At 48.1% G+C, this 511,353-nt stretch overlaps 131 protein-coding genes across 131 annotated transcripts; 61 read left to right on the plus strand and 70 right to left on the minus strand.

The window, feature by feature from the left end:
* Positions 1 to 9,269: 9,269 nt before the first annotated feature.
* Positions 9,270 to 11,020, plus strand: FUS6-4 (Efflux pump FUS6; the record flags this gene model as incomplete). The annotated part of the gene is made up of 2 exons (XM_036635317.1): positions 9,270 to 9,823; positions 9,880 to 11,020. The coding sequence occupies 2 exons, from the start codon at positions 9,270 to 9,272 to the stop codon at positions 11,018 to 11,020; spliced, it is 1,695 nt and encodes a 564-aa protein (XP_036500865.1).
* Positions 11,021 to 13,930: 2,910 nt separating this feature from the next.
* CGCS363_v003469 (Non-reducing end alpha-L-arabinofuranosidase BoGH43A) lies at positions 13,931 to 15,764 on the plus strand (the record flags this gene model as incomplete). Its single annotated transcript, XM_036635318.1, has 4 exons — positions 13,931 to 14,227; positions 14,309 to 14,413; positions 14,484 to 15,416; positions 15,477 to 15,764. 4 exons carry the CDS (start codon positions 13,931 to 13,933, stop codon positions 15,762 to 15,764), a joined length of 1,623 nt encoding a protein of 540 aa, XP_036500864.1.
* Positions 15,765 to 16,518: 754 nt separating this feature from the next.
* On the minus strand, positions 16,519 to 18,162 carry UGA3-1 (Transcriptional activator protein UGA3; the record flags this gene model as incomplete). Its single annotated transcript, XM_036635319.1, has 3 exons — positions 16,519 to 17,621; positions 17,683 to 18,002; positions 18,080 to 18,162. 3 exons carry the CDS (start codon positions 18,160 to 18,162, stop codon positions 16,519 to 16,521), a joined length of 1,506 nt encoding a protein of 501 aa, XP_036499903.1.
* Positions 18,163 to 19,884: 1,722 nt separating this feature from the next.
* Positions 19,885 to 21,920, minus strand: qutD-10 (putative quinate permease; the record flags this gene model as incomplete). Its single annotated transcript, XM_036635320.1, has 8 exons — positions 19,885 to 20,269; positions 20,328 to 20,387; positions 20,445 to 20,829; positions 20,885 to 21,046; positions 21,105 to 21,324; positions 21,382 to 21,569; positions 21,628 to 21,648; positions 21,704 to 21,920. 8 exons carry the CDS (start codon positions 21,918 to 21,920, stop codon positions 19,885 to 19,887), a joined length of 1,638 nt encoding a protein of 545 aa, XP_036499904.1.
* An 831-nt stretch (positions 21,921 to 22,751) lies between these two features.
* Positions 22,752 to 23,891, plus strand: CGCS363_v003472 (uncharacterized protein; the record flags this gene model as incomplete). Its single annotated transcript, XM_036635321.1, has 1 exon — positions 22,752 to 23,891. The coding sequence occupies one exon, from the start codon at positions 22,752 to 22,754 to the stop codon at positions 23,889 to 23,891; it is 1,140 nt and encodes a 379-aa protein (XP_036499901.1).
* Positions 23,892 to 24,269: 378 nt separating this feature from the next.
* Positions 24,270 to 25,256, minus strand: CGCS363_v003473 (putative 4-hydroxy-2-oxoglutarate aldolase; the record flags this gene model as incomplete). The annotated part of the gene is made up of 1 exon (XM_036635322.1): positions 24,270 to 25,256. The coding sequence occupies one exon, from the start codon at positions 25,254 to 25,256 to the stop codon at positions 24,270 to 24,272; it is 987 nt and encodes a 328-aa protein (XP_036499902.1).
* Positions 25,257 to 25,992: 736 nt separating this feature from the next.
* On the plus strand, positions 25,993 to 27,765 carry CGCS363_v003474 (Cytochrome b2; the record flags this gene model as incomplete). Its single annotated transcript, XM_036635323.1, has 5 exons — positions 25,993 to 26,137; positions 26,197 to 26,741; positions 26,795 to 27,255; positions 27,329 to 27,537; positions 27,602 to 27,765. 5 exons carry the CDS (start codon positions 25,993 to 25,995, stop codon positions 27,763 to 27,765), a joined length of 1,524 nt encoding a protein of 507 aa, XP_036499899.1.
* A 321-nt stretch (positions 27,766 to 28,086) lies between these two features.
* Positions 28,087 to 29,046, minus strand: denD-1 (D-erythronate dehydrogenase; the record flags this gene model as incomplete). The annotated part of the gene is made up of 1 exon (XM_036635324.1): positions 28,087 to 29,046. One exon carries the CDS (start codon positions 29,044 to 29,046, stop codon positions 28,087 to 28,089), a length of 960 nt encoding a protein of 319 aa, XP_036499900.1.
* A 608-nt stretch (positions 29,047 to 29,654) lies between these two features.
* vrdA-0 (Versiconal hemiacetal acetate reductase) lies at positions 29,655 to 30,875 on the plus strand (the record flags this gene model as incomplete). Its single annotated transcript, XM_036635325.1, has 3 exons — positions 29,655 to 29,668; positions 29,825 to 30,219; positions 30,268 to 30,875. 3 exons carry the CDS (start codon positions 29,655 to 29,657, stop codon positions 30,873 to 30,875), a joined length of 1,017 nt encoding a protein of 338 aa, XP_036499897.1.
* Positions 30,876 to 30,972: 97 nt separating this feature from the next.
* Positions 30,973 to 33,205, minus strand: prtT-0 (Transcriptional activator of proteases prtT; the record flags this gene model as incomplete). The annotated part of the gene is made up of 5 exons (XM_036635326.1): positions 30,973 to 31,670; positions 31,722 to 32,797; positions 32,856 to 32,965; positions 33,017 to 33,100; positions 33,155 to 33,205. 5 exons carry the CDS (start codon positions 33,203 to 33,205, stop codon positions 30,973 to 30,975), a joined length of 2,019 nt encoding a protein of 672 aa, XP_036499898.1.
* Positions 33,206 to 33,907: 702 nt separating this feature from the next.
* Positions 33,908 to 34,627, plus strand: CGCS363_v003478 (uncharacterized protein; the record flags this gene model as incomplete). Its single annotated transcript, XM_036635327.1, has 1 exon — positions 33,908 to 34,627. The coding sequence occupies one exon, from the start codon at positions 33,908 to 33,910 to the stop codon at positions 34,625 to 34,627; it is 720 nt and encodes a 239-aa protein (XP_036499905.1).
* Positions 34,628 to 38,922: 4,295 nt separating this feature from the next.
* CGCS363_v003479 (uncharacterized protein) lies at positions 38,923 to 39,753 on the minus strand (the record flags this gene model as incomplete). The annotated part of the gene is made up of 1 exon (XM_036635328.1): positions 38,923 to 39,753. One exon carries the CDS (start codon positions 39,751 to 39,753, stop codon positions 38,923 to 38,925), a length of 831 nt encoding a protein of 276 aa, XP_036499906.1.
* A 1,896-nt stretch (positions 39,754 to 41,649) lies between these two features.
* Positions 41,650 to 42,175, plus strand: CGCS363_v003480 (uncharacterized protein; the record flags this gene model as incomplete). The annotated part of the gene is made up of 2 exons (XM_036635329.1): positions 41,650 to 41,714; positions 41,779 to 42,175. The coding sequence occupies 2 exons, from the start codon at positions 41,650 to 41,652 to the stop codon at positions 42,173 to 42,175; spliced, it is 462 nt and encodes a 153-aa protein (XP_036499262.1).
* A 9,404-nt stretch (positions 42,176 to 51,579) lies between these two features.
* CGCS363_v003481 (uncharacterized protein) lies at positions 51,580 to 54,341 on the plus strand (the record flags this gene model as incomplete). The annotated part of the gene is made up of 3 exons (XM_036635330.1): positions 51,580 to 51,661; positions 51,755 to 51,839; positions 51,896 to 54,341. 3 exons carry the CDS (start codon positions 51,580 to 51,582, stop codon positions 54,339 to 54,341), a joined length of 2,613 nt encoding a protein of 870 aa, XP_036499261.1.
* A 7,735-nt stretch (positions 54,342 to 62,076) lies between these two features.
* On the minus strand, positions 62,077 to 63,606 carry CGCS363_v003482 (UPF0187 protein; the record flags this gene model as incomplete). The annotated part of the gene is made up of 1 exon (XM_036635331.1): positions 62,077 to 63,606. The coding sequence occupies one exon, from the start codon at positions 63,604 to 63,606 to the stop codon at positions 62,077 to 62,079; it is 1,530 nt and encodes a 509-aa protein (XP_036499260.1).
* Positions 63,607 to 71,581: 7,975 nt separating this feature from the next.
* On the minus strand, positions 71,582 to 73,361 carry CGCS363_v003483 (uncharacterized protein; the record flags this gene model as incomplete). The annotated part of the gene is made up of 5 exons (XM_036635332.1): positions 71,582 to 72,386; positions 72,453 to 72,817; positions 72,880 to 72,947; positions 73,010 to 73,046; positions 73,113 to 73,361. 5 exons carry the CDS (start codon positions 73,359 to 73,361, stop codon positions 71,582 to 71,584), a joined length of 1,524 nt encoding a protein of 507 aa, XP_036499259.1.
* Positions 73,362 to 74,771: 1,410 nt separating this feature from the next.
* sfnG-0 (FMNH(2)-dependent dimethylsulfone monooxygenase) lies at positions 74,772 to 75,821 on the minus strand (the record flags this gene model as incomplete). Its single annotated transcript, XM_036635333.1, has 1 exon — positions 74,772 to 75,821. The coding sequence occupies one exon, from the start codon at positions 75,819 to 75,821 to the stop codon at positions 74,772 to 74,774; it is 1,050 nt and encodes a 349-aa protein (XP_036499266.1).
* Positions 75,822 to 85,811: 9,990 nt separating this feature from the next.
* Positions 85,812 to 93,438, minus strand: bglI-1 (putative beta-glucosidase I; the record flags this gene model as incomplete). The annotated part of the gene is made up of 7 exons (XM_036635334.1): positions 85,812 to 85,815; positions 88,115 to 88,132; positions 90,768 to 91,372; positions 91,424 to 92,094; positions 92,148 to 93,114; positions 93,200 to 93,247; positions 93,301 to 93,438. The coding sequence occupies 7 exons, from the start codon at positions 93,436 to 93,438 to the stop codon at positions 85,812 to 85,814; spliced, it is 2,451 nt and encodes an 816-aa protein (XP_036499265.1).
* Positions 93,439 to 94,822: 1,384 nt separating this feature from the next.
* gfo (Glucose--fructose oxidoreductase) lies at positions 94,823 to 95,899 on the plus strand (the record flags this gene model as incomplete). Its single annotated transcript, XM_036635335.1, has 1 exon — positions 94,823 to 95,899. The coding sequence occupies one exon, from the start codon at positions 94,823 to 94,825 to the stop codon at positions 95,897 to 95,899; it is 1,077 nt and encodes a 358-aa protein (XP_036499264.1).
* A 1,129-nt stretch (positions 95,900 to 97,028) lies between these two features.
* Positions 97,029 to 98,768, plus strand: SEO1-2 (putative transporter SEO1; the record flags this gene model as incomplete). The annotated part of the gene is made up of 5 exons (XM_036635336.1): positions 97,029 to 97,294; positions 97,351 to 97,761; positions 97,820 to 97,867; positions 97,920 to 98,398; positions 98,452 to 98,768. The coding sequence occupies 5 exons, from the start codon at positions 97,029 to 97,031 to the stop codon at positions 98,766 to 98,768; spliced, it is 1,521 nt and encodes a 506-aa protein (XP_036499263.1).
* Positions 98,769 to 98,927: 159 nt separating this feature from the next.
* atnG-5 (ABC transporter atnG) lies at positions 98,928 to 103,142 on the minus strand (the record flags this gene model as incomplete). The annotated part of the gene is made up of 11 exons (XM_036635337.1): positions 98,928 to 99,144; positions 99,199 to 99,660; positions 99,724 to 100,339; positions 100,396 to 100,460; positions 100,513 to 100,563; positions 100,626 to 100,821; positions 100,885 to 101,244; positions 101,293 to 101,455; positions 101,529 to 102,289; positions 102,341 to 102,574; positions 102,632 to 103,142. 11 exons carry the CDS (start codon positions 103,140 to 103,142, stop codon positions 98,928 to 98,930), a joined length of 3,636 nt encoding a protein of 1,211 aa, XP_036499258.1.
* Positions 103,143 to 111,042: 7,900 nt separating this feature from the next.
* asqI-1 (Tyrosinase family protein asqI) lies at positions 111,043 to 112,168 on the plus strand (the record flags this gene model as incomplete). Its single annotated transcript, XM_036635338.1, has 2 exons — positions 111,043 to 111,687; positions 111,743 to 112,168. 2 exons carry the CDS (start codon positions 111,043 to 111,045, stop codon positions 112,166 to 112,168), a joined length of 1,071 nt encoding a protein of 356 aa, XP_036499257.1.
* Positions 112,169 to 112,945: 777 nt separating this feature from the next.
* Positions 112,946 to 114,707, minus strand: CGCS363_v003490 (Trichothecene C-15 hydroxylase; the record flags this gene model as incomplete). The annotated part of the gene is made up of 6 exons (XM_036635339.1): positions 112,946 to 113,105; positions 113,190 to 113,356; positions 113,415 to 113,729; positions 113,787 to 114,076; positions 114,109 to 114,586; positions 114,642 to 114,707. The coding sequence occupies 6 exons, from the start codon at positions 114,705 to 114,707 to the stop codon at positions 112,946 to 112,948; spliced, it is 1,476 nt and encodes a 491-aa protein (XP_036500242.1).
* A 2,213-nt stretch (positions 114,708 to 116,920) lies between these two features.
* Positions 116,921 to 117,844, plus strand: azaJ-3 (Dehydrogenase azaJ; the record flags this gene model as incomplete). The annotated part of the gene is made up of 1 exon (XM_036635340.1): positions 116,921 to 117,844. The coding sequence occupies one exon, from the start codon at positions 116,921 to 116,923 to the stop codon at positions 117,842 to 117,844; it is 924 nt and encodes a 307-aa protein (XP_036500243.1).
* A 2,106-nt stretch (positions 117,845 to 119,950) lies between these two features.
* On the minus strand, positions 119,951 to 120,315 carry CGCS363_v003492 (uncharacterized protein; the record flags this gene model as incomplete). The annotated part of the gene is made up of 3 exons (XM_036635341.1): positions 119,951 to 119,959; positions 120,022 to 120,087; positions 120,145 to 120,315. The coding sequence occupies 3 exons, from the start codon at positions 120,313 to 120,315 to the stop codon at positions 119,951 to 119,953; spliced, it is 246 nt and encodes an 81-aa protein (XP_036500244.1).
* Positions 120,316 to 121,950: 1,635 nt separating this feature from the next.
* Positions 121,951 to 123,519, minus strand: FLOT1 (Flotillin-like protein 1; the record flags this gene model as incomplete). Its single annotated transcript, XM_036635342.1, has 1 exon — positions 121,951 to 123,519. One exon carries the CDS (start codon positions 123,517 to 123,519, stop codon positions 121,951 to 121,953), a length of 1,569 nt encoding a protein of 522 aa, XP_036500245.1.
* A 2,293-nt stretch (positions 123,520 to 125,812) lies between these two features.
* On the plus strand, positions 125,813 to 126,712 carry CGCS363_v003494 (uncharacterized protein; the record flags this gene model as incomplete). The annotated part of the gene is made up of 1 exon (XM_036635343.1): positions 125,813 to 126,712. One exon carries the CDS (start codon positions 125,813 to 125,815, stop codon positions 126,710 to 126,712), a length of 900 nt encoding a protein of 299 aa, XP_036500246.1.
* Positions 126,713 to 126,929: 217 nt separating this feature from the next.
* On the minus strand, positions 126,930 to 129,746 carry prr-1 (pH-response regulator protein palA/prr-1; the record flags this gene model as incomplete). Its single annotated transcript, XM_036635344.1, has 5 exons — positions 126,930 to 127,314; positions 127,365 to 128,607; positions 128,657 to 129,365; positions 129,426 to 129,669; positions 129,739 to 129,746. 5 exons carry the CDS (start codon positions 129,744 to 129,746, stop codon positions 126,930 to 126,932), a joined length of 2,589 nt encoding a protein of 862 aa, XP_036500247.1.
* A 1,072-nt stretch (positions 129,747 to 130,818) lies between these two features.
* Positions 130,819 to 132,387, minus strand: CGCS363_v003496 (uncharacterized protein; the record flags this gene model as incomplete). Its single annotated transcript, XM_036635345.1, has 1 exon — positions 130,819 to 132,387. One exon carries the CDS (start codon positions 132,385 to 132,387, stop codon positions 130,819 to 130,821), a length of 1,569 nt encoding a protein of 522 aa, XP_036500248.1.
* Positions 132,388 to 140,609: 8,222 nt separating this feature from the next.
* CGCS363_v003497 (SH3 domain-containing protein) lies at positions 140,610 to 142,387 on the minus strand (the record flags this gene model as incomplete). Its single annotated transcript, XM_036635346.1, has 2 exons — positions 140,610 to 141,748; positions 141,814 to 142,387. 2 exons carry the CDS (start codon positions 142,385 to 142,387, stop codon positions 140,610 to 140,612), a joined length of 1,713 nt encoding a protein of 570 aa, XP_036500249.1.
* Positions 142,388 to 145,404: 3,017 nt separating this feature from the next.
* On the plus strand, positions 145,405 to 146,241 carry citA-1 (Esterase citA; the record flags this gene model as incomplete). The annotated part of the gene is made up of 1 exon (XM_036635347.1): positions 145,405 to 146,241. The coding sequence occupies one exon, from the start codon at positions 145,405 to 145,407 to the stop codon at positions 146,239 to 146,241; it is 837 nt and encodes a 278-aa protein (XP_036500240.1).
* Positions 146,242 to 146,362: 121 nt separating this feature from the next.
* Gale (UDP-glucose 4-epimerase) lies at positions 146,363 to 149,033 on the minus strand (the record flags this gene model as incomplete). The annotated part of the gene is made up of 4 exons (XM_036635348.1): positions 146,363 to 147,580; positions 147,710 to 148,149; positions 148,260 to 148,919; positions 148,976 to 149,033. 4 exons carry the CDS (start codon positions 149,031 to 149,033, stop codon positions 146,363 to 146,365), a joined length of 2,376 nt encoding a protein of 791 aa, XP_036500241.1.
* Positions 149,034 to 153,970: 4,937 nt separating this feature from the next.
* Positions 153,971 to 156,025, plus strand: FIGNL1 (Fidgetin-like protein 1; the record flags this gene model as incomplete). The annotated part of the gene is made up of 2 exons (XM_036635349.1): positions 153,971 to 154,223; positions 154,287 to 156,025. 2 exons carry the CDS (start codon positions 153,971 to 153,973, stop codon positions 156,023 to 156,025), a joined length of 1,992 nt encoding a protein of 663 aa, XP_036499404.1.
* Positions 156,026 to 156,166: 141 nt separating this feature from the next.
* Positions 156,167 to 157,666, minus strand: CGCS363_v003501 (uncharacterized protein; the record flags this gene model as incomplete). Its single annotated transcript, XM_036635350.1, has 1 exon — positions 156,167 to 157,666. The coding sequence occupies one exon, from the start codon at positions 157,664 to 157,666 to the stop codon at positions 156,167 to 156,169; it is 1,500 nt and encodes a 499-aa protein (XP_036499405.1).
* A 661-nt stretch (positions 157,667 to 158,327) lies between these two features.
* Positions 158,328 to 159,380, minus strand: RED2-2 (Dehydrogenase RED2; the record flags this gene model as incomplete). The annotated part of the gene is made up of 1 exon (XM_036635351.1): positions 158,328 to 159,380. One exon carries the CDS (start codon positions 159,378 to 159,380, stop codon positions 158,328 to 158,330), a length of 1,053 nt encoding a protein of 350 aa, XP_036499402.1.
* Positions 159,381 to 160,322: 942 nt separating this feature from the next.
* On the minus strand, positions 160,323 to 161,633 carry CGCS363_v003503 (uncharacterized protein; the record flags this gene model as incomplete). Its single annotated transcript, XM_036635352.1, has 2 exons — positions 160,323 to 160,640; positions 160,698 to 161,633. The coding sequence occupies 2 exons, from the start codon at positions 161,631 to 161,633 to the stop codon at positions 160,323 to 160,325; spliced, it is 1,254 nt and encodes a 417-aa protein (XP_036499403.1).
* A 1,840-nt stretch (positions 161,634 to 163,473) lies between these two features.
* Positions 163,474 to 167,412, minus strand: Mutanase-4 (Mutanase; the record flags this gene model as incomplete). Its single annotated transcript, XM_036635353.1, has 6 exons — positions 163,474 to 164,378; positions 164,595 to 164,702; positions 164,791 to 166,405; positions 166,478 to 166,562; positions 166,614 to 167,263; positions 167,332 to 167,412. 6 exons carry the CDS (start codon positions 167,410 to 167,412, stop codon positions 163,474 to 163,476), a joined length of 3,444 nt encoding a protein of 1,147 aa, XP_036499408.1.
* A 10,620-nt stretch (positions 167,413 to 178,032) lies between these two features.
* Positions 178,033 to 179,052, plus strand: CGCS363_v003505 (uncharacterized protein; the record flags this gene model as incomplete). The annotated part of the gene is made up of 1 exon (XM_036635354.1): positions 178,033 to 179,052. One exon carries the CDS (start codon positions 178,033 to 178,035, stop codon positions 179,050 to 179,052), a length of 1,020 nt encoding a protein of 339 aa, XP_036499409.1.
* A 213-nt stretch (positions 179,053 to 179,265) lies between these two features.
* mch1 (putative transporter mch1) lies at positions 179,266 to 181,041 on the minus strand (the record flags this gene model as incomplete). The annotated part of the gene is made up of 1 exon (XM_036635355.1): positions 179,266 to 181,041. One exon carries the CDS (start codon positions 181,039 to 181,041, stop codon positions 179,266 to 179,268), a length of 1,776 nt encoding a protein of 591 aa, XP_036499406.1.
* A 1,094-nt stretch (positions 181,042 to 182,135) lies between these two features.
* On the plus strand, positions 182,136 to 184,237 carry CGCS363_v003507 (uncharacterized protein; the record flags this gene model as incomplete). Its single annotated transcript, XM_036635356.1, has 2 exons — positions 182,136 to 182,352; positions 182,568 to 184,237. The coding sequence occupies 2 exons, from the start codon at positions 182,136 to 182,138 to the stop codon at positions 184,235 to 184,237; spliced, it is 1,887 nt and encodes a 628-aa protein (XP_036499407.1).
* Positions 184,238 to 184,624: 387 nt separating this feature from the next.
* On the plus strand, positions 184,625 to 186,760 carry CGCS363_v003508 (uncharacterized protein; the record flags this gene model as incomplete). Its single annotated transcript, XM_036635357.1, has 3 exons — positions 184,625 to 185,400; positions 185,454 to 185,746; positions 185,835 to 186,760. 3 exons carry the CDS (start codon positions 184,625 to 184,627, stop codon positions 186,758 to 186,760), a joined length of 1,995 nt encoding a protein of 664 aa, XP_036499400.1.
* Positions 186,761 to 189,507: 2,747 nt separating this feature from the next.
* Positions 189,508 to 190,959, minus strand: CGCS363_v003509 (uncharacterized protein; the record flags this gene model as incomplete). Its single annotated transcript, XM_036635358.1, has 5 exons — positions 189,508 to 189,792; positions 189,852 to 190,180; positions 190,230 to 190,325; positions 190,437 to 190,525; positions 190,883 to 190,959. 5 exons carry the CDS (start codon positions 190,957 to 190,959, stop codon positions 189,508 to 189,510), a joined length of 876 nt encoding a protein of 291 aa, XP_036499401.1.
* A 654-nt stretch (positions 190,960 to 191,613) lies between these two features.
* Positions 191,614 to 192,970, plus strand: CGCS363_v003510 (Vegetative incompatibility protein HET-E-1; the record flags this gene model as incomplete). The annotated part of the gene is made up of 2 exons (XM_036635359.1): positions 191,614 to 192,793; positions 192,837 to 192,970. 2 exons carry the CDS (start codon positions 191,614 to 191,616, stop codon positions 192,968 to 192,970), a joined length of 1,314 nt encoding a protein of 437 aa, XP_036500358.1.
* Positions 192,971 to 194,070: 1,100 nt separating this feature from the next.
* CGCS363_v003511 (uncharacterized protein) lies at positions 194,071 to 195,614 on the minus strand (the record flags this gene model as incomplete). The annotated part of the gene is made up of 3 exons (XM_036635360.1): positions 194,071 to 194,863; positions 194,941 to 195,245; positions 195,300 to 195,614. 3 exons carry the CDS (start codon positions 195,612 to 195,614, stop codon positions 194,071 to 194,073), a joined length of 1,413 nt encoding a protein of 470 aa, XP_036500357.1.
* A 1,590-nt stretch (positions 195,615 to 197,204) lies between these two features.
* Positions 197,205 to 198,766, minus strand: CGCS363_v003512 (Secondary metabolism regulator LAE1; the record flags this gene model as incomplete). The annotated part of the gene is made up of 10 exons (XM_036635361.1): positions 197,205 to 197,238; positions 197,296 to 197,715; positions 197,777 to 197,914; positions 197,980 to 198,017; positions 198,080 to 198,234; positions 198,297 to 198,338; positions 198,386 to 198,479; positions 198,539 to 198,571; positions 198,631 to 198,662; positions 198,718 to 198,766. The coding sequence occupies 10 exons, from the start codon at positions 198,764 to 198,766 to the stop codon at positions 197,205 to 197,207; spliced, it is 1,035 nt and encodes a 344-aa protein (XP_036500360.1).
* A 1,378-nt stretch (positions 198,767 to 200,144) lies between these two features.
* CGCS363_v003513 (uncharacterized protein) lies at positions 200,145 to 200,888 on the minus strand (the record flags this gene model as incomplete). Its single annotated transcript, XM_036635362.1, has 1 exon — positions 200,145 to 200,888. The coding sequence occupies one exon, from the start codon at positions 200,886 to 200,888 to the stop codon at positions 200,145 to 200,147; it is 744 nt and encodes a 247-aa protein (XP_036500359.1).
* Positions 200,889 to 205,961: 5,073 nt separating this feature from the next.
* On the plus strand, positions 205,962 to 206,965 carry CGCS363_v003514 (uncharacterized protein; the record flags this gene model as incomplete). The annotated part of the gene is made up of 2 exons (XM_036635363.1): positions 205,962 to 206,060; positions 206,111 to 206,965. 2 exons carry the CDS (start codon positions 205,962 to 205,964, stop codon positions 206,963 to 206,965), a joined length of 954 nt encoding a protein of 317 aa, XP_036500354.1.
* A 93-nt stretch (positions 206,966 to 207,058) lies between these two features.
* fsdC-2 (Trans-enoyl reductase fsdC) lies at positions 207,059 to 208,126 on the minus strand (the record flags this gene model as incomplete). The annotated part of the gene is made up of 1 exon (XM_036635364.1): positions 207,059 to 208,126. The coding sequence occupies one exon, from the start codon at positions 208,124 to 208,126 to the stop codon at positions 207,059 to 207,061; it is 1,068 nt and encodes a 355-aa protein (XP_036500353.1).
* Positions 208,127 to 223,074: 14,948 nt separating this feature from the next.
* Positions 223,075 to 223,746, minus strand: CGCS363_v003516 (uncharacterized protein; the record flags this gene model as incomplete). The annotated part of the gene is made up of 1 exon (XM_036635365.1): positions 223,075 to 223,746. The coding sequence occupies one exon, from the start codon at positions 223,744 to 223,746 to the stop codon at positions 223,075 to 223,077; it is 672 nt and encodes a 223-aa protein (XP_036500356.1).
* A 2,405-nt stretch (positions 223,747 to 226,151) lies between these two features.
* CGCS363_v003517 (uncharacterized protein) lies at positions 226,152 to 227,300 on the plus strand (the record flags this gene model as incomplete). The annotated part of the gene is made up of 1 exon (XM_036635366.1): positions 226,152 to 227,300. The coding sequence occupies one exon, from the start codon at positions 226,152 to 226,154 to the stop codon at positions 227,298 to 227,300; it is 1,149 nt and encodes a 382-aa protein (XP_036500355.1).
* Positions 227,301 to 227,671: 371 nt separating this feature from the next.
* Positions 227,672 to 229,281, minus strand: KCC1 (Calcium/calmodulin-dependent protein kinase; the record flags this gene model as incomplete). Its single annotated transcript, XM_036635367.1, has 3 exons — positions 227,672 to 227,676; positions 227,877 to 228,810; positions 228,871 to 229,281. 3 exons carry the CDS (start codon positions 229,279 to 229,281, stop codon positions 227,672 to 227,674), a joined length of 1,350 nt encoding a protein of 449 aa, XP_036500352.1.
* Positions 229,282 to 231,398: 2,117 nt separating this feature from the next.
* On the plus strand, positions 231,399 to 233,491 carry CGCS363_v003519 (Serine/threonine-protein kinase; the record flags this gene model as incomplete). Its single annotated transcript, XM_036635368.1, has 3 exons — positions 231,399 to 231,983; positions 232,072 to 232,700; positions 233,428 to 233,491. 3 exons carry the CDS (start codon positions 231,399 to 231,401, stop codon positions 233,489 to 233,491), a joined length of 1,278 nt encoding a protein of 425 aa, XP_036500351.1.
* Positions 233,492 to 236,673: 3,182 nt separating this feature from the next.
* On the plus strand, positions 236,674 to 239,363 carry isp4-5 (Sexual differentiation process protein isp4; the record flags this gene model as incomplete). The annotated part of the gene is made up of 5 exons (XM_036635369.1): positions 236,674 to 237,020; positions 237,084 to 238,568; positions 238,623 to 239,077; positions 239,172 to 239,185; positions 239,295 to 239,363. 5 exons carry the CDS (start codon positions 236,674 to 236,676, stop codon positions 239,361 to 239,363), a joined length of 2,370 nt encoding a protein of 789 aa, XP_036499334.1.
* A 603-nt stretch (positions 239,364 to 239,966) lies between these two features.
* CGCS363_v003521 (uncharacterized protein) lies at positions 239,967 to 241,657 on the minus strand (the record flags this gene model as incomplete). Its single annotated transcript, XM_036635370.1, has 3 exons — positions 239,967 to 241,068; positions 241,193 to 241,361; positions 241,519 to 241,657. The coding sequence occupies 3 exons, from the start codon at positions 241,655 to 241,657 to the stop codon at positions 239,967 to 239,969; spliced, it is 1,410 nt and encodes a 469-aa protein (XP_036499335.1).
* A 1,631-nt stretch (positions 241,658 to 243,288) lies between these two features.
* Positions 243,289 to 244,593, minus strand: CGCS363_v003522 (putative FAD-dependent monooxygenase; the record flags this gene model as incomplete). The annotated part of the gene is made up of 1 exon (XM_036635371.1): positions 243,289 to 244,593. One exon carries the CDS (start codon positions 244,591 to 244,593, stop codon positions 243,289 to 243,291), a length of 1,305 nt encoding a protein of 434 aa, XP_036499336.1.
* Positions 244,594 to 245,452: 859 nt separating this feature from the next.
* Positions 245,453 to 246,754, minus strand: CGCS363_v003523 (uncharacterized protein; the record flags this gene model as incomplete). The annotated part of the gene is made up of 1 exon (XM_036635372.1): positions 245,453 to 246,754. The coding sequence occupies one exon, from the start codon at positions 246,752 to 246,754 to the stop codon at positions 245,453 to 245,455; it is 1,302 nt and encodes a 433-aa protein (XP_036499337.1).
* Positions 246,755 to 250,551: 3,797 nt separating this feature from the next.
* On the plus strand, positions 250,552 to 251,717 carry CGCS363_v003524 (SH3 domain-containing protein; the record flags this gene model as incomplete). Its single annotated transcript, XM_036635373.1, has 3 exons — positions 250,552 to 250,588; positions 250,637 to 250,737; positions 250,797 to 251,717. The coding sequence occupies 3 exons, from the start codon at positions 250,552 to 250,554 to the stop codon at positions 251,715 to 251,717; spliced, it is 1,059 nt and encodes a 352-aa protein (XP_036499321.1).
* Positions 251,718 to 252,959: 1,242 nt separating this feature from the next.
* Positions 252,960 to 256,851, plus strand: dokA (Hybrid signal transduction protein dokA; the record flags this gene model as incomplete). Its single annotated transcript, XM_036635374.1, has 3 exons — positions 252,960 to 253,305; positions 253,445 to 256,061; positions 256,119 to 256,851. 3 exons carry the CDS (start codon positions 252,960 to 252,962, stop codon positions 256,849 to 256,851), a joined length of 3,696 nt encoding a protein of 1,231 aa, XP_036499322.1.
* Positions 256,852 to 257,260: 409 nt separating this feature from the next.
* CGCS363_v003526 (AB hydrolase superfamily protein) lies at positions 257,261 to 258,204 on the minus strand (the record flags this gene model as incomplete). The annotated part of the gene is made up of 4 exons (XM_036635375.1): positions 257,261 to 257,267; positions 257,345 to 257,749; positions 257,802 to 257,967; positions 258,015 to 258,204. 4 exons carry the CDS (start codon positions 258,202 to 258,204, stop codon positions 257,261 to 257,263), a joined length of 768 nt encoding a protein of 255 aa, XP_036499338.1.
* A 2,312-nt stretch (positions 258,205 to 260,516) lies between these two features.
* On the plus strand, positions 260,517 to 261,814 carry yteR-3 (Unsaturated rhamnogalacturonyl hydrolase YteR; the record flags this gene model as incomplete). Its single annotated transcript, XM_036635376.1, has 2 exons — positions 260,517 to 261,659; positions 261,713 to 261,814. The coding sequence occupies 2 exons, from the start codon at positions 260,517 to 260,519 to the stop codon at positions 261,812 to 261,814; spliced, it is 1,245 nt and encodes a 414-aa protein (XP_036499339.1).
* Positions 261,815 to 262,093: 279 nt separating this feature from the next.
* On the minus strand, positions 262,094 to 262,515 carry CGCS363_v003528 (uncharacterized protein; the record flags this gene model as incomplete). Its single annotated transcript, XM_036635377.1, has 2 exons — positions 262,094 to 262,319; positions 262,457 to 262,515. The coding sequence occupies 2 exons, from the start codon at positions 262,513 to 262,515 to the stop codon at positions 262,094 to 262,096; spliced, it is 285 nt and encodes a 94-aa protein (XP_036499323.1).
* Positions 262,516 to 264,077: 1,562 nt separating this feature from the next.
* On the minus strand, positions 264,078 to 266,646 carry CGCS363_v003529 (putative transporter; the record flags this gene model as incomplete). Its single annotated transcript, XM_036635378.1, has 15 exons — positions 264,078 to 264,102; positions 264,166 to 264,296; positions 264,352 to 264,425; positions 264,480 to 264,526; positions 264,579 to 264,650; positions 264,700 to 265,105; positions 265,166 to 265,296; positions 265,349 to 265,439; positions 265,494 to 265,536; positions 265,593 to 265,662; positions 265,719 to 265,829; positions 265,883 to 265,953; positions 266,011 to 266,118; positions 266,183 to 266,344; positions 266,404 to 266,646. 15 exons carry the CDS (start codon positions 266,644 to 266,646, stop codon positions 264,078 to 264,080), a joined length of 1,785 nt encoding a protein of 594 aa, XP_036499324.1.
* A 4,061-nt stretch (positions 266,647 to 270,707) lies between these two features.
* Positions 270,708 to 271,898, plus strand: SUVH5 (Histone-lysine N-methyltransferase, H3 lysine-9 specific SUVH5; the record flags this gene model as incomplete). Its single annotated transcript, XM_036635379.1, has 1 exon — positions 270,708 to 271,898. One exon carries the CDS (start codon positions 270,708 to 270,710, stop codon positions 271,896 to 271,898), a length of 1,191 nt encoding a protein of 396 aa, XP_036500274.1.
* A 585-nt stretch (positions 271,899 to 272,483) lies between these two features.
* Positions 272,484 to 272,831, minus strand: CGCS363_v003531 (uncharacterized protein; the record flags this gene model as incomplete). Its single annotated transcript, XM_036635380.1, has 2 exons — positions 272,484 to 272,570; positions 272,670 to 272,831. The coding sequence occupies 2 exons, from the start codon at positions 272,829 to 272,831 to the stop codon at positions 272,484 to 272,486; spliced, it is 249 nt and encodes an 82-aa protein (XP_036500273.1).
* Positions 272,832 to 273,377: 546 nt separating this feature from the next.
* CGCS363_v003532 (uncharacterized protein) lies at positions 273,378 to 273,674 on the minus strand (the record flags this gene model as incomplete). Its single annotated transcript, XM_036635381.1, has 2 exons — positions 273,378 to 273,506; positions 273,573 to 273,674. The coding sequence occupies 2 exons, from the start codon at positions 273,672 to 273,674 to the stop codon at positions 273,378 to 273,380; spliced, it is 231 nt and encodes a 76-aa protein (XP_036500272.1).
* Positions 273,675 to 275,168: 1,494 nt separating this feature from the next.
* On the minus strand, positions 275,169 to 276,248 carry CGCS363_v003533 (3'(2'),5'-bisphosphate nucleotidase; the record flags this gene model as incomplete). The annotated part of the gene is made up of 1 exon (XM_036635382.1): positions 275,169 to 276,248. One exon carries the CDS (start codon positions 276,246 to 276,248, stop codon positions 275,169 to 275,171), a length of 1,080 nt encoding a protein of 359 aa, XP_036500271.1.
* Positions 276,249 to 276,735: 487 nt separating this feature from the next.
* Positions 276,736 to 277,564, minus strand: CGCS363_v003534 (uncharacterized protein; the record flags this gene model as incomplete). The annotated part of the gene is made up of 2 exons (XM_036635383.1): positions 276,736 to 276,791; positions 276,868 to 277,564. The coding sequence occupies 2 exons, from the start codon at positions 277,562 to 277,564 to the stop codon at positions 276,736 to 276,738; spliced, it is 753 nt and encodes a 250-aa protein (XP_036500278.1).
* Positions 277,565 to 282,061: 4,497 nt separating this feature from the next.
* On the plus strand, positions 282,062 to 283,962 carry AGP2-3 (General amino acid permease AGP2; the record flags this gene model as incomplete). The annotated part of the gene is made up of 2 exons (XM_036635384.1): positions 282,062 to 282,561; positions 282,768 to 283,962. The coding sequence occupies 2 exons, from the start codon at positions 282,062 to 282,064 to the stop codon at positions 283,960 to 283,962; spliced, it is 1,695 nt and encodes a 564-aa protein (XP_036500277.1).
* A 2,355-nt stretch (positions 283,963 to 286,317) lies between these two features.
* CGCS363_v003536 (uncharacterized protein) lies at positions 286,318 to 286,747 on the plus strand (the record flags this gene model as incomplete). Its single annotated transcript, XM_036635385.1, has 2 exons — positions 286,318 to 286,457; positions 286,513 to 286,747. 2 exons carry the CDS (start codon positions 286,318 to 286,320, stop codon positions 286,745 to 286,747), a joined length of 375 nt encoding a protein of 124 aa, XP_036500276.1.
* A 2,226-nt stretch (positions 286,748 to 288,973) lies between these two features.
* Positions 288,974 to 290,069, plus strand: CGCS363_v003537 (uncharacterized protein; the record flags this gene model as incomplete). Its single annotated transcript, XM_036635386.1, has 3 exons — positions 288,974 to 289,442; positions 289,547 to 289,767; positions 289,833 to 290,069. The coding sequence occupies 3 exons, from the start codon at positions 288,974 to 288,976 to the stop codon at positions 290,067 to 290,069; spliced, it is 927 nt and encodes a 308-aa protein (XP_036500275.1).
* An 8,006-nt stretch (positions 290,070 to 298,075) lies between these two features.
* CGCS363_v003538 (LysM domain-containing protein) lies at positions 298,076 to 300,984 on the plus strand (the record flags this gene model as incomplete). Its single annotated transcript, XM_036635387.1, has 3 exons — positions 298,076 to 298,270; positions 298,346 to 299,185; positions 300,073 to 300,984. 3 exons carry the CDS (start codon positions 298,076 to 298,078, stop codon positions 300,982 to 300,984), a joined length of 1,947 nt encoding a protein of 648 aa, XP_036500280.1.
* Positions 300,985 to 302,187: 1,203 nt separating this feature from the next.
* Positions 302,188 to 303,287, minus strand: HQD2-2 (Catechol 1,2-dioxygenase; the record flags this gene model as incomplete). The annotated part of the gene is made up of 5 exons (XM_036635388.1): positions 302,188 to 302,367; positions 302,425 to 302,505; positions 302,561 to 302,673; positions 302,730 to 302,968; positions 303,025 to 303,287. The coding sequence occupies 5 exons, from the start codon at positions 303,285 to 303,287 to the stop codon at positions 302,188 to 302,190; spliced, it is 876 nt and encodes a 291-aa protein (XP_036500279.1).
* An 806-nt stretch (positions 303,288 to 304,093) lies between these two features.
* smtB-1 (Succinyl-CoA--L-malate CoA-transferase beta subunit) lies at positions 304,094 to 305,976 on the minus strand (the record flags this gene model as incomplete). The annotated part of the gene is made up of 4 exons (XM_036635389.1): positions 304,094 to 304,660; positions 304,710 to 305,204; positions 305,261 to 305,562; positions 305,622 to 305,976. The coding sequence occupies 4 exons, from the start codon at positions 305,974 to 305,976 to the stop codon at positions 304,094 to 304,096; spliced, it is 1,719 nt and encodes a 572-aa protein (XP_036499287.1).
* A 1,484-nt stretch (positions 305,977 to 307,460) lies between these two features.
* On the plus strand, positions 307,461 to 309,713 carry CGCS363_v003541 (Filamentous growth regulator 27; the record flags this gene model as incomplete). Its single annotated transcript, XM_036635390.1, has 1 exon — positions 307,461 to 309,713. One exon carries the CDS (start codon positions 307,461 to 307,463, stop codon positions 309,711 to 309,713), a length of 2,253 nt encoding a protein of 750 aa, XP_036499288.1.
* A 303-nt stretch (positions 309,714 to 310,016) lies between these two features.
* Positions 310,017 to 310,823, minus strand: CGCS363_v003542 (putative methylesterase 11; the record flags this gene model as incomplete). The annotated part of the gene is made up of 2 exons (XM_036635391.1): positions 310,017 to 310,408; positions 310,469 to 310,823. 2 exons carry the CDS (start codon positions 310,821 to 310,823, stop codon positions 310,017 to 310,019), a joined length of 747 nt encoding a protein of 248 aa, XP_036499285.1.
* Positions 310,824 to 311,872: 1,049 nt separating this feature from the next.
* Positions 311,873 to 313,208, plus strand: atA-1 (6-methylsalicylic acid decarboxylase atA; the record flags this gene model as incomplete). Its single annotated transcript, XM_036635392.1, has 2 exons — positions 311,873 to 312,617; positions 312,673 to 313,208. The coding sequence occupies 2 exons, from the start codon at positions 311,873 to 311,875 to the stop codon at positions 313,206 to 313,208; spliced, it is 1,281 nt and encodes a 426-aa protein (XP_036499286.1).
* Positions 313,209 to 314,007: 799 nt separating this feature from the next.
* Positions 314,008 to 316,051, minus strand: DIT1-1 (Spore wall maturation protein DIT1; the record flags this gene model as incomplete). Its single annotated transcript, XM_036635393.1, has 3 exons — positions 314,008 to 314,479; positions 314,545 to 315,580; positions 315,643 to 316,051. 3 exons carry the CDS (start codon positions 316,049 to 316,051, stop codon positions 314,008 to 314,010), a joined length of 1,917 nt encoding a protein of 638 aa, XP_036499283.1.
* Positions 316,052 to 317,920: 1,869 nt separating this feature from the next.
* mobA (3-hydroxybenzoate 4-monooxygenase) lies at positions 317,921 to 319,995 on the plus strand (the record flags this gene model as incomplete). Its single annotated transcript, XM_036635394.1, has 6 exons — positions 317,921 to 317,975; positions 318,035 to 318,100; positions 318,151 to 318,270; positions 318,326 to 318,880; positions 318,956 to 319,291; positions 319,565 to 319,995. The coding sequence occupies 6 exons, from the start codon at positions 317,921 to 317,923 to the stop codon at positions 319,993 to 319,995; spliced, it is 1,563 nt and encodes a 520-aa protein (XP_036499284.1).
* Positions 319,996 to 324,151: 4,156 nt separating this feature from the next.
* Positions 324,152 to 324,982, minus strand: CGCS363_v003546 (uncharacterized protein; the record flags this gene model as incomplete). Its single annotated transcript, XM_036635395.1, has 1 exon — positions 324,152 to 324,982. The coding sequence occupies one exon, from the start codon at positions 324,980 to 324,982 to the stop codon at positions 324,152 to 324,154; it is 831 nt and encodes a 276-aa protein (XP_036499281.1).
* Positions 324,983 to 326,384: 1,402 nt separating this feature from the next.
* apdF-7 (Aspyridones efflux protein apdF) lies at positions 326,385 to 327,986 on the plus strand (the record flags this gene model as incomplete). Its single annotated transcript, XM_036635396.1, has 3 exons — positions 326,385 to 326,604; positions 326,780 to 327,155; positions 327,239 to 327,986. The coding sequence occupies 3 exons, from the start codon at positions 326,385 to 326,387 to the stop codon at positions 327,984 to 327,986; spliced, it is 1,344 nt and encodes a 447-aa protein (XP_036499282.1).
* Positions 327,987 to 328,897: 911 nt separating this feature from the next.
* On the minus strand, positions 328,898 to 330,391 carry CGCS363_v003548 (uncharacterized protein; the record flags this gene model as incomplete). The annotated part of the gene is made up of 8 exons (XM_036635397.1): positions 328,898 to 329,063; positions 329,139 to 329,416; positions 329,482 to 329,585; positions 329,638 to 329,710; positions 329,769 to 329,885; positions 329,938 to 330,050; positions 330,102 to 330,289; positions 330,351 to 330,391. The coding sequence occupies 8 exons, from the start codon at positions 330,389 to 330,391 to the stop codon at positions 328,898 to 328,900; spliced, it is 1,080 nt and encodes a 359-aa protein (XP_036499289.1).
* Positions 330,392 to 330,849: 458 nt separating this feature from the next.
* CGCS363_v003549 (uncharacterized protein) lies at positions 330,850 to 333,389 on the plus strand (the record flags this gene model as incomplete). The annotated part of the gene is made up of 8 exons (XM_036635398.1): positions 330,850 to 330,915; positions 330,966 to 330,989; positions 331,053 to 331,068; positions 331,306 to 331,749; positions 331,800 to 332,089; positions 332,137 to 332,556; positions 332,613 to 332,866; positions 332,993 to 333,389. 8 exons carry the CDS (start codon positions 330,850 to 330,852, stop codon positions 333,387 to 333,389), a joined length of 1,911 nt encoding a protein of 636 aa, XP_036499290.1.
* A 349-nt stretch (positions 333,390 to 333,738) lies between these two features.
* CGCS363_v003550 (Efflux pump rdc3) lies at positions 333,739 to 335,503 on the minus strand (the record flags this gene model as incomplete). Its single annotated transcript, XM_036635399.1, has 5 exons — positions 333,739 to 333,987; positions 334,043 to 334,621; positions 334,677 to 335,126; positions 335,179 to 335,185; positions 335,238 to 335,503. 5 exons carry the CDS (start codon positions 335,501 to 335,503, stop codon positions 333,739 to 333,741), a joined length of 1,551 nt encoding a protein of 516 aa, XP_036500192.1.
* A 3,140-nt stretch (positions 335,504 to 338,643) lies between these two features.
* On the minus strand, positions 338,644 to 339,490 carry eglD-7 (putative endo-beta-1,4-glucanase D; the record flags this gene model as incomplete). Its single annotated transcript, XM_036635400.1, has 3 exons — positions 338,644 to 338,815; positions 338,873 to 339,134; positions 339,187 to 339,490. The coding sequence occupies 3 exons, from the start codon at positions 339,488 to 339,490 to the stop codon at positions 338,644 to 338,646; spliced, it is 738 nt and encodes a 245-aa protein (XP_036500191.1).
* Positions 339,491 to 341,743: 2,253 nt separating this feature from the next.
* CGCS363_v003552 (uncharacterized protein) lies at positions 341,744 to 341,983 on the plus strand (the record flags this gene model as incomplete). Its single annotated transcript, XM_036635401.1, has 1 exon — positions 341,744 to 341,983. One exon carries the CDS (start codon positions 341,744 to 341,746, stop codon positions 341,981 to 341,983), a length of 240 nt encoding a protein of 79 aa, XP_036500194.1.
* Positions 341,984 to 343,482: 1,499 nt separating this feature from the next.
* On the minus strand, positions 343,483 to 344,812 carry CGCS363_v003553 (uncharacterized protein; the record flags this gene model as incomplete). The annotated part of the gene is made up of 5 exons (XM_036635402.1): positions 343,483 to 343,909; positions 343,971 to 344,341; positions 344,387 to 344,457; positions 344,521 to 344,557; positions 344,672 to 344,812. 5 exons carry the CDS (start codon positions 344,810 to 344,812, stop codon positions 343,483 to 343,485), a joined length of 1,047 nt encoding a protein of 348 aa, XP_036500193.1.
* A 1,141-nt stretch (positions 344,813 to 345,953) lies between these two features.
* Positions 345,954 to 347,126, plus strand: CGCS363_v003554 (uncharacterized protein; the record flags this gene model as incomplete). The annotated part of the gene is made up of 1 exon (XM_036635403.1): positions 345,954 to 347,126. One exon carries the CDS (start codon positions 345,954 to 345,956, stop codon positions 347,124 to 347,126), a length of 1,173 nt encoding a protein of 390 aa, XP_036500196.1.
* A 203-nt stretch (positions 347,127 to 347,329) lies between these two features.
* CHX17 (Cation/H(+) antiporter 17) lies at positions 347,330 to 349,184 on the minus strand (the record flags this gene model as incomplete). Its single annotated transcript, XM_036635404.1, has 3 exons — positions 347,330 to 348,001; positions 348,048 to 348,874; positions 348,935 to 349,184. 3 exons carry the CDS (start codon positions 349,182 to 349,184, stop codon positions 347,330 to 347,332), a joined length of 1,749 nt encoding a protein of 582 aa, XP_036500195.1.
* Positions 349,185 to 349,952: 768 nt separating this feature from the next.
* CIH1-2 (Intracellular hyphae protein 1) lies at positions 349,953 to 350,537 on the minus strand (the record flags this gene model as incomplete). The annotated part of the gene is made up of 1 exon (XM_036635405.1): positions 349,953 to 350,537. The coding sequence occupies one exon, from the start codon at positions 350,535 to 350,537 to the stop codon at positions 349,953 to 349,955; it is 585 nt and encodes a 194-aa protein (XP_036500198.1).
* Positions 350,538 to 352,101: 1,564 nt separating this feature from the next.
* PRO1 (Delta(6)-protoilludene synthase) lies at positions 352,102 to 353,124 on the minus strand (the record flags this gene model as incomplete). Its single annotated transcript, XM_036635406.1, has 1 exon — positions 352,102 to 353,124. The coding sequence occupies one exon, from the start codon at positions 353,122 to 353,124 to the stop codon at positions 352,102 to 352,104; it is 1,023 nt and encodes a 340-aa protein (XP_036500197.1).
* Positions 353,125 to 356,117: 2,993 nt separating this feature from the next.
* CGCS363_v003558 (uncharacterized protein) lies at positions 356,118 to 356,679 on the minus strand (the record flags this gene model as incomplete). The annotated part of the gene is made up of 2 exons (XM_036635407.1): positions 356,118 to 356,450; positions 356,509 to 356,679. The coding sequence occupies 2 exons, from the start codon at positions 356,677 to 356,679 to the stop codon at positions 356,118 to 356,120; spliced, it is 504 nt and encodes a 167-aa protein (XP_036500190.1).
* Positions 356,680 to 363,445: 6,766 nt separating this feature from the next.
* Positions 363,446 to 365,938, plus strand: isp4-6 (Sexual differentiation process protein isp4; the record flags this gene model as incomplete). Its single annotated transcript, XM_036635408.1, has 3 exons — positions 363,446 to 363,703; positions 363,760 to 365,677; positions 365,730 to 365,938. The coding sequence occupies 3 exons, from the start codon at positions 363,446 to 363,448 to the stop codon at positions 365,936 to 365,938; spliced, it is 2,385 nt and encodes a 794-aa protein (XP_036500189.1).
* Positions 365,939 to 366,435: 497 nt separating this feature from the next.
* On the minus strand, positions 366,436 to 367,418 carry CGCS363_v003560 (uncharacterized protein; the record flags this gene model as incomplete). Its single annotated transcript, XM_036635409.1, has 2 exons — positions 366,436 to 367,093; positions 367,165 to 367,418. 2 exons carry the CDS (start codon positions 367,416 to 367,418, stop codon positions 366,436 to 366,438), a joined length of 912 nt encoding a protein of 303 aa, XP_036499223.1.
* A 1,202-nt stretch (positions 367,419 to 368,620) lies between these two features.
* Positions 368,621 to 369,190, plus strand: CGCS363_v003561 (uncharacterized protein; the record flags this gene model as incomplete). Its single annotated transcript, XM_036635410.1, has 1 exon — positions 368,621 to 369,190. One exon carries the CDS (start codon positions 368,621 to 368,623, stop codon positions 369,188 to 369,190), a length of 570 nt encoding a protein of 189 aa, XP_036499224.1.
* A 1,632-nt stretch (positions 369,191 to 370,822) lies between these two features.
* CGCS363_v003562 (uncharacterized protein) lies at positions 370,823 to 372,523 on the plus strand (the record flags this gene model as incomplete). The annotated part of the gene is made up of 1 exon (XM_036635411.1): positions 370,823 to 372,523. The coding sequence occupies one exon, from the start codon at positions 370,823 to 370,825 to the stop codon at positions 372,521 to 372,523; it is 1,701 nt and encodes a 566-aa protein (XP_036499225.1).
* Positions 372,524 to 372,780: 257 nt separating this feature from the next.
* On the minus strand, positions 372,781 to 375,208 carry pgt1-0 (Glutathione transporter 1; the record flags this gene model as incomplete). The annotated part of the gene is made up of 3 exons (XM_036635412.1): positions 372,781 to 372,978; positions 373,040 to 374,301; positions 374,350 to 375,208. The coding sequence occupies 3 exons, from the start codon at positions 375,206 to 375,208 to the stop codon at positions 372,781 to 372,783; spliced, it is 2,319 nt and encodes a 772-aa protein (XP_036499226.1).
* Positions 375,209 to 376,047: 839 nt separating this feature from the next.
* Positions 376,048 to 377,511, plus strand: fap2-2 (L-saccharopine oxidase; the record flags this gene model as incomplete). The annotated part of the gene is made up of 4 exons (XM_036635413.1): positions 376,048 to 376,097; positions 376,153 to 376,372; positions 376,430 to 376,979; positions 377,030 to 377,511. 4 exons carry the CDS (start codon positions 376,048 to 376,050, stop codon positions 377,509 to 377,511), a joined length of 1,302 nt encoding a protein of 433 aa, XP_036499219.1.
* A 165-nt stretch (positions 377,512 to 377,676) lies between these two features.
* On the minus strand, positions 377,677 to 379,328 carry CGCS363_v003565 (Satratoxin biosynthesis SC1 cluster protein 4; the record flags this gene model as incomplete). The annotated part of the gene is made up of 5 exons (XM_036635414.1): positions 377,677 to 378,292; positions 378,340 to 378,719; positions 378,784 to 378,854; positions 378,905 to 378,961; positions 379,022 to 379,328. 5 exons carry the CDS (start codon positions 379,326 to 379,328, stop codon positions 377,677 to 377,679), a joined length of 1,431 nt encoding a protein of 476 aa, XP_036499220.1.
* A 2,137-nt stretch (positions 379,329 to 381,465) lies between these two features.
* Positions 381,466 to 383,158, plus strand: laeA-3 (Secondary metabolism regulator laeA; the record flags this gene model as incomplete). The annotated part of the gene is made up of 11 exons (XM_036635415.1): positions 381,466 to 381,501; positions 381,566 to 381,610; positions 381,673 to 381,760; positions 381,846 to 381,868; positions 381,928 to 381,946; positions 382,007 to 382,129; positions 382,185 to 382,207; positions 382,269 to 382,306; positions 382,373 to 382,510; positions 382,577 to 382,996; positions 383,089 to 383,158. 11 exons carry the CDS (start codon positions 381,466 to 381,468, stop codon positions 383,156 to 383,158), a joined length of 1,023 nt encoding a protein of 340 aa, XP_036499221.1.
* Positions 383,159 to 383,332: 174 nt separating this feature from the next.
* CGCS363_v003567 (Uncharacterized protein) lies at positions 383,333 to 384,396 on the minus strand (the record flags this gene model as incomplete). Its single annotated transcript, XM_036635416.1, has 3 exons — positions 383,333 to 383,932; positions 383,999 to 384,202; positions 384,313 to 384,396. The coding sequence occupies 3 exons, from the start codon at positions 384,394 to 384,396 to the stop codon at positions 383,333 to 383,335; spliced, it is 888 nt and encodes a 295-aa protein (XP_036499222.1).
* Positions 384,397 to 384,974: 578 nt separating this feature from the next.
* Positions 384,975 to 387,755, minus strand: CGCS363_v003568 (Uncharacterized protein; the record flags this gene model as incomplete). The annotated part of the gene is made up of 1 exon (XM_036635417.1): positions 384,975 to 387,755. The coding sequence occupies one exon, from the start codon at positions 387,753 to 387,755 to the stop codon at positions 384,975 to 384,977; it is 2,781 nt and encodes a 926-aa protein (XP_036499217.1).
* A 3,157-nt stretch (positions 387,756 to 390,912) lies between these two features.
* Positions 390,913 to 391,404, minus strand: CGCS363_v003569 (uncharacterized protein; the record flags this gene model as incomplete). The annotated part of the gene is made up of 1 exon (XM_036635418.1): positions 390,913 to 391,404. One exon carries the CDS (start codon positions 391,402 to 391,404, stop codon positions 390,913 to 390,915), a length of 492 nt encoding a protein of 163 aa, XP_036499218.1.
* A 2,700-nt stretch (positions 391,405 to 394,104) lies between these two features.
* Positions 394,105 to 395,067, plus strand: dsc3 (DSC E3 ubiquitin ligase complex subunit 3; the record flags this gene model as incomplete). Its single annotated transcript, XM_036635419.1, has 1 exon — positions 394,105 to 395,067. One exon carries the CDS (start codon positions 394,105 to 394,107, stop codon positions 395,065 to 395,067), a length of 963 nt encoding a protein of 320 aa, XP_036500110.1.
* A 666-nt stretch (positions 395,068 to 395,733) lies between these two features.
* mtr4 (ATP-dependent RNA helicase mtr4) lies at positions 395,734 to 399,123 on the minus strand (the record flags this gene model as incomplete). The annotated part of the gene is made up of 2 exons (XM_036635420.1): positions 395,734 to 395,914; positions 395,969 to 399,123. The coding sequence occupies 2 exons, from the start codon at positions 399,121 to 399,123 to the stop codon at positions 395,734 to 395,736; spliced, it is 3,336 nt and encodes a 1,111-aa protein (XP_036500109.1).
* Positions 399,124 to 399,414: 291 nt separating this feature from the next.
* Positions 399,415 to 400,023, plus strand: CGCS363_v003572 (uncharacterized protein; the record flags this gene model as incomplete). The annotated part of the gene is made up of 3 exons (XM_036635421.1): positions 399,415 to 399,498; positions 399,710 to 399,923; positions 399,995 to 400,023. The coding sequence occupies 3 exons, from the start codon at positions 399,415 to 399,417 to the stop codon at positions 400,021 to 400,023; spliced, it is 327 nt and encodes a 108-aa protein (XP_036500108.1).
* Positions 400,024 to 400,336: 313 nt separating this feature from the next.
* CGCS363_v003573 (Pentatricopeptide repeat-containing protein) lies at positions 400,337 to 402,226 on the minus strand (the record flags this gene model as incomplete). The annotated part of the gene is made up of 1 exon (XM_036635422.1): positions 400,337 to 402,226. The coding sequence occupies one exon, from the start codon at positions 402,224 to 402,226 to the stop codon at positions 400,337 to 400,339; it is 1,890 nt and encodes a 629-aa protein (XP_036500107.1).
* A 388-nt stretch (positions 402,227 to 402,614) lies between these two features.
* On the plus strand, positions 402,615 to 403,387 carry CGCS363_v003574 (37S ribosomal protein S25; the record flags this gene model as incomplete). The annotated part of the gene is made up of 2 exons (XM_036635423.1): positions 402,615 to 402,991; positions 403,042 to 403,387. 2 exons carry the CDS (start codon positions 402,615 to 402,617, stop codon positions 403,385 to 403,387), a joined length of 723 nt encoding a protein of 240 aa, XP_036500106.1.
* Positions 403,388 to 403,655: 268 nt separating this feature from the next.
* ALG14 (UDP-N-acetylglucosamine transferase subunit ALG14) lies at positions 403,656 to 404,564 on the minus strand (the record flags this gene model as incomplete). The annotated part of the gene is made up of 2 exons (XM_036635424.1): positions 403,656 to 404,357; positions 404,412 to 404,564. The coding sequence occupies 2 exons, from the start codon at positions 404,562 to 404,564 to the stop codon at positions 403,656 to 403,658; spliced, it is 855 nt and encodes a 284-aa protein (XP_036500105.1).
* Positions 404,565 to 405,264: 700 nt separating this feature from the next.
* Positions 405,265 to 407,502, plus strand: IMA1 (Integral inner nuclear membrane protein ima1; the record flags this gene model as incomplete). Its single annotated transcript, XM_036635425.1, has 3 exons — positions 405,265 to 405,393; positions 405,450 to 406,274; positions 406,327 to 407,502. 3 exons carry the CDS (start codon positions 405,265 to 405,267, stop codon positions 407,500 to 407,502), a joined length of 2,130 nt encoding a protein of 709 aa, XP_036500104.1.
* Positions 407,503 to 412,109: 4,607 nt separating this feature from the next.
* DSP1 (Tyrosine-protein phosphatase DSP1) lies at positions 412,110 to 413,168 on the plus strand (the record flags this gene model as incomplete). The annotated part of the gene is made up of 3 exons (XM_036635426.1): positions 412,110 to 412,570; positions 412,627 to 412,819; positions 412,872 to 413,168. 3 exons carry the CDS (start codon positions 412,110 to 412,112, stop codon positions 413,166 to 413,168), a joined length of 951 nt encoding a protein of 316 aa, XP_036500103.1.
* A 1,036-nt stretch (positions 413,169 to 414,204) lies between these two features.
* CGCS363_v003578 (uncharacterized protein) lies at positions 414,205 to 414,704 on the minus strand (the record flags this gene model as incomplete). Its single annotated transcript, XM_036635427.1, has 2 exons — positions 414,205 to 414,566; positions 414,629 to 414,704. The coding sequence occupies 2 exons, from the start codon at positions 414,702 to 414,704 to the stop codon at positions 414,205 to 414,207; spliced, it is 438 nt and encodes a 145-aa protein (XP_036500102.1).
* Positions 414,705 to 415,494: 790 nt separating this feature from the next.
* CGCS363_v003579 (putative J domain-containing protein) lies at positions 415,495 to 416,626 on the plus strand (the record flags this gene model as incomplete). Its single annotated transcript, XM_036635428.1, has 2 exons — positions 415,495 to 416,032; positions 416,088 to 416,626. 2 exons carry the CDS (start codon positions 415,495 to 415,497, stop codon positions 416,624 to 416,626), a joined length of 1,077 nt encoding a protein of 358 aa, XP_036500101.1.
* A 1,607-nt stretch (positions 416,627 to 418,233) lies between these two features.
* On the plus strand, positions 418,234 to 419,916 carry CGCS363_v003580 (uncharacterized protein; the record flags this gene model as incomplete). The annotated part of the gene is made up of 1 exon (XM_036635429.1): positions 418,234 to 419,916. The coding sequence occupies one exon, from the start codon at positions 418,234 to 418,236 to the stop codon at positions 419,914 to 419,916; it is 1,683 nt and encodes a 560-aa protein (XP_036499682.1).
* A 30,649-nt stretch (positions 419,917 to 450,565) lies between these two features.
* CGCS363_v003581 (uncharacterized protein) lies at positions 450,566 to 452,230 on the plus strand (the record flags this gene model as incomplete). The annotated part of the gene is made up of 1 exon (XM_036635430.1): positions 450,566 to 452,230. One exon carries the CDS (start codon positions 450,566 to 450,568, stop codon positions 452,228 to 452,230), a length of 1,665 nt encoding a protein of 554 aa, XP_036499683.1.
* Positions 452,231 to 457,379: 5,149 nt separating this feature from the next.
* On the plus strand, positions 457,380 to 458,720 carry CGCS363_v003582 (uncharacterized protein; the record flags this gene model as incomplete). The annotated part of the gene is made up of 4 exons (XM_036635431.1): positions 457,380 to 457,909; positions 457,971 to 458,194; positions 458,271 to 458,434; positions 458,673 to 458,720. 4 exons carry the CDS (start codon positions 457,380 to 457,382, stop codon positions 458,718 to 458,720), a joined length of 966 nt encoding a protein of 321 aa, XP_036499680.1.
* An 88-nt stretch (positions 458,721 to 458,808) lies between these two features.
* On the minus strand, positions 458,809 to 459,816 carry CGCS363_v003583 (uncharacterized protein; the record flags this gene model as incomplete). Its single annotated transcript, XM_036635432.1, has 1 exon — positions 458,809 to 459,816. One exon carries the CDS (start codon positions 459,814 to 459,816, stop codon positions 458,809 to 458,811), a length of 1,008 nt encoding a protein of 335 aa, XP_036499681.1.
* Positions 459,817 to 461,366: 1,550 nt separating this feature from the next.
* CGCS363_v003584 (Aldo-keto reductase yakc) lies at positions 461,367 to 462,624 on the plus strand (the record flags this gene model as incomplete). The annotated part of the gene is made up of 6 exons (XM_036635433.1): positions 461,367 to 461,525; positions 461,584 to 461,662; positions 461,711 to 461,851; positions 461,904 to 462,017; positions 462,073 to 462,267; positions 462,329 to 462,624. 6 exons carry the CDS (start codon positions 461,367 to 461,369, stop codon positions 462,622 to 462,624), a joined length of 984 nt encoding a protein of 327 aa, XP_036499686.1.
* A 3,269-nt stretch (positions 462,625 to 465,893) lies between these two features.
* CGCS363_v003585 (uncharacterized protein) lies at positions 465,894 to 467,063 on the plus strand (the record flags this gene model as incomplete). Its single annotated transcript, XM_036635434.1, has 2 exons — positions 465,894 to 466,408; positions 466,499 to 467,063. The coding sequence occupies 2 exons, from the start codon at positions 465,894 to 465,896 to the stop codon at positions 467,061 to 467,063; spliced, it is 1,080 nt and encodes a 359-aa protein (XP_036499687.1).
* A 129-nt stretch (positions 467,064 to 467,192) lies between these two features.
* Positions 467,193 to 468,538, minus strand: CGCS363_v003586 (Satratoxin biosynthesis SC1 cluster protein 4; the record flags this gene model as incomplete). Its single annotated transcript, XM_036635435.1, has 5 exons — positions 467,193 to 467,284; positions 467,351 to 467,769; positions 467,907 to 468,286; positions 468,373 to 468,443; positions 468,505 to 468,538. 5 exons carry the CDS (start codon positions 468,536 to 468,538, stop codon positions 467,193 to 467,195), a joined length of 996 nt encoding a protein of 331 aa, XP_036499684.1.
* Positions 468,539 to 470,462: 1,924 nt separating this feature from the next.
* On the plus strand, positions 470,463 to 471,425 carry CGCS363_v003587 (uncharacterized protein; the record flags this gene model as incomplete). The annotated part of the gene is made up of 2 exons (XM_036635436.1): positions 470,463 to 470,598; positions 470,668 to 471,425. 2 exons carry the CDS (start codon positions 470,463 to 470,465, stop codon positions 471,423 to 471,425), a joined length of 894 nt encoding a protein of 297 aa, XP_036499685.1.
* A 1,441-nt stretch (positions 471,426 to 472,866) lies between these two features.
* CGCS363_v003588 (uncharacterized protein) lies at positions 472,867 to 473,741 on the plus strand (the record flags this gene model as incomplete). The annotated part of the gene is made up of 2 exons (XM_036635437.1): positions 472,867 to 472,962; positions 473,175 to 473,741. The coding sequence occupies 2 exons, from the start codon at positions 472,867 to 472,869 to the stop codon at positions 473,739 to 473,741; spliced, it is 663 nt and encodes a 220-aa protein (XP_036499688.1).
* A 702-nt stretch (positions 473,742 to 474,443) lies between these two features.
* CGCS363_v003589 (uncharacterized protein) lies at positions 474,444 to 474,857 on the plus strand (the record flags this gene model as incomplete). The annotated part of the gene is made up of 2 exons (XM_036635438.1): positions 474,444 to 474,555; positions 474,613 to 474,857. 2 exons carry the CDS (start codon positions 474,444 to 474,446, stop codon positions 474,855 to 474,857), a joined length of 357 nt encoding a protein of 118 aa, XP_036499689.1.
* A 167-nt stretch (positions 474,858 to 475,024) lies between these two features.
* On the minus strand, positions 475,025 to 476,629 carry CGCS363_v003590 (putative aminotransferase; the record flags this gene model as incomplete). Its single annotated transcript, XM_036635439.1, has 6 exons — positions 475,025 to 475,419; positions 475,490 to 475,807; positions 475,867 to 476,036; positions 476,092 to 476,164; positions 476,229 to 476,488; positions 476,568 to 476,629. The coding sequence occupies 6 exons, from the start codon at positions 476,627 to 476,629 to the stop codon at positions 475,025 to 475,027; spliced, it is 1,278 nt and encodes a 425-aa protein (XP_036500649.1).
* A 1,593-nt stretch (positions 476,630 to 478,222) lies between these two features.
* Positions 478,223 to 478,616, plus strand: CGCS363_v003591 (uncharacterized protein; the record flags this gene model as incomplete). The annotated part of the gene is made up of 2 exons (XM_036635440.1): positions 478,223 to 478,440; positions 478,499 to 478,616. The coding sequence occupies 2 exons, from the start codon at positions 478,223 to 478,225 to the stop codon at positions 478,614 to 478,616; spliced, it is 336 nt and encodes a 111-aa protein (XP_036500648.1).
* Positions 478,617 to 480,178: 1,562 nt separating this feature from the next.
* Positions 480,179 to 486,709, minus strand: CGCS363_v003592 (uncharacterized protein; the record flags this gene model as incomplete). Its single annotated transcript, XM_036635441.1, has 3 exons — positions 480,179 to 483,997; positions 484,077 to 484,174; positions 484,234 to 486,709. The coding sequence occupies 3 exons, from the start codon at positions 486,707 to 486,709 to the stop codon at positions 480,179 to 480,181; spliced, it is 6,393 nt and encodes a 2,130-aa protein (XP_036500651.1).
* A 2,571-nt stretch (positions 486,710 to 489,280) lies between these two features.
* On the minus strand, positions 489,281 to 490,653 carry YAT7 (ATP synthase subunits region ORF 7; the record flags this gene model as incomplete). Its single annotated transcript, XM_036635442.1, has 3 exons — positions 489,281 to 489,609; positions 489,722 to 490,473; positions 490,553 to 490,653. 3 exons carry the CDS (start codon positions 490,651 to 490,653, stop codon positions 489,281 to 489,283), a joined length of 1,182 nt encoding a protein of 393 aa, XP_036500650.1.
* Positions 490,654 to 493,573: 2,920 nt separating this feature from the next.
* Positions 493,574 to 495,787, plus strand: CGCS363_v003594 (uncharacterized protein; the record flags this gene model as incomplete). The annotated part of the gene is made up of 4 exons (XM_036635443.1): positions 493,574 to 494,079; positions 494,133 to 494,386; positions 494,437 to 494,672; positions 494,753 to 495,787. 4 exons carry the CDS (start codon positions 493,574 to 493,576, stop codon positions 495,785 to 495,787), a joined length of 2,031 nt encoding a protein of 676 aa, XP_036500645.1.
* Positions 495,788 to 498,428: 2,641 nt separating this feature from the next.
* On the plus strand, positions 498,429 to 499,979 carry CGCS363_v003595 (uncharacterized protein; the record flags this gene model as incomplete). Its single annotated transcript, XM_036635444.1, has 1 exon — positions 498,429 to 499,979. One exon carries the CDS (start codon positions 498,429 to 498,431, stop codon positions 499,977 to 499,979), a length of 1,551 nt encoding a protein of 516 aa, XP_036500644.1.
* Positions 499,980 to 500,509: 530 nt separating this feature from the next.
* CGCS363_v003596 (Glycerol-3-phosphate dehydrogenase) lies at positions 500,510 to 502,610 on the minus strand (the record flags this gene model as incomplete). Its single annotated transcript, XM_036635445.1, has 2 exons — positions 500,510 to 501,342; positions 501,395 to 502,610. 2 exons carry the CDS (start codon positions 502,608 to 502,610, stop codon positions 500,510 to 500,512), a joined length of 2,049 nt encoding a protein of 682 aa, XP_036500647.1.
* A 4,856-nt stretch (positions 502,611 to 507,466) lies between these two features.
* AQP7 (Aquaporin-7) lies at positions 507,467 to 508,822 on the minus strand (the record flags this gene model as incomplete). The annotated part of the gene is made up of 3 exons (XM_036635446.1): positions 507,467 to 507,631; positions 507,858 to 508,395; positions 508,515 to 508,822. 3 exons carry the CDS (start codon positions 508,820 to 508,822, stop codon positions 507,467 to 507,469), a joined length of 1,011 nt encoding a protein of 336 aa, XP_036500646.1.
* A 1,377-nt stretch (positions 508,823 to 510,199) lies between these two features.
* On the plus strand, positions 510,200 to 510,862 carry CGCS363_v003598 (uncharacterized protein; the record flags this gene model as incomplete). The annotated part of the gene is made up of 4 exons (XM_036635447.1): positions 510,200 to 510,253; positions 510,485 to 510,516; positions 510,599 to 510,660; positions 510,714 to 510,862. 4 exons carry the CDS (start codon positions 510,200 to 510,202, stop codon positions 510,860 to 510,862), a joined length of 297 nt encoding a protein of 98 aa, XP_036500653.1.
* Positions 510,863 to 511,353: the final 491 nt, after the last annotated feature.

A 511,353-nucleotide genomic window follows, 5' to 3' on the forward strand; every position in this document is an offset into this window, starting at 1 on the left:
GCGGGAGACGTAGACTTTGCCGCCGCGTAGAGCGTATTCCCAGTCTGGACGCTCGATCTTGCTTGCGTTGGTGCTAGATCTCAGGATGCGAAGAACCGAGTCCTCGGCGCCCTTGGGATTGGTTGCATCACTCGGATCGAGGTCCAAAAGTGTCAGCTGAATACTAGGAACTTCTCCTCGGAATGTGCGGCTCAGTCCTGGAAGCAGGTTGGATTCGGGCACTTCACTATCCATAGCAGCACCTTTAGTAAGCCACAAAGTGCTCTTCGCTGTGAGGATGAGATGTTTGAGCGCTTCAAAATCAGCCTGGCTGATGGTGTCCATGAAAGGCTCCGAAACCTCGATGAAAGAGAGGCAAGCCTTCGATGAGAGATCTTGGTTCTCGGTCTCCTGAAGTGAAGTGATATCCACTTGGCAGCCCTGCGACCTCAAGGTGTGGATGATGTTAGTGAAGAGCAACTCGTCGGAATCGTCCATCTTCACGGGTCTGATTGCCACAATGTCTTGAGGCAACTCCTCAACGGGGAGAGGAAGTGCTCTCGATATCATTAGGGAGACGGAGTAGTCCACGGTCGCGTGGTCACGGAAAACCATGTCCAGGCCTGTGAATCCCTGCTGCTGAAGACGGGTCTGCCAACCTTGCTCCGTGAGCATGGGGCCCCAGTTACGATTGTCATTGACACCTGGCTCTCAGTCAGTCCCATCCGGCAATTGAAAGGAAAGGACTCAAGTCCATCTGGTTAGTGTCTCACCGTTCCATAATCCTGACAAGGTACCAAAAATCAACGGCACGCGAGCCATCGTGCCGGTAAGCTCGACCAGCAGGAGTGTGCCGCCACTGCAGGTAAGAATGTCAGTAGGTTGGGACAGAATCAAGAGCAACGAGCATCTGATAATTAGGCAGGAAGACGACTTACGGCTTCAGCATGGTCCTGCAGTTTGCAAGACACGCATCAATGGAAGTGGTGGCGTGCAATACGTTGTTCGCGATGACGAGGTCGTAAATCCCCGGAGTAATGCCTTGCTTGACGGGATCCTTCTCGATGTTCAGGACCTTGAAGTCGAGGAAAGCAGCCCACTCTTTGAAGTCCTCCTCAGCAGGTTCGAAAAAGCCACTGCTGATGTCGGTGTATGTGTATTGTGAGAGACAAGCAGATACTTCTGACCGATCACCAAGAGCGTTTAGCACCACTGTTGTGGTGCCTCCAGTCCCGGCCCCGACCTCAAGAATCTTCATGGACTTCTTGTGCTTGAATGACTCGATGAAGTCCTCAATAATGGGGTTCCACTTCTCCGTGCCGATGCCGTTGCGGTAGTAGTCCGTGAGAAGATCATCCTCCCTCAGGACCTGGAGCGGCTCAAGCTCGCCAGAGAATATCTTGTCAAGCACCGCTCCCTGTTTGCACATCAGCTTCCCGTCAATGGTGGCATCGGAAACCTTGGCCAAGTGCGCATCGTCAAATTCCTGCGTAGTCTTAAGCCAGTCGAGATCAGGAGTCTGGCAATTGAGCTTTCCCTCGGTCGCCAGGCTGTATTGCAGCTGCATGAACTTGTAGAACTGTTGGAGATGTGGAGCGAAACCTTCGGCGTCCTTAGGAGTGTACATCTTCAGCATGCGCTTGCAGATAATGAAGGAGGCCAATTCGAGATCACGGATCGTCTCCCAATTGGTGTCTGGTATCTTGTCCGTGGTGCGTCCAAACCACTCGCGACCGGCCGTTGGGTTAAGGTGTTCCATGTCGACGGCCCATTCGGGGCGGGCACCTAGCTTTCGGAGAGACTTAGCTGTTGATTGACTGGAATCGTTAGAAACACTTTCAAGTGCAATATTGCGACAGCCCTTCATGATGACAAGTGGCTCAGCCCAGGTCTCATCAGACACGGCCACCATTGATTGCGACTCGTTGAATCCATACGGAACAGAGCTTGAATATCCGTAGAGCTTTGTACCGGGGGCCGTGTTCAGTTTTGAAGAGACGTAAACACTCTCGACAAAGCGGGGAATCTTGGCCTTGTCCAAAGGCACGTTCGCTGGAGTCAAGGCTGGAATCATCATCTGAATAAGGCCGTCCAGCGTCGCCGGGTGAATTACATGGGGGAATTCGAAGTTCTCGGGCATGTATCTCTTGGTATCGGGAATCTCGAGGGCGCAGTGGGCCTCGTAGTCACCAGACCCGATGTAAGTCAGATTGGTGAAGGAAGGACCCCATTGCAAACCCAGCTCTGCCATCTGTTTCGTGAGATTTGTAAGTTGGAGACCTTTTTACTATTTATCAACCTCGAAAATGTGAACTCACAGCAGCATAAACCTGACGAGGATCTTCAGCACGCAGGCCTGCGTTCGCCATCATTTCATACTCCTTGCGATACTTATCAGCCTCAGCCGTACGCTCGTTCCTAAAAGTGTCGTTGACAGTGTCTCTGTAGCTCACTGAAACGAGACCGGAGCAGTGCTGCTGCCAATCACCCTGACGATTGCGGCAAGAAATGGTGAATTCGTTCCAGAACGAATCGGGCAGTCTGGACCCTGATCTCCAACGCCTGAACTGCAACTTGGTCTCGACTGGCTCCTCGACCGGGACAACGATGGCAGCGCCGGCGGTGATATCACGAAGATGATAGCCTTCGATCTCTTTCGTGTGGTCGGCGATCTGCTTGGCAGCCTCGATGGCCATGACGAGCATTCCGGCGAAGGGGTAAAGGATCGACGACTGGACCTTGTGGTGTTCCATCCATGGCATCTCGGATACTCGAAGGTAATTCGTCCAGCTTGGCTCAAGCTTGCTCGAATGCGGACTCAGGGAACCGAACAGGTCATGTCGCGGGTGTTCACGCTTCCTGAAGGCAGCGGAGACGGGCGACTCGTACCAATAACGGTAAGTCCGGTTCCAAGCAAATGGGGGCATGTCTGTCAGGGGAACTGTGGCACCAGTCACCCGATTGGTGTTTGTAAGCCTCGCAGGGTATCCGTGTTGGGCGAGTTTGCCGGCGGCCTCGAGGGCTGTGACCGCCGCATTTTTTCCTCTAACCAAAACTGACACATAAGGGAGCTCGAGCTTCCCTTTCTCCTGAGCGCTCAAGATCTGGTTCAGTGGCCCCTTCAGCGCAGAGTGGGGGCCAACTTCCACAAAGAGATTGATGAATGTGGCATTCTGGGTCGTTCGCCTCTTGTTAGGCCGATAGGTAAGAGCGGCGTCCACGGCTTGTGAAAACTTCACTGGCTTGACCATGTTGAAGACCCAGTAGGCGGGACCAAGATCATTGTCCTCGACGACTTTGCCGGTGACAGACGAGAACATGGCCACACCCGAACCCTGCTGTGGCGTAACTCCCTGGAGGGACTCCAGATAGTCATAGACGAGGGCCTTCATATGCGGCGAATGGTAGGCCGTCTTCACCGCGAGTCTCCGAGCGAAGACTCTGTCTTCGGTCAGGAATGTCTGGATCTGATCAATGGCGCCGATGTCCCCGGAAAGTGTGACGCTGGCAGGACTGTTGATACAAGCAATGACCAATTGGCCGTCAGTTACTCTGTCGAGGTAGGGTTGTACGTCAGTTTCGCCTAAGCCCACGGCAAGCATGGCACCGCGCTTCTGAAGCCCGCTGCTCAGCCGACCACGGTGGTAGGCAATCTTCCATGCCGCTTCTCTGGTGATGGACCCCTTTGTATACGCAGCCTGAACATGGTTAGCACCAACGATGTATGTGTGGAAGCTCGTCGATGGTGGCCTAGGAGGTCTGACTCACGGATATTTCACCGCTGGAATGGCCAACAACCACAGATGGCTTGATGTCCCACTCAGCCAAGAGGTCGACAAGCGCAACTTGTAGTGCAATGCAAATAGGCTGGCTGAAGCTAGGTTCGTTGATGTGTGTCGCCTTCTCCGTGCGCAAGAGCTCGTCTAAGGAGGAAAAGCCATGTTAGTCGGGTGAAAGTGTCCGAAACATGAAGAAGTGCTTATTGTACTGACCGTGGAGGTTCCATGGGCAGCCAATTATCGAAAGATAGTCGCCAGCCTCAAGAATGCTCTTGCGGAACGCAGGATAGACCAGGAGCTCACGGCCCATAGCAAACCACTGCGCACCCTGACCCGTAAATATGAAACCGAGTTTTGGAACCTGCGAGGATCTGACAGGCTTGGGATAATTCTTCTCGAGGCTCATCGTTAGCTCCTCCACAGACGAAGCGACAACGTATGACTTCCACGGAAGTCTGCTTCGCTTCTCAGACAGAGTGAAAGCGAGTCTTTCCAGTTGTGACTCTGCCTCGTCAGAGGTCTCTCCGACTTGCTTCTGTTGAAGATACTCCAGCAAAGAAGCCGCCACTCGATCGCAACCAATTTGTTCGTGCGCAGACCACACAAACACCTTAGGCGAAGACTGGTGTTCAACGCCGCCCTCACTGTCGGTCTCACTAGGTGTGGCGACACCTACTGCGGGTATGTGGAATCCGTTGACAGAGCCGTTGACCTTGGTGCCATTGCTGTTATGGTGCCCATTCGTAAGCTTGTGCTGGTAGCCAACATTGCCGTCGGTTTTACCACCACGGACAGTGACGTGGAGGCCTCTGAGACCCCGAGAGGCGAGGTAGTGGTAGGCGTCATCGACGATACAATGAGCATTTGTTCCGCCGTAACCAAAGGAGTTGATGCTCGCTCGTCGGAGGCCATCAGTGGGCCACGCAAGAAGCTCTGTTGGAACCTGAACCACCCATAAAGTCAGCGCAAGGAAGTTTATGTGGTAGCTCAATGTGGCTACACGTACCTGAATGCCCCATCTCTCCATAGGTATCTTAGGGTTTGCCTTCTCGAACCACAGGTTGGGTGGTATCTGGCCCTTCTCCAATGCATAAATGGCTTTGATAAGGCCGCCGAGGCCACTCACGCCTTCCATGTGTCCGACGTTCGTCTTGATGGATCCAACAATGAGCGGCTTACCAGGCGGCCTCGCGGCACCCAGTGTTGCCCCAATGGCGGAAGCTTCTAGAGGGTCACCAGCTGCAGTTCCCGTTCCATGAGCCTCGAAATAGGTGGTGTCTTGAAAGCTTAAGCCTGCGCTCTTATACACGGACCTTATCAGATCTTCCTGGGCCTTGGCGGAAGGAAGAGTGATGCCTAATAAGGTCAGAGGTTTTCAATTTCGATAAGGGACGAACTCAAGTGCCTCCTACTTACCTGGCGTGTGGCCATCTTGATTAACACCAGTTCCACGGATCACACCGCGAATGACGTTGTTGTCCCGCAGGGCGAGATGCAGAGGTTTGAGAACCACGACAGCCGCCCCTTCACCTCTGGCATAGCCGTTAGCCTTGTGATCAAAAGTCTGAGATTTGTTATCAGGGCTCAGAAAGTGCAGAGCAGTCATGCTGAGCTGCATTTCGGGCATAAGGATGAGATTGGTGCCACCGACGAGAGCCTGAATGAAAGATGAGTTAACCAAGAGACCATCGATGAGTGAGGACTGGTGTTTCCGAACCGTTTCTGTTTCGCCTGTCCGAAGACTCTGGCAGGCCAGATGAAGTGCAACAAGCGATGAAGAGCAGGCGGTATCCAGACTGAGACTGGGTCCTCTCAGGTCGAAATACCACGAGACGCGGTTGGAAATGAGCGTAGAACCGTTTCCCGTAGCCTCGTACAAGCTATAGACGTGAATAACTAATCATCATGTGTGCATAGCGTAGTGAGGGCAGTCTTACGGTAAGTCTTCAGGATCGTGAGCTCGCAGACTCGAATAGTCTCGCGTGAACGATGCCATGTAGCATCCCATTGACGTTCCCGCAATATCCTCAATTCGGATTCCAGCTTCTCATGATTAGATGTTGGGACGCTTTTGAAAAGACTGGAAAAATGACAAACCATTCTCCAAGCTCTCATATGAGACCTCGAGTGCCATCCGCTGCTGAGGGTCCATGGCATGTGCCTCCTTGGGGGTAATAGCGAAGAACGGAGCATCGAAAGCGGACACGTCATCTTTCAGAAAGTGGCCTCCTCTGACGTTCATCGAACCCTGCCGCTCAGCATAAGGGTGGTAGAAAGCGTCGATGTTGAATCGACTCTTTGGTATCTCAGTCATGGCATGGCGGCCTTTGGAAACCATGTCCCACAGATTCTCTGGGTTTGTGGCATCGCCAGGGAAACGGCCGCCAATACCAATTATGGCAATTGGCATGGAGGCATCCTCCTCAGGAGGGGGAGTTGCAGTTGCAGTTGACATGATTGCAGTTGAAGCGTTTATGACTGAAAAGATAGTGTTGAAGATGCCTGGTGGCTGGCGAAAACGAGATCGAGTCTTTGGGGGATTCGACTTCCTTTAATCACTTGTCATCGACACACGATTCAAACACAAAGCTTCAAAGAAAATTTCTTTTATTCGGACGCTTATTGGCGCTCATGATGTCTTCTCCTCAGAATGCTGTTGGTTGTTCAACTCTCAGAGGCACAGTTGCTGCCTGCAGGCACAGCCATGTAAGTCCAGGCCTGGACTCGTATCATTGAGGTTCCTGTCACAGGCTGACCAAAGACACAGCGTCGTCACGGAGAGATAGTCGTTCTCACGAAAGTCATTCCTCGATTCAGTTGAGGCGTACTCATCATCCTGCATCTGCATTGATGGTCCGATGGTCATTCGAACCGAAGATGGTAGACATGATGACGATGGCTTAGGTTAATCGGTCCGTGTGCCAGCCGCTGACGCTTTCCCCAGCTCTTCCTCAGCCTGATATCCCCCCACGGTCTAGTTTAGGTCATATCCGATGTATCCGCAGGATCCAAGATGTGTCAAAGCTGACGAACTCTCATCCATTGGCCGGTTGGTTGCAAATCATCGACTGACAGCGGGCCATAGATGCCTGAAATGGAAGCAGCTTCATGCGCTGATGGCACACATTCATCCGTTGTTTCTGCGAGTTTGGGGGCTAAAGGAAGTAGTCCCAATGGTGGATCATAGATAAGGGATGTAATATGGTTTGGGAATGACCACTTTCGGTTGTGTCTACGATACGCATGCTGCAGATCACCAGTTCATGCAAACTTCGGCGGAACTTGAGAGCGGCACGAAGTCTATGGCCCCCAAATGTGCCGTCGGGTTCCGCAGCAGCATAACGTAATATTCAGGTGACAATGAATGAAACAACACGCAGTCAATCAGGGGTAGTACGCACCCGGGCAACTCTTGTGGGATAGCGTTCCTCTAAGCCACCCGTGATAGGAATGCCGTCTCGACATTAGCGTGGCGCATGTTGGTTTTCAAGGAGGCACGGATGGAGTCAGAGTACTTAGGACTGCAAAGTATTTATTTTGCCGTCTTGGTCTCGGTCAAGTCTTTCAATCAGTTCCGGCTTGACAGTTCCTACATTAATCGCCCCCAAAACAGTTACCTTAGTTCTGTTAGGACTCCCCAACCATGCGTATTCTTTGCCTTCACGGCCACGGTACTAACGCCCGCATTCTGGAAAGCCAGTTGGAGAGGCTGCGTGCTAAACTCCCTCATGATTGGATCTTTGACTTCCTTGACGGCGAGCACGTTGCTCCACCAGCTCCAGGTAAGTAATGTACCTTTCACTCTGGACTCTGGCAGTACTGAAAATTGCAAAGCCGTAGAAGCTATATTTCCCGGCCCTTATCTGTGCTATCATGGCGAGCCTGTTGAAAAGGACGTCAAGGCCGCCCACGAGTTCCTCTTGGAGGTGGTACGGGAAGAAGGACCCTTTGACATGGTGGTGGGGTTCTCCCAAGGTGCTGCCTTGGCAGCTGCGGTCATTGCTCGCCACGAGCAGCAATATCTCACCGAAGATCTTTTCAAGGCGGCAGTATTTGTTGGCGCGTCGATGCCATTCGACCTTGATACGGGAAAGGTTCGTCTGACGTACGACGGGACGGGACGTCTGCGGGCGGAACGCCTGGATGCGGCCGGAAACGCCATCCCTGAAGAAGATGGGTCACATTGGGTGAACGACTGCAGGACAGCCACTGTTATCGACGAGTTCGAGAGCAGGCACCCGGACGTTCGGCAGACTGCACCCCAGAGTATCGAGGTCCTTCTAAGGTACCATCCCCGGACCCACCCGCAAAGGATTCAGATCCCAACGGTGCATGTAGTTGGCGCTAAGGACGGATACGCCCAACAGGGGTTAGATCTGGCATCTCTTTGCGACTTGCGTGTTGGTCAGACCATTGTGCACGAGGGTGGTCATGAATTTCCTAGAGAGGATGAGGCGCTTCAACGGGTCGCTGATTGCATGCAAACGGCGGCCGCCCAGACTAGGTACCTTCAGTGACTTGGATCGCTTGGGAGTTGGTCGAGACAGAAATGTGCAATGTCTTACGCGTTTATTTTGTTTCTTCTGAGAGTTGAAACAAATTTCCTTTGTCGCTATCAATCTTTCTTCCTTACTATGAATGTCTGCGTATCTGTATTGAGTTGCGTAAAACCTAGATTCTACTGATTCATTCAGGCACTCGGGTTAGTCCTGAACATATAGCTGCGGTAAAAATGGAAAGCAGCTGTGGTCATCGTCACTAGGCTCGATTAATTCTTCTTGGACAGCAAGAAATTACGTATACTATACTCTTCTCATTGACATGGAAGTCAGGGCTGTTTCTTGTCGCCTCAGTGATGCTGCTGCGCCCTTCAATAGCAGGGTGCTGTGCCTTTGAGGATCAGGCTGATATACCATTCAATAGCAGGCTGCTGTGCCCTTCAATAGACTTGAAAATGCTATCACTTGCATGGCGGCAAAAAGGATCAATGGGAAGTGGGGGACTTATTTCCGTGATTGGTGAAGAACGGGGTGTACGTACCCAAAATGGGCTCATGCTGAATCACTTTTGATTGTTTTCTTACGGCACAGTCAAAGGTCCTTGCAGTCGGTCAGGAGTTCTTGCAGTCGGTTTCCTTACGAAAACGCGTCGAAGCAAAGCTAGGGCTGCAATCCTACCCGCCTAAGGGTGGTGGAGGCACGTCGATCCTTTTCAACACAGCCGCCTGTCATTGATGGAGTGTCGGTGCGGGATTTCCGCTCGCAAACCCATTAGGAGGTACGAAAGGTCTCGTCGAAAAGGTTCAGCCAGCAGCCGTATCACATAATTTGACTCACGTCTCTCATCAACGAGTACGGGGGCACAGAGCCCTTCCCCCCCTTGCACACGATTATCATTACTCTGGTATTCTCTGAATGAACTAAGTCGGGCTCCTGGGAGTCCTGTTCATACCTTAATCACTTAGTACTCTGAATTTACAACCAAAAGCAAGAAGCACACCCGAACCTCAGAATGGCACGATCTCCAGACCCGGGAACTTCACCTATGGCGTCGCATGAACCTCTACAAAACCCTCCCACTCCCCAAGCCTCAAACAATCAGCAACTCACCGAGGACGATCATGTCGAACCTGCAACACCATGGAAGACTCAAGGCTGGCGCTTTTGGGCCGTCTTTCCCGGGCTCTGTCTCGCTATGCTGCTGACAGGCTTGGATGCGTCTATCCTCGCCACATCTTTGCCAACCATTGTCTCTGACCTCCACGGCGGCGCACTCTACATCTGGACCATGAACGGATACTTCCTCACTACTGCGGTTGTCCAACCATTGATGGGACAAGCTGCCGACATCTTTGGCAGGAGAATGCCTATGCTCGTGGCTCTATCATTGTTCACACTCGGGAGTGGACTTTGCGGCGGATCGACTTCTTTACCTATGCTTATTGCCGCGCGCCTCATTCAGGGCTTTGGGGGAGGAGGCCTATTTGTCATGACGGACACTATCATCGCCGACCTTACCCCTTTGCGCGATCGCATGAAATATGTGTCCATGGTCATGATATTCTTGTATTCATGTTCCTCTCTTCTGGTCTATGTTAGGACTATTACTGATTTGTTCATAGCACCCTAGGCTCCTTTCTGGGTCCCATCATCGGCGGTGCCATCGTCGACAACACGACTTGGCGTTGGGTCTTCTACATAAACTTGCCCATTTGCGCGGCCGCCCTCCCCCTTGTCTTCCTCTTCTTACGCGTCAATCACAAACGGGAGGGCACGGTTGCCCAACGACTTGGACGGGTAGACTACTCCGGCAACTTCATTCTCGTATGCGCTGTCGTCTCTATTCTCATCCCATTGACATGGGGAGGCACTACCTACAGCTGGAAATCATGGCACATCTTGTTGCCCCTTCTGGTTGGGTTTGCTGGGCTTGTACTATTTGGTGTACACCAGGGAAAGTTCGCCCGTGAGCCTACCATGCCTCTTCGGGTCTACAGCAACATGTCTTGTGCTTTGGGCTACAGCATTACCTTCTTGCACGGCATCGTCCTCAGCTGGCTCAGCTTCTTCCTTCCAGTATACTTTCAAATTCTCCTCGAGTCCACCCCTCTGCAGTCTGGGGTCAAACTCCTCGCCGTTGTCATCCCTCTTGCCCCGGCTGGAATGGCCGGCGGCATCGCTATAGCCGTAACCGGTCACTACAAGATGGTTATAGTTGCCGGCTTTGTCCTCCTGTCAATAGCGGTCGGCTGCATGACCACGCTGGATGCCAACTCCTCCACCGCCGTTTGGATCGTATTCCAAGTTCTCGCCGGATTGGGCGGTGGCCTCTCCCTGACTGCTACCCTGCCCGCTGTCCAGGCGCCGGTGCCCGAATCAGATGTGGCGATCGCCACTGCGGCATGGGCTTTCGCGCGGTCATTTGGAGCTATTTGGGGTGCCGCCATCCCTTCCGCCGTCTTCAATTCTCGTTTCGACGAGCTTCTCCATCTCATCCCTGAGCCGTCTGTACGTGACCTACTCGCCCACGGCGGCGCATATGAGCATGCCATCCGTGTGTTCATCAAGCAGTTTGACGCTCAGCCAGTGCTCAAGGAAGAGATCATTCATGTGTATACTGAGGCAATTAAGAGAGTTTGGACTGTGTTGATTCCGTTTGCTGTTGTTCCCATTGGTCTGGCTCTCTGCATGGGGGAGGTTGAGTTGAGACAGGAGCTCAAAACCGACTTCGGACTAAAAGAAACACCGGAAGCTAGAAGATAAATACATAATGGAAGTGTCACAGTTAGCTACCTAACAGTAAGGTCCACTGATAGCATCTGATGATTGATGCTATGGGTCAGATTATATATATTTTCAAGCGATACATGCGGCGAACCCGCCCCACGAAGAAGCATATGGTTGTACGGCACGACTTTGCTCTGTGTATCTCAACAACGACGCATCGTCCAGCCGATGACTATCTAAACTTCCTGGTGGGTGTCTTCTGGCGAAAAAGCTCATCTAGCTCAGAGGTGGTCTTCTTACCCAATTCGGGGACCTCAAACCATACCCACGCAAAACTCACGATGCAAAGTGCCGCCCACACAAAAGCTGCCTTGGCTCCTAGATTCGCTATCGCCAAGATCGTCAGGACATATTTCAATCACCTTTTCAAAATGAGTCTAGCAAGTACGCACCACTGTCAGTGTTGATGAGATAGGGCGTGACAAAACCCATGGCCCAGCTGATGATGGCGTTGCTGAACATGGCTACACCCTGCGTACGCGCTCGAAGCATTTGCGAGCTGGCCTCAGCACTAACCGCCCAGGTCGTCGCACCAATGGTCGGCGCGTATACAATTTGCGCAAAGCTCATGAGATATCCTATGATGTACAGAGAGGCGGAGGAGGTGAAACATCCCGCAATGCCCACCGTCATGAGGAGCATAAAGTTGAGGATGGTGCCAACCAGCAGAAGGGTTCGTCGGCCTGTTGTTGTTGGGTATCAGCTAAAGTCAGTGTGCCAGTATTCTTGAGTTGGGTTTGCCCTACCGATGTAGTTCAGGATGAACCAAGACACGATGTTCCCAAACATGGCTAGGCCGAATCCTCCAAGCGCAAGCTTGAATGTTAGGCTCACCGGCAATCCCGTGATGCCCAAGAAGTACAACGCCTGCGCATAGAATGCAATGCCTGTAAACTGCTGGACGAAGAACATGCCGCATGCAATTCTGGTCCGCCGGAAGTTGGTTTCCTTGAAGCAGTCTGCATACTTCGCCCCCTCTTGTAGACGGACCATCTCATTTTCCTCCATAATGGAACTCCGAATCAATTCCAGTGCAGCCTCTGCACTCTTTTCATTGCGAGGATAGAGCTTATGAAAAGAATTCTTCGCGGCTTCCTCACGCTGGCTGCGGAGGAGAAACCACGGACTCTCGGGCATGACAGCGGTGTAGAGAACCAAGAAGCAGGGGAACGCCCATTGCGCGGCGAAAAGAACTTTGTAAGAGGCAGGCGAGAGGATGGAGAAGCGTGTGTTGCTGATGTCGATGGCCGTCATCTGACCCGCGTTGATGAAGAGGTTGACGGCGGCTGTCAGCGCCGGTCGGAGAGGCTGCGGTGCGATTTCGGAGATGTAGATTGGGGTGAGGGTTAGAAAGAAGCCCAACGCCAGGCCATTTATCTGACATCAATTAGCCATTAGTACAGGGGAGGGAGGTGTGTCCGATTTGAGCAACTGAAGCTTACCATCTTTCCAGCCAGCAGTTGACCAGGCTCGGAAGCGGCATACTGAAGTCCAATGCCGAGTACGGATATGCCCGAGGCGATCTGGAAACCTAGGCGACGGCCAAATCGATCTGACACCCAGCCACACATAAGACTTCCTAGTCAATGGTTATAATACATTCATACCAGACTGTTGGATCGAGCGGATACCTAGCAGCATGCCCAAGAATGTCATTGCCCCCCATAACGCGTTCCAAGTTGCAGATACGAGCAACTGGCCCTCGTATTCATAGCCAAAGACCATCTTGAAACCGGGTAGCGCGATAGTGATTGTACTGATGCCTGAGAAGAGGGAATTTTCAGCGTCAGCTCATCATCTGGTTGCCAAGGGGTGCCGTCTTCGGATCGGAGTTACCAATATCGAACCCCCAGAGGATGGAAGCAACACCAGCACAAAAGCAGTGCGCAATAATGGTGGGATTCGCTTTCGCAGATTCCCAAGGCGCAATCGGGGCTTCTGTCCGCCGCTCCACCATTTTCAGTGAAACATCGTCAGGCTTTGTTGTAACGTCCATTTTGTATGGCGTAGTGGTGGCTTTGTCCGTGTAAGTAGGACTTCACTTTGCTGGACGAGACCAAAGTAAACTTAACAATAAGAGGGGAATAGGAAACCTTTATGGATCAGGCATCTTGCGAGCTACTTCGTCTGAAAAATTACGTACAGCAGCTTGTTCTCTGGACAAACATCAGTTACTAGCGGAAGACGAGTCTGGGGTAATGGGGTAATGATCCACCAGTCTGGGGAACGTTCCGGAGTTTCGTCCACTTTTCCCGGATGAATCTGAATCTGCGGAAAAGCCGGTTCTGCAACGCCAACAACCCACCAGAGAGCCGGGTCGTCAAAATAACCCAGCATTAGGCCAATTTTGTAGTGAATACAGTCCCTTGGCCAAAAGCTCACTTAAGTTATTCGCGTCCCTCTGTGTGTAGTCAGTGGCTTTACTCCGCACTGGGGGTCTCGGGCGTCTTGTGGCATTCGACGGGACGTTGGCTGTCCTTGACTGGGGGCGCAGGCCGGGATTTCCTTGCGAGCAAATCGATGATTTCGCCTGCCGACAATTTACCTGCTCATTTGAGCCTGATTCTCAACCTTCCCCCTCCTTGATAATTCGCCGCGGAGGATTGATCAACTGTGCTTCTGTCCGAAAAGGGTAGTCATCTCAACTGCAGTTTGGAATATCCGAGCCTGTGCTTTTGTCCAAGACCGGGATCCATCTCAACACTGTATTTCGGGATATCCGAGCCTGTCAGCGGGTCTTCTTACATGAACAACACGTCCCGGTCTGACGATGAATATTACGCAAGAGCTGTCTTAATGAGGACGTTACCCCTTCAAGGAGGACTGGGGGATTCTGTACACAAGCAGTCAGCATCACCATTTCATTTTACGAAACAGACCGTTACGATGTCATACTCGAATCCAATCATACCAGGTTTCAACCCAGACCCATCAATATGCCGCGTTGGCGAGGACTTCTTCCTTGTCACCTCGACTTTTGAATACTTCCCCGGAATTCCCATCTATCACAGCAGAGACTTGGTGAACTGGCAGCTCATCGGTCATGTCCTCATACGGAGGTCTCAGCTGGACATGAGGACAACGGAGCCGTCTGGAGGAATCTGGGCGCCGACATTAAGACACTGGCAAGGCCGGTTCTACGTGTCTGTCGGCTGCACCCAGCGTTTCCGTCCTAAGGAATGGGTAAGTGAGTTCAATTGAGGCTCTCGCATGAACTGACCCTCGCCTGGACTTGTAACACTTTTGACTGACGTGACTGATTAGGACATAACCATACCCCGCGGGTTCTATGTGACTACGGACAACATCTGGGAGCGTGGCTCTTGGTCCGAGGCCGTTTACTTTGACGTGCCGGGAATCGATCAAGACGTACGTTGTGTGGAATCTGCGCAACTTCATTTATACAAAACAAAACACATACTGACATCAGAACTGACAGCTCTTCGTTGATGAAGATGGACAAGTTTACTTCTCCGCGGTCAACCAGATCAAAGACGCCAGCATAAAGCGGCATGGTCTGGGACTAGCGTCGTTCACGACCGCTATCGAATTGTCCACCGGAGACTGCATCGGACCGATCCGCTGGAACCGGCTCTCTGACTTTGGTCTGGGCATCGCCGAGGGACCGCATATCTTCAAGAAGGATGGGTTCTACTACCTCAGCACGGCGGAGGGTGGTACGGATGAGGGCCATCAACAGTGGATCTTCCGTTCAAAGGAAGGCCCTTTTGGTCCGTGGGAGGCGGGCCCCGAAGGAACGGTTAATCCCATGGTTTTCAACAACACCCATCCTGAGATCCGCAATACAGGACACTTGGACCTTGTTGACGACGCAAGGGGCAAGTGGTGGGCAGTGTTTCTCGGCGTGCGCCCTCAAAACGGTGGTTCTGAAAGCTCGCAACTAGGACGTGAAACGTTTCTCGCCCCGGTGAAATGGGAAGACGGGTGGCCCATAGTCAACAACAGGGAGAAAATCACTCTTGAGATGAAGGCTGATGGCATTGGGGCCCAACAGAAGAAAGAGACTCACTGGCGCGACGATTTTCGAGGTCCCGAGCTCGATCTCGGATGGTATCATCTGAGGACACCCCTCAAAAACGCGTTTAAGTTCGGCTCTACAGGATTGCAGCTTTACGGAGGCGCTTATCAGATCACGGAATTTGAGTGTCCTAGCATGCTCCTTCGCAAGCAAACACAGTTCTCGATGGATTGGATGGTGGAGCTGGAATTCCATCCAGGTGCCGTCGGCCAAGAGGCAGGCACGGCCATCTGGTGGTCCCAATTTGCCCATGCTTCAATCGGTCTGTGCAAGACTTCCGAAAGCCATAATGAGATCATTTGCAGGGTGATTGATGAGAAGGGAGAGTTTACGGTAATTATACAAGTCGCAGTCTTAGTTGCACGAGCTATGAAGCAGCTAACAGTTTCTTAGGAGAAAGTTGCGAGCATCGGCCACGAGACTGCGGTCAAATTCACCATTCAAGCGCGATCACTGGGCTACGAGCTTTTTTACGCAACGAGTAGCTCTAAGACAAAAGAGGGAATGCTACTTGGCGAATGTCTTGGCTCAGTTTCCAGCAGGGCATTGACGCATCGGATTTCGGGACGTGAATCTCCCAATACCGGGTCTCACTTTGCCATTTACGCACAAGGGGCCTCGGCAAAGCCTTGCCTGGTGCCTGCTGAGTTCAAGTATGTCGAGTGGAAATTGGTGGAATGAGTGCTTTCGTATTAAAGCTAGGTTTAGTTGCAAGACCAGATTAAGGAATATTAGAGAAGACTGATAGAAATCAAACTGTTCAACCATTCGGAACATCATGTTCCCCGCCGAAACACTCTGGACTGCCCCTCTGCACTCAGGGTGCCGACGTGTCGCATCATCACGCAGGTCGACCTGGCAGCTGCCGATGCCGCCTGCGCCAGTACCGGGTCTACAGTCTAGCATCATGCCCCAGGCTTGCCTAATCTGAGGTCCGGCGGATGCGACTTCGTCGAGTACCAGGGCCTGCTTGCCTGCCTACATAAGAGTCTTTTTTGATTCTGGAGTGATACGAGAGGCGAACAATTTGTTTCGAGGTCGAGCGGGACCGAAGGCTGGCGCTTTGTTGTCGGCGCAGTCGTTTGTTGGCGCTGGTAGAATGTGTTCCTTATAAATGCCGCGACGCCCGACAGTGTTTGCTGGTCTCGGTTGGTGTCAGGCAAACTCGCGGCGAAGCTATGTACCTCCAGGTTTACTCACCGAATACCGCAAGTCTGGGCTCCTGAAGGCCGGGTCACTCATTGTATCCTGGCGTGCTGGACCACTGCTATCCGACGCAAAGCGTAGCGAACTCAACCCCAATATTCCTGAGTCTGGGGGAGGACATCAAACATCTAGGGTTCAACATCATTGCCCCGGCGCAACTTGCCAGCCATAACACGGTGCAGTGTAACGATTGACTGCTGTGGCTACTCAGCTGCGACATGAGAATAGTCTATGTCAAAAGCAGAGGCTCTTCAGATGCGTCCAATATCTGCGTCCAGTCGACTCGAGTTCCGTCTTCCGACTTTCGTTTCTGCCAGAGGTCTTCGAGCATATCCAGAGATAACGCAATATTCTGAAATCGTCGCTTCTTCAAAGTCATCTGCAATCGGCTGCGGACTGCTTCCATGTGCTCTTCCTCAGTTGCCTCACCGCCCGCAAGGAACAGCGGAAAGAGAATGGCCGATTCGGCATGGCTGCCGACCGGGATGTCGGATACATGCCGTAGAATATTTGAGATCTGTGTGCGAAGTTTTGTCGGCAGAATATCCCAGCCACTGACCGCCTTCAGCCAATCGTCTTCTGCAGATGAGGCTTCGTCTTCCATCCGAGTGCGCACGAGGCGGTAAAGGAAGATCAACACCGCGCTCCGAAAGGCGTTGGCCAACGCTACTAGCTCTGGCGCAGCGTCGGGGCGGCAGCGCCAGTCTTGCAACTCTTGTTCAACCTCAGCGCATTTGCTGTGGAACTGGATCATCCTTCTTGCCGTCTCGTCGGCAGGTAAGGCCAGGTCCAGTTTGGTTTCTTCATCGAGAAAACAGAGAGTTGAGACGTAGCGCAAGAGCTCGGTTGCGACACCCAGGTAGGTATCAACGACGTCGGTGATGCCATCCAGGTAGCTACAGTCCAGAAGAGGACGCCTCCTGAGTGTGACGCTGCCAACAATATCGTGATACGCGAAGTTGCGAAGGATCCACTGGCCCTCTGAACTCTTTTTGAAAACATCTGGTCCATGCAGTGTAACTCCTGAGCTGGTGTTCACACTAGCAGACTCGATGATGTGCTTTGCTCCATTGAGATGGGTGTACCATCCGCGGTTGCTCCCCGCGCAAACCTCGCCAATCACGAAGGCTAGACACGTTGCTGCTTTGGTCTCATACCAAGTAATGTCATTCTGTGGTGTGCTCAGAGCCGTGGCGAGATTGGTCATTGCCGTTGAGTGAGCCTCAATTGCCGAAAGCTTGTACGATTGATCACTCAATGCTAGGTGACCTGAGGCGAATGAGACGAGTGCGTCGTACAGGACAGACGACTCCATAGCCATGGGCAAGAACGCTGTACCAGTCATGATCGTCAGGCCCTGTGTGCTGCGATGTATCATTAACTTGTGACTCACCTGATAGAAATGAGTTGAACTGCTCATTGACGGTCAGGTAATGACTGAGAATTTCGATGTAATATCGCATGACCTGCCTCTTCTGTGGTGGCTCGCATGGCTCGATAATTGATACTGGCGGACAGAGTGGGAAACATCGCGAGCGCTGTGGTGAGTCGTCATCGGCGTCCGGAACCCCACGCGACGGTTTGGTTGATTGCTGTTTGCGATCAACCCAGCTGGTAGGCACAACATCGCGAGTCGTGCTTCGAACACACTTCAAATTCAAACGCGCACATGCGCCACAGACTGGAAATGTGTTTTCGGTACACTTTTTGCGCCTACGTCCCCCGAGATTGTGAGAAATACGAACTGATGAAGGGGATGCCGAAAAGATAAGGGTGCTCGGTGTACTCACCGATATCGGCAGGTCAAACAACCAGTCTTGTCGTGCTTAGACCCTTTCCTCCGGCGCGGATCAGTTTGAGAAACAGAGGCCATATTCGTCTTCGCTTAATTGAGCAAAAGGAAGGTCACGGCGAGTGGTGAAAGAAGATATGCGGCGGCGTGTTGGGCGTAACAGGCGTGACGTAGGGATCTTTGGTGTTGAGAGGGAAAAAGAGGACCCCGATGGAAACCCAAGCACAGCGAGTGGACTGCAGGCAGGAATAAGCGGAACTTTTCAGTCAGAATTTACTGGGACACTTTCCTGTTTAAGTTTAGTGTTCTGTTATCGGTCAATGTGTTCTTCCCCGCGTTGGCGTTGACAAGGACCGTCATCGGCACTGACTCCGCACGCCTTTCTTGTCATTTCAACTGCTCTTATCTAATTCGCTCGTTGAATTGACGCGATCTAGTGGGGATGGCGTATCTTATCTCGCAGTATCTTGCATCTCCGGCCAGATTGCGCGTCCAAAGTGGGCTCGCATGCATTGAAGAAGACAATGACTCGCTCGATGTTCGAACCGACTCAATTTAATTAGAAATACACTCCGTTGCGTTGACGGCGTCCGCCCCTAACTTTGACCCGGAAGGAAAATTTTCCGCTAGCCTAAAAACCCCTTAAACTTCACCCCTTAATAGCTCTATACGTACATAATACGTACGAATAAAAAAGATATCTTTATAATTACCTAATTAAGAGCTATTAATTAATATATTTCTTATTTTTACGTATTACGTACGTATAGAGTTATTAAGGTGTGAAGTTTAGGGGGTTTTTAGGCTAGTGGATACTAAACGTAACGCTAAAAAGAAAAAATAAAACCCCTAATGTATTACGTTAAACTATATACTTAAAAAACCCCTTAAAATTAGCCTTAACTTTATATACTAATAACTCTATACGTATATAATACATAAGAATAAAAAATATATTAATTAATAGCTTTTAATTAGGCGATTATAATAATATCTTTTTTATTTATACGTATTACGTACGTATAGAGCTATTAGTATGCAGAGGTTAGGGCGATTTAGTGGTTTTTTAGCAAAATACCCCTTTTTTTGCCTTTTTTGGGCCATAAAGTCGGGTGTTACGGTCAGCTATCCGACAGTAGGGTCTGCTAACAGAAGTTAGGGATTGACACATTATAACAGTACACTAGGTCGTGGTCTAAGTTATAGGTCGTAGGCTGTAGTAGATCAGGTCTTCAGAGGCTAAGGTGATCAGTCTTAAGCTCAACAAGTAATTCGCAGTAAAAGTAAGCTAAGAGTATCCGTGAGGATAAATACTAAGTTAATTGCTGAAGAGCTATAGAAGTTTGACTATGAGCCAGGCTCAGGGTCATACTATATATAAGTCTAGTTCTGAACATGTTCCTTTATACCCTAGGTCGATCTGGATCATTCTGATCCAATATGAACGTTATCTTATCGTCACGTGACTTGGACCATAGTTTTTCCGTTTCCGAGTGAGTCCCTGTTGTTCCCGTGATCCTGCAGTACAAATGTCCTGTCCTAGCCGCCCGATGCCTAAGTGGGTCGGTTATCTGTTATTCCTGCATAACGGGTCGTAACATCGGGGGCGGACGCTGTCAACGCAACGGAGTGTACGGAGACACGCAAAGTCAATTCAAGACGCCAATTGAACTCAAGACATTGGGTATTTTGTAACTCAAAAGACATCGACAACCGCTGATGCTAAGGTATCTTCATCTTTGACAAACTTGGACTCTTCCAACCCTCAGCACCCCCACCAATCAGGCAATCGCGACAACCAGCTCACACGCGTCTGCTGTTGTCTTCGACCATGGCAACATGCGAAACATCCTTCTCCTCCTCTTGCATTTTCTCATGGAGCCTCTCTTGCACGTCGTGGCGAACCTTCTCCTCTTCAGTGGGATAGGCGCGCTTGAACATGCTCCAGAGAGAATGCTGGAACAAATCATCCATGGACTCGATACTGCGGCCCTTCATCTCCGGCAAGCAGAAGAAGACGAATATCGCACCGATGTAGGTCATAACAGCGAAGAACAGAAAGGTGCCGTAGCCCATCGTTCGCAGCATGTGGGGCGTGGCAGAGGTGATGCCGTAGTTTACGATCCAGTTCGTGAAGAGACAGCAAGACATGCAAAACGATCGGATACGAGCGGGAAAGATTTCAGCACTAAAGATAGTGTTAATAAGAGTGTCGTGGCTTGTACGCCCTGTGCAGGGACACTTACGCAGTCAAGTACGGCGCGACGGAGTGTCCAAATGACCAGCCGAAAGCGTAGAGGTAGATCCTTTGATGTTCGTTAGCCCAAACTCGGGAATCATTGAGAGGGACGAGGCATGCTTACATGATAATACCGACAATTCCACCAGGGGTTGTACCGCTTCCTGCCTTCACATCAGAGAAGCGGATGAAAAGCCCAATGTAGAGCATAGCTGTAGCCTGGATGGTGGCACCGATGATGAGGGGGAGACGACGGCCGACGCGATCAACAATGACGGTGACGTAGACGATAGTAGTAGCCAGCTTGACGACTCCGTATACGCCGGTCGTAAGAAGAGAACTGGAACCCTTGGGGACGCCAATCATGGCGAAGATCTGGGGAGCGAAATAGTTGAGCGAGTCGGTACCGGTAAGCTTGTGGAAGAGGAACAACATAATGGCGAGGAAGAGACGGCGGCGGTTGCTAGCGTTCGTTCCGATATCCTTCATGACAACAAGGTAGTTCGTTCCTAGACGAGTTAGCAAATCGAAGGCCTTAACTCCTCGTGGCACCTTGGCAATTACCCTTGGCAGTTACTTGCTCTGCTTCGACCTGAGCAGTGATCTCCATGTACTCTTGTCTAACATACGGGTGCTCTGCAGGCAAGCCTCGAAGCTTACAGAGATTCTTCAGACCCCTCTCATCTTTGCCTTTTGCGATAAGTGCTCGGGGTGTTTCGACGACGACTGCGTGTTGAGAGGTTAGCTAATGCGTACTCAAGTCGTCGGTTGGATTGATACTTACACCAGATCAAGACGAAGAGGAAGAATCCGGGAATGAGCTGAATACCAAGGGCCAACTGCCAAGCCTTGTTGTTATTGGGGTCTTGGTTGGGCCAAAGGCTAACGGCATAGTTGACCCAGAAGGCAATAGCAAGAGCCAGGATAATCATCAAGTTGTAGGAAGTGGTAAGAGAGCCTCGAATCGACTTGGGAGAGTTTTCTGCCAGGTATTGAGGGGCCAACTGGACAAAGAGTCAGCACACCATCAAGAGTCAATCTCAATCTCCAGTGTTTCTCACCATCGAAGTTGCACCGATGGCTACACCGGCCAACAATCGGCCAGCATAGAGGACGTCTAGGTTGGGCACCTCTTGCATCGAGCAACCAATCAAGAAAAGGCCAGCCATCGAAGTCACAGCCTTCTTACGGCCGAGGTAGTCGGAGAGAGGAGCTGCCAGCAGGGCTCCTGCAGTACCTCCAGCAGCAACTGTCTGATGTTAGACTTGCATTATCACAAGTCGTACTTGAAGATCCTGTATACTCACGCATCGCTGCGATGTTGCCCTCTATTCTCAGTGTTAGATATTTGAAGCCATCTCCGAGTTCACATCTGCAGCTTACCTCGCTTGTCGGCTTCCTCTGTACTGATGGTATCAAAACCGAACGCCTTCCGGAAGGAAGGAAACGTCATGATGCCTCCGATGTTACCCTGGTCGAAGCCATAGGAGCAACCTGCAAAGGCAATCGTGATGCCCAAAAGGAGTAGTTTCGAGTTGAAAATCTCCCGAGGATCTTTCTTCCACTCGGGAGAGGCGAAAAGTGAGCCTCCGCCGCCCATGTTTGCGATCGATTCTATCAAATCTTTGGGGGGTTGTTGTCGGAGAGGTTAGACGTTGCTTGCGACGGAAAGTCTAACGAACGGTTTCCGGTGTCGTAGAATGAGTTAAAGACAGACTTCGACTGTATCATATATCCGTACTGCCTGAGTCAATAGTTTGCAACGCAACTACCACCCCACGGGGAGAGGGGGCCCCCAGGAGACCAAGAGCCGAACTACCCCGCGTAATCCACAGCGTTTCCTCGAGCCACAACTGCATGGGGAACCATGGGGATCAGCCAATGCAACAGAGTCGGCGAGAAGACCGGTGTCACCAGAACGATCGTCCAGTTGAAAGGCCGCGAATTGCAATGGTTTGATGATCTGGCCAAGTGACCTGCCAACAGTCCCACCATCCCCAGATTCAATATCAGGGGGTTTCCGCAACCCCAGGTTTCGTTGGGGCTAAGCAGAATTAGGAAACTCGGCGACTTGTCCTAGACTTCAACCTTCGCCCGTGTGCACACGGCAGCTAAAAGTCGTGGCGCTCCCGGGACATGAAATAGCGGGGCCGGAGTTTCGGTCGGTGGGATCCTGAGTCGCGAGGATTGATGGAAGCGGGGAATGCCTGACGCGGGGCAGGATAATCACATCAACTTGGCGAACAGCAGCTTGGGGAAATACATAGAAGCGACCGCGTTCAGCCAGGGTGCATTGTTGTAGCCGCTGATACAGCAAAGAGACTAACAGCAAACGACATCTATCCCAACCTGTCAACATTGAAGCTGTATCAACCAAATATTGGCCCACGTTCCTCAAGACTGGTTTCTGTCTGGCGCTCCGTTTTCAAACATGTCGTCTTCAACCTTGCATACGGCCGCTATCCCTGCGGCAACGGTCCAGGTGCACGCCTCCAACCTTCTCCAACTACCCGACAAGACTTTGCTGTGCACCTGGTTCGGCGGCTCGCAGGAGGGTCTGCCGGACATTAGCATCTGGCTGTCTCGGCAGGAGCCCGGCTCCGACACCTGGTCAAGCCCACAGAAGATCTCCTCAGACACCAATCGCAGCTGCCAGAACCCCGTTCTCTTCAGAGCACCAAAGACAGGCGCCATCTGGTTGTTCCACACCTCGCAGGATGCAGGTAACCAAGATGGCTGCTACATCATGTCTCGTACGTCGAGCGATAATGGCGTTACATGGTCAGAGGCACGGAAACCCCTGAAGGCTGTCACTGGTGCATTCGTTCGCCAACCACTAGTAGTCCTGGCCGATGGGACTTGGATTCTGCCTGTGTTCCATTGTCGGTCAACGCCGGGACAAAGGTGGATCGGCAACAACGACATTTCAGCCGTCTTCTACTCTCGAGATGACGGTGAGACATGGACTGAAAGTGTTGTTCCTGACAGCGTTGGCGCGGTGCACATGAACCCAGTTATCCCGAGCAAGGAGGGCTCAGACTACGTCGCCTTCTACCGCAGCCGTTGGGCAGACAACGTCTATCGATCCACCTCGTCCGACGGTCTCAACTGGACGGCTCCAAAGCCAACGTCCCTGCCAAACCCCAACAGCGGAATCTGCGCCGCTCGTCTGCCATCAGGAAACCTGACTATTGTGTTCAACCGTTCTGCTGCGGAAGTGGGGATGGCCAAGAGGGAAGGCTTGTACGACGACATCACCCCTGAAGACGACAAGCGCCCCAATCAAGCGGCGGTCAACGGGAAGACGGCTATCTGGGGAACTCCTCGCAAGACCTTGACTGTTGGAATTTCAAGTGATGAGGGTCTGACGTGGAGGGAGAGAGTTCTTGAGGAAGGTGACGGCTTTTGCATGACTAATAACTCGATAGAGAAGACTAACCGGGAGCTAAGCTACCCGAGCATCTTTGTGGATGCAGAAGAGTCTGTGGTGCATGTGGCCTTCACGTTCCATCGCCAACATATCAAGTATGTTAGGATCAAGGACATCGAGAAATGGGTTGAGCAAGCATAGATCGACGCCAACCAACAGTGAATACCCCTAAAATATCATTTCTTTCAAAACCTGCGCCTTGGACAAAGCATCAGAAATACATCGATTGATAATTCTCTTAAACAGGCCTGTGAAACATTTTCAAATCATGACGTTCCTCAGCTCACACGGAAAAGGGTGTTGGCGACTCGAAGGGAGCTTGCACCTGCCTGTGACGTCTCTTCCTGTGGGCTTGTTGTTGTTCTACTTATTGGCAAACATCGTCCCTGCCGCTTTCATCGTTGCTCCTATTGTCGTCTTCTGTCTCAGTATAGCATGAGGTCTATTCCAGTGCACAGGAAATACGGAAGAATAACAAGCCATGTCGACTAATTAGTAGTTCATGTATCTTTATGGCAGTTATTTACTCCATGACCTTTGCTTCTCCGTCGTTTCCAGAACACCCAATGTCTCCAAAGCCCACTTCTTTGTAGCATCGCCAAGAGGCAGATACGGCCTCCTCATCTCCCACGAAGACTCGTCATCAATACCAATATCACGTCCAAGGAAGTGCCAAGCACCACATTTGGTCAAGGCAATGCCCTTCTTGCAAGCCCATTCTGCGTTTGCAACATCAAACTGTAGCTTCTGGGCCTCCTCAAGCTTTCCGGTCGCCCACAGATCATACACAGCAGACGTCGAGCCTGGGAAGATGTTACCCATGCCAGTAACACAACCACTGCCCCCAGACTGCAGAGTTGGAAGAAGGTAATCACTGCTACCACCAAAGACGCCGAATTGCTCATGGGCAAACTTGCTCGTCAACCTCACGACCTTGCCAACATTTCCGCATGTCAGCTTGACTGCTACAATATTTGGGTGCGACGCGAGAGCGGTCAGTTGATCGGAGTCGAGATCCACACCCGACGTCACACCAGGGAAGTTGTAGATGACGATCGGAATGGGAGAGTTGTCAGCGACGTCGCGGTAGTATCCGATAATCGCGTCGCTGGAGAGTGCCTTTGCCCAGTAACTCGGCGGCAGCAGCAGACCGAAGTTAGCGCCGGCGCTCGCGGCATCTCTGGCGTTCAAGATGGACTCGCGTGTTGACTGCGCTGAAATGCCGGCAACGATGGGGTAGTCGGGCTTTCCAAGGTCTTTCACTGCACGAGCGGCGGTCTCGACAATGGCTTTGCGCTCGTCGGCTGTGAGAAGAACGAGTTCGCCGTTGGTGCCAAGGTAGACGAGACCATGCATGCCTGCGCGCACCAGAGCCTGGCACTGCTTGTACATGGCATCATGGTCGACAGGCTGCAGAGGGTCGCCGGCTTTGTAGATCGTGACGACAGGGGTATAAACCCCCCGGGGAAGGGGCTTTGATTTGGAGGCGATGTTACTTGAAGGCATGATGGAAGTGTGGAATGACTAAGATAATACAGGTAGAGGTTTGTGATCTTGGCTGAGAACGACACTCAGCGTTGTCAAAGTTCGTCTCGTTTAAAGGTGAATTTGGGAATTGGTTTGCAGGTTGAGCCTGGAAAACGACCCCTCATAATGGTGAGACTCCAACTCCGATGCTGCGGAGACAGATGCGGAGAAGCACTCGGCCAAGCAAAACGACGGACTGTTGCCGGATTGTCGACCGATTTCGCAATCAGGTTGGCAGCCAAACCACGAGCTTAGGACGTCTTTCGTCCAGTGAGATCTTGCCTAATTGCTGGTACGTAAGAAACAGAACAATTCGTTACGTGGGATGAAGGAATCACGCACATCCGGGGCTGGTCCGGGACACTTGTGTAACGGCCCACATCGGCGAGAAAGCCGAACAATGGGGAATGGGTGGTGCGGAGTCGACAGGGATACACCGCGGCGCTCGGCCATGACGGGGATGTCGCGATTTGTGAGGCAATCCGAACTGGCGGTTTTGCGAAAGCGCGGTCTGGAGTTGATGGGGCTTGGTAGGCGGTGGCGACTTGTCAAAATTGCTTTTCCATCATTCCGACAAGCAATATGTTTGCTCTGTCTCGACTTCGAGTGAAGTAGACGTGAGAACTGAGGGGACTGGAGAAACATCATTTGGCCACTGTTTTGTGATATCCGACCACCACCTTGAGACACCCGGTCCCCCGAAACACGAAACACGATGGCGACGAAGGCACAGGAAAGCAACGTGATCAGCCTCACTGATCTCAGCAAACACAACTCCAAGACGGACTGTTGGATAGCTGTTCATTCCAAGGTTTGGGACATCACTGATTTCATCAGCGAGCATCCTGGAGGTCCTTCAGGTAAGCTTTCTGCCTTTTCAGTTCCGAGTCATTCGTCTCACCGCTATGATGCTTTCCAGTCCTTCTCAAATGCGCTGGCTCGAATGCCACAAAGATCTTCGACAGTGTTCACGCACCTGATATTCTCGAAGAGCTTCCAGAAGAGAAGTTCATTGGCGTTTTGAAGGATGCCACTCCAGACGTTCCGGCTGCAGCATCACAGCCAGAAGGCCAGAATGGAGTAGCTACAGCTCCGGCGGAGGTTGCGCAGACGCCTGGTTCGGCGCAAGAAGAGGACGTTGTCCCACCTCTGGAGACGATCCTCAGCGCCCCGGACCTCACAGCTGTTGCGTCTAAGGCTCTGACGCCCAAGACATGGGCTTTCTACTCTTCTGCCGCAACGGACCTGATAACACATACAAAGAACAAGGAGCTCACGAGGAGAATCATGATCAGGCCGAGGATTCTGAGAAATGTTTCCCATGTCGACTTCAAAACCAACATTCTGGGCTTCGAAAGCTCGGCTCCATTCTTTATCTCGCCAGCAGCCATGGCCAAACTAGTGCACCCAGATGGCGAGCTCGCTCTCAGTCGAGGTGCCGCAAACGAGGGAATCGTCCAAATTGTAAGCAGCCATGGTCTTCGCACATAATGAGTTGTGACTGATACAGGTTCTAGATCTCAAGTAACGCCTCATACACCCTGAAGTCGATCGTTAATGCTGCTCCCCCGAACCAACCATTCTTCTTCCAGCTCTACATCAATGCAGAACGCCACAAAACGATCGAGATCTTAAGGTCTGCTAAGGCACTCGGGATCAAGGCTATTTTCGTAACAGTCGACGCACCTGTACCTGGAAAGAGAGAGGCCGACGAGCGAGCTGCTCAGGCAGGAACAATCCGGTCAGCAATCAGCAATGCTGAAAGCAGCAAGGATAAGAAGGGCAGTGGGCTGGGACGTCTCATGGCTCAATATATCGACAAGTCAATCACATGGGAGGACCTGACCTGGATCCGGGAGGCAAGTGGAGTCCCAATCGTGCTCAAGGGTGTGCAAACTGCGGATGATGTCCGTCTGGCCGTCGAGTATGGGGTCGATGGTGTTCTTCTGAGCAATCATGGAGGTCGTTCACTCGATGGGTAAGTTTCAGTCGCTCCTTGCTTGTTGCGAGTGATGTGGGAGGCAGCTTGCGCTAATTGACGTCATACACAGCGCGCAAGCATCGATCCTCGTCCTTCTCGAGCTTAGAGAGCAGTGCCCTGAGGTCTTCGATAAACTCGAAGTATATATCGACGGAGGATTCGAGCGTGGCTCGGACATCCTGAAAGCAATTGCATTGGGAGCAACTGCTGTTGGCGTTGGCCGGCCGTTCCTGTACTCCCTGGTTTATGGCCAAGAAGGAGTCGAACACCTGGCGCAGAGTAAGTTGGATGTTGTCCATACAAGCCAGGGTTATTTCCAAGCTGATTCAAATGTTACATCCAGTCCTGAAAGACGAGATCGAGACGTCAATGCGACTCTGTGGTATCACGAGCTTGAGCCAGGCATCGCCAGCAATGGTGAACACTCTGGATGTGGATTACATGGTCATGTCAGAGGCGCAATCGCGACAGAAGAGACCTCTCAGGAAGCCGCGATCGAAGCTGTAAACACAGAAGACACAGAAGATTCTGTAAATAATATCTCTTATCATACCCATTCAATTGAGAATTCATATCATAAACAAATTTTCCACTGATGATCCTCGACTGTGGTAGTTTAATTTAAATAAACTCATGCGTAGAATACGTCATAGGTACCATTCAATTTATGGCTATGACTGAGACTTCCCTGACAAAACATATTCACACCTATTGACTCCTGATACGTAGCAGCACATGCAATTCGCCTTTGTCATCTCACATCCATTAAACATGTATCTGCTAAGATACCTAGGTACCTGAGTATAAACAGCTGGGTAATACCCCAGTTTACTTCTTCAACGTCTTCGCAAAAGCTTCCACAGCTTGCAAGATGGGTCCATCCGGCTCCAGACCCAGACTGTAAGCCCTGGTAACATCATAGCGGGCCGGCCACGTGTCTACGATCGCAAGAATAGCAGGATCTTTCTTCTCCTCAATCAAAGTCAAAGCATCCTTTCCACCAACCTTCTCCACAGCATCCAAAATTTTCTGCACAGTGACAGTGATGCCGGGGAGGTTCACAACCCTGGAATCGCCAAACTTCTCCGCTGGAACATCCTTGACCTTGATAAGGTTCTTGACCACAGTAGCGGGACTGCAGACCCAAACCTCGAGGTCGCGGCTGACAGGTAGGACGTTTTTGATGCCCTTCAACGTCTCGCGGACGATGCCGGAGGCGAAACTCGAGGCGGCTGCCGAAGGAGCGCCGGGTCTGACTGTAACGGTTGGAAGTCGAACAATGCGACCATCGATCAGACCGCGGCGAGAGAAGTCCTCTACGAGCAGCTCAATCATGAGCTTTTGGGTGCCGTACGAGGTCTTGGGCTTGGGAACGATCTCGCTTTCGCTGACGGGCTGGCGGGGGCCGTAGACGGCGCAGGAGCTGGTGAAGACCACCGTGGTGCCGGGGTAGTTTTTGCGGAGGTGGTCGAGGACGGCCCGGACCGAGTCAAAGTTAACGGTGTATCCAAGCTCGAGATTGGCTTCGGCGCCCCCTGACATCAGCCCGTGCAGGAGGTAGACGGCAGCAAACTTCTTGGAGAAGAGGGAGGCCACCGCCGCGGGGTCGGTGAGGTCGGCCTTGAGCGAGTTGATTCTCCCCCTCTCCCCTGCTACATCGGCTGGTACTGGGGGCTGAATCACATCGGTGATTGTGAGCTGGTGGGAGGGATTGGCCTTGACGAGAGCGGAGACGAGCTCCTGGCCAACGAAGCCAGCAGCGCCAGTAATGAGAATCTCAGTTGACATCTTAAACTGGTTTCTGAAGATTTTGATGATGCAAACAGGAACTTGGTCTCGATTAACTGTGAGGCTTCTGTGACGGAGAGCCACGATCTTCACCCCTCATTGCCCCTCCCCCTCATCAATCACTTTCAATCGTCCGATTTCGCTATGGTCCCACGGGGAACACTTGATTACGTTTTCGGGGTATCTCCTCATTCCCGCTCCAACTCGCTACGAAGTAGCCGAGCGTATCCGACGACATGCGGCAACGGAAATGCGCACCAACAAGCTGCCGTGTCGTCGTTCGGACAGGTTTCCGGCGCAGGATGCCCAATTTGGACATCGGCGAGAATGCCGACACGACTGGAGACTCGCGGCAATCCTCCGGATGGGTACTTCCCCGCACTGCGTGGGGCTTTAGTAAAGCAGGGGTTCGGAAGATTTTGGGCGGAGGAGTTGAGGCCGAGAATAGCGAGCGCGTGAGGGATGACGTGATGGGCGATAAAACAAAACCTCTCGACTGCTCGTCTGTAATCAGACTGGAGTGGTACTTTGAGCTGGGCAAGCTTGAATGATCTAAGCATATTCTTGATACCCGACAAAGTTTAGGTCAAAGCAAACAGATAAGCAACATGGAATACGTGAGGTGAGCTCCCAAACTCTGGAACCACGAACTTGACCCCTCACTTGTTTTCCCCTGGATTTTCACCTGCAGTTGTTGAATGAAATATTGAATCGTTATGTGGTCGGGGCTGGGCATGGAGAACCCGTTGCATTGGTGCTAACAGTCACCTGTGGACAGGCTTGGGAACAGTGGCCTGAAGGTCTCCAAGATCATCCTCGGATGTATGGCCTTCGGCACCTCTCAATGGGAAGGCTCACCATGGGTCCTCGATGAGGCAGAAGGTCTGGAGTTGCTCAAGGCAGCTTACGATAACGGCATCAACACTTGGGACACTGCCGACACCTACTCAAACGGTCATTCTGAGCTTGTAATCGGAAAGGCTCTCAAGAAGTTCAACATCCCTCGACAAAAGGTGGTGATCTTGTCCAAGATCTTCAATCCAGTAATGGACGACAACTCGAGGCCCGCGAGCGTCAACGATGGTCCTCTAGTCAATCAAATGGGACTCAGCAGGAAACACGTGTTCCACGCGGTTGATAAGTGCCTGGAGCGCCTCGGCACCGACTACATTGGTACGTCATCCTGCCATTCCAGGACGAAACCGAGGCTAACTGTTGCAGATGTTCTTCAGATTCACCGTCTTGACCGCGAAACCCCGCCCGAAGAGATCATGCGAGCCCTCCACGAAGTCGTTCAGTCCGGTAAAGTCCGTTACATCGGAGCGTCCTCCATGTACACATGGGAGTTCGCCCGTCTGCAATACATCGCGAAGTCCAACGGCTGGACCGAGTTTATTTCAATGCAGCCGTTTTACAACCTGCTCTATCGCGAGGAGGAGCGCGAGATGTTGCCGTTCTGCCAAGCAACTGGCGTGGGTGTCATTCCTTGGTCTCCGATCGCGCGCGGTATGCTCGCGAAGCCACTGGCAAAGGACAATGCGGACAGCACTTCACTGCGTGCGCAGACGGACAAGAAGACACAGGCATGGTTTGCTGATGCAAACTTGGATATTGTAAGCCGCGTGGAGGAGGTTGCGAAGAAGAGAGGCGTCAGTATGGCGCTCGTGTCTACCGCGTGGGTGCTCCAGCAGGGTTGCTACCCAATCGTCGGGTTGAATTCCGAGAAGCGCATTAAGGAGACGGTAGAAGCGCTGAAGTTCAAGTTGACGGAGGAGGAGTGTAAATACCTGGAGTCTGAGTACAAGGCCAGGGCCATTCAAGGCATGTAATTATAATTCAGTTGGCTGTTCTCCAAATATGCAATCTATGATACAAACATACGCTCTCCTGGGTATCAATTTACCAAACCCCCTCAACCCCAGGTCTTCATGTGTTGGGTCTTGACATCTGATACTCGACATTGGTGAAGTCTTGAGCCTGCAAGGTGGAACTTTCGGGGTTCAACGATGACAAGTCGAAGTTGAACACTGGCGATAAGCCAAAACTCATGTCATAGTCAAAGAAGAATTCCCCCTCAGAGCCGATGAATGTCCCATCAGTGCTCGGTGGCATCAGCTGTGGATCGATTGTCCCATTGACGCCGTTGGATGCAGTCAGTGCGTCGTGTAAGTGAGCCAAGGAACCATTCTGGCTACGCTTCAACGTTGCCGCCATCCGCTCGAGACCTGGCGCCATGAGATTTGCAAGGTGCCACTTACCAGCTGGCAAAGACCGGAAATGTCTCACGAGACTTGTGGTCAAGTCCCAGACGCGGTCAGGCTCTATCAGATCCCCACCATACTTGACGGCCACCTTGATGAGAAACATGCATGCGAAGGCAGTCATGCAGTGAAGATACGAAGGCATGCCTATCACGCCAGCAGCAACATCCGGGTCAGTCAAGATGAAGTTGATGGTTGAGGTCGCGACGGAGATGGCTGTTGCTGCGCAGTCGAGGAAGTGGTAGGGAATTGGGTTATCTCCGGACAGCCCACGAAAGATGTGCGAGTAGAGATGAAGTTTTGCAAAGTGGAAATGCAACTTGGCACCTTTTCGTGGAAAGCGGCCAATGTTTTCTGACTCTTCTACAAGAACGATTAGCCCGTGCGATATGTCTTTCGACAATAGTTTCTTACCTGGCAACGTCTCAGACCAATGCTTCAACCAATGGTCAAGTTCCTTATTGAACTGCGTGATCTGATGGACATATGATCTCGGTGTCGGTTGCCCCTTGTCCGGACCGAACAACTCTCGGATGCTGCCTATGATGCCTAAGAGTGCCACTTGACTTGCAAGACGTTTGTCCTGTTCGTTCGATACTGGGGACGCTAAGAAGCTCTCCCACTGTTGCATCGATGAGTCTTCTTGGACAATTGCTGGCCTCCCGTACAGCGTGGCCAGGTGCTGGTCGCAAACATTGAGGATATACCACAATCTTGCTCCATCAGCAGCTTCCTCACTCTTCTCCTCGATAGCGCGGGTATAGCTGTTGTGCAGGTTGCATTCGGCTGCTCGCCGGATGGCGTAGCCTGACAACATCCATGACACATCGCTTAGCCAGTACGACGCAACACACATGGCTCGAAGATAGTCTCGGTCTACACGACGGTCAAACATTGACCTTTCCGTCAGGCGACGGAACTCTGAGCTGCATACACCATATATCCCGTTTGCTTGTGGGTCATGGAGAGCGGCAACTGTGAGAGTTGCGGCGGTGAGAATCGAGCTCCTTCGTCGCAGTTCGTCAAGCTGCTGATACTTGCAACCAACCCCGTACATGAAAGGGTCGAGCCGATCGCGGTAGAGACGGAAAAGCCGTTCGGCATCGTCGAGCCGAATAGCACCTCGGGCGATGAAGTCATCAAGAGCAGGACTTGAGTGTCCCTCAGGAGCATCCGGAGATCTTAGGGCTCGTAGTTTGGTGAGGGCGTAGAGTGAGTGGATCGGTACGTGAGGGAGATTCTCGTCTTCGGGAGAGATCTTGGGGGAATTGTCGCAAGAGGGACCATGGTTGTCCTGCCCTGATACACCAAGACGGTAGCCATTGCCATTTGTGGTTGATGCTGGCCGCCCATTTTGTGAAGGAGAGTCTGTTGAGTTTCGTAATGTTGTGCTCTGAAGCGCAGCAGGTTCTGATGCGCCAACCTTCTTCGCGATCTCCTTAAGTGTGGCGTGGAGACTTTCGATATCTTGCAGGACAGCCTCGTTGTATCTATGTTGGATGTCAGTGAGAGGATCTCTTCGACGCTGTAGATCAGATTAGTCGTTACTGTGTCTTCTCATCAATGATGCTCTGTAAGTTTTTGCCAAGAACACAACCCAGATTGCGTTCGGAGCACCGACGACAGGGTGGACCGCTATCATCCATCAAGCATTTGATCTGCGTGTGCACAGTCAGCAGGGGGTCTTTGGAGGTTGGAGCACAACAAACCTTGTGTTTGCGGCATGCTGCACAAGCCTTTATTTTCCGGGATATTTGCGGAAAAGATCCTTCCCCATTACCAGCAGTCAATAACTAAAACCCAGAGTCAGTCTCTCACTCTCAGGACACGTCAAGGGCGGAAAGTACCGTCATGAACTCCATGCCTTCATTGGCATCAGACCAGCTGCGTTTCGACATGGCCTGTGATGGGCACTCCTCACGCAAGAAGGCGGCGAGTTTCTCGATTCAAGGGTTCCAGAGTGTAGTTGGAGTCGGTCGTGAGGAGTGGAAGAGGAGAAGTTCGGCTGCAAAACACACGCGTTGAGCGGCGCCGGGCGACTGGGTGGTCGGCACTTGTGTGGAGAAAGACACAGGGATGAGGGCCTCTCAACGTCAGGTGTTTCCCCGCGGCGGATTTGAAAGCAGTTGGAGATGATTGAAGGTGACGGAACGAACCCCGCTTCCCCGCATAACCCCCGCAAGTGGACAACATCGTGAAGCGTCTTCATTCTTTCCGGCTTATTGCCAGATCCCTTTCAGGCATGAATAAGCGCCTGGGATATCAAAGGTTTGGTAACCTTACGTCTTGAGGCAAACACTATTGTATGGCAAGGAATCCCATACTGCGCGTGAAGACATGTTAATGAATATTGATGGATTAGAACTAGTGTGTCTACACTCTTGTGGTGAGTTGCCAATCTTTGCTACTCTGGTGGCAGTCATATGCAAGACGAAGGAGGGTAAGCTCCTGTAGAATTGTACTGACATCGATCGATGTGTTGATAAGTCTCATGATTCTAGAACACTATCGGCCAAGCCTTGTCTGACTTACAATCCCATCTAACACCCCATACAAACATCAGTCACAGTCACAGTCAAAGTCAAAGTCACGCACACACCATGGCCATCTCCATCCTGCTCGCAATCCTCAAAAGCTCTTTTCGGCCCCCGGCCGGAACTTCGTGGACCGCCGGAGATGACGTGGGTGGATACTACCGCAGCTGGGGCTTCACCATCTACCGCACCGCTTACGGCCCGGCTACCGACGAGCAGTGGCGCACCCTTCAGGACAAGATCCGGGCCCAGGCCGTTTCCGAGATAGACGGTTACGTTGAGGCCGGCGAGGAGGACGTCGCCGCCCAGCTCAAGACCCTCTTCGTCCTCGACGCCCGCTCCGACGCCGCCCTGCTCGCGGACAAGACCATGGACGAGGTGCGCGAGATTTACAAGCAGGCAGCGGTGGCCAGTCGCAGCTCCGGCAACGACTATGACAATGACAACAGCCAGTCGCTGCCCCTCATGCACGACGGCCCCAACCAGCGCGTGTTCCTCCTTGCTGACGCCGAGGTGCTGGAGGCCGTCGACGCTGATTTCACTGAGAGAGATTTGGCCAAGACGAACGGCGCCCCAGGGGCTCAGGGGACGGGTAGGGCAACAGCCGGGGTGTGGTCTGGTTGGATGAAGATGACGACCCGCAGCATGGTCGATTTGTCTGCAGAAATGCTGGTGCGCGATCTGGCTAGCATCGCGCCTGGTGCGAGGGCCGCGGACGAGAGGCCTGTGTACAACGGCGAGCTGACCGGGTCGTCGCTGACGAGCAAGAAGTCGAGCGGCAAATGAGGCGATGGAAGGGAGGGCCGCGAGGACCCTGAACATTGAGAGGCTTGGGGAAGATAAGTATGAATCACGGGATGGACTTAGATGGCTTTTCAGCATCGTCAACATTTTCCTATAGCCAACGAAGTCAAATTCAGAGGTGGTTAATAAATTACACAAAAGTTGAAGAAGGTCATGCTCATGGTGCCCGACCGAGCTATTGCGCCGCTTCGAAGCCTGGTCAACAGCCAGTATCGGTATGCAGTCTGTATGTGAACGACATCCCCTGACAACTTCAGTGAGGGCGGAGTAAGAGGCTTGCCTTCCAGCCGCAGCATCGGTCATGGAATTGCAAATGAGGTTACCGTCAAAGGTGTGTTCCACTGCAAACCTCTGTCAAAATTCATTCAGACACAGGAGAAGCCTCGGTGGTCGCTGATTAGAATTCGTGGAATTGTCCATTATTGCCGCCAATCAGGGTCGCTACCGGGTTTGCTACGTGTGTAAGTCGGAGGATATGGTCTTATGTCCGCTTCCTCAACCAGTCGTGCGGTCTTCACGCATTTAGCGACAGCCGTGGCCTGGCCCAGCCTGGGTACTCGTTCGTGCCAAGTCTGGCCGCAGGCGGAGTAGAAGGATTGCGATGCCATCATTTCAGCGCGACCCAGAGCTTTCCGTTTAGTCCTTTAGACAAGCAACTGATGCAGCTGATCCGAATAGTGAGGTTTCATACTGTGACAGATTCCACATGGAACGCGGTCAAGTCGTCGTGTTGGAATATTAAAGGGACGACACCGACGCCGGCAGCGGATACACGGCTAAGTCTTGCGGTAGTCGTTCCAACTACCGGACGGCAGAATTGTAACGGTCAAGGCGAGCATCAGTGGGGTAAGTTAGTAGATCTCCTGCTAAAGATTCAACATTGCTAATCGGGGTACTGACAAATACGCCACATACTGGACCATCTCTGAATTCGGTGACATTTAAGCATGTATGGCCATGCTGCAGAAATCGGACGACGGCACATACCGAAGATCCAGCGTCGGTCGAACTCCCCGGCGTGATCTGCCGGACTTACCGCTCAGTGGCAGTTCTTGATACCGCCACTGACGATCGGCTGAACTTTTCGTTGGCCGAGCACACTTACACTCCGTTGCGTTGACAGCGTCCGCCCCCCCTTTTTGCCGAAATTACGCACGCATAATCCCTGTATATACATGAAAATTTGCCCAACGCCACGTAGATATTCGTAGTACGGCAATTGACCTATTCTGATGGCTTCAATTGATCTATTTCTATTGAATCTCATTATCTGAGGGCATCGTGATGCCTCCTAAACGCCGCCGCGCGGCTCGGCAGGCGGATGATGACCCTTCTGGGCATCGTCCGTCACCCATCGCCAACGGTACGCGGAAACAACGACGTATACAACAACTGGCACAGGACGCCGCCAGAGATCCTCCTCAACGCTCTGCCTCGCCGTCGATCAGGATCGTTACGCCCGCCGAGAGGGCTCGCCGGGCTGCCGCCGCCGAAGAGGCCGCCGAGGAGGCCGCCGAGGAGGTTATCGTCGCCGAGGCTGGACCCGAGACTAATGATTTGGTGGCGGCTGAGTCTACATCGCGAAGAAAGCGTGTACTTATAGCCCCTCCGTCATCACGAAGAGCTCCAAAAGCGTCCTCTCGCCAAAAAGCAACGACAACGCAGAGGAAGCGAAAGAAGGATCCGCCGCATACGATCCGGCTCCGAAGTACTCTGCCTTCGTCGATGCCACCGTTTCGACCAGACTCGACCCCAGTTAACCCAACCCCTCGTCAAACCACTCGATTTGCGGACGATACGCCTACGGCCCCTCGCCATAGCGCTGATGATACGTTTATGTCGTTCCACGATGTATTTGAAGAGGAGGACGATATGGGTAACGAGGAACCAACTCTGCTACAAATCCAGGTTACCCGTGGCCCAGCGCTCAAGGGTAACGGTTTACCTGTTCTCGATCTAACCATCGAGAGCATCGCGTATAACAGATTCAGTATTGCTCCTGTATTAGATGCGAATAGTAGAGACTGGGAGGCAGACAGCGGCGCCCAACTTGAGGCAGAAGTGGCTCACTCGTATATTGTGAAGAAGGCCAATATCGCTGTTGTCGTTGCTTGGAGGAAGCCCACCAACGCATCTAAACCAACACCAATCTTCACTCGGGTCTATCCGTCTACTGGAGGGGTCACTTGGCCAAGTATTCCATGGGTTGATATTGTCCCCTCTCTTGAACAAGCTGAAGAGAGGGGTGAAGTCCACCTCACCGTCAAGTGGCAATACAGCGCCGTACCAATCTCTGGTGGTATAGTGACTGGCGTACGAACGCCTCGAAAAGGTGGCCGAGCAGGCGTTTCAGCCGGCATGCAAGAGGCGATCGATCGTGAGGCTAACGATCCTGCAAACGTCGAGCGTCGGAAGGAGGGTATGCACAGACAACTTCTCCGTACGCACATCTGCCCAGAGTACCAGAGATGTAAGAATAGTTCGGGCGACGAGAAGTTCAACTGGTGCTATATACTAGGCCAGAAGCACTACAAGATCAAATCTCACCATATAGAGAAGTGGGCGAAGGCTATTATGACTGGACAGGCTGGCGTTGACAATATGGAACCACCTAAAGAACTGCTTGGTGAGATTCTTCACGACCAGTTTATAGAGGATCAGAAACGCCAGGGCAAGAGAAGTAAGAATATCGTGGAGGTTGATGATAACCAGGAGACGACAGTGATGACGGAAGAGAAGGCTGAAAATGCCGCACTTCCATCATCAGGGTCAAGATCTGGCCTAACCAACGCCAACAGCAACGCCATCGTCAATATATACGGCAACGCGGGGGCGCCAGATCGTCATCTTCAATATCCTAACCCATACGTACAGCTGCCGCCGCCGGCGCCGCCGCCGCCGGCATATTGGCCATATGCGAACATCTCACAGTATTCGTTGCCAACTCTTCCGCCATTGAACCTTCCAAGCACTCGTCAACCAAGTATCGCACTCCCGATTCGTTCGTCCTCGCCAGTGGTACCGGATTCGCCTCGAAAAGCTCTAGATCAAGTGGCCAGCTTCATCAAGTGGTTTATATCCGTCCGCGGCAAGCGATATAACGTCGACGAAGGGTTCAGAAAGAAGCTACAGAAACTGCGATCAGTAGACAGTAGCTTGCGGGCAATTCGCAAGTTACCAGATATTTGGTTTACTGAACAGGGTTTTACTCAAGATCTTACCGAAGATGTCAGGAACTCGATCAAATCCTTCATAGACAACAGCGCCTACTACGGAGGGCAGTCTGACGCCCTCTCCGACGTGGTATCTCACTCTGAACTTCATTCAAACCATCGAGAGTCAGAAGGAGATGTTTATACAAGAATATACGCTGGATTGCCAGGAGGGACGGCGGCGGCGCCAGTTGAAAACTCTGCGGCGCTAGTTTCAGGCGAGTTGGGGTCATCCCGACATATCGACGCCCTAGTGCCACGTCAATCCATCGAGCAAGAGATCCGTGGTACGCCAGTTGAAGTTGGTCGACGTGGTGAGTGTATATAGAGCTGTTTACTGTCGAATATGGCTAACTTTGTAGGCGTTTCGGAACTCTTTGGTTTCGTTTCGTCACCACTGCTGTCAGCGTCGCAGATGCTGCCCACGCAGTTACAGATCGAACAAGACGAAATCGAGCAAGGCGATGAGGACAATCAGATTGAAATCTCGAGTGATACGTCGTCAACAGAGACGTATTACTCGGAGGAGGATAACGAAGAAGAGTGATACAGCAAGAGTGGTGTGAAGTTTGACTGTATGCGCGATTTTTTTGCATGACGTGTTCAACCACGGAAAAGTCTACCCATAGCCGTAGATTCAACACTGCCGCTCTATACGTATAAAAGCAATAGAATTACTGTTATTTTGGATCTGCAAACAATACACTTCGGTCCATCCCGATACTGGTTAGGGGCAGTTGAAGTCTCTGACTATGGTTGAAGTCTCTGATCGTGATGACGTGTCATCATCACAAATCATCGTCACAAGCATCAACAACGCGTTTCAGCCGTTATACAGGCAAAATTGATATGTATACGTAGCTACCGACGAAAACAATGGACGACGGTATATTTTTTGTGTTCTGGTGCGCTTGTGGCTAACCTTTTGGCAATCTTGTTGGCTACAATCATGGATTTGATGATTGACCATCATATGACGACACGATTAAGATCTATTGCGCGCGAACGCACGATGAAAATTTGGATTGCTTGCTGATGTTCAATATTGGCAGCAAATCCTCCCTTTTATAGTTCGATATCGTCAAATATATGCTCTGTCCCATCAAAGTTGACGAACGAATGGCGGAAATGGCCCTCGATCTGGGGTAGACGATACCCAATCTCCATAGCGCAGTCACGTAGATATTCCATGAAATCCCGAGTGTCATTCTCATCGTTGTTCCACTTCGAATACGTCTTCCTGATGTATCGCTTTAGATCGCCGAAGTACTCTTCGATGGGGTTGAAGTCTGGTGAATACGGAGGCAGAAACTCGAGATGGACACCTGATACCCGGCATAAACCCTCGATTTCAGGTATACGATGGCAGGAGAGGTTATCCATAACGATGACAGAGTTTGGCTCTGGAAAACGCCCACATTTCGGGATAAGGCACTCCTGTAGCCAACGAAAGAACCCATCGCCGTCAGTCGTACCATAATACGTAGTCAAGTGTAGGATACCGCTCAACGTGAGGGCTGGCAGGATCTGTACGCGAGAGTTCTGAAACCGATCAATCTCTGCAGTTCGAAACGCAGCAAGCCCTTTCGGCGCCCATCCAGTCCTCCGTATCCCAGTATCCTTATTGACGCCGGATTCGTCGACGAATACCAGCTGGTCGGGGCGATATCGTCGTATACGGTACAAGTACTCGTATCGTAGTTCGTCACTTCGCTGAGCAGCAATAATCTTGGACTTCTTGTTCGTCCAGCCAGCTGAGTTTAACTGTCGACTGATTGCAGAACGACTGATCTGGATCTCGAAGGCTTCAAATAGGAAATCTTGCATCTCTTCAAGAGATAGATCGCTGCGGTACTGCAGTAGTTCAAGAAGCTCTGTACGATGCCATATTTCCATCTTTTGTCGACTCTGGCGGCACCTCTTATATCTCTGCACTTCGCCAGTGATATTACGTCGTGATCTATGTCGTCGAATCGTTCGTTCGGTACAGCCAACGATACTTGCCAGCTCGTGGGTCTTTTGGTCTTCGAATGGCAGTATCATCGCGATCGTCGATAGCTGTAGATTCGATATTCTGGGCGCCATTGTATCGTCGTCGTCGCCCGGCGTCTTTCTCGATGTATCTGATATAATAAACCACGGACATGTACTGACCAGCGGCAAACTGTAAGTAACAGGGCACAATCTATACAGCAGTAGACTCTTGCTCAATATCGTGAACAAGCTGAGCTATCAGGAGAGTCATTAATCCTGTTGACTGCCAAAGCATTTGCTCTGAAGAACCGTATCAAGCCCCTTGGTATGCTTATATATTACTCAGAGCCATACAAACCGTATGCTGAGTAGATATATAAAGTCATACAGCAGGTCTCTTCTTCTGTTCCTCAGCAAATGTCATCTTGATCTCTCATGACGAAAATAGACCTTTTGTTGGTCGAATGGTATGGGGATGAGGTGACTAGCTGGGTTGGCAATGCCTCGATGGGTAGATTGACTGCTACGGAAGCATGAAATACACACCTTATGTCTCTATCGTGTAGTTATACGTTTGAATACTACTGGGACTATAGTGATTGACGGCAATTGAGGTGTTGGTGATGACTTTGACGCGTTTTGCGTGCGATGCAGAGAAATGCGCGTCACAGCGTAAAATTGGCTTTTTTTCATGTTTTTGCATAAGCGGGGAAAAAAAAGGGGGGCGGACGCTGTCAACGCAACGGAGTGTAGACGTCTGACACCTGCCCCAATCGGGAATGAAGCGTTCGAGCTACCCCTTTCGAACCGCCGTCCTTCGTATATCGCATTCGATACGAGCTCGCATAAAGAGCCCCAGATTCACCCAATCTTGTTTGACTGTCTTGCGTGATCCATTCCGACAGCGCCCTTCGCAATATTGTTTCTATGAGTACTTATCCTAGGATGGAAACGCCTAGCGCTGCTATTTGCAAGAAAACCTCCCGTCGGAACCACACAAAATCACGCAGTGGCTGTTCGGATTGCAAACGTCGCAGGGTAAAGGTATGCGTTGTCGAGTGGACGTTGCGCGATCATAGCATGGCTTAACTGAAAACCCCATAGTGCGATGAAGCATGGCCTGCGTGTTCCCATTGCGCTCGACGCAAAGTCTCATGCAGTTTAACATATGCGAAACCCCTCTCCCCAGGAGGCTCTCTGTCGTCAGAGCTCAGGCACAGTCCCAATCGTCGACATGTCCGATCAGTTTTTGAGGCTATTTTGATGGTCAACCGTTCACCAAATTCAGAATACGGCGATGCCGTGATGTCCTACGACACACCCAAGTTCGACTTTTCACGTCTTTCTGATCCCACTTTCTCGTCACTTTCAAATAGTCGAGACCAGGAGTTGATGCATCATTTTTGCACCCTCACTGTACACTCAATGGCCACGCGGCCGGACGTTCTCCATATTTGGAGGACTGTAATTCCCCAGTCATGCTATGAAAATGACTTTGTTCTTCACGGCATCTTAGCCCTGTCTGCAGCGCACAAAGCGTATCTCCTTTCAGGCAATCGACAACTCTATCTCAACCTATCCGATCATCATTTCAATATTGGGTCAGAAACCTTCCGTTCTCAGCTTTCAGACGAGGATGAGCGCAAAAAGAATCAGAAACCTCTGTTTCTGTTCGGTGGTGTTGTCATCATTCACATCCTGACATCGACTTTGCGTACGCACAATTCAGAAACGGACGCCATCGAAAACCTAGTCAGGTTGACAAGAGCTATTAAGGGGTTTCGTGTCATTATATTCTCATGCCTCTCATGGAGTGCCATGACCGACCTTGCCGCATTGGACTCTGGATCTCGGCCCTTCACGTCAAAGGAACTCGGTGAGATGTACGAGATGAACCCTCTCTTCAGCGATACATGCGCAATCGTTCACTGACCGTGAAATATATAGGGATCTCTCAATACGGAACACGAACCTACCTTGTGATATCTTAGAGGCTCTTGAGGATCTCCAAGCATTTCAAACAAAAGATGCTCCTCCTGGGCCAGAAAGTCCCTATGAGAAGGCTACATTGGGCCTGAGAGACATCGTCAAGACCCTAGCAGCTTGCGGCGTATTCTCAGAGGCAGGCATCGTCCTACGCTGGCTGTATTTCCTTGATGCAGAAATTCTGGCAGACATCGAGACGCTCCAGCCGACAGCCTTATTGCTTGTAGCTCATTTCGCGGTGATTGTGGCATCCATGGAGAAGACGGTATGGTATCTCAACGGCTGGGGCGAGGCAATTATCAGACAGGTGGATCAGCTGTTGGAAGAGGACTCGAAGGAAAGAAGCATGTTCGCATAGGCAAAACAGCAAATACCACACATAATACATTAGTTGACTCATTCAAGTGAGCCTCGGCGTACTAACATTGAATGTTTCTATCCTGCTTCAGAAATCAATTCTGCTCCATGAAGCAAAACTCGTGTTGCCAACAAGCATTTGCCCTAATTTAGCGCCAAGCCAACAATTTCAATCTCCTTGAGGCCTGAGACATAGACCTTTTAGTGCCCCCCACAGCTACATACCCAGAAAAGGATTAACATGCCAGCCAAGCTACACTACTAGTCAATATACTTAAGTTTTACAGTAAAATCAATACTTTTTAAGTACCTATACTTCTACTAAAACTAGCTAATATTTATCTACTTTTTTTAATAGCTATAAGTTAACCTCATTCCTTAACCTAAATCCCCTACCTACTTACTCATAATACTACCACAATACCCCTACTTACTCTATATTAAATTAACCCTAAAAAATCCCTAAAAAATAAACAATATTCATAATAATAATATTATTAAGTTATTTAATAATTATAATAATAACTTTAATATTACTAATAACTTTAAAAACCTTAATACCTCTATATAGCACTATATACTAATTAGCTTTAGTATTATTAATAACCCTTACTAGCTACTTACTATAAGAGATCTTAATAAGATTAAAATAAGTATATTAATACTACTATAAGTATACTAGCTACTACCTCTACCTCTAAGTAAGTAAAATCCACTACTAAACCCCTAGCTAGCTATTCTATATAATAATAACATAATATAATATAACCCTTATAAGCCCTACCCTCTACTAAATATCTAATATAATAAAAAGCTTCTAAACTATACTAATAGCACGCTATATTATAAACTTCTTATAAAATACTTTAAATATAAAATATATCTACTTCTAAACCTCTTACTACTATAGATATAATATAAGTTTATCCCTAAGTAAATAGCTAAGTAGTAAGTATATTAGATTAATAAGAAGTTAGAGATATATTAATATACTTATAATCCTACTAAAGTAATAAAAAACTTTACTTAAGTACTTTACTAACCCTAATATATAACTATAGTAAAGATATATATCTTTTTAAGTATACTTATCTATATAACTATCTATTAAAAAAGTACCCTCTATAACTACTAAATTAAGTATAATTACTACCCTCTCTACCTTATTAATTATTAGCTCTTTTATAACTACTTTAAGTAACTATATTATAACTTTTCTACTTATAACCTTATTACTAAACCTCTCTATAATATATACCTAATAATATATAAAAAGGTTACCTACTAAAGCAATTAGCTACAGTTAATATTAACATAGCTATAATCACTTAGTACTTATATCGCTATTAATAAAAATATAATCTACTACTAAGGCTACTACTTTAATATCTAGCATATATAAAATAAGCCTATACCTATCAGCTTTAAAATATAAGTTATAAAGGAGGCTAAATACTTTTTTTAGTAAGCTTAGTATATAAATAAAAGTCTAATAATCCCTCTACTTATATATTTATTAGCAGAGACTAAAAAGCTTACCCCTATAAAAGCAGTTATTACTTATCTTATCCTATTACTACTAATACCCCTAAACTAACGCTAATAATACTACCTTTTTATTAATAACTTATTTACTTTAATTAACCTACTTTAATACCTCTAGCACTATAATATTATTACTATAAGTACTATATATAACACCTAATATAATAAGGTTAGTTTAACTCTTAGTAAGCTTAAAAGCTATAATAATAAAGCTAAAAAGATACCCTAAAACACTATTTACTATAAAATAACTAAGAATAGTATAATTTACTAGCTTCTATTTAAGAATAGCTCCCCTATTTTAATAGTAACTATAAGCTTTTATAGCTTTAAGTATACCTTCCCTAAGCTCTAAAAGAAGTTTTATAATAGTATAACCTATACTAATATATTATAAGCTCCCTTTAAAACTCATAATACTATTATAAGTAAGTTATTAATTATATATATAAAAATACTACCCTTCCCTCAGTTTTACTATATATATAACTAATATATAAATACTATTAATATTAGTAATTAGTATAAAGCTAATAGCTACTATAGGTATTATATACACTATAATAACTACTAAGTACTAAATTTTAACTTTAACCTACCTATTAATATTACTAATACTTACTTAGCCTTCTATAAGACTTAGTATAATACTTATATATATTATAGTAGTAGTAAATAATACACTTAGATATAAAAGCGTTTTTAATAATACCTCTATAAAGAGATTATAACTATATATAGAGAAGCAGTAATCCTAAGCTATAAATCTACTACTATAAAAAAAAAGCCTTCTACCTAGCTAAATCACAGCCTATTAATATTACTAAGGAGGAAGCAGTATATATAATATTCTTTAGTATATAGGCGTAAAATACTTAATAAGAAGGATATTAATACCTTATTTAGTAACTATAAAACAACCTCTAGGTATAAGTAGTATAGTATAATACTTTATAAACAAAAGTATTAAGATACTTAGTATACTAAAGAGAGGACTAAGCATAAATAGCCTAAGTTAAGAAGGATCTATAGCTAAATACAACACTTTAATTAGACACCTCTATAGCTATTACCTACGCTATAAATATCTTTTACTAATATACTATAGAGTCTAACAGCCTCTAAAGGCCTCTACTAACTAGCTATACCTAACAAGATCTAAAAGGTCCATATCTCAGGCCTCAAGGAGATTAATTTAGCACCAGCTAGGTAAGTCTAAGACTATTATAAGCTTAGTTAAGGCTAGCTTTAGGGCGAAGGGAAGTAAAAGACCCTAAAGCCTAAACAAAACTTCTGCTCTTTAGGCAGATCACATTAGCTATCCAGCCAGTCATAATAAAGACAGCAAAAACAATAATAAAAGCGACGATAATAATAACGACAACAATAATAAAAGGCTTCTTCTTCTAGTATAGCTTAAAGCCAGTATTCCACCCAGTTAGCTAGGAGTATCCGCCCAGATAAAAAGACTCCAAAACAAAAGCAGACCAAATTACAGGGATTTAAGTAGAGATTAATTACAAATTAAGGACAGAAGTAGATAAAGCACAAAGAAAGGTAGCCTTACACTGCTTCTAATACTAGAGGCAATCATCCAAGGTTATATAGAAATAATCTCCAAGCAAGCTTCAGCTTTCTTATATAAACACTTTAGACTAATACTCTCAAGAGTACTTTCACATAATGTAGCATCTCAATAGAAGAGCCAATTTATTGCCCAAAATCCACAGGAGGCGTCATCACATGTGTGGAAGTGATAGATTAAGTGATGAGAACTAGCAATCGCCGCAGGAAAAAGTGCAAGGTCTATCCTATTTGCTGGAATTACATATTCTGAGGCGAATCAATAGCCTTGTCCGTTAGCAATGGGAAGCTATGCCAAGCTCTTCCAACAAGGTCTGTAGTAGGCGCCGCCCGCGGCCAGAGCATCTCCACAAGGTACAGGAATATACCTCCTGCTTCTTCTATAGGAGCCTTATCACGTCTGAATATGTCCTTCTTATCCCGTCCAGGAAGGACAGAGTAATCTGCCCGATTTTCCGAGTTGACATTGCGCTTGGCAACCCATGGTAGACCGATGAGAGCGCAATACTCTCCAAATGGATACTCAGCGTCGTCTTGATTGTCCATCTTGAATTGGTCGTACCCCGTGACGTCAACCCGTAGGCATTCGAGTGAAACCGCTGCACTCCTCTGCTTGGAGGCTGAGATCACATCCACGATCGAACGCACCAACTGCGCATCCACTGCCGAGTTGATGACAGCTGTTTTCAGGTCGCGCATCGTGAAACCCGGAGGGTGTTGGTGCCTTTTCGGGACCTTGTTTTCCGTCACTCGCCATATCTCCCTCTCGAACCCGCTCATATCCTGTACATCCATTTCTTCCAGGGTCGCGCGAGTAATCGGAGGTGGCCGGACGACAAGTGTGATTGTCAGGTCTCGGAGCCGCTTGAACCTGCCCAGAGCTCGATACGCTGCCACTTCGAATCCATCTCCCTTACGCCTGAGGATGCGCAGGGTCAGGCACTCTAGCAGTGGGCTTCGTTTGGCAACTTCTAGAATATCCTTCTCTTTAAAGACTCGTGAATTGTGCGTTGCCACATCCAATGTCCGTAGACAAGGGCCCAAAAAAGATTCCAAGGGGATTTGAGAACTAAGACCGCCCAATTTGAGTGCCAGAAGATTTGGGGAAATTCCACGGAGGGCTTCCGCGACGACTTCCCAATAAGAGCGGCTGTCGACATATGGCAATGCAATGTTCAAGTGCACCAGGGACGGGAGAATGCACTTGGCAAGCTCTCGAAGCGCTGGAACCTCCAGTTTCGTCAACTTGAGGACTCGCAAAAGGGACATGTCGGTGGATTCCCTCCATAATTTGATCACTTCCTCGGACACACCCAAGTCTTGTTCCATCTCCATGGATATCAACGACGCCGGCGATTAAGTGAGACTGAGGTCCTTGGCAGCCTTCCAGGGCTCCAGAGGGAAAGGCTGGCTGCTTGGGTCGGACGCGGGACGCAGGTGCACCTTTTTCAGATTTGGGGCCATTTTAGTCACAACCCGCATTACAGCAGCATTGTGTATACTGTTCGGGTTTGGCTCTAAAACGCCGTTGTTCCACTCCTCGTAGGTCCCGTAGTTGAATGCGTACGAGTATCTGACGCTGTACAGGCACGGTGAGCTTGCCAGCCTTAGCTCGTGGGCTGTCTCTTCATCGTCCGGTACTGGCACATTTATGGGTTTGTCAACGATGCTATGCAGATGAAATTGCGCAAGTGAAGCCTGCACCTGGGATGATACTCGTGCAAAGCGTCGAGCATGCATGGCGGGAACTGATTAGGGCATGCGTAAAGAAGATCCGTAAGTCTCGGAAGCTTCTTGATGAGTTTCGCGAGGGGTTTCCAGAACCCGTTTGGGACTTTCGCGATCGTGAACTCGTCCCAACCGAAATGTCTTCCATTGTGGCCGACTTGGGTTTCTTGAAACCAGCCATCGATCCTTGTTTCATCGTCGACCATTTCCGCGGCTGTGATGCGAGGCTTCCAACCGTCTCCCTTCGAGCGAGTGGAGCTGGCTGCTTCCGGGTGGACGAAATCGGGAGGCGTAACCAGGCCCGCCACCACGAGGCGACGAACGTGCGGGAAATTTTGGTCCCGATCAAGGGATCTGTAACATTGCGTGACATCTTGTTCCAAGTACCCAGGGTACTTGTCGAGGCCGGAAACCACGAACTTGACGGTTCTCGCCAAGACGGCACTGGCCGCGGAGCGGTATTTTTTGCTCGTCAATGAGAACGCGACAAGACTGGCAGTGAACCCATCATCGTAAAGAAACTCGCATATTGCAAGGAGCTCTTCTGTGGCGAGCGAATCGAGTGAGGCTTTTGGCGGTGGCATCTTGTCACCTTCAATGAGAGTTTGCTGTTTTGTCGATGTGTTACGTGGAGGTTCAGCTGGATATTACTGAATGGGTCAAGCGTCGCGTCATGTTACATTCACGCGTCAAAGTGATATATCTTGAAGTGTTCACTTTTAGCCGATAGCTTTCTAGGTTATACATGCAATTAGTGTCATTCTTTGTTGCATAAAAACACTTTGAAGAATAAAATATCATCGACAGAGCCACTTTATCTAGTCTGCGATCTTATCAAGAGATGATGACGCAAGTGCCCACTATTTTCAGGCCTAGATGCTGATTGAATATGCCACAGGGGATCAACAATCAACTTCTGGTTTCCTCAGAATCTGCTTGGCAAGGGATTTTCGTTGAACATTTCTTTGAAAACAAGTGTCAATGCTTCCAAGTACCCGAACTGCTGAATGAAAGGGAGGAAAGAAGGGTCTATGCATCACCACAATTTCTCCAAATGCCGTCTTTACGAATTGTTCAACTTGCCTAAACCATCGATCAGTCACAGCAACTATCGCTCACTGACATACCTTAATAAACCATACGTCTACATACTGGTGCCATTCATTAGTTGATAGGATAATTCAGACGTTACCCTACGCATATGCATGCCCTGCAGCAATTAACAAGATGTCATGGCCAAGTCACTGAAAATTGCTGTTGGGGTTCTCCATTCGCGAACTCGCCTCGCAAGGACTTGATTTCCTTGAAGTGCTTGAGGCCCAAGAAGATGCTGTTCGTCGATTTTAGTAGTTGGAAGTGTAATTGATCAGCATGTCTACACTCAGCAGCGGTGTGCGAGGAAAACGGATAACGAGCCTAACTCCTCTCTCGGTTGGAAATTCTTTCTCGAAATGCAGTGCATGGTTTCGCCAGCCACAAAAGATCCAGGAAGAGTTATATTCCTCGAGAGCCGAGCGAAGGAATGCAGTCCATGTTGTATCGCGTGGGAATCCCGATTCTATGGTCAAGAACGCCATTTGGTTGTTTTATCGCCGTCGATGGAAGACGGCTGGAAATTCAAATTCAACGCCTTTCCATGCCTTTCATGAATCACGGTAGTAGTAGGACCAGCCTGAATCAATGATGCCATTGAGAAACTTAGCCAAGCCGGCGATCGACTTCCCGAAGAGCTCAGCAATGTGATTATGGAACAAGAGTTCGGCAAGGAGCTCAACACCGAGTGTAGTCGTGATTGAGCTGAGCGCCACTGTGCTCGCGATTAGAACGACCGAGCAGTCTGTCTCGGTGTCGCGGGCCACGGGGGCTTGCTGTGCGATGACGGTGACAGCCGATCACGTAGGCGAAGGAGCCAGCCCAATTCACCCCTTCGGTGAGCCGTTGGGCAGAGATTCTGCTGCGATTGTGGCCAGAGGCTGCTGTGGAAGTCGCGCAATTCTTAGAGACAGAGCCTCCCTTCCAAACACGGAATCGAACATACCTAGTAGGGTGAATGACTCTGGCCTGGCCCACGACCAACCAGAGCACGCCGTTGAAAGATCTAAGACTGGGTTCAGGTGAGAGGGCACGCGAAATCTGAGTTAGTGGAGAGCTGATTCGAAGACATATTTGTAGCAGGCGAATTCCTAGGAGAATTATTAGAGACGGGTCTAGACACAGAGATTAGACGGGGCAACAGATGTTCCGTGGGATTATTGTTTCGAGAGGTGTTCATAGTGATGCATAACCAGAGAGGGTTATGTTGTTTTCCCGCAGCAGTAATCCCACCGGCGTTGACGAGCTATTTGGATCTTCTTCAGCCAGCCATCAGATGACGGGATGCTACCCAAAAGGGAGGGAGGAAATGGTTCACCATACCCGCTTAACAACCTCAGTCTGGCCCTTTAGGCTGCGGCCGTGAGTTGTGATCTTGGGATTGCCCTACTGCAGGCCGTGCAGCCACGCTCGTGTCGATATGCGTGGCGATCGTGTGGGCTATGCACGTAAGCCGGCGGCCTGTCACTATTGTCACCATCGTGTTTTTGCGATCTGACACAGACCAGAGCTTTTTTGGCGATGATATACGGGGCAGAGGGAGAAGCGAAGGCTCAGCGCGACCCTCGCAACCTCGCTCCCGGGATGCCGTGCAGACCGCCCCGGATGAGACCCCCGAAGCCGTTCAGAGCTTAGCTCGAACCCAGGGACCCATACCATGTCTTGCGCGGAGAGACGGAGATGACGGCGTCAACCCATCCCTCTTGTTAATCGAAATCAGATCAAGACAGTGCCCTCTATGAGCTGAGTGAAATTGCTTGTGATGGACCCAGCGAGAGGGGCGGTCTGGAATTCAGCCGCCGTTTTCGTTGTGGAGGACCATGCTTCAACCCACAGACTTGGCTCACGCTCTGGAGTTGCCGAACACTCAGCTCTCGGCACGAGGATTTCGGAGCGTCTTCCATACTGAGTGCGAGATTTGAGGCTTAGATCAGGCGTTTCTGGAATGCACGCTGGAGAGAAAACGGAAGTTCAGCTCTCCCAAAGATTTAAGCATGAAGATGCATGGAATCTGCCAAGTCGACTACGAGCACGAATTGGCGATTGGGGGGTCGCATCTGCCGCAAACACATAAGGCTTAGTAAAATCGACTGGCACGTCATTTACCACCCGACCGGTTCTACGATTTGACATTACAACCCGTCTGTTGATTGTCTGCCGTCAACATATCCCACAGGGAGGAGGCTCAAGCCACTGTTCCTCTCACCATTCTCTCGATATCTCAGCTATTTCGAGACGAGACTCACATAACGCCATCGAAAAGCCTGTGGCGCCCGTCTCCTCCGAAGACACACACAATGCAGGGCTTCTGAAGACTTCACACACGTTCATCAAATGTGACTCGCACGTGCAGGGCGGGACTCTTCCTCCCGGATCGACATGGCGACCCACGGGCGACATGCTTTCTTTTTGGTGATTTCCCATATGCAACCTGCGTGCTTCCAGACCAGGTTTTCCTTTTTCGGCCAATAAGCTGCATGGGATACGGCCACAATCCCGAGTCTCCACGGCTGAGAAGCTTCTCCCTTTCCCACACACACCTGTTTTCTTTCTCTCTCACTAATTCCTTCCAACGCATTGTCCCTGCCAAGATGGCTCCGCGGTGCTATGAGCCGATGACTGCATCTCAGACAACACCGTCAACGAGAACCCTTGCAGGCTGCAGCCAGAGAGACGGGATCCTTGCAGTACTTTCAACCTGAAGCAGCGCCTAGCATACTAGTTGGCGTGGTTTAGGCGAGTGCCTTGGCTACCTCGCAGGTTCCCGCATGTTCTAAGGGCAACATTCCCCCCCACTCTCGCAAGAGTATGCTTATCTGACTATGGGCCGCCTCCACTTCTCCCCTCCGATGCTCCGATGAGCCAGCCAGAGGCTGAACGAACGGGTTTCTGCGTAGCGGCGATGCCCATCCGCACGCAAGGTAAAGGCAGCACGCTGGAGCTAGTCAAGCCATATTCGCTAGCGTCCGCAAGCCTGGTCTCGTAAGGCCTGGAGAGCCGGCTCGGGGACACAGGGATGCGATTTCTTATGTCTTGATGGGTCATAGAGAAAAGCAACTGTTCATGGTGTTGAGTTCTTACCACTGCACTACCTCATGGCAATATGGGTGAAGCAATCGCGAGATGAATCCAAGGGAACAAGGAGTCTGAGACCCGGAAAGACGCCATATTGTTGGCGGACGTGGTGGCCGATGTTCGCCCCCATCCCTTGGGAATGGAAGACGCCTTCCGCTCCTTGATTTGGGCGTTGCTTCTCGTGATGTCTACTGTATTTCGGCTGGTATATATCCTAGGGTTTTCTCGCGGTCTTTCCTCGATTGTTTTCCTCTCCATCCTCATCAGCGCAGTCATCTCCTGCATCTCCTTCTTTCGACAAGCTCCAGTCAACCCATTCCTTCGTTTCAACCCGAAGCTTCAAGGGCTCCAGTCTTTAGAGGACCTCCAGTTGCAGCAGCCATGAAGACAACTACCGCCGCCGTGTTGGCCTCCCTTTTCGGGATGGGCGCTGCCCAGTGTGCCAGGGACAACTGTCTGCGAGGTATGTGTTCATCCCATCTCACCCATGCTTCCCACGCGTCCCATCCCGGGAGATCTCGTCTATAGGATCGCCAGCTAACACTCCACTCTCCAGCCATCGCGGCCAGTGCTTTCCCGACCCGAAGCGGTACTGCGGACTGCTCTCGCTTCCTGCAGGTCACCGCCACTGCCAGTGCCGTGTAAGCTTTCATACCCCTGAGCCACATCACTCTTTCTCTGACACGATCCTCTCCAGGACCGCGACCGTGACCGTGACCGCCCCCACCTCCGGTGTCTTCACTTCAACCTTGACCGTGAGCGAGTCCGGTGCCGCCGGCTCCGTGGGCACCAGCACCGTCCTCGAGACCACGACCTCCACCGCCACCATCACCGATGTCATCGGAACCACCGAGGTCGTCACTGCTTCCACCGAGACCGTCATTGTCCCCACCACCGTCGTCGTTTCTTCCACCAGGACTCTCTTCTTCGGCACCACTGAGATCGTCACCGTTGCTACCGAGACGCAGACCGTCGATGCCACCATTGCCGTCATCAAGAAGCGCCAGGTCGCCACCAACATCCCGACCTATGCCTCCGCCTGCAGTGGCTTCGCCCGCTACTCTTCGGCCTGCTCTTGCCTCGGTGTCACGGCGCCCACGAACACCGTGGCCCCGGCTACCGTGACCACGACCACGACCGTTCCGGCCACCGTCATCTCCACCGCTGTTGTCACCGTCACCGTCACCGGCGACGCTGCTCCCGGCTCCACCGTCCTGACCACCAGCACCGTCACCGAGACCGAGCTCGCGGCCACCACGGTTACCTCCGCCGAGACCACCTCCGTGACCGCTACGACTGAGATTGGCAGCACTTCCACGGACTTGATCGAGGAGACCACTTCGCTGACCAGCACCTTCATTTTCAACGCTACCTTCACCACCTTCATTACCCGCACCACTTCTCTGCCGCCTGTCGTGAACAGCACCACGACCACCGGCATCAGCTCTACTGCGGACATTAGCTCTTCCATTTTCTCCAACGTCTCTACTTCTTCCACTGAGATTAGCACGTCTACAGACATCATCTCCACTACCTCTACCGTCTTCCCTAATACCACTACTACTGAGTTCACTTCGATCTCGTCCACTCTCTTCCCTAACAGCACTACCGTCGAGTCTACCACCTCTACTGTTTTCCCCAACAGCACCGTCACGACCGACATCATCTCCTCTACGGATGTTAGCTCTTCCACCTTCTTCCCTAACAGCACTACCATTACCACCGAGGGCCCCTCGTCCACTCTTTTCCCCAACGTCACTTCTACCACTGGCGTTTCTTCCTCTACTTTCTTCCCTAACGAGACCTCCACCGAGGTTTCCACTTCCACTATCTTCCCTAATGAGACTTCCACTGGAGTCCCTTCATCGACTCTCTTCCCCAACGTCACTTCCACTTCCACTGAGGTCTCTATCTCCTCTACCTTCTTCCCCAACGTCACCTCCACCACCGGCGTTCCCTCTTCCACCCTCTTCCCTAACGTGACCTCCACCGAAGTCTCCTCCTCTACTCTGTTCCCCAACAGCACTGCCATCGAGACTTCCACCGAGGTTCCCTCATCCACCTTCTTCCCCAACAGCACCATCACCTCCGCCACGGAGACGGCGACTTCCTTCCCCAACTCGACCGCCACGGACATCACCGCCTCCACCCTGTTCCCCAACAGCACCGTCGTCGAGTCCAGCACCGAGTTCCCCTCGTCCACTCTCTTCCCCAACAGCACTGCGACTGCTACGGAGACTCCCACCAGCTTCCCCAACAGCACCATTGCCAGCACCATCTTCGACTCCTCCACCTCTGACCTCAGCTCGACCAGCACCGGAGCTCCCAACGCTACCGTGACCGAGATCTCCACCACCACTGAGGCTTCTTCCACTGAGGTCGTGACCTCCACCGACATCGCGACTACCACCGACGAGTCCAGTACTGAGACCGTGACCTCCACTGAGATCGCGACTACCACCGACGAGTCCAGCACTGATGTTGTCACCTCCACGGACGTCAGCACCACGACAGAGGCCACTTCCACTGAAGTCAGCACCACTTCCTCCGCTTCTGGAACCTCGGCCCAGGACTCCACCCCTTCGACCACTGCCTCCACCACCACCACCGTCGTCTCCACGACTTCAAGCACCTCCTCCACGGCCTCCCCGACCGCCAGCGCCGTCTTCGCCCGCAACATCTGCCTGAAGGTCACTTCCCCCGGCCTCCTCCTCGGCGCCAAGCTCATCCTCGGCCCCAACCGCTTCAACCTGAGGAACGCCGCCGACCCCACCCCCGCTGCTCTGTTCGACATCAACCTCACCACCGGCCAGGTCTTCCAGAACAACGGCGAGACCGTCGCCCTCTCCGCCCCCTTCGAGGCCGACACCCGCCCGCTCAACGGCTTCACCCCCTCCCAGGTCCTGCGCATCAAGCTCGCGCCCCTCGTCTGCGAGACCTCCGGCTCCAGCCTGCCCGTCGGCGTGGCCCTCAACTGCACCGCCTCCGGCAACGACGGCCAGAACACCAACTCCTACACCCGCTTCTTCTACAACAGCAACGACTCCGAGGGCATCATCCGCCTGGCCACCGCCAGCCGCGTCTTCAACCGCGTCAACACCGAGCTCAAGCTCGCCCCTTACTCTGGAGCCGACTGCAACTAGAGAAGAAGCATTTCAAGAGCGGAGTCGGTCTGACGCTGGCAACATGGACCCGACACCAAGCCGTCAAAGACAAAACATAAGCCGTTCGATTTTGCGAACATGTAACTTTACGCGCCAACTTGCTTTGGGCAATATCTTTGGGAGCCCTCTAATCTTGATACATACATCTGGGATCCCCTTTTTGCTTAACGGATAGCTTCTTTGTCTTTTTGTCTTAATCTTAGGTCACTCGTTTGCCAAATTCAAGTCACTCCTTCTTCTTCTTATAAGCTTCTTTCCATGTCGCCTGTGTGAGCTTCTTGCTTGAACCAACCCACCTGGTAAGCGAGTCAACCTGTGAATAATCTGGAAGCGTAGTTGATGAACACACCATGCAGCAGATAATTAAGCAAGCTCATTGGTGTGGGAATAAATAGAAGCGCGACGCCCAGGGCACCCAAACGATAAAGTTGCAAAATGCAGTATACTGTGAGTGTGTAACAAGCCGGCCCTGTTGGCGGATTGGGATTGGTTCACTGTGCAGGACAGGCTGCCGGTTAACAGGCCGGGTTAAATATAACGACGGGCGGAGCTGGGTGTGGCGGATTGCCAAGACGATAATTCAACCGAAATAAGCTGTGGAAACACAGTATTGCAAGTAGCTGCTTGCAGATTATTGGCCGCATGTTGAGATGCAATCTTTCTCACCACCCCTCCTTGCATGTACGTCGATGCATTTGGTCGAATCCCCTCTCTTTTATTTTCATGTCTACCCGAAATTTCTCTTTCCTCCTTCTTTCCCCCTTTCACAGATCTCTCTGGTCGTCAACACACTTCAAAGCGCAGATCGCAACCTGACTGTGACAGCCACCATAGCACCTCTTCTCCCACTTCAACCATGTTCCATACGATGGAAAGAAGTATCCTATTTTCCCTTCATCTTTATCTTATTTTCCTCTCCCTAGTAGTTCCAGGCTGTGCTATGGCAAATTTGATTGACGATGGGGAGGACTTTTCTAACAACCTTGCCTCCGATCTTGCACCGTAAGTCCACCATAGGCCGTCCAGGCGATTGGCAAGTCGCATCCTTGTACATCTAACGCACAAACAGGCTCCTTGCCCTCTTCGGTGAGCGCGTCACGATGCAATTCATGAGCGAATCTATGGGATGGGCCGACTCCATCATGCTTGCCATGGCCCCGCTCGGTGTGATCACGATTATTGTCAGCGCGATACGGGTAGGCGGATATCGGTGGCTTCGAGCACTTATCGGTCGGTCGACTGAAAATACCGTCGCTGCAGAACTTGAAGTTCTTTCGTGCACGTCAAATGAGTCATGTGAGCTTCACAACGGACAGACGGTCGTCAGATGCCTCGGAAAAGCAGACATATGCGAGTTTATCTGCATCTACCCACCCAAGCCTGCACGTGAGATTACGGCCGCTAGCGTCATGGATATAAAAGAAGCTCTTTCGTACTCAAATCTTCTCGAAATGCGACCTCAAGAATCATGTAGGACATCCATTGCAGCACTCTCCTTCATCTCCGATTCACATTTATTATAAGACCCGGTTTCATAACCCCGGTCCTTCTGTTTGAGTTCAAGCGCTCGCGCTGACCATGGATAACTTTTAGCTCAGGAAATAAGGCCCATAGACTCCCATAACACCTCGCCACAGACCTCACCTACGCTTACCAAGACCAACATTCCTAGGAAGACATCTTGTCATGACGTCGAGGCGGGGCAACCTCCTTTTTCGGAATATTCGCAAGATCTCATAATCAACACTCAGAACACCGGTCAAAACAACCAATCAGCATCCCAGGTTGCCAACAAGACGAAGTTAACAAGACCACTCAAAGATAATGAGATCATCATCATACGCAACCGTGAACATCAATCTCCGAACATTACGCTGAACTGTCAAGTTGACAGCAATAGATGGTCTCTTTGGGTCTGCGCAGCCTTTGGCATTCTGTTACAAGGAGGTGTTCTGTTCTTCTTCGTGCTAATGACTCAAAGTCCTACACTGAAGTTCGACAAGGATGGCCTGCCTGTCGACAACTATGCTATGCCTCTTTCAATCGCCGGGACTTTACTTCTCGTACTCGGGATGCTGATCTGTGGCCGTGTGGTGGATCGAGGAAGCAATGAGACAGTCTACACTTTGCCTCCTGGACAGGGCAAAGAAGCTCGTGGAATGGCCATGATTTGGCTCCAAAAGCAGAAAACAGTCAGCGATCAGCAATTCGAGTCTGCCGCCGTATATACTGGTGTGCAACGCTTTCGAGCCATTACTTCCTCAAGAGCTCTTGAAGGTGGCGATCACGCAGGCACACAGGATATATCGGCTGAGCCAGCCAAACCAGAGGAAGGGCAGACTTCAGAGCGAATTTTGTCGAACAACGACCCAAAACAACATCAACCTCACCCTTCTATGAAGAGAAAAGACCCAAGCCGTGGAATTAAGCTTTTGACAGTGTTTGGGGCAATCATCAGCATTCTTGGCATTGTGTGTCAATTTACAGGTCTTAGGGGCATGCATTGGCTAGCTTCGGTAACGCAACTGGCCGCCACCTCCATCATGACGCTTTTAAGGGCGGTAGTTAGACGATAATCCACAAAGATTGAGTGGATAGATTGTGGATTCGAGATGGAATGGTTCGTAATGTCTCTTGGGAACCTCGATACAGCTTCGTGGCTTCCAAACCGGCCTGATCAGAGGTCTGTACCCGAACAAAGCAAGTCTCTCGCATGGGTTATACTTTCAGAAACGACAAGTACAGTGCAGTGGACCCAGGGCTCCAAGGAATCAACAGCGTGGAGAGTGGAGGACCTCGGAAATTTGAGCGGCATGTTTCGAATGAGACGATATCTTGGGGAGCTTGGTAACTGGAAGGGGCCGGCACACGAACAAGCCCTCACTCTATCTCGAGCTATTGAGGCCATTCTGGACAGCTTTGCTCCGTATCTTACGGGTATGGGCGACAAAAAGGACTGCATTTGGGAACTACATGTTGCAGGCGCTGGCAAGAAATTAGAGATTGTCCAAATCCACGTCGACTGGACCACAGAAGGGTGGCAAGTACGCACGGACGAACTTGATTCCGCACTTTCACTGTGGCTATACTCAGTAGATGACGTTAGAAAAGAGGCGGAAAATGCTGGTTTCCCCTCCGAGCACGGTAGCTGGATACGAGACAAAAAGGCTTCACATCGATGTGTGCAAATTCTCGGCTTATCCACGGGCAATCTTATTCGAGACTTGAACTGGTGGATGCCGAATCGCCTGGTGGGAATCTTGGAGGCGGGCACCGTCACCGATGAAATGACACTCCAAACTAAACAACCTCACCATCGACCCGAGTCGTCGGATAATGTCAAGTCGCAACATCAGGTTCAGGCAAGACGAATTGGCCGTAGTGGTCTCAGACACTTTCTCGTGGACGACGCAAGCAACGTCTGCGATTCATCGCAAATTGATGACCTGGCTGTCAAGTTCACATCGCAGCCAGAATACACCCATTGGCAGTGGCATGATGCCCTCCCGCACAGCTCTGTATCGAAAGAGAAAATCTCAGGATCGATCAAAAGCGCCACTGCGTCGAAAAACCTCTACCCGTTCTTAATCGTCGAGTCACAGGACTCACTTGAAAATCTTTATGCCAAGGATTTACTTTCGTGTTTCATGTGGGCATTTGCGAGTCATCTGAAACCGTTTGCCATTGGACGATATTTCAAGGCAACAATAGAGGCTTCGATTGCACAGGAGCTGCCAGAAACACTTGCATTTCGAAGCTCTGAACTCTCTCACCTTGTCCAGCGTATTGCCAGTTTTGGCTCTTGGACTGAGCAAGATGTTTATCTTTGTCTGCTGCCTGCCTTGAGCTCTTCAAACAACCTACCCGGCGTCAGTGCTGTTGTTGATATAGCTCTAGAGTCTGCTGCTGCACAAGAACGAGAGAGAAATTGGGCAAAAGCGTGTGCAGCCTATGAATGGCTGCACGACAACTGCGCCAGGTTCTTCGAACCGTCAAGTCCAATTCTTTGGGAGTCTCTGGCAGCAATATTGCTGTTTGAATTCAGGATAAGTAACGCCAAGGTGAATGATCTCTGCTCAATACACGATGACGCCTATCATTCCGGCAGCATGACCAGAGTTGAGAAACAGTTGTCTGCACTACTCCTTAGAGAGAGCGCCGGGATTCGTCGGATGAGAAATGTGATAATGAATCTTGCCGAAGTCTACGGCCGCGTAACCCCGTTTGTTTTGTTTCCTGGTCCAGAAAAGGATCTAGACTCCGATTGGGACCAGCTTGAAGACTTGAGGTTTCAGCCGTTGTGTCCATCCGTGGCGAACGAAAGCCAGGGCTACTTCATCAGGTCAGTGGACAGACGCGATATATTTGGAAGAGGTCTGCTTCATTGGATGATGTCGAGCGATCTGGGATCAGTCACAATTACCTCTCCGAATTGGCTACGGGACCCAAGGATCTTTCAGCAGGCCTACAAGTCTTTTGCAACATATCTAGGCCATGAACATGGAGATCAGACGCTGCACTTGATCCGAATACTTGACAGCGCTTTCAGCGACGAAAACGAGTCAATCACTCAGTCGGGCCTCCAGGACGTATTGGTCTTTCAATTTAGCCAGCCCCAAACGCTTCTGGACACCGGGGTGGATCCGAATGCTCGCGATAGAATACATTGGACACCGCTTCATCATGCTTGTGAGATTTTATTACCAAGACGGTCGAAGCGGTGGTTGCGAAGGCGACCGATCAGAGTTGAGTCGGATGGCATCTCAACATGTTCGAATACTAAGGCCCCTTCTTGCATGGAAGATACGCAGGACCCGGAAATTGTCCTGTCCTCCGACCATTCGTCATTCCTCAATGACGAAGATGACGATTGTGCCGAGTATTTAGATCATACAGAAACCTCCGATACTGAGAACTCCGATGAATTGGAGACAGTCATCTGGGGCGAAACACGCCAGCAAGACAAAATATCGGAAGAGTTCTACGTTGAAATGGCAATGGAGAGAGTGAATTGCCTCCTTCATAGAAACGCCGACGTCAACGCCCAAAGCCTTGATGGCAGTACTCCTCTACATTGTGCCGTACGTAGTGGCTATGGCAGGCTAGTTGATCATCTGATCAAAAATGGCGCCGACGAGGCCATTGCCGATTTTAATGGACACACACCGTTTCATCTGGCAGCTATGGCAAATGAAACCATGTTGCTGTTCTGTCTTCTTCCACGCAGTATTCTTGGCGCCGGAACCAAGGACACGGCTGGTCGAACGGCACTCCATCTTGCTGCTATGACGGGGAGTACAGACTCAATGACTACACTGTTTCAACTGCCTCGGATCAGAGAGAACACTCTGGACAACGATGACCGAAACCCGCTTCATCTTGCCAGTCTGTTTGGGAAAGCTGGTGCTGCTAAACTCTTGCTCACAAGGGGAGTGGTTTCATGGAATAGCCCAGATTCATACGGCTCCACTCCGCTTCACTTAGCGGCAATGTCAGATTCAAACGATGTGGTAACGCTTCTGGTTGGACAACAGAAAGTCGTTTTCGATGTGTGGGGGCAACACGGACAAGTCAACGCCATCTGGAACTCGCTGGATAACCTACGTCGAACGCCATTTCACCTGGCAGCGGAACATAGAAGCGATGAAGCAATCCGTCGCATCATAGACGGTATGAACAAAACTCGTTTCTGGGGCTCTGCTATTGCGAATGTTCTTGCACAACAGGACAATTTCGGCGATACAGCTTTGATGAAAGCCATGAATAGCAGAAGCCTTGTGTCAGCGCAAGTGTTGTGTGAGTACCAGGAAGATGAAAGCGCCACAGATAAATGGGATAAGCAGTTCCTGGAACTGAAAAACCAGGACGGCTATACCGCACTAGCAATCGCAGTTTCTACGTTGTTCAAGGAAGGCGTCGAGTATCTCATTGAAAGAGGTGCTAACATGAACACTGAATGCTTTGAAAGGAAAGGCCTGCTTCATTACGCTGTCTCAGCAGGGAGCTGGACCATTGCGGACATCATCACCAGAAAGGTTGATATAAGATTACTGCGTGGGTTGATTGATAAGACAGATATTAACAATCAGACGCCTTTGGATCTTGCAACAGACCAAGGCCCTGAATGGCAGAAGTGGGCGGAGCGATGCCCATTGCCGGTCGAGAGGCAATGGCGACTCCAACTAGCCAAGACTGCGTCAAGAGTTAATAGAGCTATGGGGACGAGCATGTTGCCGACAATCCCTGAGGATGACGCACTGAACTAGCACAGTATACAGGCAGTACAAGAGACGTTGATAATAATGATGATAACTGCAATAACATAAGATAACAATGGCAGAAGTGATATTAGGCATCTCACTAGGTGCGAGTGGAGAAACATACTTATGATCTAGCTTTCTCTAAATCCTATTAAGTATGAAATCCGCTGTTAGTAAGAGAAAAGTGTTAATCCTATGTAAATGGCCACAACCCCGCATGCTATGTAATGCAGGTGACTCACACCTGATGTAGTAGAAATAATCGTGATGACGACGATAATAATAACGACGATGTTAAATAACATTGACGGCGGCAAGGTAGATCATAATATGAATACAGCGTCCCTCATTTGCAAACAACTCTCATTCTTCTCCGGGGTCCCGGGGCTGCTGCTGCCTTCCCCCATAGATGCTTCATCACCAGGTCCACCCTTCGGCGAGTCTTTTGTCTCGCGGTTTTCACATACAGAGCTTGGAGAGAAATAACCACTAAGTACGTCCCAGCTATCATATGGCATACACCCAAACTACTCACCACCTCTCACCAAAACCCCATCACCAGACGTCCGCGCTTACGTCATCCACCCAAAACAGCCCCCAATCCCCAAACAACCCATCGCCCACCCCATCCGACGTGGCATCTTATCCATCTCCCATAAGTTTTACAATATGCCTCGTCCGCAAAACTCTCACTGCAACTTCCCCTCCCCTCCCCTCAAAATTCATGCACATTGCGCGGTTGCGCGAAGCGTGTCTGATGTCCCCTTCAGACCCCTGTCGTTGCAACTCCGAACCCAACCCACACACTCACTACCCTACCCAAGGGGACCCGCCTCCACAGCACGAACCAAACACAGACGCGGGCCGCCCCGACGGTTCGACGTCTTGGTCTAGAACGCCCGACATCCGTTGGACTCTTGCCCAGACGGATGTTCGGCAGGAGCCAAGTTTTTGTGTCAGATGGCCGGTGCCTGGAGATCGCTTCGTTCCGAGAATTAGGGTCCTCGTTATCGAGGATCGGCGTTGCTAAAATTCACGTTCCATGCGCATCTGATGGCTTAACTTGAGGAGGATCGGTCACGATCCGTTGAAATTCGTCGGATTATAGCTGGAAAGCACGTGTTTGGGGCAAGTGTTATTGGTTTTAAATTTTTTCTCATCAATTTGGATATCTAGCAATTGCAACGATGCAAGAGAAGAGAGAATATGACGCGCTCAAAACAAAACCTGTTCCTTTTGTTTCCAGGTTGAATTACAATGAAAAAGAAAATCCGAACCCGTTCCTGTGCCAAATGCCCTGCTCCTGTCGGAGGAGGGCGCTGTATGATGTTCTTTTTTTGATCCCGTGCCGAAAATGCTCGCTAAACCCGATTCCCATCCAGCCTTTATATGCAACAGTGGGAGAAATGAAGAAGAAAACCGCAACAGACAACGCGTAAGATAGGTGGCCCTATCTATACGATGTGATCTCCGTTGGAGGTGACGGTAGCTTCGCTACTTGTCTTCTTTTCCGACTTGCCACCGGCGGCGTTGCTCGCGACCTTTTCGAGGACAACCCTCTTACGGAACTCAAATACGGTGTCGTGCTTGTTGACGATGGCGTTGTGGACGCGGTTCTCGGAGCGCGTCATCCAGATGGGGTAGGGAGCCATGGAGGCCGGGAAGAGGGGCAAGTTGAGGCCGGACTCCATGAAAGCGTACGGGTCGCTCTTCTCGAACGAAGAGATGATGTCCAGCTCAGAGGCAACCTGCTCGCAGTACAGCTCGAGGGGCAAGTCGTTGACGTCCTCGCCGAAGGGGTTCTCAATCTCACGGCCGATGAAGAGGATACCGAGGATAATATACGCGGCGGCGACAGTAGCAGGGATCGTGATCCACTCGAGCTTGCCGACGAGCTGGAAGGGCAAAAGCATGACGTAAACCCAGGTAATCTGGCTGATGGCGATGGTGTAGGCGATGGGCAGAGGGGTGGTGAGAACACGCTCGGTACCGGTCATGATGTCGTTGAGGAGGGAGATGTTGTTGTAGGCAATGGTCTGCTGCATCGGCACCTTAAGCTGACCGTCTTCGACCATCTTGTCCACAAGGCAAGAGATGTAGCTGAGAATCTCGAGAGGAAGGTTACCGAGGGGGCGGGAGGCCTTCTTGATCGTCTTGCGGGGGTTGCTTGCGGCGAAAGAAACGCCGAGGTACTCGCCCGTCTCCTTGAAGAAGTTCTTCTTTCTCTCCTGGACCTTTTCGGGCTCAGCGGCGGTGGCCTCCTGGGCGAAGGTCGACAGGTGCGCAACGAGGTGCTCAAGATCCTCGTAGCCGGTGTAAGGCTCGAAGCGCAGCTTGTGCTTGAGAGCGACGGAGAAGGCGAGGAGCAGGTTCATGCAGCCAATCTTGCGGAGCAGGGACTGTCTGCGGTCAATGTTCTCAGGATCGCCACCGTGGATCCAGAAAACGCGACCAAGGTTCTGGCAGGCGAGGATGAGTTGCGCCCAGTAGCGGCGACCCTCGGCGTAACGTTCGTAGGCGGTAGAACTGCGGAAAGAAAGACCCATACCGACGACGAAACCCAGAACGGTCAGCAGGACGGAGTCGACAGCCATCGTGGTCTTGAGCATGTGAATGCAGGTAATGCAGGCGGACCACAGACACATCCAGAGTAGGGGGACGATCATCTTGGGCAGAATGCTGCCGTGCATCTGCATGAACAGGGGCCATTTTGAGTGCTTGAGGATGTCGCGAGGACCGGTGAAGTAGTCGTCGAGGTCGATGCTGGTGTTCTTGCGACTGAAAGGGTTCGGGGTCATGGGACCGGTAGGCGACATGGCTTCGCGCATCTCGGCGGCGTCGAAGGTGGGGATGTGCTTGATCTTCATCGACTCGGAGTTTTGTCGCTGGTGGTTGGTGTCGGAAGCGGCATTGTGACCACCACCACCGCCGCCACCGCCGCCCGCAGCAGGAGCGCCCATACCGCCGCCGTCTTCGCCGCCCATTATGTATGGAGTATTTCCTGTGTCGGTGAAAGATGTGTTGATTACTGGTACGTCGGTGGGCGAAGTTGGAAACTGGGACATGTCCGTTGGTGTAAGACACAAACGGGGAAAGCGGGATTAATAAGGGGAGGACCTCGATAACGGTGGTCCAGCCTGATCGACTACGGGAGGTCGATAACGAGGAAGGGATTGGCGGTCGAAAATGAGCGCGGGAGCCCTGGGCGGGAGTCGAGGGTATATGAAGCGCGTAGCCTGAAGGGGCTAAGGAAATTGAACGGGAGACGTTGAAGGCTGAGGCAAGGAGGGGTGTTCCTGGCCCGGAAGGATGGGATGGGATGGTGGGATTACGGGATTGAGGATGGTGTGTGGGAGGACAGGCAGGGTCTCGACGATAAAGATGGTGTGGTGGTGTGGTGGAGGTTTGAGGCGTGCAGCAGTGAGTGAGCGGACGGCCGAGCTGAGACTGATGAGACGACGACGACGACGACTGAATTGAGTTTGAGCAGCGATAGTGATGTGATAGTAAGGAAACCTGACGGTGAGAGAAAGAGACCAGAAAATGGAAATAAGAAAACGGGAGAGGACGAGCTGGACTTGAAGAGGATGCGAAGAAGAAAAAAGGCAAAGGATCACGGTTTTGGACGGGGACTGGGACTGAGACGGGGACAGAAAAAAAGATACAAAATACATCACCGTCGCGTCCCGTCTTGCTGCTCGTTCCTTCCTTCCTCCCTCCAACTTCCGTCAAAGCAGGACCCAAGAGCAGGCACGTTGGACATTGGACAGCCGGAAGGTGCTTCTTGCCCGGTTCTTGCCCAGTTCTTGGCTCCTGCCTGCCCAGTGACTGCCCGTACCGCACCGCTCCCGACTCTTCTCCTGCAGGCCACAGCATGTACCCCTTGCCGCCTTTCCCCTTTGGGCCACACCTTCCCGCTGCTGGGTCGTCAAACGGCGTGTGCTCACCTCGTCCGTCTCCAAAAAATGTCAGTTCTAGGGGGGGTAAGAGCGGCCAGCCCCGGGGAAGGAGCCATGCACCGCGACTGCCAGCCCAGGGCCCCAGGCACCGTGGAAAGACCAGTGAGAGCCGCTAGAAAGGGCAAGGGGGCGGAGCTGAAACAGGGGCCATGCGACCCCACCTCAATTAGGCCCCTGCTCTTTCTCTCTGTGTTTTTTTTTTCCCTGAGCATTTTTTTTGGGCCCTATTCGGCGGCGCACCCCTCTAGTTAGCCAGCGCACCCCCTCTGTAGCTGATTTTACCTAGACTCTAATACTAGCCCTCTACCCTACTTACTACTAAATTTTTAGTATTTTTATCTATACCTTATTAGTACTACTACTACTAACTATTTTTTAAAGCTATTATAATATTATTATAAGAAGAGATTAAATTTAAAAAAGAGGAAGCTATTATTATACTTAGCACTATATTAGTAGCTTCTACTAACTCTACTACTATTAACTTTATTTTTCTTAATAACTCTTCTATTATTAATAAGAGTAATAATATTACTACTATTAACTTTAGCTTTACTTATATTTATACTATTAAGTATAATAATTATAGCTTTATTAAGTATACTTATCTTATTTTAAATAAGAGATTTCTTTCTAAAAAAGCTACTTATAAAGCTTTACTTATTACTTATTTTACTAATAGTTTCTAAGTATATATTATATAAGTTATATATAGCTTTTAAGAGAAAACTTTTTATTAATATACTTACTTATTATACTATAATAGTACTTAAATAAAGTAGTATAAAGTTTAAGTTTATACTTTAAAGTGTTATAAAAGCTCCTTTTATATAACTTTTTATTTATAATAAATTATTATTTAACTTAACTTTACTTATAGTAATTACTTTATTTATAATATACTTAATATATTAAGGTAGCTTAAGTATTATAACTATTATAACTATAAATTTTTTAGTATTAACTCTTACTATAAAATATATTAACTCCTCTTTATTAAAGTAGTACTAAAAATTATATACCTCTAAAACTATAATATTTAACCTATCTACCTCCTTATAGCTTTATATATAAAAAGTACTTAATATAATATTATTAGTTACTATAATATTATTAATATCCTTATCTATTATTACTATAAAAAGCTTACTAACTACATACTAATTAAGTAACTATTTAACTAATTAAATAACTTAGAGAAATACTAATACTACTTTAAATAGGATTCTAAAAGCTATATTATAGCTCTTTTTATAGCGCTATAAATAGTAATTACTTACTTTAAAAGCTACTTTAATATCCTACTAATAGATTTAATATATAAGACTAATTACTTTAATATACTACTTTTTAATATATATAATACTACTAATAATAAGTAAGCTTTCTAAGTTACCTCTTACTTCCTATCTAATAAAAAGGAATATAATTATAAGTAAGTAGTTAATACTCTTACTAAACTACTTAAAAACTATAATATTAATTACTTATAGGTTACTTATACTAATTAAGAACTTACTCTTATTAAAGCTCTTAATATTAGCCCTACTTTCTATAATATACTTTACTTTCTCTACTATTAATATATTAATATAAATATTCTCACTAAAACTAAGTACTACTTCCTCTATATTATAAAAAACGCTAATAGTAATATTACTTACTACTTATAGTTTATTTAGTTTTTTAAAGATTAAAATAATCTCCTCTATATTAATATATAAGATATATATAACTAATAAAAAGCTACTTTTAAGAGTACTAACTACTTTAACTTTATAGTTAACTATACTCTCTCTATATAGATTATACCTTAGTATAAAAAGCTAATAGCTTTTTAAACTAATTAGATTACTTATTTTAGCTATACTATAATATTAATTATTAAGTCTTCTTATACCTCTATTAAGTATTAAGTTTACTACTATATTAGTAATCTTAAGAGTATCTTCTAGAAATTAGTAGTTTTTTAGGATTAATAGAATAATAACCTAATATAATATATTAAAATATATAAAAGTAAAGCACTAAGTTAGCTTAATAAAGTTTTTAGTAAAATTAAATATTATATCTATAATAAAGCACTTAATAACCTTACTAATAAGCTAGCTAGGCTAGTAAAACTAAGTAAAAGTAGCTTAATATAAACGCTAAAATATATTTATAAACCTTACTTAGTTAATAAAATATATAACTTACTTTACTACTATATTCTCTAGCTTTATAAGTAGTAAAATTAGCTACTACTACTTAAAAAAATTCACTCTTACTAGTTTTAAATTTAAAAGCTATTTTAACCTATAATTAGTACTACTAGCTTACTTCTCTTTAATCCTCTATAAGTTAAAGCTAAAAGCTACCCTTATATTATTAAGAAGGCTAGTAATATAACTTCTAAGTATAATACCTCTTACTTTAAGTTTAAGATTACTAATAAAGCTATTAAAATATTACTAATACTACTATTAACTATACTACTTACTTTTAGTAAAGCTATAACTACTTAAGAAAGCTTTAAAGTTATTAAATATAATAATATATATAAAGCTAATATTAAATATTATTACTAATTTTATAAAACTACTACTACCCTTAAGTATATTAATAATATTAAAGTAATTAATCTAATTACTAATATACTATTAAGCTCACTTTAATACTTATTTATACTAACTAAGCTTATTTTATAAGTTAAAAGTAAATCTATATAATTAGATATTATATAAGATATATATAATTTACTACTATTTAAGTATAATATTAATATTAACTTTAAATTTAAAAGTATACTAAATTATCTTATTAATAAAATAGAAGCTAGTTAAGTATAAGAAGTAGAAGAGATAGCTAAACTATAAGAAATTAAGTATTAAAACTAATTAAGCTATTAATTTAAATATTATACTTATTTATAGCTACTAAAGATTATATAATATAATAGCTTTTTAATTAAAATTTAAAAAACTAGCTACTAAGCTTTAAATCGTTTAAATCTAAGGAGTTTTTAAACTATTTAATAACTTAGTAAAACCCTAGCTAATCCTCTAGCTAATCTAAGCTAATTAGAAGCCTCTATTTTAACCGCTTAAGTCAGCGTTTCGCTAGTTTTACTAGTTATTAGAGGTATGCGCCTCATACGCCACAGAGGGGGTGCGCTAGCTAACCAGAGGGGTGCGCCGCCGAACGGGGCCCTTTTTTTTGCTCTTACTAGCAACTGCAGCTGGCTGCCTGCTGCCTTCTCACAGCTTCACAGTGCTTGAAGGCAGGTGCTTCCCAAACAGGCCCTTCGTAGCAGCAGCAAAATGCAAGCCAAGGGGTCGTTTCTGTCTGACCTCGCAGACTTGGGCTCATCACCTCACACAACTGGCGTACACATCACACGTCCATTCACACATCGCGCGTCGTTGCATTGCCCAAAGTCCCAACATTCGCCGCTGCCTTGAGCTGTCCCGGGATACTCTCCAGTGGGAAGGATGCACATCAGAAAATTGAGCGCTGACTTGCAGCTCTTCCTCCACTCGCCAGACTGCTCACACGAGCCAGAAACAGGGCCACAGAACCACCATCGACACGTGGAGGCGCCCAAGTTGATCGCTTGATGCTTGGGTTTCTTTCTTGATTTCGACACCCTTGCCGGCCCTTCCAGACGCAAGCACACGGGGTCCAGCGATGAATGTGCCTGAGCAATGCCTCGCACAAAATAGCACCTCGCCCGATGATTGGAGCCTGCCTGCCAGCATTAATTGGGACTCCGATTTTCCATTCTGGCCCTGATCGAGATTGATTCGTCCGTCGACTCATGTCTTGGCATCCATCGTTGCAACTGTCGGCTCTCCCTCAGTCACCGTCACACTGTACGAACATGGACACTAATACCGGTTACAACACGCCACAACTTCAAGGAAAACGGCTCTCTTTCAGCGACACCGCAGCCCGTGTGTCCCCTGAATGCTCGACAATACGGTACGGTTCAGGTCCAGGTCCAAGTCTAGGTCCAGCACCCGGACACTGTGATCCCTGAAGACTGAGAGGACCCCGACCCCGACGACGCCGCCGCCGTCTCTTCTCCCCGTCTGTGAGTCTTCACGTCGCCTTCTCCCCGATGGCCAGCCCGTTCCACGGACAGGGCCCCCGATCGTATTCCACAGCGAACCAGACTGACTGAAGATCTTGCTTCTTCCAGGGCTTCACACCCGCAAAAAAATGCTACAATGTCCGCAGAAAGGGGCCGCAGTTGAGCGAGGCGACATTGCACTCATTTCGCCCAGACTTGCATAGTCATCACCGGCCGGGTCTTGGCATCGTCCCTTTAATAATCTGATCTTTGCAGCTGGCATCCAATGTCTGACGCTGACGCGCGGGAAGACGACAGCCACCAACAGCAACACTTTGAGACGGAAGACGCAGGTGGCAGCCAGCAATGCGCCTCTTAGGGGTTAGCTTTGTGCGGCTGCTAGCCGCGGCGCACCACAGCGGCCGGCAATTCTTAAATCTGGAGAGACTGCAAAACTGCAAAAACAAACTTGCTAGTTGATGCCGACGGAACTGCATCGCCTCGTGGAGTCGATACGCGGCATTGGGACCGCGGTTTGCCTGGGGACGGTTTCATTCGGACAGTCCAGAGTGGCAGAAAGCAATGGCATGGATCGGCCTGTTCGTCTGTACGTTTTGCTTTCCCACATACCGCCCGCGTGCGTTCTTGTTGACGTCTTCCTCCGGCTTGGGTCTCATGATCCCAATGACGCGCCCTCGCTGATGTTTCTCCTTGATTCATGGTGGTGCCAAGAATCCACTTCCCCTGCATTTCAGCACCAATTTCGTCCGTCTGAACTCTCGTCGCCTCACGGCGTGACAGCACCCAAGACACAGCCATATTACAAGTACACCGACGATATAGTGTACATTTCACAAAACGCGGTGAAGGACATACCTCGCATGTCAGTCTCTGCGAGAAGTAAAAAACTCATCGCTACTCTCCAGCGAAATATCCCCCAGCCTGACTCGCGACTCGATCTCATTCAATAACCAAGAAAACGATAAATTGATCTTCCCCGAAATCGACATTCATTCCCGCGTCTTTTCACCGGCCGGATCCCCTGGTGGTGGCGAAGCTTCTCAAGTTCCTCTTGGCGAAATGGAATCGGCTCCGCTTGGTGGTGGAGACGTCTTGATGGAAGGCGTCGAAATGTTCCAAATTGGGTCATGGCAGTTCCGTCAAGTGGACCCTTCCCCGGCCATTGGCTCACCACTTTTTGCCCACAGTTGGAGACTGGAGCTCCCTCTTTTTTTTTTTTTTTTTTTTTTTTTTTTTTTCTTTTTTTTTCCACTGCCAGCCAGCCAGGAAGACTCGGTGCCTCAGCCCCAAAGTCCGAAAAAGCTTGAACGATTTCAATGGGGCCACCGTTCGCTCAGACGCGATCGAAAGAGCACTGGCTTTACTGGGAGCTTCCCAGACCGCCCCAGATGTTGCGTGAGAGGCTTCCACCGTCGCTTCCGTTCTCCTGGGTTCCAGGACTCCCCCGTCGTTCTGGCCTGCTGGACGTTGTCCAACCACCATGCTTGCTCTTCAATGCTGTGCTGCGACTTGAGCACCGCACTCGACAGCGAACAACAGTCGCCAGAAGCAGTTTGTCGTATACGCACGCGAGAAATCCAACTTGCGTTTACAACACACATATGCCGTCGGCGGCGAGCTACCCCTTCCACACTAGCGCTGACGTCCAATAGGCGTCTGCCTACAGCCTGCAGCACAGCAGGCCATTAGGCGCTCATCCGTGCATTCGCCGCCCAAGCTCCCTACGCCGTCGTCCACTAAAGGATCAGCCCAGCCGGCAACTTCAAGCCGTCTGATGGTGCTGCTTTGTTCCAAAAAAGACGGACGGTTGGTTCTAGGCTCTCTACCTCCGCTGCTGGGCTCATCAGCCTCAATTGTGGCCAGTGGTCGGTTACTCGTCGTTTATTTTTCGACGCCGACGCTACGCCATACGAACGGTGAAAGAGCTCTCGGTATGTGGGAAGGTGCCGCAGCACACGATGAAAGGCTGTTGAGTTTGCTCACTAAAGAGCTCAGCCTCTTTTTCCCGTTGGGTGCCGTGAAAGGAACACAACCCGGCGACGTCATGCTGATAGGCTATGAGCCACCCGGCAAGATTGCCAATTTCGAGGGTCAACGTCCGCGGGTTCCCTCCGGCAGTGGGAAGTTTTTCCCCGGTCGGCGACGGGAGGCCGTCTGCTGGACCCACCTGTCGGAGCGCGCGCCGTCCGGTTGACTGTGGCGAGGTCTGCTCGTGGTTGACTGTCTGTTTGTCGTCTACGGCGGGTGGCCTCCATGAAGCCGCCGAATCTTCCAGCTTCGATGCGGGTCATATTCTCGAGGATGAGTTTGGGCTGGAGGCTCACTCTTGGACCACGAGAAAGGCCGATGTTCTCACTGGGCCCATCAGAAATCTCGAAACGGCTCAGAGAGTCCTGCCGGCATGATCTTCGGAACCAGCCATCATTAGGAATGGGAAGGCGCTCGACCACCGTGTTGCGACTTATCCAGATGGCCGATTCCGTCGTGTTAACATCCATCTCCCCCCAAGTAAGACCTGAAGCATCTGCTTAGAGGGCTTGGTCAACGACGGGTGGTCTCAGCGAAGCCGGGTTAGAGGTCGCCCAATCATTGATGATGACAGGAGCTCTGTAGGCTATGAAATACTCACTGAACAGTCATCGTACGCGTGAGAGGCTCGAGTGCGCCTCTTTCTGTCAATGCGAGAACGACCAAAGACTGGAGGTGAGCTGAGGTCATCAATTTAACGTGTGAATCGTACTCATCATCATGTCTGACCAAATCGGCTGCTGTCAAGATGATGGCAACGACATCTACGCCTGACGGTGAAAGCCTGCTATATCAAAACTGACAGCACTCATAACTTCGACTCAAGACGAAGCATTCATTTCGCTCTATTCCCCGCTCGTGAAATGTTTGGTAGTAATACAAGATATAAGAATAACATCATCGACTCTCCGACATAGACTGCCTACTCTTCGGTGGCGGACTAAGCGGCGTCGGGCACTCCAGATCAACCTCCTCCTCACTAACCCCAAAATAATACACATCGTCATCCGAATCTCTTTCCGTCAGCGCGACACTCATATGCCTCCTCAGACTCAGATTCCTCCCTAGTCCCCTGCCGAAACCGCCTAGGCTTCCGTCGCTGACGATACTGCTCCGCATACTCCTCGTTCGCCGCGATACGGCCGCGCCGCCACCGCTGCTGACCGTCGCCTCGCTCGGCCGCCGCAGCCCATTGATCTCCAGCACTGGCATCTCCACCCTTGCCGGCGACGATGGGTCCGTCGTGACGAGCGTCACCGGTATCGTCGGCGTGCGCATCACTGTCGCGAGCACGGGCACCGGTTCGATCTCGTCCACGTCGCCATTAAGGGTCGAGTTGTCGCTTTGTTTGCGGCTGCGGTGCCAAAAGCTAGAACGCGGTTTGCGGATGACGACGACGTCGGATTCGCCGCTGATGGAGGAGGAGCCGCGGTCGGCGGTGTTGGCGGTGCTGATGCGCGGGGCGCCGGCGCCGGAAGGGGCCGGGAAGGGGTTCATGAAGGACTCGCGGGGGCCGGTGGTGTTGGCGGAGTAGTGGGACGGGTGGGAGAGGGGCCGCAGGGTGGGGATGCAGCAGCAGATTATCGCGACGGAAAGCTCGGTGATGGACCAGATTATTGTAGGGGTTTGGTTGTAGGTCTGGTCCATGGAGAGGTAGGATTTGGGGATGGTCGCGATTCGGATGATGGAGATGGCGCAGGTGCTTTTGGGGTTGATGCGTTAGTCCTTCCTCCTTTCATATATATAGCAGAATAAGGGGGGATCTCACAGGAGGCCGAGCGCGAAGCTGGCGATAAGGGCGAGCTTCTGGGTCCTCGTCATTTGCAGACGGCCCAGAAAGGGGATCGGGATGATGAAGATGAGGACGTTGGTGATGAGGTGTATCGAGGCGTTGGCCATCCACCAGCTCATGACGTTGATCGGCGTGTCGAAGAAGGTGTATTTGTAGATGAGGTCGAAGCTGACGCCGGCGCAGACCAGGAGCTGGATCCCGAAGAGGGCGAGGAAGCAGATGCCGATGTTGCACAGGAGCTCGACTTTTGAGTACGGGAAGACGCGGCGGTATTGGAAGAGGAAGGCGATTTTGATGGTGACGAAGGCGACCTGGTACACGATGATGACGAAGAGGGATATCTGACGAGGGTCAGATGCTTTCTTGGAGATGTTGCTGGATGAGTATTGTTTGAGGTAAGTACCTTTTGGCCTTTGATCAGGTTCTTGATGGAGTTCATCCATATGTGTTTCCCGAGTCCGAATCTTGTAGCTGATGTTGCGGTGTTAGTTGAGATGCCCACAGCGAACAGGGGATTGGTGATAGTCTCTTACCTACGCACAACATGGAGTTGTGTAAAACCACAGCAATCTACCCATTCCACTCAGACGTTAAAAGACCTTCTTCTCCCCACCCTCCCAATCTCATCTCACTTACAAAAGCAGACGCGAGCAGGGTATCGTCCGCCCCCCATTTCCTAATCATGAACGCACGCACATACACCCGCAGCGCGACGAACACGGCCGCGACGACGGTCATGACGATCCCGATCGCGAGGATCATGTCGGAGCGGCTGTCGAGCGAGCCGGGCGGCAGCGTGCCCTCCCACGGTGCCGCTGACGAGGCGTCGTCGGTGCTGTTCGCCTCCATGTCCTTCACCGGCCCCGTGCCGTTCCAGATCAACATTGGCGTGGGCGGCGGCGGCGGCGGCGTGTGAAGTGTCTACCTCCGACGTGCGCAAGGCATTGGGGAGTGGTGGTTCCCGTCGTTCGGGTGACGGGACTCTCCAAGTCGGTTCGCTTTTCCTGCCTTCGTTTTCCTGCGTGGTTTTGTGTTGGCGAGGTTGTGGCCTCGTAGCCGTCGAAGAAAACAATATCAACACACCCGGGAATGAAGATCAGATTGAAAGGGGAAGAAGGAGGAAGAGAAGGGAAAAGGACCCCTTGGCAAGCAGCAAGGAAGGGGGCACGCTCAAAGGGTAATATCAGACCGCAAAGGCAAGGGCAAGGCGTTGGATAGAGTTGGCGCTACAAAGGGCTTTCTGGGTCGCACCGCACGCGTTCGGTAGATGTCTCGCCCGGAGTTGTGCGTCGTGTCTTCCGGATCCGGCGATTTGGTTCAGGACCACCCACCCGCAAATGGGCCGCCGATTCGCACCCACCCAATAACACAAGAAGCGAGGGAAGCAAAGCAATCGCCGGTGTTCCGTTTTGTAGAAGCAAACGCCGAAACAAGGCCCTTGGAGGGCTTTCCGCTTCCAACCTAGAGCATGTCGTCAAATTCGGTCTTGGCATTTTGTCTACGCTTTCGCGAGGGACGGAAGACCGGCTCTCCCCTCCCCTTCCCCACTGCTATCGCCGTATCACAGCGTGTTGTCTCACTTCATTCCCGCAGGCGTTTGGTTTCGACAGAGACAGTTTCTCGAAAAAGCTTATCATCAGGACATCAACTGTTCTAGACTTGGCAGAGAAGCACTTTTCTGGAATTCTGGCCTGAAGATACTGCGTCTGTCTCTCGCGCTGCGGTGCAGACGAAAAGGTTCTTAATACCTGACTCGACCGAGAGAGAGGAGCCTAAGGGCGGGATCTACTCTGAACATGTCAAGATCCAAGTGTGATCGATCTGTCAAACAAGCCACATGACGCAGATGGGGCCGGGGGATCGCCCGCGCTATTGGGACGATGCTTCTGCGTGTGGCGGCGTGGCGCTTTGCGAGGGATTCGGACTGGACTTTGTTCTGCCAGCTGCTTGGGTCGCGAGAGGTTCACAGGGTGGTTTGCATCACAATGAAACGCAGCGATTGCTCGATTTGGAGGTTCCCGACGGGTGGCTGCGGATCTTGATATCTCGGGCCGGGAAGGCCAGTATGGACTATATATACCGATGTTCAAGATCGTCACTTTCCTTTCTTCTGTACGCTGAGGTTATAACTGCTCTCGGAAGCAGATTGGAACTCGGGCCGGGGTTTCTACGATTACTGAAGATAGTCCTGGTCCATGGGCTAGAGATCTGGTCGAAGACACTATATTTAGTGATCCGCGTTTCTGAGAGCGGGTGAAATAGCAAGAGATTTGATGTTGGACTGGCTTGATTTATTCAGTCGACCCGCAATCCTGCCTTCTTCACCAGGGGCAATATCTTCTGCCCAAAGTATCCTAAATCTGGTGCAAAGTCGTAGAAATTCGCGACAACACCGTCAATCCCAATCTTGTGCAATGCCTCGAGCTGTTCTACAACCTGCTCCGGGGATCCGATAATCTCAATGTTTCCTCCAATGTTTAGACCCTGCTTCTCCTGCTCACCTTTGCGTCCCCGCCAGGCGTGAGCATCACTGTCGTAGTTGCCGTTCGCGGTGCCGAACTTCTTCGTGCCAGTCTGCACCTTCGTGCCCTCGGCAATGCTCCGCGCGTACGCCCATGACTCTTCAGGTGTATCTCGAGATACAATGATGGGGTTGATGAGGATCTTAACCTCGCGCCCTTTGGACTTGACAGCCTCTCTGATCGTCGCGATATGAGCCGGCAGCGTCTCCAATGCGCTCTCGATATTCGCTGTCCCAGGCGACGTGATGAAGATCAGATCAGAATACTGCGCCGCAAACTCAATCCCGGCAGGAGACCCCGTGGCGTTGATCAAAATCGGCCTGCCAAACTCCGGCTTGGGCGTGATCCACGCATTTTCCAGCTGCCACGGCGACACCCTGCCCTTGTACGACAGATTCTCCGTCTCGCCCCACAGACTGTTCACAACGTCAAACAGCTCCCCGGCCATCTCGTACCGCGTGTCGTGCTCGATGCGCTGGCGCCCAAACATCTCGTGCTCGACCGCGCGGTGGCCCGTCACGACGTTGATGCCCCAGCGGCCCTTGGCGACGTGGTCGAGCGTGGCGCCGTACTTTGCGATGTGCAGCGGGTGCAGCGGGCCGTAGAGCACGTGCATCGTGGAGATGAGCAGGATGGAGCGCGTGACGGCGGCCATGGCGCCGAGGGCGACGAAGGCGTCGAGCGAGGCCTCGCCGTCGTAGCCGCCCTTAGGCAGCCACTGCGTGCGGCTGAAGGCGAGCTCGAAGCCGAGGGCTTCGGCCCTGCGGACGAGGTCGAGGTTATAGTCGAAGGTCCAGGTGTTACTAGGCTTCAAATTACCCATGCCATAGATACCTATAGGTACTTATCTAAATAGGTTAGGTTATAGGTATACTTAGAATATAAGTAGATAGGTTTATTAGGTATATAAGTAGATATTAATATAGGTATAAGTAGAGATTCTATTTATACCTATAAGTTAAAGGTATATACTTTTTAATAAATATAGTAAAGTATTATACTAACTATTTTATTAATTATATAAAATTTATTTTGCTAGTAATATAGGTTATTTATCTTAAAATAAGTAAATTTATATTATAATAATTATTATAATAATCTTATAAAAATTATTTCTATATTTAAATACTTTTTATATAATATAGTTATATTTTTATTACTAAATTCTTAAGATAATTTATCTAAACTAAGCTATTCTTTACTATATAGTCTTATAATTATCTTATCCTATTATTATTAATTAAGTCTTAGTTTTAGTTTTATTTTTATTAATTTAAGAATAGTTATCTATTTACTCTTAAAGAGTATTATAAAATACTAAATTATTAATATTAAGCTAATATATAGTATCCTCTACTACTTTTTTAAGAGTATTTATTAATTTAATATTAAAACTTTCTTTATTAAAGATTTTAAGATACTTAAAATCCTTAAAATTATAGTTATATTTAGTAACCTCTTTTCTGCTATTATTACTTATTATATTACTACTAAAAAGATTTTCTTTATAGTTAGTAGAAGCTTTAAGGTTTCTATTATAATTATTAATAGCTATAATATTTTGCTTTAGATTATTAATAGCCTTAATATTTCCTATAAAAATATTACTATATTAAGCGTTTTTTTTAGTAGTATTAGAAATATAAGGATTTCTAATAGAGATATTACTAAACTTAATATCTTTAAGCTAATTATTAGTATAAAGTAACTATATAGGAGTATTATTTAAAATTATATTACTTTTATAATTAAAGCTAATAGTAGAAATTAAGTTTTTATAATTAGTTCTTCTCTTCTTCTTTAGCTTTATTATAGCCTCTCTTATTATAGCTCTCTTTCTCTTTTTTATAATATTTTACTCCTTTTTATTACCTTTCTTAGAAAGTATTATTTTATTTACTTATTTAAATAGGATAATAAGATTTAGCTTTAAAGTATTATAAATTATAAAGTAGAATTAAGTATATATAATATCTTTTTACTTCTATTTAATTTTATTATAATAAACTAAATAAATATAAATAAAATAAAATAATAGAATAAGAATAGAATTTAATACTTTTTTAGATATTATTAAGCTATAAATATCTTATACCTTAGGATATTATATAAATCTTCTTAATAAAGTTAATATCTATAGGTTTAATAGTAACTCTTTTAATATAAATTACTATATATAGAGATATTAGAAATAAGTTAGTAAAAAAATAAAAAGTAAATAGATAAATATACTTTTAAATATAGTTATTAAGGTTACCTTAGTAGCTTCTTAAAGAGCTATTATAGCTATAGCTTATTAATAAGATAGACTAAATATACTAACTTTATTATATATAATTTCTTTAATAAAGTATTAGAAAAATGCTTTAAGGATAAAGATATTATAAAAAGCTTAGTATTAATAAATTTCTTATAAAGTATAAACTAAAGGATATTAGTATTATAATAACTAAAATGAATTATAATAATCTAACTTATATCTAAGCTTATAGTAGTAAGTAAGTATATGCTTTCTTATAATATAAATAGGGATTTTATAAGTAAGCTTCTTATTAGTTTTTTTAGTAGCTATAATAGTAGTCTTATAGCTATACTTATAAGTAGTCTACTTAAGTGTATTTTTAGTAGTATTTATACTAAATAATATAGTAAGTAAAGATATTATAGATTTAAAATATCTAGAAGAAATTAGATTCTAAATAAGTAAAAATAAAGGAAATAATAAAACTTATATAGCTATTTATAAAATAAATTAAATAAGATTATAGTTATAATATATTATAGAGGAAAAAGAAAGAGGAATATATAAAATAGTAGATATTAAAAAGAGAGGTTATATATATATATCTAATAAGTAGTAAGAGTAACTAACCTACTTTTATTACTATAGTAATAGCTACCTATTTTATAAAAATTATATAATATACTAATATAATCTATATATCTATATTATATAAAATTAATTTTATATTTATAATTAATCTTTCTTTTTATTATAATTAAAATAAAATATATCTAAAATAAGGATAAATATCTCTCTAAATACTTATTATAAAATATTTTTAATTTATATTATATAGTATACCTTAGGAAATATTATTACTACTATATATTTATAGTTTATACTTATAATATTATTATAATAATCTATAAGGTTATTATAATAATCTTTCTTATAAGTTACTTAATTAGATCTAAAGCTAATAAGAAAAGAAAAGCTACTAAAGATTATTCTATTAATCTTTATATAATAAAAGCATAAAAGTAAATTTATAATATAACTAATATAGAAGCTAAGTTTTACTAATTAAAGTAGTATCTAAATACTAAGATAATATATATAAAGAAAATAATAATATAAAAACACTAAAATTAGGATTCCCTAAGTGAAATAAAATAAGAAGCTATAATTTAATAAATAAAAGTCTAAGTTTATTAAGATATATAAGTTCTCTTAAAAGAAAATACTTTAAAAATACTTATAGGAATATAGAATAGAAAATAGCTATTACTTAGCTTAATTTAACCTTCACTTTATATTACTTATTCTAATTATACTACTATAGTTAATATCTTTACTTAATACTAAAGTTTAAGCTAACTTTAAGATACTAAGAGGATTTACTTTAAAACTAAAGTATAAAATATAAGTATCTTTTAATAACTTATATAAAGTATTAACTTAGCTTAAAATAAACCCTTATTAATCTTCTTTTACTTTATACTATATAAATATCTAAGGTCTAAAAACTAACTCCTATAATAATTAATTTAAATATATTATTAAGGATAATTATAAGCTAAGCTAAGAGGATATACCTCTATATAAACTAATAAAGTCTAAATAAGACCTCTTAATATAGTTTATAAATAATCTTAACTTTAAGATTAATAAATAAAATAAAAGGGATATATTAAATAAGTATTTTTAGAATAAGATAAAAATTATCCTTAAAGTTATTTAATATATAAGTATTTTATAATTCTTTTTTTTAAGTATTCTTATTAAGGTCTTATAGTAAACTTTAGTTATTAGTTACTAATAATTCTAAGTAATATAGCTTATAACACTTAACTTACTTTAGCTAAAGCTATTATATTTCTACTAATTCTTAGAGAAAATATAGGAGATTTTTAAAGAAGCTAATATTATAAAGCTAAATAGGATTTTTCTATAAATATAGGATTTCTTTATACTTAAAGAAATATTCCTTCTCTTAGTCCTTTAGAAGTTTAGTATTATAATAATTAGTAAAAAGAAAAAAAAGGTTTTATAGAAAGTATACTAAATATAGAAATAGAAATAATAAGATACTTAAGAGAAGATATATAAGAATATAAAACCTAATAAGAGATTTTTAAGTTAATAAAATCTTAGGACTAAGTATATATAAGTTTTAAAAAGTTATCTTATTATAAACTATACCTATAGCTAGTAATTCCTATTTTATATATTAATATAGAAATAGATCTAAGATATTCTTAGTGAGGTTAGAAATAATATAAAAAAGAATTAAGTTAAACTTCTTAGTTTTACTAAAATTTAGTATAATATTAATTAGATTTATACTACTAATATAGAAGTTCTAAATATAGTTTAGTACTTCTATAAGTATAAGCTAGCTTTAATACTTCTTTAGCTCTAAATATTAGTATTTATAAATTAGTACTCTAAAGTATAAAATTAATTTAATAATAAGGTAATATTTTAAGTATTTAGTTTCTCTTTTCTCTTAGATAGATAGAGTAGATAAATAAAACTTAATAGTAATAAAAGGAATATTTATAGAAAAGTATAAAGTAGAATTTTTAATATATTATAGAAAGAAAGATATAATAATTAATATATTTTTAATACTAAGTAGTTTTAAGATTATAAGAGATTATTATAATATAATTATTATAATATAACTATTATAAAAAGCTTACCTCTTTTTATATCTATATATCTATTATAGTTCCCTTATACTTAGTAATTATACTTAAATTACCCTCCTCTTTTTAATATTAAAATAACCTTAACTTAAGCTTTCTAAAGGTATCTATATCTTCTTATAAAATATAGTCCTTCTCCTCTATAAAGTTTAAAAAGTTAATAATATTATAAACTACCTCCTTAAGATATATAATAGCTAAAGTAACCTATTTACTATCTATATATATACTTAACTCCTTAAAGTATTTATTAAGTATATTAGGCGTAATAAATTTATAATATTTAATCCTTATAACTTTAAGTTCTTCCTTTATAGCCTTAAGCTCTTTAAGTAGGAAGTTTTTACTTTTTAGATATAGAAACTTACTTAATATCTTATTAGATCCTATTAGTAATACTATATAAGTAAATAGCTATATTAAATTACTAAGATTATTTAATTAAGCGCTCTAAAGTAATAGTTTTCTACCTATAAATATTAATTTTACTTAGGATATTCTAATTATCTCTAGTTTAAAAAGGTGAAAGAAATAGTTTATTACTTAATAAAGAGTAATTTAGAGATCTATCTCTTTAATAGGATTAGTATAAATATTCCTCTTAAGGATAGTAGTAATTTAAGCTAAGTAATTATATTTATAGTAACTCTTAAAACTATTAATAATACTTTAATCTATAGGTTAGAAGATTAATATTATATTAAGCGAAAGAAACTTAATCTAGAGAGTAGGTAGTAGTAATATAAGTTTAACTATAATAATATATATAGAGAAGTTATTTATAAGGAGAAAGACTAGCTTATTAAGTTTTATAACCTAAATATAGGTATAAAAAGCTTTAAGTTAGTTTACTATAATTATAATTATAAACTAAGCTTCTTTATTATTCCTCTATATTAAGTTAAATATAAAGAAATTAAAGCTATATAAAGTGTAAAGCATTATGCTTTTACTAATAACTTAGACTTAAAAGGAGTTATTACTTATAATATTAGTAGTAAGCTTTAATAAGATTTAAGCGTTATCCTTCTAATCCTTAAATATAATAAAAGAAGTAAGAAGAGAAAATAAGATCTTCTTCTAGAAAAAACTAATCTTATCTATATTATATATAATAGCTAGAGAGTAGTTTTAAATTACTTAGTAAAAATTATAGATATATATATTAATCTCTACTACTTTAATAATAAAAGCTACTTTAATAATATACTACTATATAAAATTATTAATCTAATAAGACTTTATTAATAAAGTGCCTAAATATTAAGAGATATTAAACTAACTAAGTGTTATATTATATATTTCCTAAGTATAAGTAATAATATCTTTATAAGATAGTTAAATAGACTATTAACTTACTTAGTAGTAGAGAGTAAAATAGTCCTTTATATTTAATCTTATTATTTAGAAGATTAGTAATAAGTAGTAAGAGAGGTAAAATAGCTTAAAAGTCTTAAAAGAGAGGCTTAAATAAATAAGAGTTTAACTACTTATTATAATCCTTACTAAAACCTATTTTATAGCTAAGAATAGATTACTAGCCTTAATAAGAAAGCCTATATATAATAAAAATAAATATATATTAAACTTAATATATATATTAATTAGATTATTATAATCTAATTATTATAATCTAATTATTATAATCTAATTATTATAATCTAATTATTATAGTATAACTATTATAATCTAGTTATTATATCCTAATTACTATAAAATATAATAGCTAGATTATAACTTATCTCTACTTAAATAGATATATTTTTAATAAAGGTTATTTCTCTATTATTAAAATTCTTATAATATAAGTTTAAATAAGAGTTCTATTAAGAATAAATATTTATATACTTAATATTCTTTAGATTATCTTATCTATCTTATATTTCCTTCTAAGAGTTCTTATATTAATATTCTTATTTTTTTATAACTTAAGATATTAAAATTATAAAATCTCCTTATTATATAACTTCTTATACTATAGTTATCTTTTATATAAAATCTATTATAACTAATATTTTAATCTTTTATATTTTATTATTAAATATTTCTATTATTAATATAATATAAACCTATATCTTTTATAAATATTTCTCTATTTTAAATTTATATCTTAGATATTTTCCTTATATATATTTCCCTCTTTAATATTTCTTTTCTTAATATTTCTCTCTCTAATATTTCCCTCTTTAGTATTTCTTTTTTTAATATTTCCTTTTTTAATATTTCCCTCTTTAATATTTCCCTCTTTAATATTTCCCTCTTTAGTATTTCCCTCCTTAATATTTCTTTACTTAATATTTCTCTCTTTAATATTTCCCTCTATAATATTTCCCTCCTTAATATTTCCCTCCCTAAGATTATCCTCTTTAATATTTATCTCCCTAATAGTTTATATCTTAATATTTTCCTCTTTAATATTTCCCCCCCCCTTTAATATTTAGATAAAAGATTTTCTATTTAAAACTATTCTCTTTAATAATATAAATTAAATATATTTTTTATCTTTATTTAGTTTTTTCTTTTTTATTCTTTACTTTTTATTTATTTTCTATTTCTTCTACTTAATTTCCTATATCTTTTTATATTTATTATTTTTATTTTTAATATAGTTAATATCTTTTATTTTTACTTAATACTTAAGGAACTAAATATATTCTAATATTTATTCTATTAAAGAAAATTTTAAAGGTTAATATATATTATTTTAAATAAGAAAGTAAAATAATAGAATCTAAATAAAATTTAAGTCTATTAAAATCCTAGCTAAGCTATAATATTCTTATAAGTAGAGATATCTTTATAATCTCTTTTAAGAACTAAATATTAATATCTTTAATTATAATTTATCCTATATAAATAGCTATAAGTTATATTACTAGAAAGAAATTAGAAATAAATCTTTAAATAAGAAGAAAATATATTATAAAATAATATTATTAAAAGATCTTTAGTAGATTCTTAGAGAACTTTAATTATATTTAATTAGAAATAAATAAGTTTAATACTAAATTAATATTTTATATCTTATATAATCTTATAGATAAATCTCTAAAATAAAGCCTTTAAGATTAATAATTTATAAGATTTCTAATAAGTTCTAATTTCTTTTAAAGCTTAAGCTAAAAGATATTAATATTATAATAGCTAAAATAAATTATAATTATCTTACTTACTACTTAATTTATATTATTAAGCTTACTTTTAATTTTTAGTTCTATAAATTAATCTCTTCTTAGTAGTTTTATAAATAGTTTTATAAGTAGTCTTATAAGTAGTTTTATTACTATTATTTTAAGAGCTTAATAGTATAATAATTTTAGTTTAAATAATTAGATAATACTATAAAATATTTATTTATATTTATATACTTTATAAAAATATAAAATATTAGATATCTAAAATTAAAAATAGTAAATAAAAGTTATATATTAAAAATATTTTAAATTAGAGATTAGAGTAAAATATATTTAGTGTTTATTATTTAGGTTTATTCTCTTTTTATAATAACTTCTTTATTCTTTAAGTTATACTTACTCTATATTTATTTTTGCTCTTTTTTTTTATTTAGTATTCTTACCTCTTTATATTATACTTTCTTAGTTAGTAAACCTCTTTATATTATTTAAATATAATCTTTCCTCTATATTTAATTTAAACTTCCTACTAATAATAATATTATTAATATTAGTATAACCTATTTATATATAACTAAATATTAATAATAAATTTTTTCCTTTTAAAAACCTAATTAAAGATATCTTTTAGTAAGTAAATACTAAGTTAGTATTTATAATATTATTATAATAATCTATAAAGTTATTATAATAATCTTTTTTATAGGTTACCTAGTTAGGTTTAAAGCTAATAAAAAAAGAAAAATAACTATAAATTATTCTACTAATCTTTATACTATTAAGGTATAAAAATATCTTATTAATATATTAAATACTTAAAAGGAGCTTATTTACTAGAATAAAACGCTATAGATTATATTAACTTAAGAGTATATAAAAATACTAAAGAAGATTAATAAATAGAAGTTTATAACTAAAGAATAGTAGAAAGCTACTTTTAAACTATTTAAAGCTATAGTTTATAAGAAATAGTAAGTTATTTTCTTTATATTATTTTAATTTATTTTAATTTAAAATTAGAATAAATAAAGAAAGATATCTATTTTAGTTTAATATAGAGATATATAAATTATACTTATTAGCTTTATTATTTCCCTCTCTTAAACTTATAAGTTAGTCCTAAGGAACCTCTAGCTTAGTTACTATACTAAGTATATCTATAATATAATTAGCTTTTAGTAGCCTTAGTTTAGTATTATTTTCTCTTTTATTTAGACTCTTTTTATCTTCTATAACGCTTATTAATATAAACTTATTAGCTTTAAGTTCTACTTTTTAATATTTTTAATTTTAAACCTTAACTCTTTTAAATACTTAATATTACTAATTAGATATCTATATATATAATATTAATATAAATCTAAATAGTTACTCTATAGAAGATATAATAGTAGATATAATATTATTTAATAAGTATACTATAAAGATAATAGCTAAATTAATAGAGATATTAAACTTTAATATATAGATACTTTATATATATTTCTTTATTTTTTTATCTAAAATATATATACTTATTATTTATAAAGTGTTATAGTTAGAAGTTTTTTAGTTTTCTATTTAAATTAGATTAATATTTTTAAAGTATTATACTAAAAGCTATTAGTATTTTATAAGTTCTTAAAAAGTATTTTTAAAGTTTTTACTAAAATAAGTATTATAAAGCTTAAAATAAAGTTTCTATAAACCTAAGATTTCTTTACTATTAAGGAAATCTTCTTTATTTATATCTTTTAGGAGTTCTAGAATAAAGATATTAGAAGAGCTAAGTTTTAAAACCTTAAGAGTTTATCTTTAGTTTATTATACTATCTAATAAAACACTCTTTACTCTATATTAATTTCTAGCTAATATATAAAAATATTTATAATACTATCTATAATATTACTAAGTTACTTTTAGGAATTATTATAACTAATAATACTTATACTTATTAATACCTATATAGTATCTTAGTATAGAAGTAGATTTAAAATATTATTAGTATAACTTAATATAATAGAAAAACAAACTAAATAGACCTCTTTAATCCTATTAGAATTTAGTTTAGTATTAGTTAGATCTTAGCTAAAAATATAGAGATATTTAATATAATTTAGTAATATTATAAAAAGAAACTAGCTTTAATCTTAATCTAAATAGAGATATTAGCTATTTAAGATATATACCTAAATATATAAATAAAGTTTAATATTAGTATACTTAATAAGTTTATAACTTTTAATTTCCTCTCTCTAAATAGAAAGGATATTAAGTTTATAAATAAAGTTAATAATAGAGATAAAGAGGAGAGAGATCTATAATAAGAAGATATAGAGATATCTAAGTAAACTTTATTATATAATAAAATAGATTTAGCTTATAATATTAAGGAATTAAGCTTTTTAGAATTAAATAATAGAGTTTAAATATACTTAAGATTCTTTTATTTATAATAATATATTATTAGAGTCTATTATAAATAGCTAGTATAATAATTTATTATAATAATCTATTATAATAATCTATTATAATAATCTATTATAATAATCTATTATAATCCTTAATATAGAAATCTATAAAAATTATCTGCTATAATTATATACTATAATTATATATATTAAGATAATAAGTATAAACTTTTAACTCTTAAGTTTATATCTAAGTCTCCTAGGAACCTATATATCTAATAAGCTACTTAACTAAATCTATATCTTTCTTTTAAAGTATAATACGTTTTATATAAATAATATAAAGATTTATACCTATCTATATTAATAGAAACTTTTATATCTAAAAACTAATATATACTTTTAAATATAATAATAAGATATAATTTAGTAACTATTTATAACACTTTTATTACTTCTAACTAGAATTATAGATCTAAATATATAGACTATAATATCTCTCTTATAAGCTTTATAAATAGTTACTTCTATATAGTATTATTTATTATTTTCTACTACTTTTTAATTTCCTAAAATACTTATACTACTCTTATTAATATACTCTCTCTTTATAAGTTTCTTAAAACTTACTATTTAGATAATATTAGTATAACTACTTTTTATTAATAATAATATCTTTTTATAATACTTTTTATACTTTCTGTTTTCTTAGTAGAACTAAAGTATTACTTATAAACTTCTTCTTTATATCCCTCTTTATTAGCTATAGTAGTATATTATTCTTACTTTTTATAGTAGTCTTTATTACTAAGAGGGGTAGTAATTTAGGTTTATTAATAACTTCTTCTACTATATTTAGGCTAGAGGATTACTATTATAACTCTATTTATAGATATATAGAGGTTTTAGAAATCTTACTATCTCTTAAATACTAACTTAATAGAGCTAATATTAATAGGATATTTTCTAATAGTTAAAGTAGTATTATTATTTTTAAGACTTATTAGAGAATTAAGAAAATATATATTCTATTATTACTATAATAAATACCTATAGCTTAGTTATATATATAAGTAAACTAATAATTACTTAGACTTATTACTAAATATTATAATACTTTATACTTATAATAATCTATTATAATAATTCCTTATAATTTAGCTTCTCCTTTTTTTTATTACTTTATCTATATAAGTAAAATATATTATAAATTTATATACTATAGATAACCTTTTTAAGGATATATCCTCTCTTTTCTCTATAGACCTCCCCCCTAAATATAAGCTTATTTATAGTAGCTTAGTTATTCTATTTACTATAAATATTATTTTTATTAAATAGTAGCACTAAACTTAATATTATAAGTAGAAGGTAGAAGATAGTATTAAGAGCTTTTAGTCTTTATTTAGCCTTAATATATACTTAAAAAAAACAGATAAGATCTTTAGTAAAGGTTATAAATAAGTAAATACTTAAGCTAACTTTTATAAAGGGGTAAAAGTTTAATATAGTATTCTCTATCTTATCTATAATATATATAATACTCTCCTTATTTATCTTAATATAACTAGCTCTAAAACTAACTTAATAAATAACTATTATAGTAAGCTAATATATATTAAAGCATAGTATAATACTCTAGTATCTTCTAGATTATAATATAATAGAGAGATAATTTATCTATAAACTATAAGAACTATCTAAGTTATTTATATTAACTATTAAAATAATTATTATAATAATTATTATAATAATTATTATAATAATTATACCTTACTATCTAGCTTATTAGAAAAAGAGATAAATCTACCTAATTAAATAAAGTACTTCTCTATTATCTTATTAATAGTAATATATCTTTTAACTCTATTTTAAAGTTAACCTTTAAGTTTTTTATTAGCTTTATAAATTAAAAATAGATACTACTATCCTCTATAATAATAGCTAAGAATCTTAAAACTAAGGCTTTAGCTATCTAAATAAAGGTTCTTAATAAGATTATTCCTAGTTTAAAAGTATTTCTAATAATTAATATATAGATAATATTAAGTTAAAAGTATATATTACTTAGTATTATAGCTTACTTTATAAATAAGAACTAGAAATACTATTATATTCTTTTTAATATACTTAGTATTATAAAAAACTACACTATAGAGAATATAGCTAGTATAATTATTAATACTCTCTAGAAGCTTTTAATAAAGAATATACTTAAATTTAACTATATTTCTATAGATAACACTTCTAATTTTAAACCTAAGATCCTATCTAAGTTCTATAAGTCTATATTTAATAAAGTATTACTAATAGTTATTTATATTTAATACCTTACTTATATTATTAACTTTATAGTTTAAGAACTATATAACTACTTTAAAGTTACTTATATGTTTATAATAAGTAATCTTATATAATATATATTATATATTAATAATAAATAAGTTATTAAGGATATTATATTACTATAATAAACCTTAATAAAATAATAAGCTGCTTCTATTTTATAGAATAATAATCTTAAAGATTAGTTAAATAATAAAACTCCTATTAATTAATATCTAGATAAAATATTAGACTTAAAAAGCTAAATTAGAGTAAGAGGTACTTTAACACTTATAGTAGTAATTATTAAAATAAGCTATTTTATTTCTTACTTTCTACCCTTATTATTACTTATCCTCTTTTAGATTTACTACCTTATGCTTAAAATTAAAGCTAATCTAATATAATCTATATAGTTCCTAAACTTTTAGAAGAATAATAAAAATAAGGACTTTAAAAAGCGCCCTAAATATCTAATTATTAATATAAAAACACACTAGAACTTAATTATATTAATATTAGTCTATACCTTTAAACTTTAAGCTTTAATCTAAGCTTAATTTATAAATTATATTAATAATTACCTATTTAAACTAAATAATCCTAAATAATACTAAATTTAGGTTATTCTTAATATCTCTATATATTTCCTTACTATTATATATATTTTAAGTTAAGACTAATCTATTAATATTACTTATATAATTACTCTTATAAAGATTTATAATAATTATTTAATAAAGTACTTAAAAGCTATTAAGAAGCTTAATAATAATAAGAATTCACTTTAAGCGTTAGCTCTTTTAGAAGTAGTATAAGTAGTAATAATAAAACTAAAGAAGTATTAGTTATTATAAAAGTAGTAGTAGTTTCTTTATATATCTTCCTTATTCCTCTCTCTTATATTAGTATTAGATTTAGTAAATAATAATTTAAGATTTTATAATATTTATAAAGCTTATTTTAGCTTATTAAAAAATATAGCTAAAGTAGAGTTTACTTAAATCTACACTAAGAAATACTATAAAGAGGTTCTATAGAATTCTAAGACTAATTTAAATAAAGTTTATAGATCTATCTATAATCTAATAGCTTTAATACTTTAAAGCCCTAAGAAATAGATATATTATTATACTTCTAATATTATTATAATAATTATATTTATAATAATCTATTATAATAATTAATATAATAATCCCTTTATAATTATTATACTAATATAGTTCTTTAGAAGTAAATAGATATTTTATCTTAAAAAGTAAATAATATTATTTATAATTTCTTAAAGAAGTATAAGTATTATACTACTTTTCTTTTTAGAAGTATAACTAAATCTATATAAAACTATTCTATTAGGTAATTAATTTAGGACTTTTAGAAAATATTAGAATAAGAGATAAAATACTATAGTTTTTATAATATAGCTTATAATTATCTTTATATTATCTTAAGTTTTATCCTCCTTAAATAAGCATTTAGTTTTAGCTAATATATTTATTACTATATATATTTTAATATAAAACTTAAGATAATTTTCTATTAACTCTTTCTTATAATTTATAATAAGTATTAAGACTAGCTCTTATTCTCTTATTTAGAGCTTTTTATTTTAGAGGACCTTATACTTTATAAATTAAATAAAGATTAAAATATATTAATTTATTAAATATTCTAATATAAAGTTCTTAATATTAAGGATTCCTATTCTATTATTTATAAACTTATTATTAAGTATACTTAAAATATTATTAATATTTTAAGTAATAATAATAATACTTAAGATTTAGTAGAATTAAAATCTTTAGATATAGAACTTACTAAACTATCTAGCTAAGTTTTAAACTTTATAAATAAACTAAACTAAGCTTTTTAGATATTATTATTTAGTTTATAAGTATTATAATAAAGTTTATAAGTTTTTAGAAGCTCCCTATTATTATTAAGTTAGAGAAATAGTTAGAGAATAAGAGAGTAATTAAGTAACTAAAAAACTATAGAGGAAATAAATTATAGTAATTTCTTATTATTAGAAATTAGTAATATACTATAATAATATAATTTATTTCCTATATAGTTTTAATATTTTAATTTAGATTTTAACTCCTCTCTAAACCTCTCTTAGTATATTATATTTATAAAATAAACTATTACTTAGAACTTAAATTATAGTCTCTACTTTATTTATATACTTAATACCTAAATAAAAAAGCTTTACTTATTATTTATACTTACTTAGTACCTACTTAGGTACCCCTCTATACCTATAGACTATATAGGTATATACCTATATAGATATCTATAGATAGCTTGAAGCCTAGGTGTTGCTAGTTAGGTGGGTTAAGATCTTGATGTCTTGGAGGTTGAGGAAGAGGCTGAGGAGGAGGGGCTGGTGGGATGCTTTGGAGAGGGGGGAGGAGGGGAAGTCGAAGGGGCCTTTGAGGGTTGGGCCGTCCTCGCGGACTGATGTTGCGGACATTTTCAGGAGTGAATTGATGTGATGCTTTTGAAAAGGGAGTGCTTCTCATATATTTTGATATCTAGCATAATCCTACATCGTAAGTTGGGATGTGAGCGATGGTATGTTCAGGAAGTCGTGCTGGTTATGTAAGTTGGTGATCACGCATGAGTGAGGAGAGATGTCGAAATCGCATCCTGCATGTAATCGTCCGATCAGCACAGGTTATCGCCGCCGTCGGCTAACTTCGAGCACGCCATCGGTATTTGGACCCGGAGATTTTGGGTGCCATCTGCTTGATTCTCCCGGAGTCGGCACATGTAGGAGGTCATCATGAGCTGGGGAAAAGAATCTAATTGTATTGTGAAGTGACGTTTGTCTAGACGTTCAAATCAGGGAAGCCGGTGGGTTCATAAATACGTGAAGAGCTACCCTAAACACCCTCCCAGAAAAAGGTCTCGGGCAGATGGAAACTGGCTCGTTGAATCTCGTCCTTCGGGTTTGAGCTGGACGCAACAATTACCACATACTCTCCAGCCTCTGCCAGCCACTTCGACCGCTCTTGAGACCAGTACGAAAGCGAATACTTATCAAGCACAAGTTCGACGGTCTTTGTCTCGTTCGCGGCTAGATGCACTTTCGTGAAAGCCTTCAGTTCCCGGACGGGACGCTGAAGGGTGCTTTCGGGATCATGAATGTAGACCTGGACCACCTCATCACCATCGTAAGGACCCTTGTTTGTGACATCCACAGAGATCTTCATCTTGTGTCCGGCAGACGCCTCAAACGTGCTAGGGACCTGAAGCTTAGAGTACTCAAACGTCGAGTACGAGAGGCCGTGTCCGAAGTAAAAGAGGGGATCGCGGTCGACGACTTCGTAGTATCGGTGGCCGATGAAGACGCCCTCGCCGTAAACGATGTCGTAGTCCGTCTTTGAGAAGTTAAGGTAGGCGGGCGTGTGTTTGACGGACTTCGGGAACGTTTGCGAGAGTCTACCGGACGGGTTCGCCTTGCCGAACAGGACGTCTGCGAGCCCGTGGCCGGTTTCCTGTCCACCGAACCACGCATGGACCAGTGTGGCAGCTTGTGACTCCCACGGCATCTCGATAGGGCAGCCAGATTGCGTGACGATGATCTGAGGTTTGGTTACTTATTTGGTCTCGATGGGGTGAGGAGATGTACTCACTGCATTAGGGTTTGCTGCAAGAACTGCCTGGATCAAGTCGTCTACACGGCCAGGCAACCTCAGGTGCTTACGATCAGCTCCCTCATATTCAAAGTCGGACGAGAGACCCGTGACGACGATCGGAACATCAACTCTCTTCGCCAGGTCGGCTGCCTCTTTAATAGCAAGATCCTCGTCGATGATTTCGAAGCCACCCACGCGGCCGGCGAGGGTGAGAGCTGTGCCGACGCCGCCCGCCAAGTCCTCGTTCACCTGTACGACCTCGATGTTGATGGCTTTACCCTCAGTAAGCGTTGTGTCGCAGAACTTCTCCATCGAAAGCCTGTTGAAGCATGGCGTGGGACCAGTTTTGGGTGGCTGTTCCGTCCACAGATCAATGACTTCCTTACCGTCGAGCCTCACCTTGCCCTTTCCTGATGTGCTGAAGCCAAAGCGGAAGGGGCCGGTGATTTCTGGCGTGTACACGGCGCGGGCCCTGGCGTAGAACTTCTTTGGCAAAGTTTCATAAAAGCTCTCGGGGACGTCGATTAGTTCTTTCTCTGCTGTTGCAGAAAGCAGTACCTCGGCGTTGGGGTTCTCATCTGGGTTCTCTCCGAAGACCTCGACTGACCACCCGAAGCCCTCGGCATTCAGAGGTTTCAGGTTTTTCAGAAGGGGGCTGAATCTGAAGGCTAAACACGGTCAGTATTGACTCGATATGTGACATAGTCAAGTCATGACTTACAATGACATCCAAGAGCGTATGCAACATTCTCTTTGCCTGCCTCCTCTATGATGGCGTTGTAAGGCGTGACGGAATAATAAGGCTCGACCTCCGCACTTCCGCCTCCACTCAATGCGGGGTTCTTGGCGTGATCTCCGATGAGTGCAATCTTTTTCTTCTCTGAAGCCTTGATAGGCAGCACCCCTCGATCGTTCTTGAGAAGCACAATACTCTCGGAAACCAACTTCCGAATCAAGGCCTGTTGCTCCGGCGTATTTGAAGCAGAGAAATAGCCTTCAGGTTTCGTATCCATGACCTTGTTGGTGAGATTCAGTACGTTTCTAACGCACTCGTCGACCGTCGTACGCATGACCTTGCGGCTGTTGACAGCCAGACTGAGGCACTTCCCTCTCCACTGCGTGGGCCCAGGCATCTCAAGATCAAGGCCCGCGTTGATAGCTTCCGAGGTGCTGTAAGTTCCGAACCAGTCACTCATCACCAACCCCTTGAAGCCCCATTCATCCCTCAAAATCTGCTTCATGAGCAAGGGGTCTTCGCTGACATGGATCCCGTTGATTTTGTTGTAGGATGTCATAAATGTCCAAGGGTCTGAGTCTCGCATGACTAGCTGGAAAGGCATCATGTGAACCTCTCGTAGAGTACGCTGCGTCATGCAGACGTTATCCTCAATGGAGTTGTCGGATTGATCGTGGGCAGCGTAGTGCTTCACGCTAGTCGCGACTCCGCGTTCCTGGACGCCGTTGATATACGCTGCCCCGAGAATGCCGCTCAGATAAGGGTCTTCCGCGAAGGCTTCGAAGCCACGGCCAAACAGTGGAGATCTTTGCAGACAGATTGTGGGTGCCAAAAGAACGTGGACACCTCGAGCCCTTGCTTCTTCACCCAAGAGGTTTCCGACTTTGTGAAGCAAATCTTTGTTGAAGGTCGCTCCCATGCCAGTTGCGGAAGGCAACATGGGACTCGGGTTCTGGAGTCACTTAGCCCAGATCGAGTATTGTGAGGACCACGATTTGCACGCTTCACTTGCAGTCACTTTGCTTCGGAGTACTCACTCGATGGAAAGCTCGGCGACCTCTAATTCCATGAGGACCGTCCGATGTCTGGATTATGGTAAGACAGTCAATTCCCCGCTCCAGAGGGCGCCGCAACTCACTATCAAGGCCGGAATTCCACGATGAGGGAGACCCGTTGTCCTGAATGACCCTTGGCCGGCAAGTAAGTCAATCTTTTCCTCCAGTGTGAGTTGGCTTATCAAGCCTTCCACATCAAGTGGAACGTTGTCGGTGGCCATGGCGAATTCGGGGGGCACAGGTACCGGGCAACGCGGGGTTGAATTTGGACTGGTGATAAGAGGTACTCTGATGACTTCAACCGGATCCAAAGAAACTGAAGTAAAAGTCCAGCGTCCTAACCGACTTCTTGAACCAGAGAGTTCCTTTCAATTGATGACAGGATCCAAATATCTGAGTCTCATCTGACGGCTCCGGTACCGTGGCACGCTCCTGATTTGGAGTAGCGTCGGAAAATGAGACGGAATTGCGGGAGTCGGGGGTCATGCGTCAGCAAAAAGGCGCCGCAGTTTGCTCCAAGAGAGTGCCTTTCGGGTATTTAGGCTAAACTCGCAACCTCCGGAACCCTGTCGGAGCACTGCCGGAGCCCACGGGGCTCCACAAATACGCCGGCCGAAGTGTACCCGGGCGCCGTGACTGGCTCAACACGGCGAATGCCAATGCCGCTGACTCCATTCGGGCAAACCCCTCGCCAGCGGACTCTCCGCCAACATTGGGGTTTGCACGGGAATATGAAGTCCCGTCTGGATGTATGCCAAGAAAGCTTTGAGATGGGGTAAACTTCGGCGATAGACTAAAAGCTTGTAAACACTGAGACTCTAATACGTCGCTGAAGCCACACAACGATCTCACACCGTCACATATGGTGCCATCAAGTTTTGCCATAGACGTTGCTCGGACTAAATCGAGCTCTATCTGCTATTGAGATAGGTCTGCGCCATCGCTATGGGCCATACCAAATTAATGTCGATGTCAATCTCGGTTGGCTTCTATCGACCTGATGGCTGGCCGAAAGAGCCACATTCCGTCAGAGCCAGGCTTAATTTTAATCATTTTGTATCAGGTACCATCGGCAAGGTGAAAACTGAAGTCGAGCCGGTAGAAGTTCACTCGTAGGGTTGATAGCGTTTTCCGCTCTTGGCCAGGATGCCGGATTTTGGCTATCAAATGCCAGGCCAAACAGCTGGCTCAACTTATCCTCCCGAGACCCCCCAAAATAAGATGTCAGGAGCATTTGTATACGTTTTGGTAACCACATAATTCTCACATTTAGATCACTTATTGCGTCTTTATTTGGCGTGACAGCTATCGTATGCTGTAAATATTCTACTAACGAAAGGTTCCCGGGAGTCATCCTTTTCATCAAAGCTGACAAGATCACCAGGAGATTTGCTAGATGCAGCGTCGTCATCTTTGTGCTTATGCTTGCCATTACTTCTGAGCTATCGAGGTATAAATCATTTCACTGTGCTAATTCCAAGAGGCTGATTTACGCACTGTACACGTCAGCTGAGACACATCCTGTTCAGCAGCTCTGTCTTATTTGCTCTAGTTTCTGCTTACCGCATAGAATGCCTCAGAAAAGCTAGATTCAAAGCTTTCACGATGGCGCGCTGGAGAGTAGTTGGCATTAACTTCGACCACATGCACATGGGCGATCTTTTGCGCAACGCATTTGACCATCCCGATGTCGACATCGTAGGCGTTTGCGACCGCCAGGTAGATCGGACGAAGGATGCGGTCGCGGCTTTTACTATCGCGCCGGAGCTAGTCTTCACTGACGCGGGGGAGTGTATTCGCCAGACCGAGCCCGACCTCGTCATCCTCTGCCCGGCGACCGCGGATCACGCCATTGCCTACGAGGAGTGCTGCAGCTTTGGAGTGGATGTCTTAATGGAGAAACCATTCGCAGCTAACATTCGAGACGCGAGGCGGATGCTGAATGCCAGAGACGCTGCCGGAACGCGACTTGCGATCAACTGGCCTTCAAGATGGTTCCCGGCCCACGTCACGACGAAACGGCTGATTGACGAGGGGACGATTGGACAGGTCACCCAAGTACACTACTACGGCGGGAACCGCGGTCCACTCTACCACCTCGCCGACAAGGTTGAGGTCTCTGATGATGAGGTGCAGCGGAAGAAGTCGGACTCCTGGTGGTACAAGAAGGAGTCCGGAGGCGGATCGCTACTGGACTATATCGGGTACGGGGCGACCCTGGGGACGTGGTTCATGGACGGACGCGCGCCCCTGAAGGTGACCACCGTGACGTCCGCTGGCGAGGGTATCGAGGTAGACGAGCACTCTATCACCATCTGCCAGTACACCACAGGGCTGTCGAAGTTTGAGACCCGCTGGGGCACCTTCACAGACCCTTGGACCATCCAGCCACAGCCCAGGTGCGGGTTCGTGGTGGTCGGTACCGAGGGCACGATTTCGAGCTATGACTATGATTCGCACGTGGGCGTCCAGACCAAGGACCGGCGCGAGGTCACCAACATCCCTGCTGAAGTCTTGCAAAGTCCATACCGCAATCCGATTGAGTATGTTCTCCACTGCAAGAAGAACGGCATGCCGGTCACCGGGCCGCTAGATCCCGTGCTCTGTTTCACCGCCCAGCGCATCATCGACACGGCTGTGGAGTCTGCGAAGCAAGGCAAAACCTTGGACCTTCTCGAATAGTCTCGAACTAAGATTCGTGGGATCCCACAAAAGATCAAGCATCGTCTTTGTGGCCAACGGCGTTGCAGCAGGCTCAGGCTTCAAGCTTTGCTATCTGGGTCTTATTTTCTAGCCATATGGAGTATGTTAATCTTTACAAAAGATTGAAACGTGTAGCATATAAAGATGATGACGCCTATTTTCCTTATAATATAGCAACTACTTTACCATTATCGCTTTGATCGTCGTCGTCGTCATCGTCGTCGTAGTAGTAGTAGAAGTATTAGTAGTTATCACTGTCGTTGTCATAGCTACCATTGAGATTTCCCCTACATCACCGTGTTGACGCAGATGGCTTTCTAAGAACGGGCTGATGTCCTGAGATAAGTTAACTATTGCCTTGGGGCAAGACAGCTAACTTCTACTACCTAAGGTAGATTGTCATCTGACAGCAAGGAGACCGATGGCTGACTGAGGCATTCCTTCTTAAATGACGTGATTACATATCGTCATTGCGAAATGGCACCAAATCTGATGGGCGACATCATTTTCTGAGAGCTTCGGCACCGGGTCAAAATTGTGAACAAATTCAACACAGTTATTCTGAATGTTTCCACACGCAAACATTTGCATGGAAAATATATTTCCCATCTTTCACTCAAACATTCCAGTTCTGTTATCCTGCTCTCAATCGGTGGGATTTTGCAAGCTGGATATGCCTAGCCTAACGTCATGATGGGAAATCTCGCATCATAGCCCTAGTCGCGTCCAATCCCTGTTGCCACGCGACTTCTGAGGTCTTGCTTGTATGCCGGGGTCATGTTTGGTTGCAAGTGACAGCGAAGTGGATGGATGAATTCGATCTTTCAGTGAGAGTCGTCGGAACGTGCCCGACATCGATCGTTGTCGGGCCATGGTATTGGTTGACTTGAAAGCTCGCTGCACACCATTGGAATACCTGTGGAGTAGCATAGTCCGTATGCCGGTGCGGTTCCGGCTACTGTCATACTGCGACGTGTTTGCGTGATCACAGGGCCTTGCAACATGGGCATATACAGCGATACATAAGAAATTCCCGAAATCTTGTACTTAGTCGAGTAGGACTTATCCTGCCGTCTTTCGATCCTCACAAAGAAGCTGCAAAGTGACCATGGCGGTTTACGATGAACAGCGTGCGGCAAATGGCTCAGAGTCTATCGCCGAACGCTCTGCAGGCAGTGACTCTGACATATCCAGACCATTGAAGGAAAATCTATGGATTCGCTTTATGAGTCTGATCGGATGGTACCCGTCCGACATGCCAAGCGAGGAAAAGCTAGTGGTATTGAAGTTGGACCTATCGATCCTCATATTTGGCTGTCTATCGTTCTTCACCAAGTATCTGGATCAGCAATCTATAACTAATGCCTACGTGAGGTAAGCTCATACCCATGCTTCATCGGTATGAAAACTCTCTGACTTTTGATCATCAGTGGGATGAGGGAAGAAATTGGGATGTGGGGCAATGAGCTGAACTACATCACCGCGACCTTCTGGGCATCTTATTGTGGCGCTATGATTCCGGCTTGTTATTTCCTCACAAAATATCCCGCAAATCTCGTACTGCCTTCGCTTGAGCTTGGTTGGGGACTCGCGACGCTGGGTTTAGCGTTTGTCAAGAACGTCGAGGCCATATATGCTCTACGCTTTTTCGTTGGACTCTTCGAATGCTGCTCCTTCACTGGGACAATCTACGTGATTGGTTCGTGGTACAAGAAAACTGAAGTGGCACGAAGAATCGCCCTATTCTTCATTTCGTCGCCATTGGGAACGATGTTTGCCGGCTATCTGCAGGCAGCTGCGTATACAAACCTCAGCGGAGTGCATGGGATGTCAGGGTGGAGGTATGCAACCAGAGTGTTTCTTCTGCAGATGACATACTCATGCTAACGACCAACATAGGTGGCTTTTTATTATCGACGGCATTATTACCCTCGGAATCGCATTCTTGTAAGAGCAGCATCTGACTTTGGCTGCTATCTCATGTACTGATCTCTCACAGTGGTTTCGTCATCTTCCCCGATGTTCCATCTCGCAAGAAGCCCTTCACTCTTACGGACGCCGACTTCAAGATTGCACAGAAGCGAGTAGAAGGCTCAAGTACCCCACCTCAGCTCCAGCTATCAGCAAGCATTTTCAAGAGGGTGCTTGGCCGGTGGCATTTCTATGCGTTCGTCACCTTGTGGACCCTGTTTGACATGAACTTCGTTCCTGGAGGGCAGCCGTTTTCCCTCTACCTCCGTGCGAACAGTCCAGAGCTCTACTCCATTGTTCAGGTCAATACCCTGCCGACGATCACGTCTGCAATTATGATAGTTGCTGCCCTCATTGCTGGAGTAGCGGCAGACCGACTCGGCGAGTTTTGGATTCCCGCCTTTGTAACAACAATCCCCGTGTTCGTTGGAATGATCCTACTTAACGTTTGGGACGTGGGCGAGAGCGGTAGGCTAGCCGCCTTCATGCTGCAAGGGTTTATTGCTCGTAGGTTCTTCCTCAACATCGTTCCGCCGCGAGACTCTAACGTTTGTACACAGCATTGTCTCCCATGGGGATGGGCTGGGCCACCACTATCATGTCAAACGATGCAGAGGAGCGCGCAGTAGTAACGGCAAGCATGAACGCAATAGGGCAGGGTATCATGGCTGGAGCACAAGTCGCGCTTTTCCCAGCGACAGGTGCCCCGCGATGGATACTTGGGTTCCGCAGTAGTCTAGGCACGACCGTTGCGCAACTATTCATGATTCTCCTCATACTTTATCTAAGCAGGAGGGAGACAAAAACACGCCGCCTCACAGAAGACGTACCAGTAGTTGAGCAGGAGCACTACGAACCACGGGAGGCCAAGGTTTGATCCGGATCACTGGCCGACGTAGGAATAATTCAGTCCTTTACCTCATTCTGGGAAGGGTTTGTTCACAACAGGCTGAGACTCCGCGAAGTATATGGTTCAATTCAGTGCAACAAACGAGAGTCCTGCCATAAAGACACAGCTAAGTTTACCGAGACTTTGTTAGTTTGCTTTCATCTTGAACATCTCAGCAAACTGAGTCTCTCCGGAGATAAGAGATTCCGGGGTATCAAACTCGAGAAGTTTTCCATCTCCCAACAGGGCAACCTTGTCGTAGTGGGTGACATGCTTGAGCCTGTGCATTACGGCAAGAACTGTGCAGTCCCTGAAGTCAGAATCAACGATATTCTGCATGATTGCCTCTGTCTCGCTGTCCACACTTGAGGAAATGTCAGTAACTGTATGATAACATTTTTATCGTCAGAGCACTTACCTGCTCATTGCCTCATCCAATATCAAAACTTTTGATTGTCGTAGCATGGCTCTGGCCAAGCAGAGAAGTTGCTTCTGGCCAGCTGACCACGCGTTGACGTTCATTTCTGTATCCAAACCACCCTGATCTTGCACGAGTGACCAAACGCCAACTCTTTTAAGTGCTTCAACGAATCTGTCGTCATCTAGACTATTTCCGTAAGGGTTGAGGTTGAAGCGAATAGTCCCAGGCATCAAGAATGGATCCTGGGGAATGACGTTGAGGGATGCGCGAAGCTCGGATTGCAGCAGGTTCGAGACATTAACCCCGTCAATGTCAATCCTGCCTTCTTTCATGTCTGTCATTTGCAGCAGAGTCATGATCAAGGAGGTTTTGCCACTTCCAGACCGGCCGCAAATCGCTACATGCTGGCCGCCTCCGATAGCTAGCGATAGTTTCTTGAGAACAGGTGAAGCGTCAGACCTACTAAGGGGTTAGTTGTACCATTCCATCAAATCGAGTCAAGAGGTTACAAGTAGTCCTTACCCATAAGACGCCACAACGTCCGAAAACGTCACAGCTCCGGTTTGCGGCCAGTTCACTGGCGGTGTCCATCTTCCAGCCGCCGACTCGGTTTCAGTGTCCGAGACGAATCGTCTCACTCTAGCAACTGCACCGATGCTGGACTCCAGCTTTGTCCAGCTTTGAATGAGACGAGCCAACACCTCGCTGAAGCCAATGATCATAACGAGGCTGACACCGACGCTTCCAGCGCTAAACTTGTGGTGCCACGTTACGACAATAACCACCAGTATCACTGCTAATACGGCTACGATTAGGTTGAGGACGAAAGTGAGCCATGCCTGGATGCAGCCCTGGGTGTAGCTGGGTCTCTGCGATTCGTCAACATGCTCGTAATTGCGTGCTTGGTATTGTTCTTGCCACCCAAAGGCCCGAATTGTGGCAACTCCGGCTACCGACTCGGAAAAGTGGGTGTAAAGAGGTGCTTTTGCCTCAATACCGAGGAGACGGACTTGTCGCGATGTCTGAAGATAGAAGCGTTGCAGCAAGTAGAGTATGGCGCAGAGGAATGGTAGGGTACCTCCGAGATACTGAGAGAATACGACCAGGATGATGACTTTAGCAAGTATCGTGACGCCGGCTACGAGACACTATTCTTAGTTGACAGCTTCTGTGGAAGACGTCTCTGATACTCACTTGATGTATAGTTCAACAAGTTTGATGGCAAGTCCATATCCAGCAGCTGCATATCCTCACTAAATCTGCGAATACGTCAGGTACTGCCAAAGACCGATCTAGCCAGTGAACCCTTACCTGTTCAATATTTCTCCATTGTCTGTCTTGGAGAAGAAAGCAAATGTTGCGCTGTAGCCGCGAAATTAGTTGCTGCATACATAGTCATGGGGATCGCGAAAAGGCTGACTTACGAAACAGTAGTCTGAAGAAGGTCTGAATGCAATTTCAATGCTGTATTAGATATGATGTCGATGAATGCGAACCAGGCGGCGATTGAGGAACTAAGTGTTCCCAAAACCCCGAACAAGGCATAGATACCCATGAAATATCCGACGTCCTGGTTTGCATTAGAAGAATTTGACTCGGACCACCATTTGACCCAGACGGCTAAGTGCAATGAGTCAGCTATGTGTGCCTCGTGTCTAGCTGTGTTGCTTCAAAGAGACTTACTGGAGAATTCCGAAAAGAAAGACCATGATGTGACAGCTGCCGTGTACATGACAATAGCTTTCCAGCCTGCACTTTTCAAGTAGTAAAGGTAAACTGCCTTCTCGCCGTTCTTCCGTCTGACATCCGTGTGTATCTGTTCTCTATGATTCCCCATTTCAGATTTTTCTCCCTGGTTCTTCTCAGAAGCCTCAGGCTCAACAGAGGATGCGGAATCATTGGCAACATCTTCGTCAGGGGATAACATGAGCCCGAGCTTGCTGACGTAGCCTTGACCTTGCACCAGGTCCATGGGCCTGCCTATTTCTTGCACTCTGCCACCGTCCAGCGAGATTATGCTATCGGCTAGGCCCATGATCCTGTCTAGATGCCTGTTAGAGTATGCTGCACTCCATGGACAAAGCGACCTACGGCTGTGAGTTGCAATAATAACGGACGCGCGCTGTCTCCGTAGAAGTCCGTCACGTCCGATCAAACAGGTTGAGACATGATGCGCAGTGCGGGCATCCATCCCACTGAAGATGTCGTCCAGAATAACGATGCGCTTTCGTGCATAGATTCCCCTTGCCAAAGCCTAGTTGCCAGATGTTAGCGCATGGTCAGTGGCAGACCAGAAGATGAGGTCCTTGTCTGTCAGTAACACTCACAATTCGCTGCTTCTGACCGCCGCTGAGGTTGCCGCCTTGACTACCAACAATAGTGAAGTCACCCATGCGCAAGGCTTGAAAGTCTGGTTCAAGCCCACATGCGAGCGCAACTGTGTCATACCATTTCTCTTCGTAGGCCGAGACACCGAGAATGTTCTGTCGAATTGTTCCGTTCTCTAGCCATGGAGTTTGCGAGCAATATGCGATCTCTTCATTGCAGCCTCTTTCATCTCCACATCTGTTCGTCATCGGTGATGTTCTGATCATGTTCCCCAGCATGGCGCTGAGGAGGTTTGACTTGCCGCTTCCAACAGGCCCCACAATGGTCGTGACAGTATTGGGCTGGATTTGAACGTTGATTTCATGAAGTAAACTCTGCTCTTCCTTCCAACCAAAGCTTTCGCCGCTGAAAGACAAAATAGGTTCTTGAGAGGGACGGCTGGACTGTGGTAGCTCTGTAGGCCCTTTCCTCGCTGGCAAAGCTGTCTGGGAGTTTGAGGAAGATGGGTTGACACGCTGATCTTTAGTCTTTCTTGGAGAGCTGTAATTACAGAAATCTTGGATGCGATCGAAGCAGGATAACGATTGAACGACCATGGGCAAGATCTGAATGAAGGCGACGACCGGTGTAGTTAGCAAAGATATTAAAGCAATTGACGTGAATGCCTGCGCCGGCAACAGGGTATCGTTTTTCCAGTAGACGGAGATGATGACGTAGATACCGAAGGTCACGATAGGGGCGAGATTGATCGGGCTGAGGGCTAAGCTTTCGGGTTAGCGACAACTACTGAAAAAGGGTGTTTGTATCTTACAAAGCAATAACGTCGCTACCAACAGCTTCCTGAAAGACTTCGAGGTCTCGATCTCGTCGGTGCGGTGATTCTGGACCGTGTTCGACATGACTTGAGTGAGTCCTAGCATCTTCACAGCTTTCATCTCACTGAGCATTGTCGTGGTCACTCGAAGGCGCTCTTGTATCTTTTCAATCCAGTGCTTTTGAGCTGTGTTCGTGGCCACCGATACCTTGGACATCGCGGCAATGAAGACTGAGCCCTAATGGTCAGCATGGCTGGGCTGAAAACCGAAAGTTTCTGTTCACTCACCAAGAACCAGTATGATTGGAGCAAGGCACGCAAGTGAGAGCTGGAGCCCCAGAAGCCAGCTTGCGATAATGATATCAAGCAATGAGCTCCAGAGCAAGTGAAATACAGACATTGACATGTGAATGCGCTCTACGTCAGTGCCCATGAGGGCAACCGCAGTTATGTCGCCCGTGTCCGCCTCTCGAGTGTTGATTGCCTGCTGATAAATGAGTGCAACCAGTCCTCCGCGCAATCTCGTTGTGAAGCGCAGATTGTGATACTGGAATATCGAGTTGCTGACAGCAATGCCAAGGTAAACCAGAGCCCATGCGCCGATGAGCCCTTTACCGAAGTTGGCATCAGGCTTCTCTTGGCCGACGAAGCTCACAGTGGTGTTGATGAGAAATGGCTGGGCGAACGTGAACACTGAGAGACATAGTCGCGGTATGACTGGAGAAAGAAAGGACAAGAAATAACTCTTGATGCACGCTCGCAGTAGACTGTTCTTTCTTTGCTGGTCATCTGGGTTCATGGCTTAGCAAGTTTCTAGAAGCTTTCGGTTCAGATGACAGCTAAATTTTAATAGCACCTACTGTTGTTCCAAGCTATAGACAGATCGCGGTGCAGATGGCGGCTTTCCAAAACGATATCAAGGCTGGGCAAATCTACGAGAGAAAGCACTCTGGAGTATCCAAGTGAGAAGGTATGCGCCAGCCACCAAAAGCAAGTCCGCGCCCAGAAGCCGCTGGTCTGTTCAGGAGTTGGGAGTTTGCTGTACGATATCTCGGGCTCTGACTGTCTTTTCTTCGATTCGATCGACTCCAGAATGAGGAACGCGATCGTCAACACCAGAACAGCAGTTGAGAGGGCCGGAATAGGGCTTCGTTGATCTAGTAGCCATGTTGTTCGAACACGCGCAATACCAAGTATGGTTGAGGCGGAAAGATATATGCTGAGTAAAGTTGATGGTCGAGGCGAGCGTTGATGAGTAAGGAGAGAAATTGGAACGATGGTGAGGATGGCGATGAGAATCAAAACATCGGCGGAAACCGATGCAGACGTCTGGAAATTGGGGGTTTGCGATCGCAGGGCTAGAAAGGCGAGATGCGAAGCCAGAAGTGCGGCTAGGACCAACTTTGAAAACAATAAGCAAGTGACGGTGGTGATGGAATGGCGCTCAAGCGCGAGACGTGGAAGACACATACTAGTTTGGCAAGCAGAAGCCAAGAACGGACTGCGAAGGCGGTCGGTTGGCGAAGCAAATGGACGACTCGCGTTGGTGCGAGGAGGATAAACACAGCGGACGGAATGCAGGCAAAAAGGATATCCTCAAACTGAAGTGTGAAGTCGAAGGAACGACATTCTGGATGAACGCGGGGTCCGAAAGACTGGTCGCTCAGCGACGGACAGGACATCTCTACTAGGTTCAAGTCTGTGTTGGTGCAGAACAGTTGCCAAATCAAAAAAGACCAGTGCAGGTCACGCAGTTCTTATTAAGAACTTCTGAGACCTTGCTCCCGAACTTCGTGTTCCGTGACGCGTGCCATGTTGCCTTACGGCACAGCAGTGTGCTGACAGAGGTCTACAGATAAGGGTCGAGACCGCCTAATTTTCCTTTGTACTTAATTACTCTTATCGAAGATAACGACGATGGTAGCGAAGACGACGCCGACGATAGCAGCAACGACGATAACTACGACAGTAAGATAGAGTACACAACCGCAGGAAAAGTAGTCACTCTAGCACAGGAAACATAGGCAATCTCTGAGAGGCAATGGTTAGCCGTGAATGCGGGCGTTCTCCTGACGAAATAGAAATTATTCGCGGTCGCAGTAACAAATTTGCTGGAATCGTTATATCAGCATGCAAACGTCCCGACCTTCTCGAAAAGGAAATCTGGTTTAGGTCAGTCATTGTTGTTTACTTGAGTATCCTTGTACAGAGGCTGCGTTGCGGCGAAGCAAGCTATCTTCGGGAAGGCCAATCCGAATCGTCATGCGTCTAGAATATTACCCGAGCTTCGGACGAAATTTACTGCTTTCTGGCTAGCCGAATAATCAACCAACTAGTTTTTTAAGAAGCCGCACTCTTATTATGACAAGATTTCATCATCATCGGACTCCGGTTGTTGGCAATGGAATTGCGCACAGCTAGGTGACAGTGAACATGAAGTGAAGCAGTCTGTGGTTTAGACTTGGTGGAGGTAGCATTTCGCAAAGCACCAGCGCGAAGCCGCCTTGTAATACGGGAAACAAAAAGCTGCATAATGTTAAGGCATAGCATGCCTGAACGCCAGAAAAAGGAGTTGGAAAAGAAGCGTGATTTCGTGCCATCTTTGTTGGTTGACAGTGAAGTTCAATGGCCTTGAGTATCAAGAAACACATTGCGCTCTCCGGAAACATCGGGTTAGGTTTCCATCGGCAGTGAGCGTGTGGATTTATGGATTATAGCCAGTTGCCGCACGTGTTGGACACTTCTCCTCTCTCCCGAGTAGTCAGTTCGTACATCACATGAATTGCATATAGCAGATGATCTTCAAAACGAAGTTCGGCCGATTCATGCATCAACTGGGGAAAGAGAGGTATTGGTGTACGAAGCAATCTAACCCACCCTGGTCACGTCGAATAAGAACAAATCTGGTATTCCGATTTATCCTATGGAGGCACAGGCGCAAACAAGTAGTAATAATATGATGTGTGTGAATCTAGCTAAGTAGGCCGTCTGCTAGGCTAGAGGCTAGAAGAAGGGCCTAGAGGGCCCCTAGGCTACATAAGCTACCTATAGCACCTATAGGTAAATACTACTACACTACCCCTTAAGCTCTAAAGCTTAGTAGTAACTATTAATATATATAAAGTAAGTAAAAGCTAGAAATCTTATTAAAAGCTAAAAAGCTTAAAACTAAGAAGTTTTTAAGTTTATATTAACTTAGTTAATCTCTAGTTAAACTACTAAGTAATCCCTATTTTCTAATTAGCTTAAAGCTTTAGATTAAACTAATCCTAAAACTAGCTAATATTAATCTATATTATCCTCTAATCTATCTACTAATTTAAGTATTCTAATAAAGTTATAATACTTCTATACCTTAAGAGACTTTATAAAGCTATTAGTAACTATCTTAGAGCTATTAATAAAGTAAAGTATAAAGGTCCTATTTATAAGTACTTCCTTAATAATCTATTTATATTAAACGTTAATATAATAAGTATAAGCTTAGTTTAGTAGATTTATAATATAAAAGTATATATTAGCACTATCTATAAAGAGAAGAATAAGAGCATTTATTTTAGTATTAAATATCTACTTAATAGATCTCTTAATCTATTTAAAAATAAAGCTAATAAGTATTAAGTTTATAAACTCTACCTTAATTATACTAAGAGTAATAAATATCTATTTCTTAGTCTTCTAAGTAATAAAGGTACTACTAAAGAAGATAATATATCCTCTAGTTAAAATATAAGATAGCTAGTTATTAGTAAAAAAAGTATCTATTATATTATAAAGAGCTAAAGTTTAATTTAGATTAATTTTATTAATAATAATACTATAATAAATAGTTCTTTAGAAGTAATAGAAGAGGTGCTTAGTAAAGTATAAATATATCTAAGATAAGCCTCTATTAGCTTAATAGAGCTTACTAATATAGTAAGTAATATTAATATAAATACCTTAAATAAGCTAGTTAATATAGCTAGTTTTCTTAATATACTCTTCAGCCTCTTTAATAATATACTTATTTTTATCCTATTAAATAGGAAGCTCTTTATAAGAGGGGAAGGGAGTCTTTATAAGCTATAGATCCTAATAGCTAAATTAATAGAGGATAGCTTTAGTATATTTATATTAAGAGAGAAAGATCTTCTTAATTAAAATACTATATTTAATCTAAAAGCTAAGGAACTATATAGCTTCACTAAGCTCTTTAAAAGTATACACCTTCTTAAGATTATTATAGATACTCTTAATATACTACTTATTAGGCGTAATAATAGCGTTATTATTAATATATATTAAAGTATAAGCATATTAATCCTTATTTATAAATAAATAGAGCTTATTATTAATAAGAATAAAGCTAATTTTATTTATCTTAATGTAGATAAGATTAAACTACTAAAGAGAAGCTTTATATAAACTATAAAGTGCCTTCTTAAGAAGCTAAACCTTATTATTATTAATACTAAAGCTAGTAGGTTAATAAATATAGATCTTAATATTATTAAGAACTAATACTATAAAAAAGGCAGAGTTAAAGTTATATATCTAATATTTAAGTCCTTAAAGAGCAGTAATAGTGAGGAATAATTAAAGAGCTATAGCTATAGTAACTACTATATAAACTTCTTAAGAAGCTTAATCTTTATACTTAAAGTTACTATATATAACCTAGTAAGCCTTAAACTAAGTAATAATATTATTAATAGTAGTCTTAATATTAAAGACCTATTAGCTAAGAAGGACCTTAGCGTTATAAAGAGGGTAGATAAGTTTATAGACCTCTTTTATAATAAACTACTAGATTTCTTATTTATAAGCTTCTTTCTACTATAGCTAGTAAAGGTTATCCTTAGCTTAATTATAAGTTTTTAGAATACTATAGCTCTATAGAAGCGCTCTAGAGATAGCAGTAGCTATAAGGGTATTAAGAGAGTACTTAGGTATATTATTATATACCTAAATATTAGTAGTAATATACGCCTTTTTATTATAGCTATAGATATTAGAGAGCTACTTATAGTAACTAAGAAGTTTAAGGTTACTTTAATAAGGTTTAAAAGAGGTAGTCTTATTATCTTAAGAAGTCTTAATACCTTTTTCTCTATAAATTCACTATCTATAAGTAAGGTTAATATTATCTAGTTCTTAATTAATAATACTACAAAAAGACTTATTAGAGTTACTATTACTATTATAATACTTATTAGCCTTCTCATTATAGTTTATAGTAATTATATTATCCTCTAAAAAGGATTATAGGGTTAAGTAAAGCATAATTTCATCTAGAGGTAGTATTATTAGGTCTAATCCTTCTATAGCTATATTAAGGGCGTTATTACTAGCGCTTAAAAATATTAGTATTATAGTAGAGATCTCTAGAGATTTCTTAAGAGGGTTAGAAGTACTTATAGTTATACTACGCTAGATCTAGAGATCTAGCTTATTAAACAGCATATTATACTCTATATTATTAGTAATTAGCATATTATATATAGGTTAAAAAACTATATTTATTAGACTTTTATAAAAGTAAATATTATAGTAATAAATAACCTTCTTTTTCTCTAAGATATAGATATAGTAGATATAGCTATAGAGAGATATATATTTAATAAGATATCTCTTTATAGCATAAGCCTCTATCTTTTTAGAATAAGGAGAGTAGTTAACACCTTTCTTATAGATATAAGTAGTATAGCTAAAGGTATAAAGATACTTAATATAAGGTAGTTTATAATTAGCAGTAAGGTTAAGTTCTTATACTATAATCTTATAAAGGCTTATCTTACCCTTAGTATCTTAAGGAAGAAAGTTAAGTATTTAAATAGTTAAATTAAGTAAGTAATCCTAAAGCTCTTTAAGTAAGTTAGTATTAATTAACTATATATAAGCTGCTTTAATAATAGTTCTTCTAGTATACTTAATAGAGCTATTTATAAAAAGTATATTAGTAATAATATATTTAATATAAGTATTAGTAAAGTATAGATTATAAAAAACCTTCTTAAACTCTAGAGTATTATTATAAACCTAGGTCTTAACGTTAAAGCTAGTTATATTATTAAATATATTATAGAAATTCTTAATAGTATTATATATAACTTTATAGTAATAGTTAAGCATAAGAATAAGCTAGTAATATCTACTATACTTATTAAGAAAATATAGGGTATAACGCTTATTAGTTATTAATAGAGGCTTAACTTTAATAAGATTAAGATATATCTCTTCTCTAATCTAAGTAAGAGGTAAGGGAGAATTATAGCTAATAATTTCTATTAACTTAGCTAGATAGTATACCTTATAGTGAAAGTTCTCTATCTCTTCCTTAGTAAATATAATACCTATATAATAGTAAGCTTTAATAACTCTAGATAGATAGGTATAAATTAAGTAATAGTATATTATCTTAAGAGTTAGCTTAAGGTTATAATAAATACTAATAAGAGTAATAATAGTATTAATAAGTATATTAGCAGTTATATAGGTCTAGAGAACTATAATATCTATAATCTATTTAACCTTACTAATAAGGTGAGCATTATTTATATATATAAAGCTATTAAACTTATAGTTATAGTTAATACTAGCTTTATGAAGTTTACTAAAGCTAAGTAAGTTAGTAAGACTTAATAAGCTATACTTAATATTATTAATAGTTTAGTTAATTATCTTAGATAGGTTAAGAGGATTATAAGTCTAAAAGAATATAATATTAATATTAAGGAGATAGATATTATCTCTATTAGTAGCTATAAAGAGAAGTAGGTTATTATAAGGAGTATACTTTATAAAGTGCTCTATATTATAGAAGAGATAACTAGAGTATTTAGAGTTAATAATAATATTATTATAATAGATTATATAGCTATTAATAATAATATAAATTAGAGGGCTAGTAATATAGTAATCTTATATAGTAATACTAATAAGGGCTAAGCTACTAAGAATACTAAATAAGCTCTTTATAAAGATAAAAGTAGTTAATATAATATTAATACTATCTCCTTAATAGTCCTTATTATACTTATACTTATTAGCCTTCTTAAGAAAGCTTACTTAGTTCTTATAGGTTAATAGGATTAGCTCTAGATAAGCTATCTAATACTTCTTAAATAAGTAGTTTATATTATAGTAAATATAGGAAGCCTTATTTTTATTGTTTAATATATTATTACTATTATTATTAATATAAGAGGTATATAAGTTTAATAACTAGGGCTAGGATCTATCCTTATAGAGTAATAGACCTATCTTCTATTCTTTATCTTAAGTAAGAGTATAAATAGTCTTAATAATATTAGTCTATATAGGTTTCTTATTATTATTAGTATAATACTTATAGGTGTTTAGTAGGTAGGTCTTAAAGTAGTTTAAGAGTAATATAGCCTATAGATAGTTAGATAAGTTACCTATAAGGTTAGTAATATAAGTCTAAAAGTACTAAATATACTTAAGGGTATTATAAAAAGTTTTATAGTTCTAAGTAAAGCTTTTAGTAAACTTATTAATAAGAGCGCTAATAGTATCCTTAGAAACCTTAGGAATATACTTCTTAAGCGCTTATATAAGCATAAAAGGATTATTATTATCCTTCTATTTTATATTAAGTAATTTATTAATAAGAGTATTATATAAGCTAATAAGTAGTATAAAGGTAGTATCTCACTCTTTAGTTTATTTCTCCTTAATAGTAGTATTACTATTAAGCTTAAGGATATCTTTATTAATATACTTCTTAATATAGTTTAATTATAAAGTAGCGTTAATAAAAACTAGCTAGGATTATTAGTTAGATTCACTTTTTAGCTAAGGAATACTAGATAAGAAGGTCTTAATATTTTTATTTATATTACTAGTTATTTAGAGGGATATAAGTAGAGTAATAAGATAGCTTAAGAGGGAAAATATTATTAATTAATATATTAAAGAGAGTTATAGAGAATAAAGTAGTATTACTATCTAATATATTACTTAGTGAGGTGAATTTTTATATAAGTAGTAGTAGTTTAATACGTTAAGAGTAATTAGAGGCTATATTACTATTTACTAGCTAAATTAGATTATATAAATATATAGATAACTATAAAAACGAAAAGAATATTATAAGGGTAGAAAAACACTTAATTTGAGGCTATAGATACTAGCGATCTAAGTACTAAGCTTATAACTTATAGAGGCATAGGCGTAAATAAGTGGTAATAATATAATATATATGAATCTAGCTAAGTAGGCTGTCTACTAGGCTAGAGGCTAGAAGAAGGGCCTAGAGGGCCCCTAGGCCGCACAGGCCACCTGTGGCACCTGTGGGCAGGTGCCGCCACATATCCATACTATAAGCTAGCATGATTTAGACTCAGCCACATCGATTTCCCAAGCTCCATAATACAACCATGGGTGTCTCCAATGAGCTGAGAGGTCGCAGACGACGTCGTTCGTAATATCATGTCAACGAGCGGCTTTGCGGATGTTCGTGCTCGTCCGCATGTGGGCTTTGCCCGATTTGAGAACCCGAACTTCAGCTATATCGAGCATATAAAAGCCCATAGACATTCCAATACTTGCTTGCAATCGGTGAAATCTCCATCAGCTGAGTCTGTTCCATCCAAGGCTAAACACATTCGACAAAAGCACGATCAACGTCTTTCGCCAACGTCTTTCAGTTTCAACTTGAATCTTTTCTACCCGGATTTCAGATTTCTACCAATATGAAAACCAGTGCACTGTGTCTTTCGATGCTGAGCGGACTGGCCCTTGCCTCCATACAGCCTCAAACATATGTAATACCTACGGGGCAGTTCAATGGTACTACAGCAGCAGACAGCATTATTGGCCTTTCAGCATTTGATGGACCTCACATCGCGGTCAACAATGGGTCGGCTTACCAGTGGTGGTATTTTGACGCCGTGTCTCATAACGCAGATGCCCTCCTCGTCGCGCAGTTCTATCCGGGGTGGTTTCCCGAGTCGAGCGCAGTCCTACTCCAGATTCTTTGGCCTAACGGAACTTTATTTCCTTTCACCCCCATTCCTGTTGGAGACCTTCAGCTGAGCACTGTCGGTGATGGGTCGCAAGGCGTTGTGGATGATGGAGCGATGACTTGGTTTGGATCTTCTGACCTGGGAGTCTATCATCTCACGCTAGACCTGCCACAACTTGGTATATCGGGAAAGATCACCATGCGCTCCCGTGCTCCCGCTCACGTCGCATGTGGGCTCAACACTCCTGGAGGTTCCTTCAACTTCGCCCCATATCTCTCCTGGGCCAACACCATCCCAGATTCAGACGCCACCGTCAACTTAACCATCAACGGAACTGATCTCTCTTTCTCTGGCTCTGGATATCATTATCAGGTAATTTTCCAAGTCCCCTTGTTGAGAGGATTGCTCTGACAACATGACTATACAGAACTGGGGCACAGCAGGTTTCCAGAATAACCTGCACCAATGGTACTGGGGCCATTCGAACGTCGGCAGATACTCATTGGTATTCTTCTATCATCTTGATGAGTCGTTGAATGTGACATCCAGCGTTTATCTCGCTGAAGATGGAAAGCCAGTCATTTCTGCCTGTTCGGCTGTCAAAGTTAGTCCCCAGGGACCTGGGACTGCAGTCCCACTGGAACCCGGATCAGCCGTGGAAAGCTGGGAGATTGAAATCGACAGTCAGCTTGATGGTAAATACGAATTTTCTATGGAGAAACTCACTTCGACAACTCCTGGTGAGAGAGTGTACTCACGATGGATCGGGCTCACCACTGGAGGACGGGTTGGAGACGCCAATTCGACGGGTGCTGGAGTTATTGAAATGATGAACAACCCAGCCATACTGTGAAGGAATTCCCGAGAGACATCTTGACAGAACTGTCGGCAGTAATAGAATAGGAACCCACCTGCACTCGTGCATACAGGTACGCGCTTACCTGTCCGGCAACTAGATTAATACATACCATCATAATCCGATTTTGCAGGACTATCAGAAAGCAATTTTTTAGGGATTATATGAAAGACCACCTATCATTCCTTCGTATGCGCGATTTGATATCCTGTGTACTGAAACAAGTTTCAGCGTATCCTCGAAACTATCCATTGGTTGTGCTGATGAGGACACCCTCGGTGACAGAGGCAGCAATGAGACAAAAACAAAAACATATCCCTCAGTGAGCGACGTCGTGTTGCGGCGGCAACATTCAGGAAGTTTACGGTGTTTAATTCATTGCAACACCTGATGATCTTCTGGCCTTCGAAAACCATAGGACTTCGAAGAGTGGGCTTGGACCACAAGTGCTGGGAATTGTCGATTTCATTTAACCTAAGACATGTATGTGCTCTCGAGTAAACATTGCGCCGACTCTCGACTACCACCACTGACGTGAGCTGTAATCGGACAGTATGACATGTTCCCGAAGACAGCCGACGATCGTAAAATGACTTTGCGTCTTCTATCAGATTTCCCAGGCTTCATTTCAGGAAGCATCTATTCACGTGTGCTTCTATGTCAGTCCGAACCCAGCCGACTACGTAGCTAGCGATACAGGTCAAACATTCTATGTTAGATAAGGTACTATACAACATCCTTCTAACGTTCGACAACCTGGGCATTAGTTGCATTCTAAGACCGTCTGGGCTTGAAGTATGTCCACAAAGGTGGCTTGTCCCAAAAGAAGAACACCTTCTGATTCGCCGCCCATTCCCGGCTTTGAGTCTCGAGCTCCAGGTCAAAATTCCAAATAATGCGAGCAAGAATCAACCGCATCTCAGCGTAAGCAAGACTAAAGAAAGAAGAAGAGAGTCAGCAAACCGAAGCATGGATCAAGGTAGCCAGCAGGCTAACTGGCTGTTTTAGCAACACTTACTTCATGCCCAGACAAATTCGAGGACCGTATGAAAAAGGTTGGTGCATGTGTTTAGCGTCATTTTCAAAGCGTTTGTCGTCCAACCATCGCTCAGGAATGAAGGAGTCGGGGTAAAGAAACTTGGTCGGGTCGTGATAGAGGGCGTATTGCCAGATACCCAAAGTCGTCTACGACTTGTTAGTAAATGACCCGCATCAGATTGCAAATCAGCTGCACAAAACTCACGCCTCCGGGGATATGTTCTCCTGCGACCTGCGCTCCACTGCGAGGAGTCGATCGTGGCAGGGAAATGGCTACAGCTGGATGGACGCGCATAGCTTCCTTCAGAACAGCGAGCATGTAGGGCAGGTTCTGGACACTATTCACGTCGATCTCATCTTCGCTCTTGAAAGCCGACCGGACCTCATCATTCAACTTTTGAAGTGCTTCAGGATGAGTGGCAAGGAAGTAGGTCGTTGCAGCGAGTGTTGTGGCTGTGGTTTCAGAACCGGCCGTAGTGAGAAGAACGCTGTTGTCTCGCAATTCAATCGGCGTCAAGGTCTGCGTTGATGGGGTCAGTGGGAGAGAATTACGTTCCAGTCCATGGTAATTACTGACATGCTCTTTGCCGCCTTTAAGCATCGCTTGTACGAAGTCGGGCCGGTCAGTACCCAGACTAAGCCTCTTTTTCAAGCTTTCCTCGGCAAATTGCTGACTCGTTCGGCGTTGGGTAGCGACGTTCTTCGGGATAAAAAGCATGAAGTACAGAGGTGCCAGGATCGAAAAGAAGGGCAAGTCGCTGATTGCCTGGATAGCGGGGATGATTTTCATCGAGTCGAAGAAGCTTTCAACCCATGGATGAGACGCAGAAGTGCGCAGACAGCCGAAAGATTCGCCAAACGCCAAGTCTCCAATGATATCAAATGTTGTCCATTCGAACCATTTCGATGCATCGATAGGCCGCGACCCATTCTCTCCGTGCTCACGGAGGCGTTCCATGAAAGATCGATATAGGTGTTGATGAGTGGTTGCTGCTCGGCCATGGCACGAGCCGAGAATCCGTGGGATAGCAAACGTCGCAACGGCCCGTGTCGTTCGCGTGAAGCTGAGATCAGACTTTTGTCCAGGTCTTCATTGCCGTACTTGGGATCCTTGCCATTTTCCTCCTGATCGCGCTTCAAATGTCCACAGACATCCTTCCACACATCTGAGTGTGCAAATGCTAGTTCGTTGGGCCCTACTCGGACAATATCGCCATAGCGCTTATGGAGTTCAAGAATCTTAACGTGAGAGAGCCCGCGGAGAACACTGAGCGCCGCAGGGAGGGGCGTGGCAGCCCACAACTTTGGGCCAGGGAACCGACGCAATGGGTGGAAGAAGAGGTTGTATACGACTACCGACGCGCCATACACCAGAAGCTTGGGTGCCAGATTGTGAGTGCAAGGTCTGTGAAGTTGGGGCAAATGAACTTACGAGGATGGCTGCAAGGGAACCAAACCCCAGCGAAGACGGAATGACACCGCCTACAATGAACTTCATCGTGATTTACTTTGATCTTGCCGCTGACACTGAGAAGTCCTCTGAGCAAGACACACAGCTTAGCACAGCGGATTGGGACGAAATATTTAAACGGTGATGGCTGCTCTATGTACTCATTGTCAACGACCACAAAATAAAGTTGTATCAGCCGCATTTACTCCAAGACCATCTATCAGGGGTCGATTGCCGTTGAGAAATCGTGAGTAATCGGTGGGGAACCAATCCGACGCCCGATTCTATCGGGGCTCGGGCCGGACGAAAGCCCCGGCCCTCGGGATGCTCACTTCCTAATTCATTTTCATCCCGAGTCCTGCAACACAAGATGGCAGCAGCCATCCCATGTTGACATGTTCACCCAATCAGATGGTCGCTATTACTCCGCTCGAAGATCAAAACATATGCAATGCAACTAGCTCCCGCACCCGTCTCACTGCTGTCGTCGTGTGGCCCCGTACAGATAGCAAGGCCCCTCACCGCTTGATTGGCATGCACAGGTCGTAATTCGTCTCAGGGATCGTCGCCTATGGTTTGGAAAGGTTAATGCAATGTAGCGGCACGGGTAGATCATTGAAGTCCGCTGGGAACCTCTCTTGTACACGGGGAAACGGGAAGTGCATTACTGCCGGCAGCTAATGCGCCGCGTACTACGATGAGCTGTCGCAAAAACCCGATATACGGCTGCCCCCCCGGCATCATTGAACCGTCTCTGACGAGAATTCTTTCTCTTGTCTGTTGCTTTTTAGCGTTATGTCTCTGGTCTTCGATCGCCCTGAAGCGATACCCGTGACCATGGAACTTTCAGAGGTCCTCAGTCTCTACACTTCTTTTAAAGCAGGAGAAACATCGCCTGTGATCAGCTAGTCTGTTCTTGCAACTCAATCCGTCTCTTGATGCGCCTCGCCTCAGCTGCAACACTTTGGACGTCTCTAATATTTCTCTCTTTCTCATCTTCTTAGCCTTCACGCGAGCTCGCAATCTACAACCTGATCAAACAGACTTGAAGGTTCGCATAGCAATGCTGAACTTGCAAGCCCGATGCCGAAGAAAGGAGACTACCTGTAGCTCTTGGTGGGTACCAATGCCTCCTTCCGACTGACGAATTGCGGAGAGTCCGTCATGTACGGTATTATTGGTCCCGCGCACTTGACGTCCTGGGCTGCTCAGGTGACCGCGTTGCCGTCGAAGCTGAGCTGTCCATAGCCAACGCCGAACACCGAGCGAGGAGCCTGCCAGAACAGCAGCGATTCCAACTCCCAGAGTTACCAAAATACAATTTGGCAGACTGATTATCTGCTGAAGGGGCGACTGTATCGGAGACTCAAACGGGCCGCACCTTGCGAACACACATTCATATCCTCGCGTTGGCGACTAGCCTTCAATCTAGTGGACAGCGATAGCACAGGAGCCGGGGGTCAACGCAGAAGAATAGAAAGGGACGATCACAATACCTGAGTCGGGGTTGTTCGGGTGACTCGAGAATAGCTGTTCGTGTCGGGCAGCACGCCTTCCTTTGGGCGCAACGGCGCATCACCTTCACGGACGACGCGACAGCGGGCCCGAGCCTGGAGCAGCTTGACAGCTCGGACTTTGTAGATGTTGCGGGCAGTATCAAGGCGCTCTTGCGAGAGACGGCACCCGGACTTGACGAGGTTTTGGTCGACGAGCGAGTCGAAACCGCGTGAATCCTGCACACCCAAGGCCGGAGTAGTGGGCAAGCGAGGACCTGCTGGCTCACATGTGTTTCATCAGCTATTGATAAAAATCTACATGCACCAAACAGGGCTCTGGTATGTTGATTGAATGGCTAATGCGTTTCCTCTGCTTTCTTATTTGGACAGGGCGCTTGACATCATGATCGGCGTTGGTTCCATGTTTCACTACCCACACCGACCGTCTCCATCCCAGCTTTTGGAGATGTGTCCTTGGCAGCAAATTGGGAGTTTGAACAAGAGGGCAGTGTGTATTTATGACGTCGGCGCAAATCATGATTGGGACCTTGTTGGCCAAGGTTTTGATCGCCTCGCCTTTTTAACATGATATGTAGCTATATCTCTGCACATGTTTCCACCATTTCACGGGTTCGGATCACAACAAATTGAACCACAATGCCTTCAAATATTGCAGCCTGGGCAATAGAAGAACGTAGCAGCTACCTTCGTACAGGGGAGGCTGCGCTGCGTCATCCAACAGCTGACGATGTCCTGATCAGAACCATGGCTGTCGCGATCAACCCCGTTGACGGCGCCATCCAGAAGAACGCTTTATTCCCCAGGACGTACCCGGCCATACTCGGAATGGATCTGGCCGGAGTGGTTGAGGAGGTGGGCTCAAATATTACCCACGTCAAACCTGGAGATCGGGTACTGGGACTTGCAACCTCCCTCCGCACAGATGATAATGCGAACAGCGCCTTTCAAGCTTATGCTTTGATCCCTTCGGATTGCGTATCTTCGATTCCAGAAGAGTTATCTTTTGAACAGGCAGCTGTGCTCCCCCTGGCCATCGCAACGGCAGCCCTTGGGCTTTTCGGAAAGGCGGAGCTCGGCCTACAGCTGCCCTCTGTCGAACCCCATCACATGGGGCAAGTGGTTCTTGTATGGGGAGGGGCGACGAGTGTTGGGGGCGTTGCGATCCAACTTGCAAAGATGGCAGGCTATGAAGTCTTTTCAACAGCTTCTCCAAAGAATCACGAGAATATCAAGAATCTCGGAGCAACAAAGGTGTTTGACTACAAATCGTCCTCAACCGAAGAAGACATTGTCGTCTCTCTCAAGGGAAAGACACTTGCTGGGGTTTACGAGGCTAGTGGGACGGAAGCTGCCATGTGCAGCTGCGCACGCATTGTATTGGGCGCGTCTGAACTTGTGTCCATCTGCGTGGCTTGCGTCAGAGCGCCGCCTTCAACGGCGCCGCATGGCGTGGATATGAAGCCCTTCTTGGCAACAGACATTGTCGACTCTGACTTGTGCAAGACAATATTTGTCGACTTCGTGCCGAAGGCTCTGAAGGGCGGAAGATTCAAAGCTGTGCCGCAAGCGAACGTGGTTGATTCAGGATTAGAGGCGATCCAGAGTGGAATTGATCTTTTAGAACAGGGCGTGTCTTCTCAGAAGATCGTTGTCGCTCTTGGTTCGTAGAGTGAATAACATGATGACCCTTTAAGTGCAATATTTCGCTCTCGCGTCGGTCCGTGGTGGAACAGAAATACCTAGCACGAAGATCGCTGGATTTGCTCTCGTGTGGCGTTCTCAAATATTGAACACTCGCAGGAAGATCATGAACCATCCGGGAACAAGCATTCAAAGTTTGTCGCCTACAGGCGTCTGACACGCCATCAAGGTCTCAACGAGGACAAGATATAATTGTAAAGGAATGTGTGCGCTACTGCATAGATTCCAATCCTCCTAGGTCAATCTCCTCATCGTTGTGTCCGACGGCCGCTCCTGATGATGGCTGAGCATTCTCAACGGTGGATGCAACTCCACAGCGCCACAATTGGAAACCTCCCTCTCAAGCATATCACTCTTCCTTCTTCCCACGACGCCGGCACGAGCTATGTTCACAACAACTTGCGTACGGAGCTAGGACTGGACGACATGGTGTTGACCCAGACGCGATCAATCCTTGACCAACTCAATCTCGGCGTACGTTATCTCGACATTCGTCCGGTCCTTACCTCCAAGAGCGGCACCCAAGATGCTCCTTCCTGGCACTGCGGGCACTACACCAACGTCGGCGACGCTGTTGGGGTCCAGGGTGCAAGTTGCGTTCCCATCCAGAAAGTGGTTGATGACATCAACACGTTCACCAGAAAGAATCCGGAACTAGTCGTCATCCATATTAAGCGGACTCAGAGAATCCACATATCCCCAGCAACGCCCAGCGACCCGTTGGGAGGCAAGTCTACCGAGAGAGAGCCCACGCAACGCGAGTGGGAGGATTTCTTTGGGCTTCTAAACCGGCTGGAAAATCTGTACACCGTTGAAAGTCCTGGGGCCTCGAAGCATAAATACCTCCACGATCTCCCTCTGAAGTACTTCATTGGAAATGGCAAACCCGCTGTAATTGGACTCATCGAGGGATACAGGAACTCTCCTCACATTTACAAGAGGGGTTTCTGGCCTCATGAGCGCCTCGTTACTAAGGACCCGGATCAATTTACTCGGCTAACCAGAGGCCCGGATGAGGATGACCTAGCTTCCTCTCTATCATTGAACTCAATGAGCAGCTCCTATCTCTCGGGATCCAGCGAACTTGAAAAAGCCGAACAGACGCAAAAGAAACGTTTCCCATGGGTCTTGCAGCGCCTTGAACGCAGTGTCAACCGAATCGATATGGACAAGATCGAGACAACAGACCTTCTCACTGTCTCCCTCGCCAACGGCCTTCAAAGGTACAATGATGTCAAGGGGATCAACAACACAGTCGTCGTTTACGGTGGCAAAAGGATTACAAACCACACGGTGCTAGATACTGTCCAAAAGGCAATTGAACATGGTAAACCTTTCCATGTTTCTGACGAGAGCTTGGGGAGTGTCATGGACAACCGAAAAGGCAAATCTGCGGCCGTTCTCTATCGCCACCGAGGTCTTTTGAAAGCGAGATGGTCACCGGAGTCTCAGGCCCTTCGATTTGATACGGACATCACGGGAGCATACTGCGAGAATCACGACGTCATGTCCCAGTCGTTATATAATGCTTTACTGCCCAAGATTTTCAGTGGCCGCAAATGGAAGTTCTCAAAAGACTTTCTCGGCCCCAATGAAAAAGCCTTTGGACTTTGTAAGAGTATTCACATTCGGTTGAGGGTGGCTGATGGTAGATTGGAAGGAGTGAAAGCCAAGAAGGGTGAGATTGTGGATTTTGCGAAGTTTGGCCCCGTAAAATCTGAAGACTTTTGACTGTTTTCTTCGGTTTAAAGCTTCAATACAACTACGACAGATGTGATACAGAATCATTCGCTACTAGAAGAAGGTTGTTTGTACAATAAACTGGCTGCTAGTGGATCTGTGCCAAATCAAATGTGTTTGAATATCGTGGCCGCATGAGAAAGGTGCACCTCTATAATAATAGTGAAGCCCCATCCACGCTAAGTAAGAAACTTGAATCAACACGAATGCAATCCCCCGCAGCTAGTATTCTATCGCCAAAGGTCTGTGAGGGAAGGCGAATATGTGCGAAGAAAGGCTAGATAAGAGAAAGGTTGCGATCCGAACACGCTGCTAATTTACAGAGCAGACAGTTTAAGTGCACTAAAAATCAACACCAAGTCAGCAAGTATTAAACCCCAAGATCAGACAACTATCGTGCTTACGCTGTAGTAAGGAAGCTCTGTCTTCCAGTAGTAGGACTTGCAGCCGCCATTGGTGTTGGTGACGCACTGAATTCACATCGAAGTCAGTATCATCACTGTAGGAATTTACGAGGGCTAACTTACACCCCATCCCCCACTGCTGCCATACTGGCCCGTGTTCCAAGTCAATTTCTGGTTAGAATAGCAGGGGCTTGCAGCCTGTCTCGCCTCGATAGGGGCAGCTGCATCGGCAGAGGCAACAGTCGCGGAAGCTGCGAGTGAAGCCAAAACGAGGATTGCGTTGAGGAATTGCATGGTTATGAAGTGAATGTTGTGTCGTGTGAATGTGTTTTGGTCGGGCAAGATATTCAGCTAAGTGTGTTAACCAACTGGGAATGAACGTCAGTTAAAATACAGTTGAGTTCAGTTGGTTAGACAGCGCCGAACTCGGGAGGTGAATAGAAGTCCGAATCTCGTCAAGAATACGAAGAAAGTCTAAATAATGAGCCTCATCTCCCAGTTTCACATAGGGGGGCGAGATCCATTCTCTTCACGGGAGGCTCGGGTTACCAAAGCACCAAAAGATTCTCTTCCGTGGCTGGGTCGATTGTGAACAATAGCCAACGCTTGGACTACCCTTCGGCGATTGTATGAGATAACGCAGAGAGGAAAGAGTATGGCAAGCGCGGGAAGTGAAGGCACTATTGATGATGTGGGCGGTATGGGGATGGCGGCGTTGGCAGGCGTGGAAGGTCCTCGGTCCAGTACATGTAGTTTTGCCAGAGACGATGGCCTTGGCATCCACAGCGGCTTGTATTGTTTTGCAGGTCTTTCACTGCTACATGCATTGACTCTGGTCAAAGGGGGACAAATCGCCTGCTTCAATGGGTCTAAATCCATCCCACCGGGAATTGGCGTCCCATGGATATATAGATCTTGTCATGTCAATGGAAGGAACGAGTCAGTACTGCCTGCCATCTTACCCCCCTCAACCTCTATCAAAGAGTTACCGAAGTGGATAAAGGCAGACGACTTGAAGGTTGTTTTTCTGGTATCGATTATGAATGGCGGTCATAAGGAGATGAAACAGGGGAAAGGATTGTTACACTACGCACGTGTTGACAGACTCGCGTCGACATTTAATATATGCTACTGCACAAACAGTTGCCAGTACCAGCGTTCTGTGTAGTACCCCCATGTGGCGTCGGCTTTGGCAATAGTTGACAGTGAGGAGCCGGGGGGCAACTTTCTCCCGATGCACCCAAATCGGGGACAACGGAGAAGAGGAATGGCCGTGGGCCGATGGTCGCGATGGGGCATTATATTTCCATGCCAACCTTGGGTTATTGGGCTGACTTTGCGTTTCCGGTGACAAGACTGAAGTGGCGAATGGAGAATTTGATCAGAGGGGAAGAGCGGTAAGTCTTTAACAGAGGAATTTCAGATTGAAGTCTCACCTCGAAATGTATATGACTTCACGTTTTTGAGGTCAGTAAAGATTGCGGCCCGTCGATTTGTTCCATCCCTCTGGCGGTGCCTTACAGACGTGCTGCGACTTCAACGGGATAGTGTGATACGCGAGGTTTGCCATCAGGGCGAATGCTTCTAGCTAACCGGGCGGAGGGACGACGACGACTACAACGACAACAATGGCTATAGCAACGATAGGGACAGAGAGAGGTATAGGATAGGTATTCAAAACAGTACGATGATCCAAGTTTGAGAGGAACCCTGATCAAGCAGTAGAGTGTGGTGTAAAGGGTAATTGTTTATGTGATAGATAACCTTGAAAACTAGACTCTCTGATTAATTCCATCATGATACTAATCTTGATAATACATTGAAGACAAATGAAATCTATAATCGACAGTGACCGCCCTGGTATCTCAAACTAAGCCATCAACGCCGATATCCCCAATTCCACAAACGAGTGTTGTCCGTCATAGTCTCTCAGCGACCGCCGTTGACCTTCTTGCCCTGCTGCTCAGCCTGCATAGCGTTCATGCCAGCGTTGAGCTTACCAAACTGCCACTCGGGCAGGGTAATACCAGTCTGCTCGTTGATGGTCGTCATCAAAGGCGGCAGCATCTGGTAAATGTTCCTCATCGTGTCGACCCCAGAGTTGCCGCCACCCTCGCCTGACTGAGATCCCGTGTTCCACACGCTGATCTTGGGCTCCAGACCGCGAATGGCCGAGGCGTTCGCCTTCGCCAGCTCGACGTAGGTGCCCTTCTCGATCATCAGGTACTGCATCAGACCCGCCGGGCCGCCGAAGGCCTGCGCCATCTTGCCGTACGCGTCCGCCATCGCGGACAGACCCTCGGCCTTCTTGAGCGACACCGCGAGATCCGCGTCGGCCGCCAGCTGCGTCGCGTACTGCGCCGCCTCGGCGTCGAGCTTGTTCTTCTCGAACCGCGCCTTCGCATCCGCCTCGATCCCGTACGCGCCAGCCTCCGCCTCGCGCTTGTTCTTCTCCGCGCGCGCCCGCGCGTCCGCCTCGACGGCGTACGCCTCCGCATCCGTCTGCTGCTGCCGCGCCTCGCGCTCAATCGTCGCCTTGACGACGTCCCGCGCGCGCAGGCGCTCGATCTCCGCCGCCGCGCGCTTCACCTCGACCTCCTTCTTCAGGTCCTCGTCCTTGCTCTCGAGCGCGCGCTGCGCCTGCACGCGGGCAATGTCGACGTCGCGCGTCAGCGACGCCTGGCGCGTGTCGAGGTTCGCCTCGGCGGTGGCGCGCTCAATGTCGCGCTCCGTCTTCTGCACGGCGGTCTCGGCGTTGATCTTTGCGATCTCGCGGTCCTGCTCGCCCTTGCGCTGGGCCTCGCCGACGTTTCCGCGCAGCTGCGCCTCGGCGACGTCGATGCGGGCCTGGTTGGTCGCGCCCTCGTGGGCCTTGCGCGAGAGCGACTCGAAGTAGATGCTGTTGGGCGCGTCCTTGAGCTCCTTGACGTTGGCGTTGTAGATGACGAGGCCGAACTGGGAGAGCTCGGACTGGATGTTCTTGAAGATGCGGCGCTTGAAGACCTCGCGCTCGGTGAAGATCTCCTCCATGGTCATGCTGGAGACGAGCACGCGCACCTCGCCCTCGATGACGCCCTTGACGATGTTCTCGAGGTGCAGCATGGAGCCGCCCTTCTTGTCGGCGGCCTCGGCGAGGAGCATGGCATACTTCATGAGGGCGTCGCCGCGGTCCTCGCGGGTGTTGGCGGGGATGGAGTCGTGGTCGTTGCTGTGGACGGAGCTGTCATTGTTATTGCTGTTGCTGCCGTGGTAGAGGTGCTGAGCGTTTGCGCCGCGGGAGTTGACGTCCGGGCCGACGGTGAAGACGACGGGCAGCAGGAATTGCAGCTTCTCCTTGGTCATGGCCTGCAGGCTCATGGCGTAATCGTGGGGCTGGACGGAGAAGCGCATGCAGCGCTGAAAGGGCCAAACCCATGTTGCCTTTGTGATCTTGACCGTCTTCACGGACATACCCGTGATGGCCAAGTACTCATCGGGGGCAGCGATTCTGTACGACATCTTGGCGGTGTTTGTTTGTGTTTTGATGGATGAGGATGGGGTATGAAAGATGAGGAATGATTAAGTAATTGCTTTGCTGGCTGAGATTAAAGGGAGAAGATTGGGGGTGCAACTGATGTTATATAGGTAGTTGTCGTTGAGGTCTATCGGAGAACCCGAAGAGTAAGGGTGGCGGGTTGACGAGAAGGTTTACTTATGCTTTGGATGAACCGATGAGGTGTCGGTGGCGTTGGTTCTTACACGGAGTAATTTACAACCCTGAATAACGAAGGAGGGTATGTTGGGGTATCTGAGAATAATGTTACACTTGTGTGACACGAAAGAGCAAACATTGTAGATGGCCCTCCTCCTTTTTATGTATGCTCGGTCTGTTCGCGTTTCTGATATGTCAACGTTTAGGAGTCATAGGCACGACGGCAGATCGCAAGGCATTCTTGCAGGGCCGAAAGCCAATCGTTGAGCCTCGTGTAACACTACCAAGGGCCATGCCGTAGAGGGGAAAGCAGCAAACGGCGCGTAGGAGCTATCCAAGCGGGTGTGTGGCGGAGCCCAGGAAGGGCTGAAATGGCCTTGGTATGTATGCCACTTGGAATGCGCCCAAGGTATCAAGATGGATAGACTATGCCAGATAACCCCTCTTCTTCGCTCTATTGAGGTCACGTAATCTTCTCCGACATAACCAAGTGTTCGGCCACCTCCGAATTTGTGAATTATCTTCAGAAACTCTCGCAAGTCCGCGGTAATCATCATCACAAAAACTACTTCATGTCATCAGTGGCGCCTAAAGTAAGTCATATGATGCTGGCCCAAGCTCCCTTCGCCTTCCAGAAGCCTTCCTAAACGGCTGCCTAGTGGCTTGGAATGTGGGTCTGTGGGGGATAAGACGGCGATCATTCCGCCCGACTCACACTTATTATCCAGGGCACCTTGATGTGCACTCTCCAGCTATTGAGGCCAGCTGCGCTGATGAACCGCTGCTTTCATGTAGATGAGCATCTCAGCCTCAAAATCAGGGTTCTGTAGTATGCACAGGTTCCATCAGATAAGATTTTGCCCCGTAGGAATATTCCGTCGGCAACCAGAGTCGCATTCAAGGATCCTCGAGTTCCAATCCGCTCACCGAGGAACGCCTCAGCTGAACAATCCCAATCAAACTCATACTTACCGATATCATGCCAAAGCATCTGCACTTCTGATCCCGCAGAGAAATCCCTCAGGCTAGACAGCATCACTCACGACAAATCACTCAGCTAATACCCCAGATCAACATTCTCGGGCTCTCGCGTCTAACAACGCAACCCGACCCAATCGGTACCGAAGCCCGCATCCGGGGACCGAACCGGAGGCGGAGTCAGGGGTGGGCCTCAAAAACCGGTCACCTGTCTCCGGAATGCTGGAAGCGAAAAGGGGGTCCCCGCGCTGGTTACACAGCAATCGGGCGACGCTAGTTCCAAGGGGGCACCTCAATCTGGCTCATTGCGCGAGTGGACTGGAACTGGAACGGTGCATCAATCAGACTCGTAGTCATCCTGGTGCCACAACTGTCCAATAAACCCCGACTTAGCGTGTTTGCCCAGACGCCCCGCCATAACCGGTCCATGTCGCACAATCCCCCAAGGACAGTCAGGATCAACGGCACAGCAAACCCAAGGCTCGGTCGGCCATGAGCTGAGGGGGCGCAGCCTCACGCCATCTTCTTAGTCTCTGGCCACCGCATTTCCCTCATTTCCTTCGCCCAGCGCACCTCATTCTTCACCAAATGACCCTGATAGAATCGGAGAAATCATTTAGATCGTCCGGACCCAGCCTCATAAAGTATAATTCCCGCTCATCGCCGTCGGCCGAGTTCGCACTCACGTGAACACTCTGTCCTCGGAGGCGAAATAATCCTATTGTGGCTGCATGCAAGTTCATCCTGTGATAGGATGAGGCATACTGGGTGGCGTTTTCCCACTGGGGCTGACACAAGGCAGCTCATCTCGTGATCTCCATCCATTCATGAACAACCTCTCTGGCGTTCTCACCAACCAGTTATCGTTCTTTTGTCACACAGCGATATTACCAGGCATCTACAGCCCATCAAGGCTTGAAACGCAAAGATCGCGTATCCTTGCCTTTCCCAATCATTGTCAGATCAACAGCAACTTGACACCATCATCACCAAGTCATCAAACCAAGCATCAACACCACATCATCAATAGCCTCACCCAACCAAACATCCTCAATAACCTTACCTACTTACCTATCGTCAACCGCTCACCACCAGCAACAACCTACCCAACAACAATCAAAAATGTCTAAACAACCACCCTCCTACGACCTCGACAACGACCCCTCCGACCCTCCCCCCTCCTACACATCCACCCTCACCTCCCCCTCCCCCTCGGCCTCATTCTCACAACAACTCCCCCAAACCCTCTCCTCCCTAACCTCCCTCCTCCGCACAACCCAAGCCCAACAATCCGCCCTCGCCTCCCACAAAACAACAACCCTCCTGCCCCTCCTCACCCCGCACCTCGCCGCCCTCCTCACAACCCTTGCAACATCCCCCTCCCCGCCGCCCCTCGCCGAGCTCGTCTTCGTCCCCGCCGCCGCCGTCGACCCCCGCTGGAGCATCGCCTCCGAGACAAACGAAGTCGTGCAAGTCATCCGCGTCTCTCCCGCAGATGTAAAGGAATCCCCCTCAAAACCAGAACAAACCCCCACAACCTCTTCCTCCTCCCTCCGCGAACCCTCCTCCTCATCCTCTCTGCGGCCCAACCCGCCCGCCGCCTTTGACGAATGGGGCCGCTGGTCCGACTCCTCCTCCTCCTCCCCCGAAACCGCCCGCGAGGAAGAGTGGTGGTGGGCCGACGAGGACATGGCGCGCCGCCTCGCGCGGCAGCTGCAGCCCGAGCCGAGGCTCGACCGCACCGTCGTGCGGCAGGTCGTGGAGCAGGTCATCCAGGAGAAGAAGAAAGCGCGGGGGTGGGGGTTGTTCAGGGGGGGCTCGTCATCCGAGGCGGCAGCAAGTTCGTCGTCATCAGCACCGCCGCCGGACGTCAGCAAGGCAAGGCAGCAGCAGCAGCAGGATGAGGATGTAAGCATGACGGTGCGCGCGGAAGAGGTGACGTTTCGCAGGGAGAACGAGCTGGGCATCTGGGAGAGCATGAGGGGGTGGGGCATTGTGGCGCGCGTTAGGATTCGTAGATGACAGAGGAGGCACAGGATGTAAATGGAAAAAGCTTTCGTGGATGGAATTATGTACGGATCAACAGGGGCCATCAACAAAGCTGGAGCTATGAATACATCTAGCGACGACGACACAAACCCACCAACGCCGAGCTCAACAACATCGCGGCACTCTTTCTACCTGAACCAAATCTCTACGCTTGCGGTCTTCGTCTAGGGGGCGGGAACCGTTCCGTGTCCTATCCGAATCTTATTCCGGAGCCCGGGTCCCAGGTGCCGCCCTGCGGGGGCTTGCTCCCCGATCCCTGCGCTTGCTGCGTGGTGGGGGCAGCCGATGAGCCGGCCGGTGCCGAGAACTTGATCCCCATGTCGGGCTGCCACATACTAGTTGGCCTGGGGTGTTGCGGTTCGACAGTTGAGCCCGCCCATGACTGAATGTGTGCCTCGGCGGGAGGATGCACCACCTCCTGTCTTGAGGGCTGCTGCTGAGGCGGTGAGGAGCCGGGGACGACACTGGCATTGAAGTAGGAGTTGTTTGTGCGTTGGTCGTACGTTGAGCCAGCGGGTGAGTGGACTGGGGATCTGTTGATGTTGAGAGAGCCAAGAGGCGGCATGTTGACCTCCCTGGAACGTTGTTAGCGAATACTCCTACAGAATGATAGGACAATACTGACTCTTCGAGACTCTTTGCGTCCATCCGCCGCTCCGCAGCCCACGCCTTGACCGGGTCCCGAAAGTTCTGGCCGACCACCTTACTCAGATCGTTGTAGAACTTGCGGCCCACATCCACATTGTTGACAATCTCCTTGTACTTGTAATACGCATTGTCCAACCTCTGCAATGCTTGCTCGCGCTCCCTGCTGCCGCTGGTAAGATTCTTCTTCTGGCTCTCGAACTCCCGGTTGACCCGTTGCACCTCCGTCATGAGCCGGTCCTGTTCGTCCTCTTCCTTTGCCACAGCTTCAATGTCTCCGTCGTAGAGCTTGTCAAGACGCTTCTCGAAAAACTCTTCAAAGTGCGCCGGAACGATGGCTGTTGTCGGGTACGTCCGCTCAAGACGGGCAGCCTCTTTGAGGATGTCGGGCTTGATGTCGTCCGTTCTTGCCTTCTCCCTCAGTGCCTCGGCCTTCTTTCTCCTTCTCGATTCAAGACGGAGGACGTCGTTGTAGGCCCCGCGCAGTCTCCCTATGACTGGCTTCAAAGGCTCGGGGATGTCCATCCGTCTGCTTGAAGGGACGTAGTCCATGAGAGCTCGGTCCGACCCGGACAGCATCTCCAGCAAGTCCTGGACCTCTCTGTACTTTTCTCGCACAAGTGCGTCACTGCTCGTACTGCTGGCAAAGTAGCCCTCGATTTCTGCCACTTGTCCCCAGAACGCAGCTCCCTGAGGATCGCTCCGGCTGTCTGGTCTCGACCACCTGTCGGTGCCGTACTTCCGTCTAAGCCTCTGGTCCTCTTCCTCCTCTGCTGTAAGGATAGCTTTTCCCTCATTGAAGACTGAAATATCTGCATTCCGGAGTTTGTCGATATCGGAGAACGCTCGCTGGATGCGTCCAATAGCGTCAGCCTGGCGAATCTCCTCGGCGTGATGGACCAGACTATGAGGTAGACCGAGAGGCTTCTCGAGGGCCTGTAATGAGCCCGGCAGGTTGATAGAGCTGAGAATCTGGTGGAGCTTCTCAGTCTGAGTCTCCATCTGACCAATAATATTCTCGTTGACAATGCGATCGCGGAGTTGTTCGTAGATGGTGATGGCTGCGTGCACAGAGAACGGCACCAGCTTCGTGAAGAGGGCGGGCCCGAACTCGGCCTGGTCTCCGAGGTAATCGAACGGGTTGCCCACTTGAGGCGGAACCTTAGCGATGGCCATGTTTGCCCTGTCGAGGATCTTGAGCTCAGACTTGGGCGGTACGGGATCTGCTTGTGTTAGCCTGGTCGCTTCCAACCTCAACCTCGCAATACTCACTGAGATAAATCACGTCATTGTCCTTCTCCGCCCGCTTCAGATCCTCCTCAACCTTTCTCTTCAGGCCGTTCAGGTCATCGAGCACAGCTTTGTTGAGGTACCCGCCCCTGCTCTCCTTCAGCCCTTCGTTGACGCACGCCACAGCATCCTGCAACCTCGCAACCTCCTCGCCGTACTTCCGCTTCTCAAGGCAGTCGCACGCGGCGCGGTACTGCGCGGCGCCCGCAAAGTGGTGGTGCTTCGCGCTCATGTGGTGGATCCACGCGGAGCTGATCGCCTCGCTCTTCATCGCCGCCTCGCCCGCCGAGTTGTACAGGTCCGACACGCGCGCCGCCAGCCGGGCGATGATGGCGTCCTTGTACCCGTCCATAACGGCCTTCTGCCAGAAGCACTCCTGCGACTGCGCGAGAAGCAGCTGCGCCAGCGACTCGAGCGTGTTGGCGTCCATGTCCTCGGGTGGGTCCGACATGCGCAGCTCGGGGAGGATCTCCTTCTGCATGTGCTGGAGCACGCCCGCGGCGGACGAGAAGTAGCCCGCGGCGGTCTTGAGGCCCTCGGTGCCGGTACGGGACTGGGCGACGGCGAGCTGGGAGTAGAGGGAGGCGAGGTTGTAGAGGATGTTCATGAGCTCGTACTTGAGGTTGTTGCGAACCATCGGTCGCTCGGTGTTGTAGCCCAGGGCTGGGTACCAGGTGAACTCGGCGCCGATCTGTCCAAAGGATGGGTTAGCATTTTGCTGCATTTGTCGTAAAAGGCGATGACCACGTACGTCGATCGGGAACTTTCCACCGATCCACACCAGCTGCCCGGCGTAGGCCTGAAGCTTCTTGATGCCGCTGGGGTGCGGCTCCCTCACGTTGACCGCATCGCGTCGGAGAGCATCGATGACCTCAAGGTCCTGCCGGAACATGTCCGGGTGCTGGTCATATTTGGTGTTGATGTACTGCCGTATCGTCGAGGACAGCGACAGTTGGGTGGATTTGCGGAAGGGCAGCGACAGGATGTTCGATATACTGGCCCCAAAAGACTGTTAGCAGGCAGACCAAACAGCGCAAACTCGAGTAATCGCAAAGGTTACTCACGTTGCCATGTCGAAGGGTCCCTATCGGGGCAGGGTTGGACGTTGGAAGAGCTCAAGCTAGGCCAGCAAGCTTCATGGCTTCATTTCTCGAAACATGGAAGGACACAGGACGGCACAGCAGTAGCGTACCGGCCTAACTGACGTTGGCGGGGCACGTGTGGCACAGCTGCCTTTGTGGCGTCGAGTGGGGGTGGGGGCGTGGCTGAGACAGAGGCAATTTGTGCCTGACGCAGCACAAGCTTTCGGCCTGAGATGTGAGGCTCCGCAAGTTCATCCCATCGCATGAATCTCGACACATGGCAATCGAAGGCAATCTCATCGCACGAGTCAAGTCGAGGCGGTTTAAGTCATATTTTTGAACATTTAGTATCATTTGTATACACTTGTCTAACTCTACAAGGCGCCAATGGTATCAGCACCCTCCTGCCACCGTAATTTAATCCAGGTGGTTGACCTCCGAAAAAGGACACCCAACGTCCTTATCATGACTCCAAACGTCCGGCCTTTCACAGGTCTATGTACCGATTGCAAGATCCGTCCAAGCAATCCTTCTATGTGCAATGCAATGCCGCAGAAGAAGAAAGGAAAATGAAAGTGTAGCGGTTGCCAGCATGCTTGTTGTAGTAAAAAAGCCCGAACTCAAACGCCGAAGCTCTGATTGGGAGCTATATGCCGAAGTCGAGAACCGAGTCGAATCGAAAGATGGTTTTTGGTTTGTAATGAAATGAGGGTATCGCGGTCAGCGGATTATAATTATGATCCTGTCCAGGGAGGTTGGTATTGGGGGATCCGTATGGTATGCTTTTGCCCTGGGCAAGGCAACCGTTATCCTTCGCCGGGTTGCCTTTGTGCTGCCGTCTGAATCGAAATAGGCCCGTGCCATTTCGGCCGAGGGGCCAGCTATGAAAACAGGCCAGGATATCCTGGGATGATGGGGAAAATGCTTGGATGGGTTGCTGAGGTGCTTTTATCCGATGGCGTTTCGCCAAAACCACCCGTCCCATCATGTCATGAGGTGAAGGCGCCTCGAGAGGGCCTTCGCCTGTGTCGTATCGTCGTGCTCGGGGGTCCCGAGGGCACCTCATGTGGAGGGAATCCACACAAGCTCGATAACGCCGTCGATCTTGCTCATCGGCTCGCCGTCCTCCTCGACCCAGCGCTCGTCGTCCTTCCTGCGGGTGTAGATCTGGAGTACGGAACCGTCCTCCTGGACGTGAGCCTCCTGGAGCTCCCAGGCAATCTTGCGACCAGTCTTGTGCAGAGATCTGCGCTGGGGGCCGAACATGTAGTCCAAGTTCCAGCCAATATCATCGGGGGCGGGGGTAAAGGTGCGCTCCATCTGGTCGAGGTTGAAGTCGATGCCTTGCGGGTAGTGGGCAACGCTGAAGCCGTTGGCGATGATGAAGTCGTCCGACGTGATAAATCGCTGGTACGGGCAGTCCTCGCCACAGGCGTGAGAAACCTTGGTGGTCTGGAAGGGCTTGGCAAAGTGCCAGCCGCCGCCCTTGTAGTGGTGCAAGCTCAAGGGCTTGATGCCACTCTCGTAGAAACCGGCCGGGTCGCCGTACAGGTCGAGCTGCCACAGATCCCAGATGTTGGTGAGGCGGACCTCGGTGTTTTCGTAGATGCACTTGCGGAGGAGAATGTCGCCCTGGGGACCCCAGCCGGAGTTGGCTTCCTTGACCTTCTGGGGGGTCTTGCAAGACTCGTACAGCTGGTTGATGGCGGCAGCCAGGGGAACGCTGAGGAAGACACCAGCACCGCCGAAAGCCTGGGAACCGTGGCGGTGGATAGCGTTGACATCCTCAGAAAGGGTTCCAACGTACAGAGGGTCAAGGTGATCGAAAGTAGCGAACTTGTCGATGAGACCGTGCATGCTGGGGAAGTAGGTATCGTCGTCGCAGGTGACCAACCACTTCTTCGACTTGCGGTCGGGGTGGTTGTACAGGTAGGGAACCAGAGTCAGGTAGCGAACGGCCATCTCCATGGAAGGGTCAGAGTGGGCCACATCCACGTCAATGCCGACACGCTTGAGCCTGTCGCTGGCATCCTTGAGCTCGGCGTCACTGGCGTCCAGGAGGAGGAGCAGAAGCTTTCCACCGTTGGACTTGCCGTTGCTGTCGGTAAGCCAGTGAGACCACTCCTTGATCGGGCTCGTCTTGGGGTCGTTGAAACGCTTGTAGGTGGTGGAAACAGCGAACATAAAGTCAGAGGCGTTGACAGTGGCAGGGTAAGGGGATTGAGGGACGGGGAGCTCGAGAGGAGCGTGGCACTCCTCGGGGGCGTAGGACTTGGTGACATCAACCGTCTTGAACTTCTTGGGCAAGAATTCCTGGTCGAGGACGGTGTAGGCCTTGCGAATGATGTTCTTGCGGGTGAACTTGACGTAGCGCTTGAAGTAGTGGATCTTGTTGTCGAGGCCATACTTGTCCTTGACCTGCTTCAGGTGGTCGGTGTTGACATCGCAGTTCATGACGTGAGTCGAGGAGGGGGCAGGCTCGGCGGGGATCTTGTCGGAGAGAGACGATGAGCCGTGAGACTTGACGGGGTCCAAAGGCTGCTGGTGGGTGATGGAGGACTTGACTCCGGCACCGGTCTTCATAATACGGCCGCGGACGTCGATGGCGTCGTTTCTGAGGGTGAGGGCCATGATGACCAGGATGACGACTGCAAAAAGCAGCGTTCTCGTGAGTGGGTTACGCATACTGCAAGCGCGAACCGGACCAGGCAGCTTAGCGCCCATTGTCCGAATAAGACGGTCTAGTTGTTTTTCGTCCAGCTTGACGGCTGTAGAGGGGATGTTCGGCTTGGTGTTTTTGTGAGCGAGCAGTCTGAGCGATGAGATGAGGTCGTCGGTTGTCGTCGAGGGTTCCTCTTCCTTGTGCTGTAGTCCTTGGTGCGGATGTAATGAACTCGGATTGGTGAAGTGAGTTCGGACGATAGCTCCACGACCCAAGACCTGTCAAACAGAAAACGAGATGTCTGTATGGATGATTGCAAACCGAGGCCAAATGGAAAAAAGCAGATACCGGCGATAGCAGCTAATGGTGGTTGTGTTGAGCGAGTGACACGATCATAGGACCGGCAAGTGATCGGGAAAACGGGAATCTCTGCTGCTGGAAAGGAGAACGCGAGCAGAGACTGGCGATCCAGATTCGTGGTGAACTGGAGAGACGAAGAGAAGGGAAAGGAGCAGGAGGGGAAGGGTGGGAGATGAGGGAAGAAGAGGTAGAAGAGGTCTGGAAGAGTGAAAAAGAGGGTCCCTGAATAGCGGGCGGGTAGGTACAAGAGAGGTGCGTAACGGTGCTGAAAAGACGCCAAAACAGTACAGTAGGGGATGGATACTACTATGCGACGGGTGCAGGTACCGAACGGAGTAAGGTAGGTAGATAGGTATTCGTAGCGCGGTAGGGTAGGTAGAGCGAAGAAGGCGAACAAGAGCTACGAATACCTGCTTGGAGCGTGCCGGGAGAAGACTCCGTATGTGCGGCGTAGAGTGACGGACGGGGACCGGGGGTGGTTCTCAATGTTCACCACGCTGATTTAGGGGGGGGAGGGGGGTGTGGGACATGGAGTTGTGGGTGTGTGGACGAGGAAGATGGAGGCGTGGACCAGGGGGAGTGGGAGCGGGAGTGGGAATCCAGGAAGAAAGAGGGAAAGACTTGGACTGGGATGATGGCTCGGGGAGTTGGAGCCAAGTTTGGTCTGGTACATATCGATAACTGGACGGGTGAGCTAAGCCTCTCTCTTTTACCTTACTCTGAGAATTTGGCTGTAGCGAACAATAGTGACAGAAAACATGAGGTACACCGAGAAATAAGAAGAGACAGAGACAGAAAGATGGACGTGGGAGAGAGGGCTTGGCGACGAGCAGCAGCTGCAAGAGCCAGGGACGGGTGGGATTTGGTGATTGGGATAAAATTGGCAGCAAGGGGCCCTGTTGAAGAAGAGCGCCGTCCTTCCCACTTTTGGAATGTACCCAGGGTACGTATCTTTTGCTTTTCTTCCATTTCCATTGTCGCCATTTCCATTGCTTCCAGTAAAGAATGGCGGGAGCTGGGACAACGGAAAGGAAGGAAGGATGGAAGCCTCAAAGAAAACGGCGAATAAAATAAAGAAAAAAATATACAACCGAAACAAAACACTAACGTAGCAACTTGTTTTGGCAACAACGACGGCAACTGCCACTGCCTCTGCCACTGTCCTCCCGCCGCCACACCCAAGCAGCGACTCTGTCTTACGGCGAGATGCACCAAGGTCCAAAGAAGGAGGCAAGACGGCGGCGGCGGCGGCGCTGCGCATGGCAGTGTGCAGGGTAAACGGGTGGGAAGGAATGGGTAAAACGGGACCTGCAGCTGCGTATCCGTCGTCTGTGGCCTGTACTTGGTAGAATGTGTGTGTGTAGCTCCAGACTAGGTACAGTAGCGTTGCGTTGCTTGTGCATGGGAATTTGCAACCGAGTTGGAGGTTGACGAGTGACGAGTCGCCTCAGCCCATTCTCTCTGGACAGCAACTGAGACTCTCAAACACTGAGATGCTTTCTGCCTGTATTCGTAGCGCACGCTGTAGGGAGAGACGAGCCTGCGACAGAGGGCTCTCCTCCTCGTCCCATGTCGACAACTGAGGTGCGGTGCAGACGCGGCAGCGGTAGCAGCATGGAACACGCAGAAGCAACCCGCGCTCCGCTGTCTGATGTTCTGTGCTGCAGTTGTTGCTTCTGGCTGTAGGTGGACTGGACCACACATGCCCCTCGCATCAGACTGACCGTCCTCGTCATCTCATCCAATCTTTCGCCTCTCCGAGACCGTCTTCAATCGTTGGCTCGCTCGGTACAGGTGAAGGGAAGCAAAAAGGGAGGAGGAAAAAAGGGTGAGTGGGTTCACCTCCAAAAGGTATGGGCAGGGAACGGCGAAAGGGGTAGCGATGGGAGGTGGGAGGTCGAGCCCGCGACCAGGAATCCGCCGGCACGGTCGCTGCTGACTGGCCAGGGGCGGGGGCACAAATGGGGGCAGGGGAATTATTCCCGGTGGGGGCCCTGGGTGGAGACGGCGCGACTGCCCTGGGTTTTTTTCTGGGACGCTACCGCACCTCACTCAGCACTCACAGCCGACACTGTCACTCACTGTCACTGTCACTCACTGTCCAGCTGGTTACGGTAGCCCACAGTTTCCCCAGCTATCGTTACGGCACGGTGACGGAACCCTGGGTCGTCTTACAGCTTCTGGCCGATCTGCTGCTGCTGGGCATGGCTGTCCGGCACGCAATCAGCTTGGAGCTGGATGCTGATGATGGCATTTTGCAAGATCCAAGATATTGCATTGTCCCGACGTGGCCAGGAACACACTCCGACGATGCTGCAGCCACGAAGCCACGCAACCACCGCAGCCAGAGGCGCCGCCACCAGCGCGTGGCCAAGATCCAATTGACAGTCCCGTCTTCCGTCGCGCCGGCGCCGGCAGCGGCTCCTTTGCTGAATTCTCGAAGGCGTGCTCGCTGCTACCGCCTACCTTAGTCCAAGTCACCTAGCGCCCAGTGCTGGGAACACGCGCCGAGGCCGTCGCGTCTCTCGCTAGTCTGTATCTAACGTAAATCTGTCTGATCCCAGATTGCAGAGGTTGCCGGCCATGATTAACGCAGATTGAAGTGGGCTCCGGGAGATGGCGTTCTTATGTAAGGAACAGCAGAAGAAGCACTTTTCAGTTGCCCTTCGTCGCGCGATGGCTGCCCTGCGTTCTGAAGCGCAGGGCAGCTTCTTGCAAGTTGCAGTTCACAGTTCACAGTTCCATTGCGAGACCTCCGTTGCTTATCAGTTGGCAGATGACGGCCAGCGAACCAAAAGGAAAGAGCCCCGCTGCGACTTGATCTGTGCCGTATCATTGGCCCACAGACCTCCAGATCCAATCGCCATCCAATCGCCATCGCGTGGCTCGACAAACGTGCTCGAGGGAACCGCTCACGATTGGAAGGTGCGACTCCCCAGGACGTCCTTCCCAGTGCCTAACAAATTCTGTCAAAAAAACGTGATTGGCCACCCGTCACCGTTTTCTCAGGGGGAGCGGCTCTGGCTCTGGCTCTGCTTCCTTCCCAGGTGGCAGGAGGAGGGCGTCTCGATAGCCGCTTCCTTTCCCAGCTTGCCCCTTGTACCCCTCCAGTACCTGCTCGTCCCGGCCAAATCACCGCTTCCCGCCAGGTACCGCTCCCGTACCCGTGCTCCAACCTGCAATCACCGCAATCTCTCCTTTCCATGTGCCGAGCGACCCCAATCTTAATTTTTCCATTGCAAACCACCACCCGCGTCCACCACCACCACCACGCCCATCATCGCCAATGCCAGCAATCCCAACCCGTCCAATTTCATCAATCTGCTGCTGCCGCTGCTGGTAAGCCATCCCCTTCCAGAACCCTTGGCTATCTCTCTCCCGTGGGCCGCTCCAATCTCGTCAATTTCGCGGCGACGGGTAGCTCGACACCCGTCCTCAATCTTGCCGGGAAGAAACACACAAAAGACGACTTTTCATTGGACTTTGGCACCATCATCGCCATGGGTCCTTGCTCAAGGAGAGATATTCTACTACGAAGTACAAACATAAACTCGAGATTTACACGTCGAAATCGCTCACTCGCACACAAAAAACGGCACACTCGGCCGTGGCCCACGTCTGCCAATACTGTTAGCGGCCTCATGGCGACCACCAAGCATGGCATGGCATCGCAGGGCTCCCGAATTCTGGATGCGCTCCGTTGCTCCATCGCGAGGCCCAGACGGATCACGCTGCCAGATAACTCTACTCGGCACTCAATCGACGTCGTGCTGATCACCGTCGATGCGTCTTAATCCCAGACCTCCGTTTGTGCCTCCGTTACCCTCAGTGGCCCAACACCCTCGTCACCGTGGGGTTTGTCAACCACTGCCTCGTGGGTCCGAGTCGCCGTCTGCCGGTCGCCTCCCTGTCGACGGTTTGCCTGTCCTGTCGTCTTGTCCTGCCAAAAAGCTGCAGTTCAAGGTCTCCAGATCCTGTTCTGCTGCTGCCAGCTCCGCCGTCCGATGCCGTTGCCGTCCAGCTTCAGCACGCACGCCTCCCGGATGTTTGCCGCCCGAAGGCCCTGCTCCTTGCTCCTGGCACCTTACCTCGAACTCGGTGCCCTGGAGCCGCCGTCGGCCATGACTCTCGCACCCAGCTTGCATTGCCATCGTCATCTACGAGCTGACCGGAGCTGAGCCGCTGAACACATTAACAAGCTTTTACTCTGCGCAGTCGACCTTCCTACAAGGAACCTCGTACCCGCTGTGCTGTCCACAAAACCACAAAATCTACAAACACTGCCTGCTCAGTGCCACCATCTCGCCTGTCTGCCACCCGTCTATTACTCCGAATGAAACCCTCGGGAACCCCCAAAAAAAACGCATGCACGCCTCACGGGTGCGCCAGAAGCGTTGCTATTTTTCGCAGCGCAAAAACTGGGCCGAGTTACGCGTCGTCATCATCCGGAGCAGACGATCTGATCCAGTGCTAGCCAGCGCCTCCACCAAAGTGGCCAATGTCAACGGCGGACTCCAACAACCACACACACTTTTTGGTCTTGTGCTTGTCACTCGCTGCGTGCGTGCCTGCTGCTGCACTCTGCACCTGTTCCTGCGCGCCGTCACCGTTCAGACATCAGACGCCCACAAAACCAACGGAGCCTTAGGAGCCTCCCAACGGGCCACACCCACGGCTCGCGGAATACGTACCGAGTCTTTTTTCCAGAATGTCATCGCTCGTGCTCCTGCATCAACACTTTAAGCGGCTCTGATCTTCACTTATGCCTATCACGCTAGTCTTCTCACCTCCTTATCCAACAGCCCAACCTCCAGCGTCTACGGAGCATTTTGACATGCTAATGCGCCCTTGCGGCCAACCAGATGCTTTCCATCTAGAGATCGGCAACAACAAGAGGAGAGGAAAAAATAAGGGAGGCATCGATTGCCGCTCACCTCGGGCTGGTTGGCTGATGGTCGCTGTCTGCCCGCTGCTCTGTCCCTGAACGGACCCAACGGACCCCAATAGGGGAGGAACGGTGCTGGGGATTGATGGCGGTGGACGTCCCTTTCCCTGCAACAAATCATTTTTCAGGCTGTCGAGTCCGACTCTGGACGCTACATCCCGGGCTTGCCAAACCATTCCCAACAGACAACGACTTTCGAATCAGGGATGGTGCCGGCTCCGTTTGATTCTTTCCCTTTTGACGAAACATGACGCGGATCTTGCTGCGAACCGCGGCCGATCAGCATTTCTCTGACAACAGACACGCCGTCTTTGTGCCCCTTCAGGCCAAGACTATGTATCTCCATTTCAACTGCTAGCCACCGCTGCCACCCTACCCAAAACAGCGGCGGGTGCTTGGAGCGGCAGCTGGTCAATCCAGGACAGACTTTCGGCTCAGCGAGCCTAACCTGCCAATCTGCAGGCTTCAGCCAAACCTTCCAACGCCTGCCCCGAGAGACGGGAAGCTCAGGATCACAGAAAGTCAATTTTGTCCAGCTCTACCCGGTCAGTCACTGTAAACATCTGCAAACACCTGGACTTGGCCCTGAGCTTAATCGTCCCAAAACCACCCCGAGGAGACGATGGCGGCTTCTGGCACCGACACGCCGGTCGTCGCATGCAAGCCGATGGTCGACTAAAGCTCAAACCCCAGAACAAAGGGAAAAACGGGCAGCATCAATGGGCCCTGGCGATCGGCCTGCTCATCTGCCCACCTAAACCACACTGGAGACCATTTCAATGGACCTGACACGATCTGACGAATCAGTCTCCAGTTGTTCGCTGCCTCAGCACCAGTTCGAGTGACCTTTCCTTGGCGTGGGGATGTCAGATGAAGAAGGGGTTGTGGACAACTGGAGGCTGGAAAGCCCAAAAAAGGGGGGTTCTTGAGCGGCCGGTGAAAGGCCGAAGCGAGGACTGCACAGCGAATGTGTCGCTGAGGGCGACCGGGGTACCGAAAGACCCAAAAAGTCCCAATGCTGCACATCCTGGGCGTCTCATCACCGTGGAGTCGATGACGTCCTCAGCACAACCCTGGTCGTCGTCCATCTCGACTTCTTGCACCAACATCGCGCCAAACTGGAATTTTGCTCAGCCTACCTGGGCATTCACGCCAGGGCACACAATCCACCTCTTCCGTGTTCCGAACCTGCGGCCCAGGCGAGACGGGCAAAGTCCAGACAATCGTCACAAATGCGACGTCCCGTCTCTCTGGTGCCGGGCGGAATGCAGGAATGACATCCAGCATTCCAATGCCAGCGGGGTATGTGAAATAGTCTACAAAGCTAAGCTCATGAAATCACGCAAGCCCAGGCCAAAACAAGACCTGAACCAGCCTTGCGACCGTCACTGGAAGTCTTTTTTTAGGATCAAGACAGTCTCTCTCGACGAACTTCGTCCGAATTTGTCGACCTGTCCCAGCGGCCCCCTGTGGATCATATACAGATCCGTTTCATAGAGACCGAATGATCTGCCCTGCCCTGGGTTAACGGCACTGTCCCCTACGGCATCTCAACCGACGACAGACGATGGCCCCGTGTTAATTGCGATTGAGATTTGCGCATTCAACTTGTGACAGCGCGGGAGCGCACGGCGACCGGCCGGCACTTGGGCCCACCCGTCGTGTCGTGAGCGCCGTACCGCACCGGTGACCCTGATGCCGCATTGCCCAAAAAGGCTAGGAGGCGGATATCACGATCTGCTGGCTTCCTTCCGCCTCACTTCGTCGGTCCGATCGCTGGCCGAGCGCTGCGGGTTCCCATGTTGTGGCGCCTTTCGAGAACAGCACCGGAGGGTGCTCGCCGGTGGCGTGGTGCAAGCATCGACCGTGACATCTCTTGTGTAAACCGTCAAGTATGCAGCTCACCCAATACGCCAGGCTTGGAGTGAGCTTCGCCGGTATGGATAGAATTTGGTTTGCTACCGGCAATTGGCACACGCCCCGCATGATCTCGAGCCTGCAAGGAGTTTTCTCCAACCCAGGGAGGGGGGCCACTCAGATCCAGACGTTGCTTATTCTGTGGCCGTTGCTTTTTGTTTTCCCAATCAACGATGCGTTCCTGCGCCGGCTTGGTGCTTGGCAACCAGTCGGTTGAAACATGGCACTTGATGAGCTACTAGCGCAGAACCACGCGACCAACCAGGGCGAGGTTCAATATCTCTGAAGCATCTCTGGAACATTGGCGCAGCTTGCAGAAAAAAAGCCACAAATAATTGCAGGTTCCGTACGATTTAGAAACAACTGAACCTCTCGCGTTACGCAGGGGGGTTGAATATCAAGTTCGATGGCCGTCATGCCAATTTGACCACGTAAAGCACTCAATGGTATACGCCTATCTTGACTGATTCCTGGCGTGAATTCGGACAGCAGCGATCAACTGAAGAATTAAGATGCAAATCGTACAGAGGTATCTGCAAGGTTACTCGGAGTTTGTGGCAGCACTCCTCGTTGGTCACATCATCCACGCCGTAAATCTGTTGCCGTCTTACGCTGTCTGTGGCACGCCGGAGGATGTCTGGCCGAGTTCTCGAAGTGCGAGGTGTGATGTCTCGGCTACATACTTACTTCCATAGTACACCCGTACGACGGCGAACGACGTGCCACTGTTCACTCTGTCCATCATGGATTCGTGGATGACACACCAGCGTCATGGGGAGAGGGCAACTTTAAGCGATACCGAGACACATCACAAGATGCCTCGGGTTTGCTCATTCTGATATTGAAAGAAATTATGTCATTGAGGGGGCTATCTAAGCTCTAAGCTGCAACCGGCCGTGGAAAAAGGGATATCTCATCGCGCAACTTTCATACACAAACTCAAGTCATGACGCTTTTCGTTATTGTTTTTCACTGGTACTGCTGCTTGTGGTCTCCCACGCCGGGACGAGGAACGTTATCCTCGACGTAGCCCGGGAGCTGCTCGTCGCCCAGAGCTCCCGAGGCAGTCGGGCCGCTCTGGGGAGGGTGGGATCCCAGCGGGCCACCCTGGGGGTACTGACCGTAGCCCTGAGGCGGCTGTCCGTATCCCGGGGGCGACTGCTGGCCGTAGCCCGGAGGTGCCTGGCCGGGGCTGGTGGCCGGAACGGGGCCGGTGGCTGGCACGGGAGCCGGGGGAGGCAGGTTAGCCTCGGGGAGGGGCTGCTGCGCCTCCGCGGTGCGCAAGGCCTCGTACAAGAGGTGCGCGCCGCCGGGCCACTGGCCGGCGGGGCCCTGGGGAGGGACCTGGCCCTTGATGATCTGGTCGACCGACACCTTCTGGCCGTAGAAGGCCGCGTTGGCGTCCTTGCGCTCGGTGACGACGGTGCCGTCGACCTGGACGCCGGCGTAGAAGCCGCGCGACTTGACGTAGGAGAAGTTGGGCTTCAGCGACGTGCTGCTGCTCCTGCGCTTCGCCTTCTTGTCGTCCTCGGGCTTCAGCTTGCCGTCGTCCGCAGGCTTGGCCGCAGCAGCAGCAGCAGCAGCAGCCTCGTCCGCGGCCTTCTGCTCGCCCTCCTTCTGCGACTTGCCGCCGAAGCTGGCGCCGACGTCCATGACGCCGCCGGCGCCGTAGGGGCCCGCGACGACGGCGACGTCGGAGCCCAGGCTGACGCGGTTGCCGAGGAAGGCGTTGAGGGCCTCGCGGGAATTGATGATGAGCACGGTGTCGTGGATGTCGGCGCCGATCATGAAGCCGGCGCCGACGGCGTGGACCTGGATGCCGGAGGGCGGGCCCCAGGAGCCGTCGGGCAGGCGGGCGATGAGGACGCCGGAGCCGGTGGCGCCGGAGAACTGGAAGCCGGCGCGGAAGGTGGTGAAGATGGCGAGGCCGACGGCCTTGTTGATCACCTTGCTCGGGATCTTGACGATGGCCTTTTGCTCCTTCTTGGCCTTGTTCGGGGTGACGGGGCGCGAGGAGCCGCTGCCGCTGGCGTCGGTCTTGCCGGGCTCAAGCTTCTCGGAGGCCGGCTGCTGCTGCTGGGGCGGGACGTCGGATGCGATGCCCTCCTCTGCGGTGCTGATGTTAGCCTTGTTCTGGTCTGACGGGGAATGATGGGGAGGGGGAGGGACGTACTGCAGAAGCTTTGCAGGATCTTGGCGGCCTTTTCGCACTCCTTGTCCATGGTGGTGGGCAGGAAGCTCTGGGAGCCCATCTTGTTCGCCATGGCGTTGATGGGGCCGGCGGCCTTCATGCCGATTTGGGTCAGGCGCTCGCCCCATCCCTTGTGCTGCTTCTGGGGCTTGGTGGCCTCGGGGGTGGTCGCGGCGAAGGCGGCGGCGGCCTGGGAGGCGGCGGGGTCGGTGTGGTCGGCGCCGGGGGGCGTGTAGTGGTGGCCGGCGCCGCCGTACTGGGCCGGGTTGTAGTCGGCCTGGTGTTGCTGGGCCGGAGGAGGAGCGTATTGCTGCTGCTGCTGCTGCTGGGGCGGGGCGCCGTATTGCGGCTGCTGGGTTTGGGGCGCGTGGGTGTACTGCGGCTGGTTCGCGGGGGGAGGGCCGGGAGGCGGCGGGGGGAAGTACGGCTGCTGGCCCTGTTGGCCGGCGGGCAGCTCGGTCTTTTGGTCGGTGGGAGGGGGAGGGAAGGTCTGTTGCTGGTGCTCGCCCGTGGGGACGGGGGGCTTCTCGTTGTTGGAGGGGCCTGACCACGACATGATTCAGGACGTGCGAGGTGTTGTGGAGGTGTTGTGCTTGTGTGGGCTTTGGGTATCAGGTGTCGAAGAGGTAGAGCAAACGAGAAGGTGATGCGAGGTAAGGTAGGAGAGGAGGGGGGTGGGGGGATTGGGTATCGTCTGATGATGGATGAGGCTGGTGATGGCAGAAGGGGGAAGCAGCTGCTATGGAGGTGATGGCAACTGTTTTTGTATGTTTGGGAGATGGCGAGCTGGACCCTGTTTTATTTTTTGTTTCTGGATCTTCGGGGTCGCCAGACGAAATGAAGCTTGTTGAGGGTTTGGTGTGGCGCAGAAGTGTCGTCAACGTGGATATCGCGGCCCTGTGAGGCTTAGATGGAGCTTCTTTTGGACGGAAGAGAGTCAGAGAGGCCTCTTGTTTGCGAGAAGTGGCGTCAGTTTCCACGTATTAGCTGGTGGTAAGGTACCAAGAGCTGCCGTGACAGCTCACCACTGCGGGAGAGAGCGGCACAGAGAGGGGAAAGCGTGGAGGGGCACAATTAAACGTCATAGTGTGGCTGACGGGGGAATAGTGGGGCATATGGGGCAGTAGCGTGTGGCTGAGCCGGGCTTGGAGAGCACGCGATTCGTTTGCTGTGGCCTCGCGAAGGGAATTAGTGGGTGTTGACGGTGTGCAATGTGTTCATCCCTGCTCGCTCAAGTTCCCGCTCTGGCTGGAGGGCATCCCCGCGGCCGCCGATGAATGCTGCTGCTGCCGGTGATGCTGCTGCTGCTTCGGGGTGAGCGGTGCGGATACATATTGCTACACCCGCCGCCTGTTTTGGACGATTTGCTTCATGAGAGAGTGTTCAGAGTTCTGGCCTGCATCTTTTCCATGCGGATGGAAGAACTATCGAAGGTTGTGGAAGCTTCATTCCCGAGGTGACACCAGGTTGGGCGCGAGTCAATTGCTGCATCGAGACTGAGTTCCGTCGCTGGAGGGAACAGAGTTCATTATGAAGCTTCTCGCTTGCCCCAGCCGAACGTGTGAGAGTGGGCAGATGAGTTTGTTTCGGTACAGTTGATACAGTCTCGCTTCTCACGCGATGCATCACTTGCAGCACAGATGAGATGACGGGCGTTTTTCTGCCTGCATAGCGGTTCTGTCTCTTTCTCATCAGGTTTCCATAATGCAGATGCTGGATGACGCCTAGTTGGAGACGCAGCAGCAATAAACATGGCCAATTGGACAAATCCGCTTTCGGTTTCGGACCGGACGCTGCTAATGTAAAGAATTCGGGGACTTGTTTTCTTTCTTTCTTTTTTCTACGCAGCGGGCGGCGCGGGCGTGCATTGCATGTGCTTCCCTTCCATCGGACATTCTCCCAGCCCAGGTCCGTCCGCCCGGTCCGGACGCGCGCATCCCCAGGGTAGACAGACGGGTAAGCCCGCCGGACCTTTGTTTAGATCTATCTGTTCTGACATTTGTCCATGTCTGGCATTAATTCATACATGCGTTTGACTTGTTTCCCGAGGCTGATAAGGAACGGCGACTAATCAGGAAGACGAGTCGTCGTCGTCGCAGCAGGCGCACTCAAAATCGGGCATTCGCAGGGTGCTGCCTCGCGCCGAACCTCCGAACGGCCAGCCATTCCCCGGTTGAGAGCGCAACCTGAGTTGCCGCTTCTGGGCAATCCCGTCCAACCACAAGCTTTTCCCGGTTGGGGCAATTTGGCTTTCGTCTTATGTCGACCGGTATTCAATCTCTTTTAGCGTTCGAGAAGGCTCCCGTCTTTCTATGTGATCCACGACAAGTGTCTGATGTTCGGTGCCGCTTTCCGCTGCGACCAGCCCGCTGGGTCCAGACAAGCTTTTGTGATGCTGCAGAGCTGCGTTTGAGACACACGCTGGACGAACTTGCCTCGGCTTTCGATGAAGAGTTGCCAGTTTGAGGGGGATGGTTGCGAACCGAGGGAAGGGAGCAAGGAGAAATCTGAAGGTTTGGATTCTTGGTCATCATGACAGCAATTGTGTCTCGCCTTTCACCCGGTCGGCCCCCAAAATCTTGATTTCTCTTATTTAGACAGCAGCGGCATCCGGGTTCCGGAATCCTCACACTCGCCGTTTCTCGTATCTTTAAAATCTGACCGCACACCCGCTTGCTCTCTGTCGAGTGCGCGCGCCCGGCCTTTCCCCAAGTCTGACAGCACAAGCGGTTTGCGATTGATTTGCGCCGCCCAGAGAAAGATAAATAAAGAAGACGAGACGATTTGCGAGCGCAACAAGCACAGCAAGCAAGACAAGCCCCACGCCGAACAGGCCAGGCTGCAACAGGACAAGCCTGGTTGTCAATCTCACTTCGGGGATAGAAAGAGAGAGAGAGAGATCTACGCCTGTTGATAATCACGTCTATTGGAGCTAGACCACCGAACGACAGGCAGCCAGACAGCCCACTTCGGCGATCGAAAGCAGGACGAACCTCACAACGAGGCACCACCGTTCGGAGCTCCGGCCGGTGAAGCGTCGACGCACCGGACATTGACGCGACCTGAATCCATCGCCCCGCAATTTTAGAGCGACCTGGGCGCCTGTCCCTGCGCAAAAAAAAAAAAAGACGCCTTTTGGCTTTTTTCCTGCTGCTCACTTGTTGAGGAAGAGTGTCGATCTGCTTATCCGTACTATCGTCCTCCGTGTGTTGCGTCTTATCCCAGACGTTGAACGAGCGCAGACGGCTTCCGAACCGGGCACTTTCTTTCCCTTCCTTTCCCCCTTTTTCTACACACCTATTACCCTCGTGCATAACCTCGCTCACTCTATTCTCTCTTCTCCCTCTCTCTCTCTCTTCCTCTCTTCCTCACTCAGTCTCAGAGACAAAAAGATACCCCGAACGAAAACACCCTCTCGGTCCCGAGTTGACAACCGCGCTTCTTCTGCCCACGAACCCCAGCAGAACCAACAACTTACACCCACGCACCCCAACCACTCTCCTCGCCCCCGGGGACCCCATCAACAAACACCTCAACTCATACAAACAACCCCGGTCTTGCCGCTCCCCAACAATGCCAAGCGCAACGACTCCGCCCGGCTCCGGCCCGGACACCACCCTGCACCTCCCGCGCATCCTCTGCCTCCACGGCGGCGGCGTCAACGCCGCCGTCTTCAAGGTGCAGTGCCGCGCCCTCATCGCGCGCCTGCGCCCGCACTTCCGCCTCGTCTTCGCCGAGGGCCCCTTCATCTGCGCCCCGCACCACGACATCGTCTCCGTCTACGGCGACTACGGGCCCTTCCGCCGCTGGCTGCGCTGGCTGCCCGAGCACCAGCCCGTCGTCGACGCCGAGACCGCCTCCGCCGAGATCCACTTCCAGCTGCGCATGGCCATGGACGACGACGACGCGCTCGGCGCCACCGGCGAGTGGGTCGGCCTGCTGGGCTTCTCGCAGGGCGCCAAGATCAGCGCCAGCCTGATGTACACGCAGCAGATGCTGCGCCAGAAGTACGGCCGCCGCATCGCGAGCGCGGGCGGCAGCGCGGACTGGAAGTTCGGCGTGCTGCTTGCGGGCCGCGCGCCGCTGATCGTGCTGGATGATAGGATAGACGCGCCGCAGGGCGTGGGGGACGCGGCGGAGGCGAGCGTGGTGTTTGACGACTGGCCGAATGGGAGTTCGACGGATCATGTGTTGAGGTTGCCGACGATTCATGTGCATGGGCTGAAGGATCCCGGGTTGGAGCAGCACAGGCGGCTGCTGAAGGAGTACTGCGAGCCGGGGTCAACGCGGTTGGTGGAGTGGGAGGGGAACCACCGGGTGGTTATCAAGACTGTGGATGTTGATGCTGTGGCGAGGCAGGTTTTGGAGCTGGGCGCGGAGTTGGGGCTTGTGAGGGATATCGAGGCATGATTGATAACTGCATAGCGTTTGGTTCTTCGGGCATTTTCATTATTTTTTGGGTTGTATTTACTTTGTTGCGTCTGATGGATATACATAGACCGGAAATACCACGTCGTCGCTTTGTTGTTCTTCACGTCGTGTACACTCCCGTCGGCACATCGTGATACCCTCTCTTGCCGACTACATGCGTCAGCTCGCTCCTCCAGTCCTCGCCGCGCGCAAGCCTCTCGACGACCTTGTCAAACGTCCACTCGGGCCTCCACCCGAGCTCGCGCACCGCCCTGGCCGAGTCGTACACGCGGTCGACGCGGTCCGGGAACTTCCATCCGAGCTTCTCAAACACGGCGCCCGCCGCGGGGACGCACGCCCTGTACACGCTCTCCGCGTCCCCGCCACCACCGGCATTCAGCCGCATGAGGGCGTCTGCGTCGTTGGCGAACGGCGGCGGCGCCGAGACGATGTACTTCGCGAACCCGATCTGCGCAGCGCGGCGCACGGCGCAGACGACGGCAGACACAGCATCGGCGATGTCGAGGCGGCGGTGCGCCAGCTCGCAGACCTTGAGGTTCGCGTCGGCGGGGAACTCGGCGCGGCGGGCGGGGTCGTCGTCCTGCTCGGGGAAGAAGCGCGACGTGCGCAGGACGAGGCAGGACAGGGATGTGTGCAGGTGGTGCAGGCGGAGGAGTTCCTCGGCGGCGGTCTTGGTGGCGCCGTAGATGTTTTTGGGGACGGGCGGGGTGGGTTCGGTGATCCAGGCGGCGGGGGAGCCGCGGGCCGGGGCGAGGGCGGAGCCGTAGGTTGAGGTTGTGGAGATGAAGATGAAGGATTCGAGGGATGGGAGGGCGGCGGAGGAGGTTTCGAGGATGGCGAGGGTGCCGGTGATGTTGGTGTCGATGAAGGCTTGTTTCGGGTGCGAGGCGACGTGGGGTTTGTGCAGGGTCGCGGCGTGAATGATGTGTTTGATGGAGGGGTGGGAGGTGAAGAGGGACGTGAGGGCGGCGCGGTCTGTGATTGAGAGGGTGCGGGTTGTGGTTGAGGAGGGGAGGATGTCGATGCCGAGGGGGATGTGGCCGTGGGAAGGAAGGGAGAGCATGAGGGCGGCGCCGAGGTGGCCTGAGGAGCCGGTCACGAGGATGTCGTAGTCTGGAGAAGACATCGTGGCGATTTGATGACTGGTTGTAGAAGTTGATCTGTTGAAGGAGTTGGTTTGAAGAAGTTGACTTGAAGTAGTTGAGGTTTGGTGATGGTTAGTCATGGTGTTGAGACGTGACTCATTGGTCTGCCGCGCCAAGGGGAGAATGCCATCGATAGGGCGCGAGTAGCCGCAGATAGCTTGTACCCCATTCGTCTTTGAATTCATTAGCGTCGAAGTGAAGATTCGCAGCATTCTTTCCGAATTCCTCCAGTTGTTTTTTCCATGTCTTTCGCCACTTCGAAACCGTCATGGGTTGCTCGTTCCTACAAACACAACTAATACAGCGGCATACGCTGCCGTGCTAGCCAGTACATCTTTGGCCTCATTTAGGAAGTAAGCCATCAGTATACCAAAGGCAGTGACAAAAGCTGTCGTTGAGATGAGCGATGCATAAAGCCCGTTTTTCAACACCATAATCCACATGGGTCCAACGAGAAAGGCGCCCCCGGCTGCCGCAATCACGATACGCTCTTTGAAACCACGATACCATGTCTTTGCGACATTGCTGCCGCGTGTGCCAGTGATTGGGTCGTTGGCACCGGCGGGGCGAACGTCCCACGGTCTCAGGGAGTCAACGTGTTTTGTTATGTCTTTGGCCAGGGCACTATCAATGTTGCAGTTGAGAACGTAGTTATCCACGCCGTACTCTCCTGTGGCAAGGAAGGGGTCCCGAATAGACTTCGAGCGGCTCTCCATGTAGTCATGGTCCTGCAGCGCTTTTACTGTGATGGACCAACAAAGTCAGCGTGCCTCTTATCAACATAGAACTAAGAGACGCGTGTTTCCTAGGTATAGATTGGTGATTGAGGCTTAGGGAGCAGGAGCTACATACTGTACTGCTCGAGAGTCTGCTCCCAGCCGGGCGACTCGCTGCCGTTAAGACGCATCTTAACAACATGTCTCACCAGCTGGCACTGAAGCTTACGGATTCGCATCCGCTGCACCTCAGCAAAGCTGATCCGAAATCGCATTCCATCCTCGGAAGATGGTGTTGGATCGGACTTCCTACCGTACTGTATTTCCCGAAGTTTCGTGCTCAAGCCGTTGAGTTTAGCACCAACGGAACCGACCTTGGGCTCGTCCAACCTTGCGATCAGATTTGGAAGGTGATGATTTACGGCCCAATCGCCAGGGTCATCGCGATCGAGATGCATTGCGTGTCGCACACTGCTCGGCAACGGCATCTGGAAACTCTCCGAGACCATAGGTCCAGGAGGACCATGACCGCTTTCTCTGCTGCGACGCCGGCCAGCCGTCGTGCTGTCGAAACTACGGCGCCTTTCTAACCGACTGTTGACTGAAGACCTGACATGCTGAGATGAAATACTGGGGTTGTACTCCCGATCACGACTGGCGGAGCGATCTCGCCGGACAGACCGGATGCTATCAGGCCGGCTGTCGTTGTTATACACACCACCAGGGGACTCGCGCCGGATGTCTCCCGAGTAACTGCGCTTGCGAGAGCGGGAGCTGGCGGCCTCGTCGCCATGGTCTGTAGTAGGGAGATCAGTAACAATGACTATGCACACGAGAAGCCAAGCTGCCTACCAGCTTCGGTGATGGAAGTGCGACAGCCCTCCTTCTCGACGTCACGATAAACAGACATGCTTGGAAGTTGAGGGGCGGGCCAGATTTGCAACAGCGCGATTTTCCTGTGCCGGCGAAAGCGCGCCACGGATGGCGATTATATGTCCCGACAGCACCAACGGGTGTGACAGATCTTCTTGGTCGGGCGAGAGGGTAAGAAAAAGCTGTACTTATCTGCAGGCCTAGGACACAGCCAGCCTTATCAGGTGATCTACCATTGGGGCTTAGAATGCTGCGGAATGGAGAAGTATGCGACCCATCTGCAGAGTGACTGCAGTTGCAAGGGTCTTAAGTGCTGACGCCCTGCCTGGTGGCTGACAAAAGGATTATGTGCCCAAAGTTCCATGTTGGTTACCTTCTTATATATGGCCCCGTAGCCTGGTCCAAAACCGCTTCATTAAAACCCAGAGAAAAGCTCATTGTGCGCATCGAAAGAAATCCCGAAGCTCTAGACTACCTCGCTGCTGCCTTTATATCACAAATAAAAACACCAACACCCAATAAAGCATTCCTCGAGCGGGCACTGGAAGATAGCACGCTCTCAGAGTCCCAGTCCAAGCAACCTTCAAAGCAAACTTCACATCCGAGTCTTTTCCTCCGAATCTTCACAATATGTCCTCCAAGGCCGGCGACACAAGACGCCTCACCGTTTTCATCCGCGTCACTCGCATGCCGCTCAGAGTTGACATCGAATTCCCTGATAACGATCTCGCCAGATGCTACCGCCAAAGCATCGAGAGAAGTAAGAAGGTACTACCGGGAGAGCCATTCGCAGTAAGGATGGAGCTGCCCTCCTCAGTCATCGACCTTGAGATGTCGCAGTCTCTCGGGGGCATCATCATGCATTTCGACAAGGATTACGACGCGAAAATGTGGGTTGATGATGTCTGCCGGCTTGTCAACGGGAAGCCGAAGCAGGTTTATTTCAAGCAGTACTGGAGCGATGCGGAGTTTGCGAAGCTGAGAAGTACGTTGGAAAAGGAGCGAGATCAGGCGTACGAGGAGTTGAGTCCACGCCCAGACCGTGCAGGGCCGCCACCGGAAGCCGCATTGTATTCGGAGAAATATAAACCAGATATCTTCAGGAGAGGCAGGAGCTGAGTGTTGACAGTCCTAATATGCGAGGAGCGCAGGACGCAAATTCTAGTCGGGCATGAGTTTACCTACTGAAGCATCTATAATTTCAAAGATGTATGTTATATTATGGTATTGAAGCAAGGAAAACGGGTTACTTATCGATAAACCTCAAAAATTCTCAAACAGTGGTGATTTTGTAAAGCCTCGATTGCGTACATCGAAACAACATGCCATGTAGGGTGTCTTTGTCAAACGTGAGAAACCTCGCCATAAACTTTTCAATCAAATCTAATACCGTCGCAAAGACAATGAGGATGACGAAGACGATGAAGATTGTAACGTAGAGTGTAAAATCAAAGGACATGGTGAGTTTAGCCCTAGAAAAAAAAAGGCGGTCTCTAGAGAAATACGAAACTTCCATAATGGCGACGAATCTTATTGCCTCAAACAGACGTTGAAGTTCTCAGGATACTACATAATGATGGTCATCATTGCACCCTGAAACTCTTCCGCTTTACCTTGAGGTGCGCTTTTGATGTCTCTCTCACCTTTGGTATAGCGATCCTTGCGGTACCCAGCCTCTCGTATGCATCCTGCCCATCTTCGCCATCAACCCGTCGCAAAACCACAAGTAGCAAGTTACTTGTATCTTTTTTATTCAAATCCTGGAAGCCAATCATAATCTCTGTGCCCAGCTCTTTCATCTTCAGCGACGTCCCTTCGCCATCGTCCTTGAATATGAAAGCATCCCATTCAGCGTCCAGAAGGGATACCTGCTTCTCGTCTGAAGTGGGCGTAAAGAAGCCAAATATTGCCTCATCTTCATCTGAGAAAACTTCAAAGTAAAATCGACCGCCATCCTCGAAATCCATGTCGCGAAGAGTCGCAACTGCAGGATCTTTCGAAGTCACGATGTGCCCGTGAGATAGTTTGATGGTCATTGCGAGGCCCTCGAGATGAAGAAATTGCCGCGTCTCGGGAATGATGCTGTTGGCATTCGAACCATGATAGGCATAGAATTCATCGAAGTGCTGCCGTTGCCAACAGCCGGCCTCGTTGTTGACCTCTACTTCAATTTTGACGTTGGAAAAAGTGGAGGGTAGTGGCGGGACAGCCTCCTGGTTCTTCTGAAAAACCAACTCGCCCGCATTCATTTTGGCATTCTGAGGCCGATCGAAGCTGAGCTCCAGCGGTCCTTCCCATCCCGCCCAGGACCAGCTCGGAAACTTCGGGTTGCGTTTCGCAGGGTGCTTGAAGCTCCAGTCCATGGCCTGGAGGAGCCCCAAGGTAGCTGTTTGTTGCACTTCGTCATCGAAGATGGCCTCGCTTGAGACGCGCAATTTTGTGAATATCGGTAGACCCCAGAAATGTCCGAATGGCGGTGTCGTTGTTGACCCTCGGCTGAGTATACCAAGCATCCCGTTCAAGTTGTCGCTGGTAAAAGTGAGAGACCTGGCCATGTACTCTTCGATCAACCCGAAGACCGTCGGCCCCTTGTTCAAGCTCATTGCCATGGGAAAGTTGCGCACGCTTTGCGCTGCTTCGCCGTACATGGGCGGCCAGGTCGGCCCATCCTTGCCATACCTGAAAGCTGTACCGTACTTGAAGAAGATGTCATCCGGGGCAAAGACGGCTTCCGTACAATGTGAGAAGTTACACTCAAAATAGACCTGGTACTCCGTGAATATGAGACGCCGCGTAGAGAGAAGGCCCTCTTGATATGTCCACCCCCGTTCGGTCCACTTGGCGTGCTTAAGGAGGTTGCTGAGTGGCGGGAGAGAGGATACATAGAGCGTCTCCCCGATTTTGACCGACGGCTGCCGTAGCCGCGACCGGGTGCTTACTCCCGGCAGGCCGAAATTGGCGTCTTCCCCAGCGCAGGCGATGATGGCAAACACGGCCGCCTCGTAGATGATGTGCATGTTGGCGAGCTGATTTTGTGTCTCCTTTCTCTTCTCAGGATCCTGTTGCGCGTTGCCGCTTTGGTCGATGCAATACCTGTCTACCCACAGGTAGCCAACGCCGAGGTTCCTGCAAACTACAAATGCGTCCTGGACGACTCTCGGAAACCCGGTCTCAGGGGCCTTTGTGCCCCAGACGTAGCTCAAGGCGACGTATTCTTGGCCTTCCGGAAGACAGACTATTTCCTCTGTCGAGACGTTCATTACCCGGAATCCGGGGATGTCTCTGGCGGATCTTTTGTTCGGGTTTCCGCATCCAGTTGGGTGGTATGTGCGACAAGCATTCAACCAACCTTTTACGATGTCGTAATCGATGGTGTCAGTCGCGATTCGCCTCCCGGAGAAACGGCGATTTCTTGTATTGACAGGGATGACGGGATACAGGTACCCCGAGGACCCGGAGTGCTGGCGTAAAGAAATTCCTTCTTGCTCAGGATAATACACATGCGGCGGCTTCGGATCGATGGCCAAAATTGCTGTGTCTTTTAAACGGCGGGCAGCCAAAAGAGGTCCGATGTTATTCCCGTGCTCCGTCTCGCCCGTCGTCTCAAAGTTGACGTATGTAGCCGACACAACGTTGAGTTCGAAAGGCGAGTCGGAGTGACCATGAGTCGACGCTTCAAGCCTGGTGCGCACAGCCGTGAATACGTTGCAGAGGGGGCAAGATGCAGTTGCGAAGTCGTCTGGAAATTGGCCCAAGTCGGCCAACTTCCTCTGAATCGTATTTCGGTGGCATGGGGTGCTGCCTTCGTCTGGTACTTCGTTGATCATCGCGGCTCGGATATCCACCGCGTTTGCGGTGTCTGTAGCGCCTTCCATCCAAAAGTACCACTGAACCCGTGCATCTTTCTCGTCTTCTTTGCTTTCGGCTCCGGTATTGGCGTCTTTGGAACCGGCGTTATTGTATTCGGATAAGGTCTTCTCTTCCGATTCGGCGCCGTTGTTGGATTTGGCGTCTCCACCTTCATCATCTTCATTCTCCTGAGTGGGTACCACAGGATCCTTGGAGGTTGACGATCTGACTTTCATAAGGGAAGAAACGTCGGCATCTTGGGGGGGCAGATCAACTGGGTTCGGTAGAGGGTCCAGTGAAAGCCTGGCGCATCTTTCGCAGATTTGAGCCGTCTGATCGACAGGCTTCACTTCTGGCGGTGGATTTGTGTCTCTCGGAGGGGCACTTGTTGGATGATGTTCAATCTGCCGACGCATAGATCCAAGAATGTCGTTGATTGGGTATGTCAACGTCCGCTCCTCGTCATTTGGGTCCTTTACCGTGTGACTGGCATCTGCTTCTTTAAGCAGCCCGGACGAGTATAGTATTGATAGCCTGTCTGCCACCCATATCATTGAGTCGTTCACCCAAGGCATGGATTCATCCTGGAGATGTTCAGGCGCGGGTTGAAACATATTGATCGGCTTCCCCTGAGGGATAAATTTGCAGAATGGAGGTGTGGGTGGATGTTGGGTTTGGGATAACCGGCCAGGGCTGACCAGAAATCTCAAGGACGGTGATTGTGCTCTGCTGAAGCTGCGCAAGCTATACAGTGTTTTCGCAGCAGAGCGCAAGTAGCAGATTTGCCTAATGCCTTGACTTGCATTTGTGACCAATTGCCGGGATATCCGCCGTTCTCACCTAGACGTGGGTGGTGGCTAGGCACGCATCCTTCTGCAGCTCCCTCAACGATTCTGTTGGACAACGGGCTGGGAAAAGTGGAACTATGCATGATGTATCATCGGATTGAAGTGCTGCCTGGTGCTAATATGTCTCACTCATAGGCGGCCGAAACTTTCCGGTCGCCATAATTCGACATTGGCAAGCTTGCTTCCTCCTCCTCAGAAGCCTGCAAATATCAGTCTTTGCAATCGTTTGGAAAATTTGAGCACGCCAAGAGGTACCGCAAGCAATCTGTGAGGCGCGATGGCCACCGAACAAAGCCTCGAGTCTATATTTCCCGCCTTGCGACTGGGGTTCGAAGGACACTCAAAAGAGCCCAAAGAAAATGAGATTGGCGACAAGATTGCATGCGGCAGAAAATGCACGTCAAAGACCCTCTATGGAAGCTGGGATAACGAAGAAGATGACTTCATCTGGTCGGAAGAGTATCCGGACAATATCGCAGAGGCGGCGGAAAATGAAGAGACAATGCAGTGCGCTATACTTGTCAGAAAAAGTGAGCCTTTACATGTTGTATGGCATACCCATTCACACGGGCCATTCTGACAACATCCTGCAGAGAAAAGTACGGATCCAAGAAGATCTCTGGAGATCCACAGCATAGTGATTCAGAGCCCGTTGATCAAAGAGGTGCTCAGCGAAGTCTTTGCGGGATATCCTGATTGCAACCTTGAGCTGGAGCGAACGGAGATCGACGCTCCATTTGGTCCGTTTGTCCACCGATGGGACGGTTTTACATCTGCTCTCGAAGATGAGAAGTTGGGCGAGGAAACTCGACAGCATTTGCAACTATTGAACGACGCCATTGCTCCTGAGGTGACGGACATCATCAATAAGGTCAAAGACTACAAGAAGAACAATGTCGTTGACTTCAAGTACCTCTGGGCCATTTTCGAACCAGGGTGCACTGTCTTTACTATAGAACATGGTCATCAAATGGCAGCGTGCTTCGAGACGTCGACCTACATTGAGACTCAAAACGGAAAACAGCTACTTCTATGGTGCAAAGCAATCAACTGGGAAAAGTCCGACTTTGGCTGGGAGAGCAAGAGACTTACGATCAAGGAGTTCAAGAGCACCATTCCCATATCATCACTACCCGTCTTTCCCTTGAAGAACCACAAAGGGCACGCAATTATCGAGCAGAATCTCATCCAAAGAGGCAAGCTATTTGAGAGTCTCTGCGGACTGCAGTACAGAGATTACGATGGGCAAGCTGTTCAAGTTGTACAACTTCAAAACAGTTTCGAAGTTCGGGAGAAGGCCGTCAGGGTACAAGAACGCATTGTCATTGACGCTGAGGCGTATGACAGGTTCAATCCCCACGACCAGACATTCACTCATCCGATCTTGGATGACAAGGAAAAAAATGTGGAGTCGTCTCGCTTTGGACATGCGGAGTACACCGTGATCCCGATAGATTTCGTCAAGAAGGGAGAGTCCAAGAAGACTCTCACCGACTACGAACAGCTCCTATGCGTGCCGTTCGTCCGCGGCTACGCTCTCAAGACCAAACGATGGCTTCGACTCAGTGTCTCCTCCGTGAAGGAGATCGAGTTGAACGAAGGCGCCTTCAGCAGCTTAGTGCTGCCAGAAAATTACAAGAAACTCCTACGCGCCTTCATGGAAAGTCAGCTCCAGTTCAAAAACGACTTCGACGATTTCGTGGCGGGAAAGGGGAAAGGGATCGTCATCTTGCTTTCTGGTAGCCCGGGAACAGGCAAAACCCTCACTGTAGAGAGCGTTGCCGAAGTCCTCAAGGCGCCACTGTACAGTCTCAGTGCTGGAGATCTTGGGACCGACAGCGGCAGCGTTCAGGAACGTCTAGATGATGCTCTCCAGCTCGCCGCTGATTGGAATGCGGTGCTACTGATCGACGAATGCGATGTGTTCCTCGAGGCCCGGAGCAGTGATAATCTAGACCGCAACGAGCTCGTCAGCATATTCCTCAGAACGATAGAGTACTACGAGGGGATAATGTTCCTGACTACCAACCGCCTGGAATCGATCGACCCTGCCTTTCACTCAAGAGTACACCTAAGTCTCGAGTATCCTGGTCTCGAGCAATCATCTCGAAAGGAGATCTGGTCGGGATTCTTGGACAAGATTGGAAAGGGGGATCAGAGGCATGCATTGAGCGAAGAAGATATCGGAAAGCTTGCGTCGCTGGACTTAAATGGTCGCCAGATTAAAAACATTCTGAAGACGTCCAATCTACTGGCTTGTTCGGAGAAGACAAGGCTTAGATTTGACCATGTGAAGACTGTACTTGAAGTATGGCGTTACAAGGTCCAATGATTTACCGAAGCGCAGCGATGAATATTCTTGCCCTTTCTTTGGTAACAAACGATATAATCAGTCCAAAAGTATAGAAAAGCCACGGCCTTGGGTTCAATTTCAAAGACCAACAATACTGTGATTCAACTCAGTCACAAACCTCTAAGGGAGCACTGGTGTGTGCAGCCCACCCTCAACTAGATCAAACCACAGACCACGATAGCCATTGTCTCTCGCCGCCTTGACAAGACTTGCGAAACCTTCGAGTTTCATTCCATATCCAGACTCTACGGTGGTCACTGGGGACACGTATTTGATCACCCGCTCACTCAGAGAGTCGATCTCGAGAGAACTGACCAAGAGAGGTAACCCTATTGGGAGTCTCTTCATTTCCACCGGAACCCACTCGACAAAGCACTCCAGCTCGACTGCGATTTTCGTTGCCAGTCGTAGTGCAGTATCGTCTTCAACGCCGAGCGGATATTGGAGGCGATGAATGATAAGGAGAGTTGCCAGACGGTATACTCGAGCTTGTAGCATCATGGCCGATACTTCTAGCCGACTAAATTGGCTGAAGAAAGTGGTAGGCGGTGCCGGCTCCCACTCACGCACTCGTCGCTCAATGTCGGCTAGTTGATTACTGAAATTCCTGGGGCGGAGATGCATAGGATTATCAGATACGACTGACCCTGCACAAGCCGACCTCTTAGCTTCGTGGCTTAACATGCAGAGCTCATAGAGAATGCAGATGAGACCACTGCAGAGTCCGAAAGTTCTATCCACCGTAGAATAGTCGCCGCGTGGGGGCTGGATAACAGGTATTTCTCGCTTTACGAGGCACTCAACGGTGTCGACAAGTATTGAAGTAATGGTGATAGGGTATAGGCAGGGCTGAGCGAGCAGCGAGGGAAGCCAGTCCTTGACCAAAAGAAGTGATTGCCGAAGGATGGCATGTGCGGATGTGCCCAAGAGGATAATATGGTAGACGACTAAGACCTGTCCGAGCATGATAACGGCGGCAGCGTCGTGTGCATCGAAGATGGCGGCAGCTTGCAACTGCTTGAGACAGTTGGATCCTTCGCGAGGGTTCACTTCGTCAAGAGTTTTCATTCTATTGTGCTGGACATCCCACAGGGCTAGGGCAACCAGGTAAGCGTCCAGGAGAACACCGCCCGAACGGGCGACAACGACCGTTATCGCGCCGCGAAAGCTGTCGGAGAAGCTGGGGCCAATCATAAAATGCCTATGATAGCTGTAGAACGCCTGCTGATCTGACAGGACACGGTGAAGATGCTGCTGCCGTTGGGATACTAAAGGGCGTTCCGGACTGGGCAGTTGTAAAGGGAGGTTGCAGTCATAGAGAACCTCCGCGATGTTGTACAGGCCTGTGAGAGCGTATCCGAACGTCCCAGAGGAGCGAAAGATATTGTTGCAAGATTGTGGATGAAGCAGCTCCGTAAGATCGCTTGTATCAGCTTCGACGTCGGTTCTCTCGCAAGTCGCAACAGTGAGGTCCGCCTCCTCCGCGCCGTCGATTTCGTCAGCCTCATTCGCCACATCTTTCTCGACGCCCCTGATGTTCTGGTTATTCCCAATGTCGAATCTCCCTATGCTATGGATGCCGCTGTACTTTCTAGTACAGTCTTCGAAGTCTGAGTGCATTGGCGTGTCGTCGATTTCAAAACTGAGAATCCCGCAACTGCCATACGGGACCTTCTGAGCCACAGGCGGGCGACCCATACGCCGCTTCCGTCGCTCGAAGGAGCACCTTGTTCTTAGAAGCCTGCATTGGCGACACTGGTGCTCAGTAGCGTCGAAGAGACATCGTTCCTTTCTACGATAGCACCCGTCGCAGGCTGTCCTAGGCATGAGAGTTGGATACTGAGGGGCCCACAGAGCGTTCTAAGCTCAATTACAATTGCAGTGAGATGACTAACTCTCAGGGAGGAGGAGGTGATAAGGGCGGAATTGGCGTCGGGTGTGACAGCGCAACTGATTAATATCGCGGTCGAGATGGCGAGAGGATAAAGGGAAGAAGAATCATGGTAGGAACGGCGAAGTGGGACGATATAAGTAGCAAGACAGGGCAGCTGTTGTGGAGACAGACAGGGGAAGTACTTCCACCAACAGTCCAGGACCAACACCCAATGCCCCTTGATCATGGCTTCAAGAGTGAAGGGAAACGAAACAGACTATATCGTATTGGTTACATATTCATTGATTGCACTGATGTTGTCGAAGTTGTGCGGAATGTGGTAAATATTGCTAGATGACAATCGACTGCCGCCCCAAAATCTGTGTTATCCTTACTTGTACCCTAGACCTACTTTCCAATTGAGTCCCGGATGATCTCCTGGAACCAGTTTGGCAATCCTCGAAACCCCGACAGCCAGGAAGCTCGGGACGGGATAATGAGCTGAGCGCCGCGACGGGAGAAAATTTGATCTGCGACAACCTTCGCCACCTCTTCGGGCTTCATCATCTTGCTGGTGCCGCCACGCTCAATCGCCTTCCTGTCATCCTTCGTCATATCAGTGGCCACCCACATGGGGTGGGCCACCGTCGTCAGCACACCTGGCGATCGATAAATATGCTTGATTTCGCATGTAAGCCCTTCGTGAAATGCCAGGGCGCCTGCCTTTGATGCCGAGTAATCAACGGCTGTCGGCAGCGAGATAAAAGAAGCCATACTCGCGATTGTGACGATATGCCCCTTATTCTTCAATATCATATTCGGTAAGAATGCCTTGGTCGTATACCAGAGTGCCATGAGGTTCACCCCAAAGAGTTTTGACGCCTTCTCTGGAGCCAAGTCGAGGATGGAGCTTCGATTCGCCATGCCAGCGTTATTGATCAAGATGGAGGGGTGGCCGACCATCTCTCGGATGCTATCTGCAGCCTCAGCCACAGCAGAAGCCGAGGAGATGTCGCATTTCCAGTAGAAGACACTGTCGATCTTTTGAAGCTCCGAGGGTAGTTCCGCTACATCAAGGATTGCGACTCGCAGGCCTCTTTGGACAAGGGTCAGGACGATGGCTTTCCCGATCCCATTGCAGCCACCAGTGACGACGGCAATTTCTTCAGACCAGCTCCAGTTTCCTCTTGCGAAAAGGCTCCAATTGTTGGTTGCACGAAGATTCTGGATGCGGTTCAAGACGCGACCCACTCCAAGAGCGACCAAGATCTCGAGGACTGTCTTGAGGCCCCAAACACCAATCCTGCGCTGGACGACATCTGATTCGGTGACTTGGGTGACGAGATGAGGCGGACTGTACATTAAAAACGCAAGGGCTGATGCTGAAAGAGCCGGGTTCAAAACTGCGCCGCCAACAACGATGTTTAGGAATTTGACAGCTCCTTCAACCAGAGTAGCCATGATGATTATGCGGTAAAGAGAGTAAGACGAGGATGCTGAGATGCGATGATTGACTGGATGATGAGATGCATCCCTTCATTCCGTTTGAGTGCATATGCTCTAATTTATATCTAATATTGTCACTTGCCTGTCGGACAACCCTCGCACATGATGCCAAGTTCTCATCATTGTGCTAATTCCTCGGTTCTTTCTGCACTTCAACTCCTGTCTAATTATCGCACAGCAGTCCCGATGACCCCGGCAAATTTCAACCACTTTTGGCATAGCGCGATTTCGCGGACAGGGCTCGTCGGCGACTTTCTTCCCAATACGGAGAAGGCCTGTTGGAGCCGGGCGCGGTTCGGGTTCCACTGCCACTGCCTGCTCCCGCCGCTTGACTGGCACGATGTGGGATGTGAGACCATGGGAGCCTGACCTCTATTGATTAACCTTGAAATCTTGCAAAAGACCTGACATTGATAAAATGACTGTAGACGAAGAAAGCGTATTACTATTTTCTGCCTTTTCCTTTTTTCTAAGACCGCCTAATTTCCCTGTGTCTGCGCGGCTATATTTCCTATGTATTTGATTATTCCTATAAAAGATGATAGTAGCGATTACGGAGGAAAGTGTGTGATGTGATATGTGGGTCCTCGCCTCAGCGCACGACGAATACGACGAAAGCGACGAAAGCGACGAAAGCGACGATAACAACCATAATGATCCAACGTAGAGAGCAGTCTGATATTGCCATCGTTGGAGCCTGAGCTACAGGAACCAACACAGCCCGTTACACATGTCACCTCAAGCGCTCCAGTCATATGATTATGCTCAATCGTATTACAAGCCCAAGGCCCCAGGCAAGTCACGAAGACAAAGCATGTGGCCAAATGATAGATTCAAAGGTAGCATTCGTTGTTTACTTCAGGATTAAGCCTAACAATTTGATTTTGTAGCTGATGGTCAGTCCTTGTAGCCAGTGACGTTCCACTGCCGAGTGACCACTCGACAAAATTCGTGGATGGCATAAACATTGTCCCTGTTCAATGTCAGGTTGCTCTGGAGTCTGACGCGTTCCTCCATGTCGAATTCCCGTTTGTTCCACATCTCCCAAGTAAGGAAGCTATGCGGGAGAAAGTTCGCATGTTCAAAGTCGATGATGATGATCCTGCTGTCTGGGTTCTCTCTGTCCTCCATAATGAAATTGTGTAGGTTGAGGTCGCAATAACACAATTTCAGGCCCTCAGGGACAAGGTTGGCCTGGATCATATCTGACCGTTCCTGGAGAGACGACCAGTCAGTGTCTTGTTGTTTCTCATATGGCTATGCCAAACATACCTCGACGATCTTTTTGTTGACGAACTCGTTGAGTTCTTCCAAGTTTGCAAACTCTCTCGGTGCATCGGAATCGTCCTTGCCAAAAGCCCAGTTCTTGATAAAGCCGCCCCCGACAGGCCCAGGGCTGACATCGCGGGGGACTGGGAATGAGAGAAGGAAGGAGATTGCATCTGCGACCCGGTTCTTGAAGGGAGCTTCCTTTTCGGCAATTTCTTCAGCTGATAATTCTGTTTTGCCGGAACTCTGCTCTGCATGCTGTTCTTGGGGAGGCGATGCAGAAAGCCCCGGCGTCTCCTGTCCATGTGCCTGGCTCTCATCGTGCGTCTCTGAAGTAGCCAGTTCAGCCGACCCTTCTGTTCGGTTTGAGTCTTCGCCGCTCTTGTCTGCAGATTGGTCTTCAGGAGGTATTGCGGCAGACTCTGACTTTACTTGTTCATGCGCGTGGTTTTCTTGACGCCTCAGTAATGCAGCCCGTTCGTACTTCCTCTTCGTTTCTTCAAGCACAGCACGTACTGCTATAAGAGGGTCTGGTCTGATATCGCTTGAGATTTGGGCCACGGAGGTGCCCGTGACGTATTCCATCACAATAATGCCGTAAGGCAGCAACTGCGATTTTTCAAAGCCGCGTAGTTTGACGTTAAGCTCTATGTCGATGAAGTCAAAAACTCGCGGGACATGGAATCGCTGCCTAGATCCCTCGTCCATCTTGGACAGCTGTTCGTGTACATAGTGCTGTGTTTTTGCTTCGCTTCTCAGAGAATCGCTCTCATGTCCGTACTTAACCCAGATGAACATGTCCGCCGGCAGGCTCTTCGGAGAAAAGCGGAAGCCTCGCAAATTGTCGTAATACGGCCTTTTTGCGCATTCCGCGACATCCTGCAGCGTGCTTTGGATCACTTCTTCGTGATCGGGCTTCCAGCCAAGAGGATACTCCATTTCGTGGACAGAGAGAATTGTGCTGGGATCATGCCGCGAAAGGATGATGTTTTTTCCAAGAGCAGCAGAGTGTGAAAGCTGTTGGGGCTTTGCTACCTTAGGTACACCTCCTTGAATGTGGATACAGTGCGGGGTAAAGTGTAGGCCGAATCTACTGTGCACACCCAGCGCTTAATACTTGGGCTCCGATAGGTCTGTTGGTTCTTCTGATTTCATCCCAGTCTATCTTTATGAGAGAAGTCTTTCAAAAATGGTGATTTACGTATTGTGATGAAAATATTGCTAGTGCTTTGATGATATACTAATTTTGGTTTTGTTGCGCGGCCATTCGTGCCTCCCTCCTCCTTCTCTTCTGCTTATTTCTGATACAACAATACGCTGTGCAGCCCCCCATGACCAGAACGAAAGTCAAGGGGGTAGCGATGATGATGGCCATGAGCTGTTGACCCCACGCCCTGCCCCCCTGAGTTGGATCGCGACACGTAGCATCGCATTCCGGGGTCTCGATCGCCGGCGAAGGATCGCCCGGGATCCATGATGCTACTGAAGCCCCGGACGGAAGGTCAGGAGGGGACGGCGTCAGAACGGCCTGGTCTGATTTCTCCCATGCGATCCTCCACGCAGGCTGCATAAGCAGACCCTTTGTGAAGGGTACTTCAACATCATGAACGACGCCGGTATATGTCTCCTGATCTTGCGCTTCCAGGCTCCCGACGCAAGCGGGGAAATCCATATCGTAGTTAAGGTCGCCAGTTGACCACAAAATCTCACCACTAAAGAAAATAAAGAAATCAGTCAACTGAGGGCGGGCAGAGTCGAATAAATGGGGAGATCCCTACGCTGCGCAACAGTATGCGGTAGTGATAGGTATCTGCTGGTTGAGGACAGTCATCTGGTGTGCGTGCCACCCCTCTGGGCATACAGCAGGACTCTTTAAGCCTATAGCTGGGGTTGCGAGGTGACTGTTCCAACCGGAAGGTTGGCACGTCGCAACAAACGTAGGATCGTTGGGATCATGAAAAAGCGCCTCAGGCGAAGCACTGCCTACGAGTCGGGTCCATCTGCGGCGTGTTTGGCAGTGAGGCGGGACAACGTAAGGTGTGGTCAATGGCAGGGGTGTCTCCGTTGCTATCACTGCCACCGTCCCTTCCGTCGTCGCGTCTGCTGTCGCGTCCGTTGTCGTTGATGTTGCTGTTATCGTCGCCATGGTCACTACCTCATGTAGGAGACTGTTCACCGACGCGAGTGGGAGTCAAAAAGATTGTGGAGCACATTCACGCGGGGAGAGAACACTGGAGTGATCCAAGACGAGTATGGGCGACTTTAAATCACTGAGAACGAGAGATCAGCGTTTAATTACATGCTGGGAGGCCTAGTAACAGTTGGCACTAGGTACCCTTTTGTTCTGGCAAAAGGTTGCATAGGGGGTTGCAGGGCTACTCAGATGCTACCTTCCCGTAATATATCAGGTGCGGCAACCACCGGGAACGGTTACAGAAAAGGGAATTCTTGACTTGGCGTTGGGGTACAATAGAGAACTCTCGCCACTAGTCAAGTGGCACAGTAATTCAGCTCAACCACCAACTGATTTGACCGCCTTCCCGAAATGACTGGCAACCAGCGAAGCACCAACGCGTTGTTAACGATTCAGTTTAACTGGACACTGTCGGTTGGTGGGAAAATCAGCCGATGTATCAAAAGCGCCAGAAAACGGTGGTCATTGGACTGTGCCACGATACAGGAAAAGCAATTCGCAGGCTGCATCAATTTGGGCCATCGCTTCGCGGAACGCATCTTTATTGAGCGGCTAGCAAACTGACAGCCGGCAGATACTCGACCCCTAATGGAACGGGTTTGTGTTGTTTGTGGTGAGCACCGTCCCGTTGCCAAACACTGTGCCAGCTTTCAGAACCGGTTCACGGTAAGGGCCGTAAGTCTCCGGCCTTTTATCCATGACCGTGCCGTTCGCGAAGATAATTCCATTCCAGGGAGAAGGTTGTCGGCGAGAATTCTTCTTCCACAGGGGATGCTTTCTTTTGCTAACCCAACAATTCTCACTGGCCATGTATAAGTTTAGCCCAACAGCTAGAACTCTTATCTCTGCGCCAAGTGAGTCCCAACCATGCTCGTCAACCAAGCGAACCCCAATGTAATCTTGCATGAGGACATTCGGATAGGTATCGGGGCTCATGGCAGGGACACCGCCCCAGTAAAGCGTTGGGTTGGTAGGATAGACGGCGAGCGCCTCCAGTCCGAAGTTGCTGCTAGTGGTGAAGTCGGGTGTCAGCTGCCATTGGGCAACCATGAACTCCTGCTTTTCTGTCCCGTACTTTTTGTGTCGAGCGGGATCGGCTAATTCTGCGGCCGTCTTCTTGATGATGGTATCTGGAATCGTGGCGGTTGGCCAATGATCGAAGCGATACATGTGAACATTGTCGCGGTAGATGCCTTCCTTAGGCAGGGAATCTGGTACCCCGTCGGCAACCTCGCCTTCAAGAATTACCAAGACGCAACCGGAACCGCCATTCATGTCCATGAACTCGCCCATAAGTCTGTCTTGAAACTGTCTGCCAACGCCTTTTGGGACTTCGAGACCACTGCATCTGTTCTTGATCTTGCCCAGAACAGCAAAGAGCTCCTCCGTCTCTTTCTGATCAAGAGGCCTGCCTCCGCCACCTTTCTCGAATGGTTCGAATGCAACCAAATCTTTCAGCCACAGGAATATGACTTCGCCAGGGCTTTCGTCTGTGAACCTGAAATTGCCATCGTCAGCGGGATTTCTGACGAGTCCAAGCTCACCAACAACCAAAAGAACTGAAGATACAGGCGCGCCCTATTGTAAGAAGCGTCTTCTTGGAACTTATTTGTTAACATCTGCAACAATATTCGTCAGGGTATCTCCTGAAGCCCCCGCAATTATGCTGTTTTTCGTATTCACGACATGGAAAATGTGAAATTCACCATCGTCTTGTCCTATAACTCTAGCAGGACGAAGGTCAAAGTAACGTGCACCAGTGCGCAGCTGTGTGCACAGCCCAAAGGCCTGGGTCTGCGTGGTATGTTTCGTGCCTGTATTCAAGTGCCATGTTAACAGAGGATTTGATAGAAGACCTGAAGGGCACAGAGCAAAGCAAATACGACAGCAAAGAGAACTCACCTTGCCATTTGAATTTTCCAATCTTGCTCATCCCAGAATCGTGGGTACCAGGCATGACAACATCCTTCACACGTCTGTTTCTAATGCTGTCGTAGATAGACCTCATCCAAGCGTCTTGCGTGTTCTCAAAGCTCAAAGAATGATGGTAGCCGTACGTTTCACTCCCGGTGATGACAAATGAGAGAGAAACCTCCGTGTCCGGATCTTCGTACTCTCTCATGCCGAGCCCCCAGCCGCTCAAGTCCACGACAGTGCGGAGGTTGTACTTGTCAGGGAATTGAGTTCTGGCTTTGATGTTGAAACGATGACTCGTGCCCACCACTTCATAATATGCCTCGCCTTTATCGTCGACTCTGCTTGTGCCGCTAACAGCATATTCCATAACACATTGGCGAGAATGTCCGGGAGGGATATCGCCAAAGTCGCCACGCATCTGATAGAAATTGGACTGATCCTTAAGATACTTGAAGCGATAAGGCGTCATGTTGACAATGGTGATGCATTGATTGTTAGAGGCGCTGGGCGTGGTAGGATCGAGCATGGGAACGTCGTAATGGCTCCCTGCTCTCATCTCCTCGCGGGAAAATGTAGCATTGGTTTCTTGACATTTGTCATCTGGATCAATCGTGTATCCACGCGTGCAAATTGTGTCTGGGCAGTAACCTCGAGAGCATGCAAAATCACACAGGCCGTGATCTGTGTCGGTGCGAAGCGGAGAGCCAGAAGCAATCCCTGCTGCAGGCGGCTGGTGCAGCCCGCCCTCACCAGTACACGTGCAGACAAGTCGAGGGCAGAAGCCGAAGTTGCAGGCGTACGAACATAGACCCCCAAACGCTCCTGTTCCTGTTCCAGCGGTGCAAGCTGGGGGAAGAAACTCGGAGACAGTTGGTACAATCGTCGGTTGCTTGGTTGGGGAGCAGTACTTCGATGGGCAGTAGCCGTGGTTACAGGCCCATGAGCATAAGCCAGAATAGTTTTCGCTCTTTCCCTTGGCAGGAAATTCGTCCACCTCCAAAGCCTTGGGCTCAGGAATCGGCTTGCCAAGTGCCTGGCATAAGCAGGATGACACCGGGCAGTAACCGTATTTGCAATTGAACTCGCAAAGCTCCGCGAACCCCTTAGCGCCGGTTCCTTTGATGCACTTCTGATCTTTCCGAGCTAGAGCTGGAGTGGCGGAGACCGAAGAGCTCAAGGATGCACTACCGACCCAGGGATTCCAGTTTGTAAGGTCATCCTGGCAGTTGTTGTTGATAGAAGCACCGTCGATCTGTGCCAAGGTCTGTCCACCCCTCTGGATCCTAATTGAAACAGCGCCAGTGCCGGTGAAGGGGACACTGCCGTGATAAACACCAATTCCACCGTCCGGAACCGATGTCCACTTGCCTTCCTGGGCTTTGCTTCCCACCATGACAGAGACTTCGGCGGCTGATCCAAGTACAGCGGAGAAGAAGATCTTGTCTTGCATGACAGAGGCAGGGGAAAATTCCTTCTGGAGCTGACTAGCAGTGTTACCTGTCGTATTGCCGTCTGGGCAGGCTGTAGCTTGGCTAGTTCTATACCAGCCGACGAGAGCCTCTTTGTTGACTGTTCCCTTCCCGTTCTTATAGTAGTCAATCTAAAACGGGAGAGTCTGGCGCCAGCCGTCGTGAGGTCTGTTGTCGGCATACATAAATGGAGTTTTGCCGACTTTGAATGCATCCATAGCATGGCTGTACATAGGGCCGATATGGTGAGACTCGCCATAGTCATTCCAAGAGATAATCTGAACATATCTGCTCGCTGTCAGTATAGGACCTCATACAGATAGCATGAATATTGCTTACTCAGGCTGGTTATACACCACTTGTATCCATCTGTCATACCACAAGTCATCGCCTCTCCAAAGCCAGTTCTTCTTGAACCCAGGCATATTAGTGTAGAACCAAGGAGAGACTAGCATCATGTAAGGCTTTCCGCCGCTTCCGTCGGGCTTGAGGTACTGGAAGTAGGATGCGTCGACGTAGGTGTCCATGTCGTTAGCACCCCACGGCCAAGCGGCCCAATTGAAAAGCCCATCTGCCACCCCATCTGCCAGCTCAAGAGCAGGCCTGGCTCCTTTAGAAGACCAGTCAGGGATAAAAAAGCAGCCGACTTGCTTCTTGATATCCTTCCAATCGCCTGCGTTACCAGGACCCTCGAACGTTGAGACAAGTGGCTTCCCATCGCTGTGCTTGAAGTACTCAGCTTGCGAGGCATACTTCTTGAGCAAACTGATGACGGTTTCTTTAGGCCAGGGGCCTCGACCAGCGTAGTCGAAGGAGAACATCAACTTGAAGTTCTCAGACTTGGCAGCCTCGAAGGCTTGCTGTAGAGATTTATCGTTCATGGACTCTCCGTGTGCCATATTAAGTGCGAACGCATCGATATGGGCTTCTTTGGCAAGACGAATGTCTGTCCGCCAAGTATCTGCCGTGTAAGAAGCCGTGTTTCCCACCTGGGGGTGTGTTAGATCCCGAGTACATAGGTAGCTATAGCGCATAGAAGCGCATAAACAAGTCTTACCATGAAATGGGCAAAGACAGCAGCCGCATTAACGCGACAGGCAGCCGCAATGGCACTGGTGATGATAAACGTGAACTTCATGTTGGAATGAGACGAGGGAAAATTGCAGTTGGAAGAAGACTTTGGACGAAGCACTGCGTCACGGTTGCCCAACATATTTGTATTTAATCGCCAAATACTCGTTCAACTGCCAGCTGCGCATGTTCAAGATAACTTTTAGTGACCAGATGTGCCCTTGCAACCGCGAGAAATCGACGGCCTTCTGCGTCTCGGCCTGGGGTCTCGGCCAGGCCTGAACACTATTGTCAAGAAATCTTGCCACCAACGGTCAACCATTCTTTCGACACTGCATCGGTCAACGCACTGGTTGTATGCATGAGGCACAGTATACGGAGGTTCTTCTTATCTGGGAATGATGCGACTGTCGGATGACTGCTGCAGCTTTCGCGAAAAAGGCTCCAGAGAAGGACAATACCAAGGTACGTTTGCATTTTTCAACTTGGTATCATACCTCGTAGACAACCACTTCCATTTTAGAGCCACAACCGACTGGTCCTGTTAGCCAATAGAACTATACCGAGTTCTTCAATGACTTGAGAGAAATACGAGTGGAAACATACCTACGAAATGAACTCGTACACGAGATACCATGATGTTCCTACTATTTGACGCACCGTAACGGACATCGGATTACGCCACGAGCTGCTACGTCCTATGGCCCAGACCATCGGGTCTGATCGCTGTCTATCACGGCAGCCTTGGCAAATAACCTATAGAATACAGTACCAAATGGAACCAACCGACACCAATAATACCACCAACACGACCAACCTTTAACCTGCCCAAAGCGGTAAGTCTTGGCCGATGCAATGAAATTGCTTGACCGGGAAATTCGAACCGCACCATGTAGCCTGTTCATGCGGGACATTTACAGATACTGAAAGAATGCCATGCAAGCGGTGCCTCGTTCCGAGCCGAGCCCGGCCAGCCCCAAGAAACATCTCAACACACAACAGGCTAAAGGTAGCCCCAGTGGAAATGCCTTTGGTTCCTGCATGGACTCGGCGCTTGAGCATGACATGCGGATAAAGAGCTTGATGGGCCCCAGTCGCTTCAGTCATGATCGGAAGTCGTTCCCGACTTCCAAAACTAAAGTCTCGGCGCGTGCCGTTGTTGGTGGCTTAAATGAAGTTCCATCATCACCACCATCACAATGTAACGCAAAGAGACCCTGCTGCTGTTGGAACCAACACGCATATTCAATTTCACACGCTGCTGGCTCACCTGAACATTGCTGAAATAAAGTCAGGGTGGCGAGGAAAGCGGTTGGTTCAACCTGCCAGCGGACGGTGAATCCGAATCGCGAGCTCATCTAGACTTCAGCCGAGGGCAACGAAAAAGACACCGCCGCGGGGGCAACTCTACGAAAGCTAAAAGCTTCCTGATATTATGCCGAGGCTACTGCAAACATCAAGCGAGATATGGCAAAGTTTTGAATCGGCTCTCACTCCGACGGTAAGGCTGTGCGCTACCTTGACAGAGTCCCCCATCAGAATTTATAGTACCTTACATTAGTTGATGTTATGCATGATCAAGTACGCATAAGCGCACGATGGCTGTAAGTAGATCAAGTAAACGCGGGCTTCGAGTTCCGTCATTAAAAGAGGCACAGATGGACCATTCAACCTTCATATCATGTTCTGAGAATTGGCTAGTTCTTCCGATGAGGGCCATAATTGGAGACGGAAGAAATTTGCTTTCGGTTGAAGTGCCTCCGGACTGTTCTGGCTCACGAGAACGCTGCGGTCGAGAAGTTCATGAACCAACAGGGCGTAACATCGTTGATCCTTGGCTTTGGGGGCGGCCGTTTACGTGGAGAGTATGGGTAGAAAGGTTGCATTGAACCACGGGAGGAGGATCCAAATTGATACAAGGCTGGGAACTTTTGTGAGACGGAGATCAGGTCGCCTCTGGCGATGTAGAAAGAGATCCATGCCTCAAAGAGGATGTTGCATAGTTTGCAGCGGGAAAAGGGCTGAAGCTCGCTCGAAGAAAGTTGCCACGGTGGTGCTGTCAAACTCGGCAACAGATTGCGAAGGTCTTATCTACATTGAATCAGCCACAGCCATGCATCATGTATGATCTGCCAAAAGAGACACACCGGTTTAGGCCCCCAAACTCCTTGTACTACTACTGGTACATTGACAATGTGATCAGTGGAGCAATGTGAGCCGGACGAACTCCATGAAAGAATCTGGTAGCCCGCTGATGCGAATGTAGCCTTTCGGCTTTGTCAAAGACCAGCGAAAAACCATCTCGGGCCCCGTGGATTCGAAAATGCGGCCGAAACCTGGTGCGAAAGGACCACGTGGAAGTGTTACAGTACAAGGACACTCTTCATATTGGCATGCCAGAAATGTTGTCAGTGCCCACCTACAGGACAAGGTACAGCAGGAATTTTCTGATTACCCTGCCTTAAGTGAGTCGCTTCTAAGGATTTATCCATATTCACACGTGCCCGTCATAGGAAATGCTGATGAAATCTATATGATGAATGAAACAGCGTCAAAATAGGATAGTGATGAATTCGAGTACTCTTGCGAATCAAAAGTTGGCTTTGCTCATTCCGTTGCGTAGACAGGCTTGCGCGTCTGGTGCGATGACCTTCTAACAGCACCCATTTCCCATTCAATTCAGGAACCCAAAACAACGCCGTAAATTTTCGTCAACCCTTGCATCATAGCCCCTCGCGAAGCAAATATCTAATTCATCATAGCAGAGCAACATCTGAACAGGCTCCTACCTTAGGCTGATCCGTTGATCGAATACAACGGATGGCCTCAGCCTTCACATCATCGCGGGGCCCGAAGAGCCGTCGGGAAACATCCTATCCCCATCATATGCCGCCAGACCTGGTACTGGAGGGAAGGACGGCGCCTGCCAGCCTGCCCCCATCTCGACATGAGGCGATTGCGGAAAGAGGGGAAAGTCGTTGAACGACAAGGGTTGTGGCATTCCAGGCGCACAGGGAGACATGTCGAAAACGGCGTCAGTACTAAAGCTAATGATCGACGGCGATGCCTCCGCAAACACGGGTGACTCGAAGCTCGATGTGGTCATGACTGTATCGCAACGGCTGTTGTCAACCACGAGCGAGGGAATCGCAGATGTAGTCGTTGAATTAGACAAAGATCTGGACAATTCGAATTCAGTGAGCAAGTCCAACCCGTTCTGGCATCTGACCTGCCCCGCAGGACTGATTTGCTGCCGCATGGTATTTTCCAGGAAGTTCCTGAAATCGGCAAGAGTCGAGTCATTCGTCGACTCATCACGATCTGGATAGGAAAGACACAATCAGTCAAACAACCAGACTATGTGGCCACCCCCGGCCGGTCAACTTACAAGGAGATGGGACGGCGTCCAACGGGAAGATGGTCTTGTAGATCTCCGTCCACTTGGCGGCGCCCTCCATTCCCCGGTTCCTCTCCTGGATCTTTCCCCACTGCGTTTCGTCGATGCTGTCATCTCCTGTGTCCTCCTGCTTGATGCAGTGAACGTCGGAACGCTGGTGTTCAGACAGCCCTTTCAGGGTGGACCATCTCTGGAGACAGCAGTTGCACCTGTGGCCTTTGACCCGGTGGACACGCTTCAGGTGCTCCCTGGTTATATCACCGTTAGCTACAGGACGATCCGGCGTGAGAGAGTGGGTTGTTCGTCTTACTTTAATCTGTGAATCTCCCATCCGGGGCCACCGCATGAGTTCCACTCCTTGGTGCCGTATTTCTCCTGGTCATGCTTGAAATATGGGCACGCAAAGAGTTCTCCGGAGGGTTTGTCAGTGGGAGACCTGAGGGACGCGGACTTTTGGCGCTTGCTTTGCGCCGGCGATCTCGATTCCGCATCTCGTCGCCTTTTACCGCGCGGAGATTTGGGACTGGCCATTGGGATGGTATGGGATACCGGATTCGCCACGGCCAAGTCGCTGCCGAGTCCCAGACTTGAAACGCCAAATGACTGCTCGGGCGCCGCCCATGTCGAAGACCTCCCGTCCGGTTCCGGATTGAAGCTGGGCGGGGCCAGCTGGTGGGAATCCAGCGGCCAGGTGCCATGGTTGTAAGGGAACCGCATCATGTTTACGCTAATGGATCGCGGGGCCTCCGCATGGTCAATCTTATTAGGAACAACGGCCTTATTCGTCGCACGAGGATCAGGCTTGGCGTACTCCGGCTCATCAGAGCACTTGCGATGGATCTCCCTCAGCCTATCCACGAGCTGGGCACTAGTGATCCGCTTGTCGCCATCCACCTCTAGCATGCCATTCTTGACCAGGTCGAGAATATCGTGGATGAGAGGGCTGGCGGTGGGAGATTGGTGAAGCTTGTCGATCCACTATGACAAGAAGGTCAGTGAACCGTGAACATCTCTTTGGAATGGAGGCTGGAAGCCGTTTTCTCACATGCGTCACAGCAGGCTTCACCCGTAGCCCGCTGCCCTTCTTCTTGTCCCGGGCTTCAAAGAAGGAGTCGTCGACCTTGCCATTCTCTCGCGCCGCAACATCGCCACGCAGAGCGCGCTTCGCGCGAAAGCTGCGCACGCCCTTCCTCCCCAGAGCCATCCACGTCGCCGCGACGCTCATCACGCACCCGAGCGACCACATGTCCGCCTGCTGCCCGTCGAAGTGCCCGCCGTCATGCTCCGGGGCACGATACGTCGGCGAGAAACCCAGCGGCTGTTGCTCCGTCGTCGCCGCTGCCTGCTGACGGACGGACGAGAGCCCAAAGTCTGCGAGCTTCCAGCGGCCGTCCATGACGAGGATGTTCTCGGGCTTGAGATCGCCGTGGTAACCGTGCCCGGCGGCTGCGGCGCCGGCAGAGCTGCCAGCCGCCTTATTGCGGCTCTTGGCGCGCCAGTAGTGAATTGCCTTGAGGGCCTCCGCGATGCCGAGCATCTGCTTTACGGTGAGAGCCGCCTGTCCCTCATCTTTTGGTGCGTCGGTCTGGGTCAGGAGGGATTGTAGGTCATTATCAGCCCAGGGGAGGACGAGATACGGCGTCGAGCCGTGCTTGAAGGCGGTGAGAAAAGGGCTGATGTTTGGGGCGTCGCTGAAGCGCCTAAGGGCAGAGACTTCGCGATCAAAAATGCCGTTGTCGAGCGAAGATTCAAATTGTTTGACCGCGAAATGAGTGCGGCTCTAGATCTATTATTAGCGCCAAGGAAGAAGATTATTCGGGATAGAGTTGTCATACCTCTGATGTATCACAATAAAGATGTGCTGGGTGAATGCGAACTTGGTAGACCCTCGAATGGCCGCCTTGCTGTATCACCGGCGCCGCAGGCCCATCCCAGATAAACGGCAGAATGGTCTTCTGGTGGAAGCGGGAGGGTTCGCCCTCGGCGCCCAACTCCTCCATCACCGGCACGCAGACCCTCCACTGCATCTCCTCGAACGCCACGACATCATCATAATTGAGACCCGCAAGCCTAAGGTCGAAACACTTAGGCGCACTCAAGGACCCGACGACCGTGCTGCTCTCAGTAGTCAGCTCCAGGGGCAGGTCGCCGTCGCTGATGGAGTTGTCCATGAACTTGAAGATCGCATCGGCGCGACCAATCAGGACCAGGATCGCAAAGATCTTCACCGTCTGCGGCGAACCGGTGAATACAGCGTTGGCGAAGATGCTCCGTATCTCCTCCGTGAAGCCGGGCGCGCACTCCCGTAGCGTCCGGAGCGCCGATGCGGGGGTGACGAGCCGGTGGAGCTCGTCGTTCGGCAGGAAGGACCGCGCGGGGTCGGCGGCGCCGAGGGGGAGGGTCGTGCACATGGCCGCCTCCAGCTGGGCCCTTAGCGGCGGCGTCCCATTGTCATGCGAAGGAGGCCCCCAAGACGCTTCGGTATTCGATCCATGGTTTGCGGTAGCTATGTTCATGCCGGAGTGGATTGTTGAATTGAGTTTTTTCTTGGCGTGGGCTGTACAGAGACTGACTGAATTCAAAGTCGATAAATTGCTTTCCTCAGGATGTGCTGGCCGGCGGGGCATCGCCACGCTTTATGAACATAGCCTGAGTGAACGAGCTGACATGCTGCGGATGAGCGTCATGGGCGCAGGGAGGGAGCCAAGCTGGATTCGACCAAGTTTCGTGCGATTGCCTTGAAAAGGCAGCCGAATCGCCTGCAACAACATACCTCAACAACAGTCGGTGTCTCCAGCAAAGTGATGCGTGATAACTCGCGTCTGCGTGTTTGCGCGGTGCGTACATGGCTGCTGCACGGTTCGTGGCTTGTGCAATCCAGGGCGCGCGGGTCTGCTGGATTCCATTGGCTTCTTGTTTCCTTGCACAGCCCTCCCTGATGAATTGGCTCCGCCCGAATCGTCAGACGGTGACCACCGGCCAGCCTCATTTGAGTCCTCTTTGCCGGACAGTCATACTAGATAGTTCTTCTCAAACTGGCTGGTCTGGTTCGCGAAACAGACAGAGCATAGGGATCCACTAACTGCACATAGCCAGAATGATAATTAAACATAGTAGGTCCGCCACAACTAGATCTAACTAACCAGAGGCTAGGAATCCCAAAAGTTATATAACTTTAAAGCTTTTAATTTTTATTATAGTAATTAATATAACTTAATAAGATCTAGCGTTTTTTTGATTTTTAATAAAAAGGTTAATAGAGACTATATTAACTATTAATCTAGCTTTTTTAGCGCTAATAGTATTAGTTATACTAATAGCTGCTAATATATAAACTATATACCTTCTACTACACCCCTTATAGCCCTCCCTCTAGCTCTACCTCTTATTAATATACCTCTTAGAGCTACTATTATTACTACTACTACTATTACTATTACTACCTCTAAATTAATAATATTTATATTACTTACTATTAATACTAGTAAAGCTTACCTAATAGTAAATATATAAAATATATCCTTAAAGCAATTAAGTTTCTTATTAATAATATAAATCTTATATAGCTTAGCTTATACTATAGATTAGCCTCTACCCCTAGCTTTTATACTACTTCTAGCTTTACTTCTATTTCTACTATATAGCTAACTCTAAGGTAGCTTTAAGGTCTTAAAGTAGGAGAGGTTATATTATATTAACTTAGTCTCTCTTATAGCTTAGCTAACTTAATACTATAGCTAGCTTAGTATAGCTTTAAGCGTTTTATATTAAGGTTTAAGTTTAAATTAATATAGTACTACACTAAGGTCTTATTCTATAAATAAAGCCTTAATATCTAGCGTAAGTAGCTATAGCTATTAGTTCCTATATAAATATACTCCCTAGAGAAACTTATAAAGTAATCTAAAAAGTACTAATAGGGATCTATATTATTTAGAGTAAAAGTTCTACTTTAGTAAAACTAGCTAAATACTATATAGCAGTAAAATAAGCTATACTACTAAGTAAATAAGCTACTATAAATAGGTAAGTCTTTCTTTTTATACTAAATATTATCTACTAATAAAAATTACTTATATATTAGTTTAAATATAATAAAGCCTACCTTTTTAACTAATAATAGTATTATAAACTTATTATACTTTAGTATAATTTATATTAATTTAGTTTTAACTCTTTTAGTATATATATATTATCTACTACTTTATCTTTTAGATCTTCTTATAAAAAGTATTAAGGCTTATTAGTATATAATATAGCTACTATTTAAGAAGTATATAAGCCTCCTCTATATAAAAAGTAATAATAATATTATAATTCTAAAGTTACTAAATAGAAAAGTTAGTAAACTCCTCCTTATAGGGAAAGTATATCTTAAAAATATAATCTATAATATACTTCTATTCTAAAAAGTATTTATAAAAAGTACTCTAAGCTTTAAAAAAACTATCTTCTATAGGGGTATAGATATAAGCTTTCTATACTAAGATTATACTATTTTAAGAGAGAGGAAAATTATTATATAAAGCTATAAATATTATATTAATATTATAAATAGGTAAATTTACTTCTACTATTATATCTAATATAAGTATACCTCTAAAGAAGTTTACTAAAGTAGGGTTAAGTAGTATAAATATAATAGTATAGTTAAAGTTATCCTTAACTTCTTAGTACTAAGAGATAATATAATCTAAGTTAACTATATTACTCTAAGTAAGTACTTCTTAATTAAGTTTATTATTAAGCTTATACTACTTAGTTTATATATAATAATTAATATTTTTTATAATATACTATATATAGATCTATTACTAAACGCCTAAGTAAATAAGACTAGTAGTACACTTAAATACTTTATTAAGATTGCTAATAATAACTATAAAGTAGTATATTTAATATTTATAAGCTTACTAAGATATTACTATAAGTAACTATTTAAAGTTATCCTTAGCCTTACTATTAATAAAGCTAAAGGTAATATTAAATATAATATAGAGGTAAGTAATACTAATAATTTATAGTAGGAGTATTTTAAACTTATTAATCTTATAGGTATTATTAAATAAGAAGATATTAAGGTTCTTATACTATAAATTAAGGTAGTTGCTATAAGCTTATATAATATAGTTAATATAGTTATTACTACCCCTACTTACTTTATAGATAAGTTTATAATCTATAGTATAAGCCTCTAATATATATAAAAAAAGCTAGAAGGAGGAGAAAGAGCTATACTTTTAAGTATAGAGGGTAGCTTAAATATTATATATATTAATATTAGTAATAAAGTAGGGTAATAGGTTATTATTACTATTATACTATAACTAATCCTTATAAATATTCTCATAGATTTAAGTAGTAGTAAGTAATATAAAAGCTAATAATGTTTTAATATACTTAGTGAGGGCTAAGTTACTAAGTTATTATTATTATTATATATATAATAAAACTTTATACTACCTATTAATACTATTATAGTTATATAAGAGGGTAGGGTTATAATAAGTATAATAGAAGCTAATAGCTTTATAATAAATAATCTTAATATACTATAGGTAGTTATATTTAACTAACTTACTAATATATTAATCTATATATTACTTATATATAGAGGTAGTATAGTTATAAATAATATTAATATATAAGATAGTAGTATTTTTATTATATAGCTTATCCTTATTAAGCTTATAAGTATATACTTTTTAGAAGTAGTAACTCTTACTTAACGCACTATTAAAGAGATTCTTATAAATATCTTTAGTAATAATTATATAAGGGAATAAGTTAAGTTTAATAATAGTATTATTACTATTATTAATTATTAATACTATTAAAAAGGTAATAAGAGTAGTAATAATAATAGTAGTGTTAATAGATAATTAGATATAATCGCTAATATAGAGGTGTTATAGTAGTAAAAAAAATCGTATATTAATAACGAAAAGCTTTATCTTTTATTAAATCCTAGCCTCTAGTTAGTTAGATCTAGTTATAGCGGACCTACTATGTTCAATTATCATTCTGGCTATGTGTAATTAGTGAATCCCCAGAGCATGGTTCGCGAACCATGGGGAATCACAGAGATCTCTCGCTCGAGATTGAAGCTTGTTTGCATGTTCCCATCCTCTCCGAACAAGGGAGACCCCTGCCAGACCACCCTCCGCGGAAGTCGTCCCGGAACTGCTATCGAAGGAACCTAACAATTAACGACCTTAGTCATACCTTAAAAGCTCTCCTAATCGTGTACCAAAATCCCTCCCGCCCGGCACTCTACGAAACCCAAGCCCGAGATGCAGTTCATGCTTAAAACAGCACCGTTCACCAACAAACCTTATCAGTCCTCGATGCATATGTCATCTCAACTACTTCTCCATCTCTCTCACTCCCGCATCAACCGCAATGTCCTTAATCAAACCCAAAAGACACGGCCACATTAAATGGAACTGGACCTACAAACAACAGCAGCAACAGGGAAGAACATTAGCTAATCACCAGAGTCCCTCCCAAGCAAAGGATCGGTGAGCAGTGCCAAGAAAACGCCAAGAAAACCCACGCCCAGTCGCCTATCATTTCGCACCACGCGACCCCATCCTCGACTCCCACGGAGGTATTCTTTTCGCTCGCCCGTGGTGCCTGCCTGCCGCCGTGTGTGTTGATGTAATCCGCAGCAGCTGGAGTGAGTGAGGGAGAAAAAAAAAGGCCAGTCCACCCCCCGCACACGACTCTCTTCTTCACACTCTTCCTGATGAAGCTGTAATCGGCCAGCAACACTTCAACATCCAACCCGAAACGAAACAAACGCAGGAGAAGGACGTCATAAGCGAGGAGCAGTAGCATGGTCGGATCCGCTGTCCCGCAAAGCCTCGAGTGAGAGCTGTTCCTCTTCCCCACCGCCGCCGCGCTGCTGGCCGCTCACATCTGCGCGACGAGCCTTTTCCTCCTGCGCCGTGCTGCCGTCTTTTCCGGGCCACCCCAGACGCACCCAAGACATTACCACCTCTTACGCACTCATACCTACCTAACCAACGCACTCACTCATACACGGCCGCGCGCGCCGTGAGACGCGAAAGGCGCCTGCTGCCGCTTCGCCCAATCGGCCGCACTGAAGAAAACAGTAAACCGTGTGTCATCGGTTTCCACGGCTCCCCAGAAGCGAAGGGGGCCGTCTCTTTCTTGGCTTTGGGCCTCGCGAACGCGGCACGACAGAAGTCTTGGCCTTAAGCAACTTCAAGGAACAACAAGGCACAACCACCAAACATCACAAAGGGACCGGGGGAGAACCGAAAAATGAGACCGCTCCCCCTCATGGGGTCCCTCCTCGCCGCGGGGATCGGTGGTCCCGGGAGCGGCGTCCGGCCCGCCCTCGCAACGGTCCCCATCCTCACCGAGGTCGCCCTCAAGGGCTGCGCCGACGTGGGCTGCCCGGCCGGCGCCGTGCACGACCTCGTCGGCGAGTCCAACTGCACCCTCGGCGGCTCCGTCCTGCGCCGCGTCGGCATCGCCCCGGAGGTCCTCGACATCCCCATCGACGACAACAACATCACCGACATCCGCAAGCTGTCCGTGACGGTAGCCACCCTGCACAACGGCCCCGCCACATCCTCCTCCTCCTCCAACTGGATGAAGAAGCAGGTCTACACGCAGTCGTACTACCTCGGCGCGCCCGCCGGCCTGAACCTGTCCTCGCCAAAGTACCCCAAGGGCTGCGCGCTCATCTTCCAGCACCTCTTCCAGACGCTGCCGATCGCGCACGAGGTCAAGGACGACGAGACGACCGACTGCTCCTCGTGGCTGCAGCAGAGCTGCATGGACGAGATCACGGGCTACGTCGACGACTTCCGCGCGGAGCACGCCAAGGACGAGGACCTGCCGCGCTGCCAGGAAGTCGCCATGTACCTCGAGGAGCGCACGCGGACGGACAAAAACTTCCACTGCAACCTGATCGCGGGCGCGGTGAATATCACGGGGGCCGAGATCATCGGGCCCGACGCCCCGGATACGCCGGCGCAGGACGCTGGCGCGAACAACGGCTGCCACCCGACGCTGCCGGCGGCGTACGACTTGATGAAGCTGACGGACGTGGAGCTGATTCTTGATGAGGACGGTGGGACGACGACGCCGACGGGCGGGTTGAACGGGTACACGCCGGTGATGAGCGTGCTGTTCGACAAGCTGCTGTATTCGCAGTGGATCTGCATGAAGACGATGAGCGAATTTGAGAGGGAGAGCACGGCGGCGCGGAGCACGCCCCTGATGGCGGGGCTGGTGATGGGAGCCGCCACCCTCATTGCGCTGTTGATGTTATGAGGGAGAGAGCACGGTGTGCGGATGAAAGAGAATGGTAGCGATCACAAGAGGCAAAACAGGACTGGCCCGAAATATTATGACTTTATGCGATATATACCCAATGAAATCATGGCGATAGATATGATGCGCCCTACCCAAGACCGTTCCCCCTGTTTCCTGAACGCCGATGTGCATGCTTGATCTGTCTGCAGTGTATATGTAAATAAGGTAGGTTTAAATAACAATGCCCCGTTGGACCCATCCGTTCTTGCCCTTCCAGGCGTAAAGGACCATGCCGCAGGCCACCCAGACGGTGACGGCCATGGCCCAGAATGTCGACGCATAGCACTGCATGCCGTAGCAAAAGACGTCTCCGCCCTCTCCGGGTGAAGGCGATTTCGTAGCGCCGGACTGGTAGATGGCCGAGTAGACCAGACTCCAAATCGTCGAACCCAGAGCCGGGAACATGGCAACGATGCCCCAATTGGTAGCAAAGTTCTCGACGCCCCAAATAACCGTGATGATGATGGGCGTCAGGCTGAAGACGGCTCCGTACCCAGAGCCGACAAGACCGGAGACGATCCAGAAGCGTTCGCCGTGTTCCTGGATGAAGCCGGAAGCCAGGGCCACAAGACCCAGAGATAGGATGATGGCGAAGAAGAGGAGAAACGCAACGCGGGAAATGGCTAGTCTGCCGCGAATGTAGGGTGGGCTCGAGGACACCTGCAGATGCTGTGTCTGGGGAGACGGGGCAAGAAGATCGGTCAAGGTGCCCGTCGCCAGTCGTGCGACAGTGCTGGTGATACCGACGATGGACACATGGGTGGCCGCTGACGTCGGGGGGCCAACGTATTGCCGTGTAGGGGGGTACAAGGTGCCAATGACGGTGCCGAGGTTGTTGATGAAGGCCTCACCAGGTCCAATCATCAGCAGGAAGCCTAGGGCAAAGTACCACATGGTGCGGTCCGTGAGAAAGCTTCGTGTCTCAGCATTGAGGACAAGCTTCTTCTTCAGCTTTGCATCGTCCTCAGCCGGCCCAAGAGCTCCACCATCCTCTTCGTCGGCAATCTGAGAAATCGCGCCGTATCCTCTGCCGCCGCTGCGAGCACTCAGGAACGACGTGCTGCGCTCCAAGAGACCGCTCCGCTCGAGCTCCTCGACAGCCTCCTCAATGATCTCCTCCTCGTCGACAACCTTCAGAGTGAAGGCCCCGACGATTCCGACCACCAGCAAGAGGATGGAGAGGAAGACGAAAAAGTGGAAGACGTCCAGGTCCCCAGCCGATCCGTCCGGCAGCTTCTCGTAGAAGACACGGCTCCCAAGCTGGCTGAGCCACATGCCACTCAATCCAAACGCAGCAATGGGCACCGCCAGAGCCAGTCCGCGATGCTTGCCCTTGCCAAAGTTCTTCGCGCAGGTTGCGACGGCTGCGAGGTACATGGAGCACGTACCGACACCGACGCAGACGAACGCAAAGATCATCAGGGGATACGTCCAATCGGGGCCGCCCGAAATGCGCCTTCCGGCCATGTCGCGCAGACCTCCAAAGTTCTCATCCTCGAGCTGGCGGTATGTGCCCGCAGCAATAGCGTATCCTCCACCAAACAGTATCGCGGCCAGCAACGACAGCGGCGGAGTACCGACGCGGTCGCAGATGTATCCGAGGATGGAGACGGGCAGGTAGAGGGCGATGGAGCTGCTGATGGCCAGGCCGTTGACCTGGAACTGGGTGTAGTGCAGGCGCTCTTGGAAGATGTGGCCGTACATGGAGAAGACGGTGATGGAGCCAGCGCAGAGGGCGGAGACAAGTGCGGCGACGAAGGAAATTGCTCGCCAGGTAGTTGCGGAGCGGCGGCTTCGGCGGCGGTGGGAGGAGCTTCGGTGGAGGAGGTCGAGGGAAGAGCGCGAGCTCAGGCGGCTGATGGTAGAAGAGGCATCGTCGTCGTCGGGAGGTGCTGCGACGAGGGTCCGGTCATCGGACGGGGTCGGCGGGCTCGAGGCGCGCGCCATGATGATGGATCAAGCTCTCGGACTTGGGATGTCGGCAACGGTAGCTGACTGCGATTGGAGAGGCGCCGGCGTCGGCGGTCGGGGGCGTGACAGATTGAGGAGGGTTGATTGAATGGAAGAAACAAAACAGCCGCTCTTCCTCCTCCTCCGAAAATGCAGGACAGGAGAACCGGACCAGACCACGCAGCGGAATGGAGTGTAGAACGACGGGAAAGGAGAGAAGATGGAACGGATCAGTGAAGAGGGCAGAGAGGAGGAGTCAGGAACATGACGTGGAGACGGGAAGCCGAGAAGGAGATGCCTCGGGAAGGGCACTGACTGGGGAAAGGCCGACCGACGGGCAATCGAAATCGAGATGGAGGGTAGCAAGCAGCCAGGCACGGCAACAGAACGGCACCTGGATGGAGGAGGAGGCGACTTGGGGTGTATTTGCTGCTTGTTGGTGGTGAGTCGGAGTCACGATTTCGCACGTCAGCAGGTCACTCGGCCACTCCTGTCGCATACCACCGCCGCGAATGATGTCGTGCTCGACCCCCAAGTGGGCCCTTCCCTGCACTACTCGGTGCCTATCTGCCCTCCTACCGCAATCCGTCCAGGGACCGCCTGGGAGCCGCCTCGGACGCTGACACGAGTCTGCAGCGCGTTCGCCGTTCGCCTCATAGCACAGGGCCGTTGCTGCTCAGTGGACGCCTTTAGGGGGGCGCACCCGGGTGAATGGCTTCTGCAGCGCCTGCAAGACGGGCACCTGTCCGAAATCCGATCGCGGGGTGCAGGAACTGGCGGCAATTAGATGCTTACATAAGGCTGCCTACCTACCTGAATGGCTAACCTAAGGCACCCGGGTAGCGAGATCGGACTATCCCCTTGGATGCCTGGATGCGATGCAGTTGAGACAATCCTACAGCAGGGGAATGATCCTCCAGCAGGATGACTGACATGGATTCAATATGGACAAGCAACACAATTGGGTGCCCAAGCGAGGGCAGTGGGCAGACCGACGAGGCTGTCATCTGTCTGCACCTCCACCCAACTTCATCCATGATTCCTCAACCACAAACGACTGAAAGGGATTCATGAGGAGCGCATTCGGAACCATGGACGCCAATACAATGGTCTGCGGCGTGTGTCAAAGCTCCATCTCGCCCATGGACTTTGCCAACGACAACATGGGGAAGGAGGCAATCCACCACCCAAGCTTAGAGAGCCAGAGAAGATCCATGGAAGCCGGATGCCACATTTGCACCACATTCTGGGCTTTGCACTCGTCCAAGCTGAGGAAACCATCCGACGATGCTGATATCGATTGGGACTGTGAGTTTGATACGACAAGCCTTTTGTTCCATGGCAACTGTCCTTATGGCGGTTTCTTGGCTGAATGTATTGGCGTATGTCCAAATTTCAAGGGGAGAAATAGCTCTTGGGAGGACGAGGCTGTTTTCTTTTTATCCAAGAAGAACCGTAAGATGTCTTCCCGACGGTGATATCTAAATGTTGCATTCAGCCTAGGTATCTGACAGCTCTACCAGCGTCATTTCAGTCCAAAGAGCTCTCCCGCCGTACAGATTCTGAAAGCACCTTCTCAATCGCGAAACAATGGATAGATCGATGCTTTAAGGAGCACAAGAGGTGCAACCCCCCGCTACAAAAAGATGCAGCGCGCTTCCCAACTCGGCTCCTGGACTGTGGGCACCCTGACGACTCAGCAGCATATGTACGCTTGGTCATTTCTGCTGAAGGGTTTATTGAAGGGCCATTTATGACGCTAAGCCATTGCTGGGGTTCTGCGGACTGTCTTGTTCTTACTACCGACAATATCGACGCATTCCGACGAGGGATACCCGCAGAGCAGCTTCCCCAGCTCTACCGAGATGCCATATCCACCACCAGACGACTGGGGGTCAGATACTTGTGGATTGACTCCCTGTGCATCATCCAAAGAGGAGACGACAAAGCGGATTGGCTGATCGAGTCGACGCTCATGGACCAGGTCTATTCCAACTCGTACTGCAACATCGCCGCCGTCGACGCTCCCGACGCAAACCATTCGCTCTTCACTACTCGCAACACCAAAGCCTTCACCCCACAAATCGTCCAGGGAACTTATGATGGTTCTGTAGGGGAATACAAAGTCTCTGCATTCCAAGGATTCATGCAACACCTAAATGATTCGGCCATTAACAGCAGAGGCTGGGTCTTCCAAGAACGAACTCTGTCTCCTCGGGTGCTGCACTTTGGGGAATGGCAGGTTGCATGGGAGTGCTGCAGCAGACAAACCACAGAGGGGTTTGAGAGTTTCGACAATCACGAAGCCTATAGCAATGTCGTTACTTTCCATCTAATGGAGCCTGATACAGCCGGGTACCGCTTGAGCTGGTGGAATTTCGTTGATAAATACTCAACGTGCGCCCTGACGTACCCCCAAGACAGGCTCCTCGCCATGTCTGCCATTGCGAAACGAATCAGGGCATTCACCGGCGACGAGTACGTTGCCGGTCTGTGGCGAAGTACACTGGAGCAAGACTTGATGTGGAGAACAGTGAGAGAAAACAAGGCACCAGAGACGTTCACATCGTCCGCGATACGCGAAGAAGAGGCTGCGCGTGTCGCGTATGTAGCGCCTTCGTGGTCTTGGGCAGGTCCTGGCAAAGGTACTTCGCGTATCGTTCGTCATTCTTCTGTGGAAAGGGCTGAGGCATTATGCAATGTGCACGATGTACAGCTCGACTATGTCACGAACGACACGACTGGCTTGCTCAAGAGCGGATATCTGCGACTTTGGGGCCAGCTCAGACGCGTTGAAATGCTGCGGAGCGGGCCCTTTTCGGAAGACAAACGGATGAAGGTATACAAGTGGAAGATATATATCGGCGGCGAACTCATCGAAACCATGTCCCCGATCAAAGTTCATTTGGACTCACCCACGACAACCGCATTCGACAGCCAGGACACTCCTGCGACACGATACTATCTTCCTACGTTCAAAAGTGCCTCACCTTGGACGCTTTGGATGCTTCTACTAGGGGTGCATGATTCTCAAAAAGGGGTGTATCGTCGCATTGGCACCATGAAAGTGTCGAAGTACTCATGGAAAGACGTCGACGAGATGGATCCTCGATTTCTTGCGGCCCAGGAGGACGAGGAATCCTTCCCTAGTGAAGAATATCGTGATGGCAAGCATTTGATACGCATTATATAAAAGCGACTGTCTCCAAATACAGAGACTGTAAGAGTGAGGTTGTAACGAGTGACGCATGTTGATGTCTACGATATGGGAAGAAGCGTGGCTGTGAGCACCTGGCGACAGGTGCACCACCAGCAAATAATCACATTGCGGGTCTACACTCTGTGTCCGAGCTTCCCGAGACCCCTTCACCGAAGCTTCACCTGAGGGCATCAGGTCAAGGCCAAGGTGAGTCCCGGTGAGGTCATCCCACTCCAACGGCCCACTTTCTCAGCTCGGAATGCAACGCCACGACGGACGACATCCTTCAGGTCTCTCCACCAAAATGCGGGTGCCCCCCCCTCTCCAGATCTCCATCAATTCGATGACATTCTAAGCAAAGCAAAGACCTGTCCCCGCAAGATGACCAAAAACGATCCCGTGAACTTGCTTTCTGAGCAGTTCTCACGCCTCAAAGCTGACGACCAGGCTTCCGAAATCTTGTACCGCCGCGCCAACCTGCAGCACCTCGTCGACAACTTATCGCCATGGGAGCTCGTCGCTCTCCGAACCATGGTAAACGCAAGAACACCGCAGATGAGCTCCATGTCTGATCTTCCCAGCGAGCTCGTCTCCATGATTGCTGAGTATCTGACCACGAAGGATGCCCTCGCCTGCGCTGCTGTCTCCAAGGGATGGCGCACCGTCTGGACTGAACCCTCCGTTGCCAAACACCTGGTGACTACTCATTTCCCAGAACTGTCCGCGCTGGTTTCTCTGCCGTCGTCGCACCCGCATGCCAGCGATTCACCGTGGGAAACCTTCGTCACCGCCGCAGGCAAGACAATACCCCGCATCGATGGAAAGTTCATCTCCACAGTCGCCGTGAGCGAGATGCTCTACGACATTCTGCAGACCAAAACATTCGAGATGGACGAAAAGACCGTCGCGTACGTTGAGGGCGCAATTGAAAGAGGCGCTCGTCCTTCAGAGCACACCGAGAGGCACTTTGCATACTCCAGCGGGCGCCTCGCCTGGCATGTTGACCCCTATGCCATCTTCATCGACGATCTACGCAACACAACCAGATCCCTCGTCGCGCTGCCGGATCTGGTGGAAAAGGGCGAGAGAGATTTTGTAATCTGGACCATGACTGAGAATATCATTATCTTCGTAGACCGCGCCACCGACCGCACCATGTAAGTTGCGGCATCCACCCCCGTGACCTATTCAGAAGCTAATCGGGAAAAAGGATCGTCTACCACATGGATAAAAAGGAGTTCCGACGCGTCACCCTCCCAAACCGCGTCAAGAGAATCACTGCCCATGCAGAAGCTGCAGTGCTTGAGTTCTCCATCATCAACCCAATCTACGCCGTTCCGCACGTGTTCCGCTGGGGCACCGGGCTCGCGAAGCTGCAACTCCCTCCTTTTACGAGGGATGCTGAGGATTATGAAGACTTGGACCTTGACCGCCCAGAAGGTTTCATTTTTCACCCGACCGAAAGCAATGTGATCTACTACTTTGCACATGGAGAGGAAGATCGTAAGTTCCACTCCCGACCGTCTTGCTGCGCTCTTCTTGGCGTATCCTGCCGACCCAATCTCGCTGCTAACGATCGATGGCACGGTAGCGTTTTTAGAAGGTTTCGTGGACAGCGAGCTTGAACTCGCCATTACCGTCTATAAGTTTGTGGATTTGAAGTACACCAAGTCTTTCCGGCATTCGTTCCATCTACCAGTATGCGTGTCAAGCCCCGATTCTGCCTTTGTATACGTTCGGTACGGCGAGCCAATCACCTCACATGGGCTCTACGGCTTAGTCCAGGCTATTCCCAATGAAATGGCCACTCCCGATCTTCCTGTCTTCCGGTACAACTTCGACACGCTCACGGAGACGTTTTCGGAAACCTTCGAGGAGTACGAGCTCGGCATGCGACGGCCCGTGTGGGGCAGTCCCGATGGCAGCCCGGAGACGAGCGGCGGCCGCAGGTGGAATGGGCAGACATATTACCTGCAGAAATGGCGGCCGCATGAGGACGGACCCGGGATCTACCAGTTCACCGAATGGGCCGGGAAGGTCTGGGGCTACAGCGCGGTATGTGTGGCCGACGAGTCTTCGACATTGGTCCTGGGCCCGCTGCACGAGAAGGTATTCTATGACGGTCTGGGGATCGAAGAAATCGCCGTCGACGACGAGTTTGTAGTCGGGATGAGTCCCATGGGCTACATGGTCTGGAACTTTGGGGTCCGGAGCGCGGACCGCGAGCCGTGGCAGCTCAACGACGACTCGTCTCCCATGCTAACGCGGTACACTGACGCCGACCGCCAGTGCCCTATCAAAGGCTGCAAAGGCCCAGGGTCTGCCAAGGCGTGCTACATCTGCGCGATTCTGGCTCGCGAGATGGATCAGATTTCGGGTGTCTATGCTGCCATGCAATCTGCATTCCATACGGCTTGGCCTCCGGCAGGTGGCAATTCCGATTACGACGATGAAGATGATGAAGATGACGATGACGACTTTGACGACGACCTCATGTACGGTGATGATTTTGATTGAGCCTTGGCCGTTGTGGAAACCCTAGTTCTTGGCCGTTGACATTAAATAACATGTCCACAGAAATCTTTGGCCAGCGTAAAGCTTTCTTTGTCTTGGACTCCCGGCGTTGCCACACGTAGTTCAAATATCTCAGTTGACACCGCCTGAGTTCTAAAAAGTCATGTTCTTTTGTGGGTTAAGCGAGGTCCTAGGCATCCATGGATGGCAGATCGATGCTGGCTGTCCGGCTAAAATGCTCGTTTGCTGAGGTTCCCTGCCACGCCGCATTCACTTCCGCCAAAAGCGAGCAACCTCATGCATGCCAAGTCAGGCGTAGCATATTAGCACTTTCCATTCGCGGTGACATTATCCGCTGGACCATGTCCATGCCATGTCAACTTCCAACAACATGCCAGTGGCTAACGTTCCTTTACCACTTTTCAAGCCTTTGCCAACGAGCCAGCACGCGCTTGCGGGAGATGATAAACTAACTTCAGACGTCTGTATTAAATCTCTGACTACTTCATGACCACATTCCAGTTGACAGCATCTCTTGACGCTTGCGGACGCCATTGATGTCAGTTTCTTTAGCATTCCAATCGACTCTGCTCCACGAGAACGGATACACCGACTACAACCGCGAGATGTCTTCTTCTCACAACCCCCTTTGCGGCCCCGCCCCAATGCCAAATGCGGCGTCAATGGACCAGATTCCATGCTGATGGAGGCGACGTTGAAGCGATCTATCTATATCGCACCCAATCGTCGTATAGCTCAGTCCTTCGAACCATATTCTCAGCCCTGTCGTGTGTCCAGAAGGATGGCACGCCCACAGAATGACCGCTTTCTCGACCATCACGAAAGCCTATTGGTGCGCACCGTAAAGCCCCCGGATCCCTGCCCTTAGAGTTTCCTTCGCCGTCTAACATGATCTCTCAGCGGCGAAGACGTCTGGCCAGACGGCAGCCGCCCCAACTCCATCAACCATCCCATCTGCGTCGGCACACTCCACGCCCAGGACCACGTCACATACACCGCCGTACTCGCGGGCGAGGAGGAGCCCTTCACCGCGGGCCTGATGATCCAGCCCGCGTGGGTGATCAGCTGGGACGAGACGGACAGGGCGACGCTGACCAGCGTCTCCGCAAGTGCAATCGGATTGGCAAACTATTCAAGTCAACTAGTCAAAGTGAGGCCATCGCCATCCCTCAAGTAGTCAAATCCACCCCCTCCGATTGACTTGACTAACTTGATGTCTTATAATCTAGCTAATAGGAAGCTTTAGATCAGCTAGTGCCTCACTTATTAGCACAGCTAGCTATACTAGCATACGTGAGGGCCCCCCTTTATGGGACCCTCTAGGGGGGGTGGGCTCTTCTCGAGGGGCTTTCTCGAGGGGCCTTCTGGGGGGCCTTCTCGAGGGACCTTCTCGAGGGGCCTTCTCGAGGGCTTCTGAGGCTGTAGATAACCTCAAAATTACCCGATTAGGAAGTCTATATGACGTCATTTATATAGTGATTGACTTGTTTTAATTGCAAGTTAGGCAAGTAATTAAAAACGCTAGAAAAAAGAGCTAATTCAACAAGTCTGGGGGTCGAAATTGACTTGATTGCACTTGCGGAGACGCTGACGCTGACGCCGACACCGCCCGAGCTTCCGTTGGGAGGGTACGTGAACTACTGGGTTCCCGGTGGCCCTGAGCCGACGGGTGATTTATGTCAAGATGATACTTGTCGCGATCCGAGTCAGGGAGGGAACGCTCTTCAGCGGCAGATGATAATTCTGATCACGGTGCCTCCGATTGTGCTTTTTTGTGTCGTTGCAGGGTGTGGGTTGTGTTGCTTCTTTGAGAATCAGAAGAAGGCCAAGAGGAGGGCGGCGCGTGAGCAGCAGGCGCTGCGCGAGCGACAGGTGCAGTCGACTTTGTGATTTTGGGTTGGGATGGCGTGGGCTGCTTGGCTACAGCATATGAAAGATGACTGGCCAGAGAGAGTGTGGAAAAGATACTCTGCTCGTTTGTTTGAAAGATCTTGATATTGCTAAGAACGAAGTTGAGAATCGAGCAAGCTTCTGGTTAACCCCAGGTGGAACACATATCATGGAGTAAGAGGAGGGGGGGGGGGGGGGGTTTAACCGAAAGCTTGTGCATAGCTTTCAATTTATATTGTGCCTTGTGACGTATTGCATCATGTAAGATGGTTCGAGTTCACATGGATGTCTTTCGGCTTAACCCATCAACAGGCTACAACCAGTCAGTCCACTGCATTACTTCGAAATGATAGAGATCACTGATACTCTTTGAACTCACCTAACAACAAAGTTCGCTCCTTAAGGTGGACTACAAGAAGGCTTCATAAAACACCTAGATAGCCTACAACTACGTCACTATAAAATTGAATACTAGAATGCCTAACAGCTCCTATATGGAATTCAATTTTAATCCAAGACGAGGAAAATAAGAACCCTCTGATAAAGTGAAGTTCTGTAATTCGCTAGCGCTTAGTAACGTCCCTCAAACACCTCCGGTACAACGACCCCTTCCTCCTGACCGTACGTCGTATCGCTCGTATATCGATTCATACTAACTGACGCCAGGCCTAGCCCCCCAAGCATCAAAGTCGCGTACAAAATAGCTTGATGGAGAAACGAGACATATCTTGAATCGATCCCAAAAGCCGTGGCGGTACCGAACGCTTGAACACCCTTGAAGTACCCGCTGTATCGGCCGAGCGTCCGCGGCTCGTTTGAGAAGGTGCTATACACCCATATCAAGAGTTTTGGAACATCGGGTATGAAGCGCCGAGGAACATGTAGAGTGCAAAGGGGCCAGCGAAACGTCGGCCATCCGTCCAGTCGATGCCGATGACAGGGCCGGCACGGTCAAAGTCGTTGGAGGCAAGAAAGGCCAGAAGAGTGATCCAGGTGCCGCCCATGATAACGGCAACGAAGGCGGCGGAGATGAAGGCGCGACGCCGACGGCGGCCAAAGATGTTTGCGTCACATGTCCAAGCGATGGCGGCTGAGCCGACGATCTGGATGGTCCAATAGCAAAACTGTTTTCACTTGTCAGCGTTTTCTCTTGCAGCAGGCGTGAGTTAGCGCATGGTCTCACGTTTGCCAATGATCTTGTCCTCGAGTTAAAGTAGAAGGAGTTGAACGACCCCGATAGCGACAGGTACATCTCGCAGCTGTAGATCGCTAACGTGATAAGGGTCATTCTTGGTTCTTTCAAGGTTAGAAACAAGCTCTTCAGTTCCCGGGACCAGGATTCTGCATCAAACGAGGCTATTGGTCGTCCGTCGTTGCGTCTGATCTTGCTTGGGTCCATCAGAAGAGCCGCCACGAAGATCCCGGCGCACTCGAGACAGATGAAGGTGAGATATACCGCTGGCGGTACCCCCGACGAGGAGGTGTTGCTGATGTTGATTCCAAGGACAACGGCTACAATAACCCATTAGCGTGCGCCATTACAGAGAAGTGAATCTCCTACCTGATCCAACAACAGAACCTAGAGCATTCAAAATCCACGTTGTCGCGATGTAGAGGCCCTTTTCAGACTCCATCGGGTAGCACGTGCAGATATATCCTGACTGAGGTCAGCTATGCGTACCGAATTGACATTGTGCCACCGATGTGCATGCATTTCATATCCTAGCACACCTCAGATTGAACGAGCCCAAGGCCGTCGGCTTCTTACCTTGAACGGCCCATAATATACCAGCCGAGAGACCTAACCACGCACCACCGAATAACACGAACCATTTCCCCTCGCCTTTGTCTATCCACCTGGCCACATGTCAGTCGAAATTGCAGATCAATTCGATATTGTCACACGAACCAGAGAGAGCCGCAGTACACTGGATAGCCAGTAACCCCTATCATAAGGGAATATCGAGGCCCGATCTTGTTGATCACGCCGCCACCAACAACCGCAGATGCACCAAAAAGGGTGTAAAGAACGACATTAGCATCGTTGACGATTCCCAATCAGTTCGGGCTGTTTCCCGCCGGCGCCGAGCCCTGTGATAGCGAGATAGGTTCCGGGGTTGAGGAAAAGAACGATTCCAACCAGAACGGTCTGGAAAAAAGGTCTGCCGTTGGTCCTGGTCAGCTTTGGCACGACGTTTCTGAGAATGGACTCACGAGCTGACGCGCCACTTTGACAGGTGCTGATGTTGTTCCTGCACAGCAACCTCGCCGCTATCCTTGATGCTGGTCATTGTGGTTGCCGCCAACTTGAGTTCAGGATTGAAAGGATCAGTCAGGCAGAATTGTCGTGGATGACATTTAATAGTAACCTGAGAAACTGCGGACGAGGTAGTTTATCTTGCAGCGCCTACAGGGAGCCTGATAATATGGAATGTCTAACAATCAATGGCTCTGAGGCGTTGCCGAGCGTTCAACAGTTCCACATCTGAGTCAACATAGGTCTATCAAGACACGTCAATAGAGAATGTGGTGCGACGTCCAATTCCTCCCGAATAAGGCAAATGAAGTACCAGGTAGCCCGTTTCCCCCAACTCATGAGACAAGAACCCTTACGACCTGCCGTTCACCAGTATCCGGTCGGAAACAAGGACGTACCAGCGATTAAATAACTTCATCACCACTATCACCACCACCTGTGAATACCTATGGAAGTTCATTTACGGTTCAACGTCCTTAACCAGTTTCCTCGCCAGCCGTTGCCAGCTGCCGCAACATACTGGATCTTTATCGCGACAACAACGTGGATCAGCGGGGGCTGACATGTGTGACTAAAGTCTCCCACACCGCTTGAAACAGTGTTGCAAATCATTGGCCAATCGAAGCCAAGGCACAAAGACGGCAATCTGCATCTGTCGACCGCACTTGTTTCCCAAGGTCTCCACGCCATGCGCCTCATCAACGTGAATACCCTCGCGCTGGAAGAGTTCATCGGCGACAATGTACCCCGCTATGCGATCCTCTCCCATACCTGGGGCCCAGACGAGGTCTCCTTCGAGGACTGGAAGAACATGGCCGTCGCCCGCGAGAGGACAGGGTTCCAAAAGATTGAGCTCGCCCGGAGACATGCAATCAGCCAAGACATAGGGTATCTCTGGATCGACACCAACTGCATCGACAAGGATAGCTCGGCTGAGCTGGCTGAGGCCATCAACTCTATGTTCGCGTGGTACAGGGACGCCGAGATTTGCTACGCCTACCTCTCTGACGTCTCCGAGGCCGAAGACTGCGATGAAGCCGCTTCCAAAGATGCCCTGCTGTCTAGGATATCTCAAAGTCAGTGGTTCACGCGCGGCTGGACGCTGCAGGAGCTTCTAGCCCCCCGCCAGGTCTTGTTCTTCTCCCGGGAGTGGAGACAAGTCGGAACGCGAAAGTCGTTGGTGGAAACCATCTCCAAGGTCACCGGTATCAGCACCGCGTACCTGGTTTACAAGAGGAAGCGCATAGCGCCAATCTCCGGCGCCAGCGTCGCAGAGAGGATGTCTTGGCTATCATGTCGCAAGACTTCCCGCGTGGAAGATATGGCGTACTGCATGCTCGGAATTTTCGACATCAACATGCCGCTGCTGTACGGCGAGGGCTCGAGGGCCTTCACACGGCTGCAGGAAGAGATACTCAGAATCTCCACAGATGAGTCGCTCTTCTGCTGGTCTTGGAACGAGGATGATCCGCCATCGTGGACGAGCATGCTGGCGCCGTCGCCCCGTAACTTTAGAAACGCGCGGGAGTACCATCCTGCAAGGGACGAATCCAGTCGGCCGGTGCCGTACTCGATGACCAATTTTGGCCTCTCCATCCAGCTTCCAATCATCCGACTTGCTGAGCTGCCCCGCTCGGACATTTGGCTTCGCCCGTTTGAGTACATCGCCGTGCTCTCGGCAGGTACAACGGATGGGCATCTCGTCGGGATTCCTTTGGAAAAGACACCGACGTTGGGCACTTACAAGGTTGTGCGAGACTGTCCAAGGCCTATTGCGCTGTGCTGGAAGAACCGTCTGTCGCTTAAGACGGATGGTGTCGAAGCGACTCATCTCGACATCTTTGTCCCTTCGAGGGGATTCGACAGCAGTGAGCAAGAATCTCGTCTTACGTATCCTGACACAAAGAATAGTCTTGGCGAGTATGCGGTCCTTCTTCTCATTCCAGTTTCCCCAGACTCAAGCCCTTCATCTGAGGGTTTCTCAATTGAGAGTATTGATGCTATTCCGAGACATAGGAGGTCAAGAGCCGGATTTATTAGGATGAGAAAGTTTCAGATTGCGGGACCTCCATTTGAAGCCTCTCGGTTGTCCTCAGAAAGCTCCAACGCTACCGAAGCTCATGGAGCTCTGGTCCGAATTTCTTTCAAACGTAATGCTCATGCAACAAGCACGACAACGCTATTGTTTGGCGTGTTAATCAGTGCAGCCGGCGATAGAAGGTGGTTTCATCGGGTACTGGAAAACAGTCGCCAGGGTGATGTTGAGTCAGACTTTTATTTCACGTTCCGGTCTCTGGAAAACCTTTTGGCGGAAGCAGCCGCTGGCTGGCAAGATCCGTCCAGGCGGCCTAGCGAGAAGTGCCTTGCGGTGGCTGAGACGATGTTAGATCAATGGCGAGAGGGATTAGTTGTGAGGCTGGGCCCAGAGTTCCTTGTAGAAGTAAATCATTTGAAGACAAGTACGGCAGCTGCACATTTCATATTACAAACCCAGAGGTGATCTTAGCATACGGGCACTTAACTCTTTCCAGCAAGTGATGTGGTGCTGCTTCCAAACAAACCGAAATCAAATATATGTGTGTAGAATTTCTTTACGTGGTCGTAGATGATAAACAAAGTAATTACAAGAAGACAGTGACATGTATTGATCTCATGATTGGGCAGAAGACAAGACGACCAGGGATCTCAGATCGCTTTCAGACTGACCTTGCCCATGCAAGTGAAGTGGATTGTTGGTGGGGCTCACTGGGGCCTAATCATGAGCTTATCTCATTGTGAGATGTCTTACAGGTTCGTGCCAAGGTCTACTAAGCTCTAATGGAAAGCTTGAATTATCAACCTCCAATGTTCAAGGGACAGGCAACACGGAGAAAATACACCAGGCATCCGAAAATCTCCTCTTTGCCACATTTTGAGTACCATAATTAACGATCTAGTTCAGTATATACCTTGCCACTATTGCCGGCTTCTCGTTGGTATGGTGTAAGTTGTCCTCGGTCATGGTTTGCGATCACCTATGCTGTGCTTTGGGAAGCCACATTACGCAGGCCCACTTCAACCATTTATCATCGATGTATATATACACATATATGCATATTTGATACTCTGACAATACATACTCTCTGCCAAGTGCTTTGTAGACCCTCTAACTGACAAATTCGAAAGCATAAGCGGTGTACTGATTGTCCGGATCGACAAAGAAGGTAACTTCATTGTTTGTGACGGTGTGCGTAACAGTACCAAGATCAGTAGGCGCGGGACCCTCGAGCCACCAGTCGACGTGGTTGAAACGGAGTGTCCGGATCTTCACGGTCCCAGAAATGCCCACGGCGCTGAGACCAGTGACACGCACATCATAGACCCGGTCTCCAGCGGATGACTTGAGGCCGGTAAGGATCTTGACCGAATTGGCACTGCTTCCGTGGGTGGCGTAGACTTCGAATAGACGGTCTCCCGAAGACGTAGTAGCGACGCGGTTGCCCGTCATGGAATGGGTGTAGTAATTGTACACCCACCACTGCGCAGCGCGGAAGTAGTTGCTCCCCGAGAAGTTGACCAGGCCCGCCATACCGTTGTGCAAATTGGCCGCGCCCATACCCCAGTGGGCACGTAGACCAGAGACGCCTTCGCGCTCGAAAGCGCCAATGTACCATGCACTGGCTGAGTTGGTCTGGTCACCACCGTCGATGGCGCCGTACTCATTGACACTGACAGGTTTCATGGCCATGCCGCGGGCTGAGGTCATGCTCTTCAAGGCGTCCTGCGCATTGCGGGGAATGTAGGCGGAGCCAGTAGAGGTGAGGATGTGGTAGGTGTACTTGTCTGGCACAGTGTTGGTTGATTTGACGTGGTCAAGCCAAGCAGTCCATCGAGTGTTGCCGGTGGTTGGTGGTTGTGAGATGGATGGACCTAAGATAGGGACGTTGGGAAGTTCAGACCTAATCTTGATTAGTGACTATTACTTGCTTTCATTATGTGGGCCCGATTCAAATGGCTTTGGTGTCTTGGAACTCACTTGAAGCGCTGATACATGCGTGTCCACGTCTGCAGATACTGATCGTACGAAGCACCCCAGAATTGAGGAGCATCGGGCTCGTTCCACAGATCAAGCTCAAGACCACTTTGAAGATTGTTATTCTTGATGTAAGCAATGACCTGAGTAAGGAACGTGTCAAAAAACGCCCAATTGCCATTGTCGCCAGGCCAAGGAATGGTGCCCTGGACGCTGTCGGCGCCCCAAAGGTCGTGGACGAGCAGCTGAAAGCCGGCACCGTGACTCCTGGCAGTCTTGTAATTGGAAGAGAAGGATTGCAGGCGGCCCTGTAGAAGCTTGTCAGATAATGGATCCGGTGTCAGGGTGGACATCAGACATACCGTGAGCTGGCCAGAAGCGTAGCCTAGACTGGGAGAGGGAAGTTGAGCTCCGCCGGCACGGTTATATATATACCCAGTGCCCTCAGCGAGCTCCCTAGGGATAGCAGTGCTGGCAGAGCCATCTGAATTGTCGGGCAAACCGTAGATGAAGCCTGAAGCTAAGTGCTGAGGAGTACCCGAGGTCTGAGCAAGGTTGACGACAGCGGTACCCTCCGCGCGTCTATCCAGGCGTGTACCGTCGTGGGAACCCACGGCAGCACCAGCGACAAAGCGAAGCAAGGCCAGAAGGCTGAAAAAGGTGGACTTTCCCTTCATCTCGTGTCTGTTATAGGGGAATCTCCAAGAGTTGTCTTTACTATGAGGAGACGGTCAAGCTGGCAAATACCAGCGACATTCAATGTGGCTTTATAATAATTACTTCCAAAGGCCGAACCAGCTACAGCTTGGGATTGCTAATTTAGTATCAAGTTCAGATATATCGTCCATGATGTGAACGTACACTCGCATTGGCTCTGTTGTCGTGCGACTTTTCCATTGGCGGAATCCCGCTTTGGTATGGCATGTGCAGACTGACCTCGTGGGGTTGATGTCTGTAACAAGGGAAAATATATATGCCGTTCGATGCACTTCAACTTCCGAGGGTACAGTCTAATTGGAGCGGCTGCAGGTGTCAAGCTTGGGATCGCCGTCTCCCTGACCAGTTCCCCGCATGATTGAAATAAGCTTACTGCTCCAGTTACTTGAGAACATTCGAGCATCTCCAATATTGATTGCCCTAGGCCGAAAACATTGATCGGAGGAGCACTTCCATTCAACCCTTGTCTTTAGGTGTATCATTGAATTCCGCGCAATCGAAAGGTTGAGGGGGAAAGGGCCGGGTTTTCACCTTCAGTCTATATGGAGCGCTTAGATCCATCGGCAAACGCCATTGCGACTTTGATGTCCAAAAGGCACCCATCCATTTCCAATGCGGGTTACTCTTCCGCACCTCTAGAGTCTGATCTCTTCAACCATCGTAGCTCGAGACGCGGTCTCTGCAACAACACCAAGATTCCAAAGCCGCCACAAGCTCAAGCGACCGTCCCATTCTCCTTTTATCGAACGCCGACGATGAACGACACCCTGGAAGAGATGGATACCGCTCAAACCTCGCATCATCAGCTCTTTGGCCATTTCCCCAAAACTGAACGATGTTTCGACGGACATTATCTGTTGAGTTACTGTCTTAGGGACAGGTGGCGCTGTCGGCGTCCATGGCAAGGTCGGAATGAAGCTGTGAACTGAAAGATGAAGTTACTTCAGAATCGCATCCGGCGCACAACGCGGAGAGCTGGCGAATTCCTTGCCCTGCAAAAGATCCTTGTACTGATCTCATTCATGGCGGGTGTTTCCACCAACCTTGTCCATGCACAACCCAGGCCGACGACTGATATGAAGGTCCCTTTCAAGAGTCCTGGGGTTAGAGATGGGGATCCAGGAAAAAGGAATTACTCGGCTCGGCTATTTCGTAGATAGGCTACACAGCGAACATCGCTTGTAGTAGGTACGGATACGGATGTGGATTTATGGTAATGTGGGAAGGGGGTTCCAGCCTTGATCTCACGTAGAGTAAGGTCGGCAAGAATGAGCCCTGTGACTTTGATGAGCCATACATGATATCCCAGTCCACGGCCTGAACAATCTCGAGTAACATGGTCAGAGATCGTTGCGGCGATGAGAAAGGCTGGGTGAGGCATTTGGTTGGCTCTTCCATTGGCAAGATCAGTTTGACTACCAGTCAGTCATATTTATGATATTTTGGCCTGTCAGAAGATCATCTAGAAACCTTTGGTTTATACAGGAGCTAGTTGTGATTTATTTAATTCAACCGATTCAACCAAAGAACTTTCGCGGCTACTTCCAAAATTAAGCCGAGGGCTTCCTGCCGTAGATTGACCAGCTAAGTCAAACAGGTTAGGCATATTTCTCACAAAAAGTAGGATGGGATTTCTCTCACATGTTGAAGTAAGCATGGATGCTTCTGTCAGCAAAGTCGCGACGAGCATCCATGCCGAGGGCGAGAACATCCTCCGTCGTCCAGCCCAGAGCTCGAGTCAAGGGGGCCATGATGAAGCCGTCCCAATGCGGGGCAATGTTTTCAAGGTTCCAGATACCAAGTTCCTTGTACTTCTTGTTTTTAGGCCATCCGTTGGTCGGCCACCTGTACCTTTTGATGTGGACGTCTTCGAACCCTACCTTTGCCAAGGCGTCCTTGAAACGGCTGAACTCCTGGAAATGTCTTCCTAGGCCGGCGAGGCCCTCGTGCCACAGGCGGACGCTTTTCATGAGGTTCGTGTCTTCTGTAAGGGTTCCGTCGTCGGAGAGAGGCACGGCATCGATGTCGTTGAGCTCTAGATAGCCTCCGGGGTTGAGATTGCTGTACATATTAGGCAATTCAGAGTTCTGCTTTGGCTAATGAGAGCTCGAGACGAACTCACTCGTAACACTTCTGGAGATATTTGTCCCAATCACTAATACTCCCAGTCATCATTCGACTATGAATGTATTCGAACCCGTTCGAGAAGGCCCAAGGCTCCTCGATGTCGTCAACTTCGAAAGTAACGTTCGGCGGCACTCTGTGAGACGTGAGTCAGCCGTAGTCTGACTTCTGTGCTCCCACAGGGAAGGAGCTGGGACGTACAAGCCTGCCTGGACAGCAGAAAGATCCACGCCAATGACCTGGTCAGGAGTGTTAGTAAAAGTCCCAGTATGGTACGTGTTGGGAGTTTTGATGGGCTTACTTCTGATTCGGGGTGCTCGTCACCAAAGTCTATGGCCCAAATACCAGAGCCGGTGCCGATGTCGAGAACCCTTCCAACCTTTGCGCCGGTGTTATTGGGAGGCGCGGTGCCGAGGCGATCATCGAAGGTCCGGATGAAAAGATTATGTTGCAGATCTAACAGTTTAAGACCTTTCAATACGACTTGGAGAGTTTCTTTCAAGCTAAATGCCACTTACCCAGGCGATTATTCTCTCTCTCGTCGTTCGGCATGGAGTATTCTGACACTGTTCAGCATTGTGCTCATTCTGCAACCCAGAAGACTTACTTCCGTCATTGTAGGTATGATAAGTTCTTCCATTTTCCTTTCTATATTCCAAGATGGAACTCGTCACACTCGTGGTCGATGAAGCCAGGCTCTCCTAACATGTCTAGTGAGCCCAGTCTGCGGATGACAACACCCATACAGGCGGGGTCTTACCTGCCCGGCTACAGAGATGTCGTCTCCAAGTACCTATGAGAAGGTCAATAGCAGCCCCAAGACGGTTTTGGATTGTTTCACGTATAACAAACCTCGTCAGGCACAAGAGCATCATTGTTGTCCTCTGCAGGCTGGATTAGTAGTGCTTCGGCTGGGGATGCTGGATAGAGGTTGCGCACTGGTTGTCAGGCCTGCCGTAGCAGAGGCTTCAGTGGTACTGCCAGTCATAGCAGGTGGTGGCTTTACCAATTACTTGAATGATGCGTCGCCTTCAGGATTGAAGCCCCAAATGCATATGGGTGTATAGCGCAGCGAAGGTGAGATAAGCCAGCGATGTGGAAAGAAGTGTCTCATGAAGTTTACAAATAGGTGTCCCTATTTACCCCTCTTCTTAGCGAGATGAGGATGCAAGCTGCCTCGTATGTTGGCGGCGAAGATGCCATTTTCGGCCAAATCATACATGGTGCAGTTGAGAACTGCATGGTGAACCAACCGGCCAATCGTAGCTTCCGTAGGTAAAGCCTAGTATGATCCATGACTTTCAAGCTTCACTTCGTGTCACGAGTATCATATTTGACCATGAACCATCTGGTATTCGTTTTGTTCATAGTAGAAAACATTGAATCCAAGCAGTCTACAAATCTGGCACCGAATGTCTGGTGCGTCCATCCCCGGCCGTTACTCTTTCGTGACTAGACAATTACCTGCCACTTGAAGCAGAAGTTTTAATCAGGATAATTCCAAACAACTGGCTGGATCTCATCCATCTCTACTTTCCTTCCGTGTCTGCTCTCTCACTGCTGACTGCTGTCACGACGTCCATCTGTATCTGTGGACCCTCTGCTGGACTCTGCATCTCATAAGCAGGGACTTCAACTGATCGCAAACTAGGCGTGTCATGCATACTCGCGTAAGACCTTGTTCTTCCCCAGCCTCTTTGGCCACCGTGCTGCCACCACCACCAACGCTTATGGCTACTACCAGGGGTGATCTCCCAAAGCGGCACTCTCCTGCTAGCAGGCCCGCTGATAATAACGGTGTTTCCGAACTCTCGTATTGGGGTTCTCATAAAAGCGAATCGGTCGAGTCCTGTGTCATGAGCGTCTTTGGGCGCACTGCATAGAATCGTCGTCGTCCACAATATCGAGTTGAACAGACCGTTCAGGGCCAGAACGCATCCCGCAAAGGCGAAGTAGGGGACCCCAAGATCGATACCCTGCAGAGAGGTAATGCGTCCTACTACCAAGGGGACGCTGCAGGCTATATAGACGAAGGGATAAGCGAGAAAGGCTGGGTGGTACCCAGACGGCCGTGGGCCTTCCTGTTGTTGCGGAGTCTCAACCCTCAAGGACGGCACGTCGCTGTGTATAGATGTACGTTTCTCTGGTAGATGACGACAGCTTCGTTTCTGTCGCCATAGTGTGTAGAAAACAAATGAGTAGAGAATAATGGTTATGCCGATAGAGACTATAACCCAGAAATAGTGAGCCCAGAGTCGCCATGGGTCGTACGCATTCGAGATCCAGCACCTAGATGCAATGGAGTTCACATCAGTTCATTCAGAAGTTTGCATTGATTCAACTGAATCAAAGCGAAATGGGATATCTTACCACACATTAGCTCTCATGAAGAAGGACTCGCCGGGAGTCTCTGGGTCCGCTTCAGCCACCCGGACCCCCGCTCCGTTGATGCTGAAGTCGAAGATCCATAGCCCAGCAATTGCCGTGTAAACTGCCCATGGTGGTGGCTTGATACCCAACCCCACAGTCAAAAAAGTGTTCACCGCAATTACTGCGAGAAAGAGACTGGCCGCTAAGTTGCTCGTCGACCCCAACCAGCCCTGCGCCCAACATACCCCTGATGGTGCAAAGATACCATCAACTGCTACCCAATAGGAGCTCAGCCCATATGCAAGGGCCTCCATCATGTCCGCAAGCAAAAGATTGTAAACAAGAATCGGAAACGGGTTGCGCACTTGTGGTTCGGCATCTTCATCGGCTTCTTGAGAAATGGTGTCGGGCGGTCTTTGTTGGGCTTCCGCAGCTAATCGGTCCAGCTCCAGAATACGCTCAAAGCCGGTGGCCCCGGAGCATGGGGCATCGAGCCCGAGGGACAGGTCGGGGAACTGCGGGGCGGCAGCTGTTGCGGCGGATGCATTTCGTCGACGGGCCCTTCGCTTCTTCCGCCTTCTCTCTTCTAAACGTTCTGAAAGGAGCTTGTACGAGATGAAAAGCCACAGGGCAGTAGTCGACACGAATGATAAAAGCGAGAAAGCCGTCAAGACGATCAAGCCCAGCCGGTGGTTTTCTGGGAGAGGCGCCAGTGTCCCGCGTTGCGCCGCGGCTGACATGGTGAACGGGCATCTAAGAAGGCCATGAGGAACCGATGGAGACGTTCGAAAGCGTGGTGGGCAGCAAATATAACGCAACCCCTCATTATTTGAGGATATGTGCGCCCTTACACGCCTAGGTTCAGCCTGTCTTCTAAGAATCTTCTTCCAAGTTACTAGCTAAACCTTGAATCATGGTTTGAGGTTAGCCCGAAACTCTTTTGTTGCTACTCCAATAGGCGCGCAGGGTACCGTGAACGATCCGACGCAGGTCGCGTCGCTGCAAAGTCTAAGTAAAAGAACACCTCTTAGTTCCTGTTTCATACCTAGTTGTCAACCAGAGATGACGGCGACTATTTGTACCACATACATGGCAACATGTGATGCTTTGAAGGTAAAATGGCGTTTACACAGGTGTGGTGCGCCCACTGGGGAAGCAGAGCGCCTACAGTAAACCTTGTCCCCCGCGGAGAATGTGCGCTGCCCACCTAGATCGGGCGGGTTATCCGGCGGGAGAGGGTCTGGAAAGAGCATGGGTTCCCAATCGTCAATGACTAGAGCTACTGGAAATACGAACGTCTCGCGAAATGGTCAGCAACAGCTTTGCCACGTGAGGATAGACTTCAGCCTGACTAGCGAAGCGTTGAATTAGTGAACATTGCCATGACTCTGCCGTCGGCGACATCGGCGATAATTTGCCCATTTCCTCGTTTTGAGATACCCTGGGCCATCTTTTGATAGAGGCTCACCCTCACGGGACACCTCGTTTGACACAGACAGTGTTCCTCGATGGTGAGCTTTGACCTTTGTCTCCGATTTCATGACTACAAGCTCAGTGGCTTGGAAAGCACTATGCTGCCAAGGCTCAGTTGGCAACCACAACAGCAGTACTCAAACAGGTCAAATGAGTCGTTCTCAACTCTTGACGGATTGGCAACGCCATCAGAAGTCCTGATGTCGGAGGCCGGAAGTTGCGCAACGCCGTCGGCATGTCGGGCCCCGCCACCAAATTAGTCCCCTTCCTTCTCTCCATAAGTTGTCTCAAGGAATGGCAGTGTATGATGAGGGGATTACGGGTTTCACCCGATCGATTCATAGATCGGTCCAAGCTTCCAGACCTCGTGGCACCCTTGGGGTCTCGTCAGGGATGACGAGAATGGGACTTACCGAACCATGTAATCCGTGACCGCGACTCGTCAATCACCTAGGTAGTTGCGAGAGAAAGAAATGTCTTTGATACTCAGCCTGAAATTCGGGCTTCAATTGCTATTGTGACTACCTAGGTACCTCGGCAAGAAACATTCCATGTACTCTCAATCGACCCATTGCACTAAGGCAACTTCTCTATCATATTTTGATTCTGGCGTGTACACATCAAGACGTAGAACTAAATCAGGTTTGAAGCCTACCGTGACCGATTATAAGAAAGTATCTGCCATGCAATTGAAAAGAACTCGCTGCTGTTGACCTCCCAGTGTTCAGGACGACTATCCACACCTGACGGCCGCAGTAATCGCTCAACATTACAATAGCGTGAACGCCAACCAGGGTCGTGAGAACGTCATTGGCTTTCTGCACCTGGACCCATGCAGGTCGACGGAGGCGAGGCTTCCCCGCTTCCGCCAGCTTTTCCATGTCAGATTGAACTCGCATCATGGCCTGATCACACCTGATAGAAACGTTTGTGATTGTTTCATACTCATTCTCCGGATAGTCTGCAATGTCTTCGTGTCACGTAAATCCCGCTATTTCTGAACGCAAAGACATCCCTATCGCTGGAGATACAGGCAACAATGTCCACAATAGCCCCACTGACACGAATTTGTGTGCTGATTGCGCGCGGATCGACTTCGAGGCTGCCTTCGATGAGGCAGCGTGGGACGAAGCCGCAAATGCGCGCAACTACATTTCTCTTCAAGACTTGACCACTCGCTCGGACTGGGATCGGTGGCAAGGAGATTGGGTTCAAGATCCAAGCGACGGATTCCCTCCCTCATGCTGGTTCTGCAAAAGCCTTCTCAAGAAACTGTTGAATCCAGATAAAATGAGATTCGAGCGAATATGTGGAAGGCCGTTCGAAAGACTCGTGGCGTTTGACCGATGGTACCGACCGAAGAGTTGGTATCGCTTTTTTAGGGATGGTGGCAAAGGCCCAAAGTGCTGGGCCCCGACGGCTTACCAAAATGTTGGACGGGACGGAATCGAGAACGCATTCTACATATCCGCAGTACCAGCCACGCCCCCTGACGAAAAGGCGTCCAAAATGATAGACCCCCTCGTCTGCGTCAGAGGCTCAGGGATGTCGGGGTTGTTTGAGCCCCGTCTAACGTCTCAGTTCGTGGACTTTGGTCTCGTGAGAACGTGGCTACAAACTTGCAACGAGCATCATCCCCAATGCTTGAAGAATCAAAGCCGCCCGACACCACACATTCGACTTATTGACTGCGTTGAGAGGCGTATCATCCGAGCAGAAAAGGGCTCACGCTATGTCGCCCTCAGCTACGTCTGGGGTTCGGCTCCAGCCACAGCCACGCCATCTTCGAACACAGAACTGGGAGACCTTCCACGAACCATCGCGGACGCGATTTCGGTGACACTCAATCTAGGATATCGATATCTCTGGGTAGATAGATATTGTATTCGCCAAGACGATGAGAGCGACAAAATGGAACAGATCCAGATCATGGACCAGATTTACGCATGCGCCGTCTTGACAATTATTGCAGCCGCAGGAAGAGACGACAATTATGGGCTTCCCGGTGTTGGGAAACAGAGAATTGTGCAAACTTGGAGAAAGGGGCCGTTGAGCTTCGCTCAGCTCAAGTACCCTGAAGATGAAGTAGAAGGCTCCGTTTGGAATACTCGAGGATGGACCTTTCAAGAAAGCATTTTGTCCCACCGAAGACTAATATTCACCGAGTCCTCAGCATTTCTTCAATGCGAGAAGTCTAAGGCTCACGACCTCCTGGGGTATTTGGACCCCATTGGTACGAACGCGAAGAAAATCGTCGAAGAGTACGACTTGGCCATGGCTGTGTCCAGTATCAGCAGTTGGCGCTCCGTCATGGTTTTCATTCCGACTGAAGATAGTTCAGTCTCGATCACAGACAATTTCGAAAAGTTCAAATTGACCACGACCGCATACTCAAAGAGAAACTTTACTTATCCAGCCGATATCTTCCATGGCCTGCGGGGGATTTCTAGGAAGTTTGAAAAGACCTCAGCTCCAATTTACAACATTTTCGGCATTCCCTTTGCACTTTACCATGATCAAATTTCGGCCGAAAGGTTTTTTGTATCTGGCCTAAGCTGGCATTGGGAAAGGACTGGTTCACTAGATGAATCACCAGAATGGCCACACTCCTCAAAGTTTCCCACCTGGAGTTGGGCCAAATCTCTGGGCGTCGGTATTATTTGGGGACAGTCAATTCAACTCAAAGATGACATATTTCTGTGGCCAACTGGGATTGGATTCCGCACGAATGAACACGCTCCCGCGTATACGCTAGAAGACTGTATCAAGCTCAGACAACAGGTTTCGCCCATGCTTGAGTTCCACGTTCTTGAAGTCGACGTTTATCTTCTTTCGGTCCCCATCTTTCTTACTATCACGGAGGACACATCGGAAACTACCGTCTCTTTTTGGGCGGAACCCCGAACCTCCTCATGGTCAACACCGGTTGCGTGGTTGGAAGATCCCATCATGAACGGAAATAGACTCAATATTGCGGGCAGAGAAGGAATTGCCGAACAACTATCCGCCGGAAGCTGGGGTATGATGGTTCTGGCCACAAACATCAGGGAAGTAACCAAGGGCTACCTCGAGACCTTCTATTTCTTCATACTGGAATGGGAGATTGTTGATGGTAGTCGGCGGGCGTACAAAGTGGGACGAATGGAGATCAAAGCAAACGCCGAGCCAGGGGAATCCGGGCTAGAACGTCTGATTACAGAGCATGGTGTCTCGAGAGAACAAGTACAAATTCACTGAGTGTACTACATTTTGAATTCAGATTTCTTCAAGGACTACCAGTGTCTACCCATAGATGTTCTTCATCTAGCTCTTGGTAGTTGAATGACACGGTATTCCATTTGCCTACTGCTCCTAGAGGTGGTCTACTTATGGCTGAGCTTCCGGCCGCTGAAGGAGTTAATGGTAGTATTGGCAAAGGGAAAAAAGCAATGAGATGTTCTTCTTACTCCATTTCAGAAAATGACTTGCTCATGTCACGGTAAGCAAGTCAAGCGATATCACGTGATTGGCCAAGAAAACCCTCATAGCTGAACGGAATGAATGCTGATATATGAATACGTACCTGGGTCTCCCTGGCGTCCACCATCGAGAGACTCCCGTTCATTTCTTTCTGACAATGGATCGGATCGAATTGTGACTTCCGGAGGATTAAGCCCAGACCATGACGTTCAGCCATGAGAACAATAAGATACGTGCGTTGGTCTCACTGACGCAGCCTTCTAAGACGCAATTTGATCCCATTCATCGTGAGTATGAGTCTGGAATAGAAGCGAAGTTGAGCCATGAATGCCAGCCGGTATCCCCACCAACTCGTCCCTTTCTGGTGACGGTGTTCAATCTGCTATAGTGAGCGCGATTGTTTTCGCCGACAAGTTGATTGCTTCTGGTCAGGGGATACAAGATTTTCGAGGACGCTACGATGCCACGAATCAAGCCAAACACCAGCGAGGCTTATCACGCCATTCCTTGCTTAGACATTTGTCTCGGGAAGCAATGCGCCCCCCACCCTGCCAAAGGGCGTTGCGCATGTGTCATTGTATCCGGCGCGCAGGCCTTCGAACCAAAATTCCACAAGGTAAATCAAATGCCAGATTTATCCGAAGCTATTGTTTCTGAATCATAGAAAACATGCGAACGCGCAATGCCGGACTCCAAGGAATGGGACTGGCACCATTTTTCTCCGATTTTTCTCTGACCTCCCTTAATTCCTGCCGCCCACGATCGCGTCATGACAAGTTCACTCTTAAGGAACACGGCCGCCGGCGCTCTTCCAGCAGGCGTCATCTCTTGTTGATGCTGTTGGAATAAAGTCCGCATTGCACAGTATGCAAACAGCCGATATGGGCCCCTTCGGGAGGAGAAATCTTGAGGGCCCATCTCTGTTACATCTTTTCTTCACCGTCATCCTGCTGGGTTCCTGGAATATTATCAGCACGAAGGTCCGTATCTCGCTGTGATTCCCAAGTCTTCATGCTGATTTGCAGCCCAGGCGACAGCGCAAACTACTCGTCGAGGTCCGATGGAAGTCGCCAAGACCGAAGACAATACCGCAACAGAACACAATGTAGGGCAGCACATCTTCAAGGGCGAAAGCTTCTATAGCTCCGAGGCAATGGAGCATATCCTTCCCGAGCACATGTTCCGAAATAATAACGTCGCGGTCATAACGGAAACCCACCCGGCGAAAGTGCCGAACCTGGTCCCGATCATGTTGCACTTCGCGTCGTCTCTGGGGCCCAAGTGGCCGGTGGTTCTCCTCACCCTGCAAGAGAACTGGCAAATGCCAGATTCGATGCAGTTTCGACAGCTAGTGGAGGCGAAGCGCATCGTCATTCTCTACCTCCCTCCTGGCACTGCTTTCCCGGATCACAAATCCGTCACATACTTCATGGTTCGTCCGTGGCTATGGGAACTGTTCTCGCCGGCAAACAGAATTCTCCTGTTCCAGGTGGATAGCATCTTATGCTCGCAATCAACAAGTAAAGTCGACGACTTCCTAGAGTGGGACTTCATCGGCGCGCCGATCTTAAAGAAGCACGGAAACGGATACAATGGCGGGCTGTCAATACGAAACCCAAGATTGTTTCTCGACATCATCAAGGAGCAGCAGAAGAACCCGGGCAGGCTCAAGGTTGAAGATCAATGGTTCTTTGAAAGATTGCAGGAGCGCAACGCGCGACTGCCCACAGAAGACCAAGCCAAACGCTTTGCTGTTGAGACGATATTTTACGAGACGCCGCTGGGTTACCACCAGCCGAAGCGTTGGCTGCCGAAGCGAATGGATGAGATCAGAGCATGGTGCCCTGAAGTAGACATGATTGGAGGGGGTCAGCATTTTTACTGAGTATATGCTTGTATCTATACTGCCTTGATTTGATTGCACATAACTGGACATTACCCGTATTGCGCCAATGTCTGAAAGCTTTTGCTGACTCGACTAAATGGGATGCTCAATGACAACCTTCTCCAAAGATGCAGCTCCATGTGATACACGCTGTATCTCTTCGATTCCCTTCTCAGCCCCCTTGACGAAAACGACATTGGGATGTTTAGGTATCCGGTCGGCCGTTTTCACCACATATTCCAACACCTTCCGGGTACGAGTAGGGAACTCGGGATCTTGAGGCTCCCCCATTGCCCCAATGCTGCCCGGGGGCCTGTACGTGGTACAAAGGCGAAAATCCGGGTCGTGTTTGACGGGGAGTGTGCTAGCCAGCTTAATCGCTTCGACGTCCGCGCCGTCTGACAAACACTTGCGCGTGAGTGCCGGAGACGTCTTGTCTGCCTCAACATCCGGAGACATAACACCACTGCACGCCGTATCGAAGGCTGTGGTAAGCGTGATCCCGAGCTTCTTGACGGTGGCCTGAATGTCGTCAACAACGCTGGGGCTCCTGTAGTCGAAGCAGTGGGTAGCCCCCAGGTCCTGGAGCTTGGCGTGATTCTTGGGCGAGGCAGTGACCAAGATCGGGCTGAAGCCAAGCTGTTTTGAGAGTTGGATGGCAGAAACTCCGACATTCGTTGCACCGCCCCAGATCAGGATGGGCCTGCCAGCAGGACTGATGCCCTGAACACCAGCCGCCGGCCATCCGGAGCCGAGGATGTTGAAGATGGCGTCTGCGGCAGTCTGAGCTCCCATCAAGCAGCCACCAGCATCCTTGAGATCAAGCCCTTCCGGAACTTTGTAGGTGAAGGCATCTTCCACGATGGCCTTGTCTTGATGGGTACCGAGTGAAGATGGCTTCGGGAAGGGCACAGTGGAGACGCCAAACACAGCATCTCCAACTTTGAAGCTAGAATCGGGACCCGTAGCTTCAACAACGCCAGAGAACTCGAACCCAGTGACGTAAGAATGCAGACCCACGTGGGCGAAGTTTAGGTCGCAGTGATTGATGCCTGAGTATTTGACTGAGACCAAGGCCTGAGAACCTTGCGGTTCGTACTTTTCGTTGACATCGCGAATGGTGAGGCTGGCATCAGCGCCGAGGTAGATGGAACGAGACATGTTGAAGGATTTGGTTGTTGAAGTGATAGTCTCATTGGTTCCAGGGGATATTCATGACGCCGTTGTACGCGGGCACTGGATATATATGTACTCGATCATATTCTAAGTGTTCATCATCTCCACGAGCTAGTGGTGTTGGTGATGTAGTTGAAGACCCGTTAAACATCCGCCGTGGTCGGAATTACAACTCGCTGTTGCCCAGCTCCGAAAACAGATCCACTCCGCCGTTGCCGGACAGGAAGGATTGCGCCCGACGGCCGGCGCGGAGCTGTCCGGAGGCCGACCGGAGTAGTCCAGGCATACTGGTCCCCGGAGATAGGACACATCTGGCGGGCGTAATGCCGAAGAGACCAACAAGATGTCTGCCTCTCGAGTCATGCTTTAAAGTTTTGCCAAGACGAACGCTGTACGGCATTGTATTCGTTGGTAATCAACTGAGGTTTAACATCCGCCGACTTTGCCTAGATGAATTCGAAAAGACTATCTCCTATTTGTAAACAACCTCTATCTCCTTCACTTTACTGAAATATTCCTTCCTCGTCTCAGCACCTATTGCTTTGCGCGTATACTTCTCGTTCATGTCTAGAATTATAATGGCGCCCCCTTCAGCCCTAGGCTTCAAGCTATCTATAGATATCTATATAGGTATATACCTATATAATCTATAAGTATAGAGGGGTACCTAAGTAAGTACTAAGTAAGTATAAGTAATAAGTAAAACTTTCTTATTTAAGTATTAAGTATATAAGTAAAGTAGAGATTATAATTTAAGTTCTAAGTAATAATCTATTTTATAAATATAATATACTAAGAGAGGTTTAGAGAAGAGTTAAAGTTTAAATTAAAATATTAAAACTATATAAAAAATAAATTATACTATTATAGTATATTACTAATTTCTAATAATAAGAAATTACTATAATCTATTTCTTTTATAGTTTTTTAGCTACTTAATTATCTTCTTATTTTCTAATTACTTCTCTAATTTAATAATAATAAAAAGTTTTTAAAAGTTTATAAACTTTATTATAATACCTATAAACTAAATAATAATATCTAAGAGGTTTAATTTAGTTTATTTATAAAGTTTAAAACTTAGTTAGATAGTTTAATAAGTTTTATATTTAAAAACTCTAATTCTACTAAGTTTTAAATATTATTATTATTACTTAAGATATTAATAATATCTTAAGTATACTTAATAATAAGTTTATAAATAATAGAGTAAAAATCCTTAATATTAAGAACTTTATATTAGAATATTTAATAGATTAATATATTTTAATTTTTATTTAATTTATAGAGTATAAAGTCTTCTAAAATAAAAAGCTTTAAATAGGAGAATAAAAGCTAATCTTAATACTTATTATAAATTATAAGAAGGAGTTAATAAAAAATTATCTTAAGTTTTATATTAAAGTATATATAGTAATAAATATATTAGCTAAAGCTAAATACTTATTTAAGGGGAATAAAACTTAAAATAATATAAAGATAGTTATAAGCTATATTATAAAAATTATAATACTTTATTTTTTATTCTAATATTTTCTAGAAGTTTTAGATTAATTACTTAGTAGAATAGTTTTATATAGATTTAGTTATACTTCTAAAAAGAAAGATAGTATAATATTTATACTTCTTTAAGAAATTATAAATAATATTATTTACTTTCTAAGATAAAATATCTATTTACTTCTAAAGAACTATATTAGTATAATAATTATAAAGAGATTATTATATTAATTATTATAATAAATTATTATAAATATAATTATTATAATAATATTAGAAGTATAATAATATACCTATTTCTTAGAGCTTTAGAGTATTAAAGCTATTAGACTATAGATAGATCTATAAACTTTATCTAAATTAATTTTAAAATTCTATAAAACCTCTTTATAGTATTTCTTAGTATAAATTTAAATAAACTCTACTCTAGCTATATCTTTTAATAAGCTAGAATAAGCTTTATAAATACTATAGAATTTTAGATTATTATTTACTAAATTTAGTATTAATATAAGAGAGAGGAATAGAGAGGATATATAAAGAAACTACTACTACTCTTATAGTAACTAATATTTCTTTAGTTTTACTATTACTATTTATACTACTTCTAAAAAAGCTAATACTTAGAGTAAATTCTTATTATTATTAAGCTTCTTAATAGTTTCTAAATATTTTATTAAATAATTATTATAGATCTTTATAAAAGTAATTATATAAATAATATTAATAGATTAGTTTTAATTTAAAATATATATAATAGTAAGGAAATATATAGAGATATTAAGAATAACTTAAATTTAATACTATTTAAGATTATTTAGCCTAAATAGGTAATTATTAATATAATTTATAAACTAAGCTTAAATTAAAGCTTAAAGTTTAAAAGTATAAACTAATATTAATATAGTTAAGTTCTAGTATATCTTTATGTTAATAATTAGATATTTAAGGCGTTTTTTAAAATCCTTATCTTTACTATTCTTCTAAAAGTCTAAGAATTATATAAATTATATTAGATTAGCTTTAATCTTAAGCGTAAAGTAGTAAATCTAAAAAAAAATAAGTAATAATAAGAGTAAAAAGTGAGAAATAGAGTAGCTTACTTTAGTAATTACTACTATAAGTATTAAAATACCTCTTACTCTAATTTAGCTTTTTAAGTCTAATATCCTATTTAGATATTAATTAGTAGAAGTTTTATTATCTAACTAATCTTTAAGATTATTATTCTATAAAATAAAAGTAGCTTACTATCTTATTAAGGTCTATTATAATAGTATAATATCCTTAATAATTTATTTATTATTAGTATATAATATATATTATATAAGATTGCTTATTATAAGTATATAGGTAACTTTAAGGTAGTTATATAATTCTTAAACTATAAAGTTAATAATATAAGTAAGGTATTAAATATAAATAACTATTAGTAGTGCTTTATTAAATATAGACTTATAAAACTTAGATAAGATCTTAAGTTTAAAATTAGAAGTATTATCTATAGAAATATAGTTAAATTTAAGTATATTCTTTATTAGGAACTTCTAGAGAGTATTAATAATTATACTAGCTATATTCTCTATAGTATAGTTTTTTATAATACTAAGTATACTAAAAAGAATATAATAATATTTTTAATCCTTATCTATAAAATAAGCTATAATATTAAGTAATATATACTTCTAACTTAGTATTATCTATATATTAATTATTAGAGATACTTTTAAACTAAGAATAATCTTATTAAGAACCTTTATCTAAATAGCTAAAGCCTTAGCTTTAAGATTTTTAGCTATTATTATAGAGGATAATAATATCTATCCTTAGTTTATAAAGCTAATAAAGAACTTAAAAGTTAACTTTAAAATAAAGTTAAAAAATATATTACTATTAATAAGATAGTAGAGAAATACTTTATTTAATTAAGTAGATTTATCTCCTTTTCTAATAAGCTAAATAGTAAGGTATAGTTATTATAATAATTATTATAATAATTATTATAATAATTATTATAATAATTAATATAAATAACTTAAATAGTTCTTATAGTTTATAGATAAATTATCTCTCTATTATATTATAATCTAAAAGATATTAGAGTATTATGCTACGCCTTAATATATACTAGCTTACTATAATAGTTATTTATTAAGTTAGTCTTAAAGCTAGCTATACTAAAATAAATAAGGAAAGTATTATATATATTATAGATAAGATAGGGAATACTATATTAGACTTTTACCCTTTTATGAAAATTAGCCTAAATATTTACTTATTTATAACCTTTACTAAAGATCTTATTTACTTTCTTTAAGTATATATTAAAGCTAAATAAAGACTAAAGGCTCTTAATATTATTTTCTACCTTCTACTTATAGTATTAAGTTTAATACTACTATTTAATAAAAGTAGTATCTATAATAAATAGAATAACTAAGCTATTATAAATAAGCTTATATTTAGGGGGGGGGTTTATAGAGAAAAGAGAGGATATATCTTTAAGAGGGTTATTTATAGTATATAAGTTTATAATACGTTTTACTTATATAGATAAAGTAGTAAAAAGAAAGAGAAGCTAAATTATAAGGAATTATTATAATAGATTATTATAAGTATAAAGTATTATAATATTTAGTAATAAGTCTAAGTAATTATTAGTTTATTTATATATATAACTAAGCTATAAGTATTTATTATAGTAATAGCAAAATATATATTTTCTTAATTCTTTAGTAAGTTTTAAAAATAATAATATTACTTTAATTACTAGAGAGTATCTTATTAATATTAGTTCTATTAAGTTAGTATTTAAGAGATAGTAAGATTTCTAAAACCCCTATATATCTATAAATAAAGTTATAATAGTAATCCTCTAGCTTAGATATAGTAGAAGAGGTTATTAGTAAACCTAAATTACTACTTTTCTTAGTAATAAAGACTACTATAAAAAGTAAGAATAATATATTACTATAGTTAATAAGAAGAGATATAAAGAAGAAGCTTATAAGTAGTACTTTAGTTCTATTAAGAAAATAAAAAGTATAAAAAGTATTATAAAAGGATATTATTATTAGTAAAAAGTAGTTATACTAATATTATCTAAGTAGTAAGTTTTAAGAAACCTATAAAGAGAAAGTATATTAATAAGAGTAGTATAAATATTTTAGGAAATTAAAAAGCAGTAGAAGATAATAAATAACACTATATAGAAGTAACTATTTATAAAGCTTATAAGAAAGATATTATAGTCTATATATCTAAATCTATAATTTTAGTTAGAGGTAATAAGGGTATTATAAATAGTTATTAAATTATATCTTATTACTATATTTAAAAATATATATTAGTCTTTAAATATAAAAGTTTCTATTAATATAAATAGGTATAAATCTTTATACTATTTATATAAAATATATTATATTTTAAAAGAAAGATATAGATTTAGTTAAGTAGCTTACTAGATATATAGGTTCCTAAGAGACTTAGATATAAACTTAAGAGTTAAAAGTTTATACTTATTATCTTAATATATATAATTATAATATATAATTATAGTAGATAATTTTTATAGATTTCTATATTAAGGATTATAATAGATTATTATAATAGATTATTATAATAGATTATTATAATAGATTATTATAATAAATTATTATACTAGCTATTTATAATAAACTTTAATAGTATATTATTATAAATAAAAGAATCTTAAGTATACTTAAACTTTATTATCTAATTCTAAAAAGCTTAATTCCCTAATATTATAAGCTAAATCTATTTTATTATATAATAAAGTTTACTTAAATATCTCTATATCTTCTTACTATAGATCCCTCTCCTCTTTATCTCTATTATTAACCTTACTTATAAACTTAATATCCTTTTTACTTAGAGAGAGGAAATTAAAAGTTATAAACTTATTAAGTATATTAATATTAAACTTTACTTATATATTTAGGTATATATTTTAAATAGCTAGTATCTCTATCTAAATTAAGATTAAAGCTAGCTTTTTTCTATAATATTATTAGACTATATTAAGTATCTTTATACTCTTAGCTAAGATCTAACTAATATTAAACTAAATTCTAATAAAACTAAAGAGGTTTACTTAGTTTATTTTTCTATTATACTAAGTTATATTAATAATATCCTAAATCTACTTTTATATTAAGATACTATATAAGTATTAATAAGTATAAATATTATTAATTATAGTAATTCTTAGAAGTAACTTAATAATATTATAGATAATATTATAAATACTTTTATATATTAGCTAAAAACTAATATAGAGTAAAAAGTGTTTTACTAAATAGTATAATAAACTAAAAATAAACTCTTAAGGTTCTAAAGCTTAGCTCTTCTAATATCTTTATTTTAAAACTCCTAAAAGATATAAATAAAGAAGATTTCCTTAATAATAAAAAAATCTTAAGCTTATAGAAACTTTACTTTAAGCTTTATAATACTTATTTTAGTAAAAATTTTAAGAGTACTTTTTAAGAACTTATAAAATACTAATAGCTTTTAATATAATACTTTAAAAGTATTAATTTAGTTTAAATAGAAAACTAAAAAACTTCTAACTATAGTACTTTATAAATAGTAAGTATATATATTTTAGATAAAGAGATAAAGAAATATATATAAAGTATTTATATATTAAAGTTTAATATCTCTATTAATTTAGCTATTATCTTTATAATATATTTATTAAATAATATTATATCTACTATTATATTTTCTATAGAGTAACTATTTAGATTTATATTAATATTATATATATAGATATCTAATTAGTAATATTAAGTATCTAAAGGAGTTAAGGTTTAAAGTTAAAAGTATTAGAAAATAAGATTTAAAGCTAATAGGTTTATATTAATAAGCGTTATAAAAAATAAAAGAAGTCTAAATAAAAGAGAAGATAATATTAAACTAAAGCTACTAAAAGCTAATTATATTATAGATATACTTAGTATAATAACTAAGCTAGAGGTTCTTTAAAACTAACCTATAAATCTAAGAGAAGGAGATAATAAAGCTAATAAGTATAATTTATATATCTCTATATTAAACTAAGATAGATATTTTCCCTTATTTATTCTAATTTTAGATTAGAATAAATTAAAATAATATAAAAAAAATAACTTACTATTTCTTATAAACTATAGCTTTAAATAGTTTAAAAGTAGCTTTTTATTATTCTTTAGTTATAAACTTCTATCTATTAATCTTCTTTAGTATCTTTATATATTCTTAAGTTAATATAGTTTATAATGCTTTATTCTAGTAAATAAGCTCCTTTTAAGTATCTAATATATTAGTAAAGCGTTTTTATACCTTAATAATATAAAGATTAATAAAATAGTTTATAGCTACCTTTCTTTTCTTATTAGCTTTAGACCTAACTAAATAACTTATAAAAAAGATTATTATAATAACTTTATAGATTATTATAATAATATTATAAGTATTAACCTAATATTTACTTATTAGAAGATATTTTTAATTAGGTTCTTAAAGGGAAAAGGTTTATTATTAGTACTTAATTATATATAGATAGGTTATATTAATATTAATAATATTATTATTAGTAGGAAGTTTAGATTAAATATAGAAGAAAGATTATATTTAAATAATATAAAGAGGTTTACTAACTAAGAAAGTATAATATAAAGAAGTGAGAATACTAAATAAAAAGAAAGAGTAAAAATAAATATAAAGTAAGTATAACTTAAAAAATAAAGAGGTTATTATAAAAAGAAAATAAACCTAAATAATAAACACTAAATATATTTTACTTTAGCTTCTAATTTAAAATACTTCTAATATATAACCTTTATCTACTATTTTTAATTCTAGATATCTAATATTTTATATTTTTATAAAGTATATAAATATAAATAAATATTTTATAATATTATCTAATTACTTAAATTAAAATTATTATGCTATTAAGCTCTTAAAATAATAATAGTAAGACTACTTATAAAACTACTTATAAGACTACTTATAAAACTACTAAGAAGAGATTAACCTATAAAACTAGAAATTAAAAATAAACTTAATAATATAAACTAAATAGTAAGTAAGATAATTATAATTTATTTCAGCTATTATAATACTAATATCCTTTAGCTTAAGCTTTAAAAGAAATTAGAACTTATTAAAAATCCTATAAATTACTAATCTTAAAAGCTTTATTCTAGAGACTTATTTATAAGATTATATAAAATATAAAACACTAATTTAGTATTAAACTTATTTATTTCTAATTAAATATAATTAAAGCTCTCTAGGAATTTACTAAAGATCTTTTAGTAATATTATTTTATAATATATTTTCTTTTTATTTAAAGATTTACTTCTAATTTCTTTCTAGTAATATAACTTATAACTATTTATATAGAATAAATTATAATTAAAAATACTAATATTTAGTTCTTAAAAGAGATTATAAAGATATCCCTACTTATAGGAATATTATAGCTTAGCTAAAATTTTAATAAACTTAAATTTTATTTAGATTCTATTATTTTACTTCTTTACTTAAAATAATATATATTAGCTTTTAAAATTTTCCTTAATAGAATAAATATTAAAATATATTTAATTCTTTAAGTATTAAGTAAAAATAAAAAATATTAACTATATTAAAGATAAAAATAATAAATATAAGAAAATATAAGAAATTAAATAGAAAAAATAAAAAGTAAATAAAAAGTAAAGAATAAAAAAAAAAAAACTAAATAAAAATAAAGAATATATTTAATTTATATTATTAAAAAGAATAGTTTTAAATAGAAAATCTTTTATTTAAATATTAAAAAGGGGGGGAAATATTAAAGAGGAAAATATTAAAGTATAAACTATTAAGGAGATAAATATTAGGGAAGATAATCTTAAAAAGAGAAATATTAGAGAGAGAAATACTATAGAGGGAAATATTAAAGAAGAAAATATTAAGTAGGAAAATATTAGAGAAAGAAATATTAAAGAGGGAAATACTAAAGAGGGAAATATTAAAGAGGGAAATATTAAGAAAGGAAATATTAGAGAGGGAAATACTAAAGAAAGAAATATTAGAGAAAGAAATACTAAAAAAGGAAATATTAAAAAAAGAAATATATATAAAGAAAATATTTAAGATATAAATTTAAAATAGGGAAATATTTATAAAAAATATAGGTTTATATTATATTAATAATAGAAATATTTAATAATAAAATATAAAAGATTAAAATATTAGCTATAATAGATTTTATATAAAAAATAACTATAATATAAGAAGTTATATAATAAGGAGATTTTATAATTTTAATATCTTAAGTTATAAAGAAATAAGAATACTAATATAAGAACTTTTAGAAAGAAATATAAAATAGATAAGATAATCTAAAGAATATTAAGTATATAAGTGTTTATTCTTAATAGAACTTTTATTTAAACTTATATTATAAGAATTTTAATAATAGAGAAATAACCTTTATTAAAGATATATCTACTTAAGTAGAGATAAGTTATAATCTAGCTATTATATTTTATAATAATTAAGATATAATAACTAAATTATAATAGTTATACTATAATAATTAGATTATAATAATTAGATTATAATAATTAGATTATAATAATTAGATTATAATAATTAAATTATAATAAGTAGATTATAATAATTAGATTATAATAATCTAATTAATATATATACTAAGTCTAATATATATTTATTTTTACTATATATAAGCTTTCTTATTAAGGCTAGTAATTTATTTTTAGCTATAAAATAGGTTCTAATAGGGATTATAATAAGTAGTTAAACTCCTATTTATTTAAGCTTCTCTTTTAAGACTTTTAAGCTATTTTACCCCTCTTACTACTTATTACTAATTTTCTAAATAGTAAAATTAAATATAAAGAACTATTTTACTCTTTATTACTAAATAAGTTAATAGTTTATCTAACTATCTTATAAAGATATTATTACTTATACTTAAGAAATATATAATATAACACTTAGCTAGTTTAATATCTCTTAGTATTTAAGTATTTTATTAATAAAATCTTATTAGATTAATAATTTTATATAGTAGTATATTATTAAAATAGCCCTTATTATTAAAGTAGTAGAAACTAATATATATATCTATAATTTTCACTAAGTAATCTAAAACTACTCTCTAATTACTATATATAATATAGATAAGATTAATCTTTTCTAGAAAAAGATCTTATCTTCTCTTCTTATTTCTCTTATTATACCTAAAGATTAAAAAGATAACGTTTAAATCTTATTAAAGTTTACTATTAATATTATAAGTAATAACTCTTTTTAAGTCTAAGTTATTAATAAAAGTATAATACTTTATATTTTATATAGTTTTAATTTCTCTATATTTAACTTAGTATAAAGGAATAATAAAGAAGCTTAGTTTATAACTATAGTTATAATAGATTAGCTTAAAGCTTTTTATACCTATATTTAGGTTATAAAACTTAATAAGTTAGTCTTTCTCTTTATAGATAACTTCTTTATATATATTACTATAGTTAAACTTATACTACTACTACTTACTTTCTAGATTAAGTTTCTTTTACTTAATATAATATTAATCTTCTAACCTATAGATTAAAGTATTATTAATAGCTTTAAGAGTTATTATAAGTATAATTACTTAGCTTAAATTACTACTATCTTTAAGAGGAATATTTATACTAATCTTATTAAAGAGATAGATCTCTAAATTACCCTTTATTAAGTAATAAACTATTTCTTTTACTTTCTTAGACTAAAAATAATTAGAATATCTTAAGTAAAATTAATACTTATAAGTAGAGAACTATTACCTTAAAGCGTTTAGTTAAGTAATCTTAGTGATCTAATATAGCTATTTACTTATATAATATTATTAATAAGACCTAATAAGATATTAAGTAAGTTTTTATATCTAAAAAGTAAAAACTTCCTATTTAAAGAGCTTAAAGCTATAAAAAAAAAACTTAAAATTATAAGAATTAAATATTATAAATCTATTATACTTAATATATTTAATAAATACTTTAAGGAGTTAAGTATATATATAAATAGTAAATAGGTTATTTTAGCTATTATATATCTTAAAGAAGTAGTTTATAATATTATTAACTTCTTAAACTTTATAGAGAAGAAGAACTATATTTTATAAAAAGATATAGATATTTTTAGAAAGCTTAAGTTAAGGTTACTTTAATATTAAAAAGAGGAAAATAACCTAAGTATAATTACTAAATATAAAGGAACTATAATAGATATATAGATATAGAAAAAGGTAAGCTTTCTATAATAGTTATATTATAATAATTATATTATAATAATCTCCTATAATCTTAAAACTACTTAGTATTAAGAATATATTAATTATTATATCTTTCTTTTTATAATATATTAAAAATTCTACTTTATACTTTTCTATAAATATTCCTTTTATTACTATTAAGTTTTATTTATTTACTCTATCTATTTAAGAGAAAAGAGAAACTAAATACTTAAAATATTACTTTATTATTAAATTAATTTTATACTTTAAAGTATTAATTTATAAATATTAATATCTAAAGCTAGAGAGGTATTAAAGCTAGTTTATACTTATAGAAGTATTAAACTATATTTAAAACCTCTATATTAATAATATAGATCTAATTAATATTATGCTAAATTTTAGTAGGACTAAGAAGTTTAACTTAATTCTTCTTTATATTATTTCTAACTTTACTAAGGATATCTTAGATTTACTTTTATACTAATATATAGAATAAGAATTACTAACTATAGGTATAGTTTATAATAAGATAACTTTTTAAAACTTATATATATTTAATTCTAAAATTCTATTAATTTAAAAATCTCTTATTAGGTTTTATATTCTTATATATTTTCTCCTAAATATCTTATTATTTCTATTTCTATACTTAATATACTTTCTATAAAACTTTTTTTTTCTTTCTACTAACTATTATAGTATTAAACTTCTAAAGAACTAAGAGAAAGAATATTTCTTTAAGTATAAGGAAGTTTTATACTTATAGAAAAATCCTACTTAGCTTTATAATATTAGCTTCTTTAAAAATCTCCTATATTTTCTCTAGGAATTAGTAGAAATATAATAGCTTTAGCTAAAATAAGTTAAGTATTATAAGCTATATTACTTAGAATTATTAATAACTAATAACTAAGGTTTACTATAAAACCTTAATAAGAATACTTAAAAAAAAGAATTATAAAATACTTATATACTAAATAACTTTAAGGATAACCTTTATCTTATTCTAAAAATACTTACTTAGTATATCCCTTCTATTTTATTTATTAATCTTAAAGTTAAAATTATTTATAAACTATATTAAGAGGTTTTATTTAAACTCTATTAGTTTATATAGAAGTATATCCTCTTAGCTTAACTTATAATTATCCTTAATAATATATTTAGATTAACTATTATAAGAATTAGTCTTTAAACCTTAGACGTTTATATAGTATAAAATAAAAGAAAATTAATAAAAGTTTATTTTAAGCTAAGTTAATACTTTATATAAGTTATTAAAGGATATTTATATTTTATACTTTAGTTTTAGAGTAGATCCTCTTAATATCTTAGAGTTAGCTTAAACTTTAGTATTAAGTGAAAATATTAACTATAGTAATATAATTAGGATAAGTAATATAAAATAAGGGTTAAATTAAGCTAAGTAATAACTACTTTCTATTCTATATTCCTATAAGTATTTTTAAAGTATCTTTTTCTAAGAGAACTTATATATCTTAATAAACTTAGACTTTTATTTATTAGATTATAACTTCTTACTCTACTTTACTTAGGGAATCTTAATTTTAGTGTTCTTATATTATTATTTTCTTTATATATATTATCTTAATATTTAGATACTACTTTAATTAATAAAACTTAGTTTCTATACTAATTATATTATAAATTTACTTCTATACTTTTATTATATAAAGATTAATAGAATAATCTCTAGTAGCCTTTCTTTTCTCACTAGCTTTAGATCTAACTAAATAACTTATAAGAAAGATTATTATAATAACTTTATAGATTATTATAATAATATTATAAATATAAACTATAAATATATAGTAGTAATAATATTTCCTAAGGTATATTATATAGTATAAATTAAAGATATTTTATAATAAGTACTTAGAGAGATATTTATCTTTATTTTAAATATATTTTATCTTAATTATAATAAGAAGAAAGATTAATTATAAATATAAAATTAATTTTATATAATATAGATATATAAACTATATTAGTATATTATATAATTTTTATAAAGTAGGTAGCTATTACTATAGTAATAAAAATAGGTTTATTACTCTTACTACCTACTAAATATATATATATAACCCCTCTTTTTAATATCTATTACTCTATATATTCCTCTTTCTTTTTTCTCTATAATATATTATAACTATAATCTTATTTAGTTTATTTTATAAATAGCTATATAAGTTTTACTATTTCCCTTATTTTTACCTATTTAGAATCTAATTTCTTCTAAATATCTTAAATCTATAATATCTTTACTTACTATATTATTTAATATAAGCGCTACTAAAAATACACCTAAGTAGACTACTTATAAGTATAACTATAAGATTACTACTATAGCTACTAAAAAGACTAATAAAAAGCCTGCTTATAAAATCCCTACCTATATTATAGGAAAGTATATACCTACTTACTACTATAAACCTAAATATAAGTTAGATTATTATAATTTATTTTAGTTATTATAATATTAATATCTTTTAAGTTACACTTTATAAGAAATTTATTAATACTAAGCTTCTTATAGTACCTTTATCCCTAAAGCGCCCTTTTAGCACCTTATTAAAGAAATTATATATAATAAAGTTAATATATTTAGTCTATCTTATTAATAAGCTATAGCTATAGCAGCTCTTTAAGAAGCTATTAAAGTAACCTTAATAACTATATTTAAAAATATATTTATTTATTCACTTTTTATTCTTTTACTAACTTATTTTTAATATTTCTATATATAGTAATCTATATTAAGAGAGTTACTATTAAACCTATAGATATTAACTTTATTAAGAAGATTTATATAATATCCTAAAATATAAGATATTTATAGCTTAATAATACCTAAAAAGGTACTAAATTTTATTCTTATTCTATTATTTTATTCTACTTATATTTATTTAGTTTATTATAATAAAATTAAGTAGAAGTAGAAAGATATTATATATATTTAATTCTATTTTATAATTTATAATACCTTAAAGTTAGATCTTATTATCCTATTTAAATAAGTAAGTAAGATAATATTTTCTAAGAAAAGTAATAAAAAGAAATAAGATATTATAAAGAAAAAAAAGAAAGCTATAATAAGAAAAGCTATAATAAAGCTAAAGAAGAAGAAAAGAACTAATTATAAAGACTTAATTTCTACTATTAGCTCTAATTATAAGAGCAATATAATTTTAAATAATACTCCTATATAGTTACTTTATACTAATAATTAGCTTAAAGATATTAAGCTTAATAATATCTCTATTAGAAATCCTTATATTTCTAATACTACTAAAGAAAATGCTTAGTATAGTAATATTTTTATAGGAAATACTAAAGCTACTAATAATCTAAAATAAGATATTATAGCTACTAATAACTATAATAGAAACCTTAAGATTTCTATTAGCTATAAGGAAAATCTTTTTAGTAGTAATATAATAAGTAATAATAATAGAGAAAAAGCTACTAAATATAACTATAATTTTAAGGATTTTAAGTATTTTAAAATCTTTAATAAAGAAAGTTCTAATACTAAGTTAGTAAATACTTTTAAAAAAGTAGTAGAAAATACTATATATTAACTTAATATTAATAATTTAGTATTTTATAATACTTTTTAAGAGTAAATAGATAACTATTCTTAAATTAATAAGAATAAAACTAAAACTAAGACTTAATTAATAATAGTAAGATAAGATAGTTATAAGACTATATAGTAAAGAATAGCTTAGTTTAAATAAATTATTTTAAGAATTTAGTAATAAGAGTATAACTATATTATATAAAGAGTACTTAAATATAGAAATAATTTTTATAAGATTATTATAATAATTATTATAATGTAAACTTATTTATTTTAAGATAAGTAATTTATATTATTAATAAAATAAATTTTATATAATTAATAAAATAGTTAGTATAATATTTTACTATATCTATTAGAAAGTATATACTTTTAACTTATAAGTATAAGTAGAATCTCTACTTATACCTATATTAATATCTACTTATATACTTAGTAAACCTATCTACTTATATTCTAGGTATACCTATAACCTAACCTATTTAGATAGGTACCTATAGGTATCTATAGCATAGGTAATTTGAAGCCTATTCAGCCCACGCCATACTTTCGTTAGCGGCCCATCCGACTATGAAAAATCCCAACTTCTTGTATAGGCGCTGACCTGCAGTGGTTGCGATCAAGATGATTAGGGCTTCGTCTTCTCTCGAGCGCTCAAGGCCCCATTCCATCAACTTCTTCCCAACTCCCTTGCCCTGCCAATCCGGATGAGTGTTAAGAGTAAGTAGGTTCCAGAACGATTCAAGCGGCGCGTAAGGGTTCCCCGATTCCGAATTCTCCTTGTCGAAAACCGCCTTGCGCTCGCAGTGGAGAGCCTTGTCCAAGTGAAAGTAGTCGACATATCGGTTTTCCCAGTCCACCAGCGTCCTCTCCAAGGCCTTGGCAACCCCGGTGTTGTTGGACCGCCATTTCAAAGTGCGAGGATCATCTTTGAGACCGTTCCACTCCCAGCGGGAGTACCCGATCATTTTCCCGCGAGGCCAGTCTGCAGGGTCTTGGTCGTCGGTGACGCAGACGAATGAGTGAATACCTGGCTTCGCGAGACTCAAGCGCAGGGCGCGGACGATGCGTGCGCGCCAGCATTCTGGGAACTCACGACGGCGAGGGTAGAGCCATACATTCAGCTCCGCGTCGAGAAATGCAGCACTGCCATCCACGATACCGGGGATGTCGGCATGCGTCACGGGCCGTGTATGCATGGTCGCTTTTGGTAGATGCAGGTTGAGGAGAGGGAAAACAAGGTAGAGGAAGACTCCGAGCGGGACCTGCTTGAAGATTGGAGTTGAATGTTTCCAGAAATGTACGTGGAGATCGCTGGCTTTAAGTCAAGGTAAGACGAGGGGTAAATCTGAGCCGTGATTACGCCCTCTTTCCCAGCGTCGCAAATTCGACCATAACGATCCTTAAATGAATCGCGAAGCAGCGTGGCTTCCCGACCCCGATGCCGTGTTCTAGCCTGGCTGCCTACTCGCTTAGGTAGATGCTGGTGTGACTGCAGTGCACTCCAGGGCCTTTTGTAAGTTGGTTCAGGGTCTTTTGTAAGTTCGTAAATGGATTTGAGCCGTGTGATTGGTGCATAGCCAGATCGTATCTAGTAAGGGCGTGATGATGGCAGATAAAGGCGCAATAGCAGGCGATGTACGGAGCCCAGGCCATGCATAAACATGAAAAGGGCGCGCCTAAAACAACGGCGTTGCAAGGGTTGGTGGAATCCTGACTGCTTATGGGACTCGTAATACGGTCCGAGAACTGACGAAGAAAAGTAAAAGACATAAATGCGAGAAGAAAAAAATTCCAGTCTCAAATCTGAACATGAACAAGTCGTCGTAACTGAGAACTTTCGTGATATATATCTTTACTCTCTTGATGAAAGTACGATTCTCCCACCATGGGTAAACGTTCTTAGACTGACACTCCTCAGACTCGGCATCGGGGTCGGCATCGGAACCCAATGAGTGAAAGCGTGACAAATCTCGGGGTGGGGATCATCATACCCAGCACAGGTACCTATGTAGGCTTGACGGCTCGCACTCCAAATGATTCATCAGCGAATGGCTTATACGCAATGGCGGCTCACAAATCGACATTTTGGTCAATCTGCGCGCTTCGATTCACACATGATTGCTTGTAACTTAGCCATGTTTCAACTTGGAGCGAAGGCAGTGTTGCACATGAGAAACACAGGTGTTCACTTCGCATCATTGACGATTGGCTCGGCTATCGCACACGCCCCGGCCACACAGCGGCGCCCTACCATGCGGAAAATACGGCACTGAGGCCTAACTCCCTAGCCTCACTTTCTTTCCCAATGATCTCTTGTTCCTGGACCTTCGTTCACCGTCTGGGAGCTTCTATCGCCAGCTGTTCGCTCCCAGGGTAATTCTCCAGGCTTCTCCCATTGGAGTTGCTGGAAATGCCGACTTCGCGAACTGAGCGCCGTAATGAGCGAAACGTGGAGGAAGCCTACGTGAGTTGAAACAACACAAGCACCTTGTTCCATTGATTCTGATGAACAAGCAGCCTAGCCGCCACCCCTGGCTCCCTGCAAAGATGCGTGAAGGACACCAACACGAGTACTCGAATGCAGATCTGGAAGACACTACTCCAGATAAGAGACGAATTCTTCTTAAAAACTTCGCAGTAGACGGCTCAGTTGAACCCAGATATGCCAATTCAAAGGAAGATGCTGCAACCATATTAGAACTCCATGAGATAATGGCCAGCCACCCGGCCCTTACCCCTCACTCTTGCGCCCACTGTGAAGAGTGGGAAATTGATTTTCGTCATTTTCGACTGAATTACCGAGGTAGCGAAGGTCTGAATCAAGGCGTCCAACATGATGGGCCTGCAGACTGTTTCACTGCTCGATATGCCCAGGAAAAGGCGACGCTCGGTTGTGGTTTCTTCAAGAGAGCTCCAAAAGAACGGCGACCACTTTATAAAAGAAGACAGCAGAAAGATTTGAGCGGAGGTGAAGTTGCATACGTACATGTGCGAGAAGATACTAAGCACAAAATGATATTTCAACTCGCCTGGAAGGGACCTGGTATAGATGGGTATGGGGAGACGTATGAGGTTTACCCTGCGGTTGGTATGATCATCCAACTTCACATTGCAGTAAAAGCAACAACAGATATTGTGCTAATACAATTATGAAGGCGACCAACCTCATTCCGACGCATTAATAGGCCACCTCCCACCAAATCTGGTCTCGAACTCTGAGCTGAGCTACCGTCGTGTCAAAGAATGGATACACGATTGTCAGAGAAGCCACTCCAAGTGCTTGTCCCGATCGAACAAATTCGTCCCCACGAGACTACTTCATGTGTCAGGGAATCCCCAGAATCCAAAGATTAAACTCAAAACTACGCCACCAGTAGCACCTTACGCGACTCTCTCGTATTGCTGGGGCGGAGACCAAGTTGCGAAAACAATACGATCTAACTTTGCGACTTACCAAGATCATATCGAATTTTCTACTTTGCCATCTACGATCCAGGACGCTGCCATAGTCACCATTCAGATCGGGCTGTCGTATTTGTGGGTTGATGCGATGTGCATTATTCAAGACGACGACGATGACAAGATGAAAGAAATCGCAAAAATGCACGCAATCTACCGAAGCTCACGAATAACAATAGCGCCATCAGAGGCGGCTACAAGCAAGACCGGATTTCTCAGGCCTCGAGGCATGTGGCGACCCACCAAGATGAAGGCCCGATTCGATGACAACGTCTTTTCGGACGTTCTTCTGGTCCCAACAGGGAGATCCTGTAGGCCGTTTGCTCCTCTTTTCCAAAGAGGATTGACACTTCAGGAGACTTTGTTGTCCACCCGTGTTCTAGTTTATGGTCTGAGGGAGCTGACGTTCCTTTGTCTAGAGGGCCTCAGATCAGAGTGCGGCTCGCATTTGACAGTCGAGGAGGTCAACTGGGCCTTTCATCCTGGGAGTAAGATCCACGTGAACATGAATCACCCGCAAAGTTGGAATTACCTCATTGCGTCCTACTCCGAGCGCTTTCTCACAGTCGAGGGCGACAAGCTGTTAGGTATAGCGGCGCTGGCTGAAGAATATGGGCGGAGCAAGGGCGTCGATGGGTATTTCGCCGGGTTATGGAGGGATAACTTCCTGGAGCAGGCGCTCTGGACCACAGCGTCGTACACTGGATCTCCCAAACATTCCAAGGGGTACATAGCCCCTTCTTGGTCTTGGGCAAGCGTCAACGGCGAGATCACGGGCTTTGGGGCAACCTTTAACATGCCTCTGGCTTGGCTACCCGAGACAATGCCAGACAACATTACGTGCGAGTTGGTTGATGTCCAGACAACTTTAACAACACTAGAAAACCCTTTTGGTATGGTCAGCGACGGATTCATGCTGGTGCGTGGCAACTTGCGGAGGGTGATCTGGAAAAGCGACCATGGCCAGGGGTCCGCATGGAACGGTACAGGGTGTCTCGCATCAAATACCAAAGAAAGTCTTGAGGGAAGAGAGAAGGTATTTCGGGACCCGCGAATGGCGTTAAGGATAGACCATCAACAAGACTGGCTCGAGGAGGACTTGGTTCTTCTATGGAGCCTTGAGATTTGCAAGACAGATGAGGGACGGGGTTATGCGCTTCTGCTTACAGAAACAGAGGCCACTGAAGGGGCGTTTCGGAGAGTAGGTCGCTTGGAGATAACCTCCACGGATGAATCACTGGGGAACTGGTTCGACACCGAGTACATATTCCGAGAAGTAAGGATATTCTGAGCGACATCATAACAGATGCCAGAAATATCGGAGGGATGCCGGCTGTTCATGTGTGATGGTCATCTTGTGCTCGTTTTGTAGGCAAAGATTACATTCGTGCAGGTACAGCTCCGATTCAACCTCGGAAATACGCAAATCGCTTCGCTATAAGATCAATATTAACTGCACGTGGTACTTGACCTAGAGCTTCTGCCACGAGTAATGTACAAAAGCTAACTTATCATTTCAGTGCACACACGTTGGTAGGGGATATTGTCCTATGATAAGTAATATGAATAAGGTACAATCGGCAAATGTATGTGACAGAATAACGCGACAAAAGGTACACAAAATTCATTGGGCCGAATAAGACCTACTAACGGGGGAATTGACTAAGCTAATACCGTGAAATCAGCCGATGTTTGAGCAGAAAAAGAACATTCGAAACCATGTAAGTGGCATTATTACGCCACAAAAGTCGACATGGTGAACCACAGAAATTGAATTGCTCCACGGACTCATCGCCATACTGCTGCCAACATCCCAAGAGCCTAATTAAATCCGACAACAAGTAGTCCCAGTACCTAAACTACCAACTATAGGTTGACGTTGGGCCATCAAAGACTGGACCTGTAGATCGGAAGATGTCTGGTGTTGCAGGAACGCGGTCCACTTGTCGCATGATGAATGATGGATTGCGGTTCGCACGTTGCACAGTAACATCAAGCTTGTTGTAAAGGACCTCTGCCGTGACGCGGTCGTCGACTTGAAGACGTAATAGATGCTCCGTGATCAGGTTGATAATCGCCGCCAATGCTGTGTCACCCTTGCAACGAGGATCGTGGCGCAAAGCTGATATCGCCTCCATCACAGATGGGTGTATTTCTGGCACTGTACCGCGGAATCTGAAGAAGTTGGCGTTAGGTTCGTCCCTGCTGCTTGCGAAGCTAGCGACGGCATCGAAACCATGAACAATCCAGACGATGAACTCAAGGTAAATACAAGCCATGGACCAGATGTCATATCGCCGAGGCCTTGGCTTATTTGTCTTCTCAAAGGCCTCTGGTGGCTCGTATGCTGGTGTTGTCGCCTTCTCATTTGTTGCGCCCTCTCTCAGGTTCGTGGCGTACTTGTGCACCTTCGAAACCCCGACATCTGCGATGACAAGATTTCCTAGGCCGCCGTGTTTGAAGTAAAGAATGTTGGCAGGCTTGAGATCTCCATGTCGACAGTTCATGTCATGAAGCTTGCGCAGCGCGCCGCTGATACCAAGCATTTGCTGTAGCGACCACAGCAAAAATCCCTGATCCGACGTGTGTAGTTTCCAGAAGTCTCGGAGATTCCCCCCATCAGCCCACGGAAAAACAATGAAATAAGACGGCTTGCGCTCGCAGCAAAACAAATGCTGTATGAGATGTCTGTCATCGATGCCCCTCGTCTTCTGGAGGTTTTTCCTTTCCTTCTCGAACAAGACATCAGCGTCAGTCTTTTGAAATACCTTCACCGCAACCAGCAGATTCGAATTTTGCGCCTGCACGCATCGAAGGTCAGTCAAACAAACGGAAGTGCATCGTCGGTTTCAATCACTTACTCTAGCACCTTTTTGATGCGCGACATGTAGCTCACTCTTGTAAACGGTACTGCTGTGGGTACCTCGGACTGCAGTTGCCCTCAAGAAAGGCAGCGGACATTGTGCATCCACAGTCTCGGAGCCTCCTGAGAGATCCAAAACGGGTGCAAGAAATAGCCACTGCTTGTCCAAAAATATGTCCACCTTTGCGTCATTCCTCCAGTCTTGAAACGACTTGACTTTCTTTCTTCTCTTCGATTCCAAGATACTACCACTGTCGACTTGCTCTGGCCTGGCAAACGGCAAGTCGTCGTCAGTGAGACCATCGCTTACTAGCTTACGAATTGCTTGAGGCTCGCCAATCATCACAAGAATCGCGAACAGACGTTTGGCGTTCTCGACGACTTCGCTTGGAAGGCCATCGGAAAACATCCTGCTCATCAGACTTCTGGGCAGCTCATTCCTGACGGCCTCCTCGGTAATAAGATCATTCAGACTGCTGCGTGGCAAGAATTTCTGGCCAACCACAGATGAATGTTGAAGGGAGCTTTTCAGCCTTTGTAACAAAGTTTGGGGAGACATTGACTGCTGGGTAGTCATATCTGTGAGTCGCCCTTGAGAATGACACTCAATGATCATCAGAGTGTAGAGCGGAACGAGACAGTCCACCGACAGTCGCGGCGGTCTTATGAACGTCTCAGCATGTCATCTGACCAGAGGCTGTGTAAGGAAACGGGCTGTGGAATCAAGGCGGCCATGAAGGCAACCATGGAGGCAGCCCCAAGGGTGAAATCAGCGTCAAAACAAAACTGCCGAAGAAGCTCTAACGTCTACCCGGACCGTTGCTTTCACATCATAACGCCGAAACGACCTAGCGTTCACACAGCCATCGCACAGCTCACATATGCATCCACGACTCATATGAGAGGCGGCCAGGTTCTCATCACGAGCCGCGCCACTGTCCCAAAGCCTGACGGTCGGGGAGGCCCGGGGTCAGCTGGCACCCCCTTCGCATGTATGTCGCAGGAAATAAGCCACCACAATCGAATCTAGGTCCAATGATGGGCTCCCATACTAACAACTTACGCGAAAGGAAAGATAACGCGCTCGGTTCAGCCTGATTTGGCGCCTGCGTGAGTCCGCAGGCTCCGTCAAAAGATAAGATGCACTTACCCCGCTTTCTTGGCCGTGGTTTCTGCAGGCGCACGTCGTTGCGCAGACTCACGTCATCGTATTGCATGCGTGGGTGGATGCCATTCCCAGCCTGATCCCCAATCGCAACCCCTCACCTGGCCTTTCTTCTGCGGATACCAGCAGACAGACCGAGAACTTGGGACGCCCGGGAATTTCAGCGCATATGCCAGGGCTCATGCGGATCCCCTTTCCAACTCTATGCCCCGTTCCGCTTATCAAAAGGCAAAAGGTGAGTTCGTCAAATTACATTTATCTTGGATGGGATGAGAAAGCATTAGTATGAACACTTGGCCAATGCTTTCAGCTTCCTGATTCGTACGTGAAAACTGGCTGTATGCACTCATCACACCACCAGCATTTGATGCCGTTCGAAACATGGCATGTGGAGAGCCTCCGTTCCGATCCGACATTGAGGCTCAATTGTTTTGGCTTACATTGTGCGAACCAGGCGCACCAGCTTTGCTGGCACATGAAAGCCTGGCATCATCCAACAGGACGATGGCATCTGCGTGGGCCGGATGGAGCTCGGGGTTCTGGCTGGATCTTCAATCTCTTATCTCTACTTTTCAAATCTTCATAATGAAAAAAAAAAACCCCAACCCACAGTGACTCCTTGTATTCCCGAGCCTTCAATTATAAAGCTTTTCTTGAGGACTCCGTGTTTCATTCCCCAGGCGGCGGGAACATGTCTAACCATGCCAACGATGCAATCTTGCCTGCATGAAAATTGGCTTATAATCCAGGCAGAATGGTGTATACCAGAAGGCAACCAGAACTAATGGTGTAGTCATGGAGGGTGTGGTCCCGAGGAAGGGTGGGGAAAGCCGTTATCTGCTGCGCAGATGGCCACCACCAACCAGTGAGACCATGAAAATGTGTCTGCATAAGTACATTGCTGCATTCCCTGTGCCAGTCCAATCGCGCAATCTCCAATTATCCTCAATTGTTACTGTGGAGGCGATGCCACTCGCAGAAGCGTTCTTGACATGCGAGGCTTACCACTACTATGCGGCAGTGATTGGTTTTCATCACATGTGAGTAGGACCCACGGGCAGCATTGCCAAGACACATCAACTCGCAGCATAAAGCTGAGCGGGTGGCCGAAGAGGGGAAAAGCATTCGAACACAAACACCAAGTCGCAAATGTCCACGACAAGCTTCCTCGGAATCCTCCAGTAGTAGATGAACATCACAAAGACCAGGCTAGAGAGAATTCACCCAAGCCAACGGCGCGTCGAGGGTCTTCAATCAGCATATACACCAGAAGAACATCGAGTATTCCGTCTCATTTGTGGCGGAAATCATCCATCGCCAGTCTTCGGAGAGGAAGTGGCGGAAGCGACCATAGCAGCGAGATGAAGGCTCTTCTGGGCGAGTTGAGAGCGGCACAGCTTCCTGCAGGGACATCCAGTGGCACCTTTCTCCCGTACTCTGCTCTGACGGAAATAGTCACCAAGCAGGTAGTCACGAACATTCTAGCTCGTCGAAAGAGCAGATCCCAAGAGACAATATCGAAGATTGCCTCATTTGTTTGTGGAAAGCCTGAGGCAAGAAGAGTGTTTGCGATTCTTATTTACATTGGCCAAGTCAGGTTGATTGAACTTTTCTACGAGCACAACTTTGTTGATTCTATTCTACCCCTCTATATTGACGCTAGTGGCACCGTGAGGACATGGACCAACCAGAAATGCAACTCTGATATCACCAGAAAGGTCTTTTCTGACGATGTATGGGGAGAAGAGGTGGTACCTGATATCTTTTGCGACGCCCAGTGGCAATTTCTCGGGCCCATCTTCAGCGAGCGTCAGTTCAGTTACACATTTCTCCCGGAACATCGCATGCCGTTTCTGAAGCAATCAGGCGGGCATAGAGAAAGTCATTTCAGCACGGTGGGAAAGTGGTCCATTCATCGATCTCATTTCAAGACAAGCTCGAAACTCGTAAGTGCAAAGATCCCTAGACGTAATTATTCCCGTGTAGCTTGATGCTACGGTGAGGGTCTGGACCTATAACTAACAAGCAGCACAGGGCTTATCGGTTGATAAAGATGGCCATCCGATTGTAGCAGTGAAAGAGTTGAAAAGTGTCAACATGAACGACAGCGAGTACAAGCGCGCAGCCGAGACCGAAGCCGATGTTCTGGAAATGATACGAGAAATGGAACACGCACATCTCATCAAGGCGATCGCCTTTTACACGAGAGCCGATCAATATTTTATTGTTTTCCCGTGGGCAGGGGGGGGCAATCTCCGAGACTACTGGGGAAGGGAGCCTCCTCGCAAGCTCGATGGGGACTTTGTCGGATGGGTTCTTGGCCAAATCTGTGGCCTAGCTGGTGCGATAAAGAAGCTTCATTCAGCAAAGGACTCCACATGCCGACACGGGGATTTGAAGCCCGAGAATATTCTTTGCTTCGAAGACAACAAAAGCTCCGATCCGTTTGCTCAACCATTCCTTGTCATTGCGGATGTTGGTCTAGCCAAGGTTCATACTCTCGCAACCGAAATGCGCAACGAAGCTACACGTACATTGAACGGAACGGTCATGTACGAGCCACCGGAAGCTGTACTGCTGCTGACGAAGAACCGACCTCGATCACGACGATACGATATTTGGTCCATCGGCTGTATCTACTTCGAATTCCTCATTTGGCTTTTGTACGGAAAAGCCGAACTGATTCGGTTTGGGGAGGACATAACTCATCCCGTGAACAGAACCCGTCAGTTTTTTGATGTAACTGGATCCGGGGTGACTGGGGCAGCCAAGATCAAAACCGACGTTCAGAAGTGGATGGACTGGATTAGAAGGGATCCAAGATGTCCACCGAACACCGCCATTCGAAAGGTACTCGAGCTTATCTGCACGCGATTGCTAGTTATAGAGGTAAGTAAGTCCAGAACAGATTCATCTGGAAGTTCGAGTACCCAAGGCAGCACGACCCTGCATTCAGCCAATGGCCCAGATAATCCAAGCATTATTCGATCGGATACCAACAGCAGTTTTAACGGCAACGTCGCCAGCGACCTTCGTTATCGAGCGACCTCCATCGAGATGCATGAAACGTTGGCCGGTATCCTAAAGGATGCTTCGGGCACGAAGCCAAAGATCGCATGGATGAATTGGCAGGCCAGATCTCCTGGGGGGCCGGGACGCTACGGAGATACCTTGGGTGTCTCTCAATCAGCTCAATCAGGTACAGGAAGGCCGCCGCGGCGTTAGTTCATGAGGTGAAGAGTAACTTTCCTAGGATCTCATTCCCCTCCAATAACCAATCCGGTGGTAGACGTCAACGCCGACTTGGCGAGTGCAAATGACAGTGGTCACTCCAACGATGTAAGAGCCCCTTATCCAATGGATTGCAATATTGTATACTGACATTTACAGTACGTACGTTTACCCATACTGGTGTAAAGCTGTGCGATCCTGGCTGATGATTTCCGCGGGGTAGATGGTATGAGTTCTGCTTCATCAACTAACCTTCGAATCTCAACGTACCTGGAAAGCTAATATTTCATTAGTTTGTACGTCAGAAGCCATTAACAACATGTGTTCTGTGCTAATGGTCACCGATTCAACAGACGGTATGTCTCCTCAAGGTCGAAATACTGGCCTGACATACTGATATCTGGTGCTGTGATGTTTATGCTAATATTGCAACGCTGTGTAGCCAGTAAGCCCCTTGCGGTCTTGGTAGCAGCTACACGTTCTGACCAGCCATGTTCTTCCAGCTTGATAATGAATGGGAGTGTAGCCCGGATGTCAACACAGCACGAGAGCTGTCCAATGAAGTCGACATCTCTCGCCCACTACCATCGACAAATACGACTGCCAACCTTTGCCCTCAATGCAAAGATCTCCAACAGCGGCTCTGGTCCCGAAGCTTCTCCTTTTCTGACAACCTCGAAGCGCTGGCGAACAGGGTGAGAGTTTGTGATCTCTGTCGCCTGCTTTGCTTTTCACTTGAACCCATGATAACCAAGACCTATGGGGAAATTCATTTCGAGAAGTTCAACAGCTATTTGACGTCAAATCTGAGACCCGGACGGCCAGTCGCAGTCTTCTACAGTCTACCGGGTGAGGACGATAGCAGTTCCGCTTGTTCATACCCTGCTAATTCTGACTCTCAGAGAAGCCTCTACTTGGTGCACAGATGGGTATGCCCATGCTTCCGCCTGCTGGCAGTCCGGCGCATATCGCAGTACTATCGACCTGGATGCGGGTCTGTGACGATACGCACGACTGTAGTCCAATAACAGACACCACCTTTCTTCCGACGCGAGTTATCGATGTTGGATCTGAGAGCTTTGAAACGTGCCGATTGCTTTGCGCAGATCGTGGGCAAACGAACCCGGGGAAATATCTAGCACTGTCGCATCGATGGGGAGCCCCAGACCAACATAGGAAATTTTGCACTCTCAAGAAAAATATGGAAAGCTTCAAGGAGGAAATCAAGATGACTGATCTCCCCCAAACCTTTCAAGATGCCATCAAAGTCACACGAAGCCTCGGTATTGGGTACCTCTGGATTGATTCGCTCTGCATCGTCCAAGATGACCCTGAAGACTGGAAGATGGAATCTCGTCTGATGGAACAGGTTTACAGTTCAGCCTACGCGACTCTAGCAGCTAGCTGCGCAAGCGGAACCGAGGATGGCTTTTTAAAGCCTCGACCATGGAGACATTGCGTTACGTTAGAGTCCGGCAGGGGCTCCTACTACGTCTGCGACTCGATCGACGACTTTGGGCGAGACGTTGAACAGGGCGAGCTGAATAAGCGCGCCTGGATTCTCCAAGAACGAGCTTTATCCCGTCGCACAATCTACTTCTCGGAAAAGCAGACGTACTGGGAGTGTGGAAGGGGTGTAAGGGGTGAAACAATGACGAAAATGAGAAAGTAAGTCTAGCTCAGTCTGCTTTTATCAAGTCTGGGCTTGACTGACTTTTCGATTTTCCAGCCGGAAAGCCTCGTTCCTGGGGGATTCAGACTTCCCCCACTCCATCGACACCTACGTACGAGGAATGAAAATTGAGCTTTATCAAGATCTCTACCAGAAGTACTCGGGGCTAGCACTTAGCTCGATCGGTGACAGGCCCGTTGCCATCCGTGGGCTTGAGACACGCCTCATCCGCACCTTCAAAACTGTCGGTGCTCATGGAGTCTTTGATACCTTTTTTCATCGATGTTTGCTATGGCAAAGAGCGAAGCGGAGCCTGAATCGGATCGAGTTGGAATTGCTCAGGGGCGTTCATGTTCCTTCATGGTCATGGATGGCTTACGACGGTGAGATTAGATACATGAGTGTTCCCTTCAACAGATATTCCTGGGAAGCGGACATCATCTCGCCGTTTAAAGGTTGGTCATCCCAGAGCATGAAAGAGAGAGGTGAAGCAGAAGCGGTCTGTGAGATCAAGGCGCCTGTATGGGAGTTTGGTGACTCGAATGACCTTCAGCTGGAACTTGACACTCCAGACAGGACTTCACCCAAACTCAAATGTGTGATAGTGGCGAGAGGGAAGGACTTACAAGGCAAGCCGCAACAGTCACATTACATAATAGTTGTGCAATTTGTCGCGAATGACGGGCTCTACGAGGTGTATGAGAGAGCTGGGGTTGCGGAGGTCAGAGGAGAGCAGATTGCATTTCATAAGGGAAGTCGGGCGGGCGTTCTCAGATGATCTTAGTTATTCAAGGCAGAGTTTCTTTCTTACGAGTCCTGGACCGGACAGCCCATTGTTCGGGAATATTTCACTTCAGCACAACTCGAGTCTAGTGTGATAAATAACCACGAGTTATTGAGCCCGGGGAGATTCAAAGCCTCGACCATTTTACAGCCATATTCCCGGCAATGCCCGGTGTCTTTCTCCGGATACCCCTGCTGGTCGGGACCCCTCCCGCGGAAGCCCCTCCGACTTATCAATGCTGTCCGTATCTTCTTTATTCAACGATATTATCCGCCCCCAGAGTTCCGGCTGAGGGGTTCGGATGCTAATGATACCTTATCTTCCAGTGGGGTAAGGAGGATCGTTGGAGAGAGGCCGTCACGCGGTTGCAACGTGCCGCCGTTGTCAAGGGATCCCAACGGTGGATTTTAGAGTTCGACGGTAATTGGACAAGCATTCGCCGTGCCGGGACGAGACCTGTCAAGACGATAAGCGGGAACGCCTCCTCTCCCCTCCCCCCTCTTTCCGGGGAAAACGGGCAGCCATTTCAAAAGTTCCACCCTCCCCCTCCCCCAGCCTCGGTCTAGATAACTGGCCACGAACGAGAGCGATTCCGCCTTTGGAATTGGGTGGGGAGGACGCGCCTCTGATAACGATTGCTCTCGAGCTGGGATCCATGGCACGTTACGGTTGAATGCTCGGGTGACCGTTATCATTACCATGGGCGACGTAGGCAACTTCCTTCTTCGGGGATTAGCTGGTCTCGATTCAATTGACCAATGGACTTATATGAGGGACTCGTCGGGCCATTTCATGCCATGGCGACTGTTTCCCCTCTTCTCCCCGCAGACCGACGACGTCCGGTGACTCTTGGAGATTCGAGGAGTTGATGAGCCATTGGGCTCAACTGGTCTCGTACTACTGACCCCCATACACCCCAGCAGCCGCACATACTTCCACCACAAACGAGATGGCGACTCCTGACTCGGCACCCGTAGTGGTCGCCGATGAAAAGCATCATGGCGTAGACGTGTCCCAAGCAGCCGACGACCTGGAGAGATTTCAACGCGACCACCAATGGGACCCCAATCTTTCCCCTGAGAAGGCCGACATGGTCAAGAAGGCGCTTCAAGATGGAGATTCTGAGGAGATCATCACCGCCGACACCATCCTCACGGAAGACTCGCCCTACGAAGAGGTCAGAGCTGCAGTCCGCAATACCGATGGTGAAGAAGTGGCGAACACGGTCCGCGCCTGGGTTCTTGGAATGATTTTCGTTACGATCGGCAGTGGACTGAACATGTTCTTGAGTATGAGGTACGGGACACAGTGGGCTCTAAGAAGATGCAGAGTAACCGCTAACTGGAACTTGTCAAACAGGAGTCCAGCCATCAACTTCCCCTCAATCATCGTCCAGTTGCTCGTCTACCCGATCGGTTGCCTGTGGGCAAAAGTGATGCCGACAAAGGTGTTCAACACATTCGGCCTCCAATGGACTCTTAACACCGGACCTTTCACAATTAAGGAGCACGTAGTCATCACCCTGATGTCCAACGTTTCGATCAGCTACGCCTACAGCACCGACGCCCTTCTCGCACTGCAGGGCAAGCCCTTCTACGATATCAACCTGGGATGGGGCTTCCAACTGCTCTTCACTCTCAGCTCTCAGCTGATTGGCATCGGTCTCGCAGGTCTCTGCCGCAGATTTTTGGTCTGGCCATCCGCCATGATCTGGCCGAACCAGTTCGCCAACACGTCCCTCTTCTACGCCCTGCACGATAAGAGCAAGAGCGACGGCACCCACAGCAATGGCTGGGTCATCAGCCGATACCGATATTTCTTCTACGTCCTGGGAGCCATGTTCGTCTATTACTGGATCCCTGGCGTCCTTTGGCAAGGCCTGTCAGTATTCGCTTTCATCACATGGATCAAGCCGAACAACGTGGTGGTGAACCAACTCTTCGGAGGCTTCACTGGCCTCTCGCTGATCCCCATCACGTTTGACTGGACTTACGTTTCCGCGTATCTTGGTGATCCTCTCCTGTCTCCGACGCATACTCATATCAACGTTCTGATTGGGCTCTTCGTCTTCGTCATTCTCCCGACCATCGGCATCGCCTACACAGGCGCCCTGTTCTCGGAATACCTACCCATCAACACCTCGCAGACATACGATAACACCCAAGGCAGCTATAACGTGAGCAAGATCCTTGGTGCAGGATACACATTTGATGAGGCGAAATACAAAGAATACTCGCCCCTCTTCCTTGCCCCAACATTTGCCCTTAACTATGGTCTGTCTTTCGCCGCTCTTACCGCAGCGATTGTTCACACCGGTCTTTTCCACGGAAAGGAGATTTGGTATCGACTCAAGACAGCCCGCAACCAGGAGCCTGATATTCACATGAAACTGATGAAGAAATATCGCGATGCGCCTGAGTGGTGGTATGCTGTCCTTCTCGTCATTGCCGTTGGCCTTGGTCTGGCTACTGCTGAGGGCTGGGACTCGCAACTGCCATGGTGGGCATTCTTCGTCGCAAATTTCCTGGCGACAGCTTTTGTTGTCCCAACATGCACGATTCTGGCCATCTCGAACTTGCCGCTCGCCCTCAACGTGCTCTCTCCATTCCTGGCTGGATTCATGATTCCAGGAAAGCCCATCGGTGTCATGATCTTCAAGGTTTACAGCACAATCACCCTCGGTCAGGCACAGACGTACTCGGGAGATCTCAAGATGGCTCACTACATGAAGATCCCCCCACGCATCACGTTTTGGTGCCAGGTCGTCGCTACCATCTGGGCAGTCTTTGTGCAAATCGCCGTCATGAATTGGACCTTGGGCAACATCGAAGACTGTTGCGCACTGTAAGTTGAACACCTCTCGTAGTCCCAATTCTGTGTGTCTAACTTGAGACGTAGGCACCAGGCGGCTCATTTCACTTGTCCCAATGGAAGAGCGTTCTTCTCGTCTTCGATCGTCTGGGGAGTGATTGGTCCCAGACGCATGTTTGGAGCTGATTCCCTCTACCACAACTTCAACTTCTTCTGGCTTATTGGTGCATGCCTTCCCGTCGTTTTCTACGTCATGACAAAGGTCCTTAACCTCAAGTTTGCCCGAGCATTCCATGCCCCGGTCATGCTTGGTGCTATGGGCTGGCTGCCGCCTGCGACGCCACTCAGCTTCTCCAGCTGGGCCATCGTTGGCCTTATTTTCAACCACGGGATCCGTAAGAGGTTCCATGGTTGGTGGAGGACGTATAACTACATCACGGCCGCCGCACTGGACGCCGGTCTCATCATCAGCACTATCGTTATTTTCTTCGCCATAACGCTGCCCAATGTCACGATACCCCAATGGTGGGGGAATGTCGATGGTGAGTGCGATTGTGTTCCTTCCCAATCTGGTTCTTGATGCATTATCTCGTCGTCAAATCACCATCATTAAGTCCATGAGCTGACCGTGTCCAGTGTATAATACTCTCGTAAGTAACGCGACGCGCCCGCCTCACTTTCAGATAACACCTGTGACGCAATACCTCACTGCCGTATCCCCTCAATCAAGATCGTCAACTGACCCTTTCTCCCAATTAGGACTCTACATATGGCGCCATTCTCAAGACAGTGGGGGAGAACGAGACGTTTGGTCCGTCCAGTTGGTGAGGGATCGTGAATCACGCCGCATCACGATGCACATAGCCGCGGCTAGCGCAGGGCATCCGTTTTTTTCGCTGCCCGAGATTGCTACCCAAACAGCAAACTTCCCTGATGCATGCAACTGTGAATGAGTTATCACGTCACACACATCGCGAGCAACTGTTGGAGCACACGTGCATGATTTCATGATGCAATCATTTTCGGAAATAGTTGTGAAGAGAAGAGAGAAGACAACTTTGCGCTGTGTTTTTCATTATCATTTGTACACTGTCTTGTAATGTACCGTCCTTGTAGTAGATGGCTAGGGCCAGAAAGAAGAAGAAAAGGTCATAAACAATTCTAATTGTAGTCCGTTAATGCTGGGCGGATTCTTCGTTATTTGGTTTGTAGGTATTTGTGAGTGTGTCTGTGCCGCAGTGAAACATGCAATCGTCAATGATGATAGTCGTAAAAAACATGGAGCCGCCCTCATTCTGTCTCGCGCGCGCTCGCGCATCTGACTCCCAGGGTGGTTAATCAAATGCAACCGAAAATATTCGCGCCTCTTATCCCCCGCCGACCGCGTGCCAAAATTTCAATCCAAGACATCTTCCAGTCCCTTTTGATAAGTCAATCTGCCCTGGCTGTCGCAACGTCGTATACGGATCCCTCCTGACGTTGACTACGGGACCGGGGGAGCTCGAGGCGCTGGCGGTATGGCCGAGATGCTCCGTCAATGTGGTTAGACATTCTTCGCTCGAGCGCCTCGGGCCTGGGGGGTGGCGGGTTGCGTTCTCGTTCTCGTTCTCGCTCCTCTCTTCGCGAATGCCTTCTCTGTCGAGAAGCGTCGGAAGCGAAGGAACGGATGGAGGCCGCGTCGTCCCGATCGAGGTTCCGGATGGAGGGCGCCTGTGAGGGGGGCATGCTGTTGTACTGAGCCGGAGAAGCGCCGTTCAGGTGAGGCGGCATCGGAGGAGCCGGCGGAGGCATGTTATTCAGATGGGACGGCATAGGGGGAGCCGGCGGGGGCATACTGTTGAGATGCGGTGGCATGGGGGGAGCAGGGGGAGGCGGGGGTCCCATCGAGCCCATGTCGGGCAACGGAGGCGCGGGCGGAGGCGGAACGGGTTCGGCGTTGGGGACATGACGAGGTTGAGACTGCGCTTGATGATACGATTCCCTCCGCGCGGCGTCGGCATATGAATCCCTCCGCGGCTGGGGTTCGACGAGTGACCTCCTCGATCCCACGAAGGACTCGTTGACGTGGTAAGTCATCTCCGGAACAGGAGATGTCCTCTCCCGCTCGCTTTCGCCTTCGAGGTCGTAGTCTGGCTCGTCGTCGTCGTCATCGGGACCACCATTTATCACACTCGCCTCCAATTTTGCACCCTTCTTGCTGACCAGCTTGCCCTGGCGGTACTGCTCCAACGCCCTCTTCAGAACGTTGCGCATGACGGCTTTGTTGACATTCCTCCGCACGCGGTCGAAATAGCGGGTAACGTCGCCGACGACCATGACCTGCGCGTCGTGATCGACCTCGAGGACATCGGCGTAATTGGCTCGCGAATTCTCCTTGACGCGGAACTTGCCCGGGCGCAGCTGCATGCCCACCGGCGAGAAGGGCAATTTGTCGAAAGGCGGCGTCCGATCATTCTCTTCGAAAACGTAGCCCTGCTGGCTCGAGTCGATTCCGGGCTTCTGGAAGTCGTTCTTGGTGGGGGTGGAGATGGGACTTTTTTCGGGGAGCCGATCGGGTTAGCGAACAGGATTGGGAGGGAGGGGTAAGATGATTGAAGAAAAACAACGGAGTGAGTCGCAACGCAGCGACGACGACGATGAAGAAGAAAGATGCTTACACGCAGATAACATAGTGCGGAAACGTGTCGCTATGTCGAAGGACAATGAAGCGGGTGTATCCAAGGCACTTCCACTCCCATTCGAACTCGTGCGAGTCGGCCCATAGGAACTCGAAGACATCGCCTATCTCCAGCCGCGACGCGGGGCCAATGTCGTAGCCCTTGCGAGCTGTTGATGGTCTCGAAAGTCAGCAAAAAGAACCACGTTTCAATTTGTCGCGTGGCAGAACAACAACAGAAGAGTCACAGCCTGGTTGCCCCCAAAGGCCCATCGGCGTGGATCTCCCATCTCGTGGTGCGCTGGTGGTGGTGTTTGGGCGACTCACCCAGAGGGTGCTCATACGAGCTCTCATGCGTGCCTACTGACGCATCATCTCCGTTTCCCGAGTCCTTCCCCGAGTCACTCTTAGTGCTCTTGGTACTCTTACTCCTGAAAGTCGTAAATTCTCGGTTCCCGATCACCATCTCTTGCCACATCCCACGGAAAAGGAAGAAGAGAAGAAAGAGAGGGGATTCAAAGAAGGGGATATCTTATGGTTCAAGGTGCCGCTTGAGAGGTCAGAAGCTCTGGCGGGGAAAAGAAAGAAGGATGATCGGTCATTGTAGCAAGACTGGACTGAGACGGGGACTATGACTGGGGGGCAAAGAGAGGTGAGCTGTCGGAATCGGACGTGAATTGAGCCAATGCAATGCAAGGAGCCCAACCAGAAAGCACGCAGCCGATGTCTGGGGCTGCTGGATGGACCGACCGACTGACCGATGTGGGAGGGACTCAGGGGGCACTGGACAGAGAGGGAGGCAGGGCGACTCGCGAGGGATTCAGGTCAGGGAGGCAGCAGAGAAGGGCGGTCTCGTCAACCCGCGGCCGGCCCTGTTGGCAGCCAGTTGCTCTTTTTTCCGCCACGTCGCTAAAATGGATCATGCGCGGTGTACATGATGCCCAACCTCCACCGCCATGCGTCTGCTCTCATGTCAATGGTCGTGATCAGTCTGCTCATCCCCACCCGCCGCGATTTCAACCAGACATTTCTTGTCCCAGCGCAAACAAGGGCTTCTTGGGGGTTCCAGCGCGGGTCGAGGGACCCGTCACCGCTCTTTCGGCGGAACCTTCGCCGGCCTTCCGGGGTGGCTGATCAATCACTTTTGCCCGCCTTATCTGCTCCGAGGCAGAGGCAGAAAACTTGTGACTATGGAGCTGGGAGGTCGGACGGCCTTGGCTTCATATAGCAACGGCCTGCAAGAGCCTGCGAGAGCGGTTAGGAAGAGCCCAAACATGCTTGATGCGTTGATCACGAAGTGCCTGGCATGATGACCGTCTGGATGTGTGCGGGTGCAGCCGCTATTTTATCTGTGTCTTAGCACAAATGAGGGGTCGATGGGCCTAAAAATAACACAAAATTCCAGGGGATTCCTCCGGCACGATCCTAATCGGAGAAAATGGATCTCGACGAGCCAACATAACACCACACAACGAAAGAAGAGCCTCTTGAAGCCAACGTGAGAGCAAAAGAGCTCAGCAACAACTCGTCCTATGTCGCACATTGCCGTCCAGTCTTCGACTCACCATTGGCGACCTAAAATTTCATGCTTCCGTCCTCCTGTCCGGCCCAGGGGTCTGGGACACTACCACTCTGCACCGACCAGGATCCTGCTGCTCCCCAACCACTCAGGGCCTGCCCGACATAATCCGCGAACTTGTCCCCCAGTCTCTCACCGTCAAGTCTCAAAGAGAGCCTTACCTTGCTTGCCTTCAAAATCTTGTCGGTCAGGTTACAGGCTCTTCACCGACCCAGAATGATTTCATTTTTCTCTCATAAGTGGGCCTGGAAATTCCTTCGAATTTTCCTTTTGTTAGTCATCACTTCCAGTCGCACGTGAGAGAGTCTCTGAGTCAGAGCCACTGGACTGTCTCTCCAGCTGTCTCTCTCGGCAATGCATCCTTGAGTCTCTTCAACGTTATGCGCAATTGGCGCAGGATCTGTTCGCTTGAGGCCAAGAAGTACTTGGGTGTTGGATATTCAAATGACTAAGATGCCCCTATGTACAGAAATGTTTACTGACGCTACCTCACGAGACCCCACGCGCCGAGCTGAATCTCAATGCGTCACCGGCTTGAGCTCCGCCACAGGTCTCATGGCGAACATGTGTCCTGCGCCCCCAGTGCTCCGCTTCACCATGACCACGCCTCTCTCTACCATCGATCGCTCGTACTCCTTCAACCTCGCAATCTTGTCTTGGGTCCGCCTCGAGCCGGAGGAAATTTCAACCAGCGCTCCGAACAGGTCGGCAGCGTCTTGAAAGGCGGAGTTCGCACCAACGCCTCCGACAGGTGACATGGGATGAGCTGCATCTCCAAGCAATGTGACCATTGGATGCGTGTCCTCAGCAGAGTTGATGAACTCGCTCCAAGACGATGTGAAAAGCTCCTCAGAGGTCGTATGGAAAGCAAGGGTAGATGCGGACTCCACATCTTGCTTTTCGATCAGCGTACGTATCGACGAGTGCCACGGCGATGCCATGGATTGTGCCTGTTGAGCCGATTGGGCATGGTCGAATCTCAAAAGCTCCTCAGACTTTGTTGGCACTACGTCCTCGCGGAAGCACAAGACCCAGTAGACGTAATCAGATGGAATGTGGTATTTCGTCCTCATGACCGAGTCTAGGGTCTTGTCGAACACCATGTTGTCGCCAAAGAGCTTCACCGGGCTCTCGCTGGACTCTCCAGTAAGTGACATGCCGCCGACAATCTCGGCAGGCACAGCAGACGCCAACTCTGGTGTTCTAAAGGTCTTTCCAAACACGGCTCGACCTTCAGTGTCCAACACGGTGAAGTTGGGCAATAGCTGTCGTCGGATAGCCGAGCGAGTGCCGTCCGCGCCGACAAGGAGGCTGCCTGTCTCCTTGGTTCCATCACCAAAGGTAACTTCAATCTCGCCTTCAGAATTCGTGATGTAGCTGTGAAACTTCTTCCCAAATGAAATATGCTCTTCCAAGCCTTCCAGCAGAATGCTGCGGAGAACCGCGCGGTCAACATTGTACGCCTTGCCATCCTGGAATCCCTGTCGTCCAGCCCCGGTCTTGGGAGGCGGGCCGGGAAGAGGCGTTGCCCACTCGGTGGGCGCGCCCGTCTTCGCATCCATTCGGCTGAACCCTGGCTGCATCGGAGCGGAGGTTGCTTCGAAGGCCTGCCAGAGGTGGCCGGGGAGAAGTTTCTGGAGAGCAGCGGCTCCATCAGGGGAGATGCGGATGCGGTAGCCCTGGGTTCGGAAAGCCGCCGAAGTATCTCGCTCGAAGACGTGGAATGGGATCGGAGGGTTGGCGCTCTTGAGGCTTTGAGCAAGGGCGAGACCGCCTAGGCCGCCGCCCACGATTATGATGCGTGATGATGGTGAAGAACTCATGATGGCTTTGCTACTGGTAGTAGTAAGGTTTGAGAATGCTCGTAACCAAAGAACGTCGTGACTCGGTGCGTGTGTTGAGTTTGATGATGCGAGAGAACAAGACGCAAAAGAGACCAGGCGTCGGTGGCATTTATAACCGCGTATTGATTTGAAGACATCTTCACATCCGGACATGGACTTTTATCATGAAGTCGGGTCATACATGGAAATTTGCCAAAGACCGGACCCGGTTCTGACGGTTGAGCGGTCGCTGGTGAGACGGCCACAATGTTTCGGGACCGAGCGTCGCACCCGTGGCCGAGCGGTTCCGCCCACCTGCCGCGTGTGCCGGGTCGGCGATGAGGACCATCGCTCGGCACTAGCCTCTATAGTCGACGCCACTCAGATTTTGGTGGCTGAGATCCCTCATACGGTCACTGCGGGCAGAGGGGGCACAGAACTCATGAGAAGCTTGATGTTCGAAAGGCAACGAATGTTGCTCTTGTGCCATTGCTTGTTGCGGGACAGTGAGATTGCTATATCAACAGATCAGAAGTTATTTCCTTGAAGTAGGCATTCGATTTACTGGCCTTCCCATGAATGTGTCGCGATGAGGCCCCGGGGCGTGCTGCGATGCTTCATGACCGACAACAAATGAGAATGAAATTGACAGATGCTCAATCGTCCGAGTAAACTAGGTACTTCCATTACTCTAGAAGGTCTCCCGAAACACATTCGTATTTCTTTTCTACTGAAAGCTATCTCAAACACTCTCCCTCATTCTTTTCGCTCATTCCAAGTTGCACCACATAGTCTCAACGTCTATCCCTATGCCGGGTGTACTCCTGTGACCTGTCTGATCATGCTATTACCAGTTACTCTAACGCACAATCGCATCCTTGAGAGGGATGTCAGTCGGAGCAAGAGTGGCAACGCTAATGTGAGGCCAAGAGAGGCCAGCAAAGTTGAGCATGACAGTCTGAGAGTACTGGATCTGAGTGTACTCGACAGTCACGGTTCTTCCCGTAGTGATCTTCTCCTCCACAACGAATGTAGGGACTCCATCGTGCTGGCCATGGGCTGCCGGTGAGACAGTCCCCGACTGCCCCAACTTGAGTTCAACCTCAGCTCTCACAGTCGAAACCCAGTAAGTCGCCTTCATGCTCACTGCATCCGCGTTGCTGGGCGGTCCATTAGTGGTGCCCTTACCAGCAACCAGGAAACCAATGTTGCTCGTGCCCCCGCCGGCCTTTGAATCAGTCGACACAGTGAAAGTGGTGGATTTGATGATATTCTTTTTCTCATTGACCTCACCCAAGATGATGTTAGGGTTGTCGATCATAGCCTGAGTGATGCTGCCGTTTTTGACGAAGAGGTCCAGATTCTGGGGGAGGCGGTGCGTGGCATCGTCCTTGGCTTTCATGCTGTCGAAGTGTTGTAGGTTGCTCCCTGCCTGGACTGTCCCGATAATAAATGGGATCATGCTCACTTTACCGATAGTAGGTGCCCCATCTGTGGTGACTGCTTCATCAAAGCACTGGGCATTGATTGTAGTCCCATGAGGAATAGATCCCATGCGTGCGTAAGATGCAGGAAGGGCCGGGTCCTCCGTCTTGGGGACGCGCATCCAGAGACCAGGCTCGAAATGAATGACGGGCTGGCCGGTTTCATTCTTGATCTCCGTCAAATCGATGATTGTTTGCACGTATGAGATTCCATCAAGTCCGATGTCTTGTTGATCGTCCAAGCCACGGTTGGGTACCGCTCCGTTCCCATCACTGGAGAGAGGCGTGGAAAAGACCTGAGTCTCTGCCGTCAGATTCAACTGCAAGATATTGTCCGTAACACCAGCATCTTTGCCTTGAGGCGGAACGTGCAATTCACTGATACCAGCCTTGGTGTTGTTTGGGCGGAAGATCGTGTTGAAACCAAGTCCTTTGAATGTTCCCTTAAAATGGCGGAGGACCTCCAAGTCAGGGGTTTCCAGGGTGGATACCGGGGGTTTCAGGTCAGCAACACCGTTGTGACCGTTGGTACCCTTGGTGCTGTGTCCATTGGTACCGTTGGACGCGGATTTACCGTTGACGTTGGGAACCGCACCCTCTTGAAAGTGCGCCGATTCAGAGAAGGTGAAGCCTGGCGGGAGGCTGATGGAGACAGCGGGGGCAGTGAATTGCTTCATGGTAAAGTATGTATAGTGATGATGGGATGAAGATGTGATAAGAAAGGGTAAGGAAAGAAAAGCAAACCCAGCTGGACCGGAGGTGCACCTTTATGTAGAAGGCAGCAGTCGGCATTGTTGACCGAATTATCATGGTCGAGTCTGCGTAGAAGCTGACAACCAACCCAGTCTTGGAATGGAAAATGCATGTATGCATGGAGGCGACAGTGATGGCTTCAGCATATGGGCTGATATAAGACAGGCTGAACGCCGTGGCGTAGAGCTGGCCAGATGCAACGAAAATGAACAGCCAACTGCTTCATCAATGCCTGTGCTGAGACCTCGCAACTCCTGAAACTATACTTCTGATCAACATACCACTACTATGCGTAGGTACCACCAGCTTTTCCGCCTCTTCAGGTGATTTCACATCGACGATCGAACACTCTAAACCCTGCAGGCCATTAATGATCAACTATCGCAATCTGACTAGATCTCACTCGAAAATCAGCAGTAGAAGTATTGCCATTGCGCCGCAGAAAAGAGCATGGACAATAGGGAAGGTACTATCCATGTCTCAACTTCAGAGTTTTTGGGCGGCATGGGAGCATGGGGGCAGGCATCCTGGCGCGAGCCAAACGTGGTAGGAATACGCCTTGTCCTGCAACCGGCATCCAAACAATCTACCCGCGAGCTGAATACAACCGGCTTCTTGCCTCCGAACCTTTCTATCTTCTCCAAACAGCTCGAAATATGTTTTCAGAAAGGCTATTGCGCTGTGAGCGAAATGAACACCGTAAGCTCATTGAAAATATGGCCACTCTTGGTTCTAGGCCGGCTGCAGATGTCAGACCCTGAATGTCATGGAATGCATGTCTCACTCGACGGCAGAAAACGGTCGCAATGTCAGCCTGCTTGGTATTCAAAGGCCTGCTATTGGACACGAGAAACAGCTAAGTTTCCAGCTGACCTTGGCAGAATTTTCAAGTCGAGGGGTTCTCTGACCGAAAACATCATGGCACCCGGCCAACAGGCATGGATGGACGTGGACTGGTATTGCCTACATACCTGCCACGCCTGCGACTTCAAGTTTCATTTGCCAGCTCAGCTCTACGGTAGACCTCTCGGACGATGCCAATTTGGTGGCTCATAGCAACGTGTCCGGCCTTAGCTGACACGCGGAATCCCCGCACACAATACCGAGACATGCACCACCACCACAGGACTCGCCTAGCTCCCGTAGGGCTCCCGAGTGGTTCCCGTCCCGTTAGCTCCCGCTCTATGAAATTAGGATTGCGGTCAAGCATTGGCCACCATCGGGAGGGAAAGACGAAAACATCAAGCATAGGTGGAATTGGCTCCCTAATTGTGCCCGAGTATGGTCAGGCTCCAGGCTCTGACGATAGCCTCCTTCAATCGTCTTCTTAGACTACCATTCCTACCCGTATCTTCTCAGTCTTCGCGGCTCTCTCCATCAGTTCTTGGCGTTGATGATTGAGTATTGCGAAGAGAATCTTGAAGGCAATGGCAAACCAGTAAATCCCCGCGGCACCAGTAAACAAGGTACTGAGAATGATAAACGCCAAAGCCTTTGCGCCATATTCGACATGAATGCCCAAGTTCCTCCCTAACATTCCAATCGTACCACCAACAGCGAGAACCAAGGTGACGGTGATTACACCTATGCTTATCTGGGATCCAGTCGCAAAAAGTGAGACGAGAATGTTCGCCAGCATGTTCAGCTTACTGGATCTGAAAACCACTCCCGAAATTGAGCTGATGATAAGTAATGCGTTTCCGACAAGGGCTATTATGTAGAATGCAAAAAGAATGTTTCCGAGTGCCGAGAGAATGTCGTCGAAGGAGCCGAAGATGTCGGCAATTTGCCCAGAGAATGGTATGGTAATGTTCGCCACTCCTAGGGGGATCTTCGTTGGGATTTTGGAGACGAGATCCTCAACTCCTAAGTCTAATCAGCAAAGATTTCCTCTTAAGACACGTCATCATTGTAGGCCTCGTGTCTTACCAACTCCTTGTTCGCTGTATCGAGGACATGCAGACATGGGCCCGGATGCTCCTCTCGACGACTCGTTTAGGGGCATCCCCATGCAAACATTTGCGACATAGAAGGTGTACTGATTCTTGATGCCAATGATGGAGCTGATCTCATCTATGAAGGCCTTTTCGATAACTTGAATTTCGCCTTCGATCCCGTGCGTGATGTTTCCCAGCAGACTACCAATGGCACCCGCAGCTGCTGGAACAGCAGACTCAAGGCTCCCAACAATCTGGGCTGGATTCGGAATTAGGCTCGCCAGGGCTGCCGGATTCTCGAGAACAACCAACGGATTTGGTATAGAAGATGCAACTCCTTGAAGAGCGCCTATTGGGTTCTCTAAAATTTCCAAGGGATTTGGTATTGTTGGTGAGGGATCGGGGTCAGGTGAGCGGCCCGCAAGTGCGTGGTGTTGAACAGGGGCCTGAACCACTCGAGAGGTTGTGCCGGATTGGTTCAACGATGTCAAACTTATCTAAACGCTATGTAAGAGCAAGCTAAAATGGCTGTTCCATTCACAAAACATACCGAGAGGAAGTATACGTCGCTCGCCTGATCAGCCTGCCGACCAGAGAGGACAAGAACCAACGTCAAAGAGAAAGAAACAATGCTGAGAGCAGCCGGTAGCAAAGCTGACCGACGATATTGCCGCCGACTTGCGACCCGGCTCTCTAGACTGGCAGTTGACTGGCTAAATGCGCTGAACATGTTGAGAGGGATCAGGAAGAGATGAAAGATGAGGGACTTGGCGACAACACCCATCCCAGATTGAGTGTGATAATGACATCTAGATTAATATCATCAAAACCACATGTGAATGATTTCTCATCTCCAAAGCCCCTTGTTAATCAGATATTATCTCCGCGTCTAGAAACACGAAAACGATGATCCGTACCTGCCGAGAGCACTGCCATCACGGAAAGTATCTTCGTGAACAATGACTCAATGGTTGACAGACTGTCAGTAGACAGCCTCCACATCCCAGGGCCACGATCTTATCATTATGAGATCTGATTCGTTCATAACAGGCTTTCAGCTGGACATTGACCGGTGTTCCCCACGGCATGGATCAAAGTCTCTCAGATGCCGGTGGGAGCCACAGATGTGGTGTGGCAGTTGTCATCGCGACTTACAAGCCGCTTTCGGCAACGTCTCCAGCTCAGCCGCAAAATGCCCTTTGCGTCTCTGCGCCTCGGAGGGCTCCAGAGTCTAATTCCTTCTTTACGTGATTGACGTTTCGCAGTCTCTTTCCCCGCAGGGCACGCTGGCCTATCAGCGCTTACGGATGAACTTGAGAATACTCTGGTTTTGGCTTCATCTCATGTTCTCAAACCGGTTCATTACCCGTTTGGTAGGTGTGGCTATCAACACACAGACAGATGCACGTCAACGGCATGTACGTTCGTTGGACCCTTTAACGGCAGATGTCAATGCATGTGAAGATTCGTGGAGGCTGAGTCCAATGAACGGAGGGGAAAACCTCGAAAAAGGAAATCGAGTCGTGATGATGTACGCGGCCGGCCTGGATGAGTCTGGGTCGCTTCTGATTTCCCAGTGAGGGCAACCTCCAGATGTCCGAAGTGGAAGTCGATTCATGAGGGCGGCATTGAAACAGCTGGACAGCCAGATCTACTACAAATATGGCAAAGACTCGGCAGTCTGCAACAAAAATCAGGCTTAAAGCAAAGAAATTGAATGCATCACTGCCAACAACACTGTAACTATCCTTTTCTGACGCATCGAGCTTGAAGTCTCAATCATCATGGGCTTCCACAACCCACTTCCTTCATCTATGGAGGGTAAGTTCAGATTCAAACATTATATGTACAAACACTGACAACACCCAGCTGAGTGCAAGAAGTGTGCAAAGATTTTGACATCCTTTGTTGATGCCAGGCGTTTCGGCCCCGACAGAGTCATTCCAGCCAAAGTGTTGTCTTCAGCTAAGGTGGGTATCCTTTTCAATCGGACCTTCGGGCAGCGCCGCTTACACAAATCTTTCGACAGGGTCTCGCAGTCATCACTGTATTCAAAGCCGGCCTCTTTGGATCGGGCAGATTTGGTAGTGGAGTTGTCGTTGCCCGTCTGCCGAATGGTTTATGGAGCGCTCCGTCCGCCGTCGCCCTTGCCGGCACCGGCATAGGAAGTCAAATCGGTCTTGAACTTGTCGATTTTGTCTTTGTTCTCAACAGCTCCGACGCAGTCAAGACCTTTTCTCAAGCAGGATCCCTGAGCTTCGGAGGCAGTCTGTCGCTGGCTGCCGGTCCCTTCGGACGCACAGCAGAGGCTGCTGGAGCTGCCAATCGACGAGGTGCCGCGGCCATCTACAGCTACTCAAAAGCCAAGGGATTCTTTGCTGGGATTTCTCTGGAAGGCTCAGTGATGGCTGAACGGAAGGGTGCGAATGACAAGATGTACGGATGGCCGTACTCTGCGGGCCAGCTCCTCTCAGGAGTAGTTCAGCCTCCTCCCGCCGCTGCGCCGCTGATGGAAGTTCTCAAGATGAATGCATTTGGAAGTTACATGTTCTTGCCGATTGGCATTCAAAGTCCGGCCATACCGAGTCCTAGGTTGGAAGCTGAAAGAAGCGCCGGCTCTAGCTTCGATGATGCGGATGTGCCCCTGGTGGCACTGTCACCACGCCCTCTTCGGTCCAGACTTGAGACTGGCACGATGACATCGCAGCAGCAGTCCAGAGAGAATGAGGAGCAGCACGCTGCGGAACAACGCCTGCAGGCCCTTCGATACGAGGGAAGCCAATCTGGAAGACAACGGCCAAGAGGTCAGCAGCCCGGCGCACAGCATTCTGAGACAAGGGCCGGGAGGCAAACGTCGCCGAGACAGCACCTGCAAAGACAGGAATCTGAGAGGCAGAGATCGGAAAAGCCTGCCCAGTTATATCTGGATGATCAGTCGAACATGATTTGAATGTGGGCAGCCCGGTATTGGGCGACAACTTGGAGAAGGATTTCAGAAGTCATTAGTCTCGCTTCATGTCTAGGACAGTTTTGCCTTTGAATTCGATGCTTCTTTTACCTTTTGATCCCAGCCACATCCAATTTGTAGAGGTTTACGCCACACTATGAAAATGAATTCGATGCTTACCTAGTACTTTCCATTTGTGTTAACTTAGCCTCCTACCGTTTCATTGTACAGGTGACAGAGTATCATTGCTGTCACTTGTCAAACATTTAATTCCCGACCATCTTGACCCGCAGAAGACGAAGAAGCGGAGTGCGAAATGCTGTGTGTTGGACAATGAAGGGCGCTAACCCAGGGGCTAGAGCAGAAGTAGATAACACTGCGGGCCTGTTGTTCCGCCTATCTTCAGTGCACGTGCCCAAGAGCAGGGGGCCATGATGTCTTGGCTGTAAGCATCCTCGGCTAAAGCGGCCTAGTTTGACCATTGTTTTCGCAAGCCAAGGTCATACAAAATACACCGAATTTCACATCTCCAAAAGTCCATCAAGTATTCACTAGCAAGAGGTTGAGGCTCCGGCTTACCGGCACTGCGGAACGTCGGTGCTGTTTAGTCTCACCCTTGCCGGTTGGACATGCAGATACAGCCAGTTAGACAAGCCAAAGAACCGGGAGGCGTCGCCAGATGCGTGAACATGGCAGCTGTCTTAGACTTTAGTCAGTTCCCTAGTAATGAACGGCGCGGATCGCGTGGGCAACTTGATCCAAACGAGTCATTGTCACTGGCGACATCGGATAGGCGTCCTGGAACACCATAGGCTCCGCATGGAGCCGGGGACCCCCCCGAGGTGGAACGGACGAATAGATCGAGGCATCGCTTAAGATATCCGTGCAACATGGAGCCTCGGCCGATTCATCGAGATTCACTGGACGAGGGATGATGTCACGCTCCATGAGGTTAGCCGAGTTATTTTTTCCACGAACGTGTCGCCACGTCGACCGCCCCGAACGGGTTCTAGAACCCCAACCGCAACAACCCACACGCACGGTAGATCGAAAACTCGGCCGAGGGGGCGGGGACGCGTCAATCTTACCCTGAGAGGCAAATGTCAGACCAGAAAAAATAATGGAAAATTGAGAAATGCAGAGAGACGTCTGATGTGAGCTTGCTTCAACACCGAGGCCACACCGAGAACCCATCCCAGGCGCGCCGCAACGTCTTACCCCTCACCGATTGTTCGCGCGCATCCGATGTCAACCTCCACCGAGGCTCAGCGCGAGCGGGAGGTTCAGCGATACCTCCAGAGCTGGCAGGTCGCCCAGGGTTCTTCTCTCAACGTCGCCACCAATGTCGACAGCATCGCGGCGCCTGATCTGCAGAGCACAGGCTACCAGGCCAAGGCGTCGCCGGACAGGACTCTCACGGCCTTCTCCCAGCTGGCCGTCCTCAAGCTCGACGTCAGGCGTGCCATGGTATCGCTGATTGACTCTACCACTCAGACCATCCTTTCCGAGGCCACTCGAAACATCCAGCTGGGAGAGCTCGACAGCGAGGCTGCGGAAGAACCGGTGAACAGCACGAACAGCGACCTATGGCGTATGTAGACTCTCTCCAGGAGACGGCTCCAAGTAGCCATTCTGTCGCCTGTGCCAAGGGTTGCCCTCGGCTTTGCAGAGTCGTGGGATGGAACCTACTCTTGCGGTGCCGTCATGCTGACCATGAAAACTTCAAACAGTCGGCGCAACCATCCTATCCCGCCCGGATGCTGTCTGCGAGCATTCCCTCATAAACACCTGCACCGCGATAGACTCCCCGAAGGATCGGCCGTACACCGTCCCAGGCCTCATCGTCTCCGACTGCCGCTACGATTCACGCTTCGCAACCCGTCCGTATGTTCTGTCGGAGCCTGGTGTTCGATTTTATGCCGGCGTGCCAATTTTCTCCCGAAACGGACACAGAATCGGCTCCTTTGCTGTGTCGGATGAGCGCCCTCATGATGGACTCACAATCGAAGAGATCAAGTTCATGCAGGGCATTGCCCAGACTGTGATGGAGCACCTAGAATGGGCAAGGGACCGTGTGGATCGCTTCAAGGGTGAGCGTATCGTTCGGGGATTGGCGGCTTTCGTTGAGGATTGCTTCACTTTGAACGACGACAACATTTTGGCCAAGGACGATGTATCCCCGAACCCAACGACGATTCGCCCTCCCGAGATGGCGCTCAGCTCTTCGAAGCGCCCTCTTTCGACAGCCAATGTTTACTTTCGTGGATCCGGATCCCCTCGATCGTCCCTGCCGACACGTCTACGACAGGCGGCGCCGAACTCTCCACCACAATCGCCGCCGAGGAACAACTTCAAGCAATTTAACAAGCAGAAGCCTGATAGTATATCGAACCTCTACCACCGTGCGGCTGACATCTTGCGACGCTCGACGCTCGCTGACGGTGTCGTCTTTTTGGGTGCCACAACCACAACCTCCAGACAGCTGAGCAAGGCCATGAGGATGGGAGGATCAAAGTCGTCCGACGAGGACGAGCAGTCGCTACCAGTCACTTCAGGCTCTGAAGGCGTGGGACTCGACAGCTCTGACTCCGACACATCACCCGCGGCGAGGCCTTGTAAAATCCTGTCCTACTCCATCACTGATGAGCAGACACGCGCTGGCATGGAGCAGGGCCCTCCCCTTTCGCTTGGAACACTCGAAAAGTACTTTGCCATGTTCCCGATGGGGAAAACGTTGTCCTTCACTGAAACCGGGGCTGGTGTTTCCTCAGAAGATGACAGCGCAAGCGACCGAGAGCTCATCAGAACAGGGCCCCAGGCAGGCGAGAAAACCGGAGAAGGAAACAGGCGCCGAAAAATCAGGATGGACCACGAAGAGCTTCTCAAGAAAATTCCCGGCGCAAAGTCTGTGGTCTTCGTTCCTCTTTTCGACTACAGTGAAGACAGATTTGCTGGAGGTTGCTTCTTGTGGACGTCAGTCACTGGGCGTATGATGAACCTCGACCAAGACCTCTCCTATCTGCGAGCTTTCAGCAACAGCATAATGACTCAAGTTGGACGTATCAACACGCAGAAGAACGAGGCCGCAAAGACGACATTCATTGCCAGCATGAGTCACGAGCTGCGCAGCCCTCTTCATGGAATTCTAGGCTCAGCAGAACTTCTCAAGGACTCCGATACCGATACATACCAAGCGGGCCTCGTAAACTCCATCTCTACTTGCGGCAAGACGCTCCTCGATACTCTAAACCATGTTCTCGACTATAGCAAAATCAATCGACTGGGACGTGCGCAAATGAGAAAAAGCGCAAGGCAAAACAGGCCCGTCGTCCTGTCTTCTGATTCTCTTGAGAGTCTGAGCATGACGGCAGTAGTGGATCTCGGTGTTCTCGTGGAGGAAGTTGTCGACGCTATTGCGGCAGGCCACTCATTCAAGAAACTTGCGGGCGCAGCCGCGCTGGGATCAACAAAAACAACTGCAGGTCAACTCGGAGGACCCATCGAGATTGGCAAGTACCAAGCTCCGGGAGCCGACGGGCCTGTCTCGGTGTTGGTTGACATCTGTCCGAAGACTTCATGGATGGTGAAGACGCAACCAGGCGCTCTCCGCAGGATCATTATGAATCTCTTTGGCAATGCTCTAAAGTATACCACGTCAGGATTTGTGCTTGTTTCTCTTACCGGTCAAGCCAGGTCAGATGGGTCCAAGGTCAATGCTCTGATCAGGGTTGCAGATACTGGCAAGGGCATAAGTGACGATTTCCAGCAAAACCGCCTATTTATCCCCTTTAGCCAGGAAGACTCATTTCAGCCTGGTACTGGCCTTGGCTTGAGCATCGTCAAGCAGATTGTGGACTCTCTTGGCGGCACTCTAGAAGTCAAATCTGAGCAAGGCAGGGGAACAGAGGTTGACGTGCATCTCCGGCTCGCACCTGTTTCTGACCCAGCAGCTCATCAACCTGATGAGGCCATTCGATCGGTCGCGGAACAAACAAAAGGCAAGAAGCTTGTGCTCTTGAACGGATATACCACACCACAGCCTGCGTCTGTCACCCGACAAGTTTCCAAGATCAACGAGGTGCTTTTCAACACTTGCTCGAATTGGTTCGGCATGAAGGTAGATAAAGAAACCAACACAAACGTGTCAGACGCCGACATGTTCGTTTACTGCGAACCACCTCCTATTGAGGTACTCGAAAAGCGATTCCGCGACCATCAAACGCCCTCGGCACGAAAGGTTCCGATCATTATTGTCTGCCAAAATGCGGAAGAAGCGGTTCAGATTTCTCATAAACATACAAAGGTCTTAGGCCAGATGTCTCAGATCGTTGAGGTGATACCACAACCGTAAGTCAAGCTCTTCATTCTCAATGCCTTAAGAATATGACGCTGATTTCGATGCAGTTGTGGTCCGCGAAAGCTAGCCAAGGTCTTCAGCAATTGTTTAAAGAGAGCAGAAGCGGCTGCAAAGGCGCCAAACGGAGAGAGTATCTCGGTCACCGCATCAAATGCCGAAATGGAGCCAACGATCAAGGAACTCCCGATGGGCACACCACAACCAGACGACAGAGTCATCGTACACTATGACCAACCTCCTGAAGAGGTCAAAGAGGAGCTAGTTTCGTCTCGTGCAATCAGCAAATCGCTAGGCACGGTGCAAGTCAAGGAAATTGGCGGGACCGACTTGAAGGAGCGCAAAGACAGCAAGCTGCACGTCTTGCTGGTGGATGACAACAAGATCAACCTGAAGCTTCTGGTGATGTTCATGAAGAAGTGTGGCTACTCGTACGAGGAGGCAGAAAACGGACAAGAAGCGGTTGACAGGTTCAAAGAAGCTTCGGGCGTCCACATTTCAGAAGACGCACCCGAATACGAGAGACCGCGTCGGTTCGACTTCATCCTCATGGACATCAGCATGCCGATACTCAATGGATTTGAAGCAACCAGGTATATCAGGGAGTTTGAGCGCGAACACCGGATGCAACCGCCGACGAATGTTATCGCGCTGACGGGTCTTGCCAGCGCTGACGCAAGAAGGAACGCCGAATCTGTGGGTATTGATGTGTTTATGCCGAAGCCGGTACGATTTGCGGAGTTGAAGACGCTGTTGTTGGCAGCTGAGACGCACGGGCGATGATAATGATCTATGGGTTGGGTGGGATTTGTTGACACCATTTCCTGGTTTCCTTTTTAAAATATTAAACACGACTAGATGGAACTGGTTTTCAATCATAAATTTCAATTCTCCTTCTGGTAACTCAGGACAGCTACACATGGGAACTTGTTCTCTCCCTCTCAGCCTCGACGATTTCATCTTGACCCACACAACTAAGCCCCTCAAAGTCGTCGAGTTACTTGGATTTGTCTGCAAACCGGTCTGAGGCTAAAAACGAATGACAAGTTCACACTGAAGTCGTGATTGGTAAAACTCCAAGACTATGGATGATCCAATGGTAACCCAGTCTTACTATCAAGCCTGAGAACAAATGGGGGCCGATGACGGATCATATGTTGAACCGAAACCATCGGCAAGCGTTCTGCATGCATCATGAACTAACTGCTGGCTGATCTGGTGTACGCTGTGGAAAGTTTCAGTAACTGGAGAGAACGTTTGAGCTTTCACATCTTACCCTGAAAGAATCAGCACTGAGTGCGTGGCTCCTTTGTAAACCTTGGTTTCGACCTCGACACCGGCATCCTTTAGTTGCTCTGCGTACTTGAGACCTTCGGGCGCTAGGAGGTCGATCTCGGCAATAGCAATCCAGGTCTTTGGGCTTCGTGCCACAATGTCTTTGGGTGCAAAGCATGGCGATGCGTCCCAGTTTTTCTTGTCTTCATGGTTCGGGAAGTAGAGGTTTTGGTACCAAGTCATTCGTCCAGGCGTAAGCCAGGGAACGTGCTTGGAAGAGGACCACACAGTCTCTACTGTGGCAGTACTGTCAATGACAGGACATATGAGAATTTGAGAAATGGGGGCTGGTGCCACGTTCTCTAGAGAGGCTTTCATTGTGAGAACAGCAGCAAGGCTCCCACCGCTGTTACTATCAGTAACAGAATGAGGACAGGATCACACGATGGTTCACTTACGCCGAAAGACCGCCGATTGTCAGAAGAGAGGTGTTGATATTGAGACGCGATGCATTAGCAGGCTGAACCATCCATCTAAGTCCAGTCAGACAATCATCTACAGCGGCGGGATAGACGTGCTCGGGGGCATGGCGATAATTGATGGTGACAACCACGCATCTGACGTCTACGTTTTGTTAACACCTGCCTCGCATCTTCAGAACGGGAGCTCACGTTTGCAAACATGCGTCAAGAATCCATTCTCACTGTCTAATCCCCCATTGACCCAACCACCTCCGTGCAGCCACACTAAGCATGGCCATCTTCCCGGGGGCGCTTCGCCTTCAGGCACAAACACGCGTACTTGAATGTCGCCACCGAGCTCCTCATTCCAGGTTTTACCAACTCGAGATGGCTTCTGCATGACATGCGCAAGAGGATTCGGATCAAATCGCGAAGATGGATCCCATGGCTGAGCTTCTGAGGGCTCTATGAATTGGATGATGCTGTCATGGAGAGCAACATATTCGGGGTCCAGCTTCTGGCGGACAGATGGGTGAATGGGCTGATACACTCCGTTGCGTTGACAGCGTCCGCCCCCAAGTTTGACCCGGAAGGAAAATTTTCCGCTAGCTTAGAAACCCCTTAAAACCCCCTAAACTTCACGTTTTAATAACTCTATGCGTACGTAATGCGCGTAAATAAAAAATATATCAATCGATAGCCCTCGATTAGGTGATTATAATGATATCTTTTTTATTCTCGCGTATTACGTACGCATAGAGTTATCTAAGTGTGAAGTTTAGGGGGTTTTAAGGGGGTTTCTAGGTTAGCGGACACTTAACGCAACGCTAAAAAGAAAAAACGAAACCCCCGGCGCGTTGCGTTGAACTGTCCGCTTAAAAAACCCCTCAAAATTAGCTTTAACTTCACACTTAGATAACTCTATGCGTACGTAATGCGCGAGAATAAAAAAGATATTATTATAATTACCTAATCGAGGGCTATCGATTGATATATTTTTTATTTACGCGCATTGCGTACGCATAGAGGTATTAGTAGACGAAGTTTAGGGCGATTTGGTGGTTTTTCGGTAAAAAGCCCCTTTTTTTGCCTTTTTCGGGCTAAAAACTGCGGGGTGGACGCTGTCAACGCAACGGAGTGTAGATCTTCCTGGTTTCACTCATTTTGGAGAATTGATACCGACAATTCTAGACTGCAAAGTTGAGAATGAAGAGAGTCGTTGTTGCGGAGAATGTGCGCATGCTTTCAAAAAGACTTTGACCGGTTGTCTCATGCTTAATCATGGCCGGCGGATTTGCCCGTTCCCGGCAATCGCCGGCAAGACCCATCAAACCGGCATTTGATCGGAACTTCGGAAGCGAAAACGGAGGTCGTAATTACACCTTCATGGGACTGACCGTGAGAAAAATATTCAGAACAGAGCCTTGATTTCACAATGACATGCTTGAAGAACTTCAATGAAATATGGTCTATTGCATATGGCTGATAGATGGCAGCGCCATACCACCGGCTTGCGAAGAATCTGTCTATCTGTCTATATTAATTATTTGGTTGATCTGAAGAGACATTCAAAACCAGCAGGGCTTAGCATACTTTTATGATCTGAAGACTTTGCTGGCGACACAAAATGGGTACATTTCTGGACGTACGGAGAGCCAAACTATTTCATCGATTGACGCGGAAAAGACCCGGTTTCAACGCATTACCAGGTGGGCGGATAAGTTCCAAGTACCATTCGGCGGTGTCCAACGGCTCAGGTCATTGTCTTGGCAAAATGGCGATGCTGCAGGGCTTTTCATATGAAAGGCGTCGCTGCCCAGTCACATTGGACATAGTGCCAAGGATCTGACGCAGGCAGTCCGGTCTAACAAACAACCGAGGGAAATAAATCGATTCGCCCGTCAGATAGGGCCTGATCTTCCAATCCGGGATAAAGCGCTGATTGGTGTATAAATTGTTCCAGGGAGTCGATCACAGAGATTAGGAAGCTTTTGACGGTCTTTTGGGACCAGCCGCACCTTCGACTGGCACTCACCTCCCGCTCTCGTTTGACTGCAGCTGCGCTGTGCCGGCATCCGTGATTACTCGCAGACAGATTTGAATGCCGACATGGAAGGAACGGTTTTAACAGCCGCGGATGTCATAGAATCTCATTCGTTCCATAAACCAAGCCAGCTACCTGGGCGTTAATAAAGAAGGGATGTCGTTCAAAAAAGGTAGAAACTTCACAGAGGAAAGTTTATCAATGAGCTCTAGGGTGCAAATAAGCATCAAGGTAAGCTCATCGAGTTCCCCGCCGCGAGTAGCTCCCCCAATGGCTTCCCCGCAAAGACCGACCCTGGACCCCGCAGTCTAAGCCAGGGTCTGCTTTTCCGTCCCTGTGGAACAGCATGAAGCTGCTCGGTACTCGGCGTAGGATGATGTCTTCTCTACTAGTCCAAGCATACGACAGATATACGATGGAACACGCAGCTGCAGCTCAAGACAATGCGTCGGATAAGCAGAAGAAGACTGACCGCAGGGTCTTGGCCGATCTTGGTCAGTGAGGGGAACCTTGTCGGCTGCGACTTCACGAGATTGACGAGTTCTGTCGAGGTAGCTTGATATGGCTGGAAATTTGTATAAATAAGCGTAGGTACAAGTAGGCAATTGTTTCATAGAACGGCAAGCACCTCATCGTGTCTATCAGAGAACTTCGCAGCCACCTTTAGGATGAAGGTCTCGACTCTTGTCGCGACTGCGTTGGCGAGCGCCATCTTCGCAGCCGCTTCCGTTTCCCTTCCAAATGGATGGTTCACAGTTCCACCGGATGAGAAGATCAAGACATCCAAGTTCAAAGGGGAGACCCGATACCTTACGTGGATGGCCGATTCCCAGATCAAGCACGGCGTTGAACCCACCTTCGCCTATACCGTTTCAGCATACTACTCCGGCATTCTTCTGGCATACAACCGAACCGGCGATGAGAAGTACTACAACTATGTCAAGCACTATGCAGATGTCATTCTATATCCGGCATGGAATGGAGAGATCCTTCTATATAACAACAGCAACTCCATTGACGACATTCGTTTCGGCCACACGTTCCTCGACTTGTACAAGTTCACTGGGAACGAGATATACAAGATAGCTGCCCAGACTCTGCGCAACCAAATCGATCGCACTGGCCGCACGCCCACCGGAGGATTCTACCATAGGTACCCCGTTTACATCGATCAGATGTGGCTGGATGGCATCTACATGTTGGATGTGTACTATGCTCGCTGGACCCACGAATTTGATGCTGATAATTCCACTGCCTGGGACGACATTGCCCTTCAGTACGACCTCATTGATGCCGGAACCATCTCCGAGCGTGAGCGCACCAATGGTCTCCCGCTTCATGGTTTTGATTGGAGCAAGAAGGCTATCTGGGCTGACCCCGAGACTGGTGCCTCCCCGCATGTGTGGGGTCGTGCAGTCGGTTGGTACATCATGGCCCTGGTTGATACCCTGGAACTCTTCCCAGAGAACCATGCAGGTCGCGAGCGCTTGCTGAAGTACCTGCAGTCCGTCGCCGATGCCATTGTCGCAGCGCAGGACAAGAAGACCAAGGGATGGTGGCTGGTTATGACTCCCGGCACTGAGGGCCAGTGGGGCAACTACATCGAGAGCTCAGGCTCTTCCATGTTCGTCTATGGCTTGCTTAAGAGTGTGCGTCTCGGTTACATCACAGGGGACAAATATCTGAAAGCTGCTCTGGATGGTTACAAGCTCATGACGGACACGTTTGCCGAGGTCCGCAAGAACGACAATGCCCTTCTATACGAGTGGACTGTCCAGACTGGTAGTCTGAGCTCGAACGGCACATTCGAGGTGAGAAAGCTCTCTTTATAATTCTTAACAAGCACATGCTAACATGTCCCCAGTACTATGCAAGCCAGCCTTTGTTTGAGTCAGACCTCAAAGGAGTTGCGCCTTTCTTATTCTCAAGCTACGAGTATGAATTGTACTTGGAAGCGAAGAAATAGGCCAGGAAATAGACAGGCTATAGTATTACAACTTTAAAGGGAGATCTATAGAGACTAATTGGCAAATAAACAATTCCATCACGGGTGGTATATGTTATATTTGAAGTTCAGGTCCTTGGCGACGTAGAAAAAGTTGATTTTAAAAGTCCCTTCGACCTGTCACTTTGAATTATCTAGGAAAGAGAGAACTGTCTGAGTTGTTCATGAGGTGCTTGTGCGACACCATCAGCTGTGTTTCTGAGCTTGTTGGTTTGTTTGTCGCTCCAGTATGTTGGTTGCCTAGAGTCTTCTCTTTCCGTTGTTCTTCCTGGTCTTCTTGCCAGTGTTGGTGTTGTTACCGGTGTCGCCCGCACTAGCGCCGCTCACGCGCTCGCATCTCTCGCCACCGTCTCCGTTGCCGCAACGAAGGGGCAACAGACAACATCCATCGGGATCGGCGAATTGTTCGAGACCGTTGGCGCCTTTGCCGAGGGACTTGCAATCCGGTCCATCGGGGAAGCCGCAGCTGTTGGAGAAAATTTGGGTTAGCTTGTGGTTTTGGCAAAGGTTTTTTGTTCTATATGCCACAGAAAGCCAAGGAACCCGCAGACTTCAAACGCAATCGAGAAAGGAGGCGCGGCGCGGCCGACCACATTTACATACCCGTTTTGTGCGAGGACGCCAGCGGCGCAAGCAGAGAGGATGATGGAGAAGAACTTCATTATGAAAGATTGGATTGAAAGTTTCTGCGCAGCAGATTGAAGAAAAATAAGAAGTGTGGTTGGTTGGAAGAATGAGAAAGTTGTCGCTGGGATGGAAGCAATCTTGAAGATAGTCGCCGCGGGTTCGACCAAGCTTTATACTGGCAAATGAAAATGGTCTGTTTACCATCTCTCCATGATTCTCGTAACATTGCTCTCCAAACATCTTGGCGATGGGTGCTCGTTGTTTTGCTGCGTAGCATCCATCGCTAACCCCGAGGAGTACGACACTCTCGGTGGCAGACCCCAACATCCCTGCGAAACCTAGTGCCAAACTAAGCTTACCGCGCAACCATCAGAAATGCTTCATGGCATGTGTCACAATGGGACGACAGTCGACATACAGGGTTCATGACTCCAGATTTCGCTTGGCTTGAGCCGGTCGCTCACGAGCGAAAATCTGCAAATCCTGTCTTTGACAGGGGCAGCCTATTTTGCCTGCTGAACCATTCCGTTACATTGTTTTTGCTACCTTGCAGCAGCCCGAAGATGGGAGCAGCGGAGCCTCCCGCACGGCAGGAGCGGACTTGGCACTTCGGAATGCTCCAGAGGCTCCTGCCCTAGGTCAACTAAGCCTCAACACACCCATCTCAGGGCCTTGACAAGCAATATGGAGGAGACTTCCACGGCAAAAGCTATTCTCTTGTCATCTCAAGTCGCCTCAACTTGGAGCCGAGCACATACGGAAAGCCTCGTTCAAGCGCTCAAAAGGAGAGCGCGGAAGCGGGATGAGTGCACTTGTGTCCGCAAATATGTACACTTAGTGGGAAAGAAATGCAACGGCGGGATCACCTTGAATACGAGCCACAAGAGCACCCGATAAGAAGAGAGCTAATTCAAACAGATCAACTGAGTGAGAATTAATGACCCTTGGCCAGTTCATTCCAAGCCTTCCGTTAACAGGCCCCAGAAAGACGTATCCGCAAGAATCCGGGGTGGAATCTTCCAAAAGGATTCTTTTTCGCGGGTCTGTCGGAATATCACCATACGTTATTAGAGTTACGGGGACATCAAACCGACCTTACAGGGCTGCGGTTACATGCGGACACCTTGCAGTGGTGCTGGTGTTACCCCGGCGGCTCCTGTTTCAAAGCCTTAAAAGATTCAGCTGAGCAGCCAAGCAAGGGCTGTCCTACCTGGAGAAGGGGCAATAGCGTTTCAGTGAGGAGTTAATCTTGACGCGCGCGTTACAATAACAAGACTTCAATAATTGGCGCCTGCGTCTGTGATTTTACCATGGATCACTCATCCCGCCGGCTCGGTTTAAGGAATGAGACACGGCTGGCAAGGATCACTTACTGGCATAGGTTGACGATAACCCCGGGGCAAATGTCCCCGTTCGTAGCTCGTGAAATGGACTTGTTCGTCAGACAATGAAAATGACACTTTGATTCTATCTGGGGAGGACCATGGACCACGCACTTCCTTCGTCTTTGGTCGTCTATGAATCCAAGAGTGCGATAAGACAAGAGACGAACACTGTCGGTTCGCCGCCGAGATACACAACAGTAGAACTTTGGAGTCTACGTTGCAAAGCGGAAGTCGAGCCTGGGTAACGCGTTATTAACATTATTCAGTCAGAGTTCAAGTTGCAAGCGGGAGGTAGCTCACCTTTTGTTTCCCACATCCGTCGTGTTGGTCCTGTAGTTGTGTTGCTCCTCCGGGGACATGGCGTCCCAAAGCTTGGCCTTTTGGTTGTTTCTCCATCGGTAGTAAAAGAATGTGAATGGGTATTGAACAATCTGCAAACAATCTGAGCACCTATTCTTCCAAAGCGTAGGGACGGAGATGACTTACACACATCCAGATGCAGATAACCAACAGGCCCTTGTTTGCCTTGAAGTATCGCGGAGCATCGTTGGATTGATAAACTTGGTGACCAAAGTTAGCCTTCTATTGTCGCACGGGTGACGAGTCAGACTCACTGTTTGCTCCAATCATGCCAGAGACTTGCACCCACATATTATAAAGGCTAAGGACGGGTCAGCGAAGCGACGACTTCAAGAGAGAAAGGAGAGACATACGAGGCAGATACCGTTCTGTTCTGCACCGAACCTGCGTTTCTACTCGTCCAAGCTACTTGAATGGGATGGGTGCTAGACCTTGTTAGCTCGTGCAGCCTTCGTCAGTCAATCTGGTACTCACTAAGGGAACGAGAGCAAAACTGTCGCGATGGCGAAGTATGCCCACGGGCTGATGGGGTCTGGCAATGCGATCAACGCCACAAAGCAAGGCAACAACCAAGCATCTTCGGCCATCGACACGAAACTACGGTTGTTCACCAGCTCACTCAAAGCGGTGATGAGAAGCATCGTGATGCTGGAGCCAACAATGTTCGGGATCGAAAGCAGGTTGGTCTGGATGACGTTGAAACCGAGACCACGGAAGGAGAGAGTGAGGTACTGGTTGACCGGGTACTTGGGCAAGCCGAAGAGCAGGCCAAGGGCGTACAGCGGCCACATATCGTAGTCCTTGGAGCACTCCCAGATCTGCCTGACGGACAGGCCCTGTCGGTTGTACATGCCTCCCTTCTGGGGGTCATCACGGATGACTGGGTGATATGGAGGTTAGATGCAGGTCTGTCCCAAGTTGAAGCGTGTGGTATACTCACCGGAGTTGACAATGATCTTCACCTCCTTTTCCTTGAAGTAGCCCTTGGGGTTCCACCAGCTCCTCGTTCGGGCGGGGCATTGCGGCATCAGGAAGAATGAGAGCAGTCCAACACTGAACGTAAAGCAGCCCCTAGAGCCGAAAGTTAGCACAGGGCTCATTGGTTCGAAGCAAAATAGCTCACTCAATGAGGAACATCCATCTCCACCCTTCATAGCCCAAGATACCTCTCATAGACAGAAGACCGACCGCGGCAAAACCCACACCAATGTCAACTGCAGAGAATGTGAGCTGCTGAACTGAATCTTGTCCTTGGTTGCACCACTTACCAATTTGGGAAGACATCCAGAACCAGGCCAGACGAATTGGAAGCTAAGTCAGGGTAAGCAAAAGACCGTCAAGCCTTGTCATTCACTGAAGTTACTCACAGACGTGCCCGTATACCAATAGCTAAGGTACAAAATTGTATCGGGGATGAAGCCACCTTGGAAGGTAGCACTAGATTCGTCCGAGTCAATAAAATATCATGCAGAACCAGGTACAGCATAACCTACATCAGGTATCTGGTGGCAAGAAATGACGCCCGTCCCTTGAGGAAGAATTGCAGGCCGGAAACGGTACTGAAAAGACAAATTTGAATTGGGATCCACAGATCCGGACCGATACTATTCATGTCAGAAGAGCCTCAGATTTGACTTGTCGGCCGAGATTGACGAACCGCTTTGAGATCAATTGAGATGGAAGCTCGGCAACAAGGAAGCCGACTCGGGAGATGGTTTGGCCAAGGTTCTTTTCTGTGTTAGCATTGTAAGGGGCCCGAAGCATTAGGTTGGCGAATGTACTCACGTAGTCACCGCGAGTGAGACCAAGATCAGGAAGCATGTCATCAGAAACGGCGTTGTTGATGTTGTTTCTGTCAATGTTCAAAGCAGCGAACATGACGCAACACCACACCTGATTGTTTCAAGTCAGTCAGTCGCGTACACCAAAGGCTTGTGCGATGCTTGCCAAAACTCACCATAATCTTCCAATCAACCTTGCGTCGTACTTGCCGCTCTTCTCTCCAGGTCCAGCGGAATGAGGGGTCGAAAGCCTCCTTGTTCTCCCATTGTGGGTGGATGTAAGCCTCCTTGTACTCTTCCAGATTCTCGGAGTCCCAGATGCTGGGTTGCGTCGCAATCTTTGATGCTGCTGATCAGCTAGAAATTCAGACATCGATGTAGCGTGAAGAAAACCTACAGCGTCAAGATCATATTCTTCCGCCTTTGGGCCCTTCCGAATTCTCAAGAAGCGCAGGATAGCGTCGCCGAGCGCGGCTTCCATGCGCTGCGTCTGCTGTGTCGCCAAAGCCGGAGCGGTCGGGGGAACTGCGTCTCGGACATCCTTGCCGGTGCCGGTCTTGGAGTCTGCGCCCGCGTGGTCCGAAGACGTGATGGACCCTGCGGGCGAGGGCTTGTTGGTCGGTTGCTGCTGGGCAGACATTTTGGACGGCAACTCGAAGAAGGAACGGAATCGAGTCGACACAACGGGCAGCAAAAGCAAACATCTACCTACGCAAGCGATTCCCCTATCTATTTAATAGGGAAGCATTAAAATCTCTTTCCACACCAGCTTCGGTCGCCGCCCGAACCCCCCTGGTGACAGAACCGGGCTACCGGTCGCCGCATTTCTTAGCCAAACGGCATACATGGAGGGAACCTCAAAGGCGTGATGGGTAATAACGACCGTCCATAGGCAGGAAACAGCGGCCATACCCCGGTTTTTGCCCCTTTGGTAAAACGATGCTCCCCCACAGGGGGTGACGACATGTTGCTTACCCAGGTAGAACCCCTGAACAGATCGTCTTCCGAGGAGATCCAAAACTTGGGATGAGAGAGCTACGATGACTGCTGAGCGTTGTGCATATTGAAAGGATGTAACGGTAGGGGGCTAAGCCATTTACTGCTTGACTCCAAGACGCGCGCCAGCTCTATCGGAGCTTTTCTCTAAGCTTAACCTAAACCTGAGCCGCTATTTCTTCTTCTTGTCCATTGCCTTTGACGCGAAACCGAGCCAGGTTCACGGTTGTCTGGAACGCAATGTGCGGAAGAGGTGAACACTGGGGCCGATGTTACGGTTCGTCCACTTTGGTGTGTTGCGCCATTCGCTTGCAGCGCACGCCATTGATTCACCATCATTTGTTTCGATGGCGTGCTGGAGGTCGAACCCCCGCATTACATATTTATGCAGGCAGCTTACCCTCCGCGCCGGCCTGGCCACACTCTCTCCACTCGGTTGAGGAATCCGTCCCGGCCGGCAGTATTCAAGGGTAAGCTGCTCAGAATCGCTGCAGCATTGAAACTGCGGGGCATGCCGACCGCCGGTCCCGAGAGGAACACCCCACACTCGGGGCTGCCATGACCGGTACGAACGAAGTGGGTCGTCATGATTTCGGGGCGGTGGCCGGAGCCGGCGCGGAGCTATCTTGGCTATTTAGCCCTGAACAAATGGCATGGCTTATAGCTTTCAGTCAATTCACAACTTCAAAAGCCCTCGGTATATTAAAAGTCTCGATTAGCCGTATCTGGAGTACTACATCTAACCGCTTTCAATGAATGAAGCTCAAGACATTGTTCGCGTAAACTCCCTATTCAGTACACGAACAGTCGCAGGGCAATGTCACATGGCCATGCTGGTCGAGGGAGCTCGTACAGACATGCTGGGTTGCCAGGTTTCTCCGAATATTTTATCTCACCACTGTTGCAAACCTAGCACAGTTAAGTCAGGAGCTGAGCGGCCAAACAGAGAAGACGGTCCAGATCTTTTCGACTTCATGAACTTGGGCCAAGCATGTTTGCAACGGAATTACCCCAGACTCCGTCGAATGGGGCGAGAGGAGACACAAAAGTCCCATGCATCCATTAAAACGGGTATCCATCTCTGGGCAACAGGGACCCTGTAAAGCGTCAATCCCGCCTCTGAAGTCAGTTATTCCTTGTGTAGGATTGCAATTAGCCTCCATGGCTTCTTCTCTTCACGACGTATCTGCACTCCCTCACATCCATCACCGTCGATTTCCGGCCGTCATCGAAAGCCACAAACCTCGCGACAGATTTCCATGAGAAGAATAAGCGCCCTACACGCTGTGTGGCTGTGATTCTTGTTCGGCTTGCCTAGACGCTAGCACAGCTTAGCTTCTTCAGCTACGCTTATTTTCCCCATCTGTGCTGCACGACAGGACGGAAAACAGGGTATTTTCAGGCAGTGCACTGCAATTTCACAGCGCTTGGCAGCACGTAAAAAGAAATCGTGTCGCTTCCATGGCGCGGTTGGGCGGGTGAGCCCGCCCAATTGACGAACCAGACACATCAGTGAGGGTTTCAGCCAGCTTCGCCTCGTATGCGGCCACAGGGCTGATTCCCTGCGACGGTGGACTAATGCCTGCTTAAGCTAGACCCTGGAATTCGCGTGTTTACGAGGTTTTCATGGAAAGAGTTTTGTCTTCTTAACCGATCGCGCCGCTAGTTTCGGCCTCTCTTTTCCTCGACCTCGAATGGCTGCATCTTCACGCCTTTTCCGTTGACCCGCGAGCGCCATGATGCTAGATCGAAACCGCGTCCGAAGCCTAGTGGTGGCGCTCTTCAGCGTTCCGGCGGCGCTCGGCCAGGAATGCAGCTACGAAGGCGGTTGGGCTCTCCGGGCTCCGGGGTCCTGCCCGCCGAGCGCGCCGGTTGAGTGCGGAACAGGCGCGCAACCTCGGTGCTGTCCTTCCGGATACACATGCACTGGAGATGGCGACTATGTCGGTAATTATTGCTGCAAAGGTATGTAGTTGCCTCCCCAACTTTGTTCATTGTGGCCGTTGATTGGAAGCTGACGCGCTTTACCCGGTGCAGACCCGGAAGACTGCAGATCCCTAGCTCTCGAGTACCCCCAGGTGCGCCGATCCATCCCAGCGGCGTGCTTTTGCGAAAGAACCGCGATTGACATTGAAGCAGTGCCCCGACTCATCATGGAAACTTTGGGGTGTAAATGGCAAGCTGGATAATGGAGGGTGGTGCTGCATGGACGGCTTCAATGGTACATACCGCGACAACAGCCAAGGCATCGCCCTTCTGTGCACGTCAACGACAGCGACCGCGCTACCTGCGAACATTTCGTGGGCTGATGCCGTGAGCACCTCGTCATGCTCTGTGACGGCGACGTCAACTTTGGCGACAACAGCAACGGGATCTTCAGTGGTTTCGAGCACGGCAATGACGACCAACACCGGGACAGCTGCTTCTTCAACGAGCACGGCTTCCGCGGGAAACGAAGAGTCGGGTGGGATCTCAGGCGGCGCCGTAGCTGGGGCAGTCGTCGGAGGTGTGGCCGGTGTTGGCCTAGTTCTGGCCGCCGTATTCTTTGTCTGGAGACACAAGCGGAGTTCCGGGACCGCAGCGACCGGGCCGGATGGAAGCGACCAAGGAGGTTGGGCGTATGGCGACCAAGGTGCTGGCAAACACACATATCAGATGCCTAGCGAGATGTCAGCCCAACCGTCGCGAGTCGAGATGGATGGTTCGCCTCTACCAACGTATGAACTTGATGGGTCGACACCACATGAGCTAGACTCCGCGGCGACGAACGCAACGCGACCAAGATAATGGACAACGGTCGTACATGCATCGGACTAGGCATCTAATTTCCCGATCCAAGATCGCAGAGTCATTTCCCGGAAAATCAAAAACGGAACCTGTTGGTTCTTTCCATCAAGGGTACCCAAGATGTCAATTTTCTTCGTGAGTTTGAATTGCGCAACTCGAATGACTCCTGTCGTCGCGTTAGTTGATTGAAACCTACCACAACTTACCATCTCTTCGATTTTGCCATATGATTTTGCCATATCCGCAGTGGAGTCTTTCTTCCTATTGAAGGATGTAAGTTCACGCAGAATATGCTGGTTAACAAAGGTTGTTTGGTCATCCAAAGCAAAGGCCCTACCCGATATACGTAATCTCCAAATGGCAACTGCACGTTGCGATTTGATAAAGTTTCGGGTTATCTGAGCGGAAGGAGCGAATGGCAGTTAATTATCACCTGCGGCGTTCCTTCCTGTTCGATCTGAGTTGTTGTCGGTGGGGTAGTTGCGCCTGGTCTCTGCAACATGATTGGCTGATCCTCAACAGAAGACCGTTGCACAGACCACCGACACTGCAACTCTGCAACCACCGACCTCACCTTCCACCCCGCGCGTCAACTGTCCATGCTTAACCCCTTAACAACACACTTCCCTCACTCACAGACCGTCGGCCTGCCTCAAGTTGCGACACAAGCTTTGACGGGCTGGGAAATGTTGCATAGGCTTGGTTATACTGCTAGCCTTAGTTATTGACTTGTTATTCCCTCACGATACCAACTAGGTGCGGCTAGTCAACCGACGGACGCCCTGCCGAGAAACCGACAGCGTCACCGCCACAATTTCAACGAATTTCACAAGCGTTCAATCGGTATGAACCACCGACTTCAACTTTAATCAGTTCGATTACTAATCTTTTTTGAATTAGATCAATCCAAGGGTAGCGATGGCTGCAGTCGCTCCAGTCGAGGAAGGCACCGGCCCTCCTCCCGCACCTTCCACCCAGACTGTCCCCACTTCTCCCCGGGAACACACTCCTGGCAAGTACTTCGCCTGGGTCAACAAAAACGTCCTCGGCCTTCTCGCAATCTGGTCCAAGAGGCCTCAGGCTCTCGATGAGTCCACCCCTCGCGTGGTCGAGAAGAAGCAGGAATTCGCAGACTATCTCAACTACGTCGAGGCTTGCAAGCAAGCCTTCCCGAATGTCCTCCCCCGCGAGCTTTGCTCCGTCGACACGGCCCATCAACGTCTGACTAGTGGTCTGAAGATTGTATGCAATCCTGAGAAGCCTGATCAGCAACGCTACTTCTCTGATGAGGACAAGCGTCGCGCCCAGGATCTCTATGATTGGGCCCAGAGGGCGGATGCGCTTGCCTTGACACCGCCGGCCAGCGACAACGAGACTACAGCCGTAGCTACTACTCGTCGCCCTCGCACCGGAGCTTACAACGCGGACAGTGACGGCAAATACCCCATCCGCAAGCCTGCTCCCGTCCACCCAGTCTGGGGCCGAAGAGGCATCATGCACGGTGTCGCACTCACTGGCATGAACGGCAAGACTCAGTGTCTCAACCCGGACTACTTGGACGAGAAGCGCGAAGCTGCGGTCATCGGTCACAACGGTCTCACCGTCGGCGACTGGTTCGCCTCCCAGATTCGCGCCCTGTTCGTCGGCGCACATGGCTGCTCCGAGGCCGGTATCCACGGTCGCAAGGACCAAGGCGCCTACTCTGTTATTGTCAGCGGAACCTACGATGAGATTGACGTCGACAACGGAGACGTCCTGTACTACTCAGGCTCTCGGTCTCTTGAGCACAAGAACCCAACTCAATGCCCCCCTCGTTCCAACGGAACCACTGCTCTTCACGTTTCACAGATGAACGGCAGACCCGTTCGTGTTCTCCGCAAGGCCTCCTCCGACAAGAAGAAGTTTTCGGTCTGGGCTCCTCTCTGTGGCATGCGCTACGACGGCCTCTACCGCGTCACTTGGTCTGGAACTAAGAAGAACACACACAACGGGCTTTTCGAGCAGTTCAAGCTCGTTCGTCTCCCCAACCAGACTCCGTTGGAGGACCTGCGCGAGATCCCTAGCATCGCCCAGCGCAACGACTACGCAAGGGTCTCAGAGTACTTCTGAACGAGAATTTGGTTGCGATACGACTTCTTTCATTTTTAGCTTGGGCGGATGGGGGTTTTCATACTGCTTTTTGACGGAGTCTTACGGAAGACCATCGGAGTTTTTATAGGGTGGAAGGCCATGGAACAGGTTATAAGCCGCGGTGATAAGCCGCAAAGTGCGGCGTCAGGGTTTGCTTTTCTTTATGAGGAGTCATTGGGAAATACCCGTTCTTTTTAGCTAGGCACAGATGGTTCAGTCAGAAGTCTGAATTTCCATAGGAATCGCGTTTTTGATAACTTTGACCCGTTCCCCTTACTAGACGAATCGATAGCAGAAGTGCTTCAACGGCTTTTTCCCCCGTTGCGAAATCTGTTACAGAGTGGGCTACGAAACTTTCTCGACATGAATCTCAGCCATTTGTCCTGCACAGTGTTACTGTCATCATGATGCCGGGCTTGTTGGGGCCGAAGCGTTGTCGTTGTCCGTCATTCCACGTGGGACCAAAAGCAGGTTTGGATCAACGACGAAATAAGTGGTATTCATCTGCGTAGTAGTCTATCCCTCACCACCAAAGCCTTTCTTCTCCTGAAATCATTACCCCATCTATGCCTTGGGGCAAGATTCTCCATTCTCGGAGATGTCGCCGGGAGCAATGCACTTGCAGCCATCGCTGTTGTAACGAACGCAGCACTGTCGAAAGTTAGCCAGTGCTCATACTACACCACAGGCTCGGAGCCGAGTAATAAAGGAGCTGGGTTGAATTTCATTCAACCCCGTGAAATAACTTACCCAGGCACCAGCGCAAGCCGCGCCGACACCGCCGCAGTTGCTCTTGATGCACTGCATCTGGCGGGTCTCGATGACGTTGAGCATGCCGTTGGGACTCTGAGCGACGCTGGCCAGGCCGGTGGTGGCGCAGGCCAGGAGAAGGATCTGGGTGAAGAACTGCATGGTGGCGAGTTGTGGTGTGGGTGTTTTAAAGGACTGTGTGGAAGTTGGTAATGTAGAGTGAGGTTGATAACAAGATTTCAGCATCTAATCGACAGCAGATGATTTGGATACTTATAGTCTACAAGCCGTCCGCCTAGTCCGAAGAAACTCCCGAAATCGTGCATGTCGGTAGTTTGATTCAACCCGAAGTACGATCAAAAGGGGACTGCTCAGCCTTGTCGGTTCAGTTTAATTACTTTGAGTTTCTAAGGGAACCCACATCGCGACTCCGCAGGCACAGGAGACATTCAATTCAGCCGGGGCGAACTTCCTTGGGATTGCTTTCGGGCAATGAATTCCGTGAGATGCTTTGTAGAAAGTAAAGCATCTGATTTAGGTTTGCAAAGGAAATATCACTCATCATCAAGTCTTACAGCTATGTTGCCATTGGACTTGGGTATGTTGCAACCGCGGCGAATTTACGTTGACAAAATGTGACTTTACCTTCCTCCCAGCGCAAGTTCCAGCGCAAGTTAGCGCAACGAGTTGTGCTGTGATCTGTGCTCGTTACGGATGCGCAATATAGATACGGGGCTGATAAGGGGGCAGATCGACGCTCAATACGCCGTAAACTTTCCACGTAGGGCGCAAAAAGCTAGGGTGCTGTCTAATCGGATGCGTCGGAAATGCCCGTGGGTGCTGATATTCTAGTTTTCCGTATAATGACTCGGGTTGCCAAGTCGAGGCAATCTAGGCAATTCCCTCTGCTGTTCCAACACCAAAGTTTATATTCTTCCGCCAGTTCGGTTCGGTCTTAAGATAGGTGACGGCGGGCCGGGCAGTGGCCGACATTTGCCCATCCATGATGCCTGTGTATCTTTTATGCTGGACAACGAGCGCACGGCGACTAGATTGGCATGTTCTATGTGTGGCGCAGTGTAAATTTCTGCTCCAGTTTCAGAAAGTCTCGGTATCGCATTCGTACCAGAACGGTCATAGCTTTTTGCCCATAGCCTTTGCTCAAAGATTGTGCGCTTTCATCAGATTGTCGTGCAGCAAGTGATGTCTATAATTGTGCTATGAGTACTCCAGATGTTCTTCTGAAAATGAAATGTGGTTTCTGGACTAATGCAACAGGTGTCCTTCATAGGATGCTTACGAACAGAAACCATTGCCGAGGCAACCTTACTGTCGACTCTAGCGAGGTATGCCGTTTGAGCTACTGTGTTGTAACTAAAAACAGCAGAGTTGGGCAAAGCAAGTTGATTCAGCTCGTCTTTGACCTCATCGACAATGATATCCTTCACCTCATGATTTCATCCTCCAACAACAGCCCGTCTCACACTATCTTTTTCAGACTGACCTACCTACTATATCTACAGCATTCTAAAATCCCTCTCGAGGGTTGTCTTTGTCTCACATTACTACACCTTCCCAGAGGATCACGCGTAGTTAGGAGCATGCTTCACTCGTAGTGCAAGGCAGCCGGCGGCACTCTTCAAGCAAGGAGTATCTTGACCCTCGCCGACGGTCTTAAAAGCGGTACGCTCGGATTATGGCTCGGAGTAAGTAGCTACAGATATTGACGTGGACGTGCCAGAAGTAGGACCGGCTGGCAATGGGTGAACAGGCTGAGCTGCAGTCTCGCCAACCGAAATAGTGGTGAAGGACCTGCTTTTCAGGATGTTCGTTCTGGCTTCAGATTTTGGGCGTAAGGATCTGCTACGAACTCCGCTTTAGAAACGATCGTCCGGCCTAGGAAGGATATGGGTGTGGGCTTACACAGGTAGCTGTTCACTTTTGGGTGCATAGACTAGGGACCGCGGTGTGATTGGGGGATTACATGATTCCCAACCCGAGAAAACTTCCGGCAGGTCAGTCTTCTGTGCCACCGTGGCTGAATTCGCTTTGCATCGCTGTATGCATAGGACGTCACGTCTTTATCCTGGGAACTTTGAACCAAAGGAGGGCAGTTTGGCTGGTAGTGGTAGTAGCAAGACTAACGTCTTATTGCTTTGATTATGAGCAGAGAGAAGAGGGCCTCTCTCCAATCAGCACACGGTTCCCACAACCCTCACGAACTGCAAAGTGGGAGGCGCGTGCTAATGCGGCTGGTTGGCTACTTGACGGGATGCCATATAGCAGTCCGAAAACATCAAGTAGCGACGCGCATTTTGAAGGAAGTCTGGGACCCCTTTTGCAGATAGCTTCATTTTGATATCATCAGCTCTGCTGTGGCTCTAATATGAGTTTCTAATGATAAGCCCTGTTACCCTTTTGAATAGTTCATGTGTCGTCTGATACTCGTTACTCTAAGCGCTAAAGCAAATGAAACATTGGTCAAAAGCAGCTGTATATCTAACCCAGGAGATGGGCGTGACCCTCAGCCTCTAGAGTTTCCCTCACGGCGGTCCTCACCTTCTCATGAACCGCCGGTGGCGCCGCGATAAAGCCATAGTTGGCCACCATCTTACGGCCAGCAACCAAGTTCACCGGGTTTCCGTCGACATCCGTGACCTTGCCACCGACCTCCTCGAACAGCAACATGGCACCGGCGTGATCCCAAATCTTCGCCAGACGGTCGCGCCTCCTGTATGCCCAGAACGTGCAGTTCGCCTGCCCCAAGCCGAGCACCGCCCACCGCAACACCCAGCCGAGCAAGTCGTTGCCGGGGTACGATACTCCGAGGCGCTCGGCGACCTTCTTGTGGATCCCCGGTACCGCCGAGTCGGAGCCGTCGATGCAGGTGACCGAGACCAGGGGGTGGTTGTCGCCGTCCGCGTGGCGGGGGATCTTCGTCGGCGGAAGGTCCAGCGGCCCGGGCAGCGCGCGGATGTAGGTGCCGTGGCCCCTGACGGCGAACATGATACTGCCCGTGCTGGTAGGGTCGATGCTGTCGTTGTTGATGGGTGCTTTCGCGTCCGCCGCCAGCATCGGGAGGCCGACGATACCGACGCTCTGCTTGCCGTCCTCCATAAGACACACATTGATGGCGTAGAGCTCGCCTCTGACAAAGGTCTTGGTGCCGTCGATGGGGTCAAACACCCAGAACCTCCCCGTCGGCGACGGGTCTCCCAGGCCGCACCAGTCGATCATCTCGCACATCTGCTCAGGCGACTCGGGCAGTTTGCACAGAGAGTCCGGCTCCTTCTCGCTTGCGACCTGCTGCAGGAGCGCCCACACCGACTTGAGGAGCTCCGGGTTCTCGCGGAGGTCGGCCGCGGACTCTTCGCCGACGAACTTGTCGCCGGGGAATGCGGCGTGCAGGGTTGATGTGAGGAGGGCCTGGATGGCGAAGTCGGCGACGGTGACGGGGCTGAGGTCTTCTTTCGTCACGACGCCCTTGTCGGAGGCGACCAGGACGCGTCGGCTGAGTGTTGCCGCATGCTGGATGGCCGCGATGGCGACGGTTAGTTCGTGAGCGTATGGTCCGTCCATGATTGGTTTGCGCGTCGGTGATGGGAGGTTGAAAATGAGGTGAGATGAGATGAGGTGAGTCGACGCCAAGCGGGTCGAGTTGCAGCGCAGCGGTGATCCTGCAGGGGCTTTGAAGAATGTGGCTCAGTTGCAGGAAATCGGTTGCGGGGAAGATTCGACGTTTGCGGGCGGGTGAGGTCGGTGATTTTAATTTTACGGGGAGTCACTGTTGATGATGGATGTTTGAATGGGGGCGATGATGTCAGAGTCCTGAGCGCGGCTTTTCTGGTTTGGCTCTTTTCGACGCAAATTTTCGCCGGAAGAATCGCCGTGGCGTGGCCGGCATCGGCCTCGGAAGCTCCGAGTGCAAAAGTGGGTCTTTCTTCCAGATTCTCGGACCCGATCACTGGGCAACGGAGGGAGGTATCAAGCGAGGAAGGGCATTGGGAGACGGGACAGAGATAGAAGAATGCATAACGGGTATTAAATGTTCGTTGTATGTTATGTCTCAAGCTCCACCTCTCCCTGGAAGACCAAATGTGCAAGTCTCCATAATGTGTTTCCCTGTAAAATGTAAGCTTCATGCCCAACCTAGTCTAAGTTCTCGATGTAACACCGGAGAAGAGAGAAATCGACTCACTTTCTTTCCATGTTCGTTTCTGATGGTATTCCAGCGCCTTGCATTCCCAGCGGCGCACGCACCAAGTCGCGACAAGTGCATCGCGCATCGCCCTCTCCATAGGCACCAAGATGTTCAAACTATTGATGCCATCTCTCGATTCCTCAACAGCAAGACGCCTACCGCTATCGTCCATCCAGTCGCACACATCGTTGTTGATCCTGACATCAAAAAGCAGCTCCTTTGCCTCCCAGTCGCTCGTCGCGTTCAGCTTCCTCTTGACGAGCCATGCCTTGCAGATGCTGCCCTTCCCAATCTTGGAAAATCTGACACCGATCGCGCCTATCCCGCTGCGGGACACGGCTCGGATGTAGTACGCGAAGGGCTCCTGGACGACCAGAGGTGGGCGCTCAATGTTGAAGACGTGTTTAGGGTGCGCGACGATCTCTGGGGCCGCGGTGGAGTCGCGGCCGCCCCTCCGCTTCAGGGAGTAGTCGATGCGGCTGAACTTGATTTTACGGTCATTTTCGCGGAGCGAGTCGATCTCGCGATTGGTTTCATAGACCCCAGAGTCTGTCTCGGCAGAGTTGGCTGAGTGAATGAAGCGGTCTGCTCGACGCAGGGTGTCGGGCTGCAGCGTTTCTTGGACGTCGGATGCGTCTTCCGTGTATTCCGGGGGAAGCGAGGCGCTAATTTCGGTGGTGGTTGACAGCGACATGGTGTTCTTATCGGCGTCAAGGGGCCCTGTAGATGCTTGCGTGGTTGATAGGAAAACGAGCCGGGTCAGTTTGATAGGGAATCTCCCCGCGGAGGGATGTGGGAGATTGATGCAGTTGTGAAATTCGAGAGATGCAAGCAAAGTAATCATTGTAATCGCGGGCAAATGCAAGAACGGTCGTGTCGCCCAGCGGCTTATTATGAGATCACCGCTCACGGCTGCCTACCGGTAGTAGCGAATGGGAATAGAAGCATTCCCACCATTACCGAACCTCCGTATTGAGCAGCGGTGCGACGCCATTGGCTGCTGCTTTGTTTACGCTGGAAACCAGATGAGTGATTTGTTAATTCACTCAAGCGAAACAGTCACCTGTTCTCGCATCCGTCGCCCGAGATGTATGCCGCGGAAGAAGAAGCCGTTTAGCGAGAGATTTAAATCGCAAGATATCAACACAACCTCTACAAGAAGTTAGCGCGAAGAGACGGCAATTCCGCGATTTCTGAATATGGCCATACATGATCTACTTTATTCACTTAACCCTCCAATATGGATAGTTGGAGGGTTCCTATTGTGACTGCGATGGGTTCAAATGGTACTTTTTCATTTGAACATCTCCATGACAAGCCAACATTCGTGGTGTTGGGGCGCGCGAAGAGCGTGTTACATGCCCAACCGTCATGATCGTTCATTGGATACTTAACCCGTTTTCATTTTGAAGTCAATGAGCTAGTTTTGGCTAAATTTCTGAGAAAAATTTCATTGATATCGCTAATAGTATACCTAAGGTTCGATTCAACGGTAAACTTGCTGTTGTTGTTGCGGTGGACCCGGTTCAAGATACTGCCAAATCAAAATCAAGCGGTAGTTGACAAGGACTTTTCAACTATCTTGAGTGTAGGTAGATGCAGCAGCAGCGGTGGGGTACCCATGTAGGAGTTGGGAACTGCCATTGTCTTGCAAGGGGATGCACGTAATTGCCAATCCTTGCTTGCATATCAAATCGCAACTTTGCGTTGCAATCTGTGCGGGAACTGACGTTATTCCCTCATTGACGTCGACCTATTGAGTACGACGGTTTGACTGAGTGGCTTGATTAATCGATAGACTCAAGCAAGCTCATGGATGTCTAATCGACCTACCTGCTAGTACTGAGCCGTATGACGGCGGAGGAACTGCAACGTTACAAAACGTCAGAGGGACGGAACTCTAAGTCCTTTGAGCGTTGAAGGTGAGAAGTAACTTCGTAGATTGAATTGATCTCTAGGCGTCTTGCCAACCTTCCACCAATATGTAGCCAGGAAGTCTATCTCGAGACTCCAGAATCCAGCCACTGGCGCTTCGATAGAATCCTTCCGGGAAGGATTGCGCGAAAATGACTGCATTGAGTTGCACTAGCTCCCGCGGCTGTCATTTAAACGCCGTCGGGACTGCGTCTACCTCGAGGTCGATACAGCCAAGCCTTCGATCAACAGCATCCATCTCCGTCATCAAACGTGCGATTTGCATCAAAGTACGACAATATCTTGACTCAGAAGCTGGTTTCAATCTCTTATTTGACGATATGCGACTGAAGTCCCCTCCAGCGGAGCTTTCAGAAGAACTCTGCGGTGTGCAAGTGTGCTGAAAGGTGGTGGCAAATTTATCGTACTCGTACCGGAGTCAACTCCGAAGCTACGCTTGGTGATTGTAGAGACAATAAGGACTGAGTCTTTAACAGCATTTTGGAACGGAAAAATCCCTTCATTGTGTAATTGAGTGGCCCATGTGAGCTAGCACAGTGCATTCAACTGCCAAATTCTCGTGCTTGGGATTCTGCCGAGAATCTATGGTACGATTTCGCGCAGGAAAATTCGATTCGGAAGCTGATGATGGGGTCGGTCGGCATGACATGCCCGGAGCCGGGATCAAGCCGGAAGTTTTCATCACGTCGCCTGAGAACCTTTGGAGAATCACTTCAATGATGGGCGGTCATCGGATTGCAGCTTCGTCTGAAAGATTTCGGATTAGCTGGTTGTGGCCAGTTTGCCGAGCAATGACGGCGAAAAAAAAAACATAGCGTTTGGGGGCGATGTTGAGCAACACACCAGCTGACCATCAAGCTCAATCATTTGCCGCAATGGTCCTCAGTAACAGCACAGCCCAGACCGAGTCCAATCCCTTCGACTCGGATTGACCGTGGCGGCGTTGGCATTAGATAAGACGGTGAGACCTGTCTCTTCCCTCGGCCTCTCGCAAACCATAGCCGAGGCCAGCCGACGTACGGGAGAAGGAACACACGGGGGAAAAAACCTTCGTATCCCTTTGCGGAAGTTCCTCGTCTGACAGTCGACAAGGCCTGGCCTGCAAGCCGGGCGCAACATTATTCGTCGCCAACAGCGCGTACACTACGTCATCCCCCCCAAAAGCCTTGCAGAAAACGTGCAGCAAACCATTGCGCGCCGTCAAGGCCCCCCAGACGTCCTAGTGGATGCCAAGGGCCACGAATCGCGGTTGAACGGCAGAGATTGGAAGACCGAGAGAGCTGCCCCCACCGCTTCGGTCCCGCTGCTACTGGGGCCGTACGGCGTCGTGGGCCTTTGTTCGCTCCCGTTCCAATCAAGCAGTCGGAAGCAGATACGCCGCCAGACTCGGCGTCATGCCATTATCCACACGGGTGCCAGAGACCGCTTGGCACTGGCCAGGCGGGAATGTCTGGCATGGATGTTGCGCCCGTCCTGCCTATCTGAATGAAACACCATCGCCCATTCAGCAGGCGCGGAGAGTGTGCGAGAGAAGAGAGAGTAGCAGCCAGCAGCCAGCAGCAGTGAGTGCCGTCGCGCCCAGAGCTGTGCCAACCTTGCCAATCAAAAAAGGAGGCGCACGCACACCCAGCATTGTTGCGGCTCAAAAGACTCAGGGAGGCTGATCACTCTTGTCAAGAACCTTTCCGCAGAAATGATAAGCTTCTTTCAACGACGAGTCTCGATTGATGTTGTCTCTCTCTCTTCAGAGGCCTCTTGTGAACAGCGGCTGTCTCTCTGGAACGACGACGACGCCGCCGATTCAGACTCGGATCCACCCTCATTTTGTCCTTTGCCTCGATTGGAACAAAGTGTCCACATCCCATGGTCGGGCATTGACTGGCTGCTGCATATAAAGTGGGACAGGAATGGCCTTTTGGAGGCGCTCTTTGGTTGGGGCCTCTCATTAGGATTTCACACATTTGCCGCAGCTTCTTAACACCGCACCACTGATTGGCCGCGGCCGTTTGTTTAGACAACAATTGGACAAATTTTTCGTTATTTTTTTCATTACCTCCCAACACAGAGCGGGGTCGCCGTGTCGCCGGCCGGTCTAGGATTCGTTGAACATGCCTCGCTAAAACCTCGCGCGATTCTTGGTGGAGAGCCTAACAGTCTCACCGAAAGATGAAGCCCATTGGCCATTGGCCGCCGACATGAACGATGGTCTGAGATGATGAGGCAGAAAAATCCTCATTGGTTGCCTCCCAGGGTGCGCAGCATGAGGCACCGACTCCATCTCCATCCGTTCCCATCTTTTTTTTTTTCTTGCCTCTGCGTGTCTTCCCCTCATAAAGTGAACCCCTACAGACTCGTCCCTTCAGAAGGCCGGAAACACAAAAAAGATTGGAGTCACTGGAGTTGGGATGAGCGTCGTTATGGAGATTATCTGCTCCTGACACCCCGCGTACGCTTGCCAGACGTGGAAACTCGTCCCTGCAAGATAAATGATGACACCCGGCCAATGAGCATCCTGTCGCATGTTCGGACTCTGCGATAGCCCATTCAGCGAACACGTTAGTCACTGATAAAAAGTCCCATGTTCAGACACAAAGCCCCCCCGAAGCCACATGCGAACGGACTGCCTGTGAGACCCCGACATTGGCCAATAACCACCGTCTTCAGTAAAGCCACTAAGGCAAGGTATGACGACATTGCGGAAATATTCTCCCCTAGCCCTGCGCGCGCCGAAGGATTGGGATGGGGCAGCCCTGGGCAGAGTCAGGGACTGTCCCCGTCAACTCCACACAGGACATCTAACGTCCCCATGGATGTTTGTATGGGTACTCGTGGCTGTAGCCTGTCCCTGAATCTCTGATGCAGCAACGAGGAACGCCCAGGACGCACTCATTTGCTTGCGCCTTGTTGGTGTGAGTGAGTGTGTGAGTGTGGCGGACAGACACGTTGGGCGCGTTGAAAGTTTTTTTGCCTTTCCTGTCAAAAATTCTGCGCCGCCCCCAACCCGATCGGCGGTGCTCTCTTAAAACAAAACCCTTTTCCCATCGAGATCTGCTTTGCGCATTTCCTGTTCTTCCCTTTTCCTGTCATCCCCCTTCCTTTTCGCGATTCCCCAAGCTTCCCCCGCGAATCGCCCCTCAAGTTCCTCCACATGCAATCTGTGGCTTTCTTCAGTCTCACTGTCACTACCACGATCGCGGGAAGAATCTAAGCCAGCCCTACCGCCCGGTTGATTAGATTCACTTCCCTCATACACGCCATGGCGCAAGAAGAGCTCAAGGGCCCGGAAGGGTCTGCCGGCGCTCAGAGGGTCTCCCTCGACAGCTACGGCTCCTCTGTCCGGCACAACTCCGACGGTCTGCAGCGCCGCCTCGACAACCGCCAGATCCAGCTCATCGCCATCGGAGGCACCATCGGAACCGGTCTGTTCGTCACCATCGGCGGAGGTCTCGCCAAGGGCGGCCCCGCCTCGCTCTTGATCGCATACACCCTCTACGCCTGCGTCGTCGCCCTGGTCAACAACTCCATCGCCGAGATGAGCACCTACATGCCCGTCTCCGGCGGCTTCATCCGTCTCGCTGGTGTCTGGGTTGATGAGGCTCTCGGCTTCATGGTTGGTTGGAACTACTTCCTCTATGAGGCACTCCTGATCCCGTTCGAAATCACCGCGCTCAATCTTGTACTTTCATTCTGGAACGAGAAGGTTACTGAGCCTGGTCCGACGGCGGGTATCTGCGCTGCCATCATTATTGCATACGGGTAAGTCACCTCGGGTCCTGTGGGATTGTTGACCTTCTTTTCTCCTCCTGCCAGGGCCAAGCGAAAGCGACTAGACCGACCGGACACTCTAGAGCTCTCTGTGCCCCTCGCGTGACACTCGCTTCAAGACTCCCTTTCTTTGCCTTCTTTCTCTCACCCCATGACGTGTTGTGTATGCATGCTAAACGCCGATTGTGTGATTCTAGTCTCATGAATGTGGCTGCTGTGGGCGTGTTCGGTGAAGCCGAGTTCTGGCTCTCCGGCGGCAAGGTCCTGCTCATCTTCATCCTGTTCCTCTTCACTTTCATCACCATGGTCGGTGGAAACCCGGCCCACGACGCGTACGGGTTCCGTCACTTTTCGAATCCCGGGGCGTTCGCGACGTACATGACTACCGGTGACACGGGTCGCATGGAGGGCTTCATGGGTGCTCTGGCCACTGCCACGTTCACCGTTGTCGGCCCCGACTACATTTCGATGATCGCCGCCGAGGCCAAGCATCCCTCGCTCTACATCAAGTCCGCGTTCAAGACGGTCTACCTCCGCTTCGGCCTCTTCTTCGTCGGCGCCGCGCTGACCTGCGGCATCGTGGTCCCGTACAACGACCCGACCCTCGTTAAGATCTACATCGACGGCACCTCCAGCGGCGGCACGGCCGCGGCCTCCCCCTGGGTCATGGCGATGGAGAACCTGGGGATCCAGGGTCTCCCCCACCTGGTTAATGCCCTGCTCTTCACCACCATCTTCTCCGCGGGCAACACGTACACCTACTGCGCCACGCGGTCCCTGTACAGTCTGGCGATGGACGGCCGCGCCCCGGCCGTGTTCCGCAAGACCACCAAGAACGGCGTGCCCATCTGGTGCTTCGCCTTCACCATGATCTTCCCCATGCTCTCGTTCCTGCAGTGCGGCAGCGGCTCCGCCAAGGTGCTCAACTGGCTGCTCGCGCTCATCACCGGCGGCGGCGTCATCAACTACCTCGTCATGTCCATCACCTTCCTGAACTTCCACCGCGCGTGCAAGGTTCAGAACTTCGACCGCCGCCGCCTGCCGTACTACGGCTGGTTCCAGCCCTACGGCGCGTGGATCGCCCTGATCCTGCAGACCATTGTTGTTCTTACGTACGGGTGGTCCGCTTTCCGCCCCACCTTCAGCGTCGGCGATTTCTTCTCCAACTACACGATGCAAATTGTCGCGCCGATTCTGTTCATCTTCTGGAAGGTTATCAAGCGCACCAAGTACGTCAGGCCCGAGGTGCTCGACCTGCAATGGGACCGCCCCATCATCGAGGCGTACGAGGACCATCTGATGACGCGTGAGCCCCCGAACACCTTCTGGAGGGAGATGCTCCAGATGGTTGGCATCGGCCGCAATAAGGTCATCAAGGGCGAGAAGGCCTAATGAGTGGTGGTTGCTTTGGCTTTCTTCATGAGAGAGGAAGGCTTATATATAATGAATAATTATTAAAAAGAATATTTCATCACAATGACGTTTTTTTAACAGCTTAATTTGAGTGATGGTGGAGGAACAGCTCCGAGAAATCGGCGATTGTTTCACCTAAGTCCCCTTGTGGTGGGTCTCCGAGTGGACTCATCGTGGATCCAACAAGAGTTTCCGGATGTCATCGAGTTCTCTCACATTCCCATGGGTGTTCATCTGCAGTTACCATGACTTTCATGCCACTTTTTCAACTTACATTGCTATGTGGGTGAGTACCTAGGCTCTGGATAATGCGGGCTACAAGGACGCCGTACGTGACGAGAGTGGCGGATGGCAATCTGATCATCGAAAACACTGATACTAAATACAAATGCACAAGAAACACTTGGCAAACTAATAGTAAGAAGTCCGAAGACGATTCTGTTCGACGAGCTCTCTGAAGCTGAGTTCAAGGGTTACATGGATACTAGATGTGCTGGGAAGGGTCGTCAACTACGGGAGAAGTTTCATTACTAGATCTCACCGGCCGCTGCTAGCCTATTCCGAATTCGGGGTTCTGAACGCCAACTCCGTCTAAGAGTCAAAAGCTCCGTGAAGAAAAGCCCCGAGCGGACTGGGACCCCTACATCAGCGGTCGGGACGGGTGTGGCGTGCAGGATCAGGAGCCACTACTCGTGGCAGTTAACGGTGTGGCACTTGTGCCTTACGTGGCTACCGTAACGTTGCCGGTAACCGATGGACTGGTAGATCAAGTGATTATCGGATAAAGATGGTTCGCCATTCGGATCAAGCCGTAAAGCGAGAAGCAGGGGGGCTACTCACTTTGGTCTGGAACTTCGGCCTGGAAGCTTGCGCCAAATCCTCCAATCACAAAGAGAGAACATCAACAGAAATTCATGTTCCGAAGGTGGGCGGCCAGCCCGCGAGCGGAACTCTCAAGTAACCAATCTCGAAGTTCAATAGCCAATGATTCAAATATTCTGCTCAAGACTCCGCGAAAGGGCGCCTCGCTTTCGCGGCATTCCCAGAACCCGGGTCTCTATCAGACCCGTGCTTCATTCACCATGACTCGTTTTGCGACAAAACACAAGTACCACGCCTCGCAACTTGCGCGCTGAGAACTCAGATTCAAGACAAATTAATCTATTATCGTTCAGTTGATAATAAGAGAGCACGGGTCCCATTCGTCTCAACGCGCCTCACGAGGAAATTGCTGGGCCTCCCGAAGACATGAGACGAGCTTCTTCCACCTTTTGAGCCCAGCCATATCTAATTTGTGGAGGTTTACGCCACACTATGAAAATTCTGTTTATACTTTAATAGATACTTACTATGTATTATAATACTATTTATAATAACTAAGAAAGCTTTAATCTAGGTTTATAAGAATATTATTAATAACTTTAATAGCTTATAGATAACTCACTATATAAGATTATATAGGAGGAAGAATATAGGTTTTCCTCTACTTATTAACTATCCCTAATAAGATTAACTTATTATATCTAAACCTATATTAACTAGAATACTAATTATAAGAATAACTAATAACTAAATAAAAGTAAAATATTACTCTATCTAAATAGTAAAAGAAAATAAAGATAAACTTAAATAGTTTATTAATAATACTTTCCCTAATATTATAACTAAGGATAATTATAAAGATTACTATAAATACCTTATCTATATCTTATAAGTTATTATATATCTCCTATATCTATAAAATAGTAAACTAGATATAAAGTATATCTATTTATAGCTCTAGTAAATATATTAATAGATAAGAACTTTATAAGAACTTAATAATAAAGAGTTTAAAGAGGATATTAATAAGTTAGAGGAAATTTTATAATATAAGGACTATATAAATAAAATAAGTATAGTAATGGTTATGGTCTTTCTTAACTAGAAAGGAGAAACGAAGAGGGAAAGGGGGTAGCTATAAGGGTAGCCTGCGTGCTGGCAGAGTTTCTAAAAAGTACACTTTAATACACTATGTCACTTCACAGTGAAAGACATGAGACGAGCTTCAACCATCCCGCCGGGCCATTTCTCTCAAAGGTTAATCTTGCTAGTTCGTCTCATTTCTCTCTTCTGGAAAAGGCTGCCCGGAAGCTCGGCGGCGTGTTGTCAATCATGCACACTAGCCAATGCTTAGCCTGGGGATGAGTAGAGCATTAAATACTCGGTGTTGTCGCTGGTGTTGTTCCTTGCCGTTGATCTTCGCTCTAGCCTGCAACACCATCACACTCTTTCAAGTCCATCCAACCGTATCCATTCTTTAGTCACCTTTCCAATTACCTACAATCTTTCAAAATGAAGTTCTCCATTGTTCCCGTTGTCTTCGCCCTCGCTTCCAGCGTTTACGCTGCCCCCAGCGCGCAGCCTGCCGAGCATGCTGAGCTCGTCGCTCGCGGCAACTGCGGTACCGCCGCCAAGGACTGCCAGTGCTCAGCGTAAGCAACTCTACTACAATTACTGGCTGAGAAATGGTACTGACATACACCGCAGCAAGTTTGACAAGTTCGCTAACCCGGCGACCCTTGGCTCCACCGTCTCGGCCCGCATCTCGGGAGCCGACCGCGGCCTGACGTCTTCCGACTGGAAGGGCTCCAACGGCGAGGGTCAATCATCGCTTTGCAGGGTCACCGTCGATCGCGTTTGTGGAGACTGCTTCTCTTGGAAGACGACGACGGATAAGTGCGGTTTCTACGGTCTCACCAGCTTCGCCTGCGTCCCTGCGTAGACGAGAGTGAGGGGTATTGTCTGTAACCATAGCCATTATCCTAGCGTCCATGCACGGGATCTTCATTTCTTCACGACTCGGCTTGATTTCTACGCCGTTGTTGCTAGGCTGGTCTGCCTGGTGTTAAGCTTAGCATCAATAGTACTTTATTGTCACGAATGTTGATGAAATCGCGAATCAAACCTGATGAACACAACGCGGATATTCAAGAAGCTCTAGAATAAAAAGAATTACTCGACTGGAGCTGTTGAATCGAATGCAGTTGCAAGATATTTAAGCAGGGGTGCAAATATGTGAACCGGCTGTGGCTTCATCACCACCAGACTGCGAGAGCAAGTTCCCATGTATATTCAGGACCCACAACCATCTATGGCGCACAAAACACTCTTCCGACTCTCAAGGTGCCTGAGGGCGTGCAAACATCCCGACCTTTGCGGTCTTCGGACTTCACCGTGACTTCTCTCGCGTTGACGTAAGGAGTCTCGTTTACATCGCTGCACTTCCGAGGAATGTTAACCAAAGAAGCAGGAAGAGGCATCCCCGAGACCTACGCAGTAAGTATGCAGCTTATTATTCTCACAATCTCCGTTGCCCTCAGTGCCACCGTTGCAGTATAACGTTGTGGCGGCTGCCATTGAGGCGAATAGCAAAAAAGTAATGCGCATGATTTCGATGTGTGCAGTGTAGTCTGGTATGAAGATCGTTGCTAAGTGCAGTGAGTATGTAGCCAAACGCCCAGTGTGATCCTGCAGGGGCTTATGCTGAGTCGCTGGTATTTATGCTCATGATGGCGCATTGTGCTCAATGACCGAGATGTCTATTCGGCATGATCTAGATCAAAATCATGGAGCTCACGCTTCCGCCTCCCCGACCTTTCGGTGAAATACCTCCTAAAAAGGATAGCACGCTAATTATTTGAGGAAATGGGGCCCGAAGCTGTCGCAAAATTACGCCGTCCGAAACTCTACCGCAACTGACTTACAGGCACCTTGAGTCAAGATTCAGCTAGAGAAATGGAAAAGTGAAATATAGTCCTTGTATACCTTGTCCAACATGCATGCACAATTACCCCGCTGGACCCTCTTGCAAGTAATACGTCGTTAATCTTGAGTTGAGAGCTGCAGCAAGCCGGGCCTCCTCTGGTGTCTCAAGATACACTGCAGCGATGTGTTGGAACCTCGCAATGCCAGGTATGTGGTAATTGAAACCACCAGAACAAGCAGAGAGTCACATTTAGAGAACCTTTTCCGCCCACTGCGTCCAAACCACTATTGTCCCATCTAAGGGAAGTCTGCATGCTCTCGTGACAATAGAGTGGATAACTCACTCGATGGATTGAAGTAAGAGTACCCCGGGATCATGCCAAGTCACACTAGTCTTCACATTTGCACACAATCCATAAGGGTTTTCTGGTTGGGATATGCCATTTGCAACAACAGCAATTTTCTCCTCGCACCCTAATATACAGGTTACGGTAAGACTGGGCACCAATTGTTTTGCCTGAAATCAACACCGTTTTGGTGCTTCATTTCAGGAGACATCTTGAAATCCCGCTGAACGATTCTTATCGACGGATTGGCGTGAACAGTGTTCAACAAGATTCCACCGCCATGTATGGTGCCACGCATCGACTAATTCCTTCAGCAAGCATTACTGTGTTTACAAGCCTGGCACGCTTGACTTTATCGTTCGTATTGGATCCTCTCAGTCGCCGGGGATTGAACTGCACTGAGATAGACTGACACTGAATGATGCTGTCAGAGTCGAGTGTCAATCAGACAAGTCTGTCAGCGTCACATGCTATGCAGTCGATGAACGCTCATTTTGTCTCCGATGAGCATGTGCTACGAGTCTTTTGATGTCAGCCTGCGCCCACCCGTTCGAAATGCGGTTACCGAGACTAGACACGAAGACCATAGGGCTCTCTCTGAACCAACTAAGTTCTTGAACTTCCATGCAGTATAGTCTGAAAACTTCGAGAGAAATGCTTGGCATTCCACGCCCAGGCTGCAGATAACGGGCTTGGTAGTTAGCTGAGAGGTGTTTTGCGCTTGGCGCCAGCTGACTAACGCCCTGAAGTCCGCCAATCGCTCATCTCAAGTCTGTTGGTTGTCGGTATCGTGCGTCTACTTTTCTTCAACCCCTCTTTTAATAGCCTCACGTAGACTGTCCACAACAACGCCACATACAAGCAATCGCCCACCCATAATGACGCTTCTAACCAAAATGGCACCCCTAGTCTGGATGCAGCCTGCTGCGGGCTCTGCAGCAGCCTTTCGGGAGGACGAATTTGTCTCCCTCTGGTGCGACATGTACGCCATGCTACTGAGGCTTAACTTTTGGAAACGCGAGGATGTTATATTCCCGCAGGCAGACACGGGGAGGCACGCTCAGCTGGACACTCAGCGTTTGTTGAACGAAAAGGGGATGAGCCCGGAGGCTGTTTCACTCCTTGAGCGGCTGCCTTACCCCCGAATCGCGTCGTACCGGCGCATGCGCATTTATCGCGAGGCCGACGCCATGAATTACTTGGAGGGGGATGATGTGAACGGTTGTCGCGATCCGCACGATATGGCGCAGTATTCTGCCCACCCTGAAAGCTTGAATGATGCCAGCTACCTCCTGCCTCAAGACGTCGCCTTAGCCCGCCCTGATGAGAGTGATGGTCTTGCCTGGATCCTGGATCTTAGTCACAGTATGTATCTTATCTTCCTTTCATCCAAGTCTCTGTCATTTCAGGCCCTGGGTACCGCCTTACGTAGACATAGGAACAGCTAAGCTGATGGGAAATCAATCAAGATGCCTTTAGATTCGTCTCTGGGCCCCTTGAAGCTCCAGCCAGAGGAGTTCCGGGTGGTCCTCCCCGGGACTACCCGGTTGAACGGCCGGACGACCCGGATCACTACAGAAACTGGCCCATGTACCATGCGCCGACTGTCCTGCGGACGTGGATTCAGGACGTACTCGATCTTGAACTGGTTCCAGCCTCAAGTCAAGGCGAGTACTGGAGCACTTCATCTGTAAGCTCGACGCAGTAGCCTAATCATAAGCTCTGAGGTTTTGTAAACTGAAAAGTTGTCGGTAGGAAATTCTTGGCCAGGTGATTGGCAAGGCCCTAAGACTTTACGGCTGGCCAGCTGAGTTTCGCGAGCAGGACTGGGCGCGTGACTCTGAGCAGATTTATCTTGCCGCAGGCGAAGTCGAGGAGCGTTATGAAGATGGATTCGATTCACATAAGTTTGGACGAGACAGACAAGAGCTTCTTTCTCAGTGGAGAGAGGATCCGGACCTTATTCCGGATGTTGGTTTGGATCTATCATAGAAGTATGGTGAGATTTTCTCACAGGGTGCATGCGACCTCTCAATGTGTTGATTTCAGCGACTACATATTTTGCTGAGAGCCACTGCATTGGCTCAGATACATACAAAGCTCGAATACATCAATCTTTCTCCACCAAGCCAAATATACTTATGCTCTTGGAGTTACCGTCGGTGGCGCTGTTGCTGTTGGGAGACTCTCCTGCAAGCTTCTACCAGTCATGGCCGGAAGACTTCGCTCAGCGGCCCCGGTCTCCTTCTCCATCGGATCAACTGCCGTCGCCGTGGCCTCAAGTGAAGTCGGCATGGGGTTCCCGTTCACGTCAAGCCCCAGAGCCGCCTTCTCGTCAATACAGTTAGGTGAGCGACAAGGCAAGATCCCCAGATGCTCCAGCAACTCATCTGGCGTTGCACGCCGCGACTGATTTCGGTCATCCACGATCCCGAAGCCGTCCTCTTCAGAAAAGTACACATCACCGTCATTTCGGCGCGGAAGAACATGACCCTGGGTCACGACAAGAGGAGGAGGTCGACGGTATCTCGCTGAATCGATTCCCACGCCATTACCAGTTCGGTACCATGGATCGTTCGTCAGGAGAGGGAAACCCGGGTCGTTAAAGTTAATATTAGGGATACATGGGTTCTGATTCAGATGGTCGTCCCATAGAGCTGTGATCCCCCAACTAGGATCCCAAGGAGCGTAGCCAATGCTGAGAACAGTTTGTGTTTTGGTCGTTTTGGAGCTGACATGGCACGTGCGACTGCCGCCCGATATTGTCTCAACCGTAGTTTCTGACTCCATCGTCACAGGGCAGACGCGATTAACGAGATGATTACCCGCGGGGCCGTTCTCGCTTTTGGGTAAGCTATTGGGATGGTTAGATGTCTGTCGTTTATGGCTACACGGGCATAGGGTTTACTCACACTCTAACGAACTGAACCGGCGGATTTGGCGCGCCGATGAATCTGATGAACGGATACTCGTCTCTTTCACATTGCTCACCGCCAGGCTTAGGAAGCCACTGTGTCCAGGCCGAATGCTGGCTATTCCATGACCTGGGGACGCTTCTGTGCGCAGTTGCCCCAGGCAACCACTCCCAAGGACACAGGAGGTGATCGCTCTGCGCAGCTGGGTTATGGCCACTTGCAAACCAGTGTTTCGCGACAGACACGTAGTTGTGGCAGGCCTGTGGCCACGCTACCATATTGCACTCCTTCACTGTCGTTGTAGAGACGGTTTCTGTCGTCGAATGGGTTAATGTGGTGGTGCAATCTCCGAACTCGTCGTCGTCATCCAGACCGGGCCACACGAAATCGCTTCCTTGGGGGAGGTTGTAGGGGGTATATCCCATCATTTCGAGGTCCTCCATATCGCCATAACGCATGTTGTTGCATCCATCGTACCCGTCGAACATTCCAGGCAACGTTGGTTCCCAATCCATTCCACCAAGGTTGGACGACCTACGACGGATCTTATCGAGGATGCCGCGAACTGCGAGGAGGCCTGCAAGACCTCCTCCTATTCCCATGCCTCCGAAGTCCATTTCGTCGCACCATCTTTTGCTAAGCTTACTTTCAACGCTATCGCAACACTAAGTCGTCGCGAAATCCGCATGGTCAGCCAGTTGCGTGAGTTGAAACCGTCCGAAAAGCAACACTTACGTATGAGGCATATGTGCCTGGGAAGCACTCCTTAGGAGTATCTCCATCACCGTCGCTCGGGGGCATGTTGTTGTTGGCGAGATGGATCGAACCCTTTGGGCAACCTCCAGATCCTCTGAGGAGCCCCCTAATAGAAAGAAGCCCAGAGGGAGGGTTGCAGAAGAGCGGTTTTCCAACCCAGGAGCAGCCTTCGACCGCAATGTTGTCTGGCACGCATAGAGATCGCTTGCCACGGCCTGCTCTCTGGTTTTCAACGTTTCTTGGTCCTCGGTTGAGCATGCATTCTTCGACGTCTTTGCCAGATCCGGCCCACTACTCATTTGTATCAGGTCTTGTTCATGAACTTTTGGGATACGAGAGATGGAATGATATCAACACTTACAACTCCAGATGCTTTGGCGATATAGTGCCACCCTATGGGACAATCCTTGCCACAATCGGTGAGAATCATTTGCTACAAACTCAACATATTAGTTTGGTTGTACAGATTCACTGTCAATACATGCCGATACGTACCGCTGCGGCCTCGTTTTGTGACTTGAGGTCTCGGTCTACACGGATTGCCGCGTTCACAGACAGTTCCTTGAACATTCCTCCAGGCAGGCCTCCGGGAAGACCCCCACCATTTCCACTTCCGCCGCCAGAGCTTGAGCCTCCCGATACCAGAGCCTGGAGCGTCGGGGAGCCGGGTTCGTCGAGGTCGACTGCCCAGATCATCTTGCCGGCAAGACATCTGTTATTAGCAAACTGTGTCTTCAAGGCCAGCGTTTCGCCGTCATCATACGATACCCTGAGAAGATCCTGTCAATACCTTTGGCAGAAAGTCAAGAGATCCAAAGTAGCTCACCATTGGCCTTCCCAGCTGATGTACTTTATGCCAGCCTCCCTATCGAGAATTGGCTTCACTCCAGTACGATCGAGGACACGGCGGATCTCAGCATTGGAGAGGACACCAGAAGTATCCATGCAGTACCCAGCATCAGCTCCGCCCGAAAACGGACACATTGGTTCAGTACAGCTGGGATCCTGGAGAGTGAAAGATCGCCCATAAAACCCGAGCCCGAGAACGACCTGACTAGGTCTGATATTATTGCGCCACAGAAGATCCAGTCCGTCATCAATCTCTGTATGAGTTCGAGGTACAGTCAGCCACTTGCGATATGAATTATCGTATTAATGGAGTCTAACCTGTTAGGTTCGTGTGCGGCTGAACAACAGGTTGTGACCACTCGCTGTTTCCGTCCCATGTGCCGTGGATGTCGTAGCTCATGATATTAAACTACGGTATCACTGTCAGTCCAGAAAACTCTACCAGAGGATGTCGGCAAGACGTACCCAGTCGATGTGTGCTGACATCGCCCCAACATCAAAGTGCCGCAGATACCCTTCTATAGTGTCAGGATTCCAATCCACAAAATGGACAATAACATTTTGTCGACGGACTCACAGTTGGAGGCAGGAATAGCCACGGTTATTTCCTTTTGCGCAGGAAGCGCTCTTCGAAGTTCGCGTACAAGGTGAACATAGTTCTCCTTGTCCTCAGGCGCTCCATCTCGGTCAGGGGAAACAGGGTACTCCCAGTCAAGATCGATACCGTCAAACCCGTAAGTATCCAGAAGATCAATGACTGACTGGATAAACACAGCACGCCTCTCCTGAGTCCGAGCCATGTTGGAAAACGGCGGTCCGCTAGCAGCCCAGCCACCGACTGCGATAGAGACCTTGAGATTAGGATTCTGGTTTTTGAGGGCGATGGTCCTGGAATACAATCCTGTGTCGAACTCATTCATCGCCGCTATCCGATAGTCGGCTCCAACAAGAGCGAAGGCATAGTTGATGTGAGTGAGCAGCTGTACGTCAATGTCCTCAGGACGCCACTCGCAGCCTGGCCGGCGCAGCGCCCAGCTCTCGTAGTATGCAATTGTCTTCCTATTGCTCATCCCTGAGCTTGCGCCGCAGGATCTAATGGCATCAATGGCATGTCAGCAGCCGACATCAAACCAGGCAAAGGCTTTGAACTCACGGTCGAGTGGGAGAGCCACAGTTGCTCTGGCATTTATCGTCACAAAACAAAGTTGTAGTTCCTTCACATTGTCAATCATCGGTCCGAGAGGGAACATTTGGAGCACGTACCGCAGAAACCATCGCCGCTACAGCAAATATTCAGCGGACAAAACTCATCTTCTGGAAGGGCATATTCTGTTCAGGAAGCTTCAGCAGCTCCTCTTTGAAATAGGCTGATGGGAAGGTATCATACGTCCGCATTCTGCGACAGCATCGCATGTACCCTGACAACCGTCTTCGCAGAAGTCTGGACCAAACCCACAGAAGCCAAACTGGCCGCAACAGCCGACACTGCATGGGTTGGACGACGAGCATCCACCATCTTGTTGAAGGAAGTCCGATAGTCGTAAAGAGCTGTTGTTTTGAGCCCAAGAAATGTCAAGCAGGCCAGTGAAAATAGCTAAAGCGCGCAAACTGAGTGCAAGCGAGACCCTCATGATTGTTGACGAGACGGAGACTAGACAACAGGTCTCAGTATGATTCCATACAGTGCTCCGAAAGGCGAGCTTTTGGATGAACACACGAAAAGCTCAAGTAACTACTTATCAGACGGGACGGAGTCGGCCGCCTTGTCGTCAGAAGTTCTTGACTTTTCACCGGCCCATCTTAGCCGTCACATCTTGGCGTTGTAACCCTGAGTTGGAAGTCAGCTCTCCTGAGTCTCGCATGCATATGCCAAGGCAAGAAAAACGGGTGGCAATATCGTGAGGGTGTCTAGGCTGCCTTCGGAGCACTAACCATGCAGGTGAAATGATGCGCGTGGGCTCCGCTAAACAACCTCTTGGCTTCACGTCTGGACCCTGCAGCCACAAGGATCATACCAACCCATGTAGTTGGCATTTCTTGCAAATGACCCTGAACACGGAATCCGGGTCTAACAACAAGCCTGGACGAGGCATCTCCTCTCTAATTCTCATCCGAAGCGCCCACGTACTTGTAGGCTATGAGACATACGAGCCCACACAGCCGTCCATCACGCCCTCTTTTCACTCCCATTGTCAACCAGGACTATCATTCTACGCCATGCCTAGGACGATGATGCTTTTGTTCTCGCCGCTTCTAACATTTGGGGGCTCCGCCATGGCCCAGGTGAGCCTCTTTGGCGGTAACCAGGTCCAGCTCTTCAGAACTTTGGAATTGAGCAGAGCCTGCACCGTCGCTCTCAGCACGCCCCTCAGATGCCCGTCCTTAGTGCAGAGCCTGTCGTATCCCGACTATGCCTTAGGTGAGTTGCACAAAGCCACAGGTGGGAAGATCATCATAAAATTCGTAACTGACACAGAGCGAAAACAAGGCATTACTACCGAAAGCCTGGATGCGCTCTGCGGGTTGAATTGTCAGACGGACATATCGGACGTGGCCGAACGCCTGGCTTTGAGATGTGCCGGAGACGTCCTCAGCCTGCAGATTGGAAATATATCCTTCGCCGAATTTGGCGAGTTTGTCAAGCACCGATCGGATATGCTTTGCCTCAGAGAAAGCTCCGAGGGGCGCTTCTGCCAGCTGGCCATGGCCGAGTTAGTGTTCTCATTCTGAATAAGTGCCATTTCACCTTCTGTTGCAGAGATTGACATCATGTGCTTGCTCCAGATGGGACATTTCTGAGTCCGACGATAGTCTCACCTGGCCGGAGCATACCTCCAAGTGCTGGATTGATGAGGAAACGGGGGAATGTTTCCCAGAAGACGAGTTCGCGGAAGAATACGTAGATAACAGCGAAGTTCCGGGGTGGATGTTTCCAGCAGACGACTACGCGGCCGAGGATTACTTCCGAGACCGCAGCGGAGTCCTCGAAGGCGCGAAGCTGCACAGTATGGGCAGTTCTCGATCTCTGGACTGGGACGAGTATCCTCTCGAGATCCAGTGCAGCCGTTGCTTTTGGTAGGCAGTGATGGGTAGTTCATACGCCTCAGCTCGATGGTACTAATACACTGCATTACAGGAAGACTTTTGCTTTGGGACATGAGAGCCAGTGGGCACACATGCGGTGGGAGTAAGTGAGACAATAGCGATACAGCAGCAAAAGCAACTGTTACTTGGAGACGGTGAACTAATATGTTAGCGCACCTTCATAGCTTTTGGACGGAACAGATCTGGGCCAACATGGTCCGCAATTGCGATATTCTTGGTGAAGAACGCATTATCACCCCGTTCAAAAACCTTACTGAAATCGAAGTGTAAGTTGGCGCGCTTCACTTTCAACTTACGGATATGTTTCATAAAAGACAAATCTTCAATCTGACACCGAAAAGGCCCCCGGATACTGGCTCAGGTATGGATTGGGATCTTTGCCCCAGCACCACCACGGTCTCGCCAACAAACGAAGACTTGATCTGGGAGTTCGCGCAGAAGGCCTCTCTACCTATTGCTTGTGTTCGAAGATTCAATCCGGCGGAGTACTACAGCGCTGAGTCCCTCCAGGGCAGGCGACTCTGCCTCCCTCTCACCTGCGAGACCGCCATCGTTGACGAGATCACGAACGTTCAAGACTTTGTAGAGAAGCATCTCGAGGGTGTCGCCATGTATCAATTTCTCGAGTGGAATCAGTGTCTCCACAAGTCGAGCATGCTCCTCAAACACGATACGGTCTGTCTTGGCCCTCACAGGGGAAGATTTACGCCAACGACGACGGGCGTCGCTCAGTCGACCATATTTACCACAACTGCGTCAGTTCTCCCATTCTTTCCCAGTATTGACTTCAAAGGATAATTTGATTGACGGTGGCGTAGAACCCCGGATCCCACCGCTCGCCCTCCTCCACAAACTATTCGCAACTGTGGGCTGTTCCATATCATCACCGAATCAGACACGTGCACGGCATTGTCATTGAGATATCGAGTGACTGTCCAGAAGCTCAGAAGTAGGTCGAAACTCCGATGAGGTCGATTAGGCCGCCTGCTAACAAGGTGCCAAAGACATGAACCCGACCATTGATAGCGAGTGTACTAATCTGTCTGTCGGACGCTCATACTGGTAAGACGAAGTCTTATTCCGCAAATTCCCCGAAGATGCCTCGATTCCTAACCAAGCGTCCCAGTGTTGCTCCCGTAAATGGTACTGAAGTTCCTGATGTAACCACCACGTATCCGGCTCCCTCAAGCACATCAAGTGAAAGTGGCATACCCCAGCAGAGAATAGCATCAACAGTCTTGACTACTGCCCCTGTAGAATGAACAATCCAAGGCCCAGAGGAGGGACCATTGTAGCATAATTTAGATTCTCGGGGAGACGGGTTCTAGTGTGGGGACCACCAAAGACCCTGAAAATTCAATGTGGCTTTCACTCCACCGGCCATGTTTCCTCAGTGGGCTCATAATCAAGTGTGGCGACCTGCACCATCATCACTTCAGCTCCATGTCCCTTCCGTGCATCGTTAAATTGCGGGTGATGTGCGATACCTGAGCCAAGTCTTGTTGGTGGCGGGGTCCTGAGTTAACCTTGACGCCGAGAACGTGATAGGGTATGCCTGAACGGATTCCTACCGCGCCGCATAGGCGCTGCCGCTTTGCCCGTGTTTAGCGGCCGACATCCCCTGTGATAGACCCATGCAAGCGTAGATATTTGCATCGGTCGTCGGAGTTGTAGCCGAACTGAATCTGTTCCGTTGTGGCCAGAAAAGGAAGAGCCTGGCAACCGCGCCTTTGAGCGCTTTTCTCTTCATGTGTCTGTGCGGCACAGCAGCAATCCAATGATGTTGAACTTGCATCGCAACAGTTGGTTGGTGCTATGGAGAAAATTGAGGCCATGAACCCTCACATGTGCATGTGCTCAATCGGCCCAGCTCTGCAATGATGGCACCCAAGAGTTCTTGGCTTGGCTTGGCTAAAGAATTTTGGGCTCATCCCGTGGCTGCATGGTGAATGAGAGATGGCAAAAGAGTTGGAATCAGCGAAAAGGGGACTTATGTTGGTGTTAGCAATTTGTTTCTTGCAGCGGACTCAACTCGTCACCCGACTAGTTCCCACCTTGGCGAGTCTTTTAGGAGCATCGCGAAGGCCGCCCAGTCGACTGAAGAGTGGGAACAGAGAAATTAGCACGCATGAGTTATCTCGGAGGGAACTCGCACAGATGGAGAAGCAGGGCGTGGGAAATTTTGAATGATTCTAGAGTTTCTGATATGCATGCGATCACGAAAATGAGCCCAGCTGAGAGCTTGAGAAGGCACTATATGAGCTGGCGAATGGTACTCTAGTTTGCCCACATCGGCCCAGATCATCCCTCATTCAAGGGAACATCCGTCGATCTGCAAGCTTTACCCGAACTTGGCCTTTGCTCAAATCAGCCATGTCTCGTTTCACTCAAGTTCTTTTCCTAGCAGCTGCGGCAACATCCGCCGTGGCTCGCAGTCCAACACCTCGGTTCCCTTATGACGACAACACGTCATCTTACTGCACGTGGTGGTTGAACTACGAGGGTAACGAGAGTTGCGACGATATTCTGGACACCAACTGGATCACCATCGAGGAGTTTAGGCGATGGGTAGGCATCAATCCACATTTTCATCTTCTTGAGACAACACTCGAATATTAAGATAGCTAACGATATGCTACACAGAACCCATCAGTAGGCGCAGCCTGCTCGGGCATGGAGACGGAACGATCATACTGCGTCGAAGCCTTCGGTGAGCCTGAGCCGACGGCCGTTCCCACGCCCACGCCCACTATCACTCCAACTCCAACCATAACTCCCGGTAATGGCATCACCACTCCTCAGCCCACCCAGCCCGGCATGGTTGACAACTGCAACCGGTTCTACTTCGTCGAGGCAGGCCAGAACTGTGCTGATATCGCGTCGGCACACGGCATCTCTCTTACTCAGTTCACTACCTGGAACCCAAGCGTAGGAGGTACAACCTGTGGCGGCCTTTGGGCCAATGTCAACGTCTGCGTCGGTATACTTGGAGGCACTCAGACAAGCGTTCCTCCGGCTACGACAACCACTTCCGCCGGCAACGGCATCTCGACGCCCCAACCCACCCAACCCGGAATGGTCAACAACTGCGACCGGTTCTACTTCGTCCAGTCGGGAGACTCTTGTGTCCAGATTGCCTCAAACCACGGTATCTCAGTCACCCAGCTCGCAACATGGAACAATGTGGGTGGTGCCGCCTGCGGCGGGCTCTGGGCCAACGTCTACATCTGTGTACGTGTTATTGGGGCGACCCCAACCACCGCTGTTCCAGCTCCACCGACGACAACCGCCCCGGGTAACGGCGTTTCGACTCCTGTTCCTACACAACCTGGCATGGTTGGGAACTGCGACCGCTTCTACTTCGTTGAGTCTGGTGACACGTGTGTTGCGATTGTGTCGCGATATGGCATCACGCTTGCGCAGTTTACCACTTGGAATAACGTTGGTGGGTCTGGTTGCGGCGGCCTCTGGGCTAATGTCTGGGTATGCGTGCGTATTCTAGGTTGAGCCTTCTCGATTTCAAAACAGTTCAGACTGGAGATTCAGATCTAAAAAGAAGAATCACATATTAGCACAGAGAAATTCACTTGACCAGACGAGTCTTAGGGAGAAACAATCTATGCCAAAGCCAATTGCGCCTTTCAGAGTGCTTGCGTCGTGTACTTAATTATCTGACTTGAAGACACTAAGCTGCGCCTCCATCCAGCCGCAGCCAATTTAGGAATAGTGGTGCCTTCAGCACAGGTCCCCCTTCATAAGTCACCGTCGAATGTAGAGCTGAGTGGCTTAGAAATAAAAACAATATCTCAGCCTCTTTTCCTCCACACACCGAGACCTCGTATACGGATCCCTTACAGCTGAGTTAATGCCCCGCGTTGTCAACATTGGCAGCACAACATCACGCGGTCAAGCCGTTGTCTTGGGGAAATGAGGTTAAGACACCACCACTCTATGCGACGCGCTGAGACATCAGTCATCTCGTGATGGTCCAAATACGCTGCGTAATTCTGATGAAGCAGTAGATATTCGGCACTTAAGCCCAAGATTGCCCTCACAACTTTGGCCGCGTTCTCTGTTCCTCAATATCAGAGTGAAGTTCAGATTTCACCTCCAGGGGCCAATTTACTTCCATCGAAATGAATATTACCACATTTCTAAGCATATTTTACGTTGCGCCCGCGCTGGTGCTCGCTGCAAGCTGCAACAATAACTGCGGTCGGCAAGTCGCCGGAACAGGACGACGAGACCCTCCTCTCTCTTCAAGATCATCTCTGTGTTCAGACTTCGTGACTACCTATGTCACAGTCGCACGTGGGTATGAATTGTGCCACGCCTTTCGAACATTACAATCATCGACTGACATGTATCAGACCACCCACCGACACACCGCAATCGCGCGAAGAACCCTCGGTGCCGATTGTCACGGGTACCAAGCCTACTTATGCCAGCGCTTGTCCGGTCCAACCGCCTACTGGTCCGCCTGCCAATGCTTCACCGGGGTCAAGGCCACCACCATCACTATAGTAGCGGGAGCGGAAACAACGACCAGCAGCATCCCATCTTCACAGATTATCAGCACGCCTCTTGTCACGACGACCGCAACCCCCACGTCCGACTCTCCGTCTCCTTCGTGTACAATCGGCGCAGAGTTCGCGCTCCATATCATCGAAGAGGAGTCGGACCTGTGCCAGAATATGCTCCTAGACCCATACTTCGGGCCTGAGAACTACGACATTGAAGGTCTCCTCCAAGGCAGACATCCTATGGGTGTCGGCACCACGCGGTATATTGAATTTGAACAGCAGGATGACAGCTTGCCTATCAACTATGGCGGCGTCCAAGGTCCCCCTGGATCCAGCCTGAAGTGCAACATCCTTGTACACCGCGGTTATATTAAAGCCACTCTGCCCGGCGCTTACGAGTTTCTCATTAGCGAACCCCCACGCGAGGATGTTCTTTTTGTGTGGTTCGGCGACAAGGCCAAATCTGGGGCATTCAACGTCAGTAACGCCGATATCATTGTACCAAACGATAATGGGTGGCCCTATCGCTATTTCGTTTATTTCAAGGACGCCTCGGAGTACATACCTTTCCGCATGTTCTGGTCTCATGGGAGGGGACGTAGTGAATTCTTCGTGGGAATCTTCCCAACGTATCCTGTTGGCTTAGACGAGGACGTGGAGCCTGAGAATCCAGTCTTCTACTCGAACTGTTCTGGTAGCAAGAGCCCTGCTCCGGCTTGGCCTTCCTGGGAAAGTGAGGACTACTCCGGAGGAAATTGATCAAAGATGGTTTGCCTGAGAGTGGGTAGCCTCCCAAGTTTGAAAGATAGCATCATGTAAAGAGAGGTTTTCCACAGGGACCGGACATGGATGGAACTTTCTATCTGCCTTTCTAAAAGTCAACGAGCATCCTTCAAGCTACCGAAAACATGTGCGGACAACTTTTCCATGACTGAAAGAGATTCTCATCGAAATAATATCTTTTTGGAAAACAGCTAAGGTCCTGGAGTAGATCTTCGGCATTGAGCACCCATCAGGTTGATCTACACTGAAGCTAGACATGTTAAGTACTCGACTATTTTTTGTGGATGATTGCATTGATTGTGTTTTATCACTTCGGCTTTCTCTGTGTAATGTTTTCCTTAGGTATCTTGGAAGCTCGAAAGTTCAGATGCTGGTGTTGCACATAGTTGAATGACGAGCGAGTATGAAATGAAAAGCCCTGAGGGACTTTCTCTGATCAGAGACTGTATTACTATTCTAATGTGTCCGGTAATGCGAAGCGTTTGAGAGACTTAGTGAGTCATACGCCGCGTGCTCGAAACCTTGTGTCTTGATCTTGCCTTGGTGCATCCGCAAGCAATTGGTTTATTATTTGGCCGGGCTGCCACCGCTGGGAGTGTTAGGGGGAGGGCGAGGAGCGGGGGGAATAGGGCGAGGAGAAGGGACGGCCATGATTGCTATTTTGAGCGTGGAAGGTGGCAAGTTGTAAATGTCGATGCGGTGGTTTCTGGTGTTTGCTGCTGTGATAAATCGTAAGTAAGTTTCCAAATGGGAACGCGAATCTTTTATAGGATCTTATGACTGTATGAGGAACATGGTGAGCAATAGACATGATCAGTGTTTAGCAGAAAACATGAAGTCAACTTTGTCTTAGGCCTCATCTCATGTCCGAAGACTCGTCGTGCCCAACACCGCGCATGGCATAGTGAATCCGGGGGAAGCGCAAGTGATTCATAGCCTCTTCGAGACCTCCGAAAGCTTTCAATAATAGTAGGTTGCGCTGTGGGAGCTTTTCTGCCTCTCCTTTCGAAAGACGGTTTACCCATGGAAGGCATGCAGCAGCTGTAAAACCCCATCGTCCCTAAACACTCATGTAGCAGTCACGCACAGGTCCCAGCTGTCAGTTACCAAGTGGATATCAATCTTTATCTCATTAAGCCGCCAAACGCCAAGCATAATAACGCCGTTCCATCATGCTATTTACTTGGGGACCAACTTGATATTGTACTCAAGCTCCCAGGGAGCCTTAGCATCGCCTTTCCTTTCCAAGAACCTCACGGTAAGGCCATCCTTCACCGCGAAAACAGAGTCATCCTCGAGGTACTTGGAGTCCTCGTCAAAAATTTGTGTCGTGACAGACTGGAAGCTCTCTGAGCGGACCTGTGGAGCTGTTAGGATGGATGTTTCTGCCGCAACATGAGCCAAGGGGAATCTTACAATCAGGTGAATGTGAGCCGGTCTGTATGGGTGGCGGTGAAGGAGTCCCAGCAGCTTGCCAGCTGGGCCATCGTCGGGAACCTTTGCATCATGTCAGCAAGGAAATCGTTCACGGCTTTTCAGCGTCAATACTCACGGGATAGGGGGTGGGTCGCAGGCAGTAGAAGCCATAGCGGCCCTCCGAGTCAGTCTTGAACACACCACGCAGGTTGTGTTCAGGCTGATCGGCATCTTGTTGCTCGTACAAACCTAAAAAGGCAAATCAGATCGAGGCCCCTGCATCTGCAAATTCAGGGGTTCCATACCATTTGTTGAGGCTTGCCAGACATCAACCGACGCGTTGGCCAACGGCTTTCCGGTGTTGGAGCATGTTACTTGACCGTACATCCACGCAACTTGACCGTCCTCTGGGACCTTGAGCACGATGGTGCTGCCGTTGCTGCGAACGGGAGTGTCGGCGCGCCAGAAGGGGCCGAGGATAGCCGTCGCGGTACCGGGCTGGCCGTTCCTCGTCGCCACCCGGTTTGTGATATCATCAACAAGCCTGTTTCCGGCGTCAGTCTCACTCAACTTGGCATTTTCTGTGTTTGTAATACATACGATTCGAGTCCAATAACGTCGCACAGGAGCTGGCCCTCATTGCGACGGTCGTTGCTCATCTGGCCCGCCCAGTTGATCATGTTGACACCCATCATCCACTCATCCGTGGTGAGGTCGACCTCGCGCGCAAAGTCGTGGATGTGCTGAATGAAGGAAGTGAGAATGACACGGAGCCTGGGGTCGGTCTCCTTGCCCATGGAGGCAATGACCTGCTTCGTGAAGTCTTGGCCGAGACCGACATCTTTGTTCTGTAACGAGCCCATGATTGATAGTATTGAGTGTGTTTTTTCTTTCACGACAAAACTGCGAGATGGTGAAGCCGGGCGATGAGCAGGTCGAGGATGGTTCGCAGACAGGCTACTTAAGACGAATTAAGTTACGCCACAGGTGGTCTTTGTTCTCCGTCCCGCAGTTGGAGGGAAAGATACTTATCCCAATCATCGTTCGTGTATTACTCGCCATTTTTCCTGCTTCGTCAGTTGATTGCACGTGCCCGGCGGGTACTGCCGGCCGTCGACTCCTCTGTTCGCTTTTGGGCCGGATACGCCCCCCGGTTCCGGGGTGGTATTCCCATTTCGGGTACGGGGAAGAGGATCCGACGCAAGGGGCATCTGCCGAGATCTCCCATTTTCTGGCGAGTCTGGCCTGACGACGCCCGTGGCCCGGTGCTTCGTGGACTGGGGCCCCCGCACTTTGGGTTATCTTTGTGGAGATTCGCGCGCGGGAGGATGGGATCATGGGGGTGGTGGCGGTCCGCTGCTAGTCGTGACTGTGACTTCATGTCTCTGTGTTGCTTTGGTGCGTTGGCATGTCCCCGAAACGGTCGGCTTCGCGTCGGGAAATGCACTGGCGGGTATGGGCGGGGCTATCTTGGACCCTATTCTGTCACGTCGCTTTGGATGTTTTTCGACCAGCATGGTGCCTTGGTGATTGAATATTGCGACTTTTCGATTGAAATGTTTTAATCGAACGTGCATTGAGTTGTAGTTGCGATAAGGCATTAAGAAAGTTACACGAGAATTAGTCTATCATGGTTGAGGGTCCACAAGTCGTCTACGGTGTACAAAGCTCAACCTTTCACAACGCCATTCGTGCCGTTGATACCGTTGGTGTGACCTTCTATCAAATGATCCTCTTCCGGTCCGAAATCCCAACTTGCTGGATCTGTGCCGTTTGGCCTGCTCGCTCTCTTGAATCCAATATCGATGCCGTCAATCTTGACCACGGGTCTCACGGCCTCAACCTCTGCCTTGTATCCCTTTGAGTACCACTTTTCGCGAATCTCCTTCGAGCTGAAAAGCTCCGGCGCATAGCGCTTCATGGCTTTTAGTGCCGTGCCTGAGATTTGATCGACGCTGTGACTGTGTCTCAGAGCGAGGAAGTCGTCGCCCGCCAACTTCAACAGCTCGCGCCTGACTTCTTCTGGGTACTGTCCGACTTTGATGAGGAGCAGATCGTATTGCAGGAGAGATGCTTTGCCGTGCCACGAGCCACCCTTGGTAGCTCTGTTGTAGAGACCGGTTAGAGCCGCAATGGCACCCATGCAGCCCGTTCCGTAATCAGAAATGGGGAAAGGGGGAACAACCGGCTCATCCAGCCCCATGAAACGGCCTTGCGCCCACGCCACACCGCTGACCTGTGATCATGTTAGCTGATAATTGAAAATAGCGAGGGCCTGAACTGACGCAGTCGGCAATCTGTTGCCATCCAGGCCGTGAAGCCCACTCGCCCTGATACCCGAAGCAGTTTTCGTTGACGTAGACGATACCCTTTCCGCGGTCCTTGGCGAGTTTCGTCAGAGCAGTCGCGCCGTAACCGAGCTTTTCCAAGGCACCAGGCCGATACCCGTCAAGAACGACATCCGCTTCTGCTAGCAGGGCTTCAAACTGCTTTCTTCCCTCTGGCGTCTTGAGATCCAGGTCGGCGGCATGCTTTCCCATGTTGCCATCAACCTGGAAAAATGGGACATCGCTGAGGTTGGGGCTCGTAATTTTCAATACATCCGCGCCATACTCGCCCAAGATACGTCCGATTACCGGCCCAGCGATGATGCGACATAGCTCAAGCACTTTGACACCGGCCAGGATGCGCTTGTCAGATGTGCTAGGTAGCGGCGTTGGAGGTGTTGAGTTCTCCAGGTTGTCAACGCTCCAAGGAGGGAGGCTGACGTTCGTCTTGCCCTATAAGGAAAACCGTCAATATCAGATGGGGAATATGATATGTGAGATTGACTTACATGAGGTGTGCGGAGGAAGTCTTCATGCTTGAGTACGGGTACGCCAGCCTGGCGTTTCTCTGCATTCAGGCGCTCGAGCTCTTCGGTGGTGAAATTCTTTACATGAGATTCAATTGCATCGACAATTGCGTCATGATCATCCTTCAGGTCCGGTCTGAACGGCTCCAAGCCTATCATGCCAAGAGTCGTTGATGCCTCAAGTGATCCATGAATGTGGTAGTACTCTCCTCTTTGCTTAGTTTCGTACAGGTTTGCTGACATGCGACGGTACGGATCGGATTGCGCTTTTAGCAAGTCCGTGTCTGGGACAGTTAGATCTACTTGATCCGCCGAGTGGTGAGAACCGTGATTGTGAGCTCACCTTTCAGCATCTTCTTGACCTCTTTGTCCAACTTTCCATAGCCGCCAACAGTCGCCAAATACGCCTGAATCAAGAACGCAGTGCTCTTCTCCAAGCTCACTGTGACCTTTGGCTCAGTCTTGGGTCCAAACTTGGTAGCTGCAAGCGCTCCAGCAACACCACCCTCAATGGCCTTCAAAGCTGAGGCCAACTCCGTTTCCTTAAACGGAATAGGAAAGTACGGCAGGTCGCGAGTCGCCGTGAGTTGCACATTTTTGGTGATTTTCTCAGCTTCAGCAGGTATCTGCACGGTGCTGAGGACAAAGTCCAGAATGCGCTTCGTTTCAGCGACGGCTGAATATGCTTTCTCGGCCATGATGAGTTTTTGTCGATGCAAAAAGACGTCAAAACTCCCTAGCTGGGCAGGAAATCCAGCTAACACAGGTGATAAGAGAGCGCCGGCCGGGGTGCGTTCATGTAGTACCGTCCCGTACCCGCACTTCACGTCTTTGCGCCTCGTGACTATCACACCTTCAGCTCCATCAACCCTCGGAGAGGAGCATCCATTCTTCCTTGGTCAAGTTTGGGATTTGCCTTCGTCTCAAGAGCCAATAATCCGTTCGCTCTCGTTCTTTCCTCCGTCCGATTCGTGGCCCAGTGTCACAGCGACGAACATCGAAACGTCGGACCCGTAATCGGGTATCGGGTGGCCATTGCTGCGCTTCCAATGAAAGCAACGCAATTGCCCTTCGGGAAGAGCATCCAAAGGACCCGGCTTCCGATATCGTCGGAATCCGGGTGTTCGCTATGAGCGCTACTGCGGGTCTAGTTTGGGGGGCGCTGACTTGGGTGGTTGGGCGTGCTCGGACATGGGGGTTTTCTCGGCTTTGAGAGGGTTGTCGGATGAGGGCTTGACACGTCGGATAAGGGCCCTCGGCGTCTCGTGCTTATTGGACATGGCGACTACCACTTTACTATCTACTTTTCTTGCGAAGTGGTGTCCAGAGAGACAAGGACCTGTGTCCTTGCTGGCTCGGTCAATTATTCACCGCTCCGCCTTTGCTGTCACTTTTCATGTTGATCGTCTTTGGCCTCACTGCCGTCATGCCGATACTGCGGGGAAAGCCCATCATGGAGCGACTGAGAAGCCAAGACTTGGTTGAGGTTGAGGTGTTGAAGTGGGCGGGCAGAGGAGATAATAAAGAGAGCATTACACAAGACATTCAACAACTGTTTCCTCTTTGAAATGGCTAGTGGCGATTGGTCGTCCGTCTTGGCCAATAGTCTGTGATACCCTAGTTGTATCTTGCATTGAGAGCCGCGGATACAGCACTCTGCTGTGTGCCGAGCTAAGCGTCCGACGATCCCGCCCCAAAGCCCGATTCTTCAAGAAAGAAGCACAACCAATGCTGTCACGACAGATGTCAAAATGGACTAGCTCATTGGACCGTCCCTTTCTACACCTTCCCCCATTGCTTCTGAGTTGCTGCCCCCCCTGGCCCCGTCATGGCTATCAAGTCGCCCGGCATGCCGCGCCGTGGAGGGGCGCAAAATCTGGGGAAATTGATGACCTGGGAGCCCCCCTGGAAAAGCGTTCCCCCGCAGGAGCTGAGGCTGCTGTGCCGCAGCGAGTTTGCCCCGGATTTTGGCACTGCAGCAGCAGGCTGGGCTGGCTGGCTGGCTGTTTGACCCAAGAAATCATAGCGGTAATTTTTTCCCTCTTTGCCACGCGTTCCCGTTTTCGCCGTTGCTGTAGCCAACCAACCATCCCAGCGCACGATTTGCGTTTCACAAGAAGTTCAGTTCGGAAGAGAGACGAGGAGATTAAGGGTTTCTGGGTAAGATTTCAGCATCCAGACAATGCCGACGAAAAGGGTCCGACAGAGCGAACGGCGCAGATGCGTCAAAGCCTGCGGCAACTGCAAGCGGCGGAAAGAGCGCTGCGACGGCCAGCAGCCCTGCAGGCGGTGCGTTATCCGCAGAGTCGAGAGCGACTGTTCCTTCAGCGGTCCGACGACAACAACCTTCCCACCCGAGGGCTCAGCTTCATCGGCGAGGAGTCCTCCTCCGACGCAGCAGCAGCAGCGTGTGGCTATTGACGGAAGCCCGGCAAGTCGAGGAGACATCTTCCATTCATATGGCTCAACGGCCTCTTTCCAAGAAGCCCACGGTGTCTCGCCGAACCACCACCACAGACGCGCATCTTCGCAAGTGTGTCATCTCTCGCCCAACACGGTGGTACCGCAGATCTCACGACTCATTGGCGATGGCCGCGGCCGCTTCATGTTCATTGGCGATGCCGCCAACCTGGCCTTCCTGAAAGTCATCCGCCGGCTGGTCCGCGATCGCGTCGGGTCGTGCCCGTTCACTGATGATCCCCTGCGACACCTCATGGTTGAGGCAACTCCAGAAGGACGCCCGAAATGGATCATCACCAACCCAGCAGATATCCCAGCAAAGCCCAGCCCCGAACAGGCAAGGTACCTACTGCGGTGGTACCTGCGGGCAACCAACTGCATACTCGAAGTGTTTGACGAAGCAGAGCTCTTGAAGGATCTGGAAAAGTGGCTCCGTGGGGAACCGACGAGTCACGATGAAGAGGCCATGAACTGCATCTTCTTTCTCACGTTCGGCATCGGGGCTCAGAGATGTCCTGATGATCGAGACGCCGACGCCGAGAAGTACTTCAACTATGGACGGTTTCTGGCGGTCTCATACGCAATGGAGAATCCAACGAACAACACCGTCAGCACCTACGTCTTGATCACCGTCTATCTCCTTGGCGCATCCAGGCGCAATTCCGCCTTCATGCATCTTGGCGTTGCAGTCCGCGCAGCTCATGCCCTGGGTATACACAAAAGGGACAACTCATCTCTCTTCCCAATTCATGAGCAAGAAACTAGGGAGCGTCTATGGAAAGCACTTCGAGTTTTAGACCTGTTTCTCGCGGCTTCACTAGGACGGCCTTTAGCTACCACAGAATCCCGGGACTTCTCATCAACCGACAATCATTCAGCCTCACTGGAGCTATGCTCCATATTTGAGTCGATTCTCAACGACGTCTATGCCAAGCGCATGGTCACTACAGACACCTTGGAGCGCATCAGCGAACAACATCGTCGTTGGGCTGCACGGTTCAGCGATGGTCTTGCCGCCGATGGCGTAAAGTCAGGCATGTATGTTGAAGCAGAGGATGGTGAAAAGTACCCCAACGTGGGACTCTACCACATGAAAGAAGCATACTACTGGAGCATCATGCTACTCTCACGACCGTTTCTCATCGACTTTGTCTCAAGGAACATGGCTCGGTCACAAAACATGTCAACATGGCATGACGAGCCACAGCTCTCATCATCATCTGATCAACTGCTGGTTCACGCGTGCGTAGACTCGGCAATCCGCACCATCGACCTTTTATCGGGCCTCATCACCGATAAGAACGTCTCCAAGCGACATCCCTTCGTCATCAACTCGGTGTTCGTATCGGCCCTGGTGCTTGGTCTGGCCGTATTTGGTGATTTGGACAGCACCTTCCCGCTTGATAAGAGCTTAGCAGACGCCCAAGCGCTCCTACGACGGTTCAGCAAGCATGATCCAGTCGCTAATAGGGAGTTGTCCATAGTTGAACATCTGCAAGGCGCCTGCGTCTTGTACACAGAAAGGAGGGCTCGGCGCAAGATGGAGTGCCAAGGAATGCTCATAGGCGAGCTCTTCGGAAGCGTTCATGATGGTGCGTCGCTATCGAACGATGCTTCAAGAATGGGGTCTGCAAGCTTTGGTCGAGAGTCCCGGATGTTCGGCGGTCAAAGGCTACACAGCACTTCGGATGCGGAAGACTTGAGCAGTATAGACCAGAACGCTTCCCTGACAACAGGGAGCTCCGATGGTCACCAGCTGGGCGGCGCCGAGCAAGCAAGAGGGTCCAATATCACGCAGGCTCTGACACCTTCGACCGACATCTTACTTCCCATGTCGCCAAGGACACTGCTATTCGATTCTTACGCCCACGACATGCCATTCTTTCCTACTATGGACGTGGGCCTGTCACATTTGGGATACACTGATGAGATGATGATGCCGGAAACTGGTGCGTTGCTTGATCCACCATGTTGAGGAGAATTATGACATCTGTATGTATAAAGTAGCGATAGTACGAATTAATGATACCGTAATGATCAAGACACACAAAAGGGAAGTCCGCCAGTGGCTTCATACAAAGCTTCACTCATCTTTCATCTTGGTCACGAAACCATGAACACTGAGACCCGGACCTCAAATCGTAAGTCAGGAAACTTGCGGAACTTATTCGATTCTTGGCTACTGCCTGAAAAAGTAGAAGAACAATAATGCATCAAATGTGCAGCTAATTCGGGCAATTAAACACATCCCGTTGACTTCATGACTTCAATAACTCGCTCAGAAGACCTCCCCAGCTGACCGCCTCAACGCCGCAGTAACATCATCAGGCCTGCTCAAAAATGGTGAGTGGCTAGCATCCATCCGTTCAATGACCACATCCACTTTAGAGGCATCGATCATCTGCTGCTGCGCTGGCGGCGGGATCGCGTTGTCCCGCTCGCAGAGGATGTAAGTCACCGGGATGTCTCTCCAGGCGGCATATGTGAGCTTGCTGAAAAACGTCCTGTAGCTGTGGCACTTTAGTCCAAGCACCGCCTCGGCAGCCGCCTCCTCGTCAAGGTCGTTATAACATATTTCCACGGGCCGTTCCGCGTCGACGATGGTGTCATTCTCTGACAACCTGAACCAAGGCAGCGGTTGGCCTTGGAGCATGTCGATGAGTGAGACCCCTTTTAGCCACGTTAGTCTCTGTGCCATATGAGCCACTTGGAAAGAGTTCCGTTTCTTACCTTCAGGAAGCAGAAAAGCAGCGCAAAAGATCAGGCGGACAATGCCCCCCGGCTTGCCCTCCCTCTTACGTGTTGCTGTATCAAGCCCTCGGCAGGCTTCAGAGCCAACTACACCGCCATAACTGTGCATGAACAGCACCACCTCTTCGCCATTGTCGACAGCCTTCTCAATTGCTTGCCGAATCGCCGCGACGTCGGGCTCAAAGTCCTTCAGCGGTGGGTTGGCTCCGTAGGAAGGCAACTGGACGGACACAGTGTTGTATCCGAGAGCTTCAAGCTGCGAAGTCACAGGCCGAAAGCGAGTCGCGCAGTGCCAAGCACCAGGTACAAAGATGAAGGTTGGTTTAGTCGCCATTGTTGCAGCCGTCTGATGGAACTCAAAAGCCAGTCTGAGGTCTGACCATCACCGAGACTCAATGACAGCGGTGGGGCAGGCTTTTTAAACTCTTTCCTACCCCGTGGGAAACACCCTCCCTTCCTTGGATCTTGAGATTCATCTTGACAGAATCCGGGGAATCTGGGGAAGATACCCGAATTTCCCCAGGCATTGAGTGCCTCTCGGATCGGGCTCCGGTCATGGCGGTGCGACAGGAACTATCGACAAGACTAAAATTAGACGGACATTTTTTGTGGCGTCTGGGGTAACTAACACACAATGGCGCCCACATGGCAATTCTTCAACGCTCAGAGACATCGAACAATCTTCAACAGCCGAAGCTTTAAAGTTTCGGAGAGCATGCAACGGACAAGATTAGTTCGATGCATGATCCCCATCCATCCATCCCCCTCGTTTCCCCTCACTGCCGATAGTGAGAAGTGATACTACCCGGTGTCAATGCACGCCCCTAAAAACCGTCACCCGAAGGCTGCTTCGGCTAGGCAGCTGGTGGACTTTCTAGAATCAACCCAATTCCCGAAGCCGAAGATGCATAACCCGTGACCCGACAGCGCCAGCCAATACGCCACCGCCAGAACGTCAGCAAAACGTGGACGCCCCATCCGAAGATCATCGACGCAGCTTGTCCGTTGAATTTCGGGGCCCGGGACTATCGGCAAGAATTGTCGGTGGCAGCCGATGGGTCCTCCCGGTGGGTGCTGTCATTAATTTTGTCGTCGTCGGCGTCATAGGTCTCATCCGAGTAGCCGGTGAGGCTGTAAGGGACAAGCTCTGCTGCAGGTGTTTTCATTTTTGGTGGTTTGCGCCGTGTACTCTTCCCATGTATATCTTCATAGAAATACCTTTACTCAAGGACAAGACCAAAGATTTTTGAGTCAGCTCGATTATTCGTTTCAAAGCACACGGCGAAAAGGTGACAGACAGCACGTGCCCGTCCTATTCATTTCCGCGTCCGAACTCTATTCCTCCTTGGCACCTCTCTCACTTCTCAACCACACGTATCGAAGATGACGCCGCCGCCGGAGTTTTGCTTGTCTCCGAACAAGGACTTTAATGTCGCTGTAGTCGGAGGCGGTATCGCCGGCCTGACGCTGACTCTCCAGCTCCTGCTCCAGCGGATCCCGACGACGCTGTACGAGCAGGCGCCGCAGTTCGGAGAGATCGGAGCCGGCGTCTCGTTCGGGCCCAACGCGTTGAGGGCCATGTCCCTGATCTCATCGCACGTTCGGGACGCGTTCGAAGCCCAGGTAACGTACAACCAGTCTGAGGACCACAAAGGCGTGTGGTTCGACTTCAGGTACGGCGAGTCTTGCGACGGCAAGTACCAGGAGGGCGACCTGATCTACCGCCTGGAGTGTGACGGCGGGCAGACGAGCATCCACCGCGCTCACTTTCTGGATGAGCTGGTAAAGCTGCTGCCGGACGGAATTGCCAAGTTTGGCAAGCGTTGTGTGGACTATGAGGACGATGGGAAGAGCGTGTTGTTGAAGTTCCAGGACGGCACGACGGCGAGACACGATGCAGTCATTGCTTGTGACGGCATCAAGTCAAAGTTGCGCAGCGTCGTGCTGGGAGAGGATGACCCAGCTGCTAAGGCTGTGTTCTCTGGGAAGTGCGCTTATCGAGGACTCATTCCCATTGAGGAAGCTCAAGAGCTGCTTGGTGAAGAGCTAGCCGGGAACGCGCAGATGTACTGCGGAAGGCATGGGCACATTTTGACCTTTTCCGTAGCCAAGGGCAAGTACATGAATGGTAAGTTTGCAACAGAGTCATTCTAAAAGAGCAGTTGATGTTAACCAAATTTCAGTGGTTGCGATGCGCAGTAAAGACGACTGGAAATCGGACAACTGGGTCGTGTCAGTCAACAAGGAGGAAATGCTTGCCGACTTCGAAGGCTGGAGCGAGCAAGCCCGTCGGATCATCCAGATGATGCAAAAGCCCGATGTCTGGGCCCTATTCGACCACCCGCCTAGTCACACATTTTTCAAAGGACGCGTGTGCCTCCTCGGCGACGCCGCCCACGCCTCAACACCCCACAAGGGCTCCGGAGCCGGCATGGCGATTGAGGATGCGTACGTCATGGGCAACCTGTTGAGTTTGATCTCCAGCCCTGAAGAAATTGAGCCTGCGTTTGCTGTGTACAACAAGACAAGAAAGGAGAGGTCGCAGAACCTCGTCACGGACAGCCGCGAGCAGGGACAGTTGTACGATTTGGAGTTGAAGGATGACCCGGAGTGGATCGCCGAAAACCTGTCAACCCGCATGGACTGGATATGGAAGTACGACTTGACGCAAGAGTTGGAGAAGGGCAGGCGGATGCTGGAAACGAAGGCGCAACTATGATTGGCTGGCTTCTAGGTGTTAACGGGATTGGTATCTTATATTCAGCGATATTCTCAACAAAGCCCATGAATTTCTGGACCAAGTGGCGCCGGTAGTAAGACCCGCTGTTGTCGTAGTTATGAAACCAGTTGTGGTATGACTATTAGCTGACTTGTCGGACTGTTTACTGATCTGGCGAGTTTCGTACTAATCGCCCGACGAGTTTGTTTACTGATCTGACAAGTGTGTTCACTGATCATTAGAACGCTGGCCAAAGTCGTTACCAAAGATATCCTGACATAGTGCAGAGGTCTCAGCCAAAAGTATTCACACACCACCCCCTGCCACAATACGGCCGAGGCCTCAACGCTGTACTGTGGCTCAGCTAATAGTTGGCGGATAAGGTATGATGATTTCAGCTTTTCTATTGGCTAATAGCTCTGACACAAGTGGGATGAATTGTTCTATCACCCCACGATAACTACAGTCACAGTATACATCGCGCCACCTAGCGAGATCCTTGCACGGGGCGTCTTTGGGGTCCTACGTAGGTGCGGATACTACTTAACTGCCACCTCCGTACCGTACCTATGGAGTAATATGAACCAGTAGTAGTCTTTTCAAATGCGTAAAGTACTCATGTCACATTGTGAAAGAGCAAAGTATACTTGTGAAGTGATTTGATTCGTTTCAATCTACCAGAAAATGCCTATGCCAACCTAAACAAAACAGAGAGGGAATCCTAAAGCCATGCTGCAACTTTTACAACCTTTTATGTACAATGCAAGAATACTCGCTCCAACCCAATGCAATCAAACGCTTAGTCGAAGTGAATGCGCCACAACTCTCTCGGCGAACCAGCCTTGAAGTCACTGCGGGTGTGCATCGCCAGGACGTTGTCGCTGACGAGCAGGTCGCCCTCCTCCCAAGAGAAGTAGAGCGTGTTCCTGCGGTCGTGCAACAGGGAGTCCAGGATGTTGCAGATCTCGGTGCTCTCCTCCTCGCTGACGCCTTCGATGTTCACGTAGGTGGCATCGAAGGTGGTCTTGGACTGAGGCCAGGGCTCGTGGTAGCGGATGCAGGCCTCACCGGTCTCGGGGTGGGGGGTGACAAGAGGGAGACCGGTCATCTTGGTGGCGTCGAAGGAGCTGGTCTGGACGCTCCAGGTGAGCTTGGAGAGCTTCTCGAGAGGCAGGTGGGGAGGCAGGTTCTGGAAGACGAGGCGGGAGGGGGTGAAGAGGGTGAAGCCGGTGTCCTTCGGTGAGGGCGTGACCGAGGTGAAGAACTGGAACCTGCAGGAGTGGGTTAGCTCCGGATCATCGGATCTGCACTGCTGTGCCGCTGGAAGTGGACTTACTTGGGAGGGTTGGGAAGAAGCTTCTCAGTTCCGTCCTCTTGGGGCACCTTGTGGGTCTTGAACAGACCATCGAAGTGGAAGGGCATCCACTCGGCTGACAGAACGTTATTCAGACCACGGGTATCGGCACCCTGGTCCTTGACCTCGAGGACAAGACCAAACTTCCACGGGAGGGGCGTTCCGAACTCCTCAGACTTCTTGACGAACAGGTCGCGGTCCTTGGTCTTGGAGAAGCCGCGCATGATGACGGGAGAGTTGACCTCGGACAGGGCGCGGACCTTCTTGGCGTCGATGTCGTGGATGGAGAGCTTCTTGGGGCCGGCGGCCGGGCGGATAACAACGCCGCAGGGGTAGATAGGCTCGAAGGTGACGTCCTTGTCCCAGTTGTAGAGGTCGCTCTTCTCGCGGAAGTAGCTGGGTCTGCCGTCCTCGTAGACGAGCTCGTACTTGGGGTCGTTCTCGAACTCTGATCGGGGGCCAGTGGTGATGGCGCCGCTGACGCTGAAGGCGATGGAGCAGTGCCAGGGGGTGGTGTAGTAGGTGGTAGTCGGCAAGGGGCTGATGGGGATCTTGGTCTCGCCCACGGAGGGGTGGATGGAGAGACGGATGTGGTCGCGGAAGTTCTCGCGCACAGCACGCGCAAAGGCGTCACCGCGCTGAAGCATCTGCTTGGAGATGTACTCGATGCCGGTCTTGAACTTGGTCTTGGAGCGGTCCTCGCCGACGGGGTAGACATGGCGCAAATCGGTCTCGAGGAACTTGATGTATCCGCGATATGTCAGGCAGGTGTCCTCGTTCTTGGAGATCTCGTTGGAGGGGTCGTAGTCGGCTCTGCCGAAGGTGTTAAGGAGGGCCCGGCGGAAGTTGGTAGCGTTGGCGACGTATGTGATCTCCTCGAGCTTGTTGGGGAGGTTAGGGAGGTGGACGAGGTCCTGGAGACGAGAGAACTGGATGTTGGTCAAGCGCTGCTCAGCGGCAATGCCACGAAGAGTCTCTCCGTACGCCCAGACTTCCTTGTCTTGGACACCAAGAAGGTCTGTTATAGAATTTTGTTAGTCGCGTCGAAAGCAGCAGAATCAAAGTGTTAGGCTAGCGTACCGTTATATACAAGTCCGTCGGAGATGATAGTGAGCTTTGCGCCGGGCTCGTAGTAGTCCTTGATGGCTGAGCAGAGACCGTTGAGGTTGGCAAGGGCGAACTCATCCGCCTTATCAGGCAGACGGCTGAGGACCTTGTCTCTTGTGTTGGGTGACTTGAAGGGGAAGGCAGGAAGGCACATGCGAATCTCGCTCTGGGACTTGACTTTCCTGTAGATCTGGGAGAGGAAGCCTAGCCTGCCCTCGAGCTCATCTGTGCTAGCACGCTTCAGACGATAGCGGCAGATGATGTCCAAGATGCCGGCGGCGGTGGTGAGAGCTTCTTCGTCCATGATCTGAGAGTCAACCTTGGAGAGCAGCTTAACCTCCGGAGAGGGCTGTCGAGGCGGCACTTCTATGGCAGAAGGCATGTTGTGTGGATGGATGTGTGTAGGTATGGATAGATGAGTGTGTGAAGATGCAGTGGGAGTTGCTTGTCTCTTAGATAGAAAGACTGAGGTAGGGGAGGGCCTGGACAAGAGAAGGAGCTAACAATCAAAAGAGAGTTCAGTAGGGCTGGAAGGTGCAGCTTGTTCTTAACTCAAATTGAGCCTGGATTAGAGGGGAGTTGATTCCGAATGCTCGGGAAGAAGAACCGGCTTATATTGCACCTGCCTTGGGCGTTGGTCTACGCAAAGCTGCATATGCAAAATACCACTCTCGGAGATGATGATCGCAAGGAAGGGGTTACAGCAAGGAGCTACGGCACTGCCCGCAGAGCTGCATCAGGTCACATCTGGCCATCCGTCGCTCCTGTCTCCGTAATGGGCATATCCCGAATGTGGCTGTCCACTCCTCCTGTCCCGAAGTCCACTCTTTTCGTTTCCATGGTTGTTCGATATGTCGCCACAGGGTGTTCGATAGGAGACTAGTTCTGTACCAGCCAACCAGGGAAACAACTACGGGATCAAAATACTTCCAGCCTTGTCGTCCCATGCATTGACAATTTTTTCTTCTTTACAGGCACCATCCTAATCGTCGATCGAGTCAGGGTTGCCACCCCACTGTATTGCCCGGGCCCAGCAGGATCAGGAAAGTGTTATGCACCGCGTGTGTGAGCTGGGCTTGGGCCAGGTTTGACAGCCAGTTCCGCGACCCACACGTGGGTGTGGAACATCATCATAGGCGGCCCAAAGGAGAAGATTGGCTGGATTTCCAAGATCTCAGTCGCAGCCGCGCGGGAGACGTCAAGGAAGGTGGATAAACCCTGGTTAAAGCCACCGTTAGGACTAATAAGAAAACACAAGCAGGCTGAAGGTGTGTGGAGAGCGAGGGGGTCCATCTCCGGGCCCTGAATCCACCCCAAAAAAGAATCGAGCCACGGCGCCACTAAGTGACGACCCATGGATGCCGCGGCAGATGTGGTCGAGCATGGGCAAACATGGCCCAGATTCCGTGGCGGCAGGATCCTCCCGCGGCTGTGGAGACAAGGTCCCCCGAGTAATCGAAAGACGCCTTACCCGATCGGCCAATACCCCCGGGCGACGCGGTCCGGAAAGACATGGAGACGCCCGGATAGCGACGGCGATGATTCCTTACAAGGGCAGGTCTAGCCAGATTGCCGGGGAGGGCCACTGCGCTGCAACATTGGCATGTCGTGGCATGTCACATTGAGATCGTCGGAAGAGCATTCAAGTTTGTCAGGTCGTTGTTCTAAGACGTGCCTCAACGTCTGGGCGTTTTGCGGAGTGCATCCACACTTCGTCCACTCGCTGCGTGTGCGTAGCAAATACGTAGCATGCGATTCCATGTCAGGAACATCCCCGGCGCGCTCCGATATCAGATGATTATCGCGATACTCGCCCAGCGTCGGACTCACCGTGCTCGGCACATGTACGGAGCTGCTTTCGGCGTCATCGACTGTCATCCCGGATCTGGACCCCCGTGTCAGTCTCAGCCCCCATTGTCAGATATCTAGTGCGCCTCCCATCGGACAATATCTGCAACCACGTAAGACGACATCTCCGCCTCTGATCTGATCGGCTTAGCAATCGGCAGTCGTCCGACCCGGATCTTTTTTCTTCTCTTGGATTTGCGAGATCTCGTACTCGGGAACATCTTGCCGCAACAAAAGTCATATCAAACGACTTACACCAAGTTTGAAGATATCACATCTGCAGCTTACTTCACCTTTTCGGCTCAAGAAACACCTCCACTTCCTCACTCCTTCCTCTGCCCATCCCTTGTCTTTGCACAACACAACACACACTGGAATCTCACATACACCACTCACTGCAACAATGGGTTCCATTCCTCGCGAAGAAGAGACTCTGGTCGACTTGACCATTGTCGGCGGTAAGCCTTGCTCGGCTCCGAGCTGCTATGCGGGCATCATCTCTAATTTTGATGTTCAGGTGGACCGACGGGTCTTCTCACTGGATACCTGGCTGAGTCGTTGGGCGTTTCCGTCTGCATCATTGGTGAGTAAATGCGTCTCAATGTCTGAGCGCGCACAGCTGACGAAATCAAGATGCAAAGGAAGGTCCTCTGGAGCTCGGCAGAGCCGATGCGATGAACGCGCGCACCCAGCAGGTTCTCGAGGTTGTTGGCATCCTCGACGATCTTCTTCCTGAGGGAATTACCTGCAACAGTAAGAAATCACCAAGACTTGCGCAAACGGAGTCCATATGCTTACCGTGATGCAGCAAGTTCAACCTTCGCTGAGGGCGACTTCAAGTCCCGCCAAAGCCACTGGTGGACTGGCCTCGAGCACTGCTATCGCAAGAACTTCTTGATGCTCGGCCAGCCCGTCATTGAGCAGGCTCTTGCGCAGAAGCTCAAGGCCAAGATCTCTTACGGCGAGACCGTTTCGACCATTGCGGAGGACAAGGCAGGTGTTACCGTTACCACCAGCAAGGGTCGCACGATCCGCAGCAAGTATGCGGTGGGAGCCGATGGTGCGCGCTCCACCGTCCGCAATGCGCTCGACATCAGCTTCACCGGGACCAAGCCAGAGATGATCTGGGCCGTTTTGGACACATTCATCGACACTGACTTCCCTGTTTGCTCCGAGATCATCACCTTCCAGCTCAACGGCCAGAGCAGAGTCTCATGGATTCCCAGAGAGCGCAACATGGCGCGCTTCTACATCCTGCTGGACGGTGAGATTACGCAAGAGAAGGCGGAGAACTCCATCAGGGAGCACATGGCACCTCACCGGGTGGACTTCAAGAAGACGGAGTGGTTCAGCACGTTTGATGGTAAGCGCGCTCCTCGTGGCCCCCAAAGCAACGCAAGAGACTTTCGGTTTCGGACTCGCTGACACGTCAATATAGTCAAGGAGCGTATCGCAGGAACCTTTGTCTCCAAGAGCGGCGACGGGCGCATCATTCTGGCAGGTGACGCTGCCCATGTTCACTCGGTGAACGGCGGCCAGGGCCTCAACACCGGTGTGGCTGACTCGTTCGCTCTGGCGTGGAGACTCGCCGAGGTTCTCACAAACGACAAGCTCAGCCAAGCTTCCGTCGATAAGTTGATCAAGAGTTACGACATCGAGCGACGCACCGTGGCCCAGGGCGTCATCGACGTTGCAGCGGCCCTGGTCAGAGACACCGTCCACACTGCAAAGCAGTACGTCTCCACAATCGAAAAGAACGCCGGGTACATCACAGGTAAGCTTTTTCCCTATGGTTAAGCAAGTATCCGTAGCGTGACGTCCGCGGCCCCCAGGGCTGGCGCTCATCCTGCTTCCCCAAACTCTGTTCTGCGTTGGCCCCCAGAAAAGGGGAGATCGGTCACAGAGAAAACGGGGAAACCGCGCTTCCAGAATGCTGTGCGCCCTGGCTCACCAAGCACAAGCGCGTGTGCGGATGTTCCGCGCTCTGCTGGGGCTCCACGTTTCCGAAACCGAGCGAAAAGAGTTTTCGGCTAATTTTTCTCTTTAGGCATGGGCGTATCTTACGACGGCACCGGTTCGCCCCTTGTCGAGGGCACCACGGCGGGCTTCTGGACCGCTGGACGGCGCTGCCCGGACGTCTACCTGACACCCTCATCGTCCGAACAAGAGCCGAAGCGTCTGTATGAGCTTGTCGCTGGCAAGTATGGCAAGCACCTGGTGTTGAAGATCGGACGACAGGAGGCCAGCGGAGCTGCCCCAGCAAATGGTCTCAAGGATGTGGCCAGATTCTTCAGGGTCATCCCCCACAAGGCGGAGCCTCGTACGACGACGGACCCCGAAGACTCTTCATCAGTTTTTTCGGCTGAGTGGGTGGGCGAAGATGACGAGTTCGTCGTTGTCGTCAGGCCAGACATGTACATTGGCTATGTCGGCCAGGGCGAAGGCTGGAAGGAGTATCTTGTCTACCTGACCCAGTAAAAGGGGGGCATTGTTTGTTTGTGTCAACATGTTTGTTTTTAGAAAGGCCAGGGAAAGGGAGCGTTGAACCACAAAAGCATAACAATCATTGGATTGTATCATTAGACGGTAGAGAGATATCTTGTATGATCAGCATTTCAGCCAATTGGAGCCTTCGCGGTGATCTAAGCTCTTCCGGGTCCTATATTGTCAATCCTCACCAGTGTAAGAGTCAGGCGTTTGCATACAGAACCCGTTGTAGGGCGCGGCTGCAATTTCAATCACCTGCCCGACTGGATCGCCGTTTGATTGTCAGGGGAGCCAAGACCGAAGTCCGAGCTTGATACGCGTAGTATTTACGATAACGGCGATAAGAGCCGATTCTTTAACACAGAATCTGCAACCTAATCTACAAGCTACTGCGGGCTGGCTGTATTCGTAGCCAACCGCAGCCAACATGTGCCTTTGGCTTGCCCGAAAGGCACAGAGTTTCTGCCATCCGGCATTTCGCCCGGCACCCGAGACCTCCACGTTCCGTTCCGTCACTGCGGAATTAAAGTGCAACAAACATAGGATGGCAAGGGAAGTGGGATGACTCCGGGTGGGATGAACTGGGATTCATACGTCATCACACACGCTCTACATCTCATATGCAGTAACTAAACAAGTGTCGGGCGCTTCCGTAATGATTTGCATGTTTGGAGGAATAGACTTGAAAATCCCCGTAGGTTGTCGCGCCATTCCTTGGAAGAAATTTTCAACAGAGCCCCCAGCATTGGGTCCCTGATGAGACAACGAAGACACGGCGGACAATGCCTGTTTTTACCCTATACGGGAAGAAGAGCATTGATGATGACACACAGGCTCGGAATCACGTTGGATGTCGGAACGATGCTCGGAACGAACAAAACATAGAAATAAAAACCTACACCCCCGCCACCAGGCTACGGAGCATGCCCGAAAGCAGGCCGAGCAGACCATTTCTTCATTCACCGCCCAATGTACACTCCGTTGCGTTGACAGCGTCCGCCCCCCCTTTTTGCCGAAATTACGCACGCATAATCCCTGTATATACATGAAAATTTGCCCAACGCCACGTAGATATTCGTAGTACGGCAATTGACCTATTCTGATGGCTTCAATTGATCTATTTCTATTGAATCTCATTATCTGAGGGCATCGTGATGCCTCCTAAACGCCGCCGCGCGGCTCGGCAGGCGGATGATGACCCTTCTGGGCATCGTCCGTCACCCATCGCCAACGGTACGCGGAAACAACGACGTATACAACAACTGGCACAGGACGCCGCCAGAGATCCTCCTCAACGCTCTGCCTCGCCGTCGATCAGGATCGTTACGCCCGCCGAGAGGGCTCGCCGGGCTGCCGCCGCCGAAGAGGCCGCCGAGGAGGCCGCCGAGGAGGTTATCGTCGCCGAGGCTGGACCCGAGACTAATGATTTGGTGGCGGCTGAGTCTACATCGCGAAGAAAGCGTGTACTTATAGCCCCTCCGTCATCACGAAGAGCTCCAAAAGCGTCCTCTCGCCAAAAAGCAACGACAACGCAGAGGAAGCGAAAGAAGGATCCGCCGCATACGATCCGGCTCCGAAGTACTCTGCCTTCGTCGATGCCACCGTTTCGACCAGACTCGACCCCAGTTAACCCAACCCCTCGTCAAACCACTCGATTTGCGGACGATACGCCTACGGCCCCTCGCCATAGCGCTGATGATACGTTTATGTCGTTCCACGATGTATTTGAAGAGGAGGACGATATGGGTAACGAGGAACCAACTCTGCTACAAATCCAGGTTACCCGTGGCCCAGCGCTCAAGGGTAACGGTTTACCTGTTCTCGATCTAACCATCGAGAGCATCGCGTATAACAGATTCAGTATTGCTCCTGTATTAGATGCGAATAGTAGAGACTGGGAGGCAGACAGCGGCGCCCAACTTGAGGCAGAAGTGGCTCACTCGTATATTGTGAAGAAGGCCAATATCGCTGTTGTCGTTGCTTGGAGGAAGCCCACCAACGCATCTAAACCAACACCAATCTTCACTCGGGTCTATCCGTCTACTGGAGGGGTCACTTGGCCAAGTATTCCATGGGTTGATATTGTCCCCTCTCTTGAACAAGCTGAAGAGAGGGGTGAAGTCCACCTCACCGTCAAGTGGCAATACAGCGCCGTACCAATCTCTGGTGGTATAGTGACTGGCGTACGAACGCCTCGAAAAGGTGGCCGAGCAGGCGTTTCAGCCGGCATGCAAGAGGCGATCGATCGTGAGGCTAACGATCCTGCAAACGTCGAGCGTCGGAAGGAGGGTATGCACAGACAACTTCTCCGTACGCACATCTGCCCAGAGTACCAGAGATGTAAGAATAGTTCGGGCGACGAGAAGTTCAACTGGTGCTATATACTAGGCCAGAAGCACTACAAGATCAAATCTCACCATATAGAGAAGTGGGCGAAGGCTATTATGACTGGACAGGCTGGCGTTGACAATATGGAACCACCTAAAGAACTGCTTGGTGAGATTCTTCACGACCAGTTTATAGAGGATCAGAAACGCCAGGGCAAGAGAAGTAAGAATATCGTGGAGGTTGATGATAACCAGGAGACGACAGTGATGACGGAAGAGAAGGCTGAAAATGCCGCACTTCCATCATCAGGGTCAAGATCTGGCCTAACCAACGCCAACAGCAACGCCATCGTCAATATATACGGCAACGCGGGGGCGCCAGATCGTCATCTTCAATATCCTAACCCATACGTACAGCTGCCGCCGCCGGCGCCGCCGCCGCCGGCATATTGGCCATATGCGAACATCTCACAGTATTCGTTGCCAACTCTTCCGCCATTGAACCTTCCAAGCACTCGTCAACCAAGTATCGCACTCCCGATTCGTTCGTCCTCGCCAGTGGTACCGGATTCGCCTCGAAAAGCTCTAGATCAAGTGGCCAGCTTCATCAAGTGGTTTATATCCGTCCGCGGCAAGCGATATAACGTCGACGAAGGGTTCAGAAAGAAGCTACAGAAACTGCGATCAGTAGACAGTAGCTTGCGGGCAATTCGCAAGTTACCAGATATTTGGTTTACTGAACAGGGTTTTACTCAAGATCTTACCGAAGATGTCAGGAACTCGATCAAATCCTTCATAGACAACAGCGCCTACTACGGAGGGCAGTCTGACGCCCTCTCCGACGTGGTATCTCACTCTGAACTTCATTCAAACCATCGAGAGTCAGAAGGAGATGTTTATACAAGAATATACGCTGGATTGCCAGGAGGGACGGCGGCGGCGCCAGTTGAAAACTCTGCGGCGCTAGTTTCAGGCGAGTTGGGGTCATCCCGACATATCGACGCCCTAGTGCCACGTCAATCCATCGAGCAAGAGATCCGTGGTACGCCAGTTGAAGTTGGTCGACGTGGTGAGTGTATATAGAGCTGTTTACTGTCGAATATGGCTAACTTTGTAGGCGTTTCGGAACTCTTTGGTTTCGTTTCGTCACCACTGCTGTCAGCGTCGCAGATGCTGCCCACGCAGTTACAGATCGAACAAGACGAAATCGAGCAAGGCGATGAGGACAATCAGATTGAAATCTCGAGTGATACGTCGTCAACAGAGACGTATTACTCGGAGGAGGATAACGAAGAAGAGTGATACAGCAAGAGTGGTGTGAAGTTTGACTGTATGCGCGATTTTTTTGCATGACGTGTTCAACCACGGAAAAGTCTACCCATAGCCGTAGATTCAACACTGCCGCTCTATACGTATAAAAGCAATAGAATTACTGTTATTTTGGATCTGCAAACAATACACTTCGGTCCATCCCGATACTGGTTAGGGGCAGTTGAAGTCTCTGACTATGGTTGAAGTCTCTGATCGTGATGACGTGTCATCATCACAAATCATCGTCACAAGCATCAACAACGCGTTTCAGCCGTTATACAGGCAAAATTGATATGTATACGTAGCTACCGACGAAAACAATGGACGACGGTATATTTTTTGTGTTCTGGTGCGCTTGTGGCTAACCTTTTGGCAATCTTGTTGGCTACAATCATGGATTTGATGATTGACCATCATATGACGACACGATTAAGATCTATTGCGCGCGAACGCACGATGAAAATTTGGATTGCTTGCTGATGTTCAATATTGGCAGCAAATCCTCCCTTTTATAGTTCGATATCGTCAAATATATGCTCTGTCCCATCAAAGTTGACGAACGAATGGCGGAAATGGCCCTCGATCTGGGGTAGACGATACCCAATCTCCATAGCGCAGTCACGTAGATATTCCATGAAATCCCGAGTGTCATTCTCATCGTTGTTCCACTTCGAATACGTCTTCCTGATGTATCGCTTTAGATCGCCGAAGTACTCTTCGATGGGGTTGAAGTCTGGTGAATACGGAGGCAGAAACTCGAGATGGACACCTGATACCCGGCATAAACCCTCGATTTCAGGTATACGATGGCAGGAGAGGTTATCCATAACGATGACAGAGTTTGGCTCTGGAAAACGCCCACATTTCGGGATAAGGCACTCCTGTAGCCAACGAAAGAACCCATCGCCGTCAGTCGTACCATAATACGTAGTCAAGTGTAGGATACCGCTCAACGTGAGGGCTGGCAGGATCTGTACGCGAGAGTTCTGAAACCGATCAATCTCTGCAGTTCGAAACGCAGCAAGCCCTTTCGGCGCCCATCCAGTCCTCCGTATCCCAGTATCCTTATTGACGCCGGATTCGTCGACGAATACCAGCTGGTCGGGGCGATATCGTCGTATACGGTACAAGTACTCGTATCGTAGTTCGTCACTTCGCTGAGCAGCAATAATCTTGGACTTCTTGTTCGTCCAGCCAGCTGAGTTTAACTGTCGACTGATTGCAGAACGACTGATCTGGATCTCGAAGGCTTCAAATAGGAAATCTTGCATCTCTTCAAGAGATAGATCGCTGCGGTACTGCAGTAGTTCAAGAAGCTCTGTACGATGCCATATTTCCATCTTTTGTCGACTCTGGCGGCACCTCTTATATCTCTGCACTTCGCCAGTGATATTACGTCGTGATCTATGTCGTCGAATCGTTCGTTCGGTACAGCCAACGATACTTGCCAGCTCGTGGGTCTTTTGGTCTTCGAATGGCAGTATCATCGCGATCGTCGATAGCTGTAGATTCGATATTCTGGGCGCCATTGTATCGTCGTCGTCGCCCGGCGTCTTTCTCGATGTATCTGATATAATAAACCACGGACATGTACTGACCAGCGGCAAACTGTAAGTAACAGGGCACAATCTATACAGCAGTAGACTCTTGCTCAATATCGTGAACAAGCTGAGCTATCAGGAGAGTCATTAATCCTGTTGACTGCCAAAGCATTTGCTCTGAAGAACCGTATCAAGCCCCTTGGTATGCTTATATATTACTCAGAGCCATACAAACCGTATGCTGAGTAGATATATAAAGTCATACAGCAGGTCTCTTCTTCTGTTCCTCAGCAAATGTCATCTTGATCTCTCATGACGAAAATAGACCTTTTGTTGGTCGAATGGTATGGGGATGAGGTGACTAGCTGGGTTGGCAATGCCTCGATGGGTAGATTGACTGCTACGGAAGCATGAAATACACACCTTATGTCTCTATCGTGTAGTTATACGTTTGAATACTACTGGGACTATAGTGATTGACGGCAATTGAGGTGTTGGTGATGACTTTGACGCGTTTTGCGTGCGATGCAGAGAAATGCGCGTCACAGCGTAAAATTGGCTTTTTTTCATGTTTTTGCATAAGCGGGGAAAAAAAAGGGGGGCGGACGCTGTCAACGCAACGGAGTGTAACCTAACCACAATCGCTATCAAAGAGCCACTCCACTTGTCCGAGGTATCGACGAGCGCTCAAATGCCTCAACGCCGGTGGCACTCCTGAATACCGAGACTAATCGAAGGAATTTGCAATGGGACCTGCCCTCTGAGGCTTCATCAACCCAGTGATTGCCAGCCCGAATCTCTTCGTAACGTGAAATGAGTGACCTGTATTGAGAGCTGAAAGGCCACTGCGACCTTCTACATCTGCACACCATCCAATCTGCACGGGCGATCGTTTAGCCTGTCCTGGCCTATCCGAAACCTTTTTCTTTGAGTTTAGCCTCTGTATTTTGCAGTTTCCCAAAAGGTATCGCACCCGACCGGATTGAGACGTCATCCAATCAATCACGACAACATCCCTGGCCCTCGCATTACTCGGATCGACGTGTAAAGGCATATCCGTAGTCACAGCGGAACAGGCGCGCGTGGGATAGAGGTTGGAGAGGCACGGCACAGCCTTGAGGAGGGAACCAGAGGGGGCGATCCGACGGAAACGCAATCTATCGACACCAGCACGTCGATGCGACGGTATCCCGACCGGAGCATGATATTTACCTCGGACAAGGAAAAGCCCACAGGGCCCGACGACACCGACCAGGACAGCCCGAACTTCCTCTCCGAGATCGACGAGGAAAATGCTATCGACGAGCTATCAGCGCCACAAATAACTCCTGCCAAGCCCAAGATAGCGGACCCTCCGAACGGTGGCTTGAAAGCGTGGCTGCAGGTTCTTGGGTCGTTTTTCATTTATTTCAACACATGGGGTAAGCTGCAACCTCGGACTCAGCGATCCCCTTCGATGCAACGCAAGGCCGTTGCAACGTCACCCCCCGTATCCGCAACTGCTCAACGTGCAAGAGCAGTTGCATAGTGGTGTGAATGTTTAGCTTGATTGCAAGTGCCGAACCGAGCCGAGGCTGACTGAACGCGCGATGACAGGCCTCGTTGCAAGCTTCGGAACCTTCCAGGCTTACTATGAGGATGACCTCCTGCGGGACAACAGTCCATTTGCTATTTCCACAATCGGCTCCTTGCAGAGCTTCCTAATGGTGTTTTTGGGTTTCATTGCCGGCCCTGTTTTTGACCTGGGCTATGCGCGCCAGCTCCTTTGGGTGGGATCCCTGCTCATTGTCGTTGGCTCCATCTGCCAGAGTCTCAGCAGCAACCTCTGGCAACTTCTCCTCTCTCAAGGACTCTGTGTTGGTGTCGGAATGGGCAGCCTCGCAGTTCTGGGAGTTGCTGTTCTTTCCCCATGGTTTTCGACAAAATTGCCTGTTGCGACAGGCATCGCGGCTGCGGGGAGCGGCGTGGGCGGGTAAGTCTTCCGGAACATCGTCAATAAACACAAACGAAAGTATCCCACCGGATAGGGCTAACTTTGACTTTCTCGCATCACAGCCTGGTCCTCCCCATCATGTTCCGGTCGCTTGAACCCGCGATCGGGTTTCGCTGGACTGTGCGCACCATGGCGTTGATCGCTTTAACGACGCTGGCGATTTCGATCGTGAGCATGCACACGCCCAAAGCCTCGGCGCAACGGCGCGCCTGGATCGACAGGTCCGCCTTCAGAGACGTCCCTTACCTGCTCTTTGTGTGCGCCTGCTGTCTGGTCTTTTTAGGCATGTACACGCCGTTCGTCTATGTCCAGAAGTACGCTCTGGCAACCGAGACCGCGTCGCCGCGCGTCGCCACGTATCTGCTCTCAATTCTGAACGGTGCGTCCATCCTCGGCAGGACCATTCCCAACTTATTCGCGTCACGGATCGGGACGATGAACATGTTGGTAGTGGCTGTGCTAATTTTGTCCATCTCGGCGTTCTGCCTGATGGCTGTCAGCAATGCAACCGGTCTGATCGTGGTTGTCGTGTTCTACGGGTTCAGCAGTGGCAGCTTCTTCTCGCTGCAACCTGCGACCTTCACACAGATCACCTCAGACCGAAACTTCATTGGTACTAGACTGGGCATGGCGTATTCCGTCATGTCGGTCGCTCTCCTCCTCGGTTCTCCGGTGGGAGGGGCATTGGTGCGCACATTTGGATACTCAAGCGCCTGGATATGGGCTGGAGTATGCCTCGCGCTAGGAAGCGTAATGATCGCATGTTCGAGGGGCATGGCGAAGGGTTGGAGGTTGAATCATAGACTTTGATACCCTAGACTTAGACTTTAGACTGCCTTATGGCACACGACCCTGACATGACTTATAGACTAGACTAGATAGACTACTCACCACTTAATGCTTGACGAAGCAACGCTCTTAATTGAATAATGATTGCGGCGAAACAAATTCTTACGTCGCTTGTATGTGTCAGGGCTCAAAATGTTTGCTCATGCTTTGCCACTGGTAAAAGGCTTCTTTACACAGGCTATCTATGTTTCACTACGTGCTACCAGACCAATCAGTACGACTACATACCCTGCCTAAAGCCTCGCTAGAGCTGTATGCTACTGTTGCCTCCACCTTCGACGGGTCAACAAGATGCAAAAAGTGAGCCTCAGGTCCACATGAGCCGATGTGGGGGAGGGCAAAAGGAGTTGGGCCCTAACCAGGGATCGAACCTGGGACCTCTCCCAGAATGAATTGTTGAGAACAACCCTAAGGGAGAATCATACCGCTAGACCATCAGGGCGGAGAATCTCAAGCTTGTTGAGATGCTGTGGCCGGAGTCGAGTTGCTGAGGCTGATAAAACTATGGCAACCTTTCGTCTTCCGTTTCTGCTCGACAGCGACCTCAGGTAACGCCAATTCTAGTAGAAATGCCCAAGCAGTATTCTAGAAGTAAGAGCTCGATGTCTTCTAAGAGTTCTGCTTGGCTTCATGCGAAGACGTGTGGTGACTCTAAGGGCTGTAATGAGCCTCAGAGATCCCCAGCTTTGTTACCCTGGGTAGTAGATAAGATTTGTACGACGCTAAGTATGATTCATGGAAAAGAAAAAAAGAGAATCAATTTGCAGATTAGACTGAGTGAGTGAATGATTGACTAGCAGTAGCGATAGTGTTCCCAGCTCCACCAAGTCAGGAGCTCATTTCCAGACCTTCTTAGTCCCATGGCAAAAGTCCTAGATACCGGACGACGGCAAAAGAGTTGTGAAAAGAGAAGAAGTTTGAGCAGTTTCAAGTTCCAAAACATCCTGGACTTCATCATCAATGGACTCCAGAAACATCTCCTGAGTCCACTTGGGTTGCCATCCAAGCTTGTACCCGTTGACAGCCACAAGTTCTCCGCTATTCCAAAGGTCAGCAAATGCTTCCAATGCAGCGGAAACGGCACAGCATATGTGCAGTCAAGATGTTGCTTACTTCGAGGTTCCCATAGCCCGGATATACAGTCGCGGAAATCCAAGAGTGTCAGCCGCCACGTCGTAGCTGGGCCAGACTTTGGTCGTGGGTTCATCGACGAGCCCGCGTGCATGCATGGCCAGGGCAATTCGATCCATGACATTCCACCAGGGAACTCGGTGCACTGTGGCAAAGTAGTAGCCCTCATGACCGCTCGGAATGGGCTTTCCAAGGAGGATGTTCTCCGTTAGGAGCCTGTAAAGCTCTGCCAAATCCTGGATATGTATTGCAAGTTGACGCTGGGTAATTGCAACTGGTGAGCAAGTTGGCAAAAAGGAGTCGCGGAAAATTTGTAGCCACTTACTGCATCTTTGTCGAATTTGTGTACAATCCTTAGCCGTTTGCTAGCTCTGACCATGGCCGGAATATTGACGGACAGTTTTCTGCCTTTGCCAGTGCCTCGACCATCTTGATATCGTCAGTATGATGCTTAAGTTTCTTTCGACTGTATTTAACTCACAAACGAGGGGCACCGGGATGATGAAGGGAGTCACGCCGAATGCTTCAGCTTGATCCATGACCAGGATGTTGGACTACATGGAAAAGAAGTATTAGCGCAAGTAGAGGGTCTGAATGTTAAATGCATCTTACCAGTCGCGCATGGTTTGGGCCCCCGATCTCCTTCTCCTTTTCGTAAAGACCATCGGTATCCTTGACCTCGCCAGCAGACCAGCCACCATCTTCGGTGAAAAGGGTCGCTACCGAAGTCTGCAAAAATGATGAGTGATTTGCTGAGGAGTTCGGAAACATCACAACCTACGTGAACGAAGTATACATCCTTGCCGGTCGTCGCACGAAGCTCGCCAAGTCCCTTCATGAGGTTCGACAGGGGTTGATGGTTGATGACACCAGCGGTATGAATCACGAGATCGACTAGGACATCATTAGTCGTACTAGTGCGGCATGGTAGTGAATGCAACATACTTTTGTTCTCGACAACTGCTTCTGTAACGGCTTGGTGATCGGCCAGATCAAATTGGACCACGTTGACGCCGAGTTTTGCCGCATGCAGTTTCTGGGCTTGCTCCTCCGTTCGGACAACAGCAAAGATGTTTGCCTTGTTGATAGGGCCGCTCGTGCGCTCTAGAAAGTCTGCGAGGACGGAGCCGCCGCTGTGATCGTAGATGTCAGTCACTGAATGCTGTGGGGATTATCAGGATTCATCCTGCGTACATGTACCCGGCAGCGCCAGTGATAAGAATGTTGTGGTTCATGATGTCGGAGACTCCTTGACTTGTGTGATGATTCGGGTTGAGATGACAAGCAAGAGACTTCCCTGAGCTTCTCTTTGCTCATACTTATAATTATCATGGTTCGTGGCATGATGCAAACGCTCACCTTATTCCTTGATGATTCTGCTGATCTAACACAGGCACTTTTGTGATGAAAAGAGTAATCAGATACCAGACTCCGATGACTTACACGGGAACCAATCAAAATCGATTTACAGTCCCTAGGTCCCGACCGGGGATGCGCGCGTTTCCGCTGGTTGCGTGGGCGTACTGACGGCGCGACTGCGGACTGGAACTTTGGTAATTGTCCGAGATGCGTCAGCAACCTGGGAGTACCCAGGCTTCACCATTAGTCATCTCATGACCAACATGACTTCTGTCGAGTGCCGTTCACAACGGCCAAAACGTTTGGTCAATTTGCATGTACGGCGTCAATCATCATGGAGAACCGCGGAATTGAGTCTGACAAGAGGACGAGATCTCGCCCGGCCATCGCCCGACGATCAGTAAGCTGACGACAACGCCGTCAAGGAGTGGAAGCTGACGGAGGAGTTAGTGTGACCAGTGCCGTTCAAGAAAGGTATGTCTTCTCGATTGACTTGATGAAAAGGCTGTGAAAATGGCTGATACTGGGAACGATTAGATTGGCTGCGACAGAGGTTCGCCATGCTCAAACTGCGTGGTGGCAAAAGTCAACTGCACCCACAGTGCAGTTGCATCCAACACATCGACACCCAAGCAAAGAGTGTTGATTTCAGCTCAGTAGTAAGTAGTACATACGGATCCAAGAACAAGACTGGCGTTTGCTGGTTATTAGGCCGGTCCTCCAGGTTTTCACAGATGAATGCAATGGCATAGCTGCACGTAGTCTTGGACAAGCATTTACTGACAACCAGTCTCTCATGATTCCAGCGAGAAGAAGATTGATGACATCGCCAAAGGCATTGATGGTATCAAGTTGATACTACAGAATCTCGATTCAGCACAGGTTCCAAAATCAGCCCCGAATGCTCTTACCAGCAGTGATGCTGAAGCTTCGGCCCCGCCCCTAATCACACGAGACACCAACGTCACCAATGTGTCCTCATTCGACCACTCAGCCCATGTTATTGACCTTCTAAAGTCTGTTTTAGAAGACGGGACAGTCACTTCGGATGGGTCAAGCCCGGAGACATCTGAAGTCGTCTCATCCTTGACTGATCTCACACGTACGCTGGAGGATCCGTCGCCCGATGGAAACCACCGTTCACGAGATAAAAATGTTCTCAAAGGAGGGCGCATTGAAGATCCTCAAATGCCTCCTGTCAAAGATGTCCTCGAGATTTTGCGTTGGGTCAGAGGTAACGTCTTTATCCGCTGTTCTCGTGATATTTTTCTCACATCTAAGCAGCGCGTGAGCATTTCTTCCGCATCGCTCGAATATCAAGAGTGCTGCCGACAGAGTACTTCGCAGAAGTATGCAGAAAGATGTACTTTGCGATCGACAACTATACTGAGATCGACTTCGTCTTGGCCAACGGCTATCTTACCTACATATTTGCCGAGCATCTTATCACTACCGGACTCAATGACTACAGGGAGCACTGGCTAATGTGCCGCAAGAACCTCCATGACGCGGTCGCAAGACTCCCACTCTTACTACCAGCATCTATGGATGCAGTTGCTGCATTGACACTAGCAGTAGGTTCTGATCATACGAGTATTAAATGACCGACTGACTATGGCAGGCCTATGACGCTATGGAAAACGCCAAAGCAACTATAGCTTGGTCTCTCATCTCATCCGCCGCAAGTCTGTGCCAGACCCTGGGATACCATCGGCCCAGTCCACGAAGGAGAGCTCCGGACAGGTCATTTGCGTCGAGTGACACTCAAGAGAGTCTCTTCTGGTCTGTGTACTCGCTCGACAAGGGGTTGTCTTTGCAGCTCGATCGGCCCCCCAACCTTCGTGATGTCGATATATCATTCTCATTTGCCCCAGACAGCCAGCCGAGAAGTATCAGATTGGCCAGGATTCAAGGCAAGGCCTATGAACAACTTTACAGCCCACATGGCTTGTCGCGGCCCGTCCTCGAGAGGGGGCACGACGCCGAGGTGCTTGCAACACAACTGCGGGAGATGATACGAGATGTTCATGTGGATATGGAGGTTGGTTGGCGTGAACCATGCAACGAAGAATGAATGTTGCTAATGTTTCGTTCCAGAATGCCAACAACCGCGACCCGGATGACAATGAAGACCCTTTGCGTGTTTTGTATTTGCAGTGCCATTTGGTCTGTCATACATCTCTCCTCACGCTGATCCTCAGAGCGATACCCTCGGTTGGAAGCTCTCCAAGCGGCGCCTCCGATGAATGCGTCGCAGTCGCTCGCCTAGCTCTCGAGATCCACCATCAGTGCATGACGAGCATCCGTAACTGCAAGAGTGATCCCCAAATTGTGAATAAGTACATTAGCTGGTATGTATTTCAATGTTCTTGACATCTCTCTCCACTCTTGCCTCTGGCTGTTTTAGCTGGTTTGTCAGATCTGGCGGCACAACTAGTTAAAGGAAGCATAACCTGATTCTCGTGCTGACTTGATAGGGCTATTCTGAATATGCCATTCGTTTCATTCAGTGTCCTGTTTCTCCATGCGGTGCGGACCGCCGATGACGCAGATCTTGCCGTTCTTGATCGGTTTGCCAGGTCGCTTCAGCCGGAGGATCAAGCCTCTGATTGCTCAACTCATCCACACCGGATCTACGAACTCCTCTGCAGGGCTGCACGCCTTCATATTGAGTCAAAGACGGGCGGCTTGGATGGTAGCATGAACCAACATTCACTTGAGTCTCTGCTTGATATCGACGTTCCCGACGCTCGCAGTCTTGAGACTTTACGGCATGACAATGAGAGTTTCGATACGGACGGGTTTGGGTTGGGCAATTGGTACCGTGAACAGCAGCACTTTTTGGGTCTACTAAACGAGGACGCATTTCAATGACGTGGGAACTGGTGGATCCCAGTATTTGACATGGAGAAGAAAGGCTCACAATCTTCAGCAGGCCACACCGGGAGTCACCATGAAACCAATAGTGACCATGATGTCTGATACTAGTGGTACCCCACGATTCGATTCCATACGTCATTCAAATATGTACAGTAAATGTAACCATGGGTGTTCATAACCCAGGGCAGTTACCACAGCAGTTTTCGCCCATCAAATAATTACAAACAATTGCTGGCCGTAGCCGCTTTCGTCTCATGCCATCCATCTAATGCAAGTCATGCTCTAATGCTGAACCAAACGACAACGCCATGAAATATCGACATGCTATCTATGCTTCAAAACTTTACAAGTTGGGCTTGAACTTGTTTCTGATGCGCTCGCCGAAGAGATAGAAGAGAAGAGGAATGGGGACGAGGCCGAGAGCGATGAAACCCAAAAGACTGTTTCCCCAGCCGAGACCAAGGGCGTTGTACATCTCCAGACCACCAAGAGGGAGAAGGGCTCCAGCCAAGGATCGAAGAACAGCCAGCGCGGCGGTGACAGAGGCTGCGTAGCGAGGATATGCGTCAAGGAGGTAGTTCTGAACGCAAGTCTATGGCTTGTTGTTAGCAACGCATCCATAGAGTAACGGGAGGTGGGATACATACCATGACACCCATAAGACCAGCGGCAAAGATCACGACACCCAGCATGGGCACAATGAAGTGGACATGCTTCTCGACAGTCCAGCCATAGAGGAAGAGACCGATTGGGAGGACAACACCACAAGGCATGGCCATAGCAGGACTCAGACGAATTTCGGGTCGGTGAGGCAGGCCCTTGTCCTTGTTTCTCTTGACGATGTAGTCGGTGAGAGTGCCAAAAGTTCCGACACCGATAATCATACCGATACCAGCAGGAAGGAAAGTCAAGCCGACAGTTCCCTCGTCGAATCCGTAGTAGTCCTTGAAGACGAAAGAGAACGTCGTGATGAGAAGGTACAAAATACCGTAGGTAACAGCAACGTAGAGAGCCATGAGAGTGACGATTGGAGTGGCGAAAAGAAGCTTCAGAGGGCGGATGATGGCAAACTTGAACTTGTCGGAAACCTTGGCCTCAGTCTCAAGCTTGCTGCGAAGGTTCTCGTTGCCAGTCTCCTTGCGCAGACGCTTAGTCTTTTGCTCAAGAAGAACAGGCGCGAAGGTTTCCTTCATCAGGAACCAGGAGAGAGGGATAAAAACGCCGCCCTATAAATGCGTTAGAACTGAGAGTCAACTTCCACGGTCTATAATCATGACATACCACAATGACCACGAGCCAGTAAATCCATCTCCAGCCAGCTGCCTTGATCAGATATCCGCCAGCAACAGGCCCGATGCAAGGTCCAAGAAGAGGTCCCATAGCCCATGCCGACATTGCGCGGCCTCTCTGCTCGATGGGCATGATGTCTGCGATACTACCGCTACCAATAGTGATAGGCACGGATCCAGCCAGACCCATGAGAAATCGGAATGCCATGAGCATAGGCATGTTCTTGGCGAGAGCGGCTCCAACGGTGAAGACGGTGAAAAGGACGTTACCCCAGTTGTAGAGGAGTCTGCGGCCGTAGACTTCGCTGAGAGGGGCGACCATAAGGGGACCGAAGGCAAAACCGAGAATGTAGACGGAAACAACGAAGGTGGCTGTCATGGATGATGTCTCGTGGAATTCTACCATGATCTTGGGAATGCCGGGCGCAAACATTGAAGAGCCCTGGGAACAAGGTCAGTTACTGAACATGATTTGCCTATGCAGAGTTGCTTACAAGTGGTCTAAAGCTGTTAGCAGGGGTGACTCAAAGCATATTAGAGAGGATCAACTAACGTTACAAGCGTCAAGATAGAAATGACGGCAATATTCATCCACTTCTGACTCGCGGGCCAGTTTTGCGGGTTTTGAGGGTCGTCGGGGCCGTCCCAGTCGACGATATTGGGATCGTTCTCTTTCGGCGCATCGTCAGGATTTAATGCGGCTTCGCGGCCAGATTCGGGCCTGATAGTTGCGCCCTCGAGGTCGGAGGCGTTGGGGCTGATTCCCTTCTCCACGTCCACATCTCTCGGCACAGAGTCCGAAGGCCTTCGTTCCGCCATACTGCCGGGTTGACTTGAGAAATTGAGACTCTAGTAAGTGGGAGTGTGCGCTTGGTGTAAGTTATAGGGCGAGTTTCTTTTTAAGCTGTTGTTCGAGAGTTCGAGTGTCGTCGTCGAATAGAAGCGCTTGGCACGAGCCTCAATCAAATTCAAGAACTTTCAGCAAAGGGGAAACGTAACATTATATCTATCACGGGAGAGAAACGAGCACGCAGGCGCGCCACGGGTAACAACAAGGGGGGAACCACTCCGGTGCACAAAATTGTGCAGATCCCAGGCCCTTGCGCCCTTCCCGTTCGCCTGGTTTTGCTCCGCTGCGCTGCGCAAGGACTAGGCTCGATCCACCCATTGCAAAAAGAAACCGAAACCGAGAAACCCAGGGAATGCGAAGGCGAGCTCGCACGCGATTGGATCAGATCAAACGGTGACAGGGGTCTATCCCGCTTGATGGCTTGACGGCTTGGAACCATTTGATGAGAGACGCGGCGTTGACATGGCAAGACACGGAGTTTGGCCATCTTTTGGGACGGAATTCTGCTTGGTCCCTATTTCCAGATGGCGCGCCAACATGCCATTCGACTCATGTTTGAGGCCCCGTCCTCGCAAAAGAAAAATCTGATTGATGTCAAAAAGCGCCTGGCCCAAGCATCGTGTTTGCTGTCAAAAGTCCATCAGATGAGCCACCCCTTTCGTGATCGGGCCAGATCTTCGGGCATTGCAACGCTTCATAAATCCGGAGAACCATTGCTCTGGGCCCCTTGATTTTCGCATTCACGATTTACGTCGTATCGTCATAGAGACACAGAGTCGTGATACGAATTACGAATGCTGCGTCAACTTAACATGCGCATATTACACACGTGGAGTGGTCACAGCATCGTCTTAAGCTTGAACACCGGCCGGTGACAACTCGTGCGCCCATAGAACCAGTCCGTATGGATGAGTGCGCATAGCAAGCTTTAGCTCACATAAGCCTCTCAGCCAGCTCCGAGAAACTGCATGCTGTACGCTCGAAATTTTAAGACAGTGAGCCATGCGACTGGTCGCATTTCGATATCACTAACCCCAAATCGCGCTAAGACTCTTCCTAAACTTCTAGACGTCCGCGATAATGGGGTCATCTGGACCCGACGCTTGCATAAATCGAGCCGGAGGTTGCATAACTTGCGCCGGAGGATGGCGCTCCCGCTTACTGGGCCCCTGCGGGGAAATAAGGTCCAGGTCTTTGAAATTGGCGTAACCCGCCCAAGAGTCGAGAGCCGCGGGTCTTGCCGCAGCGCCGGACAGTTGCAAGAACCCGCTGGTGAATCCCGGTTCATGACTCCTTGATGGGAAAGAAAGCGACAGCGAGTGACCCCGGGATTGCCATGGGACGTGGGATTGGCCCATTGTCAGAGAAAATTCTAGCGTCGCCAACAAACATGGCGCTAGCTCACAGCCTACTGCTGATCAGTCGCTGTTGATACTCGATAAGGCCTCCCAGCTGTTCTAGATGCGAGAAGGGATTAGCGAATACGCGGAAGTCTTGAGCCGTCAATAAAACATCAGCCACACCTGCAATGTCACCTCCCCGGAACTCACACAATCCCCGTGAGGCGCAAACATTCAATCAAGAGTCTTGAATCCCTAAGTCCGGGGCGGTAACAGAATTTCGCAACTTGCCGGCTCATATCTTGGCGGAACAGCGACCGGCGCTGGCAGAGCTTGATTTATCGCGGCTCCACCAGGCCTGCCGGGCTTGTATTTTTCGGATTCGGGCCAAGAATTCTTCGTTTCTCTGACCAAACCATTGTGTGACATTCTCGGCGGGGCATGAACGGCTAATAAAATATGCCCGAAAGATTTTTCTTAGGCCAAGCTTTGGTCAACGTAAAGTGATCTGCAACTTCATTGTAGATCATCTCGCGTCAAGCAATGAAGAAGTAACAGTCTCACGTATCAACCATCGGTTTCGCAAATAACTATTTTGGAAAAATTCTCTAACTTGATAGCATAAGTGTCTTTGTGAGTTTGTTGCGTTGTGTTGTTCACGGAGTCCACTGGTCAGGCCACACTTGAGCCTTCATTACAGTGACGCTCAAGTCAGAGCATGAGATTCACAACCATTGCCTGCCATTAGTTCTTTCGTAATACAAGTTCGCATCTCAGAAACACCGCCCGATACTGACCACGTCACTTGTGTCGCTGGGTCAAAGGAATAACCCGGCTTTTACAACTACGACTGATCATGTTGCATCACCTTCAACACATTTGCGACCGATAGCCAAATGAAAATGGGCAACGGCAAAACCCGGTTCTCCCAAGAGTGTGTCTCTGAAGAATACATCAAATATCATGGGTAGAATGACATCTAACTACATGATTGATTGAGGCTAAGTACGGGGACAAACTGTTCCGGAACGTCTTTCAATCCCCAGTCTGAATTCACAGACAGCCCTTCGGCTCAGTTCCCAGGCCCGGGAGCGAGTCGGCAACAATACTATTAGGACTAACGGGGATATCGGAGCTTGGGAGGGGTTCAGATTGAATTCGATTATGCATGAGCCTCACTTAGTATCTCCTAGTATATCCAAACCTTCGTTGCCTGGGTTCTGGATTTGGGACGGAAACAAGCATGCGCGAGACGGAAATGCGATACGCGTAATTAGCTCTACACATACATAGATACGTAATCTTCGATTCATTGTAGCTGGTGTACCATCGATTTTTGGGTAAGATGGTGGGAGCATCTCATCAACGGTTCCTCGCGCTCATCTTCTCAACCAGCGCGACATCTCCTCACAGCTGGCAATGAAAGACAACGCTGAATGATACACTCATTTAAATTTTATTAATTTGTAATCAACATAATCGGAGCCGAAGCTGAGATAACTGGATAGCTGCCGAGGGTACCGTCGTGCCGATGTCGCCATATGAATCTGCACATGGTATTCCCGAGTCCTACGTTGGCATCACGATAGTGGATAAACAGTCACGAAGCTTAATTGGTGACGATATCCAACACCACAAAGTTGAAATGGTTTTGATAGAAAAGTGGTCGAGAGAAAAGTTATGATTAAGATCTAGCCACAAAGTGCGACCCATCGCCGTCAGCACAACGTTCTTCCAGCAGCCTTGGAACTCGCTACATGGAAGCCGGCTCAGCAAGTCAAAACTTTGGGCCCAGGAATCGAATACGTTTTCCCAGTGGGGTCATATCCACCGTTATCATCGTAAATGTTGAAGACAAGGCCTGGCTTCTCGAGCTGATATGTCCCAGGGAATTCGGCAAAGTCTTCGCCGGTATTCGTACCAGATCCTTTAACATGAATTCTGTCTCATCTTTAATATCTGGCTTCAGGGGGCATATTGGTTTTTTGAGAGACGTACTGTGCACATTCCATGTAAAATTGAGGTTGTTTCATCGCCTCAAATGCTTCGTGCAACGCAATGATCTCAACTCTCATGAGGTAGTCTCCGGACGCAACGCACGAAGGCATCGTGAAGTTGAACCACCCTTCATCAGCCCTTAGATCATCAATCGCCCACCGGTTATTCTGAAGACCGCTCTCTGCGATCTTGAACCACCTCAGCCCACTAGGTGAGGCTGTCGCGGCATTGTCTACCTTGGCAAGGTACGCCATAATGGGACCTTCTTCCGGGTTAGCATGGTTGCCAGTCACGGGTCAAAGCACCGTCCATACCTTTGTGGCTTTCTGCAATAGGATGGTCCACGTCGCCTGGAACTATCGCATCAGCCATGCCGTGTCCCCACCAAGTACCGACGTTGGCACCAGCAGGAACCGTGATGATAGATTTATCTAAGAAGACGAGATTCTTGTTGCAGGAGAAGTCGGCATCGTCTAGGTTGATTATCGGGCTGTCGTCTTCTGGCGCGCGAACTCCCTTCAGTTGGCCCTGGTCTACGCCGTCAATAGCTAGCCGTTGGAAAATTGAATGTGCGTTTGCGGTTGTGGCAAGAGTGACGAAGAGTGGGAGGAACTTCATGATTGCGGTCGGAAAAGCAAAGAAGCCTCAGGTAGAAGAAGATAATGGATCGCACTGACTAGGGAACGCTGGAATCTGGATTACTTGAGATCATGTAGAAGCCTCGACAGGACATCGGATGGCTTTTATCTCCCATCAAAAGCCGCCAAACTGGGTTGATTGGCCCCCATGGAGCAAGCTGATGGCAGGCTCGCATTGCCTTGGGGGCTTACAAAGCAACACAGAGGTCTTTGTTGGTTTCAGCGGCACCTAGGGGCGCCTGTGCCGCTGAACTTCTCATGCCAACATCACCGCTGTCTGCTCTGATTGATTGAATAAATCTTGGGGTTGCTCTTGGCCCGCGCTGGCCTCCACCTCAAAATCTGTACGTTGCTGTGTACATGAGAACTCTCGTTGGTGGTCATCGGCCGTGCTTACTTTCGCCCCTGCGGCGCCAAGATCGCCCTGGCAGCGCGCCGCAACCGAAAGCTATGAACACGCGCCATCAGGGGCTAGGGCGAGCTCAAAGAACCCCGCGAATCTGGGGGCGCACGAACAGCACTGCTGTTTGGCATGTTCATCCCTGGCCGTCTCATGTGAGCAGCTAAGATGCGATGTTTGCTGGTGAAGGATTCCGGTGCATATCCAGGGGACCTGTCATGTTGATGCGTCGCGCTCTCCATTCGGCCTCGCTGCCTTCGCCCCTTGCATGTTGACACGGTGTTGACCAGAAGTCTATTATGTGATTGAAACAAATGCGTAAATTCATCCCACGATTGGATTAATGATTGATTAAGGTTGTTGTGCATCTCTCTCATCGGACCTTTGAAACGTCAGATCTTGCATGCGACGCCGTCTATGTCGCCGGAGCACCGATGAGGACAAACAACCGCTTTCACGACGACGCTAGCACGGTCAGACCTGTCGTCCAGATTATATGAACCACGCATCTTAACATCGCAAATACAAATGAGTCTTACATGTCTTCATGGTGGTCAATGTTGCAGGTCGAGCTGTCTAGAGGCAACTTCTCTGAGTCCGCTTCCCATCCCGGACTCCATGTGCGTACCACCTGTTTGTCAAACAACGCGGCCTGAGGCCGGGGATATCTGGATACGCACTATGAGATATCAACTCTTAGGTATGTCTGTGGATTTGTCTGCCCGTGAAAAGCTTGCAAAAGAAGGATGTGAGTACGACACACCTATGAAGACTGCACAGAAAATGGATCGCAACTTCGTGACGACTAGGCGGAGATTGTTCGGACTCATCAAAGTCGATGCTCTTGTATCCTAGGTAAAGGAAAATTCGACCTTTGTATGAAACTAACAGACCTGTATGTGGGCAACGTTGCGACTTCTCTTCCGAACCCTCAATAATTGGTGATGACTTTTCACAACAGCTATCGCAACGCGGTAGATAGCCATGGTTCTGGTAAAGAGCACAAATCTAAGTTCAAACCGGGTTACAGCATTGTCACCGCCGACTTGTCCAGGATTGGAAAAGTCACGAATACCTGATGAAAGAAAAGGCTTCGTGACTGGCCTGAAAAAGGCTGCTTTTATGTTGTATCTACCTTAGGATTAGTAAACTGCGACAACACCATCAATCTTTTGACTTTAGATTCGGTAGTATGGTTATAAGCTATCTCCAAGCCAGACGCATGACGCAACGTGTACTCGATGACATTGATGCTGGTCTGAATTGATAACCGCAAGATTAAGCACATGCCTTAGAGAACACCTCAAATCTCGCGCGCGCTATTCTTGACTCCCCAGGCAATTCGTACCATACAACAGACTTTATGAACTGGATTTACAAACTATCACAGCCTCAATTGACTGTATCTCATACACCCGCGACTGTAGGGCGAGACTCGGAGGAGCCCCACATTGGCAGGTTTCAATATACAGGAACTTCGACAACTTGCCTTTTGTAACACAAACGGGAAAGTGCAAGACAGTTTAGGAAGTCGACCACGTGAAATGACTTGCCATCTACTCAGAATTACTCGAGGCCAAGAACAGTCGCAAAGTAAGATCTACAGCAGGCTGCCGCTATATCTACTTGCACTAATTATAGAAGATAGGAGATGTGGTTTGGCGGTCTACATATGGCGTTATCTTCGGCGACTCGGAGCTGCGAAGGCACGGCAACTATAACAACCACGAAGAAGACCCATCAATTGATCTACGGAAAGACATCCTTCAATCCCTTTAGTCTCTCGACGAGCCAACCTAACGCGACTCGATTTTATTTCTTCAATACCCAAGGATGTTATTTCAACAAGCACTTGTTCTCGCCACCGTGGCCATCGGCGTTACCGCAGAGTGCCAATCTGCTCCTACTATGTGTAAAGGACTGGGAGGCCTTGAAGCCCGCTTCGACCAAGGATGGATTTGTGCAAGTGATATGGAACTTCCTTGTCTCACTGGATGTACCGGCAACCCGAACAAAAATGAAACTCAGGGCATGACGGGGGTTGTTAAATGCTGCAAGCCCTGCGTGTGGTGAGACATTACCCATATTACGAATGGCCTCTGGCCAGCTACTGTGACTTTTACCTAGAACCTATACTGCAACAACCTCCAACTTCACCCTTCAGCTAACAGCCTACTAGTCATATAATCCTAGCTTCAGCCCTATTTCCCCTACACACACTTAGGTACGCTATCACAATCTCATTACCTTTAACATCACTTCAATAATAACTTCATAACTTTAACTAAGTTTAATTACTATAGAAGCAGACTTTCTCCAGCCTTCTAACCTATCTACTAACCCTCACACACACCCTCTATTAGCTTAGCCGTCTTTTCTACTACCTACGCTATATACGCCCTCTAAGACAGATATCTATTATAACGTTTTTAAGGGATATAGTACTATTACTACTATCTAAGCCTTCTATTAACTAAGCTAATATCTTTATCTATATTTATTAGTAATACCTATAATTAGTTAGCTTAGTTAACTTACTAGCTATACTACCCTACTAAAGATATTATTAAAATAAGTATAAATACTAGGATTAGTAGTAAATATATCTATATTATTAAGCGAGAAGCTTTACTAAAATAAGCAGGTAGCTTCTATATTATTACTACTAAGGTTAGCTTCTAAAACCTTAAAGTAGGACCTAGCTATAGCTATTTAGTCCTTAAAGCTCTATATATTAAAGAGTATTATCTTACTAATTACTATAAGCTTAGCTTTATAGTTAGTATTAATTTTAGTGTTTTAGGGTATACTTTAAGTAAAGTTTTATAATATAAGATCCTATAGATTAAGTAGGATAGAATATATTATAAAAGTATAGGAATCTAAGTAGTTTATTTATAGGGTAAAGAATAGACTTAAAGCTTAGCGTAAGTAGCATCTTAAAAACGTAGCTAAGATAAGCTTTTCTATAGCTAAAGACCTTATGAAGCTATCTCTAGTATATATCTTGCTTGTGAGTCACGCGGGCGAGGCTATTAACCTTACTAGTAACGAAGCTATCGTTAACGAAGCTAACAGCTATAATAGGTAAGTTAGGGTCGGCGCGGGTAGTTATTCTGGACCTTTAGGTATGTATACTGCGAAGCTACTGGACTGGGCACTGACCGAGGTACTTTTACTGCTTTTTCCCCTACTGTGAAAACCCCTACTGGGTGGGCTCGAAACTTCCTCAACATTACGAACGTTGACGGCATTCATTCTTATCAAATTACAGATGCATGAATAAAAATTGATTAAAGGTTTATGCGTCCGCCTTCGAGGTTGGAACGAAGTGACGGACCCACGTTGGCTCTGGTCGCCGTCACAGACGAGCCCGATGGTGTAGAATAGGGCTAGCCGAGAAGGGCCTCTAGTATTTCAGCGCTGCTTGTAACATCTGTTTAGCAATCTATTTTCTTACTACTGGGACAAGGCGCTTATTATGTTGGTTGCACGTACGAAGTTTGTCGAAACAAATTTGAGGAACGATGATTGAGATTTCATGGTTGTGCGAAAACATTCTATTCACCTATCTAGAGGCCCAAGTCGCTGTCGTATCTTCGCAGCGGCGTAGCTGGAGACGATGGCGTCCGAGTTGGAGTCCCGAACTCAATCATATCGAGCTCTCTGGCCTGTGCATTCGACAGACATCCTTCGAAACCACCACGAGGGCTCCCTGCAGGAGTCATGTACGCCATCTCCGGGAAGGACAACGGTGCCTGGTTGCCAGCAGACTTATCCGACAGCTTTGAGAGCCATCTCCGGGAACCATGGCTGGAGTTGCGAGACCGATCTGAGCAGCCAAGCAGCGGCCTCATGATGGGTATGCAGGCGCATATAATGGCAGACGTTGGCTCAGCGATGCTGAACAGAACAAGGGGGACGGCGTCGAAGAAGGGGTCGGTGGAGTTAACTCCTAAGGGGAGGTTGACCATTCTCACCACTGATATCGCGCCAGTGCTGGAGGGTCGCATGTCAGCATGGCTCTCTCGAGTTGCGGTGTACTGGTCAATTCGCTTACAAAATGCCGACGGCGAAACTGGCAATGAGTCCAGCCTTTTGCATCGTCGCAAGTTTTAGACTACCCACCAGAGGGAGTGGAAGAATGAAGATGATGATGTCGGTGGCAAGATGTACAGCCGCGTTCACATAACCCAAAATCAGGAAAGCGCTCTGGTCCGAGCTGGCGGCGTACTCTGGATCCGGGAGTTTCTTGGTAACGAAGACTCCAGAGAGGAGCATCGATGCCATGATGACGGCGGTTGCAGCCAGCATTACGTCGCAAAATAGTTGAACAGAAGGTAGTGCGAAGGCTCGCCGGTACTGGAGTAGAAAGGTAGCTTTGGTGGACGCGAACGCAACCTGATAAGTGAGAACCGTTGTTATGAGGAACTGTTCATGTCAGCGATATGCTTGGGATGTGACTGTCGAACTTACCCTGCTGTCGATAGCTAAGCGCTCAGGAGCTGCGTCCCACCAGTGCAGGCCAAGAGAGCCTTTCTCTACATCTAAATGAGAACTAGTGTTAGCCTTGATATCGCGGATACCTGATGAGATATGCTGGTCCTTACTAAAGTAGACAGGTATGGCAAGGCTCACGATGAAAACCTAGTTACTGTCAGTCAGAATATGACAATTCGTCCCTGTGTAACTTGCCCCTGATAATATGTACGATGAATCATCCCAACCCCATGCCTTCAGCATAAATCCTCTGATGTATACTCGGATGCCCATAAATATGATAACGAGCGCGAGGAGGGCTGATGTGACCCCGACCACTAGTCCCTGTCGATTGTCATGAGGAAGAGACTCCGGTGAGCTTGGGCTCGGAAACGGCCCTGGTGTTGTAGCGTTGAGCTCCATGACGGTGGGGATTCACGGCCGAGATGTGGTCGGGCCGGCGGCGGGAGGACCCAACGGACCCCGGAAGCACTCACGATACCCAATGCCGACAGAGGCAGAAATATGCTGTCGTTCGAGTGACCCACAGCCGAACGGACGATGTCAAGATATCTTCAAAGCCCCCAAAGTAGCGAACTGACAATCTTCACAGCACACACTTGCAAATGAAGAAAGGGGGAAAGAGCCCCGAATGCCCGGGCATCAGGGAGGGCTCCAGAGGACAAAACCAAAAGTGTTCCTTGTGGCAGAAATCCAGTGGCTTGACTGAGTTGGCGCTACTTGTTATCAACACCGGAGTTGGAAACCCAGGATCGGCGTCTGCCGAATCCAGACCGGATGCGGCTCCCGACGAGAACGGACATGACACATCACTGCCAAAATGATGATCGCACACGCAGTAATTCTCGATCTTGTTCTAACGGCCTGGAATGTTCCGCTCTTTGTTGCGGCTTCTACGAGTCGATGGTGGTCTAGAATCAATCAAGAACATGAAAAAAAGGAGCTCTGCAACGGTGGACGTTCAACGAAGACCTTGATTCTGCTGAGAGTGGGTTTTCGTATCCTGAGCTTGCATTAGGCATTGTACTGAGATCTAAGCGCGAAAGAGCTACCACAGTTCAAGATCCATGTTAATATTAGGCATATCCTGCCATCATTGCCTACTTGTGTTTTAGAATAGAAGACATGGAGGTGCTTCTGAACGCATTTCTGTTGACAAGTATGTCATTAAAGATTATGCAACGAAGAAGCAAAAGTTCTACTAGATCATTAGAACGCAACTGATGTAAACATATGATAGTATATTAGCATCTATCAGAAAGCTATTGTTCATGTTATTACCCATGTAGTGGCCAGGGAACAGATAGAGTGCAGATGTCAGGTCGGTTCAGCGACCAGGGTGATGCCTAGCGCGGGGCTAAAAGCTACGTAATGACGTGCAGCAGGCGAATCTTTAGTGGGATGCACGCTAACTCAAGACCGGGCGTCAGCAAACACCTCGCGCCCGCCACCGGCCAAGTTCAATCTGACAAAATCATCAACCAACACCCACCTCACGCGGTCGCGGTCTTCCCGCGTCCCACGAAACGATGAACGCGTCCACATGTCCCCTCACGCGCCCGACACATCGACGACCTCGACCAGCATAGCCTTCGCCGACGAAGATGAGCCCTTTACCCCGAAACCTCTGATCCACGATCTCCTGCGAACCCGCTACTGCATCCCCGGCTCCGTCTTCCTCGTCGAGCACATTGAGTCGCTTCCTGTTCCCCGTTCGACGCGCTGGAGAGCCGTGAGACTATTACTTGGGGATGGCGAACTGTGCATACAGGCGCTCCTGCGTGGAGAGGTGCATCGGTTCCTGGATACGGGAGCTGTAAGGGTTGGATGCTATGTGCGGCTGGGCGAGGTGACGGTTCATTTCCAGGACGTCGCTGCCGATGACGAGGGAAATGGGAAGACGAGGCAGATGGTTTACCTCATTGTGGAAGATCTTGTCACCGTTGGCTGGCATCGCGCACTCACCGAGCCTGACGCAAAGCCATTGAAGCCTGAGGCGCAACCGCCGGAGGAAGACATCATTTCCGACAGCGACTTGGACATTGACGATTTCGAACCACCGACTACACCGAACAAGGGTCACAAACCTCCAAATACTCCAGTCCCGAGGCAACTACCCCGCCCTACTCCGAAGCCAGCTCCTAGAATGGTTCGCGAAACCGACGAGGACGACGACGACGCTGAAGATGGATTCGAGGTTATGCGGGTGTCAGAGACGAAGGCAACACAACGCCGAGCTCAAGCAAGAAGTATGGGAGGGCCGGTTGCCCTTCCGCGCGACTGGACCGATCCGAGTGTTCCGTTGAAGTTGACGAACCTAAAATCCATACCGAACCTGCCCTTCAAGCAGAATTGGTCTGTCAACGTCCTCGCCGTGGTCGCCTCGCTGTCCGACGTCGAACCTTCACACATGCCGCCGCACACTCAGCGAACCGCGCGATTACTCGACCCGAGCACTAGCAAGCAAGTGATCCTGACGGTGTTTCTCGACGCAGAAAACTTTTGTCCCAAGGTTGGCAACGTGGTGTTGCTGGTCGGGGTTAAGAATCACCGGTTCGACGGGGGTTGCTTGAAGAAGTATGTCAGCGACCGGCCTATGCCCGGCAATAGATGGTGGTTCGAGGAGCCTCGACAATTCGGCTGGTGCGACGTGGACGGCCTGAAGGCATGGTGGGAGCAAAAGCAGTTGCAAGGGGCCGGCTTGGACGGCACATGACTCGAGAGAATGGATGGTGCAGCAACGTCAAGAACGTCAAAAGCCTTGGTATTGGTTTCAGACACTACTACGGCTAGGCCGTGTTGGATCGGACTTGCGAATCCGATAGAATTTGTGACAGCTGAGGCTGTGCTGTAGTGATGCGACCTCGCACGACTTATCACACATGAGAGCTTTTCCACGCGGAGATGATCCGTCAACGTCTAGCTAACCCCCCACGCGCCGAGAACATTCCGTCTACCTTGCGAGTTGTTTCCACCACTATGCATCTCCAGCCTCTTGACTCGGTTCACTAAAAGGCCCACGCAAACGGGGCCGATGATGGTGCAGAGAGAAATGGCCCACGTCACGATGAGGAAGAGCTCCGATGGCTCCGCGGGGCTCCCCGAGCTGCCGCTGAAGATGCCTGTGCTTTCCGCGAGGGCGGAGATTAGGAAGCCGATCTCCCCGCGGGCGACCATCGCGAAAGCGAGGATGCAGGCCGGATACACGGAAACCGGCATTTCGGGCTTGGGTGACGCGTTCTTCGGGGTCGGCTCAGTGTGCCGGTCACCCAAGGGCTGGAGGGGAACGTCCTCGGCCTGGGCCACCCCTTCTCCGGTCTGCGCTTGTTGCGCCGGTTCATTTGGGGGTGATTCCAACGCGGCACTCCCGGCACATTGCGCACCAGGCGCGAGCTTCTTAGACTGTCTCTTTCCAGTCCCGGAAACTTTCTTGATGAGGCGTTGCACGGTCTGAAGGGGGCTGGCAAATGAAAGCAACCAGATCCCGCAGAGCATCTTGCTGATGATCATGAGTATGGTGTAGACCAGACCCCGCCAAACGATGGGACCCGAGAACATTCTCGTGATGGGCACAGAAAAGCCGATGGACGCCTACGTTGGTTAGCATAGATGAGAAGCAGTGAATGACAAGACTCACAAAGAAGAACGGTTTCAAGACTCGCTCGACCGCCTGGTGGTAGTAGTGCTCGTAGATTTCCGCCCCCGAGTTTTCAGCCACTGGCGCACTCTCCGTCGCTGGTGATGGCACAGCACCATTCGCCTCACCAGGCGAAGAATCTGATTTTACTCTCTCTTGACTGGCACTCGTCTCAGACTGCTCAGCTGCACCTCTTTCAGGCAGAGCTGCAGCATGCGGCACCTCGGAATCCCACCAGCTGACCGTGGCTCCGGCAACATACGCAGCCAACAGACTCGATGTCCCAGCAAAGGTGCCCCCTATCACCAGACCAAACAACCACAGCGTGTGGATGACAAATGCAGTCTGTCTCTGTCGCAACAGCTGGTCCAGCCTTGATCCAGGAGTCTTCTCCCGGACGGCATTCAGCCATACTGTAGCAGGCTGCACGATGAATCTACAAGCAGCCGGGACGACCACCGCGAAGCCAAGCGACACGAAGACGGGCCGAATGACAGTAACCGCATCGAACCCGCCGCCTCCTCCGCCGAGGTTAGACACGACCTGAACCATGATGAGGCCGACAACGTCGTCCATCATGGCGGCGCTGGTGAGCACGACGCCCAGTCGCGTGGTCGCGAGGCCGCTGGTCCCGAGGACGGTGAACGTGGTGCCGAGACTAGTCGAGCAGAGCGCGGCACCGGCCGCGAAGGCCTGCAACGGCGACGCGCCGACAAGGGAGCGGAGGGTGAAGGACAGGCCTATGGGCACGGCGATGCCTGTGATGGCGACGCCAGTTGAGAGTAGGAGGTTCGCTTTGAGAGATTTGAAAGATGTAGACAGGCCGCCTTGTTGCGTTACTCCAGTCAGCTAGGGTTCTTTGCTTGAAGATTGCAGTTGAGACTTACCTTCATAGACTATGAGAATCAGGCCGAGATATCCCAGCTGCATGACGGCGTTCTCCGTCTCCGCGGACAGCCACTGCGCGCCGGGCGTGCCCCACGCGATGCCGAGGAAGACCTGCCCGATGAGGCCACAGTAGACGAGCTTATCGAGGCCATAGTTGACGGTATTGAGCAGCAGCAGGAAGCCGGAGAGAATGATGATGGTGGTGATGGACGGCTCATGGTAAGCCAGTGAGGATGCGGATGTTGCCATTGTAAGCCATTTGGGTTGAACGTACGCGACGTACGTTCGACGCGTGTGTGTTGAGATACTTGCGACGAGGGAGATGAATGAGTATCGCTTGAGCGCGTAGGCGGTCGGCGTCGTTTTTGATCTGTCGATGATGGCAACACGACCCAGGGCACTGTGTCCGAATCAGGGGTGAAGTCAGGTGAAGCTGCAAAATTGGCGCGTCCTGCTTGGCGTGCCGATGTTCACCGTGACGAGGCTTGGCGAATGCGCTGGAATCGTTAATGACATGACGTCATATGTACAGGGATCTTGCTGAATGGATGCTGACAGCTCGGAATTAACACAGTTTGGAATGGACAAATGGCCGAAGTAATCGTCTGAAGTGTGGATGGCCATGAGCGAATGGCTTTACATAAACAGTAACATATGAGACGTGGTTTTCGAATTATGAACCCGATCAGCAAGTGGCATTGTACAACACATGAGGTTTGTTTTCATCAAAACAAGACACTGGAAGGAACACAGGTAAGTTTTGCGAAAATAAAAACAATCAAATTCAGACTGTTCCAGCCAGGTATAAATCTAATATCAACGCAACGCCCCTCCAGAACCAGAACACATGCCAATGCAAATCCATAGCCCCCAAACTGCTAGGCCCGCTGCCAAGTCTCGTGTCGTCCAGCCACGGTTTCTTGCCATCGCTCCCGATGAGTTCATCTGAGTCATTTCCATACAGACAGTAAGTCATAGCCAAGCCTCACTTCCACCCACACCCAAACCAATGAAGTCTCAGTGAGACGGCTGTTCATGGCTGGCGGGCAGGATAGCAGGCAAGCTGGCGTTCCTCCTCCTCCTCTTGGTCTTCTTGCCGCCGGGCGGCGGCGGCGGCGTCGCGGTGCCGTTGGCGGGCGCAGCAGCCGGCGGGATCGCGCCGCCGCGGTTGAGGCACGAGGTGTTGTCCGGGTTCGCGAGGTTGATGGGCACCTGCAGGACCTGGTTGACGTCGATGAAGTCCGGGTTCGGGATGTTGTTGAGCTTGGCGATGTCGCAGATGCCCGAGTTGAAGAGCCGCGCGATCTGGCCGAGGGTGTCGCCCTTGATCACCGTCAGGGTGATTGTGCGGTTGGCGTTATTGACGGGGCCGCCGCCGGCGGGGGGCGCGCTTGTCAGCGGCGGGGGCGGCGTTGCGGCTTGTCTTCGCGTCGGGGGCGGCTCCGTGGGGGTGGAAGCCTGGCGGGGGTAGAACATGTGCGTGAGGCCGCGGGTGATGAGGCCCCGGGGCTCGGACTGGAGGTGGGTGGTGTCGGTTGTGGGCGTGGCTTGCGCGAGGCCTGAGAGGCCGGCGAGGGCCAGGCAAAGGATTGAAGATCGCATTGTTGCTGCGAGTTTGCGGTGATGGTGTCGAGGTAGATATTGTTGGTGTAAGTGAGTGAATGGCCGGAGACTTGAATAGAAGTCTTCTTACGCACTGAAAGAAGTGGGATGCTGGGGAGTTAAGGAACCAAAAGAGTGTCCGATACCAGGGAAACTGTGGTCTAGAATGAATGGCGTGGTCCTGGGAGAGGTGAGACGATTCCTCCCTCGTCTGTCAAGACAACTTTATATCGCACATATTACCACCATCGCCTTCACTCATAAAGTGGCCGGCCGTCCCTTCGAGACAAGGCCAGACAGCCCCGTCGTCGCAGACGGAAATGCGATTGGCCGGATATTGGGGTTCGAGGTTGACGTGCCCATCCCGGCAGCAGAAAGACCATGTCATATCCACCTCAATGTGACCTGCTTAACAGACACTAAGCCCTGTCGCCCTACGAACCCCCGCGGCGGTAGAAGACAGACCAGCGGGCGCTAGCGACATTCTTCCTGAAGAGACAACGTGGTAGCCATTCTGAGAACCGCAACGTGAGCAGGCCGCCCGCCCACGCCGAAGATAGCGTGTGGTAAAGCTAAAAATATGGGGTTGGGATGGACTGAAACGGCAGCGAGCGCGGGGTCGATTGGCTGGATTGTGTTGGTTGAGTCAGTTGTCGGTAGTTGGCTGTTGCAGTTGTTGCAGAGTTGACAAGGAAGAGGCGCCGAAGATGGGACAGAGGGCCCAGCAACTTGAGACGGAGCCCACCTGTTCCCAGACAGTTGCACACATACTTTTCGAAAGGTTATCACGAACCACGACGTGGTGAAGGAGCTCGCTGCCGCCCATCGCGAGTCATATTCTGCGCCAAAGGCTCGCGCAAGAGGCCTGACTTGGCGCGGGAAGCTCAGGCTCCCGGACGCAGGAGTTCGAACACCACCCACTCAAGGAGGTGATGCCCAACACAAATCGTTGACGAAGTGAAACGAAGTCTACGGATCTCCCTGCTTGTCAAAGTCTTTCGACTGTGAGGAAGAGGCTCGCATTTCCTAGGAGATACCGTCCTCTCGGTGGATGAAGCACTGCCACCCAATGATCTGGAATGATTTGCGAATGGTCGGACGAACTAGTGCGTTTTGGTGGCCACACCAATCGCGTGTATGATCTTCGACAGGGAAAGCTTCCTACAAACCTAAATCAACCAAGCCACTCTGCTTGGCTGTCGTGGAGCCCAAAATCTCTAATTCTTATCTGTGTTGCCAAGTTGTTGTCAATCTGGTGATAAAGGAAATGGTCAGCTCATGAGGTATCCATATTGCTGAAACTGGTGACAAAGAACATCTCAAAGATTCATACAATTCGAGTTCGACTCGGCGACTGCGCCTTCCGGTATTTCGGCATCGACACTAAGAACTATGCATCTCAAATATCTCACGATATCGAGTTGCGCATGCGATGCTGGCAGATGTTCAGATTTGCAATGCGATTGCATGAGCCTTGTAAAGACGAGACTCGACTTCAAGGGTTTATTCATCTGCGAAGCGTGGTTGTGACTACAGCTACTCGGCATCAACGCCCTAGCTAATTCTACAGCCGTTTCGGCCTGGGCTTATAGGCTCTGTACTTGTTCAACCCCCCTTGGCCATGGTAGCGCGTCGTGACATGAAGCGACCAGACGTCCATGCCTATTATCCATGCGATGCAGCCCTTAAGGAGTAGTTTCTGGTGTTCGTAGTCCTCCATCGTTTCTGTAGTGGGCATGTTCTCAGACAAGTCGATGAAGGTGCTGACAAGCTCCCGGGTCTCCGCCCCTAGTCGATCCATGGCTTCTTGTACTCCAATATCGAACTCGTTCATCATGATCCTGACACCATTATGGCTGTCCTCGCCCTTGGCCTGCTCTTTGTCGAAGCTGTACATGTCATTCTGGTTGATGATAATTCTGAAGCACATATCCATGAGAGACTGAATCGCAGGCTGCTCCCAAGACTCGCGCCGCACCTCGCACTTGATCAAAAGAAATGCTGTGCTCGGATACATGCCAATCGTTCTCTGACGCACGGTCATGTACTCATTCCGGCTGGGTAGTGCAGGCAGTCTGCGGCGAAAGCCCGCCTCCTCAACGACGCCATCCAAGTAATCATCGAACAAGTCCCTGAAGAGTTGCCAAGACTCCTTGGTACCTGTCGCGAGATATCTTTCGGCAACGTCTTTCGCCATCAGCTCCATGGATGACAGGTGGCCCGAGGACGTTGGCTTGTTGTGCACAGCACCCGAAAAGGAGAACGCGTCCTTGACTATCAAGCACTGCCTTCGGACTTCTTCTTCGTCCCCGGTATCCGTCGTCTTATCGATGACAAAGAACAGAAGCATCACTTGCGCGGCTAGAAGGCAGGAACCCTTGTCCATGCGCGCATAGTTGATGCAAGCTATCTCGGGGAAGCTGGCGGCGACGATCTTGTCGGCGAAGTTTTGCGGAATTCCGGAGAAGGACCGCATCCATGTCTCGGCCTCATTCTTAACGCTTTCGGAATCTGGATGCAGCTCTACTTGCCAAGGCCATCCTTTCTCGGCCGGCCAGCGGGCCAGAAAGTCGGGAATAGTGATCATGGTATCTATTCCCCTCCACTGTTGTTGAATGTCATACCGGACCTTATCTTGTCGGTGTAAATTTGTGCCATGATGTAAAGTACCGAAATTGAGTATGAGGCTTCGCCGAAGAGAGGATGAATTCAAGTTGCACACAGTACTACAGTTCGTCCACGAATAACAGAGTCTACTCCTGATCTCATACTTATAGGCAACATCTATGGGTAAGTCTGGGCAATGGAAAACATGCTCATTGGCTATGTGAAAGCTGTCAATGTTATCTGGTTTCACCGCTATACTCTTGAACCCTTGGAAACGATCCGCACCATGGGCCTTGGGCGTATTCCGAAGAAGGAAGTTGTCATGCGTGGGCTTAATGATTATTGAAGCGATGCGCCATAAAATGAATGTGCAGCGTTACATTGAGACGGCAATCATGTCTTCATCAGCCTTCGTCCCGGCGCTAGTATCATGTCTTAGGATGTTTGTCGAGTTAAGTGTAATGACGGTGCTGCGAAGACAAGCATCGGTACGAGCAAGAGCTCCACTGATTATGCTGTTGGTACTTAGTCGGTTCTTCAGCGACTTGGCCAATCTCAGGGTTTCCATCGGACAACTAAATCGATTCAAAAGAGACTTGATCCCCGTCGAAGAGGCCGAATTGGGCGTATCTCCGCCTACCATATCACGAAACGATCGGGGCGTCCCACCAACGCGCATGAAGAAACAGGGGTCGGTGACTAGTTCAATTCGACAGAGCTGCAACGCGTAATGTAGGGCGATAACGACGTTATTCCCCAAGGCCGACGGATCGCCGACAAAGTACCCAATGAATGTACGTGGACAACCCTCGACAAGCCCTGACAACCTTTCAGGCCCCTCATAAGCCAAGCTACAAAATGGAAGCTTCAAACGTATTCAAGAGTCAATAGTGTAGTGTTGGTACAAGATAGTCGGACTCTTTTAGTTGGGAAATAGTTTATGTGCAGGTAGCTAATGGCGGTATAAGAGATACTCAAATCAGTAACTAATCACGTACCTTTACGAAGGCATTCGCCATAGCTGATTGACATTGTGACCGATGATGGGGCATTCCCAAGTAAGAGAAGGGTACAGAAGTATCAACAGCTTTCGTGAGGAAATACTAACCTACGTGTTGAAAAGAAGGCGGTTTTCTTTTCCATAAATATGAAATAGACAACTGGAGTATTACACCTACATCTTTATTCACCATGTCACCCTTACGTTGATTGATTTTCACAAGCCTCCGCGTCTCAAAATACACCTCCGAGCGCAAAGCTCTCTTCAGTCTTACGCAATATTTGAGACCGTCTGTACCAGAAATCTGCCACCTCGTTGCGATTCTAGTTCTGCACCTTCGGCAATCTTTCTGAATGTACTTGCCTTCCGCCCCCTTTGGACTGGCCGTCTGACGAGATCAACTCAACATCACGATGACTTGCCTTTCATTGTGGTTGGGGGCAATCCGACGACCGTGGCCGAGTCCCGAAGTTACGTGGCATGATGGATCACTCGGACAATCTGTATTTAGCCCCTTAGAAATATGTAAGCCGGAGTTGTCGGAATCGCCACCGAGGGAGCTGGCTGGGGTTGCACAACATACGCTCACTACACTGCCAAGACCTCTACCAACCACAGAAAAGTTTTTTCTTTCCCAAATTATCAGCGGAAAATACAACTGCCGAAGGCTATGTCTAGATGATATCTTCTTTCCTATGGCAAATTGCTTGAATTGTGCCATGAAGTGTGCGGCTAAGCCCCGGTGAAAGTTCCTGTGACTGTCGCTGAGAGCCTCGCAAAATGGCCTATATCACTCACAAAAGCTCTACCGTACTGAATTGGTGGTCAGTCTGCCTGGAATACCAACAAGTGCGCAACAATTTGCAGTAGTCATATTCAAAGACTTACGATTTGACATTGAAGTCAACCCACACACCCTTGGAGCTTCTTCCAAATTTTCTCACTGCATTCACCAAGAAAAACAGAAACAGTCCACTAATCCTTCTTTCAGAGTTTCCCACCTTGGCAAATTTGTTTCTAAGAAATAAAGGTTTGCCCAGCACGTTTCTCTTGTAAGACTCCGTTGCCAGCGTAGATACAGATGACGCACATACTAACGCAAAGACAGGCTTCATATGACAACTTTCAAATAACCAACATACCGCGCGATTCCGGAAGTACCCCATACGACAGAAACAAACCAAACGCCATGAGTTTTCGTCTCAAGCTAGCAGAAATCCTCGGATCCGAGACTCTGAAGAGTATGCACGACCAGGATCCTTCTGAGATATTGCACAAAGTCGGCGAAGCTATAACGATGTTCATTTTCTCGTAAAATGGAACTAGTGTCCGGAGGCGTTGGCATACGTTAGGCATGACCAACGTTCGTTAGGGAAGATACGATTTATAATGAGATGGCTGATGGTGATGCACATGAAGGGGGGCCACGTGTAAGAGCTAGTGCAATTAGAGGATGGAGTTAGCGTCAGTCTTTGCCACATCAATTGCTTTTCAAACGACTTGAATTACTTTGACTTCCACACAACCATATCCTATGTTCATAGAGTTAGGAGAGTAGGTAGCCCAAGACTTTATCTAGCCTCGGCTTGAAATGAGTCAGTGGACTTTATCCCTAGTCATTTTGGACCACCACACTCAGCCGGCTCGGCCCGCCCCCCACAGACCCCGTTTCCGGGTGGAAATCCCGGACGAATCTTTGCCTCATGCATGATCACTCTAGTCAGTTTAAGCAACCTGGCTTCAGTAGCTTGGTAATTCGCTCGTAGATAAGTTACCATCCTGCAGCCCTCGTCTGATCCAGTATACGTCCGTTTGACCTGTCAAATCTGTCTCACTCAATCCATGCAAGAACTAACTTTGTATTAACTCTCGCACTACAGAAATTTTCACATGCATCTTTTAGAATCGAAATTGACTTGACAATATGTATTTCGCTATTCTGCTCATACAGGCGATCTACCCTTTCCAATCGTCTAGTCGGAGTCGTCGCCGAGCTGCTCGTCCTCACCGCCCGTGGCACCAGCAAAGGCCGCCGTCGCCTTGCCGAAAGCAGCAGCACGTCTCTTCTCTAGAGCCTCAGCCTCGCCCTTAATGTCGGCCGGAGCCTTGGAGACCATGACCTGGGACAGCTCCTTGCTGGCCACCTCAGTCTTCTCGACGTTCTTCTTAACCAAGCCGCCGACCTTGAGCTTGTCGAATTGAGCCTGGTTGGCGACCATGGAGTTCAATTGGGTCTCGGTAAGGTCCACGACGGTGCTCATCTGGTTGAGAAGCTTCTTGGCCTCATCGTCGGTGGGGTTGAAGTTCTACTCAAATGTCAGGAGCGCGTCTCAGATAGTGGGGTAAGGTTCTGTAGGCACTTACTCCGTAGTCCTTGATGCCCTTCTTGATGGTGTTGCAGATCGAGTTGGACTTGGTGCCCAGCTTGATGGCGTCCTTGTAGTTCAAGTCGGCGCCCTTGGCGATGATCTTGTTGGACTTCGTGACCTTACGCTCAATGTCGCTCAAGCTCTTGGAAATATCGGCGAAAGACATTATGATGGGTTGGTGTGGTATTTGATGTGTGTGATTGGTTTAGTAGTGTTTGATTCGATGTTGTTATTGCTTAAATTGCGTGATGATGATGATCCAACATCATAACTAGCCGTGGTGTTGAAGCCCCTTTTATCATTCATGAAAACAAAACATCGTGATTCACATGCTGTCTGATGCCTCGGATGACTTACACCACTTGGCCGCCAAACACAAAGCTGTCCCCTAGAGCATGAACGACCCAAGTCTGGGGTAGCCCTGAGCTATGACGTGTTCCCAAAGCCGCAGCTTCAGGCGCCCGGCACTTCGCGGAGCTGAGGCCAGGGTCCGGCCACGAAACATGAAACAATGCGGAGGCCGCCCAGCGATCCTCCGCAGCAAATCGTCCGCAGAGCAGCCTCCACTGCCTGGGTGCTGGTGCTCAAAGGGGTCCAGCCCTTCGGTTTCCGAAGGAAAAGCCAATTCGAGATGGGACCCGAAAAACAGGTTACGTGCCAATGATCTCCCAGAGCAGCTTCGAGAATAGAGACAACCTTCCCGAACATAATCATGCACAACAACTGTGATGTGCATTTCTGACAGGGAAGACGCAGGGCATGGATTCGCCGACCACTCGGCCGGCGGTCGATATGCATCGGTGCCATCGCGCACGATCGCATCATTAGTTGTTTACAGTTATTGGAAATGATCCCCATACAAAGCGTTACCCCGCTAATGCTGGGGAAGCTGAAAGGGAAAAAAACCCTCCTTCCCTGGTAAACGCCCAGCATTGTTGTTTTGTCGGGCATTGTTGAGCTACTGTTCTTGCTCGGATAGTTTGCTTGGCTAGGGCGGGGCGGATACGTTTCTTCTCTGTAACCACGGTTTTACTGCCTCGGCCTGGCGGTGCTGCTTCACGTGGCTGCGCGACACCAGCCTCAACAATTCGCATTCGCACTTACACATGTTTACCGACGGTGAGTTGATCTATTCTTAAACAGAAATTCAAATTCCGAATTGAACAACACAGCAACACATATAACAGGAATCCTTGAGTTTTAGCATCATGCCATTGCCACTCCCGTGCATTATCTGCCCGGTAGTTCAACTGTTCCCAGAAAGGAAATCCAACTTTGCCCGTCAGCCCCGCTGTTGCTCGGAAGCAACTGTCCTGACTTGGGAGATCAACAACGAAAAATTTGGATAGAAAGCCACCAATTTCAGGCCCGTAGACAAGTAGTTTCTGGATGTCGATTTCATCTTTACGTCTCTATAGATTCTGATCATTACGGGAATGTATTCAAGATATCTAGAACCTTAAGATAACCGCAAGTCATGGTGGAGACTACGTGGGAAGTCAGAGAGTTGGAAACAATTATGATCAGAGTGATTTAGAAGAAACTCCTTCAAATACGGAAGTTGACTATAACGGTTTGATCGTTATCATCAACGATCAAGATGTTTCTAGCTTGCGAGTCCAGTTGGACTGTTCTGGTGGAGCTCAAGATGGTCAATAGGCCATAGATAATTGTTGTCAACTACGTTGTGTACATTGTAACAAATGCTTCACATGAATTTCCACTCAGCTAGACAACCAACTAGTTGATAACTCAAAGGATGAAAATGTTGAATTTTGGGGCACCATTCTGGTTAGGGTGACGTGGACTCAACTACTGAGACTTTGCCCTAAGGTACGCAAGGTGTAGTGACCAGCACACCTTCATCTAAACTCCCTAAGTTGTCTCTTGAGTCTTTTGAGCATACTATGGTTCCCATGTTGCACTTGCAAGCAACTTTGCACCACTCACTATTGACAAGAGAAAGAAAACTACCCGGCAAAGTCAACCGCGCCTTGTTGTCAGTTTATTCAAGATGGTTGACTATTTCTGCTAGATCATGAGATTCCTTTACACAAATTGTTCTGTTGTAAATGGCAATCACGTTGGTGATGCTGTTGTTCATCGTCACTCATTCCTACTGAATGCTTCAATAGGCTCGTTGTGTACATAGTTTCTTCTGCGCAACTCAGTCATTTTACTCACCAGCATTAGCCTGCGAAACAAAAGGCAAAACGTCATTTGCTCTGGAACTTTTCGGAACCATCGCAGGGTCCAACTGCCCCCGTCTTGTTCCGGGCTACGGCGACTTCCGCAGGGACTTCCGTTTTGGTGCATGCGATGCGAGAGTTCAAGCGGTGGGGCGATATTCGGCAGTGACCCGCCGGATCCCGGAGATCGGAAGAGCACATGTCAGCCACGGCGGCGGTGCAGGGCACCGAGCTAATCGGCCGAGGTGATCGGATCTCGCATTGTCTTACGTGAGAGAGTCTGTGGATGAATCGTGCTGCACCATTCTGCAGGTGTATGATCATGCTACGTATCTGCGAGAAGTTATGATTTGACGTATGTCTAATGTTATGGGTGAGCTTGGATTCTCATATATTGCTTCAAATCACTCAATTTTCACCACAGAATCAGAACACATTGCAAGAGGTGACGCCTGACGCAAGCAGGTAACTTCAACCAATTAGTAGTGTTCTCTGCGATTGATGAACACTCGACTAACCAGATCCTCTCTGTCTGAAGGCTTAGTAGGCGGATTGGTGAGATGAGTCTGAGTCCACTCGGTCAACGGCAAGCGACGCGTGATCACTACCTTGGAACCGACGAAATACAACGTACGTCTACTGCGGCTCAAGATTTGGTTTCCTGAAGTTCTAGCGATGCCCTCTCCTCTACGACGATGCCAGTAAGCGCTCCTAGAGACACAATTCTCAGCTGGACTTCATTCATTCTGATCCAGCTATCATGCCTTCTTGCAGCCAACTCCGCTGCATTGGACGAACGGTTGGTAAGCGAGCTCCCAGACTGAAATCAGATCATTTGCCAAGATAAGAGGCTATTCAAATGCGCGTTTGCCTTTTGTTCTTGAAGGAAGCCTTCCCACGAGGCAAGCTGACGCAAGTTCGCCGCATCGTGTGTGTCATTATGGCATCAAGACATGAACAAGCTCACTAACGTATCAGAAAGTTCGTATGCCTTGGTGATGAAAGTCTCATCACGGTGTTCATAATGAAGCAGTTGGTTCGACGTCGGCCTTTCGGAGGGAGCACTTCCAACACCAGGCAGCAGTGATCCGCTCTCATTACATCTGTGGGAATTTGCTGAGTTCACCATGACGAAGTCGCTGCCGCCGATTGTGGCCACTGATCAACGCTCGGTAAGGTGAGGGAGGGCAGTGGCCGCTGAATCACGACAGTCCCCTAAGACACCCGATCAGAGCACACAATCATCGGTGGCACGTTACAGCACACCACGCTTATCCAGGTACAAGACAACTCAGACGAAGGAACACATTGAATCCTTCATTCAGTAGTCTCGTTGGACCCGAATAGGCAAGTGAATGTAACCCGGGCGTAAGCCGGTCAATCGCAAATGGCATCAACGATCACAGAACCAACGAGGCAAGGCGGGCAGCCGCCGTAACCGTGTGGCAACCTGACAAACTTGACATGTCTCTGATCAACGCCAAACATTATCAAAACCGAGCCTCCTATTCGTCCGAACCCCATTCCACGAGACCAACGCCACCTTACTGCCAAAAGGGAAGAGAGAAAAAACAAGCTTCCAGCTCCCCGCAGTTTGTCACCGAATTGTTCTGGCGTCGGTACGACTTCCAACCGAGAACAGGGTCCCCGCCTGCATCATGCATTGAGACTCCAGATACCCAAGATTACGGAAGCAAGACGGGGGGTCGGGAACCGTCGAGGTGGTGCCGAGGTGGTCACAGCTCGTATCTCTGGGACCGTTCGGTCTCCATCCAGACTTCAGCAGGCCAATTAGGCGGACGTTCTTTATCGATAGAAACAGGTCGTGATTCCGAGATATCCATGATTTCTGCACCAACTTGTCTGCAGCAGTTCCGCGGCAGGGCTAGCCCGCATGGCTGGAAGGGATGTCACTCTGGCCCAAGGCGCAGCGCTGAAGCTGCACCGGGCTGGATCCCGCCAGGCTCGCCCACCCCGCGATCATCGGTGATGCTGGGAGCAAGTCCTCGGAGACCGGATATCATGGATGGGGCGACATCAAAGCCGTTCTCCATCTCAGCTGCCCTTTTCGTAGGGATTATTGGAGAACATGACTATCCAGCTCCCGGGGCCCCCATGAGTGATCGTTCTGCAATGTCACTCGCTTGCAAAGTTGCGGAAAGTTGGACTTTCCCACGCGGAATAGCGGCAGGTCGCCTGAACAAGCTCATCTGGTCCAATTTACCCATGGACCGTTACTCGGGACACGCACGCTGTACGGTGTGTGCAGGCGCGACACCGTGCTCGACGCCGTCCCAGCCGGTCCAGCGGGGACCTGGGGAAATGACAGGAGATTTACGTACAAGAATCCGTTTTTTCGAAATGGCATCGATAACCTTAAATCTCAACACTGGGGAACACACCCAGCCTGTTGGTGATGCAGACTGTCTACGGTTGTCATTAGAAACAGTTTGCTCGAAAGAGCAGGTCCTCGGTCGGAGGCGTTCAATGGTCTCACTGCGATTACAGAAATGCCGAGGTTGACGCCCGAGTCAGTGGCAACATGATTTGCTGGGCCGCCGGCAGGCAAAAGTGAATTACATCTTCCATTCTCACCAGCAAACACAACTAGCGGCATGTTTGCGTGTGTTTGGCCTTCGCCATCGCCAACAATCAATCACGCCAGGGACCTTTTGATTGCATGGAAGGCCGATGCACCCAACAGGAAGTTCCAATCGAAAGCGTCGGACGAACCATCCCTCTCCAGCAGCTCGGGTCCAGCTCGCAGGCATGATCCAGTCAAACCAGTCAGGCAGGGCGCGGCTATCAGCTCTAGAGGGACGTTTGTTCATGTCTGCAAGAGGGCAAAAGGGCGCAGATTGGGTCTCTGATCCTCTTTGCGGAGGAAGCGAAGGAACTTTTTGAATCGGTTGGTCGGTCTCGTGTCATTAACCTGACAGCCGCGATGACATTCCGCCGAGCTGATTGGTGTGTCTCCCTCGACGGATTCTCGTGGGTGGCTCTTCTGCCGTCCCTTCCGACTTCCTTCCTGAACGGTCGACCAGACGTCCCTGTCTTGCGGTCTCTGAGTGGCCGTCGTCTCGCGTGCCCTTGCAGGGGTTCGTTCGGATGATTAACTGCAAAAAGTCTTGGCCTCCTGGGAGGGAACCAGGCTAGACAGGGAGCTCCCTGGCTCCCCATAGTTCCCAAGGTCCCTTTGCACGCGGCAGATCCACTCGTGCGTCCCTTTGCATGACTTTTTGTTCGGGGAGTGGCGACGGCAGCTAGAGACGCCGTCCAATTGGGGGCGTTAACGGCCCATTCCCCGATTCCTCCTCTCCTCCCCCCTCGGCCGTTGACCGTATCGCGGGCGTTGCCCAGCTGTTTATCCCCCGACCTTGGTGTTCTTGGCCACCCGTCTTGGGCATTGCTTAACTGTGTTGGTCTGCTGCTTGGTGCTTCTTGGCCGCCATCCCGTGCCGGTTCGTCCTCCGAATTGTCTGCCTCTCCAGCTTGGCGCCCAGCCCCCTTGGCGATCGATCTAGCAGGCGGCTCTCGTTGGCTCAACGGCGTGGTTATTTCGTAATGTTCCTCTGTTGACCTCCGCCGACGTCCGCCGGAGTGAGCTGATGGCGATGGGAATTCCGTTCCTGGAGGAGCGACAACGGAGGGCGCCGGCGGGCGGTTGTGGCAGCGGGATGGATCATTTACGCTGATGGTTCCCGACCAACCGCTCCGCCCTTAGAGCGCCACATACCTGCCACTTCTATAGTCGACATAGCCTATCAAAACGGGGTGTTGGTCATGTCATTTCCAGAGCCGAAGGATACCTAGTGGCACTGTGCTCGAGTCGCACCAGACATCGTGCCTCTCACAATATCGTCCAGTCAGCGCAAGCACCCCCCATGATCCATCCCTATCAGCGGGTGGAGAAACGCGGAAGCAAAAGTCCACCCCCAGAGCACCACCCTCCCACATACCATGCGGCCTGTCTCCAGCAAGTCGGTCGTTCGCGGTTGTCTCGAACGCGGGACTAGAGGCATCTAGCTCTGCAGCGTGGGTGGTGTGTGCTGCCTCCTCATGCCGGTGTATCCTATCAATCGACATGTTTGTCTCCTCTTTCGGCACGCCCAAGGTCCAAAGTCACCGTTTTCCATCCACCCACCGCCCACCCTCCTTCTAGACGGTGGCGACGAAGCATGTCCATCTGTCCATCTGTGGGAGATAGCGAGCCAGGGGACCTTTTGCGACGAACGATTGGCACAAGCTGGGGGCGATTTCGTTAATCGGGCACGTCAGTGCGCCTGTCAAGGTAAGGTAGTGTAGTCAAGCCAAACCCAGTTACCCAACCGAACACCCGTACTGCGTTGCGCCCAGTTGAATCAAGCTTCCGGGCGCATTTGGCCGCAATATCTAGCCATTTCGTATCGGTCGATGCTCCGCCAGGGGTTGGCCCGCTTCGCAGTGCGACTCCATTAGGCAGGTCAGTATCTCGGCCCACCGACCGCCGATATGGGAGGTCGACAACGGGGTGTGGTGGTGGTGGGAAGGGCGAGGCGAGGCGACCGCAGATGAGCTGCGCATCTAAATACAACTCGACGCGCCGCCCTCGTCGAAGGACGTCTCTTGCTCTTGGCTCTCCAGTTGTCACGGCCAACAACCTCAACCCTCTCTCCCCCTTTGAGTTTCTGTCTCTTAGAACTCAGGGCGTAACTCAAGACACCCACCACCACAACACCAAGCCCAACAGTGAGAGAAACGACAATGGGTTTCAGCAAGTGGCGCGGCAAGGTGTCGGAGCGGCCCATCGTGGTCGACGCCGTCGCGACCGGTGTCGACGCCGAGGTCAACCCCGACGCGGAGCTCAAGAAGTTCAAGAAGATCCACAAGTGGGATCCGTTTCTGGACATTGACAAGCTCGATGTCGCTGAGGAGGCTTTGGCGACCGGCGACTACGAGAAGGAGAAGGCCGTCGAGGAGGCCCTCCACGAGGACTCTCCCTACCCCGAGGTCCGGTCTTCGGTACGTTATCTCCCTGGGAATAATCTAATCGTAAGCTTCGAGACTGACTGGCGCAGGTCCAACCCTTCGACGACCCCGACTTGCCCATCAACACGATCCGCGCGTGGGTGATTGGCGCCATCATGTGCACCATCATCGCCGCCTGCAACATTCTCCTCGGTCTCCGTCGCTCCCCCATCATTATCACCCAGACCGTTGTGCAATTGATCAGTTACCCCGCGGGTGTCTACTGGGCTAAGGTCTTCCCCGACAAGACATGGCACGTTGCCGGTGTTCCTCTGCAGCTCAACCCCGGTCCCTTCAACATGAAGGAGCACACCGTCATCACCATGATGACCGCCGCCGGTGCCACCGCCAGTTACGCCATCGACATTCTCCTCGCCCAGGAGATTTTCTACAAGCAGTTCTTCGGCTGGGGCTTCCAGATCCTGCTCATCATCTCGACCCAGGCCATGGGTCTGGGTATCGCCGGTATCCTGCGCCGCTACCTCGTCTGGCCCGCCGCCATGGTCTGGCCCGCGACGCTCGTCACGACCACCGTCATGAACTCCCTCCACGACCACTCGTCCTCGGACCCAGCCCTTACCAACGGCTGGAGGATTGGCCGCTACAAGTTCTTCCTCATTGTGGCTGCCAGTACTTTCGTCTACGAGTGGATCCCCGAGGTGTTTGCCCAGTTCCTCCAGATCTTCACCTTTGTCTGCTGGATCGCCCCCAACAACGTTGTCGTTAACCAGGTCTTTGGCGGCCAGACCGGTCTCGGTCTCATTCCCATCTCCTTCGACTGGAGCACCATTTCTGGTTTCCTGCTGTCTCCCCTGCAGACTCCTGCCTTCGCCATCGCCAACGTCGGTATCGGTATCATCATCATGATGCTCGGCTGCATTGGCCTTGCCTGGGGCGGTCCTGAGTTCTACCGCTACCTCCCCATCAGCGCCAACTCCAACTTTGACCACTTCGCCCAGACTTACAACACCAGTCTCATTCTCACCCCTGACTTCACCTTCAACGAGACCGCCTACAAGGAGTACTCCCCTCTCATTCTCGGTCCTGCCTTCTCCCTCAGCTACGGCATGGGTTTCGCCGGCCTGATCTCCACCCTCACCCACGTCGCCCTCTTCTACGGCAGCGACATCATCGCCCGCACCCGCTCCGCCAAGAACGAGGAGGCCGACGTCCACCTTAAGCTTATGCGCAAGTACAAGGAGGCTCCCGAGTGGTGGTTCATGGCCATGTTCGCCGTCAGCTTCGCCTTCGGCATGATTGCGTGCCAGGTCTGGAACACCCACCTGACCTGGTGGGCGTACATCATCTGCATTCTCATCGGCGCCTTCTTCATCCTGCCCGTCGGCATCATCCAGGCTGTCACCAACCAGCAGACCGGTCTCAACGTCGTCACCGAGATGATTGTCGGTTACATGACCCCCGGCCGCCCCGTCGCCATGATGCTGTTCAAGTCCTGGGGTTACATGCTGTGCTACAACGGCCTGCAGTACGTGTCTGACATGAAGGTCGGCCACTACATGAAGATTCCCCCCCGCACCATGTTCGCCGCCCAGTCCTTCGCTGTCGTCTGGCTGTCTCTCGTTCAAATCGCCTCCTACAACTTCCTCCGTGGCAACATCGAGGGTGTCTGCACCTCCACCCAGGCCCAGGGTCTCACTTGCCCCAACGCCCGCACTTTCTACAACGCCAGTGTTATCTGGGGTGTCATCGGCCCCAAGCGCATGTTCGGTGCCGGCCAGCTGTACTCCTGGGTCAACTGGTTCTGGCTCATCGGCTTCGTCTGCCCCGTCGTCCAGTACTTCATTGCGCGCCGCTACCCCCGCAGCATCATGCGCTACATCTTTTTCCCCGCCATCTTCGGTGCCGCCGGTATGATCCCTCCCGCTACCACCTGGTGGTTGGGACAGTGGGTTATTGTCGGTCTCATCTTCAACTGGTGGATCCGTGGCCGCTTCTTCGGCTGGTGGAGTAAGTCGCCCTCTTTTTTTGTTTCCTGGTTCTCCTGGCTAACCTGTCTCAGCTCGCTACAACTACGCCCTCTCCGGTGCCCTCGACATCGGTACCGCTCTTTGCATCGTCATCTCTGGCCTTGCTCTGGGTCTTTCCAACACCGAGTTCCCTGACTGGTGGGGTAACTCTGTGCCGTTCAACAACCTGGATTCCGACGGCGCTGCCGTCACGAAGATTCTTCCTGACGATGGCTCCTTCATCGGACCTTCTTCGTGGTAAACCAGCGAGACGGTACCGCAGTCGGATTAGAAGAGCAACGTTCAACGTATATAATTACTGGTGATGACAGGTACAGGATATCATCATTGCGAACCATAATGTCATTGTAGCGTAATTCAATCTTTATGATCAATGTGCATAATGCTGCTTTCCGTGGATGCTTGAGTGACACCGGTGCACTAGCCCGAAAATACGGGCCCACATCACGGACAGTCTAAAGACGCTACCCGGAGGGGATCATCTTATGTTCTCGTGATTGGAGAAGATTGTCGCGTGGAGTAATGCAGTTGATGACTTGCTTAGCTCAGAATGCTGGCATCGAGTTTCTGCCATTGAGAGAGGGGTTGCAATTGTTCATTTTCTATAGCTACTCGGCCAAGATCATCGTTCTCCCAACTCTATAAATTGATTGAATCAACCAGACGTCCCTTGTTCCATCCAACGCCGGTCCCATTATTTACAACAAGTGCTGCCAACTCCAGCTTGCCCCATCTTCGTTACCTTAGCGGATCGTCAATCGCAGGTGCGGTGGTCGTCGAGCTCGGTGCCTCTGTCGTAGGTGTCTTCCCTCCCCCATCGCAGCCCTGGTCTTCTTTCAAACCACCGTAGAAGCTCTCGCGGTACGCCGCGTCCATGTACTTCTGAAAGTTGGCATCAATGACCGGCACCTCCGTATGCTCGTACTTCACATCCCCCAACGCCTTCTGCGCCGCCGCCGGCAACGAGTCCCACCCCACCAGCGTGCGCCCAAACGCCTTGGACGCGTCACCGTTGCCGAACGGGGTAATGGCATTGTCGTGGATCTGCATCCGCGGCCGCGTCGGCGTGTCGAGCCCGACGCCCGACGCCTCGTAGGTCGTCACCCCCGCGCTGGCCGTCTGCCACGTTGCATGGTCCGCCGTGAAGGAGAGCCCGACGGGCCAGACGGACGTGACGTCCTCGGCGTCGCAGCCCCAGCGGTTGATCCAGACGACGATGCTGGCCCAGTAGTGCCGGTGGCCCTCGTCGTTGCCCTTGCCCCAGCGCACTTTGGGGACGTAGTAGCTGTACATGATGCCGGTGCGGTCTTGGCTGGTCCCGCGGCGGGCGTAGACCTGGCCGTTGCCGCCTTTGTCGCAGCCGCTTCGTCCGCCGCCGGTTGGCTTCAGGCCGGCGCTGGATGGGGGTGTTAGTGGGTGGTGACCGGGATGAGGTCGTGCGGGAGGATACGAGAGGGTTCAGCTTACCCGAGACTACCGCTGGCGTCGACCGCGGGATAGATGTCGCATCCTCCTGAGATGTAGAGACTGGGGTTGAATCGAAGTTCGAGTTGGCCTTCCAGGCCGGGAGAGGCGTTCTGGGTGAGGGCTGGGACTTTGTCATGACCCAGCCATTGATGTCCCCCGGGATCATCGCCCGCTCGCGGTAGTAGATGGGACGATGCGCCGTTTGAAAAGATGAGGCAATAGCTCAGAAGGAGTGGAAGGTTGAAAAAAAGCATATTGTCCAATGGCATAAAGAGCGACCACTAAGACCGAAAAATCAAAACACGTAAAGAGAGACTGGGGCGCAAACCAGAAAAGCATTCGGCTGGAAAGTGGTCATTGGGGGCCTTTTGAGGACATGCTAGTTACGAGGACGCAGGTATTCGATGGTACAATCTGGCCGACCATCTTCTGCCGATCAGGATCCAGTCAGAGCGGTATTACCGATCACGTAGACTTCCACATGGCCACGGATTCACGACGGAAACTTTTCTCCTTAATAAAACAAATTTTGGCAGCCTTCCCAGGCGAAGCCGAAGAATTCACTACAGTCACTGTAAGTGTGTTAAACTCCATACCAGCCCTAAAAGCAAGGACCCCATTATATCAACCAGGGCGGTACATTGAGTTCAGTACAATGACCCCTGAATTTCGTAGGCACGTATAGGTAGGGCCGAAATGCCACCCTACTGCTATTCAGGGATCATGTTGCATATGTTTGATGACGTGAGAATAAAAGAAGATGAACACCGCCGCTCTTTACATTTGCGCGGAAGTTCGGCTGGAATTAATGCAACATTGCTGCCCCATGGGAATCTGGCCAAGATTGGTAGTATTGTCCCGATTATGAGGGAGGCAGTTCGTAAACTTTAAATGTCAATAAATCGGGCCTTGAGTCGCCCGATCGCTGCGGAACGGGTTGCAGGCCATTCCCTAGCTCAAGCACGGTACCTATGGTAAATGGTCCCCCAAAGCAAGCACTTCGGCAAGTTCGACGTTTCGGAGTAATAGTCCGCACCCTTTGCACTGCCACCGGGTTAATCCGTCCTTTCGGGCGCCTCCGGTGTCACTTGAATCACTTTCATTGAGACAGATCCGAATGGTTCGCAAGAATCGGGTGTATTAAAATAAGGTATGACTGGTCTGCGCTTCATGTCGGTAATTCCGTGCTCATTGTTATTTGCTCTGCATCGAGGACTCAAGATATGCCAGCGGGCAGACATACTTCGGCTGTTGGAAACAGAATAGGTTGCTAAATTAGAAGAAATAGAGAAAGAGAAAATGTTGATGACTTGAAGACACCCCTCCAAGATGCTCAGGCAACCTTGAATCTCTCACTCGGACTTGATCACTTGGTGCTGAGGCCCTCGTCAAATCCCTCTCGCACCTAATTCTCACTCACCTATACACTCTTTCAGAACACCACTAATCTTTCAAAATGAATCTTCTCCACCTCTTCCTCGCTTTCCTCACCTTCCTGTCCATCACCTCCGGGGTCGTGATAGAAGAACCTCCCGAGGATGCGCTCGAAGAAATGGGCTACGGCGTCGACAACGCCGGCACCGAGTGGAAAGTCCGCCGCAACGGCATGGTCGTCGACAAATTCACAATCGACACCTTTTTGCGCCAAATCACCATCAAAGACGCCTGGAACGAGCTCGATACGAAGCCGCGCCTGAAGATGCGCGAGATCATGGCCCTGGTCTGGGCGCGCGCGGGGATGCCGCTGAGCCAGCTGTCGGCGGTGCGGGTCGAGCGCATCGACAACGACGAGACGAAGGACGCCATTGCTGCGGCGCGCCTGAAGACGGGGTTCAAGGTGACGGAGGATCTGGTTGTCACGCCAGGGGAGAAGGGCTGGGCGGAGCTGACGGATTCACCGTTCTATCTGTCGGTGGCTAAGTTGTGCCAGGAGAAGACGGAATTGAGGGGGAAGGGGGTTGAGTCGATGAGTGTGCCGGCGGGAACTGAGGGGAGGCTTGATACGATGCTGATAAATATTGATTAACTATCATTCGAATTGACTCACGACGGGCATTCCTTTGCATTTTGAGAATAACTTGAACGTTAGTACCAAGCGGTGGGGTGCACGTACTGGCGCTAATATTACTTACACAGCTGCATCAACTCTGAAGGCCAGAAATGGGCAGCAGGACACATTTTAGCCGTGCGGACAACATGAAAGCTCCCTGCCAAAATAACAAGTCAACAGACAAAAAGATCATTGCAAGTGAGTGAGTAGCATTTGGCATCCGCAAAAAACTGAACCAGCCTGGTGGCTTGTTTGATATCCAGGCTGATGATACACATTGCCATCTACTCTGTGAACGTGGGGGTCAGTTATCTTATCTTATCAGCACCACGCACACCAACCGCCAGCCACCCTCAGGTCCAAAAAGCCAGCTCTTCTGCGACGCAAAAACCTTTCCGTTACAACCCTTTTAGGGGAGGGCAAAAAGGGATGATCAGTGGGAGGCTTGAACTCCCGGCCTTGGCATTACTGAACATGTCAGATGACATATTAGTACCACGCTCTAACCAACTGAGCTAACCGACCTGCTGGTTGTTGATCCGCTGCGGGAAAATGCCGCACATGGACCCAGCGGTGGAGTTGCGAGTCGTGAACGCAACAGAAACGGAGCAGAGACGATGCTGATAGGTGGCTACAACCAGAGAAAACACTTGAACACGGACTATTTATCAGAGTCTAAAACCTTCGCACACTTCGGACGAATGCGTTGTCTAGACTAGGACTTTTCCGCCTCGTCTCGTGTTTGGCGATCCTAGTGGAACGCTTTAAGCTTTGCATTACGGTTGTCCTTTCAGCTGGCATCGTCCTTTCACAATTTTCCCGTCATCAGACGAAATGAGGGATGGCGTTTCTTCGGGAAGTCTCCATGATACCAAACAACATCTTGATCGTCTCAATAAGAGTTTTTGAGAGACTATCAGCTTCTCCTAAATCTCAGTGGGCATGGGATTGGAGACTCTGGTCTTGTGGATGTGATATCCGGGATCTATGCTAATGACGCTTACCAACTCCACATCAGAAACGCCTCTAAACACAAGGGCTTAGCGCAACATCTGTTTCAATCTCGCAACTTCTCTTCGTCATCATTGAACCAACCAACGGCGGAAGTTCTAGAACCAGCGGGCGGGTCACGCCAACTCTATTCACGATAGGATTTGTTTGAGATGACTCGTCAAACGATTAGTGACAGCAAGCGGTTACTAAATACAAACAGAGTTGCTCCTCGGGCGTTTCCCCTCCCCGAAACTCTCTCAGCGGGCGAAGGCCACATCCCGGTGAACTCTAATGTCTGTAGCCCCCAAGCGATGGTGATGGCCCAGGTGGAATTTGGAGTTGGGCTCCAAGTCGAGTTTAGTCAGCCGAATGTGTTGCTCCAGATTCAGGCCCCCTCATCTCTCCCCCGGTCGTCCCCCCGGAAATCTTTCCTGAGTCCATGTCGTGGCCCCATTCACCCAGTCCACTATTCAATCCCAGGCGTTAGCGTGGGTGTTCCAGGCCTTTCTTTCGACTCCATTCACGCACACTCTCCGCTGGTCTCTCGTGATCACTGTCACTGCCCTCCAAGCTCACAAGTCGAAAAGCCATCGGTGTCCCGCTACACCCGCCGCAATGCCGCGCCGGCGAGACCCAACAAAGCAGGTCTCTCGCCGGAGCCACCGCGGCTGCCACCGCTGCCGGCTGCACAAGATCCGCTGCGACGAGGCAAAACCTCACTGTGGGCCGTGTACCTCCCGTGGCTATCCCGACTGCGTCTACGCGCAGATCCTCAAGTGGGAGACGGACTACGTCGGCCGCGCCTTTGGGCGAGCCGGCGTGTGGTCAAAGTCTGGAGCCGCCGCCGGCGCTGCCAAGAAGAAACCCGGCGCAACAACGCCGCCGACCGCGCCGGACCCTTCGTACTGGAGCCTACCCACCCGCGTCCACTCCTTCGGCTTTCTCAATACCTTTATCACCGATTTCGAGGGCGAGGAGTCGTCATCGTCCTCCAGCGACGACAGCTCCAACGACGACCGCAAAAACACGGCGCTCACGCTCAGGCGCAACATCAGCCATCTCACGCGGCCCGTGACTTACATCCAGCTTGACAGCAGGGCAGAGTCGCATTTACTATCGTACTACCTCGATCGCATCTGCCCGATGACGGTCCCGTGCGCCAAAAACGAGTCCCCCTTTTCGGCCCTCATTTTCCCCTTTGCCGTCTCATCCGCCTCCCCTGCTCTCATGCACGCCCTCCTCGGCCTCGCAGCATCACACCGCGCGAGGTCAGACGCCAGCTTCCAGCCGGTGGCCCTCAGCTACTCCGCCAAAGTCATCCGCTCGCTTCGCCTGACGCTGGACAGCAAATCCTCAATCGACATCGCCGCAAACTCGGAGATCCTCGTGTTGATGATGCTGTTGTGCCAGCTGGAAATCATCGCCGAGTGCGACAAGCGCTGGGTCACCCACCTACGCGGCGCGCGCGATCTCATCCGGTTCCGGCGCCAAGGCCTGTCCTCCGACGCCGCCCGCATGGCGGCGCGGCAGCAGAGCCCGTGGGAGCAGATCATCAAGTTCACGGAGCGCTACTTCGCCTTCTACGACGTCATGGGGCGGACGGCGTGCGGCGAGGAGCCGATCTTTGGCAACGACTTCTGGACGACGCAGGAGGACGAGCTGGACCTCTGGATGGGCTGCTCGCCGCACCTCGTCAGCATCATCGGCGAGATCACGGAGCTCAGTTTCAAGTACCACCGGCTGTCGGCGTCGACGGCGGAGGACTGCTGGCAGGACCTGGAGAGGCAGCGGATGCGGCTGATTGCGATGCTGCAGCAACCGAAACTCAAGTCTGACAGCGAGGATGAGATTATTCGCACATCCGTTGAGATGAAGCGGTCGACTGTGGAGTTGTACCTGCATTCCGCCCTCAATGACACGAACCCCGCCACGCCCGTTATTAGGCAGAGCGTGAAGAAGATCCTGCGGCTCGTCGCGACGCTTTTGAGAGCGGACGTCAAGGCCGGGCTTACATGGCCTCTTTTCATGACTGCTTGTCAGCTGGATCCTACAGAAGAGCTAGAGTGGGCCGCGGAACATCTTGGCGATGAAGAGGTGCCTCGTCACGCGCGGCCTTTCGTCTTGTACGCTCTGGATAAGCTGTCGGACTCCCTCTCAAACGTCACAAGAACGAGATTCGTCATTGAAAAAGTGTGGAAACAACGAGAGGCTGCTTCGTTCTTGTCTTCAGATCGACAGCTTTCGCCCAGTCCAAAGGCGTTCAACGATTGGGCTCGTTTCGTCGCGCCGCACTGTCATAATATCAGTCTCGCCTGAGCGTGTAACTCAGACTCTTCTATGTGATTTTTGGGCTCAATTCTGGAAAGGGGCGCTTTGCGTGGAAAATAACAGAAGATTGTACACAGTTTCGCCTGTTTTTGTCAATGAAAGCGTTGAAATTCGTGGGAATCGTTATATTAGGAACAGAGTACGAAGCTGGAAAATGGGTATCTGCGTTGCGGAAAAGCCTGGTTTTGTTCAGCCCCAGAGATTATAGGAAAATAAGCTGTATCGAATAGCAAAAATAAAGTTTCTTATGACCAACTGGCTGGCCCGAAAGTGCCGTTGGTGGGAATCGCTTTCAAGGGGGTGCCTTGGCCGTCAATCGTTGTTTTATTCACGTTGTTCCCCCACCAGCTGAGGTTGATGCCCGGGAACACGAGGGCGAAGAAAATGACAATGGCTGATATGGCCAGGCCTGAGTCAAGGGCTGCAGACAAGACGTAATTATACTGTTGTGTGGTGAGCACGGGTCAAAGTACACCTCAAACTCCAAGTACGTAAAAGACTCACCTTTGCCCACCATTGCGGATATTTCCCCTTGAGCCACTTGTTGAAGATGAACGAAACAGCAAAAGCGGACGTGTAGTTGAGACCGGTCGCTGGAGGCACATTTCCAGTGCCGGCGAAGAAAAGGGGCCAGTGGAGGTACTGGAGGAATTTGTTGCCCGGAAACCGCTTCTTCAGGAAGAATGTGACGATTGGAAGCAAAGCACCAATCCAAAAGAGATGCAAGAGACCAGAGTAGATCTTGCCGACGCTGTATAAGCGAGCCGGTCCAATCGCTCCCCAAACAATGCTTGACGAGAAATTGACACGCCCCTGCGGGCAAGTATATCCGTTTGGCTGGTCTTCCTTGCAGATTCCATTGACGTGGTTGAGCATCCAGAGAAGAACCGCGTTCTGCGTCAGCGAGCCAACGATGCATGCCGTCAGCTGCGCAATGAAGAGCGTCCGCCGAGGGATCTTCATGTATAGGCCGAGCTTCATGTCCGAAGAGAAAATCATGGCTTGGCTTAGCCCCGTGTATGCGTAGAACTTGAAGATGAGCATGACGATCGGCTTGCCCGGGATGAGATAACCTGAGATGATTTCCCCTAGAACAGTCAAGACGTTGCTGTTGAGGTTGGCCACCGCGTAGACGCTGCCCGTCGGGATGAGGTAGACCATGGCGAGGCCGAAGGCTACGAAGATGCCCCAGACCGGCATCTGCGTCTTGTAGACCACCTGCACGACGATCGAGAGGACCAAGACGATGACAGTCAGGATTGCGTACCACCACCACGGCGTGTCGGGGTACTTCTCGATGAGGCGGGCGTGAATGTCCTTCTTTCTGCTCGGGTTGAAGGCGCCGATGATTTCCTTGTAGTGGTTGATGAAGATGTACGTCGGGACGCAGCTCATGACCGCGAAGGAGATGCCGTAGCTGAGGGCGAAGGTGACGGGCATGAAGAGGGGGCTGTATTTCTCGTATTCCTCGACAATGAAGTTTCCGTCTTTGCCGACGACGCGGGTTGCGTTGTAGATCTTTCCGGTGTTGTCGTACGTGTCGGCGCCGGAGAAGGGCAGGTAGGCGGTGTACCATGTGTTGGTGTAGTAGAGTATCGGGGTCACGAGGGCGAAGAGGATCACCCAGCCGGCGAAAACGTTGGCCTGGGCCCAGAACGGGACGACCAGGGGCGAGCCATTGTAGGCGATTTGAGACCAGTCGAATGTGGTGGGCAGGTAGGCCAGACCTGTGGACATGCCGAATAGATTATTGACCACCACGTTATCTAAGTGAATTAGCAAACCTTGTTACTCAATGATAAGCATTTACTCACTTGGAACCGCCCAACAGATGAAAGCGAACGTGCTTAGGCCGGTGAACAGGTACCCAGGGAGCCAGTACCAGAAGAACCCGCCAATGAAGATGTACAAGAAGAAGCGATACCTCGAGATCCTCCAGCCATCGGCTATGGGGTTAGCCCTTCCGTGAAGAGTCTGGAACAGCGCCGCGTTGGCCAGAGTCGAGGGCCAGATCATGTGAGGCGGTTCTACGATGAACCGGTACGCTAGTCCGGCCATACCAAGACCAAACAGCTGCATCGACAGACCGAGCAGGAACTGATACGGAACCGGTGTATCTAGCCCATAGAATGCCGATGCCTTTTGCGCCTGGATGATGTCGGTAGCCCACGATGGCCCGAAAGACAAGTTAGACATGATGGTGATGACCGCATGCTCTTTGATGTTGAAGTAGTGGTCTGGGTTGATGACGAGCTCCCGCCCAAAGACGCGGACCTTCTTGACCGGCAGGACGCGAGCGACGGCGCAGCCGACGGGATAGGCGACAAGCTGGGCAACGAGGGACGAGATGGTGACGCCAGGGTAGCGCATGGAGAAGAACTGGTTGATGCCGGAGCCGACCATGGTGAAGAGGACCCCGAGAACCCACATGCGGAGCGTGTTGACCGGCATGGCGACGTCGTCCGTGTTAGGCACGTTGGCGCGGACCTCGGGGAAGGGCGAGTTGTCCGAGTCGATGTCGAAGTGCTCCTCGATCTCGCCGATAGCGTAGGTCATAGACTTATCCGGGTCCTCCATGTCGACGTCCTGCGGTGCTTGCGCCTGCTGGAGCGAGGGCACTGGACGCGCCTCGGCCAGCTTCTCGCCGGACTTGTCTGGCGTGGCGGCGGACATGGCGAGCAAAGAGTGACTGACGCCAGAAACTCGGGCGTGGTAGATTACTTCCGTTGAGACGAAGCTGAGATGACAGCACAGCGACTTTATGTTGAGGCCCTACCACGTAGAGTTGGTCATTTGCCGAGGTGCTCGTACAAGACGCCTGAACAGTGTGGTATCCTTCGTGAACGACCTTCCCCAAAAACCACCGATCTACAAAGTCATCCGTTTATCATCGCTCCATAACGGCGAACACCACCAAAACTAGACCCCGCAGTCCAGATAACCTTTTTTCCCACTCGTTTCTCCATGATACACACTGGAACTACCCGGGTGATGATGACCAGGGGAAGGTCCAAGCTATCTGCCCAGCGTCCCATAGTGGATCGGGCAGCACGTCTTCAGGGTCCAATTGCAGTGGGAATCGCGAGTAATGCGGGCCTGGAAAGCTTGTTCGCGGGTCAGGGTCCCCCGGGGTTTATCTCCGAAGCCGGTGACGGTGAGGAGAAGGCGGAGAGGAGAGGGTCGAAGGGGAAGGTCCAAGCCGGCATTGACCCTCCGAAGATCAGCTGTTTAGACGAGTGGTCGGTCGCTAGACGCTCCAATTACTCGATAGTGTGAGCTTTTGGTGACTGTGCGTGAGGGGGAATTATGATGAGCCAATCACAGTGTCATTTTTCGACATAACTTGACCTTGACAGCGTTAGACCATATGCAGCTTCGTATCATTTCTGGGCCTACATATTTCTTGGTACGCAAGTCGATGTGCGTGTGACTTGGACATTGTTGCAATTGCATCTTCACAATCTCGTTTTTTTTTACCTTTGCCTCAACGTAATCGTAATCATTCGTAAGCCATGGCGGAAAACCCTCTGACGAAGGACTCGAGCATCGTCATCATTGGCGCGTGAGTTGCGGCCTTCATGTTTCGGCTGTGAGAGGAACTAACACTAGCAATGAAGAGGCACATTCGGCATTAGCACAGCATACCATCTCGCAAAACGCGGCTACACCAACATCAGATGCATCGATCGCCACCCCGTCCCGAGTCTGGACTCGGCAGCCTATGATTTGAATAAAATTATTCGAACCGAGTATGATGAGCCTCTTTACACCAAGCTGGCACTTGAAGCCTTGAATGCTTGGAGACAACCGGAGTGGGAGGGGATTTTCCACGAGACTGTAGGGCATCTCAAACTGTCGCCCGATATGATGGTGTGTCTCTAAATTTTGTCTCAGGGCCGGCTCATCACAACTACTGGAGACCCCCAAGCTGAAAAGCACCTCAAAGAATCCTACGAGAACTTGAAAAGAGCCGGCCAATCTGGCAGCCTTGAATTTGTCGAAAGCAAAGACCAAATCATCAAGCTTGTGCCTCAACTTGCCACCGCACACGGAATCGAGGACTGGAAGGGCCTGTGGAACAGCCAGGGAGGATGGGCGCACTCGAGAAAGTCTCTCGAGAAGTGGGGAAAAGAAGCCTTAGATCTTGGGGTTAAGTTCATCTCGGGCGCTCAAGGCACGATGACTGGACTTCATCTCGATGGATCTGGTAGACTGGACGGCATCAAGGTTGCGTCGGGCGACATCGTTCGCGGAGATCGATACATCTTGTGCACGGGCGCTGCGTCTCCGGAAGTGCTGCCCGAGTTGTCACAGGAGCTGTGGACTAAGTGTTGGACTCTGGCCCACGTTGAGCTCACAGAAGAAGAGGTTCCCAAGTGGAAGGGCATTCCGGTTGTCGACAACTTTGAGTTGGGCTTTACCTTTGAGCCCGATCCTCAGACTAGTGAGCTATGCCACCTTGTAGAGAATGACTCGCATCTGACATGGCCACAGGATGGATGAAGATTTGCGACAATAACCCAGGTTACCAATACCGCCTCGGTACGTACACGGATCCGTCTGGCAACGTCGAACAGTACTCCATCCCCCGATACGCGAGCACGCATCCCGAAGACGGGATTCCAGACGAAGCTGCCAAAGCCATCAATCGCTTCATCGACGTGGTGATGCCGCAGTTCTCGGGGCGACCGCTTCTGGGCGCGAGAGTGTGTTGGTGCACCGACTCGCCGGACGCCCACTGGCTGATCGACAACCACCCCAAGCATCCATCCCTCCTATTGGGGACTGGCGACTCGGGCCATGCGTTCAAGATGTTTCCTATCATTGGAGAGTATATTGCCGACGCGTTGGAGGGAAAACCAAGGGGTTTGAGAAAGGAGTGGAAGTACGGAAATAGAAAGTCGAAGCCAGTTGCGACGCGACCAGACACAGAAATCAAGGATTTGAGAGACGTCCTAAACTTAAAGGACAAGTAAGAAGTGGCTTTAGGTATCGCTGGAGCCTATACAATACAATCAGGGAATCGCTCCATAATGTTGAAAAGAGACATAGACAAAGGGAAAATCTATACGTTAAACGCAGATATATGTCCTGAATGCTGAATCCGCATCCAAACGGCTTCCTTACTCCCCGATATTAGATCAGGTCTTCTCATAGTCAACCTTGGTTTCAAGTTCCGTCGTGACCGTGATACCATGAAAGCTCGCCATCCTCCTAGGCCCCTGCGACCCCTGCCCCGTGCTGCTTCCCTCAGCTGGCATGATCTCCCCCGCACTATCGATGCTATTTGCATCCATATCCATCGTCTTGGATTCGATAGTAGTCAACAACTGGCTCGTACGGTCATTCCGGAACGCACTCCCAGACCAAAGCTTCGTAACGTCCTCATCCGACCCGGCCTTCGGCATCTCGTGCGACGACAGCGACAGGTCGTCGTGCGAGTGCAGCTCGTACGCCTCCGACTGCACGTTCCGCCGCTTCCTGTTGTTCTCCACCGTCGTCGAGTAGGGCATCGACGTCTGGTAGTTCTGGTAGTTGGCGTTCGACTTCTTGCTCGAGCCGGTGATGTGCGAGTGCACGAACATAGGCAAGTACCGCATGAAGAAGGGCTTCAGCGCGGGGACGGACGCGCAGATGATGCCGGCGTTGACCTCGACGGAGGCCCAGTTGAGCTGCTTCTCGACGTCGCGGGTGAAGTCCTTGCTTTGGAATAGGGGCGGGAGGAGGATTGTCCGTCGAATGGCGCAGAGGCAGACGCTGGGGGCGGGTTAGAGCGGTCGGGCCAGGGGGTTGCGATGACTTACAAGCCACCGGTTGCGAACAACGCGATGAGGGACCACTTTTGGCGCTTTGGCATCTGCAGAGGGATGATGATCTTGAGGGGGAGAATGAGGCATACAATGTCCATGATGATGTTCGTTGCGGCGAGGACAAGATACAACGTGTCTTTGCTAATGCACGTTGCACCTTTTCTGGCAGAGAGATCCCATGATGCCTGGATCGGTCTGCAACTGAGCAATATTAAAAGTAGGTAAGAGATGGCGTATGCTGTGGTGAAACCGATGAAGGTTATCACCACTATTCTGAATACACGGTCTGGTGAGAGACGAAGGTAGAGAACGAGCAGCGACATCTTGGCTGTTGTGACGCTGAGCGAGTAGACGGCTATTGCTATCAAGCTGTACTGCATGGCTACAAGTCAGTCGACAAATGCCCCTGTTCGAGGTTGGCTGGGAACGCTAACTCACGAGTAGAAACCAAGGCGAGTAATCCGCCCGCCTAACCTGCCAGAGGTGAACACCGACGCCCAATTCGCATACTAAACGGTCAGATCTCAACGCACAGCAAAATCGCTATCGGGTCACCCACATTCAATCGACAAGCCGTAGAATACAATAGCAAGTGAAAGAGAGACGGCAATAAAGTCTGGTAGCCAAGTGTTAGCCTTGGCAAAGACGGGCGTCATTCACCGGCCCCAAGACTTACAATCGTCGGCACCGAGCGACCTCTTGACCAGAGATAGCCTCGTAAATATCCGCAGCCCGACAAATATGACCGAAATCGACGTAAGAACGCCGCCCAGGACCAACGCGCCCGTCGTAATGGTCCCGGCATCGAATCGACCCTGGCCGTCTGGCGCATCGGCCATATACTCGGGGTCGGAGGAAGCCATCTGCTCGTCGTTGGCGACGACCCAAGCCCGCGGAAACCACAACAACAATGAGAGGTGTAGGAATGGGGACTCGGGAGAGAGTATGACGGTCTCGGCCGGGATCGTATTTGATTTATTCATGGAAAAAGCCGATGTTGGGAGGGGTGTCTCGGCAATCGAGTGGAATGCGTAGGTCCACAGCAAGCATTTGTGACGGCGTGAGACCGGGGGAATTTCCGCGCTGACAGGAATTTGACAAGCAAACGGCATTTGCAGGTGGATACATAGCTGCATTCCAGTTCTGAAATGGAATGAGAGCGTTTGCGCCCAACATGAGTGGCTCGTCTTGCAGGACCATCTTCACATCGCCCCCGCTTGGGATGTGAGGGGCAATGAATTTGATGGGAAGAAGCAAATTCTTGGTACCTAGCGAAAAACAAAATGTCAGCTAACCTCAGATGAAATACTGAATTGAAAAGTGACAACTGAGATGTGTGAGTGGGGTTCTTTTCGTTCGCGAAGAACTGAGACTCGAAAAGTAAGCACATCTGGACGTGTCGGGATGAGAAAAGCAAGAAAACAAATTGGGTGCAGCTTTCCCCGCCGGCAGGCAGCCCCGAGATCTTGGCCATCTGCCAGACCCAGCTATGTCCGTGGCCATTTTGAGACGTCGAGTGGGCGTCTTTTTGATGAAATCCCCACAATCCTGCGCGTGGCCGAATCAAAGCGGCGGCGCCGACATGAGGAAAAAGAAAACGTCGTGGAGATCTAACAAACAGATTGTTCCCCGACCACAACGAGCAACCAGCGCCTCAGGTTGCGGTCGCCCACTTAAGTGGCCCGGTGCAAGTCTGAGCATGCAGCGGTCGTTCGATTGATTCCATTTGCTGTTATGATACAGAGTCTTGCTATCTGGCGTCGTCCCTGTCGTCCCTGTCGTCCTTGTTATTACTATCGTCTTCGTGATTATTCCCTATTACCGTCGATACTTACTACCCGCCCGGATAGCTAGGAACAACCAGATAGCAAAACTCATAATATATTTCTGGGATGCTTAAGACCAGACAATAAACTCGAAAAACTGACAAACCGCCGCGCAAAACCTACGAAGTTGATTCCAACGTCAATGCTCGAGCCGCCAATGATATGTGCCTTAGCTGTCAAAACAGAGTCCATCACATGGTGATACTGCGCACTGCTTGAATACCGGTACTGATGGTACACGAACTCGCGTACTCCTTCCACCGGACGCCAGCTGACAATTGACATCTACTTCCTCCCATGCGACAGACCAGCGAAGGCTTCTTGCCCGATACGCTAACATCTTGATCCCATGTCTTCGCCAGCGATACTCGAACTGTAGTTGACTTTGGGACATATCTTTACTTGGGCCTGAAATTAACGTCATTTTTAGTTAGAAATATCTGCTGCGCTTTTAAATACTGACCTTGGAAGACTATCTAGTGAGATGCTGAGACGCCGAGAATTTGAGGCGCAACTTCCCAGCCAGAAAATCACCCTTTCAGATAATACCGCAGAATCTCGTCAGACGGCGCTGCGCATGTGCACAGCTATGAAGACGCTGGTCACAGCGAGTAGGGTATTAGATTGGCCAGCAGTAGCCTGTGTTGATTAACGTCTGATTCTACATCTACTTTTTTTTTTGGTATATTGATAGTAATGCTAGTATCAGGAAATCCGCCGCTTAGAACTGCAAAGCTCTCAGCAAGACGAGTTCAAAAAAGCTTTTGCAGGAGTTGAGGAGGCCCGTTCACATTGGATCCAAGCCGGCGGGCCGACAGAGTGGGACCGACGGCATCCGTACTCCACCCGGGGAACCGAGAGTCTCGGGGCCACCGGATGAACCAACATGAGGTGACAACGAGCGCAGACGGCCCCCATCGAGCTATCCCCATCTTGGCTGTTTGTTCGCCTTCGATTCAACGGCGCTTAGATAAGGGCCCAATTGCGTGCGCCATTCGGCCCCCCTTTCCTCCCGGCCCGGCTGAAGATGCTTAGAGACGTTGGAACACCCCGCATGCATGCGGCGCAGTCCAACCACAACCACCATCGCGCCCCTGTACACGAGCGGGGTGGCGCCGCTGGACGGCTGGCCGGTATCCTTGCAATGGGAACTCTCCCTCCGAAATATAATGGGCACACCCATCTCAATCGCGTTTCTTACCCCTCCTCGCGGCCGAACTTCTTCAGCGACCTGCCTGGCTTGACGTACTGAGCTCGTCTTGATCAGACTGACTGCTGCGAATTAGTGGTGAAGATGGCCGAGGCGCTGGACTTGACGCCTTTGGAGCCTGTCAGTTGAACCATGTCGGTCTGCCCACACCTTCCTTCGCTAACGTCAACATCGCGATAACCAGGCGAACGATGATAATCGCTCTGAAACGGCATCCGAGTCGGACAGTGTAAGCTGTGGTGATATCTCCACGCCGTGCTGGGGCTTGTCTGACAACAGCAATCGTCTCAGACCGGCTCGTCCCTCGCATCCTTGAGGTCCAGCATTCGTGAACATCGGCGAGAAAACGGCCGTAGATACCACTCTCTCAGTGATGGAAGTAAGTAACTTGAAAGCCAAGAAAGACAACGGAACGAGAGAAGTCATGAGCTCCATAGACTAACAATTTTGTCTTGGTTTTCCAGCATATGTTCTGCCCAACGACGAGGTGTGTCCGCCCCGAGATTGAGCCACGTGGTCCGGTTGACTAACCCCAAATGGCTTTAGCAAGAACAAGAACGCCTAGGTGAGCATGGAGAGAGCGAAGGGTTGACGCCAAGCACAACCCGGCTAACATAAACCTCAGAACTGAGCCATCGAGTATGGGAGCTGACTTGGCAGGGCGATCTGTGCAGATGTCCCAAGAACAAGTCCGCCAAACGGGTCCTGGACTTGGGAACGGGCACGGGTATCTGGGCAATCGAGTTTGGTAGGTTGTTGTCAGAATCAAGACCCAGTCGCCTGTCCAGCTGACAAAATAACAGCGGATGACCACCCTGAAGCTACGGTTTGACACGCCACAAACTTCTCTTCAACCCATGGCTCACAAGCACTCACCCCTCTCTTAGGTCATTGGCGTTGACCTGAGCCCCATCCAGCCCGGCTAGTAAGCAAGGCGCCTTTCAAACTGCGGACGTGTCTACCACGATTCTGACTCCTCTGTTCTCCACAGCGTCCCCGCCAACTGCAGCTTTGAAATCGACGACATCGAGAAGGAATGGACCTGGACCATCCCGTTCGACTTCATCTTCGTCCGGCAGATGAACTCCTGCTTCGCAAGCTGGGAGAAGATGCTCAAACAAGCTTACGAGTAAGGCCTCTCCACATCCCTTTTTGTTTTCCCATTCCACGCCTCCAAAACCAACAACGCAAACAGCAACCTCGAACCAGGCGGCTACATCGAGCTCGTCGACAACAGCTTCCCCCTCGACTGCCAGGACGGCACGCTGGCCCCTGACTCAGCCCTCGCGCGGTGGTCCTCGCTCCTCATGGAGGCCTGCGCCAAGATGGGCCGCCCCGTCACCGTGCCCGCGCGCTTCGCGCAGCTGCTGCGCGACGCGGGCTTCGAGGCCGTCGTCGAGGAGCGCCGCGTGTGGCCGCTGCACGAGTGGCCCCGGGATCCGCACCTGCGCGAGCTCGGGTACTGGACGTACGAGAACGGGCTCGAGTCCGTCGAGGCCTCGGCCCTGGCGCTCTTCACGCGCGTGCTGGGCTGGACGCGCGAGGAGGTGCTGGTGTTCTGCGCCGAGGTGAGGAGGGAGCGTAAGGAGAAGAAGGCGCATGCGTTCTGGAATATGTGAGTTCTTGTCTCTTTCTCGCGCGCGCCTGAGGAGCGCGGTTTGTGTGATACTGCGTACTGAAACTGACCCCTTTTTCCCTCTTTTGCAGATACTGCGCGTATGGACGCAAGCCGTTGAAGGAGCAGACCCCCGCCGAGGAACAGACACCTGCCGCATAACTGGGCAAGAGTATATCGCCCTGCGGCCGTTGCAGTCAAAACACGAGACGAGGTGTTGGTTTTCTATGTGATGTTGTTACTAGCGGTACACACTAGCAATACAGATTTCCATCCTCCATTGGCATGAATTAAACGGCAACGCAAGGCGAACGTTCATCCCAACCCTGTCCACCTTCAATAAACACCCGGCACAATAACCCACCTCTTCCCAACCTTCTCCTCCCCAAACCTCTCCACATACCACCCCCTCCCGCTCCTCGCCCGCGGCAACATCGCCGTCACCTCGTTCACAAAGAACGCCCGCCCGGGCATCCCCCACCCGCTCGCCATCCACCACCCAAACCACTCCACCCACTCCAGGAAGTAATGCGGGAACAGCACGTACCGGAACAGCAGCGCGTCCGGCAGCCGGTAATGCTTGTCCACGCTCACCTTCCCCTCCACACCCTTGGCCCTCTGCTCCTTGACAATGCGCTCCTGCCGCCGCATCTCCGCGCGGCGGATCTCCCGCAGCTCTTCGTCGTGGAAGTAGTTCCCCACGAGCCCGACGTAGAACAGCCCGATCCCGGCCACGAACTGCGCGACCCCGAACGCGCCGAGCTGCCGCTCCCACGCGGCCGGGGTCGTGGGGCCGTAGGCGGCGAGCCAGCCGCCGATGCAGGTGGCATTGCACAGCTGGAAGCCCAGCGCAGAGAAGGCGACGGCCGGGTGGATGGGCGACATGGAGGGCTGGATGATGGGGTAGAGCACGGCGCGGTAGCAGTAGTGTATAACCTGTAGATTTCCCACATCGTCAGTCAAGCGTGGGTAAGAGGGAGGAAGATAGAGAAAAGAACATACAAACAGCCCAGCGAGGACCTTGTTCTGCCACGGCAGGTCCTCAACGCCCATCTTTCCCGGCAGCGTGAACATGATGTACAGCAACGTCGTGAACCCCGGCGCCTCCATCAGGAACCACGCGACGCGCCCGGGTATGTTGAGCCTGCTGACGACGGACGTCTTGCCCATGCCGTACCACGAGATGAGGTACTGCATCGAGCCGATCTGCAGGTCACCGACCTCTCGTTAGCCAGTTGTGTCCCCTCTTTCAACAGACCATGCGTTCCACTTTCCATGGACCTAGAATGTAAAACGGGCGGAAGGTGGAAACGTACGATCGGGTAGGAAATCTGCCACACCGTCGAGAGAAGCTGCCAGTTCTCCCGCGTGGGAGGAAGCCACCCTTCCACGATGGCCATGGCTGCTGCTGCTGCTGCTGCTGCTTGCGGTTCGTGCCAATTGAACGATATTAAGATTATGTCTCCGTCGCCTGTCGAAATGCAATGGGAATCAGGGCTTGAAGGGCGGAACTGAGCTTGGTTTGGATCCCCGGTGTTGCGCTTCCCCGCCGCGGAGTCAATGACGCGGTGGGAATTGAGCAGAAGCTCCGGCAAAAACATGGGACGATGCAACAAACATTACGCTCTCGACCCCTGCATGCCCCCGACCGCCTTCCTATCCTGCTAAGAGAAGGTGGGGTCCCGTTCGCGTGCCCCTCAAATCGGGAGCTTTCCGCAAAGCTCCCCCCTGCATCGAATCCCGCAGGACGATCCCGTCACTCCGATGGAGCAGAGCAAATCAACGCATGCTATTCATAACCTCTTCAATTCATGACTGTAGTTCCTAATCCATGGAATCCAACGCCGCCCGCTGAGGGAATTGTGTTTGTACAAAACGGGGCTTGCAGCTCGCGTGAGAATTGCGAGGTGCCAATGCCCACGCAAATATGAATGACACCAAAACGCCTCCATTCATGAGTGCCTGTGGCGCTTTTCCTTCACATAACGATGCAGTCCCGTTCCCTTCCGCCCGACGAACTTCCCACCACGCCTCCGGGGCCCATCACCCGGCCTCGTCCACCGCCCATAACCGGCCGACCGGCCGGGAACGACGGACCAGCGCCACTTCCTTGTCGTCCGGCCACCGGGCTGCTGGCGTGGTGGTGCGGGTGGCCAGGTGGTGGCTCGTACTTGGCAGCCGCCTGTGCCTGCTCATAAGTAGGCGGTGCGTCCTCCAGTCCCTCGTCGGCCGGTCGATTCACCCCCTGTCGACGTACAGGAACTGTTGGAGGAACGAGTGGTCGGATCATTTGCGGCGGTTGACCTGGCTGACGACCCGAAGTCGGCGGTATAGACGTGTTGCCGTTCGAGTTGCGCCGGCTGCCCTGCGATGACGCTACGTTGCTCGTGCTTCGATTCACTCCTCCGCGGACGGCCGCCCTCGTGGCCGCGCGCCTCGTTGTGGGCCCTTGCTGGACACGAGCTTGCTGTTCGATAAACTGCTCGCTAAGCTGACTCTCTCTCCGACGCGCCGCTTGCTCCGCACGATGCCGCTGCTCTTCCTCCTCCTGAAGCTGAAGCGCGAGTGCAAGATCCCGATCCTCCTGTTCATGGTTCGGCGACAAAGGGGTTTCGTCAGCTGCTGGCGCATCAAGATTCTTCCGTCGGCCGCGGCCTTGTACCGTAGTCCAATCGCTTGCGTTGCTGTGGTTGGTGTTGATGGTCGGCCGTCCCTGGCTGCGTTGCCCCCCGACCTGCGGTCCACGAGAGGTGCTCTGAGCCTGCTGGCCACCAACGATGCGGAAATCCCCGGAGTAGTATTCGGTCCGCTCGCCATTCACATCTGCAAGGGACTCCCAGACAATCTCGTCGTGCGAGACATAGCCTGCATCTGTGACGAGGACGAGAAGTTGCTGGGTCGATGGGTGCCGATACAATGTGGAAAAGTGGTCGTTTCGGAACAGAATGGCCACAGATCCAGGCTTCATGGCTTTTGTAATTACGTCTAAGCCACAGGGCGTAAGCTGGGTAGCAGACGACTCCAGGAACGCCTTGATGTACTGTATATCCGAGTACACTTGCTCTTCCTCTTCTGTTAATGAGCCAAGCTTCTCTTGCAGCTCTTCGTCAAGGAATAGCAGCGTTTGAACGTCTTCAAACGAGGCAGCCTGGCGCTCAAATGCGCCATACGCTGGATCAGATTTGGGTGGTAGCCAACCGTGGATTAATGGGATGGCGAATGCAGCATAGAGCGCCATTTCGGTGGTGTCCTCAAACGTGCCAGGGATCAGATCGTCGCGCTCAGTTGGGTGGAGGTGGGTGAGAGAAGTGCGCTTGAAAGCCTTGACGACCTCGGGAGTGGGTATGAAGCGAGGATTCACGTTCATCCCGGTGTGCAGCCCCTTGAGAAAACCGTACAGCTCGGAGACATCGGGAAGGGAGGTGTCTTCATGGGTTCTTCTCTCCGACATGAGCTCATCGAATACCGCGTCAAGCAGGTAGCCCAGGCTGATCTGTTCACGCGAGCGGAGTACCTGCACAAGCGCCGTGTCTGATACTGACGCCGGGGTGGTGAGGGTCAGCGCGTTCACCAGAGCTACGAGCGGACAAGGGCCATTGGCATTCTGGACCAGGATGGGAGACGTTCGCGGATTCTTCTCGGCACTGTGATCGAACCAGTTGATGTTCTTGATCTGATACGTTTCAGATTTGCCGTCGACTGGGCGAGGTGGCTGGCGTGGTGGGTGTTCCTCGTCATTCCTTGGGGGTAGTGCAGGAGGAGCCTTTTCTGCAGGCTCCTGCTCATCTGTGTCGATTAGCTTTTCGTTTGATTGCGGCTTCGGTGTGGCCGCCTCGACAGGTTTCGAAGGAGGAGCCGACGCCGGTGCGGGAGCGTCGACGAGGTTCCAGTCGTCGATTGGACCATCTTCGAAGACAGCCGCAGCTGCGACGGGAGCAGGAGCCTTTCCCTTGCCCTTGTTCTGTGCACCAAGGTCATCCCAGGCGTGCTGCTCGTCGGTGACTTCGTTTGTGACCTCTTTCGGCGCTGGCGGGGGTTGCACTGGCAGTTTGGACTGGTTCTCGGGGAGATCGTCCCAGGCCGGCGATGCGGGTTCCGAAGGCAAGGACATTAACGCTGGCGAAGTAGATATCGGCGGGAGCCTGGAGTCTTGAGATACGGACCACGCATCGTGCTCGGCGTCGGAGCTGGGTTGAGCTCGGAGGGGCTGTTGCACGGTGGAAGCGACGGCCTTTTGCTCGCGTTGGAGGGCATGCTGGTCGAGCGCTGGCTGCCACGGGTTATTACTAATTTCCCCGGTGCTCACCTGGGACAAGGGCTGGGCTGGAGGCATCGGCGGTGTCGTTTCTTCGGAGCCGGCGCGGACGTCCTTCCTCTTGAACGGGTTCGTATCGGACCGTGATGGCGGACCTTGCGGGGGACCGGGACGAAGCGCCAAGGGAACATCAACAGCATCCTTCGGCTTGTCGGCTGTCTGGGGTCTGGCGCCGTTGGCATCGTCCCAGACGCCATTGGTCGTCTCTGCGCCGTTCATTGCAGCGCCAGCGCCGGGCTTCAACGAATCCGGGATGTCGTGATGGGCGGGTTGTTGGTTCAGTGCCGCAGCGCCTTTCTGTTGCGAAGCGTCATCCCACACACTGCCGACGTCCGAAGGCGAGTCGGTAGTAGCACTCCAGAGCTCCTTTCGCATATCTTGCAGCCGGGGCGCGGTGTTTGTGTCAACGGAGGTGTCGTCGGGAGCGGGCTTGCGGGTGACCATGTCGACGAGGGTCCCGAGTTCTCGGACTGGAGGCGGGCGGGGTGTTCAAGGTGTCGTTTGAATGGATGCAATTCGAAGGACTCGGTCGCAAGCAGAGGAAAGCAATCGGGATGTCGGCGACGTCAAGAAGCTGCTGTGGCAGGCAGCTATGGGAGCTGCAGCAGGCGACGGGAAGGATATTCGGCGGCAAACGGCTGGAGGTTGGGAGCAAGGACGGTGGTGGTGGTGGTGGTGAAGCGACGCGAAGCTCCAGCGGGTGTCGTCATTCGGTGGGTGGGCTGTCAATACGACCTCTGAATTATTGCAGGCAGGGAATGAAAAAGAAGGACCCGGAAGGATGAGCCAGAAAACGATCGCAAACGGGGATCCCGGGGCCGCAGCGATTCTTGGCTGCAAGAGTGACAGGCCGAAATAAAGGATGAAGCGAAGTTGTTAGGAGGTTGGTTGTAAGAGATTGGCACAGTTTTGGTTTTGGGAAAGAACGAGAAGCAGCCGGGTCAGACAGAAAGAGAGAGCGAGAGAGAGGTCTGAGAAGCACACCTAGCATAGCAAGCTTGCCAAGACCACCTCAGCTGTGCTGCGCGTTTCCAGGTTGGGTACCTTACACTGTACCTTCCCTGCTCTCCACTCTGAGGTGTTCTGCCCGCCAGTGGATGCCACCTCAGGTGCTGTTGCCGCCGACGGTGGTCGCTGATGAACGCTGAACTTGCCCGAACCTGGAAAGTGGCGGTGCGCCTCCCCCACCACCAGCGAGGAAGTCGCGACGATACGTACTCTTACACTCACTTAGCAGCCGTACCTTAGACTTGGTGTTCGTATCTCTAGCATTCATTCTTTCACTCGCAACAGCAGCAACTCGCTCAGCGGCTCAGAGCGGGCGATCCCCTCCACGGGTATCCTCTCAGTGCTACTTTTGGGTCACTGCCGCAGATGCAAGTGGAACCTCTGCCCGGGCGGCACAAGCACGACGACTTACGCGGACAGGGAACCGCAGCAGCGGCTAGGTGCTCTGTCTCTGTGTCGGCGCCTCTCACGCTGTCGACGACTGGGAGAGCTCCATGTCACCACCATGTCTGTCTGCCTCGGGGGCGAGCACCAGCCAGCCAACTAGCCAGCCCCAACCAACCATGCACTCCCTCGCTGGCCGAACGACAACGTGGGAAGATCCCTGACGACCTGAGTCGGGTTCAGTATCGCCAGGCAACAGCATACGGGCAATGCAGGAATCATATGAGACCTGGCTTGCGAAGAAGATGGGTTGCACGGGCAAAATACTCCATTTGCTCAATGCCATGTCCCATTTGCCATGCGTTGTCCGACGATAGGCGTTGGTTAGCACTTGTTCGTGCTTGAAATGAACCACACGTAAAAAAGCATGAACGCGGCTGACGGCAAGCTTCGCAATGGCAGGAACCCCGGAGGTTCGGTCGCATTTGCTGAGTGACGACGACGGCTTGGCTTACTGGACGACGTCCGGAAAACAGTCTTTGCTCTGCAGTAGCTGCCAAAGCAGGTACATGAGATAAGGCACGGATGAGATGGAAGAGTCGGCTGCTGGAAGAAAGCAAGCTTGCGCGTCCACTCTAGCTGCTCTCACCTCACATCGCCTTACGTGTATCCACTGCAGATGCATTCACAACGGTTGCGGTTTGCAATGGCGGGAGTTGAGTGGCCATGTCGCCGACGCCGCCGAACTCCATCCGTCCAATCACCAAGCCGAGGGTGAATCAGGATTCAGTAAACATCAAACGTTCGGTAAGGCTGTTGGAAGACACTTGGCCGACGGTGAAAGAAGCAAAGACAGAAAAAGCAGGGAAGCAAAGCGGCCGTGGAACATGTACCCGCCCGGCCGTTGGACAACACAGGTGTGGCTGAGACGCAGCTGCCTGCTCACCTGCGCCACACACTGTCTGAGATAGGTACGTATCTGCATCCCCACCTCAGCCCGTATATCCCAAAGTGGATCCTCCAACAATGCTCCGCAGCCACTCACCGTCCAGGGAACATCCCCCGCGAAATGACGCAACGCACCGCCGGCGCTCCGTGCCCGTGATTCTTCCAGCAGGGACGCTCCCCGCCCGCCTTCGCCCAGCGCAGATGCAGCCTCAGTCAACCGCCGTCTCCAATCGTGCACACTGAATGCCTCACCTCGGAGATAGACCTACTACGCCCATACCGCCTTTACTGCATAACTAAGCAAACATACACCTCACCTCCCAAATTGCTCTTTTTTTATACCACGCAGTGAGTTGAGGCTCGGGCCTTCGTTTCATAACCGGTACCACGCCCGCTTTAGCCCCGTTCTTCAACCCACCTTGCGAAGAGCCGCCTTGAACTCTTGAACTCCCACTGCCATGAACATGCGTGGGTTGGGCTTCAAGAAAACGAAGAAAAAAGATTGCGGTCCCATCGTCCGCCCTATGTTGTGTCTCCCTATCGATTGATTCCTTGGAAGTTACAACCTTCTTCACCTCGATGTCACGCACTTCCCTCGATTCGGGATCTCGAACACGCCCCATATCGCCTGTTCGCAGCCACGCATGGGAAGGTTTGACGCTAGAAGAAATCATGTGCTTTCCGCTTACTATGCCTCCTTCCACACATGAACCCTTTTCCTGCTTCCCATCTCTTCACCTCTTCAGACCAACCTTTTCCACCTCCAAATGCTTAGCAATATGGTCAGCCCTCAACTCAGAGACACGCCGCCAGCCTATGATGCCCTTCCCATCTCACCTGTCCCGAGTAATGCGCACACCTTGGGACTGCAAGGACAGCGTAGTGAACCCAGCTGAGGCCTCCGCCAGGCCTGGTATTGAAAAGAAAATATCCCATCCCAACTTTCCGTTTCAACGCGCCCTTCCGGCATATCCTTGAGTCGGGGGGGCCAAAGTATGTACGGCATGGGCACATATGCGCTAAAGCTGTCATGCCAATGGGCGGCATGCGGCGGGAAACTCTGAGATGTGCCCTGGAGCAGCTGCTCCAACTCCATGGATCAACTAAACTCTATCACGAACTCTTCTCGGCGAAATTGCGTTCCGGGCTCCCGGGAAATACGAGGTCACGGGTTGACGGCGCAGTCGTATCGCGTGACTACCGACAATCACCCTCGGCCGGAGAGGAACCGCGGTGCTCGGAAGCCCGGCGCCGGAGAAAACTAGCCTTTGCCGCAGTCACATCGCGATTCGTTCCCCGCCGTCAAGCTACTGCCGTTCAAGTCGTAGCTCACCAACCACTCCCCAGCCCACTCATGCTCCGGCAGTCTCAGCGCCGGGTTCCGCCTATTAATTCCCCTTGCGAACAGCACTCTGGCGCACGCCGGGTCGAAGACGAACAGCGTCTCGCCGGTAACAGTATCTTTCACTTCTGCAGTGGCCGCGAGCTCGTCAATGTTGATGACGGAGGTCGGGCCGCCTGCCACCGACGCCCACTCGATCTGCGCCTTGACATGCTTTGCAGTATTGGGGTCGAAACGGGTGTCGATGAAGTATAGGTTGTTTTTGCCGGCGGCTGCGACGTAGGGGGAGTCGGGCGCTACGATCTGGGGACCGTGCCAGGCGTCGATAAATGTTGGCTTGTAGTCGCTGTTGCGATATTCTGCTAAAAAGGTTGGCGGGCCGGAGGAAGGTCGGAATGGGTTGATGAGCATGGCGATGAATGGCCCAAATATCATTGCTGTGAAAGAATGGTGAGACAAGGGTTCTTGAGCTGCGTTCCACAAGTCTCTTCTCTTTTCATTCTGGTGGGAGATCCGGGCCCCTTATATTTTCTACGAAGCCAAGGAACGACACATGATTTGGCCGTTGGTTGTCATGATGAATCCTTTAAAGGGAAGGTGCTCCGTTATGCTAATCCTATCGCAGATGCAGGAAGCTGACCATGTCGTGACAAATCGGGATGGTGATCAAATACGAGGATCTAGGGGCCTGTCTGTCAACGACCAACAGTTAATACAAGCTTCAGGCCCATAGGCATACCCCGGCAGCAATGATCAAAGGGGAAGCTCGATTCCAGTCGAAGCCAGCAACCAACACAAACTCCCGGTCCAAGCGGCACAGTCGGGCGTCAACAGATGTGCCCTTCTAAGTTAGGTTGCGTCCCCTGCAGCACCCATATCGACTCACTCGGGAAAGGCCACCGCCAATGAAGAAATATCAAAAGCGCCCATGTAGTCCAAAAGTTCCTCGGCGTCAATTCCAATTTGAGGGCATAAAGAGTGATTGCAGAGCCCCATTCTTCATCTCCGTCACATTTCTTCCCGCCACATGTTCTTGCTCGCCTTATTTCAGAGTTGTTCAAGGTCTTTGAACATTCCAGTTCTCTCTTGTTCCCTCCTTTCTCCCGGCATGTGAAGATTATATTCAAGCGCTGGTGTCATCCTCAAGCACTCTAACGCGTTCCAAGTTCTTCTACAGATGTACTGAGAATTTTCTGAATTACAAGAGACCCTAAGGCAGCTATATGTAGCTATATGCTTAGCCTCATGGGTTTTGCACTCATTCGACAGCTATGAAAGCTGTGCTGTAGAGACGGCCATCTGTGATACAAGACAGAGAATCTTTGTCATTCTTGTGAGGGTTGAAAGGCTGTTTGACTGCAATCCGTATTGCTGATTACCCAACTCGTGCAATCGCGACTTGCAGATAAGAGTCAGCCGTCGTGAAACCACATCAATTGTCGGTGTCCAGTCTCAGTTTCTGAGTATTACCGCAAGAAGAGCTTTTGTCAAACCTGTGCAAGGTTAAGTCTTGCCTAAAGTTCAGTTTCATGACGGTGCAGCGCCTGTCATCTTCGATTTTTAAAGATTGGTGTCTCAGTTTTAAGTTTGAGGAGACACAATCGATTTGATCGAGGGTTTTCACCTTTCAAGATCCTCTGGATGAACTTAACATCACATAAGTGTTAAAATTTTCGTAGCGTGTGGCCTGAATGGCCACAACAACCTAACACGTCAGTTTGTGGTCATCCATCGTGAATACTTTGCATATAGCAGACAAGAAGGACGAGTAAGTATCGGTTCTCAGCAGCAAAAGATTCTGCATTCATCATGCAGCCGCCTAATTCAGATTTCAATACATGTGTGTACGGCCGCTGACGTACCACCCTCACTCCCACCCCTTTCGATCAAACTTGGGACATATCCGGGCCTGTCTCGACTCTACGTTGCATCTTTCTTCCAATTTATATGAAACGTGAAGACTCGAAATATTCTTCGAACTGACTAACAGCATTGAATAAGATTTTCTAAATGTTTAGTTCTCGCAACCAGTTCTTTTGAGACGGAGAAGCAGGCAATAAACTTGTGGCACCAAACCTTTGACGTGATACATGATCAGGCTGAATATGCAAATGTGAAGCCCGAGCAAAGTTGAAATTCTAGTCAGGATGAAATTGTACGACCATTTACCCCCATTTCTCAGCCTTCCTGGCCAAGTATTCGAGCGAGACGGCATCGGGCAGTCACACCGTAGAAGCCGTGAGGCAAAGAGAAACGTGTATTCTTCACCAGCTTTGGTTTATCGCTTTTTAGTCCAAGGTGTGGTATCAAGGCACGTACCTCGACTCATCTGCCGCCTGCGGGTCATATGCCGTCAGTTGAGAGGATATCTGTCGAATGAGCTTTTATAGCTATGCACTCGATCCATTTTACATTTCTAGGAAAAAGAGTGAAGAGGTCGCTTGAAATCACCTGGACGTTATACATGAATCGGAGTCCTTGTGAACCGTAAATTCACAGCATGAAATGTCATAGAAAGTTTACATAACAGTACTGTCGTAACAGCACAGAGGTTGACCCTGCAGCTTCTGAGTCGCCCAGTGAGCCCGAGCAGTCTGCGTCTCAACCGATGGCCATAAAATTTGTTTCAATTTTCTGACATCTTGTAGGACAATGAAGTATTTCGAGTTATTTCTGATCTGTCTTCATTTCGTTTACTCGCAACTTGTCTGGTGGTTTGTAATTCCAGGAGTGGATGTTGTGGAGCGCCCAGTCCAGTACAGCGTTCAACACAGCTGACTGGAACGGCGGGGGACTCTTCTGGACATTGGTACCAATTCTATAACTACATAACTGTCACTCTTTAGAACAAATCAATTTAACCAAAGGATGTACCCTGTGATTCAAGTCACGGAGTCACACCCCCCATCAGACCTAGGCCCAGCAACTGGTGAAAGTCGAGTCAAGTACCGCGTTATCTCATACACCTGGTATATGCATATCGATAAGCTCCCGCGATGTCATCCCATTCCAGGGTCCAACAGCTAGCTCTCCATCCATCCCGCAGCTCCAACATCACCCACCCAGAAGAAACCGCAACCTCCTCAAGCTCACCAAACCAACAATGCGACAATGACAACACCACGCCCCTGGACGCCCCCCCTCCTCCTCCGAATCCGCTTCACAACCTCCCTCCCCGACCTCGATCTCGACATCCCCTCCCCCTCCCAAACAACAGTCGCCGCCCTCAAACACCTCATCCGCTCCCGCCTCGCCCAGCCAGACTCCCAGCGCCGCCTCCGCTTCATCCACCAAGGCAAGATCCTCCCCGACGCGTCCGCCCTCTCCTCCGTCCTCAGACCCCTCCCGCCGCCGCCCTCCTCAACCTCCGGCACCCCGACAACACCCTCCTTCCCGAGCGGCGGCTCCGCAGACGACCCAAAGGGCAAGGGCAAAGCAAAAGCCCACGACGCCGCCCCGCCGCGCGTCTACGTCAACTGCAGCATCGGCGACAGCCTCACCGACGCCGAGCTCGCCGCCGAGGCAGAGGCCGCCCTCCTCGCGCCCTCCGCCCAGCCCAACTCCTCCTCCGGCACAAACGCGCCCGATGGCCATGGCTCGTCCCCCAGCGGGAGCGGCCAACCCCAGGCCCAGCAGCGCCCGACGCCCCGCGGCTTCGACAGGCTCCTCAACGCGGGCTTCACCGCCGCCGAGGTGAACGCGCTGCGCCTGCAGTTCCGCGAGATCCGCGCCGCGCAGTACACCCCCGACACGATGCCGAGCCCGGACACGATGCGCTCGATGGAGGACGCGTGGATCGACACCAACGCCCAGGGCGCGCTGCCGGGCGGCGCGGGCGCGGGCGGCGAGGGCGGAGACGGCGGCGGCGGCGACGATGCGTTTGGCGTGATGAGCGGGGTTTTGGACGTGCTGATTGAGGGCATGATTGTTGGGTTCTTTTGGCCGCTCGGGTGTCTTGGATGGCTTTCGAGGGAGGGTAGCATGCTTTCTGGACGCTGGCAGGATTTCATTGGGTTCGGCGTGACTTTGAGCATCATTATTGGCGTGATCAGAGCATTTTCGGGAGACCGGTGAGGGCATGGCATTGGTGAAGAACATGCATTTTAGGTACGGCGTTAGGTTGTGGCTTTATGATACCAGGGCATCGCAGGATGGAGGCGAAAAAAGGACATGATGAGACTGCCTGATCTTCCTGTGTCTGCGTGACTATATTTTCTGTGTAGCCCCTGACTTGCTCTGATTAAGGACAGCAGTAGAAGGATGATAAAAATAGAGGCGACAGCGACGACGACGACAAGGGACGACGTGGGCAAGAGACGACGTGGGCAAGAGACGACGTGGGCAAGGGACGATGTGGGCAAGGGACGACGTGGGCAAGGGACGACGACGGGGGACGACAACGATAACGATAACAATACCGACAGCGAAAGCAACGGTGATGACGACGATAACACTAGCAATGTAGCAGTATGTCTGAACCCCATATGGGCGGCTTCGACACGATCACATACATATATGGAGCAAAAAAGGGCCATTACTGCTTCATTGGTGGCCATGGAGTCAGGACTGTTTTGCAAGCCTCTTACAACCCCGTATCCGCGCACACAAAGATTCTACATGGTATAAACCTCCTAAACCGCCAACGCCTTTTTGGAACCCCCGAGGCTACATAAACAAACGACAATGCTAGGGGTAGACTAAGCTGCTGAACCAAGGAGAGACGAACCCAAAACAAACCTTTTAGAGGTACAAGCTCTGGGCGGCAACAATGTCGCGGCGGACCTTGGCCAGACTGTCCTCGAACTTTTGACAGAGCTCCTCGCTACCCATAACCTTGGCACCCTGACCCATCTGGCGCATGAGCTCTTCCAGACGGCGGAAGAGACGGATCAGGGATCCTTCGTACGCGTTGGTCATTTTGCTGGTGGTGGTGGTGTTAGTGCGTAAATCACATTGCTCGGGTGGGATTACATACCAAATATCTGCGAATGGCTTGCCCTGGGCCCATGAGTATACAGTCTCCATCAACTGCCACTTGAATCCAGCCAGGTATTCATCCTCGTTGAGCTCAAGCTTGCTCTCTCTGCTAACCTTGGCGACCTGCTTCGCCTTGGCCTGTACCTCGCGGTAGGGCTTGGCCAGTTCCTCGCGGAGGGCTGCGGTCTCAAGCTTCTCGTCAAGGACGAAGCAGCTGAGAACGGATGCGATCATCTCCGGGGAGAGTTCGTTGAAGAAACGGTCGAATAGGAGTTCGGCCAGAACAAGTTCGTGACCCTCAGTGGATGAGATTTCGCAGGCCACACGGGCCTTGAGCTCAACGACCTCATTCTCATTGAGGAAACCAAGACGGCGTAGGACACGCTTGCGCCCCTTGAGCTCGTCCATCTGAGCAATGCTGTGAAGCCTCGCAATCTCCTTCTTCTTGGCCTTGATCTGCTCGCCCAGCTTCTCCTTGGCACGGTACTGCAGGTAGAGCTCGGGGAGAAGGGGAGATCCGTGGAGAGGGTTGGTGATCAGACGAGCCTCCAACATCTCAATTTTCCTCATAAGAGATCTGAAGGAGTCGTCGGTGATGCCCATGTTCTCAATCGGGTCGAGGCTAGGCACTCCGTCAGGAAATCTTCTGCAGACCTCTCTGAGAGCATTGCTGGCCGCCTCAATACCCGCTTGGCTCTTCGGCTCCTTCGGCATGAAGATTCTGATTTGACTGATATTCTTGATGCAGGTCAAGAGGCAAGGAATGATCTCGAAGCGTGCACCTTCGCCAGGCTCGTCGGGCTTAGCGCAAGGGATCATTCCGGGGGCCATGTCGCCAGACGAAGGGCGCTCATTTACCTGAGGAGCCGGCTTGCTCTTCTGGTCGACGAACATCATGACGTCGATGAAGTAGGTCTCTTGAGGGGGGTACTCGGGTTCTCCAGGCTTGTTCGCCTTACGCTTTGCCAAGTCACAGACAACACCCCAGCCGTAATCGGTACCGCCCAGAGTAGTGTTGGTCTTCTTTGGGTCGTGAATTCTGACCAGGCGGCCAGGCTGCATGAAGTCTATGCAGTAGTCTGGGTGCTGAATCACGGCGCGCATGTCGCTGGTGTATTGCTCGAGTTGGTTCCGCAAATTATAATATTCCTTGACGGTGGCCTCATCGGCAATGGACATGGCATCCCTCTCCTGCTGGAGCGCCATCAGGTCGCGCTCGAGAGCGGGAACACTGGCACCGGTCTGGAACTGGTGGAAGCAGCGCTCGAGCATGAATTCGGGAGAAATGGCCTCGATTCTGAGGAGGTTGAGGATCATGTTGTAGCCGAGGTAGAAAGCAGAGTTGAGACGGTCCTGCTCACCAACAACGATAGCGCGTGCGGTGTCGGGCTCCATCTTGTCGTCGATCATCATGATGACGATACCACGGGAATCCAGGCCTCTACGACCAGCGCGACCAGACATCTGGATGTATTCTGATGGAGTCAAAGGTCTTCGCTTAACGCCGTCCCACTTGGTCACTTGAGTGAACACAACAGTCTTGGCAGGCATATTGAGACCAATAGAGAATGTCTCGGTCGCAACGAGGACCTTGATAAGGGACTCCTGGAAGAGAATCTCAATGGTCTCCTTCAAGATGGGGAGAAGACCGGAGTGATGCACACCGATGCCCTTCTGCAGCAGAGGAAGCAAGTTCTGGATCTGGGGGAGCTCACGATCAGCTTCGGATAAGCTCTGAATAGCGTTATTGAAGACAGTCTTGACCATGGCCTGCTCGGAGTCGTTGTTGAACTGGAAGTGGGAGATGTTCAGGGCCAGATTCTCGACCTCCTTCTTGCTGAAGTTGAAGATGATAACAGGGTGGAAGCTCTTCTGCATGATCATTCTGACGATCTTAGAGATGTCGGACTTCATGTCGGCTGCCTGGCCACCCTTTTGAGTGTTCTTCTTGGCACCCTTGCCCTTCCAGTTGGCGTTCGCGTTGGAGGGGTCTTGACCCTTGCCCTGCTCAACCAAGGCCATGGTCTTCTGAAAGTTGCCCTCTCTGAAGACACCCTTCTCGTCCACCACCAAAAAGATACCATTGCCGCCAGAGGGGAAGAAGTAGTTCTGAAGAGGAGTGGGTCGGAAATCGGTGTAGACGACGTGACACGCTTGGTGGTGAATCTTGGCAATCCACTCGGCGAACTGGAAGGCGTTCGGGATGGTGGCGGACAGGAATACGTAGCGAACCTTATCGGGAAGAAGAATGATCGTCTCCTCCCAGACCACACCTCTCGTCTTATCTCTCATGTAGTGGATCTCGTCGAAAACGACCCAGGCAACTTCGCGCATGATCTCGGAACCGCGGTACAACATGGAGCGCAAAATCTCGGTGGTCATGACGAGGCAACTGGCGGTGGGGTTGATCGTGACATCACCAGTCATCAGGCCGACGTCGCCAAACAGAGCTTCGAAGTCTCGGTACTTTTGGTTGGAAAGGGCCTTGATCGGACTCGTGTAGATGACGCGCTGATTCCGCTTCAAACATTGAGCGATCGCGTACTCGGCGACAACCGTCTTTCCGGCAGACGTGTGGGCAGAGACCAGCACACTCTCCTCTCTCTCGATCGAAGCGACGGACAGCGCCTGGAAAGGATCGAGCTTAAAGTTGTATTTCCGCGCGGGCTCCGCCGGGGGCTTGTGCTCTGAGAGAGGAACGTATTCGTAGTCCAGATCAGGGGGCAAGGCGACCTGATGCTGGATGTTGTGGGACAGGACGAGGGACTCGTCCTCGGCCTTGGTGAAGGTAGCTGCGCCGGCGACCTCTCGGGACTCGGCGGTCTGGAAGGTGTCGGTCAGGACGGGCTGAGCTTCGTCCTCCTTCTTTCGGCGCTTGTGACTCTCGTGCTGGTCGTCGGAAGTGGCAGCCGCATCATCGGCGTCCTCTCCGTCCCTAGAGGTCTCGTCGGCGTCTGGCATGTCGGCATCCTCTGCCTGCGTTGGGGCGACACCATTCTTGATCTCGCCGTCGGCCTTGCGCTTCTTGCTCTTCTTATCCTTTTTGCGCGACTTGGGCGGCTGAGACGCAGCAGACACCTCGGGCTCGGCCTCACTGGGCGACTCGTCGTGAGCCCCAGCAGGAGCGTCGAAAACGTCGAAAAGCTCGTCCATGGCGGGCGGCTTGGGTGGGGTGACAAGTGTACTGACAATGGTAGTGTGAGTATGCTGGTAGAACAATTGTCTTAAAGGGATGACAGCGATGACAGACGACGACTGTGGACGACGACGAAGGTGGACGACGGCGACGACGACAACAACGGCGTTAGTGGTGAGAGACGAGAAGGAGCTCTCTCGATCTTGCCTGCTGCGATCGCAATCACAGGTGCCAGGGAAAAAAAGTTAGAGGTCAGTGCACCTGGAGGGTGGGCCAACGGGCAGAAAAGGAAAGAAAAAAAATCGGCAATGGCTCAGGGCGGCAGGCGGTCGCGCTCCTACCAGTTGCAAATCCCGACGGCCGGACTGGACGTCACACCGCGAAAGAGTCACGTGCGCTTATCTAATAGCATCCCGGCCTGAGGATCTTTGGAGCTTAGCCGGATCACACCTCAGACCACCCTTCTGAATGACTTCAACACCGTAACGAAACCTCTGTCTCCCCCAATTGCGCGTCGCGATCGCCTCAGAACAACCCGCCAAAGTACACACGGTCTCCCCCGAGCTTCGCGCCATCCAATTGATGCTGACCTGCCGCCCGTAGATGCTCGCCCGTGCCGCTGCCCGCGCGGTCCCCCAGACTCGCACCGTTGTCGCTCGCCGCGGCTTCACCACCACCCGCGCCCAGATGAGCTCTCCCTACCACTACCCCGAGGGCCCCTACTCCAACATCCCCTTCAACCCCAAGTCCAAGTGGTTTGGCGCCGGTTTCTGGACCTACTCTGCCGTCGGCTTCTTCGCCCCCTTCGGCATCGCTGGTGCGTCCTTTTTTCCGCCCCTCCGGCTTCTGCCGAACCGATATCGAAAGTGCTTGCTAACGAGGGGACAGCCTGGCAAACTTACAAGCCCAAGGTTTAAATGGGCACAATCGCTTTTTTCTTGAGTCGATCGCGAGTGTACACCATGGAATGAGTTGGACCCGGGGGCGGCTTTGTACATGAGCAGAAATAGAGCATTTCGCCCTCAGCGATTCCTTTTCACCACATTTTACACCAATATGTTTCTGCAAGTGACTGCAACCCCGCGCTCTGATGATCTCATATTACGATCCTGCGAGTTGGCTACTGAACCTCGCACAATGCCACGACCATCTGCTAGATTGCATGCCAAGGTAGGTAGATGTGAAATCATATTTTACAGTTATTGGTATCATGGTCTATAGTTGTAATGTTTACACGCGCCGATGCCTAATGGACTTGGGCTTCGGGACGAATTTCGGGAACACTGTATGATCCTTCCCAGCGAGCAAAAGACTGACGTACGAGTCCAGGAACTGGGCCTGATCCTCGCCCAGTAGCCATCTCGACTTCAGTTGATCGTACACATCCAGCACTGCTTGGTGACTTTTGTTGCACTTTCTGTAGGCGCGGAGAGCCCAGATAACGAGCCATGTGTCGAGATAGATACCCTCGTGTGCGTCGTTCGCCTGGCTCTGCCAGGGTGTATTATCGAGAGCCGTCAAAAGCGATTGAAACACGGCATTCAAACGCCTCGGACTCCATTCACTCTCGAAAACACCACCGTGAGTCACAAATGCCTTGAATAGCATGATGAAGATGCTTCCATGTACGGGAATCTGGTACGTCTTCATCTCGTCCAGGTACTGTGCAATCCTCTCGAGGTTGCCTCCCTTGGTCCCGTAGTGCCTGATGAGGACTTTGTAAGTCTGCAGATCCGGCCTCATATCCGAGAGCTCCTGCAGCTGCGGCCGCATCTCCGGGACGTTCTTGGAAACCGTTGTGAACATCTTGAGAACCTGAAGGATCATGCCGTTCGTGTGCCAGTGCCGGTCGGGGAAGTGGGCCGCCTTGGAGTGTGCCTGCTTCATGTGCTTGTAGACCCTGTGGGCTGCGGCCTCCTCGCCGCATCGCAGGAAACTCGCTATCACGCAGTTGAGAACAGTCGAGTCCACGAGCTCGCCGTCCTCAACCATCTCTTTGTACGCGGCCCGTACGCCGTCCCCGTCCCCTTGAAGGCCGAAAAAGTGTATCAAGCTGACGTGGTGGTACCGGGTGAACTCGATATTCCGGGACCGCATCTCCTTGTATATCATCTCCGCCAGCTCAAAATTGCCAGACTTGGAAGCAGAGTCGAAGAGAATGTTGAATGTGACGTCGTTGCCTTGTACTCCGGCATCCCTCTCCATCTCCTTCCATATTTGCAGGGTATGCTCGGTCTCCGTTGTGGTCGTGAGACCGACATATCGGCTTGCTAGCGACAGAGCAAAGTTCCACTCGCTGCGTCGCAATGGTATTCCACTATCCTTGACCTCCCCGATGAGGGAAAAGTAGCGCAGCATCGACTTTGAATTTCTCCTCACTGGTGTGCCGAACGCTTTGAGCAACCGATGTCGCAAGTGTGCTGGCATCTGAATCATCCTCGGCTCCGGCAGCGTCAAGTACAAGTCGTATATGGCGTCCAGGCTTATCCTACTAGGATGCCACAGCCTTACATTCACAGCCTCGTTAAGCCTCTGCAGCAGCTCACCTAGGCTTTTGTCGTCGCGGACTGCTTGCTGTAATGATGGATACCGGTTGTCCGCCTCCCTGTCGCTGATTTCGATTTTGGAGGGCTCGGGCTGGGCGAATCGGTTCAAGTATGGGTCCCGTGCGAGTTCCAGGTGTTCCTCCACCGTCCCCGCGTTGCGTACATCGACATTGCCGACGAAATGCAAAAGTTTTCTCTGTTGCGTCTTGCTCAGAACCACCTTCGTGCTCGATTCGGACTCGTGATCCGAAGCGGCGGCAGCGGCATTGCTGTATCGCTGTACCCGTTGGCGGCAGGGCAGGGCTTCGTGGGGAGGGGCGGATCGCGGCCGTCTGGAGGGCGCCGGCAAGAAGGTGGACAGCAGCCACGAGGCCGTCTGCGGGCAGTGCGCTCCGTGTGTGCGAGCATGTCTATGGAGATCACGGCGGCAACGGGGAGCAGCCGGCGCCCTCGGAGGTCTTGTTTCGTCTCGGAGCTCGGGGCGTAAAGAAACTGCAGCTGCTCGGGTGGCAGAGGGTCGAGTCGAGAGGATCGCGCCGCATAAGGACCCGTCAATCCGGCTGAGAGCTTTCATGGGCTGTCGTGCATTGCGGCCCAGAGAGTCACCGTCCCATCCAAGAGCGCGAGACGGCGGTCAGTTGGGAAGACAGGAGGAGCGGAGAGGCGAGGGAAAAAGGCCAACGGCAAGGTTAAGAAGCTTGAGCTGGTTGACCAAAAGCTCCAGGATGATTGGATTGGGAATTATTTCGCAGTGGGTGGGGCCGTGCCGGCCGGCCACGGCGTTAGGATTGGCCGACCGCTCCAAAATTCTGAGCTGCACTCTGGACCTCAATTCGCGATTGGAGCTTTGCAGCATCGAGTCTGGCCCGGGGTCTCGACAGCAAACTCCCTGAACAAAATAGTATGTCCCAATTGACAATTTACGTGGTGATGCTTTCGACTGACACCTTTCGCAGGCTACCATGGGTCGACAAATCCGGCCTGCAAGGGTCTACCAGGCCATGGGCCTGGAGATCAAATCCAGAGTCCTCCCCGGCTACCGCGTCCAAGAGCCGCCATGGTTCCAGGCCATGCGCGACATCCCGCCCGCCGAGTCGCTCACGAGGCCTATCACCAACTACGACGCCCCCGCCAGCTCCAAGCAGCGCAAGCCGCGCAACATCTACAAGCCGCCGAGGATAGTGCACGAGGAAGATGCGCTGCGAACGACCTTCTACAGAGATCACCCGTGGGAGCTGGCACGCCCGAGAATTGTTCTAGAGACGGACGGAAAGGACTACCAGAGATGCGACTGGAGCAAGGGCCTGCGCCAGCCCGGTCTGCCATTGACTGGTGAATGGTACGCTGATCAGGTGATGCTTCATCAGTTCATAGCTAACGCCCACCCAGTGTCGTCCAGCGCCAGCTATATTTCATGCACAGCCACGGCATGTCCAAGGACAAGGCATACGATACCGCGAGAAAGGAGTTCTACGCTCTGCGTCAGGAAGAAGAGATTGAGAAGCGTGTCGCCCGCGAGGAGGCCAGACACGTGGGTGCGTACTTTGGCAAGAACAAGCTGCAAATCGGCCAGGACTTGGAGGACAAGGAGTTCGAGACATGGAAGGGATGGGCCAGCCAGCGCGCGCTTCTGCTCGAGGCATCTCGTACAGCTAGCTACTCTACCTTTGGCGAGGAGGAGAAGTCTGATGATGCTGTGGAAGCAGATGCCGAGGCGGAGGTTGCGGAGGCGTAAGCAGAGCGCGGCGGCTCCTATAAGCACATGTACCACAAAAAATCTGTATAATATGGCATGCCTCATAACGATTGGTGACCATTATGTCTCTATTTTTGGATATGCGTTCTCCGGCCTGTCACCGGGCGTCTCAGTCAAAGCGGGGTCGCTGAATCGGACTGGCGTCAATATCAGCGATAGTCGACGTTTGTGTTGGAAAGTCAAGTCTATATTCTTCTTGATCTTCTACCGTCTTCGAATCCTTGTGACTGCTTGCCAGCCAGCATGGTTACGTCTGCCTCTGCCCCACGACCATACAACCTGCATTGGTGACACCGTACGCCTTGGCAACCTTCTCGTGCTGTACGAGCAGCATGTCCGCGATGCCAGTACGATGGAACAGCTTGCCCGTCAGGCTGAGAGTGCGGATCCTGGCCCACGACTCGATGAACAGGACCTGTGCGGTATCTTCGGGGATGACGCAAAAGATTTTGAGCAAATACACAACCAACCCGACAATGAACCCCGTCGCGGGTCCATTGGTGAGAATGATGTCGGGGAACTGCTGTCGCTTCCGTGCGCCGGTAAAGGGGGACGACAGAAGCAACGGGAAGATCTGGATGACAGACAGGATGGCGGTAAAAGGAGTCGTGAGGAGGCTTTGGTGAACCTTGCGGGCTCGGGCAACGATGTGGAAGTCGTAGGTGCCAGCCTGCTGCTCGCCATGCGTAGCCATGAGATCCTGCTCGAATGCGTCCAAGTGCTTTAGGGACATGGTGTCACCACTGGAGATGAGATACCGTCGGTGCATGTTGGGAACGTGGGGGAAGCCAATCTCCATCATGGCGAGCATCTCTTTCGTGTGGCCGCCTGAGCCAAGAACGACCAGGAAGTACGCTCCCCTCAGAACCCCTGAGCTGGCTTGATTGACAGCATTGGAGAGTCCCACTGGGCGTCCGAGACGGCCTCGTTGAATTTGCAGATGGCGGGTCTGGAGCTAATTAGCTGATGGTATTTCTGTAACAGAGCAATTATGAGTATTTACCGTGACGAAAATAAGGAGTGAGGCGACACTCAAGAAGATGGTGGCCAGGGTAGCTTTCCAGGAGGATGTCATGACCAGGCTCAATGCAAGGGTGGTGAGCGCCCCAACGATGAAAAGCAGGGTTGATGCAGCGGGCTTGCCATCTCTTGCCATCTTGAGGGAATTCGAAGTATCAGGATAGCTGATTGCTCGCCACCATTCCTTTCTGTGAGATGGCTGTACTGGTGGATCGTCGTGAGTTTGTGTCTAGGTAGGTGGATATATGAGCAACGTGTTTTATTCGCTGGCAGGAGCTTTCTGGTTTGAAGTATACCTCAACCGTCTAATTCGCTAAATTTACTGTACTACAGGACTTTCATGATCCTAGTGTAGATTCGAAGAGAGAATTAAGGAAATAATGATGGTTGTAGGTGTCCTCTCCTACTGACTCTGGATCTTCTATTGAGATCCAAAAGGAGAGGTGATTTCAGGTGAAAAACGCTCAGTGTCGATGTGCCTCCATCAGCTGTTAGTGCAGGGTCCAGAGCCTCTAAGATTGTTGCTGGAAGAGTGTGGGGAAGCCTTGAAAGTCCCTGCAGAATGCCAATTTTGGACAATGGCACCTGCCATCTAGCGCAAGCTGTTAGTACAGGCCACCACGAGGTTCCCGACACGCAAAGAGGAATGACCTCATGTTCCTGCTGGTTCCCTGGGATCCCTGCCCTTTCCCCTGCATTCCTTTGCAACGCCCGCCAGACCGCCCGGCAGAACGTGGAAAGTTCCCAGCGAACAACAATTATCGGCCAAACACCTCGTCCCGCCAGCCTGCATAAATGCATTGTCCAGGCCGAGGAGCCTCCCACCTCAAAGAGCAATGGCACAATTACGAGGGCGCAAACTTCTGACCTGCTTCTACTGCGGAAAGCGCTCCTCGACGCGCTACGACGGCTTCATTCGCGAGTTCCTCTGTCTGCATTGCGATGCGACCAACTACCTGGACGAGGTGAGTCGACCTGGCGCATCGTGAGGTGTGGCTTCATCTGACGAAACTGCTCTTAGCATGGCGACATCACCGATCCCCCCGTCGCGAAGACGACGTCTACACCAGCCCCGACGACCTATGCGATACCGCGGTCACAGTCGCCCGACTTCTCCAGCCCCTCACAAAGCATCTTCTGCGCGACGTGCCTGAAGAACCAGCACCTGTTCACAAGCTCCCTAGCGCAGTACCTTCCCGACGATCCAGATCACCCCGAATATGCGGAACTTGAGAGGAATATGTACAAATTCCGGAGGGGCCTCGAGCAACGGTACCCCCAGATTTGCGCCGAATGCGAACCGAAAGTCCACGCCAGGCTGGACCAGGCCGGCTACACGGCGCGGACGGATCACTTGCGACGGATGATGGACAGAAGTCGACAGAATCGCACAGTCAAGAAGACTACGCCGTTAGATGTATCAGCGAAGGCTGGGAGGTGGCTTTGGCTGGGCGGGATTGTGTGTCAGTACATATGGCATCTCGCGTCCCTTGCGGCTGTCTTCGCAGGCCAGGACGAAGGACCTCTCCGAGATCCTGACGCAGAGTCAACATGGATTCAGAGGCTATCTCTGGCGCTGACACTGGTCCTGCCCAGACCTGAGAGACTGATTTACTGGAGTCTCTGGGCGAATGGGCTGAGCGTGTGGTGGAATCCCAAGTTCGCGCAGGTCTTCCGTGGCTTTTCTCGCCATATCCTGGGGTTGGGCCAGTGGTACACATTCCAGGGCCTGATTCTATTTACGCGATTTATGGCGATGAAGATGACAGAGATGAAGGGTGGTCGTTCGACAGAGGAGAGCGCACAGATGAGCCTTCACGGGCTGATGGCGTTGTTGATGATGGCGGTCAGTAGAAAGGACTTACCGCGTCGAAGGAAAGGCACTAACATGAATATAGATCTATGTCCTCGCACAACGATCAGTCCGTATCGATACGACTCCTCTATTCCAGACGACCTCCTCAGCAACAGGCACACCAGCAACAGGAACGCCAGCGTCATCCCCACCCAGACCGCGAACGCAACGCAAGGAGGAGGGTACCAAAACCATGTCGAACCTGCTTGACGATATTCTGGCAGAGTCAAGTTCGGGACCAGGCATCCCTCCGAGTCCAACAAGCGTCGGCTCCAGCTCGCCAGCGCTCTTCCAGCGGGAGCTGCAGCATAGGGTGAGCAACCGCAGCTTTGGATTTGGCACCCCTGAACCGCAGGTGCCGCAGTCTCAGGTGCAATACTCGGAGGAAATGGACTGGTCGCCTACACAATCCAAACACCGAGCTTTCAACGACTTTGGACCTCCAAAGGCGCCGAACCAGGTATTCGGGCAGCCTGAGCAAGGTCCAAATTCAAGCCCGTTTTGGTACAAGGTGCCTCCCGCGCCGATCGCCCCCGCACAGCGCCTTCGCAACGGGCCAAAACCGCTCTTGACGAAACCGGCTGAGAGGAAGTCCATCTTCGCGACGAGTAGCATGCAAGGGGCCAAGTCATCGTCAGGTGCCCAGAAGGAGGGTCTACAGGACGTGGCATTTGCGCAGCCCACGTTCTTCGCGCCCTCGGCGTCCAACCCTACCGATCCGCGCAGCTCACTCGCCGATCTTCTCAACACAAGCTTCAGCCTCAGCCAAGACGATGAGGACCAAGACGTTCACGGCAACGTTCAATCAAGAAATCGCAAAGCTCAGGCAGCGAACGCGGGGTCGCTGGCGAGGAGTGCCAGGCTACGGAACAGCCGCCTGCTGGACGTTTTCACCTTGGCGATCCTCCTCGCCGCGTGGCTCCACGCGACGTCTGCGTCATATCCGTATAGCCGGGACGTGATGCTCGGCGCGATGATGCTGACGATGGCTACTGCCATCCACCTGACGGGGGACGCGATCAGAACGATGCGCCGCGAGCCGACGCCCAGCTGGGCCTCCATCATCAATACGTCGCTGGGCATCGGCGAGCTGGCCGTGGCGTGTCACTTTGCGCTGCAGATTTGGGACAGTCGCATGTCAGGGCCGACGTCGAGCCTCCCCGGCGCCGCGGTCATTGGCGGGATGCTGGTTCACGAGTTGTGGAACGCGGCATGCTGAGAGCCGCTCACTGTGATTGTCAGTTTCGGAGGCCGTGGGACGGAGCATTTAGATGGGTAGCATGAAGCATAACATAAGCATTGATTTTTGGCGTTTGTAAGAGTCTGGATAGAAGGGCGGGATATACATCCATCCGCGTGGCAGGCATTGTCCTAGCGACCAACATGTACACTCACGGCCGCATTTTCTCCTCTGTTGACTTTTCCCCTTTCTTTTCTCCTGTACTGCTGTGTTTGTATGGAAAGAGCACGAATACTTTCGGAGGGGTGTCGAACAGTGACACACAAGCTGGTACGCCAGCTGGGTTTGGATAGAAATCGAGATCATGCACGCTACCGGCATCTTCCCACGCGTCCTCTCTACTTAGTCGTGCTAGTCTCTGCATCTACCGCTTCCCCGGTGATTGAGGTTTCCTTTGTCTAACCCGAGTTTTAGTGGAGAAGGGGGGGAGACATCAGCTTGTTCGGTCGAGCCGGACGCCGTTGGATTACACAGCCAGAACAGACAGCTGCTATGGAGATACCGATTACAGTCGAGTCAAGACCGAATCCCGCCGCGCCGGACTTAATTGTTAAGCATCGCCGCGGGCGGGGATCGGTGGGCACTTGCTACGCAGCGCCAGTTAGTAAGGAGCCTTTCCGAGGACGCCGGGGCGGCCTTTGGGGAGTAAACAAGTTTTTGGCAGCGTTGGTTTGTGTTTTGTTGGCGGACGCCGTCGTGGGCCTTTTTGGGTCGTTCATCGCATGGTTTTGGCAGTAGCGCGTGAGGCGGCGCTGGGACTAGAGGCGTGTCCGGTGTTCTGTGGAGGAATACGGTACCTCAGGCACTGGAGGGGAGTGTGAAGTGAGTTTTGGCAGCTGTGGGTTTGGTGGTTGCTGGATTGGGCCATTTAGGACTTCAGCGCCGAGATTGCGGCGAGAGTGGTAGACGAGGTTCACGAAAGTGACCATCCTGTCAAAAATAAACATTGGCATTTTTTTTTTCTGCTGTCGTGTGCAGCAGCTGTGGAACCGGGCACACGACAGGAAAGCATGACTGCCTGCCGCATTCGCATAGTCTTTACGGCGTTTACGCAGTGTCGCGGTTTATTGCATGGAACCCTGATCGTTGTCCAGTGACAGACAGACTTCAGTTACAATTTTTTTTTTCTCGTTGGCTTTGCTCCCCTTCGGTGCCGAAAAGGCAATCTCGCCGGAGGGGCTTCGGTGAGTGAGATCAGCCTAGTTCTCCGAGGGGGGTGGACAGGACCCCTTGAAGGTTCGGAGTTTGGACATTGAGGTCACTGACAGTGACTGACACGGTTCTCTGTAATTTTTTTTTCTTCGCATGGTTCGGATTTGGTCCCCGTTGAACCCGTTTGCAGGGTCCATTTGGAGTGGTGCCGGTATCCGGGCAGGCTACGTGCACACATGTAATACTCGCTGTTGGTACTATTGGAGTACTCATTGTCAGATGGGATGCGATGTTCAGTGCCTGGATTTCTTGTGTAACTGGTGATGACAGAGCTGAAGGGATGGTTCCTTGATTCGGGCTAGCTGGGCAGTGAAAACGCGAGACTGAGAGGAGGACGGCGTCACTGGTGTTGTGACGGAGGCGGCTCGCGTGGGGTGGTGATGAGGTAATCCCTCCATCTCTCTCCCTCCTGTCTCTTGCTCTCGCTTATCCGGTACCAGGAGGTTGGGTTTGATTGTCCGCATTTCCTGAGGCCGCGGATGCAAAAACACAGATGGGAATGTCGGGGTTCATTGGCATGTGACGTAAGACGGTGTCAATGGCCATTTGGACAGTTGTGATACCTAGAGGGCTGCAGGGCTTCTTCTGGAATGAGAGAGAAAAAAAGCCCATGTGTCGGAGGATGTCCAAGAGGTGCGTCTTGTCCCGGCTGTGGTGACGACGGCCAGGCCAGATGCGAGCCCGAGACTGGACGAGGAATGTACCGGGCGGTTTCGCACAGAGTCGAGATGACTCTTCCCTTCGCTTCCCTTCCCTTCCCCCTGTGCGGGTAGGTGACGCCACGGTCGTTTTGAGGCTTGACTGGCGGCGATCAGAGACACAAGTATGGCCACGCCAAAGTGTCTCTGGGGATCGAAACGAGGCTGTCGATGTGGCTGGGTGTCACTGGCGCACTGGTCGGAAGACGGCGGCGCCTGCAGACGACTACACGACCCTTCATTGTGCAGGAGCTCCAGCTGTCAAGCTCAGGCATGAACTTGAACATTGTGCGAGTCCCTCTTTCTCCAGAATCCAGGGGAAACAAGTGCTCACGCGGACGGCGATCGGCTTTTTTGGAGAATCCCTGTAGACTTTGCTGGTCCAGTCGTTTAACAACACACAGTAGTGCGGTCGACGGCGCTGTTACAGAGCGACCAGTCGGGTGTCTGGCATACGACTGTGGTGGGAAGCATATTTCGTTGATCGTTTATACGCGGTGCGCGTAGTAGTAGCTTAATTGACCGGGACGCGCATCACAAAAAGGTAGTGAAGGTTGGTAGGTACATGCGACTACCACTACCTTGCTTGCCAACGACAGCAGAAAACCGCCACCCGCGGAGGGACGGGATGGAAGCAAAAAGGGTTTGGGATCACCAGACTTTTGAGCCGTCCGAAGAGGTCTAACCACACCACACAAACGTACATCTGCGCGGGCAGGCAGGCCGAGACGATCGGTAGTCGCCGCGTTCCTCGTGTGGCTGAGTGGTTGACTGTGTTGTGTCTTTTGGTGGCTGCAAATGGGCAGAGATGCGGTGAAAATCACCTGCCGATCTGTGGCTGCGTCACACTGCGATCGTCAACCTTTTTTGCCTGGTTTTGCACTCTCTTTCCCATTCAGAAGGGTCCTGTTACTGGGGGAAACAGACGCGCCATAATGCAAGGACCGGAAATCCATTATCCACCATGCGGTCGTGGCAGACGTTGACGGGACATTCTGGGCGGTTGCGCGGCCAGCGGATGGAAACGGTCCCAGGGTGATGCAAGTTGGAGACCTGGAATATTCAAACGCAGAGTACATTACTGCGTACGGATGCATTGTACAGAAAGCATTGCGTCGAGTCTAGGATGCGGATACACAGCAGGAGATCCGTCAGAATTGGATGCTAAGAATAAAACGTCTGGCAAGGGCATCAATCAAGGCGATACGTACCGCAGTAGGTATCGTTTCCACGCTTCGCTCCCCTCCTCCTTTCCAGGTTATTCTGCCTCTTTCCCTTGGCGGCACCGAAGCTTACATATGCCTCAATGAAGAGAGGTACTTCTTCATACAAAGTGCAGCAGCACAATCGACACACAAAGTGAGTTGGTGAGGAAGGCGCATTTCGCTGGGTGGGTGTTGCCCCCAAAAGTCGCACCTTGCTTGTTTGTGGTTTAGTGGGCGCACCCTGCGGCTGGCGAGAGGTACGTACCGACCGAGACCATTGGCCGTCGGCGTCACCCCCACAGCAGGTCACTTTGAGTCCTCAGGTCGACCGTCGGTAATGATGGCCCTCAGCAGCAAGAAGGTAGCTTTTGTATGTAGCTCCCCGCAAAGCAGTACCTGGGGTCGTCATGTCCCGCGTCGCCTCGTAACCGCATCGGGGCTGGGCCCGACAGCCCTGGGACGACCTGAGCCCACTGTCCAGCAGCGGTCCTGCAGTCGGCCCTGCAGCGGTCCAGTCCAGCCCGCAGGCCAGGCCCTAGGGGAGTCCGCCAGTGGCCGCCCGGGGCTTTATTCGCTTCCATCCATGGAGACCTCTCTCCTCAGTCATCCACAGGCATTGAGGTCTCAGGGAAGTCTCCTCGGAGCAGGTCTCACGTCTCCAGGTGCCTCCCGCTGGACTGCCTTGGCTGCCCAGGTTCTCCAGCACCCTCACTGTGGCATTCCCCAAATTTGTGATGCCACCACCCCACCCCTTCCTCCCCCGTCCCATCCTCCCCAGCCAGGTGTGTGTGTGAGTGACAGAGTTCAGCATTCCTCTCCTCTGCAGTCTGTCCTCTCCGCTAACCCGCTCCTCCCGCGCTTTCCCTCCAGGGTTCACTTTTCTCATTTTCCCCAAAAACCTACCTTACCTCTCTGCCTCCCTGAACCAGTACCGAGAGAGAGCAGAAATAACAACACATCCCCGCTCGTCAACCCAGTCCGTCACCGAGGGGCCCTGCGAAGAAACACAAGAGCAACACCACTCTCGCCCGCGTGCCTTGCGACACCAAAAAGACCACACCCAACTACACCCTCTGCTCTCGACAAGATGGACCTCCAACTTGCCGCCCGTCAGGTCTTCGCCTGTATTCTTTAAGCCTACGCAAAGGGGAATATCTTCAACACGCCTCTTGTCTGTCTTTCCCCCCGAGAGGAAACGCCGACCTATCGATTACACACGCCTTTTAACATTCGCAACTGCAATCCTCCACCAAACCAACCGCTCTACCAATCTGCTCACACGACCACCTACCCTATCCTACTCTACTCCGAACCTGAAATCAAATCGACAAACCGACCCCCGCCATACCTATCCCCGCGATCCTTAACAAGTCACGCGAGCAAGTCTTCAAACCACGAACCCCTCTACGACGCCTCAGTCACCCCACAGTCGCATATGGCTGGTGAAATGGTCTCGAAACGAAGCACAAGAATGTATCTCGAGGACGCAGGCGGCCACCCCGAAGAAGACCCAACCTACAGGCCTGCGCGACGCAATTCTAAGCAAGACGACCTAATCCCCCTCGAGCTCTCCGAAAAATACCAAGCAAAGGGACCCTCGCGACAAGCATCGCGCGAATCCGTCGCAACCCTCGACGCCACGATGGACGTGTACGTACAGAAGCAAGTCATTCTGTCAGTGGAAGAAGAATTGTTGAAGGCCGCGAGTGGCGGCGAGAAGGGTGCCGTCCGGCGAGACGATGGACTGCTTAAGGTCGCGGACCAGCTCCAAGCGCCCCTAGTGGCCCCGATATCTCCGGGCATCGAGCGAGTCCTGCCCATCGATGGCCGACCCATCAATTTTGGAGTGGTTGTCCCGGGAGTTTACCGGAGTAGTTACCCTAAGCCCGAGGACTTTGGCTTCATCCGCAACCTCGGACTGAAGTCGATTGTGTAAGTTGAAACCCATTAAAAATCCTGATGACTCGACCCGACTGACACTGGAATAGCACCCTGGTTCAGAAGGACGATGTAGATGAGCCTTACACAAATTTCATGTCCAGCAATGGCATCAGGCATCATGTCATCAACATGAAGGGCACAAAGAAGGAGGCTATCCCCCTCCGCACAATGAAGGCCATCCTGAGATTGGTGCTCAACCGCGAGAACCACCCGGTTCTCATTCACTGCAACCATGGCAAGGTAATTTTCACACCTCACTGCCTCTTGGACACAGACACTAACAAGGTCGCAGCACCGCACTGGTTGTGTGGTTGGCGTGGTCCGCAAGGTGACCGGCTGGGAGCTGACCAACATTGTGGATGAGTACCGAACATACGCCGAACCCAAGGTCAGAGAGAACGATATCAAGTACCTCACAGACTTTGACCTATCAGATCTCTCCAATCTGTTCGTCCACGAGGCAAACATGAGGTTTCGCATACGCCATTTCGCGCGGGTCACCCTCTTCAGCGTCTTTGTTGTCTTTGTCTGGCTGCTGTCTGGACATAGAATGACAAACACGGCCAGGCGTGTCAAAGACGTGAGGTGACAAGACGCCTTGTCGCACCTCTCGGGCCCTTGCATAATTCTTGGCGTTGGGCGGATGTTTGCCGAAGTCTGGATTCGGTGGAGCGCGGCCAGTATCTCCGGGAGAAACCCGGGGCCTCATTGCTGGGCAACAATACCCCTTTTGCAACAACAAAGACAAGAGAGAAAGATTAGGCGAGTGGAAGAAAGGAGAGTTATGCAGTTCAAGACACTGCCGCGACACACAATTGATCGACAAAAAAAGTGGTCGACGTAACCGGGGAAAATTGGGACCAAAAAGACATCAGGGAAACCGAAAAAGATAAAAAAGTTTGGGACGTTCATATCTGCCTCGAGGTACAGCTATAGGCTGCCCGGGCCTGGGAATGGCGGCTGCATTTTCTTTTCCTTTGTGTGGATAGACAGAATATGGGGACTCATCAAGAGCTGAGATGTCTCCTTTTGGCGTTACACTTTTGACACTCGTGGGAGGACGGGGGGCTTCACCAGAACTGGCATTCAGTCAAGGACAGATTTTCCTTTCTCCTGCGTTGTACAATAGCTACAGTAGGGTGGTGGGCAGCCGAATCGCAAGAGCAAAAGACTCTTCTCCGCAGATATCACTGGCTTCATGTGATAATTGGCGTGTTTTATTACATTGGTGTTTTACAGTTTATGCTTATACAAATGCACTCTTGCAAAGGAGGCTCTTTATGCTATGTCCGGTCCCCAGGCCCCGTGGTTTGGAGCTTGTCGGAGCATTTCCCACGTCGATCCCTCCCTCCCCCAGACGCCGTTTCGCATGTCGACGTTTCGTCTCATGACTCGACGTCGCCCATTGTCTGATAGACATCGTCTGTAGTCGTACATCATCTCCCTACTGCCGCTAAACCCGCTCATCCTGGGCTTGGCATCTTGGGTCGTGTCAGCTCGAGGCGCGGCCAAGACCAGGCACAAATCCGAGGAGAAACGGGATCCCAAGCAAGCCAAGCTTCGTCGAAAATGCCTTGACTCTGATATGCTGCTCGCCTCCATTCATCAACAACAATTCCCCCCGCTCATGAGTCTCCGCCCCAGCGATTCCTCGCCTTCCTCTCGGCCTCGTCCTTCTTCCGGTCCCCGCTGGCGTAGACCCACGCGCCGGCGGCCGAGTTCGCGAAACCCATGCCGATGGCGACGCCGCGCACGGCGCCGCGGGCGGTGAACTTTGCGCGCAGCGGCTGGCGGCGGCGCAGGGCGAGGAGCGCGTAGAGGCCGGAGAGCGCGCAGGTGAAGCCGGCGCTGTCGGTGGGGAAGCCGGCGAGGTTGACGTAGCTGCTGAAGAGCAGGGCGGGCGCGAAGGAGAAGGGGAGCAGCTTGAGGGGCCGGCCGTGCAGCGCGGCGATGAGGATGGCGTGGATTGCGGGCGGGAGGGGGTTTGCTGTGGTGGTTGGTGTTAGTTGAGCGAGTAAAAGTGGTGCAGGAGGAGGGGTGGTTGCGTACTGCCGTACTCGTGGACGTTTTGCAGGAGGGTGTTCTTGGCCTGTTCGGCTGCTGGTGTGCTGCTGTCGGAGGCCATTGTGGTGATTTTGCGGAGGGCTGGTCTCCGTTCCGACGGGGCAATTGGAGGTGAAGACAGGAGTGAGTGTCGATGATGATGGTGGTGGTGGTGATACTAGACCCCAACCAATTCGTAGAGCTGCCAATTGCTCCCCACACCCAAAAAAGTGACGTGGGTTATCGATAAGAGATGGTCCCTGCGCACGGTTGACTAAGCTTAAGCCGCACCCAATCAGCTGGGCCGTGGTTTCTTTCAACTTCGACGTTGCGAGTGGCCTGGACTGCGACTGACTGGGGGCCTGTTGCTGCAGAGTGTCTTGTTCCTTTCTCCGGTAGGACGGTCCACGTTTTTTTTGCTCCCGCGAGACAACGGTCGACACGATCCTCCTCGACGAAATCCTAGATACCTTTTCCCTAGGAAACCGCTCCTAATTCACAACACGAAATATCGATCACGCGGGCTTTTGCGTGCATCCTCTTCTTCGGAAACCTGGCCGTAGCTGATGCGGGGAATCGTTCCGGAGCTCCCACGCAGCCTTGTCCAACGCCAAAATCGCCCATCTTGCCAGATAGGCCGCAAAAACCACCAATCATCATCGCATCAGCCGACGACACTGCGCGCGCAGCACCCCCCTCGACGACGTCACATACAACCCTCGCGACGATCGCACGGAAGTACCTCGTCGACGCTGTTTGTTTTCGTGCACTCGCAATCGGACCTGAATAATCGGTGAAAGCATCGACCCAGCAACAGCACCACCACCCGCAAAAACAAAACAAAACACACCACACCACACCACACGGCCACGATGCCGAGCGCAACAGCCTCGGGGGCCGACACGGGCGGCAACGCCGCCCGCAACCGCGAGCACAACCAGGGCAACCAGGGCCGCAGCTACACGGTGGAGCAGAAGGCGGCGGTGCTGCGGATCCGCAAGTGCTCGCCGACGGCCTTCTACGACATCCTCGGGCTCGAGGACGTCAAGACGTCGTGCTCGGACGGCGAGATCAAGAAGGCGTACCGCAAGCAGAGCCTGCTGACGCACCCGGACAAGAACGGCCACGAGCACGCCGACGAGGCCTTCAAGATGGTCAGCCGCGCCTTCAGCGTGCTGGGCGACAAGGAGAAGAGGGAGAAGTTCGACCGCTTCGGGACCGACCCGGACTCGCGCTTCGGGCAGGCGCAGGCGCAGAACCCGTTCAGCGGGTTCGCGCAGCGGCAGAGGGGCGGCGGGGGAGGCGGGGGAGGTGGTGGTGGGTTCGGCGGCGGGATGGAGGAGATGACGCCTGAGGAGATGTTTCAGCGGTTCTTTGGGGGTGGGTTTGGAGGCGGGCCGTTTGGTGGAGGTGAGAACTCACAATGTGCGAGTTTCAGAGACAATGGCTAATTGACAAAATGCAGGTTTCGACACGGGGCCGCAGTTCGTCTTCAACTTTGGCGGCGGGCCAGGGTTCCGGGTGCACCAGTTCGGCGGCGCGCGGCCGCGGAGGAGACCGCGCGAGGCGACGGAGCAGGAGGGCGGCGGCATGTCGACGGTCATGGGCCTGCTGCCGATCCTGCTGCTCTTCGTGTTCCCGCTCATCTCGTCGCTCTTCAGCGGCGGCTCGACGCCGTCGACGCCCAACATCGTGTACGACAACCCCAAGGGCGCGTACACGCTGCAGCGCAAGACGCCGAACCTGGGCGCGAGCTACTTTGTCAACCCGGCCGAGGTGGAGTCGTACACCAAGGGCAAGCTGGAGAAGCTGGACCGCACGGCGGAGATTTCCCTGGTGCGCACGCTGCGGTACGAGTGCGAGAATGAGATGATGGCGAAGCGGCGCATGTATGACGCCGCGAGCGGCTGGTTCTTCCAGGACCCGGACAAGATGCGCAAGGCGGACGAGTACGAGATGCCGTCGTGTAAGAGGCTGGACAAGTACGGCGTCGGAAGGGGTTGATTGGATCCGGGGATGAGGGGATGACGGATGAGAGACTACTAGAACTGTGAAATGAAATGTTGCCGCTCTAGGTTTGGGGGGGGCTGTTCCTTTTCCATTGGCGTTCTCGGGGCGAGGGGGTTCAATAGCATTTTATGTTGGATGCGACGGGCATTATTGACGAGGAAGTATTTTCCTTTTTTCCTTGTTTTATTATTATAACAGCTTTTATCTTTCCACTCCCCCCTGGAATTCAACAAACAAGCCCCCGTCTGCTGTTATGATAGAGTAGAAGTTGGTGGGGGAATTAATATCAGGTGAGGAGTAAACCTTTTGATGCTGTTACATGTCTGATAATGTACGATATGTCTTCGTATTTAAGCTGATAGTTACGGCGCAGCCCTTATGCAATGTTCCGTTGGTTGGGGGCATTGCCTACCATGTTTACAATTAACCTCCTCCGCAAGATTCGTTCCCGAGAACCCCCCTGAATTGGTAGACGTGCGGCGTGTGGCGTACATGCAGGAACGTCAGGTCCTCGGGAGTCCTCCGGAGCCCGTCCTCTCCGATTTGAGGTTCCGAGGTATGACCGTTGGACCGGTCCTTAGAAAACCCCCGCGAAAGACTACGACAAATTTACCCCCGCGGGCATGATTCGGGAAATGATTCACGGGCAGTTTGATTTATACCCTATACTAGTTGAGGAAAGTAGTACGGAAATGCTATAGGTTCCTGCCAGCAAGCAAACTATCTGAATATCGCAAAGTCGAAGGCGCCCTAGCCAGATGGACCAGCGGGACAGTAATGGCGTCGGTCGCGCGGCACGTGGCCGACCGGCGTGGCACCGCACGTACCCTGCTTGACACCAGGCTGGTGTCGTTGAGCTTGTGTCAGGAGTTTGAAGATGGCTACCAACTACCGACACGTTGGATGCCTTTCAGATAAGGCTTGATGTTTGTTCTTGATGTACCTGGAGTGGTTCTGATACGCCACATTCAGTCCTAGCCTGAATTTCTCATAACAAAAGTTGCCTCAAGGTCATTTTAATGGTCTCGAGAAACAAGCCGCAAATGGCGTATCACTTAAAATTTTCTTTCATATTCATTCCATTCCTCCGCATATTCTATCGGACTCTTGAGAATTTTTTAACAGTCACGCGTCAACCAATCGTCCGGGTAATGGTCATTTCATCGCTGGCATTTCAGACCTTTTGTGTTAAAAAGCAGCAGGACGCTTCTGGAGATAAAACTTGCCTTTGGAACAGAGAAACAACTTTGTCTTACGTGTTCAAGCGAACAAGCTTACCAGCGACACGCGTGTAATACAACCTCGATCTATTTGTGAAACCCCTTTACTTGAATGATTTGATACTTTCTAGAATAGAATCGTTACAGAATTGAGCCTTTGGATGATCATCTGTTGCTCAACTAAGGAACCCTTGCACACTGAGTTCCGAGGCCATTCTTACCAACAATCCAGGTGTTAGGGTATTGACCCCGCCGCCACGTATATAGATCGAAGCAAACTTAGCAGACATGCCGTGATGGCTTCTCCCTTCACATCTCCGAAACTCCTAGATAATCTTCTCCATCCATTTCAAAGACCAACTAAGACGAAACGCGGAAGCTATGTGTTGCCCCAACTACGCCGAAAGCTCGACGAACCTGCGATATACCCCAGGATTGGAATGGTACCCAGAAATAATCACCTCGTCAAACGACTTTACGCTTACAAGAGCCGTCTCAAAGAGATTTAAATCGACCTTGACCAGGCTCCCAACTGAGATACTGGCGTTGATCGTTAGCTACCTCATTCCAACATGGATCACCTTTCCCGACCTAACCTCCGACATCAAAGCTCGATACGCGCTACGAAAGGGCGGCGATGAAACAGAAACATACTGGTCAGTTGCTCGATACGTTGGCTTTTCCAACCCTTTGGAGACATTCTGCGCAGCCCATGTTATTCCAAGGTGGCTCTCTTTCAACGTTGACAACGACCTGCTCAACTTTGCGAGGACGAACTCCAGATTATCAGAGATCAGTGACAGAGAAATCTACCGCAATGTGGTTCTTCTAGACGCCCCATACGAAAGGATATGGAACGCCTTGAGCACCCTTTCCCGGAGTGGAAAGGTCCTGCAGCCGCTGGTCAAAAGGCTTTCTGTTAGATACACCTGCCGTCCAGAAGGAAAGCAAATCCATGACACCTTTGAATGGAAATGGGGAATCAGGAACATGCTCTATGATGACCTCCGGGGCTTGAGCAACTTACGCCGTCTCGAAATTGACATCTGCCACGACTCAAGCCAGCGCTGGGAATGGTATCAACTGCTGCCAAAACTACCAGCGTTAGCCCACCTGTTCCTGAGAGGCTTCCAATACATGGAATGCGAGCTTCCTTACCTACCGCAGGTCAAGGAGGCGCATTTCAACGAATGCTCGGTGCTGGGACACTCCGCCAACAATGGCAATTCCATCAGGAGAGTCTTCCAGAAGTTCCCCTCTCTGCATACCCTCTTCATCATGAACAGCAAGAATGTCTGGGGCCACATCCCTGAAGACGTCTTCCAACCCTTTGCAGACACCCTCCACACACTGGTATGGACGGGAACCGGCCGCGACCTCATCTGCCAGAATGCCCTTGGGCGCCTGAAGAACCTGAAACACCTCAAGTCAAACGCCTACAACAGTCTAGTCGCAGGTGAGATTGCTTGCTCGGAGCTATCCAACCTTTTTTCTACTTTGGAAACGGTGGAATATGTGTATCCCGCAGAAGGGATATGGGATGAAGAAGCGGACGAGGCGCAACAAAATCTGGGTGATTGGAAACGCATGCTTCGGAGGTTGGCGGAGAGCTGTGAACTGAACTACACGAGCGTACGGGTGGTGGATGTCAGTTCTATCGAGTACATTCCGTCGCCGGGGACGTACAAATGTGAGGCGCAACCCGTGTTTGAAGCTGCTAAGAAGCGGTTTGAAGAAATTGGGGTCACTTGTATTCTTCCTGAGTATCCCCGGCGGGAGCCTGAACCGGAGCCCGAACCGGAGCCTGAACCGGAGCATCAACAGGAGCCTCAACAGAAGCATCAAAAGGACGAGGCTCCATGCGATTATGAACTCATATCCATCTTCCGTACAATGGAGGATGAGTCCGACGACATAGGTAACGACTCTGACCTAACGGATGAGGAATACATATCGGTATTTGATCACATCAGCTCCGACAGTGGCTCAGAGCTCGAGGTCAGCGACGATGATTGTGACGATGACAATGAACCGATCACGTCGTACGTGAAGATTCCCTCTTAGACATGGGTGTGCAAAGAAAAGTCTGCCTTCAAACCCGTCTACGGGTGTAGTGTAGTTCAATCCTTGCCATTCATATTTAAGATCTTCAACAACTATCATTATCAAATAGACAATAGGCAATAGATATGATTCTGTGACTCAATTACTTGGAAGGAAAGAAACGCAATCATCCGGGCCATGCTTCTAAAACGAATGTAACAGGGCTATCCTAATGCAGCAAGGCTCCATCCAGGAACGCCATGCCTGTGAATCCGTACATTATTACGCTTCCGTATCCTTCGCACCGCAGAGTGACTCATCCGGACAAGTTACCAAGTCATTGGTAGTAACCTGACTGTACCGAGGACCGAGACCATAGAGGTCTAGTTCCGCACAGCTCCCAACCCATCTTTGTAAATTCTAGAATGACCTTGTGAGAGTTTTTGAAAAACATGACCTATTTATTTAAGGGTAGCCAGCCAGAAACCTTAGTAGCCTTCATTTACAAGCTGCAAACCTTTCTGCTTGGTATACAAAACACCTTCATTATATACAAAACCTCATCAACTTACCTTTTATTTTTCGAAAACCCCAAAATGAACGTCCGCAGCGACTCATCGGAGATTACGGGGAAAATTCTCGAATCCACTCCTAGGACGGCAGCCGGCGTCTCTAAGGAGACAGGGCATGCGAATGAGACTACAGAGTGCCAGACGCACAGAACCAGCACAACCACATTCACAGGATGGAGTGAACTGCCATCAGAACTCCGTCTGGCGGTTCTTGACGAGGTTGCCGGAACCGATGCGAAGAGAAGAAGATTCCCCGAGCTTTCCATGGTCTGCAAAGAATGGCAGGTATTCTTTGAAGGCTGCCTTTACAACTCGTTCAATCTTCTCCGAGAAGAGGAAGTGGCCTACTTCTGTAACATTATGCACGGCCACCGATGTGGACTCGTCAAAAGGATCCATCTCCACGTGGAGTTGGAAAAGTACGTGCCCCAGGACTACGGTGTGGCAGAAGACGAGACGACAATTCATCTAAACAACCAGGCATTTAGCAGGAATTTGCTGAGCCTCTTCAAGACCCTCTCGGAGTGGCAGGGATGTGGCGGTCTATCGCTTGAGTTGAGCGCAAGCTCCCCAAGCGATACCCTACACGCCTGGTCAAATTTCAGACTAAAGAACTTGGGCATGAAGGATTTGGACGATTTGGAGGGTACGACACCTCGAAGAAGAGACCGGCTCGAACAGCTCTGCCAACGGAACCATGGCCATGTGCAGATGCGTACGACGGTTAGAAATCTCCTCGACTTTGGTCTTTCCGACAAAGACGATCCGCAGAGGCTGCAGTCTCTAGACAGGCGCAGCCTGGACCATGGTCGTGAGCATACGCAACGGACGTTTGGAAATCTCCTCGACTTCGTCCTTCCCGACAATGACGACCTGCATTTTCTAAGCAGCGCAAAGATCCCGGCTGTCTCGCGGTTTGTCATCAGCCTGCAACACCACAGAACCCCATCTCCACAAGCTCTCGAATACATCATTGGAATGTTACCAAATGTCGAGGAGGTTGTTTACGAGCCTTGGCGTGGGATGGACCAGCGACATAATGAGTTGCTTGGTCTGGCATATTGGACGCTTCTAACCGAGATGCCAAAGGAAGTTAAGAGGGTATCTCTTTGGGAAGAGAGCCATCCTTGGATGCACACAGGAGCCGATGCGCCAGACATATTTGACTTAGCAACGGTCGCGGCCAAGGCAAGCCGTCAGCTGGAAACGCTCTACGCAACGTGTGTATTTGATGCTCTGGATTTCTTTTTGTCGGCAGGCCCTCAGCCTTGGCCAGAGCTGAGACATTTAGCTCTTACATCGCCTAGGCTTGGAGCTTCAGTGAAGCATACACGCGCCAACAAACTGCTGCATCTTGCAGCACGAGCGGCAAGCAGGATGCCCAAGCTAGAGCTCATGGAGTTGTGGCACTGCGAGGAGAATAAACACCAATTTTTCTTCCGATATGAACGGAGAGGAAATACTGCAAAGATGACAATTGAATCATCCTGGGAGTTTCGAATGGACAAGGAGACGAACACAAAATGGACGGAAACCACAAGAAATTTGGGGCTCCACTTGAGTCCAACCATACTTCATACAGACCTGGTTTTCCCGAGCAGAACTCCTTTAGAAAACAAGGACCGGCTGCGTGGCAGAGTATGTTGGCCCTATGAGGGAAATGAGAAAGAAAGAAAGCAGTGGACGAGGGATCGTGCCTTGACGCAGGAGGAGTGGTATCACAGTTATGACGTTCCCTTTTATGAGCTGTATTATGTCTGAGATCGGAGCAAAATATGATCCCTGCCATGCAGGTGACATTGCAGGTATGAATGGGGTCACTTCTAAAAAGGCGAGATCGGACTTAGACACACAACCCGGCCGCGAGGTACAGATCAAGGCCAATCGGGTTGTCAGCTGAGAGAGGAAGCTTGGGCTCAAAGAGGATGAATATCTCACTAGTTTCAAGTGGCAGTTGATGGAGACTGTGACAATAACGAGCACGACAACATGGATGGCAACAGGGACAATGAAGACGACGGAACAAGGGATACCATGCATAGGGTACTACCTATATTTGACAAAAGACCGTGCGATCGGGTCGTCTATCAAGCTAATGTCAACGTATTCCTTGTTGCCACTGAGGTTCCTAATGCCGCCACTGATGATCCGAGTGCCGTTGTCAGTTTTCACGACATATATGCCGTTACAATTATGAATACAAGCCGCATTATAGCTTTTAGGTACCCGAGAACAGCAAGATCAAGAACGATGCTATTGCTGATCACATTGGATCGTGAAGTAAATGGAATGCAGCGGCTCCGCTAGTGACAGAAGCTACATCATTGGCAAAAGAATTCACCTAAACTATCCAATATTTTATGAACATGATGACGAACGCAACTCGTATCATGGTATCAGAAAATGGCGTGTAACAGGAACACTTTTGTGAAAGATTCATTGTGTAGGATCAGGTTTCGAAGATCTGGTGAAATTCCTGCCAACGACCTCAGTCTCACCAAATTACGATGAATCAAATCCATGGCAGCACTTGTAGAAGATGCAGAAGCTTCTTTGGAGGCATTGACAGAAGTGATGGCAAAAATGTTGAGCATCAAAAGAGTCCATTCATACTATTTCTCCTACTATTGCGATGAGATAGGAAACTTCAACACCGTTTTCATCACTCACTCATGTTAACCACTTAATAATGAGGAAGAGGGAACAGGCAGCCTATAGCGAAAGCTGCTACCCAGCGTCGGTTTATCTTCGCCGCGAAGAAGAAGTTGACTGCCGTTCTCGAGGAAGTTATCTTCGATGAAGTACCTGAAGAGTTGCATCGCACGGCGGATGCTCGGATGGCTACCAAGAAGGTCAGCATAAATGCGTCTCAAATCAACAATCCTCATCGTTGTGTATATCTGCGCGCACTGGGTTGCAAGCTGCACAAGAAGGGACCGCAATCTGGTGTAGGAACCTTGATCCAACGGACCGTGATGCCACATTGAGGCGGGACCGCGCACTAGCTCCAATGTCTCCAGAGTATCTGAGAAATTGACAAAATTGCCTTGGAGAAAGGCCTCCAAGTCCATGATCTTCAGATGTTTCAGTTTTGTGAATCGGCGCAGACCTTTGTTGCAATCAGCCATATTCTTCGACGGCACAAGCCAAGCACAGGTCTCCAGCTTATTCGAAATTTCGTCGAGGGCGTTTTCAGGAAGATGTCGAAGGCTGCGAAAATTGACTAGCGTACGAATGTTGGGAAGGCAGGCGATAACTCGCCGGCATTCCGGTTTGGTTGAAACCGTGCAATTATAGAACCATGCCTCATCAACCTGCGGCAGCCGAGGCAAGAGCTTTGATAGCTGTTTGCGGAAGCCTCTCATGGACAGTCTACGCAAGGCAGGAAAGTGCGGAAGTAGAGCACACCATTGAGAAAGATAGACTGTCCCGTCGGATGGGTGGTTCTCAATGTCTAGAGCACTCAAGTTGGTGAGATTGACCAAGTTTGGTCGCAAATACTTCTTGATCATGTCCGCGCCTCTGTATCCAGGGCCGGAGTTCCCGGATCTCAACCACGACACAGCCAAATCGGTGACTGCGTTTTGGAGTTCGGGTCTTCTGCATGTGATGGTGTGAAGGAATCTTGGGAGACCTTCCTTTCTGTTGCCAACCAAATTCGGCTGACGATAGACGAATTCCGCGCAGACTGCCTGCAGCCGTGAGTGGCACCTCCCCAAGTTGAGTAAATCCGAGACTTGGAACGAAGACACCAACAACTCACCAGGATATCTGGTGTCTAGAGATGGTGTCAATCCCCAAACTTTTCCGGTCCATTCACTTCGTTCTTCGTCATCCCCCTTGGCAAGGTATTGCCCAACCAGACACTTTTCTTGTAAGGGAGGGTCATGGTGTGCGAGGTATTCTGCAATTTGAAGCAGAAGTTCAAAAGGTAGGGCCTCGAGCTTTGCGATCGGAGAAGTTGGTGACAAAGTCTGTGATAACATTTCGCTGTTAATCAAGGCTGGTTGGGATGATGATTGGTTGTTGCTTCGGTTGATGTTTTGTTATACTCCGTTGCGTTGACAGCGTCCACCCCGCAGTTTTTAGCCTGAAAAAGGCAAAAAAAGGGGCTTTTTACTAAAAAACTACTAAATCGCTCTAAACTTCACACTTTAATACCTCTATACGTATACAATGCGTGTAAATAAAAAATATATTAATTAATAGCCCTTAATTAGGTAATTATAACGATATCTTTCTTATTTTTGTGTATTACGTATATATAGAGTTAGCTAAGTGTGAAGTTAAGGCTGATTTTAAGGGGTTTTTAAGCGGACAGTTTAACGTAATATACTAGGGGTTTCGTTTTTTCTTTTTAGTATTATATTTAGTATTTACTAGCTTAAAAGCCCCTTAAACTTCACACCTTAATAGTTTTATATATATATAAAGTACTTATAAATAAAAAAGATATTATTATAATTACCTAATTGAGGGCTATTAATTAATATATTTTTTATTCTTACGTATTGCGTACGTATAGAGTTATTAAGGTGTGAAGTTTAGGGGGTTTTTAGGCTAGTGGAAAATTTTCCTTCTGGGTTAAAGTTGGGGGCGGACGCTGTTAACGTAACGGAGTGTAAGTGGGATGATGTGGGTCTGTGGTTTGTCAAGAAACCCGACAACATTCAGGACGTGTTTATATAGTAGGAGGGCAGAATAGAGAAGGTCTTGAGGGTTTCATTCATGAATGCATCTGTGATACGAAAATAATGAGGCGTCTTGGCTGTAGGTTGTGTTCAGACTGAGCAATTGAAACAACGGACTCCTGCTGTTATTTGCCTTTGTTCGGTACACAATAAGCCATGAATTAAACCACAATACTATTGTTAAACTACCATTGGTCCGTGACTGAAAGATTCTCATTGCGAAGGCCGTGTGTCTGGAACCGCAAGTTCTCATACAATACCTTTGTGTTTAACGTCATAGACTCTGACGTATTACTTGTCCATGCTTCAGATACACATGCACAGAAATGAACATGGAAAACACCCTTCAGACAATGTTGTTATGAATCAACTGGCCATATCGTAAATTTGCTTTCGCAGGTCGTTGCCTAGGATTACCTGCATTAATTACTGGATAGGCTCATTTTCCTATGCTAGAGTGACTACTTTTCCTGTGGCTATACCTTACTATTGTCACTATTACTACTCTCATCCCTACTATTATTACTATTTTTATTACTATCGTTGTTACTATGTGTAATTATCGTCTATTGTTGTCGTCTATTATTATCACCTATTATTATCACCTATTATTATCACCTATTATTATCACCTATTATTATCACCTATTATCGTCGCCTATTTATTATAACCTATAAATAAGGATAATAGCTAAATAACCTACTTAGGCGTTAAATAGCTAGGATAGGATATTTATACTATAGGATTATAGGAATAGTAAGAACTTACTTAGTATAAAAGAACTATAATATAAGTTATATAATAATAAAATAGGGAAATAATTAATAGAGTATAAGATAGGATACTTAGTAATTAGTTAGTATTACTAACTAATTATAATTACTTTATATACTTAAGTAATTACTCTTAAGTAAATAAAAAATACTATTTAGGATTTATATATAGTATAACTTAAGCTTAATTTAAAATTAAATTTTTATAGCTCTTTAGTAATTAACTTAGTATTTATTTTTAGGATATTTTTAGCTTATTTGTATTATAAATTATTTATTAAGTTTAAAATTAATTATTTTAGTCTCTAAAAACTTAATTTACTATAGTTTATAACCTTTAACTTAAATTATAACTTAATATACTATTAGAATATATTAATTCTTAGTTTTTATTAATAAACCTTACTATTAAATAGCTAACTATAATACTTTAATTACTTTTATTTAGTAAGTTAATTATTAATTCTTATTAATAATAATAAATAATAATATTTTCTTATACTTCTATTAAGTTATTTACTTTTAAATTTTTACTTACTTCTAGAAAATAAATTATTTAAAACTTAGTTTAAGAATTAAAAGATTAGAAAATAAAAAATAACTTAAATAGTGAGGATAATACTAAAAAACTTAAATATTAGCTTAATAAAACTAATAATAACTTTAAAGTAATATATAAAATATTTAACTAAAATATTATAGTTTTTAGTAAATTTTAGAAATAAACTTATAAGAACTAAAACTTAGAAAAAGAAATTACTATTTTCTAAGTTATTATTAATATTATTTTAGTTTTAGTTAAAAAATAAGAATAACTTAAGCTTAACTCTCTTATTATTTTTAATAAAATTTTAGGATAATTTAAGAGATATTTAGTTTAAATATAAACCTATTAAGCTTTCTATATAAGTATTTTTTAGAATAAAACTAAATAAGTAATATATATAGCTATTTTTTTTAGAGGATAAGTTTTAGTTTAATTTAAACCCCTTTAGTAAAAATAGTTTAATAACTCTATTAAGAAATATAGCTAAAAAGTTAAGGATATTTTTTTTAATTTTATAAAATATATTAAAGCTTTTTAATTATTTTTCTTAGAATTAAATAAAAAAAAATAAACTAAATATAATTTAGCTTATTTTAAATAAATTAAGTTTATTTCTCTCTATATAGCTAAATTCTAAAGAATTACCTCTTAACTTAATATAACTAATAAAAGTAAAGTTTTTATTTTCTATTAAGGATTTAAAAATAATATTAAAAATAAAATAGCTAAAGTTAATAAACTTCTTAGTTTTAAAAATTATATTAAATATACTATTAAAATTAATAACTAACTTTTTAAATACTATAAAAAAAAAGAAAAAGAAAACTAAACCTTAATATAAGATATAAATACTAATAATAACCTTAATATAAGTTTAATAACTAATAAAATAATAATAAACTATATAATTATTAGAATAATATTTACTAAAGTATTACTTATAAATAATATAGTAGATTTATAAACTTTAGTATAATAACTAAACTTAATAATAAAAAACTTTAAAACTTTAAATATTATAACTATAATAAATAAAAATATATTACTAGAGATTATAAATAACTTAAGAAGTTCTTTTAAAAATTAATAGTAGAGTAACTTTAATAAGTTAATATAATTATAAAAGCTCTATATATATCTTAATTATAAACTAAATATTATAATAATAAATATTAAATCTACTTTAAAGATAAAGAAATATTAAGATATTATTTAAAAAATAGTAACTTTAAATAGTTTAAATATAATATAACTATCTCTAATACTTATTTTAAAACTTTAGCTATAATATATTCTAATAATAGTAGAATTATTAAAAAACTAACTAAATAACTTAATAAAATACTAAAAATATAATAGTTTAAACTTATTAATACTTTAGTAATATAAATTTAAAACTAAGAACTAAAAAATAATAATAAGTAAAAACTAATATATTTCTAGTTAGTAAAACTTATATACTTAGAATATATCTAAGAAAAACTTTATAATCTTATATAAGAAAAATAACTAAAAGCTATACTTTTATATATAGAATAATATAAATATATATATAGAAACCTTATTAAAATTAAATAAATTAACTAAGAAATAAAAAAATAAATTAAAGAGAAATCTAAAAAAGAACTAAAATATTAATATAATTTACTAATAGAATAATAACTTCTTAGTATAACTAATAATTAGATTTTTAGAAAAAATAAAAGTTTATTTTATAATTTAAATAAACTTTATAATATTACTTAATAATATATTTAAGTAGAGATTACTTATAATTTTACCCTTAATATAGATAATTTTAGTTTTAGAGAAGAATTTAATAACTAAGAAAATAAAATTAAGTAACTCTTAAAGTACTAAGAAATTAATATACTTTAAGATAAATAATAGTACTATTTCTATAATACTTTAGTAAATTAATAAAACTAAAATTATATTTTCTAACTATATATAGAAAATTATTTTACTCTATAAAATAACTATTAATAATATTAAACCCTCTTTTAGCTTTAATACTTTTATAATAAATATAAAGAATATATAAGAAATAAGTATAATTATTAATTTTACTCTAAAAAACTTAATAATAAACCTATTAAGAATATCTATATTATATATATTATAATTAAATAGATTATAATAGCTTTTAATAAAAGGATTACTACTTTTTAATTAAGTTTATAGTTCTCTATAAAATATTAATATAATAATAATATAAAATAAAATAAATATTAGTATAATAAATATTAAGTTTACTATTAAGATAAAACTTATATATAGAGAATTATAAAAAATAAACTAAAACCTCTATAAATTAGAATCTATAAGAATAGCTTTACTAAAGTAGTATAAAAAAGAAAATAAATTACTTATTTAGGATAATTAAAATAGTTAAAAAACTAAATTTATTTATTAATAATAGATTATAATAAATAATAAAGAAAAGATCTATTTATTAAATATTATGAAGATATAAAAAGAACTTAAAAGTTAAAGTTATTATTAATAAATAAATAATATTTATATTAATTAATAATAAAGCTAAAATAAATTTTATTACTCCCTAAGTTATTAATAAGTTAGAAGTATAATAAAGAAGAAAAGAATAATTATACTCTTTATATATAGTAGAAAAAAAAGAATTTAAGTATAAAAGAAGTATTATTTATAATAAGATTATACTTTTTAAAATAAATTACTTAAATTAAAAAAAAAGAATTTAATTTAATATTACTAATATAAAGATATATAATATAATATTAAGATTACTTTAACTATAAATAAATAACTTATAGATAAACTAAAGTAAAAGCTAACTTTAATAGAACTATAATAATTTAGTTACTAAGTAGTTTTATAAAAAGTAAACTTTAAATAAATTAATATAATAAGAAATAGTAAAATAATATATTTATTACTTAAAAATAAAAGAAGTTATATTATAATAATTAATAATAGAGGATCTTAAGAATAATTTACTTCTATTTATTTTAAAAGAATATAAAGTTTATAAAAAACTCTTTATAGCTAAGTTAAAAACTAAACTATTTAAATATATAAGTTTTAACTATAAAATTCTTTTTAAAAAAAGAAAAGAATTATAATTTAATAAAATTTATAGCTTTAATTTTATAGAAATAAAAGCTTTAAATAAATATTTTAAAGAAAGTCTTAAAAAAAGATATATTAAACTTTTAATATTACTAATAAGAAGTTTAATCTTATTTATATTAAAGAAAAATAGAAAATTATAATTATATATTAATTATTATATACTTAATAAAATAATAATTAAGAATTATTATTTATTATTATTTATTAATAAAATAAAGAGATTTCTCTATAAAGTTAATTAGTTTATAATTTTTAACTTTAAAAAAGTTTATAATTTAATTAGAATAAAATAAAGAAAAGAATAGAAAATAGTTTTTAAGACCTAAAAAAGATATTTTAAATACTTTATTATACTTTTTAATCTTATTAACACCTTTATAATATTTTAAAATATAATTAATTTAGTTTTATATAAATATATTAATATTTATATAGTTATTTATTTAAATAATATTTTTATATTCTTATTAATACTAAAGAAATATAAAAAGGATATTTACTATATTTTATAAGTCTTTTAGAAAACTAAGTTCTTAATAGAACTTAAGAAAAATAAATTCTATACTTAAAAAGTAGAATATCTTAGATTTATTATTATTTTTAAAAAAGTTTAAATATTAGAAAATAAAATTAAAGCTATTAAAGAATAGCTAAAACTTAAAAACTTTAAGAAAATCTAAAAATTCCTAAGTTTTATTAATTTTTATTAAAAATTTATTAAGAACTATAATAAGATTAATATAGCTCTTATTAACTTTAGCTATAAAGATATCCTTTTTATATAAGAAAAACTCTAATAAATAGCTTTTTAGAAAATTAAAAATTTTATTAATAGTAAATTAGTTTTAATAATATTAAATTTTACTAAATAGTTTAAAGTAGAACTAAACTTTTTAAACTATACTTTTAGAGTATAATTATTATAATAAAACTTAAAATAAAAGCTATATTTATATACTTTTTTCTCTTAGAAACTTTATAAACTTAAATTTAACTATTAAATTTATAATAAAGAACTTATAGTAATAATTAAAGTTTTTAAGAAATAGAGACTTAAACTCTTAAAAATAGTTTATAAAATATTTATATATTTAGATTATAAGAACTTCTTATATTTTACTACTTTTAAAATATTAAATAAATAATAAATTAAATAGTTAGAATTCTTTTCTAAGTTTAATTTCTAAATTATTTATTAAAAAGAATTAAATAATAATAAAGCTAATACTTTTAGTTAATAACTAAACTATAATATTTTAATTAAGTTTGTAGTTATAATGCAGTCCCCCTATAAAAAGACTACAGCAAAATTCACCTTATATACAGGCATAATTCTAGAAACACTATATAGGCACCTTAACCTATACCCTCTACTAATTAAGGAAAATAGTATAGAAACCCTATATATTCCTACTAGTAGGCAAACCCTCTAAATATTACTATATAAAATTAAATATATACCTTAGCTAAATAGATTAGTAGAATAGTAATAGCACTAGCTGCACAGTATAAGGCTAGTAGCGCTATATATAGCAGGGCTAATCATATTAGGGCTAAAAGGGTTACTAAAGCTCTTATAACCTAGCGATAGCTTTGCTGAACCTTCTAGTAAGGTGAATATTACTATAAGAGAGATAACTTCTTAACTAAAGAGATTATCTATAAACGCTACTAAATAGAGATAACTCCTTAACTAAAGAGGTTATTATAAGAGGTTCTTATAGCTAGAAGTATAAAAAGCTCTACTATACGTAAGGCTTATACCCTTCTCTCTTCCTCTTTAACTTATAATAGATCCTAAAATATTTTTATAATATCTACACTATATAAGGAATATAAGAATACTAACCCTATGCTAAGTATACCTTTTTTTAAAAAAATAGCTAAGATTATTGCTATATAATATAATATCTATATACTAGATAAAACCCTTAAGTTTAGTAAGTACTCTAACTCTAATTAGGAGTAGTTTATTATAGTAGTATTAAATAAAGCCCTTAAAAATACTTCTAAAAAAAACCTTCTTTATACTATAATTAAGGTAATAAATACCCCTAATAGCCTTAAAATAGAGGCTATATATATCTCTAGCTATTTTAAGGAATAAGCCTTCTTTATATAAACTTTCTATAATACTAAAGTAGATATAGCCTAAGCCTAAGCATAAGCTTAATAGAGATTAATAAGTACGCCTTATACTAAATAGAGAGAGTGTTACTAATAATAGTATAGCTACTTTAAAGGCGTTAGCTAGCCTAATTAAATAAGAAGATAATAATAATAACTTACTTCTAAAGAAGTTATTATAGTAGATAGTAAAGTAGTAATAGGGATAGTATTTAATAGTAATATAAGTAATATGCAAGAGAGAGGATAGGTTAATAGTTTAGTAGTTAGTAATTAAGTAATTAAGTAATTATAAACTATATTATTACTAAAGTGAAGTTAAAGATAGTGAAGTTGTTAACTAATATGTATATATAAGTGCAGCTGAGATTAAGAGAGTTATAATTATATAACTGAAGGCTGTGTGTATTATTAAGAGGCGTAGAGTTAGGAGGTCTATTGCTCTAAGTAAGTAAAAATTATAGTGAATAGCTAGAGGCCCTATAATATTTTAATATTTAAAAAAACTTAAGTAATTTTTAAAAGAAATAATAATAGAGATTTAATATTAATAATTAAACTCTTAATAATAGCTAAATAATTTAAAATTAATCTACTTAGTAAACTAAATAATAAAGTAATTATAAAGTTTTATATTTAACTTATATATAGTTATTAAGGAATTATAAAAACTTAGAAATAATTATAATAATAATATAGAGAAAAGGTTATTAGAGAATATATAGTAAAAATAATTAAAGATTATAAAGTTTATTTTAAAAGTAAACCTATTTAATATTAACTTTATAGTATATTATAACTTTTATTTATATTATAAACTATTTAGTAATTTATATTACTTAACTTTATTATTAAGCTATTAAAATCTTAAGAACCTTTTATAGAAGTATATTATAATAGTATTTTTATTATTATAGATTAATTTATAAAGTATACTTATTTTATTTTATATAAAAAAGTAAATAATATTAAAAAATATACTTATATATTTCTTAAGTATATTATTACTAATTATAGAATATTTAAAGAAATTATATTAGATAAAAATAAAATCTTTACTTCTAACTTTTAAAAATTAATTATATTATATTTTAATATTAAATAATTAATATTTACTATATTCTATTTATAGATTAATAGATAAATAGAATAAATTAACTAAATCTTTAAAACTTATTTCTATATTTATATTAACTATAATTAAGATAATTAAGTTATATTACTATTAATAACTTAATTTACTTATAATAATATAATAAGAGAAAATATTAAGAAATCCCCTTTCTACCTTAACTATAGATTTAAATTTACTATTTATAGAGAATTTTAAGTAAAACTAATTATAGTAAAAGCTATTATTTTAGTATAATAAATTAAAGATATCTAAGAAAATATATATAAAAAACTTAAATTTATATAATAATAAATAACCTAATTTAGTAATAAATAAAGAATTAAGAGATTAACTTTAAAAGAGAGAGATAGTACTTATTTTATATAGCAAAATATTAAAATAAAATAACTAAATAATAAATTTAATTTTAAAAAACTTAGACTTTTTAAAATCTTATAAATTATTTTACTAGTTAACTATAAACTTAAACTTCTAAATATTATAAAGTATTATTTAGTATTTTATATTTTATTATTTAAACTAGTTTTATAAGGATTATAAATAAATAATATTATTATTATAGAGAATAATAAACTAAAATATAAAGTTAAATATATTATTAACTATTTTAAAGAACTTAAAAAATATTAATATCTTATTAAGTAGAAAGGATATAAATATAAAAATAATATTTAAAAACTTATAAAAAACCTCACTAATATAACTAATAAACTTACTATCTATTAGTAATAATACTAAGAATAAGAAATTATATTAATACTAATAATACTTCTTAATTAAATAAATATTAATAGCTACTTATAAATTAGATATCTATATAGATATATTAAATTACTAATAAAAGTAGATAGATTATAATAAAGAAAACTATTTATTTAGTTAGAAATACTAAAATATAACTAAGATCCCCTTAATAAAAAGTTTAAAGTATTAAAATTCTAATTAAAAATTAAATCTAAATCTATTATATTAAAGCTATTTATTAACTAAACCTCTAATATAAGAGATACTACTAGCTCCTCCTCTATAACTTCTTAACTTTTTTAGAAAACTATTCTTTTCTATTTATATAAATAATCTAATTATACTATAGATTTATCTAATTTAGCTTATATAGTATATAAAATAGTAGCTTTCTTTTATAATACTTCTTCTTTAGCTATTTTTATATTTTTTAGATAAACTATTTTATTTAGTAAATAGTTAATTATAATAAGTTAGTAATATATATAAAATATAAAAAGTATAGAAATATATAAATATAAATAGTATTTACTACTATATTATAAAACTACTTTAAATAAATATACTTATTATAAACCTTACTACTTAAAAAAAACTTATAATACTTATTTATAGAATAATAGTAAAAATAAAATATATTAATAATAAAACTAAACTTAGTAATATATAATATATAATTATAATAATAAAGAGTAGAAGTAGAACTTAATTTTAATTTTTAAATATAACTTAATATAGTATTAATATTATAAGTAGATTAAGAAGTATAATTAATAGATCTCTAACTTAAAACTAATAACTTACTTATATTAAATCTTAAAAATAAAACCTTTAGAGAGAGGACCTAATATAATAACCTATAAATAAAGTGTAAAGGTATTTAAGAGCTATAGGCTATAGTTAGGTTAAACTAATAAAAGAAGCACTTAAAGGGTAAGTATAATATTATTATACTACTTTTACTTACTTCTTCTAAGATCCTCCTCCCTAAGCTTTCTATAAGTACTCGCTAATTCCTCGCTATAGAGAGCTCTATACTTTAAACCTATAGACCTCTCTATCCCTTTAGCCCTTATTAACTAAACTATCCCTAAAGTACTCTGCTCTATAAGTTTAAACCTTTATAATTATCCCCTTTCTAATTATAGTAGTCCTTATTATAAAGTCTACTCTATAGCTAGGTCTAATTATTAGGTCTCTTTTAAGGTTTAAGATAAGTAAGTCTATTATTATTATTATTATACCTCTCTATTATCTACTATAATAAATAGCTACTAAGTATTTAGTAAAAGCTTTATTATCTAATAGAGTTATTATTATTATTATTATTATCCTTTAACCTTTAGTTATACTTAGGTTCTATTATAGGCTACGCCTATTATTAACATCTAGGCAGTGCTATAAACCTAGGAGAATTTTGCTCTCAGCGACTATATTCGCTTAACTATCGCCTTATACCTGTTTTTCCTCTGTATAAGGGGCTTCTTAGAACCCTCCCCTCTTTAGCTTAGATTCTTATAATTAAGGCACCCTTAAGTTAAATAAACTAAAAGCTAGCCTTTTATATATTTAAGCTTAATTTAAATACTTACTTTACTGATTATATAGAGTAATAGATAGTAAGTAGAAAATAAAGCTAACTAGGCTAGAAATAGCTAGCCTAAAACTAATATTAGTAAATAAGGAGGTGTTTAAAGTAATCTATATAGCTATTAATAAGCTTAATAACTAGCTTAATAACTTAATAATCTTATAGTAGATTAATAATAAGTTAGCTATAGATCTAATATAAATAATAGTAGCTAATAATATATTAATATTAGTAATATTAAACCTTATAGTAACTCTATTAGTACTACTACTAGCGCTATTACTACTCCTTAAACTAAATATTACTTAGGAAATAGGTAGTATTTAATGCTTAAAACCCCTCTTTAACCCCCTTAAGTTTAGAGGAAGTTATAATAAGTATACTATATAAGTATAATAGATATATAATAAGATTAAGATAGATTAAGCTTTCTACTTAAGTAACTAAGAGGTATAATATCTTATTAACTTCTACTTAAAACTTAAAATATAGCTAATAGTTATAGCTTTCTATAGCTTAAGAGATAGTAATAGCTTATTTAAGCTAAATACCTTTTTAGTATATTTAGACTATACTTATAGTAACCTAAATATAGAAAGTAAAGCTTTTAGAAGATTATTAAAGCTTAAAATAAAATATAATAAAGCTTTTACTTTATTCCTTCCCTACTTTAAATACACTATTATAGAGGTAAGTAGTGTAACTTAGCTAGATAGCATTTAGATTAATTACTTATATAGGGTATTATTATATAAGCTTCTTAATTATTTAGTTAACTACCTAACCCCCTATAAGTATACTAAATATATAAGCTTTATATAAGATATTATATAGAAATTAGAGGGATTACGCTATATTTATAATATTTTACATTAGCTTAAAACCTTTAGAATAAAGTTATTACTTCTAAAAGTAGATATAGATAGGGATATTAGGATAATAGGTTTAATATATACCTTATATAAAAAAATAAGCAAAAACCCTAATAAAAAAATATATTATTATTTTAAGTGTAATTAAGTTAGCTACCTATAAAAAGACTACTAAAAAACTAAAAAGTTAAAAGATAGCTTTAAAGTAGTAAAAGCTATTAAAGAAATAATATACTTAGACTTAGAAGAGATTAAGAAAGAAAAAAACACTTCTAACTTAGGAAATAAGTAACCCTAATATGAAATTAAGTATTAAGGATAATAGAAGAAGAGTAAGCTAATTAGAAATAGTTCTAGTTAGAATATAGTATAAGTAGGCTTTTTATAATATTAGTAGTTAGAGTTAATAAAAGCACTCCTATTAACGCTTTAATAGATTATAGCTATAATATCTATATAATAATAAACTACTAATATACCTACTACTTCTATTTACTATATATTAACTACTAAGCGTAGTAATTATAAGGCTTTACTAATAATTCAGCCTAAACTATTATAAAAAGAGTAGCTATATTATACCTTAAAATTAGAAGCTATATATAGTAACTTTTTACTTATATAATAAGAAGGTTAAATACTAACCTCTTCTTAAAGAAACTATAAATAAAACAAAATAATATTATTTATAATATAGTAGAGAAGTATATATTCCACAGGAAAGCAAAAGTTATAGTTACCTTATAAGGATAAAAAGAGCTTTAAAAAGTGAGGGAAATCTAGGAAGCCTACTAATTAAATGCTACTTTATTTATAGCAATCTACTAGAAAGTTAGTAGGAATAAGCTATCTAAAGTAGTAGTAAGGATATAAGCTATAAGCTTAAAAGATATTAAGAAGGCGCTTAAGGTAAAGAAACTAAAAGATTATTCTAAGAGACTACTATAATATATTTATAAAGAATTTATAAAGCTCTTTAAGGCTACTAAATTATATCCCCTACCCTTAAGTTGCTTTAGTATAGATTATAAAATCTACTTTAATTATAATACTTCTAGTTAAGAAACACTCTTACTTTAAAGCCCCTTCTATAGTATATTAAGAGAAGAGTTATTAATACTTAAAAAGATACTTATTAACCTACTTAATAAGAGGTTTATTTAAGCTAGTAAGTTACTTATAAGTATATTAGTCCTCTTTATCTAAAAACTAAGTAGGGAATTATAGTTTTATTATAATTATAAAGCGTTAAATATAATTATAAAATAAAATTATTACTTTCTACTTTTAATCTAAGAGACCCTCTAGAGAGTTAGTATAGTAAAATAGTATACTAAACTAGATATTATAGCAGCCTTCTATAAGATTTATATAATAGAAAGGTATTAAGAGAAAACTACTTTTTATATATAATATAAGCTTTTTAAGTAGTTAGTCTACCTATTTAGGCTAAATAAAGCCTTAGTAATATTCTAATAGTATATTAATAGTATACTCTAAGAGTTCCTTAATAACTTTATAATAATATATATTAATAATATATTAGTCTATAGTAGTAGCTCCTAAATAGACTATAAGTAAAAGGTTTATAAGGTCTTTTAAGCACTTAAAGAAGCTAGCTTTAACTTTAACTTAATAAAATATAAGTTCTCTATAAAAATAGTAAAATATATAGGGTTTATCCTTAAAGTAAGAGAAAGTATTACTTATAATATAGAGAAAGTATAAATAATTATTAAATAGGAAGCGCTTACTTCTATAAAAAAGCTATAAAGTTTCTTTAGGTTTACTAATTATTACTAAATCTTTATATTAGAGTATTTAGAGGTTATTAAGCCTCTTACCTTCTTTATAAAAAAAGAAGTCCTATTTATTTAAAGTAAGGAATAAGAAGATATATTCTAAATACTTAAATACTACTTTTAGACTATACTAATATTATACTACTTTAACCTATAAGCCTTAATAACTATTAAAATAGATTACTTAAGGTTTATACTAAGAGAAGTATTAATCTAAGAAAACTTATAGGGGTAATAGTATTTTATTACTTTCTATTTATAGAAGCTAACTCTAGCTTAATATAACTATTTAATCTATAATAAGGAGCTATTAGTAGTAATTATATATTTAGGTATATAGGATATAAAGTTAAAAAGCTACTTTAAATTTAAGGTCTTAACTAACTATAAAAGCTTTAAATACTTTATATAAAAATAATACTTAATAGAATACTAAAATTATTAAGTAGAATAGCTTTTAAGATATAACTTCTTCTTAGAATACTAATTAGGTTACTTTATAGCTATACCTAATATACTTTTATACTATAAATAAGACACCCTAAAGGGTTAAGAGGATAAATAAGAAAAAAGAAGGGTAATATAAATAATCTCTAACTCTACCTTAAGAAAAATATATAGATTAATACCTATAAAAGCCTTTAAAATATTAATATTTAAGGACTTAGCTTTTTAGTACGTTTAAAATAAAACATAAGTAAGTAATAATTAATACTAAAAAGCCTACTCTATAGTAAAAAGGGGGGATTAAAGTTTCCCCTCTTAGTTAAGCTTAAAACTATAAATTACTAAATATAATATAGACGCCCTTAACTAATTAATATTTAAAAACTAAATTTAAGTATTAGAATTAATAAATAAAAACTACTTATAGAACGCCTTCTAAATATAGTTAATCTAGAAGTACTATAACTTAGTAATAATAAGCTACTTTAGCTAAAATAATATACTAGCTATCTTAGCTTAGTAGTACTTCTAGCTAGAACAGTCTATAACTATCTATTATTTTATAAAGAACTATAATAGCTATAGCTAAAGAATAATATAGTAATAAGCAAAACGCAGACTCTTTTAGCTATTACTAATAGCAGAATAGCTATATTATAACCTCACTATAGACTTTATAATAGATCTCCTATATATAATAAAAATAAAATCTAAATACTTCTAAATAATAGTTAATAGACTTTTAAAGATAATAACGCTAGAAGGGATAATATTAATAAACATAGAAGTATATATAGAATGCTTTATAAACTATTATTATTAGTTCTATAGCATACTAAAGTTAATTATTAGCAATAGAGGTAATAACTAGATAAGCTAGTTTTAGTAATAATTCTATATACTTACTAAGATTAAATAATATTTAAATACTACTTTCTACTTATAAATAGATAAGGTAACTAAACGTTTTAACTAAGAGATTTAAGTAGTCTTATAAATAATAGTTAACTTTACTTAAAATAACTAGAAAGTTCACCTACTATCTATTTAATTAGTAATTAATAGTTATAATATAGCTATAATAGAAGTAAGCTTATTCTTCTTTATTTATAAGTATTATATTAACTTAATATTAGTAATTTAACTTATACTAAAGCTAGTAAACTTATATAAGTTAGCTACTAATAAGTTTATCAGTAAATTAAGGTTAACTATAGAGTTAGCTTAAGCTACTATTATAGTAGCTTAATAAATAATAAAGCAATTAGTAAACACTAAAAGGATGCTAGTAGAGCGCTATAAAGTAGGTAATAAGGTCTAATTATTATTAGCAAACTTCTATATAGAATAACCCTATAAGAAATTAGATTAATTATACCTAAAGTATAAAATAACTAGAGTAATCTTACTAACTATAGTTAAGTTAAATATTCTAAGTAAGGTTTATAACTATTTTTATATTAATTTATTATAATATACTATAAATAACTTACTTTTAGGTTAAAAAGTTAATAATCCCTAACTACTACTTATTTTTAAAGATAGGGAAGATAAATAAAAAGTTAAGTTTATTTTAGTAGTATAATAAAAATATATAAGTAGGAGTAGATATTATAAGTTACTAGTTAAGTAGTTAAAATATAGCTAGCTTACTTAAGAACCTCTATAATCCCTATAGAATAACTAAGTAGTAGATAAATTTAAGGAAAAATATAGCTTTATAGATAAAAATAATAGTAACCTTTAGTATATAGCGTTATAGTTAAATAATAGTAAGTAAGTATAAATAGAATAAAGAGAAAAGTAATAAAGTAGTTTATAAATAAAAAAATAAAGAGTAGTAAAAAGACTTTATTATAATATAAAGCTATAGAAAGGCGTAATAAAGCTAAGATAGGCTTAGAATAAGTAAATAAGTAAGTAAAATAAAAATTTTAGAAATAAACCTTTTATTCCTCTTACTTAATATAAATAGTAGTAATAATATTAATAAGCTAAAAAGAGTTAGAATACTAAAAATAAGAGTAAAATAAAAATATAATAAACTTTATAGAAGACTTTAACTATATCTAAGTAAGCTTAAATAAAATAGTATAGTTAAACTTTATTAAGTTTAATTAAGAGAGATATTAAAATAGAAGTAGTAATAAGAGTATTAAGGATAAGAGTAACTAAAAAACTAATAGAAAGTATAAGGGAAGTATTAGTATTAGTAATAGCTTTAGTAATAACTTTAGTAATATACTTCTCTTTAGCTTTAATATAGATCTTATAGCTTTAAATAGAGGTAATATAGAGAAGCTTTATATAAACTTTAACTTATATAAAGAGCTAATAAAAAAGTTAATAACTTTATTAGAATAGTAAAGTAATAAGGATTTACTAAGATCTCTTTATTAATACTATAATAAGTAAAATAGTTATAACTAAGAGAAGTAAACTCCTCTTAGTAGTAAACTATACTCTTATTACTCTAATAAATTATTAGCTTTATAGTATTAGAATAATAGAGAATAGATACCTATATTAATATAAACTAACTTAATAAACTTATTAGAGTAATAAATATACTAAGTAATATTACTTAAAGAAATAGTTAGTTCTAAAATAAGCTTAAAGTATAAGGATAATATACCTCACTTAAAGATATTATAGTAAACTATAATATTATTAAACCTCTTAGCTTTAGCTATAGTAGATATATACTTTAAGTAAAAAACCTTATAAGGAGGTCTTTAGGTATTATCTAAAAGGATACTACTAAAGATAAGCTAGTATAAGTGAGAGCTCTAATAGAATATTAGGAAAGTAATAAAAGAATAAGATAGAAATATATAAAAATAAGCGTTTTAATAATAAAATAGAGGGAGAGAAGCTAATTAAAAAAGGTATATAAACCTTAACCCTCTAAAACGTAGAGGGAGTTATTAAAGAAGTTAAACTCCTTAAGAATAAGCTCTTTATAATTAGAGAAACTAATAAACTTAAAACGCTTAGAGGGTAAAGTACTACTAATAATAATAAAAGGAGACTTTATTTCTATATTAAAGTCTAATAAAGCAAGCTATACTAAGTTAATTATAGTGAAATAATAAGGAAAAAGTAGGTATTTTTATATAAATAATACTATTATAGAGGTAGAAAGAGTAAATTAATTAGATCTAAATAAGTTAGTAATTAATAAAGATTAGAGGCTAATTAACTTATATAAATAATAAGCTGAGAGTATACTAGAAATACTGCTAGAATAATAAAAAGTTAGCTAAAATAATATTATAATTAATTAATTAACTTACTATTATATAGATTAATAAGAGAAGGAAAAATAGGAAGTAAACTAAGCGTAAAAAATCTTATTATTACGTTGTTTACTTATAAGGTATAAGGTAGTTAGTAGCTTAGATTAATATAGTATTAGCTTTATTTATAGCTTATACTAACTACTCTTAGCTTATACTATAACTATACTTATATAAAAGCTAGAGGGGGGGGGTATATATTATAAGCTATACTTATTATTAATATCTAAGTAGTGCTATAAACCTAGGAGAATTCTACCCTTAGTAACTACGTTTACTTAACTATCACCTTATACCTGTTTTTCCTCTATATAAAGGGCTTCCTAGAACCCTCCCCTCTTTAGCTTAGATTCTTATAATTAAGGCACCCCTAAGTTGAACAAACTAAGGGCCAGCCCCTCACAGGTTCCTTTATTTAAAGCTTTTTATATTTTATTCCTAAGTTTTAATAAAAGGTATTATCTTTTTCCTTAGAAGAAAGGTATTATCTTAGTATTTTAGTGCTCTTATTCCTTAAAGTCTTACCTTTTATTCTATATAACTTCTTAATATAATACTTTTATTATAACCTTTAGTAATAACCTTAATTTCATCTTATTATCCCCCTTCTAAATAGGTATATTATAAAGCTATTAAGTAGGTTAGATAGTAACTATTATTATTAATTTATTATACTTACCTCTTTACTTTAAGTAGTACCTACCTTAATAAATAACTATTATTTACTTTATCTAAAGTTATACTTACTTCTATAATTATTTAATAAAGCCTCACTATTATCTATAAAATAATAGCTTTTCTCTACCTTAAAGCTAGTTCCTTTTTTCCTTATAATTATATATCTTTCTATAACTTTATATTATATAAGCTTTACTAACCTTTTATAGATATTTTATAAACTTTTTATTATTATACCTTACCTTTATATCTAATATTATAAATACTAAGAGTTTTATTATCTAACTACTTACTAAGTATAGCTCTAATAAGTTTAAACTTAATAAGAGTTCATACTAATATAACTAATTAGGTAGTAATAAACTTTATATTAGCTATACGCTATAGCTTTATAAGAGCGCTAAGGTTATTTATGCCTATGCCTATAATAGTAACTATATATATAAGTTATATTAATCTTATAATATTAAGTGTTATAGAGTAAGTTTAGTAATTATTTAAAGAAGATACTAGCTAATTTTCTCACTTTTAGATCCTTATTTACCTTATCCTTTCTATTTAGTACTACTAGAACTAAGTTAAATATTATGCTTATACTATTAAGGCTAACTAGTATTATTAGCATAAGATTTTTTAAATCTTTATAGCTATAGAGAAAAGTTAAAGCTTTCTTTTAAGCCTCTATAAGTAGTTAGTAAACTTTATTAGTCTTAAGTATAATATTAAGGAGTATTATAACTAGTTAGTTACTATAAGTATTATTAAGAGCTTTACTTTTTATACCTAAATATATCTCTAGATTACTCTTAAAGTAAGTTATACTTATAATTAGTTTTATATTATACTATCTTATTAAGCTATATATTTATAGTAAGCTTATTAAGCTAAAAACTCTAGTAAGATCTATAATATCCTTAAGTAACTTAATAGTACTTTTTTGTTCTACTTATATAATAAGATTAAGATCTTCTAATAGGCTAAGTTTTTTAATATGCTTACTAACTATCTAATAATTTAACTTTCTAAGTATAATACTTATATAGTAGTATTTCTTTTATAGGAGCTTTTAAAGATTTAAAGTGCTTATATACTTTAAGATACCTATTATTATACTTTAATTATAATTTTTAAAACTATTAGTAGTAATCCTACACCCTAGCTTAATTTATATAAGAAGGTTAGTAAAGCTTTATTAGCTGTTTACTAAAACTTAATAGATATTAATAATAAAGATAAGTTATCTAAGGTATTAGAGAGTAATAAGAGTAACTTTAATAAGCTTAATAATAACCTTTATAATAGAAATAGTAGTATTATAAGTAGTAATAAGTTAAGTAAAAATAATAGTAGTAAAAATAGTATTAATAGTAATAATAATAATAATAATAATAAGGATAGAAATAAAGATAGAGATAGAGATAATAATAAATAAGGCTATTAGTAGAACTTTAGTAAAAGTATAGTAGTGTTTTCTATAAGAGTTATTAGTTAGATACCTATAGGTTTTTATATTACTTTTATAGGGTAGTTTAAAAGTCTTCTCTAGCGTTTTTATAGTTAATTAACTTTTCTTATTTCTCTATACTATTTATTATCTTATTTATAATATAATTTATATTATTACTTTTTAAATCTTATAAAGATTTATAAAGTATTTGCTAAGTATTTTTTAGGCTCCTAGGTGTTATATTTTACTAGCTAGCCCTTCTACTTCACTAAATATAGGGAGCTTTTTAGTATATCCCTTTATAATACTATATCCTTAACCTCCTATTCTTTTAGGTCTTCTTTAAAGTTTAAAAGCTATACTTTAGTAAGCTTTTAGCTATACTATAGCTTTAATAATATAATAGAGAAGATATTATATACCTTATTATACTTCTCTAGAAGTTAAACTCTATAAATATTAAGGCTTATAACTTCTATAACTAGTATAAAGATAAATTATAAGGTGAGTTTTTACTAACTTTTCATAAAGTAGAAGTTCTTCATTAAGAGTCCTATAATATCTCTAATATTATATAATTATACCTTTCTTTTAGTATTTATATTCTTAGCTTAAACCTTTATTATATATTACTAATTTTTAGCTATCTTTTAGCAAACCTCTATTAGTTTCTTAAGTCTTTTTTTAACTCTTTAGGTCTTAATTTTAATATTTAGTAAGTAGTAGTTAATTATTTAGGGATAATATCCTATAAAAGCTTTAAATAGGAATATATTAATAGTTATATATTTACTATTATTATATAAGAATTTAGTTTTAACTAGCTGTATTACTTATTAGTTATATAAGTTTTTACTAAACTTTAAAAGGTATATAGTTAGTATTTAATATATTCTTTTAGTTTAGCTATCTATTTATAAATACTATATAGTTAAGATATACCTTTCTATATCTTAAGTTTTAGTTTAATCTTATTAGAACTAGCTAGTAATTAATTTATTTTAGTTATTAATAATAGCTTTAGGTGTACTATATTTATATTTAACTTCTTAATATAAGATTCTCACTAAGCTTATAGCGTTTAGTTACTTAGTTATCACTAAGAATTAAGCTACCTTAGTTATTTAGTATATAACTATTAGAATTATATTATAAATAACTCTATTATCTTAGTAACTTTTTAGTAAGCTAGTTAAGAAGTTTAAAGAGATCTATTAGAATAAATATACTAGAAGTTCTAATATTTATAGTAACCTATATAGCTTATATTATAATATATATATCTCTTAGTAGTATAAATACTTAGCGATATATTACTATATATCCTCTATAAAGTATAGCTAATAAAACTTTTATAGAATTAGTTTTATAGTTTTATTTACCTTTATATATCTTAATCTAAGTATATTATAGTGGTTTCTTAAGATTTTATAATAGAGGGATCTCTCTTTTAAGATAATAAGTTTTCTTTTAAACTAAAAGATATTATTCTTATTAAAGTAGTATTTTTAGTATTCCTTAACGTCTTAGTAAGTTTTAGCTATAAGTTCTCTATAGAAGTAGTCTTTAGCTTATAATCCTCTAACTATTTATTTAAGATTTATACTTAATCTTAGTATATAAGTTATTTTATTTTAAATAAGCTTCTTTATTATAGTATATAAGATATACTACTTTAGTATAATAATTTTAGCTTCCCCTAAGTCCTCTAGTATATTACTATTTTCTTATAGAGTAATTAGTATAGTACCTATATATAATCTTAAGTAAGTAATAATACTAATATATATACTTTAATATAGTAAACTATTAGTATCCTCTATAAAATAGTACTAACTTAAAGGTGAGGATCCCTTAACCTTAAAGCTAGCTTTCTAGTAAGGTTCTTATATATTTTACTAAATAGCTTAAATATAAGTTTTTATAATAGCTATAGTTCCTTTTAGTTTAGCGATATATTAGCGATTTATTACTAAAAGTTAGCTAATAAGCTTAAGCTTCTTTCTAAAGGTAGATAGTATATTATCCACTTTAGAATCTTTTATTATATAGTTAAGGTGTTATAATAGTTTATCTATTAGATTAGTAACCTCTAACTTATATTAAATCTTAAAATTAAATATTAATAAGCAGTAAACCTACTATATAAGCCTTTTATAAATATCTTATATAAGTGTAGTAAGTACTTTTTTTAGAGCTATATAGTCTATAAGTATTAGAAATTTCTTAAAGAGCTCTTAAAAGTACTATACTTAGTAGTTTAGGTTTTCTATAATAATAAGAAGTTCTTATTACTTTATAGCTTAATATCTTTTTATATCTAAAAGCTTTCTTAACTAGAAGGCTATTAAGTACTAGATATTCTTATACTTCTATAAAAGTATACTAAATACTACTTAAGTAGATATATCTATTTTAACCTTAATTTTTAGTGTTAGGTTATAATACTTTAATATTAAGGTTTTAGTAAATACTCTCTAAAGTATCTTAAATATAATCTATATCTCCTCTATTTAGATAAAAGCTCCTAACTTTATATTATTCTAACTTCTTTTAAACATACTATTTATAAAAGCTATAATATAAGAGTATTTTATAATAAATTTATAGTAAAAATTATAGAAACTAAGGAATACTTAGATATCTCTAAAGGATTTTAGGACTAGCTATTTAGTAACTACTTAAACTTACTTTAGGTCTATTTTAATATTATTTTAAGTAATATAAAATCTAAGAAAATCTACTTCTATTTAATAGAAGTTATACTTCTTTAATTTTATAAATAGTTTAGTAGTTTTTAGTTAGTATAAAACTATATATAGGTTTTTTATATATTATTCCTTAGTATCTAAGTAGATTAAGATATTATCTAAATATACTATATAGTAAGTATCTAAAAGGTTTATAAGTATTTAGTAAATATATACTTAGAATATTACTAATATATTAGTAAGTTTAAATAGTATTACTATATACTTAAAGTATTTATAATAGGTTTTAAATATAGTTTTCTACCTATCTACTTTATTAATAGTAATTCTATAATATATTTTACTTAAGTTAATTTTTAAAATAAACTTTATACTAATAAGCTTATTTAGAAGCTTACTAATTAATAATAGAAAATATTAATTTTTTATTATAATCTTATTTAACTCTCTATAGTTTATATATAATTATAAGTTACTATCCTTTTTAGGTATAAATAAGATAAACACTCTAATAGAGCTAGTAGAATAGTAGATATATCTAGCTACTTCTATCTCTTAAATATATTTAGTAAGAGTTTATAGTTATTCTACTAATATAAAGTATATTAGCTTATATAGGGGTTCTTTATTAAGTTTTAACTTAATATAATATACTACTCCTTTTAGTTTAAAAACCTTTTTTATATTTTCTTTATTAAAGATATTAGTAAAAGCTTAAAGCTCTTTAAGGATACTCTTTTCTTACTCCTTACTTAGTAAGGCTTTACTTAATATATTAATATCCTTCTTATTTAGGGTTAAAGCTCCTATTAAGTATATTATATAAGTTTTCTAACTATTCTTTATAACTTCTTATATAATTACCTTAGGTTTAATAAGTAAAATATAATTATATAACTAAGTATAAGTATAGGTATTTATATATATACTTTCTCTACTTATAAAATTATTTAATAAAAGGATATCTCTTACCCCTTTAAAGTATAAGCTAGCTATAAATACTTAGTAAATCTTCTATAAGTAGCTTTAGTTATTAATTATAAAAGAAAATAAGCTAATAAACTTTACTAATAAGTATAAGCTTCTTTTAGAAGTCTATTAGTTCTAAAGCTATAATATTAATAACCTCTTTTAGTAAGAGTTTTATTATAAGGTCTTCCTATATAAAGTTAACTATAGTATAAGTATTTATATCTACTACTAATTTAACCTTATTATATGTTTAAAAAGTAATTACTTAACCTTTAATAGTTTATCCTATAGGGATTAAGGTAATTCCTAGTGTAATACCTCTTAAGGTTACTTCTATACCTATTTATTTCCTAAATCCTTAGTATTAATTATATAAGGAATAGTAATAGTATTAATCTTACCCCTTCTAAGGTTTAAATTCTTATTATTACCTACTAACTAAATATAAAGCTTAGTATAATTAGGGGAGATATATTTATACTTTTTATAATTATAGTATTAAGTTCCTCTAAGGTTAAATAGCTTATTATTAGGGCTAGATATTATGTAGAGGTTTACTAAGTAGTTATTTTAAGATAAGGTCTCTAGATAGCGCTCCTTTAGGTTTACTAATTAAGGGGGTTATAAGCTACTCTTATAAGGGTAGTTTAAGGAGTCTAAATATAGTTATTTATATAACTTAGAACGTTTAATAGGTCTTTTTATATATCTCCCTTCTATAATTTCCTATAGCTTCTATATATAGAGAGTAATAGTATATATATTAGTATAATTAATATCTTACTTAAAAAGCTTATCTTTTAGGGTCTTTATAAAGCCCTAAAAGAATATATAAGCTTTTATATTACTTATATTCAGCTTACTAAGGGCTTAGTTAATAGACTCCTAATAAACCTAATATATAATAGGTTTTTTATTATCTTTTTAATAGCACTATCTTAAAGTATTATAATAGTTCTATTCTTAAAGCTTAAGCGCTATATACTACCTTCTTATAAAGATTCTAAAATCTTCCTATATAAGGTTAACTTAATTCCCTAATATATTTATAAGCGTTCGCTAATATATTTACTATTCTATTTATAAGGTATGCTCTATTATACTTAAGGCTTACTAAATATACTAGCTATTAAAATAGCTAAAGTAGTACTTATAAACCTCCTCTATTATAATAAGCTAATCTTCTCTTTCTATATTAATAGATTTACTAATAAAGTAAGCTATATTATAGTTTAAAGGTTTCTTATAAACCTTAAGTAACTATTTAGTAAGCATTTAGTTACTTAATATAGTAGTAATTAGCTTATACTAATTAGCTATTATAGTTATAATCTATTATATTAATACTTAGCTAGTAGCTTTATTTAGCCCTCTAGTTTAAGTTAGCCTATTAGCTATAGCTATAGATATCTAGCTTTATAGCTTATCTAATCTATAGGGAGAGGTCTTATATTCCCTATTCTCCTATATATACTTATTATCTTTTTAATAAGTATTTAGAGTAAGTAGCTTATCCTTTTTAAGACCTCTAACCTCACTTAAAGTATAACTTCTTACTTCCCCTTATTAACTTATATTATCCTCTAATTATTTACTAAGGTTATTTTCTTTATATAGGATTATATAAGCTATTTTACTTAACGCTTAGTAAATACTAAGTATAAATCCCTTAACCTAATTAGTAAGTATTACTTAAGTGCATAGCGCTATTATTATTACTAACCTTCCTAAAGTAAAATAGAAGTAAAAGAATTATAAAGGTATTTAGGGGCTATAAGCTATAATTAGGTTAAACTAATAAAAAAAGTACTTAAAAAGTAAGTATAATATTACTATACTACTTTTATTTATTTCTTCTAAGATCCTCCTCTTTAAGCTTTTTATAAGTATTTATTAATTCCTTACTATAGAGGGCTTTATACTCTAAACCTATAAGCTTCTCTATCCCTTTAGCCCCTATTAACTAAACTATCTTTAAGGTACTCTGCTCTATAGGCTTAGACCTTTATATAAAGATAATAACTAAATAACTTACTTAAGCGTTAAGTAACTAAAATAAAATATTTATACTATAAAATTATAAGAATAATAAGAACTTATTTAGTATAAAAGAATTATAATATAAGTTATATAATAATAAAATAGAGAAATAATTAGTAAAGTATAAAATAAAATACTTAGTAATTAGTTAATATTACTAACTAATTATAATTACTTTATATACCTAAATAATTACTTCTAAATAGATAAAAAATACTATTTAGGATTTATATATAATATAACTTAAGTTTAGTTTAAAGTTAGATTTTTATAGCTTTTTAGTAATTAATTTAGTATTTATTTTTAGGATACTTTTAGCTTATTTTTACTATAAATTACTTATTAAACTTAAGATTAATTACTTTAGTTTCTAAAAACCTAATTTACTATAGCTTATAACCTTTAACTCAGACTATAACTTAGTATACTGTTAGAACGTATTAATCCCTAGCTTCTATTAGCAGACCCTACTATTAGATAGCTAACTATAATACTATTATTATCGTCGTCTATTATAATTATCCTCATCAAAGTTACTAAGTGCATAGGAAGTATAGCAACTGAGACATATGAAAATTAAGCGATCTCTTAATTACTTGGCTTCACTGATTGTGAGAGGAAGCTTGGCTTGGAACTTGTTGAAAGCGTCGCTGGCTTAGAAGTCTATAGATGATGGTTGAGATAACGAGTACGTAGGGTTGCTAGTTTAGGGATCAGATGGCACCTGTGTGATGTCTTGACATCACTAAAAATAAAGGGGTGGCTTGATCCCAAGCCTGAGATGCCAATCATACACATACCTAAATGCAATGTCATATGGCTGCTCGGCTTTCCCATGCTTGACCCTCCTGTCTTCATCAATGTAACCGAGCTACGGATGACCTAAGAATGGGCTGATGAAATGTCACAATTCACGCTTTTTGCTCTGGCAGGGGTGATGTTCTCTGTCTGTTACAAACCTTAAAACTAGTCATGTGCAGTTGCGGGTTGTTTTACCCCAACTGTATAAGACCTCGGGAACCGCATCAATGCCGACCTGAGCAACATGTTTTGACCCCTCATCCTAGATTGTCCATCTATTTCGAGGACCCGACGAGAAAACAGAAAAATGCAGCTGACATATCCTGATATTGTCCGAAGGCTCTACGACCTCGAGCGTCTTGCGGAACCGCCCGAGGCGGAGGAGCGCGGTGGGTGCATGTCGAGCTATGACCGTCGCTCTCGGTACGACCCGGACACCGACACCTACATCGACTGGGATGCAAATGACGATGGCCGAGGCATCATCCGCGAGGAGGGAGAGTGGGTTGTTGCTTTCGAGCAAGAAGGCCCAGGAGTCATCTGGCGAACATGGTCTGCGATGCCTGACATGGGACGCATCCAGGTCTTCATCGACGACAGAGACAATGAGAAGCCGGTGCTTGACATGCCTTTCCGAGATTTCTTTGATCGGTTTCAAGGCATGCCGCTCAACTTCCCCTCAATTGCACCGACCCTGTCACGAGGTCGCAATTGCTTCATCCCCATCCCCTACAACAAGTATGCAAAGATTCGTCTTGGTCCCGGCTGGGGAGCATACTATCACTTCACGTACACCAAGTTCCCTAAAGATACGGAAGTGCCACGGTTTGATGGGAATTTTGACCGAGAGGCTTGTCTTGCGCTCGCCGCTGCTGATCGCGAACTCGGCCAGCGTGGATGGTCCGCACTCCCACGATCCAAAGATGACACGTTGGAGACCCTCACCGTTACCATCCCACCTGACAAGACACGTGCCGTCCGGGAGATCATTGGAAACAGGGCTATTACTGGAATGCGGGTTGTTCCGTTGGATCTTCCAGAGTCTCACCAGGAAACTGCTCAAATCTTACGCGAGCTGGTTTTCCAGATCATATGGGACAACGACAAGACCCCCAGCGTCTGGGCACCACTCGGAGACTTCTTCGGAAGTGTTCCTGGTATTCAGACCTACCGTTCTTTAACCCAAGGGTCAACGGACGGTGGCGGCTTCTACAGTCACTGGTTCATGCCGTTCTCCGACCGTGCTCTGCTCAAGATTACAAACGATGGGAAGAAAGAGGCAAAACTCTTTTTAACGATCTGCCACCGTCCGCTGGACAAGTCTGCAAAGGACATGCTACGGTTCCACGCCAAGTGGCACCGAGATGCATTCCTAGAGCGACCCATCAGCCAAGGGAGAGACATAGACTGGCCACTCCTTATCTTGGACGATGGCCCTGGTCGTTTCTGTGGAGTGCAGATGCATGTCTGGAATCACTGGCAAGAACCAAAAGTGCCGGCCAAAGACTGGTGGTATGGCGTCGGCGGCGAGAAGTCAATTGACTGGTGGTGGGGAGAAGGAGATGAGAAGTTCTTCGTTGACGGTGAAAAGTTCCCGTCGACCTTCGGAACAGGGTCCGAGGACTATGTTGGCTATGCGTGGGCGGCCGAACCGCCCTTCCCAACCTTCGACAGTGCCTACGCTTGCCAGCCCTACGTGGAACTGGACGCCAATGGTCACACCTCTGTCTGTCGCTTTCACGTATGCGACGATGTACCGTTTCACAAGAGCTTTGAAGCGTACATCGAGAAGTACAAGCCGAACAATTGGGGGCCTGGGAATGACTGTCTGTACGCCGTGGTGGCTTACTGGTATCAGAGAGCGGGGGGTTCGGATGCTTACGAGAGTGTGCCTATGAAAGATCGCTACGTCGATCGCCTTGGGCAATCCGATCACTCGGGCAAGGCGAAGGATGGTGGAGAAGAGTTATAAAGGGCTGAATGATGCAGGATTTTGGAAGTAATCGTATGCTTCTCCTTGATTGATCCAAAGTAGTCAGTGGATTACGACGCTCCTCTCTTCCATTTGCTGTCTTACTCTTAGTGCCCTTCAAACTTTGGAGTTAATACTTCAGACTTTATTATTCTCGCCTGCAAACGATGTAAGCGCAGGCCGGTGGGCGCACTTACAACGCTCTCAGAAGACACAGGGCGGGGGCCGGGAAACTTTAAACTCCGTGAAGTGGGTGGCCTGTCCTGGTCACCATGGAAGCCTTGAACGCTTTATCCGTCGAAGCATCAATATCGGACTCGGTTGGGTCGGCAGAGGATATCTACTGTCAAGTTTTAGCACGACTCGGTTTCCGAATGACGCTCGGAATCGCGTACTAGCTTACGTTGCAATGATCCCACCGCAGATGAGGGCGCCGTTCAGACGGTTCTCAAGATGAAGACACCATTGAACAGATGATGGGTTTCATCCATCACCCGTACCATACACACCTGTCCAACGTTCTGGAACCTGGAGTCTCACTGACAGGGGTTGGCCTGCTCCGCATAGCCAAGTGAGGAACAAGCTTTTCAACGACGACCTAGGTGACGCTTGTGTGACGGATAATAGCCGCGCGGATAGGGCCTTCTAGGCTTAGCCTGGGAGCGAAGGGGAAACAAGGAGCGCTTCAATTTGTCAAGGGGGCTCTTATTTCACACCCCTCCTGCTAGCCGGCGCACCCTTCGGTGGCTTGACGCTGAGGTAATCACTGGCGATTGGCTGCTTAGGAAACTCGCGATAGTTCTGTGTTACTGTGAAAACACTGTCTCTATCCTACTTTCTGCTACTTACCTGCTAGCTTACCCTCTGCTGGCTGGCCTTCCTTCTGCTTCTAAGGCCTCACTTATAGAGGGCAGGGCTGAGGGCAAGCTAGCAGAGGGAAACCCAGAAGGAGGGCAGGCCGGAGGGTAGAGGCAGCGCTGCCGCAAGTGCAAGTCACTTAGCAAGTAATACAAGCTAATCAGCTAAGTTAACGCTATCGCTACCACCTAAATAAGCAATTTATTAGCCCTTAATTAAATTATTAGATTTAATATCTTATTTATAAATAGATCTAATTAATAAGAAGCTATAGATTAGTTAGCGCTTTATTTATTTTAGTATATATAGTTATTAAAATATAATACTATTATTAATATTATAATATCTCTATATCTAATTAATATTCTATAAACTACTCTTAAAATATTAGATTTTAAGTAATCTTTTTAAAACTTTCTAAAAAAGTAGAAGTTATTATAATAGTTTAAATAGTATAAAAAGTATTATAATTAGCTATTTTTTATAAAAGATATTTATTATTTTATATCTTCTTTATTATTTATACTTATATATTTATACTTCTTATAATATTAATTATTATTACTACTTCTTTATTTATTACTAATATATATATATTTTTAAGTACCTCTTATATTTAAATTTTAACTTAAATTATAGTTATTTATACTATTAATACTTCTCTAAATCTTATAATTAATAACCTATCTTATATTATTACAAATAACTAGAAGTATATAGTTAAAAAGTAGTTATTATAAAAGTAAAATAAAGGTTAATTAAACTAAATTTAGTACTATAGCTACTTCTTTATTAAAGTTATATAAAGCTAAACTAATACCTCTTTCTAAAGTTATTAGTAATATAATATAAAAAGAGCTTTATAGCTATTTAGTACTTTTATTATTATTACTAAATAAAAGTATTTACTTTAATATATTATTTTAAGTTTTTAGATTATATAAATTATACTTTAATAATACTAAAATAGCTATAATATTTATAAAATCTCTCCTCTATTAAATAAAAACTCTAATAATATTACTTTTACTTCTTTATTTTTTATATAATACTATCTCTATATAAAAAACTTCACTTTATTAATATTAATATCCTAAAAACTAAGATTATAACTTTTAAAAACTTCTATATTACCTCTATTATTTCTATTAATCTACTATTTACTTATTTTAAAAATATCTTCTTCTAATAAATCTTTTAGTACTATAATATAGAAGTTATTAGTAAAGTCTTATAAAACTAAAACTCTATTTAAAATTAATTCTAAGATTTCTTCTAATATAATAAAGCTTTTATAATAGCTAAACTCTACTTAGTAATATTAAAAATATATTTATTATTTAATCTATAATCCTTACTTAATATTTATACCTTTATAGTAGTTATTAATTACTTTATTAATAATAAAAGTACTTTATAATTATATCTTTTAGCTTTCTTTTAATATTATAGAAACTATAATAATAAAAACTTTATAGAGATCTTTATTAGCATTATTAATTAGTATTAAATTTAAAACTATATTAAAATAATAATTACTAATAATACTATAAATAATAATACTTATTTTTAAGTTTTTTACTAATAAATTAACTTAAAAATAATAGAAATAGATATTTAAGCTTAATATATATAGTATTATAACTATATCTTTAATCTTATAGCTTAAGCTTTCTTATTTAGTAAGGACTAAAAGATTCTTAAAGTTAAATTAAATTACTATTAGCTTATAAAGTAATATAATAAAGATTTAAAAATATAATAATATTTTAAGCTTATTAACTAGCTTTAGAATATTATTAAGTTTATATAAGTTTCTCTATAATAAATAGAATAATACTAAAAAGTAATAATAGAGATTAATAATAGCTCTAACTTTTAAATCTTCTTTAAGTTATATTAAGAAGTTTAGCTTATACTAAATAATAATACTTATTAAAATAATATATATTTAATAATTAAGAGGGTTATAAAAAAAAAGAGATTTAAACTTTCTTATTAGTTAATAATAATAATAAGAATATTAAATAGTATATATTAAAGTTAGACTTACTTTCTACTAATAATTAAAAAGTCCTTATTAAGATCTTAATAATCTTTAAGCTTTTTTATAATTAAATAAAGTAGTATAAAAGCTAAAGTATTAATAATAGATATAGCTAACTTTAAGAAGTTATAATAAATATTAAATACTTTCTTTTATATTTCATTAACTAAAAGATATATTATAATATTAATATTAATCTTAAAGTTAATAATAATAATAAAAGTACCTCTTAGCTACTATAGCTATTTTAAAAGTATACTAACTAAGCTTAATACTATTAATATAATATTTAAACTTTATTTACTTATATATAAAAAAATTAAATATTATTAACTTTATAATCTATTTTATAATTTAAAACTCTTAATAAAAAGTAATAAATTTTCCTCTATAATAGTATTAAGTAAGTATAATAAAAGCTTTTTAACTACTATAAGTTTCTTAAAGAGTTATTATTATTTTTTAATATAATTATTTTATATTTATTATATAATATCTTATATCTAAGAGATATATAAAGTAAAGATTACTAAAAAAGATAGATTAAAAAAGCTCTAAGTATTTTTATAAAGTACTTTAACTAATAGTATTATTAGTTTAATAAGATCTTATTATTAAGTTAATAAGCTAATATACTTCTTATTAATTTTAGTACTAAAAATATAGAAAATATTTATTATTAATAATAAATTAATAGCTAATACTATTAAATATTACTTTAAATAAGTAAATTTAATCTCTACTTCTATTAGCTTTTAGAGATTACTTCTAAATTAATATAATAATAAATAAACTATATAAAAACTTTTTTAAAACTCTCTTAGTTTATTATTAATATTTTTACTATATTAATAATAATAGCTAACTATAAGAAAGTTTTTAGTACTACTAAGTTAAGCTTTTTATTATAGAAGTTTTTAATAATACTAAATACTATAGAGACCTTCTAACTAAATAAGAACTAACTAAAAAAAGAAGTAATAATACTTTAGAATTACTTTAAGCTACTAGAAGTATTATAACTTTATTTACTTATTACTTAATTAAGAAGTAGTAATAATATTATTTACTATAATATTTAACTTACTATACTTATAAATTAGCTAATAATTAAAGCCTAAGAAAAAGATCACTCAGTTAACAAGTATAGGGGGCAAAATTGACTTGATTGCACTTGCGGCAGCGCTGGGTAGAGGGCAGAGTAAGCAAGACTTACACAACAGCCTCTAGTTAAGCAGTTCGGCAGCAGACTTCACACATGCCTAGCCACACTCCAGCCACTGAAGGGTGCGCCGGCTAGCATGAGGGGTGCGCCGGGGAGAGTGGCCCTTTGTCAGTTGCTCTGGAGAGAGCAAGGATGAGCCTAGACGCGTACAGTGAAGCGGACATATCCAGTCATGAAGGTTTGCCGTTCGCCGAAGTCATGACAGAGAAGACGGGGTGAGAGTTGTGGGGGACGGACATTTTGTGAAAGGGCCGCTCAGCCAGACGGGATGGACGGAATGCGAACGTTTCAGCAGAAAAGTCAATATCATGAGTTGAACCCCAGCTTGGTCTCATTTCTGAAACGGTCAAATGTACATCGACATTTCCCATCAACTTGCGATAAGACTCAGCCCCCCAACTCAAGTCCATATACCCTTGACAACGAGTTGACTGGCCAGTTCCTAGTTCAAGGTTGCGGGCAGGAGGATGGAAACTTCGATTACGCCAGCAACCCTATCGTGGGCAGCGTTATATAGAATGAAGGACAGCATGCAGAAACTATCTGTTGCTGCCTCTGGGCAGGAAATTTTATCCCTCCACATATGGCCGACTTGCGATCATGATATCGACGAAGAGGTTTTCAGTGCAAGCGAGAGAGGCACGCATCGTGTACTTGAGTTGCTTGAGCTGTTTGGTAGTATTGGTGGTTTTCTTCAGCCTTAACCTATGGCCACAATTCGATTTGGGCTCTCTTCACTTTACCGAGGGCCACTCGAAGACACAACATGGCTACCAGTCGACGCACAATACCGATGCGACAACGAATACGACCGACGATGGCGAGACTCTCTCACTCATTCCAAGTCACTCAACAACAGCAAAACCGGCCGGACTAAACGGTTTGAAATATGCCATCATCCTTCCAACATACGTAGGTTTTCTTCACGGGAAGGCACTGATGCCGAGTACCGATGGACTAACATGCTTGGCATCTAGACAAAACATATACCGCTGGCCATCGAGTTCTTCCAGTCATTCATGTGCCTGTGCACCGACTACCACGAAATCGATATCCACGTAATCGTTTCTGACTCCAATGAGGTGAAGGAGTTCCAAGATGCCTTGAACGGTCTGAAGAGTTGTGGCGAAACATTCAGCATATTCCAAACACCACCGGCGAACATTAACGGACCGAAACCGAAGTTCAACATTGTGAACCTTTTCGACATATTGCCGCCAGTTTTTCACACTTTGACTAAAGGTAAAATCACGGGCGCAGACACATCGGCGCTGATAAGTGAACGCAACAAATTTCAGTACCAAACAATCAAAAAGATGGCCGCGGCTATGGAACTCAAGTATGACTGGGCACTGTGGTTGGACTCCGAAGCCATTGCTGTGCAGCCGTTCAGCATCAGGCAGACTTTCGACAGTTACATCAAGAACCCAACAATATTCAGGTCTAAAATGACCAACACCGACTTCATGCGAGCCATCATAGGCAGCTCTGCGAACGTACTGAATCGGGACATTGAGTCGTTTGGGCAGAAGTTCTGGAACTTGGAGAGGTAGGCAAGATTCGCGGACCCAGCTACCAACCACACCAACTAACTCGTACTCTTCTCTCAGCGTGGAGTGGATATTTGAGAAGGCAGTCATCGACGATCTCGTTCAATACGTGGAGAACACCCATAACCAGGACTTTTGGACTGTCTGGGCCACTCGGGGTTCCCCATTCGAAATCAGTCTCTACAATATGCACGTTCAAGCACGGAAGCTGGAGACAACCAACCCAATGTTTACGAAGTATCAAATCATCGAAACGGAAACAGAGATGGAGAGGTTTGGCATCGGTAAGTGACAAACGTTTGGCTACAGCCTGGAATCCGGGTCTCAAGTTTACAGTTGCTAACATCGCTTGCTCACTAGGAGCGGCAAGGGCGATCATGGACACGATGACAGGCACTGGAATGCTCGAGAGAGGCTACGAACTCTTCAAAGTAGCAGAAGTCGTGCCTGGCTTCTCCGCAATGTTGAAGAAGTTCGGACAACGTCTATTTCGACTGGACGACCTCGGTATCGCCCCGCCAGAAGTAATCGACAAATTCCTCTTGGACACACCAATAGACATTTTGTGCTCAGGTGCACCTCCACTACACAGCTGGTGGGAGCAACGAAAGAAAACCATTAGATAGCGTCATGAATAAAATACCCCTTTTCATTCTGTATAACGCAAAGGCCACTCATGCGCACAATCTGCACAAGGATTGTGAAGTCCTCACAACCTTGACGTGACTCGGCCATACCGAAAGTACTAACAATTACAATTAGAGTTTCCCTGTCACCCCTCAGGTCCTCGCCAACACACTCTTCTGGTAGGTCAAGCGTCGCTCCCCTCCTGACATGCCAGGAGCTATCCTTCGTGTCGGGAGCTATCCTTTCGCAAATGATGAACTTAGACATCGCCTCAGCACTGGAGGGCAATCCTAGAAAGTTGACCAATAGTACTATTACCCGCCGTTGCCGCGCCGGTCACATACAGAATCCTTTCAGGTTGAAATCTGTCCAAAGCCACGGAGGACGCAGACCCCAGAAAGGGTGAGGATGCGAGAACATCCTTTCCGCCCCTAACTGCATCGATTTTAAGAACCTCTTGAGGACCGTTTGTGGCAACATAAGCCCATTTCCCGTCCTTTGACAGCGTGAAGTCGTCGCCGAAGGTGATGTTTGAGGCTAGAACCTGCACAGGCCCAGCTGCCGACCCATCGGCAAGGGAGATGGGAAGTTTTGCGAACAGGCCCTGGTCCAAGCTCACAAAGAAGAGATCGCTGCCGCGAATGCGAATGCCATTAACGCCGATGCTGAGACCGGTAGACAACGGGGCCATTTCAGGCTCCTCGAGAACTGTATCGAAAACTCCAGTATCGACATCGAGACGGTAGACCGTCCCCGCGCTTGAATCCGAAATAAGAAGGTTCTTCGTATCGTTCGCTGCCAGACGGGTCATGCCGTTGAGCTGCTTTGCTGAGGGGATGCGCTGGACCAATGAAACTTCGGCAGCCTGGATGACAGTGCCGTTTCGGGAAATTTCGAAGTTGCGGAGATTAACTTTCCACACTCCGTTAGAGTTCTCAGTCGACGTCAGGTTCGATCCAACGACGTAGAAAGAGTCGTGCTCCATCTCGGAGATTCCAAGAAGACCAGTAACGCCGTCTATCTTAGCGACGGGAATCGGAGGGTGTTCGTTCGTAGGAGACAACTGGTGTAGGATCGGCGATGAAATGGAGGCGACGAGGATATTGCCATTGCGCCGGACTGCGAGGTTCTCGAGTGTTGTGGTGCCAGGCACCGTATGAACCGACGTCACGTTCGCCGTCTTGCCGTTGCAATAGCTGTAAGGCAGAGAGTGGACTGATGCAGCCAGAGAGAGGACGGCGAGCCCGAAGGCCGGAAGAACAGCATGCGAAACAAACATGGCTGGGAGATCTCTGGTTGAGCAGATTTCAGGGGTAAGACCTGACGAGAGATATCAAGTCGGGGGAGTACTGGCTTTTATGGCATGAAGCCGCGGTATCGACAAAGAAGCACTAAGGTCCAAAAAACCCAGTCAAGAGATATTAGGTATCCACACGAATCGCCATGAGCTGGTCGTGAATTGAACTCTGAGCAAGATGACATGAACGGTGTTTGCACTTTAAGTCCGAGCCCTCAAGATGCACACGATTCAACGGGCCCAGACGTCCACAGCTCACCACTTACTATTGTTTCTACAAGATTTGTTTCGTTGCAATAAACAACTGACCCTGCCAGCCAAAGCGAGCCGCCGCGCAAGCGTCAGTAAAAAGAATCAACGCCTTCGGGGCAAAGTTGCCGGAACACAGTGAGTAGGAAACATCCAGCTCCGCGCTTTCCACGGCATCCACGGGGCGAGGCGAAAAGAGCCAAGATTGAGTAGTTCAACACGTCTCATAGTCAGTGCAATAGATGGGTTGGTCCGTTGGATAGGGGATCACCTAGACCACCTGGTTTTCCTATGTCTGCGCGGCATTCCTGTGGCTGCAATTACTCCCTCCTATTGAAGACGATAGTAGTGATAGCGACGACGACGACAACGATGACGACAGAAGTAATAAAGGGAACGATGGTAAGGTAGAGTCTAGCCACGGGAAAAGTAGTCGCTCTAGCACAGGAAAGAAAGGCGATCTGGTTGAATAGTTGCCGAGGCATTTGAAGCCCTTGTCCGAGCTGACAGTTCGATGTTAATATTGCGTTCGCAGAGCTTTGCTGCCCGCCTAAAACGGGTGCATCGATTTTCATGGGCCCTTAGATATCATCTTGAAAATGGAAATAGTCATCAATCCTAACAGGATGGGGACTTTCAACTGCAATAGTCATCGTCGTACATCCGTGATGACAGAGAGAAGCGGAGTAAGAAATTTGTGCAGTGAAGGGACGGCAAGAGGGGCGGTGTTCAACCCTGGACAAGGGAAACATTTCCCGGGAATCCGCATTCTCAATAAGATACAGAAGACCCTACACGCGTGCGTTTACGAGATCTTAGGGCGGGCAGTGACCCCGACTACTTCAGTCACTCATGGCGGACAGAAGACCTACCAATGACTTCAATTACAGTGAATACATCATCGATATTTCCATGTTAAGTCCATGTCAGCGGGGACAAGCTCTAAATCCGGTCTTCGAAAACATTCTACTCGGTGATCCGATTCATGGGCCCCACTATGTTTGCCGCCGGGTGGTCCCGATACCGAGTTTTGTGGCGCCGGTTTGCCAGGTTGTCAGCGACCCGCATGTTAACGCCGGAACTCCGTCAGTGCATCGCGGCGCTCTCTCATTCACCCGCGCGCTGTACGTCATCACGAGAGTCTCAATCGTACAAGTCTCATTATATATAAAGAAGTCTAGTTGCCAAGCATCACTATCTGTTCACTTGTCAGTAAAGACTTTGGCACACACGATTCAAGAATTCAATTCAACTATCAAACGGCACTAGATCAACCAATCAAAATGGCCAAGACACTAGCTTTCGGAGACATTGAGGTCCCTTCCCCTGGCTTTGGTGCTATGGGAATCAGCTTTGGTCTCGGTTCCAACTTGAGTCTCGAGGAGGCTGAGCCCGTGCTTCTGAAGGCAATTGAGCTGGGATGCACATTCTGGGACACTGCTGTAAGTGTTACTCGAGTTTTCGCAGTTGCAATTGCGGGATCTGACTATTGTTATCCAGGTGGTCTACCAAGCAGGTGTAAACGAGAAGCTCCTTGGAGAGTTCATTAGAAAACACAACGTTCGCGACAAGGTTTTCAGTAAGTCCAAGAAACTCATCAACCCAGATTGAAACTAACTCTTTCCAGTCGCTTCCAAGTGCGGTTTCGATGTGTTTGGAAAGGGTGGAGTGACCAACTCTGCGTCCCACATCAAGCAGTACATCGAGGGAACCATTGAGAGACTTGGCTTCGCCCCCGACCTCTACTACCTCCACCGCATCGACCCTAGTATGTCACTTTGTCGAAGTCTTTTGGATTTCTAAGCTAAATCCAATACTAGACACACCACTCGAGGAGTCTATCCCTGCACTAGATGAGATTCGCAAGGCGGGAAAGACGAAGTACATTGGCTTGTCCGAGTGCTCAGCTGCGACGTTGCGCAAGGCCAACTCTAGTGAGTTTCGATACATCTCTAACAAAATTCAATCGAGGAAGCTAACAACATGCAGTTGCCAAGATTGATGCAGTCCAAGCAGAGTACTCAGCCTTTGAGACTCTCCACGAGACCGACGGACTTATTGACACCGCCAAGGAGCTGGGTGTCGCGTATGTCGCCTACAGTCCTCTGGGTCATGGCTGGCTGGTCGACGATTTCCCTTTCAAGAGCCCCGACGACTTTGCTCCGGATGACTTCCGTCGCAGTGGTTAGTTGCCTCGTCTGAAGTGACTACTGCATGTGTACCGTGCTGACATTGGTTGAAACAGTTCCCAAGTTCCAGGGAGAGAACTTCTACAAGAACAAGGCTATTGTCGATGAGATTAAGAAGCTTGCAGACAAGAAGGGCTGCACTCTGCCCCAGATCGCCCTCGCGTGGGTTGCTGCTCAGGGCATGATTGCCATCCCCGGTACAACCAAGGCCAAGAGGCTAGAGGAGAACTGGGCTTCTCGAGATGTCGAGTTGACAGAGGAAGAAAAAAAGGAGATGAGAAGGATTATTGACGCTGCCAAGCCTCATGGAACGAGATATGGTCCCAGTCACCAGGCTCTGGTTGGGCACTAAATCAGGCTGTGGAGTGCGCAAACAACCTTTAGGTGTTAAATGAATGAAACTTTTCACTAGTGTTGTTCGGCACTTATAGATAAGACCAGCTTTACCAAAGCATAGCGACCTGGACCACCTGTTCTCTTCCAATGGCCTTTCTAGAACGTTGATGTTCGTTTGCCTGCCGGAATTATAACTCGTCGGAGCCGTCCGTTCCCTAGCGTTGTCGTACTCGGGCAGAATGGTCTATCGAACTCTATTTTAGTTAGGCTCGTCGTTGAATCTTTCGCTGATAGGTGATTAATCTGAAACCGTCGCAACGAGTCTAAATCTAGCCCTCAGACGATAAGAAAGGACTGAGGAAAAGTCCGTTGTCCAAAACACTGTTCATCATCACAATATAACCTTCTAGAAAATTTTCGAATGCGTTGCTTCCCAGACGCGAACGGCGAGTATGCCGCCCAAAGTCGCTTATACAACGGCAGGGAAGGCGTCTTCCAGAATACGACAAGCATGCGATATCTGCCACACCCGCAAGATTAGATGCGACGGGCGCCGTCCGTGCATGAACTGTCGGTTGGCGAGGGTTGACTGTACTTACAACGCCGTGCCCAAGAAGACCGGACCAAAAGGGCCACGACTTAAGCGTAAATATCATCATCGGGCGGCAACTTACTCCAGGTTCGGCAACTAAGTCGGAGTGAACAGGTTCCGACAGTGCTCGAACTACGGAAGCCGCATCATGGAGCGAGACTCAGGTCGAATTTCGGCCGTCACCTCTAGTTTCAGCCGACCTGTTCAGGCGATATCTGGACGTTTACTTCATACGAAAATATCCCATCACGCCCATATTGGATCGCAATTGCATGGAAGAATGCGTCTCGACTTATTCCGAGTCACCCGAAAAGTACGGGTTATTGACATCGTGCTGTGCAACCATAGCTTTGGATTCAGAAGTATTGTTGCAAAAGTTTGAACCGACGCCAGCACATCTACTATCGTCTGCTCAGCCCAGCGTAATTCTTCCAACGCCCGAATTCTTCGTCCAGGAAACGCTTCGTGCAAGACGGCATATTCATCTTGCCGAAAGTCTATCCCTCACGCACATTTACACGTCATTCTTTCTCTCGCATGCTTTCTTCTGTCTCAATAATGGGAACGCCGCTTGGGTTTACCTCAGAGAGTCTGTTACAATCCTGCAAACGCTCCGGCTCCACGAAGAAGCAACATACAGCGAAATCAGAGATCAGACCGTGGCTACATATGCTCGACGGATGTTTTGGACGCTCTTCGTCACGGAACGGTCTTTCACAATACAGCGAGAAAGACCACTAACGCTACTACCCACGATAAACCTACCTGAAGTCGACCCTCTTAGTCCTGACGCCGAGATACTGGCAGGGTTTCTTGATCTCGTGTCGCTTTTCCTTCCATTTGACTTCGACTTTATTACCACTATGAACCTACCTATTTCTCCGGCGTTGAAAACGACAAAGGCAGTGCAATTCAGGCGGCTGCAGGACAAATTGTCGAACTGTCTTGCCAAAATATCGCACTATCCCGAGGCACAGCAAGCAGATTTACTAGTCACTCGAGAGTGGCTCAAGATCATCGTCTGGAAGATTTGCGTGTCAAAATCCCTACTATCAAGCAGCACAAATAGTAGAGATAGCATGTCGCTTAGCTATCCTTCGTCGATAGCCCGCGAAACCGTCCTCATCTCCAGGTTACTACCGTCAAAGGCCTTCGAGGCTAACGGAGTTGCCATCCTAGAGAAAGTATTTGACGTAGGATGTTCACTAGCTGACGTCCTGTCACTTAATCCGCATCCGCCAAGCAGTGTTTGGTCAGCGATGGACGTTGGTCCGATCGATGTCCTGGTGGAAATTGTCAGAATAGCAGGCACAAAATTCGGTGACGGCTACCAGCATCTGCGAATACTGGTAGATAAAACATATCGATGTGTGCTCATGAATGTTGATAGAAGTCTACCCTTGCCATCAGATACGTTACGGGTAGAACCAGAAGAGATAGATTGACTGACCTCGAGTAGCTGAGCTCAAGGCTGCACAGGATTTCATGAAAATACTATTAATGTGGATATCTAACACATTGCTGCGCCTGTATCTGACAATATTCTGGTCCTTGACCGTAACCCAGTGCCATGGTTCCGATTCACTACGTTCAAGCCGTTATTGGCCTGGTTTAACCCACCGTTCATGCGAAAGTTATTGTTGGTTCGGATTCCTTTACCCTTTGAATCTGGACCGTATTTTGTTTTACTTGGGCCCCCTTTAGGGCACTGGGTCACGCTCATAAAATCATGAATCCACAAGCACTTACATCGTCAGCTGCTTGAATGACGAAGAAACTAGAAACAACATTTGAAACGGTCTTTTTCAAGTCGAAGCATATGGTAAAGCCTTTATGTGTGACTCCTTCCACATCGAGTGACTCTTAAATCTTCTCCAGGGTTGCAAAGAAAATAACTGAGACAGAGGTTCGAAGAAACACCACCTAATCCAATACAACAGCGAAGATTCTCCAAGAACTTACGCATCTAATATATATTAGGGTAGCGGTTGAACTCAGAAAGTTGAACGACACCTCCATCCTACCCAAAGAAGTTGCCCCCATCAGCATGGAGAAGAACTCTACCCTTACCACCACGAGCTTTGCGACTCGTTCACGAACAGTGTATATCATCAGACGTGTACACGTATCTTTCTCCCGTAAAGGAAAAAATGTCCGTCGCGATCTTCTGCTGGACTCTGCCGTTCTTGTTCTCAGTTGCACAGACCATGATGATGGGATGCTGTGGTATACTGTTTCTAGAAGACACCAGCAAACCCCAGTGTGGACACGGATCGAAGTCAGCGCCAACAAGAACCATCCCAATCTGAAACAACTTGGAGGGTGTTCTTACACTAACGCTTGGATCGATCGATTTGGTATGGCCTTTCTCTCTATGAACGATAGCTGCTAACGTGTCCGTCCATTTAGCTCAGAAGATCACTAGGTCTCTTAAAGTTGACAGCAGTGACCTTTCACCGTCGTCGCTCGCCCACAAATTCTGTCTTCGGATGATAGAATTTCTTTTGGGGTCTTGCGGCGGGGTCGTTTCCTTTCCCCGACACATTTCGCGATCGACTCTGAAGGCTGACTACGCTCACGGCCCGGCGGTTTTTGTCCGTAGTGCTGTCAAATCCAGCCTTGCCTGGGAGCCCGAGTCGAGTACAGACGACGACACGCAAGATGCATCCGAAGCCTACGATACTGACTCCGTCATGTCTGAATTCGATCTTGCATCGGATGAGGATTTTGATCCAGGCTATGTTTCTGAGGATTCACCTTCTGACGCTTCCGATTCTTCAACTTGCATAGACATGTTGACTGATCTGGGTGAATATGAAGATGAAGACGACGAGGCAGCTGGAGAGGCAGATGACCAGGAAGATGACGAGGAAGATGATCTCGAGCCGTCTCATGCCCGCTGTTTCGCAAAGCGATACGAGAAGGTGCGCGTCATGTCCATGATATGGGACGTGAGCGGCTTGTGTTCGACTAAGTACCCGTACACTGTCGATCAAGAAATGGAAGACCCCATGGAATCTTTCGAGGATTATCGGTATGAAGTCGAGAAATTCACTATTCCTTCAACACTCCCTGCCCGAAGACTCCAGGAGAAGTTTCGACAGTGCAGAAAGTCTTTGGAATACGAAAACTCGGAAACGTTGCTTATCTTTTGGTACAACGGACATGGCGACATCGTGGGTGATGGGAGAGATCTGGTGTTGTGCGGGTAAGTCAATCAATGAGGTGTTTTCGTTCGAGATTCGCATCGCATTTCTAAGTACTATGATTGAAGAAACCTCACTAATCAAGGTTTTAGCGAACTGACCATGATTTACTGGAAGGATATAGTTGCTGGGATTCTCCGTTTGCCGTGTGACGTTCTCGTCGTACTGGACTGCTGTCATGCCGGCGCCTTCGTTCAAGATGAGAAGTTTCTCAAGCCGTTCCTTCAACAAAACCGCCGGTATATCAAAGAGGTTTTGTGTACCGCTGGATTTGAGAGAACAACCAAGTTTGGACAGCGGTACTCACTAGCTCCGGTACTGAGCGAAACGTTAGATGCCCACAGACAACGAGGAGGGTTGGGTCTAGATCATCTCTTCAGCGTACTCAACTACAAACTGAAGAACCACTATATCAGAGGCAAGAAGAGGTCCAACACTCTCGTACTTCAGAGACTGATTTCAGGGCGTCCGGGAACACTTCAGATCCACCCCTTGCCTGACCCAAGCAGCGTTCTCACGAAGAAGAGGTCAGCTTCATCTACCTTTGCTAGTTGTGGGGAAGAACAGCCTAAACGGCGCAAGAAGGTGGCAAAAGCTCCCGTCAGACAGAAGTGGATTTGCATCCAAGGGCGATGGGAAGTGGCCAAGAAACTCTGAAAGATGAAGACATGTATTTGCGCCGTTGACTTGGATTTGATTGTGGTACTTTAGTATTGGATTTCTTTTGCTTTTGTGTGCAGCGAGAGCTTGAACTATTTGTAGTTTCAGTCGATGGGATACTGTCATTCAATTACTGTAGGAAACCTCGGTCTCACGTGTAACCTTGATTCCCCTGCCATCGAATGCACAGGAGAGACTGGCCGTCGATGAATCGGTGCCTTTTCTCCCTTCAGTCGATAGTTTGCCTCCATCAATATGCGTACTCCGTCTTTCCCCAGTCATACCTCCTGATTGTATGATGGTTTCTCGATGATTCGTAGCATCCTTGCGGAGGACACGTCCTGACCACAGTTTTGTCTCATCGTCCACCTTCCCCGAACCACCCTCAGATATGTCATCCTGAGACTGGAGCTCGTAAGATTCGGATTGCATGTTTCTTCGCTTCTTATTGTTCTCAATGACAGTATTGTACGGGAGAGACTTTTTGCCAGTCCTGGCTGTAGAACCGGTGATACGCGAGGAGAGGAAGCTAGGAAGGTACCGCATGAAGAACGGCTTGAGACCTGGCACGGCCGCGCATACTATGCCAGCATTCGCTTCGAGAAATGACCAGTTGAACTGTTCGGCAACGTCCCAGCTGTAGTCTAGGCTCTTCATCAAAGGCGGAAGAATTATGGTACGCTTGATTGCTGCGGCGCAGACACTGTAATGACGTTCAGTCAGCTGCTCTAAGGTCTTATCACAAGCTTTTCTTATCTGCTTAGACATAACTACCATCTTGTCGGATGAGGACGAGGTTGTCATGTGGGTACAGGACAAGCGACTGCAGGGGTTACTCACAAAGTGCCAGTTGCGAATAGTAGAATTACCGACGCTTTCTGCCGTCTGGCCATTTGAAGAGGGATGACAATCTTCAACGGCAGCACAAGAATGACGATATCCATGACAATGTTTGCGATGCTGAGAACCATGTAAACTGTCTCCTTATCGACACAGCTTGCAGTCTTCAACGCCACCGCATCCCATGAAGCATAGACAGGACGGCAACCGAACAGGCTAAGCAACTGATACGCAATCGAGTATGCAGTAACAATTCCAATCAACGTCATAACAACAATACGGAAGCTTTGGTCAGGACACAGTCGTAGGTAGAGAAAAAGAAGTGACAATTTCGCCAGAACAACAGTGAGGGAGTAGGTCATGGTCGTGCAAGTGCCGTACTGCGAGTTCCCGTTAGCTTAGTGAGCCCTCAGTGGCCAGAAAAGAAGGGGAAGTCAACAAAAACGTAGACTGGATGGTAGCTTACAATCAGAAACCCGGGATCATAGTCGGAATATTTGACCTGCCAAAAGTGGGATCCCACACCAAGCTCAATCACTGAAACATTATCATCAGCAGTGACCAAGCCACAAAATAGGTTTTGATCTACCACACTTACTCTTGAGGCCAGTAGCCAAGAATCCAAGACTCATGATCATCGAGGCAATGATCAAGTATGAAGTTCATGTTAGTGCTGATAGCACAAAGGAATTGACGATGCACTCACAATCATCTACTCCCAAGCTTCGTCGTACAATATGCGCTCTAGTGAAAATCCGAAGCACCACAAATACTAAAGCGACAATGGTGGTAGATGTTCCCGCCGCAATCATGCCGGACCCCACGCTGCCTGCAGCGAAGCGATCCTCCCCTTCCGGTGGATCTATCATGTAGACGATCTCCGCCCTGGAAGCCATTGCACAGCTTTCCAATCCAATGTTCGAGATGTTGCGTGACGTGGAGAAAGAAGTTTCAGAACCGATCAATTGGAACAGAAATGCAAAAGAAACAGCAGCACGATTTCGCGTTCGCAGAGACCTTGTTGGCTCTAAATGAACCTCATGATATTTGCACCGACGCGAACATCGGCCTAGGTAGCAAGGATCAATTCCTTCTTTCGACAGAAAGTGTCCGTTTTGCCGTTCTACCTCTGCTAGATGAGACGGCTGTCCTACTTCTACGTTCGCTAACGATTCTCCCGAGGCTACGGCCAGGAACCAACAAGTCTTTGGTCAAATTTTTGCCAGCCTTACCAATCATACGAGGATGTGGGGAACCAGGTAGCTGTTGGTGATGAGATATGATACCGGGAACGTCGTCGCGGGGAGCCGGGAGCGCTTCCGCGAGATCAATCCCAATCAATGCTGTGGCAACCTATGTTCAGCGCACTGGGGCCTTTTCGATTCCTGGTTGCTTCACGTCCAGGATATCCTAACCTTCAAATTGTTTTCGTTATGAATCTTACGACCAACTGACTGGCAATACCTGTACAATAATTTCGGTCACCTTTACAGCCCCCGGGGAGCATCTAGCTTCCAAGGTGAAGCTGATGTCGGTAAGGGGGCATGCTTAGTTATTACATGTGGAATAATTTCAATCAGATTGCTCTGGCGTTGGTTCTCCCGGACGAGGAGTTTCCTTTCTCAAGCTACTTATTCCCGGAATCAAAGGTGCTGGCATGATGGCGCTCAATGTGTAATCCAGTTTCGCTATCAGGCTCAGAAGACAATTCGCTCGCACCAGGAAGGATGACACTGGCAAGGGTTGCATTTCCCCAAGATAGACATTGCCTAGCGCTGTTGGTGGAGGATCCGCGCCGGAGTCTGAAGGGGATGCGGCTAATCTTGCTCAGTTCATCCAGCACGCTGCCAAAAGCCACCAGTGAGATGTGCGAAGTTGGCAAGACGTTGGAAACAGATCCACATTCTGGGTCCATTATCTCGCTTAGGCTCTGTCCTGCGTAGTTAGTTAATCAAGTGTGCAGCAAACACATTCAACACAGCAAATGCAGGCATCATGTTCAGCTGCCCAGACAGGAGAGCCCCAACAGCGTCATGTCATTCGCCAGTATCAACATTCGTGGCGGAGGATAAGCCTAGATCGTCGGTTGTCGGTCTGCGAACCGGTCGGTGTGGACCAAGCGGAAGCGAGGTCGGAAGTCAAGACTCTGGGCGGCCAGGGTGCCGTCCCCAATACCTCACCGTCGCTGGTCCTTTACGGCCTGCCTTATTCCCACCGCATGTTTGCTTGAGTGGGCCGGAAGATCCTTCGATACGGAAACCCAGGTTCATCTCAGGCGTGGATGCTGGGGTATGACATCCAAACATTTATGGGTGGGTAACGCTGGGCATGCAAGAGACTGTTGGAGCCGGGGTCATAATCGTAAGACAATGCGAGAGATTCCAAGACACTTGTCCTGGTGGATTTTGCAAACCAGACGGAAAAACAGACCAAAGGGCATGAAGACGGTTTACTTGACATGCGGCCTATATCTAATATTCGCTCCTCGATCCCGGGTGGACTTCAAGCTCGAGATTTTCCATCCTCGAAAGCTTCGACTTTCTGCCTTTGCCTAGCATGTCTCGAATGCAGACTGATGAAGAGAAGCACCCGGAGCTTTTCAAGCCCGACCTCAATATTGACCGCCGGACATGCAAGCGAGTCGTCCCATTGGAGGTCCTGGCCCTTGGCATGTCCAAGACGGGTACATCATGTAGGTATCCGCGATATCCTTAGAGATCGCCCCCAATACTCCTGAGTGACGCTAATCATGGACACCCAGCAATGCAACGAGCCCTCATGATTCTCGGCTACGATGACGTTTACCACGGCTTTTCTATGACATCCAACATCTGCGAGGTTCCGCTGTGGACCGAAGGCATGCATGCGAAAATGAACCCACAGCCGGGCCAGAAGCCCTTTGGTCGCACCGAGTTCGACCAGCTGCTAGGCCACTGCGGGGCCGTCTGCGATCTACCGCCGAACTTCTTCGGTCCGGAGCTGGTTAGAGCGTACCCCGAATCCAAAGTTGTCCTCGTCGAGCGGCAATTCGAATCGTGGTACAAAAGCTTCGACGAGAGCATCGTCAATGTTGCTTTCAACCCCGTCTGGAGGACGCTTTCATGGCTTCGCGCGAAGTATGTCGCAGAGATCGACGACATCACATTCACCTGGCTGCGGTACCAGTTCAACTCGGATACCAAGGAAGGAATCTTGGCCAATGCCCGGGAGGGATACAAGAGGCACTACGACACGATCCGCAGGGAGACTCCGCCCGAGAGGTTGTTGAACTACAATTTGAAGGATGGTTGGGGCCCGTTGTGTGAATTCCTAGGAAAGCCTATCCCTGATGTGCCCTTCCCACACGTCAATGACCATGAGGCATACCACGAGAAGCTTCAGATCATTATCAAGAAGGGTGCCAAGGCTTTCGCAAGGAAGATGGTATGGATTGCCGTGCCGGGTCTCGTCGGAGCTGCTGCTTATTACTTTGGGACCAAACCTGGCATGATCGAGCACGCGATGCAGTTCTTGAAATAATTCAAACATGTGCCTTGTTTTACGTCCATATTGAGCCAACACATCATCCGTGTGATTGGGTTTCATCGTTGAGAATTGATAAGAGCCTCGCTAGTTTCGGCTTAATTCTCATCGTCACTTCTCTCGAATGTGTAAGAAGTGCAATTATGCCGACAGGCACCAGTGACAATGGGCGGGGAAGCTGCTTGTTTCGTTGGATGCTTCGATCTCCTTTGTTGCAGTTGTTTGAGTTGGGAATGGATCAAAGGGACTGTGTTGCTGACAGGCGAGTGAAACATGGAAGGGGCATGAGCAGGCACGCAAACTCACCTTCGACACCTCCTTCCTCCCCAAGTGTACACGACCAAACTTCATTGGGCCACCATACTCAGGACTTGAACTGATTTCCACGATTCCAGGAGGTGCATCTGAAATGATAGATTCACTTGCTCTTCCTTTGGTTCGTACTGTGATAGCTGTGGATACAATAGTGAGATGGAAAGAACGGTCATGGTTTCGCATTCACGGGCTAACCTGGGGAAATGGCAGGGTGTGCAGATGTCTATGTTATATATAATAAAAGTACGCGTAAGGTGCAAGTAGGGTGGTCTCTGAACCTCTCCTGCCTGCCCTTTGCCTCGGTGCTTGTCTGCTGTATCGGTTAACACCACACCTAGACACCCAGAGTGCCTACCATACCTACTTAGGGAGGTTTGCGTCCAGAATTGGCAACCAGCGGGTGGAGAGGTGACAGTGCATATGCCGAGTATAGCCCAAATGCTAGCTCAACACCAAGTTATACTATCCAACGTTGGGAGCTCTTGGGTTCGATTCCCTTTTTGATCACTCATTTTTTGTTTTTGTTTTCGTTCCTTCTGGTCTCAGAGGGGTGCATCTGCTGGAAGTATCGAGATATTTCACAAAGGAAGCTGCGAATAGTTTGGTCTGGATCATACTGGCTTTGAAGCATCTGCAACTTCCCATTGATTTCTAAATCTGGAAACATCAAGCAAGCATCAGAAATGTTCATGACCCAACATTTTTGCAACAGCTGAGAATCACCCTTCCTCAGGCTCACAATCTGGGAAGTAGCAGCTTTTCTCCATACCCAACACCTAGGGCTCCTTCCTGGCTTCCTTTCAACTCTTCCTCTTCCGCTCACTTCCATCGTCGACTAAGCACATCCAGTCAGGGCACACGATAATCTTCAGTCCTGCCCTAACTGAAATCTCCGCTCTTCCCTTCCACAATTACATCTGCCTGAAAATTTCTCTTTTCCTCCAAGTCCATCTCTTACCAGAGTTTTCCCACCTTCCCCTCCACCATCCATCCACCTTCACACAAAAACAACAACACCTTCTCACCTTCTCACCACCCCCTTCTCATCCCCATCTTCATCCCACCTGCAACACTTGCGCTTCACCCTCAACAATCCCCACCTTGTACTTCATCACAAGTCATCATGTCTTCTTCAGACGGCACCGCTAAGAAGGCTCTCACCGAGAGAGAGCTCGAGATTCTGAAGCATGCATGGAACTGCATGAAAACCCCGCCTGAGGTAAGAACACACCCTACCTATCGAGATCATTTCCATTTTTTCGTCCTCTCCTGTGGTCGTATGCTCTACCTTACTATTGTCATCCTCGTTGTCGTCGTCGTCGTCGTCGTCGTCGTCGTCGCCATCGTTGCCGTCGTCCCTCGTCGTCCCTCGTCGTCCCTCATCGTCGTCTTTTTTCGTTCGCGTGTCTTCAATACTAACCGTATGAATAGATCGACTACCCCAAGCTCGCCGAGGCCTGCGGCATGACCAACCCGCGCTCGGCCACCAACGCCTGGGGTGTCATCAAGAAGAAGCTCTTCGCTGACGTGCCCGCCCCTGCCGCCAACGAGGACGGCACCGCTACCACTCCGGCCAAGCGCAAGCGTGCCACTCCCCGCAAGAAGGCCGCTCCCACTCCCTCCACCGAGGAGGACGACGAGGAGGCCGACGAGCTCACCAACGCCACCGAGGAGAAGCTCGTCGTCGAGACCCCCGTCAAGAAGAAGCGTACCCCGGCTAAGAAGAAGGCTGCCCCCGTCGCCGCCAGCCAGGGCGACGCCGACGCCGAGGACACCGCTTCCCCGGACACCCCTGCCAAGAAGAAGCGCGCCACCCCGGCCAAGAAGCGCACCCCTGCTAAGGTCAAGAAGGAGCAGGAGGAGGCTGCCACCGCCGCTGAGGAGGAGGACGAGCTCACCACTACTCCCCAGGAGGAGCCCAAGTTCGAGGTGAAGGAGGATGCTAAGGCCAAGGAGGACGTCCAGATGGAGGGTGGTCAGGACAGCGCTGAGATCTAGACTTCATCTGTCTTGTTTGCTTGGGGTTTCCCTCTCTGTCTTGCACGCTGATCACGACTTTCTCTTTTTCTCATATGGTATTCGCGTTGGCTTTCAAGCGGGTTTAGCAACTCGGCTAGATGAGCTTATTTGGATGGCGTTTGGGATGTGATATCGTGGTTCTTTTGGGATGGACACATGGTTTGGTCATGACATGGCTCTCGAGAAGAGCTGAATTTTCGGATGGTACCTTAGCTTGATAAGATCGGTCAAAGAAACTGGTCAGGAAGTAATCGGATCAAGCTTTACACACATTTTCGAGTTTTCCCGCCATGGTGATTCGACTTTGCCGAGTTTTCTATTCCATTGTAGGTTCTTCCTCCGTCCATGCCGTTGTTCTTCCCCAGGAAGGACCTGCCCATTATGGTCGTCGTACCTACCGAAGCATCAACAAAAAGGACTCCAAGCAGTGATGCCGACGATGCGCCTCATCGATGGAAATCGCATGCTCGAGCCCTGAGTCCAAAAGACAAACTTTGCTCACAAAACAGTCCAAGCCACTAGCTATTGATGGCATCGTGAGACCCGCATCGGGCCGCCCTGGCTGGAAGGGATGATCGCATCCCTAGAAGCGCCTCCCTTCTTTTTCTCCGACCACCCAAATCAATCCGTCAAGACATCTTCATCAAAAAGCAAATTACCTTCATCAAAGCGCACCCCAAAATGGCTCGAATCGTCGCCCTGCTTGCCACCGTCGCCGCCATCTACGGCGTCGCTTCCGCGGTGACCTGCACCCCGAGCGAAACCTACTGCGGCTCCCGTCTGCTCAAAATCGGTCTGATTCTCATGTCCTCCCTTTAAAATCAGCGTCGAAGCTAACTGAGAACTGCAGACGCAAACAATCGGAAAGCCATCAAATCTTCGCTGGCAGCGGGGAAACAGACCGCCGACGATGCCCACGTGAGCCAATCCGTTTTCTGGTGCGTACCGTCGGGAGTGCCCGCAGGTGACTCAGGGCTGCTCTTCGTCACGTACTGCGATCCGAAGAATGCCTGCCAGGAAGGGGGAGCGCTGGGCGGTGTCGGTGATGCGTGTTCTACTACGTCGAGTACGACCTCGCCCAAGATTCGTCGGTAGACTGGGAGGGTAAAATGTTTCGGGCCCAAAGCACATACAGGATCTCTCTGGCAGAGCACACGCAAACGAAGGACATGTGACCAAGCCATTTTTATCTATTCACACTCTCTTTACACAGAAATGGTTCCAAAATGCATGATACATTGTGCTCAAATCCAACCTTCCCTCTATTCCTGAATGTACTTCTTCAACCCACGCAGTCTCTCCTTGGCAGTCTCAAGCACGTCATCAGGCTTGCAGACCGCAAAGCGGATGTAGTCCTCAGCAATGTGCGCGTTGGAGTCGGTGTAGAACTCGGTAGGCGGGATGGCCGCGACGCCGACCTCCTGGATGAGGAACCACGCGAGCTTGAAGTCGCGCGGGCGGCTCGCAACGTGCGAGGGGAAGGGGTAGTCCTCGGGCAGCTTGACCTTGGCCATGTTGACGAGCACGAAGTAGCCGCCCTCGGGCTCGGAGTAGGGCATGCCGAGCTCCGTCCAGACCTCGTTGAAACGGTCCATCTTACCCTTCATGTCCTTGATGGTCTCGTCCCAGAAGCCGTGCTTCTCGGCCTCTTCGAAGCCTGTGCGATCGCGTGTCAGTTTTTTTTTTTTGGCTTCATTGTCCCGCACAAAGGGAGGGAGATCACGTACCGACGGCGCAAGCCTCCTGCAACGGCGAGACGGAGGAGTAGCAGATGCGGGTGTGGGCGGCGGAGACGTGTTGGATCAGCTCGGCAGGGCCCATGAGCCAGCCGACGCGCCAGCCGGTGGCGTAAAAGTTCTTGCCGGCGGAGCCGACGGTGATGGTCAGGCTCTCGATCTCGGGGGAGAGGGTGGCGATGCGGGTGAAGGGGACGTAGAAGAGACGGTCGTAGACCTCGTCAGAGAGGATGATGATTTCGTGCTTGACGCAAAGGTCGCCAATCTTTTGGAGCTCGTCCTTAGAGAAGACCTTGCCGACAGGGTTATCTTTGTTGGAAGTCAGTGGCCATTGTCACATTGAGATAACAGGGGCAGGGTTGGCGGACGCGGTGTGTTGAGGACAATCATCTTTGTCTTGGGGGTGATGGCGCGCTCGAGCTCGTCAAAATCGATGGTCCAGTTGGCGGCGGAGGAGGTCTTCTCGCCGCCGTCCTTGGGAGGGTGGAGGGGCACGTAGGTGATCTTGCCGCCGGGCATCTCGATGTTGGAGATGTACCTGTTCCAGGATCAGCACTTACATCTCACTTCCACCGCTTTCGGTGCTATCTCACTGGTCGAAAAAGGGCTCAAAGACGATGACCTCATCGCCGGGCTCAATGAAGGCCATGAAGGCGCTGAGCATGCCTAGATCCACTGTCAGTCCCTCGTCTCACGGACCATCTCCCTCTCGGTACGGAGTCCCTCTCACCTTCATTGGCGCCGGTAGTGATGGTGACTTCGGTCTCGGGGTCGAGCTTGCGGCCCCAGTAGGGAGAGTAGGCGTCGGCGATGGCCTTCTTCAAGCGCGGGCGGCCCTTGGTAGGACTGTACTGGTTGCACTCGACGCGGTCCAGGGCCTGCTTAGCGGCGTTGAGGATGAAGTCGGGCGGGTTGTAGCCGAAGAAGCCCTGGCCCATATTGACGATGGGCTGCTTGGGTGAGGCGGCCGCCGCCTCGTTGATGATGGACCTGCATAGCATGGTCAGCACTGGCTCATATTTCTGAGGATAAGAGTCACTGCTGACTCCTCATCGAGGTCCTATCTCACCAAACATCCTGTCTGCGTCCGGCGACTCTGGCCGCGGGCTTGATCTTGCTGCTAAGACTCATCGTGGCCGTCGCGTGGAATCCTCTTCTGGCGGCACTGCTGGGGATGCGAGACCGGAGGACAGGGAGGAGGAAAGAGTTCATGGAAGGATGGAAAGAGGGAAACAAGCGGAGGCAGGACAGGACGGCGTTTGAAAGGCGTACTACTACAACTTGCGCCCTCCTCAATTGAGCTTCGAGTTAGAAGTCGGCGAATTGCACGACGCTGATTGCTTGACGGTGCTTGGGCCCCATTCGGTGCTGGATTACGCCATTTGCGACCCGATTTTCGGTCACCTCTGTGGCATCTGCAGCGGGGTGAGCCGCCCGTTTGTCGGTGCGCCGCTGTGGCTCTCTCTCTTTTGGCGGGGGAAAAAGCAGTGAGGGGCAGTAAAGCCCGATGATGACTAATCGCGGCTTCATTCCGACATGACCCCGACGCCGGCTTCGGCTATTGACGGTCATGATTTGGCATTCTTTCTTTCTCAACCAGAAAAGGCATCTTATCACGATGGTGTTCTACAAGTCTGTATGCAATGCAATCAGTGGCCAGCGCGCGAACAAAATCACCTTAATCTATATCTGATAATCCGACTGCATTTCTGCCATTAAAATACGGGGAAGATAGAGCTGCCTGTCATCAACATCCCCAATCATGCATCCCCTCGCCAAGAATAGCCCCAGACTTCGGCAGAGTTCAGGCGAAGCTACCAATTACTAGTGAAATATTATTAACCACATGCGCAGCACAACAGCCCAACTTTGTTTTGGACCAGGTAGCAAGGTGTTTACCTCGCCACTGCCTGATTGCCGGAAGCGATACGCTTCCATCCCGCGCTACCCGCGGGTGTTCGCGAATCGGACGGCTCCCTGGTAGAGACAAGCAGAGACAAGCATCAGCCCGCATCGCTGATCTTTTAGTTGAGACTACTGCCAGGAACATCAATCCCTCCCATGTCTTTCAATGCACTCCCATGAATGGCATTCTACTTGTCGATACTGTTTCTGCTGCCTGGGAAGGATTCCGTCCCATACAAGTTCGGCTCTTACACGGCACTTACCCGCCATTTGGGGGCCAGATGCAGGGGGCTCGTGTTATGAGCTCTTGAGATTTGTAACCCAAAATTCTCTAGTAAGAGTCTCCGTCGCTAATCATTGAGTCGACGACTGTCTGGGTATTTGCAACGATAATGTTGTACGCACAAGTACAGCGTCTACCTGAAACAATGACACCTCTCACGTCAGCCAAAGTCCTTTTGATAGATCTGCATGTAAATCCATGCCAAGTATCCACGACTCGTTAAGTCGGGCCTGTGAGTATGCCTGTATACTGTAATGTTTAGTGGAACGATGAGAAGGTCAAGGTTTCGCGCTTCATCTGATCATGATGACATGGAATGCTCAGCCCAGGGGCTTCACGACCGCAGCTCTAGGCTTCAGTGTTTACACCATTTGAGAGCGTCTCAAAAGGATATAAAATGACGGCTTGTTTTCCACTTCAAAGATGTACTCATCCAGCATCAGTATCAACATCTTCATTTCTAAGCCTCAACAATTACAATAATCTCGACGAGTTCTCTGTACCTTCCACCAACATCTCATATCAACACCTTCAACATGCAATTCTTTATTACCGCGGTCATGACCGCTGCCCTTGCCTCTCTGGCTCTCGCAAACCCTGTTCAGCTTGAGTCTCGCCAGGACCATTCCAAGGTCTCCTCCTTCAGCGACGACCTCTGCACGAACGGCGAGCAGGTCTTCGAGGTCACCGGCGTCGGGGCCCGTCGCTGCATCCCGGTCTCCAACAAGCGCTCCATAAAGGTCGCTGATAAGCGGTAAGAAACGACGGACCTTTTTGTTTCGTGATTTTTAGTGTACTGATATGAGAAACAGCGGTTGCACGATCAAGACCTGGAGTGGTTCCAACTGCGGAGGCAGCGATTTCACTCTTCCCGACGGCGATCTTGACTGCCACTCTGTTCTCCACGCCGCGGTGGAGATCATTTGCTAGAGCTTGGGTACCATTGCATACAAGACTGCAGAAAGATGTCGAAGATGTTTGGGAATTCATGGCCTATCCTCGCGGCGCACATGGGAATTCTTAGTTGCTCTCATTAACAATTATCTTGAATTCAAACATAAAGTCTAAACGTTTTGCTGGCCGGGCATTGTCAGTTGGCTATCCAGGCAGTGTCTACATAAACGTGTGTAATCGGTGCATCCTGCTAGACCGCTGGATATCTCTCAGCCTGTGTAATTGCTTACGTTGTTATCGTCGTCCATGTCACTGTTCTCGCTGTCGCTGTCGTTATCGTTTATGGTGTTTAGTATTATCGCTATTCTTCTTGTTTTCCTTGCTATGGTTGTTCTTATAGGAGTACTACGTACACTACCATGAGATTTATAGGGGATTCTGATTTGTACATCTGAAGTCCTAGCCGAATGTAGAAACCAAAGGGTGAGTACTTCCCAGGTTCCATAAACCAGGTGTACACCTTGTTGGTTAAAATAAATCGGTTGCTGCCTCCCACGCCCAATAGGGACGTGCGTCCCGTGGTTCAATTTGACAGCTCTTTGCAGGCCAGAAAGAAAATTGAATTGAAAACTCTTTCCCTTGCCAATTCCTCACTCTACCCACCACTCGGCAGCCGCCATGGCAGACTTTCAGCCGCCGACTGATATCAAAAAGCAGGGATCAAGCGAACAGGATGATTCTAGGGCTTTGAATTCGGATCAGTTGGCTTACAATAGATGCCGGAACCATACTGTCATGGCGAGGTTCATCTGTCGTCTACTCGCAAACCTGCGCATGTACGTCAAACCCGGCTGTCGCTGATATTCCCGCTGATTCATCAAGTAGAATCGGTCTCCTCATATTGTTTTCATGGCTTGCATACAATGTCATGGCACTAATCCGAGTTGTAAATCTATTCCCGAACGCATCGTGGCTCGGTGGAGACATGACTTTGACGTGGGTCTTCACGATCTTTTACGCCGAGAGGCTTGTATATCTCCTCATTCATTAGGTATCCAGAAGTTCTTTATGAAGTCCTTTTTTTCAGAAGACCTAGACAAAGACGGGCCATTGCGGGCGGGCGTTCTCGGGGTTCAGAATCTAGATCTTCATGTCTGCCCCCATTTATGAGGGACAGCTACACGGAAACCTCATGAACACGGGAAAGACGCGGTCCCCTTAAGACTTTCTAAGACTTCCATCAAAAAATTAAATTAAGATTCTAAGCTACCAGTAGGGACTGTGACTATCTACAGCACCGTCCTGCCCTGACGCGCAAATGCTCTCAGACGATAGGTCGGCCGTACTCTGTGTTCTCGAAAACCTCCAGCAAGTACAATGAGTTTTGGTAGCGCAGTGTCTCCTATGACCCGTAGTAGTAGAGAGAGAAACGACGATAAAGGACGACGGCGATAGAAGACGACAACGATAGCGATAACAATAGCGATAACAATAGCGATGACTACGGCGATAACGACGGTGACGCTTTAGCACGAGCTACGGATTACGCGCGCGTGTGTGGACACTCTCCGGCTAGAAAGTCTCAACACAATAGACCATCAGGACAGTCCAACATAATCTGCCAACATATCCAGCACCTGGTTGTACAAACGAGTCTGGGCGATCAGGGTCGGGAAGAACCTCAGAACGTGAGGCTTCAGAGTGGTCGCGAGATTTCCCCGCGATTTAGCATCGCGTGCAAATGGCTCCAGCTTCTGGATCAACAGCCAATTGCTGCCAATGTCGGCCAGCAGGGTCGATGGCTTTTGTTCCTTGGTAGACATCGCGTCCCTTGGGCGGGATTCAATCTTCTCGGGTATGCGACTGACATATGTGCAGCGATGCAGGACGCGCCAGGCCTTTGTACGTGCGTTGCCGGTTTCGTTCTTCAGTCCTTCGCGCAGAGTCCGCAGCAGTTGAGCATTGGGCTCCGGTGAATCCTCAAGCCAGGTGTGATTAAGAACGTGCTCGAAGAAAGTGTCTGTTGCCTCCACGCTTGGCTCAAGCCAGAAGCTCATCCACCTATACGCATCAACGGCACCAGCCCTTTTGATGTATTCGCCCGTGTCTGGATCTTTACACCTAAGGTCGACTGGTGGGGGCAACTCAGTGACCAATTCGAATCCTTGTTCCGAAGCCTTCTCCTTTGTGATCACAAAATTGGAATGAGCACTAGCCATAGCATCGACAGTACCAGTGGTAAGCAAGCTACCGATCGATACTTCTGTCTCAACTGAAGCACCTACGCTATTCCTGTAGTCCAGATTGCCTCCGATCTCCGACTGGACCATGTCAAGAGTCGAACGTGTCTCCTGGAACGTACCTCCGTCGGCCGTCCAGACGTACGCGTTGCAGATGTTTCGATGCGTCCGCCGCGGAAGGTCCCTAAGGGAATTCGCAGGAGTAACCGATAGCCGATCATATTCTCCCTGGAGTTGCTCCTCCGCACGTCTAATGCGCTCACGAAGTGCGTAGGCCTCAACTGGCTTATAATACGACGCATCTTTCGGGGCTGATGCCGTAGCAGGATAGTCCGGATCATTGTTCAACCCGTGTCGACCATCGAGGCAGCCCTGTTTGGTGTATTTCGGGTTGATATTAAAAGAAATCAAGTTGCGGTCCTTGGGAATATCCGGGTTGGGTCGGAGCTGATAAGCAACAACGGGTGCAATTGACCCACGCATCTGGAGTCGAAGTGCGAAAACATCGGCAACTTCACTCTCAACAAGCGCAAGACCCGCGTTGGAAGGTGCAAATCCCTCACTCTTCGAGTTACTGTCATCGCCGGTGCTTTCCTCCCAGATGCTCGTAAGTTGAACCGCCATCTCCAAATTGCTGTTTGTTGTCGACGTATTGACTTCGTTGTTGACTTTGCCACATGAGGCATCAACTCCGCGCCTCACCGAGCCCCTGGTTTTGCCTTCGCTTATCTCTGTCTGGACGGCCACGCCAGCCTCGACGTCCCACTTGATTCCAGCGCCCCTCGACCAAGACAGCTCGGCACCTATAGTACTCTCGGAGCGGGCACTGTACGTATACGTGCAGCGAGTGTTGTTTTCAAATTTCACGGATGTCGTGGGCGGCCTGTCTCTGTCGGTAAAGCTTTCGATGGGCAGTGGCGGTGCGCCCTCAATGAAGCCGATGAGTGTCGGCGAGGTCTGGACTTGACTAACCCACTCAGTCTTCAACGCACCGATGCGGAAGCCCGTTACAAGGCACCAGTCTCCGCCCTCATCGATGTAAGAATATGCCCGCTTGTAACTGCCTTCCATGTTTCCGCTTGAGCTGATTTCCATCTCACCGTATTCAGCCACCGAGGGTCCAGCTCTAATGTCGGCTCCGTGAGGCTGGTGAACTTTGGCACCCAGGGTATGGTTAACACACGGAGAATCATGGCCGATAGGGGCCTCGGACACTCTTGTGGTCGTGACAGCTCCAGAAAGGGGTGTTAAGTGCCAGCAATTAACTGAAGCGTCGGTGAGAACAGAGGTCAGATTCTGATGCGACCTTTCCAATGCATCCAAGTCCGCTTTCTCGTCGTGGAATGGCATATAGACAGCAAGATCCCCCGAAATCTCAGTCAGAGACGTATTCATTGAGTCACAGACTTCTTGCCTAGTTCTAGGCACGTTCCAAATGCGCAACTCATCTAGCTCGCCACAGAATCCTTGTTCAAGGCCTAGGAATCGAGAGTCGTCGTCGTCTTCATTGGACACTAGGATGTTTCCAAGTGACAGTTGGTGGGGTCCTGCAGGAGTCGCTTGGTCGAGCAGAGTCTTTCCGGAGACATCCGGCTGCCCGTGATCCACTGGAATGGCGTTGAGAAATATTGAAAGTTCATAATCCGACTTGTACGGACCGACAACCCATTCAAGATCACCTTGAAGCTTGCCGTTGTTACGGCCGAGATCATCGATAAGACTGAATCCTCCCGGTTCGCGGCAAGACCATGAGCCTATCAGACTGTCTTTGTGTGCCGCCTTCCCGCACAGCTCCAAAGGAGATGTAGGGGTGCGGATGGCCGAGGAGTATAGTTGTACGGATCCGATGATGCCTTGTAGTCCCTGTGTCTCGGTCCATTGTGCACCACCGAGACAGAGGGATGCCTCGTTTCCCTGCACAGCGCCATGAAATTGACGGGGACTGTTTTCCCCCATCAATTCTAACATTTGCTCGAATTTGTCCTCGATTTCTGGAGGAAATTCAATGTCACACTCTCCGTTCAGACGCCACGCGCGCATAGTAACCACCTGGCATGGTTTCGGAACGTTGTCGTCCCCTGAAACTTTTGCTTGGACCGCCTTGCGAGAAATAAAGATCTTGTATGCCTGGCCCGTAAGCAAAGCAGCTCTCGATTGAAATGTTCGTCGCCGCACGTTGCTGCCACCGTCATCCGCGGCCCAGTGATAGAGGCAAATGTTTCCGTCTTTCGTGATATCAATTTTCAGAGGCGTAGGGGCCGAGCTACTGTCGCCTTTGACAAGAATGGGCTGGTCGTGGTCAACTTTCTCGTTGAGCTGGAGGCTAAAAGCTAGTGAGAAGTCGGAGACATTCCATTGCTCCGTTTTACCGAGGTCGATGTATCCATTGCCCGAGAATCGAACTGCGAATGTGCTGCGGGATGAACATGCCAAATGTGACCAATGACCCGGTTTCAAGACCGGGGGGTTTGTGATCATGAAATGCGAGTAGTTAATGTTGCCGACTATGCGATATGTATCGTTGCCGTCTGATGGCTGCGTGACGCCAAGGACAAACTTCTGTTCTTCCTTGGAAAAGCCATCGGCCCGTGGCAATCGCTCTGATTTGTAGGCGACTACGATGGTGCTTTCCGCATTTATTTCAGCCTTAATCCAAGTTTCGAAGCAGATTCCAGCACAGGCAGCTGTGGCTACTGTATCTTCAAGCATTGAGTAAGTTGTTCTACCATCGAGTCGGAGAGAGGTCGAGCGAGGTGGAGAGCCAAAGCTTGGACTCTGGCCACTGCCCTTGATGTAGCTAATGCTAGATATTTGAAGCTTTGCTGATGACGATGTGGCCGCTTGACCACTGGCCACCGCAGAAGGGGACCAGGCCATGCTAACGATTTTGGACCCTTTTGTAGAATCTCCGGCAGACTTGCCGTCATACTTGACTAAATCTTCGTGGTCGTAAGTGGAAGATAGTACGATTGAGCCTTTCTTAGGTGGCTTCCCTTCCGGCCTCTTGTCGTTGAACAAAGTGGCCACGAGGGCCATGTCTCCAACTTTGGCATCTTGCAGAACAAAGTAGCCTCGACTGCCGATGTTGAGAAATGTTCCTGCCGCAACGGAGACTTCTGCGCCTGCTCGAAGGCTGATTTCCACGGACGGTATTTTGGGACTTGTGTCACCATTGTTCTTTTCACAAATAAAATGTTAGACTAAATGGGAAAGCAAGCTAGGGGACATAGGCGAGATTAGAATCGACCAAACATACCGGAATATCTTTCAGCTCAATTAGCGTACCAACCTTATCGGGTCTTGGACTTGAACCGTTGATCAGGCTGCAAAACCTGTCGATCTGTGCTGGCAGTGCTGTGTTTTACCCGAATTAGTACTTAGACATGTATGTCCGAGTAAGAATCTCCTCTCACCTGCCCATGTCTCGATTATCTTGTTGTCGTCGGGCATGTTCGCTGTCAGAGTAAGATTGACAGCTAAGCCGTTCATTGCCCATGGACATGGTTTCGTCTCAAAGACTACGTTAACAGCCTGCTGGAGCTTGCTCGTCGATAGTAGGCCTTTGTGGCCACCAAGGATGGATGCCGAGAGTTCAGTGGCTATAACTTTGCGAGATATGTTGTATTTGAGAGCCGAGAATGAACTTCTATCAAGACTTTTGCCCTTGAAGAAGATTGTCACGCTTCCCGTGCCAGATTCAAAGGCGCATGGTGCAGAGGGCTCACATTCGATAGTGTCGAGTGGAAGGATCCCTCCGAAGATCTCTAAGCCCTCTCCCCCAACGTATAGGAGCGCCGTGGACATATCCAATGAACCATGATGAGGGGATGTGTCTCCAGAAGTCGGAGCTGGCATGCTCAGAGTTGGCAAAGGTATCAAGGCGGGCGTATCGCAAAGTGTACCGTCCGAAAGTAAGCAGAGGTCTAGGATGGCCAAACGCGGAGGAGATTTGTCGCTGACAACAAAGCCTAGTAGCACTCTGGCGCCACGCTTCATGTTCTTAGGCTTATCGTTGCCACCAGCATCTGCCGTCGAGCCCGATCCATCATTCATGTCAGCCTTTTCCTCTGATACGGCAACTTGCTCGTTGTAGACTGTGGCACAGAGACCACCTGTGGTCTTCACTGAGGATGGTACGCGCAGAACCTTGCGAGCAATGCCGTGGCTTCCCACCATCGGCGCAGAGAGAGTTTTCCAGACGTCTGGAGATGTCTTTCCTCCTTCAGTTGAAGTAATCGTTAGATGATGACTGCTGGTCCCATCGAAGACTGTCATGCCGGAACCTTCGTCAAAGTGCCAGCACGACTTCAAATCCAGTTCGAGACCTTTGGCGCGGGAGCGCATCTTGGACTTGATGGTCGAAGGATGGAGCGGACGACGCCATAAACGCATTTCGTCAAAAAGTCCTTTGAAGCAACTTGACGATCCATTTGGCTGCGGTCCAAGACCCAATAGAGCCCCGGGGCGTAATTTACTGGTGACGGAGCCAGAAATCACGCCGTTGATTACGATGGCGTAATTCTGAGTGCTTGGATCGTAGGTGATGGCGACGTGACTCCAAACCTTGGCTTCAAGACCCGCACTTGACGCAACAAGAGCATCATCCTCTCCAGGTTTCCGAATCTCTACATGATACTTGTCGTTGATGAACACTCCGGGACTATTCTCAGAAAAGCGAAAGAGAGAAAAGCCTCCTTTGACAGATCCATCTGCCAAGCTTCCGGTGTCATTTATGGAATCTTCCGGCTGAACCCAGACCTCGACTGTGAAGCCCTCCAGTAGGCTTGTCATCTCCGGGTGATCGTGTTTTTGTAGAGTGAGTCCATTTTTGTCGCTCAGCTCCACCGAACGCTTTGATGCGGGCGTCTCAGGCAAGATTGGGACCCGCGCCTTGCCACATATCCTCCCGTCGTCCTTTCTTGTGGCCGTACAAGGCCCTGGGCCGTTGGCGAACACCTTGTCATGCTCCTTAACTTTGCAAGTGTAGTAAACGTGTCCATGGAGGTCAAATAGACCGTTTGACGAAACATCGGTGGTCAAGCACTCCACCTCTCCTGTCTTGTGGGAGTAGGCGATTATCATCCACTTGGCCACGTTGTTGATCATGGTGGGGGCTCGGAGGACGCAAAAGCGACCGAGTTCAAGGTCTTGGACGAATCTCAGTGAATATGTTGGTTCATAGAATGGTTCATCATTGATGTCCTTGACACTGAGCGTATCCTGGTCGTTCAGCGGAATCTGCTTCTGTCGGCTACGCTGATATCGAGCCTCCAAAGGCTGATTGAGAGTTGAACCAACGAGTATGAAGCGGTCACAGAGTAGGTTGCGGTCTACTGGGGGGTTTCCGGCGTCTCCTTCTGTCATGAACTGGTTCGGAAACCCATTCTCCATCGGTGCACTCTGACGGAACAAGTACACATAACGACCGTCGGAAAGTAGTTGGAAGTCTAAGACGTCTTGGTCAATGAGGCATAAGGAGGAGGATAGCCATTCATCAAGCTTCTGCCCATGAGCCGGTGATCGGACAGTCTTTCGGTTGCTTCGATCGACGGCGGGAATCTGGTAGACAGGAACGGCCTCTTCGCCGATAACCCTGACCTCTGACGGAAAATTCAGTGTCTTCACGTTATCGAACCAGCACTTCGAGTCACACTTTTCGTCCACCGCGGCTGTGCTCGACGCCTGCTCCTTGTCCATCTGACTGCCAGCTGCAGTATCGAGGATTGAATAGTTGAATGACAGAACGCCGTTCTTCGCCTTGGCCAAGGCGACCGCGATTGTAGTGCCATTGTGCGTAACAACTCGAGTAGAGACGTACTCTCCATCCAGTTGCGCCTTGTAGCGTTGCAAGTTGGGAGCGAGAATATCTTGGAGTTCTTGGAGTGTCATGACGAAGGATAACGTCCTTGCTTGATTCGAACAGGAATTACCCAGTCCAGAGTGAACTGGCAGTGTTTGGTGGCGAGAAAGAATAATGGCTTGCAATTTTGTTGCCTGTCTTTGGTAAACTGGACAAATTGGGGATTGTCGTGAATCGCGACTATGTGTGTTGCGAAATGGAAATCACGGTAGCATCGAATAAATCTGGCGGCTGATGGACGCTGTTCCCACAGATTGGTGGACTGGCAGAATGATACCAGACTCTGTCGACGTTCAGCTTGGCTGTGCCAAGCTGCAGCCCGCTGTAAGACATTGTAGTTTGTGGCGTGGTCCAGGCACCATTTACGGCAAGTTGGCAAGGGAGTTTTGTACATGCTAGCTTGGCTATTTGACGATCTGTCACAGTTGCGCTACGCATCACACAATGTCCCAAAAACAGTCAAGTTCGAACTGCCAAAACTGGGTTCGCTCAAGGCTTGTGGGAAGAGACCTAGCGTGCTAGCCCATTCCCCCCCATGCTCCTCCAATTCTCTAGCTTGATAGCTTGAGCCTCCTACGTCACCTACATGCCCAACGAAAACCAAGTAGAAGTTAAGAAGATGTGCTTTTTCTCTAAGTACCACAAATGCGCCTCATGGCCTCAGCTGGCTTGTTCATGTGGAAATTGGCATTTCGTACCGTCCGCGTACGCACTGTACAGTCAGGACGGCCTCCGCTCATTGCCAGGAACAGAGCCGTCCCTACCCACATGATCCATGGTCGAATAGTCTCCAAAAGCGTGCCTCCCCTCTTCTTTTGTGTCACTGTTGAGTACGTTCAGGATCTTCATCGCTCAGATATGTCTAGGAAAGTCGTAGTGTGCAGCAACACTTCCTGCAGTGGACTTGCCGTCTCAGCCACTTGCATCATCAGCGGACGTTGACGTAGCATTATCACAAGCAAATCAAAGGACAATTTTGGCTGATTTTGTATCTTTGGGCTTTTAGCTACTTAAGTTAGGAAAGTCGCTGGTATGCCATGAAAACCTGTAGCATGCTTAGAGACTTCAGACACATTGTCACAAAACATCGTTCCATTCAAGCACGTTTCACATTACACACCATCACAGCACTTCACAATGAACAACAGAGCCAGAGGTCCGCCTGGTAACCGGAAAAACAACCAGCATGGAAGGCCAAACCCGGGCCATCGAGACTCGCGAGAAAATAGTCCCGGAGACGATGAATATCATGACGCCAACGGTGAGGGCGAAGACGGCATCGAGCATGAGAAGGAGCCAACCCACGAGCATAATGGTGGTGAAAATACTCATTCCAACCCACCCAAACGTAGGAAGAGACCTGGGCTCGACTCTGAAAAGGAGGACGATGCAGCTCCCGATGGACGGGATGTGGAGCCGGGCGGTCTCGACAACGAGTCTGAAGGCGACACTCCAGAAGAAAACTTTGACGAAGACATTTCACAAAACCCACAGAAGACGGTTGAGAAAATCGAGATCTTATGCAAAGTCATTGGCATATCAATCAAAACTACGCAGACCCGCGTTAAGAAGCCAAAGCCATCTGGAGGCAAAGATGATGACAACGAAGACGTTGATGGTGAACCGAGCCCGGAGTTTGTCAAGCTAGTCAAAAGCGCCATGGATGATGTCGATGACGGCATTGAAACAATCATCAACCTGAACAAAGGCGCCAGCCCTGAAGAGCGTCAGAAGAATATTCTCGATAATTCCGACGATCCGGAAGCAAGCGATAAGTTCGAAGCCGTTAAAGCTGCTCTCTCTAGCATCGGTGCCAGGGTCACTGCCGGGCTTCGAATCCTCGCACTTGTCGGCACCATTGCTCTTGTGGGCGTAGGTCCTGTTCTTGCCGTGGCTCCCATGCATTTGGTGGCTAAGGACATTGCAACATGCATCTACGGCCAGGTTGAGGATCCTCAAAAGTTCAAACGCATCAGCAAACCGGATCAGAAGCCTGCACCTGGTGCACTGGAGACCCAGAGCGCTAGACAGCTGAAAGATCTCTTGAAGAACGACGAGAGTGATGCTGTCATCGAAGGTGAAATCACTGTCATTATGCTGCAAACATATTCTCAATTCAAGTTGGTTGCCGCGACCAAGACGACGATTGACGCAAACAACGATGGCGTGGAGGCATAAAGGTTTTTCGGTCAACTCAGCCACGATATCTAGAAGTTTAGGTGCGCATCAGCTAGAATGTGGAATATTCTCAACAACATAATCATTTTTGGCAGTAGTTTCCAACAGCCTCTGAACTAAATCGAGGCGTGTGACAGCATCGTGTTTTGGTACCAAAGAATCGATTCAAAATGTTCTCGTTATGCATCCAAAGTTTTAATTCGACTGGTGGTCAAGTTCCCTCGGAACTTACCATTGAACATGCTTGTCGTATGGGACATGGCGTTCATGGGCTGGGCACAGTCGCACATTTTCTCATAGATTTTTTGCATGCAGCTTCTACCCGCTGATGGTCATGATAGTTGAGACTATGGTCTACGACAGTCATATTGAGAGAACCAATGCTAAGAACGCAAATCTCTTCCAGCAAAAGGTCTTTCAGTTCAAACCTGAGCAAGCGCAACATAGCACCCTTTGCACTGAAAGAAGCCATCCTCATCATCCCACGTGTTGAATTCTGCGGACACCCTTTTCTCGTCACAAGTCGCGTACAGATCTACTTGGAGATTTCTGTCGGGCTTCACATCAATATGTGAAAAAGCATAGAAAAGACAGGCAGGCTTCTCCTTCATTGGAAAGACGTAGTCTCTTGTAAGTTTCACGCTCTTTGTCCGACGCTGATCGAACGCAATGTCGAGAGGTCCGGAGCGGATGGACCACTCATCTGGCTCGTGGGCAACCCAAGAGGCCGTGATATTGTAAATCCTTGAATCTGGAGACAGGGAAGTCAGCCATCGTGTCATGAGTCCGCACAAGGTCACCATGGATGGGGTTTCCGAGTACGGTCAAGGCTACAGAAAATAGGGAAGAAGGGAGAGACGAACCATTCCAGGTCTTCAAATGCACTGTGAACCCGTTTCTATCCACATCCGAGGACGCCACGTCGATACGCAAAAACTCTTTATCATCAGTGTCAAACGAGCTGATGAAGACAACGACACTCGGGGTCTGGCTGAACGGTTTTGCAAAGGTCTGGCGTTGACAGCGCTCGTTTTCACCAGCCAGACCGTCCCATCTGACGTTTCCAGTCCGAACTCTTTCATCCGCCGGTTTAAAGGAAAGAACGTTGCATATGGCTGCGTTCAGGTGTGTCTCGAGCCACGTTCCTATGTCGATACTGTAACCCACGCCTTCATTGATGTCGGAGACTTCTGATTTGAAGCGGAAGTTGGCATCAAGGCCCATGTCCACCTTACGGATACCAGTCACGATGTTGGCGGTACAAGACGTGTCGAATAAGCGTCGGGCGCTGGCCATTTTTGCTCCCGGCTTGAAGTCTGGGAATAGCGAGGCGTCAGGTGTATCGCATTGAAAGAAGAAAGCTTCCAAAACCTTTGGGTACAAAGACTGCACAAGACTTCGAGCCTCTTGGTCTATGAAACACCCACCCTGTAGTATGTCGGTGCTGCCGTTGGTTAGGCGAGCAGGGAGATCGTAATGCATGATTGACTCGGGATCCCGTAGCTGTTCACAGCCTTTGGCGCCCGTGAGCAGTTCGGCATTGGGAGACTTGCACTCCCGATCCACTTCATCCTTCTTCCATGGCAACGGACACTGATTCAGCTTGGCATGGGGTCTAGAACGCTGTGTCAGTTCTCATGATATTTGCGCAATGCTGCGGTTGTTTCTTTAGTCAAGAAAGAAGCATCACTCACAGTCCGAGAGCGTGGCCAGAAAGATGAAGGGCGAGCCTCTTGATAGAGGCATGCGAATAAACAGCCTTAGAGCTCTTCCATCCGCCGAAGTTGAAGTTCATCGTGGGCTCCACCTCTGACGAGATACCAGCGGCCACAGCGCCGATGGAGCTCCAACTTGGCATGTCATTCCGAAATGATATACGAATGTCTGCAAGCTCGCCAGGGCGTGCCTCTCTCAATTCAAGCGTTTTTCCAAGTCCGGTAAACCACTCATCTATGGCTTCTTTGACGATTTTGATCACAAATTCTGGTGTCTTGCTCTCTTTTCGCGATATTATCGAATAGCGGAGCTGCGAGCCCCGGGGCCATGGTACGATGGTGTCGATACCTTTGCAAGAAATTCTTGGGTTTCCCGGTTGTCCTGGTACGCAGAATAATAACGGTGTCGTGTTCACATACGCGAAGCCAGGCGTCATGGTGGTAGTGGTGGTTGAGGTGGTAGACATACTGGGCTGCCGTGGCTGTTCAAACTGTCGTTCAGATTCTGTCGATAGACAAAATGTTTGTACACAGGGATGGGTGAAGCAAGCTTGATCTTTCAGACTATGGTTTTGGAGAAGCTGGTCGTGCTGGGGATCCTACGCAGAATGCACATACCGCTAAACTTCATCGCAAGGAATGGTCAAGAGGGCTAGACTGTTTATGACACTTTAATCTTCCTCATCCCCGGGACGGCGTTTACTCAATGATGTGTGTGATCCAAAAGCCACTTCCTTGCAGGCTTTTAGGTGCGGGTTTAGTTGGCGTAACCCTAGGTGGCCTAGATCGGTCTTACAATACATGGGGGTGTCTGACACGTTGGTCTGGTATTTTGAGTGTGGTTTGCTGTTTTCGCACACAGTAGGCTGGGGCGACTTGATCATCTTCTTGGGACTGTGGAAGAATGACAGCTGAACGTGGGATCGACAAACTTCCCCAAGAAACCAAGACATTGATCCCCTAAGTACCGCTCGCCCAAGCCATATTATCCCCTCGGGTATCAATTCACCCTTCGGCTAGAGGCACCGGACACAGCAAGGCGTTCAGCTGTTCGAGACGTTTGCGTAGGTGGCTCTTCATGTGGGGAAGGCGGCCGCTAAGGTAGGCCTTGAGTTTTCGAAGATCACTAGCTAATATTGCCACGAGGTGTTGAAGCGGGCGCCGGACGTTCAGCTCTTCGCGTTGGCGCCCTAGTAATACCAGTCTAAACTAAATCTCAACTTCAGTCGCCCATTATGCTGCTCAGCTCCAGACCTTCTGCCAGTAAAGATTGAGCTCAAGATTTTCGCGTCCAGCCTCTTGCGTAGATGTTTTGGGCGTTGGGCCTTGGCACATTGGCAATCGAAGGGGCCACAAAAATGCGCATGTCTCGGTACTTGAGATGATCAGCTTTCATGGCATTCTTGGCGCGGGATGTTCCGCGACCCGATGAGGGACACAGCAGCTGGTGGCGGCAGTTCAAGTGCAAAGAGGGGCGTTGCGGTTACATGTCACATGGCAGTCCACAGCTTGGCCGAGTATGAATGTCACGCAAGCACCTTTGTGAAGAGCGCAGCGGATGGAACTGATCGGTCATGCTAATACCAAGGAGGCGAGATGACATGAAGTATCATGAGGTCGCGATGGGATCAGGCCATTATAAAAATTAATTTGTCCTTCATGATCGTTTTGATAGCGGCCTCTTCGGTGTGCATGATCAATAAGCTGACGAGGAGGAGATGGTAAAAGTGAGGCATCTCATTCATTACCGATGCGTCCACGGGACATTTTCGGTCTTCTGGAAGGCCTCACGAAGAAGATTTATCATCCCGAATGACTGCGGTCTCATACGCATGACGACTATGATATTGTCAGAGACGTTGTTTATACTTTGAGTGGATAATTCTGGCTGTTCGGGCGGATGGTGATGATGAGATACCAGCGACGTCGTCGATGTTAATAACGTTGACGATCAGAGTGACGAAAACACCGACAGTAGCGGTGGTCGTAGAATATCATGCAACAACAAAAATACCAAAAATACAGATTTAACCACAATAAACTAGTCCAGATACATAACAGGTGGTTATTGGCCCTGATTAGCTGAACGTATCCGTCCGGATAGCCAAGCTCTTGGGGAACATCATGGGCACGATAACGACCCAATTATTCCGCAACCATTATGTTCCCTGGGAAGAACACAGAGATACCTATGAGACTCAATTGTATCGATGGAGATATTGACTGCGAATGCATTGCTTCACGCAGTATATACCAAGAAGGCGTTGAATCTCAATGGTGAATCACTGCTCTCCATCGGCCAGATTGAATTCTAGAGAAGACTTGATGCTACATTAACACTAAAAAGCCTGCCGCACTCACCCATCACGGGAATACCATGATCCAAAACACAGCTCCTTCTCAGTTGCAAGGCGAAGATCTTTGAGAGGTTGTGGACATTTTACTCCTCTAATCAACGGAGTTCAGTGTGCCCTCTGGCTTCCTAAAAGGTGCATGCTACAAGAGACCGTGGTTCTATATGCGGGATTTCAGACTCACTGGATCACAAAGACTTGTATTCCCGACATGGAAGTTGTCGGGGTGACGGGCTACATCGCCTGATGGTAATGTAGATTCATCCCATGTTCCCTGATTGGTTCGCCTGTTTGTGATGGCCTTTTCGCGAGGCAGAATCCCAGCTTTCAAACCCAGAGCGGGACCCATCTCAGCCTGCAGAAATAAGATGCTAAGCGCCCTGGTGGGTAACACAGGGCCAAATGATTGGGCAGATCCTACATACGTGAGGTGGCTCACATGGGAGATGGACCAACACAAGTTATGCCCTTGGCATCAGGCAGCATTTTAAAGATCCTAAACCCCCTTGTATCCCGTGGAAAGCTTACTCTTATGAAACATTATGATATCCCCTGAGCGAGGGCACGGCCTCTGGGCTCTGGCGTCACCCCTTCTACCCATTGGATCGTGCCACGAGAGACCAGAAAATAACTCAAGTCAATCAACATGGAGGTGCTCGGCGCAGTTTCGAGTGCCGTCGCCTTGGCAGAAATCTTCGCAAAAAGCGTTCTCACGACGAAGAAACTTTGGGATGAGGCACAAGATGTCCCTGAAGAGATCAATCGACTGATGAATGATCTCACGCATTTGAAACCGATGCTGGAAGAGGCCGAGGCAGTCTTCAATAATCAGGCCCAAAACCCATCTACCGATACGGGTCTATTACTAATGCATAACTACAAGGAGGTGTCTGGGAAGCTTCACCTTTTAGCTGCGGATTTGAATCAACGGATTGTGACAGCGAAAAGGGGGAAGAGGAACTTGACGAAGCTGAAGGCAATGTTGAGCAAGACTTTGATTCAGCGTTACCAGAGAGAACTAGACAGCATTTCCCAGACACTTTCGTTCTTCTTCAATGTGCACAACTTGCATTCTCAGAAGGAGTCACAAGCGTTGCATTTGGAGTCCATCAGTTTACACAGGAATACGGACGACAAGATTTGTCAGCTTTTGTGAGTTCAAGACAGTATTTGGGTGTAGTCATGATCTTAATAATGCTATCTAGGTCCTTGGTTCAGTCTCGTCTGCTGCCTCAAACCGTGCACAATATCCAGCCCAGTCGGCTTGAGGGAGATCCAAACAGTTTCGATGGCGAGATGGTAGAAGACGGAGTTGGATTCTCGAACCAGAATTGCCTATTTCAAACAGAAAGACGTCAGAGAACGCAGAAGCCAAAACCGATCGCTTGGCGCCCGCGACGGTTGTTCGGCGGTTACACCTACCAGACTTCAGAGCATCCCGGAAAACAGAGAACAAAAGGTCAGTGCGTTTATATCCAACGAAGAAAATTTATTCCTGACATAGTGAAGTCATTCAAGTGCGGCTTGAACTTCCATGGTGCTTGTCTGGAAGAGCTTGGGACTTTGAAGCACACCGTAGCCCTATGGGGTGGAACATGTCGATCAGACCTTGGACTGTCCGTCCACCCGGCGACCGAATTTTCAGCCTTGTCAGAGAAGGCTCGTGGCCCGAAATCGCGGAGCAGTTCAACAGTGGTCAAGCATCCATCTCAGACCGCGACGCGTACGGTAACTGTCTCTTGACAGTACGTGGTCCCTCAGTTGAGATGCAATGGCCGTGCAATACACATCACACTTGGAAGCTAATCATCAAATGAACATATAGATCGCCTTGGAATTCGACCGCTATGATGTTGCCAGAAGTCTCGTGCACACAGGCTTTGAGATCGAAGGTTCGAGGGTGCTGCAAGTCATCGAACATATTTGTGCCAACCGACCGTTTGGGCACTCCGATGTTGCCATTGTGGAATGGTTCCAGTTTGCAGCTGAGCTTGGGCTTCTCGGAACTCTCACCGAAAAGATGTGCGGCGATGTTGACGTTACACTTGCCTGTCTTGATGTCTGGCACCACGCTTGGAAACTTCCCGAAGTATTCTCCCTTTTTATTACAGAGAGAACTAACTTCCTCGGCGAATATTCAATCCTTGGGCTGTTCCGAAGCCTGTGGTGGAAAAAAACAGACCCTCGATTTTTCCTAGAGCTCTGTCGCAACAAAAACATCAGTCCACAGTTTGACAGAGAATACGTTATGAAAAACACATCGGGGGGAAATATGGTGGACTTTGCTCAAGAATATTTTGCGCTTGCACCCGGACGCGTTGCCCCATCCGGCATCCCGTATTTGGACAGTAGGTATGATGGAACGACCTTTCAAGATTGGAAAGAGCTTGCAGTATGGGTCTTGACGGACATTCCGATGGACGAGCTAGTGTGGCAACCTTCAGAGATATCACAAATCCCTGCAGCAAGTCCCTTCCTAGAAGGCCTGTACTCTGGGACCCAGGATCTGCATGAGGGCGATAGATCACCTCGCAACATGCGATTGAACAAACGTCGACTAAACCAGACCATGTGCTCTTGGCTTGAGGACGCTCAAGCATCAGGCATAGACTTAGCAGAATATGGACGGCGCCAGCTAGACATACATAACTCCGGTTATGAAAGCTTTGACCGCAGGTCGAACCTTGGTATGATACGTTCGGGCGGCCCGCGACTGATCTCGTTTATGTTTGGCCCTCGCCCACAAGATTGGAAGCTTATCTGGGATCCTGACGTCGAGGAGTTTGCAGGAGACTTTTGGGATTTCACCGAGAATCCACCTCTTCACATTCCAGGAGCCTATCCGGAAGATGATTGGTAACATAAGCATGTACTGCAATACGGCGGAAGAAAACTACTGCACTAGCGTTATCGAGAACAAAAAAGGCGATGGCTTCATATGAAATTTACAGTAAGCTTGTAGCATCTTAGAATGTGGTTTAAGTCAAGGTCTTAGTTGGTAGCTTTGAACCTGACGTTCTAGTTTCGTTTGGGATTAATTCCGAATATAGTAAAAAATGTAAGATTAGTGATCGCGGCTATCTTGTGTTTGTTCGTCTCGGTGGTGTGAGAGAAGCGGAGAGGGAAGACGAGAGGGATGACGTGGAGGGGTTCTCAGCCTGTCACATCTTAACGCCCTGGCATGTGTCCAAACCAAACTTTGACTCCAGTCCGGTGCTATAATAACTTGGATCTTGGCTGATCAGTGACAGGCTTAGTTTGAGCACTTTCAGTGTCTTCCGTAGATCATGTGGAAGTTTAGTGGTTAGGGGGTGGCTAAGTTGCTCATGCCTGAGAACTTAGCTCAATCTGAAAATGACCTTCAGTGAGGGAAGGGTGGTCGAGAAGGCTGAGGAACGCTGAGAACGTCTAAAAAGGCTATGTAGAAGTGAGCCTCGTTAATTCAATCTGTTTCAAATATCCACCACATCTCTTAGCACAAAGGCATGAAGGTTGCAGAAGCAAAGAGCCTTAAAATTCTGATGCCTTAGGAGACGGCCCATCATGGCGAAGCTAGGCCAGGGACCTTTCTCGCAATAGGCTTAACAGCTCATACTTTTTAGAGATAAAACATAAGAAAAGGGTTGGAATGATATCACGGCCTTCGAGCTTCACTCCTAACTATTAGGCGACTGTTTCTAATAAAAAACATAATTATTATTTCAGGGACTCCTAGCGCTTGGGCATTTTTTGTAGTCGAGGATAATTCTGAAAGTCCAGCACCAGTAGCGTGACCACCACTATCTCCAAGTTCGCTCATCCCTCCATCTTGCTCCTCACACGCCCATAAACAGCTGCTTTTGCTGGAGACTAGACATGCCTTTCGTAATATCGTTGAATACCCCCGCATAAGCCATGGCGACCATCCATGCCGCTAACAAGCCCTCAAGTACCAGCAATTTGATGAGAGCTTCGTCTTCGACCTTGAACTTTGTAAGAATGGCATCGAGCAAAGCCAATGTTTTGAAAATAAAGATGATGCTGCCCCCTGTCAACGGTCTATGTCAAGCTTCAATTCATCGTGTGAAGGCTTCTTACGGCAACCGACTCCGGCCAATGTCGTAGACAACGCCGAGAATGCCATTGGGTCTTGGCTTGTTCCTAGGCTCCGGCATTTCATCGCCTCGATTGCCGTCGTGGAGTGGTAAGACGTCGTTTAGTTGCTTGTCCATGATCAGTAATCTCAGCCGTGTGTTGCTTGCAGATGTCGGACTAGGTTCTGAGCTTCTGAGATGAATGACCAAAGGGGTGAATGGAGATGATTTGCTTGAACCAGTGCGGAGTAATCGCCCGGGAAAGCTTCTTGAGTACATCATGTCTTCTGAGTACCTTGAGAAACGTTGAGTCCATCTTTGTGGCGCACAAAGTCTAAATTGATTACTCAGTCTTCTTGGAGGCTCTCACTACGTTCATCTAATTGTCTCTCGAGATAGCGGACAAAAATTGTTGAGACCGCATATTTTCCCTATACTAGCCCGAGCGACTACTTCTCCCCTGTGCTCGCTATCATCGTTATCGTTGTAATCGCTATTGTCGTTACTATTATCATCACTGTCATCGTCGTCGTCCCTTGTTATCGTCCTTATTAAAGCCAGTACCTGATCAGGAAAAGTAGTCGCTTTAGCACAGGAAAAACAGACAGTTTGTTACTTCTCCATGGCTGCACTGATAATAGATACACAAAGTCGACATCCCGGGCGCGTATGACAACGTCACGCAGCTTGAAGCCGTGAAACCAGCTCAAGCTTAACCAGCCAACCTTGTTCATCCTCTGCGACTTCGACAATGAATATTTCAGAGGACACAAAACGCCTCACGTCCAACCTGTCCCAGAATGTGTCAAATTATGACGTTCATCCATGAAATAAAAGCTTGCGTACGCAACGCAAATCCCCTGCCCCTGCATCAAACGGGCTCCCAACCCGGACGCAGGCACACCCCGGTCCAGCACCGCTGCCGTGCTCCGATCGTCAAGCTTTAAGGCTTCTCAATTGGTCGCCCGAAAAGCGGGACGCCTAACAAGCTGGGCGCGCCGTCAAACGGCCCCCCGAAAGCGCGCTAAACCCCTCCTGTAAAAGTTTCCCGAACAGCTGCCTCAGCCTGGCGCAAACTCCCATGTCGGCGAGCCGCATTTTCGCGTGCGTTTCCACCCTTTCCACCACCCACCCGGGCCAGCAACAAGGAAGCTGCATGATCCCATCCCACATTCGGGGAGGCGTAAGACGTACGACCGACTATCTCCCTCCCGCAGTGCGACACGACACGACACACACGGCACGCCGCCTCGAACGGACCAACAAAAGAGACAACACCTGCTGCTGCCTCGCCTCGTGGCATACTCTCCGGCCGCAATGTCTCCCCCTCCATCGCGCCGTCGACCCAGCGCCGACGAAGATCTGCTCTGCCTCCCAATGCGCTGAAGGATTCCAACCCAGAAAAACAGCCCCCGAAAACCCGCGACAATGATCGCCCTCAACTCCCGCCTCCGAAACATCCTCCCCGCCGTCTTCCTCTTCGCCCTCGTCCTCGTCCTCGTCCGCTTTCGCGAGAGCATCACCACCACCGACTCCCTCTTCAGATCCTCCTCCGGCGACGGCAGCAAATCCTCAAAACCAGCCGAGACGCCGCGCTACAAGCCCGCGCCGACGTACACCCCGCCGCCCGTAGTCGACCCCTTCCCCCTCCTCGCCAACACCGCCTCTCCACCACCGCCAGTCCCCGCGCACAACCGGCCCCGGAAGGATGTCCACAAGGAGTACGGCCTCGAGGCCATGCCGCCGCTCTTCATCGGCTTCACCCGCCAGTGGCCGATCCTCCTGCAGTGCGTTGCGAGTTACATCGCCGCCGGCTGGCCGCCCTCCTCGATCCACGTCCTCGAGAACACGGGCGTGCAGATTGCCAACGCAAGAAACAAGCTCTCGCTGCAGAACCCCTTCTACCTCAACCACACCACCCTCTCCCGGCTGGGGGTGAACGTCGTCCAGGCGCCCGCGCTGCTCTCCTTCTCGCAGATGCAAAACATGTTCCTCCACACGGCGCACGCGAACAACTGGCCGTACTACTTCTACTCCCACCAGGACGTCGTCGTCTTCTCCCCCGAGGACGGCCGCGACGACACCCACCGCCCCGGCGACCGCCCCTGGGAGTTCTACTCGGACGCCGAGCGCGAGGAGGTGATGAACCCGCCCGCGGCGGGCGAGAAGGGGTACCGCACCATCTACGAGAACTGCCTGCGCGACCTCAACACGACGCTAGAACGCAAAGAGAAGTGGGCGTTCCGGTGGTACCAGTACGACCACCTCACGCTCGTCAATCGCGCGGCGATGGACGCCATCGGCGGGTGGGACTCGCTGATCCCGTACTACGCGACCGACTGCGACATGAACGCGCGGCTGACGATGGACGGGTGGACGATGAAGCACCGCCGCGTGGGCATCGTGAACGACGTGTCGACGCACCTCCGGGATCTGGGCGTGCTGTTCCGCGTGCCGGGGGCGAAGGCCGAGTGGGTGGACCCGAACCCGCCGAATCCCGCGGACGTGAAGAAGGAAGAAGAGGCAAAGGCCAAGAAGGCTGCAGAAGAAAAGAAAAAGGCCGAGGAAGAAAAGAAGAAGAAGGAAGAAGGGGAGAAGAAGAAAAAGGCAGAGGAGCAGATGAAAGCCGCCTCCCGCGACAACGCGGCCTCCAAATCGCAGGCCGACGACCTCGAAGCTGAAGCTGGCGCGCGGGAGTACTTCCGCTCCGTCGTGGCCGTCGTGTTGGAGATGACGAACTACAAGTACCGGGGCGGCAACGACCACAACCGCAACTCGTGGCAGAAGAGCCAGCGCGGCGGCGAGGGCGAGCCGTACTACTACAACTCGGAAGGTTTCGCGGAGGCGTTCGAGGTGCTCGTCGGCGCGGGGCGCAAGATCTTTGAGATGAAGTGGGGCCGGGGCGGGTGCGATATCGCGGAGGGGTTTGGGTTGAAGGTTGCGGATCAGTGGAGGGTGTTGCCGAAGGAGGGCAAGTGAGGATGTGGCTTAATGAGGAGGTTTGGCCATGAAGTAGAGTAAATGTGCTGGAGAACAGAATAAAATCAGGGCGCCGGAAGGTATGCGGATGTTACTGATGAATTATATCGATAGACACGGGTAAGCTCCTGTCTTTGAGGCGCGGTCTAAAATCAAACCACCGATTCAAGTAACGATGTTGGCATATGTAATCATGTCTTGGTATTCCGTGGCCAAAGCCATCTATGCTAACTCACGCACGCAAGTCTATCGCTCATATTCGAGGGAAGGCTTTCTAGTGCTGCCGCCGCCATGCTCATGCATACATCAAACAATGAAAGGAAAAGGAATAATTGGGAAATCGTACACGTGCTCTCCAAATGCCCACCAAGACGCCATACCCGTCTATCTAGGTATCCCGGGATCCAGAAAAGTTCAAAAGAAAAAGCAAGCACACACGCAGCTCGGGGCCGTTCTAGCCGCACCGTCTGCGAATGCTTCAGATACACTTCATCCATACATACACACACCACACGCCTACGCTCTCATGCTTATGCCTGGGAGGTAGCGTTCCGCGCCAGCGCGCCCCCGGCCTGGATCTCGCCCAGACCAACCTTGATGCCGCCAGAGGAGGCACCAGCGGCCTGGGGCTTGGAAGGGGCAGGCAGGGCCTTGGCCCCGCCGCCGCCGCTGCTCTTCAGCACGTCGTCGCGGGTGACGCCGAGCTTGTCCTGGGACAGGCCCATGGACTGCAGGAAGCGTACGGTCTCGGACCACTCGGCGGCCTTGCGGGCGTCGGACCAGGCGAGCTCCTCGGCCATGACGTCGATGACGCGGGGCAGGGCGCGGAGGGCGGACTCGGCGTCGAGGAAGGCGAGGCGGGTGCGGCGGGAAATGAGGTCGGTGGCGGTCATGGCCTGCTCGGCGCGGACGCCATGGCGGATCTCGCCCTCGATGAAGGGGAACTCGGGGAGGATGCGGGCGGTAGAGACGGCGGCGACGGACCAGGCGCGGTCGCCGTAGTTGGTGGCGAGGTGGTGCGCGACGTCGGGGTCGAGGGAGAAGTGCGAGATGAGGTGGCCGGTGAGCTGGGTGGAGAAGCCGTGGGCGCCGAGGAGGGGCACGCGGGTGGTGATGCAGGAGCCGGTAGTGGTGAGGCCGGGCAGGCCGGCGCCGGAGATGTCGGGGAGGACCAGGCCGGACTGGGGCTTGAGGTTGAAGGCGGAGATGGCTTCGTCGACGGCGTCCTGGGCCATTTGGCGGTAGGTGGTCCACTTGCCGCCGGCGCAGGTGAGGAGGCCGGAGTCGGAGACGGTGACGAGGTGGGAGCGGACGAGGGATTCGGTGTTCTTGGCCTTAGGGTCCTTGACCAGGGGGCGGATTCCTGTGACGTGTTAGTGGTGTTTGGTGAGATGCGGTTTTAGGAGGCAACTTACCAGACCAGGCAGCCATAACATCAGAACGGGACAGGGCAGACTCGGGAGTGATCATCTTGTTGACCTCGGACAGGATAAAGTCAATGTCCTTGTCTTGGGCGATGGGCTCCTTCTCGACGGCACAGGCGGTATCGGTGGTTCCGGCGAGGGTGGCGCCCTGCCAGGGAAGAACGAAGATGACGCGACCGTCGGACGAGGTTTGCAGCAGACCGATACCGTTGGGGCAGATGTTTCCAGGGAGCATGATGTGGGCGCCAGAAGCGGGAGCGACGATGGACTTGTGGCTGGGGTTGTCCATACGCTCGATGGCGTCGGCGAAGGGACCGGTAGCGTTGATGACGCCCTTGGCGCGGACGGTGAAGGACTCGGAGGCGGGGTTCAGGACATCGCGGACCTTTGCTCCGCAGATCTTGCCGTTGGCGTTCTTTTCCAGAGAGGTGACTTCGACGTGGTTGGCGACGGTGGCGCCGTACAGGGCTGCGGTGAGGGCGAGAGAGACGTTCATGCGGGAGTCGTTGTGCTGGCCGTCGTAGTAGGCGAGGGCACCAAAGAGGCCTTCCTTGCGGAGCAGGGGGAAGGCCTCGAGGGCCTTGGACTTGGACATGAAGTAGGAGCTCTCGAGGCCCTGGGAACCGGCGAGCAGGTCGTACATCTTGGTGCCGACCCAGGCGTAGGGGGCCCAGTACCAATCCTGGACGGGGAGGACGATGGGCAGAGACGAGGACAGGTGGGGGGCGACGGTGAGGAAGGTCTTGCGCTCGTGGAGGGCCTCCTTGACGAGCTGCCACTGGGCGTAGTCGAGGTTCAGGATGGCCTTCTCGAGGTAGCGGACGCCGCCGTGGACGAGCTTGGTGCTCTTGGAGGAGGTGCCGGCGGACCAGTCGTCGCGCTCGACGAGGGCGACCTTGAGACCGCGGGTGACGGCGTCCAGGGCGATGCCGGTGCCAGTAGCGCCGCCGCCGATGACGAGCAGGTCATACTCGGCGGAGTCGGAGGCGTGGGCGCGCAGGTCGGCGAGCTGGGCCTCGCGGTCCTTGACGGAGGGGAACGAAGGCGGAACGATGCGGCCCTGGGCGTCGCGCTTGAGCTCGACGAGGGGCTTGTCGACGGTGTGTGAGGTGCGGTTGGAGAAGGCCGCGAAGCCGACGACACCACCGGTTGCGACAACGGTGGCGGCGGCGATGGGCTTCGCCAGGCGGGAGAAGCGCGAAGCCATGCTCCCAAGGTTTTGTAACGTCTTGTTTTTTTGACTTCGTATGCTCTCGGGGGAGTGTTGGGCCGAAGTGTCCAGAAGGACCGAGAGGGCGGCGGTTGGAGAAGGGCGACTTTCCCAGTGACAGGTGGGAGTCGCGGTGTCTTCTCTACGTTGGTGATGTTGTGTTTGTTGCTTGGGATGCGACAGGTGGTGTTCCTGGTTGAGAAGGGAAGGGAAGAGGAAATAATAGGGAAACAGAAAAGGCGCCACGGACCCGACTTAAGAGGGTCAGGACCAGCAAGGTGAATGAGGATGTAAAGGTATAGGTATAGGTAGCGTAGATCGGCCTTGGTAGAGGAGAGGTTCGGGCTGGGCCGCCTCACCCGCAACTTTGGGCTTCGATTCGTGGAATGACACCCCGAGGAGGACCAGGAATGGTTCCGTTCGGCGCTACTAAGAATTTTCCGTTGGTCTGGGCAGGGCAAACAGATGCATGCACAGAGAATGAGGGAAGAAAAAAACAAGAGGTTAAGTGGGAAGGGCCGGCGGATGGAGGGGAGGGGGGGATCAATCGGAGATCGCGTCGTTGCTCTATGTGGGAATCCGGACGGGAGCTCAAGGGTGGTCACTTTTGGCTACCTTTGGCTAGGTAGGTACTCGTCTCAGTCCGTCCTTCCTTACGCAAATAGCAGCACTCGGGGTCACTCGCATTCACCACCTCCAGCTACCCCCACGTGGTGTCAGGCCGGTCGAATCTGTGGTCGCTGGTCTGTCAGTCAAGGCCTCGTCCGTGCTCCTGCTGACCCTGCCTCACATCGCATTCCCGAGTCACTGCGACGCACCGTCTTGCTGGTGGTGGTGGTAGTGGTGGTGGTGGTAGTGGTGGTGGTGGCATTGCACACTGTCATTGCATTGCCAATGCTGAGGCCGTCATTGCACCAGCAGCAGGTAGCTCTCTCTCTCCTCTGGGGACCTTACTCGAGCTCCAGACTCGTGCTTGACGGGTCTGACATCATGGGTGGCATAAACGTGGCACTGGCACCGAGCTCAGACCGAACAAAGAGTGACTTCACCCACCAGTGGCCCAGTGGCTGACTGACTCTTCGGCGGCGGACCACGACCATGGAAGAGGCAAGGCAGCGACCCGCTTGTTCGTCCATGGAGAAGTGGAAATGAAAATGGGGAAAGGCACGAGATGTGTCGGGGCCCCGGGGTGATGGGCATTGGCAGGCGTTGCAAGCGTTGCGGTGCCATCCCATCCGTGTGGTGTTTCCAGTCAGAGCCTCAAATGTCATCCAGGGGCCGTCATGCATCTCGGTATTCGAGCCCCGAGATTGGGTGCTTTCGGTAATGAGTCGGCACTCTTGAGACGAACACCCCTGTCTCGGTCGTTTCGGTCCTGTCTGCCGAGTCAGAGGCTAAAAAAAAGAAAGAACACAGACAAATTGCTGCAGAAAAGAAAGAGTGGGTCCGTCTCGCAATGATCGGCGAAACCCTCCGAGCCCACACTGCGATGGGGAAGGTGGAAGTGGGGGCCCGGTTCCATTAGGATCCCGTCCCCTTTCTCGACCCCTTCCTTCTCCTCCTCCACCTCTCCCCTCTGCCCCCTCTCGACTCCGATTGCAACCACTCAATCGACTCCGTCCAACTACTCCTCACTTCAGCCACCACCCTTCTCCAACTCGCTACCCCTCGGTATTCTCTTCCCGTCCCTCCCTCACCACGCGCAGAAATCGACCTGCCTGCTGGATCTTACTGCGGTGCACACGCGGATGCGGCCAAGCAGCCACGCTTGCACAATCTTCAATTCGGGCCGCCCAAATCTGCGTCTCCTCTATCGTCTCCATCGTGGGATGTTTGCCCACTCAGCGCCACGCCATTTGGCACTCTTCGTCTTATCCCTCGCGAGACTGAGGCCGTCCCAGGCCTGATTACTCTGGGTCCCGTCCGCCGTCCAGAACTTCAGGCCCGATTGCCCAAACGCCGAAGTTCGTCTTAAGAAGAGCGGCTTGCCTCCTAATGCGGACCGTTTTTGGCTCCCGAGATGGACGGCAAAGAAGGCTCGAACCATCCGTCATCTTGGGCGTTCCAAAGCCATGGCTTATTTCGCCGTCCATACCATCCAACAAGAACGACATGCCGCCAAGTCCTCCAGAACCTGCCTCAGCCTACCGAGTCGTCCCTCATGACCCAGCTATTCCCGCACCTTGTCCACTCACATCGGCCGAGATCCGGGCATGAGTAGCGCTACTTCGACGGTGCACAGTACCTGTACGTACACACGGCCAACTTCCCCCATCAGGTGCTGGATGGTAGGGAACATCGCTGTGTTCGACACCTGCCACACCACACCACAGCGCACATTCAGCAGCCGTCAGCACGCACACCCGCCGTCTGTCGTCTTCCGCGCCGCCACTTTTTACCGCACCCCGACTCCATCTACGCCGCAAAGTACCTCGACCGTCGCCGAACATCCCGGGCCGCTGCGCTGTGCAACGCGTGGAAAAGTGGACGAAGGAACATAAGCTGGCCATGGTGGAAACGGCCCCAAAGAGCCCACCGACGGCCTTGCAAATGATCACGATGCAATCATTGGGATGGCGAATGATGCTTCGTGTCCTAGGCTTCCCGGTTTGCCTGGGCTTTGCTGCAGCTGCTCGACACTCGAAATACACGCCATCCCCTCGCCCATCGACTTACACGCAAGACAGCACTCAGCCGTGTACTCAGAACTGTCGTTCACTGCACATTCAAGCAATGTTTCGAAACTCGGTCATTGCTGCGCCCCACGGCTGCTGATTGCTTCTCATCCCCGAGACCTATCAATCTGAGTAATCGGCACCAATGCCAGGTCCACGGCCCATGACGAGCTGCCAGCATGCCACCATCTCGTTGGCTGCTGGGCACTAGTCTGACAGCGCCATGCTACCCCGCGGGCACCCCAAACCTACTCCAAATACGCAACCTAATCTTTGCGATGTGCAGCCTTCGTCGATTCGTTGCACTCTGACTAAGACCGCTGGCACGCTGGTCCATCGAGTCAGACCTCGCGAACCTTGGGGAACCCCCAGATTCCTGGACGTCGACCATTGTCGATGCGAGGTTGCTATACACTGTCGGGACATCGTTGACTAACACGCAGAACAGACACTGACAGCAACTCGGACAGCGTGGCATGGAACACTGCCCTGATTCCACCCAAACTCTCAGGTCATCCGCGACAATACCCTCATCGAACCAAGACGTGTTCGTGGGATGCGTCTGAAGTGGCTTCGATATCACCTTCGTCGCCACCCATCCAATCCGCGCCCTCTCCCGCACCTGCTTGGACAGAGAGGAGTTCAGGCGGACAAGCTAGCGCCAACTCTGCCCGTCTTTCTTACATCGATTGCGCAACACCCACCACTTCTCCACGAAGCTTGACACCTGGCCAGTCCGTCCGATCTCCAAGGCCAACAGCTTCGCGCGGGAAGACTCGTCGGTGACCGTCAGCCGCCGGACGCGCCTCCGAATCGTGCAGCCATGTCTCCGAGCGAAGCCATCGGAGGTACAGGCCACAATCTTCGCGAACCCCTCGTCCGTCTGCTGCCAGATCCACCGTCTACTGCCAGCTCGAGCAATCACACGCGCAGGTCAAGCTGGCTGCGTAGGCAGGAGTCCAAAGCAGCCATCATCGGCTGCAGACGGACGGGGCCCCGCAAGCCACGATGCACTCAAACTGGATTTGCATGCGCAATCAATGCTACTAGAGACACAATCTCAAGGCCTTCATTCGTGAGTCGCGGAGGCCGTCATCTGCGGCCCCCATGCAATTGCCAGACTATTGGACCTCTGAGCATGTTCCAGCTGCAAGACCATTCCAGAACCTCAAGCCCCTTGCCCTGTCATTGCATCTGGAAAGCGATTCCGGCAGCATGGCTCGCTGTCTTTCTTCAGGCCCAGCCCAGTGGGTGCTTCTGGCTGCTTTCCTTCCCCAATCTGTTGGGGCAGGTTGGGGGACCCCGTAATTATTTTCCTGGCTAAAATCGCCGACACGACGGAAGAATTCCCAGGGCGCCAGACATGGCCCGCACCTCGGGGCGTCGTGACAATCTTTCAGCGAACCAAAATCGCAGGGCTTGCAAAAACAGGGCGATTCAGGGTCCTCGTTGACGCCTGACAGTACTAATTGACTGCAACATCCGTAGTCGGGCGGGCGCCTCATCTCGTCTCGCCTCGTCCGTGGTTTTGTTTTTGTCGTGAATGGCTTTTGATCTCTTCTCTTCTCACATCTTGCAACAGCACACATTTGTTTGAACTTGAAATGGTATTGTGATTGAACGATTCTTTCCTCTCTCTCATCCTTCATGCTGCGAGCAAACCCGATAGCGGCGGCAAGCCTCAACTCAACCCACGCCAACACCACAGAAAAAGGACACAGGCGCTACCCAAAGATCGACACCGCTCATTCCGCCTCCCAACGCGCCCGCGCCCAGTCAACCCAGCAGAATAGTTTTGCTTGTCCAACAAGAAACTGACACTTGACTCTCGACATCCAAGCAAGCAAGCAAAAACAAAAACAAAAAGCCAATTCATCAACGTCGCTTTTTCTTTCGACCGTGAGGTTTTTGTTCGTTTTTTTTTTCGTTTCGTTTCGATGGCACCCGATGAGCGGTGAACACTCACGCCCTATGAGAACCCAATGCGCGGGCCATCATTCTCTCTCTTCCTCTGTTTTCTCATGGTATCATTGTTCCCGATCTCCAGTCTTCTTTCTTACTGTCTCATTCTCATGAATCTCTGGGGACACTTCATACCGGGCTTCTCTCTCTCAAGACCCAGGGACGTAGTCGCGCTCGAGTTGAGTGTCAAACGACACAAGGCAAGAAGCAGCATGTTTATACCTTGCTGTTATACGTGTTGGACCAGACTTCACGACGGGGCTGGAAGAGGCGCTTGAGGCCAAAGTAGGGGCTGTTGATGGGGCTCTCGCCCGTGTAGAGGAAGACGTCGTACAGGAAGCCTCCGAAGAGGGTGCCGAAGAAGGGGGCGACCATGGGGATCTAAATTCGACGTATATCGTTAGTCACGGGACTTTTTCCGCGGAAAGAAAAGGGACTTTGGTGGTGGATGGATCTCAAGATTCTCGCCACGCAGCGGAAACAACGCAAGACCGAACGCCCATCTCCGAGGCAGGGTACATACGGAGACGAACCGAGGCACACGACAAGCAGGGCAAGAAAAAAAAAGGAGAGATAGGGGAGGATGGGGGCAACGACAGCAACGTACCCAGAAATAGTATCCACCGGCGGACCACACCTCAGGACCGTATCCGACAATGTACGAAACCAGGCGGGGGCCAAAGTCACGAGCGAGGTTGATGGCGTATCCGGTCTCCCAGCCCCAGCAGGCGCCGATGCCGAAGATGAGGAAGAAGAGGCACAGCGGCATGAAAGGCCCCGCGGCGCCGTTGGCCGGGTCGGCGAGGGCGAAGATGACGAGCTGGAGCAGGCTCGAGCAGATGAACTCGGAGAAGAACATGCCGGTGCGCGTCATGAACTCGGCCGGGTATGTGCAGAAGATGCCGGCGGTGGCGTTGGGGCCGGAGACGGTGCGGATGCCCTTGCCCTCGAAGTTGTCGATGGCGGACATGTAGTTGCCGTAGAGGATGAAGGCGGCGGCCATGGCGCCGAGCAGCTGGCCGATAAAGTAGATGGGGAACTTGCGCCAGGGCATGCCGCGGTACACGCAGTTGGCGAGTGTCACTGCCGGGTTGAGGTGGCCGCCGGATTTCTTGCCGACGTAGACGCCCAGCATGACGCCCAGTCTGGGGGAATGTCAGTACATGCTGTGGCATCAATGACGCGCTCTCTCATCGATGAAGTCACGATAAGAGATGCCCGTGTGATGAATTCTAGAAGAATCATCAGGTTGTGAAAAACTTACCCCCAGCCCCAGGAGATACTCTGGTAGTCACCCTTTGTCGAATTACTGAGCACGACCTGGGCGACGACGCCGTCGCCGAACATGATGAGGACCATGGTGCCGAAGAACTCGGAAAAGCCGTCCTGGAGGTTCTCGCGCACGCGGGACCACCACAGCTCCTCCTCATTGGGAGGCGTCATGGTGCCCGCGGCGTGCTCCTCGTGCGTCTCTTCGCCTCCCATCTCGGACTTGAAGACTGGAATGTGTTGCTTGCCGACGGACGACGAAGACTCAGACACCGATTCCGCTGTGTGAACCACGATGGACATTAGAAACACCGCGATAACGGAGGGATGCTGTCAAGGCAAGATGACGACGAAAGCAGAACGTTTTGAGTTTTTGATGATGGGAGAGATGAGAGTTGACAACGCCAAGCAAGAAGGAAAGGGAGAGAGAGAAGCGGAGAGAGAGGGAGAGGAGAACGCGGGGTGGTGAAGATGAGACGAAGGGACGGACGATGGTCTGGCCAAATATCATCCCACGTCTCCCATGGGGAAGAAGCAACTCTTATGGTCCCCACGGGCTGATCACATCCCACGGGGCTGGATGACCGTTGCACCCGATCCGCCGGGTTGACAAGCTTGGGGAAAGAGGAGATGGAGGAGAACGAAGAGGGGGGCACGGGCTTCGGGGGTTGCTCGCAAATGCACGAAAGCTTGACGCTTACCCATCTTTGATATTGGGTTACTTCTTTTCCTTCTCGTCCTTTTTTGTTTAAACTTGCTTGCAGCGTGCTGCCGACTCTCGTGTGGATCTTCCGGACCCGATGAGACTCTGATGGTCAATCTTGGATGGGACACACAAGGTGGTTCCTAATCCTTATCCCACCCCCGGGATTCAAGCAGCCACGAGGCTTCGAACGCAGGAGATTGGCTCCTGCTTCTCCTGATCCGGATCTTTGGGATACCAGCAAGTCGGTTACCGACGTGCTTCACGAGGGGAAGATACGAAGAAGGGGGGGCGTGTATCGTTGGTACGCGGGCCTTTGCGGATGAGAAGGTACGGGAGGAGCGAAAAAATCGAACGATGTGGGCGAGAGGAAAAAAAGAAGTCGCTCAGGTGGCCTCGGTGTTGCAGAAGGCAGAGAAGAAAGGCAGACAGACGGTGGGACGAGGGGGATGAAGGGGAGTGTGATGCAGTTCGGTGGCTCACACCGAAGTTGAGGAGGTTGACGGGGACGGAGGAGACGTTATTACGGACGACGGCCGAGGTTTATTCTGTGAAGGAATTCTGGATCTGGAGACTGGGATCCGGGGCACCATGGAGACGTTCCTTTTCGTCTCCCCTCTTTTTACCCCCTTCTCTTCTGGTTTTTGCTGCTCGCAGGTCTTTTCCGGGGTTCGCCAAGATGCGGACGGGACACACGCACTCTCTGCGCCTGGGATGGGGATACGCAGGCAGAGCGGCAGGACCAAGACGCACAGGTTGCGCAAAGTAGAGGTACAGAAACGTACGAAACCCACACACACCCGCGCCACTGATAGGCTTCACTTCCTAGCAACTCAGCAATGCAGGGTGTGCCTAACTGCCTCTCTTCTGGCGCATGGAAAACGCGGAATGGGTGGTTCTCCAGAGGTAAGCTTCTGGGGCGGTTCCCACGTGTGGAGAGGGGCGTCGTGGGACCGCAAAAGATTTGAGCGCGTGAGATGAGGACCTTTGCGCCGCGGCCGAGACAAGAAGAGGAGCGCAGCTTGCAGAGGGTAGGTGAAAGAGGCTGGATGGAGTTCTGGCCGAGGATGCCAAGGTAGGTTTTCGGTGCGGCTTCCGGGAGACCCGTTTTATTCGATCCTCCGTCCGCTTTTTTGCGCAGTTGCTTTACTGATTGCGGCGTCGTATGCAACTCTGTCGTGCAAGGCGCTGCAGACTCTGCATTTGCATCTCAGCTCCCGAGGTTGTTTGGCAGTTTGCTGTTCTTTCACTACTAAGAAAAGATCTGGGGGAAAGTCAAAAGGTCGGCTGCTGGGTAAGTTTGCCTCTCTTCCCACCCGGAACTTCGTGGTCTTACCCCATTAATACCGATGAAACTTTGACTGATCAGATCGAAGATTGCCGCTTTTGATGATGGCATCCCTGGACCAATCTGGGGCCCGGGCAAAGGACGCCAAGGGTTCAGGGTGTGGAGCACCCTCTCTGGTTTTTTGCCCTCTCTCAATCCGACAGTGACGAGCGGCCGAGAGAGAGCCCACACCACTCCCGAACTATGTAACCGCCGCGGCAAACGTCATACACGGACGGGTACGTCTAACACCAGCACCACCACCAGCACCACCAACCACCGCAGCCGACTGACCTCGCAAGCAGACAAGTAACACGTTGTTGTACTTTTTCTGTCTCTTAGTCGACAAAAGCTTTCGATTACTAGCCAATTGGACCAATGACGTGAGCTGCCCACACTGGCTCCCGCAAAAAAACGAGGAATCTTGAGCCGCGGCTCGTCGCAAAAAAAAGAGGCGTATTCCCATCTCACGCATCCTTGGCCTGCACTGCATCGCGGTTGGAACTTTCGCCTCTTTCCCCGCAGTTTGTCGTTCGCAGACGGACGAATAAGACTGATGGTGTGAGCGCGAGTGTAACGTAGTGGAGGGGAACCAGGTCAGCATCGACGGTTCTTGACCAATTTTGACAAGATGACAAGCGGCTTAGAAAAGTTCTAGTCGTCGAAGCGCACGTCGGCACATGATCTGGTGCATGATCGGGTTGGATTGGCGCGTTCAATTGGGAAGTCGAAGCCGTTGGTTCGTTTCAACTCGTTTGCGATGCCATGTTGGTTGGAGACACTGCTGTGCCGCGCGGCGGCCAT

Source organism: Colletotrichum siamense (assembly GCF_013390195.1).
Source record: "Colletotrichum siamense strain Cg363 chromosome Unknown KSG_Cg363_contig02, whole genome shotgun sequence".
In the NCBI taxonomy this organism is placed as follows: Eukaryota; Fungi; Ascomycota; class Sordariomycetes; order Glomerellales; family Glomerellaceae; genus Colletotrichum; species Colletotrichum siamense.